General features: G+C 43.5%; 2 protein-coding genes and 2 pseudogenes across 3 annotated transcripts; 3 read left to right on the top strand and 1 right to left on the bottom strand.

The window, feature by feature from the left end:
• The first annotated feature begins 45,975 nt into the window (after nucleotides 1–45,975).
• Nucleotides 45,976–154,021, top strand: psme3ip1 (proteasome activator subunit 3 interacting protein 1). The gene is made up of 7 exons (XM_078211021.1): nucleotides 45,976–46,017; nucleotides 90,873–91,013; nucleotides 119,203–119,301; nucleotides 123,934–124,055; nucleotides 129,393–129,526; nucleotides 146,756–146,820; nucleotides 151,540–154,021. Exons 2-7 carry the CDS (start codon nucleotides 90,890–90,892, stop codon nucleotides 151,761–151,763), a joined length of 768 nt encoding a protein of 255 aa, XP_078067147.1. The 5' UTR covers nucleotides 45,976–46,017; nucleotides 90,873–90,889; the 3' UTR covers nucleotides 151,764–154,021.
• A 6,194-nt stretch (nucleotides 154,022–160,215) lies between these two features.
• On the bottom strand, nucleotides 160,216–402,395 carry cpne2 (copine II). 2 transcript variants are annotated; one of them, XM_078211019.1, is made up of 16 exons: nucleotides 401,910–402,395; nucleotides 377,464–377,658; nucleotides 371,870–372,049; nucleotides 371,705–371,779; nucleotides 366,970–367,041; nucleotides 362,392–362,475; nucleotides 338,336–338,425; nucleotides 333,672–333,770; nucleotides 311,711–311,797; nucleotides 311,382–311,441; nucleotides 264,770–264,903; nucleotides 241,936–241,990; nucleotides 217,690–217,741; nucleotides 213,842–213,975; nucleotides 181,936–182,172; nucleotides 160,216–160,838 (listed from the first exon to the last, which is right to left on the bottom strand). In XM_078211019.1, exons 2-16 carry the CDS (start codon nucleotides 377,632–377,634, stop codon nucleotides 160,731–160,733), a joined length of 1,638 nt encoding a protein of 545 aa, XP_078067145.1. In that variant the 5' UTR covers nucleotides 377,635–377,658; nucleotides 401,910–402,395; the 3' UTR covers nucleotides 160,216–160,730. The 2 variants fall into 2 exon arrangements, with proteins under 2 accessions (XP_078067145.1, XP_078067146.1); XM_078211020.1 differs by lacking the exon at nucleotides 401,910–402,395 and adding an exon at nucleotides 383,830–384,071.
• On the top strand, nucleotides 272,341–272,869 carry LOC144492282 (large ribosomal subunit protein uL5 pseudogene; annotated as a pseudogene).
• On the top strand, nucleotides 281,283–281,499 carry LOC144493299 (U2 spliceosomal RNA; annotated as a pseudogene).
• Nucleotides 402,396–441,199: the final 38,804 nt, after the last annotated feature.

Raw genomic sequence — 441,199 nt, forward strand, 5'->3', positions numbered from 1 at the left:
GAACAACAATAACTCCAACTCTCTTCCTTTCAGCCGGCTACCCGCCACCTCAGTGCTTATCCCTCCGGCGAGCCCGGGAACCGAACCCGGCACTGCTCGCTTCGGCCCGCCCGCCGGCCGCTGACGGTTTATTTGCAAATGGCCCGCGCCGCTCCCCGAGCCTCCGGCCAATCTGATTGGCAGCGGATTCCGGCTCGCGCTCGCCCGGCTGTGCGGAGAAAACTTCTGCGCCTGCGCTGACCCTCTCAAAGTCTATTTGCATCAGTTCAATCTCTTGGTTTTATTTCAATGCCATATAATTTTTTTTTTGGGGGGGGGGGGGGGGGTCCCATATTTATTAGTTGGGTTTGGGTTGCTGCCCGAGCGTTGCTTTTTGATATCATGGTTACTCTAGGATGTCATCATGTGGAGATTCCAGCGTTGGACGAGGGTAAACACAGTAAGAAGTCTCACAACACCAGGTTGAAGTCCAACAGGTTTATTTGGTAGCAAACGCCACTAGCTTTCGGAGCGCTGCTCCTTCGTCAGGTGAGTGGGAGATCTGCTAACAAACAAGGCATATAAACTCTAGGATGTGACACTCTGCATGTGCTCATGAGTGCCTCAGCTGTCAGAGGATTGAGGAAGGTTTTGTTCTAAGTGTTTATTCTTATCACACTTACCAAAAGCAAGGATCTCCCCCCAATGTCCAGTGTGTAGTCCACACTGGGAGTAATATTATGAATTAATTTGCTAATAAAAACAGAAAATAATGGAAGATCTCAGTAGGTTTAACAACAGCTGTGGAGAGAACAGAGCAGGGGGGAGCGCAATGGTTAGTACTGCTGCCTTACAGTGGTAGGGACTGAGGTTCAATTCGCACCTTGGGGTCATTGTCTATGAGGAGACTGCACGTTCTTCCCATGTCTGCTTGGGTTTCTTCTGGGTGCCTCCCACAGTTCGAAAGATGTGCTGGTTAGGGGCATTGGCCATGCTAAATTCTCCCTCAGTGTACTCGGACTAGGAGATTTTCACAGTAACTTCATTGCAGTGTTAAGGTAAGCCTACTTGTAACACTAATAAATAAACTTTAACATTTGAGTTCTGACAAAGGGTCATCCTGGCTCAAAACATTGGCTCTATTTTTCCACAAATGTTGTACGGTGACCACCACTCACCTGATGAAGGAACAGTGCTCCGACAGCTTGTGATACCTAATAAACCTGTTGGACCTTAACCTGGTATTGTGAGACTTGTTACTGTGCCCACCCCAGTCCAGCGCTAGCATCTCCACATCATGGCTTCCACAGATGCTGTCAGACCTGCTGAGTTTCTCCAGCATTTTCTGTTTTTCTTGTGTAACATTTCAAGTCTGGATGACTCTTCATGATAGCTTCACCCATTAATTTGTTAAGTTTTCTTTTACTTTTTTTAAAAACCAATTGTACTCATTTAAAAATACAGTATTTTTAGATTTTTTGGGGATACAGAACAGTGGGGTTGATGATACTGGGGAATCTAGGCTCCCTGGACATAAAGTTGGAGTGGGCTCTGGAGCCTGCTCAGTTTAATTGTGGCTGAACAGTTACATTTTCTTGCCCTGTTCTTCAATTCTCTAAGTTACAAAAAAATTATCAAATCCAATCTTGAATATACTCAATGGCTGAGCATCAACAGTCCTCTGGGCTAGAGAATTCCAAAGATTCAAAACTAAAGTGAAGAAATTTCTTACCTCAGTCCAACTTTGCCAACCGTCTATCCTAAGACGGAGACTGACCTCCTAATTCTAGACCCCAGAGAAAACAGCATCTTCTCCACTCTGTCAGGCCTTCATACTACACTTCAAGTGTAGTGTGTCGCAGATGACACTGAGATGAGTGGCAGAGCAAAGTGTGCAGAGGATGCTGAAAGTCTGCAAAGGGATATAGATAGTCTAAGTGAGTGGGCAAGGGTCTGGCGGATGAAGTACAATGTTGGTAAATGTGAAGTCATCCATTTTGGTAGGAACAACAGCAAAATGGACTATTATTTAAATAGTAAAAAATTATAGCAAGCTGCTGTGCAGAGGGACCTGTGTGTTCTTGTGCATGAATCACAAAAAGTTGGTTTGCAGATGCAGCAGGTAATTTAGAAGGCAAATGGAATTTTGTCCTTCATTGCTCGAGGGATGGAATTTAAAACAGATTGCAACTGTATAAGGTGCTGGAGAGGCCACACCCAGAGTACTGTGTACAGTTTTGGTCTCCTTACTTGAGAAAGGATATACTGGCACTGGAGGGGGTGCAGAGGAGATTCACTGGGTTGATTGGGTTAGCTCACCATTTGGGTGAAGAAATTCCTCCTCAACTCAGTCCTAAGTCTGCTTCCCCTTATTTTGAGGCTCAGCCCCCTAGGTCTAGTTTCACCTGCCAGTGAAAATAACCTCCCTGCTTTTATCTTACAGGTTTCTAATAAGATCCCCCCTCATTCTTCGACATTCCAATGAGTATAGTCCCAATCTACTCAGTCTCTTCTCATAAATTAGCCCTTCAACTCTGGAATCCTATGCTTCAACTCCACTTCCCTGTCCACTCCCCATAATCCCAGATGCCCTGAGAGACTAACAATCTTATCTGTCTCAGTCTTGAATATAAACAATGTTGGCGCATCCACAACCCTCTGGGGTACAAAATTCCAAAGACACTCAATCCTCTGAATGAAGAAATTCTTCTTAATCTCAGCCTTAAAAGATTAGGCCCTTCTGCTGAGATTGTTCACCAGCCAAGAGAAGCAGGTTAAAAAAAAAGGTAACGTCGCCATAGTCCCAGATGACCATAAACAGTGACTCGTGATGATTAAACCTGAGGATCACCACATCTCAGATGAGGGGCAAGGTGGATCTTCATGATGGTACGGGAATTGAACCCACGCTTTTGGCGTCGCTAAGCAGCTGTTGAGCCAACTGATCTTAACCCTGGGAGAAGCAACTGCTCGTCTACCCTGTCAACCCCTTCAACGTCTTATGTTTCAATGAGATCACCTTTCTTCCAAATCCCAGAGTGTGTAAGCCCAATATACTCAATCTCTCAAAGGACAACCTCTCATCGCAGGAATAAATGTAGAGAAGATTTGCTGTACTACCTTCAAGGCTAGACAAGTATGTTCTTCTGTAGATATGGAGGCCAGAACTGCCCAGGTGTGGTATCAACAAAGCCCAATACAATTGTAGCAAGACTTCCTTATCTTATGTTCTAATTCCCTTGCAAGGAAGGCCAACATGCAATTTAAAACTTAGTGTCACAAGTAGGTTTACATTAACACTGCAACAAAGTTACTGTGAAAATCCCCTAGTTACCACACTCCAGTGCCAATTCAGGTACATGGAGAGAGAATTTAGCATGGCCAATGCACCTAACCAGCACATCTTTCAGACTGTGGGAGGAAACTGGAGCACCTGGAGGAAACCCACACAGACACAGATAACATGCAGACTCCGCACAGACAGTGACCCAAGCCAGGAATCGAACCAGAGTCCCTGGCGTTTTGAGGCAGCAGTGCTAATCATGTCACTTAACCTACGAATTGCTTGCTGTACCTACATGTTAACTGTCTCTGAACATAAACATCTGAAAGTTTCACACCATTTTAAAAAATTGCTTTTTTATTCTTTCTACCTCATCTCCCCTCATTATACTCCATCTACTGCCTTGTTGCCCACTCACTTAAAATCTGCCCAAACTTTGCATCCTTCACACAGCTAGTTTTGTCTAGTCAGCAAACCTGAATGCATTACTCTTGGTCTCTTTGCCCAAGTTAATATGGATTTTAAATAGCTGGGTCCCCAGTGTTGATCCTTGCAGCACTGCATTCATTACAGCTTGTCAAATTAAAAATATTCAGTTTATACCCATCTGTTAATCAATCTTCCATCCATGTTATTACACCCAACTCCATAAGCCTTTACCTTATCTTGTGTGGCACCTTAAGAATGCTTTTTGAAAACCTAAATATACTACATCTATTGCTCCCCTTTACCTACCCCACTAATTACACTCTCAAAATAGCATTTCCTTTTCGTAAAACCATGATCATAGAAAGTGCATTGTAAAGGCTTCTTTATTGATAGATTCCAGCACTTTCCTGATGACTGATACCACTCTATCTGGACTGTAGTTCCCCACTTTCTCCTCTCTTGAAGAGCAGTGTGTTACATTTGCTAACTTTCAGTCCACTGGGATCATTCTGGAATATGGGAATCTTTGAAAAATCATGACCAGTGCATCCAGCATCTTTGTAACTAGCTATCTCTTTTGAACCCAAGGCTGTAGATGGAGATCATCACTCCAGAGAGTACAGGTTCAATGTATTAAAATTCTCTGCATAGGACAACTCTCAACCCAGAAAACCTGGTGAACTCCCATTGCATCACTTTAAAGGAGATATATCCTTCTTTAAATCGGAGTCCAAAACTATACACGTATGATTGGAACAAGACTTCCTTGCTCTTATATGTGAATCCCCTGCAACAAAGATCAATAGTGTTCATCTTCCTAATTGCTTGTTGTACCTGCATTGTGTGTTTTGCATACAAGGACACACAAATCCCTTTGAATACCAACATTTAGTAGCCTCGTTCCTTTTAAAAAACATTCAACTTTTCCAATCTTCTCAGTTAGTCCATCGGGGTCGAGGGTGACTTGCTTCCATGTTAAAAAGAGTTCTCAGGTGAGTGAGGAGTCCAATGTGTGACCTACAGTCTCTGTCATGGGTTGGGCAGACAGTGGTTGGAGGAGCGGGCTGGTGGGATGCCCATGTTGCCATGCACTCCTTTTGCTGTTGATGCTGGGCTTCAGCTTGCTCTCGGCAATGAAACCCAAGGTGTCCAGCTCTTTCCAGTCCTGGGCCAGGACTACCCAAGTGTCGGTGGGGATGTTGCAGTTTGAGGTTGTCCTTAAACATTTCGTCTACCCTCCTGGGGCTCGCTTGCCATGTTGATGCACTAAGTAGAGCACTTGTTTTGGGAGTCTTATGTCAGGCACGTAGATGATGTGGCCCAGCCAGTAAAGCTAATCGAGTGTGGTTAATGCTTTGATGCTGGGGATGTTGGCATGAGCGAGAACATTGACGTTGGTATGTCTATCCTGCCAGTGGATTTGCAGGATCTTGCAGAGGCAGCACAGGTAGTTCAGGGTTTTGCGGTGCCTGCTTTACATAGTCCATGTTTCTGAGCTATATAGGAGGGCAGGTATCACTACTGTTCTATCGACCATGAGCTTGAACATAAGAACATAAGAAATAGGAGGAGTAGGCCATCTGGCCCTTCGAGCCTGCCCCGCCATTCAACAAGATCATGGCTGATCTGAAGCGAATCAGTTCCACTTACCCACCTGCTCCCCATATCCCCTAATTCCCTTATCGATCAGAAAACTATCTACCCGTGATTTAAACATATTCAACGAGGAAGCCTCCACCACTTCAATGGGCAGGGAATTCCAGAGATTCACTACCCTCTGAGAGAAGAAGTTCCCCCTCAACTCTGTTCTGAACCGGCCCCCCCTTACTTTGAGGCTGTGCCCTCTAGTTCTGGTTTCCCTTCTAAGTGGAAAGAATCTCTCCACCTCTACCCTATCCAGCCCCTTCATTATCTTATATGTCTCTATAAGATCACCCCTCATCCTTCTAAACTCCAACGAGTACAGACCCAATCTGTTTAATCTCTCCTCATAAGCTACACCCCTCATCTCCGGTATCAACCTGGTGAACCTTCTCTGCACTCCCTCCAAGGCCAATATATCCTTTCGCAAATAAGGGGACCAAAACTGCGAAAGGATATATTGGCCTTGATGCGGGTCTGAGGTCTTGGTCTTCAAACTCTTGTTCAGGCAACCGAAGGCTGTGCTGGCACACCGAAGGCAGTGTTGAACCTCATCATCAATGTCTGTCCTGTTGACAATAGACCCCCCCCCCCCCCCCCCCCCCAAGGCATGGAAAGTGGTCCACTTTGCCCAAGGTCTCGTTGTGGATTTTGATAACCCAGGGGCAGTACTTTGTGGGGGGGGGGGCAGGTTAATCAAGGACCTTTGTCTTACGGATGTTTAGTGCAAGACCTATGCTCTCATATGCATTGGTGAAGGTGTTGACAATGGTTTAGAGCTCAGCCTCTAAGTGTGCACAGACACAAGCATCATCTGCATACTATAGACAGAGGATGAGACGACCTTGTATCTAGCCTGCAGGCTGCAGAGGGCGAGATGGAGCATTGCAGCTAGGAAGATCGAGAAGAGCGTTGGTGTGGCCACACAGCCTTGCTTGGATCTGTTGGTCAGGATCATGGCTTGCCTGTCATCATGGAGCAGGCAGAGAATGGTGACAAACTTTTGGGGGCAGCCAAAGGAGGAGGATGACCCTCCATGATCCCTCAAAGGGCGAAGGCCTTTGAGAGGTTAAAGAGGGCCATCTACAAGGGTCGATGCTGTTCCCTACATGTTTCTTGTAGTTGCCACACAAAGAAGATCATGTCCGTTGCACCCCTTATTGGACAGAATCCACATTGGGACTTTGGGAGCAGCTCTTCAGCTGCAGGGAGGTGGTGGTGATTAAGGAAGACTCTTGCAGTGACTTTCCCTGTGGCCAGCAGCAGAAAGTTTCTTCTGTCATTACAAAAGTGGATAAATTAGCCCTTTCTTGGCAATTATTTCACCTTCTTGCCCAATCACTTAACTGATCTATATCCCTATGACTCATTTATTCTTACTCTTTGTTCCTGCTGTTGACCAATCTATGTCAATATGTTACTCATAATTCCATGAGCTCTAATTTTACGTAATAGCCTTTTATAATGGTACTATAATGAATGCCTCCTGAATAGTCAAACATACTGCATCCACTGATTTCCCCCTTATCTACCCTGCTTGTTACACCCTCAAAAAGATTTGTTAAACATTTCCCTTCCATGATTAAAAGAAGAAAATTCTGGAAATACTCAGCAGATTGGGTAACATCTACAGAGTAAAACAAAAACTTAAGAGTTAACATTTCATGTCTGTAACCTTTCAATGGAACACAGTGGAAGCTTCTGCATTTTGATGTTGGACTTGAGTAGTATGCTACTTAACATAACAATGACATCCATGCTTCAGGGGGTGGATCAGAAACAGAGTTGAAATGAGGAATAGCTCAGTGCATGTGATTGGAGGTGTGGTCAAAGAGGCAGTTTGCGAGGAGGCTTCTAAGTTGGAAAAAATGTACCAAGGTCGGAGATAGAGGTTTTTGTAAGACAGTTGTGCATTACAGGATTGCGACAGATGGTTCTGACATCAATGGAGGAATGGAGGGAGGGATTGATTGTGCGATCACAGACCAGTGTGAGCTGAAACATGGGGTTGACGTGATGCAGTTCCAACGAGTTGATTTTTTTTTCCCATAGCTTGCTCCTTGATAATTCAATATATATGTAGGAAGGCAATACAGTGCTGTGATGCTGGCATCACTAACATGCTAAATTACTTTGCAAAGGAGCAATCATTATACAAGTAAAATGTGATCTGTGGAAAAATACTTCTGCATTTTATACATTTGCTTCTTTGTGCATCTTTTGCAAATAGATACAACGTTAGACATATAGTTCACTCCACTAAAAGTGCACTAGTGTTTTCCTTCATATGAATCAGCAAGTTGAATCCTCACTTCACACACCTTTTAATATTACTGTTCAAGAAGCAACCATCTAATTTCCTTTTTAAAAAAAAAGTCATGGACTCTAATTCAAGAACAGTTTGAGATGGGAAGGCGATGCCCTATTGGTATTATCATAAACTATTAATCCAGAAACTAAGCTAATGTCAGGTTTGAATCCCACCAGGGCAGATGGTGGAATTTGAATTCAATGAACAAAATATGGAATTAAGAATCCACTTTTGACCATGAAACCATTGTCGATTGTCAGAAAAATCCATCTGGTTCGCTAATATCCTTTTAGGGAAGGAAATCTGCCATCCTTACCTGGTCTGGCCTACATGCGACTCCAGACCTACAGCAATGTGGTTGACTCTCAACTGCCTTCCAAAGGCAACAAATGCTGGCCAGCCAGTGACACCCACGTCCCATGAATGAATAAAAAAGATAAAGACCACCATAGTCTAAGCACCCTTTGTGTGAAATAATGTGTTCCTGACTTCATTTGCAGTTATTTAAAAGTTGTGTCCCTTGTTAATCATTTTCTCTCTAGTTTAAAAAGTCCCAATTTCTCAAGTCTAAATAATGGTAACACATTATTCCTAGTAACACCCAAGTGAATTTCATGCAACACTTTTTTCAATTGATTGCATGTCTTTAAACATCTTAAATATTTGCACAATAAAATTGTACAGTGATATATCAGAGACCTTTCAGCTCATTGTGCCTGTGCTGCTTTTTTGAAAGAGCAATCCAATTACATCCACTACCCTGCTCACTCCCCACAGCTCTGCAAATCTTTCTTGTTCAACTATTTGACAGTTATTATTGAATCTTGTTATAAATGCTGGACTTAATAAAATGGTTGTTTTGAAATTTCCTCTAACTCGAGTTGAAACCAAACATTCTGCAAAGGGAGATGATGAGGTCATTCTAAACACCTCCACTTGGAGACAGGCTCTTGTAATCTGGTTTTTATTGGAAAATAAACTCAAACAGAAACCTATTTAAATATCAAGTCACTGTTTTGACAGCTGCTTTTCGCAAAAAAAAAAATACAGATACTGTTGTGCAGAGGAACAAAGCAGCTGCTGCTGTACAGAGCAGACAAGGACTGTTGTGTTACCAAACAAGCAGGATGCATGTTGGTTTTCTGTTTGAAAGAAAGGGGACAGATCAGACTAGACTTTGAGATTTAGCTCAGTTGGATGGCAGGTTCATGATGCGGAGTGATGTGATGCCAACAACATGGAATGAACTCCCGTATCTGCTGAAGTTATTCATGAACTGCCTTCTCAACCTTGCCCGAGGTGTAATGACCCTCATGTTAAACCACCACCAGTTAGCTATCTCCCGCGGGGAGAGGGGGGGGGGGGGCAGCCTATGATCCTTTGGTGACTTTCAGTTCACATCTTGAACAATACAGTCTTAAAGAAACAGTGATTGAATTCAACTCTTAGGTAACTGATGCACTATCAAGCAAAGACACGTTTGTATGCAAGAACAAATAGGCTGTTATTTGCAAAAGACTTGGAGCACACCCATGCTGATGAACTGGTCCAGAGACCGAGGCAGGGGGGTGGGGAGCAGTCACCTTTATACCTGGACCGAGGGGGGGGGGGGGGGGGAGGAGGAGGAGTCCCAGGCAGGGCCGGCAGGGGCATGTCCAGGCATGTCATACACACACAGGCAATAAGCTTAACAGTGGTTTACCACATTAACAGCAACAACACTGACCAATTAAAAATTCTTCATGAAGTGTTACCATTGCTAAATCAGAAGGATTTCAGCGCAGAAATGCTGATTATTTGCAATGATTGTACTGTAATGTACACTACTCAAAGATTGGAAACTAATTCCTCAACAACTGTCAGCAAAGTAGTCAGAGTCAGCACAATGTTTATCTTTACCACAATGATTATATTAAAAAAAAGAGGTATGTGTCTAAAAGTTTTGCATCTGGCATGCACTTCCCTCATCATAACCACTTCCTGTTATCAATGGTCTGATTGAGATGAAATGAATTTGTGATTAGGTTAGCTGTGTTGCTCTCTCTTTCTTCTTACACACACACAGTTGAACAGTTTGTGAATTGTCATTATTCAGTCTTACATATAAAAAAAACCACCAAAGTGAGGTAAAGTTATCAGCAATTGAAGAACTATACTTCAGAGTTTAAGGGAAGAGGAACTATTGAAAAAAAAACTAAATGATTAAACTTTCCTTTAGTTTTCACATTTTACAACATGCTTGTGGTAAAGGAAAATGCTCAATGCCAAATGATAGCTTCAGAACTCACACGCACAAAGAGCTATTGGATCTTAATAGCAAGATCTATATTAATTGGCTTGTCATTGACCAAAGTGGTCAATCCTTACCTTAATTTTTGTGTGCAAATCCTGGGGATTGCACCACTAGGGATATATTAAGTTTATTTATTAGTTTCACAAGTAGGCTTACATTAACACTGCAATGAAATTACTGTGAAAATCCCCTAGTTGCCACACTCAGGCACCCGTCCGGGTACACCGAGGGAGAATTTAGCATGGTCAATGCACCTAACCAGCACATCTTTCGGACTGTGGGAGGAAACCCAAGCAGATACGGAGAGAATGTGCAAACTCTGCACAGACTGTGACCCAAGTCAGGAATTGAACCTGGATCCCTGGCGCTGTGAGGCAGCAGTGCCAACCACTGTACCTCCCATACATTCCGGCCTTGGAGGGAAGAGAGAGAGGAAAGGGCAATTTGGAGGTGACCTTACTAAAATATTTCCGAGAATAGATAAATTGGATTCCAGAGTGATGTTCAATATCTACCAGAGCTCTATTTCAAGCTGATTTGTCTTAAAACAATAAGTACAGAGTCACGGTCACTTCTTCACTCAACGGGTATTGAATGTGAAGAATAGCCTACCAAGGAAAACAGTGAAACTGGAGGATGTTATAAATTTCAAAGGGCTGACGGCTGAACATTTGGCAGTGTATTGAAGGGTTTCCTGATCTCAGTTAAATCATGACGTGAGCACAACAATTAGTGTCACTTGGCTACTAAGGAAAAGATTCAATCATGATTTCTATTCAGAGTTATTATTCCAGGACTCCTGCTGAAATTTGGGGTGCATGGAGGGCAAAACGTCTTAAAAGCTTATTTTCCACTAATTATAATTAAACTTGCAGATAGTGGCAAGGCCAAGGAGGTTATGAGACTACCTCCTTTCACATTTACCAGAATCTCTTGTACACAGATTGGTGAATTCACCCTTTAGTTCTTTCATGGGACTGTTACCATACAAAACCCATATCACATCAATAGAAAATCAAAACAACATAAGGTACAAGGATATTTGTGGAAAATATTTAAGATATCAAGAAATGCAAAAAGACAACATCAACACGTCAGCAGAAAGCGTTTGACACTTTTAAATGGTGAGACAGGTAGAGGCGAACCGAGGAATATTATAAAATGTTTACCAAAGATACTTACACAGATATTCAACTATTACCACGAATAACCAGAGAGTGGTAAGAATGTGGAACTTACTACCTCAAGAAACAGTTGAGGCGACCAGTGTAGATGCATTTAAGGAGAAGCCAGGATAAGCCAACCAGGGAGAAAGGAATAGAAGGGTTAGCAGGGAGACTTAGTGAGGAGGAGTGGGGGTAGCTCAAATTGAGCATAGCTGGCATAGATCAAGTGGCTGAAATAAATGTCTGATTCTGAAGTGTAGACTCTATGTAACAATTTTTTTCATGAGTCTTCAGAAGTACAATGCAGAAATTAGACGCCAGTTCGCACATTAGGCGAATGTAATTTTCCTTTACTTGCTTATTTTCCTTTGGTGAAGAAATCCTTCTCTGGCTGGTGAAATGTAACTAGCAGAGTGCGCAGGGGTCAGTTCTTGGACCTCAGCTATTTACAATCTATATAAATGATCTGCAAGCAGGGCAGAGTGTAACATAGCAAAATTTGCAGATGATACCAAAATAGGTGGGAAAGCAGGCAGTGAAGAGGATATAAAGATTCTACAGGTGGATATAGATAGGCTAGGAGAATGGGCCAAAATTTGGCAGATGGAGTTTAAAGTGGATAAGTGTGAGGTTACCCATTTTGGCAGGAAAAAAAATAGAAAGCAGATTCAAAATGCATCTGAGCAGAGGAATCTGGGTGTCTATGTTCATGAATTGCATAAAGTCGGTATGCAGGCGCAGCACGTAATAAAAAAGGCAAATGGGATATTGGCATTTATTGCAAAAGGACTGGAGTATAAAAATAGAGAAGTGGTGTTGCAATTGTATAGGGTGTTGGAGAGACCATATCTGGAGTATTGTGTCCAGTTTTGGTCTCCTTATTTGAGGAAGGATGTGGTGGCATTGGAGGCAGTTCAGAGGAGGTTCACCAGATTGATTCCAGGGATGGCGGGGTTGACATAGAAGGAGAGATTGAATAGTTTGGGCTTATACTCACTGGAGTTTAGAATGATCAGATTGGATCTGATCAAGGTATATAAATTTTTTTTAAAGGGATTGATAAAGTAAATGTAGACCAAATGTTTCCTCTCATGGGGCACTCAGAGCAAGAAGTCACAGGTACAGGTTGAGAGGATGTAGATTTAAAACTGAGATGAGAAGGAACTACTTCTTGCAGAGGGTGGTGAATTTGCAGAACTCTCTGCCCCATAGCGTGGAGTCCGAATTGCTGAATGGTTTCAAGAGGGAGATAGACATATTTCTAATAAAAGGGAAAAAGGGATATGGGGAACAGGTGGAGCAGTGGATTTGAGACCAGGAAGAGATCAGCCATGATCTGATTGAATGGCAGAGCACGCTCGAAGGGCTGAATTTGCCTACTTCTGCTCCTAATTCCTATGTTCTTAAGAATTGAGGAAGTGTTGGAAGGATTTGCAGGCTGACTGTCTGAATCACATCGTGGATACCCCTTCCATGACGAATGAACCTTAAAGGGAATTGAATCTGGTGTTTGATTCACAGGCAGGAGTGCCACCTACTGAGTTACAAGATCTCCAAAATTTCTGTGACTGCTTTGTCTTGCTTTTGACAAATTTACAGAATAAAATATCTTCAAATTCTAGCCATAGAAAAGAATGACATTTTTTAAAAAAGACCCATGTCAGGCCACTGGATCGCTGGAAACTTGAGCATATACTTCAAGCTTCCCCCCTCTTTGCAACCCACCCCCTAAAACCATTTACAAGTTAAAAAGAAAATCTCTATCTTATTGCAGAAACAGACATAACCTTGAGCTTATGGGGTGGGTCATTTCTTTGGCCGCAACTAATGCAAGCACCATATGGCACTCCAAGGACTGGAACTTAAAATAGCAATGCTTCTGCAAATATTGTAAGATAAATCACCAAGAGTACACAAAAAAATGACAGACCCAACTGAGGCACTGTGCATTATTGTGACGGTATGAAATTTATTTATGCACTATTGATTCCAAAAGTAAAGTTGAAGCATAGATCTACGCTAAAGCGAATTTAGATCTGATTGTAAATGTATTTCTCGATTATATACTTACCTCAGAAATCTTTTTTTGCTTATTTTTTCCCCACTCTCTCTCGTTGTTATGGAATATGTTCCACTGATGCATAAACAACCAGCCTATGTTAGGTAAGGGTCTATTCCTCATGCGTTACTCTAGATATAACTAAATTTGTTCTCATCCAGTGCCTAAATATCTGCACTAAGAGTTACTGAACTGAAACATGTAGCAGGAATCCAGGTTAAATCCACCCCCCCCCACCAATGCTCCCAACTCCAATACCCATGGACAATTGGACCATTTGCCCAGCTGAAATTAACTAGCTCAGCAGAAACCAAGAATCAAAGCTGAAACCTTCCAATCAAAATGACTCAATACCATACTGCGCAGTGCTGTTATCCCACGAAACCATCTGCCTAATTTATATTGTAGTTTCTCATGTTTTTCACCTCTTGAAGAACAAACATTTCTAATTTATTGATAACCAAGGGCATGAAATAGGGCGATTCTCCCATCCCGCTGCACTAATTTTTTAGTGCAGTGGGCCAGGAGATTCTCATGTCGGACAATTCAACGGGGTTTGCACGTGCATTCCTGCCCCAATAGTGTCTCCCAGTGGCGTCCGCTCCATGCCAGAAATTGGCGGGGAGGCGGAAAGACTATTTAAATGGTCATTTCAATACAATTTAAATATAGTTAGCAGGCCCGGGACTGAAGTCTCCAGGCCCGCTAGCATCTCATCCTGTGCCAGAGTAGTTCACTCCAGTAGGAATTACAGTGGCTCCCCATTAACAGGGAACTAGCGGCACGACCCCACTAATAAAGGGGGGGGAAGCAGTTGGGACCCCCCCCCCCCGCCCGAGGGTTGGGTGGCATTGGCACCTTGGCAGTGCCAGCCTGGGCCCCTGGCACAGCTAAGGGGCAAAGTGCCAATGCCCAGGGGGCACCTTGGCTCTGCTCATCAGGCAGGGGGCAGGCCTGTGGGAGAGGGTGGGGGTCCCACTGCCACTCTGCAGACGGGATCAGTGGGGGGGAGGCGGCCAGAAATTGAGCTGGCCAGCAAACAGGAGGCCGGCAGTGCGGGGCTACTGCGCACGTGCCGATCTTGGCGCTTGCGCAGTGGCCCGCTCAGCGTTATACTGCCGGCCTCTCCTATGGGAATAGGCTCCACCCACTGATGTTTAATGATATACATGCTAGTGATCTCTGCAGTGCGCAGAGTGTGGGAGATTCTTCTCTGAACTCCCACTGAAAAACAAGCGTGAATTACTCCAGTTTTCATGCAAATTCTACTTAGAATTTTTTGGGGGAGAATTCCGGCTGATCTCTCCGTGGTTTCTGCCTGGTTTGCTTTCAATGAAATACGAGAACAAATAATTACATTTAGATAATTATTTTGCGAAAAAAAGTAATGGATTAGTATCTGAAGGAGCAGTGTGCTCAAATATTGGCCTGGATTTTGCAGTTGTAAAGTAAAACTCTGATTGCATGGTGAAACTGACAGCAACCTCTAGTGGCCAGATATGTGCAGTTAAATAAGAAATCCAAAAGTTGCACTGGTGAAGAACATGTAGATGAAAGCAATTAGAAACCGCAGAACTGACATGAAATTCTACCCTTCACAATATTCTAACTGTAAAACCCTTGAAAATGTCACATCTTGCTGAAAGATGGGTAATTCATAAATTATCACTGAACAACTGCTGTAGCCCTGAAACCAATTCCACAGATTTAAAAATATATATAAAAACATTTTTGGCCGGAATTTTACCAGCCCACCCACCACGGGAATTGGAGTGGGCAAGGGGTGGAGCAAGAAATGGTCTGTTGACTTTGGGCAGGATTTTATAGTTTTGGGACGGGCGAGGCCATAAAATCCCACCCATAAATTCAATTTAGAGTTCAGAAGAAACTTCTGTTCCTCGAGGGTGGTAAGAATGTGGAAATCACTACCACAGGGAGTGGTTGAACCGAAGAGTCTGGATGCATTTAAGGGCAATCGAGGCAAGTATATGAGGGCAAGATTACAATGATAGATTTAGACGAGAAAAGATTAACAGAAACTCGACACAAAGATAAATATTGGCATGCAATGGTTGGGCCGAATGGCCTGTTTCTGTGCTCTAACTATTAGATAAACGTTTGTAAGTCAAGTTTTCTTAAAGGTCCTGGCCATATGAAAGTCAGCCAGGCACCAATCTTACAGGACAGATGATCTTTATGTAGGGCTCTTGCACTGTTAGTCCTCAGTCATCCACTAGTAGCTGTGTTCAATCATTCAAGCCAACTACTCTGACTCTCCCTCCAAGAATGTTGTCATTCCACTCAGCTCCTTCGCATCTTGCCATTAATGGGAACTTACCCTGTGGGTCTGAGCTTTACTCCAAAGCCACTCAACCACATTCGTTTATCAACATTTTTTTTTAAAAAGGTCTTAATACCTCATTAATATGTACAAAACATGTTGAGTGAGGATTTGTAGGGGTTCAAAGAAACAGTAGAAATAGTCAGTAGTTGTTATTTTACATTTCATCTGCTCACATTCAATTAGAAAAGAAAGTTAGCTTTTGATAGTCAATATTCAGAATTTCATGATGACAGCCTTGGCATTTTCAAACAAATTGTCAGAACAAAATCCTTCAAAAGGTACATGCTTGAAAAATCCATCTGAAAATTTGTGTTGGCGTGAGGAAGCATTTAACTGGACTGATCTAGTGGACAGTTTGAATTGGCATCAATTGAAACTCAGATTAGGAAGTGCTTACCTGAATGATCACAATAATTTGCTTGTACTCTAATGTCTGGAGAGCAACTCATAACGTGTGTTACATTTCCATTCCTTATATTAGCAACCCTCCCACCACCTGTGAGAGGCTGCTAATTTTCTGTTCAACTTATTAAATTATGTGCTGTTTTGCCTGTAGGAACTGGATTGAGATTGCCTAACTGCATTTAGCTTCTGAACCTTGCAGCCGTAAAGTAAGAGATTTAGATCTCATGGGTATGAGCTGAATTAAAAATCCAGAAGTGAAAAGATAATGAACCCAATCACACCCTCAACTGCAAAATGACTAGGGCTACTGAAATTTGGGGTGTCATTAATATTTTCTCAATTTCTGATCATTTAAAACTATAGCTTTACAGTGACCGAATAAGTTATAGGGTTGTGAACGAAGCTCAGTCCATCATGCAAACAAGCCTCCCATCCATTGACTTAGTCTACACTTCCTGCTACCTTGGAAAAACAGCAGCATAATCAAGGACCCCAAACACACTCTTCCGTCGGGAAAAAGATATGAAATTCTGAGATCACGTACCAACCGACTCAGGAACTGCTTCTTCCCTGCTGCCATCAGGCTTTTGAATGGATCTACCACATATTAAGCGGATCTTTCTCTACACCCTAGCTGTGACTGTAACAATATATTCTGTACCCTCTCCTTTCCTTCTCCCCTATGCACAGTATGTTTTGTCTGTATAGCGTGCAAGAAACAATACTCCTCACTGTATCCTCACACATGCAACAATAAATTAAATTCTGCTTTTGTTGTTTGTTTGGTGATCAAAATTCCTCAAATATATTCATTCCTTCATGAAAAGTGCAAGCCTTGCCCATAATGTATATGCAGAACAATATTTTGAAATGAAAAACATACTTTGTATTCTCTATTGAACAGAGTGTATAGGAGAGCAGAACTAATGTACTTACTGTACATTCTTAACAGCAAAATAGTGTTTCAATTATTTTCATTATGGACGAAAAGGAAATCTACACAAACTTTAAGCTAGAAAATACCTAATGAAAAAAATGGGGTCGTATAGTTCAGCTAGAAATGTTTGAACTTCATCAGTATTTTCTCCCTTTAGACACTCCTTAAAACTCCCTTTTTGACTAAGTTTTTAATCATCTGACCTAATATCGCCTTAATGGAGTTCAGTGTCATGCTTTATTTTGTAATGTTCCTGTGAAGCACCTTGGAATGTTTATCACATTAAAGGAACGATAAGTTGTTGTTGCTCCCCTGCTCCAAACATTCCTGGATGTGGAGACCAGAGCTTTGGCTTAACATTGAGTGGGACAATTGTGCCAGGTAAATAAGGTGTGCCCCACCATGGCTCGCCATATAGATTGTGAGAGTTTATAAAACTCCCTCATCATATAGGTCTAACCATTCACTCAGTCAGCTGAAAAGAAAAGTTCACATTGCAACCTGTCAAACTGTTGATCAGCCTGCAAATCCATTCACTGCTTCACACTATTCTCCGAGGGAAGAGAGTGTGGAGTTATGAAAAAAGCATTAACACGGAGATAAGGATGGGGTGACATGACATCAGATCACCTTCGTTTTAATCAAATCGGAGATTAGAATGTGCAAGTTGCGTTTCTGCAGGAAATGTAGCAACGGCTACTGTAACAACCCTAATTCAGCAGTCAACTGTAGCAAGGGAACCTTTAGCTCTGACTGAGACAGGGTGTGTGCCTGCCTGAAAACTGTCTGTCCCCACTGCCACATCCACCAGCACATAAATCCCTCATTTTAAAATAGCTTTGCATAATGGTGCAAACACATTTTTAACTCAACCATTTCATTAGTCATCAGAACACCGCATTAAATTATTTGTATTGATATTAAGTGGAAGAAAAGAGTTTTAAAAACAATACTTACACCGATAAATTGGAAATAAAGTATCAGCAAGGACACAACAGGGTGCTCTGGTATTGCTCAGAGATGGAGCTTCTGAAACAACTGTTAGAAACAATCAAAGTCACCAAGGCCTTGACATTTTGGTATTACGTACTCAGCACCAACATATCAGATAACAACGATAAGGGATTATTCTGAGTTCTAAGATGTTTACTTCAGTGTTACTTCTTGAAGAAAACTAATCCAAAAAAAAACAGAGTTAACCACTAGCACAATTTACAAATATTTTACTCCTTACATAGCTGTTATTGGAATGGTTACTCCACTCAGAGCTCAAAAAGAATTGATTACTATTCCTGTATTCATAAATAGGCACCATCAAACTACAGTACAGGGAACATCATGTTAATGTCCTGGCATTGCCATGTGCTTGTGTGCAAATTCCTGGTTGATTACAGGAGTCACTGACTGTAAAGTAAAGATAGTGTAAATAGAATCAATTGTTACCCACTGGAACAAGCAGAAATATCACCATTAATCCAGGGCTAGAAAAAAACCCACAATGCTTTGTTGTTCAATTTTCCTCTTTTTGTTGCAAGTAAAAATTGGGAGCAAGCTCCCAATCCTTGAGTGGCCAGATTAATATAAAGAAATAAAGACTTGCATTGGATTTAGCACTTTTCACAATGTCCCACATTCAGCAATGACCTTTCTTCCATCTCTGGGGATGATCCTGGATAAATTCAGTCACATCTCCTCATGCAATGAAGCAGTTCACCCTTGCATACAGCAAGACCTCACATAACATCACCAAATCCCCCATCATCAACAACCTGTGGGGCAGGAAGAAAGAGTTATTTTCAAACATTAACATAGATTCTGTAGCTATAAGAGGAGATCAGGTATGTGCAATGAGTAACCACCTCCTTGTTATATTCCTGATACAGCAAGAGTTTTAACAACACCAGGTTAAAGTCCAACAGGTTTATTTGGTAGCAAATGCCATTAGCTTTAAACCTGTTGGACTTTAACTTGGTGTTGTTAAAACTCTTACTGTGTTTACCCCAGTCCAATGCCGGCATCTCCACATCATATATTCCTGATAGCCAGTGGATGAGGAACGAAACCAACCTTTTTGGGGATGAGGAAAGAAACCAGAGCCAGTCTTTAATTGGAATAGATGTATTCACAAAGTGCAACATTATTGGTATTTAACTTCAGACACCACTTACTTTTGTATCAGTGTCATTTCATATGTGCTCAAGTAACCATCCAATGCCCTCCATCTGCATGTACTTAAGTTTAATTAATACAATAAAAATTCCTAGCTCCCTAAAACCTTTCCCTTGTCTACGAGGTAACAAGCTAGGAGTGTGATGGAATATTCTCCACTTGCTTGGATGACAGTCAATCCAAAAACAATCAAGAAGCTCAACACCATCCAAGAAAAACAGCCTGCTTGATCGGCATTCCATCCACCACCTTAAACATTCACTCCCTTTTCCATGGACACATTGTGGCAGCAGTATGTACCATATATAAGATGTAACACAGCAACCTGCCAAGGATTCTTCCACAACGCACTCCAAACTCATGAATGTTCCCCCTACCTTGCTGTCTCCCATTCCTCCTTTAAGTTATTCCTTAAAACCTGCATCTTTGACCAAGCTTTTAGCCTTATGTGGCTTAGTGTCAAATTTCACTTTATGTCACCCCCATGAAGCACCATAGGAGTTAAGTTAAAAATCTATAAAAATATAAAATTATTTTTCTTGTTGACCCAACAAAGACAACAGATTCATGGGAACTCCACCTTCTCCAAGCCATACACCACCCTGACTTGGAAATATATCACTGAACCTTCATTGTCATTAAGTCAAAATCCCAGATCTCCCTCCTAACAGCACTTTGGGTGTACCTCCACCATACAGATTGCAGCGGTTCAGGAATATGGTTTTCCATCACTATCTCTTAGGCAATCTAAGATAGCAATAAATGCTGTTTTTTCCAGTGGTGTTCATATCTCACTGCAAGGTCCCAAAAGCAATGAGATAAATGACCAAATATTCGGTCTTTATGATGTAGAGACAAATATTTCCCAGAATTCTGTGGATAACTTGCTTGTCCTTCTTTGAAGTAGTGGCATGGGATCTTTCATATCCACCTGAGAGGGGCATAAATCTAAGGTTTCTGTGGTGATTGTCCCTGTAAAGGCAACACAGCAGAGTAAGGCTCACCTGGCTTGGATGGCCAATCGTGACTCAGAGTGTGGAATCACCCCCATTTGGAGGCTAGATACAGCCATGCAGCTGCTTAAATATGTTTTGTGTTCATGAATGAAGTCTGTAAAAGTTCATCTTTACAGTTTAATCTGAAAGACAACACCCTTGGCAGTGCAGCACACCCTCAGCTCTGCACTGGAGCATCCGTCTAGATTTTGTGCTCAAGACGTGACCCCACAATGCTCGGACTCAGAAACAGGAGTGCCACTTATTGGGCTACAGTGGGCATCTTAATAAAATGTCTTTTAATTTGGTCTTCTTGGCACCAATACTATTGGCATCACTGGCAAATTGCATACCTGTTGTTGGAAGATATCTCAGGAGATTGTACATTAATGAGGAAAGGGAAACCAAATGTACTGAAAGGAGAGAGAGAGAGAGAAGTCAGTAGGCTCACCATAGCCTTCTTGAGAGCAGGTAAGAATGGGCAACAGCCAGTGGCCTTGCCAGTGATGCTCACATTCCATGAGAGAATAAAGACAAAACGAAGGGATGGTCAAAGGTAAGTGACGGGATGGGGGCGGCCCATGTTGGCTGGCAGTGGGATCTTCTAGTCCTGCTGCTGTCAATGGGATTTCCCATTAAGTCCACCCCACACCCCTGGGAAACCCACTGTGGGGGTGCGCCATCAATGGGACTGCAAGATCCTGCTGAAGTGAACAGCTGGAAGATCTCTCCCAATGTTTTTGGATGCAGGGAGGTAGATAGCAAGACAGGAGAACCAGGTACAAAATGCCAGGGGATTGGTGTGTAGCCGCTGCATGAACAGTAGCCAACAGTGGAGCAGGGGAGCAAACGTTGAGAGGGAATGCAGTCTTAAAGAAGTGTAAGATGGGCACAGGGATGTGAGGCAGGGAGGGAGACATCACTAAGGCAGGGCAGGTGAGGCTATGGACTCACAACAAACAACTTCTGAGGCAGTGGGGAGAAAACATGGTTAAAGTTCATCTGGGTATATACTTCCAGTAGTCCTAGATTTTCCCTCCCCAGTTCAGGGTTTCTGGGGCTGGTTATAATTTCCTAACTGCTACCTAGCTGAGATCAGCTAACTCAGCACAGACCGGCAGCTGTTGTTAACAGAGTATTTAGAGAAATGGAGAAACGTCTGACTTGCCATGTTTCCATGCACTGGAAATTAATTCCCTGTTGCAAATTCTCACAAACTTTTCTCCTTAGGAGTTCTGTGAAATGTTTAATGGATAATAGAATAGCATATTACGTCATGGGATAAAAACACACAGAGTAGATATTGATTTCTGATTCTAACTACAGGAGGGAATAGACCAGCCACTGTTGTGATTTATATAGTTCGCATTGATGTTTCAGAGTGGTTGGTAAAGCTGATTCAGATATATTTTCGGAGCTGACTTGGTGCCAGCTGCAACGTTAAGAGCACAAATGTTTGGCTCCATAATGGTCCTGTGCTTAGCAACAACTGACACAACAACATTAAGCATCTCATGCTCCCAACAGTTCTTTATCATGTTCCTTTCCTTAAAAAGAAATAAAAGTAAATTCTACTAATCAATAGCTTTTCCTTTTCCCTTTTTCAACTGGACTGCAACATCAATTAGTTTGACAATAGCCAAGGGTTATCATTCACTGGAAAGTTAATGGTGCTTTATTTTTCAACTCATACTCCAGTTTTCTTCCTCTCCCCATATGCTGAGGGATGGTTCTCGAAATGTCAGGAGCTCCCCAAAATAACATCCACATGAATCAGTTCAAATGGTGAGTGTCGTCAGGGTATTCGATTATGACAGGACTGGAGGCTGAACTGTCAACATAGCTCAGTGGTAATGTACCCACCTCTGAATTAGACGATTATGAGTTCAAGGCTCACCCTGGAGACTTGAGTGTCTAATCTCAGCCAATGTTTCAGTGCAGCATGGAAGGAGTGCTGCAGGTCAGGGGGGCTGTTTTTTGGATGAAGTCTCTTCTGTTCAGGTGGCATTAAAAATGTTATGGTGCTACATGGAGGATTAAATATTCTCACCATGCTCCTGCCCCACTGAACTTATTTCCTTTTACCTTGGCTCCACCCTCACTCCCCTGGTCCATTCCCTCCCCACCTACATCCGGGATTCCTCTGATGCCCTGCGTCATATTGACAGCTTCTTGTTCACAGGCCTTAACCACCTCCTATTCACCATGGGTGTGCAATCTCTCTACACCTCCATCCCACACCAGGACGGCCTGAGAGCTCTTCGCTTCTTTCTTAAAAAGAGGCCTGAACAATTCCCATCCACCACCACTGTTGATTTGTTCTATCTCTCAACAACTTCTCCTTTAACTCATCCCACTTTCTCCAAATCAAAGGAGTAGGAATGGGTACCCGCATGGGTCCTAGCTATGCTTGTCTTTTTATGGGGTATGTAGACCATTCCTTGTTCCAAGCCTACCCAGGTCCCCTCCCACAACTCCTTTACCGGTACATCGATGACTATTTTGGTGCTGCTTCATGCTCTCGTCCAGACCTCGAAAAATTAATCAACTTCGCTTCCAGTTTCCACCCCTCCATCGCCTTCACCTGGTCCATCTCAGACACTTCCCTTCCCTTCCTTGATCTTTCTGTCTCCATTTCCGGCAAAAGACTATCTACTAATATCCATTACAAGCCCACTGACTCCCACAGCTATCTGGACTACAGCTCTTCACACCCCACATCCTGTAAGGACTCCATCCCTTTCTCTCAGCTCCTTTGCCTCCGTCGCATTTGTTCCAATGATGCCACTTTCCAAAGTGTTGCTTCTAATATGTGCTCCTTTTCCTCAACCATTGATTCCCTTCTACAGTTGTCGACAGGACCCTCAACAGCGTGCAGTCCATCTCCCGCACCACGACCCTCACCCCCTCCCCTCCCTCCCAGAAGAAGGATAGAGTCCCTCTTGTTCTCACATTTCACTCCACCAGCCTCCGCATGCAAAGCATAATCCTCCGCCATTTTTGCCAACTCCAGTGTGATGCCACCACTAAACGCATCTTCCTTTCACTTCCTCTGTCAGCATTCTGCAGAGACCATTCCCTCCGGGATGACCTAGTCCACTCCTCCACTATACCAAACACCTCTCCTGTCACTCATGGCACCTTCCCATGCAATCGCAGAAGGTGTAACACCTGTCCCTTTACCTCTTCTATGCTCACCATCCAAGGTCCAAAACACTCATTCCAGGTTAAGCAGCATTTCACTTACTCCTCTTTCAATTTGATCCATTGCATTCGCTGCTCCCAATGTGGTCTCCTCTTTATTGGAGAGACCAAGCGTCGACTGGATGATCGTTTTGCTGAGCACCTTCGGTCTGTGCGCAATCAGGACCCTGACCTTCCGGTTGCTTGCCATTTTATCCCACACGATCTTGCTCCCATGCCCACATGTCTGTCCTTAGCCTGCTGCAATGTTCCAGTGAAGCTCAACTCAAACTGGAGGAACAGCATCTCATCTTCTGGCTAGGCACTTTACAACCTTCTGGTCTCAACATTGAATTCAACAACTTCAGATGATTTGCTCTACCGCACCTCAGCCCCCTTTGTTTTCATTCTATTTTAATTTAATTTTTTAATGTTCTCTACCTTTTATTTCTTTATTGTCTTTGTTCATTTTTCTTCCCCCCCCCACTCTTTCCCCCTACTTTATCCCCCTTCCTTTACCTTTTCTCTCTCTTTGCTTCCCCTTTTCTAAATTTGACCTCAGTCCCATCCATTTCCACCCCCGCCTCCCAACATCTTCATTTTAGCTTCTCTGCCGTTTGGCCATTCACATCCTTTATTCTCTCTGTGGACAGCTATTAGCAGTCTATTCCCCTGGTTTCTATGGCTATGACTCATCTTTCATTCCCTCACCCTGCAGTATAAATATCTCCCACTTTCTATGCCTTTTAGCTTTGACAAAGGGTCATCTGGACTCGAAACATCAGCTCTTTTCTCTCCTTACAGATGCTGCCAGACCTGCTGAGATTTTCCAGCATTTTTCTTTTGGCTAAATATTCTCTGTGTTCTTTCCCCACACATTTCTCAACTTGCATCAATGAAACAGAGAAACTGGCCATCTCATGGCTGCATTGCATTGTTTACACTGGCTGTTGCATGCTCTTATCTAACGTCAAGAGAGAGAGTGCCTGACAGAAAAAAGGCAAGTAAAATGGTGGCAGCAAGTCAATGAGAGTGGAGAGCATGAGCCTGAGGGGAATAATGTGAGGGAGGTAGTGTGGAGAACTGAGGGAGCTGGTGTGGAGATTTGAGGGAGGTGGTGTGGAGATTTGAGGGAGGTGGTGTGGAGATTTGAGGGAGGTGGTGTGAAGATTTGAGAGATGTAGGGGCAACAGGGTGGCACAGTGATTAGCACATGGGTGTCGCTGGCTGGCCAGCATTTATTGCCCATCCCTAGTTGCCCTTGGAGGACAGTTGAGAGTCAACTACATTACTGTGGCTCTGGAGTCACATGTCGGCCAGACCAGGTAAGGAGGGCAGATTTCCTTCCCTAAAGAACATTAGTGAGCCAGATGGGTTTTTCCGACAATCGACAATGGTTTCACAGTCATCTGTAGATTCTTAATTCCAGATTTAATTTTAAATTGAATTCAAATTCCATCATCTGCTGTGGCGGGATTCGAACCCAGGTCCCCAGAACATTAGCTGAGTTTCTGGATTAAGAGTCTAGTGATAATACTACAAGGTCATCGCCTCCCCTGCTGCCTCATAGCGCCTAGGACCCAAGTTCGATTCTGGCGTTGGGTGACTGTCTGTGTGGAGTTTGCACATTCGCCCCATGTCTGTGGCTTTCCTCCAGGTGCTCTGGTTTCCTTCCAGACTCCAAAGATGTGAGGATTAGGTTCACTGGCCATGCTAAGCTGAACCTTAGTGTCAGGGGGATTAGCAGGGTAAATACATTGGGTTACGGGGATAGGGCCTGGGTGGGATTGTTGTTGCTGTAGGCTTGATGGGCTGAATTGCCTCCTTCTGCACTATAGGGATTCTATGATTCTAGTGTGGAGGACTGAGGGAGATAGTGTGGAGAAGAGGGAAGTAGTGTGTGAGGGAGGTAGTGTGGAGAATTGAGGGAGGTAGTGTGGAGAATTGAGGGAGGTAGTGTGGAGAATTGAGAGAGGGAGTATGGAAAATTGAGGGAGATAGTGTGGAGAACTAAGGAAAATAGTGTGGCGAACAGGGAAGTTGTGTGGAGAATTGAGGCAGGTAGTATTGAGAATTGAGAGAGGTAGTGTGGAAAATTGAGGGAGATAGTGTGGAGAAGAGGGAAGTAGTGTGTGAGGGAGGTAGTGTGAACTGAAGGAGGTAGTGTGGATTATTGAGGGAGGGAGTGTAGAAGACTGAGGGAGGGAGGGAGAGTGGAGAACAGAGGGAGGAGACAATTTATCCAAACACCAGAGGATTCTTGGAATTTTTAGAGTTTGTGCAAAATGACGTTAGCAGTGAGATGATGGTGAACCTGGAGAAGGAGCACTGAGTAAAAATCAGGTGAATAAACTTTATGTAATTTGTTTTTTTAATATAAACAGTCAACCTAATTTTAAATCAGGCTATTTTTAAACAAGAAAATAAAAAGACTAACAATAGAAAGTCAGGCCATGTGCCAGGGCTGTGATCGTGAGAGTTTGTGGACAATAAATCTATGCTGGATTCCCACATCTGCAGGAAATATCTCTGCCTTCAGTCACTCTGACTCACAGTCATTGAGTCGTAGTGTAAATTAGAGACATCCCAACACAGAAAGGAAGGGAAGACATTTCTAGATATTTTTATCCAGAAGAATGTCAGACCCCAGAGGGAAGCATAGGTTCAGGAAGGGGAGGGTGTAACTGATAGGGAGAGATTGAAAAGGAGATACAAAGAACAAAGAACAATACAATACAGCACAGGAACAGGCCCTTCGGCCCTCCAAACCCGCGCCGCTCCCTGGTCCAAACTAGACCATTCTTTTGTATCCCTCCATTCCCACTCCGTTCATATGGCTGTCTAGATAAGTCTTAAACGTTCCCAGTGTGTCCGCCTCCACCACCTTGCCTGGCAGCGCATTCCAGGCCCCCACCACCCTCTGTGTAAAATATGTCCGTCTGATATCTGTGTTAAACCTCCCCCCCTTCACCTTGAACCTATGACCCCTCGTGAACGTCACCACCGACCTGGGGAAAAGCTTCCCACCGTTCACCCTATCTATGCCTTTCATAATTTTATACACCTCCATTAAGTCTCCCCTCATCCTCCGTCTTTCCAGTGAGAACAACCCCAGTTTACCCAATCTCTCCTCATAACTAAGCCCCTCCATACCAGGTAACATCCTGGTAAACCTCCTCTGTACTCTCTCCAAAGCCTCCACGTCCTTCTGGTAGTGTGGCGACCAGAACTGGACGCAGTATTCCAGATGCGGCCGAACCAACGTTCTATACATCTGCAACATCAGACCCCAACTTTTATACTCTATGCCCCGTCCTATAAAGGCAAGCATGCCATATGCCTTCTTCACCACCTTCTCCACCTGTGACGTCACTTTCAAGGATCTGTGGACTTGCACACCCAGGTCCCTCTGCGTATCTACACCCTTTATGGTTCTGCCATTTATCATATAGCTCCTCCCTACATTATTTCTACCAAAATGCATCACTTCGCATTTATCAGGATTGAACTCCATCTGCCATTTCTTTGCCCAAATCCTGCAGACTCTGTTCTTATTCCAGAGGTACAGTGTACTTGCTGACTTTGACGACAAGGAGAAAGACTTTGGGGGAAAGCCACAATGGAGACTAAGACACTGTGCCTCAGAAGACTGTGCAAAGGGGGTGGGAGAGCAGAATGGAAATGCAGTAGTGATGGTGGATTCTACAATTAGGAGGATAGATAGTTTCCTTTACAGCAATGAATGAGAGTCTCTAAGGCTGCATTTCCCTTATCCATTCCCAGGGTAAGGGACATCTCAAGGTGGCTACAGAGGAATATGGAAAGGGCTAGTGTGGATTAAAAAGAGTCAATTTTCATGGAGCACCGGCACCAGTGTTGAGACAGGATGGATGGGCACATGCTGTCTCAGAATAGGACCAAAGTCCGAGCAAAAACGGAAAATAGGGAGTTGGCAGAGGTTTTAAACTAGTAAGATGAGGAGGGTGGGCAAGGGATGCTCAGAAAGTGAAATAAGCCGAAATATTACCGCAACAGCAAAGGAAAGCATGGGATAGACTAAGGGAGTGCATAGATGGCCAATGAATTTACAGAATTCATTGGCCATCTATGTATAAAAACATAGTTAAGAAATTGAAAAAGAACTGACAGTGAAAATGAATTCAACAAGTCTGTACATCCAAGCACACAGCACCTGTAATAAATCAGGAACTGAGGCAATAATGCATTATGAGGAACCAGATGTAGCCTGGATTCCTCAGATGTGGGGGTGATTTTGAGCCTGCACTCTCCATCTGTGGGACTGGCGGCACGTGCTCAAAATCCGGAGAGCGCGATTCACGCTGGCGAGTTTCCAAGTTGTGATCTTACTGGCCTCTTGCTGTAGAGTGGTGTGAAACATGCCGCAAGACTGCAGAAAGCTCACTTTAATACATTAATGTGTTATGAGCAAGCACACTCTCCAGAACTTCCCCCTTCACCGCAAATTCAGCAGGCACCGGCATGATAAAAGAAAGTTGGAGTCTCAAAGATAGTTAACCAGCATTTCTAGCTGGATACAAGGCCCATGTGATTTACATTGCCACAAGATGGGCTTTGAGAGAGGAAGGGTTTCTAAGATATCCCCGAGACTCACAGACATAGGCAGTCTTCCCAGGATCCAGGACAGAAAGACTAGTAAGTGGCCAAAAGTCTCTCCAGTTCACTATGCAGAAATGCAGGTGGGAACTTGTTCTCGGTTTGAAAAGATCAGATTCGTGAGGATTTGAAACAAGGCTGGAAGATTAGCGAGCTTGTGGTTGGGGGGAAAATCCCCAGGAAAAATTCTCACCGCGAAATACAGCTCTGGGGTCAAAAAGTTAACAGGCTGGAAAAGGAAAAAAACAGAAGTATATCCTTGGGAGCTGAGAATCACTGTGGACGGTGTCCAGGGGAAATGCAAATGACTACTAAGGAACAGTGTAAGATATACCTGCGGAGCAGTTTGTTTGGTTGTGTTAAAAGTAAAAGAGGAAAGTTCTGTTCTGTTGTTTAAGGTGTTAGTTGCCTATAATAATATTATTTAGTCAATAGTGCTACTGGTCTGTTTATTACAGCCAAAGTCTTAAAACATGAAATCTTGCTCTGTCATCCTTTTAGCTATCAACTAATCTCAAATTTCTCTTTTAAAAAATTAAAAGTCTCTATGGGTTCTGCGGGTGTGTTGATGGTGATGCCATCTGTTTTATATTGGAAAGGTTCTGTGAAAACCCTCTTTCAAGTTGGAGGTGGATTCCTCCATGCTCCTTGACATTGTAGACTTTCTGGCAGACTTTCCAGTGTACCAGACATTTTAAATTGCACAACCAACACCTTATTTTTCTCTAGCTTGGGCTGTGGAATTCTTCATCTGACTGAGACTCAGTCAACACTGTGCACTCCGTCCTTCCGGTGAGCAGCCATCTGTGACATCCTTTCCCTCAGCCTTGGCTCCTGGGTACCTGTTCCCAATATCTCTATGTTTCTATGTTTCTTCTATGTCCTATGTATCTCACCATGTGCAGATACCTCCATCCTAATCTCTGAATAATGTATAATGTTAGTCTCTGAGCTGGTATAAGACTGCGTGATTGTGTCTGTTCATCATTCCTATCTTCTTCCTTTTCATCCTCTGGGTGGGAAGGTTATAGTTCTTGGATATCTGAAATAAAAAAGGGACAAGAGTTGGGATGAGCTAACAGGGGCAGAGAAAATAACAAGTACAACTTGTGAGTCAGAAGAGAGGGAGTAGTGGGGAGGGAGTAGGAGGAATAGGACCGCAAAGACACTTTGTTGACCCTTATACCTCAGTGATACCTATTCTCACGATGACTAGCACTGTCTTCCCCATACGAACAAGGAGTAGGCCATTCAGCCCCTTGAGCCTGCTCCACCATTTAATAAGATCATGACTGATCTGATAGTAACCTCAAATCTGCATCCCATCTACCCCTGATGACCTATCACCCCCTTGCTTACCATGAATATATCCATCTTTGCCTTAAAAATATTCAAACTCTGCTTCCACCATCTTTTCAGGAAGTGAGTTCCAAAGCCTAATGACCCTTGGAGTGAAAAAATCTTGTCTCATCTCCATTTTAATTGGGTGGCTGCTTATTTTTAAACAATGACCATGGGGCTAAAGCATGCAGGCGTGCTTGTCATCCTCCAGTTGTTTTCTTGTGCCCCTTGTTACATGCCACCTTCTTCTGCAAGAAGAAAGGTAATTATACCCAGTGAGTGTCTCAAGTTATATTTGAATGATGTGGTTGCCATGGTTGACTTGTTGCTAGAGCTATGAATTATGGATGTAATGAATACAACTGTGCTTATTTTTTTAGTCATTCATGGGACATGGGTGTTGCTGCTTGGCCAGCATTTATTGCCCATCCCTAGTTGCCCGAAGGCAGTTGAGAGTCAACCACGTTGCTGTGGCTCTGGAGTCACATGTAGGCCAGATCATACAATCGGTAATGGTTTCATGGTCATCAGATTCTTAATTCCAGACATTTATTACTGAATTCAAATTCCACCATCTGCCGTAGTGGAATTCGAACCCAGGTCCTCAGAACATTAGCTGAGTTTCTGGATTAATAGTGCAGTGATAACATCACTAGACCTTTGCCTCCCCCTTATTGCATGAGGTAAAGCATTTAATTTAGAAGTTGATTGATAGAGATTGTTGGTAGCTGGATACTGGAACGGCAGTGAATTAGCAGTTCATCATTCTAGTGGTAGGACATTCTATTTGAAAATTGAGCTGACTTATCTTGACAACTCATATGATATCATTTAATTTCTTCCTGAACTGCATCCATTGTCCTGGAGGAGTTGGAACTATACTATTGGGCATTGATCTCCTCCATTATTTCACCTCATTACCTCTTGTTCCAAGGACCTCCTGCATCCCTTCTCTCCTCCTCACCAGCTCTTGTCATAAGGCCTTCAGTACACCATCAGAAAAAACTTGGTGTACACTCTTTTACATGCTCAACCATTCTTCGAAGTATTACAGCAGATTCAATCAGAAAGAACACCCACCATTTCTTGCAGACACAATACGTCTCCTCTTTAAGAAGCTACCTGATAGCTACTCAGGATATTGGATACCCCTGCTGATTTGTGCAGCCAATGAACAGTGCAGCGAATGTTGGCTGAAGCAGTTCTTTCAGGGCCGTTCCAACTTAACTCCCTTAAACTGTTGCATACAGGCGATAAACTCACATTAAAAGCAAAATACTGCGGCTACTGGAAATCTGAAATAAAAACAGAAAATGCTGGAAAAACTCAGCAGATCTGGCAACATCTGCGGAAAGAGAAATGCAGTTAAGGTCTCAGGTCCAATATGAGTCTTCTGTTGAAGAGGAAAGGGAAACAGTCCCTCACCTGTGATTTCCCCTGGGCTGGCCAATTAATAGCCAGACCCAGAGGGCAGGTCTGCTGCCTAATTTGTTACATTCGCGGCCAGGTGTCTCTGGAGAGGGAGCATGCGGTGTCCACGGGCGCGGTTGACGCCTTCCGCGACCACTGGGCGCCGCAGGGGCTGGGGTGTATTATCGACCCCGATAATCACCTTTTGGTTTGACGTTTTAAGTTTCCTTTCGACTTTGTTTTTGGTTCGGGCTGTTCCCCCCTTTCTTTTGGGGAGCTGCCCCTTTTACTTTGTCCCTAAGTTAATTTGAGTTCGTTTACTTGATTGGTATCAAAAGAAATGCCTAATTTGTCCAATTAGGGATATTGGGCAGGCTCTCAAAGCTGCAGGACCAATTAGACACCTTCCAGCTTTGAAGGAACGGCCAGCTATAATGGATGTTAATTAAGGGAGAGGCTGCTTCAACCTGGAGGCATCCTCTTTTTAACTATTTCAAATCTTTATTTAAAATATTCAACTCAGATCACCACTGGTGAGGATAGGGAGCAGGTCAAGGGAGGTGGGTGGGTGGGTAAGCCCTCTACATGGCAACATGAGGCTGCTGCTGAACCCAGGCTGGCAGGGTTGGTTTCTTGTGGGTTCTTGTTTCTGGACACCTAAACTGGGGGCTGGCAGGGCTACCCACTGACATGTGAGAGGTAGAGAATAATAGCATATCCATGCACTGAATTCAAATTTGACCACTTACCATGATGGAATTCGAGCCCAGGACTCTAGAGCATTGCCCCAGGTTGGCGAATTACCAGTTCACTGACCATACCACTAGGCAACAGGGGGAAGCCCATATGTGACAGGTAGCCAGGAAGAATCATTAAAAGCTTAATTGAGACCAATTAAAGGATGCTGACTGAAATTTTCTAGCTGGCCTTCAGAGTCCCACAGGTGGAGGAGGCCAGTCATGCCTCTGCAAAAATAACCTGGAGGCAGGATAGAGTGGGGAACTGGCATGCCATCTGGCAGGGCTATTTTTATCTCCCTCCTGCCTCTGACCCCAGTCCCTTTAGGGGGCCAAAGATCCAGCCACATGTTGGTATGGTAATAAGGTGTGAAGGGATGTTTCCAACTTCCCACTTTACTTCCCTTATTGGCTGGCTGTTCAGTTACCCTCTTCCAGTATGAGGCCCAAACAGGAGCTGGCACAGTGCCAGGATTGCACCCGGATGAAGGAAACAAAATGGGATGGAAAAATTGGGTGCAGACACCCTCTGACAGTTCCAGCATACTTCTGGTCTGTCAGGCAGATAGGGATCGCAGAGGGAAAACTATCCTTTAATCTCTCATACAATGAGCTTCATAAAACAAGACTCCTCTCAGCTACTTTGACGCCTGACTGATCAAACTGTTCCATTTTATTGCCAGGATTCACCTTTTAGATAACCATCTCACATTGAAATGCCAAGGACCTATACATGACCATTAACTATGGAACAAGAAATGTTTACCAGCTGGTGACACCTTTCACTCTCCTATCCTTTACATAATGGCTGTAAAAGATAAAATAACTACTCCTTTGTGCCCCTCCTTCCCTCCTGGCATTGGTTATCTTGTTCACACAGAATAACTTGCATGCTATCTGTTTGTTTATGGTCTTGACAACTTAGATCTACCAACTCCTGCTGGAGTCAACTGCTGGGTCTATGAGTTCTGAAAACGGTTTGAGCTTCCCAGAATCATTGAACCAGACAAAACGTGGCCATTTGGCACATTATCCCTGTACTGGCTCATCAAGTATTTATTCAATTCCCATTGAACGTTATTCTTGAATCTGCTTCCACTGCCCTTTCAGGCAGCACATTCCAAATCATAACATCTCAGTTTGGAAGGAAATATTCTCCTCATCAACCCACTGGTTATTTTGTCAATTGTCTTAATTGTGCTCACAAGTTACCAAACCTGCTGCCAGCGGCAACAATTTATCACACCTATCTGATCAAAATCTTTCATAATTTTTACCCTCCTTTAAATCTCCTCTTAACTCTCTCTGCTCCAAGGGGGACAATCTTGTTTGTCCACATAACCGAAGTCAGTCATCCCTGGTTCCATTCCAGTAGATCGCCTCTGTACCATTTCCAAAGCCTTGACATGCTTAGCATTTACTCTTTCTGTTCTCCTAGAGTGTAGCACAGTTTTCAAACTAAATTAGGCTCACTTTTCCTACAGGTCCTTCGCTCTCTTGCGAAGACAAGAAATTAATATGGTCCTTCTCTATCGAAAAGCCATATGGGTCACCTTTATTAGTCATAAGTCTAATACAACAATATCATGAAGTTGCTCCCAAGTAGTTAAAAAGGGTGAAAAATACACCATGGGACAAGATTTAAACTCATTCAAAACCACCTACTTGCACAGAGTTAAAAATGGGCCTGTGTTCAAGTCAATGTTTGGAATATATAAAGTTGAATGATCCAGTTACTGCTGAAAAATTGTACTTTCTCACAACATTATACAAAATAGCAGTTAGATAAAAATCAGTGGATTAATAACTGTGTGCTCTGGTTTTCTCTCACAGTCCAAAGATGTGCAGGTTAGGTGGATTGACCAAGCTAAATTGCCCCTTAGTGTCCAAAGATATATAGGTTAGGGGGATTAACGGGATAAATGTGTGGGGTTATGGGTATAGGGCAAAGAGTGGGCCTGGGTAAGATGCTCTGTCAGAGAGTTGATGCAGACTTGATGGGCTGAATGGCCTCCTTCCGCATTGTAGGGATTCTATGATCGTCTATGAGTTACTGGAGTCTGCTCACACATCTGCAGCAGGAGGGTATTTGCATAATTAAGTGTGAGCTCTAACTCCCTGCATGAGTTTAATTAATTTCATATGTTAAAATGCAGCAACTTTTTGAAACTCACGGAGAGGTTGAGGGCGAGCTGCCATTTTCATGAGGCTCATAGTAAGGCGGCATAAATTGTTCCAGCAACTAGTGACAGTTAACATCTCACCAGGTATCTTTACTTCCCCACCAATGGCAAGGTTACTTCCTCACATTAAACTCACTGGTATCTGCCCCCAATGTTGCAGCACATTTGAAACCCTTGAAGGAACACACACACCTAAATGCCAGCAACCCACAACAATTAAGAAATATCAGGAGAAAATAACTTAAGTGTGTAGTACTTTGGAGATAAAAATGGAAAGGGGAGACATACATTTAGCTAGAGATTCCAGCTCAGCTCATGAATGAAGCAAAACACAAGTGGCAACTGAAAATATTCGAAAAAAAAAATTAATGCAACGCAAAGTACAATCTCCATTCAAGCAACCCCTATCCTACAAAGGCCAGATCCTGGAACTTATTAAGTGCTCAGATTCAATGTTGTGCATGGGGTTTCATTGGAGACTATGGTGCCCATCTTGCCAATCAGAAAATCAGGCATACAATGTTTTTGAGAGATTAGGCACTTGATTCTTTTGGTCGAAGCCCAATCCCATTGAATATCACCAGCCAGGCTTCATAAAATTAGGTTACGTTTCTTTGAAAATACATGAATACAGTAATTCTTAAATTTATCACCACTTATCACCGCTTTTCATTCTCTTCAATGTAATATGAGGCTCCTTGAATTGTATTTAAATGTGTATTTTGATCTTTCAAGAATCTGCGATATGCACTATAGCCACTGTGGTTTAAAGTATAAAGGGTTATTTGCAACTTGCTATGAAGTGAATAGAAAACAAAACATTGCAATTTTGTTACTCCAAAATGACAGCACCAGAATATTGTGTCAAGGATGTTCAAGGGAGGAGGAACAAACATTAGCCCATGCTGCAATCAAATATTATGTATTTGTTTTGCTGGGTTTAGTACAACAGACACATTGATAGAATCTCTCTGGCCCACTTAATTCTGAGTCAGAAGGCAGTGAGTCCAAGAAACTTAGGCTAACACTCCAGTACAAAACTTAGCAGTAGGCTATTCTTCCCTCAAGTCTGCTCTGCCATTCAATAAAACCATGGCTCATCCAATTTTAGCCTTAACTCCACTTTACTGCCTGCTCTCCATAAACCTTGACTCATTTGTGGGTCAAAACTCAGTTTAACTCAGCCTTGAATGGATTCAACAATTCATATCCTTCACTGCTTTATGAGGTAGAGAATTCCAAAGATTTGAGAGAAGAAAATCCCCTTCATCTCCACCTAAATGGGAGACCGCTTATTTTGAAGCTTTGTCCCGTACTTCTAGATTCCCCCATAGGGGGAAACATCCCTTCAACTATGGGGAGGCGATGGCCTAGTGGTATTATCACTAGACTTAATCCAGAAACTCAGCTAATGTTCTGGGAACCCACGTTCAAATCCTGCCATGGCAGATGGCGGAACTTGAATTCAATAAAAATATCTGGAATTAAGCATCTACTGACGACCATGAAACCATTGTCAATTGTCGGAAAAACCTATCTGGTTCACTAATGTCCTTTAGGGAAGGAAATCTGCTGTCCTTACTTGATCTAGCCTACATGTGATTCCAGAGCCACAGCAATGTGATTGACTCTCATTTGCACTAGGGGTGGGCACTAAATGCTGGCCAGCCAGCAACACTCATGTCCCACAAATGAATTTAAAAAACATCTACCCTGTCAAGCTCCCTTAGAATTTTAAGTCTCATTCTTTGAAACTCCAATGCTTACACTGTCCACAGTGGATAATTTGTTTAATTTACCCAAGTATATATGGCTGGCTGTCCCACAGATTCACCTGTACATGCTGAGGCCTTGATTTACATTTATTAACGGGGCTCCCACTGAGCTGCGAAAACCCAGCTTTGTTAAAATTGCAGCCTGTTGGGGAGTGCAGGGGAAATGGACATGCTCAATCCATATTAACCATTCCCATCTTTTATTCCTGAAGCTCAGAAAGGCTTAAGAATTGCTCCTGTGGATGGAGAAAGAATGGCTACAACAATAATTTAACAATAATGGCAATAGAGGCTTTAAAATGGCTATTCTGGCTGAAAGCTAAGCATTCTGGGATTTTTGGTCAATTTATAGATTAAAACCAGATGCAGGTCGTAAAGAGTTTCTGATCTGAAGCTTCCTGTGTTGGCCAGATAAAGGAAGTTGTTTACATTAACACAGGCATTGCACCTCTGATTTATATGGCTGCTATGTATGGGATATGTCAAATGAACTAAGTGTAATGGCATAGTTCAAAAGTAATTTCATTGGAGGTTCGAGCCATGTGATCGGTTTCTGGTTACATAGTTGTCTGGATGACAGAGAATCTTCCGGAAGCAAGTGGAGATTTGTGGATAAAGAGGCATGTGAGCCTTTGTTTGCCAGTGATAACTCGAAGAGACCAACCATTGCAAGAAGAAGTGTACCCTGAAGGATGCTTCAGAGAAAAAGAAGATAGATTCTATATTGAGATATTTCTTGGCCAAGGTTTTCCTAAACTCGGTAGTATCTATTTTCAGGTAAATAGTTAATGTTGATGTTCAGTTAAAGTTAATATGCAGTTTAAGAGTTAAAGTTCAGTTGAAATTTGATGCTCAGTTAGAGTTAAAGTTGAGTAAAGAGTTAATGAGTTGCATCTGTTTATGATTGAGTTGGTACTAGAAGTGTTAAATAAATGAATTACTATCTTTATTTGTCTCATTAAACTGGAATGCTTGGAAGGTGCTTAAATTAAAGCTGTATAACCCTCCCTATTGTGTTGTATCACATCTCAGAAAGTTCTCAAAGTGCATGATGTTATAATCAATGACTTTGAAGTCCAGTGATTATCATTGTGGGTAATTGTGGAAATGGATTAGCACACAGCAAGATCTTACATAGGCTCTTGGATTAAGCGGCTTCTGTTGGTGTCAGTTAAGAAGAGCTGTCTAGTGTTCTCTGAATGTCCACAAAAAACATTGGAACAGGTAGGTGGAGCCTTGCTTTAACATTTAATTGCTATGTCCAGTTAGTAAGGTTGAAAAGAATTTGCCTGTATAGATGGGGGTAAAGTCACCATAATCCCTGATGACCATTGGCTGCTCTCCCCCTCTCAGGGGAGATTGGTGGTGATTTAACATGAGGGTTGTTAGCACACCTTAGGTGAAGGGCAAGATTGAGAAGGCAGGGCCTTCATGAGTAGCTGCAGCTGGTATGGGAATTGAATCTGTGCTGTTAGCATTGCTTTGCATTACTAACCAGCTGACCATTACTAACTGAGCTAACCAACCCGCAATTTGCATTTATATGGTGATTTTCATGCTCATGGGACATCTCAAAACACATTGCAACCAATTAAGTACTTTAGTCCTCTTACCACTTTCGTCACATGGCTGCTTTGCTGGTTCTTGAATCCATTAGAACTAAACATTACATTCATTTATTTTTAGATGCATCTGTAGTCATGTCCAATTCAGTAGGCCTGAACCTAAATTATATTTATACATATAGTATACACCACTTGCCAATACTTGGTTATTTTATTCGTACTGTAATTTTTCAATCTAAAACATACTCAATGTCCTAGATTCCTACCACTCTCTCTGTTTCACCTTTTCACTACATAGTGAAAGTGCTAAATCCTCCATCCTTGTGGGATTTGTTGCTGCGCTAGTGCCTCCATTTGTTTTCCCAAAACTATGATTTATTCATAAACTTGCAAAACAATATGACAAAACATTTCTCCTTGACAATTACAGAAAGTGCCATAAAATTTAACTTTGTCACTATACAGTGTATTCCATTCCTTGGTGCCACGATACAATTGTAATTCTTTTCATGTTTGCACACATCCTGGGGGTCAAACTGTTACAATTGAAAAATTATAGAAAGTGGGATAGAATTCAACTTTGTTTCCACAGAGCACGTTCCTCTGTGAGGTGCCTCAGTAAAACATCAATACCCTTGTATATTGAATGTTAGGTATACAGCCCAAGGGGTCCTACAGAATTCTCAGCCCCTCAATGTACTGTGGCTGAAAAGCCTAAGACCGCAGCCTTTCCCTATTGCGCCTCTGTGGTGGCTGCCCAAGCTTTAGTGGCGCCATGTGGCTGATACAAATAGGAAGAGTTTTTTTCAATATATGAAAGGTAAGAGAGAGGCAAAAATAGCCATTGGACCACTGGAAAATGAGGCTGGAGAAGTAATAATAGGAAACAAAGCAATGGCAGAGGAACCGAATAGTTACTTTGCATCAGTCTTCACAGTGGAAGACACTAGTGGGATGCCAGAGCTCCAGGAGAGTCAGGGGGCACAGGTGAGTGTAGTGGCCATCACTAAGGAGAAGGTTCTGGGGAAACTGAAAGGTCTGAAGGTGGATAAATCACCTGGACCGGATGGCCTACACCCAGGGTTCTAAAAGAGATAGCTGAGGAAATTGTGGAGGCATTGGTGGTGACCTTTCAGGAATCACTGGGGGCAGGGAGGGTACCAGAATACTCAAAAGTAGCGAATGTAACACCACTGTTTAAGAAGGAGGGAGGCAGCAGATGGGAAATTATAGGCCGGTTAGCCTGACTTCGGTCATTGGCAAGATTTTAGAGTCCATTATTAAAGATGAGATCACAGGGTACTTGGAAGTGCATGATAAAGTAGGATTGAGACAGCACGGCTTTGTCAAGGGGAGGTCATGGCTGACAAATCTGTTAGAGTTCTTTGAGGAGGTAACAAGAAAGTTAGATAAAGGAGAAGCAGTGGAAGTGATTTATTTAGATTTCCAGAAGGCCATTGACAAGGTGCCGCATGGTGATTTGTTATCTTGGAAACTGTGGCCTGCCTTGCAAAATGTTGCGGTTAGAAAGGACACATGATGGTTCGGTGGCATTGGGCTCTTACCTCATGGTCACTGTGATGTTCTGAAACTTGTTCTGGTTGTCTGAATTATTTGGAGAGGGTTTTCCCAGATCACTACGCACTGAATTCACCTTGGGCTTTTACAAATCTGTTTTTGTTTCCCTCTCAGCAGATTAGGTGACTAACAGTGGAGTTACTGCAAAATTGCTTTATTGTGTCATGAAGGTTTAGAACAGGTTTGTTGGCCCAGCCACTCTTATCTTATCTCCATCTGTATCAAAATTCCAAGATACTGCAAAAGGTAGTAAGAAACATGGCTGGTCTACATGATTTACATTTACAGAGACCTAGAAGAAGGCTCACCCTGACACTGGCATCAGCAATGATGTAGTAAGAAGTCTCACAACACCAGGTTAAAGTCCAACAGGTTTATTTGGTAGCAAATACCATAAGCTTTTGGAGCACTGCTCCTTCGTCAGATGGAGTGGAAATGTGCTCTCAAACACTGCACAGAGACGCAGAAATCAAGTTACAGAATACTAATTAGAATGCGAATCCCTACAGCCAGCCAGGTCTTAAAGGTACAGACAATGTGGGTGGAGGGAGCATTAAACACAGGTTAAAGAGATGTGTATTGTCTCCAGACAGAACAGCTAGTGAGATTCTGCAAGTCCCCCACGATGATGGCATTGCTGCAACGGCCTCAGTACTCAATGCCGTCAACTGCCAGTTTCCAGATGCAATTTTACAACTCATCCGCTTCATCCTGGACCACAATGTCTTCACCTTCAACAACCAGTTCTTCATCCAGACACATGGAACAGCCATGGGGACCAAATTCGCACCTCAATATGCCAACATCTTCATGCACAGGTTCGAACAAGACTTCTTCACCGCACAGGACCTTCAACCGATGCTATACACTAGATACATCGATGATATTTTCTTCCTTTGGAGTCATGGTGAGCAATCACTGAAACAACTATATGATGACATCAACAAGTTCCATCCCACCATCAGACTCACCATGGACTACTCTCCGCAATCGGTTGCATTCTTGGACACACGCATCTCCATTAAGGACGGTCACCTCAGCACCTCACTGTACCGCAAGCCCACGGATAACCTCATGATGCTCCACTTCTCCAGCTTCCACCCTAAACACGTTAAAGAAGCCATCCCCTACGGACAAGCCCTTCGAATACACAGGATCTGCTCGGATGAGGAGGATCGCAACAGACACCTCCAGACGCTGAAAGATGCCCTCATAAGAACAGGATATGGCGCTCGACTCATCGATCAACAGTTCCGACGCGCCACAGCGAAAAACCACACCGACCTCCTCAGAAGACAAACACGGGACACAGTGGACAGAGTACCCTTCTTCGTCCAGTACTTCCCCGGAGCGGAGAAGGTACGGCATCTCCTCCGGAGCCTTCAACATGTCATTGATGAAGACGAACATCTCGCCAAGGCCGTCCCCACACCCCCACTTCTTGCCTTCAAACAACCACACAACCTCAAACAGACCATTGTCCGCAGCAAACTACCCAGCCTTCAGGAGAACAGCGACCACGACACCACACAACCCTGCCACAGCAACCTCTGCAAGACGTGCCGGATCATCGACACGGATGCCATCATCTCACGTGAGAACACCATCTACCAGGTACACGGTACCTACTCTTGCAACTCGCCCAAGTTGTCTACCTGATACGCTGCAGGAAAGGATGTCCCGAGGCATGGTACATTGGGGAAACCATGCAGACGCTACGACAACGGATGAATGAACACCGCTCGACAATCACTAGGCAAGACTGTTCTCTTCCTGTTGGGGAGCACTTCAGCAGTCACGGGCATTCAGCCTTGGATCTTCAGGTAAGCGTTCTCCAAGGCGGCCTTCACGACACACGACAGCGCAGAGTCGCTGAGCAGAAACTGATAGCCAAGTTCCGCACACATGAGCACGGCCTAAACCGGGATGTTGGATTTATGTCACATTATCAGTAACCCCCACAGCTTGCCCCCTGGACCTGCAGAATCTCACTAGCTGTTCTGTCTGGAGACAATACACATCTCTTTAACCGGTGTTTAATGCTCCCTCCACCCACATTGTCTGTACCTTTAAGGCCTGGCTGGCTGTAGGGATTCGCATTCTAATTAGTATTCTGTAACTTGATTTCTGTGTCTCTGTGCACTGTTTGAGAGCACATTTCCACTCCATCTCACGAAGGAGCAGTGCTCCGAAAGCTTATGGTATTTGCTACCAAATAAACCTGTTGGACTTTAACCTGGTGTTGTGAGACTTCTTACTGAGTTCATCCCAGTCCAACGCCGGCATCTCCACATCATGATCAGCAATGATGCCATGAGCTCTTGAACTCCTTTATAAAGGATATTTGAGAGTGCATTGTGGATGAGGCTATCCACCGGGCCCATTGCAGCAAGCACTTGACCATCATCTCTTGAGAGATACAAAACATGGTGCATCATGGAGTTGACCAGGTTGGTTGTGCAGGAAGAGCACATGGCTGTGATCAAGTACTCATCTGCTCTGAATAAAACTAAACAGTTTATCGAAGAACACAGCACCATTTTATTCATAAGTAAAAGGAAAATACCCAGCAGTTCAGTCAGCAAATGTGGAGAGGAACAGAGTTAATGGCCTGAATCTCCCAATAGTAGCAATGCTGCTTCACGCAAATATTTTCCTGTCTCAATGCTATGGTTCATTTTTCTCGAGATTTTCTAATCCTAGTTGTCAAAGAAACATGTAATGTAGTAGAAATCCAATGGAGTGGAGTAGAGTTGAGGAACTAAAGGACATCTCCTGACCTGATATTAGCTGCCGCATTTAAGTGGGCATTGAAAGGTCCAGTCTTGTAATAAATGTTAGTGAATTCATGAATGATGGGGGAGGGGTATGTTGAAGTGGAAACTTTCCTGCTTCTTGACTGTGAAAGATAGACTCTTCAAAATTCGTTCCGTCAATATAACAGGCATTTATTTACGAATAACTGCATGCAGTATATGGCTGAAACTTGGGGTCAGAGAGCAGTTGATACAGCTGCTGATTCTTCCACAAGTCTGCAATTACACAGAGAAACAGTTCAGTATTTATACATAATTATCAGTTTTCGTGACCAGAGCATATTCAGGAATTCGATTCGTAATAGAATCGTGAGCAATATCATTAATCAGGTTTTAACTTGTTGACCTCCGAGAACTCTGTCTCATTATTCATACCCTTATCTTGTCCTTTGATGGAACAGAAGAAGGTCGGTGACTCCTTCCTCCCTGACCTTATCTTGTTTTATTTATTCATACAACCTTATTAACTCTTACAGGGGTCTGGCATTTTGAAATAGCTTGGTCAGCGTTCTTACATTATACCAGAGAGTTGACCAATTTTCCCAGCATGCTACTGCTTAGTTCGTACAATTCCACAGGTAAATGAGTATTGTGGTCAGGAGGTCATCAGGTCAGGTTGGTGGACTTATCAGGTTAGATCAGGGGAGCACAAAGATCAGAAAACAATACAGCACAGGAACAGGCTCTTCGCCTCACCAAGTCTGTGCCGTCACATGATGCCTTTCTAAAGACCAGTTGCCTCTACGTGGTCCATATCACTTTATTCCCTGCCTATTCATGTATCTGTCAAGATGCCTCTTAAATGCCATTGTATCTGCTTCTACCACCTCCTTTGGCAGCGCATTCCAGGCACTTACCACCATCTGTGAAAAAGACTTGCCTCTTACATCTCCTTTAAACTTTCCCCCTTTTACATTATACCTATGTCCCCTAGTAATTGACATTTCTGCCCTTGGAAAAAGACTTCAACTATCCATTCTACCCATGCCTCTCATAATTTTGTAACCTTCTATCAGTGGTTAGCACTGCTGCCTCACAGCGCCAGGGATCCAGGTTCAATTCCGGCCTCGAGTGACTGTGATGTGGAGTTTACATGTTCTCCTCATGTATGCATGGGTTTCCTCCGGGTGCTCCGGTTTCCTCCCACAGTCCAAGGTTGATTGGCCATACTAATTTGACCCTTAGTGTCAGGGGGATTAGTAGGGTAAATACATGGTGTAATGGGGATAGGGCCTGGGTGGGATTGTTGTTGGTGCAGGCTTGATGGGTCGATTGGCCTTCTTTTGTACTGTAGGGATTCAATGATTCTGGGTTGCCCCTCTGCCTTCGACGTTCAAGTGAAAACAAACCAAATAGTTGGGTTGTCAGGGGATTGTTGGGTGGTTGAGGGGTAATTGGGTCAGAGGACTGGTCAGATCACTTCGGTGGGTAGTTGGGTCAGGCCAGGAGTGTAGTTGGGGGAGTGGGGTTGGTCATACAGAGGTCTGCTCCTAACTCAGATGAGCATACGCTAGTACGTTGGGAGGTATTCAGGATGAGTTGGGGGTTTGTTCATTCCAATAATTGTATATGGTGAAATAATGAGTCTAAAGCTAGTGTTTTACCTTAGGTTTATTCTTCTGACAGTTCCTTTCACAAACCATTGTCCCAGCTGTGTCCATTTATTCTCTTTTGAACAAAACAGACAACCAATTAAACTTTGTTCACTTGTTGGTGAACCAATGGGGGGGGGGGGGGGGTGGTGTGTGTGTGTGTTCAAGTTGGGGAGTGGTCGAGGGGAAGTTGGGTTGAGGGGGGTGGTAGTTAGGATAGTTGGAAGCTAGACAGATAGTAATTGGATGTTTGGGGGGGTAGTTGGGTTGGTAGGGAGATGTGGGTATTGGCGAAGTGCAGATTGGTTCTCGAGTTACCCAGATGTTAGGCCAGGTTTTAAACTATCAGGTTTCGTCCCGTACATCTAACCCGCATTTTTGACTCTAACTCAGGATCAGAAACTTTCACAGAGGGTCCTGTGGAGCATGATTGTCCATCATGAGGTTTAAATTAAATTGTCCATCAGAGGTTCAAACTACGCAGGCAGTTCCCACATAGGTTTGTGCATCAGGACTTCCTCAGGGTCCTGATGTACATTTTTCATCATACATCCTGTCTCCAGAAGGTTTGGGCCATCATTTCAGGCCGTGACCTTCATGTCAGCATAGTGCTTAGCACTGCTGCCTCACAGCTCCAGGGACCCGGGTTCAATTCCGGCCTTGGATGACTGTGTGTGTGGAGTTTGCACATTCTCCCTGTTCTGCATGGGTTTCCTCCCACAGTCCAAAGATGTGTGGGTTAGGTGGATTGGCCATGCTAAATTGTCCCCTCGTGTCAGGGAATTTGTAGGGTAAATACGTGAGATTATGGGGATAGGGCCTGGGATTGTTGTTGGTGCAGGTTTAATAGGCCAAATGGCCTCTTTCTGCACTGTAGGGATTCTATGATTCTATTTGCAGTAGTTGCTTTTGTACAGTATTACCATTGAGTTCAACACCTCTGATTGCTGCACTTATGCTCCATTATGCCACAGAGTGGTTGGACAATAGAATTACAGTCTTGGTTTCTCATTTAGAAGGAAAAATACATTCATCAATGTATTTTATAAAGACAAAGGGGACTTGTCATGTGCAGAATGTATGGGTGAAAAGAATTGCTTGTTGATTCGATTACTCTACAAGACTGACAGATTTGGACAGAATCTCAAGCAAGTGCATTTAATGCCGAATTCCTTCGTTTAGAATTGAATAATGCAAAATTTAAACACATCTCTGACCAAATGTTGCCAACTAAACATAATTTTTGTCATGATTTTGACAAATTTATTGTACATTCAAATCCATAGGTCTCAATAATAACCCCACCAAACCTACATGAGTGGTGGGAGGGATGGGTTAAGAAGTAAAATATGTGATCTAAATAAACCCAGTGCAATTATTCCCTCAGCCTTTTTACAATGGTGAATATCAGAGTGTTGTAATGGGGTGGCAGGCGCTTCATTAACATTCCAGTCTCCCACTGTGAAACTGAGAACCTGATTTGAAGTTAACTACTATTGCACAAGTCTTCCATGTTTTTTTTTGAGGGGGGAAGCAGCTGGCTCCCCAATAGCAGTTCAACACACCCTGTGGGCCAGGAGGAGCACTGGTGCTCACCACAGGCTCCTGAAGAAAGCTCAGCCTCCCCAGTCCATATCACAGGCCTCTCCCCACCGCATCCTCCATCCCCTTCCCCCCCCCGCCAATTGTCAGCCTTCTCCATCTTCCAGCTCAATCTCCAGCCTCCCCCAACCCTCTCGATTGCCAGCCTCCCCTAACCAGCCACCATTATCATCAACCTTTCTTCCACTATCTACAAGGCACAAGTCAAGAGTATGTTGTAATACTTTTCACTTGCATGAGTAAGTATATCTCTAACAACATTCAAGAAGCTTGACACATCCAAGACAAAGCAGCTGGTTTGATCGGCACCCCATCCACCACCTTAAATATCCCATGCCCTACACCAATGGTGCAAATTGGCTTCATATATATATATACACACACACACATGAGGATGGCCTCAATCAGGATCTTGGGTTCATGTTACACTATCTGTAACCCCCACGACTTGCCTGGGCTTGCAAAATCTCACCAACTGTCCTGGCTGAAGACAATACACACCTCTTTAATCTGTGCTTGGCCCTCTCTCCACTCACATTGTCTGTACCTTTAAGACTTGATTACCTGTAAAGACTTGCCATTATCCAACCATTATCTTGTAAATTGAGTTTGTGTCTTTATATGCCCTGTTTGTGAACACAACTCCTCACTCACCTGAAAGAAGGAGCGAGACTCTGAAAGCTTGCGCTGCCAAATAAACCTGTTGGACTTTAACCTGGTGTTGTGAGACTTCTTACTGTCCTCTACTATATATATATATATATATATATAGTTAGGAATTGTTAATAAAGACTTCATAGTGCCTGAAGCAGGATTCAACATAGCTCCTTCAGCAGCACCTTCCAAAGCCGTGACCTCTATTACCTGGAATAGCAAGGGGACAACCATCTGCAAATTCCCCTCCAAGCCACAAACCGTTCTGACTTGGAATTGTATCAACGCTCCTTCACTGTCACAGTCAGAATCCTGGAATTCCCCTCTATCACCACAAGGATTGCAGTAGTTCAAGAAGACAGCTCATCACCTTCTCAAGAGCAATTAGTAATAAGTAATAAATGCTGGCCACGCCAGAGACATTCAACAACCGTGAATGAATATGAAAATTCTTCAACATAAGCACAAATATCACTCAGTCCCCATTTAAGTCATACTTAATTTATTATTCATTGTATATTAAAAATCTTGATCCAGGCATAGCTTGCAATTATAACATTACAAGATAACAGTTCCTGTTATAAAAAGTGGTATAGAAAAATATTGTCAGCAGCTGTGGACTTAAGACTTTTAATAGAGTATCTCTTCATATACATAGATAGATACTTGAAACAAAAAACCATTGTGCTATGAATCTAAAATGTATTGTCCTATAAGCATTATAAAAAAAAACACACGTAAATCTTTTAAAGGTTATGATTTTAGAAACATCAAACCGATGTGCATGAATAATAATTCATACCTAATGTTTAACTGGTGTAATTCAGAAAGGTGAAGGGTGTGTGTGGATAACAGCAGCGCCCGGAACCTTTCGACAGGAATCAGGAGCGGACGGAAGGAGTTGTGTGTGAGACAAGAAGAGCGGAGTAGGAGAGGTGAGAGTGAGGGGCTGGGGAGTGAGGGAGCGGCTGGGGGATTGAGGGTGAGTGAGTGAGGGGCTGGGGGGTGAGTGAGGGGCTGGGGGGTGAGTGAGGGGCTGGGGGGTGAGTGAGGGACCGGAGTGTCCGGGACCCCGGGTGGGTGAGGATGTTGTTGAAAAGCTGACCGGCCCCCAGCTTCTATCCCTGGGTTTTATTATTTCGCTTCCTTCGGCCGGGATCCGATCCCAATCCTCTGGGTCGGTGTCAGGACGGGGTGTTTATTTTCTTCATCGTTTATTCAGGGCGTTTCGGCTCAATCCTGTGGTTTGAATATTGATTTTTGCACCGAGTTAATAAGACAGCAGCAGCGGCTGTTAATGCGCTCACCACCGACAAACATGACTTTCTCGGATTTCATAAAATCCCTACAGTGCAGAAGAGGCCTTTCGCCCCTTCGATTCTGCACCGACTCTGACAGTATCTTACCCAGGCCCTATCCCTGTAACCCCACACATTTACCATGGCGAATGTACTTAACCTACACATCTTTGGACTTGATTTGGGACTTGTTTTCACCGCTTCAGCTCCCCCCCCCCCCCCCGTTTGGTGTGGTAGAAAAGATCTGTACTTACCTAGAGTCTTTCATCAGCTCAAAGCTTTCCAAGCACTTTGGGAGTGGAGTCACTATTGCATGAAGGGAACTTGGCAGCCAATTTATGTACTGCAAGCTCCCAGGAACAGAAAGGTGATAAGCGACCAGATCATCTGTTTTCAGTGTTGGAGGAAAAAAATTAGGACACTGGGAACTTTCTTCATAATATTTCAATGAGGCGAGATGAGGGCATGATGACAAAACCTTAGAATCATTCAGGAGAAAAGCTGGGAATATTTGTTGACACAGTGTAGAATGCTCCCACAGAAGCAGCTGATTTCCTGCATGAAAGCAGTGACTCAAACCTGCTTCCTTGGCTGTAAAATGCTTTGTTTGATCAATGGCTTTAAAAAGTGTGATATAAACACATTGTTATCTTCTTCTAGATGCCACATCAATTAACGGTTTTAAATCTGAGGATTGACAAGGGTTTTTAAAGGGATATGAAGTCAAAGCAATTGGATGGAGTTAAGATACAGATCAAATATGATCTCGTTGATTGACAGAACAGGCACCAGGGGCTGAATGATGAGACGCCTGTTCCTATGTTCCTTGTGCATTTAAGTTCAGGACCTCCTTCAATATTGCATTGAAGTGTCAGCTGGGAGTATGTGATCAATTCTGGTTTGGAGACTGAAGTCAGGCCCTTTAACTCGGACAACAGTGCTGCCACTGAGTCAAGATTGACACCAGATAGAACAAAGGAATTAATTCTGAGGATCCTACTGTTTCCTTTGACATGGGTCATGAAGGTATTACTTCTTTATGCAGTATTCATTGAAATTGAAGTAATGGGAACATGAATTATTAATCACAGGCATTGGATTGGTGCTGCTCTTGTGGATCTTTTTAAGGCAGGGAGAAAAGAAAACTCCATTTGCCATCTTGTTTGATAAATTTACATATTTTGCGAGGAAAATTGGATGCATATTTTAAGCAGCGGAAAATGCAGCAAATTGGGTGATGAGCAGAGTAGTTCTATGAATTTTGAATTGCTCTAGGAAAAAACAAGCACAAAGCTGAATGGCTTCCTTCTATGTTATGAACCTCAATGTCGTCATACTTTTCTTTTGGTGAGATAATAGAGTTGATGATAACGTGGTTGATGTGGTGTGCATGGGCTTTCAGTAAGCATTTGATAAGGTGCCACATATCGGGCTTGTGAGTAGAGTTGAAGCCATAGAATAAAAGGGACAATGGCAGCATGGACACACAGTTTGCTAACTGACAGGAAGCTGAATATTGGTGGACAAAGTGGAGCACAGTTTACAGTGCAGTTGCCCAGGGATCTGAATCACAACCACTGTTTTGCTTGATATATATTAATTACCTAGATTGGAGTGTGCAGGACACAATTTCAAAGTTTGCGGATGACACAAAACTTGGAAGTGTACTGAACAGAGAATAGGATATTGGTAGAATTCATGAAGGCCCGCTTTCTCAACCTTGCCTGAGGTGTGGTGATCCTCAGCTCTTCCTCTCAAAAGGGAGGGCAGCCTATAGTCTCAATTGACTTCTAGAGGACACAGACTCATGAAATGAGTGGATATGTGGCAGATGAAATTCAGCTGATGATACAATGTGATAGGACAGACGAGGGTTATATAATAGAGGCATAGAGGTTTTCAGTATGGAAACAGGCCCTTTGGCCCAACTTCTCCATGCTGCCCTTGTTTTTAAAGCCCTAAGCTAGTCCCACTTGCCCGCATTTGGTCCATATCCCTCTATACCCATCTTATCCATGTAACTAAGAGCTTTTTAAAATGAAAAAGAGTGGCTAATGTAAACATTGGTCCTTTAGAGGATGAGAAGGGGGATGTAATAACTGGAATTGAGAAAATGGCTGAGGCATTGAACAGGTATTTTGTATCGGTCTTCACAGTGGAAGACATAAATAGCATGCCAAAAATTGATGACAGGAGGGCTACGGCAGGTGAGGACCTAGAAACTATCATTACCACGAAAAAGGTAGTGTTGGACAAGCTAATGGGGCTAAAGGTAGACAAGTCTCCTGGCCTTGATGGAATGCATCCCAGGGTACTAAAGGAGATGGCGGGAGAAATAGTAAATGCATTAGTGATAATTTACCAAAATTCGCTGGACTCTGGGGTAGTTCCCGCAGATTGGAAAACAGCAAATGTGACGCCACTGTTTAAAAAAGGAGATAGACAAAAGGCGGGTAACTATAGGCCGGTTAGCTTAACTTCTGTAGTAGGGAAAATGCTTGAATCTATCATCAAGGAAGAAATAACGAGACATCTGGATATAAATTGTCCCATTGGTAAGATGCAACATGGGTTCATGAAGGGCAGGTCATGTTTGACTAATTTGGTGGAATTCTTTGAGAACATTACATGCGCAGTGGACAATGGGGAATCTGTGGATGTGGTGTGTCTGGATTTCCAGAAGGTATTTGACAAGGTGCCGCACCAAAGACTGCTGCATAAGATAAAGGTGCACGGTGTTACGGGTAATATATTAGCATGGACAGAGGATTGGTTAACTAACAGGAAGCAAAGAGTGGGGATAAATGGGTGTTTTTCTGGTTGGCGATCAGTGACTAGTGGTATGCCTCAGGGATCAGTGTTGGGACCACAGTTGTTTACGATCTACATAGATGATTTGAAGTTGGGGACCAAATGTAGTGTGTCAAAATTCGCAGATGACACTAAGATGAGTGGCAGAGCAAAGAGGACGCTGAAAGTCTGCAAAAGGATATAGAAAGTCTAAGTGAGTGGGCGATGGTCTGGCAGATGGAGTACAATGTTGGTGAATGTGAGGTCATTCATTTTGGTAGGAATAACAGCAAAATGGACTATTTAAATGGTAAAAAATTGCAGCATGCGGCTGTGCAGAGGGACTTGGGCTTCCTTATGCAAGAATCACAAGGAATTGGTTTGCAGATAATTAAGAAGGCAAATGGAATTTTATCCTCCATTGCTAGAGGGATGGAGTTTAAAAACAGCGAGGTTATGTTGCAGCTGTATAGGGTGCTGGTGAGGCCACACCTGGAGTACTGTGTACAGTTTTGGTTTCCTTACTTGAGAAAGGATACACTGGCATTGGAGGGGGTGCAGAGGTGATTCACTAGGTTGATTCCGAGTTGAGAGGATTGGCTTATGAGGCGAGACTGAGTAGACTGGGGCTATACTCGTTGGAATTCAGAAGAATATGGGGAGATCTTATAGAAACATATAAGATAGAAGCAGGGAAGTTGTTTCCACTGGCGGGTGAAACTAGAACTAGGGGGCATGGTCTCAAAATAAGGGGGAGCAGATTTAGGACTGAGTTGAGGAGGAACTTCTTCACACAAAGGGTTGTGAATCTGTGGAATTCCCTGCCCAGTGAAGCAGTTGAGTATTTGAATGTTTGAGCATTGAATGTATTTATGAACCATAAAGGAATTAAGGGCTATGGTGAGTGGGGGGGAAAGTGGAGCTGAGTCCACGAAAAGATCAACCATGATCTTATTGAATGGCGGAGCAGGCTCGAGGAGCCAGATGGCCTACTCCTGTTCCTAGTTCTTATGTTCTTAAAAGACAAAATTGCACCCGCCTCTACTCCTACCTCTGGCAGCTTGTTCCAGACACTCACCACCCTCTGTTTGAAAGAATTGCCCCTCTGGACCCTTTTGTATCTCTCCCCATTCACCTTAAACCTATGCCCCTCTAGTTTTAGACCTCCTACCTTTGGGAAAAGATATTGACTATCTACCTTATCTATGTCCCTCATTATTTTATAGACCTCTATAAGATCACCCCTCAGCCTTCTATGCTCCAGAGGAAAAAGTCCCAGTCTATCCAATCTCTCCTTATAACTCAATCCATCAAGTCCCGGTAGCATCCTAGTAAATCCTTTCTGCGCTCTTTCTAGTTTAATAATAGTTTAATAATATCTTTTCTACAATAGGGTGACCAGAACTGTACACAGTATTCCAAGTGTGGCCTTACGAATGTCTTGTACAACTTCAACAAGACGTCCCAACTCCTGTATTCAATGTTCTGACCAATGAAACCAAGCATGTGAATGCCTTCTTCACCACTCTGTCCACGTGTGACTTTACTTTCAAGGAGCTATGAACCTGTACCTCCAAGATCTCTTTGCCCTGTAACTCTCCCCAATGCCCTACCATTAACTGAGTAAGTCCTGCCCTGGTTGAATCTACCAAAATGCATCACCTCGCATTTGTCTAAATTAAACTCCATCTGCCATCGTCAGCCCACTGGCCCAATTGATCAAGGTCCCGTTGCAATCCGAGATAACCTTCTTCACTGTCCACTAAGCCACCAATCTTGGTGTCATCTGCAAACTTACTAACCAGGCCTCCTATATTCTCATCCAAATCATTAATATAAATGTAAATAATGTAAAGGATACAATACCAAAGGGAATGCAGAAATAGAGGATCTGGGGCTACTTTTGCATAATAGTTGAAGATGGCGGAGCAGGTTGAGGAAGTGGACTTTATAAATAGAGGCAAAAATATGCTATAGTGAACCTTTATAAAACATTGGCTTAGCCTCAGCTGGAGTAGTGTGTCCAATTATACACAGCACCCTTTAAGAAGAATGTGAAGGCATTGAGGGTGCGAGAAAGATTTACGTGAATGGTTCATAGGATGAGAGACTTCACTTACATGGATAAATTGGCCAAGCTGGAACTGTTCTTACAGAAGTAAGGTTGAGATGAAATCTGATTGAGGTGTTCAAAATCATCAGGGGTCTGGGCAGAGTAGATTGGGAGAAACTGATCCCATTAGTGGAAATGCTGAGAACTAGAGGAAGTGATTGGCAAAAAAATAGTTGTAAATGGTTGGGGTCTGGAATGTGCTGCTCAGAGGGTAAAGCAGATACAATCATAGCTTTCAAAAGAGAATTGGGTAAATATCTAAAGGGAATGCAGTGAAATTACAAATTCTGGTTCTGTCAAAGTTGTCAACCATTCCCACCAGCAGAATAGCGAATTGCATAGAATGATGCCTGTGATAAGCCACAATTTTGCATTGCTAACTCTGGATTAGCTGAAGTTGCTTATACTTATCAAATGACCGTGCTCATCAACCAGTGGAGTTAAACCACACAAGAGCATAAAATCATGGAGTGCTGGACAAGCGATCATTTGACATCAAGATCTTCTAAAACCTGTGAATATAACTAAATATGGGAGAAAATGAAAAGTGTGTTAGAACGTAGAGAAGGTAAAGTTAATGCAGCAAGCGGAAAACCATGGCTCATAGTTCTGGGATTTCCATTGTAGCATGAAAACATCAAAAACCTATTTGACTGCATTGGCGACATGGTGGACTCTATTGTGCACCTCAAAATACAGCACACTGAGCAGAAAAAGATGAGAGATGTCCTGGAGCTAACGACTGATATTTTTCAATCCAAAGCTCCAGCCTTTTACAGGTGTGAACAAATTGGCCAAATAATTTTTCACACACTTACTGTTCTATTGTGTTATTTGCATTTGACTGTTGTTTTTGACATAGACTGTGTTTGTCGGCACAACGGCTTACATAGAGATGCATTCAGGTGGGAATGGGGCTTCCTCAGCTATCATGAAGCTCCAGTTAACACTAATTTGTGGGTGGATCTTCCTGGATTTGACTCATTTAGATTTTACTGTAAGTGTTGCTCTTGCAGAGAAAGAGGACAGACAATAGTTACCTCCTGTGCTGTAACCATTCCATAATTCTATGATTTCTAATAATGACCTGTTGCAGCAGTTATTTAATATTCCATAGTTCTTCACTACAAATGGACTATCTGAAAAGTCTTGTTCCTTGTGCACTATACAGACAAAGCATACCGTTCATAGAGAAGGAAACGAGAGAGTGCAGAATGTAGTGTTAAAACAAATGTCATGGTTGACTTTGTAACATCTCATGTATACACAAATACAATTCTCTCCTTACAAAACAGTCAATGCTTGGCAGTGACAGAGGGCTTCTGAGGATACATTGGATGCATTGCAACAAACAACATCTTTCTAACATTTCTGTAATTTGTTGTGTATGGTAATTATTAATGGCCATGTCAAGTGCTGCAGATTCTCTTCATATAAAGCTCTTGGAATAAATTGAGACATACAAGAACATAATTCAGGAAATGTAGTTTAAAATCTGTCTCGTGATGCTGCAACATCAGAATGTTTGGATGCCTGTTCCTAGGCCCTTCCCTATACCTCAAGTCATCTTAGGCACTCCTAGGTGGGTGGTATTACTGGCCACGATTTCTCCCATATCATTAAAGTTGCCTGTCTGAGATTGGTGGCTTTCAGTACTGGGAACTCTGGCACTTCCTTCATGGACTTGCATAACGTAGTTTATTGGAGTCCGACAGCATTCAACCTGAGTAGCAATGACATCAGTATAGTTGAAGTGTGTAGTTCATTAGAGAAGAAATACAATGTTCCTGTCAGGGTTTAGCTCATAATACCGAGTTAGTAGCAGCATGTATGACACTCTAGTCATTTGAGCCAGGCATTGAGACAGATCATCTCCTCCCAACATGGTGATAACAACAAACCACAATGGGATATGAAAATTCAGAAAGCTATTTTTACCTTTCAAATAATTGTGAGACAAAATGATTGGTATTGCTTACTAGTGTGATTATAGATATATGGTGTTTTTTCATTGATTTTGTGTGTTTATGGTTGAGTGGATTTTTCTTAAAACCGTGCATCAATTTTTGCTGCAGAGTATATGTTTGTAAGTGAGCTGTCATTATCGCTAAAGCTGTGTGCAGTGACTAAAGAATAGATTTGCTCGAGAGTTATAACCTAGCTTCTCCTGACTTTTGGGAAGTACAGAATAGAATTATAGAACAGTTTCAACACAGAAGGGAGCCATTTGGCCTGTTGCCTCGGTGCTGGCTCTCTGCAATAGCAATTCACTGACTGTCACTCGCCTGCCTTTTCCCTGCAGCCCTCCAAATTTTTCCTCTTCAGATAATGATCCAATTCCCTTTCGAAAGCCATGGCTGAATCTACTTCCACTACATTCTCAGACAGATTCTAACCAACTGCTGTGTTTAGAAAAAAAAAAGTTTTTCTAATTTCGGTTTGCCAATCACCTTAAATTGATGTCCTCTGGTTCTCGATCCTTCCACACAGTTTTTCTCTATTATTGCTCGACTATTAATCCAGAAACACAGCTAATGATCTGGGAACCAGTTCAAATCCAGACATGGCAGATGGTGAAATTTGAATTCAATAAAAATACCTGGAATTAAGGATCTACTGATGACCATTGTTGATTGTCAGAAAAACCCATCCAGTTCACTAATGTTCTTTAGGGGAGCAAATCTCTCCATTTGGGCGGCACAGTGGTTAGCACTGCTGTCTCACAGCGCCAGGAACCCAGGTTCAATTCCGACCCCGGGTCACTCTGTGTGGAGTTTGTACTTTCTCTCCGTGTCTGCATGGGTTTCCTCCGGGTGCTCCGGTTTCCCCCCACAGTCGAAAGATGTGCAGGTTAGGTTGATTGGTCATGCTAAATTGGCCCTAATGTCAGGAGGGTGAATGAGGGTTGCGGGGAGAGGGCCTGGGTGGGATTCTGGTCGGTACAGACTCGATGGGCCAAATGGCCACCTCCTGTATTGTAGGGTTTCTATGTACTCTGTCCAAGCCCCTTATGATTTTGAACACCTGTATTAAATCCCCTCTGAACTTTCTCTCCTCCAAGGAGAACTGTTCAAGCTTCTCAAATTCATCTGTTTTCAAATGCTTTCTCTCAGGCAAGGGAGTAAAATGGAGGAATTTATCTCCCCCTTGTTTATCTCTCCCTCCAGGCTCTACTGGCTAAATAGTCGACTCCTTTTCCCAAGTTCCAAATCACGAACAGTGCCAGACCTGCAGCATCTAATTTAACATTATATCTAATGTTAAAATCGTAAAATTCAAAATGCTCTTCAGACAAAATCTCTGTTTGAAAGGCAAAGACCCATTATGAAACTGAGCAATTTGAATGGACAGAAGACCGAACCTGTACCGATACATTTCACTGAAATCCGAATGATTATATTGTTGTTATCCCTGACTCTGCATATTAAATTAACACAAGTCAGACACAGGAACCTTTAGACTTCTGAAAATGTTTTGCAAGCTAAGATCTTTTTATGATTGTTTTCTTCCACTTGCTACAAATGGATTCCCCGCATTGTATAGGTCTGGACAAGGGAAAAGTCAGAAAGTTGCTACCATTCAGCTTCATCCCACAGCTGTTAACTTTCAAGAGCCCCACATTGCTCCTGACTACCCATTTATTGTAAAAAAAAAAGTTGGGTGTGATTTTGATAGCCCTTGAAATTTTATTTTCCTATTCCTTTTTGTCTATTTATTTTGCTGTTCTTTGTATCTTTCCCAATCACCCCCCAGGAACTCTTGCATGGTGTTGACATTTTTTTTCCTTTTGGTCTTATGTTGTCTCTTTAATTGTCCGTGGTTGTCGTCTTTGGAACATTAAGCCCTTACCTTAAAGAGATAAATTGGTTCTGTATCACATTTAATTTTATTTTGAACACCTCCCACAGACCTTCTGTCAGTTTACACATTAACAGATTTTCCCAGTTTATTGCAGACAGTCTCTGTCTCATCCCGTTGATGCTAGCCTTACCTAAATCTAGAATCTTAGAACCTATTTCGCATTTCAACAATTGCATTGGACAGGATTATATTGTGATCAGTATGAGATAAATGTTCACACACTGATAGGCTGTTAAATAAATCTGCTGTTATTTTTCAGACAGCAAGTTGGTGAAGGATAGTACTGGAACTAATCTTTAATTAGTCTAACAATTTTTCTTAGCGTCAAAGATTGCAAGAATTTGTTTCCTTACTCAACTACACCTCTGTTTCAGTGAGTGTCTCTTCATATATGCTTCAAGGCAGCATGGTGGCAGAAAGGGTGGCACAGTAGTTAGCACTGCTGTCTCACAGTGGCAGGGACATAGGTTTGATTCCAGCCTTGGGTGACTGTGTGGAGTTTGCACATTCTCCCCATGTTTGCGTGGGTTTCCTCCAGGTGCTTTGGTTTCCTCCCACAGTCCAAAGATGTGCAGGTTAGGTGGATTAGCTAAGGTAAATGTGTGAGGTTATGGGGATAGGGCAGAGGGGAGGGCTTGGAAGGGATGCTCTTCTACAGAGTTAGTGCATCAAGTCTGCACCAAGTGAAACTCAATGCCTACCATCTGCATAGTATAGAACACAATTTTATACGATTAACATCAGACTCATTTCTTATTGTTAAATTTGATGGAAGTCATTTGTGATAATGAATGAACAAAAAGCACTAAAGACTATTGACTTCACTAATTTTACACTATAGTTCGGACGGTTATGTCACAGAGTAATTTATAATTTGTTACTAATTGTGGCAATTTTGAAGTATCACCAATGTACTTTAACTTTAACGCAGAAATTGTATGAACTAAGAGTTTCTACCAAAGAATAATGTATTGAATAGGGAATTTCTCCCTTCAAACTTTAGTCATTATATTAACATAACAGCTTATGTTTTCTACAAAGGGATCCCTTATCACTCGAGTCTAACAATAACGGATTTATAATGTAGATTTAAATCTCTCCATAAAAAGAAACTGCCCTACTTGTGGTTTTGGGCACAGTAGATGGTTCTGTGTCTGATATTCATCATCTGATTAAAAATGTTACTATTTCAATGTACATGAATTCAGCTGTTTGCGCAACGAAGCAGTAATTACATTGAAAATTTGCTTATTATTGTTTATTTCCTTGTATGATTCGTCTCAATCATTTTGAAAAGTATCCTTCTCTTTTGATTTCTGATGATTTCTTGGCTGAGAGGGTGAACCCCTCTCCAAGTAGCTGTTCATACGTAAATCTGGAGAGTGTGTGTGCATTAATGTGAGCAGGCGGCAGAAACTTGCAGCTTAGCATAATCCTGTTTTCATGTCTTTGCATCACAGGTTGTGGATTCAAGCCCTATCCTAGGGTCTTGAGCACACAATCTTGGTTGACAGTCCAGTGTAGTGCTGTGCTTCCACATTACTATCAGAAGCGCCGTCTCAGATAAGATGTTAAACTGAGACCCCACCTGTCCTTTTGAGTGGGTGTAAAACATCTGACAGCACTAATTGAAGAAGATTGGTTGCAGTCCCTGCTAATAATTCTCTCTCCCATTGTTGTTTGTGGGGTTTTGCTGTATGAAAATTGTGTCTTCTATCAAAATTGGACTGATGATTTGGTCAGAAGGATCAGAGATGAAGAATAACAAGGTTTGACATGGTACCATATAATTTCCCTGCATTGTTTCAGTGACCACACTTTATAACAGATCATTGACTATGAAGTACTGTAGACAGTGATACTAAGTTGCCCTTGTGTCACCAAATGGAAACAAAATCAATATGGCCAGTGCCATGTAGTTCACCATTAATATAACAAACAATAGGGCAAAATAAACGTGTACAAAAGAGCAAGAGAAAAAGGAATCAACAATTAAATTGTCATTACTGATACCCAAGATATATTCCATACTTTGCAGTTAGCAGTGGTTGCAGTCCTCATGTTTTAAAACCATGTTTCTCCTATTGCCATTACAGTATATTCCCACGCTGCTATTTGTGATTGTAACTTATAAACCTTATTCATCACACTGTGTGTTTACTTACATGCATTGTAATCCCATCTTTCTTAGTCTGCTCATATCTAATATGGTACTACTTCCTTCTCTGGTACTGTCCAACTTTATGCACCATATTCTTCTACATCCTGGTGCTCATCCCCCTGTCAACTTAATTTAAACCACCCTCCACCACACTAGTGAACCTTCCCGCAAGGACATTGGTCCTGGTCCTATTGAGGTGCAATATCTCCATTTTGAAGAGGTGCCTTCTGTCCCAGAACTGGTCCCAACGACCCAAGAATAAGAAGCCCTTCCCTCCTGCACCATGTTTCAAGCCATGCTTTGATCCTCCCTGCCTATTCCTGCTGTGGCTTCTGTGTGTCACTAGAAGTACTCCGGAGATACTATCCTTGGTCCCACTTTTTAACTTCCTCCCCCGCTCCTGAAGATCTGACCTTAGGATCTCAATATCTGCTCTTTCTCCGTCATTGGTACCAACTCATTATGCTTGTGGCTCACTCCCACCTGCCAAATATTCAGCATCCTCTCCATGATGTCCTTCACAGTGTGATGGAGGCAGATTGAGTAATGTTCAAAAGAGAACTGGATTAATATTTGATAGGGAGGGATTTTCAGTGCTATGGGGACTGAGCAAAGGAATGGTGCTCTTTCGAGGAGCTTGCACTTGCATGTGGATCGAATGGCCTCCTACTGAATCTTTGTATGAGTCTGTAATCTTGACCCACTTAGTTATTTTACATAATTCCATTAAGTTTGGTGATGTTTCGTAATTGGTTGGGGTTTAGTTTCCCCATTGCAATATGGAAGTCATAGTTGCAATTATATAGCGCCTTTCCTGGCCTTAAGACATCCCAAAGTGCTTTACGACCAATTACGTACTTTTCAAGTGCTGTCACTGTTGTAATGTCAGAAACGTGCATAATGAGCTCCCACAAGAGCAATGAGAAAGGCAAATGCCATGTTGGTCTTTATTGTAAAGGGTTAAGAGTTTTAGAATAAGGAAATCTTGCTATAGTTGTACTGCACTTTGGTGAGACCACAACTGGAGTACTGTATGCAGTTTTGGTCTCCATGTTGAAAGATGGATGTACTTGATGGATGGATGAAAGGAGGCGGTACAGTAAGGTTTTTTAGATTGGCCCCTGGAATGGTGGGTTGATCGACTCTTGTTTTTTTGACCCATACACTTTGAAGTTTAGAAGAATGAGGGGTGATATCATTGAAACCTAAAAGATTCTGAAGTGGCTTGACAAGGTAGACACTGCGGGGTTGTTTCTCCTGACTGGAGAACCTAGAACATGAGACATTGTCTCAGGATAGGGTGATGATCATTTTGGATTGAGGCAAGAAGACATTTCTTCAGTCAAAGGCTTGTAATTCTTTGGAATTCCCTATTGCAGTGAATTGTGTGTGCGCCATTGTTGAAAATATTTCAAGGCAAGGCAGGTTGTTGATCTCTTGGGGAGAAGGGATATGGGGAACGAAGGGAAAAGTGGAGTTGAATCAGAAGATCAACTGCGATCAGACTTGAATGATGGAGTGGGCTCAAGGGGCTGTATGGTCTACTCCTGCTATTTCTAATGTTCTTAGCAGTGTGATAATGATTTGTTTTTTTGTGATGTTGATTGAAAGATAAATATTGACCTGAACACTCGGGATAACTCCTGCTTTTATTCAAGGCCATAAACCTAGGTGATAGTACTGAGAGAATGATGTTTCTTCAGAAATGTTATTGGATGGGATGCTGGTGATTGTAGTGAGTGGCTGAACTATGGTGGTTTGAAGTTTTGCCCTTGGTCTTTACTGTTCATGGATCTCAGCCGGGGTAGCAGTAGCTTGTGCTATAATTTGCCTCAGTGCCCAATGGTCATGAATCACAAAATCTTTACATGCAGAAGAAGGCCATTCAGCTCACCAAGTCTATACTGGCTGTCTGAAACAGCATTCTACCTCGTCCCCTGCCTTATCCCCATAACCTTGCACATTCATTCTTTTCAGATAGCAATCCAATTGCCTTTTGAATACCTCAATCAAACTTGCATTCCTCTCAGGAAGCTCGTTCAAGACTCCAACCACCCTCTGGATGAAAAAAATGTTTCGTGCATCATTTTTATTCCTTTTGCCAATTATTCAAATCTATGCTCTCTTGATGCTCGCTTGAGTTGGAACAGTTACACACCATTTACCCTGTCAACATCTCTCAGGATCTTGAATAACTCTATCATGTCTTGTCTCGGCCCTCTTTTCTCCAAAGGAAAGACTCCCAATCTCTCCTATCTATCCTCATAGCAACTGTTATTTTATCCCCAGAATCAATTTTGTGAATCTCCTGAGTACCCTCTCCAATGCCTTCATATCCTTCCTCAACTATGAGACCCAGAACTGGATGCAGTACTCCAGTCGATGTCTAACTAGTGTCTTATACAAGTTCAACATGAACTTCCTGCTCTTGTATTCAGCTACTATTGATAAAGCCTAAGATGCCCTATATGCTTTATTAACTGTTCTCTCAATATGCCCTGCCATCTTCAGTGGCTTATTTACATGCACAACAAGGTCCCGATATTCCTACGTCTCCTTTATACTCCCTTTATACTGTCTCTCCATATTATTCTTGCCAAAATGAATCAAAAAGGAAGGGCAAAGTCATCCAAGCTCCCAGTCTGTTGAGCTCTAGATGTGTGCATTCTGGATGAGAGCAGTGTTGACTGAGCTACTATGTTAAATACCTGCAGAATCTTCCTTTCAAGCTCTCACTTGAGAAAAGGGCCATTTGAGCAACATATCAGGGCATTGGCTGCCCCTGGAACCAACCCCTACTCCACCCCTCAGGAAAAGATCATTTCTTCATGAGAGGAAGGAAGAGAAGCGATCGGGGAATAAAGCTGGAAAATATACATGTGTAAATAGTAATACTCAAAATGTAATTTCAAAGGCAATTACTAAAGAAGTGGAGCTGATGCTTAAGCATTGAATGTTACTCCTGTACAATGAAGGGCAGTAAGAAGTTCATGTCATTGCTTTCAACTCCGCTGTGACCATTCCATGATTAAAATTAATTTCACCTGCCCAACTGAATCTCCGGAAACCAGGCAACAAACTTGTAGAAACAGATCATGCCCTACGTTATTTACATAATTGGACCGCAATCATCTCAGGGTTCATCATCATCTGATAGATTATTGTAATAAGTGCTTTATCTTTTTAAATCTTCCGAGAGCACCATAATTATTTTAACTGGAGTTGGAAATGCTGCCAATTCATTCATTCTTTTATTGCTGCAACTGCTACAAATGATGTTGATTGCTTCAGGAAAGAAAAAAAAACCTGCCACCATATCAATCTGTATCCCTCAGGTTTTTGTACTGCTGAATTCACAAGGAGTTAGAGCTGGTTTTATGGCAAGATCAGATATTTAATTTGCTGTAGACTTTTTCATCCACCAGGTGGAGCTAAATTATTGGTCTTGAAATACCTTTTGTCACACTGACTGCCACCAACCAATTTTACATGTGGCGATCTCTGTCCATTAGGTGATGGTTAGAGGAGTGATTTGCCATTGCTTCTGTTTAGCTTTCTTTTCCATTACGGCAGTGCTGATGAACCTTGCGGTCCTGCTGTGTTCTTTCACTTTATTTGGAGAAACATCAAACCGATTTGAAAATCTCTATATATTTTTTGAGATGGGCTGTGCATTTGGAGGCTGGGAAGTGTTTAATGCGATGGGGTTTGAACACCCTTTTTATGTAAAGCAATAAAACTGTTGGGAATATAAATGTTTTCTCACTGTTGGAAGGGAATAGATATGATTAATGCTAATCAATTGTACTGTGTTATTATTTTGCTCAGATGGAAAAACAGTTTTGGAAGAAATTTTAGTGGGACAAACAATAATTCAGCTGTAACTGATCATTACAGGCCTTGCTCCTGAGAACAGGGGTGTATATTTTTATATTTTATTGTTGTTTTCTGTCTCGTTAATGAAAACTCTCAGTGGGGGTGTCTGTGTGTGTAATTGAGTTGAGTTGCTGTAGGGGAAAACCCTGAAGACCAGTTCCTATGTGGGCTGTGAAGGATATGAATTGGAGGCAGCTGGTCAATGCTGAGCCAGGAGAGTCTTTGTTTTAGGAAGCAAGTTGTTTCTGAACCTCCTTTTGGAATTCCACATCAGAGGTGGAAGTGTCTGAGAAGTCATGAGGTGCACCTTTATCAAAGTGACAATTCCTTGACTAAGTTTAAGTTTTTTAAGATTATTTATTAGTGTAACAAGTAAGTTACTGTGAAAATCCCATTGTCGCCACACTCCGTTGCCTGGTCGGGTACACTGAGGGAAAATTTAGCATGGCCAATGCACCTAACCAGCACATCTTTCAGGCTGGGAGGAAACTGGAGCACCCGGAGGAAACCCACACAGACACAGGGAGAATGTACAGACTCTGCACAGACTGTGACCCAAGCCGGGAATCAAACCCAGGTCCCTGGTGCTGTGAGGCAGCAGTGCTAACCATTGTGCCACCATGGGTAATGTTCACTGAATATTTATGGTTGAGAATACACATGGGGTTGTTGCCAAGAAGATAGTTCAACTCTGTACTTTTGACCAAGCATATTGTTTGGGCGGTTGTTCTATAAGACTCTTTTAAATGTGTAACTTTCATGTGCTTAATTTTTTTTCATACATTTTTAATAATTTTAGCATTTTAAAGGTGTTACAGGAATTCTATCCTTTTGAGGGCAGTAACTCTCCTCGTTTTCACAATTAAAAAAATATGATCAGTGAGACAGATGTTGTTGGGAGCCTGTCTCTGTAGTTGTAACACTCTACTGTGCAAGTTCCATCTTGATTTTGAAAATGTAACTGATCACCCTCAAATTTTGTAAGGGTATTTTAAAAAAAGTAAGAATGAATAAAAGACCATTTGATCTGTTGAGCTTGTTCTTCCAAGGCTCACCCAAACCTGCAGCCAGCACCTTGAACTCCCATTAAACTGTGACCCAATCCCTCTGATCCCGAGGCCTTTCTTTTTACCTTTTAACGGGATGCTCTTTATCTATTCCCACTTTCATCTTTTATAATTTATTTTTTCATGCGAGCTGGGCGTTGCTGGCACGGCCAGCGTTTGTTGCCCATCCTTGAATTGAGCGGCTTGCAAGACCATTTCAGAGGCTAGTTAAGCATCAACTAAATGAAGTCGCATGTCGGTCAGACCAGCTGAGGATTGCAGATTTCTTTCCCTAAAGGACATGAGTAAAATTGATGGCTTTTTACAACAATTGACAATTTCATGCAGACTAACTTTTTAATTCTGGATTTTATTCATTGAGTTCAAATAGCTAGGGCCCCTGGATCACAAGTGACATTATCACTATGTCACTGTTTCTCACATTGTCAATGTTGCAAAAGATTCACATTACCAACGACCCAGGTAGTGGTGTAGTGGTACTGTTACTGGACGTGTAATCCAGAGACCCAGGATAATGTTTTGGGGGCCTGTGGTTGAATCCCACCCTGGCAGATGGTGTCATCTGAATTCAATAAAAATCTGGAATTAAAAGTCTAATGATGACCATGAAACCGTTGCCAATTGTCATAAGATCCCATTTACTATGTTCTTCAGGGAAGGAAAGCTGTCATCCTTACCTGGTCTGGCCTACATCTGACTCCAGATCCACAGCAATGTGGTTGACCCTTAAATGTTCTCAATAGCAGTAAATGTTGGCCCAGCTAGTGACACCCACATCCCATGAACTAATTTAAAAAACTGTACGCTTTTAAACAAATTGAGTAGACGTGTGAACAAGGATATATGAAAGATAAGCAAAAGTTGTAGACATTTGAAAGAAAGAAAGCAAATGAGAGCATTGGAGAGTGCAATAGAACTGAGTGAACTAAACTCTCAATGAAAACTTTTGTGGCAGTGTAGAAGAGTGGACAAAAAAAAGTCAGGAAATGAGATGACTACTGGGAGAGGAATCTTTTGCTGTAGGCAGTGCTGATGGAGATAAGCTAGATTATAATATACTTGTCGATACCCAAGGAATTCCACATTGGCAAGTTAAGAACAAATGTTTGCTTTTGGATATAGCAAGGTTAGAAATCAAAGAACAGAGAGTACAGGCAAAATTAATTTCCCATTTTAAAGTTGTACACTGTCATTTTTATATTTTCACTTAAAATTAGTGGTTACAATAATAATGGGTACTGCCTATGTAAACTTGCATTGTTGTAATTACACTCATGTCAGTGGTGAGATTGCACTACCTCCACTCAGAGGAGGTGTTGTTATAGCAGGACCAGTTTACATTGCTCCCATAAAGGATATGGACATATGAATTTTATAATGGAAACCATTAATAACTGTGACTGGACATAAGATTTTTAATCCATATTGCACATGACACGATACAAGCCATGTTAGTTTATTGGCTCAGTGTGAACTGTTCAGTGGTCCATTGCCATGTGTACGTATTTGATTTATTATTGTCGCATGTATATAGCGAAAAGTATTGTTTCTTGTGCTATACAGACATAACATACAGTTCATAGGGTACATTGGGGAGAAGGAAAGGAGAGGGTGCAAAATGTAGTGTTACAGTCATAGCTAGGATGTAGAGAAAGATCAACTTATAAGGTAGGTCCATTCAAAAGTCTGATGGCAGCAGGGAAGAAGCTGTTCTTGAGTCAGTTGGTATGATCTCAGACTTTTGTACATTGATCCATTTTGTCTAATTCCTTTGTTCCATCCTATTTTAGATGTCAAGGCTATAAACTTGCATGTTGTTTCGTCACAGCTGAATAGGTATGCAAAAAAGATTACACACAAAAATAATTTGAGGGACTGCTAAAGCTAAGTAAATGTTCTAAAATCTACCATTTAAAGGATAGAACAAAGGATGCTGATCAGATTACTTAGATCACAGGTTTAAGGTGAAAGGGGAGAGATACAAAAGTGTCCAGAGGGGCAATTTTTTCACACAAGAGGTGAGTGTCTGGAACAAGCTGCCAGAGGTAGTAGTAGAGGCGGGTACAATTTTGTCTTTTAAAATGCATTTAGATAGCTACATGGGTACAATGGGTATAGAGGGATATGGGTCAAATGTGGGCAATTGGGATTAGGGGTTTAAAAAGGCGGCATGGACAAGTTGGGCTGAAGGGCCTGTTTCTATGCTGTAAACCTCTACGACTTTATGACTCTACTTATTTTAAGTTGCAGTCTTGTGTTTTCCACTAAATTGAAGACTCTGTTGCAGTTGAGGTTTATATGGAATACTGTGACAAGTCGCATATGTTTTGTATGTAAATGGCCAAAAGTTTAGAATTGTTCACAAACCATGGCCCATTTGGGTGGCATGGTGGCGCTGTTATGGGCAGCATGGGACACAGTATGGGTGGCACGGTGGCACAGTGGTTAGCACTGCTGCCTCACAGCACCAGGGACCTGGGTTTGATCCCTGGCTTGGGCCACTGTCGTGTGGAGTTTGCACAGTCTCCCCGTGTCTGTGTGGTTTTCTCCCACAGTCCAAAGATGTGTGGGTTTGGCCATGCTAAATTGCCCCTTAGCGTCAGGGGGACTAGCTAGGGTAGATGCATGAGGCTATGGGGATAGGGACTAGGTGGGATTGTGGTCGGTGCAGACTCAATGGGATGAATGGCCTCTTTCTGCACTGTAGGATTCTATGGATTCTATCTATATCCATTCATAAATACTTGATGACTTGTTAGCTATATTTTGTCATTCAGGAGAAATCCAGAGCTGTGATGTTCACAAACTTCTTTGATCCCTGATCATTTTTAAAGAGAGACTTTTTACAATGCAACTTTCTATTTAAAAAGAGTAAGTAAAGTGAGCGTTGGTCCTCTAGCGAGAGTCTGGGGAATTAATAATGGAAAGTAAGGAAATGGCAGAAGTGATGAACAGATATTTTGTGTCCGCCTTCATGATAGAAGACACATAACATCCTCAATGCTTGTAAATCAAGAGGGAGGAATTTAAAACAATTACAATAACCAGGGAAAGGATGCTGAGACAACCATTATAGAGAGGCCTTGGGACCTGATGGCCTGCATCCTCATGTCTGAAAAAGAATGGCTGTAAAGATTGTAGATGCATTGGCTTTAATTTTCCAAAATTCCCTAGATTCTGCAAAAGTACCATCTGGTTGAAAATTAACGAATGTAATTCTTCTATTCAAGAATGGAGGGAGAGAGAAAACAGGAAACTACAGACTAGTTACTCTAACATCTGTCGCAGGGAAAATGGTAGAATCTGTTACTAAGGCAGGTTAGCAGGGAACCGAGAAAATCTCAATGTAATTGGGTAGAGTCAACATGGTTTTGTGAAAGGGCAATCATGGTTGATTAATTTAATAAAGATCTTTGAGGAGGTAGCAAGAAATGTGCTGTTGGACTCTGCTGAGTTTTTCCAGCACTTTCTGTTTTCATTTTAGGCAAGTGAGTAAGTTCTGAGGAGGACATAAGGAATCTGCAAATGGATACAGATATGTACAGTGAGTGGGCAGAGAACTTGGCAGTTCAAGTATAATGTGGCAAAATTTGAACTTGCCCATTTGATTTGTTTGTTTGTTTGATTTGAAAAGCAGTATGTTATTTAAAAGGAGCGAGATTTTGGAACTCTGCAGTACAGAGGGATCTGGGTGTCCAAGAACAGGAATCCTAAAACATTAGAATGCAGGTAGAGCAAGTGATTAGGAAGGCAAATGGAATGTTGTTGTTTATTGCAAGGGGAACAGAATATAAAGTCCAGAAGTTTTGCTGGAGTTGTGCAGGGTGTTTGTCATCTTGTATGTGGCGCACTGTGTAACGGTTTTGGTCTCCTTACTTAAGAAAAGATAGAACTGCGTTAGAAGTAGTTCAGCGAAGGTTTGCTCGACTCATTCCTGTGACTAAGGGGTTATCTTTTGCGGAACGTTTGGACCTTGGCTGGAGTTTCGAAGAATAAGAGATTTTTTGTATTAATTCATGGGATGTGGGCATCACTGGCTCGGCCAACATTTATTGCTCATCCCAGATTGCCCTTGAGAAGTTGATGTTGAACTGCCACCATGAACATTTGCAGTCCATGTGATGCAGGTGCTCAGGAGGAAATTCCAGGATTTTGACCCAGCGACAGTGAAGGCACAGCAATATATTTCCAAGTCAGGTTCACGAGTGGAGGGGAACGTCCAGGTGGTGGTGTTCTCGTATGTCTTGATATCAAGACCACATTTGACCAAGTGTGGCATCAAGGAGCCCGAGCAAAACTAGAGTCAATCAGAAACGGGGAAAAAACCCTCCACCGATTGGAGTCAGACCAAGCACAAAGTAAGGTGGTTGTGATTATTGGAGGTCACCCATCTCAGCTCCAGGACTTCACTGCAGGAGTTCCTCAGGGTAGTGTCCGAGGTCAACCACTCTCAATCGCTTCATTAATGACCTTCCATCCATCATAAGAATAGAAGTAGGGATGTTCGCTGATGACTGCACAATATTCAGCACCATTCGCGACTCATCAGATACTTGTCCTTCTAGATGGTAGCAGTTGTGGGTTTGGAAGATATTGTCACATGGGCTTGGGTGCATCTTATAGATGGTGCACACTTCTGCCATTCTGCGATGGTGGTGGAGAGTGTGACTGTTTGTGGATGGATTGCCAATCAAGCTGCTACTTTGTCCTGGATGGTGTTGAGCTTCTTGAGTGTTGCTGGAGTTGCACTTATCCATCACATTCCTGACTTGTATTAAAGACTTTGGGAGTGAGTAGGTGAGTTACCTGCCACAGGATCCTTGGCCTTTGACATGCTCTTGTAGCCACAGTATTTATGTGGGTAGTCCAGTTCAGTTTCTAGGCAAGAGTAACCCCCAGGATGTTGATAGTGGGGGATCCAGCTAAAGTAACCCCATTGGATGTCATGTGGTGATGGTGATTGCCTGGTGCTTGTAGCACAAATGTTACTTGTCTGCTCAAGCCTAGATATTGTTCAGTTCTTGCTACATTTGGACATAAACTGTTTCAGTATCTGAGGAGTCGCGAATGGTGCTGAATATTGTGCAGTCATCAGTGAACATCCCCACTTCTATTCTTATGATGGATGGAAGGTCATTAATGATTGAGAGTGGTTGACCTCGGACACTACCCTGAGGAACTCCTGCAGTGAAATCCTGGAGCTGAGATGGGTGACCTCCAATAATCACAACCATCTTACTTTGTGCTTGGTCTGACTCCAATCGGTGGAGGGTTTTCTCCCTGATTCTGATTGGCTCTAGTTTTGCTCCGGCTCCTTGATGCCACACTTGGTCAAATGTGGTCTTGATATCAAGGGCAGTCGCTCTCATCTCATCTCATCTCTAGAGTTCAGCTCTTTTGCCATAATGAGGTCAGGAGCTGAGTGACCCTGGCACAATCCAAATTGAGCATTAGTGCTAACCAAGTGCCGCTAGATAGCACTGTTGATGACCCTTTCATCCCTTTACTGATGATAGAGAGTCGACTGATGGGCTGCTGATTGGCCGGGTTGGATCTGTCCTTTTTGTGTACAGGATATACTGAGGCAATTTTCCACATTGATGGGTAAATGCCAGTGTTGTAACTGTAGTGAATCTGCTTGGCCATGGGCAAGTTCTGGAGCACAAGTCTTCAGTACTACTGCTGGAATATTGTGAGGGCCCATAGCCTTTGCAGTATCAAGTGCCTTCAACCATTTCTGCCAGGTTGAGAGTTTTAGATGCAGTGTCTTTTGATTAGTGATTTATTAGAGGAAAAGGTAAAAAAGTTAAAAGTTTATTTATTTGTCACAAGTAAGCTTACATTCACACTGCGATGAGAGTACTATGAAAAACCCCCAGTCGCCGCACTCCGGCACTTGTTCGGGTACACTGAGGGAGAATTTAGCATGGCCACTGCACCTAACCTACACATCTTTGGACTGTGGGAGGAAAACAGAGCACCTGGAGGAAACCCACACAGACGCGGGGAGAATGTGCAAACTCCACACTGACAGTCACCCAAACCGGGAATCTAACCTGGGTCCCTGGCGCTGTGAGGCAGCAGTGCTAACCACTGTGCCACCGTGCTGCCCCAGTACTCGAGCAGAACGCACATGATGAAACTAAAGCTGGGAAAGTTCCCATATCACCATTGCTGAGCATAAAGGCACTGCGCTGAGCACCAGCCCTTCCTAACTTTACATGACAAAAGTCTCATTATTAACCCTCTATTACTTCATGTCTCATGTTCTCTGAGCTTCACCCCTGATTTACACTAACTACCATTTGCTCATCATTTCACAGATTTGAATCAGCTGGTGAAAGTTCCCTAGTGGGTCTTGGGCCAGAAAAAAAGCTGTCTTGTCTTCAGACTTGTACGGGAGATGTAAATGTTACCATCAAAAAGATAGATCTAACTGCAGGAAGGTCAGAGCCACATAAATAACAAAGCAATGATCTTACTGATGATGTTAGTTGTCTCAGGACGGTGTTAATGTATGTCTGGTTACGCTGCCCTGAAGCAAATTGGGATGTTTTACTGCAGCATGGGTAGTTTATGTTGCAGCTTTCGTGTCAGGTTAGGTTTCACGAGGAATGCTGATGTCGGAATTAGGAGCAGTAAACTAAACATTGTTGGTTTAAAAACAATATATTAGTCTCTAATTGACTTAAAACAATTTACAAGCTGTTCCAGTTGCTTGTATTCTCATAGAAAATAATTGAATTGGGCTGATAGAGGTTGGGAGCGGGGGTTGCAGTTAAACTTTAAAACCCCGATGAACTATGAACATGGTTCATCTATTGAAGTTTACATTTGGACACTTGTAAGTAGTCAACAGAAAATGCCTCTTTGTACTTTTCTCACGAAAGCATGCAAACAAAAGATACAAAATTATCAAAATTGAATTTGACTTTACTATAAATCTGTTTTAAAGATGAACCCAAGGGAGTACCATTTGTAATTGGTTTGACAGCTGAATTCTCAGATTTTTGCATCTGATGTTTCGGGAGAATAGATTTTTTTTTAAAGCCCATTTCTAGGAAGGAATTTTGAGGTGTCTGTTGAGGATTGAATGGTGCCTGTTGAAGAAGTTTAATTAATCCTAAATTGTGCTTTAGTTTACAAACCACCCACTGCACATTTTGAAGTTGCCCAATAATGCATGACAAGGCATGAAGTAGATGAAGTTGAGATAATTTCTTTATGATTAAAATCCCCATCCCAAAGATGCTTTATTAGATTTTAATTTAAATGGCATTAGACAAGATATGTGAACCCTATGTTCTGTTTTTTTATGGTACTCTAGGTGTGCATTGTAATACTCTAACTGGATTTACCATAAGCTCCTTATTCTACATTCAAAAAGGCAGCTGCTTTTTCTTTAAAATATTTAATTTGCTTGTGAGATTGCTGTCATTCAGATTCTCAACCATTGTCTCACAATTCATTTTGAGAACACCTTAAGTGTAGCTAGATAGGATTAAATTTTCCCCTTATGCGGCACAGATATAGTTGTGTTTTATGGAATTAGCTTTCTATTTAGTTTGCCTGTACTAATGTCACTAAATATCAAAATTGCCATTATTGTGAAAGCGGGCAACTGGTTTTCTGCATCTTACCTTTGGTATAACTTCTGTCAAAGAAGGGTGTGATTACTATGAATGCAGTAGGAACATGTAGATTGCTATCCTTTTACTTTGGTGAAGAGGGAAGTTATCACAGATTGATTACTAATGATGGTCAATGTTTTAACAATAATGCTGTTCAAAAAAGGTTACAAGGATAGCCCCAGCAATTTATGGCCAGTCAATTTTACATCAGTAGTAGGCAAGCTTCTTGGGGCAGCACGGTGGCACAGTGGTTAGTACCGCTGCCTCACAGTGCCAGGGACCCAGGTTCGATTCACGGCTTGGGTCACTGTCTGCGTGGAGTTTCCACGTTCTCCCTGTGTCTGCGTGGGTTTCCTCCGGGTGCTCTGGTTTCCTCCCACAGTCCAATAATATGCGAGTTTGGTTGATTGGCCATGCTAAATTGACCCTAGTGTCAGGGGGACTAGCAGGGTAAATATGTAGGGTCATGGGAATAGGGCCTGGGTGAGATTGTAGTCGATGCAGACTCGATAGGCCGCATGGTCTCCTTTTGCATTGTAGGGGCTCTATGAAACAATTATTCGAGATAGAATTAGTAGTCACATGGAAAAAATTTAGGTTGATTAGGAAGAGCCAGCATGGATTTCTAAAGGGGAAATTGCATTTCATTAACTTGTTAGAGCAATGATGGGTAATGCTGTTGATGTGATGTGTATGGACTTTCAGAAGGCATTCAATACAGTGCCACACCATAGACTTGAGAAGAGTTATCACTCATGGAATAAAAAGGACAGTAGAAATGTGGATACAAAATTGGCTGAATAATAGAAGCAGATAGTAATGGTTAATGGATATTTTCCGGGCTGGGGGAAAGTTTGTGGTGGAGTTCCTCAGGGATCGGTATTGCGACCCTTGCTTTTCTTGATATGTATTAATGATCTAGATCTTGGTGTGCAGTGGAGAATCAAAGTTTGCGGATGATACAAAACTTGGAAGTATTGTAAACTATGAAGAGGACAGTGTAAAACTTCAAAAGGGCAGACAAGCTGGTGGAGTGGGCAGATCGGTGGCAGATGATGTTCAATGCTGAGAAGTGTGAGGTGATGCATTTTGGTAGGAAGAACATAGTCACAATACAAAATAAGGGGTAACATTCTGAAAGGGGAGAAGGAGCCAAGGGACCTTGGTGTGTATGTGCATAGGACATTGAAGATGGCACGACAGATGGAGAGAGCAGTTAATAAAGCATATAGTATTCTGGGCATACAAAAGCAAGGAGGTTATGTTGGCCCTATACAAGACACTAGTTAGACCTCAGCTGGAATATTGAGTACAGTTCCTGATGCCACACTATAGGTGTGATGTGAATGCATTGGGGAGCCTACAGAAGAGGTTTACAAGAATGGTTCCAGGGATGAGAAACTCCTGTATTAGGATAGATTGGAGAGGTTGGGATTGTTGTTCTTGGAGAGAAGTAGGCTAAGAAGACATTTGATTGAGATACTCAAAATCATGAGGAGCTGGACAGAGATAGGGAGAAAGTTTCCACTTGTAAAAGGATCAAGAATGAGAGGATGCTATTTAAAATGATTTGCAAAAGAAGCAAATGCGATCTGAGAAAAGCCTTTTTCACACAATGAGTTGTTCGGGTCTGGAATGCACTGCTTGGAGGTGTGGTGGAGGCAGATTCAATCGAGGCTTTCAAGTGGGCATGAGATGATTATTTGAATAGAAACAATGCAATGGTATGGGGAAAAGGCAGGGAAATGGCATAAAGTCATGATGCTCGTTTAGGAAGCTGGTGAGATACGATGGGTCAAATGGCTTCAGTCTGCATCGGAACAATTCTGTCCTTGGCATTTGGAAAAGCTTCCAGGATGATTTGAGGATTTCTTATTGTACAAGGTATCTGCATAGAACAAATGATTAATCTGGCTAGTTACTAGGGGTCTCTGCCAATTCGTTATAAAACATTCTTTTGAAAATCGGGAATGCATAAGGATGCACAAGGCACAGCAGGAGATGAAATGCTACCAAAAATACACAAGGGATTGAAGAAAAATGGAGGTGGGGGGGGGGAGCTCATTAATCCATGAATAGTAGCAGCTCATTGAAAAAGACCTAATGTCAAATGGTCAAACACAATCTCAGGAATTAGAAGTCATTAATTTGACATCTGGTAAAAAAAATGTGGCGAGTTTATTATAAAAGAGAGAGTGAATATTTAATGAGAATGAAGTGTATCATTGCAAGTTAATTTATTGAATTATTTCAGAATATTAATAGTGGTCAAGGATGGATGTCTAGAATTTGAAGGCAGAAAAGACTTGTAACTATGTTGAAGTTATTAGGGACTCGGGATGATTTTGTAACTAAACTTAAATCGAGGGCAGCCGTTATAATTGGAGAGCTGTGATGTGGAGTAGTCTCTTCTTATTCAAGGAGCATCTATTCATTGTGCTTGTCACCAACCTTGATGGATAGGTTAAAAAATGTAGAGGTTTGCAGATGGTACCGAGTTGTGTGGGATGCATCAAGGAAAGGGATAAAATTCTGCAAGTTCTGGAGGGACCTAGCAACTCGCCAGATGAATTGTAAATTGCATTTAATATTGAGAGGTATTCTATTGACATTGATAGTAATAAGGACAGATGTGATTAAAAATGAAAGGAACATACCTTTAATAGGAGTCAAGATAAAGATTTATATTTAATTGATAATTGAATGTTGAAGTTATGTCACCACATGTAAATAGGTCTGATATAAATACACTGAATGGACCACTTGTGAATCCCTACAAGCTATTAAGAGGTGGGGAAAGGGTTTCGGAAATGCCATCAAAATGAGTTGTAGGCATTAAATGATAGACTAATGAGTCGCTAATGTATTTAAATCTCATAATGAAAAATACTATGCATAAAAATTCTTAAAGGAATCAATATGCAGAAACCTTTTGCAATGCGAATCAGTAGATCATTATGAATGACATCTCTGAATTTGATCTATAAGAAGGAATAGCTTAACCCTTGGAGAAGTGATTTATTGGATATTGTGCCTCTTATTAAATGGTGATTTCATTGAGGCATTCAAATACAGTTTGATGAATTCTTGATGAATAGCACAGGAAGGTGACAGCAATGGACCGGTTGTTCTGAAGAGAGATCTGGACTACTGAATGAGATGTGTGGCTATATTTCTTGTTGTGTTATTAAAACTTGTTCTGTAAATAGTGGTGAAGTATTTTGAATTTAAATACTGAATGTTAGAAAGGTGTCATGCTGGAAATAATGCTTTCCATTTATTTAAACGCCAAATGAGTAAACATTTTCTAAACTTCCATACATGATCAACAAACCCTCCTTTCTCCTTGAGCCATAGACCCTATATTTTAAAGCAACTTTGTAACTTAATCGTTACAGTACGGAGGAAGCCATTCGATCCATCATGTCTGCACTAGCTGTCTGAGCAGTGCCCTGAGTGCCATTCACCCGTCTTCTCCATTTAACCCTGCACATTATTCCTATTCAGATAACAGTCTAATTCCACTTTGAATGCTTCGATTGAACCTGCCTCCACCACACACTCAGGCAGTGCATTCCAGACTTTAATTGCTCGCTGCATGAAAAAAAATTCCATCTGTTGCTTTTGATCCTTTTGCCAATCGCTTTAGATCTGTGCCCTCTCATTCTCGATTACTGCATGTGTGGCGACAGTTCAGATTCATAATTTTGAATGCTCTACCAAATCTCCTCACCCACAATATTTCCTTTCTAACTGTATCTTGCTACAAATATGAGGCGTTTGTTGCAATTAAGCAGAAATAAGGTCTTTAGCAATTACATAAATGTAATCGGGGAGCTTGTCAACCTTGACCTAAAATGACTGATTTGGATAACTTTTTAATTCAAGTGTTGACAGTTAGTGACAGTGGACTGCATTCCATTTTAATGGCTAGAATTAGAGGCTGAATATTGATTAAAAAGAGATTGTACTTGGCGTTCATTTAAATTAATCATATAATTATGTATTTGGGCATTGGCAGCTACTTATACAAGCCTTTAGAAATTTGATATGACATTTAACAAGTGGAAACACTGAAAACCATCTGGAATAGTGTGGAGGGTTGGATGGCATTTCAATTATGCAATATTTTTATTGCAAATACATTTGCTGGTTTTTCGAGTGGAAGAGTGGGTAGGTATTTGAAAACAAACACTTCATTAGCTCTGTGAATGAGACGTTGTTGTTAGACTGTACAGCAGCTTAACTTGATTTCGAATTCATGGCCAGAGATTGAGTGATTCCAGTGAGGCTCAGTCCAAAGTGGTTATCTTCACCTTTTGAAGAGCATTTGATAAGGTAACATTGTAGAGCAGCATGTTATTTTATCTCTGTTCTGGACTTTCCTTTGGTACCCCAGAATGAATTCTAAAGAACTCTGTGCTTCCAGTAGCAATCAGTGTTTACATGGTTCTCCGTCCGTCCTTGTTGACTGAAATGCTGAGGGGGAAAAATGTTCTATTTGTAATTGATTTGTGATTTCTTAGTTTCATGGGCTGTTTGAGGCAAGAAAATCTAGGAGAGAATTTACCCACATGACTCTTGTCAAGTAGCAGACAAAGTTAACATACATGGAAGCACAGACCACAATCAGCAAGGATAGGCAACAACACCTCCACGATCATCCGCAACACCGGTGCCCCACAAAGCTGTGTTCTCAGCCCCCTACTTTACTCCTTATACATCTGTGACTGTGTGGCCAAATTCCCTTCCAACTTGATTTTCAAGTTTGCTGATGACACCACCTTAGTGGGTTGGATTTCAAACAATGACGAGACAGAGTACAGGAATGAGATAGAGAATCTGGTGAACTGGTGCAGCAACAATAATCTCTCCCTCAATGTCAACAAAATTAAGGAGATTGTCATCGACTTCAGGAAGCACAAAGGAGAACATGCCCCTGCTACATCAACGGGGACGAAGTAGAAAAGGTCGAGAGTTCCAAGTATTTAGGTGTCCAGATCATCAATAGCCTGTCCTGGTGCCCCTGATGCGGACACTATAGTTAAGAAAGCCTACCAACGCCTCTACTTTCTCAGAAGACTAAGGAAATTTGGCATGTCAGCTATGACTCTCCAACTTTTATAGATGGCACCATAGAAAGCATTCTTTCTCGTTGTATCACAGTTTGGTATGGCTCCTGCTCTGCCCAAGACTGCAAGAAACTACAAGAGGTCGTGAATGTAGCCCAATCCATCACGCAAACCAGCCTTTCATCCATTGACTCTGTCTACACTTCCCGCTGCCTTGGCAAAGCAGCCAGCATAATTAAGGACCCCACGCACCCCGGACATTCTCTCTTTCACCTTCTTTCGTTGGGAAAAAGATACAAATGTCTGAGGTCACGTATCAACCAACTCAAGAACAGCTTCTTCCCTATTGCCATCAGACTTTTGAATGGACTTGCCTTGCATTAAGTTGATCTTTCTCTACACCTTAGCTATGATTGTAACACCACATTCTGCACTGTCTCATTTCCTTCTCTATGAACGTTAGTATGCTTTGTCTGTATAGCGCGCAAGAAACAATACTTTTCACTGTATGCTAATACATGTGACTATAATAAATCAAATCAAGATGGGGAGGCGATGCCAAGTGGTATTATCGCTAGATTAATAATCCAGAAACTCAGCTAATGTTCTGGAGTTTGAATCATGCTACGGCAGATGGTGGAATTTGAATTCAATATAAAATATCTGGAATTAAGAAACTACCGAGAACTATGAAACCATTGTCGATTGTTGGAAGAATCCATCTGGTTCACTAATGTCCTTTAGGGAAGAAAATCTGCTTTCCTTACCTGGTCTGGCCCCATGTGACTCCAGAGTCACAGCAATGTTCTTGACTCACAACTGTGTCATTTCCGAGGGCAATTGAATCAATCACTCCAAAGTCTCAACAAAGCAATGAAACCGGATGGACCTGGCATTGACCTAGGCACCAGAAAAGACAATGGTAAAACTAAACAGCCCTGTTGTCCCTGCGAAGTTCTCCTTACTAACATTTGGGGACTAGTGCCAAAATTGGGAGAGCTGTCTCACAGATGAGTCAAACAATGGCCCGACATAGTCATTCTCATGGAATCATACCTGACAGATAATGTCCCAGACACCCACGACCATTACCATCCCTGGATTTGACCTGTCCCACCAGCAGGACAGACGCAGCAGAGGTCGGCACAGTGATATAGATTCGGGAAGGAGTTGCTCTCGGAGTCCCCAACATTGACTCCAGACCCCATGAAGTCTCATGGCTTCAAGTTAAACATAGGCAAGGAAACCTCTTACTGGTTACCATGTACCGTCCTCCTTCGGTTGATGAATCAGTATTCCTCCATGGACACTTGGAGGAAGCACTGAAGGTGACAAGGATGCAAAATGTTCTCTGGTTGGGGGATTTCCGTATCCACCACCAACAGTGGCTTAGCAGCAGCACTACTGATCAAGCTCGTTGGGTCCTAAAGGAAGTAACTGTTAGATTGGATCTGCAGCAGATGGTGAGGGAATCAACAAGAGGGAGAAACATACTTGACCTCATCCGTACCAATTTGCTGACTGCAGATGCATCTATCCACTACAGTATCGGCAAGCATGGCCACCGCACAGTCCTTGTGGAGACAAATTCCCGTCTTCATGTTGAGAAGAACCTCCATCATGTTGTGTGGCACTATCACCGTGCTAAATGGGATAGACATCGAACAGATCTAGCAACTCGAGACTGGGCCTCCATGAGGTGCTGTGGGCCATTAGCAGCAGCACAATCAGCAACCTCTTGGCCCGGCATATCCTCCACTCAACCATTACCATCAAGCCAGGGGATCAACCCTGGTTAAATGCAGGAAGGCATGTCAGGAGCAGCACCAAGCATACCTAAAAATGAGGTGTCAACCCGGTGAAGCTACCAAACCGGGCGACTTGCGTGAAACAGCAAGTGATAGAGCCAAGCGATCCCACAACCAATGGATCAGACCAATGCAGTCTTGCCACATCCAGTGGAAAATGGTGGTGGACAATTAAACAACTCACTGGAGGAGGCACCACCACAAACATCCCCATCCTCAGTGATGGAGGAGCCCAGCACATCAGTGCAAAAGATAAGGCTGAAGCATTCGTAGCAGTCTTCAACCAGAAGTGCCACATGGATGACCCATCTCTGCCTCCAGTGATTTCCAGCATCACAGATACCAGTCTCCAGCTATTTCGATTCACTCCACGTGATATCAAGAAACGGTTGGAGGCACTGGATACTGCAAAGGCAATTGGTCCTGATAACATTCCGGCAATAGTACTAAAGACTTGTGCTCCAGAACTTGCCGCTCTCCTGGCCAAGCTCTTCCTGTACAATTGGAACAAAGGCATCTACCCGACAATGTGGATAATTGCCCAGGTATGTCCTGTACATAAGAAGCAGGACAAATCCAACCCTGCCAATTACCGCCCAGTCAGTCTACTCTTGATCATCAGTAAAGTGATGAAAGAGGTCATCAACAGTGCTATTGAGGAGCAGCACCTGCTCAGCAAAAACCTGCTCAGTGACTCCCAGTTTGGGTTTCGCTCAGGTTTTGACCTCAATACAGCCTTGGTTCAAACATGGACAAGAGCTGAATTTCAGAGGTGATGTGAGAGTGATAGCCCTTGACATCAAGGGCTGCATTTGACCGAGCGTGGCATCAAGGAGCCCGAGCAAAACTGGAACAATGGGTATCGGGGGAAAACTCTTTGCAGTCATACCTGGCACATAGGAAGTTGGTTGTGTGGGGTCAGTCATCTCAGCTCCAGGACATTTCTGCAGGAGTCCTTCAGGGTAGTGTCCTAGGCTGTACCATCTTCAGCTGCTCCATCAATGACCTTCCCTCTGTCCATAAGGTTAGAAGTGGGGTTGTTCACTGATGATTGCACAACATTCAACACTATTCACGACTCCTCAGATACTGAAGTAGTTCCATGTTCAAATGCAACAAGACCTGGACAATACCCAGGCTTGGGCTGACAAGTGGCGAATAACATTTGTGCCACAAATGCCAGACAATGACCATCACCAATAGGAGACAATTTAACCACCTCCCCTTGACATTCAATGGTGTAACCATCACTGAATGCCCCACTGTCAACATCCTTGGGGTTACCATTGACCAGAAGCTCAACTGGACCTGCCACATAAATACACTGGCTGCAAGAGCAGGTCAGAAAGGAAGAATAGTGTGAACTCACCTCCTGATTCCCCAAAGCTTATCCACCATCTACAAGGCAAAGTCCGGAGTGTGATGGAATACTCCCCACTTGCCTGGATTGGTGCAACTCCAACAACACTCGAAGTTTGACACCATCCAGGACAAAGTAGCCCACTTGACTGGCACACATCCACAAACATCCGCTCTTTCCACCATCAACGCTCCGTGGCAGCAGTATGTCCTATCTACAAGGTACACTACAGAAATTCACCAAAGATCCTTAGACAACACCTTGAAAAACCAAGACCACTTCCATCCAGATGGGCAAGGGCAACAGATACATGGGAACACCACCACTTGCAACTTCCCCTCCAAGCCACTCACTATCCTGATTTGGAAATATATCGCCGTTCCTTCGGAGTTGCCAGGTCAAAATCCTGGAATTCTCTCCCTAATGGCATTGTGGGTCAACCCACAGCCTGTGGACTGCAGTGATTTGAGAAGGCAGCTCACCATCAACTTCTCAAGGGCAGCTAGGGATGGGCAATAGATGCCAGCCAGCTAGCAACGTCCATGTCCCACGAATCAATAAAAAGAGCAGTCTTTGGGAAATGATGTATACATGACATAGCATAATAAAAATATGGAACGGAGAGGAGAGACAGAAATGGTCGCAGATACTTTCAAACATTTGAAAGTTTTTGCAATATTGTTTTAAATTTTCAATTTTTGCTGATAAGAGGGATGAATGCCATTGTTGCATTCTGGGGAAATGCAGCAGCTAATTTACATGCATCAAGGCACCACAGAGAGCATTGAGATAAATTGCCAGATCATCTATTTAATATTGATTTTGGAGTAAATATTTTGTCGGGATGTAGGAGAACTACCAACCCCCTCCCCCAACTCTGCTTCAAGTGGTGTCATGGGATCTTATGTGTCTGCCTTAGGGAATAGATAAAGCCTTGGATGGGGCAGCATAGTGCTTAGCACTGCTGCCTCACAGCACCAGGGACCCGGGTTCAATTCCCGGCTCGGGTCGCGGTCTGTGTGGGTTCTCCCCGTGTCTGCGTGGGTTTCCTCCGGGTGCTCCAGTTTCCTCCCACAATCTGAAAAACGTGCTGGTTAGGTGCATTGACCGAACAGGCGCCAGAGTGTGGTGACTAGGGGAATTTCACAGTAACTTCATTATCCAAGCATTGAAGTACCAGCTCATCCTGTTACAGGCACAACTGATTTCCCCATGGAAATAGATGGAACTGAGATGCCAGTACCTGAAGAGACACCTGTCATTGTGGTTTCTACCGACAGCACACCGGTGGAAGCACCCGAGACAGGGGAGTTACACCGCTCCACTAGGAATCGGAAACTACCTGAAAGACTTCATTTATAATGGACTGGTTTCATGTGTTAAATATTCAATTATCAAAGGTTGAGTAAATTGATTATCAATTGTATAAATTAACAGTGTTAATGTAAGCCTACTTGTGACTAATAAATTAACTTTAACTTTAGAATCTCATTCAAAGGCCAGCACTGCTAACATTTCAGTGCTTCTTCAAGATTATGCTGAAGTGTCAGTATACATGATATGTTCTGGTCTGTGAAGTGGGTTTGAACGAGAAAATATCTGTAAAACTCCCAACCCTGTTATAGAGCATGTAAGAGGGAGGGAAGAGAGATTCCAGCGGTACACTCGTATCTGCTTTCTGTGGCCACAGTGCTAAAATCGGAGTCTCACTCTTGGGAAGTTGCTGGTACCATTTGACGTGGAGCCAAATACGTAGCTTTCCCCAATTACTGTGCTTTTACTGTCACTTTTATGTCGGTGACCTCGCTGCCTCCAGTATGGTTTCCAAATGATTCATTCAAGTGAAAATGCAGTAAGAAAGAAAATTGTCAGATTGCAAAAGTAATTGGGGTTTGGTGATTTCCAATTTCTTGATAAAATGAGGCATTTCAATGTATGAGTGAAGTTGAAGACAGGAAATTGTGTTTTATTTCCATCTCACACAATCTGAAATTTGAGCAGCATAGTCTCCGATGTCTAATTTAGATCTATCAACGTAACGTGTAGTATGTGATGATCCTTAACCTTAATATCCATAATAAATTAAACTTTGATAAAAGTAATTGGAATTTGTTTCTCGCTATTGAGATTTGAGTTTTAATTTTGCTTAAATGTCAGCCTGTCCTGTATGAACATTCATTAAGCTTTTCAATTTGTTTCAACTTTCCATGCAAATTTCCCCTGGTAATGATTTCTTCTGATAATGCTGTGTGTTTACATGTCAACCTTTGCTTTGTTTTTTTTTTGTTTCTTTTCAAAATGAAATGTGTCTTCAATGTGTGGAAGCTATCTAGAGTGAGTTGCCCTCTTTATTTTTCATCACCTCTTCTGGGAAACAATTTTCTCATCTTTTTACTCTGTTACTTAAGTTATTGCTACCAGTGAATTACACCAGTGAAATTTGCACTTCATTATACTTCAATTGTGACAGTTTTGCGTTACTTTTAGCTGAAGCTTATACTATGCTACAGGACCTCTGTCACATTATGAGCTGTGAATCACATTTTGCCCAGTGGGAGAGAATACTGCCACTATGTGCTTACGTGTATAAACTCCCCAGCTTGCAAATTTTTAATGGTTTCAAAGCCAGCACAGGAGTGTTTGCTTTCTCAAAGCATTAAAGATTTGATAACCTAAATACTTTTAGGACATTCTGAAGTATTTTGCAATCTAAACATGGGCGGCACGGTAGCACAGTGGTTAGCACTGCTGCTTTACAGCTCTAGGGACTTGGGTTCGATTCCCGGCTTGGGTCACTGTCTGTGTGGAGTTTGCACATTCTCCTCGTGTCTGTGTGGCTTGCCTCCGGGTGCTCCGGTTTCCTCCCACAGTCCAAAGATGTGCGGGTTAGGTTGATTGGCCATGCTAAAATTGCCCCTTAGTGTCCTGGGATGCGTAGGTTAGAGGGATTAGCGGGTAAAATATGTAGGGATATGGGGGTAGGGCCTGAGTGGGATTGTGGTCGGTGCAGACTCGATGGGCCGAATGGCCTCTTTCTGTACTGTAGGGTTTCTATGATTTCTATGATACTTTTCAAGTGCAGTCACTGTTGTAATGTAGGAAATGTAGCATCCAGTTTATGCACAGCAATCTCCGATAAATAAGAACTTTTTTAGTGGTGATGGTTGAAGGGTAGTGTTTCTAATTTGTCTATTATTGAGTCAAGACTGAACTCTTGTCCCAGTGGTACTGGAATAGGAATAAGCACTGTGAATATAAAATAAATGTGAATAGTGTACAAGAAATGAGGCATCTCAGAGGGTCTTGTGGGAAAACTTAGAAACAGATCAGCAGCACAGTATGCAATGATGATGGAAAGAATCTTGGGGTGTATGGCTTGAAGGACAAAACACTAGTTGTTAGCTAGTGTGAAGCATTGATCCAATCTGAAAGTTCTAGGGAGACCACAATGAATTCTAGGAAGTACAAAAGAAGTTCAAAAATGGGATTGGGCACTTGAGCAATGAGGGAAGACCAAAGATATAGTGGATGTTTACAGTGGGAGAAAGTTATTTTTAAAGTGAAATCCTTTATATATTTAAGTCAAAGAGAAGAATAATTTAGATCCAGAAGCAGTTTTTCAATGTTAATATGAGCTCCAAGGTAAAGGGATATGAATTGAAAGTTAAATGAGAATGTGAATGCACAAATAAATTATACAACCACACACAGACAGTGATGTTCACATGTAAGCTACCAAAGAGGTTGTAGAAACAAAGCACTTGCAATTTCTAAGAACATAATAGGGGTGGCATGGTAGCACAGTGGTTTAGCACTACTGCCTCACAGCGCCAGGGACCCAGGTTCAATCTGGCCTCGGGTCACCTGCCTGTGGGAATTTGCACCTTCTCTCCGTGTCTGCATGGGTTTCCTCTGGGTGCTCCGGTTTCCTCCTACAATCCAAGATGTGTGGGTTAGGTGGTTTGCCCCTTAGTGTCAGGGGGACTAGCTGGGGTAAATGCATGGGGTTATGGGAATAAGGTCTGGGTGGGATTGTGCTCAGTGCAGACTTGATGGGCCAAATGGCGGCCTCCTGCACTATAGGATTCTATGATTCTATGATAACAGGCAGGTCTATTGAAGAGTCCTTTGGCGACCATGGACTTCCATTGGATTGGCCCATGATTATGCTTGGCAAAGGACTGCAGTAGTTTTATGTTGCCTTCTGCAGTATGATTGACCAGGAAGCTCTCCCACTGTTATTACCTGCCATCAGGCATATTGGAAGGCTTTACAGGTTGATAATCAACCTGGTTGGTCATGTTATGAATTCACCTTCCATGACTGTTAAGTCTTGAAGTGGAACTTGACTTTTGAAGAGTATGGGAAGTAACATTGAGTAAGAAGGCTGTATGCAGTCTTTGGGCTGGCGTGACGGAAGAAGGCATTCACTTTTGGACCGGCGATGTGTCTTAAAGAAAATGGAGCCAGTGTGGGTGAAGGTCCTGTTCAAGTCCATCTAGTGCTGTGTCATGGGTAAATGTGGGTGCTGAGGACTTACTTCATTGCCTTACAGAGTTGGGGAGAATTTTTCAAAGTTGTTCCTGAGATTGGCCCATTTGGTTTGATTGGACGAGTAAGCTTCACGATCTTTTCTTGCCACGTTATGTGTTTAAATCTCTTGAACTCAATTTTTTTACACTGCTCGGGCAATTAAGTTTAAGTGGATGGGCCCTTTAAATTTTTAAGCATGGCAGCAAAGGTTGGTAACTTAAAGTGATTGACTTGCATACGGTCTGTATGGGAACTTTTGGGTTGCTGCACAACTTTCAGGTTACATTGCTTGCACCCTCAGTACTATATTCTCCTTGTTACATTGCTCAAAGTACTCCCTCCAGGCACATCCCAAGCTTAGAAGGACCGAATAGATAGTTGTTCTACTGGTGGTTTTTCACCATCTGGCACACGTACATAATTTCGCACAACCCCATACATGGGTGTCATAGTGGTTAGCACTGCTGCCTCACAGCACCAGGGACCCGGGTTTGATTCCAGCCTTGGGTGACTGTGACATTCCCCCTGCGTCTGCGTGGACTTCCTCCTGCAGTCCAAAGATGTGCAGGTTAAGTGGATTGGCCATGGCAAATTGCCCCTTAGTGTCCCAAGATGTGTATGTTAGGGGGATTAGGGGGGGTAAATGCATGGGGTTACAGGGATGGGGTGGACTGGGAAAGATGCTCTGTCAGACGGTTGGTGCAGACTTGATGGGAAGAATGGCCTTCTTCTTGCTTAGGTACTAAAATCCTACTAACAACTTTAGACTGCTTAAACCAATTAAAAAAAAACTCCTGCAGCTTAGGGACACAGTTAAAGCAAGAGTGAATGACTTGACCACACCACACCACTGCACTGCAATGACTTAAATGGAACTTCTTTATTTTTGTTTCCATTCTGCACAGCACTGTTCTTTGACGCTTCTCAAAACAAAATAGTTTGCCTAAGTTTTGCCTTTACTGATGAACATAATTTACAACGCGCTGTGTTTGAGTCCTTTGAAGTCATTATTTATTTGCAGCAAATGAGCTGTCGAACTGTTGGTCCCGTGGATACTGTCACTGTATGTGCACTGTTGCAATAGTAGATGCGGGCTGATAATTGGCTCCTGTTTAATATCATGCAGTTTGTGTGTGTTGGATTGTTTATTTTGGCTTGTAGTCTTTTTGATGTAAGAAATAGGTTATTTTTAAATAGTTAGTTTATGCCAGTATTTTTTACTGTGTAGGTTTCAATTTTCTCAGGCTAACCATTTGCAGCTTCTCTGCTGCAATCATGACTTGTACAGGAGGTGGCCTGAAGGTAATTTCTCAAGAAACAAAATGAATTCGTATCACTATTTCTTCTCATATATTTTAACATTCCTTCAATATTGCCCATTATTCAAGGCTGAGTGAGTATAATGTGCAAGTGAAGATGAAATCACCCCCCACCCCCCCAACCGATTTCCTCTACTTTGTTTGAGATTCCTCTTGTGGTATGACTATTTCAGTTGCTTTAGGTTAGGGGCAGCCTGTTCTGTCTGACTTATAAATTGAGATTGCACTCAGTCACCATGTTTCGTACTGAAATCAAAAATAGGCCAACGCGGAGAGCCATCTTACGATTCACCTACCAGTGTCCATAGGGGGCATTTATCTATATTCAACATTGACGACAGCTTGCAAGTGATTTTTTTTAAAAGCTCATTCAGCTATTAAAAAAGCAAGTGACTGAGAATGTTTGATTCCTTACACTAAGATGGAATTTGAATACATTTGTATACAACCTCGGAATATATTGACAAACAACCTTGTGTGTTTTAAAAAAACTGCCATATAACAAAAATCAAAAGCAGGAGATTTAAAACATATAGAAAATAGAAGCAGGAGTAGGCCATTTGGCCCTTTGAGCCTGTTCTGCCATTCATTTTCATAATGGCTGATCATCGAATTCAGTATCCTGATCCCACCCCCCCCAAAATTCCCCTACACGCTGAGGTTATTCATGAAGACCCTGCCTTTGCAACCTTCCTGAGGTGTAGTGACCCTTAGGTTAAATCATCACCAGTTTGCTCTCTCTCAAAAGTTGTCTGGGTCTATGGTGACCTTTCATTTTTGCCATAAATCGAAAAAGCTCAGTTGGGAGAGCATTAGACTAAAGATCTACAAAGCAAGACTAACCTAGGGTAGATGGTGGCATAATGATAATATCGATGAACTAGTACTGCAGCGGCCTGTGCCTTGGGTTCAAATCCCATCACAGCAGCTGGGGGAATTTAAATTATAATTAAAGGCATTCTGTGACCAGTGGGGGCTGGAATGCACCATCAGCCCTGGAGTCAGCATTTGAATATAAGTAGTTAGATATCCTTTTTATAAAAAAACGTTGTGTTTTGTCACAGTGCCCTTTCAAGGGCAATTACTTCAATTCAATTTGTTAATTTGATTTGTTTAATGTGGTACTCAAAAGATTATAAAAGAACACTACAGGTAGTCGGAAGCAGTCATATGTAATGCTGCATTCTGTGAATAAACCTGTTATTAAGAGAAGTGTTAGTGTCTAGTTTCTGTCCTGGCATTGAAGTAACTTGACATTTTGGTGCTGCACTGTGTGGTACAGTCCTTCAGGTGAGACATTAAACTGAGGTCCCATCTGCCCTCACACCGTGGATGTAAAAGATTCCAAGCTGTGATTGCAAAAAACAGTTGGTAAACTCTCCCTCTGTGTCCTGTTAACGGAAAACACTAACTTGCATTTGTATAGCACTTTACATGTAGTCAAAATCCCGGGGCATTATCAACGAGTTTGACATGAATCACATGAGAGATAAGGACAGATCAGGTAGTCTTTTAAGGAGCATTTTAAAGGAGGAGAGAGAACTGGAGAGGCAGAGAGGTTTAAGTATTGAATTTCAGTGAGTAGGACTCTGGCAGTTGAATGCACAGCTGCCAGTTCTGGAGTGAGGATATTATGGAATGTGTAAGAGTCCAGAATTGGATGAATTCTGAGGCCTCAAGAGGGTTATCGGGCTGGAGAAAGTTGCAGAAATAGAGAAGAGCAAATCAATGAAGAGACTTCCAAATTAAGATGAGAATTTAAAAGTTGAGGTGTTGTGGGACTGGGGCCAAAGTAGCATGGGTGATGGGTGAACAGGATTTGGTGCGAGTTAAGGTATAGATATGGGAAACATCTGCAGGATAAAGATTTGATCATTTAGCAACGAGATGAGGAGTAATTTCTTCACTAAAAGGGATGTGAACCTTTGAAATTCACTACCCAAAAGGGTTGTGCATCTCGATTGTTGAGTATATTAAAGGCTGGGATGAATAGATATTTGATCTTTGAGCTGCAGTGGAAGATCAAACATGGCATGTATTGAATGATGGAGCAGGCTGATGAGGCCATACGCTCTACTCCTATTAACATTCTTGTAAAAAGCATGTGGGGTCAGCTGTGTTTGATATTGCTTCAGCCAAATGTTGTTCAAAAATGGGGAACTCTCCTGGTTTAGCTGTAGGGGTTAATTGTGAGCCTCCAGTTGATCAATCAGTCATCCTGTTAGTGTTGTTTTGATGGAATGCATGTTGGCAGTGGTTAAAATCCTATACCCTGCTAGGAAATCAGCATTTATGAAAATAAGTTGTCAAGAGTTTATTGGCTGAGTGGTTGCTGATGCATCTAAATTAATATTTAATTTCTTTCTAATATGCCATTCAACTGGTCGGCCAAGCTTATTTCATGTATAGTTTTAAAAATTGCAAAAGAGATATGCTACTGAAACTTTTCATGCTACACTCATCAGGACACACACACATGCAAAATTTCAAAGGCAGCAACCATTTTTACTGTATGAGAAAAAGGTGTTAATTGTTTGAGACATTGTCATGGAGAATGCACCAGGAAACAATTGACCCCCAGGCTTTGGTTTAATAAAATGTGCAATGCCTGGACGTGTTCTTTTTGCCTATATAAGACAGCGTTCCCTTTATGAATATATGTAGTTTGTAGTTTCTAGCAAGTATAAGTGAGCCATATTGTGAGTCCAACTGAATCTTAAGTCAGATGTTATGTAATTTTTTCATACTCGGGATAGTTCAGCAAGTGCTATCCAATTGCAGAATCACATGTAACATTAGACATTATGTTCTGCATTTTTTTGGACTGATATCAGCATCCTGTTAATGGAAAAAACCACTTGTAGTGCCACTGCAGAGTGGCAATACTTCATGTCCATCTTGACCCAAGAGAATAAGGGTGAAGATATGGAACTTGGAGAAAGACGGCGAGGTTCTTGAGCAAATTGACGTAGGGAGTGATAAGGTATTAGGAGGGTGTTAGCAGGCTTAAAAGTGGAAACATTTCCAGATCCCAGGCTGCTGTCAAAGGCAAGGGAGGAGATTGCAGAGCTTTGACCCAAATTTTTAATTCCTTTCTGGCCACGGGTAGGTATGATGTGGAGATGCTGGCGTTGGACTGGGGTAAACACAGTAAGAAATCTCACAACACCAGGTTAAAGTCCAACAGGTTTATTTGGTAGCACAACCCACAAGCTTTCAGAGCGCTGCTCCTTCATCAGGTGAGTGGGAGTTGTGTTCACAAACGGGGCATATAAAGACACAAACTGAATTTACAAAATAATAGTTGGAATGCGGATCTTTACAGGTCATCAAGTCTTAAAGGTACAGACGATGTGAGTGGAGAGTGGGTTAAGCACAGGTTAAAGAGATGTGTATTGTCTCCAGCCAGGACAGTTAGTGAGATTTTGCAAGCCCAGGCAAGTCATGGGGGTTACAGATAGTGTGACATGAACCCAAGGTCCTGGTTGAGGCCGTCCTCATGTGCAGTTGATGTAGTTTATATGGGTTTCAGCAAAGCCTTTGACAAGGTCCCACATGGGAGACTTGTAAAGAAGGTAAATGCACATGGAATACGGGGTAATTTGATAAAGTGGATTCAAATTTGGCTCAGGTATAGTAGACAGAGGGTGATGACAGGATGCTGCTTTAATGACTGGAAGCCAATGTCCAGTGGCATAGCACAGGGATCTGTGCTGGTCCCCTATTTGTCATTTGCGTAAACGACATAAATGACAATGGGGGGAGGGGGGGTGGTGGTTAACAGCGAGTCTGAGTGTATGGGCTACAGGAAGAAATAGACGGGATGGTCAAATGGGCAGTTAAGTGGTGGATAGAATTTAATCTTGAAAATTGTGAGGTGGAAAATTTGGAAAGAGTAATTTGACAAGGAAGTATTCAATCAATGGCATGACACCAGGAAGCTGGCACGTTTGTCCATAGATCTGTGAAGGTGGAAGGGCATGTTAGTGGGCTGGTGAAAAAGGCAGAGGGACACTGGTCATTATCAATCACAGAATCCTATAGTGCCCTTTGACCCATCGAGTCTGTACCGATGCATGAAAGGCCTTGACCTGCCCACCTAATCCCACTTGCCAGCACTTGCCCCATAGCCTTGAATGTTATGGCCTGCCAAGTACTCATCCAGGTACTTTTTAAAGGATATGAGGCATCCCGCCTCCACCACTCTCCCAGGCATTCCAGACCGTTACCATCCTCTGAGTAAAAAGGTTTTCCTCAAATGCCCCCTAAACCTCCCACCCCTCACTTTTAACTTGTGTCCCCTCATAACTGGCCCTTCAACTAAGGGAAACAGCTGCTCCCTATCCACCCTGTCCATGCCCCTAATAATCTTGAACACCTCAGTCAGGTCGCCCCCTCCGTTTTCTCTGCTAAAGAGAAAACAACCCAAACCTATCCAATCTCTCTTTATAACTTAAATGTTCCATCCCAGGCAACATCCTGGTGAATCGCCTCTGCACCCCTCCAGTGCTTTCATGTCCTTCCTATAATGTGGCGATTGGAACTGCACATAGTACTCCAGCTGTGGCCTCACCAAAGTTCTATACAATTCCATCATGACCTCTCTGCTTTTGTAATCTATACCCCAATTGATAAAGGTGAGTGTGGCATATGCCTTTTTCACCACTCTATTTACCTGCCTTTCCGCTTTCAGAGATCTGTGGACAAACACGCCAAGGTCCCTTTGTTCTTCGCAACTTCCCAGTGTCAGATCTTTCACAGTATACGTCTTGTCAATTACTCCTTCCAAAGAGCATCACCTCTCACTTTTCAGGGTTAAATTCCATCTGCCACTTATTCGTCCATTTGACCATCTCATCTGTATCTTCCTGTAACCCAAGACACTCAACCTCACTGTTAACCACCCGGCCAATCTTTGTATCATCGGCGAACTTACTTATCCTACCCCACACATAGTCATCAATGTTCATCATTTATATAAATAACAATAGAGGGCCCAGCACAGATCCTTGTGATACGCCACTGGTTACTGGCCTCCAGTCACTAAAGCAGTCATTTGTCATCACCCTCTGTCTCCTACTGCTAAGCCAATTATGAATCCACCTTATCAGATCATCCTGTATCCCATGTGCATTAGCCTTCTTAATAAGTCTCCCATGTGGAACTTTGTCAAAGGCTTTTCTGAAATCCATGTAAACTACATCAACTGCACTACCCTCATCCAGACATTTGGTTACATGCTCAAAAAATTCAAATTTATTAGGCATGACCTCCCTCTGACAAAACCATTCTGACTATCCCTGATCAAACTTTGCGTCTTCAAATCGAGGCAGAGATTACAAAAGTAGGGAGGTCATGTGGAGTTGTATGGAACTTTGGTGAGGCCACATCTAGAGTATGGTGTGCAGTTCTGATTGTCACATTGTAGCACGGATGTGATTGCATTGGAGGTGGTGCAAAGGAGATTCACCAGGATGTTGCCTGGGATGGAACACTTAAGTTATGAAGCGAGGTTGGATAGACTTGTGTTGTTTTTGTTGGAGCAGAGAAGACTGAGTCGTGACCTGATCGAGGTGTACAAGGTTGAGGGGCATGGACAGTGTAAATAGGGAGCAACTGTTTCCCTTGATTGAAGGGTCAGTCATGAGGGGACATAGGTTCAAGGTGAGGGGCAGGAGGTTTAGGAGGGAATGTGAGGAAAAACCTTTAAATCCAGAGGGTGGTGACAGTCTGGAACCTGCTGCCTGGGAAGGTGATAGAGGTGGATTGCCTCAGAATAAAATACCTGGATGAGCACTTTCCACATAACATTCAGCATTATGAGCCAAGTGCTGATAAATGGAATTAGTTAGGTAGGTCAGGTGTTTCTCAGTCAGTGCAGACTTGATGGGCTGAAGGGCCTCTTCTGCACTCTGTTTCTGTGATTCTGTGAATGTGAAATGGCTAGTTTCACTTGTTGCTCAAATTTTGGAGATACCTTACTCCACCAAAGTAATTTGACGTAGACTGGGCACTTTTCAGGTTCGCAAATGGTGGCCTTAGGCACACTTGTGAGTACGCGCAATGCACAATGAGCAATTATCTGATTGGGGTAGCCATTGGCTCAGAGGATAGCTATGATGTGTCCTATTTCGACATTAAGCTTGCACAGTGAACAAATGGTCTGTGCTCTACGAGATATTGAACTTACAAACTCAGCAATGCATGCAGTTAATTTCATGCCCGAATAGATGGTGCTACCATGGGATCTCCTCTTGGCCCAGCTTTCACTATCCCTGATTTCATTGGTTCCCATATGAAATGTGTTTTCAATGGAAAGTCCCCTCAACTACCCCTTGCATGTTCCTGATAGCTAAATGTTAAGTTTGCTATATTTGAATCTGCAGCTGCATGTAAGAATTTCCTTACACACCTAATGGCTTCATCCTGCATTGAGGTGGAACAGTTTAACAAGTTCCTTTTCCTCAACATGCTAGTTGAGAAATCCGTTAATAGGTTCTCTACTACTGTCTATCAGTTCACTGATCAACATACATATTGGGATTCCTACTTTACCACGCGCCAAAAGATTGGCCTTGTCGACAATGTTGCAAGTAGGACTGAAACTATTTGTCCACCATACAAGCTTGACAGGATGTACATAATGTTGCACATAAAGTGGAGGAAATAGCCTAGTTCATTGGGAAAATAGTTCATCACTGAAAACGCAATCTGAATACTTTACAACATGTGAGCCAAAGGTCTTGAGCCCTGTGTCAGAATTAAGTCTGCAGAGTTAACACAACTATATATTGGTCTTTGAATGATATACTATTCTGTTTTGCTTTAAATACAAGTACATGTTTGTGGCAAAATTGCACAACAGTAGATAAAACAGTCAAGTTCTTCAATTGTATTACAGTCTCACTTCATTGAAGTATGGACAGCGGGACCGAAGATAGCCTCATCAAGAGACGGTTTGTAACTGAAGCTGAATTAGATGAAAGACGGAAACAAAGACAAGAGGAATGGGAAAAGGTTCGGAAACCTGAAGATCCAGAAGGTACAGTAGTGTTCTGAACTGCTCTTGTGGACTGTCTTGTAGAAAAATTTGAATAGAAATACCATTGTTCTATTCAGGGAAGGAACTCTCTGCTTTAGCTCACAAGTGATCTTGTGATAGATCAAGAATCCCAACCCACAGTTGGGTCTGCTCCTAAAACAAAGCAGCGGTCTTATACTGTCTACAATTTTGCCCACTGAAACACTAAGGCATTCGAGCCCAATGGTGGCTCAGAGAAGAGATTGATTGAATCCTACAGGGAAAGGACGGAGGTATGAGGAAAGAATGGCAAAACTTGAGCTGTTCAATCCTTAAAGGAGATCACTATATTTGCCACCTCTATTATCTCAGAGAACCATGCTGAAAAGTAGTATAAATTTGAAATGACATTAAAATGCTTGGTAATTATTCAAAATGATGACTCTTGAGCTCTAGTGGCATTACGGGACCTGGAGAGAGAGGTGCAGTCAGTGCCAAACACTGAGGTCTAGGTGGGGGTCTGGTCCCAGGCTTCGTGTTTCAAACCATTTCATGTTGTCCACTCTGAGCAGTCAGAGCTGCAGATCTGAAAGACCGGCTTAAAAACAATGGATGTCAGGCTGAGAGTTCTGATAGTTATAAGCCAGCCTGTCAGCTTCAGATCAATTTTAGTAGTTGGTGTTGCTTCCGACTTTTAAGCAGCTTCCGATTCTGATTTTATTTTTTTAAAAGCTTGCCAGAAATCCATGAGCCATGAGAAGCAGCAGCAATTGAGAGTGTTCCTGCTTGCAAAATGGTCATTCAAATCCCTGTAACTTTGGAATCAATTGGATGCTCTGTGGGCAATGTTGGAGGGGGAGTTTTGGGGTAGGTCGGGGGCGGGGGAGTTGTGGGGGAAAGTTGGGGGCGGGGGCGGGGGAGTTGTGGGGGAAGGTCGGGGGCGGGGGAGTTGTGGGGGAAGGTCGGGGGCGGGGGAGTTGTGGGGGAAGGTCGGGAGCGGGGGAGTTGTGGGGCAAGGTCGGGGACGGGGGAGTTGTGGGGCAAGGTCGGGGACGGGGGAGTTGTGGGGCAAGGTCGGGGGCGGGGGAGTTGTGGGGCAAGGTCGGGGGCGGGGGAGTTGTGGGGCAAGGTCGGGGGCGGGGGAGTTGTGGGGCAAGGTCGGGGGCGGGGGAGTTGTGGGGCAAGGTCGGGGGCGGGGGAGTTGTGGGGCAAGGTCGGGGGCGGGGGAGTTGTGGGGCAAGGTCGGGGGCGGGGGAGTTGTGGGGCAAGGTCGGGGGCGGGGGAGTTGTTGGGGAAGGTTTGGGGGGACGGGGGAGTTGTGGGGAAGGTTTGGGGGGACGGGGGAGTTGTGGGGAAGGTTCGGGGGGCGGGGGAGTTGTGGGGAAGGTTGGGGGGGCGGGGGAGTTGTGGGGAAGGTTGGGGGGGGCGGGGGAGTTGTGGGGAAGGTTGGGGGGGGCGGGGGAGTTGTGGGGAAGGTCGAGGGCGGGAGTTGTGGGAAAGGTTTGGGGAGGAGCGGTGGGGGAATTGGGAAGGTTCTGGGGGGCGATGGAGTTGTGGGGAAGGGTGGGGGAGTTGTGGGGGGCGGTGGAGTTGTGGGGACGGTTGGGCGGTGGAGGTTGGGGGCGCTGGAGTTGTGGGGAAGGTTGGGGGTGCTGGAGTTGTGGGGAAGGGTGGGGATGGAGTTGTGGGGGGTATTGTGGGGAAAGTTGGGGGGGGGGAGTTGTGAGGAAGGTTGGAGGGGGGAATTGTGGGGAAGATTGGGGGGGAAATTGTGAGGAAGGTCGTTGGAAGGTTGGAAGGGGGGAGTTGTGGGGAAGGTTGGGGTGGGGTAGTTGGGAAGGTTGGAGGGCGAGTTGTGGGGAAGATGGCAGGGAAAGTTGAAGGGGAACGGCTGGGGGAGAGGAATGTTCTGTATTAATATTACTATTCTGTATTATCAGAATCAGAGTGCAGAAGGAGGCCAATAGGCCTATCTATCCTGCGCCGACAACAATCCCACACAGGTCCCACTCCCATAACCCCACTATTCATTCCGTCGTCCCCCTGACACAAAGGGGCAATTTAGCATAGCTAAGCCACCTACCCTACACATCTCTGGACTGTGGGAGGAAACCGGAGCACACGGAGGAAACCCATGCAGACACAGGGAGAAGATGCAAACTCCACACGGACAGTGACCCAAGGCTGGAATTGAACCTTGGTCCTTGGTGCTGAGAGGCAGTAGTGCTAACCACTGAGCCACCCGGTGAAGGGAGGTGTTGGGGGGGAAGATTGGAGGGAAGGTTGTAGGGAAAAGAGTTGGGAGGAGTGTTGGAGGGGAAGGTTGTTGTTGCTAATAGTTTACCGTGAGCAGACTTTGTGGTGTACGTTTGTCAGGACAAGAGTGAATAATGTGCTCATAGTGAATTACTAACCTGCTTCACACTGCACATGGTTCTCAAGAGTCTTTCCATTCACTTCAATCTTGTCCTTTTGTCTACTACCTACAATCCCAATCTATCTTGGTGCATTTTTGGAGTTTTTTGAGGTTTTGAAATATCGTGATAAAGTTGTGCCGTAAATGTTGAAAATATATTGAAGTGAGAAGCAGCAATCAGCAGAGTCTTCAGACTTGCTGATGATGAAGCTGATCCAATTGTGATGCATTCAGTCTTCGTTCTCCAGCCTCTGAAGCACAGACACACCTGCAGACACAGTCACAGAAGAAGCACAAGGGACCATGATCTCTTTCCCTGGTCCTGGTCATCTGAAACCATCAGATGACCAGGGCCAAGGAGAGAAATCATGTTCTCCTTGTATTACTCAAAAATTGCCTACTCGGTCTGTTATGTTGTCTGTTCTGCAAACCCTTTTCAAAAACTTTGCCGAGCATACTTTCTTACTCTTGTGGGTGAAGGAATTCAGTAACTACACTGAATTTAGACTCTCATAGACTGCAGCCTGCTCCCTATTCAATTGTTGGCTTTTGCCATCCAGCTGCAAGATTAGCTTTAAGACTTGTTGCATATTTGATTTGATTTATTATTGTCACATGTATTAACATACAGTGAAAAGTAATGTTTCTTGCGTGCTATACAGACGAAACAAATCCGTTCAAAGAAAAGGAAACGAGAGAGTGCAGAATGTAGTGTTACAGTCATAGCTAGGGTGTAGAAAAAGATCAACTTAATGCAAGGTAAGTCCATTCAAAAGTCTGACAGCAGCAGGGAAGAAGCTGTTCTTGAGTCAGTTGGTACGTGACCTCAGACTTTTTTTTCCCCGAAGGAAGAAGGTGGAAGAGAGAATGTCCTGGATGTGTGGGGTCCTTAGTTATGCTTGGCTGCTTTGCCAAAACAGCGGGAAGTGTAGACAGAGTCAATGGATGGGAGGCTGGTTTGCGTGATGGATTGGGCTACATTCACGACCTTTTGTAGTTCCTTGAGGTCTTGGGCAGAGCAGGAGCCATACCAAGCTGTGATACAACCAGAAAGAACGCTTTCTATGGTGCATCTGTAAAGGTTGGTGAGAGTCGTAGCTGACATGCCAAATTTCCTTCGTCTTCTGAGAAAGTGGAGGTGTTCGTGGGCTTTCTTAACTATAGTGTCAGCATCAGGGGGACCAGGACAGGCTGTTGATGATCTGGACACCTAAAAACTTCAAGCTCTCGACCCTTTCTACTTCGTCCCCATTGATGTAGACAGGGGCATGTTCTCCTTTACACTTCCTGAAGTCGATGACAATCTCCTTCGTTTTACTGACATTGAGGGAGAGATTATTGTTGCTGCACCAATTCACCAGATTCTCCATCTTATTCCTGTGTACCCTGTCTCGTCATTGTTTGAGATCCGACCCACTATGGTGGTGGTGTCAGCAAACTTGAAAATCGAATTGGAGAGGAATTTGGCCGCACAGTCATAAGTGTATAAGGAGTATAGCAGGGAGCTGAGAGCGTAGCCTTGTGGGGCACCGGTGTTGAGGATGATTGTGGAGGAGTTGTTGTTACCTATCCTTACTGATTGTGGTCTGTGTCATTTTTCTGACAATGCAGCAGATCTAGTGTTGGGCTCAAAGCGGTTCAAACTGAAATGGAATGATATTCCACTTTAGTCGTTAGATTTAGGTTACCAATGTCTTGCAGCACAGTTTACAATATTTCTTCGAAGTATCTGGGGATGGAGAGGAGTGTCGTGATCTTTCTTTGACCTATAGTGCATATTTCAGTTATTTGGTTGCAAACCAGAAGCCCAATGTTTTGAACCATGCGACGTGAAAAATCCAATTTGGGCCATTGCAACTGGCTAACTCTATTCTTCCTCATGTATTGAAGCTGTTATTTTCACCACTCCATCTGTCTCCATGTCTGCTTGGAAATGCTGGAGGCAGTTGTGTTACCTGACCACTGAGTGCAGTGGCTGTTCACTTGCTGCTGAATCCATTGCCATTGCAAGCAATTGTCTCTTGTTTAACTGATGAGTCATCCAGACTTGAAACGTTAACTCTCTCCACAGACGCTGTCAGACCTGCTGCGATTTCCCGGTGTTTTCTGTTTTTGTTTCAGATTCCAGCATCCATAGTAATTTGCTTTTATTTTGTTTAACTGAACTGTTTGCAGTCTCCTTGTCATGTGTGACACTCAGTTGATCTGTTGACCCCCATGACCTGTTCATCACTAAGTCTGCCCGAGTCCTTCTACATAACATCGTCCAGCACACTATCCATTTAACTTCTGTTAATCACAGGAGGAGGCCATTCAGCCCACTGTGTCTGCACCGGTTCTCCGAATGAGCAATTCCCATAGTACCAGTCTCCCACTTCCTGCTTGTAACCCTGCATCTTCCTTTTCAGGTAAAAGTCTAATTCCCTTGAATGCTTCGAAGGAAGCTGTCTCCACCACTCACTGAGGCAGTGCCACTCGCTCTGTGAATCCGTTGCTTCCCATATCGCAAAATTGGCAATGGAACTCCTTGGTGTTAGCTGGGGAAATAAGTTTTGATATCACTTCTGCCTGAACTGATGTGGTGCCCCAGATGGGTACTTGGACAGATTTCACTATACATTGTGTTCAACTCATCTCTTATTTTAAAAATAAGAATATTCCAAATAATCAACTGAAAGGGTTATTTTATTATCGATGCAGATGGGCAAACATACATTGGGGGAAATGTTACTAACTGTTCTTCACAGTTTACTTTTTCTTCTTTACAAACAGCAGGCAAGTCCATTGAATTCCAGACTAGGCACAGAGCTGGCTAATTTTAAACAGTGCCTTGTGTAATCTGATGGACCTAAATTTGAGTCAAAGTCTTTATAATGGGCTTTAGAAGGTACTAATGGTTGCCCATGACACCATAATTACAGCCATTATATATTTTGAGTCCTTCGTAAAGCATTTCAAAAAAAGTAAAAAAAATCCAAGCAACAAAGCAAAACACCTGACCAATGAGGAGAAGGCAGTGCATCCTAAGCGCATCAGCACTGCCTGGTGAGAAAGTTTTACAATCCTCCAGGATATCTATACTACTCCAATTCTGACCTCTTGAGCTTCTTCAATTTTAATTGGTCCACCACTGGTGGCTTCAGTTGCCTCGTTCTTAACCTCTGGAATTCCCTTGTTAAACCTTTCTGCCTCTTAACCTCGCTGTCCTTTCTTTGAGACACTCCTTAAGACCTACCAAGCTTTTGACTACCTGCCCTAACATCTTATGTGACTCGGGGATGAATTTTGCAGGATTTGAAGGCAGGGGCAGGGGATGGTATTGCTTGCCTCCTCCCTCCCCCATTAGCAAATAGATCAACTTTAGAACACAAGCTCTGTGGTGATATTATGCTGTTCTGTTTTTTCATCAGGGCTGACCACTCTTGCCAGCCTTCCAGTGCCCAACCTTGTTATGGTGGTGAAAGTGGAATTAGGCCTTTAATTGCATTTTTATTGGGTTGTTAGGGTCCTCAACAGGCCCAAGGGCAGACAGGCTAGCAAACAGCTTATCCACACACACATTATGAGGAAGGAAGTCGGACATGAAGTTTCCATATTAATTTAGGGCACTAAAGGTGCTATATGAATACAATTTTCGTTGTGATAATAATGCAAAATGTATTTCATCAACTTTCCCCAAACACTTCTATATTGTGTTCATGACATTAAAAAGGCAACTTTTTTGTGAGTAGACTGAGCTTCTTGGGAGCAACAACCTGTGCTCATGTATTTGCCATACATGGGATAGCATGCACAGAATTAGCTTTGTAGTTCTATGGCCATGTGGGTTACTCCAGGTATTTGCACCAATGAAAGACAGAAAATAAACAGTAGATACCAACAGACCAAAGCACATTGCCTGGGTTTATTTACATCTATCTAATACACTGGTTAAATCATAGTACATCACAGTGGCACAGTGGTTAGCACTGCTGCTTCACAGTGCCAGGGACCTGGGTTCAATTCTGGCCTTGGGTGACTGTGGAGTTTGCACATTCTCCCTGTGTCTGCGTGGGTTTGCTCCAGTTTCCTTCTACAGTCCAAAGATGTGCAGGTTAGGAAGATTAGTGGGGTAAATACATGCGGTTATGGGATAGTCATGATGTGGAGATGCTGGCGTTGGACTGGGGTAAACACAGTAAGAAGTTTAACAACACCAGGTTAAAGTCCAACAGGTTTATTTGGTAGCAAAAGCCACACAAGCTTTCGGAGCTCTAAGCCCCTTCTTCAGATGAGTGGGAATTCTGTTCACAAACAGAGCATATAAAGACACAGACTCAATTTACATGAATAATGGTTGGAATGCGAATACTTAAACTAACCAAGTCTTTAAGAAACAAAACAATGTGAGTGGAGAGAGCATCAAGACAGGCTAAAAAGATGTGTATTGTCTCCAGACAAGACAGCCAGTGAAACTCTGCAGGTCCACGCAACTGTGGGGGTTACAAATAGTGTGACATGAACCCAATATCCCGGTTGAGGCTCGTGTGTGCGGAACTTGGCTATCAGTTTCTGCTCAGCGACTCTGCACTGTCGTGTGTCGCGAAGGCCGCCTTGGAGAACGCTTACCCGAATATCAGAGGCCGAATGCCCGTGACCGCTGAAGTGCTCCCCAACAGGAAGAGAACAGTCTTGCCTGGTGATTGTCGAGCGGTGTTCATTCATCCGTTGTTGCAGCGTCTGCATAGTTTCCCCAATGTACCATGCCTCGGGACCTCAGCACCTCACTATACCGCAAGCCCACGGATAACCTCACGATGCTCCACTTCTCCAGCTTCCACCCTAAACACGTTAAAGAAGCCATCCCCTACGGACAAGCCCTCCGTATACACAGGATCTGCTCGGATGAGGAGGATCGCAACAGACACCTCCAGACGCTGAAAGATGCCCTCATAAGAACAGGATATGGCGCTCGACTCATTGATCAACAGTTCCAACGCGCCACAGCGAAAAACTGCACCGACCTCCTCAGAAGACAAACACGGGACACAGTGGACAGAGTACCCTTCGTTGTCCAGTACTTCCCCGGAGCGGAGAAGCTACGGCATCTCCTCCGGAGCCTTCAACATGTCATTGATGAAGACGAACATCTCGCCAAGGCCATCCCCACACCCCCACTTCTTGCCTTCAAACAACCGCACAACCTCAAACAGACCATTGTCCGCAGCAAACTACCCAGCCTTCAGGAGAACAGTGACCATGACATCACACAACCCTGCCACAGCAACCTCTGCAAGACGTGCCGGATCATCGACACAGATGCCATCATCTCACGTGAGAACACCATCCACCAGGTACACGGTACATACTCTTGCAATTCGGCCAATGTTGTCTACCTGATACACTGCAAGAAAGGATGTCCCGAGGCATGGTACATTGGGGAAACTATGCAGACGCTGCGACAACAGATGAATGAACACCGCTCGACAATCACCAGGCAAGACTGTTCTCTTCCTGTTGGGGAGCACTTCAGCAGTCACGGGCATTCGGCCTCTGATATTCGGGTAAGCGTTCTCCAAGGCGGCCTTCGCGACACACGACAGCACAGAGTCGCTGAGCAGAAACTGATAGCCAAGTTCCGCGCACACGAGCCTCAACCGGGATATTGGGTTCATGTCACACTATTTGTAACCCCCACAGTTGCGTGGACCTGCAGAGTTTCACTGGCTGTCTTGTCTGGAGACAATACACATCTTTTTAGCCTGTCTTGATGCTCTCTCCACTCACATTGTTTTGTTTCTTAAAGACTTGGTTAGTTGTAAGTATTCGCATTCCAACCATTATTCATGTAAATTGAGTCTGTGTCTTTATATGCTCTGTTTGTGAACAGAATTCCCACTCATCTGAAGAAGGGGCTTAGAGCTCCGAAAGCTTGTGTGGCTTTTGCTACCAAATAAACCTGTTGGACTTTAACCTGGTGTTGTTAAACTTCCTACTGTGTTATGGGATAGGGCAGGGGTGGGTCTGGGTAAGATACTCAGTCAGAGAGTTGGTGCAAACTTGATGGGCCAAATGGCCTCCTGCACTGTAGGGATTCTATGATTTCTACGATAAATGACACAGCAGGATGCTGCGTCAATATAGTACCTGAGACAATATCAATTGGGATACAATATCTCCTTTCAAGCACATTTCTTAAATCCTGATTGTTACATCCAAAAGTGTTGAGGTTTCTGATGACACTTATTTGACTTGGCACACCATCCAGATGTGATATTGCTCAAGCTCAAAGTGAAACTTGGTTCTTCTGCTAATTTTGGATTTTGAAGACCTAGCCCCGAGGGAGATTTCTTTGGTGTTTAATCAATTAGAAGGTCCCATGTACAGTATTAAGGTGGTTAATTGGTTGCTGGTGGAAAGATAAATGTTGGCCAGCACAACAGAAAAGAGCCAGGGGAGTCCTCTCAATCACACACATCTAACTGAGAGAGCTGGGTTAATAGTTTGTCCATAAGTCAGAGTCTCTCATAATGCAGTATTCCTTTTGAATGAAGTGCAAATCAAATTTTGTGCTCAAGGCCATGAAACCCTTATCTTTTGACTCCAAGACAAGAGTGCTAACATCATAAGGCCGATAACTGGGTTATGCTTTGTCCTTCAAACCGAAGCTCTGTGTAATGGAGACTTGATTGAATTTAGATCGTATTTTGTAAATACTTGCCTACTAAAAATCTTAACCAAAGTGTTGTGTGGAATTGTAAACTTTTTTTACAAATTGGAGATATAATGGTGGGGGGGAGGTGGAATGGGGGTGGTGCTGTGGGTAAAGGAGGAGGAGGTCAGACAACAACAACTTATATTTATTTGGCTCCTTTAATGTAGTGAAATGACGCTAGGCTCTCCACAGGAATGATTATCAAACAGCATTTGACAAAACACTGCCATGAATTTTCAATTTTGTGATCTTTGTGGAAAAACAGTAAAATCACAAGAATGTGTGGAAGGTCTCATTGAATGCTGAATAGTAAAAACTAAATGGTAAATTTTTTTTGTGATGTTATACCATTGCACAACTGACAGCTAATTGCTAATGTTCTAGTGCAAAACTGATAGGTAGTGATTAAGAGTGTTGTGTAATCCTTTGTTGGACTGTGCTTAGGGTGCAGTTTTCAACATATTTTGTCTCTCTACTGCAGAACATCAGAAAAAAATTGCACTATTATTCAGATGACTGGATGTTCGATTTCACACTGCATCGCATTTGGTCCTGTAGTTGTATTTGATGTCATTCCAGAGATTGGAGCACACAATCTAGGCTGGTGCATCATTATAGTGCTGAAGGAATGCAGCGTTGTTGCCATCTTTTAGAGGTTCCCACCTGCCTTAGTTGGATGTAACCATTCTGAAGGCACTATTCAAAGAAGAGGGGAGTTTTTCTGGCGACCTGAGATTATTTTATGTATCATGCAATGGTAGCGTACTGGTAATATCACTGGGCTAGTAATCCAGGTGCCCAGGCTAATACTCTGAGATCATGGGTTCAAATCCCACCACGGCAGCTGATAGGAATTTGAATTCTATCAGTCGAATCTGGAATAAAAAGGCTGGTCTCAGTAATGGTAACCATGAAACCATTGTTAATTGTCGTAAAAACCTATTTGGTTCACTAATGTGCTTTAGGGAAGGAAATTTGCCAACTTTAGTTGGTCTGGCTTGCATGTGACTTCAGATCAATGTGGTTGAATCTTAATTGCCCTTTGATATGACCGTGAAAACCATTAGGCTGTGTGGAGATTATGGGATGGGCAACAGACTCTGGCCTTGCCAGCAACATCCACATCCCATGAAAGAATACAAGTAATAAAATCTCAATAGTGACTACACTTGGATAAACTTCACTAGCCGTGAACTGCTTTGGAATATCTAAAGATAAATGCAAACTCTTCCTTTTCATTATATCTGCAACAGTGTGCAGGTCTCTTCATTAATTTGTTTGTACAGTAAGGCTGCACAGTGCAAAGTAAGTTTTAAACTGATTTGCAGTTTGAATTTATATTGCAAATTGATATTAATTCATACTGAACTACAGTTTCCAATAATCTCACTGGGCCGTTATACCATCACTTTGACATAGATCTATAGCAATTGTGTAGTAAAATGTATAACTCTGGACTTAGTTGGGCAGTCCAGATTCCTTGGCACCCTGAAGTCAGATCTACTTTACAGGGATTTCTTTCACCATTTAAGTATATCACGAGCTGTAGTTGTGCAGCATTCAAACTTGCAATGTTTCATTTTTAACCCATTTAATGTTAGTGGAGTGGCTGTGATGCTACCTGTTCGTCACGTTAAGATTTAACCTGTCACTGGGCACTGTGCATTGCACAAGTGAAGAGTTTATGTAGCTGTCACAAATCTGTCCACTATGCCTGAGAGGGATAGGACAAACTTAAGTTCCATAACTTGTAGAATGTGACTGTGATAAGTGATCTGTTATTGAATGTTTCTTGATGTTGTTAACATAGAGCGTTAATGTTATTGTGACTTCAATTTTTCAAAGCCTTTTCAAACAAATATAATTATAGATTATTAGTGACTTGCTTTCTAATGTTAATGTGTCTAATTAAAAGATGAATTGCAAAGTTTGACTAATACTGCAGGCACTCTTTTTCATTATTAATGTAAATGCTGACAAGATAGAGTGATGAATAGATGAAAATGGTAGCATAGTGGTTACTTTACTGAACTAGTAACGCAGAGGCTTTGACTAATCATCCAGACGTAAATTTGCATCATAGCAGATAGGAAATTTGAATTTGGTTGATTTAAATAAATCTGATATTGGAGGGAAATAAAAACTTCTTTCAGCAATGGTGACTGTATAACTACTGGATTGTCGCAAAGACCTATCCGGTTCTCCAGTGTCCTTTGGACCAAAAATATGTGAACAGAAGCAGGCCATTTAGCCCATCGAGCCTGTTCCGCTATTCAGTGTGATTATGAACGATCTGAAATGATAATCCTCACTCCACTTTGCCGCCATATCCCCATAGCCTTTGATTCCTTTACTGATTAGAAATCTGTTTATCTTGGCCTTGAACATGCCTAACTATCCAGCTCCCACAGCCCACTGTGGTAAAGAATTCCACAGATTCGCTACCCCCGAGAGAAGAAATTCCTCTTCCATCTCTGTCTTAAATAGGTGATCGCTTATTATGAGGGCATGTCTGAGATTATGCCCTCTGGTCCTAGACTCTCCCACAAGGAGAAACATCCTCTCAGCATCTACCTTGTCAAGCCCCCTGAGAATCCTATATGTCTCAATAAAGTCACCTCTCATTCTTCCAAACTCCAATGCATATAGTCCCAACCTGCTCAACTTCTCCTCGTAAGAAAATCCCTACATACCCAGGATCAACCTAGTGAACCTTGCCTGGGTTGCTTCTAATGCCAGTATATCTTTCCTTAGATAAGGGAATTAAAACTGTTCACGGTATTCCAGGTGGTTGTCTAACTGTTGCTTTTGTGTAGTTTGAGCAAGACTCCCCTATGAAATAAAGGCTGGCATTTCATTTACTTTTCCTATTACATGCTGAACTTGCATCCTATGTTTTTGTGATGTACACTCTAGGACCTCCAATTCCTTTGAGCTGCAGCTTTTTGCAGTCTTTCTTAATTTCAGTAATCTTCAGTTCCTTTATTCTCTTGACATAACTTCAGTGCATAACTTCACATTTTCCTACATTATATTCAGGGGAGGTAATCTGACATCCTTACTAGGTCTGGCCTATATGTGACTCCAAATCCTCAGTGTAGTTGACTCTGAAATGCCTGCTGTGGCCTACCAGCCACTAAAGGGAGTCGAGGGCAATTAAGGTTGGGCAATCAATGCTATTTTTGCCCGTGCACCCTCTATTAAAAGTAAATTTCTCCCAGCCTTCTCCCCAGTCTGCATTATCTTTCTTTCCTCCCCTTTGAGTTCATGGAGTCAGTCTTTCTTGCATCACTCTTTACAGGTTGGAAAATACAGCAAATAAATTTGATGTATCTAGATAGAATAAATAAAGTTAGATCTTGAGTACATTGAAGTTCATTACATCAAGATTCTGCTGCATTTCCAAGTTTCATTGATCATTCCTGACCATTGGTGACCAAACAAAGACTTCTGAAATTCTCTGAAACTCTATTTACTTGTACATAGCATTTATTTAGCTCCTTTCACAACACCCCAAAGCATTTCATAACTAATAAAGACTTTTGAGATGTTGGTGTAACATGGCAGATGACTTGTGCAAAGCAAGCTCCCACGAACAGCAAGAGATATTGGCCAGATAATCTGTTTTCACGCGGATTAGGAGATAAATGGTGTTCAGGACATAGGGGAACTCTTTGAACAGTGTCACGGGACCTTTTAAGACCACCTGTAAGAGCAGATAAGGCCTTGGTATGTATACTTCTGGAGAGCACAGTTTGAGAAAGAAGTTCATCATCTCTGATTTAAAAGTGAGTTTAAATTCAGTTAGCTAATAGTAACTATGATTTTAATTTGGCTAGATATTGCTGTGATATTAAATGTTTTCTCTATTGTCTTAAAATATTGCTTTATTGAGCAGACTCAATCATGGTTGCTCTTTTAGTGACTTTATAATTAATTTTTGGCTTGGGCACCAAAAAGCAAGTCATTAGTATTTTTCTTTCATGTAGATCCTGTCTTATTGATGAAGTCTACATAATTACGTTCGTGGAAACTATAAATTCAAAAAATCCCTTATGGTTTATTATTTAAACTTGTGTGTGAAGTTATATGATATGGGTGGTGGGGTATGGGGTGAAAAACACATTGTGGGTGGGATTTTCCGGCCACGCTCGCCCTGAAACTGAAAAATCCCGCCCGAGGTCAACGAACCCTGCCATGGTCCACCCCTCTCCTGCTACAACTCCCATGGCGAGTGGAACGGGAAAATTCTCCCCATCATCTTTTTATATTTGGCAAAGAACAAAAGTGCAATCATGCGTGCACTTCCATTATTTTGATTCTCCATAAAATCACATCGCTGATAATGTGAGAAAGCTGGTAACTACTTGAAATGGAAGAAGTTGAAATTGTTTGGATTTTTAATGTGGTCATCAAATAGAAAAGCAATGCAGATACATTTCCTGAAGGGCAATGGAAGTAGTGAGTGGCTGTCATTTGTTGAAGAATAGAATTGTTCTTTTACGGTCATTGCAGTAATTGACTGCAGATGGGCAAGTTTGTTTGTTGCAACCCTGCTTAATTGGATCCTGTCTTTTACCATCTCCTCTATCACATGTAGTTGTCCTGCAGGAGCCCTCTACTGTGTGAATAATGGCTCCTGGCAAACTTGCGTCATTTTGGTGCATGCAACTCATGTTACTGATCATATTTCTTGACAAGTCCTGCTTCAGCATCCTGTGATTGTCTTAAAGTTACTGAAGCTAATATCTCAGGCGCTGTAGCAATTATGCCACTGAGCTGGCCTGAGATTTCAAATAATACATTTGTAGCAAATACAACTTGCAAGGATAGCGCAGTATGCATGATGCTAAGTAGTGAAACAATTGCAAACGCAAATTTGTTATAATAGAAGCTGATGAACTTTGCTTTCATGTATTTCTCTTTTTTACTTTGTCTCTCCTTTGTACTTTGTATATATGTTTGTATTTCAGTTGTGATGTGGAGATGCCGGCGTTGGACTGGGGTAAACACAGTAAGAAGTCTCACAACACCAGGTTAAAGTCCAACAGGTTTATTTGGTAGCAAAAGCCACTAGCTTTCGGAGCGCTTGCTGCTCCTTCGTCAGGTGAGTGGGAGTTCTGTTCACAAACAGGGCATATAAAGACACAAACTCAATTTACAAAATAATGGTTGGAATGCGAGTCTTTACAGGTAATCAAGTCTCAAAGGTACAGACAATGTGAGTGGAGAGAGCATTAAGCACAGGTTAAAGTGATGTGTATTGTCTCCAGACAGGACAGTTAGTGAGAATTTGCAAGCCCAGGCAAATCATGGGGGTTACAGATAGTGAGTTTGTGTCTTTATATGTCCTATTTGTCAACAGAACTCCCACTCACCTGACGAAGGAGCAGCAAGCACTCCGAAAGCTAGTGGCTTTTGCTACCAAATAAACCTGTTGGACTTTAACCTGGTGTTGTGAGACTTCTTACTGTATTTTAGTTGCACAGACATTTATCAATTTTAGTGACTCTGGATGTTGATTGGACTTACATTTTTGAACTCTGTAAAATTCTTTTTCTTTGAAATTGTACAGTACTGTTTGGAAAGTTTTCCATTTTCTAAGCTTGAACTCCACAGCACTGATACCTTCTCTTGAAACCATTAGACGCTCCCACAAGTCATCCCAATATTCCTTACAAACCCTATAAATTAGGAGCAGGAGTAGGCCATCTCGACTCTTCGAGCTTGCTCTGCTATTAAGTGAGATTATGGCTGATTTGATTGTAACCTCAACTCCATATCCTCGATAATCTTTCACTTGCTTGTTTATCAAGAAACTACCTACCTTTGCCTTAAAAATGTTCAAAGACTCCACATGCATTGCCTTTTGAGGAAGAGAGTTCCAAAAACTGAACGCTCTGAGAAAAAACTTCTCATCTCTGTTCTAAATGAGCAGCAACCTGTTACTTTGAAAAAGTGGCCCCAGTATTAGATTCACCCACAAGAGGAAACATCCTTTCCACGTCAACCCTATCAAGACCCTTCAGGATCTTGCATGTCTCAATCAAATCATCTCTTACTCTTCTAAACTCCAGCAGATACAAGTCTAGCCTTTTTAACCTTTCCTCATTAGACAACTTGCCTATTCCTGGTATTAGTCTAGTAAACCTTCTCTGAACTGCTTCTAAAGTATTTACATCTTTTTTCACCTTTTGAGTGCAGCTGTTTTGTAATTGTTTGGACCAAGGCTGTAATGGGGCCAGGAGCCAAAAGCCCTGGCGGAACCTAAATTGAGTATCAGTGAGCTGGCGACTATTGCTGTGTAAGTACTATTTGAAAGCACTGTTGATGATGCCTTCTTTTGCTTTGCTGATGACTGAGAATAGATTGATGGGCTGGAATGGGATGGCTGGATTGGATTTGTCCTGCTTTTTGTGGACAGGCTACACCTGGGCAATATTCCATTTTGCCGGGTCGGCGGCAGTGTTGTAACTGGCCTGGAACAGCTTGGCTAGGGGTGTGGTTAGCTTTAGAGCACAAGTCTTCAGCACTGCTGCTAGAATGGTGTCAGAACCCATTACCTTTGCACTATTCAGTGCCTTCAACATTTTGTTGATATCAAGTGGAGTGAATCAAATTGGCTGATGACTGACGGTTGTTTAATTGTCCACGATCATTCACGACTGGACCTGGAAGGCCTGCAAAGCTTTGATCTGGTCAAAGCGGCATGGCTCAGCTCTGTCTGTGATGTGCTGCTTTTGCTGTTTGTCATGTGTGTTGTTAGTTTATCAGGTTGACACCTCATTTTTACCTATACCTTTTTTAGGTATGCCATTACAATTTATTTTCTCATCCTAGTTTGAGTTTTTAAGTTGAATTTTGAAAGCAAACAAAGTTTCTAATTATTCCCTATGGTTTGCTGATGTGTTACGTAGAGTGCAGAGCATAGAAATGGACCATTTGACCCAACCAGTCAATGCTGATGTTGATGCTGCCCTGAGTGTACTCCCATCCTTTCTTATCTAACCATCAGCATAACTCTCTGTTTCCTTCTCCCTCACATGCCTAACTAGCTTTCTCTCCAATACATCCGAATGGAATTGAATTCCACATTGTCAGGTCACTCTGGATAAAGATGTTTCTTATGAACTTCCTATTTGATTTCTTGGTGACTATCTTGTATTGATGGCCTTTAGTTTTATTCTTTCCCAAAAAAGCAAACACCTTTGCCATGTCTACCAAAAGATTTCTATTAGCTCACCTATCAGCCTGTCCTTTTCAAGAGAGCAGAGGCAGAACCTGTTCGACCTATCCTAATAGGTTAGAAAATGTGGGTATTTAAATGAACGAGAGAAACAGAGATGCAAAGACATAGAAAGGCAAAGAGTCAAGAAGACATGCATATATAGAGACAATATGCTTGCAAGAACAAATCACAAAAGAATACATTTTAATGTTTCCAGAGCTCTTATCCAGTTACAAGCCAATGATTTCAAACCCAGAATGTAAATACAACTGCTGCATCTTGCATCCCATCTTGCTTTGTCATCTTAGCGAGGAAACTAACACCTTTACGTACGTGATATAAATATTTTAAATGCCAGCTACAGTTTTCACTGAGCAATGAATACGGAATTCATCCCCAAAACACCAGTAAAAATCCTGGAACATCATTTAATAAAAATTTATCTTATTCGCTGTGAATTTGTGAGCTTGATACTTCTGCATTGTATAAAAGCCCCAAACATTAAATGATATGTTTACAAGCAGTGCACACATATAATATTTTGTGTTTTGCGAGGAGCAGGTGTTTGCCACAAAGAATTCTAAAAGTCCCATCCCATTGCACAGGCCACTGCATTGAATTCAAAACCCAGTTCCCCAGACTTAGCAGAAGAATTCTACATGCAATTATGTTGAAAACAGTCATTGCTGGTACAATGTACAAGTGATATTGCTGTGACAACCTGAGACAGACTAGCTATGAATCTGATTGTCTATATATAGTCTACAAATACTGTGATGCAGTCACTGAGTGCGGGAAAGAATATGCTTTATCACAGATCGCCACTGTCTAAATTAGTAGATGTAAAACATCATGGACTGAATATCGAGAGTAATTGAAGCTTTCTTTATTGATTCTTGGAATGAGAGCATCGCTGGCAAGGCTCAAATTTATTGGCTATCCATAATTGCACTTGAGAAGGTGATGGTATGCCCCCTTTTGCAGTCCATGTACTGTAGGTACATTCACAGTGCTGTCAGGGTGAATTTAGTGTAACTCCGTGACATTGAAGGAATGGCTGTCTGGTTCCAAGTCTGGATGGTTGTGTCCAGTAAAGGCATGTCATGGTATGATTTTTTCAGTCAATACTTTTAAAAACTCGGCACAAACAGACTGTTAAGATGTCATTTGGGCTTCAGACAATATCATATCTGCAGTGAATATGTAGTTAAATACGGACATAGGTGAGCCATTTGTAGAATTCAACACATTTCATTGTGTAAGGAGAAACCAACACATTAAGACTATGGAGTTTCCAGAATGCCTGTCTCCATGTTTCAGACTGGATAAAAGGGAAGATTGAAACTCAATAGCCATTATCAACTTCTCACACGTATCACAATGGCCTCCACCATCTAATTAGACTGGGCCTCAGAAGCGTTAACCCAGCAGTCATGTGTTTGAAAGTAGTTTCTGGCATTGCACTCTTGCTACCCTAGGACCAGCAGAACCATCAGCCAGTCTGAGAACCAGACTCTGAAACTAGCTGCAAGTTATCAAGCAATCAAAGTACTTTACCTATTCCAGTTTCAAAGTTCTCCTGAGAACCAATTGCCTAGATATTTGAATACGAGAAAGTGCACAACTTGCTGTGAACCTTTTGATTTACGAGCCTATCACTTTAACTTTAAATCATTGAATCCATTCAAGAAACTACAGTCTGCCACATGGGGAACTGGAGATTGTAAATAAATTAATCTGTGCATTATCTTTATCGAAATGTCAATCTTTGTGTGTGCCTGTGAGATCAAGTGTGTGACATTGTGTTATTTTAGTATAATTGTAGAAGTGTGTGAAAATAAATAACCTTCTTTATTTTTAAACTCATGAAAGCTTGCTGTTGAATTATTTAATTGGAATCCACACTCCAAGAGTAAGAAAAGACACAGTTCTTTCCATACAAAACACATTGATGACGAGCAGTAAGAGAGTTCTTTCTGTGACACTGAGATGGGAGCTTGCAGGTGGTAGTTTTCCCATGCGTCTGCTGCTCATTTTCTTCTGTGTTGGTGGTCACTGGTTTGGAAGATACCATTGCATGGTCATTGGTGAGTTGCTGCAGTGAATCTTGCAGATGGTGCATGCTACTGTCACTGTACTGGTGGTGGAAGTAGTGAATGTTTAAGGTTGTGGATGGAGGGTGATCAGCAGGCTGCTTTTGTCTTGGATGGTCAGGAGGAGTTACTCGAGTGTTGTTGGAGTTACATTCATTTAGGTGAGTGGAGAAGATTGCATCCCACTCCTGATTTGTGCCTGACAGATTCTGGAGAGTAAGAAGTCACCACCAAGAACAGGAAACTTGAGAAACTCGGCATCGCCACCAGCAGACTTCTTACTGTGCTTACCCCAGTCCAACGCTGGCATCTCCACATCAGGTTCTGGAGAGTCAGGAGGTGAGTTATTCGCTACAGAATTCGTAGCCCCTGAAAACAAGAAAGGCAGCTATGCAAAAAGTGATGTATAAATTCTAAATGTGACTTTTTTTCATCCCAAATTCAGTGAGCTTCTATTTTGTAATGTAATGTGTTGCAAGTCTGCAGCCTTATACTAACCAAGCAAACCTAGCTCATTGGGTACCACGTAACTGTTCAGCAAAATACTGTACACGAGCGTTAATAGGGTTTCAACTTGAGATTCCTTCGGATAAGGAGGATGTTGATGCAAAGTTTCTTGTGCTGAGAATTTATTTATAGCACAGCTTCCAGTAAATTGAGTTGAGCATTTGAATATAACGTCTGTGAAAATTGCTGTGTCCTCCCACAACACTATAATAACTATCTTTTCCCATCTTTTTAACATTTAACAAGATTGTTCGTGCACTGTACAGCTTCTAAATGTAAACAAGCAGTTACTGACCAGAGAACAAATAGAGGCACAGTTAGGTACAATTCTGGAACTTGCAGTCTGTTTAATAGCAGACCTTCCATCAGAACTTTATGGAAATTGTGTTATTTCTGTTAAGTATTTCATTGAGAATCAGGTAAAATTAATTCCCTCTTATACAGTGATGACTTTGCACTTATTCTATTTATTTAGCTTCATTTGATAGTCTTAAAAAGGCCTAAAGAATTGTTTTATTTTCAGCCCTCTGTGCGCCACTGCTCAACCAACATGTTGAAGAGATGACCAATTTTCTGGCCTATTCCAAGTTTGTGTCTCAGCTATGTTTCTGCTCCAACTTAGAATCATAGAATCCCTACAGTGCAGAAGGAGGCCATTGGCCCATCGATCCTGCACCGACAACAGCCCTACTCAGGCCCTATCCCAGAAACCCCACATATTCACCCTGCTAATCTCCCTGACACTAAGGGGCAATTTAGCATGGCTAATTAACCTAACCTGCACATCTTTGGACTTCCTCTTTCTTTTGGTGGTGAAATACCTGGATGCCTTATATAAACAACAAACATTGGAAATGTGCTAAGAATTAAAGGTTAAAATATTGTACCACAATTTAGCCATGCAACGAGTTTGCAAATGTAGATTCTGCACAACCATCTACAATTAAGTTTTCATTGAAATGATATTGTGAAATGCCTTGGGCCGCAGAATGGCCCAAGGCATTTCACAGCCTGTGAAGTATTGTCACTGTCATAGCAAGGGTAATGTGGCAACCAATTTGCGAGTGACATGGGTAGCAATAAAATAAACGAATGGATCAGTTCAGATCTCCCACTTAAGTCAGGATATGTGATCAAGTTTCTTGGAATTACAAATTGCTGGAGTACAATTCACAGAGCCTTACTGAATCAAATGCTTAGATTTGTGTGGCAACAAAGACATGTCAGAAGTCCCTCTGGAAGGTCGAAAGCCACACTATGTACCTGAGAGGACTTCTACAGCCCCAGGAAGCAGGCGGCTCAGGTGAATGCGTGTCGTGATTTTCCCTGCTTTGGACAAGTATTGAAAATACCTTGATAGTTTCCACATTATGATTTATCTCCCTTCCTGAACATGGTTACAGTTCTCGCATTTCTGAAGTCGGAAGGGAGTTATTTTGGGTTGTTCTGCTTAGGCGCAAAAGACTTGTTGTTTTAGGAGGACATGTATTCCAGCATTGTTTATGTCAAACCCAGTCCTGGTGATGATGATGCTTGAACCCTGTGGTCTGGACACAGGAGTCTGCTACAGCGGACTTTATTTGATCCCACTTTTGAATTTCAGCTGTTTGAAGATTTTCTGAGTTGGTTTCTCCCCCACCCCTTAAGGTATCCTGAAGGGATATCCCCCCCCCCCCGCCCCCCAACGTTCACAGCCTTGTCCCCTTTGCCAGTTCTCTGTCACTGCACTAATTAGCAGATGGGCCTTGGTAGAAGTTTATGTGTGACTTTGTTTAATGTGGGGACCTTGGGGTGCCACCATTGCCCACACATTTTGACTGGTTTGGTGGTCAGATTCTTGTGACATGTCGGCCACGATGACCGGGACCATCTTCCCACTGCAGCCACATTCAACATTTGCACAGTTTTCCATTGCCTGTTCTACCGTTGACGATCTTTTTGGACTGCACTTCGCTTGGCATCTCCAGATAGAAATGATTCCACATTTTACAATAGTTAACTTATCTAAGCTGATAGATCATGAATCATTAATTTCAATACAACTTTAAGCTATTTTTTAATAACCTCCTTCGAGACAGCCACTTAGAATGTAAGGGGACAAGTTCTGTATCAAATGATAAGCACCAAATGCTTGGTTATGTTGTGAATAAAAGTCTGTGGAATGCCACGGGTCAATTGGCTATTAATTCTCTAATGTGATGTTGACTGAAACATTGAATATAGCTGGTTGAAATTAAAAAGTCCTTGGGTGCAGGAGAGCTATTTTATTTTTGTCACATTGTTTTCCAAGTGAATTTGGTTACCAGAAAAAGCCTGTTCCATTTAGCATAGTGGCATGTCTACAAGGATGGAAATATGACTGCTGTATAGATTTTTCATTGCAGACATTGGTTGTATCAGTCACATGGTGCAGAGGGGAAATAGTTCAACAAGTATTTACCCTCTTGCTTGCCCTCTCAATTATTCAATAAAATTTTGGACGTGGGGGCCACTAACCGGAGTGCTCACCATTGTTGATCCTGAGAAAATAACAAAGGCTGACTCAAAAATGTTTTTTTTCAATTTGTACTCAGATTTTATCCAGTCATTGTGCAACTTGTCACATGATACTTATTGAGTAATATATATCTGCGCCTTTTCAATGTGATCTAACTGAATTTGCACATAAGCAGTAAACAAATTGATTCATAATATAAAGCCAAAACGTCATTTGTGTTCTTGTGTGTTGCTACAAACATTGTATTCAATACACACAGTCGTGCTGAGCTATTCGAGTGTGGGACAAGGTGGCACACAACTTGAACGTGATCTGAGACAAAGGAATAAAGATAACCAGAAGATAATAGGGAGGAGTTGGGGAGCTAGCACTCAAAAGCCAAATGTGGAGGAAAATATAGGAAGCACAATTCAGAATCCTCCTCCAAACATACACTGCATTGGTTCCATTTAATTCCTTGGGCTAATCCAGGAGTCCCCTGGGGTCCCACTCACAAATTGGTATTCCATTTTGGAAGCTGATGAGGGCGCTGGTACCTCAGAGGTGCAATCAGAGCCAAGCCTCTGGCACTACAAATGGTGGGGGGAGGTGGAGAAGGGAAGGAAGGAAGAGCAATAATGATTGGAGATTCATTAGTCAGGGGAGCCGACAGGCGTTTCCGTGGCTGAAGAATCAACTCCAGGGTGGTGTGTTGCCTCCCTGGTATCAGGGTCAGGGATGTCACTGAACAGCTGCAGGGCATCCTGAAAGGGGAGGGTGATGAGTTAGAGGACGTGGTACATGTTGATACCAATGATATAGGTAAACTGAAAACGATGTCTTGTGTCAAGAATTCAGGGAGCTAGGCAGTAGGTTAAAAAGCAGGACCTCTAAGGTTGTAATCTCTGAATTACTCCCAGTGCCACATGCTAGCAAGTATAGAAATCAGAAAATAGGGCAGATGAATGTTTTAGATTCCAGGGTTGCTGGGACTGTTTCTGAGGAAAGTGGGACATGTACAAACAGGATGGTCTGCACTTGAGCCACATTGGGGCCAACATCCTTGCAGGTAGGTTTGCTGGTGCTGTTGAGAGGAGTTTAAACTAGTTTGGTAGGGTGAGGGATCACAGAACATTAGTAAAATAGAGGCACGTCATGCTATAGTAAAGGATGCAAGTCAGAGTGAGTTCAGCTATGTTGAGTATTAAGAGTGTAAGGCAAGACTGAATGGTCTTTACTTTAATGCTAGTAGTGTGATAGGTAAGACTGATAAATTAAGGGCATAGATTGGCACATGGAAGTGTGATATTGTTGCCATCACAGAAACATGGTTGAGGGGAGGGTAGGACTGGCAACTCAACATTCCAGGGTATAAGGTCTTTAGGTGAGATGCTAAATGAATACTTCTAATCAATCTTCACTCAGGGGAAGGAGGATGTAGGTACAAAATTCAGGAAAAGGACTGTGAGGACACTGAGCAGTTTGACATTGGAAGTGAGAAGGTATTGGAGGTTTTGATGGGCTTAAAAATTGACATATCTCCAGGCCTGGATGGATTGCATTCCAGGCTGTTGTGGGAGCCCAGGCAGGAAATTGCAGGGCTCTGACACAAACTTTTAATTCCAATCTGGCCCCAGGGGAAGTGCCAGAGGACTGATGGACAGCTAATGTGGTTCCACTTTTCAAGAAGGGTGGTAGAGATGAACCAGGGAATTACAGACCGGTGAATCTCACATCAGCGGTAGGAAAACTATTGGAGAAAATTCTGAAGGAGAGAATTAACCTCCACTTGGAAAGGCATGAGTTGATTAGGGATAGTCAGCATAGCTTTGTCAGAGGGAGATCATACCTAAGAAATTTGATATAAATTTTCAAAATAGTGACTTAGTGTGTGGATAGGGGAAATGCAGTTGATGTCGTTAATATGGATTTTAGCCTTTGACAAGGTCCCACATGGGAGACTGATTGAAAAGCACATGGAATTCAGGGAAACCTTGTGAGATGGTTCCGAAACTGGCTTAGTAATAGGGCACAAAGGTGGTGGTAGAAGGCTGAGTGACTGGAGGCCAGTCGCAAACCACAAGGTTCAGTGCTGGGGGCCTTATTGTTTATTAAATAGATAATTGAAATAGATGATAATGTGGGGGGGAATGTTATGTAAGTTTGCAGATGACACCAAAATTAGTAGGGTGGTTAATAGTGAAGAAGAATGCTGTAGGTTACAGGAAGGTATAGATGTGTAGGTCAGATGGCAGAACAGTGGCAGTGGTATTCAACTTTGGTAAGTGCGAGGTGATGCACTTTGGAAGAAATAACGACAAGAGTATATTTAATGAATGGCAGGAAGCTCAGAGGAACAGATGGATCTTGGGGTACTTATTCACAATTGCCTTTACCAGAGTCAGGCCTATTGTCCAGTGACTAGAATCCTCCCATGATATATAATTTAGCGCAGTTGCTATTGTTGATGGCAGGAAGAGACATTCCTGGTCAGTAATGAAACACCCCAAAACAAACCTGTCGACTTAACTCTTGTGGAATGTAATACCACTGAATCAGTGATATGCAACCTCTGCTTGGAACTGAGGAAATGTCTGTCAACCCTGGACCTCTCATTGAGGGAGGCCCACTCAGTAACATCGTGTGGTAGCAATAAAAGGGATCCAATTGGCAAAACCAGGCAAGTGAAAGAGAATAACAATCACTCTCAATCTTACAACTGGAGGCTACCCCTGTTCAGTTTGTGGTCTGACCACTTACCAAGTTCTCTCATATGGTGTTATCCAAGAATGATTGTTTGGCAATAAGGAATTTGAGTGTTGCTGAAAAAAGTCACATTCACAAGAATACCAAATTGTAAAGGGAACATCAATTTATACTGCCTGAGCAGAGTGCTGATTGAATGGCAAGTGGACTCTGATTGCTCGGGGCGTTACCATGGAGAATGTACTGGTGCTGGTGTAATACTTGGTATGTAGGCTGTCTGTCCCAAAGACCGACAGGTGGATCATATCAAACATCATGTCCCTTTGGCTGTTCCTAACAGGCAAAGTAGTGATTGTACCCAACTCACCAATGCTTGCAAACCTCAAAACAGTGTGTCCAACATTGGATGTGATTCTGCTGTTGGCCAACACTTGCTAAACAATCCCGATTATGCTTAGAAATACACTGACAACCAACTCTGCTCACATACACGTGCTAGAAGCTACATGGTTGAGGGGCGACCTGATAGAAGTCTACAAGATTATGAGAGGCATGGACAGAGTGGATAGTCAGAAGCTTTTTCCCAGGGTGGAAAAGTCAATTACTAGGGGGCACAGGTTTAAGGTGCGAGGGGCTAGGTTTACAGAGGGTGGTGGGTGCCTGGAACTCGTTGCCGGGGGAGGTAGTGGAAACAGATACGATAGTGACTTCTAAGGGCTGTTTTGACAAGTATATGCATAGGATGGGAATAGAGGGATATGGTCCCCGAAAGGATAGGGGGTTTTAGTTAAGTCGGGTAGCATGGTTGGTGCAGGTTTGGGGGGGCCAAAGGGCCTGTTCCTGCGCTGTAATTTTCTTTGTTCTTTGTTCTAAATAATTACACGGGGCTCGTCCTTTGCAGACTGAACAAATGTGTACATTGTGCCTTTTTCAACTAAACAAAATAGGTGACAGTCATTCCTTGGCTCATTCCCCAGGGCACAAGGGGAGATGGTGACTAAATGGTATTGTCACTGGACTAGTAATCCAGAAATCCAGTGTACTGCTCTGGGGACCCAGGTTTGAATCCCGCCATGGCAGATGGTGAAATTTAAATTCAATAAAAATCTGGAATTAAAAGTCTAATAATGACCACGAAACCATTGTCGATTGTTGTAAAAACCCATCTGGTTCACTAATGTCCTTTGCTATAGATTTGGAGTCACCAGGGCAGGTAAGGACATTAGTGAACCAGTTGGCTCTTCATGACAATCAGTGATGGTTTAATGGTTATCATTACGGAGACTAACTTTGTATTGCAGATTTATCAAAATCTATCAACTGCTATGGTAGGATTTGAACCAATATCTCCAGAGAATCTGATATCTGGCAACATTACCACCATGCCATTATCTTCCCAATTTTGGGTGAGGATACCAAATTTTGAAACAAGTTCTGTCTGCGTCAGACTGGAAATCAAAATATCAATTTTGTGATTGTGATGGGTGACTTGCACTATACCCACTGGCTTCCTTCATGCCCTCCCTGTATTTATAGTAGGAACATCCCCCAGAACAATTGTCTTTATAGGGAAGAGAGCTTTATGTGTTAATGTACAGTGTATTATTTTGCTGCTAAAGTGGAGATTGCATTCTTTTCAAGATAACAAAGTCTTTCTGACGTGTAAACAGCCTTGGGTGAATTGAAGATTCCTTTTTTGATGAGGGAACCTTGAAAATCAGCAGACACTTGAGTTTCAGTCTGTAGTATGAATCAAGCTTGGCCGTAGCTGTTTAAAGATGGTTTTGCATCAGCAATAACGTTTGGTGTTCAAATGTGAACCAACTGTACTCTTTGAAGACAGATCACTGACGATGTATAATGGTAATCTGCAGTGAACTTTGAAGAAAAATGGCCTTTTGCTCACTGCTTAAACATAACTATTTTAAGCAAGAAATGTAGCACTAGCAGTGAAAATGAACATTCTGTGAATAGAATGATACGAAGTCAAAGGAGAACTGATAGAATAATAACTATTACATACTGTATTGGCAGGATGAAATCAAGTGGGCATGATTATAATGCAATCTTTTCTCTATAAAATTTGCATTTCTTAGACTAATATCTATCTGTGCTGCTTTCTGACATTCCACTTAAAGACTCTTTGATTAATGCATTCTTGTTCTTTCAAAATTATCTTCAAAAAGAATTTTAATTTATACAGTGAGATATCACATTTTCAACACACAGTGCAGTCAGTGTGATGTATGGAAAAAGTGGCAGTCAATTTGTGCACAGAAGTCTCTTGCTGGAAATGAGTGCATAACTGCGTAATTTGCTGAAGTGAGGAATGTTGTCCAGGACACACTGACATTTTTGTTAGAATTCAAATAATGGCATGGGAACCCCTCAAGAAAACTTGAATATGATTGCACTTTCTGTGTTGGCCGTTTTGAAAGGTTTGTTATGTTCTTTCAGATATTTTATGCATAAAGTATGTTTTTTACAAAACACATGTCATAGTGCTTCTTGGCCATTTGGCTAAGATCAAGCGTAGGGTCAAGTGTGAGATCAGGTGTAATGTCTGTTCGGATCTAGTGTGTTTCTTTTGTGGGGACCATGATTTGGATTCAATTTGAATTGATTTTTGGTGAAGCAAGGAGGTGGATTAAGAGCTTACAGTGACTTTATAATTCTGAGAAAGGAATACAATTATTTCCAATGCAAAGAGTTGCCCCCGGCCTACTTTTGCAGATTGGCACATTCCAAAGTCCAGGATTATATGCTGAGGAACGTAGTTAAACTTGGGGCAGATGCTGCCAAAGCACAATGGGGGAAGGCCACTGTGTAAGGCCTTTCGGGTAAATTAAACAGAGGGGCTGTTCACTGTGGAGGACCGCTTGGACTGTAAGCTTGTTCTTGATTCTATATGTTAAATGTAATTGTGTTGAAGGACCTCAGTGCATGATTATCTATGTTAATAATTTGAACATCATTGTACTCTTCGTAGTGAAAATATTGAAATGTTTGTAATGTTCTCATTACTGCATTGGCACCACAGAGTGCATTTTGATCTTTGTAGAAAATGTGAATGTCATTGCACTTTCCTGTTGTGACAGTTTGAAAGGTTTCATTTAGATATTTTATGAATAAAGTATGTTTCTTGCAAAAAAAAAATCCTGTCTAGGGATTTGAGCTCATTGTTTGATGATAGTGAACAGCATCTTTTACTTTGTTTTATGTAATGGCCTGGATTTGCGATGGTGGTGACAGCGAAACTGTCAGTGTTTGCCAACATTACTCCTCTGAAATTGAAAGCTACTTCTGGAGGCAATTCTTTAGCAAAAAAGTGTAGAAATCCAGAAAGTGCTGTCAGTGATTCTACACTTCTCCAAGGGTGCGCTATTAAGACACTCGCAGACTGCAATCAATTGAAAATCTATGAATGGATGAGAACTTCCACTCTTCCGCTTAGTTTTTCTGTAAAAACCCTTGGAACACCATGTCGAATGAGGTGTGTCGCAGGAATATTTAATGGTGTACCAAATTCTTAAATGCTGCTAAGCACCTGATTGTACCAAAGAGTAATTTTAAAATGGTTCAGTGCCAAACTTTTCCATTACGGTAGGAGATGATATTTCATCTTGTACATTAATCCCAATCATTTGGATCACTCTCTTTTTAAATTTAATTGAAAGAGAAAGATAACCAGTTCATTTTACTATCTGGTTTGCTGTCTGTGTCATTATTGCAATGTGATTAGCTGCTTACCCTGGTTGATTACATCATTGCTGCTGCATTCCTGGAGATCACCTTTGAAATAAACTGATATTAAGAAAAGGGAAGTCCATGCCACAGAGAGGGGCGTTATTTCTTGGTCACTGAATGTAAAATACAGCCTAAAATCTAAGAGTTCTGTGAATCCAGAATGATGTGTTACTGCTTTATAAAATGTTTATTGGGAATTTGCAAAAACCAAATCCATATAACAAAAAGTTGAAATTACTTTTTCAGTGCTTATACAATTACCAGACAAATAGATACATCAGAAAAGGGTCTCAAGCTGTCAGCACTTACTGTGGTCATTAATGTTTCCTTTTTTCTCTTACAGAATGCCCTGAGCAGGTTTATGATCCTCGATCATTATTTGAAAGGCTTCAAGAGCAGAAAGATAAGAAACAAGCTGAATTCGAAGAGCAGTTTAAATTCAGTAAGATAACACTTTCATTTTCTGTATATTCGCTCACTGGGACTTGTACTTAAAAAATGTGCAATATGCCAATTGCTGCAACTCAACTCTCAACATAACTGGAAACAGGAACCTTCTCTGCCATTCAACATAGCCATGGCTGCCTGAACTCCACTTTTCCCCCTTGCTCCTCATATTCCTTGAATCCCTGATAGATCAAAAATCTATCAATCTAAGTCTTGAATATACTTGGCTATGAAACATCCAGAACCATCTGGGGTAGAGAGTTCCAAAGATTCATAACCCTCTCAGCGAATACATTACTTCTAATCTTCATGCTAAATGACCGATGCCTTATCTAGAGGGGAAGCAATTTTGCAATGTATATCTTGTCAAGCCACTTCAGAATTTGGGGGGTGGGGGGGGAAAGGAGGAGGAGGAGAGTGGTGGGAGTGGAGTGGAGGAGGAATGCTCCTGCCATTTATAAAACATATTCAAAACTTCCAAATTTCCTCGTGATTAATTGTTTATTTTAAAAAGTCTATTTGGATTCCATATCAAAGATGGCCAATCTTTTACCTGTCTCTCTAAACTGTCAATGAAACTGTGAATGCTGAACCCCCTGCTGAGATAATTGTAGGTTTTAAAACTCAGCCAAACATTCATTATATTAGAATAGACTTTGAGGAAATGTTAACAGAGTTATATTGAAACTGCACAACCAGATGCTAATGTTTTTTCTAAAGTACAAAATCAAAGCAATCCACCAGACAGATTTGTTTTCAACCTCCACTAAGCATTACAGCTTGTTTTAAAAAAAATTTAGAATGGGACATTCAAAAATCTTCTGATCATTACAGTTATACAGACCTTAGAGAGCATTTACAGCTGCTTCAATAATTTGTGACTCTCTCAATGCAGGTCAGGCCCTGGTAACAGCCAAAATTAGGTTTGTTTGAACTCCACATTCAACATTGAATTCCAATGGCCCTGCTGAGTTCAGGTTCCCCCACTTTGTGACTTGCACCCTGCTCCCTTTTCCCTACTGGCAAAAATTGGATCTGCTGGAAATGAAGGATGGTGCAAAAGTGACTCAAATTTGATCTACTTTTGCAGTGTTTTTTGGCAGTCAAACGTGTCAAGAGCTCAACCACCAGGTGGCACTGTTAACCAAAACCATAATTTAAACCACATTGCGGCAGATAGTGTCTTTTTGGCCAGTGATCTTGAAGAGCCCTCTTGGTAAATATTCAGACATTTTGAATTTGGAAATTGGTCATGAAAAGCGCTGTATAAATGCAACTTTGTTTTAGAGGGAAGTTTGATGTGAGGTAGTTAGCAAGGGAGGATGCGAGAGAACCATCAACAATATGGAACCAGGAAGGGAAGTTTGGTGATCAGGTTCGGCCCCCATCTGTTCAAATCTGCATCATCATCACCCTCCTCAAAAAAACACTTGATTCCTCCTTCCTGCAATCTATCTTTCCATCTCCAATTTCCCTTTTCTCACCACAATCCTTGAACACTTGCTGAATCTGTTCCCACCTTGCCTGGAATTCCATGTCTGAATTCTTTCGATCAGGTTTCTTCCCTGCCACAGTATCAAAATTGCTCTTATCAAAGTCACAAATGACATCTAACATGACTGTGGTGATAGCAAACTATCCCTCCTTGTCCTCTTTGATCTGTTTGTAGGCTTTGAGACGGTTGATCTTCTCCCCCCACCTCAAACTCTGTTCTATGGCCACCGAATTCATCCCTCTCCCTAACAACTGTCTGAACCAGATTGTTTGTAATCTTGGTGTCATTTTTGACCCTGAAGTGAGCTTCCAACCATATACCTGCGCCATCACTGTGACTGTCTTTCTTCAATTCCATAATATTGCCTGTCTCTGCCTGGCCTCAGCTTCGCCCTCCAACTTTTGATTTGGTTTAATTTATTATTGTCACATACTTTAGTATACAGTGAAAAGTATTGTTTCTTGCACACCATACAGACAAAGCATACTGTTCATAGAGAAGGAAACGAGAGAGCGCAGAATGTAGTGATACAGCCATAGCTAGGGTATAGAGAAAAATCAACTTAATGCCAGGTAGGTCCATTCAAAAGTCTGATGGCAGCAGGGAAGAAGCTGTTCTTGAGTTGGTTGGTACATGACCTCAGACTTTTGTACCTTTAAATCTTCTAAAACTCTGCTCCTTGCGTCATAACTCACAGTAAGTTCCATTCACACTTCACCCCTGTTCTCGCTGACCTGCATTGATTCCTGGTTAAGCAACACCTCAGTTTTTAAGATGATCATTATTGTTTTAAAATCTCTTCTTGATCTCATTCTTCCTTGTCGCTTCTCTCCTCCGCCCCCACAACCGTCTGAAATTTCTACATTCTTTCAATTCTATCCTCTAGAACATCCATTATTTTAATTGTTTCCTCTTTCTTCCTTTAGATATTTCTAAAAACCTACTCTTTAATCAAGATTTTGGTCCTATAATCCTAATATCTCCTTATGAGGCTTGGTGCCAAACCTTTATTTTATAAGATTCCTTGACACATCTTGGGACATTTTACTAAAAGCGCTGTCGAAATACCTAGCTTTCTTCTTTTCAGGCACTGTACATGACAAACCTGACTAAGTACTTCGTACAATGACACATAAATTACAAGAGTCACAATAAAAAAAATACCCAGAAGTTTTTAGAAATTGTAAAATAGGAGACAATGAAACCCCTTGTGTACGTCACAGGTGAAAAACAAAGTAATTAAAGAGTTAAAAAGTGTTCTTCGCAAGCAGAATATCCTGATTATATTCCAAAGGCGGTGAGGGGATTTTTGTAAGGGGATGAATGATGAAGTGTATTTATGTTCTACTTCTTGTTATTTTGGTACTCTCTTCCCACTTATTTAATTTGCTGATATCTTTTGTTGGGATGAAGCCTGACCTCAACAGTTTCCTTTCAGCTTCCCATATAATTGCTTCTGCTGTGTCTTGGAACCCATGTGATTATTACTCTGTGGCTCCATGTAAATTGAAAAATTGAACTGACTTTTTATCACTTCAGTTCCTTGTTACAGGCTGTGATACCAGCATTGTAGAGCTTGTCAGCCTATGTACACCAACAATTGGAGAAGCAATTCGAGGAATGTTACCACACTACATGAAAAATTACCTGTCATATAGAACAGAAAATACTTTTGCCTGCAGGATTTATCAAAATGTCTGTTGTAAGAAGTAGAATATAACCAGGGATCTTTCATTGTCACATTTGGACATCTTTTCATGGCTGCATTGTGAGTGTTCAACAACAGTGTTGGGTTAAATTTATAACATTTTTCGTGGGATGTGGGGGAAGCAGAGAGTTTTAGATGTTTGTGCTTCTGCTGAGACAGGGAAGGGGTTGTGGAAATACTTAGTAACTTTGGCATTTTATTTATAATGAATATGTGTGTGCATATATGTATTACATGTAAGAAACATATTTTGTGCATATATGAGTATATTTTGAGCGTAATATTGGGCGTGTAGAAAGAATTGATAATCTGTTGCATTTATCTCATTGTATGTAAAAGAGCTGACCAAACTTACCTATACGACCTAGAAACAGTTCTGTTTATTGCTTCGCCTTGAAATAATTTGTGAGTAATAATTTGGGCTGCATGGTGGCACAGTGGTCAGCACTGCTGCCTCATAGTGCTAAGGACCTGGGTTCAATTCTAGCCTTTGGTCACTGTCTGTGTGGAGTTTGCACATTCTCCCTGTATCTGTGAGTTTCCTCCAGGCACTCTGATTTCCTCTCTCAGTCCAAAGATGTGCAGGTTAGGTTGATTGGTCATGCTAAGTTGTCCTTTAGTGTCAAGGGGACTAGCAGGGTAAATGCATGGGGATAGGGCCTGGGTGGGATTGTTGTCGGTGCAGGCCTGATGGGCCAAATGGTGGCTTCCTGCACTGTAGGGATTCAATGATTATAACTACCTTTGCAGTAACTGTCTTGAGACTGGTTGTTGATTTTAAGTAAGATAGCACAAGCTATCGTATCAGGAAGGAAGTGTGTTCCTTTCTGATTGTGGTGAACTGCTGGGTGGTTGAAGGGCCATTATTCTCTGATTCTGTTATCTTGTTGAAGGATCTCTGACGCTTCAAAGCATATGACATGGCATAGGGAAGACTTAATAATATGGATAGGTTCACTTACACGGAAAGTGGACAGTTGGTTGCTTCTGGCTTAAATGGGCTTTCGTGGAGTGATTAAATATAGTTTGAATAGCTTTTAGCAAACTTCCCTGAGAAAATTTAACAGGAATTTTTTTTACAGTAAAGTATACATTTTTTAAATTAAAAAAATGGACCCCAATACTGTGAAATTGGTATATCGTACACTTGCGCTGTCTGTGGCTGACAGTTAAACCTCTCTATTGAGGATCTGCTGTTTTTTTTTTTAACTAAACCTTTTCAAAATCTTATCATGGCCCAAGATATCTTGGCGATACTATCTTGTTGCATTCCCAGTCTTGTATTGTTTTGTTCTCATTCATATTTATTGTATTGATTTTTGAAGAATGTAGTTACTTCTAAGTTGATGATCAGAATGTATTTTCTTGAGTATGTTAAATGAACACACTTTACACAAGTGCTCTGGTTTTATCTTTTCATTCAGAAAATATGGTAAGAGGCCTCGATGAGGATGAAACGAACTATCTTGATGAAGTTTCCAGGCAACAGGTGCTCTTAGAGAAGCAACGCAGGGATGAAGATGCTAAAGAGCTGAAAGAATACAGAATATCCTTTTGTTGAGCATCAATTGAATCCTGATTGCAAGGACGTAGAAAGTTAGCGTCTGATATCATCCTAAAGCTTAAAGCCCTTTCTGTTGCAGATTGAGTTTAATTATATATGATTTTTGCCTTCAACTTTTCCCTCTGGTTTCTTCACTCTTACCTCCCTTTCTATGACGAAGGAGAATTGTTAGAGGTCCAAGGTTTGCTTCGTCACTGACACTTCTGTTTTTAACTTTACTGGCGAATTGAGTCCACTTATTGTGATGGTTAAAGTGAATTTGGCAAGTTGTCAAGAAACCAGGGAATATAGAAAACTAACTGGTTACTAAATGCACTTCTCTGGTCTAGTTCATGGATAGAAATTCAATACACCTTTCTGCAACTCATTCTCTTTTGCTTACATTCACTCCTCCTTTCACACATTCTTTCACCGCCATCTGTATCTATCCACTTTCCCTTTTCATTAAGGTTTCCTGCCTCCATCTTGTGTCATTCTCTCATTCTGACCCTCGTACACTTTCTCACTATGTACATTTACATATCCTTTATTTGACCTAGCTTGATCTCTTTTTTTCTCTCGCTTGTCTTGGAAGTCATTAAAGCACTCGGGGCTTTCTGCAGAAATTATCTGGTATGCGTGGCTCTTTCCTCTCTGAACTCTCTCTCAATCATTTCTCCATTCTCTCTGAAATATTTTCTTTGTATTGGACTTCTTGCACTTGCTTTCTCTCTCCCTCTTGCCTGTTCTCTTATGCTCTCTCACACATTCTGTTCCCTATCTCTGCTTTACTCCTTTAATTTCCTCTGCTCTTCATTCTGTAATTCACGTTTTCCTCTCATATATCCTTCCCTCTTTCTTAATTTTCATTTTTTCCTCACTTTCGTACCATTTTCTCATTTTATTTCTGGTTTTTTTCCCTCTTGTTTCTTAGTGTTCACCGTGTTCTCTGGTAAGAATTCTTGGATAAGCAGTGATCCAGACAGCTGAAGATCCAAGATGCATGGGAGGGAGTTAGTCATGGCTGTTGATGCAAGTTGATGGAGTGTGCTCTCTTTTGACTAGAGGGAGTGCCCTATTGCTCATAGGCTATCATTTCAGGAAGGAAATGTATTCCTTTCTGCTTGGGTGAACTTTTGGGTGGTTGAAGGACCATTGTTCCCGAGTTTTATGATCAGATTGGTTGAACGATCTCTTAGACTTCAAAGCAGAAAATATTTTACAGGGAAGACTTTGTAAAATGGTAGATTCACTTGCATGGGAAGTGGCCAGTTCGTTACTTCTGGCTTAAACAGCTTATGAGGAGTGATGAAAAATGGTTTTTAATAAACTTCCCTGAGGAAATAAAGAGGAATTATTTTATTTTCACAGTGAAACAGACACTCTGCCTGTGACTGGGAGTTAAGCCTGTCTACTGAGGACCTGCTATTTTAGATAAAAATATTATTAAACCTTTTCATAACCTTACCATAGTCCATGATATCTTGGTGATTTGATCTTATTGCATTCCCAATCTTATGTTGTTTTATTCTAGCTGCACATTTATTGTATGGAATTTCTTCATTATATAGGAAGATGGACACAAGTATTACTTGCACAGACTCAGAACAGAGGACCAAGGGAACCCAATCTTAGTCTTTTCTGTTCTTGACTTAGATGAAGATTTACTTTGGTTCTTATTGTGAGGTTTGTGCTGTGTTCCAAACACCGTTTTTGTGTTTCATTTTAATCATCCAGCACAAGTTAAGCTATGGATTTGTAAAATAACCTGATGCAAAAGCCTGGTAACCATCTAAACCTTCAAACATGTACTGCATGTCTTTTGTGAGCTCTTTGAATTTCTTGACTTATGCCCTCAAAGCCTGTTGTTAACATGCAGCCCATATAGACTTTGCCTATGCTATGTCCACGTGTGTGACACATTAGTATTTAGAAAATAGGTGTGAAAACATGTAAAATAAAACATTACTCAATTTTATAGCTCTGAACTGGTCCCGTTATACTGAATTATGTTTAAGTCATTTAGCAATGGTCAGAGCAGTGGCCTTGTCATATGCTCTGACATGAACTGTGCCTCAGATAATTTCCCATCCTCCAGTTTTGTTCTTAATAATCTTGGCAATAGAGTCACAGGATGGAAAGGCACAAAGTCAGGAGATTTGGGGCAGAATGCAGGTGGAATCAGTCAGTGAAATGCAATTAGAAATCAGAAGAAGGGGAAAGGAATTTTCAATTGTAAGCAAGACCAAAATCGGTGACCATGAAAGAAGATAGTCACCAATAAAATCAATAGGAGACTCTGAAGAAACATCTTTTTCCAGAGAGTGTCAAGAATGTGGAGCTCATTATCACAAGAAGTAGTTGATGCAAATAGCGTAGAAAGATGAAAGTGGAAGCTGATTGAACACAAGGGAGAAAGCAGTAGAATAATATATGGATGGGATTAAATGAGGAGGGGTGGGAGGAGGTTCATGTGAAGCATAAACATCGACATGGAGCAGTTATTCTGCATGGCGTGTTTCTGTGCTGTACATTTTAACTAGGTTTCAATGCTTCAGATTTTTCATTGTCCGATGGCCCTCTTCATTTTAGCAAAAAAGATGAACTTCATGAAAATGATCTGAAAGTGATTTCTTTCTGGGTGTTCTCGACAAGGTTGAGCACAGCTGACTTTCTTACCCTTTGTAGTGAATTACATCAAGTATGATTTTTCCTGTGAAAGACTGAACGTGACAATGTTGAAAACTGTTGGTTCACTGGGATATTTGTTCAAAGTGTCTGACGCTTGCACCATATTGGTAACTAGTGAAAGATACTTGGAGCTAAATTGAATAGCCCCTGAAAATGGGCACAGGGATTAACTCATTAATTGAAATTCAGACGATGTGCCAACTTCGTGCTGCCTGATTGTTAGAATGATTTCCGCATGCAGTCAGCACTAACTATGCTTTTCATGAGCTGCATCAGCAAGGAGTCCAAATTCAAACTTGCCTAACACTTCATAAAGCTTGGCTGCACCTATTAAAGGAAGAGATACTTTTGGGCAGGAGCAAGTACTGTGAGTTTTGCAGAAAGTGAATCTGGCCTGGGAAGCCGTAAAGAATGACACTACATAGGAGAAAATGGGCTCCAAGGCATTTCTGATTCTGCACTGGAGGTCTTGGTGGAAAAGGTGGAAGGAACGAAAGATGCCCTACATCTGCAGTGGTCCAGACATGTGGTTAAAAGACAGTGTGAGCAGGAAGCTGTGAAGTTCAGTGCCAGGAGCCTAGTACTGAGGACATGGCTACAGTGGCACAAGAAGTTCAATGACTTCAAATGAGTTGTCAAGGTCAGGGAATGCATTTTCAAATTCCGTAGCCTATCAGCTGTACCATTAGCTTCAGACATTGCTCAATTCACCACTGCCAAATACTCACCTGCCATTAGTCTCTCTTGGGACTTGTACTGATGTTTATATACTACACTACAGCCTCTCTCACACACAGCACTGTTACATTCCTCACACCTATATCTCACAGCTTGCACACACTGCCAGCTATTCATTCATGATAACCATGTCAGCCAAACAGATGCCACAAAATGCACTGGCACACTTTTCTCTCTCCTGTCTGAGACTATGGCACACAATTCCAAGGCAGCAGCTAATAAGAGGGGTACAGGCAGTCCTGCATGTCCTGATCCTGATGAAGGAGAAAATGCTGGCCATTTTGGGTTTCAGCCACATTTCATTTCTCCCTCCAATTTTCCTTTACTGTGCATGGCCTGTTTGTTGCATTGTGTGGTCCCTTTGTGATTTCTACTTAGCTTTAAAGGGACATCTTAAAGGGACCACTTCTTGTGTGCACCTCTTTGTTCTCTGTGCTCTGCCTCTCTGCAGCCATACAACTTGGGGTTGTATGGGGTTGTTTACTGAAATCATGGTATTCTCCTACATGGTCCACCTCCTCACATCGCACTTCCACTTCCTCCTACAATTACATCTGACTCAAAAGCTGCAGATGGTGTAAGCAAGCTCCTTTTACTTTGCTTCCTCCCCCAAAGTCCTTTCCTTACCTCACCACAACTGTACCCATGCGCCTTTTACCTTTCAGACATGCAAGAACTGAAACCTGTCGACACAGTTGAGGAGCACAAAGAAGACAATGATGATGATGCACCACCACTTGATCTCGCAGCTACCAACTCAGATACTGATATTGTGTATATCTTAACAGGACAGCAGAGAGGTCAAATCTGCATGTGGTGAGGCACCAGGTATGGGTGAGCAAACCAGGCTAGCACAGGTGCTTGTCACCAGGGGGCAGACATCACACGAGATCTACCTGCAGAGGAATTAAAGTCTTTGATGGAGCAGCCAATAGATAGGAACACTGGCAAAATGCTTGTACAGCGTTTGCAGGCCTTCTGGATCGCAGCACCAACTTGGCACAGAGCTTTTCACCTAACGTGGAGTCCACACTTTGGGAATTGAATCAGTAGACAATAAGCGCAGTGGTGGACTGAGCCATAATGCTGCATCTGAAAGCCAATGGCTAGCCTTCCATTGCAGCACAAGCGACACCCACCCAATGTCTGTGTGCTGCACTGATAGCACAGACTGCTGCCATCATTCCTGTAGATACAAAGGAGGGGAAGGAGCTTGGAGGCATGGACAGGGGTGGTTTCTTACGGGGAGACCTACTTCCCGATGCTGGGTCCCTTGATTGGGCACAGAGTGCCCGTGAATGAGCCCCCCTCTCTTAAGATAATGATAAGCCCAAAACGGTTTGCTGGGCAGCCCCCTTGGATGTTGAGTGCCCCGCCCACCACTGCCTGAATACCAGCAGTGACAGGATAAGGCCTTGTAAGTGGCCACTGAGGGGACTCGATTGGCTTCCAGGTGGTAAGGCTGTTCACAAGCCCTGGACTTGATTGGAGAGAGGATGGGTTGGGATCGCGCAGACCTCCACCCCCAAAGTTGTCTCGGCGGGTGAGGCATTAAATTCTGCCCATTATCTCTCCACAAATACTGTTTGATCATCATTTTCTGTTTACATTTTAGATTTTCAGCAGCCAGAATATATTGCTACTGCTGTATGTATTAATCACTTCTGTGTGAAGACCGTTCCTGAATTTGTCTTTTACTAGTTTGAACTTATGCTGTCGTGTCCTACTTTATGTTTCATTTGATTTACCATTCCTATACATTTCTGTGATATGTCATCTGCAGGCTGTAAAGCCAGTAGTTTCTCGTTGCTCACCTTCTGAAACTTCTTGAGCATAAGCCTTGGGAAATTCCCTGAAATGTAATGCAGAATTGGCTCCAAAGTCCTTGTTGATCCTTAACGGGGAACTAACAGTGCCCGCACAAAACTTGCAGCAAATACAGAATCTAAAAAAGATGCCGAGAAGAAAGTGGCTGCTAAGCCAGTGGAAAACAAGAGCAAGTTCTCTCAAGCAAAGCTGTTAGCTGGAGCTGTAAAACGCAAAAGGTTAGTAGTGTCCTTTTAGGAAGCAACATTAATGAGGGACAGAACCTAGTTCTGAAAGTATAATAATGCAAGCAATTTGAAGTAAGATTTTGCAGTATGGCCTAATATTCACAATGATCCCGAATAATTGTGGAACTGACCAAGCTTCATGGTAAGGTTTATTTGTTTCAACAAATTTCTTCCATCTTTACTGTTTATTAATTCCTCGTTATTTCCATCTTTCAGTACAGAATATTATTCATGCGTGAGCCGCAATGATGTCAATTGCCAGGCTCTTCGACTACAGGGAGTATTAAAGTTGAGTTGTGACTTGTCACTCATTGTGTTATGATGAAGTTCAAGAACCCTAGCCAACAATCCAGCAATAGTCCAGCAACTCGCTTGGAGACTTCTGCATAAGGAAGATGATTTTAGTTGTTGGAAGGTAAACATTTCAGCCCCAGAACATTGCTACAGGAGCCTGCCCAAACATCCTTAGATGCTTAATCAGTGACCTTCCTTTTACCATAAGGTCAGAAGTAGGGACGTTTGCTGATGATTACACAATGTTCAGCACCATTGCAACAGTTCACATACTGAAGCAGTTTGTGAAGCAAGACCTAGACAACCTTCAGGCTTGGGTTGATAAGAGGCAAGTAAATATGCAGCAAACAAGTGATAGGCGATGATAATCTCCGACAAGAGAAAATCTAACCATCTGTATTTGATGGTCAATGGCATTACCATCACTGAGCCCCACACTAACAACATCCTGGGAATTATCTTTGACCACAAACTGAAAAGGGCCAGCCATATAAATACTGTGGCTACAAGGGCAGGTCAGAGGCTGGGAATTGTGTGGCGAGTAACTCGCCTCCTAATTTCCCAAAGTCTGTCCATCATCTATAAGGCACAAGTCAGGAGTGTGATGGAATATTCTCCACTTGTCTGGAAGAGTACAGCTCCAAAACCACTTGTGTCCAGCAAGACCAGCTGCCCTTCTGCGTAAAACTGACACAATAAAAGCAAAATGCTGCGGATGCTGGAATATGGAAAAAAAAACAGAAAACTTAACAAATGACCGATGGCCCAGTGGGGAAGGTGCTTTTTGCATTGGGACCCAAAATGTTTGGGGCATAAAAAGCTTCAAGTGGAAGAGAAAGGTCACAGTCTAATGTTGTTGAACGCAAAGTTTAGTCCTGAGGGCTGTAATGTGCCTATTCAGAAGATGAGGTGCTGGGTTCTAAAGTTTTGGTTTCACTGAACACGGACCTTTATTCTTCCATTAACATTTTCTGATATTTTACCTTTATGCTACTATTAGCACTTCTCTTGTTATTAATGCTTTCTGTCTCATGACCTTCACATTTTTGTTGCAATCTCTCCTAGCTCCTGCCAATCACTGACCCTCTATTCTGTTCCAGATGCTCCACCCCCTCTTAACAGTGCATAATCCAACATGTTTCTTCCTCTTTAACTCTGAAGAAGAGTCACAAGGACTCGAAATATTAACTCTATTTTCTCTCTGCACAGATGCTGTGCCAGGCTTGCTGAGTTTTTCCAGTATTTTCTGTTTTACTGTGAAAAATGACACTTGAGTTTTTAAGAGTTTCAACCTGGGCTTCCATTCCCATGGCAACTTAATCAAATGGGCCTGTTTCAAGCTGAGTTCAGCACGATTGCCATCTCCCTCTTAAGGGCACTCTGTTTTACCTTAAGTTAGAGGAAACATTTTAAAACTTTTTTCAAGTCTCACATTTGTAACCCTGTTTTTGACTGCATTAATGAACCAATGTTCTTTTGATAGAAGTTAAGTTGAAATTTCTAATGATTCTCCTATGCTTCTTCCTTCAATATGTGGATTATTCCAAGATTACAATTTCAGATCAATCAATAGGTATTATAAATGACATATGACTATAAGCTATTAAGTATTGTAATGTTACATAAATATCCAATAAATTCAGATTTGATAATATAATTCCAATAAATAAACACGTCTACTTACAAGGATTCTGAACAGAAATGATTTTTGGAGAGAATGGAAAGAAGAGTTGTGACCATGCCTGAGGATTGGGGCAAAGGCCTGGTCTGGGGCAAAGGCCTGGTCTGGGGCAAAGGCCTGGTCTGGGGCAAAGGCCTGGTCTAGGCCAGGCCACCTGTTCCTGTCTGATCCCTCCCTCCTATCCCCTGTTTGATATAGACCCCTTGTTCAGACAGAGATAGTGGGTGGTGCAGAGAGGAAGGGAAGAAAAATAAGAACATAACTTATTTTTAAAAAGGAAGTTTTGAAGCTGACATTCTATCTAATTATTACTGTCACTGTTGAAGATGCAGCAACCGTTTTTTTCACGTGTGAAATGAATAGTCATAACTAGTTTCAATGGTGGAGCTCTCAATTGAACACAGCTGCTGCAATTATCCATTATGCTGATTATCCTCTTTGAAACGTGATGCTTTGGTTCCAGTGCATTGGGATCTGGTGCTGCAGCATCTTCCTCCCACCTGCAGCAACGGAGAGTAGTGGGGGTGGATATTTCATTGACTGCAGGCTATTATGTCCTGGGTACAGTGTGTCATTTTCTTCAGCCATTATTTTTTTTTTGTGTAGCTGCTTTAGTGTGTTGATTCATATCAGTTTGGCTCCATATTCTGGTTTCTCTTGTACAACAATTAACATAATTGCCGGTGACAATTTGTTGAATTGTAATTGAAGGGTGTAGCTTCTCGCGGATAATGGAACATTTGTACAAGTGGAGGTTGCAAGTGATAGGCAGCCCATAGGGGGATGTCAAGCTGATTCAGTTTCCTCTGTTTTTCCCTATTTTCAATTGAGACTTGGGAATACATTCCACCATATTTGAGCATATACAAAACTCCAGGTTACTTTGGGTTACAATACCCAGTTTGAGGGGCTGGTGGAGAGAGCAATTTGCCAGGCCAAATGTTTTGGAGAGTTCCAAGTGTGTTGCCCATGATTTCAGGATGCCTGCAGTTGGCAAGTGAGACTCCATACTGACCTGGAAAATCAGCCCTCAACCCAACTATTGAAAAATACCTGAAGGAATGAAATGATATCATTGCCTTTCAGAGAATGTTTTTTTTCAAGCGGTCTCACAGAGGACTGTAAGGGTTTGCTCTACTGAGTGAATTGTGGAATTCTCCTACCAATATGTGATCTACAAATAATTGAGATGGCATGAATTCCCCAATCCTTCCTATTTCTCCAATTTAAATTAAACTGGTACTGGTGTAGGATTATTTCAGAAGATAACGTTATTGTCCCATGCTGAAAATGGGCGATAACCGTACATTTATTATGGGGCTTTATGTTTAATATGTTCAAAATTGTATCCTAGCAATTTTCACTACTATATTATACTGTTAATCAATACAGAAAATTATTAGGTATGGTTTACAGGTGCGATTTTCCATAATTTGTTCGTTTATATTTCCAATTCCGTTGAATATTCTGCATCAAATTACATTTGATAAAATTAGTGTTTTCATTTTGCTGGTGAAGGAATCTTGCATGCCATTTGTCCAGTTTCTATTGATATTTTGTAATTTATCCACGGAAACAATTATTAGCATTAAATATATTTATTTTAGAAGTTTGTGATTTTAGTATTTTAATGCCATTGTTTCTTTTCCATAAAGATCTGGGGCTCATTCTAATTGTAAGACAATTATAATTGTTAGACTGAGTTGGGAGGGCTGATCTAAAAGAAGCCTGCAGTTCTGACTAGCGACAGACCACTTTGGTAAAAGTACATTGTCACAAGTTTCACAGAATTTATTAAGTTAATTGCAATAAGTACAATAATGCAATACAGAGTAAAGGCAGTAAAAGCAGTTAGTTGCCTTTGGAACACCAGCTCTCGACTTCCAATTGACTGTGGCACTTTCTTGGTCTGTTGGCTGAAGCCTGTCTGTCATCTTGCTTCTTCATGCCATGTGCTTTATTAGCCTTTGCTAACCAGTACTTCTGTGCATACTCGGTAGCATCCGTGAGTTCTGGTCCAGTCAATGCAAGTTCAGTCCCTAATTGATTAAGTTGTGCATGATTGGTCTCTTAAGGGTGATGATCACTTTATTAATGTCACTTCCTATTAACTCCTGACTGGTTCCCTAAGATATCAATCACTTGTGGAAGTATTCTTCTCATTACAGCTTTTATTCAGTTTATTGCTTTCCGTTAAGATAACAAGCCACCAGTAGGTAATGTGTGTGTCTGCTTATTTGTGATAAGAGGATATATGTTATCACTCCCTAATGATTAATACTTTGGCCCCCGTATCACAAAATGCCAATAGAGAGTTCAAACACCTATTAGTGACTTTCTGGTGACTGCTGATGCCTGGAGCAAGTTACTTAAAAAACTAAAGAGTCCAAGAGGTGCAACGCAATCTTAAACTAATATAGCAACTATAAAACCACGGCAATATTTACTAAATCAGTGCTTAGAGATGATCAGTGTGTTAAAGTTGAGATAGCAAGATGCACGTTACCGAATGACTGATTCAATTAATACATGTTCATAAGAAATAAAAGTCACGCGAACTATGTAACTACAAAAACCGAATATAGAACCTGATTCCAAAGTTACAAATCCAAATTAATGCATAGGCCTGTTACGTAACTTTAAAAGTTACGTAACTATTCTCTTTAAGGCTGAAGTTAAAAGACTAAAACAATTTAAGACACAGAACTATAGCTTGAGACCTTAAACTGTTTCACTTCACTTCACTTCACTTACCGTGGCACAGTGGTTAGCGCTGCTGCTTCACAGCGCCAGGAACCCGGGTTCAATTCCCGGCTTGGCTCACTGTCTGTGCAGAGTCTGTACGTTCTCCCCGTGACTGCGTGGGTTTCCTCTGGGTGCTCTGATTTCCTCCCACAGTAAATTCTCCCTCAGTGTACCTAAACAGGTGCTGGAGTGTGGTAACTAGGGGTTTTTCACAGTAACTTAATTGTAGTGTTAATGTAAGCCTACTTGTGACACTAATAAATAAACTTTAAAAAAAACTTCACACTGTTGGGCCTTCTAACTCGAGTAATAACAATAGTTTTCATGGCTGGGGAGTATAATTGTTCCATACTCTGATCTGCTCAGCTGTGACTGACTTCTCAGCACTTTGCACAGGACTAGGGCCACGTGGTATATTTCATTTGTCAAGTAAGGACACAGTGACAGACAAAGGCCCACATGGTGTAATATTGATGTCCTACAGTGACTACTTTTGAGCAGATATATTGGGTTAATTGATATACTTCGATTTCTTGATCATGACACATAACTGAACAAACTAGTTATTAAACACGGCCTTTCCAATATTTCCACTGGGAGATAAAACTAGGATAATTAAGTGAGAAAGTAAAACTTGTACAAATGCAGGTTGAGTATCCTTTATTTGTAAATCTGAAAACTTAACACGCAAAAACTGTAGTTCTATTGAAGCTCATCGATCTTTCGCTAGAAAGTCTGTGACCTGAGCTGATACAACCCAAGCCGACTACACCTGACCTACTATTCAGTGGAACATCTTACTTCTCTAGCCATTTTATTTAAATTAGACTATAGTTAGACTAGGCTTAGACCTTTGTAACGTGGTATCCAAAAAACCAAAATTATCTGAAATGTAGTCAGCCTAGGGGGTTTTGGATAAAGGATATGTTGTTCAGAAAAGTGCGTTTTATGGAGTTAGCTGATCATTTTAATACTGTGAAGGATGTTGCTATTAAAGGAAAGATTCAGTCAGAGTAAAACAGTACTAGAGTCACCTAATATCAGGTGTAATGGAAAAAATGAGTAACAGGGTATCTGTTGGAGGAACTATTTAAGCCACTGAGAAGGAGAATTACAGTTCCAAGCAGTTGGTAAAATCAACTTCTCCAGTGAAGAATCCTAGACTAGTAGGTGTTGCTTAATTCAGAGAATGTTATAGCACAGCAATCAAAATATTCAAATTTGCCAGTGACACAAAAACAGACAAATGTTTGGCGCAAAATTTCTGTCAAAGATATCCGAACAGTACAGAAAACTGACAGATGCAATTTAGGGCGGAGAGATATAAACTCATTTCTGGAGGGAGGAATATAATTGTATAATCAATAGATAAATTGAGAAGAGAGACGGGCTGAGAGATTCATTGGGATTGTCCCAGTAGTGAGTGGCATTGGCGCAATGGTCTGTGTGCCTGCTTCTGACTTTCCACTATTTAGTGATGCTGTAAGTTTTGCAAGGCTCACAGCATTCATTCAGTGCATAGAGATTGCTGCAGCACCAACTGCACTGAGCTGCTTATCTCCCAATTATTTTCTCCCCTGGAAGGAACAGACTTATTTTGGGGTATGGTTTCACTACTGCAGTAGTTTCTCTAATTCTTAGAGTCATAGAATCCCTACAATGCAGAAGGAGGCCATTTGGCCCATTGAGTCTGCACCGACCACAATCCCACTCAAGTCCATGGGTTTACCCTAGCTAGTCCCCTTGATACTAAGGGTCAATTCAGAATGGCCAATCAATCTAACCCGCATATCTTTGGACTGTGGGAGGAAACCGGAGCACCCGGAGGAAAACCATGCAGACATGGGGAGAATGCGCGCACACCACGCATACAGTGACCCAAGAGTCTAAGAGACCATTCTTCATGTGTTGCTTTGAAATTGATTTGATAAATCACTTTGACTGCCACAACTGGGCCTCATCCCGTTTATACATAGTATCTTCCAGCAGAGGTCATTGTTATCAGAGATTAGAAGTGGGATGTTTGCTTGGTTTTATTTTTTTTGCACTGCAAAAAGCCAAAGCCAGTCATATAGAATACAGCTGTGCACAGACCAAGGTGCTACCTGACCTGTCTAACTTAGCACGTCACCATATGGTGTTTTTACCAAATTAATTTGTATTCTTTGTGGTTAAGAAACTGTTAATGATTGATAGATATTTGATTGATAGATATTTGGATCTACTTTGCGGTGACTCACCAGAAGCTAAAGATGCTTTTGTAGCAATCTACTTTTCCTTTCATCAGCTGTTCATGGTAATTTAGAACCTTTCAGGAAAGCACCAAATTCTATATTCCATTCGGGTGATTTTTTTTTTGTAAGTCTTGAACTCCATTATATTAAGTTTACTTTTAGAACTGAAATTAATGTGAAATGCCATTGAATGTCTGCAGTTTTAGTGAAGAGCTGAAGGAAATCAGCATTAGTAGAGAAAAAGTTTTGGGGAAATTGAAGGTGGATAAATCTCCAGGTCCTGATAATCTTCATCCCAGAATACTTAAGAAGTGGCCCTGGAAATAGATCCAATTGGTGGTTATTTTCCAAAATTCTTTGGACTCTCGACTGGTTCCTACAGATTGGAGGCTAGCAAATGTAAGTCTGCTATTCAAAAAGTGAGGTAGAGAAAAAACAGGGATCTATAGACCAGTGAGCCTAACATTGGTACTGGGTAAGTTACTCGAGTCCATTATCAAGGATTTCATAACTCAGTATTTGGAAGACAGTGGTATAATCAGACAACATCAACATGGATTTACAAAAGGGAAATCATGCTTGACAAATCTGTTGGAATTCTTTGAGGATGTAACTATGTAACTAGTACAGTTGACCGAGGAGAACCAGTGGATGTAGTTTATGTCGGCTTTCAGGAGGCTTTATACAAAGTCTCACATAACAGACTACTAAGTAAAGTTAAAGCACATGGGATTGCAGGTAATGCCTTGAGATGGATAGAAAGTTGGTTAGCAAATAGAAAGCAAAATGTTGGCATAAATGGGTCTTTTTCTGATTGGCAGTCAGTGACTATTGGGGTTCCGCAGGCATCTGTGCTAGAACTCCACTGTTCACATTATATATTAAATGATGTGGAAGAGGGAACTGAATGTATTATCTCCAAATTTGTAGATGATACAATGTTGGGAGGGTGAGCTGTGAGGAGGATGCAGAGATGCTTCAGCATGATTTGGACAGGCTGAGTGTGTGGGCATCTGCATAGCAGATGCAGTATAATGTGGATAAATGTGAGGTTATCCACTTTGGTAGCAATAATAGGAACACAAATTATTACTTGAATGGATGTAAATTGAGAGAGGTGGGTACTCAGCGAGTCTTTGGTGTCCTCGTGCATCGGCTGCTGAAAGTAAATGCACAGGCAGCAAAGAAGCCTCCACAGCAAGAGGATTGGAGTATAGGGATAGGGATGTTTTGCTGTAATTTTATAGGGTATTGATGAGGCCACACCTGGAGTATTATGTGCAGTTTTGGTGTCCTTCTCTGAGGAAGGGATGCCCTTGTTATAGAGGGTGTACAGCGAAGGTTTACCAGACTGATTCCTGGGATGACGGGTCTGTCATATGAGGAGAGACTAAGTCAGTTAGGATTATGTTTGCTGGAGTTTAGAAGAGTGAGAGTGGATCTCATAGAAACTTTTAAAATTCTAAAGGGTTAAACAGTGTAGATTCAGAAAGAATGTTCCCGATAATAGGGAATCCTGAACTCATAGAACATAGAACATTACAGCGCAGTACAGGCCCTTCAGCCCTCGATGTTGCGCCGACCAGTGAAACCAATCTAAAGCCCCGCTAATCTACACTATTCCAATATCATCCATATGTTTATCCAGTAACAATTTGAATGTTCTTAATGTTGACGCGTCCACTACTGCTGCAGGCAGGGCATTCCACGCCCTTACTACTCTCTGAGTAAAGAACCTACCTCTAACATCTGTCCTATATCTCTCACCCCTCAACTTAAAACTATGTCCCCTCGTGTTAGCCATCACCATCCGAGGAAAAAGGCTCATCATAGTTTGAGGATAAGGTGTCAACCTTTTAGAACTAAGGTGAGGAGAAATTTCTTCACCCAGAGGATGGTGAATGTGTGGAATTCACTACCCCAGAAAGTAGTTGAGGCCAAAACATTGTCTGATTTCAAGAAGAAATTAGATATAGCTCTTGGGGCTAAAGGGACCAAGGAATATGGGGGAAGGGCAGGTCAGGATATTGAATTCGAAGATCAGCCATGATCAAAATGAATGGTGGAGCAGGCTCAACAGGCCGAAAGGCCTACAGCTGCTTCTAGTTTCTGTGTTAAACAACAAATGAAAACAGAAATAGTTGTATGTGCCGCTCAGAAACTGCATTGTGCTGTGTTCTAAGTAAATAAACAGAACACTTAAGATCCATTACATATTTTAAATGTTTTCTCAGGGGGTGAGCATCCCTAATTCCCCTGGGGTGGCAGTGATGAGATTTGTAGTTATTACTTTCGCAACTGATGAGTGTGCTAGACACCTCCTGAGGATATTAAGATACAACCACCATTTAAAGTGAGTCTGGGTTAATGTGTTAGCTGAAGAATATTCATGAATCAGTTTGGTTTTTCTGCCAATCCAGTGATTTCATGATCACTTTTTTACTCCTTGGTGCCAGTTTATAAGTCACTTGGCATGGTTGGATTTGAATTCTCAACATCTAGGTGGCTGATCCAATATCAAAACCAGCTGTACTACCATACAAAAACAGAAAATGCTGGAAAATCGCAGCAGGTCTGACAGCATCTGTGGACAGAGAACAGAGCCAACATTTCGTGTCTGGATGATTCTTTGCAGCTCTGCTCTGATGATGAGATGAGCAGAGAAAAAAACTCCATTTGTTAAATTTTGAGCAGGAGAGGGAAGATGTGAAAAGGCCAGATTCTTCAGAGGGCTATAACCTCAACACTGAAGCTGCAAAGTGTCCGAGACAGATGGAAGTGCAGTCACCTTATCAACCAAATATATGACAGGTAGCCTGGAGGAGGGGATGAAGTTGTATGCAGATGTGACTTTTTTTGTTGCTAGACTGCATAATTGTTACACACACAATCTTTTGTACAAACAAAATCCGTCTAAAGCTTAACCAATTGAATACTACCTGTCAATTGTTAGAGATCCATAAAGTAAAAGGGTCCAATTGATTTGACACTTTGTGCCATACTACAAACTTGAGAGAAGGAGATGACCTATAAACAGGTCTTCATAGACAAAAGAGAAAGACAAGTTGTTTCATTGGCATGAAAGCAGAGGTGATGAAAGTGCTCTACCTGCAGTTAAACCTTCTGAATAATACAGTTTGTGAAAGAGGTAAATGAAAAAGGGGTGTCAAATGTGAAGGTAAAGAGGCCTGATCTTTCTTGCAGAACAGGCTATGGTGCTTCAGAGGTTGCCTCGAGGTGGATGAAATGTATCATGCAATGGCAAAACTGCAAGCAAAATGTCAAATAATTTTTGGTTGTGTGCATTTCCTATTGCTGGTGATTCAGAAATCAATCAGAATCACAGTTGTGTTTTTTTTTGCCTGTGTTTAAAGCTATATATAGCCATTGTTCTGCTGAGAAATAAAAAGACTGACACACAGTGAATAAGTTCAAAATAATTATGAACTTGAGTTATTTTTCATGAAACCCAGAACCCAGAGGCATGGAGGCTCTTTGTACAATTAAAATGGCACTGCTAAGTCCAACAAGGCAGAATTGGTGACACAAAAACAGAAAATGCCCCAAAATTTCAGCAGGTCTGAAAGCATCTGTGGAGAGAGAATAGAACTAATGTTTCGAGTCAGGATGACCCTATCTCAGACCCTTCATCTTCCCATAGTATTTTGCCTTTATCTCAGAATTGGTGATAGTTTGCTACATAGTCACTGATTTGGTTCAATTATTAAGTGTTTTAGCTCAGATCATTTGATTTTCTTCCATAGTAAAACTGTTCTATTGTGAATTGAGGGTAAAAAGGTGCAAAAGGATTGTATTATAAATACATTTTGAGCAATTTTAATTTTAGTTAGATTGTCAGTGAGCACGGGAACCTTTCAACTACCCTTTATGTGCTATTGCCTAGCTGTGTGGTTTTACAAGCTGATGGCTCTAGGCAGTATTGCTGTCTCAATCACTGAAGCAATGATAGAGTGCCATGTCACCAGCACTGTTATTAGCCAAGTTATTTTTCATCGACTTGCTGCTCTGCAAACAAACAAAAAAAAATGCACATTCTCTAATATTAACTGTGCTTCTGACAAAGGTGGATGTGAGTGACCAAACCAGAGTGATACAAGTCTACATCAAAAACAACCCCATAACTATTCTAATTTCATTTTCCAGCACTTGGCCCATAGCCTTGTATGTTTTAGCATCTTGAAAGCAAAGCATCCGTTTAAAAGCTTATTGTTATCAATCATCTTGGTATGTATGGGCGGCATGGTGGCACAGTGGTTAGCACTGTTGCCTCACAGCCCCAGGGACCCGGGTTCAATTCCGGCCTCGGGTCACTGTGTGGAGTTTGCACATTCTCCCCGTGTCTGCGTGGGTTTCCTCCGGGTGCTCTGGTTTCCTCCCACAGTCCAAAGATGTGTCGGTTATGTTGAGTGGCCATGCTGAATTGCCCCTTAGTATCAGGGTGATTAGCAGGATAAATATGTGTGATTATGGGAATAGGGCCTGGTTTGGATTGTTGTCAGTGCAGGCTCGATGGACCAAATGGATTCCTTCTGCACTGTAGGGATTCTATGTATGGTTTAGTTTCAACTTGATTCCCATAAAGATATTTCCTTCCCATCCCTTTCCTCTGCCCATGAACACTAGGTTTGATTCTATAGACACTGCCTGCATCCAGCATTTCAACATGGCCATTCTTCTTGCATAAGGCTAAGCAGTGTCTGTTGGACACTGCCACCCACCCTCGCTCCAGCTTAATGCACAACAGCTATCCTGTCTGAAATCACCTTACTTTGTCTCATCTGAAAACATCTTCCACAACATTCTGGTCTGCCTGTTGTTGTGCCTTTACTCAGTTGTCCATTGTTTTAATTTATCTGAAGCCAGTTTGCTCTAGATGCTGCAAGTCTGCTAATGATAAAGGGTTAACTGATTCTTCCTCCGCAGGTTTAATAAGTGTTAAGAATTTTGTCATTTTTTTCCTCATTTGTTTAATCTCCCCATGCAAATAGAAATGATCATCCATTGCATACAAGTGGGGGAGAGAGAAGGAATTACTTTGGGATTGGAATAACTTAGAGAATCATTGCAAGAAATTTACACAGTTCTGCAGCCACTTTGATCTCTTTTATCCCTACAGTCCCCAGTGACATCCCCCCTTATGATACCCTGATCAGAACTGCGACATTGATTATTTTCCTGCAGTGTTGTCCAGGGCAAGGTGGTTAATTGCTTCCATAATAATCATTCTATTTTGTAATGGATGTTCAAGGAATTATCCAGTGAAAGTGTTTTTGGAAGTGTTATTGCTTTTGAAAAGTTTGACTGTGTTTTGCCTCCACCATTCATGTGTTGTCAGTTTGGCTGTGACAGACTCAATCTTATCTCCCGGTCACACACTTGATTACAGTGTTGTCCGTATCTTACCGGCCTCAGATATCAGCTTGGTACAAAGAGAAAAGGAGGCAATCCTGTTTCTATTAGTAATTCAATTTATTATATATCGTTGTTAGGCAGTGTACAACATAAATCATGCAGTTTGTATCAAAACTATGCAGTCTAAAATACACTCCCATTGGTTCCCATGGCAATTCCTGAGTAATCACCAAATATGAGGGCTTAGGAGAGCTAGGAGGGGGCATGAGAAGTCCTTGGCGGGTCGGATCAAGGAAAACCCCAAGGCTTTTTACTCTTATGTGAGAAATAAAAGAATGACCAGGGTGAGATTAGGGCCGGTCAAGGACAGTAGTGGGAACTTGTGCATGGAGTCAGAAGAGATAGGAGAGGCGATGAATGCTTTTCTTCAGTGTTCACCGAGGAGAGGGGCCATGTTTTTGAGGATGAGAGTGTGATACAGGCTGATAGGCTGGAGGAGGTAGATGTTCTGAGGGAAGATGTATTAGCAATTTTGAAAAACCTGAGGGTCGATAAGTCCCCTGGGACAGATGAGATATATCCTAGGATTCTTTGGGAGGCAAGGGATGAGATTGCAGAGCCTTTGGCTTTGATCTTTGGGTCCTCACTGTCCACGGGGATAGTCACAGTAAGAAGTTTAACAACACCAGGTTAAAGTCCAACAGGTTTATTTGGTAGCAAAAGCCACACAAGCTTTCGGAGCTGCAAGCCCCTTCTTCAGGTGAGTGGGAATTCTGTTCACAAACAGAGCTTATAAAGACACAAACTCAATTTACATGAATAATGGTTGGAATGCGAATACTTACAACTAATCAAGTCTTTAAGAAACAAAACAACATGAGTGGAGAGAGCATCAAGACAGGCTAAAAAGATGTGTATTGTCTCCAGACAAGACAGCCAGTGAAACTCTGTGGGGGTTACAAATAGTGGTACATGAACCCAATATCCCGGTTGAGGCTGTCCTTGTGTGTGCGGAACTTGGCTATCAGTTTCTGCTCAGCGACTCTGCGCCGTCGTGTGTCGCGAAGGCCGCCTTGGAGAACACTTACCCGAATATCAGAGGCCGAATGCCCGTGACCGCTGAAGTGCTCCCCAACAGGAAGAGAACAGTCTTGCCTGGTGATTGTCGAGCGGTGTTCATTCATCCGTTGTCGCAGCGTCTGCATAGTTTCCCCAATGTACCATGCCTCGGGACATCCTTTCTTGCAGCGGATCAGGTAGACAACGTTGGCCGAGTTGCAAGAGTATGTACCGTGTACCTGGTGGATGGTGTTCTCACGTGAGACCACATTTGAAATATTGTGTGCAGTTCTGGTCACCTCACTATAAGAAGGATGTGGAAGCATTGGAGAGAGTGCAAAGGAGATTTACCAGGATGCTGCCTAGTTTGGAGGGTAGGTCTTATGAGGAAAGGTTGAGGGAGCTAGGACTTTTCTCTTTACAGCGGAGGAGGTTGAGAGGCGACTTAACAGAGGTTTATAAGATGATGAGGGGGATAGATAGAGTGGACGTTCAGAGACTATTTCTTTGGGTGGATGTAGCTGTTACTAGGGGGCATAACTATAAGGTTCATGGTGGGAGATATAGGAGGGATGTCCGAGGTAGGTTCTTTACTCAGAGAGTGGTTGGGGTGTGGAATGGACTGCCTGCTGTGATAGTGGAGTCGGACACTTTAGGAACTTTCAAGTGGTTATTGGATAGGCACATGGAGCACACCAGAATGATAGGGAGTGGGATAGCTTGATTTTGGTTTCAGACAAAGCTCGGCACAACATAGAGGGCCGAAGGGCCTGTACTGTGCTGTACTGTTCTATGAGAGATATTACCGAGATGTCCACCAGGCGTCCATCTTCCCTCTGGATGCCGGCTCCACGTCTTCAGACGTAGGGTCTTCCTCTCTTGCGTGATTAGTCTCTGGAGTTTTGCTGCAGCTGGTCCTGAAGTTTTCATTCTTATCCTGTTGTTATCCCTTCCAAGATATGCTGCCTCTTTGTTGTAGGTTCAAATTTCCTCACTTATTTCGTACCTTACCGTCATTGGCCCTAGCCCAAGGTCCTGGAGATAACCTCATTGCTCTCAGGCTAACTAAGGACTTATGCCTTACAACATTTCCTTTGTAACTAAGCTTAACCAGTTCAAGCTAGTTTCAGGTTACTGCAGTTCAAGTAGAGTTTTCAGATTTTAGCTGCCTCTTTTCAATCCCTAACCAACAACAGAAATGTCACCGATTGTCATGACTTGATTGAGACCAGGGAGAAATGCTCTCTAAAATGAATAATACTTTGTTGCTTGAAGGAAACCTCCATTATTCAATTGAAATAAGTTGCTATAAACAAATGTGACATTATTATCATTTAGATAATACTCATTTCTCAAATGAAGTGACCAATGGGATATAACTCTGGTGATGTGCAGCTGCTGGTTGAAATTATTGGACTGATGTCACCGTTCAATTCGCTGACCATTGGCAATTAAATCAATTCAAAGGAAGCTGGTTAAGGTCTGAAAAGCCTAAACAAAAGCTCATCAATTCATAAGAAAAGACCAATTGTCCTATCCCCCTTGTATTTCATCCATACCAGCATCACGCTGTTTCTTTAATGTCTCTACTTATCTGCAAGATCATTTCAAATGTTTATTGCACATGAAAATGAAACACTTTTAAATGGTCTGTTTTACATATACTTTTTACAAATTAAGGTTAGTCGTATACTGCCTTGGCATACTTAGAAATCATATCCCAGATTCACCTTGTGTATATATCATATGCATTTGTACCTCCAGAGGTCTTTCTTTAATTATTGTAGTTCCAGACTTCAGAACTTTTATTTTATAGCTGTTACCTCTGTACATTTGGGATCATTCTTGCTCTGTTTTACACCATAGCTAATTAAAAATGTCCTTTGCAAAGTGCCATGACCAAAATTGTAGACAGTGTATGTGGTATCAAACCTCTGCATTGCCACTGTTCTGGCTTTGTATCCTAATATCTAATTTCTTTTCTTTATTGCTGCTCCTCATCTTGTCAAAATTGAAAGCACAGTTACTCTCAGGTGCCTTTCTATCTCCCTGTGCTAACCCTGTTCCTTCACTTTACATCTATAATTTGGTTAGTTTTTGGTCCACTATGTAATATATTGCATTTTTTCAAACTAAATTTAATTTGCCATTTGTTTCCCTACTCAAGAAATCTAAACTCTAAATTATTAACTGCATCCTCTATGTCTTTTGATCGCCCCATTTTAGTGCAGTTTACAAATATAATATTTACAATTAATTTCTGCATTATCGCCATTTCTGTAGGTAAGAAGTAATAACCTTGCATTGCTCTATTCTATACTTTCTCCCTGTATGACACCATACTTTAAGTGTGTGCTGTTTCATGGTTTTTAAAAATCCAACTATCCCCATCACATGCTGGATTTTAGTTTCATTGGATGTCTTTGGTGTGCGACCTTGTCAAAATCTTTTGAAAATCCAAATAAACTATAGAGAGTGAAAGAATCTTATTTGGCAGGATATTCTCTTTTGAAACCCATATTGATTCAACCTATTCCTTAGAGTGATTCCTACTATTTTATGTGCTCGCAATAGACTATTGTGTGTGTGCGTCGGATTTACTTCCTTTATTAAATATATAATTATTCCCTAAAAAGAAGTTTAAATAACTGCCTCTATCAATGAAGTTATCTCCATCATAGTTATTTCCATTTAATTTTCTGAGGGAAGATTAAGGATCTCCACGTTGAACTGTTACTGAATGGCTTAAGAAACATCCAGTTAAAGTCCAACAGATTTATTTGGTAGCACAAGCCACAAGCTTTCGGAGCACTGCTCCTTCATCAGGTGAGTGGGAGTCGTGTTCACAAATAGGGCATATAAAGACACAAACTCAATTTACAAAATAATGGTTGGAATGCGAGTCTTTACAGGTAATCAAGTCTTCAAGGTACAGACAATGAGAGTGGAGAGAGGGTTAAGCACAGGTTAAAGAGATGTGTATTGTCTCCACCCAGGACAGTTAGTGAGATTTTGCAAGCCCAGGCAAGTCGTGGGGATTACATGAACCCAGGATGTGACATGAACCCAGGATCCCGGTTGAGGCCACCCTCATGTGTGCGGAACTTGGCTATCAGTTTCTGCTCAGCGATTCTGCATTGGCGGCTGAAGTGTTCCCTACAGCAGTCATGGGCATTCAGCCTCTGATCTTCGGGTAAGTGAAGGCGGCCTTCACGATACACGACAACGCAGAATCGCTGAGCAGAAACTGATAGCCAAGTTCTGCACACATGAGGATGGCCTCAACCGGGATCCTGGGTTCAATTTATTTTGTAAATTGAGTTTGTGTCTTTATATGCCCTGTTTGTGAACACGACTCCCACTCACCTGATGAAGGAGCAGCGCTCTGAAAGCTTGTGGCTTGTGCTACCAAATAGATCTGTTGGACTTTAACCTGGTTTTGTGAGACTTCTTACTGTACTTACCCCAGTCCAACGCCGGCATCGCCACATCGTAAGAAACATCCAGCATTGCACAGGAAGAGAGCACGATATGTTCGCATATTCTTGCCTTGCAGGGCTCTTATTTGTAGACTTATTCAAAGCTGTGCACAACATAAAGAAGTGTATAAAGTGATTGTTTTTTTTAAATATAAGGAACTGGCATAGGGCACCTTTATGTCCTTTTGGCATAGCTTTGTCTGTTTTAACAGCAATAGCTGACTACAGTGATTGTTCTTGTAGTTTGTAAATTAATCGAGAATTTTAAAACATTATTGACCTTGGAAAGGAGAAGCATGTATTTAAAATGTTCTTTCATTTTTTACAATTTCATTTCATTGTCACACTATTCTAGCTCAGCAAGCTCTGAAATAGCCAAAAAACAGAAGGCAGATAACGTCGACGGAAGTGGTCATGATGGTAAGTGATAATTTCTTAACTGTCTTTGCTGTGCATGCTTTGCATCAGCCTGATATGTAGTGTGATCCTCTGACTAGGATTCATCAAAAATGAGCTATGAAGGAATTTTTGATTATAATCATCTGTAGTTGTGGTGCTGTTTGTTGTAATTGCATAGCACGCCAGTTACAAATGATCTCCACCTTGTCTGGTTTAGCCAGTTATTCTGACATCTCCACTCCCACCAAAAAAGCAACAGGTTTTCTACTTTCTTCTCTATCTGGGGTTAGTTCAACAACCTTTGGCCAAATCTCATTCCAAGTGCGGGCATCACACTCGAATCTGATCCTGCTCTTAATTATATCAGTTTACCCAACATTCTAGCAGTACTCACTAGATAATGATTACGACAGGAGCCTTGGCCGTTGTTTTCTTTCTTCCACGTCCTTCTGCCTACTCACTTCATGGTATGTTGTGGCTACTGTTTGACTAGCACAGGTGAGACCAGCTAACTAACTAGGGAACCTCAAATCTCTGTACCTCAACACAATACTAAGTACATATTTTCCCATTGAATCATTGGGTGATATTTAGCAATATCTCTCTGGTTTCCATTGCACTCAATGCTAATGATCCTTTTCTCTGTTTCTACTGGTATCCCTGTACCACACAGCCCAACTATGAAGGTGGGTATTACAAATTTCAAATCTGCACTCTGTCGCTCTCCCTGTCCCGCTCTCTCATATATAACATATATTCACGTTTGGTGTCAGCATCATTGGTGTCTCCCCTCAGGTGTGAGCAAATATATCAGGAGTTTGTCCACGCTAATTGCAAGTCAAATGAAATGAGTAGATTAGCAAACCTATCAGTGAGTTGTAACAATTAAAATTCCTTTATTGAACTGGATACTTTAATTCCACACATGTCAATCCATGCCAATGCCAATCTATTTTCTTCTGTTCTTTAGATGGAAGACTGATGAGTACTAATGAAGCAAGTTAGTTTGTTTAATATGTGAGCATACGGAGTAATGATTGGAGTAAATTTTAACTTACTCCATGATGCATCCTCCTAACGTAGAAAATAAAGCATTCTACACTTGCAATGTCACACTCCCTATCAGCTCTGAGTGCTACAGACATATTGGAGTTTGTAACGGAAGCCTGCTTTGATGTTTGTTGTTAATGTGACTCCTATTCATGAGCTAAGTACACTTAGCAGATTGGTGTTCTTGTTGAATCCAGTTGGCACTATGTTTAAGTTCAGAGCTATGTTTAAGATCAGACTTTCCAAGTCCCTACCGACCTGACTGTCCCTTGCAAATCATGTGTTTCTTTCTCTCTTGTTGGACAACTTGACCCCTGACCCTGATCCAGCTTGTCATAGCCATAAATTTGTCAATTGACCTGTCAATCAACCTGTCAACCACCAGGAAATTCTCTCAGTATTAGCACCTGCATTCCTTAGCTATGCTGAGTGAAAAAGGAACTATTTTTAATTTTATGCATGTGAATGTCACCAGGATGTATTAACAGCCTCCTGATCATCTTCACAGAATTGTTACTGGGCAGAGGGAGGCCATTTGGTCTACTATGTCTGCACTGGCTCTTCGAATGAGCAATTCTCCTAGTACTAATCCCCTGCCTTCCTCCCCCGTAATCCTGCATATTCTTCTTTTTCAGATAATTTTCTGAGTGCTTCAATTGAACCTGCCTCCTCCACACACTCGGGCAATGCATTTTAAACCCAAACCATTCACTGCATGAAACAAGTTTCCTCTCGTATCACTTTTTTTCTCCTTTTATTAATTACTTTAAATCTGTGCCCTCCCATTCTCGATCCTTTCACAAATAGAAACAGTTTCTCCCTATCGACTCTGCACAGATTTGCCATGATTTTGAATCTCCTTTCAGCCTTCTTTTCAGTAGGGAAAATAGTCTTAACTTCTCTAATCTATCTTCTAGAACTGAGTTCCTTATCCCCGGAATCATTCTTGTGAACCTCTTCTGCACCCTCACAAATGCCTTCACATCCTTCCTAAAGTGCAGTGCCCAAACTGGACTATTCAGCTGAGGCCAAACTAGTGACTTACCTAAATTCAATATAACCTCCCTGCTCTTCTACTCTGTCCCAATTACTGTATACTTAATGTACTGCTTTCTCCACCTGTCATGCCATCTTCAATGAGATTATGCACACATACAGGCAGGTCCCTCCACCTGCTTTAGAGTTGTACCCTTTATTTTATTTATGTTCTCCATTTTCTTCCTACCAAATGAATCAGCTCATGCTTCTCTGCATTGAACTTCATCTGCCACCTGTCTGCCCATTCCAACAACCAGTCTATGTCCCTTTGAAATTCTACACTGTCCCCCTCACTGTTCATAATTCTTCTTAAACAACTGTGAATAGCAGATTTGATGGCAGTTCCAGCTCCTTCCTGCAAGTACATTAAAATACCAAACCCCCTTTTGTTCTGATGATACCAGCCTTTTATTTGTGTCTTCAAGTTTCTGTTTTCAAAAGATGCTACTGAACCTTTGGAAATGAATCCTGAATCTGGCTTCAAAAATCAATTGCAGCTAAAAGCCAGGTGCCTACTCAACCCATCAGCCACAAATTCTAAAATATGGCAATGGTTTGTAGCTTCCTGTCCAATCTCAAATGATGTGCTGCAATTGCTCACCAGGAAAGCACAGGAATGCTCCAAGTCACTTCTCTCCTTACAACCAATGCTGCTTCATTTTATTGGTAATCTCTTGCTTTTTAAAACCACAATCCCAATAAGTAGCCGACTTTCTCATAGAATTATGAAATAGTAATGTAACCAATATATTCTTTTAGGTGGCCTAATCCATTCTGAGCGCTATTATCCTAGCTTATTGCAGCAGCACTTCAGAATGAAAGAATTTGTAATTCCCTTTGCATTGCTCTCATCTCCCAAAATGATTCACAGTCGATTAATTACTCTTGAACACAAAGGCAAAATATAGGGTACTGCAGACAGTGGAAAATCAAAACGGAATATACTGGAAATATTCAATAATGTTACTTATGAAATGTAGCCACTGTCGTCATCTAGGGTAGCATTTCAACCAGTTTGCACTTCGTCAGGTCGCAAGCGAAGGGCCAATTAAGCTGCTTCTATGATGTTGATGGGGGTGGGTGGGGATACATGTTGCCCAGGAAACATCGAGGAAACCCCTCCTTCAACACCCCACCCCACCTCCGTTTCTTTGAACAGTACCAATGGGATCTTTTGCATTTATCTGGATAGTGGCTCAGTTTATCCCCACTTCAAAATGGCAGCATCTGTGACAGTGCAGCACTCATTCCCTCAATGCTATACTGAAGTGTTGGTGTAGATAACGCTCCAGTCACCAAGTGGAGCATGAATTCATTATGTTTAGACTCCCAGGTGAGGGAGCTTCCACTTAGTCCAAATAATCTGGCTATTTTCACAGAGAAGTAACATTCTGATTACTTTGCGTTTTGCATATAGTAGTGTATCCAAAAATATGAAATTGCTAGTAATGGGAGCTGGATTTTGTGAGCTGCGGAGTTTAAAAACCTGCAAGCACTACTTTCCGTAAATGTGATGGTGCATCAGTGTTCGTATGCTGTGACACTGGTTGGCGATTACAGGCTCTGGATTGGTTGTTGGGTAATGCAACTTTTGCAGTGAAGACAGAGAAAGCAGAAGTCGAACATATAACAAATCAGTATTCGGTCGCGGAAGTTTCATCAGAATTAGAAGTTAATCAGGAAGACCCATTGGTCCTGTGTCTTGTAAACCTTTTGATAATGCCAAGTTAACCTTACCTCCCTGTCCACAAGACTGGCTTATTATCAGTGATAGTAAATAAACCTCAAAATAAGGTGTATTCTGGGAGAAGTGTAAACCTTTCACTTCTCTGGAACTTTCCCAATTCCACTGGTTCAAACCCACTGGAATTATTTGGGATCTGTTCCATGAAGGCTGTAACTGTAGGAAATTTCCAAATGGAGGCCAGAGGCATTCTCATGAAGAGGTAGAATTATTTGATGGAAAGTGACCTTGATACACCTCATATTCAATGGCTATAGATTGGCAACTATTGAAGGCCTGAAAACGAGATTTTAGAAGCAAAAGACAGAAGCAGCCTAGAGATAGCAGGGATGTTTTGTTGCCCTCTTTCCCTCTCTCCCCTGGCCTACAGATATGCGGGAGATAGGCTAGAAAAGGAATGGAAGAGCAGTTCACAGATTGGGTTAATGCATGTCAAAACAGAGACCTTCAACGTGGGTGGTTGAATGTTAATGAAGTTATTTTACTGTACGTCTGCCAAGGCTGACTCAAAGATTAGGAATAAGCTAGTGCTGTGGGAAAGAAATGGCGAAGGATCATTATACCTTATATAAGTAGCCCTCCTTGTGTGAATTGAGCTTTTCATGAGCTTTTGTACCACAGGGCTTAATGTTGGGATGATAATGCCTTAGTCTATGTTTATTGCTTTTGCAACATACCTGAATTTTACAAATGAATTTAAAAACAACCTCAAAATCCGACAGCTCATAGAAAATGGATATTTTCCAATATGGTATCTGATTCTAATGCCATGTTAAACCCAGCAGTATTGAAAGTTTATTTGCATTGTTGATGAATTGATGTATAACCTGCTCTCTGTGGATATTAGAAAATGTTAAATATTAGGTAGGCTGTACTGTATTCTTTCATTTAATTTGATTCTTCTTCAGATGATGACTCCTGCGATCAAGCACAGTCTGATTTCTTAAGTGGCACAGCAATCCAGCATCCTTCAGCATCTGTATGTGTTGGAATACTCCCTGGCCTTGGAGCCTACTCAGGGAGCAGTGACTCCGATGCAGAATCCAGCTCTGACAGTGACATTATCATCAGTACCGGAGGTCGAATCATCTCTTCAGTCTTTCGTTCCCACCCTTTTCCTGAAAGCCCATGAAGCTGAAATATTCGAGGACAGCGTTTTATTTGTATAGAGGTGGTTTGTAATGCAATCCTGTATAAACTAGTAAAGAAAAAAGTTTGTTTTTGGCTGCTTTACTTCTGGCAGTCATATGTGAATACAAAATTCTGCAGCCCTGATTCAAAATCTGATTAGATATTGTAGCAGGCCATTGCACATTTAACCATATGGAGGTGAGTGCCTTGGATCGCGAATCCAAGGGTGAAATATGTTGTTGAATATTGTCAACATTTTAAGTGTAAATAATTATTTTTACGCTCGCATGCTTAAACAGAACAGCTACTTGTAAGTTACGACAGTAGAACTGCTAACTATACATTGGCTGTTAGTATACAGCTATGGATAAGTTGGGATACTTCTGTATCATTGATGATGGCTCTGAGCTATTTAAGAAGTGAATAAATTCTCTGTTACTCCATGGTGCTTCTCCTTTGTGTGCCTTCCATCTTGTGTAGATTCTTTTTGCTGCTTCACTAACTGTGTGCTCACTTTATTTTTAGTTAACTAAATGTACAGCCTCTTTCCTGATACCACAGGAGCTAAATCCCTTGGGTCCTCTCAACAGGAGACATCATGAAAACCGTGATTGGGAGTGGCCATGTAAGATGCCCCCCGACTTCTATCCCTTGGCCTGCGTGAACCTCTCAGGCAGGCCTTTTGATTTTTGGACAATCTTCCATTCTGTGGGAAAACATCTTGTCTTCACTTGATGTGGCTTTGTCATCGCCACTAGAAGCATTTTACATGGTCAAATGTTAATATGAACCTGCTTATAACTAACTCGCTGCTCAACTTTAATACTGCGAACCTCTTTTTGCATGTTTGCTTTAACTAGTCAACTATGGTTAGTCAGAAAGCCCTTTACAATGAGCATCAAAAAGAAAAATAAGCAAAAAATGGTCATGCAATAAAGAAGAACTTCCTTTTTAAGGCGCCTTTAGGATGTCCCACAGTGCTTCACAGCTACTGGATTATTCATGAAATAGTCTCTGTTTTGCAGGAAGATGCAGCAGTCCGTTTGTGTTCAGCAAATTCTCACAAAGAACAATGAAATAAATGAAAAGTGAATCTCTTTTGAATAGTGTTTGAAGGATAAATATTGACCAGGTCACCAGGAGGAATCCAATCCTCCACTTCAAAAGGTGTGCATGAGATTTGTTTTTTTTCCACAAAATCCAAATATTGTAGATGCGGCAAATCTGAAATAAAAACAGAAACAGAATTAACATTTCAGGTCGAGGACCTTTCATCAGCACAGATTCCCGTCAAAGTTCTATTTTTAACTTTCATTGGAACAGGCAGATGGGGCCTTGATTAGCGCCTCACCTGAAATACAACTCCTATGACAAGATAGCCTTCCCTCAGTGCTGCGCTGAAGAATCAACCTGGATTATCAGCTGAAGTCTTCAATCCATGACTTCCTCAGAGTTGGAGTGCTTTTCCTGAGCGAAGCTAATACCCCAATTGTATTGTGGATTTACCCGTGCACCATTGCTCTAAAGTTTTTCTGCTGAATTTATGATCCTGGCTTTAGACCTCCCTGATAGGTTAAATTATGTGAAAATTACATTGCTGTCCTGTACAGATAGTCTGAGAACTCAGTGACCCACACAAAAAAAACCAAAATAGCAGTACAGGTGATTAGTGCTGGTGGCCCAAGGTTATTTTCATATCATGCTTCATTCCAGAAAGAACGACATTTTTTGTTATATGGATTTATTTTCTCTACCACTGTGACATGAATGCTTGGCTTAACTGTACTACAGATAGTACTTAAAAAATGAATCCGTCATTTTCTGGAGCTCTTTGTATTTTGTGACAATTTTGGAGGATACATTGAGACTATTCTCATTGTTGACTTTGGAACTTTATGTCCTTGTGCTGAAATCTGCTTTCAGTATTATAAGGGCTAAATAATTTTGTGACAATTTGGAGCTTTGGAGGATACATTGAGACCATTCTCATTGATGACTTTGGAACTTTGTGTACTTGTGCTGAAATCTGCTTTCAGTATTGTAAAGGGCTAAATATATTTGATGTGTGATTTTAATGCCTTTTTTTGAAAAATATATCAAATGTTGATATTACCCTCAGCACAAATCACCCACGTTTAGCCACAGTACATGCTAATTTAATCTAAGAGCATTCAGTTGAATATGTAAATTGAGAACTATAGAGAGAGAAAGTACCTAAATAATAAAACCTTACCTAAAAGTGGCACTTTTGTTTTAATTAACATTTTAAATTTAAATTCCATAATGAATAAAATAAAAACTATGGGATTCATAATCCTATTTTTAAATCAGTGACGATAACAATTTGTTCTTTTCTGCCTGATTTGTACTGTGATGTGACATATCATTTGTTTGGATCAAGTTAGTACAAACACTGTTTTTTGCCATTTCTTCTGCTGAGGGAAGAGGTGATAAATGAAAGGAGAGGACAATGCAAGAGAGCAAGGTAGCAATAAAGAGCACGGCAGAAAGGAGTAGAGCATGCAAAAGAGTGCACCAACAGGTAAGACCAAAGGTTGCAAATACAGAACTAAAGGCCCTGTATTTGAATGTGCTGTAAGAAGTCTCACAACACCAGGTTAAAGTCCAACAGGTTTATTTGGTAGCAAAAGCCACTAGCTTTCAGGGCGCTGCCCCTTCGTCAGGTGAGTGGGAATTCTGTTCACAACAGGGCACATAAAGACACAAACTCAATTTACAAAATAATGGTTGGAATGCGAGTCTTTACAGGTAATCAAGTCTTAAAGGTACAGACAATGTGAGTGGAGAGAGAGTTAAGCACTGGTTAAAGAAATGTGTATTGTCTCCAGACAGGACAGTGAATGTGCGTAGCATTCATAAGAAAATCAATGAATTGTCAGCTCAGAAATAAATATATATGATCTGATCGTCATTATGGAGATGTAGCTGCAAGGTGACCAAGGCTCAGACCTGAACATTCAAAGGTACTTGACATTTTGGAATACAGGAAGTTCAGAGGAAGTGGTGGGGTAGCTCTGTCAATTAAACATGACATTAGTTCAATATGTGGAGATGCCAGCGTTGGACTGGGGTAAACACAGTAAGAAGTCTAACAACACCAGGTTAAAGTCCAACAGGTTTATTTGGTAGCAAATGCCACTAGCTTTCGGAGTGCTGCCCCTTCGTCAGGTGGAGTGGGAGATGTGCTCACAAACAGGGCATACAGAGACACAAACTCAATTTACAGAATAATGATTGGAATGCTAATCGAGCTAATCAATGCTAATACAGCTAATCAAGTCTTAAAGGTACAGACAGACGATGTGAGTGGAGAGAGCATTAGGCACAGGTTAAAGAGATGTGTATTGTCTCCAGACAGGACAGCTAGTGAGATTTTGCAAGTCCAGGCAAGTTGTGGGGGTTACAGATAGTGTGACATGAACCCAAAACCCGGTTGAGGCCGTCCTCGTGTTATGTGGTTGTAGTACAGCTGCACAACCTCAAACAGACAATTGTCCGCAGCAAACTACCCAGCCTTCAGGAGAACAGTGACCACGACACCACACAACCCTGCCACAGCAACCTCTGCAAGATGTGCCGGATCATCGACACGGATGCCATCATCACACGTGAGAACACCATCCACCAGGTACACAGTACATACACTTGCAATTTTGCCAACGTTGTCTACCTGATATGCTGCAGGAAAGGATGTCCTGAGTCATGGTACATTCGGGAAACCATGCAGACGCTATGACAACGGATGAATGAACACCGCTCGACAATCACCAGGCAAGACTGTTCTCTTCCTGTTGGGGAGCACTTCAGCGGTCATGGGCATTCAGCCTCTGATCTTTGGGTAAGCATTCTCCAAGGCGGCCTTCACGACAGACGACACCGCAGGGTCGCGGAGTAGAAACTGATAGCCAAGTTCCGCACACATGAGGACGGCCTCAACCGGGATCTTGGGTTCATGTCACACTATCTGTAACCCCCACAACTTGTCTGAACTTGCAAAATCTCACTAGCTGTCCTGTCTGGAGACAATACACATCTCTTTAACCTGTGCTTAATGCTCTCCACTCACATTGTACCTTTGAGACTTGATTAGCTGTAAGGAATCGCATTCCAATCATTATTCTGTAAATTGAGTTTGTGTCTCTGTATGCCCTATTTGTGAGCACATCTCCCACTCCACCTAACGAAGGGGCAGCACTCCGAAAGCTAGTGGCATTTGCTACCAAATAAACCTGTTGGACTTTAACCTGGTGTTGTTAGACTTCTTACATTAGTTCAATAACCAGAGGTGACAGTTCTAAGAATAAAGATGTACAATCAGTTTGGGTAGAACTAAGAAGTAACAAAAGAATAGTTTATAGGCCCCCTAACTGTAACTACGCTGTAGAGTGGGGTATGTGGGAAATAATAGGGGCTTGTGAGAAAGGTGCAGTGTTAATCATGAGTAATGTTAATCTACACATAGATTGGATGAATCAGATTGGTAAAGGTAGTTTGGAAGATGAGTTTGTGCAGTGCTTTTTGGGACATTTATTAGAACAGCACAGTTCAGAGCCAACCAGAGAGCAGGCCATTGTGGACTTGTTCATGTGCTGAGAGGCAGGATTAATTAATGACCTCATAGTAAAGGAGCCCCAAGTTAGTGGTAATCAAAACATGATTGAGTTCCACACTCTGTTTAAGGGAGGGGAGAGTGGATCTAAGACTAGTGTTTTGGTCTTAAATAAAGTCAATATTAAGGGTATGAGGGCAGAGTTGGTTAAAGCAAACTGGGAAATTAAGTTGAGGGTTAGGTCAGTAGAGATGAAGTGGAAGTCACGTAGAAGATATTTCATAACTGGTAGGGTGCCAGATCTCGAGGTTTATTATGAAGCCAGACTAGACCTCAATAACGGAAAGGATGCTTTGCCTCAGGGATGATTCCACTGACAAATTAGGGATCGTTTTATCAAAACAAACTTTATTCATAACACAGTTTGTGTAAGTCGAACAAAATGAAACAGTTTAACTCTTTAACTGTTGAACAATCTTTAAACATGAAAAGAAACAACTGCTAACTCATCACTAGTCAGTTCCAATTAAGCAATATGAATGGGCAACAAATTGGCAGATGGTGGCATAGTGGTTAGCACTGCTGCCTCACAGTGCTGGGGACCTGGATTCGATTCCCGGCTTGGGTCACTGTCTGTGTGGAGTCGGCAATTTCTCCCCGTGTCTGCGTGGGTTTCCTCCGGGTGCTCCGGTTTCCTCCTCCAGTCTGGAAGATGTGCTGATTAGGTGCATTTGCCATGCTAAATTCTTCCTCCATCTATCCGAATAGGTGCCGGAATGTGGCAACTAGGGGATTTTCACAGTAACATTGCAGTGTCAATGTAAGCCTACTTGTGACACTAATGAAATAAACTAAACTAAATTAATCGTGGGATAATGGGGGAAGTGTCCAGGAGGACGACAGCAGCCGTCCCGGATGCACTAATAGGATTGAAATGCAGTCAATCCTATGCAAATGTCAATCCTTCACGTTGGCAGGAAGAATTGAAAAGCAGTACATTATTTTAAATGGAGAGAGATTGCAGAACTCTACAGGAGAGGGATCTAGTTGTCCTTGGACATGAATCTGAAAAACATTACTATGCAGGTACAGCAAATGATTAGGAAAGCAAATAGAATGTTGTTATTGTTAAGCAAATGAAATATAAAAGGGAAGTTTTGCTACAGTTGCATTGGTGAGACCACATCTTGAGTATTTTGTACAGTTTTGGTCTCATTTAAGAGGCTATAATTTCATTTGAAGCATTGCAGAGAAAGTTCAACTGATACATTTCCAGGAAGGAGGCGTTGTTGTATCCGCTGGAGTTTGAAAGAATGAGGTGTGATCTTATTAAAACGTATTAGAACCTGAGTGAACTTGACAGGGTGGATACCGAAAGGTTGTTTCTCCTTCTGGGAATGATTTAGTTGAAGGATTGACATTTGCATAGGATTGACTGCATTTCAATCCTATTAGTGCATCCGGGACGGCTGCTGTCGTCCTCCTGGACACTTCCCCCATTGCGGGTATGGCTGGACAGTGGGCAGTGGCAGTCTGGCAGTGTCCACTGGGCACCCTGGCAGTGACCAGTTGGGCAGTGCCAAGGAGGTGGGGCCTTAGTGGGGCTGGGGAGTGACGGGAGGTAGGCTTGATGGTGAGGGAGCTCATGCTGGGGAGTGCTATGCATGGGCGGTGCAAGGAGTAATGAAAAGATGTGGGTGTGGCTAGGTAAGGAGGAGCTATGCCAGCGATGTGCAGGTGGCTATGAAGAGTTGGGGGTGAGGGGCTAGGAAAAGGGGGCTATGAAAAGACAGGGATGTGGGAGGGGGCTATGCATGGGGGGCCATGTAGGGGTGGGCCACAGAGGGGGCCGTGACAGAAGGGGGTGGGTGTTGTGGTTCTGCCAGGTGACTCATTGGGAGGGTCCTGATGCCCGCTGCTGCAACACGTGGGTGTGGGGGCGGGGACGGTCCGATTACCAATGGAAGGTGGGAGTTGATCTCCCGGTACATAATAGACCAAGGGTGCCTTCTGTAATGGTGCCCCAGTGTTCTGATGCCATTTTCACCGGTGTACTTAGGCTCCCCCACCCCTCAATCAGTGCAAATCTCTCAATTGTCAAAAGAACTGAGTGTGTGAGGGAAGATTGCAGCACCGAACTTGCACAACGAAACGTTTCACACTTTTATGACACTTCGAAATTTTTTGGGAAAATTCCACCTTAGAACCAAGGAACACATTTTAAAAATATGGAGTTTCTCATTTTGGAGTGAAATTAGAAGAATGTTTGATTTCTCTCTGGGGTCGTGAGTCTGGGAATTTCTCTTCCCAAGAGAGCAGTAAATGCTTGCCTGGGTCATTGAATATTTTGATGCCCAACTTAGATTTTGGCTGATAAGGGAGTCGAAGCGTATCGTGGGTAGACAGGAAAATTGAGGCCACATTTAGATCAGCAATTATCTTATCAAATGGAGGAGGAAGCTTGAGGGGCTGATCACCAACTGCTGCTCCTAATTCATGTTTGTCTGCATCAGTGTGTTACTAAAATGACAAAATTGTGGGGCAAAAACTCACTGACTCTGGTCTGCAGTTCCTTATACCGTACAGGCACAATTCCCTCTGCCAATGTTTCCATCACGATTGCAGATGTGTTTATAAAGAGCAGAGGAGTATTCTCATGGCAATTTCTTGATCTGTGGACTTGTCACAGTAAGCAAGGGTTTAAGGAAAGAAGGGTGTGTCAGCTTAGGGTGTTCCTGTACATCATCTGGGAAACTGATTATAGGCAGTATTGCACAAGATTTTCTTGCTGAATGACTATAGACACGATTTTCATTAGGCAATCTAAATGATGTAAACGCCTTCAGACTTGGTTGTAGCTAGAGGGAGTATTTCATTCCACTTTTAATTGGAGAATGTGACCACCTGATATAGTGATTGCTTTTACAGTGAATCAATTGTAAACTTACAAATGCAGATTTGCAGACCATGTAAATAAAACCCATGTTCATTTTAACTTTCAGTTTTGTGATGTCTGTATTGCTTCCATGTCCTTCTTACCTTTCACAGCATCTGGATAGACATCTACTTGCAGAGTATAATTTGTGAGGTGATATAATGCCGCTGAACAGCATGATATATAATTATTAAATTTTGTAATTAAAGAATTATATAATTTGCATTACTTTAGTACAGAGAGCTTACTATTGTCCAAATACTTGATCAAATAATATTTTCTTAAGCCAGTGTACTTACATTGATGGCAATTAAACAGGTTGAAGAAAAAGAAATTTAAGACATGGAAATATCAAATTTGATTATTTAAAATACATCAGTAAAGCAGAAAGACACCTGTTCAATAATTTGGCTCAGCCTGGATTTGTAGAGAGATAGACATTCAAACTCCGTTCCCTGACTGACTGGACTGTTCATTAGTACAGCAGCCAAGAATTAAACACAGTTCAGCAACAGCACATTCATTCCTGGCAAAGAAATCAAATGTGCCACACATTTCTGACACATGCTGCCATATGGAGAGAGAAGGAACTGGCATAATGGATGCAAATGTTTAGAGCCATGTCGACAGGACAATTCCCCACTGGCCAATTTCCTAACCTTAACATCGTTCACAGGTCAGTGAGATATTATAAGGATAAGAATCATAGTTCTTCTATTTTGAATATTTGAGTTGAATGGGCTGCTTTACATCAATCCTTGGTATATATCTTGTGAACCTTCTATATTTGCAGCTTTTGCTGGTAGATTAATTATTTCCTTTTTTTACCCTGCGCTATTCGCTAATGTCAATCTCCTTAAGATGCAGTCTACTTAAAAATAGCCATTAGGACCCTTCAACAATATTTAAAAGTTTGTACTGCCAAAAAAGGGCAAAGGAGAGACTTTTGATGTAAATTCAACTTAATTTACTGAAACATTGCACTGTAAGTACGAATTACAGGTAAATAGTGTAAAATATCCAAACACAAGTTTGACAAAAGTACAGTTTATTTTAATTATACAGACAACATTGACACAAAATGAGAGAACACTCTACTTTCAGCTCTGGCCTTCCTGCAAGTCAATAATTGTTATTTTCAAACTGTCTTGTTTTAATAGTTTAAAAAAAATCAGATACATAACATCCAATAATACAAAGATACATTCAATACTTTAACAGTGTGGCGACATGGAAAAAAAGTCGACCATTCTTAGTGTTAATTATCAGACTTTTACAAAGCACCAGATTCTCCTTACAAACAAATTAAGACTTGAGTCATTGGAAATATAACTTTTTGAAACAATGAAAACAAAACATTACAAATGTGCTGCAAAACATGCAAAGATTTATTCTGTAAACGTTTTCAGAGGGCATGGTAGGGAATTTGGTATCATGCAGGCTCTAATTTCGATGGTTTGGTGTTAGGCTGGATCAGAGTTGACAGGCGGAAGGTTTCTTTGCTTGAAATATTGAACAACTTGTTGGGGTAGTTCTGCCAGGACAGATTTGGCCAAAGTTTCTTTAGGAGCCTGAAAAACAGCAAAAATAAAATGTTTTAATAGTACCACATGTTTGATTTGATTTATTATTGTCACATGTGTTGGTATACAGTGAAAAGTATTGTTTCTTGTGCACTATACAGACAAAGTATACAGCTCATGTTGTTCGTCCATCGCTGTCGATGAGGACCTCGACACCATTAGTCATTATGAGGCTGGATGCGGTGTGTCCGAAGATGACTGATCAGGCCAATTCGGGCACGGAATGTCCTGGCACATATTGGGCAAACTTGTGTAGACACTGTAGTTGTTGCACTGGTGGCTCTGGACTTGAGCAGCTCGCGCTTAAGTTGTGCTTCAGTATTCTTGCTTCATAAGCTTGACAGCCCTTGTGGATGAGGCAGTGCCAGGTAGGGCGGTTTTGTGCCAGCGTTTTCCAGGTGGTCGTGTCTATGTCAAGCGACTTCAGGGAGGCCTTGAGTGTGTCTTTGTAACGTTTCTTCTGCCTTCCATGCGAGCGTCTGCCAGCAGAGAGTTCCCCAAAAAAGAGCTGCTTGGGTATACGTTCGTCCGGTATACGGATGACATGACCTGCCCACCGGGTCTGTGCTCTCATCAGCAGTGTGTGGACTGATGGTAGACTTGCTCTAGAGAAAACTTCAGTGTCTGGTACTTTGTCTTGCCGTCTGATGTGTAATATTCTGCGAAGACAAGTCTTGTGGAAATGATTGAGCTGTCTTGCATGCCTTCGATGCACAGTCCACGTTTCACAGGCATACAGGAGAGTAGTGAGTACCACGGCGCTGTAGACCTTCAGTTTTGTTTCTGGGCTGATTCCTCGATGTTCCCATACAGTGGAACGCAGTCTACCGAAAGCAGAACTTGCCTTTGCTATTCTGCAGTTCATAGAAAAGGAAAGGAGAGAGTGCAGAATGTAGTGCTACAGTCATAGCTAGTAAAGTTAATGTATAGATACGTATAACTTAGCAGTATATTTTGTGCTCATAAAAAATATTGAAGAAACCGAAGTGACTGCTAAATTCCCAGGGTCTGACGCCTACATTCATGGGTTCTGAAAGACATTGCCGCAGAGATAGTGGATGCAATGGTTATGATTTTCCAAAATTCTCTAAATTCTAGAATGGTCTCAGCAGATTGGAAGTTAGCAAATATAACTCTGCTATTCAAAGAAAGTGGAAACTGCACGCCAGTGACATCAGTTGTCAGGAAAATGCTGGAATCTTATTAAGGAAGTTTTAACAATGCACTTAATAAATCAGAGTATGATCAGACAAAGTCAACACGGTTTTACAAAAGGTGAATCACGTTTGACAAATTTATTAAGAGTTGTTTTTTGCAGATGTAACTAGCAGGGTAGATAAAGGAGCATTAGTAGATGTACCTGAATTTCCAAACGCTTTCGATAAAGTGCCGCACAAAAGGTTAATATGCAAGATAAGGGCTGATGGAGTTGGTATTAATATACTTGCAATGGATAAGAGGGGTGGTTGACGGTGAGACACATCTGGAATACTGTGTGGAAGTTTTGGTCTCCATATTTAAGGAGGAATATACTTGTCTTGGAGGCGGTGGATAAAAGGTTCATTAGGTCAGTTCCTGGGGTGAGAGAGTTGCCCTATGATGGGGAGCTGAGTAAATTGGGGCTATTGATGTATGAACTTCCATAAGATATAAAATTCTGCAAAAGACCATATCTGCAAAAATTAAAGTGCATGGAATTCGAGGTAATCTTTTAATGTCATTGGTTAGGAGGGTGGGGACAGAGTAAGGATAAAGGTAATACTGGGGGAATTCAAGTTTGTATTTGACAGTCAGTTAGGAAGTACAGTACGTTGTGTAGATGGAAGCAGGAACTTACAAAGGGACGTAGACAAAGTGCATGGTCAAAACTATGGCAGATTGAGTTTAATTTGGGGAAGTGCGAAGCTGGCAAATCTTAAATATTTTTAAATGGTGATAGAATAGGTACAAGGGAGAAGCAAGAGGATTTGTGTGTCTATGTAACTGGATCACTAAAAACTAGTATAAAGGTACAGAGAGTAATTAAAGAGGCCAATAGAATTCATGCTGAGAGTTGGAGGAGGCAATGATACTTCAGTTGCACTTATTCAGAATCTCACCCGGAGAATGCAATTAATGTTGATGATGAACTTGAAACATTTTATTCGTTTGCAGAATGTTCAGTTTCCCATAGTATTTTATTGAGAAAAAAAAATTTGTTTCAGAGATTATGTCTGAAGCTGGTATTTATTGCTCATCCAAAATTTCCCTGGAGAAGATGGTGGCAAGTTGCCTTCTTGAATCGCTGCAGTCTATATGGTGAGGTACATCCACAGTGCTGGTAGTGAGGGAGTTCCAGGATTTATGTCCAAGTGACGATGAATGAATGATGATTGCGTGTCAAAGTCAGGATGGTGCATCACTTAAAGGAGAACTCGCAGGTGGTAGTGTGTCTGCGGTTGTTGTATAAGGGTTAAATCATACGAATAGGTTGCAAAAACATGATTTGCATTTCTTTAAGTTTGGAAAGTTGATGGTTGATCTAATCAAGGTCGCTAAAAAGCAATAAAGGCATTGGAGAAGGTAGACGAATTCTGAGAAATTCTTGTCATCTAACAGTGAAATTTAGAATGAGAGGGCATAGTTGTAAAATTAGAACCAGGTCACTTACAAACACTTTTTTTCCATGTACACAATAGTGAATATCTGGACGTCGCTCTTCAGTTGGCTGTGGGTGATCAAGGTGAATGTGGAGCAAAGACAAGTAATTTGGTCTGAGGTACAGATCAGTCATATTCGAAATTGGTGGATGAAGCTTGGGGGCGCTGGATAATCTACTATATTTACGTCCCTTTGTGCTTGGGAACAATAATAATACAATCTCCTCATCTAGGTTTAGACTGCCTCCATTTTAAAAAGAAAACTGCTTTTCTCAGTAAAATGGATTGGTGAGGGAATGGGGAAGTTGGGGAGAGAAGAATCTAAAGAGTAGAAAATAAAATAAAAACCCGTAAAAAAAACTGGTTTAAGAGAGGTTAAAAAATCAATTTGCAATAAAACAAAGTGGGTAACAGACTGAGCAGAGGAATAAAAATAACCGGCTGGTGAATGCAGGCGAAGTCTTTCAATTTTTTGTTCAGGACCTATGTTTTTTTGAGTGTAATTGTTTATTCAGGATTTATATTACTTAAGGGTTCAGTGATGGTGACATTATTTGTAATGAAATCAGTGGATTTTAGTGTCCCGCTTTGTCTCTGCCCATCAACCAGGTAAGTTTTTTTTTGCCCAAAAATCAGACTATCATTGCTGATGTTCCATTTTGATGAAAAATGCTACACTGAAGGAATCTCTGTGATCCAAGAATAACTTCATTTGATAGGACAAGGTTCCTGATTGCTTTTGAGTCTAATTGCATGGCACTGCTGCATGAATCTACTTGTAAATGGCTCTTTCTGATCTCTCAGTGCCCAGCAGCCTTCCTTCCCACTGGACGCTCTCTGGTCTCCAGCCCCAGCCCAACCACAGATAGTGTCTGTCTCTCTCTCTTTCTCAATCTGACTCCTGCTGTGTTGTGGACCAGGCTCTGATACATACTGGGCCCATCAATGTACATACAGGGTCACATCATATGGCTGATCCTAGAGTTTCTTCATTACTGTAATAATATTTATTCCACACACAGGAGTAAATAAGCTGAAGACAAAAGAAAGTTGTTGATTCAAGGAGCTGGGAATTTTGCTGAACCAGCTGGCAATCAAAAGGTTAATTGTCTGCATTCTAAACTTTAATCCACTTTCCAGCGCTGCAAATGTAGGCAGTCAAGAGAGCACAATATTTGCCTTGGTGGCGGTGGGTTAGCAGCTTAATATTGCTTCAGCTAATAGTCAAGTTAATCCTCTCTTGAGGGGTCATGTGGGTATCTTGTTTATACAGCCGCGATTCTATCTAATGTAGCTGTAGGAAGTGATCATTATTATACTAAAGAATGTACGCTGTTTATATTTCTATGCTGCAGTTTTTCCCAAAGCCAGGGGGTGAAATAGATGACTTGTGATGTGCTTGATATTTAAGGAGGTCACAGCTGTCAAGGACTGATCTTTTGGGGTGATATTGAAAAGGAAGCAGCCTGCAATGTAATGGCTGCAGCATTTCCCCCTTTGCGTACCTGTGACCACAGGCTCAAATCCCAGCAGCAACCTAGCAACACTGTGTAATGAGATTACAGGCAGTCCCCGGGTTACGAACGAGTTCCGCTTTTAAGTCTGTCTGTAAGTCGAATTTGTATGTAAGTCGGAACAGTTATGTACGGTTCACATCTAGCGTCAATTAGTCAAATGTTTGTCTTAGTATATAGTATATATTTTACCTAAAACATCTTAAATATAATAATGCAGTAATAATAATAAATGGAAATGACACAAAACTTGGATTTTTAAAATATTTATTATATATATATATGTGTGTGTGTGTGTGTGTGTGTAGGTATAAAAAACATTAAAGTAATTTCTTAAAGTAACCATCAAGGGAGGCTTGAACAGAGCTTTTCTTTTTCTCATTATAAATGGCCTTGTACCAGCTGAGGCCGTCGGTACTTATCCGGTAAACTTTGGTGAACCTCTCTGCATTAGGATCTTGCTCCTCTAACTTTGCCATCCCTGCTTCAATGAGACGAAAGGATTCAGCTAACTCCTTCGTCAAAAACTTCTTGGGTTCTGGGGTTTCTAGGTCCCGGCCTTCTTCCTCAAATGCTATCATCTGCTGCTCCAGCTCCATAAGGTCCTCATTGGTCAGTTCTTCGGCATGGGATTCAAGCAAGTCTAAGACATCGTCTTCGTTGATGTCTAACTGCAGTTGATTATTACCAATATCAACCACAGCTTGCCTGGCTTCGGCGATGTCCTCAGCTGTAAACCCCTTAAATTGTGCGAATTGGGGGCACAATTTGTTTCACACTCCTTTCATGTTGGTTGTCTTCACTTCCTCCCAAGAATCTGCAATGTTTTTGATGCCATCGTAGATGTTGTAATTCCTCCAGAACTTCTTTAAGGTCATTGCATCATCTTGGGTAGCCCTGACTGTTTGTGAGAAGGTCCGGTGTAAATAATAAGCCTTAAAGAAGGCTATGACCCCCTGATCCATTGGCTGAAGTAATGATGTGGTGTTGGGTGATAAAAAGACGACCTTTACATTGAGGTGAAGGTCATCTAAAGTGCTTGGATGTCCCCTTGTCCTTTATAATTGTCCCGATCGTTGACCGACTGTAGCCTAACGCGCAGTGTTTTGAGCGTCGCGCAATGTAGTCTGCCCATTCGTTAGTACGAACCATTGCATGTAACTCGATTTTTAAAAATAATAGGCTTTACGGAGGTCAGTACGTAAGTACGGGCTTTCGTAAGTACGGGCGTTCGTAACCCGGGGACTGCCTGTAAAGAGTTGCTCATTTGGAGAATGGTATTCATTTATTTTCTGTATGGATAGATGTTTCTCACTGCTCAATCTGTTGGTGTGGAAGAGTCCATTACCTTCCAAACCATAGTCTGATTCTCATAGCCAGCTTTGGCAATGTGAAGTGATTTGTTTGAGGAATTTCTGGTATAAGATTGGTTAGATTGAACAAGAGGAAGAAAACCTCCTGTGTCACTGTATCTTAATGCTTTTAATTACTGCCACCTCTCCGCATCAAGTTTCAAAGTTGGCAGATGGCAGCATTTGAAATGGGAGTGAGATTTTAAATATATAGGGCACAATTTAGCACACGAGATAATGGAGTGAGTCTGTAAAAAGAGGCTGGTTGTTGACTGCAGCAGAGGCTTTGTGGTGGTAAGTTTACTGGATGCTCCAACAAAATAAACATTAGGTTTGATTAAAGTCACAAATGACATCCTATGTGACTATTCCATGGTGCACTATCCCTCCTCACCTTTCTCAATCTATCTGCAGCCAGTGACATGGTTGAGCACAGCACGGTTCTGCAAAACCTCTCCACCGTCACGACAGGTAGAACTGTCCTTGCCCCACTCCATTCTTACTATAGCCAGAAAATCATCTGCAATGGTTTCTCCCTCTCCTGCACTGTTACTTTCAAAGATGCATCCTAGGTCCCTCCTAATTCTCACTCGCCTGTTACCCCTGAGTGACCTCATCCAAAAGCCCTGTGTTCAGGTTGCACAGCTCCACCATCTTCCCCCTACAACACCACCACCCGTCTCGACGTCTCAATTGCCTCGGATTTTTCACACAGCTTGTCCAACATCTTGTACTGGATGAGCAGAAATGAATAAATATTGGGAAGACCACAGCTGATGTCTTTGGTGCTGGCCATAAACTCCATTCCTTCAACACCGTAACATGAAATCAAGTTTTCTTTTTGTCCCTGTCCCTAAAATGAAGTATTGAGATCCTGACTTCTCCTGAAATTTGGGTGGTGCTACCCAGTCCCTTACTGAGGCCTCTCACCTGGCTATAGATTCCACCATCCTGCCCATACTGCTGTAGCCCTTATCACCATGTCACACAGTGTACTCCCTTCTACCTCGTCCTCGAAGCATCTCATCATCTTCACAACCAGTCGTCTCTGCTTTAAAATCTTCATTTTCCAACTGCCTGCGAAGCTTCACTCTGAGATTCTCTTTGAGATATCCTCATTCCTCTCCTCTCTCAGCCTCCTATGCTCAGCAATTCCTCGTGCTGGATGATTTAAACTTTCATCTCAGTTCCCCTTTCGCTTTCTCCTCTGAATTCACCAGCATGTCCCTGTCAGGCAGGGAGAAAATGGCCGAGTGAGGGAATCATGGTTCACAAAAGAGGTTGAATGTCTTGTCAAGAGGAAAAAGGAAGCGTATGTAAGGATGAGAAAACAAGGTTCAGTTGGGTCGCTTGAGGGTTACAAGGTAGCAAGGAATGAGCTTAAAAAAAGGGCTTAGGAGAGCTAGGAGGGGACATGAGAAGTCCTTGGAGGGTCGGATCAAGGAAAACACCAAGCCTTTTTACTCTTATGTGAGAAATAAAAGAATGACCAGGGTGAGGTTAGGGCCGGTCAAGGATAGTAGTGGGAACTTTTGCATGGAGTCAGAAGAGATAGGAGAGGCGATGAATGAATACTTTTCTTCAGTGTTTACCAAGGAGACGGAATGATGGGGAGTGGGATAGCTTGATCTTCGTTTCAGACAAAGCTCGGCACAACATCGAGAGCCGAAGGGTCTGTACTGTGCTGTACTGTTCTATGCTCTAAATGTGGTTCTCTCTATATGTAAACTCACCTGTCCCTATTCATTGTTATCTCCTTGCCTTATTATTATTGCTCAAGACATTCTCTGATCACATCCTTGTGTTGGTCAAAACCTGCGTCTCAACACCCGATCCTTACTGACCCACATTGAATCCCGGTTCCCCAATGCCTCAGACCTATAGTTCTTGTGGTTCAATCCCTCTTTAGTCGCCCTTCAGCCCACCATTTCCTGGCTGTGCAGACACCAATCTATGCTTTCTAAACCCCTCCCTTCGAAGCCCTCATCTCTCCACCTCCTCCATCACCTCTTCCCCACCGCACCTCCTTTAAAACCCTCCTTCATACCCATCTCTTAGGCTAATTGTTTGACTATTCCTCCTGATATCTACTTTAGCTTGGTGTCAATTTCTTTCTTTGTGCCTCAGTGAAGCATTTTGGGACTTGTTCACATTACGCCATCAAATTAGCCATTGTTGTTCAAATAGTTCTTTCACAATCTTACCCTCAACAATGTGGATAGAAATTGAAAGTTCGGGGCTATGGTCCATACATTTCCCATTATGAACGTCTACTCTTGGGACTCTTCAAATACACCAGGAAGCTGCTCCCAAGAAGCAAGAAGGAAGGACACAGGAAGCAACGTTGAGCATTTCTCTGACAGGCAAGCCAATTGCAGTTTGTTTTTGGTCAAACAGACCATTGTGTTTAGCAGGCTCCTCTTAAAAAATAAAACGATTGTCAACGTAAACCACGTAGTGAATGTTTTCTGTTCACTGCAGCAGAGTTCTTTCATTGGATATTGCAGTTTTTATACTAGAATAAAAATGGCCCAATTCGAATTTCTTTTGCTGCTGCAAAACTCTGGAACCCTCAGAATGTGTCACCGGCGAGGAGAAGACAATGGCTCAAATATATTTATGTCTCAATACCGGTTTCGTTTTAGCCCACACAAAAGCTGAATTCATTTTCCTCAGTATATTTTCTAAAGAGTCTAATCCTTTGTTCGGTTTGGGATCTGGCAGAAACTTGCAGCCTAGTTTTGGTTCTAGGGGAGTAACTATTGGGTGTCTGAATTCTCTTCATTTAAGCACCTTGCAGTTGCTATCCCATATATCCCAAATGCCATTTTATATTTTTTCTAAATTGAGAAACAAGATGAAAGATTAAGGGCTAGATCTTTGCTCCGTTTGGGTGCGCAGAGATTGGGGGGGAGACATGGTTTTGTGAACCCGACCTTCACTCACAGCTTCCATTCCGGGGCAGGTTAGATTTGAGGTCAGGCCCCCCCAGAATGAGTGAGGCAACTGTCTAGTTTGGAGTTAGGCTGGAGGGAAGACTTGCCTTTGCACTCCAGCACTTTGTATAAGTTACTTTAAAAAGATTAAAAACAAAAAACAGCACTTCAGTCCTCACCCTCCTCCCACAATCCCCATATCCTATCCATGCCAACCTATGCCACCATATGCCACCCTTCCAAGCGCCATGGCCCCGTATATCTCCTATGTCCCCATCTCCCATGTCAACTTCATGCTAACTTGTACCCCACCCAACACCCTTTGCCCTTACCCCCATGCCAACTCATCTTGCATTCTTTGACAGTTTCAATGAGTTTACACACAATCATGTTTACTTTTAACATTCCCAAAGGGTGTCTTACATCTCGCAAAGGTGTCCCGGGACCATATCCAAAGAGGGACCATACCTCTCCAAAGGAGTACCCCCAAGCTATCAAATGAATCCACCAGCTTCAAACCTCCTCTTATCAGGTCTAATCTGCACATTTTGGGTTTCACAATCTTGACCTATCAAAATCCCACTTCAGTGTAAGTGATTTAAATGGTCAGCTGTCTCTGTAAACTGCGCATGCACAAACCCTGGCCTGACTCCAGTCCCACCCCCGCCAAAATAGGAAAGGTTGTGTTTGGGGGGCAGGATTTTGCATTTCCAGCCATTTTTGGGATTTTTGCCGTGTCAGAGAGGCTCTCCATTATTGTGACAATCCGGGCCTAAGAGTCATTGTGTACACCATAATCAGGGACAAAAGAGAAGTAGATCAGCAAGTAGTGGTTAGGTAATGAGAAGCACGAGCCTTAATGGCTTGAAAATTATAGGAAAAGTGAATATAGAATGTTGCAATGCAAGGGCACAGACCTGAAATCTTAAGTTTTTTTCCTCTCTCCACAGATGCTGCCTAACCTGCTGAGTATTTCCAGCATTTTCTGTTTTCATGCGTTAGGCGGTTGTGTTATGTGAGGAGAAGCAGAACATGGCATCTTTTGTCAGGCAGGAGATATTCAGACAGTCATTTGCCATTGTGCTTGTGTTTGGGACTTGGAGGGGGGAGGAGGGGGCGGTGGCATTATGCTGGCAATTTATACTGAAAGCCCTCTCCATTTCCTATTCTTCCCTTTATTTAATACAGACAGTTTTCACCCAGTTCTGAGTATCACGGATTCACAGCAGTAAGCTGTTTGCAACTCATCACCAGTTAGTCATTTCCTCTCAGACATTCTGTGAAGCTATCTACAGCGCAAAAATGTAAATTTATTTGCAATTCCAGGGCTGAGGATCAAGTACTTGGTGCAAAGTGAGAGGGTCAAAGTTACATCTTTCCAGTGCTGTACGCGGTACCCATAAAGATTCTTTCCATAGAAGTGACCTGTCTTCACTTTGAGAAAACCAGTTATCTATGATGTCAGGTCAGAGGGATGGAAAGTAGATGAAAACTAGCCAAGAATCTGTGAAGGAGCTAGGAGCTCGAATACAGATTTTGTTGGTGTCAGAAGTTGGTGCAATCTGTTCTGACTGGGGGCAGCTGTTCCCCTCTCATTCTGAAACAGGTTGGCTGAATGTGTGTGTGGAAGGATGTGGGCCAACATCCCAGGCGTTAAACTGCCCCTTTGTGGTTGCAAAGGCAAATGGAAGCTGAGAAGAAGTGAGGGGGCCAGCAGGGGAAAGGCTGCTGAGAGCGTTACAGTCTGAGTCACGAAGGCCAAGGCAAAACCCTGCGGATGCTGGAATCTGAAACAAAAGCAGAAAATGCTGGAGAAACTCAGCAGGTCTGACAGCATCTGTGGAGAGAGAATAGAGCCAACATTTCAGGTCAGGGTGACCCTTTGTCAATGTTGGCTCTATTTTCTCTCCACAGATGCTGTTAGACCTGCTGAGTTTCTCCAGCATTTTCTGTTTCTGAGTCTGAGTCACTGCTCTTCTACCTCTGGAGAACACTGCTCATAGTGAACTAGAGAAAGTTGGCCTTCACTTGGGAAACACTGAAAATCAGTGAGTGACTGATGGCTGGGGGACCAATAACGCTTTCTTTAAAGTAGACAAAGTTTGAGATTGAAGACACTTGCTCAGTGAATAAAGCCAAATGATTCCCCAGGTTTCAAACAAACAAAAATAAACATTACTATATAAGATCAGAAAGATAAAATAATTCATAACATCTATCTTTTACTCTAATATTCAGGATTAATATGAGGTATCTGGGAATTAACATGCAAACTGCAGTTAAACATACCACATCGCACAATAAATGCCAAATGCGACCCAAAACAGAGTCCATGGATTTCTCAGCAGCCCAGCTGCAAGTCAACCAATCTCAGTGAAATTCTGTCCCTCTCAAGGGATTCCAATAACCATCTTCCAATTCACCTGGAAATTCTCATGAAAGGTCTCTCCAACGGAGACGGCATAAACAGTCCATCTCACAGAGATTCAATCTCATCTCCCAAGATTCCATTCCCCTGGATTCCCAAGTCTGCACATCTAGCATCTACTCACAAGCACAACTTCATCTCTTTGGCTACGCTGAGCAGAACACTCCTGCTCCAAAGGGGTACCTGTACCCCAATGGCTTGCAGCACCGAGTCGCCATCCTTCCGCTGTCTTCCTTGCTGAAATTCTGTCCCTGTTTGGAACCTGCTGTTCTGTTCCTCTGTGTTTAACTGAACTGGGATATTTTCCTGTCTCTGTCTCCTGTCTGGGACTCTACTTTAGGGATCTCTCCCTGTCCCCTGTCTGGGACTCTACTTTAGGGATCTCTCCCTGTCCCCTGTCTGGGACTCTTCTGCTTGATAGTGCTCTGCTCCTGATTCTAGACCTGAGTTTCTTTGCACCATTCTGTAAAGACGCACTGGGCCCAAAGAAGTCAACAATGTCAAACTGCGTATTTTAACAAAGATTTTGTTTTCTCCATTCTTAAAGTTACAAAGCCAATGCTGAGAGTGGACCGGGCAGACACTAACTTAGTCTTTGCTTGTTCCAAAAATCAAATTAAAATTCCAATTAAATCCAATTTATGGTCCCCACAAGGGAGACAAACAAGATCCAAGCTGACAGGATGAAGCACTGCACCCCATCTGGGGCTTGATCTGACGCTTGATTTTTGCCAGAAGGCATATGTGCAGTCCAAGCCCAGTCTGCACACGGGTAAGAGCTCCGACGTCTATGGGGAGTTGAAGTTCCTGACCACTGATCTTAACACCAAGGTAAGAGTAAACATTGCAGCAGACAACACCAACCCCCTCCACCCTCATTGCCAACTCTGGGGACTATAAGTAAAAATAAAGTTGACAGAAGTGCTAAATTCACAGAGGATCTGGACCCATGAACAGATGCTGGTTTGACAGTGCCAACTTCACTGTTCGTACAAAGCAGTTATCATTTCCTGTGTTCAAAGAGCAGCAGCAGCAACATTTTCACAGTTGGCCGTGTAGAGCAGCCGTGCAAAACCATTGCTGTAAACAGCTTCTCAGATATAACTTCCCTCACAACCTCCCACCTTTCTACTCACTCCTTACAACATCAAATCATCAGCTGGGAAGTACGTTGGGGTGTGTCGAGGATGTGACAAGCTCTACACAAACACAAATTCTTTCTCTCTCTTCGTTCTTCACAGCTCCTCCAGGTGCTTTCTTTCAGACGAGATGTTACACCAAGCCCCATCTGTTCTCTCAGGCCCCACGACATTATTTCAAAGAAGAGTGGTGGAGTTTGCCTGGAGTTCTGGCCAGTATTTATCTCTCAAATAACGCGACTGAAGCGGATTTTCTGTCCTTTATCACTTTGCTGTTTATGGATCTTGCTATGCACAAAAGGGTTGCTGAGTTTTCCACTCTGGCATTGATACAATTTATGGGCAGAATTCTTCCATGCCCCACCGACAGGTTCGATGGTGGGAGTGGGCGGATAATTTGGCAGGAGGTACAAAGACCGTTATACACCAGCGAGAATTTCCCGCAGTGTCTTCCGCTGGGGCACACCTTGGCGGATTGGGAAACCTGCCGGAGGCTGGCGCGAGACTGATTCTCATCCCGCTATTGTGATGCAAATGAAAGCTTGACCAGAATCTTCCACTCCCACTCGCCCGATCCTCCACGATGCCAGCAGGAAAACAAGCCCGTGCAAAACACGGGTATGGAACAATGTAACGGGCAGAAGTCGGAATTCAACTGAAGAATGCCTGGGCTGCCTCTGGAGTTTGGGATTGGGGCTCCCAGCCCCAGAACACTACAGCAATGGGTAGGGGCAGCACCTACCAGTTAACTCTGTTTCTCTGCACAGAGGCTGCCTAACCTGCTAAGTGTTTCCACCTTTTTTCTGATATGCTGTCAGCAGATATGCAATTATGCGGGGTAGAAATTTATTCTTAAACTGACGCCCATATATGCACATTTTACAGTAGGACTGAATAGATGGTGAACAGAAGTGTAAGTCTTGGCTTAATTATCCTCCTTGTCTAACCACAGGGCTTTGTCACCCTGAGTGAGAGTAGCTATTGGAGCAGAGATCAGGGCTCAAACATGGGAACTTCCAGTTCCTTGTGGATGAGGAGCATGCAGTCTTTAACGTTGACATGTCAATGGAATTAGTGGCAAAGTCATAGATTTAGGAAGAAACAATATCAAATGCATTGGGTGGAATTTTCCTGTTTTCGCCAGAGTGGTGCAGCGGGCAGAAGAATGGGGTAGAAGCCCATTAAATTAAAAATAATGCCCTCATGCCAACGTGAATGGATTATGCAACATTGGGCGGTTTATCAGAGTCTGATCATCAGATATGACTTTATTGTAATGGACTTCCCAACATTGAAGGTCGGATTCCTGTTATGTCATTGGTGAGGGTGGACAATTGCAGTGGGAAATCTAACTGGTATAAACTGAGTTTTGGGCCTCTTGCGGTATCTCCTGCTCCCGTCGTTGATCTCGCTTGCTGAAAATGGGAGCACAAACCGCCTCCCTGTGTGTTTTTATTTAAGCATCAGTTCTAAAATGGTGATCTCAAAATGCAAATGTGTAAACATTCAGAGTGAGAAGTTATGTTCTCAGTGTTTACTGGTTAGAAATAGGCATGGAGGGAGGTTGTGGTTTTGTAGATGGGGAAGGCTACAATACAATGTTAGAACAAAGGAGTTTACTCAGGAGAAACTGCGTTACAGTAAACTGGTAGAAATTAATATACCTGTTCTCGCCACCACAAACTGTGACACATATTTTCATGAAAGCTGAGTTTTACAAGATGATAATGGTGAAAAATGTCCCCTTTAACTTAAGGAAAAACAGATTGCTTTGAAAAGGGGGAAGAGTGAATTCCTGATAAATACCTCGGTTTGGAGAAATGCCTATGCGATCTGGTTGCCATAAGGAGAGAAACTCAAATAGAAACTCATTTAGGCATTGGGTGGCAATTTTAACACCTTTCATAGTATCTCATGGAAAAAGGACAGCTGCAGCTGAAATGCAAAAGTAACTATGCTACTGCTGTGGAAAAGCAGGGAGAACTGTTTCGTATTGAAGACCAAGCGGGATGCTTTTAAGAGTTTGGTTTCTGTTCCAAAGAAAGGGAACAGAGCAGCCCTGCTCTTGAAGACTTGAGGAACGGGGAATTATTGAGGTATAGCTTGCTGTTGATAATCCTATCTGGGAAAACATGACTGTCCTTACAGGTTGAAACCTCGATTGGCTAAAATTAAAACAATCCTTGTAACTCATCCATGGGAGACAGCGCCACAGTGATATTGTCGTTGGACTAATAAGCTGGAGACCCAGGGAATGCTCTGGGGACCTGGATTCAAATCCCACCACAGCAGATGGTAAAATTTGAATTTAATAAAAATCTGGAAGTAAGAATCTACTGATGACCATGAAACCATTATTGATTGTTGTAAAAACCCATCTGGTTCACTGATGTCCTTTAGGGAAAGAAATCTGTCGTCCTTACCTGGTCTGGCCTATATGTGACCCCAGACCCACAGCAATGTGGTTGGCTCTTAAATGCCCTCAATGATGGGCTCCAAATGCTGGCCCGGCCAGCGATGCTAACATCCCGTGAATGAATTTTTAAAAAGCCAATTGCAGGTTAATGGTTTACATTACAAGGTTCAAAATAGACAGTGCTAGGGTTAGGGTTAGAAGAATAAATGGGTTTATAAAGCATTCTAAATTCTTAAGAATAGAATTGAAAGGTTAGAATATCAATGACCAAAAAACATTCAAGAAGAGTGAGAATGATGTAGTGACCCAGAGAAGAGAACAAAGAAAGTGTAGGGTGCGCAGAATATGTGTTTCTAATATTTTATATTTTTATTTTTAATAGCTTAGTGTGCTTAGTTTAATAGTGTTAATATTATACTGATAAAAATACTTCAGATACTTGAGCATCTTTATGAATGTAACTTTTGAATTATTGCAAGCAAGAACTCTTCTATTTGAGGGGTAATAAAGCAGCCATAGCTCGGAACTCGGAATTGCTGTATTACAACTAATTTATTTTTAGGAATGCAGTTTCATATTTACAGCAATGGGATTGTTCCATTAGCTCAACCTCCCATCATTTTTATTGGCTGGGGCCCTAAACACATCCAACAATTAAACTGACATTTACAATGCTGAGAATAGGGATTTGGATAACACAGCATCAGATATTACAGGAAATTATCCTCCTCATTATAAACGATCTGGAAGAAGGTGTAACTGGGGTGATCAGTAAGTTTGCGGACGACACGAAAATGGCTGGACTTGCAGATAGTGAGGAGCATTGTCTGAAGTTACAGAAGGATATAGATAGGCTGGAAATTTGGGCAAAGAAATGGCAGATGGAGTTCAATCCTGATAAATGCGAAGTGATGCATTTTGGTAGAACGAACGTAGGGGGGAGCTATACGATAAATGGCAGAACCATAAAGGGTGTAGATACGCAGAGGGACCTGGGTGTGCAAGTCCACAGATCCTTGAAGGTGACGTCACAGGTGGAGAAGGTAGTGAATAAAGCATATGGCATGCTTGCCTTCATAGGATGGGGCATAGAGTATAAAAGTTGGGGTCTGATGTTGCAGTTGTATAGAACGTTGGTTCGGCTGCATTTGGAATACTGCGCCCAGTTCTGGTCGCCACACTACCGGAAGGACGTGGAGGCTTTAGAGAGAGTGCAGAGGAGGTTTACCAGGATGTTGCCTGGTATGGAAGGGCTTAGTTATGAGGAGAGATTGGGTAAAGTGGGGTTGTTCTCACTGGAAAGACGGAGGATGAGGGGTGACCTAATAGAGGTGTATAAAATTATGAAAGGCAAAGATAGGGTGAACGCTGGGAAGCTTTTTCCCAGGTCGGTGGTGATGTTCACGAGGGGTCATAGGTTCAAGGTGGGGGGGGGGGGGTTTAACACGGATATCAGTTACACAGAGGGTGGTGGGGGCCTGGAATGCGCTGCCGGGCAAGGTGGTGGAGGCGGACACACTGGGAACGTTTAAGACTTATCTAGATAGCCACATGAACGGAGTGGGAATGGAGGGATACAAAAGAATGGTCTAGTTTGGACCAGGGAGCGGCGCGGGCTTGGAGGGCTGTGCTGTATTGTTCTTTGTATCATTTTAGTCACAAATTATCCTGGCCAGTAACATTAATATAAACATTCAGCTTTTATTTAATACAGATTTATTCTATCATGAACGGGATATTTTGTAAAGAGTTTTGCATTCACACTCCTCTTTGGGTAATGGTTTGAGAGAAGGGCACCCCATTTAGAATGCTGCTATTTCAGTACATGCTTACTGGTGTGGTATGGCCCAATCACGGGGTGCATCCAGCTTCTGATAGTTTGGCAGCTAAATCCAGAATCCACAGACCTCAGCAACTTCACCCACCCAGTCGTTCTAAAGTAACAGCAACATAACATTTGTTTCACCCATACTGAGATACCAGCTGTCAGTGCCATTTACCACTTCCATGAAACAATAAGCTACAGGTTGTTATGATGACCACTGAGGCCACGGGAGATTGCCAATAGATTTACCCCTGGGCTTTGTGGAGTACGAACTTGGGAAGCAGCTAGTGGGGGTTTTCAAACCTGTAACTTTACCCTGACCAGAGTTATAGGTCCTGAGGTGAAGACTACCTGAATGTAAGCTGTGGGATCTGCCTTTGCCTTTGATTCACAATAAAGGGTGTTGGTGATGGAAACTAGCGTTTGGCTGAATTACTACATTGGTGATGAGGAAGGGACGATGGCTTCGTACCAGATTATTCCCAAATTTGGCAGGGAAGGTGATGCCCAAACAGGAAAACCAAAACAGAAACTATGATTCTGCAAGGACAGAAAGAACTTTTGCAACGGGTGGTCTGGACGTTGGGGAAGATCCCAGATGGTCCATGGAATCATTATGGAGAAAGCAGGATCAGTATCTTACAAGGTCAAAGTTCAGGGTAAAACCCTAAAGACATAGTTAGACCATCTTAGGGTCAGGGAGTCCTTACCTGAGCCTCCCCCATCACCAGCCACGGAGATTGCCGCTGCCAGTACTAATGCTCAGCTTGAAGCTGACTCCGCGTTGGCCCTTCCGGATAGTGAAAATACGATTTGGAGATGAAGGCTGAAGAAGTAGGCCTCTGGGCTGCTTCGGCAACTCTGCGATGCTCCCTCCCAAAAAGAAGGTCCCCTGTTCGGTTTACACCACCTGACCTCCACCTGAGCACCAAAAAGGATAACCTCGCAGTGGAGGTGCTGGGAGAAACATGGCCCTAAGTGGGGAGGGATGTTATGACAACCACAAAAGCCACGGGAAATCATCAATAGATCTCTTCATGGGCATTGTGGAGTATGAGCTGTCTTACTGAGTGAGCAGAGGCTTGCGCAGTGGGAAGCAACCAGTGAAGGTTTTTAAGCCCATAACTTTACCCAGACCGGAGTTGTAGGTCCCAAGGTGAAGATTACCTGACTGTAAGCTGTGGGCAACAACAACATAACACTAAAAGAAAATGCAAACGAAGATGCACAAGGTGCACAGATACTGGTGAATGGATAAGATACAAAGAACAGCAAACGGTGAATATAGAACTACAAAGAAGAAGTATTGAAAGAAACTTGCAAGGGATGATATCTGTTGTAAGATATTAGAATCATAGATTGTGTGTAGTTCGGTTGATCTCACAATGAGGTTGAGTCTTGTATAATTTAACAGTAAGTGTTTATTAACTACTCATAACTAAATACATCTTCAAAGTCTAGCCTTGCACGGGTACTGTCTCCATGGCTTCTGTTAGATTACTAACACACACAGTCTACTATCACGTGACTCTCGATATTCCCCAGTCCCATATTAAGCCTTGCTCTGCCAAACACCCTTATTCTACAATATTAAATCCACACAAAAAAGGTTTACAATTGCATTAGGAAAGAAAGTGTGGTCTCAGGAACAATGTGGGCCTCTTAAAATCTAATTACGGTGATTTTGTCAATGAAAATAAGGAAATGAGGAACATGCTGACGCATACATTGCCAGTATTTATACTAGAGGAAGAGATCAGAGTGTTAGATATCCCAAAGAAACTCCATGCCAGATGAATTGACTGACTTTTCTGAAGAGGTGACTAAAATAGTGGACAGGGCAGTGTCTAGGGATGTTAATTATATGAACTTCTAGAAGGCATTTGATAAGAGACTGTTCACTAGAGTTGATGCTTATGGAATTGATGGGAAATGATTAATATGATTGGGAGGCTGAGTGGGAGGCTGAGCAACAGAAGACAGAGGGTAGCTCAGCGGTAGAATGGGCAGGTACTCTATTTGACAGGATGTGACTAGTGTGTGACCCACATGGATCTGTTCTGGGTACTTTATTATCAACTGAGATGATAGGATAAGGCCACATATCCAAATTTTCGGTTGACACACATTGTAAGCAACATTGTAAGCAATGTAAATGGAGGCGCAACATTACAAAGGGATTTTGATAGGTTAAGTGAATGGGCAAAACTGTGGCAAATAGAACAAATTAGGCAAATGAGAAGTCATCCATTTTGGACCTAAATGGATGGTACCTTCTAAATCATAGAATCATAGAATCCCTACAGCGCAGAAGGAGGCTATTCGGCCCATCGAGTCTGCACCAACCACAATCCCACCCAGGCCCTATCCTCATAACTCCATGCATTTACACTAGCTAGTCCCCCTGACACTAAGAGGCAATTTAGCATGGCCAATCCACCTAACCCGCACATCTTTGGACTGTGGGAAGAAATTGGAGCACCCGGAGGAAACTCACGCAGACACGGGGAGAATGTGCAAACGCCACACAAACAATGGCCCAAGCCGGTGAAAAGTTAGAAATAGTGAAGGTCCAAAGAGACTTGGACATCCAGGGAAACAGTTTATTGGACCCAAGCTGGTGAAAGGTTAGAAATAGTGAAGATCCAAAGAGACTTGGAAATCCAGGGAAACAGTTTATTAAAATGTCTTGGACAGATACAGAAAATAATTTAAAAGGCCAAGGGAATCCTTTATATCTAGAGGATAGAAGACAAAGGGATAGAAGATAAAACTTCAGCTATACAAAGCCCCACCTAGGCATCATCTGGAGGCCAATGAGCAATTGTGGGACACCGCACCCGAGGAAGAGTATATTAATTTTGGAGGGCAGCGTAGATTTACCAGGATGATACCTGGTGACCAAGGGTTACATTTTGAGGAGCAATTGCACAAACTAGGGGACATTCCCTGGAATTTAGAAGGTTAAGGGGTGATTTAACTGAAGTTTGCAAGATGTTAGGGTGACTGGACAGGGCAGATGGAGAGAGGCGGCATCATGGTGGTTAGCACTGCTGTTGCACAGCGCCAGGGACACGGGTTCAATTCCGGCCTTGGGTAACTGTCTGTGTAGTGTTTGCACGTTCTCCCCATGTCTGCGTGAGTTTCCTCTGGGTGCTCTGGTTTCCTCCCACAGTCAAAATATGTGCTGGTTAGATGGATTAGCCATGGTGAATGCATGGAAATAGGGTTTATTTTATTTATTATTGTCACAAGTAGGCTTACATTAACACTGCAATGAAGTTACTGTGAAAATCCCCTAGTCGCCACACTCCAGCAGCTGTTTGGGTATAGAGGGAGAACTTAACATGGCCAGTGCACCTAACCATCAGGTCTTTTGGACTGTGGGAGGAAACCGGAGGAGTGGAGGGGAGATCCTGGGTGGGATGCTCTTTTGGAGAGTCGGTGCAGACTCTCATGGCTGAATGGCCTCTTTCTGCAGTGTTGGAATTCTATGGTTTAAAATTATTACTGCTGGTTGGGAAGTCTAGGACCAGGGGATAGTCTAAAGGCTTGAGACAGATCTTTCAGGAGTGAAATTATGAAACATTTTTATTCAGTGGGTCCTGCTCATTTCTCCTCTATCATGGGGGATATATTTCTGAGTTGCATGCACCAAGCATTACAATGCTCCAATGTGAATAGCCTGCAGTTTGCCACCTTACACGTTTCATAAAGCATGTTAAGTAAAGTGAATATCAGGATAATGTTAATGAACATTTAACTAAGATTCAGTTCTTGGGTAGGCTGTGATCTAGCACATTGTCACATCAAAATCTTGTGACATGGAGTGGTGCGATGGCAGTTGGTGGCTTTTCTACACAGGGAGGGTAACTCAAAAGGTATGACTGTCCCGCCAGATCCCTCCTGTCCCCAACCAACCCTGGTAAGAGGCAACTTTATAGCTGCCTTTTGGTCATGGGTTTGTGTTGGCACACTGATGTGTCAATACCACTTTGCTCATAGGGATGTATCACTCATCAGCCAATCTAGCTTCCACTTGGCACCGCCTCAGTACTGTTCACTTTAAACTGAAGTTGAGGTGTGTGTGAAATGATATGTTTCAGCCAAATCATAATGCAGCACAGATTGGTGTTCTAATGGCTGATACTATTTAAAACATTCTCTCCTCCTTGCTTCTGTATTTTCTTCCAGAATTAGAACTTGCCAGTTATGAGATCATGGGACCAAGTTGGTGAAAAAAGTTCTCTCCAAGAGGTAGATGCTGGGTCAATTGAAATGTTCAAGACTAAGGGGACAAACTCCAAGCTATTGCATGTGGTCTGTTTTTTTAAGTGAAATTTAGAGACACTTTAGTTTTCTTTTTAATCGATGAATAACTTCTTTCAAGATTATTCACCATCTTTCACATCCTCTCCCACCAACAGTTTGCACACAACCATCCTGTGTGTGAAAGGACACTGGGTATCTTGTTTGTAGGTCAGTGAGAATACCACTGTTGACCAATGGCTGAGGGAAGATGTCCCACTTAACTTTTCCTTCTCTACTGAACCAGGTCGACAGAGATTTCATGGTCATCATTAGACTTTTAATTCCAGATTTTTACTGCATTCAAATTTCACCATCCCACTCTGGGTCTCTGGATTACTCATCCAATGAAAATACCACTGCCTCCCTCCATGGGGAAATGCCCGATCTCTGCTTGGAACCTCCCCATAGCTCAGCTGAGGTGAGGGGGAGACTCATCGGCTATTGGTGATACCTTTCCTCTCCAAAGGCAATAAGATACGGTTTCTCTCAGACAGGACACCAAACGACTAGACAGTTAAGACTTACATTTCGAAATTCTCGGAATGGCACAAATTGTACGATGTCTCGCGTGGCTTCTTCCCCAGTGTATGATCGCAGAACTCGATTGTCTCCATCCAGGAACTCCATGGCTGCAAAGTCAGCATTGCCAACCCCTACGATGATAATTGACATGGGGAGTTTGGCTGCTTGCACAATGGCGTGTCTGGTCTCGTCCATGTCGCTGATGACACCATCCGTTATGATCAGAAGGATAAAGTATTGCTGTGAATAAAGGTAGAAAATAAGACTCCTCCTTGGCAATGAGAGCACAATGGCACAATATAAAATTGTACTTGCAGCTAAGTTCTTTGTGAATTAGATGGATCCATAGAGGTGGGCCTGATATTGTCAAACAGGAATCAAGGGTGGTAGTGGATCGTGCAGTTTTGCATTAACTAATCATTTAAATCAAACTTGCTTGGCATTTTGTATTGGCTTAAAATAAAGAAGAAGCTTACTGGTGTGCCAAATATACAAGTATGATGCTGGTGAAAATATTGGAGCAGCAGTGCCTGATTTCAAAAGCTATTGCAAAATCAGGGAAAACCATTCACTACTGTCCAATGAGTAGGGAGATGGTGCTTTCTGATACCCACATTAACAGTACTTCATTATATCTATGAAAGAGAAAAATGTAATTATGTAATAGTGAGAAATATTGCTAAATGAGAATTAAGTGTAATACCTACAGGAAGCAGGCAGTAAAGAAGGCAAATTAAATGTTGGCCTTCTTAGTGAGAGGATTTGAACACAGGAGCAGGGGATGTTTTGCTACAATTGTGTAGGGCATTGGTGAGGCCACATCTGGAATATCGTGTGCAGGTTTTTGGTGTCCTTTTCTGAGGAAGGATGCCCCTGCTATAGAGGGAGTAGAGCAAAGGTTTACCCAGCTGATTCCTGGGATAGCAGGTCTGTCATATGAGGAGAGACTAAGTCAGTTCAGATTATATTCACTGGAGTTTAGAAGAGTGAGAGGGGACCTCATAGAAACTTATAAAATTCTAACAGGGTTAGACAGGATAGATTCAGAAAGAATGTTCCCAATGGTGGGGGAGTCCAGAACTAGGGGTCATAGTTTGAAGATAAGGGGTAAACCTTTTAGAACTGATGTGAGGGGAAATGTTTTCACCCAGAGAGTGGTGAATGTGTGGAATTCACTACCACAGAAAGTAATTGAGGCTAAAATGTCTGATTTCAAGAAATTGGATATAGTTCTTGGGGCTAAAGGGATCAAGGGATATGGGAGGAAGGAGGGATGAGGATATTGAATTCAATGATCAGCCATAATCAAAATGAATGGCGGAGCAGACTCGAAGGGCTGAATGGCCTACTCCTGCTTCTAGTTTCTATGATTCTAACAAATCAATCGCTTGACATGTTTCCACATAAATTGTACATTTGACAAAGTTAAAAGAACCTTTCAAAATAATATTTGAACAGTGCAGAACCCTCATTCTTTTCAGCAGGGTAAGGATTATTATTGTACCACATATCTGTTTCTTTCTGCACAAATAAATATTGATTTGTTCATCTCAGTGGTGAGATACACTTATACCTTTTATTATGTGTGTGCAGGTACAGACAACTGAATCCAGTCTTGTTTGTAAATGTCCTCTCACTTCAATGAATTATTTGAACTTGAGGACTGGCATTGGTTTACCTGCTGGCCTTTTTCAGCTGTGGGGTGGGCAGGGGAATTAAGAATAAAATTGGAAATTCACCAACATTGTAAATCATTCAGATTTCTCCGCGATGACCTACTGGGAAAGGAAGTAATAGTCATATAGTCCCAGGTTCAATTCCCAGCCTCCTGGTCTAGGGAGATGATAAACAAAACTGTGGCCTTTGAACATTAGGATTGGTCACTTGATGGGATACTGGAGGGAGGTAAGCGTCCATGGATCTGTACCCCAGCGAGAACCAATTAACTAAGACGCATAAGAAAGTGGAGGTAGCAATCTATGAAGAGAATCAACAGCAACTGGCATTTTTTGGCTCTTTCCAACAGCATACAATATCCCACAGCACTTCACAGTAAAATATTGATACCAAGCCACATAAAGAGATATTTGAATAAAAGCTGGTTTGAAGAACTGGGTTTTGAGGAGTACTTTAAAGGTGTGTTGGTAGAAAGAAAAAAAGGCTTGCATTCATATCAGTGCCTTTCAGTACCTCAGGCCATTCCAAATTACTTTACATCTAATGAAGTAGTTTAGAAATGTAGTTCTTCCTGTATTGCTGGCAAAGAAGTGGATCGACATAGGGAGAAAATTCCAAAACTAAGGGCTTACAGATTCGAAAGTACACTACCAATGGTGGAGTGAAGAAAATTGGAGATGCATAAGAGTATCCCACAAATACTTTACCGTTCTAAGTAACATACAGCTCTTTTTTGGGACCTGACAATATGCATGGCATTTCCAACTTAAGATCAAAGCATTCATAATCCTCTACCGTTTGCAATATTTATTAGCAGAGGTAGAATTTAAGTAATGTTGAAAAACTCTGCTGTTTGGCACATTTTCACCGGCATTTTTATTAATTATTATGCTTTGAAATTTACTGCTTTGACATCTATATTTTAAAAATTCATTTTAAATGTTGTTTGAAACCTTATCTTCCTGAAATTTAATCATCTGCCCCGAGTGAGAAAAAACTTGAAATGTGCCCCACCACACCTCCCACCCCCACTGACATTCCCCCTGGAGTGATTGGACCAGCCTGAATTAGATGGTTTGGTGAAGAAACTATAGGATGTTCCTGAATGGTTGATCCAACAGGCTGAATGAGCATTTCACATCGCTATCTCCCTTGTGTTCATGTGGCACATTAAAAGCCCAAACTATCTACTGAGTAGATATTTTAAAGAAAAGTTTAAAAAACTCGTAGATCATTCTATTTGTAGAAAAACTGAGCCAGGCAGCTAGTGAAGCTGTTCTTAGACGTAACTGTAGTTGATGACTGCAATGGCAAGGAGCCAAACTCAATTAACATTTGAATACAGTCACTGAGTCTTGCTGTTTTCTGTTTACACAGAACTACCAAATGGAAAGTGCTGAGTCCCATAAGTGATTTTCTAGTCTAAAGGTGTTCTGCTCTTCCTGAAAATAATAGGTTTAGAAGTAAATGACTAAGATGAGCCATCAAAGGCAGGAATATGTGAATATGGAAAATGTATTTATACAAAGGAGCCTCAAAATAACACACCTAAACCTTTCATTTGTTTTTCCTCTGAATTTGATGATGCTGTATTTACTAAACCATATACCGGAGAAGTTCACCAGCTAAGACTCAACAGCAGCAAGGACCTGTGCTTAACCATCCCCAATATTCTTGTTTTGTGCAAAAAATATTCTGATATCTAATAAAACTAGAAAATTCTGAAAATACTCAGCAGGTCAGGCAACTTCTGTGGAGAGAAAGACAGAGCCAGCATTTCAGTCGATGAGCTTTCATCAGAACTTGTTGTGCTAAGTTCTAAGTTGGTTGCTTAAGTCACCTTGTTGCTAGTGTTTGACAGGAATCATCCATCCATCCATCTACCCTCAGCGGCAACACAAAATATTATTAAACATTTTTGAGATGTGACGAGGTGAATTTTAAAAAATTCATTCACGGGATGTAGGCGTTGCTGACTAAGCCAGCATTTATTGCCCATCTCTAATAGCCCTTTGCAAGGTGGTGCTAAGCTGCCTTCTTAAAAGGGAAGCCTTCCTTTTTAATTTCTTCCAGAAGTATTTATGATATGGACTAGGTTAGATTCATCATCCAGGTAAATTTGCCCTGGGAAAGTGGTGGTGGACCTTCTCCTTAAACCATTTCTGTGATGTTGCTCTTATAAGGGGTGATTTTGAGCTCGCACTCTCCATCTGCGGGAGTGCCAGCAAGCGCCAAAATCCAGAAAGTGCAATTCGTGCTGGTGAGTTTCCGAGTTCCAATCTTCCCGGCCCCTCATCAGTGGAGTAGCGTGAAACACGATGCGGGACTGCAGAAAGCTCATTTTAATACATTAGCATGTCATTAGCTAGCACTCTCTCTGGGACTTCCCCCATAGCGGATATTTGGTGTGCAGTCACGCCAATGCCATTTACAAGAGCTCTACATAAGCGTGAATTTGGCGCCTTCACCTCTGAGGGGGGGGGGCGGGCGGGGTTCATAAGTGAGCACTCAAGCAGCCAGCACTCTCCGGGGTGTTCACTGCTCAGGGGGCACTGGAGAGGACGTGGGCGACACAGGTAAGTGACATTCAGGGCAAGGGTGGGGGTCCCACAATCGCCATATTGAGGGGCAGGTTTCACAGGGGTTACTTGCAGGCCTTGCCTTCCCTTCATTTCAGGGCACTCCTTGCTCTAAAGGAGCTGTGAGGCTGGTGTGCAGGCAGCGCTTCCTGTTTCCTCCTTCCTGGGTTCCTGTCCATATTGCAGCTGAGGGAGAGTCTTTCCCCAGTGGGAGTTGGCCAGAGGGTGGGAGGGTTTGAAAACAAAAGGCTCAGCATGGAGTAGGGGAGGGACTGTGAGTTGCCCAGGTGGGGTCCCATGAGAGGGTGAATTTTCAGGGCAGAGTGGGGGAATCAGGAATGGGCTGTGTCTCCCCTCATGCAGCCTGAAGAGCCTTGCACTCGGGGAAGGATGACTGCGGTTTGATTGGAACCCACACTCAGGCAGCGGTGTGAGGACAAAGAGGAGATACTGCCCACAAGGCCAAAACCAATTGTCAAGGGTGCTTGCGTGTAACGATACATCTCCAGGTTGCTCAGCTCTTCACCTCTTGTGACCTGGCAGAAACAGGGTGACCTCTAGGAATGAGCTGGATATGTTAATTGCTGGCCTCGCATGATTCAGCTGTGTCTCATCTGCCACAAGAGACAGACACTTGTTTGAATAGCCAGCCCAGCCTCCCCTTACTTGTGGTTATGCCATTAAATAGTGTGCAGCCAAAAAGCACTGCTGTTTAGTAGAGGCCAACTGTTAACCCTTCACAAGCCTATGTCCCAAACATTGAGCTGACATTCCCAGTAAGACTGCAACAACACACAGATAACACTGATGTGCCCCCCATGCAAAGTATCATGCTGATGTCTGTCATTATGCAACTTAATCAAGGTCACATAAATTATTACTAATGAGGCATAAGAAACAGTTCGAAAACATGCTGGCACTGTCGGGAAACACTCTGTAAGATGTTGCCCAGAGTTAACATTCCGAGTCTGAATGACTCTTCTACAGAAGGTACCAATGTCTATAGTTCTGTAGATGGGTCATGTGCATTTGAAGTGTTAACTGTGGCCGAAATTCTCTGGCCATTCATGCTGGCGGGATTCTCCAGTCCCGCTAGCAGCGCACCCCCACCCATGGGTTCCGTGCGGCAGGGGTGATATCAATGGGGAATCCCCTTGACAACGGCGGGACCAGAGAATCCCACTGCCAGCGAACAGCAGGCCGCCTTCCACTGCCGGGAAACAGGCGGCTGGGAGACTGGAGAATCACGCCCTGTGTTTCTCTCTCCAGTTTCTGCTCGATTTGCTGAGTTTATCCAGCATTTTCTGTTTTTATTACGCACTACTAGGGTTATTCCCTAGCCCTGGGAAACATTGATGATATTTTTAGTCAGAAAGGAATGAATGTTGCTGTTTGTAGAGACAGTAAAATATGAACAGAATATGTAATGATTATTTAACAAAAAAAACAGGCTTCAGAAAATAGGAAAAACGATTTAATTATATGAATTGATTTGGGGGTTGTGTTTGTTTTACATAGTGGACATGGTGAAGGCTGATTGCAATTCACATCAGATGCATGAACTACAAACCCTGTTCTCTCAGTTGGAAATGCATGAAATTCCGTATTTTAATGAAGGTAAAATGAGGGATGGCTGAATGGAGAGATCAAATACAACCATGACATAGCTGCTTAATAATTCAGTATTTTAAGATAGGGACTGCATTTCCCTCAGTATTTTATGCGGCTTCTTTATTTTTAGAACAATCCTGGGCCTATCATTAGATGACAACTTGTTTAAAAGAAGTAGTCGTATCAGTGTTAACATGGAACCTGTAGTCATAACAATAGCAATGGAAGATTCTGAAATATGTATTCTTTTATTTGTCTGATACTTTACTTGCACTGCAGCATTGATGGCTTCTCAAGGAACTGCAATAACTGGATCGGCTATTTCCCCCTCATCCATCTACTCATGGTTTATCTACCCTCCAACCCTTCACATGTATAAAAATAGACAAATATAAAAATCCTCAAATTTTCAACTAAACTAAGATGGGAATACTTCCAAATAAACAGTCCCTTGCCAGAACTATACCGTCAAGTGAATGACATGATCCTTTGGCCAAGAACTTCTCAATAACTTCTGCAAATCACTCACTTGACTAATTGACTTGTTCCATATGAAGGAGCGTTGAAAGCATCAATTGCCTACTTAAGGGCTTCAATTGGGACAGGCGACCCACCCAATACTTTCCTGGCGCCTAGAAATTGTGGAAAAGGCGGGGCGGGTGTACGGGTGGTGGGTACACCGTCGATGGCATGCCGCCCTCACCCACCTCCCTTTCTGCATGTGGGTGTCCCGTAAAGTTCAGCCCTTAATGCTGGCACTGCACTGGCTGCTATTGTCTAGATAAACAATTGGATGGTTCTATTTTGAAGAAAAGCCAGGGAGTTATCCCCGGTGTCCTGGCTAATGTTAATCCTGATGTGGAGATGCCGGCGTTGGACTGGGGTAAACACAGTAAGAAGTTTAACAACACCAGGTTAAAGTCCAACAGGTTTATTTGGTAGCAAAAGCCACACAAGCTTTCGAGGCTCTAAGCCCCTTCTTCAGGTGAGTGGGAATTCTGTTCACAAACAGAATTTATAAAGACACAGACTCAATTTACATGAATAATGGTTGGAATGCGAATACTTACAACTAATCCAGTCTTTAAGAAACAAAACAATGGGAGTGGAGAGAGCATCAAGACAGGCTAAAAAGATGTGTATTGTCTCCAGACAAGACAGCCAGTGAAACTCTGCAGGTCCACGCAACTGTGGGAGTTACAAATATTGTGACATGAACCCAATATCCCGGTTGAGGCCGTCCTTGTGTGTGCGGAACTTGGCTATCAGTTTCTGCTCAGCGACTCTGCGCTGTCGTGTGTCGCGAAGGCCGCCTTGGAGAACGCTTACCCGAATATCAGAGGCCGAATGCCCGTGACCGCTGAAGTGCTCCCCAACAGGAAGAGAACAGTCTTGCCTGGTGATTGTCGAGCGGTGTTCATTCATCCGTTGTCGCAGCGTCTGCATAGTTTCCCCAATGTACCATGTACATTGTACAATGTACAATGTTCACTGGCTGTCTTGTCTGGAGACAATACACATCTTTTTAGCCTGTCTTGATGCTCTCTCCACTCCCATTGTTTTGTTTCTTAAAGACTGATTAGTTGTAAGTATTCGCATTCCAACCATTATTCATGTAAATTGAGTCTGTGTCTTTATAAATTCTGTTTGTGAACAGAATTCCCACTCACCTGAAGAAGGGGCTTAGAGCCTCGAAAGCTTGTGTGGCTTTTGCTACCAAATAAACCTGTTGGACTTTAATCTGGTGTTGTTAAACTTCTTATAATGTTAATCCCTCAACCAACATCATGATAACATTAAGTTAAAAGCAAAATACTGCGGATGCTGAAATCTGAAACAAAAACAGAAAATGCTGGAAAATCTCAGCAGGTCTGATAGCCTCTGTGGAGAGAGAACAGAGCTAATGTTTCAGTGAGCTCTGTTCTCTCTCCGCTGATGCACCTCCCCATTTTGAAACCTGTGCAGTGGGAGCGGCAGCTTGTGGGAGCTTACACGTGCAAATTGGCTGCTGTGTTTCCTACATTTCATCGGCTGTAAAGCATTTTGGAATGTCTTTGAAGCCATGGAAAGGCTCGATATAGAAATGCAAGTCTGTCTATGCTTTCTAGAGCTTCAACAGCAGAAGCACTCCTTAATTCCATTCTAATTACTTAGAACAGCTCATTCATCAAAGGTCCATCTGTCTTTTAGGTCAGCCTGACTCTGACTCAGAAATATGCAGATTCCGTTTCCCACTCACGTTCTGATACCCAGAGCCAAACAATTTGCCCATTGACTGCATTTACTCCCCAGGGAGGTGATGCTAAGTAAACACAGGCAATTACTTCATTTAGATCAGTAAGATTGGGATTGAATCTGATACCTTGTGTAAGCGGAGTAATTGGCAGGTCCAGGGAGGAAATCAAACAACCTTTCCGCAGTCATTAATCACAATCAGATTAATCACATTGTCCTGCAGGGATTCCGTGTGGTCAGTGCACGTGTCCAATCATTAACTGGCAAATAGGTCTTTGTACTTAACACTCTCTAAACACAGTGCTCTCACTGGAGTTCTCTCACTGGAGCACTGTAATAGTCATGATGTGGAGATGCCGGCGTTGGACTGGGGTAAGCACAGTAAGAAGTCTCACAACACCAGGTTAAAGTCCAACAGGTTTATTTGGTAGCAAATACCATAAGCTTTCGGAGCACTGCTCCTTCGTCAGATGGAGTGGTCTCTGTTCTCAAACAGGGCACAGACATCAAATTACAGAATACTGATTAGAATAGACTGAATCAGTATTCTGTAATTTGATTTCTGTGTCTGTGCCCTGTTTGAGAACAGAGACCACTCCATCTGACGAAGGAGCAGTGCTCCGAAAGCTTATGGTATTTGCTACCAAATAAACCTGTTGGACTTTAACCTGGTGTTGTGAGACTTCTTACTGCACTGTAATAGTGACAGTGGTGTCGATGGATAATGATAGTGCCCAGCAGCAGCTGTAACTGAATACTAAACTCAACTCTTAAGCATTCATCACTCACCACTGAAGTTAATCTTAAGAGATTCCACTTTTACATTTTATGTTTTTCCCTAGGATATGCATTGTTGCCTCACACCTTAAGCACCAGGTTGTGAAATGTGCCTCATGCTAACACAGCTGTTATTCAGGGAGGAGGAAGATTTAAGTGGATTTGGTTTTCAAATAAGGAATTAGGGAGCAACTTATTTACCCGGAGAGTGCTCAGAATGTGGAACTTACTGCCATTAAGTGCAATGGAGTATAGACATACTTAAAGGGAAGCTGGATAAACAGAAAAGGTGGAAAAGAATGGAAGGATATGCTAATAAGTTCAGATGAAGAAGGGCAGGAGGAGGCTCATGTGGAGGGTAAACATCTGGCGCAGGTCAGTTAGACTAAATTACTATTTCTGTGCTGCAAATTCTTCCTGAGGGAAAGTGCTAACCATCCATTTGGTAAACCCGATAATACACATCAGAATTAGAGAGGCAGATTTGCATCGTGCTAATCACTGGCAGAGTCATGGAAGTGTCAGCCCAGAAGTAAACACTGCACACAATAACAACTTGCATTCATATAGCATCTTTAGTAGTAAAATGTTTCAAGGTGCTTCGCAAGGGTGTTAACAGACAAAATAAATTGACATTGAAAAAGTACAAGAAATATACCAAGGGCTCCAGTAGATGTAAACCACAGGAGAATATCACTCCCTTATTTGTGTTGTGCATATATTGGGACATTCTTTCCCCCTTCCTTATTGCTGTCTCCTTCTCACTGACAGCTGCTGCCTTCTAGTATCTCACCCTAGTAAGGCCATTCTTCATGTGTGAGTTTGCAGTGAGTAACACAGCTGAATGCACCTATTATCCTATCCAACATTCCCAGGTACATTCCCAGGTGTAGATAGACCACGGGACAGTGACTGGGGTCAGGAGTTTCAGTTTAATTTTCCCCTCCCTGGACTGAGGAAGGTGGGGTGGGAGGCAGTGTTGGGGGCCTAGGGGTGGAATTTGCAATCAGTCCAGGTGGGATCAGCTAACTCAATACAGAGTGAATGTGGGAACCTGATGATTTGCAATGACTACACTTGGTAAACTGGCACATTTTAAGCAGCCAGATTCTCAGCATTGAGACTGTGTGAGATTGAGAGAACTGTGGACAAATTTGACGTTGGCAGCAGACAACATTTTTTTTAATGTTGAGAGTCTTGCGCATTAAAGCACCTCCTTCTAGAGGCCAGCAAATAACTCAAAACTTCTACTCTGGATTGGTTGTGGGGTGGGTGGTGATCCGGTGGCGGGAGTTGGTGGAGTGGGGGAAAGGCAGCATGAATAAGAAGTGAGGTCACTCCTGTGTTTCTTGAAATGTTAATAAAAGTCTCAAAGGCCACACACTTCCTCACAAGGGAAAAGTGGAAAGGGAATTGTGACCTTGTACAATTTTTTATCTGGAGTATTTTTCTGCAGCATAGCAAGAGGAAATAATTAATAAACGCAAAGAATTTTCACTGCCCATGGGGCACCTTGCAACTCTGTTCTTAACTCCACACTGACAGGAAAAAATAATCCTTTTATGCTGGAGAGGACTGGTTCAATCGTGTAACGTCTCCACAAAGGCCATTGTCTTGGAAACGCTCTCAAGATTACGGTTTAGACACAGTGGGGTGAATGACCTTCTTCTGCACTGTAACAATTCGGTGATTTTGTGAATTTCAATAGGTCACTATTGCACACCTTCTCAAGGGCAATTAGGGATGGACAATAAATGCTAACCTAGCCAGCAAGACACACACATTCCGTGAAAGAATAAAAAATACTTTAACTAGACAAGTACAGAGAGGCCTTAGTAGCAGGATGACTAACAGCGTCAGCAACAGGAATGATCACGTAATGCATGCACAGTAGAAAGGGAGGAAAAGAGTCTCTTATTGCTGACACTAACAGAAAGATAAATGGTAGGGGAGGCAGTAAAGAGCCGGAGGGATTTTTTCCCTAATGTTAGTGTTCCATTTTTTGCTGAATTTTCTTGGCAACAAAGTACAGCCCACTGATATTAAAAAGGCCATTCAGCTCTACCTTGCATAGAAACCTACAAGGCAGAATTTTCCCATCCCACCCACCACAGGAATTGTAGCGGGCGGGTCACGGACCAAGCAAAGGTCCATTGTCCTCGGGTGAGATTTTCCGGTCTTGGGGCAAGGGCAGCCAGAAAATCCCACCCATCATTATATTGAACTGCCTTCTGAATGACTCCAGAGCTTTTGGTTCTGCTACTGCCCTGAAAATCATTCCAGCTTTTAATCACTCTGTGTTTGGGGACATTTTTCCTAACATCAGTCTTGAACTTGCCTATTATCAAGCTTCTACCTACGTCTCCTTGCCTTGCAATAAGGGTTTAACTCAAAATAATCCTACAGATGAAGATTTCCCATTGCCGGTCAGTACCTTATATACTCTTGTAACATCTCCTCTCACCTATCCCCTGCCTAGGCTGAAAACATCAGGTTTTTCCTCTGAACTCAGTTTTTTGACAAAAGTGGCAAGTAACATTCATGCCATGCAAGTGCCAGGCAATGACCATCACTAATAAGAGAATTTAACCATTGTCCCTTGACATTCAATGGCATTACCATCACTGAATCCCCCACTATCAACATCCTGGAGGTTACAATTGACTGGAAACTGTACTGAACTAGCCATATAAATACTACAAGAGAAGTTCAGAGGCTAGGAATCCTGTGGCAAGTAATTCACCTCCTGACTCCCCAAAGCCTGTCCGCCACCTACAAGGCACAAATCAGGATTGTGATGGAATACTCCCCACTTGCCTGGATGGATGCTGCACTAAAAACACACAAGAAGCTTAACACCATCCAGGACAAAGGGTCATCAAAGCTATCATTCACATCATTGTACTGTCATTGCCCTGTCACGAGGGAAGGGAACCTCCCCCTATCGACCCTCCCCTGCAATGCATAGTGAATGAAGTCATTTGTATCCCTCTCTCCCTTAACTCTGACTGAGATCAATAAACTCAATGTACGTCAGGGGCTGAAGTGTGGTCGGTCCTCTCTGATCATTTAATTTCTTTTAAAATGACCTTTCACTTTTTGTAAAATGATAACCCGGGTAGGATTTGGGTAAGGGGAATATAAATTATGATGGGTATGACAATTCCAAGTGAAAAAGTGCTTCCTGATTTCACTCCTGAATGAATTAGCTCTAATTGGAATGTTGCACAAATGTCCCATCAGAGGAAATCGCTTCTCTGTAACTACTCATATATTCTGAAACACCTCAATCCAATCACCAAGCCCTCCTTCCGGTATTTCCCGGCCTTGCTGCACTACTTGAGCAGTGCAAGGGACCGGGAAAATCACGCCTAACGTTTCGATCTGTATGACTCTTCTTCAGAGCTAAGAGATTTCCAGCATTTGCAGTATTTTGCTCTTATTTATCAATTGTCACATTCTCCAATTTCTATACCAACTCTCTATCTCCTGCCTCTCAATTAATTAGTAAGCGTGTCACAAGACTACCTCAGATTATAACTTCTCCCATGTTTTCTAATAAACTGTTGTGTGGAATATTATCATTCGCCCTCTGGAAATAAATCCATATAGGTGTCATCCATAAACATTCCCCCATCCACCTTGTTAGTTATCACCTCAAAACATTTAGCACAACTAGTCAGGTATGATCTATTCTTCACAAATGTTCAGTCACTCTGGTAGCTTCTAGCTTTCTGGGCAAGCAACACCTTGAATTTAAGTTTCTCATTCTTGTTTTCAAACCCCTCGAAGGTCTTCTCCACTCTATCTCTGTAATCACCTCCAAGCCCACCACCCTCCGCGATATCTATGCTCCTCTAATTCTGGCCTCTTGTGCATCCCAAATCATAAGTACTCCATCATTGGTCTTCAGTTCCCTCGGTCCCAGGTTCTGTAATTCCTTCCTATCCCCTTCCACCTCTTCCTCAGGACATTTTATGATGTGAAAGGTGCTACATAAATATGTTATTGTTGTTTCCTATAACTGACAGTTCCTGGTTTCTCCATCTACTATTAAACAATACATTGTTATTTTGCATAGGAGTGCAGCAAATGATGGTGATATAACATGACTGCTGCCGGCTGCACAACATTCATAAAAGAAAGCTCTCAGACTGCATGGAAACATCTAGATTTCATTATTAGGCAAATCTATCAAAACTTTTGAAAAAGTCTCATTTTAGGTCTGTCATTACCATCTAACCATATTTTTAAAAGACAGCAGTTATTAAATTTTGCTGTTCTATGATATTAGACAAACCCATTAAAGGCATACTGATAAATCATGCCCTTTGACAAGCGCTGTTTAAAAAGCTTGCATATAATGTACAAGCATTGTTTGTAGATACATCATTAATATAAAACCCTTTCAAGGTAGAAACTATCGAGAACTTGTGGTGCAGTGGGTAGCATTGCTGCCTCTGAGCCAGAAGTTTCAGGTTTGAGCCCCACTCGGGGTTTGGATAGTAAAGGAAGGTGCGTTCATAATGTGGCCAAACAGAATCATAGAATCAGAATCCCTACATTGCAGAAGCAGGCCATTTGGCCCATTGAGCCTGCACCGACAACAATCCCACCCAGGTAAAAGCAAAATACTGCAGATGCTGGAATCTGAAACAAAAACAGAAAATCCTGGAAATCTCAGCAGGTCTGACAGCTTCTGTGGGGAGAGAATAGAGCAACATTTCGAGTCGAGATGACCCTTTGTCAGAGCTGAGAGCAAAGAAATCAACAGAGTTTTATACTATAAAGATGGTGGGGGGGGGGGGGAGGTGGTGTGGGTGGAATGAGACAAAGGGAATGTAAATGAGGATATAGCAGGCTGAGAAGGTGCTAAAAAAGTGTCCATTAAGTGATCAGAATGTGTGAATGGCAGAACAGGGGTGTGGATTATTAAAGGACTGCCTCAGGAATGTGGCAGTTGCCCTGTAAATGGCCAGGGGCAGGGGTGGGGGGGGTGGTGGTGGTGGTGATGGGCAAGAAGGAGAGCTGGGATGAAAAGTGGAAATATGAAGGTGAGAAAGAAGGATGATAAAATGGATGAATAGGATGAAACAAAATGAAATAAAATGAATGGAAAAGGGGTGAAGGTGGAGGAGAGAGTTCATCCTATGAAGTTGTTGATCTTAATATTCAAGGCAGAAGGCTGTAAAGTGCCCAATCAGAGGTGCTGTTCCTCCAGTTCCTCCTTAATGAGTACTTTGCATCGGTATTCACAAAGGAGAGGGACACGTCTATTGATGGTGTCTTGGAGGGGTGTGTAAACCCTTTAGAACAAGTCATCATTATGAGGGAGGAAGTGTTAGGTGAAAAGCATTAAGGTAGACAAATCCCAAGAGCCAGATGGCATCTATCTCAGGTTACTGAGGGAGACAAGAGATGAAATTGCTGGGCCTCTAACAGAAATCTTTGTTTCTTCGTTGACTACTAGTGAGGTACCAAAGGATTGGAGGATACCAATGTTGTCCCGTTATTTAAGAAGGGTAGGAAGGATAACCCAGGTGATTATAGGCCAGTGAGCTTGACATCAGTGATAGTGAAACTGTTGGGGAAGATTCTTAGGAATAGGATCTATACACATTTGGAACTGAATGGTCTTGTTAGCGACAGACAGCATGGTTTTGTACGTGGGAGGTCATGCCTCACTAATTGAGTTTTTTGAGGAGGTGACAAAAATGATTGACGAAGGAAGGGCTGTGGATGTTGTCTATATGGGCTTAGTAAGGCATTTGACAAAGTCCCTCATGGCAGGCTGGTGCAAAAAATTAAATCTCACGGGATCAGTGGTGTATTAGCTAAATGATTCAGAACTGGCTTGGCCACAGAAGACAGAGGGTGGCAGTGGAAGGGTGTTCTTCTGAATGGAGGTCTGTAAATAGCAGTGTTCCGCAAGGATCAGTGCTGGGACCTCTGCTGTTTGTAATATATATAAATGACTTGGAAGAAAATGTAGCTGGTTTGATTAGCAAGTTTATGGATGATACTAAGATTGGCGGAGTTGTGGATGAAGATTGTCAGAGAAAACAGCAGGATATAGATAGGTTGGAAAATTGAGCGGAGAAATGGCAGATGGAATTTAATCTGGACAAATGCGAGGTGATGCATTTTGGTAGATCCAATTCAGGTGGGAGCTATAAAATAAATGGCAGAACAATCTGGAGCATAGACACACAGAGAGATCTGGGAGTATAGGTCCACAGACCCTTAAAAGTGACAGCACAGGTGGAAAGGGTGGTGAAAAAAGCATGCCATCATCAGACGGGGCATCGAGTATCATAGAACATAGAACAGTATAGCACAGAACAGGCCCTTCGGCCCACGATGTTGTGCCGAGCTTTATCTGAAACCAAGATCAAGCTATCCCACTCCCTATCATCCTGGTGTGCTCCATGTGCCTATCCAATAACCGCTTAAATGTTCCTAAAGTGTCTGACTCCACTATCACTGCAGGCAGTCCATTCCACACCCCGACCACTCTCTGCGTAAAGAACCTACCTCTGATATCCTTCCTATATCTCCCACCATGAACCCTATAGTTATGCCCCCTTGTAATAGCTCCATCCACCCGAGGAAATAGTCTTTGAACGTTCACTCGATCTATCCCCTTCATCATTTTATAAATCTCTATTAAGTCTCCCCTCAGCCTCCTCCGCTCCAGAGAGAACAGCCCTAGCTCCCTCAACCTTTCCTCATAAGACCTACCCTCCAAACCAGGCAGCATCCTGGTAAATCTCCTCTGCACTCTTTCCAGCGCTTCCACATCCTTCTTATAGTTGGCAAATTATGTTACAGTTGTATAAAATGTTGATTTGGCCACATTTAATGACTATCGGCCGGTGGCTCTGACTTCCATCATTATGAAGTGCTTCGAAAGGCTAGTCATGGCACGAATCAATTTCAGCCTCCTGGACTACCTAGATCCACTACAGTTTGCCTACTGCTGCAACAGGCCCACAGCAGACCATCTCCCAGGCCCTGCACTCAACACTGGAACACCTAGATAACAAGGACACCTATGTCAGACTCCTATTTACTGACTACATCTTAGCCTTCAACACCATAATTCCCATGAAACTCATCCCCAAACTCTGTGGCCTGGGCCTCAGCACCTCCCTCTGCGACTGGATCCTGAACTTCCTAACTCAGAGACCGCAATCAGTAAGGATAGGCAACAACACCTCCTCCACGATCATCCTCAACACCGGTGCCCCACAAGGCTGTATTCTCAGCTCCCTACTATACTTCTCATACACCTATGACTGTGTGGCCAAATTCCCCTCAAATTCAATTTTCAAGTTTGCTGACAACACCACCATAGTGGGTTGGATCTCAAACAATGATGAGACAGAGTACATGAATGAGATAGAGAATCTGGTGGACTGGTGCGGCAACAATAAACTCTCCCTCAATGTCAACAAAACGAAGGAGATTGTCATCAACTTAACATGCCCCTGTCTACATCAACGGGGACGAAGTAGAAAGGGTCGAGAGCTTCAAGTTTTTAGGTGTCCAGATCACCAACAACTTGTCCTGGTCCCCCCATGCCAAAACTATTGTTACGAAAGCCCACCAACGCCTCTACTTCCTCAGAAGACTAAGGAAATTTGGCATGTCAGCTACAACTCTCATCAACGTTTACAGATGCACCATAGAAAGCATTCTTTCTGGTTGTATCACAGCTTGGTATGGCTCCTGCTCTGCCCAAGACCGCTCTGCCCAATCCATGGCTCCTGCTCTGCCCAATCCATCACACAAACCAGCCTCCCATCCATTGACTCTGTCTACACTTCCCGCTGCCTCGGCAAAGCAGCCAGCATAATTAAGGACCCCACGCACCCCGGACATTCTCTCTTCCACCTTCTTCCGTCGGGAAAAAGATACAAAAGTCTGAGGTCACGTACCAACCGACTCAAGAACAGCTTTTCTTCCCTGCTGCTGTCAGACTTTTGAATGGATTTACCTTGCATTAAGTTGATCTTTCTTTACACCCTAGCAATGACTGTAACACTACATTCTGCACTCTCTCCTTTCCTTCTCTATGAATGATATGCTTTATCCGTATAGCGCGTAAGAAACAATACTTTTCACTGTATGTTAATACATGTGACAATCAAATCAAATCAAAAATCAAAATTTAGAATACTGTGTCCAATTCTGGTCACCATTCTACCAGAAGGATGTGGAGGCTTTGAAGAGAGTGCAGAAAAGGATGTTGCCTGGTATGGAGGGTATTAGCTATGAGGAGAGATTGAATAAACTGGGATTGTTCTCTCTTTAAAGATGGAGGCTGAGGGGCGACCTAATAGAAGTTTATAAAATTATGAGAGGTATAGAGAGGGTGAACAGTTGGAAGCTTTTTCCCAGGGCAGAAATGACAGTTACAAGGGGACACGAGTTGAAGATAAGGGGAGAAAGGTTTAGTGGAGATGTGTGGGTGAAGTTTTTTACACAGAGGGTGGTGGGGGCCTGGAATGCACTGCCAGGTGAGGTGGTTGAGGCAGTTACATTAGCCACATTAAATCTTATCTTGATAGGCATATGAACAAATGGGGAATAGAGAGATATAAGCCGTTGGTTTAGATAGATAAATGTGATCGGCGCAGGCTAGCCGGGCCAAAGGACCTGTTCCTGTGCTGTACTGTTCTTTGTTTGTTCTTTGCGTTGGGGTTCACTAGAACATTGTAGAAGGCCAAGGATGGACATGTGGACAGGAGAGCAGGGTGGTGTGCTGAAATGGCAAGGGACAGGGAGGTCTGGGTCCTGCTTGCGGACGAACCGAAGGTGTTCAGCAAAGCGATCACCCAGTCTACATTTGGACTCTCCAATGTAGAGTAGATTGCATTGGGAGCAGCCAATGCAATAGACCAGATTGAAGGAGGTGAATGTGAAGCACTGCTTCACCTGAAAGTGGTGTTTAGGACCTGGGACAGTGAGCAGAGAGGAGGTAAAGGGGCAAGTGTTGCAGCTTCTACAATTACATGGGAAGGTGCAGTGGACAGGGGGTGAGGTGTTGGGTGTGATGGAGGAATGGACAAGGGTGTCCTGGAGAGAATGGTCCCTGCAGAATGCTGACGAGGGGGTGGGGGGAAGATGTTTGGAGTAGTGGCGTCATGCTGGAGTTGGCGGAAATGGCGGAAGATGATCATTTGAATGCGGAGACTGGAATGTGAAGACACCCAGGCCCTATCTCCATAAACCAAATATTTACCCTGCTAAAACCCCTGACACTAAGGAACAATTTGTCATGGCCAATCAGCCTAACCCACACATCTTTGGACTGTGGTAGGACACCAGAGCTCCCGGAGGGAACCCACGCAAACATGGGGAGACAGTGCCAACTCCACACAGACAGTCACTCAAGGCTGGAATTGAACCCAGGTTCCTGGTGCTGTGAGGCAGCAGTGCTAACTGTAACTGTAAGCAAAATGCTTCCAACATGCCAAAGGCAGGTGGGAAGGGTGGGAGAGACTCCTGGTCAGCCACGTGTGATGCAGAGTGGTGCTCCTAAAGCTATAGGTAAAAATTAAAGTCGCCATAGTTCCAGATGACCACAGGCTATTCTCCTCTTTGAGGGGGAGAGCTGAATGGTGGTGATTTAACCTGAGGATCACCACATCTCAGGCCAGGATTAAGATTGAGAAGGCGGGCCTTCACGAATAACCTCAGCTGGTACGAAAATTGAACCCCCAAACATAAGTCTTTGATGGTAGGCTAGCAAGCAAGCTAGCAAGGGAAGTGAAACAACAACAGAGTAGGAATTATACAAAATAACATGGATGAATGCAGAGGGTCCTCACTGAATTTGGCCTGTTATATGCACTTTAGCCATTTGCGCAATCCACAATGATCACCCATTAATCCTGTATTGATGAATATCTCTATCAGCACAATCTGTCGGTGTTAGATCATGGTCATTGATCTGCAGGTTAACATTCAAATGGTTGTCACATAAGATCAAAACAAGTCAAAGAGGATAGTCTGTCGATAAAGCCTACTTCAGAATTGATTCTCCAACACCAGGAAGCAGAATAAATATCACATATTTACACCTGAAGTTGTTTACATCTCTGAGAAGATCAACAGCTTTTATCCCTGTTAACTCCTTTGAGTCAAACGTCATAATAGGAGTTGGAAAGGATTCTTAACATCAGCATCTCAGATCTAACTGCACTTACCTCCATTTATGTGTTAATTGGCTGCTGTTCTTGCTTCCATAGAAATACTTTATATGTAATATATTGGCTGTGAAGCAGTTCGGGAGGTTCTGAGGCCATGAAATGTGATTAATATAAATGCAGACACTTTATTTTATTTCTATTGGATATTCTTAGCAAAGCACAATATCCTAACCAACACGTCTTTTGAACTATGGGAGGAAACCGGAGCACCCGGAGGAAACCCACGCAGACACAGAGAGAACGTGTAGACTCCACACAGACAGTCGCCCAAGCTGGGAATTGGACCTGGGTCCCTGGTGCTGTGAGGCAGCAGTGCTAACTACTGTGCCACCCTAAGTCCATCGTTTAGCTGCTATTTCCCACTGAAAATTGGGGAATTCTACTGCCTTCAGCCTACTGCAGCCCACTCAATAGCTTGTGTTTCCAATCCTGGACTCCCGAAATCCCAATCAACAGTAACTAACTGCTTCGTCCCCATCTCTGTACAGCCAACAGAGCAGTTTTACCAAAACTTGGCTCTACACAATTCTTTTCTGTGACTAGGGAGAATTTTTGGCAGTAACAAGTATCTCACATACAGATGTATAATTCTGAGAATGGATCATAATTTTCCAACTCACCCGAGCACTGCACAGACACATGATTCTGAAGGGATTCCATTGTCAGCACAGAGAAGAGTGGGGGTCAAGGGAGAAGGTCAAGGAGGAGGGAGGGGAGAGTGGAAGTGAGGGGGAGAATGGAATGAGGGATATGATGGGAGTGAGGGGGAGGGTGCAGTGAGGGGGAGCATGGAATTCAACGGAGGGTGGGAATGAGGGAAGGCTGGGAGTGAGAAGGTGGGGTGAGGTTGGATTGAGGGTGGAATGTAGAGTAGGGGAGCAGAGTGAGGGGAGGACAAGGAGTGAGGGGTGAGTAAAAGGGAAGTGGGAGTGAGGGGGAGGTTGGGAATGAGGGGCGAGTGAGGGGGAGGGCGAGAATGAGGGGTGAGTGAGGGGAAAGGTGGGGGTGAAAGGAATGAGGAGGTGGGTCGGAGTGAAGAGGGAATGAGGGGGTGGGTGGGTGAGGGTAGATGGAAGGGGGAGTAGGGATGGAGGTGGGAATTAGTGGGGAGTGGAAATGTTGGGGGTGGAAGTGGGAGATGGCAGGAGTTGGTGATATTGAAGAGCTTTCACACTAATCGTCATCACGTGCTTTAGTTGTACAATGCACCCCTACAATGTTAAAGCAGTCTGAACTACAAACTGGACATCCTCATTAACAGATAAAAGCAAATTATTGCAGATGCTGGAACCTGAAACAAAAACAGAAAATGCTGGAAAATCTCAGCAGATCTGATAGTATCTATGGAGAGAGAACAGAGCTAACATTTCAAGTTGGGATGACTCTTTGTCAGAGCCTCATTAATAGAGCTGATTGTTTACTATAAAAGGGCCATCCTCTTTTTCTGTAACTGTAGCAAATCCAGTCTACTCATTAATGACGCTTAAGTGAAGCATCACAAAAATAATTCATTCATTCTCCAATATGAAGTTGCAATACTTGTCTGCTTTTAATTGCTCATTAAAAAAGTTCAGATATTTAAATCAAATGCTTTTAGTTGAGTTCCGATAAAGAATGCTGCTCGCAAGAACAAAGACAGCACGGGAAATATGATGGTTCCAAAGCTGGACAAGAACATTTCACATAATAATAGCTTTTGACCTTTGGCTTGGTTGGTTTGATTCAAGAAAAGATTCATTAAATGTGGATGAATTCTCTCACTGAGTTGTACATCAAAAGAGCATCTTGCAAATAATGATGAAGAAACAGCCTGAAGAATATGTGTAAACTATATTTAGGCTCATCTTATCTTCTCATTGTGCATTCAATGAAATTTCACAGATGATACAAAAAGTCAGCAATAGAAAGATATTTTGCAGGGGGAGCAGCTTATTACTGCTACCTCCCGGGCACTTCGCCTAAAGGCCCAGCCTTTTTGACAGACCTGACTTTTGGTTGCCTCTTTTAATCTTCCCTTTTTAGGTCTGGCTTACATTGCTCTTTGTGGCAACATATGACATTATGAATACTGTATTCATCTGTTGCCTAAGTGCAGTAAGATCTGAGATGCTGATGTTAAGAATCCTTTCCAACTCCTATTATGAAGTTTGACTCAAAGGAGTTAACGGGGAAAAAAGCTGTTGATCTTCTCAGAGATGTAAACAACTTCAGGTGTAAATATGTGATATTTATTCTGCTTCCTGGTGTTGGAGAATCAATTCTGTGTCCGGTCAGTGAGTGGTGGTGGAGTAGCACACATACACACATATACACATGCACACAATTGCACCCGCAAACATATGCGCGCGCGCACACAACACGCACATGGGCACACAACATGCACATATGCATGTACACACTCGTGCATGCATGTACATGGATGCATACACATGTGCACACATGCACACACACATGCGCCTTGGAAAAGGTCCAAAGGAGGTTCATAAGAATGATCCCTGGAAATGAAGAGCTTGTTGTATGAGGAACGGCTGAAGACTTTGGGTCTGTACTCGTCGGAGTTTGGAAGGATGAGGGGGGATCTTATTGAAACTTACAGGATACTGCGAGGCCTGGATTGAGTGGATGTGGAGAGGATGTTTCCACTAGTAGGAAAAGCTAGAACCAGAGGGCACAACCTCAGGCTTAAGGGACGATCCTTTAAAACAGAGATGAGAAGGAATTTCTTCAGCCAGAGAGTGGTGAATCTGTGGAACTCTTTGCCGCAGAAGGCTGTGGAGGCCAGGTCATTGAGTGTCTTTAAGACAGAGATAGATAAGTTCTTGATTAATAAGGGGATCAGGGGATATGGGGAAAAGGCAGGAGAATGGGGATGAGAAAAATATCAGCCATGATTGAATAGCGGAGCAGACTTGATGGGCCGAGTGGCCTAATTCTGCTCCTTTGTCTTATGGTCTTATATACATGCACATATACAACACACACACAGACAACATGCACACAAATAATGCACACACTCACACACACATGCACAATATACTGGAGACAATGCAAAGAGCCATATCCCTGATCGTCAGCAATTGGTACATTGACAAATAGGGAGAAAAGAGTTCCTTACCCTTGAAAAGTAGCAAATGTAGGGTGTTGCGTGGGATATACAAGATAGAACTTGACATAGAAAAGGTGCAGTCACAAAACCAATTCATGCTATAGATGGATGGTAGAACAACAAAGCATAGTGTTAAACTTAGTAAAAAGATACTTTGTACTGAGGCCACATTACAGGATTGCTGGTTTCCCCATGGTGCAGGGTTCCTTTGACTGCATGAGCAATGCTTTGTGGGCATCACAATTCTGAGATGTACTGGAACTGGCTGACGTGTGATCAGAGGCAGTGAATCATGCAGGTCAGTGCCTGGTCACCTGACAACAGTCATGACAGCTTCGTTCTGTGGCAGTCCACACTGTCAACTGCAGTTAAGCCACCATCATTACCCAAAGGGTGACAAGGACTATCTGCTGGCAATTTCCTCATGCAACCCACACACAGGTGGGCAGCATATTTACAATGAGAGTTGTGCTGCCACACAGAATGTGATAGAGCAGACCACTGGTGTGCAGAAACAACACTTTGCACTGCTTGGACCACTCTGGGGAAGCTCTGTGGAGGCTGGCTGAGTGAGTGCCATGATTCATGGTGGTCTGCTACATGCTGCACAACCTGGGCATCATGATGGGACAAGCGCTCAGCACCAGATAAATGGTGCTTGGCTGAGGAGCAGAGAGAGGAGGATGCAGCAGAGAAAAAGGAAGAGGAAATGAGAAGGCAACGTAGAAAGCTCCTTTTTGCCTGGATGTTTCACTCGAGTTTGACACCATAACTGCAACTCCACTGGCAATGGTTCCACACCTTACCTTCCCTCTGCGATTGACCAGCACCATTCAGAGGGTCACAGCACAAAAAGAAAAACCAATACTATGTAAACTCTCCAAAGACTGAGCTTCTGCTGCAGCACCCAGGCTGTTGCTTGCATTGTAAAGGAAGCTGGGACATAGGAAATGCTGGAGAAACTCAGCAGGTCCAACAGCATCCGTGGAGAGAGAACGGAGCCAGTGTTTTGAGTCTGGATGACCCTTCGTCAGACTCGAAATGTTGGCTCTATTCTCTCTCCCCAGATACTGTCAGATCTGCTGAGTTTCTCCAGCATTTTCTGTTTTTTTGTTTCAGATTCCAGCATCTGCAGCATTTTGCCTTTATTACAGATGCTGCATTATGTTTAGGTTCACAAGTGCACGAGAGGAAGTCATCACGTCTGTGCCGGAGGTGATGGACTCCCAGCTCCAAAGCCCTGTGCAAAGCTGGAGTCAGATTGAGACGGATGGCGGGCAACAAGCTTTTTGCTGTACATAGTGTTCTCCTGCAAGCTGCCCATCAAAGTCTTGTGTCTGTAAGTTGTGAGATGCGAGTGTGAGAGCTATAGCAGTGTTAAGTGTGCTGTGGATGTCAGGAATGAGTTCTGACTGATAAAGGTTGTTGGTGGGTGAGTGAGGCAGGGGTATGGTGAGGTTAGTGCTGCTGGCTGCTGTTATTGCTGGATGTAGGATATGTTATTTGATGATGCACTTACCGACATTGACAACTTGTGTGAGGCTATTAAATTTCTTGCCACACTGCACCCGGATTTGAGGCTTGATTTCTGGCATTGACCTCCTTGGTTGACTGTTCCTGCTGCCTTTTGACTGCATACCCAGAGGGTCTCCTGGACTCCTATGGATACAGGACATTTCTGCTACCTCCCCCACCTCCTCCACTAAGGCATCCAGTGTAGTGTCCGCAAACCTGAGGGCCGGCACTCCCATGTTGATTCGCTTCCTGCATGGCTGCCTGTGCCAGCATCAATACAGCTACTCTTTGAGAGGTGCAGACCAGCATTAAGCAGTGCAGGGCAGCTCTTACTGTTGTTGCCCCCTGCTATGGTGCATAGCTAATTAACTGCATGGTTGACAATGGCTGCTTGCAGCAATCATTCTAATGAGTAGGCAGTACAAGGTTGGCATGCTGCCTACATTATAATCAACGGGCCTGGGTTAATCGCACATCACGATTCCCACACCCATTTCCAGGGAAATCCAACTTAGCCCCCGGAGGTTGTCAAACACTTGTTTTGTCCATATGTTTATAACTGCCAGAAAATTGCATTCATTAATGGAATTCTGAAGTATGATATGAGTGAGTTAGCAATAAGGCAGTTTGCTGTGTGCCAGATAATCGGAGTTCCTGTAGGCAGCTCCATTGAACTGTGAACCAACCAGATGTGACATGACAATTCTTGTCCACATGAGTACAGATTAATCACATGATGGAATCGGTCAGTCTCACATACTGTTGCTTTTGTTCATTTTGTTCAGGAAAAGAGGAACATTTCACTTAAAGTTACCTTCTGATACTGCTTTGTGGCCTTTAACTCTTTACACTGACTCTTTGCTGGACTAAGTGGCCGAATGGCCTGCCTTTGCTCCTAATTTCTATGACTAAAGTTTAGCAGCCTTTCATTAACACAAAGGCCACATAACATACCCTTCACTTCAGCATGGCTGTTTAAGACAGTAACAAGTGACAGGTTGAATGCACTGAATTCTGGCATGTCTGTCAAACACTGGTAACCTTTATTAGATATATTCAGGATCAGCTGGATTTCATTTCGATTACGGCTCTTTGGTTTTCCTTCTCTTTACGATACTGATCAAACTGCTGATCATTTTTCCCATCTTCTGTGTTTACTCCGGGTTTGTTTTAATCTCCTTCCTGGTTATTTCAATTGTGGAGTTCCATAGCTACCCAATATAGATTTCCACATGAAATCAGTGTTAGCTATTAATGTAAAGGATATTGCTTTCACAGTCTTCATGCACAGCACAAAATCAAATTGGAAAAAACATACAGATTCCTGCATTCGTCACACCTCTACTGGGAAGTTTAGATTTCAGGTCACTCTATATAAATTAAATATTGGCACAGATTTTGTGGGGAGGATGATGAAATTGTCAGTATTTGTCATCATTCCTGCTGTAAAGTGTTGGGTATAGTTCAGTAGGTCTTATTAAGGTATTTAAGTCTTAGGCAGAGCAACAGTAATTATTTATTAACTGCTAGAAACTATGGGTCTGATTCTCCCATCCTGATGCGCAAGTTTTTTGGCCGTTTTGCGGGATTCACGCATGTGTTCCGACGCATGCATGTCTCTCACAGCCGGAGAGCAGGTGCAGTCGGGACTGCGCTGGAAACTGGCGGGAAGACAAGGTAAATCATTTAAATCTATTTTTAACGTATTTTAAATGTGATTATCGTGCCCGGCACAGAATTCTCTGGGCCCGATAGCATCTCCCATCCCACCAGGAATATTTCACTCTGGCGTAGTTTAGAGTAGCTCCCCATTTGCGGGGAACTAGTGGGAGACCCTGGAGTGAAGGGGGGCAATCGGGGCCCCCCAGGGGGTCGGGCGGTAGAGGGTTCCACAGGGATCTGTACTAGGACTCCAACTGTTCACATTATATATTAATGATTTGGAAGCGGGAACTGAATGTATTATCTCCAAATTTGGGTGGGAGGGTGAGATGTGAGGAGGATGCAGACTTACTTCAGCATAATTTGGACAGGCTAAATGTGTGGGTATCTGCAGATACAGTATAATGTGGATAAATGTGAGGTTATCCACTTTGGCAGCAATAATAGGAAGACAGATTATTACTTGAATGGGTGTAAATTGAGAGAGTTGGATACTCAACAAGACCTTGAAGTCCTCATGCATCAGTCGCTGAAAGTAAGCGCGCAGGTACAGCAGGCAGTAAAGAAGACAAATGATATGTTGGCCTTCATAGCGAGAGGATTTGAGTATAGGGTTAGGGATGTTTTGCTGCAATTGGTGAGGTCACATCTGGAGTATTGTCTGCAGTTTTGGTATCCTTATGTGAGGAAGGGTGTCCTTGCTACAGAGGGAGTACAGCAAAGGTTTTCCAGGCTGATTCCTGGGATAGCATGTCTGCCATATGAGGAGAGACTAAGTCGGTTAGGATTATATTCATTGGAGTTTAGAAGAGTGAGAGGGGATCTCATAGAAACTCATAAAATTCTAACAGGGTTAGATTCAGGAAGAATGTTCCCAGTGGTGGGGGAGTCCAGAATTAGGGGTCATAGTTTGAGGGTAAGGGGTAAACCTTTCAGAACTGAGTTGAGGAGAAATTTCTTCATCCAGAGGGTGGTGACTGTGTGGAATTCACTACCACAGAATGCAGCTGAGGCCAAAATGTTTGATTTCAAGAAGAAATTAGATATAGCTTGAGGGGCTAAAGGGATCTAGGGATATGGGGGAAGGAGCGATCGGGATGTTGAATTTGATGATCAGCCATGATCAAAATGAGTGGCGGAGCAGTCTTGAAGGGCTGAACAGCCTACACCTGCTTCTAACTTCTGTGTTTCTATGTTTAATCCTGCCATCACAGGAATCAGTCTGATGAACCTTTGCTGCACTCCCCCTATGGTTGGTATATCCTTTCTTAGATAAGGAGACCAAAACTGCACACAATACTCCAAGTACGGTAATGGTCCAAGCTCGGAGCTATCTCCATGCTTGCTTCGATGCATGGTGATGTTCAACACCACAAGGACCTGTAGGTGCAGGTCATGTGTACTTTTACATGACTGCGTGGGCGGTACTGTACTTAGTCCCACGTTAACTCTTTATACGCTAGACCCTTATGCTCCAATTACTCCACTGAAACGGGCAGTAATTTCAGGAGTCTGCGCGTACACAGAATAATGCGTAAATACAGAAATTGCTGTCAGTAATTTCAGACTTCTCTGGATGGGGTGCTGTTAAAGACCAATCCTATCCCACCTCCCAGACTGTAATCAATGGAAATGAATTGAATCGATGAGAAGTTCCATTGTCTCACCAGAAAAACCGTTGAAACAGTTACATCTTGTTGAATGGAGTGCTAACCGCATAATTACTGCTGAACATCCTCCCAGGTCTGCAAAGCTAATGTCATATTTGTGGAAATTTCTCCATCACAAGAAAAAAATGTAATTTTAAAGAAATCATTTTAAAAGTTGTTTATATAGATATTCTAGCTTCTATCTTAGCCCAATCATGATCATTAAATTTTCTCTCCGAAAACCTAAATCAAAAAGTGAATGACAAAATGTTTTTAAATTTTGGGATTGCTGTCTGTGTGAATACATTAATGTGATTGGTTGCTTATTTTCCTTGCTGACATCACCGTTGCTGCACGACTGGTGATCCCCTCGATTTGGTGGCAGATTTAAGCTGTCACTGGGGAAAGGGGAAAGCAGTGCCGCAGAGATCGTTAGATTCCGTGAGGTCAGCAGTGAACACCTTTGCTTTATCACTGATTGGAAGATCAGTTTTCCATATAATACAGACACTTACACACGCATGCCAAACACCAACAGGGTGATGATAGGAATGTCAGAGTTTACCAAGGTTAAATAAAATCCTGGGCGGAGTTTTCTCACAATTTCTCAGTGTCAGGCGCTGACTGAAAACTATCTCGCCAGACGCACAGCCAATTTTTCAGACCAGAGTTTCAGCCATGCTGAGCAAAAAGAATCTGGGGGTGTAGATTTACATTATCACTCTGGTGGTGCGGGCCTGATAGAGCTGGCAGAGATCGGAGCGCCATCTTTAAAGGGTGACCCAATCAGTGCTGAGACTAAACTCCCTGCCAACCCCCATTGACATGGAGCGCCCCCCCCACCACAAGCATCAAGGTGCCCCCGCCCACCCCACCCCACCCACAAGCATCGGGGTGAACCACCTCTGCCCCCTCTCCCCTAGTATGGTGGTATTGGGGGCTTTTTCAGCCCTCCACTGTGGCAGCATCGCAGGCACACTAACCTGCAAAGCCCAGTCCCCCTTTACAGCCAAGTCCCCCCTGACTTTCTCAGCATCAGCCCTCCCCAACCCCCATCACACATAAGGGAACTTTCCCAATGGGGCTCCCCAGAGGGCCTGCCCTGGCACTGCCCCAGCACCGGTTGGCAGTGCCAACCTCTGCCAGGGGGCAGTGACAACCTGTTCTGGGAGCAGTGCCAGCCTATGTCAGGGCAGTGCCAGGTCATTGCCTGGCATATCCCTCTGCCCACAGGAGGCTATACTTACCTTGGAGTCCCAGTACGATCCCTTTGACTGAATCCCGTCTTTAAACATCTGTTATAAAACACGCTGATGTGATGTCACGTTGGTGAGGTTTGAATATTTAGTGAGGGGGAAAATCACGTGGCAGGATGGCCCGTTAATAATATCAAAATGTAGTCAAATGTATTTAAATGAAGTTCCCGCCTTTTGTGGACAGAAACCTCATTACGTCGTCAGCAAGGTGCCGGGAATATCGGGAAATGAGATCTTGACGAGAATCTTGTTTCCCGACTCTCAGGGGACTTTGTGCCCGCATCGCTGTTTACACTCGCATCAGACATGGGCATAAAATCACCTGCCCAGTTTTTGAATGGGAGTGATTGATATCAGTGTGGTATGTTGCGCTAAAGGACCTGTTGAAGGTACTATAGGGCAAGCAGATTCAGAATGGGTTAGCACTGTGTAGAACTACTGCTGCCTATTAGTGTGAGTGAAGTTGGCACACATTTAATTTCTAGGGCAGCTATATCCTTATCTGATAAGAAATAGAAATTGCGTCACTATATTATCTCTCAGCTTCCAGTCGCACTAATGGAGCATCAATCACACAAGTACAGTCACTGCCGAAAGTACAGTCACTGCCGAAAGTACAGTCACTGCTAAAGGTGAATTCAGCAGTACAGTGTCACTTCAGAATGCATTAGCAAATCTGAGAAAAGGGAGCTGCGTTTGTTCTAGATATTTCAAGAAGGTAAGACATACTTAAAACAGAAAGAATTCAAAATTCCAGCTAAGTTAGAGACACAAATATCTTCTGCACAGAACAAAATAGCAATACGAAATATACATCTCTGCAATTAGCTCACACATTTCTTCTTGAGGTTTGTGTACTTAGAATAAAAAAATAATTCTCCATCACTGGCAAGGTTAGCGTTTATTGTCCACCCCTAGTTGCCCTGAGAAAGTTTGTCTCCCTTTGTGAAGCACTGTAACTGTTCGATAAAACTGGCCACGTCACTATGAAGTATGTCAGTGTGGGACTGGAGTCATATACAGGCCAGATCTGATCAGCTTGATCACATTTCCACCTCCTCTCAACCCCACACTAACCCATCTTTTGCAAATCTTTATTGGGCAGGGACTTGGTAAGATGGAGCCGGCGTGGTGAGGGTGGGAGATCTCTCAATTGAAAAACCATTGATGAATCTGTGAAGGGCAAATCGTGCCTCACAAATTTGATAGAATTTTTTGAGGAGGTAACTAGGTGTGTTGATGAAGGTAGGGCGGTTGATGTCATATACATGGATTTTAGTAAGGTGTTTGATAAGGTCCCCCATGGTCGGCTTATGATGAAAGTAAGGAGGTGTGGGATAGAGGGAAAGTTGGCCGATTGGATAGGTAACTGGCTATCTGATCGAAGACAGAGGGTGGTGGTGGATGGAAAATTTTCGGACTGGAGGCAGGTTGCTAGCGGAGTGCCGCAGGGATCGGTGCTTGGTCCTCTGCTCTTTGTGATTTTTATTAATGACTTAGAGGAGGGGGCTGAAGGGTGGATCAGTAAATTTGCTGATGACACCAAGATTGGTGGAGTAGTGGATGAGGTGGAGGGGTGTTGTAGGCTGCAAAGAGACATAGATAGGATGCAAAGCTGGGCTGAAAAATGGCAAATGGAGTTTAACCCTGATAAATGTGAGGTGATTCATTTTGGTAGGACAAATTTAAATGTGGATTACAGGGTCAAAGGTAGGGTTCTGAAGACTGTGGAGGAACAGAGAGATCTTGGGGTCCATATCCACAGATCTCTAAAGGTTGCCACTCAAGTGGATAGAGCTGTGAAGAAGGTATATAGTGTGTTAGCTTTTATTAACAGGGGGTTGGAGTTTAAGAGCCGTGGGGTTATGCTGCAACTGTACAGGACCTTGGTGAGACCGCATTTGGAATATTGCGTGCAGTTCTGGTCACCTCACTATAAGAAGGATGTGGAAGCGCTGGAAAGAGTGCAGAGGAGATTTACCAGGATGCTGCCTGGTTTGGAGTGTCGGTCTTATGAGGAAAGGTTGAGGGAGCTGGGGCTGTTCTCTCTGGAGCGGAGGAGATTGAGGGGAGACTTAATAGAGGTTTATAAAATGATGAAGGGGATAGATCGAGTGAACGTTCAAAGACTATTTCCTCGGGTGGATGGAGCTATTACAAGGGGGCATAACTATAGGGTTCATGGTGGGAGATATAGGAAGGATATCAGAGGTAGGTTCTTCACGCAGAGAGTGGTTGGGGTGTGGAATGGACTGCCTGCAGTGATAGTGGAGTCAGACACTTTAGGAGCATTTAAGCGGTTATTGGATAGGCACATGGAGCACACCAGGATGGTAGGGAGTGGGATAGCTTGATCTTGGTTTCAGATGAAGGTCGGCACAACATCGTGGGCCGAAGGGCCTGTTCTGTGCTGTACTGTTCTATGTTCTATGTCTATGTTCTATAATCTTTATTGTTTTAAAGCTGCAAATTTAAAACACCGCAGATGTTTGAAAGGGTTTGAAGCACTCCTAAAATTCATCAGGAACATTGGAATGCAAAGGACTGGAAAAAACGATGTTCATCCCCTCTGGCCAACCCAGAATTTCAAAAATAGTTAAAAGGTATTTGCATCATTATCCATTTGACTAACTGCTCGTGTCTCTTGAACACCCCCTAATTATTGTGAAATGCAAAGGTTTCTGGGCATGAAGCAATTTTCCACATGGTCTACAGTTTGAATTCCTATCTGGATCGTGTGCGCTGGAGCTAAGCTGCTAATGTTCCAGACTAGGTCATGCAGTCAACACTGGGTAGAAATTGCGAGCTTCTGTGTACTGGAGGCAGCTATTCCTGGGAAAATAACAGTTCCTGTGGAACAGGAACTCCAATGTTAAACATGGGGCTCCATGTCTGCCCTCTCTTCACAATTTCCTTTCTCTGAACAAATACACGAAAAGAAGCAACTGCTAACTGTCAACCGATAAATTACTGCTTCAATTATTAGATCTCTGACAGAAGGAAATTCCTTTTCTTCCTGGTCATTTTCAGCCCACACCCGTTGAGACTGAAAATAATCCTTTGCATCCCCTCCCGATTGCAGCAGCAAAGCTGTCCCAGACATCCAGTAAGAAGTCTCACAACACCAGGTTAAAGTCCAACAGGTTTATTTGGTAGCAAAAGCCACTAGCTTTCGGAGCGCTCGCTGCTCCTTCGTCAGGAGGAGCGCTCCGAAAGCTAGTGGCTTTTGCTACCAAATAAACCTGTTGGACTTTAACCTGGTGTTGTTAGACTTCTTACTGTGTTTACCCCAGTCCAACGCCGGCATCTCCACATCATGCCAGACATCCAGGCCAGAATCTTACCAGCATTCATGCCAGCGAGATTTTCCCATCCCGCTGCAGTGAATGGGGATTTGGCTGGCCGCCGAATTCTCCGACTTCGCTGCAGTGGGAATGTGGCATGATCATGCCTCCAGTGTCAGGTTTATAATGGAGCCTACCATACCCTAAACTCCAGCTATTGAGACTACCTAGATACTTTCTTGCTACATATGGAGCAATCATGGGTTTGCGTTAACTTTACACAGTCACAGAACACTTATGCTCAAGCATATGACAGACTGTCCCTATTTCCTTGCACTCACCGCTGCTACTTCCTGCTGGATGGCTTGGCTGGCAAACCGCGCCACGTGATTTATTATTGGCGAAAAGTTGGTGGGTCCATAAAATCGAATGTGGGGTAGACAGGCTGTATACGCTTGCACGATGCCTTCTACACCTACAGCAAGAGGAAACATGAGATTAGAGTCTAATCCAGTCAGAAAAGGGCTTGTACCAGACATGTCCACATTAACTCACAGACATGTAGTTTTTATACAAATTCTTTTATAAATTGATCCTATTTTAGGACAGCCCAGTTAAAGGTAGCATTTGAGGGACACTGTGCTGGTCTTACTGGAGCAGTAATGTGAAAATCCAGAAAATGCAAGTTAAAATCCTGCCAGAAGGGTTTGAGGATTTAAAATTAAATGAAGAAAAATCTGCAAATCAAACACTGACAAGAGTGAAAAGTGACCGTTTAGCTGTCAGTTTATCCTAAAAACCCAAGTACTTCAAAATGTCCTTTATGTAGGAAACAAAAACAGAAAATGCTGGAAAATCTCAGCATGTCTGACAGCATCTGTGGGTAGAGAATAGAGCCAATGTTTCGAGTCTGGATGACACTCCATCAGAGGAGGGCTGTGAGACTCAACAAGTCTATAAACTCACTCAATAAAGAAAAGCTGTGTCGGCTTCACCAATTGGCTTAAATCCTATTAACAATAAAGGATGTCATATGATGACTCCAATGCAATTTACATAATCAGTTCAAATCATTGTCTCAGACTGAAGTATATTTTCTTTTAATATAGCTTTTCAATAAATATTGGAAGCACTCTAACCTAAGTTTGGACAGGATACAATATTTCGGTGGAAGCGAGATGTCTTCACATACTCTGATTTCAGGGTCTATGGGGTGTAGATGACAATGTACAAAACATTTTTCCAAATCACTGTTAAGCATAAGGGTTTAATGTCCAACTAAAGCTGCAATAATTCATCAAATCGTTAGAGGATGAACTATAAACAAGTCATGAAATTTCCCACTGTGTGAACATGGAAAATATTTAAAGGGATATTTCAGAAAACATAGAATAGACACATTCCAATGAGAAAGAAAAAAATCCCGGGGATGGCCCATCATCCGTGTTTCACTAAAAAAGTTAAAGACAGTGTTTAACTTAAAGAAAAAGCATATATTTGCACAAAGACATGTGGCCTGTCAGAAGATTGGAAAGAATATAAAGAACATCAAAGAATGACGAAAAGATTGGTAAGGGAGGAAAAGCTAGAGTACGAGAGAAAGCAGGCTAATACTCTTTTGACATTGACCAGCGAATATAAAGGTGGACAACAAGAGTTTCTATAGATAATTAAATATGAAAAGAGTTAACAAAATGAGTGTTGCTCCTACAGAAAGTGTGTCTGGGGAATTGATAATGGAAAATAGGGCTATGGTGGAAGAATCTGTCTTCACTATAGAGGACACACGTAACATCCCAGAGATAGTTGTAAATTAGGAAATGGAAAGGAAGGAGGAACTCAGGAAAATTACAATCACCAGGGAGGTGGTACTGAGCAAATTGATGTAGCTGCAGGCTGACAAATCGCCCCGTCCGGATGGACCTCATCCTAAGGTCTTGAAAAAGGTGACTAATGAAAGGCAAAAGGCAGCGGAAGTACAATCTTTGAATATTTTTAAGGCAGAGCTAGATAGATTCCTGATTAACAAGGGGGTGAAAAGCTTATCGGGGGGGTTGGCAGGAATGTGTGGTTGAGGTTATAATCAGATCAGCCATGATCTTATTGAATGTCAGAGCACGCTCGAGGGGCCAAGTGGTGAGCACTGCTGCCTCACAGTGCCAGGGACCCAGGTTTGATCCCCGGCTTGGGCCACTGTCTGTGCGGAGTTTCTATGTTCTCCCCATGTCTGCATGGGTTTCCTCCAGGTGCTCCAGTTTCCTCCCACAGCCTGAAAGACGTGCTGGTTAGGTGCATTAGCTATACTAAATTCTCCCTCAGTGTACCCGAACAGGCGCTGGAGTGTGGCGACAAGGGGGTTTTCACAGTAACTTCATTGCAGTGTTAATATAAACCTACTTGTGACACTAATAAATAAACTTTAAGTGAACTACTCCTGCTCCTAATTCATGTGGAAAGATTAAGCATTTCTCACAGAATCATAGCCCACCCATAGAAGGAAATGCCACAGGATTCTTGTTGATCACAGCTCCTGACAAAGCAGATGGTTCTACAGAACCTAAAGAAATTTTCAAATCCATGACAGTTCAATGGAGCAACAAATTCCTGAGTCATCGTGCCAACTCTCAATTACAATAAAAATACTCCTCTTATTAAGTGCATCTCTGATGAACATAGTTTAAAATATTCTGAATGAGTACAAAATTCAATTGTTGCTGTTTTCTCCAAGTTCAGAGTTACAGGAAACAAAACGGGGGTAATTCTCTCAACCCACTGCCCTGCTTTAGCAGCTCAGCAGAGGCAATTTAGCGGGCTTTCCGCTGGGCGCCAAAGCCTCTGCGAGTCTCCATGCGCTGGATTTCTGGTGCCATCAGCTTGGCGCCAGAAATCAACCCCACCCCCCCCCTCCACCACCCGCCCCCGCCAGGAGTGTTTCACTCCAGTGGGGTTAACAACAGCTCTTCACTTGCAGGGAGCTGGTGGCCCGACCCTGCTGGAGTGAAGGGGGGGCCATCGAGGCCCCCCAGGAGGTCGGGGGCAAGGGAGAGTCAAAGTGGCAATGTCCAGGGGGCACCTTGGCAATGCTCACAGGGCATCGGGCAGTGCCAAGGAGGCAGGGCCTATAGGGGGCGGGACCTCTGGGGGGGAGATTGGTGGGGGTGGGGGATCCCAATGCCATTTTGAAGACTGGCTGCGTGACAGAAGGAGGGAGGCCAGCGGGGTGGGGGTTTGACTTACCAGGGGCGGGGGGGGGGGGGGGGGGGGGGGGGGGGAAGGAGATTGGGACAAATCTGGGGGGAGGAGACTAAGGAGAGTCAAGGCTGGCCCACACACATCCAGAGGTAATGGGGCTGGCCAGCAATCGAGCTGGCCAGCGATCGGTAGGCAGGCAGTGCGGGGCTACTGTGTATGCGCTAATCTTGGCGCTGACAGATCAATGCATGCGCAGTGGCCCCGCTCAGCGCTATGCTGCTGGCCTCTCCAGTGGGAATAGGCCCCGCCCCTTGATTTTCCGTGTGATTCACGCTGAGGCACTCTGCAGTACACAGAGTGCAGGAGATTCATTTTGAAACTCCCACCTAAAAAACCAGTGGGATTTATTCCAGTTTTTACGTGAATTCGACACACAATTTTTGGGGGAGAATCGCCACCAACACATCTCACTGGCAATTGAAAGATGGAAATGGAAATAGAAGGGGAAGGGAAACAGAAATTGAAACATTTTATCGATGAAAACAGAAATGTTTCCTTTTCCATTTTGTTATAGAGGCTTTGTTTTGGATCAATGCTTCATGGTTTAAAGCTAAGCACTAAATATTTGAGCAGCAATAATATGAACAACTTTCTAAAGTGGGAGCAGTTTGCCAGGATTATTAAACCATTATTTTCTGATATAAGTTATAGCAATTCATAGGCATTCTCGTTGTATAGCAAAGTCACATGATCCCGAGCATCATTTCACAAGAGCAATGCACTCAGAGAATAACATTAGCAGTAACCAGCGCAATTGAGAGGAATTAAGTAGGCTGTGTCATCGTACTGATTACTGTTCATAACCGGGAGCTGGAAAAATCCAACCACAACTAGCTGAAAAGGACACAAAATACAAGGATGCCTGACTTGGAGAATCGTAGCGAGTGGAGACAGATGGAAAGAGTTATAGGAACTTTCACCAGAATACACTACTAACCTGTACAAAAGGGGTTTGTAGGATTGAAGTTAATGGCAAATTCATGAGACACCTGGGAATACAAAAGCAATGAAACACATGAAATTGATGCTTTCCTGAGAGCTAATAATAATTACAACAGCTTATTTTTGTTCTTACTGGACTGTTTCATTGTCCTGTTCACATTTCCACATGCTTATCTTAGTATTATTTTCCTCACAGCCCCATTATCTTTGCTCTTAGCAACAAAGATTGTGAATTGCTCTATGGTAAATGTTAATGCAGCTCTATGACTCGTTCCTCAGATCTGTGTGTGCATGCGAGAGCCTGATTCAGAGTACCGTACCCAACATTAGAATCAAAAGTACAAGCACAAACCTGTCCCCTCATTCTTTCTGAGAACCATGCCCCATTAATGAGAGGAAAGTCAATCTCCAGCTTATGTGTGTTGAAATACTGAAAAGCTGGATGGAAACGCTTGAGGGAGCACAAGCCAAATCTGAAGACAGCAAGGTACAATTTATATCAGCAGCTTTGGTGCTTATTTATGGAGGTATTCTGGAGTTTGCCTCAATTTGCAGGATACAGAGCACCTTGCAATGATCTCAATGTCAATTTGGCAATGGTAGTGAAATACCGTGTGCCCATCATTAGTGCTCTTCAATATAACAATGAAAGCTGGAAGGCAGGAGGATGTCTCCTCCTGGTCAAGGTCAAAAGAAAGTCACAAATCAACTGCAAGAAGTTCGAGTTCCAGCATCCCATAATGCAAGCTCTTAAAAGCACAGGTGTAAATGGTAATTTCTCTCAATCTGCTGATTGTTTGACTTTTGAAACTGCAACAATTCTCCATTAGCCTTTTAGCTGTTAAAATAACCAGCCAGGTGGATAGAGAATGCACATGTTATAATGTAATATATATATTTCATCATGGTTAAAACAACAGTTCCGACTTTCAGCGGGAGCTGTATCCATTAACTGACTCACTGGGATGCTGTTAATTAAAGTGCTTTTCTATTTTAGTAGCAGTTTATGATGCATGTAGCTGTACAGGCCTCCCATTGCCTCCAAATTTAAGATTACTTTTGTAATTGATTTTTGGAGTATGGAATTGATTTTATGGAGTCACTGGAATAATAAGAGTTCTAAATTATAAAATAGAGGTTGTGCCTTAGGGGAAGAAAGTATTATTTCTACATAGTCACAGGTGGAAAGAATGAATCAGCTGACACCTCAATCTCCTTTTGACTTACCAGTGCTTCAAGTGACAAACTTGTATCTCCATGTAATGCACGACTTGGATTTACTAACCCATGAAATCACAGCTAACATCAGTCTATTTTTATTCATTCGTGGGCTGCAGGTAGGAGCTCTTTTGGCGCAGTAGGTAGCGCCACTACCCCTAAGCCAGAAGCTCTGGTTTCAAATCCCGCTTCAGGGCTTGATGGCTTTTATTTGATTTGAGTTATCATTGTCACATATATTATCATACAGTGAAAAATGTTGCTTCTTGCGCGCTATGCAGACAAAGCATATCGTTCATAGAGAAGGAAACGAGAGAGTAAAGAATGTAGTGTTACGGTCATAGCTAGGGTGTAGAGAAAGATCAACTTAATGCAAGGTAGGCCCATTCAAATATCTGATGGCAGCAGGGAAGAAGCTGTTCTTGAGTCAGTTGGTACGTGACCTCAGACTTTTGTATCTTTTTCCCGATGGAAGAAGGTGGAAGAGAGAATGTCCGGGGTGCATGGGGTCCTTATTTATGCTGGCTGCTTTGCCGAGGAACAGGAAGTGTAGACAGAGTCAATTGATGGGAGGCTGGTTTGCATGATGGATTGGGCTACATTCACAATCTTTTGTAGTTTCTTGTGTCTTGGGCAACGCAGGAGCCATACCAAGCTGTGATACAACTGGAAAGAATGCTTTCTATGCTGCATCTGTAAAAGTTGATGAGAGTTGTAGCTGACGTGCCAAATTTCCTTAGTCTTCTGAGAAAGTAGAGGCGTTGATGGGCTTCCTTAACTATAGTGTCAGCATGGGGGGACCAGGACAGGTTGTTGACTGTGGAAGATAAGTTGGTAATGTTGCCAACCATATCAATTATGAGTCTGTAAATCCTTCTAATACACCTGACAGCAGGTGGTGAGAGTGGGAGAGTTTCCTGGTCAGCCATGCTAAGGAAGGCAATGGGAAAGCAATGTTGCCAATCGTAATGATGGCCCAATCCAATGGAAGTCCATGGTTGCCAATCTTACCTGAAGGAGGAGAAGGAGGGCTTTGAATGTTGCAAAGCCAACATTTATTGCCCCATCGCTTATTGGCATTGAGGTGGTGTTGATGAGAACCTTCATGACAACCGAATGGCTTGCTAAGCCATTTCAGTGGGTCTGGAGTCATGTAGGCCAGACTGGGTAAGGACGGCAGGTCCTTCCCTCAAGCACAGTGAACCTGATGGATTTTTAGAACAATCCAGTAGCTGCATGGACATCATTACTGAGACTAGATGGTTATTATTTGGTTAACTGTATTTAAATTCCCCAGTTGCCATTCTAGTAGGAGTATATGACATTCGCGCACAACTATCAGACATTGCTCTGCTTTATAATATTACATTGCAGTCTACAGTCAAATTTCAAGGAAGATTTGGTGCGTGACTGATTTCAATACAACTGAATTCAGACAATTAGCATGTCTCGTAACTGGGTAGTTTCTGAAACAAAAAAAAAGCTTTGTTCCGAACAAGTGGGCATTGTGCAGTCAGGGCCGAATACATGCTTATTAAAGATAAAAAGGAAAAGCAGGCATCAAAATCCAATTTGCATCAAGACTCGTGTTCTGATGAAGGGTCCCACCACAGACCCCAGTTTATCACATATGTTAATCAACCTGCTGTGCGTGTTTGCAGTAAATCTGATTTCTGAATACAAGGTGTTAATTCAAAAGCACAAACCCTTATGTCTCATTGTGACACATCCTGAAAATGTATCAGATTAAAACAGTTTGGACCTTTTATGTAGCACAGAGCTTATTTTCCTTGTTCAGGACAATGGTACTCCATGTGGGCGGCATGGGCGGCACGGTGGCACAGTGGTTAGCATTGCTGCCTCACAGCGCCAGGGACCTGGGTTCAATACCCGGCTTGAGTCACTATCTGTGTGGAGTTTGCACATTCTCCCCGTGTCTGCGTGGGTTTCCTCCGGGTGGTCCGGTATCCTCCCACAGTCCAAAGATGTGTGGGTTAGGTGGATTGGCCATGCTAAATTGCCCCTTAGTGTCAGGGGACTAGCTAAGGTAAATGCATGGGATTATGGGGATAGGCCATGGGTGGGATTCTGGTCGATGCAGACCCGATGGACCTAATGGCCTCCTTCTGCACTGTAGGATTTTATGTGAAGGCAGGAATGCTTGGACATAAGTAAGGGACCAGCAAATAAAAACAGCACGTGTGCACAGCTTTAATGGAGAAAGTGGTTCCAAGGTGATTACACAGTGCTGTAATCAAAAAGCAGAGAAAGATATTGGCTGGAATTTTACCGGCCCGCCTGCCACGGGAATTGGAGCGGGCGAGGGGCGGACAATAGAAAGGTCCGTTGATCTCGAGCAGGAATTCATGGTTTCGGGACAAGCAAGAGATGACCAAAAGAGATGGGTTTTAAGGAGTATATTAAAGGAAGAGAGACGGATGAAGAGATTTAGGGCGCAAATTCCAGATGACGTAAGGCACAGCAGCAAATTGTGTGATAATGTGGGTTGTACAAGAGGAACAGAGAGTGAGCAAGTTGTAGGATTTAAGGAGATTACAAAGATACAGAAACGCAAAATAAAAATTTTAGTTTGGAGCTGCTGTGGGAGCAGGAGTTAATGTCCCGTCATTCAAGGACAGGAGTGATTAATGAAAGGAAATCTGTAGCAAGAGCAGGATACAGAAAGTCGAAATTTGGATGAATTGAACTTCACTGACGCCAGAGAAGAGACTTGGAATAGTCATATCTGGAGATGATGGCTGGAATTCTCCCAAAACAATTCTAAGTGTTGAATTTGCGTGAACACTGGAGTCATTCACGTTGTTTTTTTCAGTGGGAGCTCAGAGTAGAATCTCACACACTCTGTGCACTACAGAGGCCGCCAGCGTGAATATCATTAAAAACTAAGGAACTATTCCCACCCGGGAGGCTGAAATCAGCACACTGAGCGGGCTACTGTGCATGCGCCGACCTATCAGTGCCTATGTGCAAGCCTCCCGATTGCTGGCCAGCCCTGCGATCCCACATTGCCGGCTTTGCGACTCTCCCCCAATGGTCTGACTGCTGGCCCCCCCGACCATTCCCAGGCCCAGCCTTGACATCCCCCCCTCCCAACCCGCACCGATCTCCAGCCCTCCCAGTTACGCCCCCCCCCCCCCCCCGTAGTTCCGACCCTCCCAGCAGGCTGACTACAACCCTCAAGCACCCCCGATCGTTGGCCTCCCTCCTTCCCCCACCTCCACTGATTGCCTCCTAGGCCCTGACCACTAACAAGCCCACCCTATATGCCCCACCCGCTGGCACTGCCCTATGCCCGATGGGCAGTGCCTAGATTCCCCTAGATGCCTGTGGGCATGGGCACTTTACCCCTTGGGCAGTGCCAGGGGGACAGGCTGGCACTGCCCCAGGGGCAAAGTGCCCATAAGGGAACCCCCGACCCGCTGGGGAGCCCCGATTGCTCCCCCTTCACTCCAGCGGGATCAGGCTAGCTCCTGGTTGGTGGGGAGCTACCCTAAACCCCGCCGGAGTGAACCGCTCCGGTGTGGCGGGGGGGGGGGGAAGATGCTTGCGAGCCTGGAGACTTCAGTCCCGGGCCTGCTAATTGTATTTAAATCACATTCAAATGGCCATTTAAATGGTCTTTGTGCCTCCCCGCTGATTTCCGGTGCGGAGTTGACGCCGCCAGAAATCCAGCGCTGGGAGACGGTAGTGGGGTACGAATGCACATGTGAATCCAACGAATTGGCCAACGCGACAATCTCCCAGCCCGCTGTGCTAAAAAATTAGTCATGATGTGGAGATGCCATCCCCTACGGACAAGCCCTCCGAATACACAGGATCTGCTCGGATGAGGAGGATCGCAACAGACACCTCCAGACGCTGAAAGATGCCCTCATAAGAACAGGATATGGTGCTCGACTCATCGATCAACAGTTCCGACGCGCCACAGCGAAAAACCGCACCGACCTCCTCAGAAGACAAACACGGGACACGGTGGACTGAGTACCCTTCGTCGTCCAGTACTTCCCCGGAGCGGAGAAGCTATGACATCTCCTCCGGACCTTCAACATGTCACTGATGAAGACGAACATCTCGCCAAGGCCATCCCCACACCCCACTTCTTGCCTTCAAACAACCGCACAACCTCAAACAGACCATTGTCCGCAGCAAACTACCCAGCCTTCAGGAGAACAGTGACCGCGACACCACACAACCCTGCCACAGCAACCTCTGCAAGACGTGCCGGATCATCGACACGGATGCCATCATCTCACGTGAGAACACCATCTACCAGGTACACGGTACATACTCTTGCAACTCGACCAACGTTGTCTACCTGATACGCTGCAGGAAAGGATGTCCCGAGGCATGGTACATTGGGGAAACCATGCAGACGCTACGACAACGGATGAATGAACACCGCTCGACAATCACCAGGCAAGACTGTTCTCTTCCCATGGGGGAGCACTTCAGCAGTCACGGGCATTCAGCCTCGGATCTTCAGGTAAGCGTTCTCCAAGGCGGCCTTCACGACACACGACAGCGCAGAGTCGCTGAGCAGAAACTGATAGCCAAATTCCGCACACATGAGGACAGCCTAAACCGGGATGTTGGATTTATGTCACATTATCAGTAACCCCCACAGCTTGCCTCCTGGGCTTGCAGGCTGTCCTGTCTGGAGACAATACACATCTCTTTAACCTGTGCTTAATGCTCCCTCCACCCACATTGTCTGTACATTTAAGACCTGGCTGGCTGTTGGGATTCGCATTCTAATCAGTATTCTGTAACTTGATTTTGTGTCTCTGTGCGCTGTTTGAGAGCAGATTTCCACTCCATCTGACGAAGGAGCAGCGCTCTGAAAGCTTATGGTATTTGCTACCAAATAAACCTGTTGGACTTTAACCTGGTGTTGTGAGACTTCTTACTAAAAAATTAGTGCAGCGGGATAGGAGAATCACGGCTGATGTATGGGGCTAACGTAGAAGTGGAAAATGTTGCAGAGGCAGGAGGAGACAGATTTTGTGTTGGAGTTCAGAGAGTCAGAATCTCAGCTTGTAAGTGAACAGTTAAGAACAGTCCTGTTGAGTTGGAGGGAATAGATTGGAAAGGGGATGAAATTACTGGCTAGAATTCTAAATTTCTCTGGGGCTAAAAATGAAGACGTTGGTTTTCCCATTGACAGGTGGAGGAAATTGTGGCTCATCCAAGTTGAACAAGCAGTCTGGCCCCACCAAAGCTTTGTGTTGTCAGTGGACATCAGAAAGCCGACCCTGTGCTTCAGAGTGACGTCGCTAACGATAGCATGGATTTGAGGAAGAGGAGGATTGGAGTCACCAAAGCTGGATCCATGGGGAATTCCTGAAGTAGGACTCCTGTGAGATCGGACAAGAAACCATTACTGGATAATTTCCAGCAACAATTGAGTGGATAGGAGTGGAACAAGGTAAAGGCATTCCGAATGAGCTAGATCAGGCTTTTTCAAAGTGGGGGTTGCGACCCGCAGGTGGATCGCAGGCAGGTATTAAAAGGGTCGTGATGTTCCCCAAAGATCACCTTAGTTAGGAGCCAAGAACTGCACACACTATAAATGCAGCCAAATACCTCTGCCTTAATTTATAGTCCCTTGGAACCTCCGACTATAAGAGGCAACAGTGAGCAGGTCAACACTCCCTGCATCTACATTTCGCAGTTAGAAGTTTAACAACACCAGGTTAAAGTCCAACAGGTTTATTTGGTAGCAAAAGCCACCACCAAGCTTCCCGTATGCGTGTGCTTCTGGCAGAAATTCACTTCGAGGCGAGCTTCTTCCATTTGCAATCAAGACAAGAGGACAGTCGACAGGGATTGTTTTGTTACAAGAGACGGCCAGACACTAATGGGCAGTGTACCTACTAACCAGGATCTCACATTGGAACCTGCTGGAGAATGCTGCTCCGGAGAGTCCACGACAGGACACAGCAGTGTTACTGCTTGCCCTGTACAGAGCGCCAGGGTCTCCAGTGAACAGCCTACAAAGAAGAAACTAAAATCGGGAACAAATCAGCATAAAGATGATTTCTCAAGGTACGGTTTTGTTAATATTGCCAACGCAAATCAGGATGCAAAGCCCATGTGTGTTATATGTGGGGAAATACTGGCGAATGAGTGAACGTGGCATGAGTTCCAAAGCTCGGTCCATGGCAAAATACTCTGAGAAACACTGAGCAAGGCTGCAAGAGAACAGCAAGTGGGTCTTCGGGCAATGAATTCAGGGAGGGCATGAGAGGAAATGAGAGAAAGTAGAGAGGGATATTAATTCAGGGTTAGGGCCGTGGGGGTGGGGTGGGGAGTGATGCCTCTGTCGATAAGGGGGAAGCAGCAATTCATGAGCTCCTCACATCTGTTGGATTTGAGGTTGGAGGGGGTCTGAGGAGAGGAGATTTAGAGGTCCTCATATCAATTTGTTTTGTTACCATTCTATCCTGCATCATAACTGCCATGTATTAAGATCCTAAATCACCAAGTGTGATGCTCCTGGATGTCCTTTGACTGCTAAGTTAATTTATTACTTATTACATATCTTCTGTCATTTATACTTTAAGGAAACTAATAACTTTACTTCTATTTTTTAAACCTTGAAAGATGAAAAATAAAATCAGTCCAGGTTCTTGTACCAATCCGCTGTTTAATGATGTTAGTGTATTGAACCCGAACCCCAAGGTATATTAGGAAGTCAGGCTGGACCCAACAATTTTTTAATTTCAGCATACATATGAGGAAAGGATGCTTCGCTTCTGGAGTAATTTTACTAACAAATTAGGGATCTTTTATCAAAACAAACTTTATTCATAACAGTTTAAATATAACTCTTTACAAAATGAAACAGCTTAACTTTTAACAGTTGAACAATATGTTAAAAAATGAAAGGAAACAACTCTAATTTCTAACCTATCATGATTTCAGTTCCAAGTAAGCAACATTCCTCTTAGACTTAAATGGCACTTTAAATACAGTTAGCAAACCCAGACATACTTGCTATAAATTATGTTAACAGCCTTGAAGCTTTCAGAGAGGCTTTGGTTTTCAGAGAAGCTTGCAGACTTCAATCTTTAAGCAACCCTAGCCAGAGACTGAAAACTGTTTCTCTGCTACAAACCCAGCTCCTCCCATTAACCATATTATCACATGACTCTGTTAATCAACCTAATCCAAAACTCACATTCCATTCCGTTATTCAAAATACCAGTGAACCTTTTTTGTAAACAAAAATCCATTAGTTCTATCTTAGTAAACACCACGTAGTTTAATTGGGTAATTATCCTGCTTTCCCAGCATCTAAGCTGAATTCCCTTCAGACATGCTGACTTCCTGTCGAAAAAAACCTAACTTTTAAAAACAGTCCCCTTGAACATAAAATAAACATATCTATAGCAACTACTATCATCACAATGATCCCTGTTGGAAAGTGCACATGTTGTAGTCATTGGCGGAGGATAAGGTCTTGCTTGACAATCCTCCCTCAAACAGCCCTCCAGCCCTCACTGCTCACTGTGTCATAAGTAACCGAAAGTTTAACATGAAATGTGAGGTCTACCTCGTCATGAGGAGGAAATAGCCTCAAGCATGTTTTCATGTGCAGAACGAATGTCACACTCAGAGTATGTGTGCAAACACATGACTGCAAATAAAGCTGGAAGCCGGTGCAAATCATGAATTAAATAATTTGCTAGCCTGGTTTGGGATCATGGGGAGGGGCTTTTGCTTGTTCCCAATGAGAATTGAAAGCAGCCTGGTATCTCCTAAAGGGGTATTACACTGGCAGGCACCTGACTTTGCACAGTGGAGAAGCTGCAAGGGCTGCTCTAGCAATGTACCACCTTGTCCTCCATTGGATGAAGGACTTTACCATCTACCTGATAGCCCAAATAAGTCATGGCACTTGCATGGAAGACACATTTACCCTTTTCAATCATACCTTGACCTCTGAGAATTGCTGTAAGACCTCTTCCAGGTTTGCTAAGTGTTCGTGTTCCAAAGTTCCTGTGACCAAGACATTGTCCAGGTACACCGCTACCTGAGGTAACCCTTGGAGTATGCTCTCGTTGAAAAATGGCACATGCAGATGAGACACTAAAGGGCAGGGCTTTGCGCATATTAATTATCATGTACTTTCGGGGAGGCTTGTCCAATTCAAATTGGAGATATGAATGTCCAACTTTAAAAATACGTGGCCCCCAGTTAACCTGGCGTACAGGTCTTCAATCCGGGCATGGGGTATCTGTCAAGTTTAGAAACACTATAGATAGTGAGCTTATAGTCTCCACAAAATCAGACCGACTTATCCGGCTTAAGGACAGGAACAACAGGTGCAACCCACTCTGCGAACCATATGAGCCTTATTATGCCCAGCTTTTCCAGGCATTCCAGGTCTGACTCTACTTTTTCCAAAGGGGAGTATGAAACTAGTCTCACTCTAAAATACTTAAGTATTTCATTGGGGTCGACATAGATCTTAGCTTTCCTCCCCTTATTTTTCTAAGCCCTTCCTGGAAAATTCAGGGCACTTATTGATGACTTCATACAGTCCCCCCCTCACCCAGCGTGAAGATCTTCAGCCAATTCAGTCTGATGTGTTAGAGCCAAGAAGTCACATTTACACCTGAGGCTTAACAGAATTGCAGGCTGCTTTGAGAGGTCACTGGTCTATCCCTGCTCACCACTGCCACGAAATGCTACCTCTTCTCCCTTGTTGAGGAAACAAAAAAGTGACTGACTAACCCACACTAGCCTTCAGTTGAAGTCTAATTTGATGCTGGCCTGTACAACAGTTTGGGAATCCTGCTTTTCATTCCTGCTTTCTTTCAATGTTGGCATTTGATATCTTCATGGCTATGACTGGGCATTTTCGTAGGCTAGTTTTTCCCTCCCATATGCTATTATGCTCATTTTTGTTGCAAACAAATCATTCAGGATAAAGATGATTTTGGTTTAATTAATAGCATTGAAAAATTACAAATGCTAGTCCCATTGATGTTTTGTTTAGTAGTCTCTTCTCGAATTCACATTTTCCCCTAAGTATATCTCCATACTAACAGCTTGCTGTTTAACAGCAATGTAATTACTTTGCTATTATATAATTTTGCTGTTCTAAGCTGCTTCAATTGGTGTGCCATTCACAAAAAGTACAATGACCATCACGTTACTGCAATGGCATTCATTACATGGTGCCGAGGGCTATTTATAGCCCATTGTCTCTCTGATGGTTCTTGTAAGCCAGTCGCTCCAACATACTGTCAGTCTTGGCTCAGTGGTAGAACTTTCATCTCTGAAGCTTGTGAGTTTTCCCTGGATTTTCACCAATTCGGAATGACTCGGGAGCTCCTTAAAAATGGCGACCAGGTTCCGATTCTGGCGTTCCTAACCCCAATACCGGGATTTCCAATTTTCACCAGGGCCTTTTAACGGGGTGTGGGCTGAATTAGCTCGTGTGCCTGCATCCTATAGTCCTGACCTGGCCAGCTTCATCAGAGAGATAGGCATGTCCCAGTCCTTCGAAATGTTCATCGAGTTGGGCCAGCTTTTTAATTGTTGTGGTTCACATCCCCTTAGAGGTGTCGTGAAGCATAGTCTTTTATTCATCCATGGGATGTGGGCGTTGCTGGTTGGGCCAGCATTTATTGCCCATCCCTAATTGTCCCTGAACTATGTAGTTTGCTAGGCCATTTCAGAGAGCATTTAAGAGTCACCCACATAGCTGTAGATCTGGAGTCACATGTAGGCCAGACCAGGTAAGGGCGGCAGATTTCCCTCCCTGAAGAGCATTAGTGAACCAGATCGGTTTTTACAACAATCGACTATAGTTTCATTGGGGTTTTAATTCCAGATTTTGAATTTAAATTTCACCATTTGCCATGGTGCGATTTGAATCCTGGTCCCCAAAGCATTACCCTGGGTCTCTGGATTATTAGTCCAGCGACAAGACCACTATGCTACCACCACTCCGTGTCTGCACAAAGGAATTTTCTGAAAGGTAAGTTCAAAAAGTCCTTCTCATGCACACTATATCAAGCTATAAGTCCCTCCCTCCACCCACCTCCCCTCATATCTCCAATGCTAATCTATGCCACTCTACCCACCCCCATGGCCCCTCATGAGCCCATGCCAAGCTGTGGCACTTCCATGCCCATTAGTTCTGTACAATGTATAGTGGGTTAGTTAACAATAGTGACAATAGGGGCATACAGGTCCATGGGTGGTTGGTGGTGGGTCATTATTTTGCATAGGGGACATGAATGCTTCTCCCTGCCTAGAGAGGAAACTATGAAGTCCTTTGATGAACGTGATGAACCAGGAGTCACTTCTGAGCATGAAGAGTAAATCGTTTAGGACTGAGATGAGAAGAAATTTATTTACCCCAGAGAGAGGCAACCCTGTGGAATTAGCTATCACAGAAAGCAGTTGAGGCCAAAACATTGATGAAGGGTCATCCATACTCGAAATGTTAGCTCTATTCTCTCTCCACAGATGTTGTCAGACCTTTGAGATTTTCCAGCATTTTTTAGTTTTTAAGTCTAAACATTTGTTTTGAAGAAGTTAGATATAGCTCTTGGGTAAAGGGAACCAAGGAGGTAGGGGAGGGGGAGGGGGGGTGAATCAGGCTACTGATGATCAGTCATGATCATAATGAATAGCAGAGTAGGCTCATGGCTGAATGGCCGACTCCTATTTTCTATGTTTACCTTGATGAAATATACTTTGAAATTAATTTGCCAATTAAAATGCCTATTCTGCATGTTTATTAATGTGTGAGACGGGCTGCATAATACAAGTGCATGGAGTGGTTAACATTTAAAAAGATTATCGCAGCAACTTTGCATCCAATGATACTTGCAGATTAAATACTGGTTCCATTTTTAATCCAGGGATGTTGCTGTCTCATGGCAACAGACACATCCACAATAAACATCTGTCAAGCCCCTAATGATGTAGGACCTCTCATTCATACTCCATATGATCCTAGAGGGAACAGTTCACACTGTCTAATACACTTGGTGCAATACAGCGGGAGTCTAGTTTATCAGCCACTGAAGTGCATCTGTAGCTAAATAACAAGGATGTTTTGAATTTGACACGTAAACATTCACAATCTATAATACAACAATGAACATTTGTGTGTTCTGCAAATCACTGTATGCAGAAATGCTGATTTTGGGAAAGAAAACAGATTAATATTGATAGAATTTACCTGAAAAGTGATGACCCACACTTAACTTTTTTATTCAGTGAATGTGCATTTCAGAACTTGCCATAGCAACGGGGCTCTTAAAATAACTGCAAATCAGACTAGGGGAGATCATCATTATGATCAGCGCAAGGCAAGAGCTGAATAAAAGAATTGAGGACTCACAGGCTGAGTTAGCATCAGCCTCATTCACATTTCAAAATTCACCTCAGCAACATACATCTGAATATCTAAAAGAGTTCAGAGTAGTACTCAATTCATTGAGATATCGTGCCAGCCTCAGATTTTTGGTGAATATCTGGCACTCCCCTCCCTGAAAGAGCTACACTTACTGGGGTCAATCGAATAGGTAAGGGTTTCAAGGGATATGAAACCGAGAGGTATAAATGGATTTAATATACCGAGCAGCGATGAACTAATTTAGTCATAGTACCGGCTTGTCAACACTCTTGTTCCTATCTTGATCTATGGATCAAACTTCTTTGAAAGACGGTAAAGTAGTTAGTGATCACAATGAAAATCAGATAGATTTCTTTCAGCAAAGAAGATTTCTGGTATACAATATATGGCCAACTAGGGGCATGACATTAAAGTGTTGCATGCTTGGGAGGAAAAAGGTGATGGATCCTGTAGTATTAGGGTAGTTCAGGGTTGAAAGGGTTAATGTGTGCGACTGGAGAAAGAGGACCACCCATATGATGGTGTGAGAGAGGCACATGACTGACAGTTGAGAAAGAGACAGCTCATGATTAAACTTGGTAACACCTCGGGCAGGATTTTCCGGCTGTTCCCGCTAGTGGGATCTTCCGGTCCTGCCGACAGCGATCCCCTGCCATGGGTTCCTCGACGACGGAGACTGCGAACAATAGGAAACACCATTGAGAGCGGCGGGACTGGAAAATCCCACAGCCTGCTAATGGCAGTCTGCCTCCGCAGAGCAGTATCCCAACCCACATCTTGTATGTAGTTATGTTCACCCAATAAGCCAGTTATTGTTCAGACATTTGTATGTCTCTGCAGTCATTCCTTAGCCAGTCGTAACCAACATACAAGATGGTCTCAGAAGTGGTATGGTACAACAGTTCCCAACACTCCCACATTCTGGGTTTTCCTTGTTGCATTTCTGGGTCAGATGCAGACTAACTAAGAAATCTTGATTATTGAGATTGGACAACATCTCTATTATTGTTATAAACTGCAATTTCCGGGATGGTCAAGGACAGTCAAATACTAATTTACATACACAAAGCCCCACAAACAACAATGGCCAGATCATCTGTTGTTAGTGGTGCTGGCTGTGAGGGTAAACGTTGGCCAGGGGACTGGGGGAAATCATCTGCTTTCTATTGCACAGTGAGGGCTACTTTCAGGATTGTACAGCAAATGTATTCACTTCACTGTCTTCCCTTAATTCCAATTAAAAATGTGAGGAACCCAACAGTCATGGGCAGAAGTCGATGAACAAAACCTTGTTGAACTCTTTGTAATAAAAGGCACCAGGATAAAGGATCTTTCAATCAATCAGTTTCTCTGTTTTATATCTGGCAGGAGGGAGGGGAAAGGACAACCAAGTCTAACGATGCCGACCATAGATTATTCACAGAAAAAACATTGTCATTCTCAAGGACCATTTAATGAGAGGAATGCATAAGATTTCCCAGCTTCTGCTGTTTAATTGATATATCTTTCCCCCTCAGACATCTGAGGTAGTTGCAAAAGTGAAATTAGTTTTCCTCCCAAAATGAACTTGTTTACATCATGCACACAGACAATGCCCGATTCGTTTGTTTGTTAGATTTGCTTGTTAGTGCCGTATAGCCACAGACGATTTAGCAGCAAACAGAATTCAACAATATGAAGATCAATTTAATTAAAAGGTTTTACAGATCCAATGACCCAGGTAGAATTGCAGTTTGAAGACTCCCGGCGTTAGAACCTCGTTGACTGTAGGTTGCTCAAGCACAGCTGTATGTCTGGGTTCAGCTCATTGGCATCACCCGGCAAGGTTACTGTTTCCTGTCAGACCCTCACTCATTAACAGGGAGGGCCCTGTGTCCTGAGACCGGTCCTAAAGGCTTGCTGCAGCTTAAAAGTTTATTGTGAGAGTGGTCGCTGAGTCAGAGGCAGTAGCTGTGACAGCAGCGGCAGAGCATCCCGTTTCAATGAGGTGTGGTGGGATGAAGTGGGGAAGCGGGGGAGGGGAGCACTGTCAAAATTCATGGGTATATTAACTAGGGATGTGAATTTGAAGAGAGTGGTCCAGTTGAAGATGGAGCATGAGTTAGAAAGAGCAGGGGAGGGTGTGGAAGAGGAGAAACAGACAGCTGACCAGTGAATTAGAGTGTATCTGCCTACAGTCGATGAGCACTATTGTCTAGTCTCTGAGGCCCAGCTTTGAAAGGTGACTCTGGACGTGTACCATCCTGAAGTGTGCTGAATGTGCCCAAGAGTTGGTTTTGCAGTCAATAGCATCTCTAATTCAGAAGATGGTGGGTTCAAACCTCATAAGAGGGGGTCACATTAAATATGAGGAATGGTTAGCCCACCGCCTTCCTATCCAAGCGTGACTCAGACTCCAGAAAACAAGAAGTGGGCAGGAGCCAAAATTAGCAGTGCACTTGCCAATTAAAAAAACACTAATAGCCAATTGAACTTGTTAACAAGCCAATTGATAACTGGCTAAAAGGCAGGGAAGAAGGTGGGGATGTCCTGCAGGGTTCCCCTCTGCACATCGGGGGCAATACCCCCATTTCTTTGTGCCTCCCAGCTGGCCTCTGAAGCTCATCCCCCCTAGCCCCCTTGTCTTCTCCCCCCATCCTTCCTGGGTGTCCGAGCCCTTCCCCTCCCTAAAGACCAGGGACTTGGGACTTAGTCTGGGATTCATTACTCTTCTTTCTGGGGCTGCCTGCAATCCTGGCAGTGCCCACTACTGGCTTCTGGCCAACCAGATCGTCTGTCAGCTCTCGAGGGTGGGACTTGCTCCCACTGAATGCTGGATATCCCAGTCTGTGCTTGTTTTACCACTGACCGTCTCTTAATGCCTTTTAAAATTGGTTGGTTTTGTAAAGGGGAGGGAGGGGTGCAAGAAATAGCCCCAGTTCCACCTCTGTAAATTTCAGCCTGTGGAGTTGAGCATCTAATCTAGGCTTCACTCTAACACTGAGTGCAGGCTGCATCATTGAGTGGGATCTTAACTCGAGACCCTATCTACCTCCTCAGATTGATGTAAAAGTTCCCTGTCAAATGAAGAATTGATGCCCTGGGCAACCTCTGTCCCTCCCTCAGCCAATATCACTGTAAACAGATAAAACCAAAGTACTGCAGATGCTAGAATCTGAAACAAAAACAGAAAATGCTGGGGAATCTCAGCAGGTCTGACAGTATCTGTGGAGAGAGAACAGAGACAACTTTTCGAGTCGTCAGAGTTGAAAGCAAAGAAAATCAGACAAGATTTATATTACGGGGGGGGGCAGTAATTGGACAAAGGAAGTGTAAACGGTGATGATGAAGGCTGAGAGAGGTGATAAAAGTGTTCATTAAGTGATCGGAATGTATGAATGGCAGAACAGAAGTACAGATTGTTAAGGGACTTTCTGAGAAATCTGGCAGTTGGCCCTACAGGAATGGGCGGTTTGGAGACAGGATGGAAAGTGAGTTTTCAGAAGTGGAAAAATAGAAGTAAGAATGAAAAGTGATAAAGGTGGATGGACGAGATGAAAAGAAGAAATGAAATAAAATAAATGGAAATGGGGTGAAGGTAGAGGGGCGAGTTCATGCTCTCAAGTTGTTGAACTCATTGTTCGGTCCAGAAGGCTGTAAAGTTCCTAATCGGAAGATGAGATGCTGTTCCTCCAGTTTGCGTTGGGCTTCACTAGAACATTGCAAAAGGCCAAGGACGGACATGTGGAAGGGAGAGCAGGGTGGTGTGTTGAAATGGCAAGGGACAGGAAGGACAGGGTCCTGCTTGCGGACAGACCGAAGGTGTTCTGCAAAGCGGTCATCCAGTCTGCGTTTGGTCACTCTGATGTAGAGTAGACCACATTGGGAGCAGCAAATGCAATAGACCAGATTTAAGGAGGTGCACGTAATTTTGCGTTCCAAGCCATTACATTTCATACCATTAAGCTTCAAACACTCAGCATCTTTAAGGAAAACATGATTACGAAGAAGGGTATAGATGCCATCTATCAAAAGCCTGGTATTAAATTGAATCAAATCAAACAAAGGACAGCCAGCATTTACAAAGTGCCTGTCATATAATAAAATGACACAAGGTGCCTTACAAGACTGTTCTAAAAAAGAACAGGAGATGGTTACAGAGATAGGGAGGGACAAGGCCAGGGAATAGTTCAAGAACAAGGACGAAATCTCAAAATTGAAGCTCAGATGGGCAATACATTCACTGCGTAGTTTATCAGCTGGAGCAAACTCCAAAATGCCTAATACTTCATATGATATTCTGGCTTTATGATTATAGCATTTAATGTAAGCTGATTTGGTTCTATTGAGCGAGTTATAATGGACAGCAATCGTCATCTAGCTTCTGATATTTGACCAGCAGAGATATCATTCAGTTCAGGAAAACGTTGGCAAATGATGTGCTTCCCAAACAGTACAGCTCAGCATTAACACAGCCTCCCTCCTCTACTGACAGTCTTTAGGAGTCGTACATGGAGCATATTATAGAGGAAATATTTTAAATTGGCCTTCCACCATGACAAAATCACAAGAAATGCACTTCATCCAAACCTGTGATATATTAAATGAGGCTTATTGGATGGGTGTAAAAAGAATGTTGACTACAGCATCTTCAAACTCCAGTAATTGGATTTGAACAATGCTAGGTTCGAACTGAAGAGGGTTCTATTGTATCGTATAATGTATTCAGAAGATCATATTCCTCATGCTTTGGCTGCAGACATTACAATAATACCAGTCCCGTCACAGTCATAGCCTCAGATGTGATATGCTGTCAGTATCAACTGTACTAATAATAGTAACTTCCTATTTACGGAAGCTTTAACAGACTTAAGGATGTGATTCCAGAAGACAACATGGGCGCAATATAAAAAAACGTGGAGCTCATTTGTTAAGTTCAACTTACGAGAGTGAACAGGATAAGTTGCTTTCAATTCTCACTATGTGCACTGATGGAGATAGTAAGAAGTTTAACAACACCAGGTTAAAGTCCAACAGGTTTATTTGGTAGCAAAAGCCACACAAGCTTTCGAGGCTCTAAGCCCCTTCTTCAGGTGAGTGGGAATTCTGTTCACAACAGAACTTATAAAGACACAGACTCAATTTACATGAATAATGGTTGGAATGCGAATACTTACAACTAATCCAGTCTTTAAGAAACAAAACAATGGGAGTGGAGAGAGCATCAAGACAGGCTAAAAAGATGTGTATTGTCTCTAGACAAGACAGCCAGTGAAACTCTGCAGGTCCACGCAACTGTGGAAGTTACAAATAGTGTGACATGAACCCAATATCCCGGTTGAGGCCGTCCTAGTCTGTGCGGAACTTGGCTATCAGTTTCTGCTCAGCGACTCTGCGCTGTCGTGTGTCGCGAAGGCCGCCTTGGAGAACGCTTACCCGAATATCAGAATATCTGATATTCGGGTAAGCGTTCTCCAAGGCGGCCTTCGCGACACACGACAGCGCAGAGTCGCTGAGCAGAAACTGATAGCCAAGTTCCGCACACACAAGGACGGCCTCAACCGGGATATTGGGTTCATGTCACACTATTTGTAACTTCCACAGTTGCGTGGACCTGCAGAGTTTCACTGGCTGTCTTGTCTGGAGACAATACACATCTTTTTAGCCTGTCTTGATGCTCTCTCCACTCCCATTGTTTTGTTTCTTAAAGACTGGATTAGTTGTAAGTATTCGCATTCCAACCATTATTCATGTAAATTGAGTCTGTGTCTTTATAAGTTCTGTTTGTGAACAGAATTCCCACTCACCTGAAGAAGGGGCTTAGAGCCTCGAAAGCTTGTGTGGCTTTTGCTACCAAATAAACCTGTTGGACTTTAACCTGGTGTTGTTAAACTTCTTACTGTGTTTACCCCAGTCCAACGCCGGCATCTCCACTGATGGAGATGGCAGGGGACAGTGCTGAGGAACAGGAGCTTCTCATTCCTGCACCATGTGGTAGATAGACAGTAATGGTGCCTCTGCCCCTCACCAACAACATCACTTCATCTTGGTCTCAGGAGATGAAACCCATGCTGCACCATTTACAAACTTCATTGCCCTCCAACTATTAAGATTCACTTGTCTTAAAATAAAACAGAGAAATTGCAATTCAGCCTTTTGATTCTTTCAGCCACAATTAAATGTAATTTAAAACATTTATTCCATTAAGCCGGATCATTGAAGAAGATGTTATTGTGACAACGACCCACATGCTTGACTGCTCAGTGTCATCAATGAAAGATCAATTCAGTTGTTAAACTGAACAGTTAACAACTAAACGCCAACAGAATCATTCTACTTGTGTGCAAAAATGTATTAGGATGGTGGTGTGGCAGATGTTCTGGTATCCCACTTGATACCTAGTATACCACCCATCCCCCCCCCCCCCCCCCCCCCCCCCCCGCCCCCAACTTGGTACCTTGTCTACCAGAAGCTGCCTGCCGTGGGGAGGGTAAGGGAAAGGAAAACAGGCTGTGAAGCAGAGGCCACCTACCCGGGGAGAGGAACTATGACAGGCTGTGAGGGACAGACTATCTGCCAAAGGGGTGGAAAGAGAGAGGAAGTTGGTAGTTCCCTCTATGATTTTTTATATTGATACTGAATGGTGGCATGGTATTCAGCTATTAAGAATCTTGCAGCCAAATCCAATTCTATCCTTTAACATGCACTTTCCAGCAAGGGCCACTGAATAATGATCAAGTGCATTATGGTTTCTCCTTTTTTAAGTTTTAGCTTTGTTATGTGGAACTTTAAAACCCTGCGATGCTGGAGTAAGGTTCCCCATTCAAGAATGTCTTACAGTGTGGCAGTAACTGTACAAGGATTGCAACTGAACAGAGCAAAAACCATGCTTGTTTTAAGACAGGTAAAGCCCATGTGATTTTTTCCTTCACTTCACTAATTTAGGAATAACAAGGCCAAATATAGCGCTTTTGCTTCCAGTTGAGCTGAGGTCAGCCAGTCAGAACTTGAAGTTGGAATCTCCCTTGGTTTACACAAGTTGCCTCTGCACGTTGCTGCGCCGTTAGCTTTGAGCATTCAAGGATTTTATTTTGGTACTGTCTTGAGAATATGTGCAGGGAATGGGGTATTGCATTATGTACATAAAAGGAGTGAGTGTTCTGTTACACCAAATATGACAACATAGTAAGAGTCTAGGTAAGTTTTCATTGAAAGAAAAAACTTATACAATATCTGGATACTTGTCCTTATTGCTGCATTCAGTGTCTAAATTTCCTGACTCTGATTTCAACATGGCTGAACGGTGTTGTCTCTCTTGGTGACAGAATAGTGTAATCTGTTTTTGCACACTTTTGAAAACTTGAACGTATAGTGCAAAACTAGTGACAAATGCTATGGGAATGATGGAGGAGAAGTCACCGTTGTTATTAACAGGGAAGTGTTTCAACATATATATACCGTGAAATTTATCACCATTTGGGTTCCTGTGACCATTTATTTATCTATTTTCCTGATTAACATCTAGATACACTGGGTGGGATCTTCCGGTCCAGTCCGCCCAGGACTGGAAATTCCTGCCTGAGGTCAGCGGTCCTTTCAATGGTCTGTTAAATTGTCCGTCCCACCCACGACCATTCCTGCAGCGGGAAGGATTGGAAAATTTACTTCACTGTCTTAAAAGAAACAGAGGAATTCAAAAGTATGTGCTTTTGGGAAGATCTGTCCTCAGAAAGCTGAGATGAGCGACTGGAGGATCATCAGTTTTGTGTTCTTTGGTCTGCCCGAAACTTGTTGGTCTTCCAGTGCAAAGAGTTGTCCTCGGTGAGTTTTGCAGACTGGCACATTCCAAGGTCCGGGACTATGCACTGAGGGGCGGACTAAAGCTTGGGGCAGCTGCCACAGAGGCGCAATGGGAAAACGTCACCGTCTAAGGCCTTTCAGCCTTAGCGCACCGAAGGGCTGGGAAATTTGTGGAACCCTTCAGGGTATATACCTAATATTAAATATGAATACAAAAGTACCTAAGTTGCATTGAGACACCTCAAGAGAGGAACAGGTTGTATGAAGAAAAATTGAATTCTATCGCACTTTGTGTAATTTTTCAATTTGAAATGTTTGGCCCGCAGGCTGTATGCCTGACATGGAATGTATATTGAAAATATGAAAAGAATTACAATTGTATTGAGGCACCCAAGATTGGAACACACTGTATGGAGAGAAGTGGAGTTTTATGGCGCTTTCTGTAATGTTGAAATATTCTGTAATGCACTTTCACAAATTTTATAAAGTATATTATTGGAAAACAAAATGCTGGGTTGTACAGGCATAGGTAAATGAGAGGTCATTAAATTCATGATGACGGGCAGTTTCGTAACAGTGTCAGTTCAATTAGGAATCACCTACCACCTTAATGTAGCAGCTACAATGCCAAATATCTCACTGATTCAGTGCTCAATATTGTGGCAAGATAGTAAGTTAATCAATTAGTTTTCTCATTTGGAGCTTGTTCATTAGAATGTACATTTTTTATTATTTTGGTAACAGTAAGATAAATTTCTAATGCTTTACCTTTCCAAAATATGTTCATTGACCCAGTGAGTGAGAGAAATATTGAAATGTAGTCCCTAACGTGAAGGCTCGATAACCCCAATATAGACATCAGGTTTGCTGCTTAACTGGAAGTAATCATGTTTGAATTAAGTGCCTCTTGATCTCATTTTATCAGTAATGATAAACTGAAAAGCAGGTAATTCTTTTCCCTTCTCACAATCTGTGTGTGAACACCTTGGTCAATATCTCTATTCACTACAATTGATAGGAGTCAGTAAGGGTCAGTAGGTGAGAAATTGAACCCGGGGTCTTAGACCATGAAGAAGAGTAATGAAGTCTGTAACAGTGAGAGCAAATGGATTCCTTTATACTGGACAGCTGGCAGCTTGCAACACATTGTGAATCATTCACACATTCAGCAACTGTACTGTGTTTCATTTCAGATCTAAAAAAAGGCCTCAATTTTTCTTCTGGGAACATTTAAACTCATCAAATTGAGGGACATCTGTGCAAGGGAATGGATTTTTATTTTTTACAAAATCCTGTGACAATATTGAGTGTTCGGTATTGTGTGATCAGATGCAGATTAAAGTTCTTCATAGTTTTCTTGAACAGTGCTAGTTTGTATCAATTTTAGGAAGGCAGCCAATTTCCTGCAAGTTAGATTGCCAACTGATTGCAAAACTGTGGCTATAGTGCCGAGGTCTTGTATCTAACAGTCACTAGGTAGTTACAGAGCTTGAATATGACTGAGAAGGGAGACATGTTGCCGAAGCTTTCCGTCTTGCACTCATCAGGACAGACACAAGAATACAACATTTCAAATGATCACAACAATTTATACTGCAGGAAACAAAGGTGCTGATTGGTTGGCAAGCCAACTCTTATTGGCTGGGGCATTGCAATGGAGAAAGAAACAGGGAACGATAGCTCAAGCTTCCAGTCTTGTGAGTACCCAAAATCTGTTCATGTAGGTGTCAGGAAATCAGAGGTAGTCTTAGATGAGCTATATTTATATTGTTAAATATTAGGAACAAGGTATGGATTTAAGTGAGTTCAGTTTAGTGGTTCTGTGTAAGAGGAATAAAACTCTAATTAGATTCATGCTACACAAAGGTGTATTGCATGTGTGGGGGTTTGGTCAGTTTAGGTTGCTTCTAGAGAGGGTTGTGGCATAAAAAGTAGACAAGCTGGAAGAAGTCAAAGATAATTGCTTAATAACCAGGGACATTTTTAGAGTAGGAATGCTTTTTGGGTTTAATTTTAGCTGAATTCATCGTAGTTGATTATAGGAAGCTAGGGAGGGAACATCTCTCTCAGCTTTGCTCGAAGAAAGTCCACACCATGGGGTAATGGTTACGAAAACCAGCGCCAGAAACTTAAAGAACAGCTAGTTAAGGAAACAAGAGAAATGAAGAGAAGTTTCCAAGAAGTCTGAGGTAAAGGAATTGAGGAAACTGAAACAAGAGCAGGGTACTGTTCAGTAGAGCCACAGATAATGTTGAAAAGAAGTTGGCTCATGACAGGTCAGAAAGATATCTGAAGTAGTTCTAAGGCTTGTGACATCATACTATAGTTTGTGAGACATTATTTGAAATAATTGTGGAAATCGGTGGCTAGATCTCGGAGTTTGTGTAAAAGCATTCAAGACAAAGGAAGCCTGAAAGGAGGGGTGAAATACCTGGAGCTGGATTCCTTATCAAAAGAGCAGTGTGGAAGCTTTAATTGACAAGATAGTTAGAAAACATGGAGTGGATTCTTAATGCAAACAGTTGATGGAAAACATCGTTTGAAAGAAGATTTTAAAGTGTGACTTTTTTGGGAGTGGAGTTTGGAAACATTCATAAGACAATCATCTAGGGATTGTGAGAAGAAATCCACAGAAGATTCACAGAAGACCATAAAAAGCATTTTTTCCAGTTGTATCACAGCTTGGTGTGGCTCCTGCTCTGTCCAAGACTGCAAGAAACTACAAAGGGTCATGAATGAAGCCCAGTCCATCATTCAAACCAGCCTCCCATCCATTGACACGGTCTACACTTCCTGCTGCCTCGGAAAAGCAGCCAGCATAATCAAAGATCCCACGCACCCCGGACATACTCTCTTCCACCTTCCTCCGTCGGGAAAAAAGATACAAAAGTCTGAGATCACGTACCAACCAATTTGAAAACAGTTTCTTCCCTGCTGCCATCAGACTTTTGAATGGACCTACCTCACATTAAATTGATCTTTCTCTATACCCTAGCTATGACTGTAACACTATATTCTGCACTCTCTCCTTTCCTTCCCTATGTACGATATGTTTTGTCTGTATAGTGCACAAGTAACAATACTTTTCACTGTATACTAATACATGACAATAATAAATCAAAATCATTGGCTATTTGGTTTCAGAATGGGGTATTATTTGTGAAAACTGTATACACTTGCGAACCTAAAGGGGGAGTAAAGGAGTATTGTATTATAGTCAAACATTTCATATTTAATCATTTTTTTCTTGTTGTTAAAAACTAATTAGCAGCCTTATGATGCTGTTCTTCCATGTTTTCTAAAAAAATCAAAAGTAACAATCTATTGGACCAAGGTTCAATTCTTGGACCTTCCCGTCTAGTATTAACACCCACTAGGATCGTAACATAGGTCTCTCGCAGCCAGCTGAAAAAAGAAACGCTCAGCTCATCAGTCTGGGTGGGATTTGGATCATGTGCACATGCACACAGAGCTGGAAAGGCAACTGGCAGCACAGTGGTTAGCACTGCTGCCTCACAGTGCCAGGGACCCGGGTTCAATTCCAGCCTTGGGTGAGTGTCTGTGTGGAGTTTGCATGTTCTCGTCATGTCTGTGTGGGCTTCATCCGGATGCTCCGGTTTTCTTCCACACTCCAAAGATGTGCAGGTTAGGTGCTTTGGCCATGCTAAATAGCCCCTTAGTGACCCAAGATGTGAATTTGCTAACCCATAGGACCATTGGTTCCTTCAAAGCAACACCTATTTGAAATCTAAACAGCCCCAGACAAACTCAGTTGCAATAAGTTATAAAATGTGACTGAATAATTGTAATAGAAGTCAAATCAAAAATTGAAAACCTTACCTTCCAGTCAGGAGGTAGCTGTGCACCAAAACCTAGGGCTGGAAACATCTTGTCACTGCAGCATGATGGGAGGATGAAAGAGAAAGAAAAACTGTTGGTTTCTCCCTTAAATAAAATCAACAATTCAAACCCTTCTTTTCCACACCAATTATTTGAGAACAGCTGCACATTGAATATTTTAACTGCCAGAAATATGAGCAACTTTCAAGTACAACAGGGCTGATGTACAAAGCTCCGACAAAGCCTCATACTCTTGATCATTAATAGGGCGAAAAAGGGTACAGAAAGATACAGCCTGTCTCCTTCATCTTCCACTGATATTTTCAGTAACTAAAGCAATTCAAATCAGGTCAAATATCTTTCATGGTTTAGTGAGGGAAAAAATCTATTTAGCAAAATCTCAAAACAGGAATCAAAATGTCTGTAGTCCCTAATTTACATGAACAATCCTTGCACTTAAAAAGAACAATCTTACGCAAACTACTGGAGGGATTTTTGCGATAGATGGATTCTGTCAAGTTAAATTCCTGTAGTTTCACTCACAGGCAAGAATTTTAAAATAGACAACAAGGATTGACTAAAAACATTATTTCATAGATGTGTAGAATTCTTGACACCTAGTTAAAATAAACATGTTAATGCCTGTACTGACGGAGGAATATCATGAAAGCATCAAATAGTTGATCACCAACATCAACATCAGTAGTGTCTATAATAATATTAAAATGTGTTTTTGTTTTCTGTCCAGACTGTTTTGATTAGTCTGTTTAAGGGCGCATCTGTTGTGGGCACCTTCGATGGGCAGTGACTGGCGTATGTGGAGGCACGTAAGGCACGAGGAGGACTGGAGCACATGACACACGTGTGGTTGTCACTGGTTGGCGGCAGTGGTAATGGAGTAGGAGGAGATGGTGGAGGACAAGAACAGAGGATGTTAAAGGAGCCGATCAACAAAGTTACCTTGACTGGAGTTACCTGTTCCCATGAGGGATGGGGTGGGATAGATAGGAAGATTGGGGATGCTAAGAATGTGATGGGGCTGGCATGGGAGGGATAGAAGGATTGGGATAGGGATGGCATGGGAGGGGTAATGAGATGAAGGAATTAGTTGAGTGTGGCAAAATGGTGGGGACAATTCTTTAATACAAGTTATTTTTCAAAAGCTGTTCTTTGTTCTTTTAAAAATGAAGATTCACTGGATTTGAATGAAAAGGTTTCGGCAAAATTGTGTGATGAGTTAAAAGAATATATAAGTGTTGATTCTATAGACAAAGAAGATAATAACAGTCTATACCCTCCAGAGTTTCTACACAGTCTAACTCCAATGGGTCTGCCACCACACAAAGTTAAATGCAAGGAAAGACTAACTTTAATGTTGCTACAAAACCTGAATCCTAAACATGGACTTTATGATGGAACAAGATTGGTAGTTATGGAATCTTTGTCTTCATTGATGGATGTTGAAATTGTAACAGGCAATTTTCAAGGAAACAAGAGTATTCCTATAGAAACAATATTTATTCCCATAGAAAGAGTATTCATTCCTATAGAAATAATATTTATTTCTATAGAGTATTTATTCCTATAGAAGGTATTTATTCCTATAGAAATAAATACTTCTTATATAATATAAATAATATTTATTTCTATAGAGTATTTATTCCTATAGAAAGGGTATTTATTCCTATAGAAAGAATATTTATTCCTATAGAAAGAATATTCATTCCTATAAAAATAATATTTATTTCTATAGAGTATTTATTCCTATAGAAAGAGTGCTTACTTCTGGAATAATAGAATCCATCAGATGTAAAACTGCTTTTTCAACTCAGGATGAAAATAATTCGCAATTAGACTTTCATATATGATTTTAAACAAGTCACAAGGCCAGACTTGTTTGCAAAAATTTGTATTTATATTCCTGGGCCTGTTTTTACATATGAAAGTGAGAATTTTTCATTCTGTTTTTGAATAGAAATCCTGTATTTAAAGAAGTACTGTTGCAACAAAGATAGTAATTTGACTGCAAATATTTTGCAAGTCTGTGCCAGTTTACGATATTAAATATACTTCATTCTATCTCACTGCTTACTTACTCCTGCGACAGATGTTGAAACCCTTCCGTCCAATTTAACCATAGTTATAAAGTAACCTTCTTGGGACTAACGAAGAATCAGTTGAAATTGTAAAATGGCTTTGCTAATATGAAATTATTCCTTAAGATTTTTTTGCTACTGCCAAGAAACAATGAGCCGTGGCTACCATGCAGCAATGACAAGTAAGGTTTGTTGATCACATTCTCATAACACTGAGCAAAAGCTCAAAACGAAATGAGCAGCAGTTACTATGGAAACAGTCATATGGCTACTAGGGGCCAATGAACCATGAGTGACTTTATTTTTTAAGATTCGAAATGAAAAGAAAATATTGACTCCTCTCCTCGGGATTTATATTTGGCAGGAATTCATTTGGAGCTTCTCCCATTCCTGTTGCAACTTCAGTGGAAACTCCATTCCCATGTGCAAGTGGGATTTCTGACAATCTTCCCCAACAGAAGCCCCTTGGAAATTCCCAGAGAATCTATTCATCATCCTGGCAATACGTTTTGGAAGGGAAATTCTTTTCAAGAGAAAAAGACAGTTGAAACTGCTGCACAATATTCATGGTTTGCAGGAACCATTGGCATAATGACACTGCAATTATCTAGGAATTACACCATGGAAACAGGTCTTTGGCTTCATGTGTCCAGATTCGGTATTCTCTATAGGAGCTGTTGGCCTAATCCCATGTTCTTTCCCTGCCCCTGTACTTCATTCACCTCTGACACCTCTTTGAGTGTCAGTCACAGCTCACATGGTTGCATCCTCACCCCTGAGTCAAAGGGATTCAGATCCCACTCCAATGATTTCCTTCACAGCCAATAAAACAAGGTACAAATACTTGCATTCATATAGCACTTTTCATGCCCGCAGAGCTCCAAAACACGTCACAGTCAATAAGGAACTTCTGAAGTGTAGTCACTTTTATGATGTAGAAAATGGGCGGCAGCCATTTCCTTCAACCTGTCAGAAATTCAGGGTGAATTTTAAACCCCCGCACCTCACACACAAAACAGGTGGATTTTAGAGGAGAACTAAAAATGTTAAAAGAAAAAGTTAAACCCAAATCCAATTCACTTTGGTTCTTTCTACTTCCAGGTTTGAACAGAGGCCAGACTTGGGGGTGAAGTGGGACGGTGTGGTGGGTTGTGGTAGGTCATCAATGTGCTCCCAGGAGCTGGGACGCTCAGTTAAATTAACAAAGCTGCATGTGTGAGCTTCTTTTTTCTCTGTTCCAGTTTTAAGGCTGACTGGTCAGATTTCCCAGGCTTTGATGAATCCCAGCATCTAAAGGGAGGTGCGAACAGTACCATGAAAGAGGTGAATGTTTTTCCAACACTATTTGTGGGCCAGGCTGTGGCCTGTGACCCACCAAGCAAACCAGTTAACATCCCCAGAGATCATAAAAAATCTCCGCTGCAATTTGATGAGCTCCCGTGGTAAGGTCTTTACCCCCCTTTCTGCAGTCTGTCTGCACCTCTCCCCACCACGGTCATTTCATCTCCCCCCCTGATCTCTTTGGTTCTCCCATCAACGTCATTCCTAAATCCCCAGTCACCTCTCTCTTTCCCCATTGATGCCCTCCCTAAACCCACGATCTCTCTGACTCCTTCCCTCCAGTCCATTCCCTGGCTCTCACTCGGTAATGAAGACCTACCCATCCAGCAGCTAGCCGGCCTTCAATCTCTCCGGTTCCAGCGGGGAAATGCAGTCCAGAAATGTCCACCAGGACCTGCAGTTAAATCCAGCATTCTTCTGACTTTCCCTAATTGCAAAGTTGGTCTCCCCCTCCCCGCACTTGCCTCCCCATTTATATCAGGGCTAACATTTCTATATTTGATGTGAAGATGCCGGCGTTGGACTGGGGTGGGCACGGTAAGAAGTTTCACAACACCAGGGTTAAAGTCCAACAGGTGTATTTGGTATCACAAGCTTTCGGAGCGCCGCTCCTTCATCAGGTGAGTGGTTTCTATATTTGTTTCACTTCATCAGAAGAGTGATTTACAAATTATCAAGTTCATCCAGTCAAAGGGACAGCCTTTTTAGGGGATTTGAATTTGGGAAGTTCTGGAAGGATCTCATGTGAGATCTTTATTTTCCTGCTGCCAACAGCGGGAGCATAGATTCACGTGTAATCGAGGTTTGATCTGGGACATACCTGCGATGCATTCCATGAACAAACAGCCCATGTTGTGTAAGGTTTCAGAATGATGGGCAAGATACTGGAGGATGGCTTTTTAAAATGTATTTGTGGGACATGGCTGTCGCTGGCTCGCCAGCATTTATTGCCTATCCCTAGTTGCCCTTGATAAGGTTGTAGTGAGCTGCCTTCTTGAGTGATTGATACAACTGGGTGGCTTGCAAGGCCATTTCAGAGGGCAGTTGAGAGTCAAACACATTGCTGTGGCTCTGGAGTCACATGTAGGCCAGACCAGCTAAGCTCAGCAGATTTCCTTCCCTAAAGGACATTAGCGAACGAGATGGGTTTTTCCGACAATCGACAATGGTTTTATGGTCACCAATACATTCTGAATTCCAGATATTTTTTATTGAATTCACGTTCATGGCAGAACATGAGCTGAGTTTCCACATTATTGGTCTAGAGATACTGCCACTAGGCCATCGCCTCCCCAATGTTGAAATGGAATAGGCCTGTATGAGTCCATGACTTTAAATACAGGAGGGTGTTGGCTGGGGACGGGGGATGGATGGATCTACTAAACTCAATTACACATGTGTACTGCTGCACTTTCTCTCCCAGCCCTAGCCAATTTTCTCCAACACCATATACCTTGTGTCCCCTTTGTTGGCTAAATGTCAGTCACCCAAGCCTGTCACTCAGATGCGAGCTCAAGTACATGAGCCCGCGGGTCACAGATGAGTTTTACGGCACGATCGCCAAACATTTGCATGCCGCTTACTTTCAGCAGGACTCACTCATGCACAACCAGAAGCAGCTTTCCCATCCTTGCCTCCACCCACCCAGAGACTCTGACTTCGATTGCACCTTCCCTGCCTGAGATCCGTTACTTCAACACAAGCTGAAGGTCAAACCCGAGGTGACTGTGGTTGCAATAGCTCAGCTCGTCACGCATTCAGCTCTGAGCAGGGAGAGCCCCCTCTGCATTGTTTCTCATCAGCAATGTAACTGTGCAGAATATTATGCTCACAGATGCTGGTTAGAGCAAGAAGGGCTTTTGCAAGTTACAAAGGAAGTTCAATTCAGAGGCTAACGAAACACAATATGTGTTAAAACCACTTTTAAAAAAACTGCACCAGAACGCATCATTGTAATCGGGCTTATAAAACAACTCTACCAACAGATACAATAAACTCATCCTGGAACCAATTTTGCTACGTCTATACTCCTTTTTAAACTATGCTTTCAAAAGCCACAAACTCTTAGCTGTCCTTATTATGTGCCAGGTTTCAGCACTGTAAATGTGTAATGCCTGCCTGCAGTCTAAAGAGCGGGGCTGTGAAACCTGCCCCACATTTCCTGGGCATTCCAAATGCCTTTAGAGTGCCAAAATAGTTTCCATGGCACAGCACGCACTTATGGCATACATCACTCTATGAATGCCCGCCAGAAATGTGCAGAGCAGGCACGGTCATGCAACAACAACTTGGTACCTCTAAAGTTAAAAACACCCCACAGACCTGCACAGCAGCACTATAAAACAAGTATGACGCTGAGTCAGCGAAGGAGGCATTAGGTCAGATGTACAAAACGTTGGTCAAAGAGATGGTTTTAAGAAGTGTCTTAAAGGAAAAACCAAGATGGAGAGGTGTAGGGAGGGAACTCTTGGGGTCTAAAGGCACACCCTCCAATAGTGGAGCAACTAAAATCAGGAAATACATAAGAGACCAGAAGAGGAAGATGGCAAAAATCTCGCAGGTATCTGAGGGTTGTGGGGAGGTTGGTGGAGGTGACAGAGATAGGGAGGAGTGAGGCCATGGCTGCAATTTTCCAGGCACGCCTGCAGTGGAATTTGCTGTGTGCGGGATGGAAAATCTGGAGTGGCAGTGTGGTGATTTATGGTGATTGGCCCTTTAAGGACAATATAGCAGAAAAGGGTCACCTAGCTTGGGGGAACCAATTGGTAATCACCCCAGGAGGTGGAGCTCTATTGCCTATGGCCATACTAGTCTGAAAATACTTGTGATCACATTTTGGTTTGATGTTTTAAGTTTAGAATCATAGAATCATAGAAACCCTACAGTGCAGAAAGAGGCCATTTGGCCCATCGAGTCGGCACTGGCCACAATCCCACCCAGGCCCCTACCCCCATATCCCTACATATTTACCCACTAATCCCTCTAACCTACACATCTCAGGACACTAAGTGGCAATTTTAGCATGGCCAATCAACCTAAATAATAACCCACACATCTTTGGACTGTGAGAGCAAACTGGAGCACCTGGAGGAAACCCACGCAGACACGAGGAGAATGTGCAAACTCCACACAGACGGTAACCCAAGCCGGGAATCGAACCCATGTCCCTGGAGCTGTGAAGCAGCAGTGCTAACCACTGTGCTACCGTGCCGCCCATTTTAAGCTTTTTTTTAAGCTTTGTTTTTGTCTCCCTCTTTTGGAGGGCTGCCCTCCTTGCTTTGTCCCTCAGTTTGCTTATTTTAGTTGAATAGTTTTGCCAAAATGAAGTGTGGAGCTCTATGAGATGGGAGGCACATAGGGACCCAGGTGCAGCCATGCAGCTGCTGTACAGTTTTGCTATTTATAAACCCTTTTTGTGTTTCTAATGAAGTCTGTGAAAGTGCATCCTTACAGGCAGCCAAACGTCTATTGACTTTTGGTGAGAATTTGCGGTTCTGCCACAGAAGATATCGGAAATTCCCGGCCAAGGATAAGAATTTTACAATCAACACATTGTTTGAACAGGAATCAATGTAGATGAGTGAGCATAGGAGCGGTAAGGGAATGGTACTTAGTGCGAGTTAAGACGCAGGGTGAGAGTTTCGTTACAGAGGGTAGAATGTGGAAGAACAGCCAGGATTGCTTTGGGATAGTCATGTCTAGAGGTAACAGAGGCAGGGACGAAGGTTTTAGCAGCAGATGAGCTGAGACAGGGGCAAGGTCAGGGGTTGTGGAAATAAGTGGGGTCAGAAGCTCAACCCAGCGTTGAATGTGATAAAAGGTTGCGAGCTGACTAGCTTAATCCTAGGTTGTTGCAAGAGATAGGGATGGAGTTAGCAGTTAGTAAATGGACTTTGGAGCTGGGACCACAAACAATGGTTTCACTCTTCCCAATATTTAATTAGAGGGAATACCTGCTCATCCAGTACTGGATATCAGGTAAACAATTTGATAATTAGAGAAACAGTGGAGGAGTTGAGAGAAGTGGTGGTTAAATAGAGCTGGGAATTGTGAAAACTATCACTGTGCTTTCAGGTAATGTTCCTGATCGACAAATAGGAACTGGAGTAGGCCATTCAGCCTTTCGAGCCTGCTCTGCTATTTAATAAGAGCATGGTTGATCTAACACTCATTAAGTCCACTTCCCTGCCTTACCTCAGTAACCCTTAATTCTTTTACTGACTAAAAACCTATTGATCTAAGCCTTGGAAATGTTCAAAGGCTGGGCCTCCACTTCCTGGGGTAAAGAATCCCAAAGATTCACCACTCTTTGAGAGAAGAAATTCTTCCTCAAATCCATTTTAAATGAGCAGCCCTTATTCTGCAAACATACCATCTGCTCCTACATTCTCCCACGAGTGGAAACATCCTCCCAACATTTACCCTGTCCAACCCCCTCTGAGAACTTTGTGTTTCAATCCTGATGAAGAGGATCCGGAGGATTGGGGCAAGGGCTGCCAGTAGGGCGACCCAGGAAGGTCAGGGGCAATTCTCCCTCCAGAAGCTGAGTGAAGATCAGTGTGAGGAATCTGCACTTCAGCAAGGGGGTCCTCAGGAAGTCTGCCACATGCTGCAGTCACAGCTGCCATCTGGAAAAGGCCAAGGACTATGTTTGTTCGTAGCTATGGAGGTGCCAATAGTGATGAACCTTTCTGCATCTGGCTTGTTCTGGGCTGGAACTGAAGATGTTTGCCATGCACTGTTTCACAGGAGAAGTCACTGAGGCTCTCCATTTACATTACACTGCCTCTTGTCAGAGAGAAGCGGGTTGAACGTGCCCACAGCATTGGTCTGATTGTAGAGACCCTCATGCTGCAGCTTACCATTGACAACATACACATGACTGTGGGAGCCACATGTCATCTCTGCCCTATGCCAGAACCGAAAGGAATTCCAATCTCTCAACGCCCAGCTAGTGTGTGACCATAGGCAGCAAATGGTGCTGGTCATTATTCAATTTCTGGGCTGCAATCGCGATACCTTCAGTCTGTGCCATTGCGCTGCGCCACCATGGCAAACCGGGGTTGGTTATTGAGTGACAAAAACTGTCTGCTAGTTCATGACTTAGACATGCAGCCCATGCACACATGGCTAACACGCATACAGTGGAAGTCATGCTGCCACACAAAATGTGAGCGAGCAGACCATTGGCTTGCTGAATACCTCCGTTGCCTGGACCGCTCTGGTGGAGCCCTGCAACACTCAGCAGAGCAGCTGTCAAGCTTCGTGATGGTCTGCCGCATGCTGCCCAACGTTGATAGCATGGAAGTATATCAGCATATCAATGGGAAGAGGATAAACAGGGAAAGAGTAGAGCCCATTAGGGACCAAGGGAGCAATCTGTGGGTGGAGCCAGAAGACATTGGTAGAGCGTTGAATGAATACTTCACATCCGTCTTCAACCAAGAGAATGAGGACAATGGTATGGAATTTAGGGAAAGAGAGTATGAGGTTTTTGAGCAAATTGACATAGGGAAGGACAAAGTATTGGAGGTGTTGGCAGCCTTCAAAATGGATAAATCTCCAGGTCCAGATGAATTGTGCCCTAGGCTGCTGTGGGAGGCAAGGGAGGAGATTGCAGAGGCTCTGGCTCAAATTTTCAATTCCTCTCTGGCCACAGGGTAGGTACAGTAAGAAGTTTAACAACACCAGGTTAAAGTCCAACAGGTTTATTTGGTAGCAAAAGCCACACAAGCTTTCGAGGCTCTGAGCCCCTTCTTCAGGTGAGTGGGAATTCTGTTCACAAACAGAACTTATAAGACACAGACTCAATTTACATGAATAATGGTTGGAATGCGAATACTTACAACTAATCCAGTCTTTAAGAAACAAAACAATGGGAGTGGAGAGAGCATCAAGACAGGCTAAAAAGATGTGTATTGTCTCCAGACAAGACAGCCAGTGAAACTCTGCAGGTCCACGCAACTGTGGGAGTTACAAATAGTGTGACATAAATTCTGATTCTAGGATCGCATGATAAAGACTCAGGAGGAAAAAAGCAGAAATATTTATGTGAAATAGTGTGACATAAACCCAATATCCCGGTTGAGGCCGTCCTTGTGTGTGCGGAACCTGGCTATCAGTTTCTGCTCCGCGACTCTGCGCTGTCGTGTGTCGCGAAGGCCGCCTTGGAGAACGCTTACCCGAATATCAGAGGCTGAATGCCCGTGACCGCTGCCTGGACCGCTCTGGTGGATGCCGTAGCTTCTCCGCTCCGGGGAAGTACTGGACAACGAAGGGTACTCTGTCCACTGTGTCCCGTGTTTGTCTTCTGAGGAGGTCGGTGCGGTTTTTCGCTGTGGCGCGTTGGAACGCGGTCACGGGCATACTAATCCTACCCACCCACATAGTCATCAATGTCTTTTATATAAATGACGAATAATAGGAGGCCTAACACAGATCCCTGTGGTACGCCACTGAACACTGGCTTCCAATCGCTAAAACAACTTTCTGTCATCACCCTCTGTCTCCTACAACTGAGCCAATTTTGAATCCACTTTATCAAATTATCCTGTATCCCATGTGAATTTACCTTCTTTACAAGTCTTCTATGCGGGACCTTGTCAAAAGCTTTGCTGAAATCCATATAAATTACATTGACTGCACAACTCCCGTCCATATACCTGATCACCTCCTCAAAAAATTCAATCAAATCCGTTAGGCATGACCTCCCTCTGATGAAGCTATGCTGACTATCCCTGATCAAGCTTTGTCTCTCCAAGTGGCTTCAACATGTCATTGATGAAGACGAACATCTCGCCAAGGCCATCCCCACACCCCCACTTCTTGCCTTCAAACAACCGCACAACCTCAAACAGACCATTGTCCGCAGCAAACTACCCAGCCTTCAGGAGAACAGTGACCAAGACACCACACAACCCTGCCACAGCAACCTCTGCAAGACGTGCCGGATCATCGACACAGATGCCATCATCTCACGTGAGAACACCATCCACCAGGTACACGGTACATACTCTTGCAACTCGGCCAACGTTGTCTACCTGATACGCTGCAAGAAAGGATGTCCCGAGGCATGGTACATTGGGGAAACTATGCAGACGCTGCGACAACGGATGAATGAACACCGCTCGACAATCACCAGGCAAGACTGTTCTCTTCCTGTTGGGGAGCACTTCAGCGGTCACGGGCATTCGGCCTCTGATATTCGGGTAAGCGTTCTCCAAGGCGGCCTTCGCGACACACGACAGCGCAGAGTCGCGGAGCAGAAACTGATAGCCAGGTTCCGCACACACAAGGACGGCCTCAACCGGGATATTGGGTTTATGTCACACTATTTCACATAAATATTTCTGCTTTTTTCCTCCTGAGTCTTTATCATGCGATCCTAGAATCAGAATTTATGTCACACTATTTGTAACTCCCACAGTTGCGTGGACCTGCAGAGTTTCACTGGCTGTCTTGTCTGGAGACAATACACATCTTTTTAGCCTGTCTTGATGCTCTCTCCACTCCCATTGTTTTGTTTCTTAAAGACTGGATTAGTTGTAAGTATTCGCATTCCAACCATTATTCATGTAAATTGAGTCTGTGTCTTATAAGTTCTGTTTGTGAACAGAATTCCCACTCACCTGAAGAAGGGGCTCAGAGCCTCGAAAGCTTGTGTGGCTTTTGCTACCAAATAAACCTGTTGGACTTTAACCTGGTGTTGTTAAACTTCTTACTGTGTTTACCCCAGTCCAACGCCGGCATCTCCACAACAGGGTAGGTGCCAGATGACTGGAGAACAGTTAATACGGTTCCACTATTTAGGAAGGGTTGTCGAGATAAACCAAGGAATTACAGACCAATGAGTCTCACGTCAGTGGTGGGGAAACTATTAGAGAAACCTTTGAAGGAGAGCATCCAGTTCCACTTGGAGAGACAAAGCTTGATCAGGGATAGTCAGCATAGCTTCATCAGAGGGAGGTCATGCCTAACGGATTTGATTGAATTTTTTGAGGAGGTGATCAGGTATATGGACGGGAGTTGTGCAGTCAATGTAATTTATATGGATTTCAGCAAAGCTTTTGACAAGGTCCCGCATAGAAGACTTGTAAAGAAGGTAAATTCACATGGGATACAGGATAATTTGATAAAGTGGATTCAAAATTGGCTCAGTTGTAGGAGACAGAGGGTGATGACAGAAAGTTGTTTTAGCGATTGGAAGCCAGTGTTCAGTGGCGTACCACAGGGATCTGTGTTAGGCCTCCTATTATTCGTCATTTATATAAAAGACATTGATGACTATGTGGGTGGGTAGGATTAGTATGTTTGCAGATAACAAAGATTGGACGGGTGGTTAACAGTTAGACAGAGTGTCTTGGGCTAAAAGAAGATATGGGCGGAATCGTCAAGTGGACAGATAAGTGGCAGATGGAATTTAACTCTGAAAAGTGTAAGATGATACACTTTGGAAGGAGTAATTTGACAAGAAAGTACTGTGAAACAAAGGGACCTTGGCATGTTTGTCCACAGATCTCTGAAAGCAGAAGGGCATGTTAGTAGGGTGGTGAAAAAGGTATATAGGACACTTGCCTTTATCAATCGGGGTATAGATTACAAAAACAGGGAGGTCATGTTGGAGTTATATAGAACTTTGGTGAGGCCACAGCTAAAGTACTGTGTGCAGTTCTGGTCGCCACATTATCAGAAGGATGTGACTGCATTGGAGAAGGTGCAGAGGAGCTTCGCCAGGATGTTGCCTGGGATGGAACATTTAAGTTATGCACAGAGGTTGCATAGGTTTGGGTTGTTTTTATTGGAGAGAGAAGATTGAGGGACAACCTGATCAAGATGTACAAGATTATGAGAGACATGGACAGAGTGGATAAGGAGCTGTTGTTCCCCTTGGTTGAAGGGTCAGTCATGAGGGGATATGGGTTCAAGGTGAGGGGCAGGAAGTTTAGGGAGGATGTGAGGAAAACCTTTTTTATCCAGAGGGTGGTGACGGTCTGGAATGCGCTGCCTGGGAGGGTGGTAGAGGCAGGTTGCCTCACATCCTTCAAAACGTATCTGATGAGCACTTGGCACATCATAACATTCGGGCTTATGGGCCAAGTGCTGGCAGATAGGCTTAGGTGGGAGTTCAAGTGTTTCTAATGTGTCGGTGCAGACTCAATGGGCCAAAGGGCCTCTTCTGCAATGTATGATTCTATGAAAGGATAGGTCTTTCCACATGTTACACGTTGAGCAGCTGAGGAGCTGGAGCGTGAGTAAGAAGAGGAGGAAGAGGAAGGGAAGAGGCGACTAAGAAAGCCCCATTCTACCCGGGCTGCCTGTGAGGAACTAAACAACTGCGATTCCAATTCCCCAAAGGCCAACAGGCGCACAACCCACCTTCCCTCAATTACTGACCATCACACTGCCACCTGGGCATAATTTAAAAATAAACCCCTAAAAGGTAAACATGCCAAACTTAATTTAGAAGTCAAACTATGCTATCTTAACCACAAAAGTCAGCTTGTGTGTGCCCTGACAGAATCTTGCTTCCAGGTGGCAGTGTGATGGTCAGTAACTGAAGGAAGGTGGGTCTGGCCTGGCCTAGTGTTCTGGCATTCCTGTCCCCTCACAGTTTGCCACCGGTTGTGCTTCACCTTGTCCAGTGGTGTCAATGAGAATGATGTCATCTGTTTAGTTTAAGTGGCTGCCACAGTTGAATAGCTGGCAGTGTGTGTAAACTGTGAGATATGGTTGTGAGATTTGTAGCTGTGAGTGTGGGTGAGGTGATTGTTGGGTGTGAGGCCTGACGGTTGGAGATTATTGGCAGGTGAATTTGATGGTTATGATGAGTTGGGCAGTGGTTGAAGTTACTGATGCAATTGGTGGGTTACAGCAATTGAGGATCCATTCCCTGAAATTGATCACACAAGTGAGATAATTGAATTTTTAGCAGCCAGTCAATGATAGCACTGGCTCAACACAGAGCGCTTGTGAATGAGAAGACAGCAGAAAGATGGCATGCAGTCTACTTTGCAATCTCTGGGTGTAGGTTAAACATGCATCACTATCTCTGGCCCATTATTAAGAGGCTCTCCAATTTAGTCCCCTATATGCCCCTGTAATGAACATCTTCTGTTGTAAATGTGGGAAAGTAGTTTTATTTATTCTGAACTTTCAATAGAATTTTAGTTGTTTTTCTGTTGCATTAATTTCATGTCACCTTCGGTTGCTGTAAAGCAGGCTTGTCCAACCCTTGACTCGCTGGCCCTTCGATTGGCCCCTGAAGCAATTGTTGAAAATGCCAGGAAACTGGCTCAGGGAATTTGAAGATTTCTGTAGGGGACTTTTCCTCCAATCATTCGCTGCATTTGCTGCTGATAGGCTGACTATTGACACTCCACTCACCATGCTTTCCCATGTCTCTGTATGATTCACCCAGCCCTGGCCGCTTTCCTCGCTCAGGTACGCTTCCCCCGCCCCTCCTGCTGGCTCTCCTGGGTTCCCCTCCAGCTTTCCCTTGGTCTCTGGGTGAGTCGCCTGGACGCGGTCCTGGTCTGGCTCCACTCGCCTGCCTCCCCACACCCCCGTCTCTCCCTGCACACCCCCCCACCCCCCAACCCCCCACCCCCCAACCTCTCTCCGCATTCCCTGGTCCTCCCCGCGTTCCATCCATGTTCTCCCTGTTCTCCCCCCCGCCTAACTCCTAAATGATCTAGTCTGATCAGTATATTAACCATGATGGAAGGTTCATTAAGCATTCAACATTACAGGGCAATTGTGTAACACTGAATGATACACACTTCAATCTATAAACCTGCAGGTTTGTTGGGTTTAGTTTTATAGAATTACTCTAGAGGAAGCTCAGAAAGGGTTTGCCAGTGAGCTTTCCCCTTATAATTGGCAGTTTCTGAAAATAAAAAGTCAATGTAACATATATCTCTATATAAATCCCTCCAGATGGCTGTTTTCACACGATTTCCAAGCTCATTTTTCAAATGCCACTTTGCCCGCAATTAAGCCAAGAGAAAATGTTGAATTTCTTGCAAGCATCTTCAGCCAAAAGTGCTGAGTGGATGATCCTATTTTGTTTACTCTCAAGGTTTCCACCCTCACATAGATATCATCTCTTAGCCAATTCAGTTCACTTCACATAACACTGAAAAACAGCACTGGGCATAATAAAGGCTAGATGCCCTGACTACATCTTGGCTGTGCTGAAGACCTGTGCAGCAGAACAATCTAACTTGGCTAATTACTGCCTTATTGGTCTCCTTCCAATCATCAGCAAAATGATGGAGGAAGTCATCAATAGTGTCATCAAGCAACACCTACTCATCAATAATGTGCTAACCACCACTCAGTTCATGTTCCAACAGAACCACGTTCCTCAAGTCCTCATCACAACCTTGATCCACACATGGAGACGAGAATTGAATATCAGAGGGGAGGTCAGAAACTGCGTTGTATATCGGGGTCATATTTGCCCAAAGAAAACTAATGTTAATGGACATGAAAAGGAAAACCCTTCAGTCGTTGAGTTATCACCTGATTCCTTCCATGATAAGGTCAAATTGGAGCTGTTAGATTGATGGTTCCACTATGCTCAACGCCATTCACAACTTCTACAATAATAAAGCAACACCAGCTAACAGCAGGATCTGCACAACAACCAGAGTTGACAACTTACAGATAATATTTGATCAAGATAAGTATTGGCTATCTTGAACAAATCCCGTGACTTTCTGCTGTGCTACCATCACTGACTTACCCCACACTCAATATCATCACTGGCCAAGCGCAGACATTGAAACACTGTGGCCACAAGTGCAGAGATGATATTGGGTATTTTATTTTGATTCATTTATGGGACATGGGTGTCGCTGGCTGGCCAGCATGTATTACCCATCTATTACTGCTCTTGAGAAGGTGGTGGTGAGCTGTCTTCTTGAAACACTGTAGTGCTGTGGGTTGACCCACAATACCATTAGGGAGGGAATTCCAGGATTTTGACCCAGTGACTGCAAAGGAATGGCGATATATTTCCAAGTGAGGATGATGAGTGGCTTGGAGGGGAACTTGCAGGTAGTGGTGTTCATAGATAGCACACACTGCTACTGAGTGTTGGTGGTGGAGGGAGTGGATGAGGTGCCAATCAAGTGGGCTGCTTTGGATGATGTCAAGCTTGTTCACTGTTGTTGGAACTGCACCCACCCAGGCAAGTGGAGAGTATTCCATCACACTCCTGACTTGTACCTTGTAGATGGTGGACAGGCTTTGGGGAGTCAGGAGATGAGTTACTCACCACAGTATTCCTAGCCTCTGACCTGCTCTTGTAGCCACTATAATCACATGATGAGTCCAGTTGAGTTTCTGGTCAATGGTAATCCCAAGGATGTTGACAGTGGGGGATTCAGTGATGGTAATATCACTGAATGTCAAGGGGTGGTGGTTAGATTGTCTCTTATTAGTGATGGTCATTGTAATATTACTTGCCACTTGTCAACCCAAGCCTGGATATTGTTCAGATCTTGTTGCATTTAAACATGGACTGCTTCTGTATCTGAGGAGACATGAATGGTGCTGAACATTGTGCAATCATCAGCGAACATCCCACTTCTGATCTTATAACAGAGGGAAGGTCACTGATGAAGATTGTTGGGTCTAGGACACGACCATGAGGGATTCCTGCAGAGATGTCCTGGAGCTGAAATGACTGACCCCCGCACAACCACAACCATCTTCCTATGTGCCATGTATGTCTCCAACCAGCAGAGAGTTTATCCCCTAATACCCATTGATTCCAGTTTTGCTCAGGCTCCTTGATGCCACACTCGGTCAAATGCGGCCTTGATGTCAAGGGTTGTCACTCTCACCTCACCTCTGGAATTCAACTCTTTCGTCCATGTTTGAACCAAGGCTGTAATGAGGTCAGGAGCTAAGTGACCCTGGCGAAACCCAAACTGGGCGTCACTGAACAGGTTATTGCTGCGCAGGTGCTGCTTGATAGCACTGTTGATCACCCCTTCCATCACTCTACTGATGGTCGAGAATAGATTGATTGGGCGGTATTTGGCCAGATTGGATTTGTCCTGCTTTTTGACATACCTGGGCAATTTTCCACATTGTTGGGTAGATGCCAGTGTTGTTACTGTACTGGAAGAGCTTGATTGGGGAGCGGCAAGTTCTGGAGCACAAGTCTTCAATACTATTGCCAAAATGTTATCAGGACCCATTGCCTTTGCAGTATCCAGTGCCTCCAACCGTTTCTTGATATCACGTGGAATGAATCAAAATGGCTGGAGCCTGGCATCTGTGATGCTGGAGGCCACTGAAGGCCGGGATGGATCATCCACTCGGCAATTCTGGCTGAAGATTGCAGCGAATGCTTCAGCTTTATCTTTTGCACTGATGTGCTGGGCTCCTCCATCATTGAGGATGGAGATATTTGTGGAGCCTCCTCTTCCAGTGAGTTGTTTAATTGTCCACCAACATTCACGATTGCCTGCGGCAGGATTGCAGAGCTTGGATCTGATCCATTGGTCGTGGGATCATTTGGCTCTCTCTATCACTTGCTGTTAATGTTGTTTGACATGCAAGTAGTCCTGTTTGGTAGCTTCACCAGGTCGACACCTCATTTTTAGTATGCCTGGTGCTGCTCCTGGCATGCCCTCCTGCACTCTCCATTGAACCAGGGTTGATATCCTGGTTTGATGGTAATGGTTGTGTGGGGGATACGCCAGGCCATGAGGTTGCAGAATGTGTTGGAGTACAGTTCTGCTGCTGTTGGTGGCCCACAGCGCCTCATGGATGCCCAGTCTTGAGTTGCTAGATCTGTTTAAAGTCTGTCCCATTTAGCACGGTGATAGTGCCACACAACATGGTGAAGGTTATTCTCAAAGTAAAGGGTGGAGGCTATTCTCAATGTAAAGGTGGAACTTTGTCTCCACAAGGTCTGTGCGGTGGTCACTCTTACTGATACTATCATGGACAGATGCATCTGTAGCCAGCAGATTGGTAAGGATGAGGCCAAGTATGTTATTCCCTCTTGTTGGTTCCCTTACCACATGCTGCAAACCCAATCTAACAGTTATATCCTTAAGGAGCCGACTAACTCGATCAGTAGTGCTGCTGCCAAGACACTCTTGGTGGTGGATATTGAAATCCCCCTTAGAGTATATTTTGCGCTTTTGCCTTCAGTGCTTCCTCCAAGTGTCGTTTAACATGGAGTAGTACCGATTCATCAGCTGAAGGTGGTTCACCTCCTGGCCCTGTAAAATCTCTCCATATTTACAAGTTTTGAGTCAGGAGTCTGATGGAACACTAACCACTGTCCTGGATGGTTGCAGCCACAACACCACTCAAGAAGCATCCAGAGCAGAGCAACTTGCTTGACTTTGCTTTCATTCAACTCAGTATCCACTGACAGACTGTGGCTTCAGCATGTACTATCTACGGGATGTAATGTGGCAACTTATCATGGTTACTTCACAGTGTTTCCTGCCACTTGACCTCTCGGAGAGTGACAATGCTGTATAAACCCTGCCACATTCAAGTTACCCTCCCAGTCACACACCATCCTGACTTGGGGATGATCAATACTCATCATCATTGGGCTCATACCTCGGAATTCCCTACTAGCACCATGATGAGAGGGTTGCAGAAGTTTAAGGTGATGCCCTGCCATTGCCTTGTCAGGGCAACTAGAATGCCTCAGGCAATGATCACATCCTTGCTTGAGGCATTCACATTCTAAGAACAGATAAAAATAACACTCTTGCTCTTAAGAAGCTCCTAACTCAGTGTAAGCAAGGACCACCAGCTATTAATATAAGTAAAGACTTTGAAACACTTTTGCTGTCACAGTCTCAATTATGCAAATTTCTGTGTGACACATTAAAAAAAGACTAGGAATCTAATCATTACCAATCTGTAGGAAAATCTTATCCAGTGATTGAAAAGGCTTCTAATTATACTCAGTGCTTCTTCCCTTCTGACCTCTACTTGATCTGAAGATCTGCTAAAAGTAACTAGATTTTAACAGGCCTCAAGAAGCCACAGCAATTAGCCCCTGTAGTCTCAAAAGAGATGTACCAGATTATATACAGCTGCAATTTAGCAGTTAAATAAAACGTGCATCACTTCTGCAGTTGCTTAAGTACTTGTAAAACAACGTATCCTTTGGAATCAGTCCTTTGGGAGATCTGCTCAGGGACTAGTGCTTTCTTTTAATCCAAGAAATCAGTCAGTGCCCAGATTAGTCTTGCTCCAGGTGAGTTTTAAGTGTACGAAGGAACTTATTTAGTGATCTTATACAGAAAATGGATGACATCAGTTTTAAACTCAAAGCACGTACAATCCCTTTATCACCCGACCAATATTTCCCAGTTGTTATCCATTAAATTTGGGGCGGCACGATGGTTAGCACTGCTGCCTCACAATGCCACGGACCCGGGTTCAATTCCGGCCTCAGGCCACTGTCTGTGTGGAGTTTGCACATTCTCCCTGTGTCTGCGTGGATTTCTTCCGGGTGCTCTGGTTTCCTCTCACAGTCCAAATATGTGCGGGTTAGGTTGATTGGCCATGCTAAATTGACCCTAGCGTCAAGGGGATTAGCAGGGTAAATATGTGGGGTTACAGGAATAGAGCCTGGGTGGGATTGTGGTCGGTGCAGACCCGATGGGCCAAATGGTCTCCATCTGCACTGTAGGGATTCTATGAATTCTATGATTACTGTTTATGTGTTATGAAAACTGTACTACCTCACTGAGAGTAGAGGTTCTCAGACCTTTTGTGCATGTGCACACCGGGAGCAGGCTACACATGCGGACCTCTGAAATTTTTACGTTCTTTGGGACCAGCATGCCCATGCAAGGAGAAGATGGTCTGAAAAAAAGGGTCAGGTGACTGGGAGTGGAGTGCCATGGAAGACCAGTGTCTCAGGCAGAGGATGGGGAGAGGGGACAGGGAGAGGTCCCAAAGGGAGAGTGGAAAGGGGAGGTCCCAAAAGGAAGTCCCAAGTAGAGGACAGAGACAGGTCTCCGTGAAGTTAAAGTATAAAAGAGAGGAGCAGAGGAACAGTGTCCAGATAGGAGTTTCAGTGAGATTGGTTGACTCACAGGCTAGGATTCTCCCTGAATGTTAGTGTACAAGATAGTTATTGTAAATAAAATTGACTTTGTATAGTAAAGTTTATTTTTGCTTGTTCGAAACCTGTGGAATCTTGTGGCTTTATTCACTGAGTACATGTCTTGAATCTCAAACTTTGTCTACTTGAAACAATCATTATTGGTTCCTAATCAAACCTGACCAAAAGCTTGGTTAAGGATCATAACAACTTTGATACTGGAGAATGTATTTTGCTGTTAGTTAAATGTTAATGGGAAACCCTCAGCATAAAGGCTCATCTGTGGGATCACCATATAATGCAACCCTAACCTAGTGGGAGTAGTTCTAGTTTGACTTCCAATCTGTATTGAAGTAGTTGACACTGTCAATCTTTTTCATTTTATTTTTTATTCTTACACGGGATGTGGGTATTGCTGGCTGGGCCAGCATTTATTGCCCATCCCTAAAGGACATTAGTGAACCAGATGGGTTTTTATGATAATCAACCATGGTTTCAGTCATCATTAGACCTTTAATGCCAGATTTTTAAAAAAATTGAATTTCACTGTCATATTGTGTAAATAATGTATTTATTTGAGAGAACATGGTGGAAATTTCGCACCTGTTGTATCCTTTTCATTCTGATCATTCGATTGATCTATTATCCTACTGATCTGGTACCAGCACCACTATCCTCACCAATGTCTCATGCCTTGTTCTTCATGCCACCCACCACATAGTGATGATAGTTTGAAGGGCCACAAGGAGCCATCTTGAAATTCTTGCCTTCTGCCTATATCTCATGGATCAGATCAATGCAAATGAAACCATTTCCAGAGCTCCCTTTCAATCAGGGCATTGTCAGTAAGAGCACTGATATCCTAATTCACACCAACTAATCACAGATCACCATTGTGCTTACCGACCTGCATTCACTTCTGGTCCAACAATGCCTTGACTTTTAACTCCACATCCAAATCGCTCCATGGCCTAGATATTGCTGCAATCTCTTCCAGCCCTACAAACCTCAGAGACTTCTCTGCTCCCCTCATTTTGGCTCCTGCGTGTCCCCAAATTTCATTACTCAGGCCCTTAGTGAAGCAATTCCAATGGCAACCCTTTCCATCACTCTACATCTGTCTCCTCTTTTTAAGATTCACTGAAGCAACTCATCATGCTTACTTCATCAGCATGTTCTTCCAAAGTGAGAAGAGGCCATATCAAAACATGCATTTTTATAGTGTCATTAAAACATCCTGAGGCATTTCATGGGAGCATTATTGACACTGAGCAACAGAAGGAGGTATTATAACGGCTGATCAGAAGTTTGTTTAAAGAGGTCGTTTTTAAGGAGTGTCTGAGGCAATAACATTAATGGCGGAGCAATGAAAATTGGCAATGCGCAAGAAACCAGATTTGGAGGAATGCAGAGGCTTGTAGGAGGTTAGGGATAGGGAAGGGATGGAGGGATTTGAAGACAAGAATGGGAATTTTCAAGTTAAGGCATTGTCAGAGCAGAAGCCAATGCAAGTCACTGAGTAGTCATGGAGGTTGGGGGGGGGGGCATTGCAGAATGGGGCCTGATGTGAGCTCAACTATGAAAGGTGCAATATGGAAGGCCAGCCAGGAGGGCAATGTTCTTTCTGCAGCAAATGCTTACTGGGTATAATGTTATTTCCCATAATTAAAAAGGAGAATAGAACAAGTTCAGGGAATTGGAAACTAATTAATTTAACATCAATGATAAGAAGAAAATCAAATCTTTATTCAAAGATGTAAGAAAAAAACATCTGGAAAATGAAAATATAATAGCATAGACAGCACAGATTTTTAAAGGGAAGAACATGACTGACCAATCTTACTGAATCTTTGAAGAAGTAACAGAAAGAGTAAACAATGTTTGAAGCAGGTATAACATACTTGAACTTTCAAATATTCTTTGATAAAGTGGCACAGGATAAACCCATTGGACAAGTAGCAGAACAGATAGCAAGCCCGATACAAAACAGAAAACACAGAGGCCGGGATTTTCCAGCCCTTCCTGCTGGCATGATCTTCTGATCCCACCGAAGGTGACATCTGCACAAGTCTACCCTGTTGCACAGGGATCAAGGCTAAAACCGCTGCTGTTCACAATTTACATAAACTATTTGGACTCATGAATCAAGTGAATAAGCACAATTTCTAAATTTACAGATGACACTAACTTTGGGTCGTAATTGATACAAAGGAATTGTGACAAAATACAAGGGATTAATTACCTTGAGACAGAGGATGGGAATTTCTGCATGCCCCCGTGGCCTGTTTCACGGTGGCAGAGGCAGCTTGCCGTTGGCTGGCTGGCTGTCAACAGGGTTTCCCATTCTATGCACTGGGAAACCTGCGCTGGGGGTTTGCCTTGGCTGGACCAGAAGTACCGCTGGTGAGAACAGCCGGAAAATTCTGGCCTAGATGTTTGATTAGGAAATGAATTTCAAAATACACAAGCACCTTTTGGACCCACAACTGCTATCTTCTAGAAGGATAAGTGCAGCAGATACCAGGAAACACCACCACCTGAAAGTTCCCATCCAAGTCATTCATCATCCTGACTTGGAAATATATTGCCATTCCTTCACTGTCACTGGGTCAAAATCCTGGAACTCCCTCCCTAACAGCTCTGTGGGTGTACCTACACCATAGAGACTGCAGCGGTTCAAGAAGGCAGCTCACCACCACCTTCTAAAGCGAATTAGGGATGGGCAATAAATGCTGGCCTTGCCAATGACGCACACATCCTGTAAATGAATTATAAAAATTGTTCCCACCAATAATTGTACTGAGAAGCTGACACAGCACAAAGACAGGAATTTGGTGTCATTTTCAGCAAAATTAATGATGAAAAGAATTTCATGTCCTCTAACCTTTAATTTATAAACTTTAGCTAAGAATAGCAATTTACAACCCCTGGAATTATTCACCAAACAACTGAACAGAACCAAAAAACACTTTCAAGTATATATTTCTGTGGAAGCAATTCGAGTTGAACGTTAATCATTAGGCAAATTTATGAGTGGATTGACTGTGTTCCATGGACTAAGTATTGCAAACCACATAATTGAGGCACATCTTATGCTACTATACTCAAGTGTTAAGCTTGGCTCTCACAGAGCAAATGGGATGTGTTCCAGTACTCTGCCTTGATTGGAATTATTATTATAGTGGGAACTAATTGTAAATTATGTGCTAGTACTTTGTGTACAACATGTTAAACTCGCTGCCTTGCTGTGTCTTTTCTACTACTTCTGCTCTTAGAAAATACATGATAAACTCACGAGTCATAATCCTGGATGATTTGTCCCACTGCCCAAATGGCAGCAAGATACTCATTTGATTCCATGGAGTTGATATAATGCAAAGAGCTGGCATCACGAGGACTTCCATTGGATGCTGTGAAGTCGATCCCGACCTAAGTATAAAACACACCACAAGAATTGTCATTAGACAAATGCCAAATCCCATGAGCATATCTTAAAATGATTATTTTGTCCTCTTTTGAATTGTTCTGGGGTATGATTCCACTATGCATTAGCCACCCTCCTGTATTTCACTCAAGTGTCGACTCACCATTTGTGAGTTTAATAACAGAGCGTCAACAGGTTACTCACTCATTGGGTGAGTCTTGTCCTCATTGAGTGCTCACGCTCGTGGACAATCCACAAAGTAATCAGACAGGATTTCTCTGTTCCCATCTCTCCGAGTATTGCTAGTTCACGGTCCCTCTGCACAACCACAGCAACTACTGCTACCCCGGCTAAGATCTGCTACTCAGCACAGATTTTACTAGCTCTCCAGCCTCTTAATTATTCTGTGTAGGACCTCATAGTGTCTCAGTGGACTTGCTAGCCCTGAAGGCATACTGCATTTTAGGAGCACAATTCTACATTCTGCTTAGCGTGCTGTAACGTTTCTGTTCTTAAGAATCAGCACACTCTGAAATTCAGGAAAGTCACTTTATATAAAAATTGTACATTTGATTCACAGTTTCTGGCTGTCATGCTTCAGAAACATCATCCACATCTTAAGTAACAGGAAGTGCCTCAGAATTCTAGGGGAGACAGTGGTGTAATGGTACTGTCATTGAACTAGAGTGGCATGGTGGCACAGTGGTTAGCACTGCTGCCTCACAGCACCAGGGACCCGGGTTCAATTCCTGGCTTGGGTCACTGTCTATGTGGAGTTTGCATGTTCTTCCCGTGCATCCGGTTTCCTCCCACAGTCCAAAGATGTGCAGGTTAGATGAATTGGCCATGCTAAATTCTCCCTCAGTGTACCTGAACAAGTGCCGGAGTGTGGCGACAAGGGGATTTTCACAGTAACTTCATAAGCCTAATTGTCACTAATAAATTAACTTCAACTTTTTAATAATTCAGAAGCCCAGTTAAATGCTTTGAGGACCTGGGTTCAAATCCCAACATGGCAGCTGGTGGAATTTAAACTCAATTAAAATAAATCAGGAATTGAAAAATAGTCTCAGTGATGGTGACCAGGACAACTATCACTGACTGTTGTAAAACCCCATTTGATTCACTAATGGCCCTTGAGGGAAGGAAATCTGGCTTACATGTGACTCCAAACCCACAGCAGTGTGGTTGACTCTTAACTGGCCTGGTAATGGGCAACAAATGCACCCCTATTGGTTAAAACAGCAGATAGAACCAAGGTGCCAGTCTGAAGCAAGCATTGGGTTTGTTGTATATACAAATTGGGGATATAACATCTGGTTCAGGTCCCTTTCTCATATTGGATCTCAGACAAACAGCAGAAACGTAATTTACTTCCCTGAATGAGTAAACAAAGTGGACTGCGATTGACCAATGATCCCATCACTCAATCTGCTGTCCACCCCTATCTCCAAACTCAGGGAAATAGCTGTACTCACATACTAATTGGCCAATCTTCAACTTGTTCTTGACCCACATGCTACCTCTTGGGGCTCAATTGGTGTCCCTTGAACACCGACCATAGAATCATAGAATCATAGAAACCCTACAGTGCAGAAAGAGGCCACCTGGCCCATCGAGTCTGCACCAACCACGATCCCACCCAGGCCCTACCCCCTTATCCCTACACATTTACCTGCTAATCCCTCTAACCTACGCATCTCAGGACACTAAGGGGCAATTTTAGCATGGCCAATCAACCTAACCCGCACATCTTTAGACTGTGGGAGGAAACCGGAGCACCCGGAGGAAACCCACGCAGACACGAGGAGAATGTGCAAACTCCACACAGACAGTGACCCAAGCCGGGAATCGAACCCAGGTTCCTGGAGCTGTGAAGCAGCAGTGCTAACCACTGTGCTACCGTACCGACCATGTTCTGATGATACCGGGGGCTAATTTTTCCTGGTCCACTAGCTCATCAGCTTTGGCAAGTGGGTTGTTGTTACCACACGGAATACCTGTCCTTAAATTCTGCTTTTATATGATGTTACTAGCAAATTCCCAGACCAATATTCCTGGCCGCATAAGGTATCGTAATACCTAACTTACTGTGGACCAAACAACAGGATTGTCTGATTTAGTATTGTCACATGTATTGGGATACAGTGAAAAGTATTCTTTCTTGCGAGCTGCTACAGACAAAACATACCATTCATAGAGTACATGGGGAGGGGGACAAAGAAAGGATAGGGTGTAGAACGTAGTGTTGCAGTTACCGATAGGGTGAAGAGAAAGATCAGCTCAATATGTGATAGGACAATTCAAAAGTCTGATGGCATCACTAGAAATGTTACAAAAGGTATGGCACACTGCTTTGGACTTCCTGTTCACTCGATCTCACTTCAAGTTCTTCACTTACAGATGAGTACAAATTGTAAGCCTATCAAAGAGCAACAAACCAAAAAGGCGACATGTAGAACGTAAGAAATAGATTTTAAAAATAATTTGTAATATAACTCTTATTCAGAGTGGGAACAAAGACTTGGGGGCAGAAGAAAGTTGTATGTGTAGCCCTTCAATAAGATCATGACTATTCTGGTGGTGGTCTCAATTCCACTTTCCTGTCTGTTCCCTATAGCCCTTGACTCCTTTGTGTGAGGAAAACAAAGGTTGTTTTAAGGGATTTATATTTGTAATAGTAAACATTAGAAATAAGGTGCAGTTTTAAGTGGGTTTAATTAAATGTTTCTGTGGTTGGAAGAGTAAAACTTGTAGTTCGATTCATGCTGGACATAGGTGTTTGTATGTGTGGGAGTTGGTTCAATTCTGATTATGTTTCTGAGTTGGATGATCAGCCATGATCATAATGAATGGTGGAGCAGGCTCAAAGGGTGAATGGGCTACTAATGCTTCAATTTTCTATGTTTCTATTGTGTCACATTAGCGAGCCTAACAATGCCGTCTCAGGCTCGCTAATGATATGGAAATAACGATTTCTGACGCAAGGCTGATTACGATACAGGTGTAACTCTCGCTACAGGACCCCCTGCTTACATTTCCTGGCCCGCTACACTACTCGAGCAGCTCAGCGGGCTGGGAAAGTCGTGCCCTGTTTCTCTGGGGAGAATTACTCATGCGCGGTGAGCCTGAAACACAATTTGGGATAATTGACTGAAGATTGAGCTATAGGATTGGGCTTTACTGAGTAATATTTTTCAGTGGTTTGGTTCCTCCAGCGCATGTAAATTTGCTCTAGCATGTCCACTGCAAGATGCAGGGGCTGGGAATCCACAAATGGAACCAGCTTCAGGGGAAAATTCAGACCCTCAGTAAGAATGAGAATAAGCCTAACATCTATCACAGGGAAATCAATAGAACCCAGTTCTGAGGGGATTGTAACAGGTTACTTAGAAAATAATAATGGGATCAGGCAGAGTCAATATGGCTTTGTGAAAGGGAAATCGTGCTTAGCTAATTTTGTCAATGGTTTGGTTAATGGGCTTCTTTCACGTCAATCGTGGGAAGTCCCATTTCCCCTCAACACCATGCTTCAGGATAAACATAAAGGAGGCCAGCAAAACATTCATGGAGTTTGCAAGAATTTCCTGTCTGTGCAACCCTTGTAATCCAGTGCAAAAATGCAGGTGTATTAAACCCACAAAATATCATCGCAAGAGCTTCATACTCATAGAATCTCTGCAGTGTTGAAGAGGCCATTCGGCCCATCAATTCTGGGCAGATTCTCTGACAGAATATCTTACCCAGGCCCTCTCCTCCACCATGTCCCTGCAATCCCACACATTTACCATGGCTCATCCATCTAATCTATACATCTTTGGATACTAAGGGGCAATTTAGCATAGCTCATCCATCCAACCTGCACATCTTTGGACTGCGGGAGCAAACCGGAGCACTCGGAGGAAACCCACGCAGGCACAGGGAGAACATGCAAACGCCACACAGTCACCCAAGGCCAGAATTGAACCCGGGTCTCTGGAACTGTGAGGCAACTGTTCTAACCACTGTTTCACTTATGAGGTAAAATATTTGGATATCTATACACAAGGGGTTGCTTGTTTATGTCGTTTACACTTTTATATTCATGTTTTTCTTAACAAATTCAGAGACAGATACACAAAATCCCTGGGGTTGAAAGTGCAAATCTCTCCAGTCATTTCTCAAAGCACAAACCCCTTGCTCTTCTCTGCAACGTGTCCAGTGCTGGACTGTCAGCATTGTGTTTTGAAGACCAGTAAAGAACACAGTACTCAAGCTGCAGTCTGATCAGGGACTTTACCATTTGATCATAACTTCCTGAGACTGTATCCTACTTTTGGCTAACATAGTTCAATTTTCTATTGGCTTTGATCATTGCTGCTCTGCACGAATCGATTTAATCTTTAGCTATTTTGACACCATTAATTGAGTGCATTTGATGCTTATTTTTTCATGCTATGCACAGCACTTTGGGTTTGTCGGAGTTAAGGTTATCCTGCTGTTGAGCAACCCACGTACTTAATTTGTGCAATTCACTTTGCATTTTCTAAGCTGTTTTGTCCTGGTTCCTCTGCCCCTTCAGTTTGGAAACGTGACCGCTTTTATCATTGATATTTTGAATCCAGGTCATTTACAAAAATGAAGAGCAGTAGTGATCCCCCCCCCGCCGATCCAACCGGGGCTGTCTTTAATCTTGAGATAACTCCTCTTCATTGCTTTCTACCCTGGGGGCAAATTCTCACTAGGTCTGAGGTTTACCCCATATTCCTTGGCTGATGAGAGACTTTGTGCAGGATCTTGGGCCCACACTCTCCATCTGAGGGATCACTAGCGGGGGCACAAAAGGCAGCGAAACCTGGACATCGCGAATCTCGCCGTCGAGATTGCGATTTCCGATTTTTGCCGCCCTTCACTGGCGATGTAATCAGTTTCACGGCCATAACGCCCTGTCGTGGGAATCCCGCTAGGGGTGCAACGGTCAGTATAATCCCTGGGGGAGAGGGACATGGTACTGGCACTGTCCCCTCGTACTGCCCCCTGGCACAGGTTGTTACAGGTGTGGCTTTTGCTACCAAATAAACCTGTTGGACTTTAACCTGGTGTTGTTAAACTTCTTACTGTGTTTACCCCAGTCCAACGCTGGCATCTCCACATCATGACAGGTTGTTACTGCCAGGTGCCGGGGGGCCGTGCCAGAGGTGAGCTCTAGGGCTAGTCTCATGTGCTGTGACGCATTTATTCGTGGTGGGGGAAGGGGGGCAGACATGTAAGTGATAGGGATGCCAGCAATAATTGGGGATGAATGGGGCCGATGCTGAGATGATCGGGGTGGAATGGGAGCAATGCCGGGATGATAAGTGCATGGGCTTCCCGATCTCAGTGAAACCAGTTCCCGGCACTGAGTTCCCCCCATGCCAGAGTGACAATGCAAACCCCTCCCACTCTTTTTTTGCAGTTAAAGTGATAAGATCTGCAGAGAAAACTGGCCAGTGCAGCTGGAGAGTTCCACGCCAGCTTTCTCAGCAGAACTGACACTGCCAAATTCTCGTAAGATTCCACCCTACAACATTTGGGACAATTTGGTGCACCTGACTTAGTCATATTGGTTGTCACAGTTCCCGTTCCCCAGTCAATCTCCTTACCTTCTCTCAATATGCTATTTTGGCTTTTTTTTTTGTGCTAACATTCATGAGATGTGGATGTCGCTGGGCCAGCATTTATTGCCCAACCCCAATTGTTCTTGAACTGAATGGCTTGCTAGGCTTTTTCAGAGTGCAGTTAGGAGTCAACCACATTGCTGTGGTCTGGAGTCACATCATAGAATTGTAGAGTCCCTACAGTGCGAAAGGAAGCCATCCAGCCCATCAAGTCTGCAATGACTCTCCGAAAGAGCATCCCACCCAAGCCTAGCGCATCCCCCCCCCCCTCCCCCCCCCCCTCCCCCTCCCCCCCCCCTCCCCCTCCCCCTCCCCCCTAAACCCGCACATTTACCATGGCTAATCCACCTAAGCTCACATCTTTACACACTAAGGGGCAATTTAGCGTGGCCAACCTACCTAACATAACAAGTAGCCACACAAGATAAGGGCAACAGACTTGTGTCTCTAAAGGACATTAATGAACTAAATGGACTTTTACAACAATTGGTGATAATTTAACGGTCACTATTATTGAGACAGCTTTCAATTCCAGATTTTATAATGAATTTAAATTTCACCAGCTGCCATGGTGGGATCTGAACCCTTGTCTTAGTCTACACCTCGGGATTACTACTCCAATGACATTGGCACTATGCCACCATCTCCCCGAACTGCACTTATAATAGTTTACTACTCAATTTTATGATTGACAGAGTGTGCCAGGATTTTAAGCTATAACACATTTGATGTGTTATAGCTTAAATTTGATGGCGGCACGGTAGCACAGTGGTTAGCACTGCTGCTTCACAGCTCCAGGGTCCCGGGTTCGATTCCCGGCTCGGGAAACTGTCTGTGTGGAGTTTGCACATTCTCCTCGTGTCTGCGTGGGTTTCCTCCAGGTGCTCCGGTTTCCTCCCACAGTCCAAAGATGTTAGGTTGATTGGCCAGGTTAAAAATTGCCCCTTAGAGTCCTGGGATGCGTAGGTTAGAGGGATTAGCGGGTAAATTAGCGGGTAAAAAAAAAGGGATTAGCGGGTAGGGCCTGGGTGGGATTGTGGTCGGTGCAGACTCGATGGGCCGAATGGCCTCCTTCTGCACTGTAGGGTTTCTATGATGATTTCATTATATTTTGAAATCTATTTTAAATGGTGACTGCAGCTGACTATCTTGTGTGAAAACAGAAAACAACAGTCGTTCATAACTGTTGCATGTGTTTATCAATCTATAGTGGGTAAGGAAAAGGCTATTTTATTTATTTCCCATGCACCAAGTACACTTGCACTAGTCTTGGGGAGATCTCTCATGATCTTCTTTCCAAAATTATTGGGAATGTGCATTCATCGCCCAGTTCCACATTCTCAGCAGCCCTTTTGGGAGCGCCGCAGCCCTTGACTATGAGAGATCTGCTAGTCTATATAAAAGTCCTGACATACACCTGCCATGCTCCTGTGTCACAGTCATCACGTATCTGTCACAGTTAATAGAGAATGAACATCCATCAAAACAATTTCCTCGTGCTTTATTCTAACCTTGAGAGGAGCAGCTGGGGTCTTATACACTGCCAATCTGGAGGGAAGACAATGAGTTTCTAATTGATAGCAGGATCTTCCTCAGAGCAATTAACCTGTAATTGAACCTGCAATGTATTCATACAATGATTAGACCTTGTAGCTTTAGAGAGCCAATTGCAGATAGGCCTAAGTCAACAGCAGAAACAACACAGAATGAATCTCAATTCCCAGTGAGTTTTTTGCTTTATCTCCGGGGTGACTGGGGCCTTGATTATGTTCTGATCTGAAGTCTTGCCTTGTCTCCTCCACCAACATGGCGGAGCAGGGCGAGAAGAAAGAGAATCCTATGTGTGAACTCCGCATCAGAAAGCTCTGTATGAATATGTGTTGGTGAAAGTGGTGATCGACTTACTTGGGCTGCCAAAGTGCTTGAGCAGCTCACAGTCCAAACTCCTGTCTTCTCCAAAGTTCGCTACACTATGAGATCTTTTGATATCGGGAGAAATGAAAAGATTGATGTTCACTGCACAGTCCGTGGTGCCGAAGCTGAGGAGATCCAGGAGAAAGGCCTTAAAGTTCATGAATATGAACTGAGGAAAACAACTTTTCAGATACTGGCAACTTTGGCTTTGGTATTCAGGAGCACATTGATTTGGGCATCAAGTATGATCCAAGCATTGGTATTCATGGTTTGCACTTCTGAATGGTTCTGGGAAGGCCAGGCTTCAGCTGACCTGAAGTGTAAACGTGGTTGCATTGAAGCCAAACATCGGATCAACAAGGAGGAAACCATGCATCGGTCCCACTAGAAGTACGATGGTATCATTGTCCCAGGAAAATAAAAATGTTTTGTAACTATCAGTAATAAAAGAATCTGATCCATAACCCTGAAAAAAAACACGCATGCTATTCTGTGGTCTTTATAAGACAGTACACACTCCAATGTATTACCAAATGATGCCACAGGAGATCTGAAGATACTTTAAAGCCCCACAGGAAGAATGCTAAAGATAGATTTAAATTAATCACAGTTTACCTAAATCTGTTTCTAAAAGTACTGCAGAGGTCTAAATTCCTTAAGGCTCAAAACATTTCTTTCCTGGCAGAATTGATCTCTTTAAATTGAATCATCACAGGTGGCACAATAATACTAATGCAAGTTACTAACTGGACCTGCCAAGTGACAGGGACATGCGGTGGGGGGAATGTTTTTAACTGTATCTGTCCATCGGGAAACTGTTGGAAGTGGGTGCAACACTGCTTTTACACTCTGTCTAATTGGGATCAATGGACAGTAATATTGACGGGGCGTAAAACCCGAGGTTCCACCCAATCCTGCTGGTTTTCCACAGAGTGAGTTGGATTAGAACTGCTCCAGGAGGTCTAACCATGGCACAGTGGTTAGCACTGCTGCCACACAGTGCCAGGAACCCGGATTCGATTCCTGGCTTGGGTCACTGCCTGTGCAGAGTCTGTATGTTCTCCCCATGTCTGCGTGGGTTTCCTCCAGGTGCTCCGGTTTCCTCCCACAGTCTGAAAGACGTGCTGCTTAGGTACATTGATCCATACTAAATTTTCCCTCAGTGTACCAGAACATGCACCGGAGTGTGGCGACTAGGGGATTTTCACAGTAACTTCATTGCAGTGTTAATGTAAGCCTACGTGTGACACTAATAAATAAACTTTAAAACTTTAATCCTCACTCTGTCAGCTCTTGATCACAGAGGTAGATTCACAGAAGAATCTAGGAAGGTTAGAGAAAGGAGAAGAAAATGGAAGATAAGTTTCATTTGCAATGGGACCTTCTGAAAGCCCCCATAAAATTTAGCATCCAATAATAACAAAGAGAGAATACATAGATACATTAAAAGTTTAAGAAGTTTTCAAAAATCTCCTCTATTTCAACATTATGGCAAACTACTTTTGCAGTAATCAAAGGGGACGGTTTAGGAAAGTTTCCTGGGTTTTGTGTGAACTTACGGACTTACCAAGCCAAAGTTACCAAACCACAGTCAAACTGCAATGAGTTCCAGTAAAATCCACATTACATATTGCCTTTGTCAGAAAATGCAATTTAAGTTTAGGGCCTCAAGCGAAACTTAACCAAGGACTAATAGGATTAAAGATTAGCTGGTTTTCAGTCAGAACAGATCGGGACACAAGAGCCTGATCCTACCCGCTGCAGAAGTGACAGTCACAGAGTAATACTAATGGAGGGGAGGCAGAGAACATTAGATAGAAGATTCATTACAGAATGGCTGTGATGTAGAATCATAGGGTGGAATTTTCCATTACCTGCACAGAGTGCTGGCTGAGACAGCTCACCGACCGCACAACCCACTTTTCTCGCCATGTTTTGCAGCACTCTGTGCAGAGATATTTCCCGGCATGGCCTATGCTGTCACACTGGTGGGATGGGATCTAATAGAGCCAGCAATGACAACTATACAGAGATCGAAAGGGTGATAAAATAATACATCCCTTCCCCCACGATAACAGGAACTAACCCCCCCCCCCCGCCAGCCCCCCACTCCACCCCCCCCCCAACCCCCCACCCACAACAGCAATCCCCTATGGATAAGGGGAACCTTCCCCCACATGGACAAGTGCACACCCACCCCATGTTTAATGGGAACCCCTCCCCCACAGGTACAAGGGCAACCCCCTCCACAGATAAGAGGAATCCTCCCACCCCCAATGGAGCTCCCCAGAGAAGTCCCCTGGCACTGTCCCCTGGCATTGCCCCAATACCCTGGCATCAGCCCCTGGCACTGTACTTCCACAGAGCAACGTCAGGGGGCAAAGCCAGGGAGAAAATATTAGGGACAATATGGTGGTGAGGCCTGCTAATTATATTAAAATTTATTGAAAGGAGGTTCTTGACCTTTCTGGGTGGGAACCCCATTACGTCACTGGCAAGGGGTGGGGAGAGTCAGAAAACAAGATCTCACCGGCAAGATTCTCATTTTTCCAGTCTCGCCAGATTCTGTGCTCAAGTCCTCCTTTGCACTCACGGCAAACGCGGATGCATAATTGCGGCAATAGCGTTTGTAAAATAGTGTTTATCAAACCTCTACTAGATCTTCAGCTGGAGAAATCTACCCTAACTCCATTCCTGTTATATCCTTCTATCTTCGATAAACATATCCAATTCAACTTCAGATAAGGTTCTAATCTGCTGGTTAAAGATTCCCTGCTGTAAATTGTCTCCGAGTGAAAATCTCTCTTCTATCTTACCCCTTCAATTTTCTAATGGCAATTCTGAATAGCAATGCAGACCTATAAACCTCTGAGAAATCTGCTTTCTTTCAACTCTGGCCTCTTCTCCATCTCCAATGTCCTTTGCCCCACCCTTGGCAGCGACATCTTCAACTGTCTATCCCCAACGCTCTGCAGATATCTCCTTAAATCTCTCTGCCTCTCCACCTTGCTCTCCTCCTGTAAGACTAATAACTATTTTTTTTGATCAGTTGTTTGGTCACCAGTTCTAATGTCTTCTTCTTTTGGCTCAGTGCCAACTTTTGACTAATTGTATTCCTTTGAAGTACCTTGGCCCATTTTACTATATTGAAGGAGCTTTATAAATGAAAACAATGAAAATTATTGTTGTCGCTGAAGGGGAGTTCTGGGTATTCAAATTTCCGGTGTAATTTTTTTGTTTTCATTTGGTTCTTATGGAAATGGTTTCCTTATTGGCTTTATTAGAAGTAACATCATTTGCACATAAAAAAAGCCAAGATGATTACTGAAGTATTATTGTGGTAATATACAGAAAACATCAGTTGTCAAGGCAACAAGTCACAGATGAAAGAATCAGAGCTCAACTCACTCTAGATTCAGTGAAACTAATATAACAGAAGGTCTGGAGATAACTACAGTGCAAATACACATGGAGACCTGAATATAAGAAAGTGGTTTTAGAAATTCACTTGAATAGAAATGTATATTGAAGAATAAAGCTGTAGGATAGCTGGTGCTGCTTGTATTAACTCATTGATTAACAAAACTGGCTCTGCTTCAGAGACATGGATTGGCTATAGACTGAATATTTCTCATGCCCAGTGGAGTCAGAATACAAGCAATAGCAAGGTGAGGGATATATTTTAGCTTAGAGGCTCTGCATCAAACCCACAAGCCAAGACCAAATTGCTCCATCTCCAGTGTTAACCCTGCATTAATCAAATGCCCACCTAAAGACATGAGGTTTAGGTGTTGTGATTCCAGGAATAAGTGGGTGCTGTACCATGTCTATGAATTGGACATTGCTGTTTCCCCTTTGTCTGGGACAGATTATGTTCACCAGCCAATTCAGGCTACAGGAAAGACTTGTTGAGAAAGCTTAGCCTAAGATATCAAAACCCTGTAAGAAAGCAGCTACTAAAAAGGTCTGCACTGAGCCAAAGGAAGGACAAGGTTGTTCTCAGGTTGACTGGTGGCCCACCAACAGATCTGGAGGCTTGTACAATTAAGCATTAACCATTTATTGGTGACCCATGACGATATACATACCCAAGGTATTGTCATGCATGGGTCCTGGCTTTATGCTGGCTCTTTCCAGGCTCTTCTACACACAGTCTATCATCATGTGACTCCCTACATCGCTATGTGAGCGATACTGTTTCTCTAATCCCATGTTAACCCTTACTCTGTCTGAATTCCCTTATGCTACACCTCCCCCAAGTCCTTACCCAAATAATATTTACAGTACAAACTTCTTTACTTCCATGATACCCCTTCTTCCCACCATTTTAAATTCAGGTGGTCTGGAGGCTTGACAATTCTTTCAGATCTCGTTCTCTCACGTTTGGAGGAATGGTAGTCTCAGTTATGTTGAGTTGATTTTGTCAATGTGGCATTGAAATTGTAATGCTCTGTGTTTCCAGTACCTGGTTGCCTCCATTTGATTTGCTTTTTGCGATTCTTTGGGTTGCATTTCTCTTTATCAACAACCCGCCTTGCTTTATTCTGACACTGTACATTTACGCTGTTTCTTCCGAAGGGAATTATCACTTCGTTCATTCCTAGAGAGGATTCAAGATTTTCTTTATCTTGGAGTCCGCCATATTCTTGCTGGGTGTTGAACTTTCAAAGATAGAATCTTTATTTCCAATTGTTTTTCAATTTCAGCCACATCACTATTCAACAACTCAATAGTCCTTAGTAATGTTGAGGAATCCAGTGCTTTTTCTTCTAGCTCCTTGAGCTTCAGCATTGCATTTTCATTTTCCAATCTTATTTCTGTCTTTTCTTTCTCAACCTGCAAAAGGGCTTTGTCTTTCAGTTTGGTTTCAATGTTGGCCAGATCTGTCTGTAGTGAAGTCTTAACTTGTTGCAGTTCTGTAAATGTGCTACGCATGACTTCATTATCTGTTTGCAGCTTGGGAAGTTCTACCAGTTTTCCTTTCAATGCCTCATTTTTTCCATTCAGCTGGTTGTTCATCTCTTCACTCTCTTACTTGCACCTCTTGGCTTCTGCCTGGAATATTGAACATCGCTGAGTCTTCTCTGCCAGTTTGTTCAAAGCGACATGAATTTCATCTTGCTCCTTTCTGTAATATTCCAGAAGAACAAACTGACCAATGGGAACCTTGTAGCATGTGATGGGCCTTCTCCATGTTTTCTTTTCTTTTGTGAAGCTCAATTGCTTTGTCTTGATTTTCTTGTAATTCAACAGTCTCCTCAAGTTTCTTCCTCTCTTTGTCCATTCTACTGTTCAACACGGTCTTCATACCTTCATGCTGCTGAAGGATTATTTACTCCTTTTGTATTTGATCTTGAAGGACGATCAACTGTTCATTCAATGGTTTATTTTCCTGTTGACTCTAGCCAATTCATGCTGAGCTTCTGTGTATTGCTTTGTCTCTACTGATAGTTCCAAAACAGCTTTTTCTAAAGTAGCATTCAACGTCGTTTTGTGCTCTTCATGTTTTTCCATGGGTAAGTATTGAATCTTCAAAGAGCCTTTCAGGGCAGCAATTCTTTTAGTACATTTTCAGCCTGTTGTTGTGCTTTGCTGTACTTCTGGCTGAGTTCTTTCAACTCAGCTTCGATACAAACATTTTCCTATGGAAGAGCTTCATTTTCTTTTTGCAGGTTTTCTTTCTTTTGGGTTACCTCAGATAGCTTTCCTTCATTCACAGCCAGCTGCTCATTCCACACAGCCAACTTACTGCTGCAGTTTGGGTAATGTGTCGGCATTTCTGAAAAGCTTTATTTTTAATTCTTTTTGTTGCTTCTCAGCCTCTTTCTTCTCACTAAACTCTTCGGCTCATGTGCTTCATTGCACTGACATGGTTGGGGACCATCTTGTGGTTTGCTTAGGTATGGTCTTCCTTGACCTGGGGTCTCCTATCTATTTTGTTTTGTGGGCTTCTGTCCTCCTCACTTCGGGGTTTTCTGTCTCCCTTGCTTTATTGGGATGTTCTAGACCTTCTTTTAAGGTCAGCGCTCTCCATAACTTGGAGTTTAAAATATTTGTCAAAGGCTTTCAATATCTCATCAAATGTGGTTCAGGATTCATCTATTTCTATACCTTATTTTAGGATTATTTCAACCTCAAGTGCACCAAACAAGTATAAAAATGCATTAACTTTATTTAAGAGTCATAAGTCATAGAGGTTTACAGCATGGAAACAGGCCCTTTGGCCCAACTTGTCCATGCTGCCCCCTTTTTTTAAACCACTTGGCTAATCCTAATTGCCCGCATTTGGCCCATATGCCTCTATAGCCATGTAACTGTCTAAATGCTTTTTAAAAGACAAAATTGTACCTGCCTCAACTACTACCTCTGGCAGCTTGTTCCAGACACTCACCACCCTTTTGCCCCTCTGGACCCTTTTGTATCTCCTCCCCTCTCACCTTAAAACTATGTCCTCTAGTTTTAGACTCCCCTACCTTTGGGAAAAGATATTGACTATCTAACTGACCTATGTCCCTCATTATTTTATAGACCTCTATAAGGTCACCCTTCAGCCTCCTACGCTCCAGAGAAAAAAGTCCCAGTCTATCCAGCCTCTCCTTATAACTCAAACCATCAAGTCCCGGTAGCATCCTAGTAAATCTTTTCTACACTCTTTCTAGTTTAATAATATCTTTTCTATAATAGGGTGACCAGAACTGTACATGGTATTCCAAGTGTGGCCTTACCAATGTCTTGTACAACTTCAACAAGACATCCCAACTCCTGTATTCAACGTTTAGACCAATGAAACCAAGCATGCTGAATGCCTTCTTCGCCACTCTGTCCACCTGTGACTCCACTTTCAAGGAGTTATGAAGCTGTAGCCTTAGATCTCTTTGTTCTCTTTGTTCTATAACTCTCCCCAGTGCTCTACAATTAACTGACTAAGTCAGTTCTTCTCTGAGGCACGCAATTTTGGATCTGATGTGGCATTTGCCTTTTAATTTACTATCCATGGCCATTTTTTATAACAGGTGCGTATCTCTTTAATTTTTTCTTCTTCAAGATTGCTCCACAGTTGCCGTTTTTCTTCCCTCTTCCTCCTGTGATTTGGCGAGCTCTTGCTGTGCTAACATGGCATTTTTTTCCCCAAACTAATCAATTCTCCAGGAAACGTCGAAACAAGTCGTTTGGGTCAGCTGACTGGGAATCAACTAGATTTTTTAATCCTCAGTAAAATCCAGGCTGAATTTCTGCTGTGCGTTGAAAGGGGTTTTTCACTGCCGTCAACAATCTTGGACTCTGAGAAGAGTCCCTGTTCTTGCAAGAGTCATGTTGACCAAGTGATGTGAACTCCAATCCTGATATCTCTGTCTGCAGAAGTTGCAAATGATAGAAGCCTTTCATTCTCAGGAAAAAAGTCAAGGGCAATTCACTGCACAACATTCTTACTATGGGTGTTCCATCTAGGAAAGGAAGATAGAACATAGAACATAGAACATTACAGCATAGTACAGGCCCTTCGGCCCTCGATGTTGCGCCGACCAGTGGTACCAATCTAAAGCCCCTCTAATCTACACTATTCCAATATCATTCATATGTTTATCCAATAACCACTTGAATGCTCTCAACATTGACGAGTCCACCACTGCTGCAGGCAGGCATTCCACGCCCTTACTACATCTGTCCTATATCTCTCACCCCTCAATTTAAAGCTATGTCCCCTCGTGCTAGCCAACACCATCCGAGGAAAAAGGCTCTCACTATCCACCCTATCTAATCCTCTGATCATCTTGTATGCCTCTATTAAGTCACCTCTTAACCTTCTTCTCTCTAACGAAAACAACCTCAAGCCCCTCAGCCTTTCCTCATACGATTTTCCCACCATACCAGGCAACATCCTGGTAAATCTCCTCTGCACCCTTTCCAACACTTCCACATCTTTCCTATAATACGGCGACCAGAACTGTACGCAATAAATGTCGAGGGTTTTCAGGGACTTTATTCTCCAGCATATCCACGCAATGAACTGAAAAAGACTTTACTCCATCTGCCTAGATAAATTAGTTTTCTTGGGTTCTGGGAATGTTAGAACATGTTTTTTTAAGTGCACTGAAGCAGAACAAACGTCATTTAGTCATAAGTCAAATTATATTTAAATCATTAAAGCAGAGTTTCAGAATGTACTGGGTAGAAATCAGTGCATAGTACACCCATTTCCCATGCATAGATCAGAGGTACAGCAGTGTAATTAGCAATGGGCAGTCTTTCCAATCTGCGCAAACATTGGTCCCACTGCTCCATTCACGATACTAATTTTTAATAGGTGCTAGACTCCTTGAATATATCAACAAGGGCCCAACACCTGATGAAAGAACAATTCCGAAAATTAGTTATCATTATTTTGGGCCTGAGTTAGGCCTGCTCCAATCAGTGATATGATGCCTGTTCCTGTGAACCGAAGATCATAGGAGATCAGTGGCCTGTTGTTATTCTCCCCACTGGAACTCAGTCGCAGGTCACAGCCAGTGAGCTGGGCAGTCCAAAATTCCGTTTCTCTTGGGGAAAGCTGCCTGGGGAAATGGAAAGGGGGCTGGAAACTCTCCCTATGTAGATGCAACCTGAGGTCCAATTTCGGGTCAGCCTTGGGCCTCTGTGTTTGCCTGAGAATGGACCCAGTCTAATTTCTGCCCAAATGCATTTCGGAATTTAATGTTTTCAGTCAATTCATGCTCCAGTGATTGGAGCAACTGCATTATCCGTTCGTTATTAAACTGGGCAATGATAGATTCTTAATGCTCTGAGGAGCTTTCAACAATTAACTACCTGGCAAGAGTGAAACCAATGATCATAGAATCACTTCTTAGCCTTTTGGCGAAGATCAAGCATCAGATCAAACCCAAGATCAGGTGCAATGTCTTTTCTTGTCAGCTTAGATCTTGTTTGTCTCTCTTGTGGGGACCATGAATTGTCTTAAATTTGAATTTAGATTTTGGAGCAAGGAGATAGATTCGGGCTTGCCCGGTCCACTCCACGCATCAGCTTTGTAACTTTAAGAATGGAGTGAAAACTAAAGATTTTAATGAAAAAACTTTCTTAAGGGAGTGGAGTAATTGAGTTGGAAGGTTCATCAGTTGCTTAAACAGCTGGCAACACAAATTTCACCCGCTGAAGTTTGACCTTCCCTGCTCTGCTCCCTGTCTCCTCAACTCCCTGACAAGAAAAACCTTGCACCTTGGTAGCTTTCTTGATTTTGCTCCTTACAGTTGGTGCTAAACTAGGGCGTTCCTCTGACAGATCCCTCACGTTTGATAGAACAACCTGATAATCACACAACACTGAATAAATGCAGCTGTATGAATGGTATTTTTGTATTCACAAGAGCATGCCAATCATTAAGCTAATTATCTTTTGCCAGTAGCAAACACTTCTTGCAAAACGGACAGAGTTAAACTTCACGTTATAATTATAATCTGTATAAATTAACTTTAAATGTAATTGGATGGGAGGGGAGGTGGGTGGGGGTTACAATATAGTGTTCCTAGGCATTATGCACTGTTCTGGTTAATGCCATTTAATTATCAATAACATTGACCCTTTGATAACCGTGCCATAGATTGAAGTGTTGTTCAATAGCTGAAGATGCATAAGACAGTCACAGCACAATGCTCCACAAAGGAAAAGGTAATGAGTGCAGACTGATAACGTTAAGGTGAAGCACATTGAAATCCTTCCCCAACTTGCTCAAGGTTCCACACTGATACACTTGAGCCAATACCAGGCACAACATCATACAATTGGATGGCACAGAAGGAAGCCATTTGGCCCATCATGCCTGTGCTAGCTTGCTGATAAAGAGCTACAGCATCCAGTTAGCTTCACATCCCCACCCCACGGGCGGCACCGTAGCACAGTGGTTAGCACTGCTGCTTCACAGCTCCAGGGACCTGGGTTCGATTCCCGGCTTGGGTCACTGTCTGTGTGGAGTTTGCACATTCTCCTCATGTCTGCGTGGGTTTCCTCCAGGTGCTCCGGTTTCCTCCCACAGTCCAAAGATGTGCGGGTTAGGTTGATTGGCCATGCTAAAATTGTCCCTTAGTGTCCTGCGATGTGTAGGTTAGAGGGATTAGCGGGTAAATGTGTAGGGATATCGGGGTAGGGCCTGGGTGGGATTGTGGTCAGTGCAGACTCGATGGGCCAAATGGCCTCTTTCTGCACTGTAGGGATTCTATGATTCTTTCCCAATCCTAGCAGTTTCCCCCCCTTTTTAGTATAGATCCAGTTCTGTTTCAAAACTTTAAGTTTTAACCCATCATTCCAGATCATCAAAACTTGCTGCATAAAAAGTATATTTTCCTCATCTTTCCTCTAATTCTTTTGCCAATCATTTTAAATCTGTGTCCTCTGGCGACCAATCTTCCACCAGTGGAATCAGTTTCTTGTTATTTGCTTGTATTACAATCCTTCAGGATTTGGAAATCTCTATCAAATCACTCCTTAACCTTCTGTGCTCTTAAAAGAAAAAACTCATTTTTTCCAGTCTTCAGATAACTGAAGTATCTCATCCACAGGACACCCACTGTTTGAGATCTCTCATTCAACACACTGCTTGTGAAATCCCTCTCTTCTTCCTTCTTTCCAGCCTGGGCTCTTTGAGCAATATGTTCCCTATGTCAGAGTGGAAGATCTATCTCAGGCCTCCTGTTCATTTGCTCTTAGCTGGGAGCTAACAGCGAAAGTCAGGTGTCGACTGGTGATGTGCCATCACTTATTCCCTCCTCACTCTGGAGAGTGACCTTAGCCTCCTGATTGGTGCTTCCCAATGGCAAGCATTGGCATTACAATGGAAAATTCATATATTCTGCCCCTTAGCAGAGAGGACCACCATGTTCCAGTGCATCCGTATGCAATCATTACAGGCTTTTGTTTGAAAGAAACATTTACCAACAATGGAAGTTGCAGAATGTTAGTTTCAGCTCTTTCCCAATCTTCCCATTGTTCTTAAAGCACCCACACATTTATCAGGATGCCTTACCATCTTCTTTAATGCATCAAAGCAATGGCTGCCAAAGCAGATGTTTGAGCAGAATCCCTGATCAGGGGGATTGTAAATGGGGGATTGTTGCCCACTTCACTCTGCTGCCTTTCGTGTTGTCCATGCAGAGCTGAATGCCTGTCTGCCAGGTGCCAGCATGCAGCAAGTCCCACCTCTTGCTCCTTCAGGCTGACCTTCTGTCTGTCCCTATCTTTACTTTTCTCCCCTTTATAATTTTGAGGTACACCACTTGCCAATGTTGCAAGGACAAAAGCAAAAAAAGCAGAACCCCAGAAAGCAAAAGCTCTTGACCATACTTGAGATGTGAAATCACAATCCCACATGTGAGACTCCCATTCATTTCAGGACAATTGGTTACAATTTATTTGGGTCTATCTCAGTATATTGACAGCCACACCAAGTGAAAGGTGAGATTCTATCATATTCCTGACTTGAACCCTGCATGTAGTAAAGAGGTTTTGATGGATCAAGAGGTGAGGCACTCACTCATCATACAGCACCCAACTTCTATCCTGTCCTGGTAGCCATGTCTAGGCCAGTTACGCTTCTGGCCAATGGCGACCTCCAGGATGTTGTGGCAAAGGATTTGATGATGGTGATGTCAATGGAGTTAGGGAGAGATAGTTGTATATTCTTGTTCCTGAGGGCCATTATCTGGCAAGTGTGGCACAAATGTTACCTGCCACTGGCCGGCCTAAGCATGGGTGTCTCCTAGCCCCGTTTCAGGCTGTCATGGGTTGATTCATTATCAGGAGAGTTCTGAATGAAATTGTCAGAAACCAAGTCCTATCTTGCCTTTACAACAGAAGGCAAGTTGTTGATGAAACACTTGGTGATGGTTGAGCCAAGAATGCTTCCCTGAGGAACACTTGAAGCAATATCCGGAGGCTGCGATGAATGCTTTAGACAACGACAATTCTTCCTTTGCCGCAGGTGTAATAAACAGCACAAAAATATAGACCCATGCTTTTGACAGCATCCAACATTTCAAGTTTGTCCTGTGTTATCCAAGCTGGTATCTCTCTGTTAGCCTAAGCCACTTCAAACTGATATCACATGCTAAGAATCAGATTCCTGTATTTAAACAAATATTTGGCGTTTTGTTGTATGGACACAGTTCAGTAGGTCTGAAGAAGTCTTCATCATCATCATATGTAGGCGGACTATAAATCTTTATTGATGCTTAGAACTATTTACAAATATGCAGTAAAGGATACAAGCTAGGAGTTGTCTCCATGCTTGCTGGAACACACTGCTCTATCCAACATCGAGCTGACACTAAGTGAAGGCCATGTGCTCTCTTACATCGCCGTGGGGGAGTACTGTATTCAGTTCCATATTAACCCTATATATGCCAGACCCTTATACAATACTTTTGAGCTATAATGTTGGTTTCAGTATGCTAGTATCTTCAAAGAGGACCCAACATCAACACTACACCACAAAATGGGTCAATATTTGGCAATGCTCTGTTCACTAAATTACTGGGAGGTAGTGGTCTCACACTCATGAAGCAAGAGTACCAGCTTTTATACAAAACAGCTGGTACATCCCACTAAATGTAGTTTTTAAAGAATGCACAAGTGGCGACATACATTTTAAAGATCAGAATAAGCAGACTATGCCAGCTCTTTGATGAATTAAAAATCACCTTAAAGGTTTATGTCAAAAGGCCCATGGAGTTAATTCTACAGCCCTTCATTCCTTGCATGCAACTCACCATTGCTCATTGAAAGATAGACAGTAAAATATAACTAGACTATGAATTTGCACTGTACTTTGAGCAAGCAGCAGATATAGCTTGCTTTGCACTGGGACTCTTTTACGACAAAAAAAATCATTCTTGGGATGTGGGTTTCATGAGCAAGGTTGCAATTTATTGACAATCCCTAACTGCCCTTAAGAAGGTGGTGGTGAGGCGCCTTCTTGAACCGCTGCAGTCCTTGTGGCGTAGGTACACCCACACAGCATGGTGGCACAGTGGTTAGCACTGCTGCCTCACAGTGCCAGGGACCCGGGTTCAACACCAGCCTCAGGTGATTGTCTGTGTGGAGTTTGCACATTCTCCCTATGTCTGCATGGGTCTCCTCTGGGTGCTCCGGTTTCCTCTCACAGTCCAAAGAGGTGCAAGCTAGGTTGATTGGCAATGCTGAATTGTGCCTTAGTGCCAGGGGGATTAGGAGGGTAAATATTTGGGGTTGCGGGGATAGGACTTGAGTGGGATTGTTGTCGGTGCAGGCTCGATGGATCAAATGGCCTCCTTCTGCACTTAGATTTTATGATTCAATGAATGCTGTCAGTGAGGGAGTTCCAGGATTTTGACTGACAGTGTGTGATTTGGAAGGGAACCTGGGTTGCTCAATAATCGGCCTCATGCCTCTACAACACCAGTAAATCTTGGCTTTGCAATTTACTTTCCCTGCCTCGCCTCCAATAATGGACCTTCTAGGGGCCCAGTGAAGGACTTCAGCTCCAGCCCAACCCTGTCTTCTGCAGTTGACCAAAAGCAAGTCACAAGACGGTGATCAGAAACAGGAGCTCCAGCTAATTTCTTTATCTTTCTGAGCACAGGGATGATGCGACAAATTTTAGAACCTCTACTGCCACCTGATCATCAACCGATTCAGGACAGAAATCAAAGCTGCGATCTTTTTAGTTTCTCTGATTCAATATCGCAAAGTTCCTTCAAGCATGGTGGTCTTGTAATGTGGGAAAATCATTAATGGTTAGTAAATTATGAAGTTCAGAGACTACTTCAGCGCTCAAATACTGTAATGCTTCATGTAGGTAATTATTTTGAAGGTTACAACATTTATTTTTGATGCAAGCATTATTGCACTTCAAAGTAGGAAGATGAACAAAAAGGGACAACCTAACTTCACTCTCAATTGAGAAGAAGCAGCACAGTGACTTGAAACCAGCTTTTTACTTCTGAAAGAGATGAATATTGTGAGCAAAAATCAAATGTCTTTCAAAAAAAGTACCATATTCATGTCAACGCTACCTGCCTGCTAATAGGCTTTCAGGCGACTAAAATTCAAGGTTGGCATTTGCAGAAATGGGAGAGGAAGCTTTTAGCTGGATCACACGATCAGATTGCAGATCTAAAAAGCAACCTCTTCTGCCTCGAGGTGAATAAGTAATAAACAAGAAACTTCAATCACCCACAGTAAATTTATTTGAGTGACAAAGAGCAGTGTATTCGATTGATTCACTCCCAATACTATCGCCATATAAAGGCCAGCTGAACAATTTTCATTTTCGCTATCTGTGGTGCATTATGGGTATATCCTGGCAAGATAAAACCACAAGTGTGGCCGTCTTCTCAAAGACAGAGTTCCCATGCTTGTTAGCATTCATCAAATAGAGACTACTTTGTTGACTTGGACATGTCCGTAGGATGGAAGACGGTCACATACTCAGGTACTTTCTGTAGTTAGGTGGCCAGAGTCAAACAACCAATGGGGCGCCCAAAGCCCCGTTTCAAGGATGCTTGCAAGCGTGACAAGAAGGCCCTAAGTAGAAAGGGTCGAGGCCTTCAAGTTTTTAGGTGTCCAGATCACCAACAACCAGTCCTGATCCTCCCCATGCTGACACTATAGTTAAGAAAACCCACCAACGCCTCTACTTTCTCAGAAGACTAAGGAAATTTGGCACGTCAGCTATGACTCTCACCAACTTTTACAGATGCACCATAGAAAGCATTCTTTCTGGTTGTATCACAGTTTGGTATGGCTCCTGCTCTGTGCAAGACTGCAAGAAACTATGAAAGGTCGTGAATGTAGCCCAATCCATCACGCAAACCAGCCTCCCATCCATTGACTCTGTCTACACTTCCCGCTGCCTCGACAAAGCAGCCAGCATAATTAAGGACCCCACACATCCCAGAGATTCGCTCTTCCGCCTTCTTCCTTTGGGGGAAAGATACAAAGGTCTGAGGTCACGTACCAACCGACTCAAGAACAGCTTCTTCCCTGCTACCTTCAGACTTTTGAATGGACCTACCTTGCATTAAGTTGATCTTTCTCTACACCCTAGCTATGACTGTAACGCTACATTCTGCACTCTCTCCTTTCCTTCTCCATGAACGGTATGCTTTGTCTGTATAGCGTGCAAGAAACAATACTTTTCACTGTATGCTAATACATGTGACAATAATAAATCAAATCAAATCACAGCATGGATTATCACACCTGGGAGTCACTAGCAGTTTACAGAGTAAAATGGTGACATATTGTAGAATCCTTACAGTGCAGAAGGAGGCCATTTGGTCCATTGGGCCTGCATCGACAACAATCCCACCTGCGCTCTAGCCCCCTAACCCCATGTATCTACCGTGCTAATACCCTGACACTAAGGGGCTGCTTAGCATGGCCTAACCACTGCGGGAGGAAACTGGAGCATCCGGAGGAAATCCACACAGACACGGGGAGAACATGCAAAATCCACGCAGTCACCCAATGCCGGAATCGAACCTGGGTCCCTGGCGCTGTGAGGCAGTAATGCTAACTTCTGTGAAAATGTGCCACCCAACATATCCTTCTGCACTGTAGGGATTCTTTGATGTCCGCCCAACATATCCTCCTGCACTGTAGGGATTCTTTGATGTGCCGCCCAACATATCCTATGGGCTGTCATGTACCACGATGAACAGTGGCTACATCAAAACCTCAAAATCAACAATGCTTGGTAGCTTCATGTGTGGCACTTGTGGCAGAATCTGCCTCTCAAGGATTGGCTTCTTCAGCAAAGACCCCCTCCCCCCCATCTAAAATGGATTTGTACGCTGCATTTTCATCATCTTTCCGAAATGGAAGGACGCCACAGTTGATGACAAAAGACATTTAACAGCACATTGAGTACAGAACAACTGTTTCACACCATTGCCATCACCATAGAAACCTGAGTGGCACATGATGCGATGGGCCTTCCCAGAAAGATGCAGCCCGCCAATGGCTGAGATGCCCATCACCTCCATAAGATTCAGGCCCAACTCCTCCCCCTGTACCTCTCATGTGTATGAATAAAAACACCTGACTATAGATGAGCTGTCCTGCTTAGTGCCAATATCCATCTTGATTTTCAAGGCATGTGACTATGCAGTAACACTAAGGGCTAGATTTAATGGAGATGTGGAGATGCCGGCATTGGACTGGGGTAAACACAGTAAGAAGTCTCACAACACCAGGTTAAAGTCCAACAGGTCAAACCTGTTAGACTTTAACCTGGTGTTGTGAGACTTCTTACCAGATTTAATGGAAGCAGGGGGAACTCATTCACTGGCTATCCAGCTGGGGTATGCCTCTCATCTCTGCTGGAATTCTACCACCCTGCCCGCCACGGGATTCAGAGTGGGCAAGGGGCGGACAATGGGAAGGTTTGTTGACCTTGGGCGGGATTTTCCAGTCTCGGGTTGAGCGAGACCATCAGGGAAGGCTGCCGAAGGAAGCACACTCAGGCATTTAACTGGGCAGTGGTGGGCCTTTCTGTTTTGTCCTCTTACTACAGCTTGGTATCTTCTGTTTCTTCTTTGCCTTTGTCCTTTCTTGCTCTGCCTCTCTGATACTCCCCTGTTCTGTTGGATAAAAGCTCCATTCCACAGTCCCACAAAATCCTGGCTTACCATTCCTGGTTTTACAGTTATGGTGAAAATCCATCTGATAAATTGAAGCCTGCCACATAAGGGAAAGGACTCTCAAAAAGTCATACGAACACGTGCTGACTTAACTTGATTTCAGCGTGGACAGACAGAGCAAGATGACACAGCAAGAGGAGTGATTACCATAACAGGAAGCTGTCTGGACAGGCTGGAGACTATTTTGACCACTTACATATGTTAGGTTGTGAAGACAGAGAAAACAACTGTGCCAATCAATTGCGGGTGGTATTTGTTGGAACCTATTATTGGCGCGATCTGTCTCAGGGGTTTTTAAAAAAGGTTTTTATAAAAGCGAGACATTTCATAGAAGTGCAATGAGTGCAGTGAGACATGGCTCCAGCACAACTGCTCTATCTTCACCTTTCACCTTCTCTTGCTATCTTCTTAACCACTTGCTACCAATCTCCCCAGCAAGCTTAAGGCAGCCATGAGCTTATGCCCTTTGTCACGGGCTTAATGATAAATAAGGGACGGAATTCTCCCCAAAAAATCCTAAGTGTCGGATTTGTGTGAAAACTGGAGTAATTCATGCTGGTTTTTACAGTGGGAGTTCACAGAAGAATCTCCCACACTCTGTGCACTGCAGAGGCCATCATTGTGAATATCATTAAAAACTAGGGGGCGGGGCCTATTCCCGCTGGAGAGGCTCAAATCAGCGTGCTGAGCGGGCTACCGCGCATACGCTGATCTGTCAGCGCTGAGATTGCTCCATGCGCAATGGCTCCGCACTGATGGCCTCCTGATTGCTGGCCAGCTCCACGAACCCTGCAACGCCGACTCTCCGCGCCCCCCTCACCCCCATGGCCCGATCGCTGGCTCCCTCAAACATTCCCAGGATCAGCCCCCTCCCCCCACGCCTCTGCAGGCTGACCGCCCCCACTGACTGACCTCCCACCACCCAGCCCACCCCGATCGCTGGCCTCCCTCTTTCCCCCACCAGTCCCGACTGCAGAGTGGCAGCGGAAACCCCCCCACCGCCACCGATTGCCCATAGGCCCCGCCCCCTCGGCACTGCCCCATGCTCGGTGGGCAATGCCAAGGTGCCGCCTGGGCATTGGCACTTTGTTCCCTGGGCCACATCAGGTGGCCCAGGCTGGCACTGTCATGGGTGCCAATGCCCAGGGGGCACCAACCCGTCGGCCCGACCCCCTGGGGGGCCCTGATTGCCCCCCTTCACTCCAGCGGGGTCAGGCTGCTAGCTCCCCAAAAGTGGTGAGCTAATGTAATCCCGGCTAGAGTGGAATACTCTGGCGGGATGGGAGACACTAGTGGGCCTGGAGAATTCAGTCCCGGGCCCGCTAATGATATTCAAATAATATTAAAATGACCATTTAAATGGTCTTTGGGCCTCTCCGCCGATTTCTGGTGTGGAGCAGACGCCGCCGGAAATCCAGCGCTGGGAGACGCAAGCCGGGCGCAAACACTCATGCGCAAACCCCACAAATTGGCTGCTGTGGGATTCTCCCGGTCTGCTGTGGCAAAAAATTAGCGCAGTGGGGTGGGAGAATCGCGGCCAAGATCTTTAATTTTTAAAATGTTAAGCATTCAGAAGGTCTGGTTTATTGTTCAAGCAATTCAAATTTGTGCATAAATCCAAGATATTGTTCAGATTCTAATGTAAATCTTCTTTCCAATGTATTAGTAATAAATGGTTGCTTTCTTTATAAAGCCATGGTTTGTGCTTGAACTTCCTTTTTTCATGAGCCCATTAAGTTAAAATCAAAATTAAATTTATTTATTATTGTCACAAGTAGGTTTACATTAACACTGCAATGAAGTTACTGTGAAAATCCCCTAGTCGCCACACTCCGGCTCCTGTTCAGGTACAATGATGGAGAATTTAGCATGGCCAATGCTCCTAACCAGCCCAGCTAGCTGACAGTGTGGTGTTGGCCTGTGTACAAGAGGCTATAGGCCACCACTCAACCTTCTTTCAGACTATGGGCGGAAACCGGAGCATCCGGAGAAAACCCATGCAGACACAGGGAGAATGTGCAGATTCTGCATCAACATGACCCAAGCCAGGAATCGAACCCAGGTACCTGGCACTGTGAGGCATCAGTGCTAACCACTGTGCCACCCCAAATCAGTTGGAGATGTAAAGAAAAGGAGGGTAAGACCACTTTGTACCTTTTTGCTCCTAGTCATACACTGCAGGGAATGGGCAAATTGTGTTAATGCCAAATGCCCATTAAAAAAAATGGGCACTGTAACTGAAGGGGAAAAGGTTCTCAGAGGACAGATAATTTCCCAATGTAGTTGCCTTATGGGAACACAGCCTCGCTGTCACAAAAGAACACAACTCTGATTCAAAAAAGAAGCAAGGTTTGTATCCAGCCCAGCTAGCTGACAGTGTGGTGTTGGCCCGTGTACAAGAGGCTATAGGCCACCACTCAACCTTCCATCGCATAGCAGGAAGCTTCAAGAAAATTAATACTGCTATCAATGCTGATAATGTAATGAAGTTACAATAGCTCTCTGATAATACTATACATTGTTCAAAGCTGCTATGGCCACATCGAAACCATATAAACGCCATATCATTGTAACATTTGTTTGGAATCTATTTGATAGACTGGTCAATACAGAATTCTCTGTCCCCCTGTGGAGTTTACGACCAAAATATTTAATGAGAGTTACCCTCCAAAGCCCATTTCTGGAGGCTCAAGAGCACACTCAAGGTCCTTGGATAATATTTTAACGTTTAAAACCTTCTGCCCCAATATCTTTATTACAAATGACTACTCGTGTCAAGTTATCGGAAAATAGTCCATTGTCACTCCCAACTCCATTTGAATTGTGAATTCCCTTCCTACTTGGGACATCATAAATCAGAAATGAGGAGGGGTGGAAAGCAGAGAAGGGCAGGGGAGAGTTGAAGGCCCGAATTTTAGCCTCTGGAGAGGCCCTAGTGAGGTACCATTTTCAACTTCACTGCCTGGTCAGTAAGGTCAGTAAGAAGTCTAACAACACCAGGTTAAAGTCCAACAGGTTTATTTGGTAGCAAAAGCCACTAGCTTTCAGAACAGGCTGTCCCTTCGTCAGGTGGGTGGGAGTTCTGATTAATCTTTTTAAAATATTTTTTTTAATATTGTTCCTTTTTTATAGATATACCTATAATAACTTTGTACATATTGGGTGGAATTTTACAAAAAATTGCAAAGTGTCAGGATCTGACTGAAAACCGTCATGTTTCTCTCCAGAAAAACAGGCAGGTTTTCTCTCCAGATATTATGGCACTTTGTCAAAACAAATGGTGGGGGGGCATGGCGTGTTTCACACCATTATTTTGAGGGACGGGCCTAAACATGCAAGTAAAGCCGCTTGCGCTGAGATCGGGGCATTTCCGTTCAGACTAAGAAATAACCTTCCCCCACTCCACCACGGTGGCCTCAGGGGCTCCTCCCCCACCACACATTCAAAGCCACCATTTGCCCCCTGTGATCAAAGTTGCCATTACTCTTCCCCATGCCTCCATCAAAGCCGGCATCTCACCATACCCCCACCCTACACCATCAAAGCCAACATCTCCCCCCACCAAAAGCCATCGCTGGCATCTCCCTCTTTCTCTCCCCCACTACACAGACATGCCAGTACCGCCCCCCCCATAAATCCACCTAGTCAACAGGCGAAGGCGTTAGTATGTGCATGTGATGAACTGGGACGTTTGGAGAACATTAATCCCTGGGGACAAAAAGTTAACTTTCATCTTGGCTCCCCACCAATGTAGAGTCATAGAGGTTTACAGCGTGGAAACAGGCCCTTCGGCCCAACTTGTCCATGCTACCCTTTTGATTATCTTTTACTGCCAAAAACAACATTACACTGAGTGGTTTCCTGCTCCATGGGTAGTATTGTGATCTGTAATCATGCGCTTGTCTCCCTGGAATTTTCACTCAAGGGAATTTATTTACAATCTAGAATATGGAGATTTAACACATCTCATTTTTAGGATAGTGGGGTTTCAATTCCCGCCCTCCAAGGAGTCAGCGAAAAGAACATCCTTGCCAATACTGCCTGGCCAAAGTCATTTTGTGCTCCGACAAGCATTTATTGGCTGGAGATGGGACTTCCACCTATTACTCAGGAGGAAGGGAGGGATGGAAGTCCCGATGTTAAAAGGAGGCTGCTGACAGAGGTTCCCCCACACCTTTCTAGCCTGAGGCCTGAACACAGTTACTTTTTGGCCTTCCCCTCTGCCCCTGAACTCCTCCCAGCTGGGCTGGGCGTGAAACGGCCCTTAAGTGATCAATAATTAGCCACTTGGGGGACTTAATAATTAGCCACTTATCGTACCTGGGAGCAGGTACGATCGCAGCATTTAAGGGGCATCTAGACGAGTACATGAATAGGATGGGAATGGAAGGATATGGACTCTAAGTGCATACGGTTTTACAGGTATCATGATCGGCGCAGGCTTGGAAGGCCTGTTCTTGTGTTGTACTGTTCTTTGTTCAATTGGGGCAAGGGAGGGCTGGCTGGCCTAGGCCTCAACCTTCCAAGCATAAAATTGTGGAGAGGTTAGGGAGAGCGGGCAGGAGCCTGACAGGAAAGCCAGCCGAGAAACTTCATCCACCCCACCCCCCCACAAACCTACAAACCCTCCAGGGGGGAAGGTAAAATTCTGCCTCCTAAGTTAGATATAAGTCACTAATGGAGACTGTTACATATAACTGCATCAGTACAGGTCAGCATCAAATCCTTTTTCACAGGAGCCTTTAGCTTTGTGCAACACGATCTGCAGAACTGAAATCAGAGCGAAGAAATGATTAATCTTCATCGAAGCTTTTGACTGGGTGTGGCTCTGTGTTCTGTTTTACTGTAAATAGTTTTTCTACTCATTTCTGTTTACTGTAAATTTCTGTTTAACCCCAGTATTCTGTTTGGAAATTCTTGGGAGAAACAAACACCGCACGCAGTAAAAAAAATTCCTGTATTCATTTTAACGCCTCCAGCCTGCAAAGAGGCTTTCAGGCAACTAAAATTCAAGGCTGGCATTTGCAGGAATGGAAGAGGAAGCTTTTATTTGGATCACGTGATCAGATTGCAGCTCTAAAAAAAGCCTCTTCTGCATAGAGCTGAATAAATAATAAACAAAATACTTTGATCACCCACAGCAGATTTGCTTGAGAATGGAAAAGAGCAGAGCATTCGATTGATTCAATCCCAGTGCTTTCAATGTACAAAGGCCCAGTGTTTAACAGCCAAGTTCAGATACAGCCGTTTCACACCGTAGCGATCACCATAGAAACCACCTTATCTCCCTGTATCTCTCGTATGTACGGATACAAGCTCCTGACAATAGATGCCCTGTACAGCTTAGTGCCAAATCTATCTCTGGCAATAGTCAGGGCATGTGACCACTTAAAAACTTGTTTTTACAAAACAACACAATAGGTGCAACAAATGCTGATAAATATAACAGCCTCTATTCGTAGCCTGTTTCTAACATACAGGTTCTCATCATTGTGCATCTCAGGCTTTGCTTCTCCCTTTCCTTAAACTTGTCTCTGTGACTCATTATTTCCCGTTGCTCTGTTTGCTCTTTGCCTTTAGTACATGCATCTTTTGTCCCCCCTCGTTTTTCGTTTCCTGCCCCTCACTCCTTGAAATGTAAGCTGTAAATCACAATAAACATTTGGAATGCTTGCACCTCTGGGTGCGGGGACATCAGTAAAACTGCTTGCGTTTTGATCTTGAAGCTTGTCAGATTGGTTATCCCTTGACATGGCACTGTTTGGCAACACAAAATAAATGAAAGATGTGAATGCACAGCTACAGAGTGCTGCATGGGTTCAAGTCAGAATGATCCCACTTCTCCCATTGGATTTCCCTAATGCTTATTAATCTATTTTTGAGAGGTACAGATGATCAGAGCAGTATTAAACTCAATTTGAACAGTGCACTTGAGCTTACAATCCACATTCCATCATTCTTTACTCAACTGTCTCTGCCAAAATTGGTGTTATGAATTTCAAGCCCAAGTCACTTGTTTGACACATGCATCGTCAGTGCAGTAAGCGAGTGCCGGCTTGCAATGCGTAGGAGAAAGATTGAAGATGTTGGTGGCAGCCTTGACTGGCACTGGCAGCCAGGGCAGTACCTATGTCGCAGGTGCCTTCGCAACACATGGCAAAGTTCTGTCAAGCTGCTAATCTAGAATCAATGGAAGAAACTGCCCTCAGTCCTTTGCAGATAGGTAAGACCATAAGATATAGGAGTAGAATTAGGCCGTTCAGCCCATCGAGTCTGCTCTGCCTTTCGATCATGGCTCATGTTTCTCAACCCCACTGTCCCGCCTTTTCCTCGTAACCTTTGATCCTAGGTGCGACAAAGTGCACCAAGGCCTGCGGATATGATTGGAAGGACAATGGTGGCCTCCTCGGGATGCCTTCTTTCACCTGTTGTGCTTCCATAACAAAATCTGGAACTGGACTCCTGTCCCAAATAAGTTTTATTTTCATCTGCTTTCCAGTGTGGGACTTTGCAACTTACACATACATGTCTCATTGCCTCCTGATCTCCAATAAGAGTTGATCTTGGAAAACCTTGTTATCATGCCCCCTTTTCTCTGCAGAATTCCAATAAATGTTTCACTTATACTGTAACTTATTTGTCTGGTGAGTAACCATAGATTGTGTTCCCTTTAGATTAAGGACAGAATTTACCGAGTTGAGTTACTATAGACTCTCCCAAAAGTAACATATTAGAGAAAGTCAGTTTTAAAAAGGACACAACACTAAAATACTATCATAAACATGGCAACAAAAACCAAACCAAATATAAAGCCTATTCTTTTTAAAAGTCCTATAATGCAAGGGCCTTCGCTTGTTCTATTGAAATCGCACTGTGAAGGCAAAACATATAATTCGTGTGCCAGTACGGTGAACATGTGGCAAGTCTTTGTTTAAATATATTTGCCTATATTTTGGTGCCCTAATGAAGCTGTACACGAAACCTCCATCCTGACTCGAGTGCACAAAGGATGATTCACTGACAAATAACAGCCAGGAGGAACCTGCCACAACACAAGCCTTTGGACTGCTTGAGTTCGGTTGATTTCCTGACTCACTGCTCCCAAGCTGAACAGTAAACCTTTCCCGAGACACCATCAGCTCTCTCTTGTGGACTTAAAGGGCCCGATTCTCCCAAAACAGTTCTAAGTGCAGAACTGGCGAGAAAAATGGTGTAATTCACGATTGTTCCTTCATTGGGGGTTCAGACTCGAATCTCCCACACTCTGTGCAATGCAGAGGTCACAATCGTGAATCTCATTGAAAGTTCGGGGGGGCGGGGCCTATTCACGCTGGAGTTCCGGAACTCTGCACATGCTCAGTGGCCCCGAACTGTCAGATTGCAGTTTGCCGGCCAACTCGATCGCTGTGCTGCCCCTCCAACACCCCCTCCACGGCCCAATCGCACAAGCATCCCCGGGCCAGCCCTGACCCCCCACCCCCCATTCCACAGCACCACAATCTCCAGCGCCCCCGCCCCCCCCTGCCCCTGCACTCACTGGCCTCCCTCCAGCCCCAATTGATCCTATCTGCAGAGTGGCAGCGGGACACCCCACCCCCGTTGATCGCCCCCTTGGCCCTGCCCACAACAGGCCCCTCCCCTTGGCCTCACCACCTTGGCACTGCCCGATGCCAAGTGGGCAGTGCTAAGGTGCCCCAGGCATGGGCCAATGCCAGGGGGCATCACCCCTTTGCCACCTAACCCCCTTGGTGGCCCCGATTGCCCCCCTTCACTCCGGTGGGGCCTCTCGCTAGATCCCTGCAAGTGGGGAGTTACTCGAAACCCTTCAGAGTGAAATACTCCTGGTTGGGTGGGAGATGCTTTCGGGCCCGGTGAACTCTGTGCCGGGCTGATAATGACATTTAAATTGCATTAGAAACAGATTTAAATCACTTAACTGTCTTCCCGCCGGTTCCCAGTGTGGTCCCAACTGTGCCTGCTCTCCGGCTGTGAGAGATGCCCATGTGTTGGGAACGCATGCACAAATCCCGCAAAATGGCCGACATGCGCATCTCCCAACCTGACACGCCAAATAAAAGTGCGTGTCGGGATGGGAGAATCAGGCCCAAAAGATCTTGTGGCATTATTTCGAAGACGAGCAGGGGTGTCATTCATGATATCCCAGACAATATTTACTCCTTAACCAAGATCACCATTATCTGGTAATTATTACATTGCTGTTAGTGCGAGTTCGCTGTGTGCAAATTGGCTGCTGCATTTCCTTAATTACAATAGCGATTGCACTTCAACAATACTTCATTGGCTTCACAGCAATTTGTGATGGCCATAAAAGGCACCATATAAATACAAATCCTTTCTTTTTTTTTCTTTTTATTCCTCCATTAGAAATCAGAATGGAAAAGGGAAAGCAAATCATTCAGTATTTGATTTAAAATACCGCACCGAAAGGAAATGATTAAACTGTCCGAAAACCTCCAGGCATGCAGTATTGTTTGTGCTTTACAAAAGATGTTGCCTTCAGCAAATGAAAGGAAGACAAATTAAAATGAAATATGTGCAGTCTTAGAAAGCACACTACATGTTCTACCTCTGAGTGAATTAGTGCTGTTTACATGGATCACAGCACTAATTCGAATCAATTGATCTGAATGAAATTGTTCCATTTCTCATTTCCTCATTGCTAAATGCAAGAGTTACACACGGGAGAAAAGAACATGCCTGAGGCAAGAGAATTATTAGCATGTTGTAGCAGTCTTAATCTTGCAAACTGCGATACACATTGGAGATCAGCCCGACAATTTTATTATGAGTGGGAAAGATTTGGGAACATTAGTCATGAGCAATGGAATTATGCACAGACAAGGCAGAATAGTCGATTGTTTCTTGTTGAAATTGCTGTTTGTACAACACACGAACAAACAAATATTCTCAGTGATCCAGGTTTATTGTCTGTACAGGGACGGGAGGAGGTAGGGGGAAAATTTCAACTTGTGTCTATTCCTTGTGCGCCTGTGAAATGAGCATCATAGACTCCAAAATTTTACATTGCCATCTGTCATCTCATTCTGGACAAGACATGTGCTGGATGGCAGTTCCTTATATAAGCAAATTTGACGAGTAGCATCCTAAGGATAAAAAGGATGTAGCAAGTCAGGCTAAATTTAAATAGGTAAAGTAGGTTTATTAGAATAAATTAATCCGACCAGTCAACTCAAATTGCACAGTCCATCTTTCTGAACACAGACTATAATTGTTTTGGCATTGAGATAATATTGGATTAAGACAATTAGTTCATAATTATGTGCAAATTAATCCACAGTTCGATTAATTCAAGACCACTTGTAAACCATGTTTGGTCTTATAGAGGCCAGATTTGTTGGTGGGCTTGAGTTCAGGAATTAATATGCACCACAGTGTACTTTCCTCTAATAAATAACGGCCCTATGCGGCTCTTCAATGAATTATAGCTTCTTTTGGATTCTATTTAAGGACCCAAGATTTTTGAGAACAACCAACCAACAGGAGGTTTGGAGGTTGATTTGTCCGTCAGTAGGGTGGAGGGGCAGGGCTCCTTTCTTCAGCTTGGTGTGCTCGGTGATGTGCTCATTCATTCGAAGGTTGAGCTTTCTGTTGTTCAGTTGTATTCCGCTGATTATTCCACTCTTGCAGTGGGATTTAAACACATCCACTAGATTCCTGGAGTCATACATTGGATTTTGGACGTCTGATGTGAAATCAAGTTTATGCTGCTCCATGCCTATGGTACCAGGTCTGGAGAGCCCTAACTATTCATCAAAAGGGACCCCAAGCGATATCCACTTTTTACTTTTATATGTCTAGGAAAAGTAGAATGAGCTTCGCTTGGGCCCACAAGAATACTCCAGCCTGTTGCTGGTGCACTGTGGCCCACCTTCTCCCAGGTTCAGACTCCTGCTCTTACCCCCCTCCAGCAATCATGCTCACAGCCCTCTTCTGCCCTATGGTGGGCTGCAATGGAAAGCTTGTTTGTCCTTTGCCGCTGCCACTGGCATTTAAGTGAGGCTCAAAATTAATTTTAATTCAGTCCTCGGGCTGGTATTGATCAACATATGCCATAGTTGGTCAGATAGCCTCATGTCCAATTGGTGCCAGTCAACCTTTTCCTCCGTTATTTTAGACACAGTGGGATTTTTTAATGCACATTTTAATAACTATGAAATTCAAATTACACTAACGGGGTTGGGTGGAGTGGGAGGAGGGGAGGGGGTTTCAATGTATCAGTGGCATGTATGTAAGCTTGGTTACTACTGAAACCATCCTATTTCCTTTCCTTTGACAACATTTTTACATTCAATGATACCCCGTTGCTTCCTTCAATAAAATGAGGATTATTTGAAACAAACATCCTCGCCCTAAGGATTCTATTTAAAGACCCAAGATTTTTGAGAACAACCAACCAATAGGAGGTTTGGAGGTTGATTTGTCCGTCAGTAGGGTGGAGGAGCAGGGCTCCTTTCTTCAGCTTGGTGTGCTCGGTGATGTGCTCATTCATTCGAAGGTTGAGCTTTCTGCTGTTCAGTTGTATTCCGCTGATTATTCCACTCTTGCAGTGGGATTTAAACACATCCACTAGATTCCTGCCTTCAGGCTGGCAGCCCTCCAAAAACCTCTCGCAATGATGTACTTTGGCACTCTGCCTGGTCAATAGGAGCTTTAGACAGAATGTTTCCTTTTCGATAGTGATATGGAAAAGCCATAATTCATTGAAGAGCCGCGTAGGGCCGTTATTTATTAGAGGAAAGTACACTGTGGTGCATATTAATTCCTGAACTCAAGCCCACCAACAAATCTGGCCTCTATAAGACCAAACATGGTTTACAGGGGGTCTTGAATTAATCGAACTGTGGATTAATTTGCATATAATTATGAACTAATTATCTTAATCCAATATTATCTCAAAGCCAAAACAATTATAATCTGTGTTCAGAAAGATAGACTGTGCAATTTGAGTTGACTGGTAAGATTAATTTATTCTAATAAACCTACTTTACCTATTTAAATTTAGCCTGACTTGCTACATCCTTTTTATCCTTAGGATGCTACTCGTCAAATTTGCTTAGACAGTATAGCATCATGACTTGAATCAAACCTCTCTGGCACACTCTTAAACACAGTGGTTGAGTGTCCAAGAAAATGTGTTCACCGTCAATTATGTGGATATAGAATCCCTACAGTGCAGAAGGAGGCCATTCGGCCCATCGAGTCTGCACCAATCACAATCCCACCCAGGTCCTATCCCCGTAACCCTATGCATTTACCCTTGCTAATCCCCCTGACAGTAAGGGAAATTGGCATGGTCAATCCACCTAATACACACATCTTTGGACCATGGGAGGAAACCAGAGCACCCGGAGGAAACCCACACAGACACGGGAAGAATGTGCAAACTCCACAGACACTGACCCGAGGCTGGAATTGAACCCGGGTCCGTGGCGCTGTGAGGCAGCTGTGCTAACCACTGTGCCACCGTGCCGTCCCATGACTGTATGATTGTATCTGACAAGAAAGAAACAATTCTGGTTGTTTGAATCTAATAGCTGTATCTTTAAATCAAGCACAATGAACTGCAACTATTTTTAAAACATGTGGATGGTACGAGTGCATCTGAGGGAAAACCAGATAAATACATTCGGGCAAAAGGGATATGCATGGTGGCACAGTGGTTAGCACTGCTGCCTCACAGCGCCAGGGACCCGAGTTCAATTCCGGCCTCGGGTGACTTTCTGTAAGAAGTTTGCACATTCTCACTGTGTCTGCATGGGTTTCCTCCCACACTCCAAAGATGTGCAGGTTAGGTTGATTGGCTAAGCTGAACTGACCCTTAGGGCGGGATTTTCCGACTGCGCTCGTCCTGAAATTGGAAATTCCTGCCCAAGGTCAACGGACCTTTCCGTGGTCTGCTCCTCACCTGCTCTGATTCCCGTGGAGGGCGGAAGGGAAAAATTCACCCTTTAGTATCAGGGGGATTAGCAGGGTAAACATGTTTGTGTGCTGAACATTCTATGTAATGTTGTACAATTGGTTGTTGTAGTCGTCCTGTTAACAAATTTGAGCTGTAGCATAATGTAATTTTCAGAAATATAAAGGCTTTGTGTTCATTCCAGTTATGAATATAGTAGTCTGCTTTTTTTTTGAATGAGGCCTCCTGTTATGAATTTCTAATGAGCCTTGGCAACTGATCAGGAGCTATAAAAAGCAGGGAACTGTGAAGAAAACTCACAGTCTATTGGAACTGAACAAGCTAAGATCTTCATAGAGAAGTAGTTAGCTTTCTCTGGGTTCCCACAGCATGCAAGGCGACATGTATAGAAATACATGCTACATTCAGATTTGTGACAGCTTGTTATTTCATCTTTCAGGAAAAGAGATGATAAATGGGATATATGTTGTTATATATTTGCGTGGCCACTATTTCCAGCCCACAATAGGTGTACTTAAATGTGTCTGGACAGTGGTTCAAAGCACAACATCTGCACTCAGCTCTTAGTGCTAACTGGTTCAAATGTGTTTCAAAACTAAATTGAGGTCTAATGTAATGCTATCACCCCACAATTTGAGAAGGGAGGGAGAAATGAAACAGGAAACGATAGATCTGCCAGCCTTACAGCAGTCATAGGGAAAATGTTAGAATCAAGTTGAATAGATATGATAAATGGATACTTGGATCTGATTGGGCATAGTCAGCATGGATTTATGAATGGGAAATCGTGTTTGACAAATCTGTCGGGGTTTTTTGAGGATGTTACAAACAGAATTGATAAAGGGAAATCAGTGGAGGTAGTGGGTGAAATCTAACCAAAGAATGGCAGACTGTAGTTGCCGACGAGAAAAATGGCAAGTTTCTCTCCAGAGAAACACGTTGGTTTTCTATCCAGATCTAACAACACTGTCTGTAAAAAAATCAAGGGGGTATGTTTCACCGGCATCTTTTGCTCCTCTGTCCGTTCCCAGCCCATAACCAAATCTAAATGAACCCCCCCACTATGGGGCTCCTACCCCATGACACAGGTTAGCACTGCCAGGTTAGTATGGTGCCAACCTGGCAGTGCCAACCTGTGCCAAGGGGCAATGCCAGGGAAATAGCCAGGACAATGCCTGGTCATGTCCCTCTCCCCCAGGGCCATACTTAGCTTTACGCCCCTGGGGAGACCCCCACAACAGGTTCACATCTCGGTGAACCTGTTGTAAACCGTGCCAATGCACAGCAGGGGTCAATATGTTGCGAGGGGGTGGGTTAATAATATTGAAATCTATTTAAACTCATGTAAAGCAGGTTCACGCCCCTCATGGGTGTGAACCAGCTGATGTTGCTGACGAAGGGCGGGGAAGATCCAAAATCACGATCTCGCTGGTAAGATTCACAACTTCCAGATCTTGAAACACCGCCGGCATTCCTGCAGACAGCGGGAGTGGTCTCCACTGATCACCCACAGTGTATTGGATTTTCAGATGCTTTTGCTAAAGTCACGCACAGGAGGTTGGCTAGCAAAATTAAACCACATGGAAATAGGAGGTAATATACTGGTAATATACAGAGAGTAGGAGCAACCTGGTCATTCTTGTTTTGGCAGGCTGTGTGAGATCGAGGGTTACTGCTAGGATCAGTACATGGGCCCAGATATTCACAGTATATATCAATGATTTGGACATGGGGACCAAATGTAATATTTCCAAGTTCACAGATGACACAAAACTAGGCAGGAATATGTGTTGTGAAGAAGATGCAAAGTGGCTACCAGGGGATTTGGACAGACTTAGCGAGTGGGCATGGACATGCAGGTGGAATATAATACGGAAAAATGTGAGGTTATCCACTTTGGTGGGAGGAACAGATGTACAGAGCATTTCTTTTCTAAGACATTAGAAAGTGTAGATGTACAAAGGGACCTGTCTATAAGTCACTAAAAGCTAACATGCAGGTGCAGCAAGCTATTAGGAAGGCTAATGGAATGGTAGCCTTTATTGCAAAAAAATTTGAGTACAGAAGTAGTGAGGTCTTGCTTCAATTGTACAGAACCCTGGTTAGATCATACCTGGAATACTGCGTGCAGTTTTGGTCCTCTTACTTTAGGATGGATATTATTGCCACTGAGGGAGTGTAAAAAGGTTCACCAGACTTATTCCTGGGATGGCGGGATTGCCCTATGAAGAGAGATTGGGGGGACTAGGTCTGCATTCACTACGGTTTTGAAGAATGAGAGATGATCTCATTTAAACCTACAAAATACTTACAGGGATAGACAGGGTTTTTGCAGATAAGATATTTCCCCTGATTGGGGAGTCTAGAACCAGGGGGCACAATTTCAAAATAAAGGGGATGTCACCTAGGACCAAGATGAGGAGAAATATCTTTCCAGAAAGTATTGTGAATCTTTGGAATTCTTTACCCCAGAGGGCTGTGGAAGCTTAGTCATTGAGTATAAAGTTTAAATTCGGGTAAGCGTTCTCCAAGGCGGCCTTCGCGACACACGACGGCGCAGAGTCGCTGAGCAGAAACTGATAGCCAAGTTCCGCACACACGAGGACGGCCTCAACCGGGATATTGGGTTCATGGCACACTATTTGTAACCCCCACAGAGTTTCACTGGCTGTCTTGTCTGGAGACAATACACATCTTTTTAGCCTGTCTTGATGCTCTCTCCACTCACATTGTTTTGTTTCTTAAAGACTTGATTAGTTGTAAGTATTCGCATTCCAACCATTATTCATGTAAATTGAGTTTGTGTCTTTATATGCTCTGTTTGTGAACAGAATTCCCACTCACCTGAAGAAGGGGCTTGCAGCTCCGAAAGCTTGTGTGGCTTTTGCTACCAAATAAACCTGTTGGACTTTAACCTGGTGTTGTTAAACTTCTTACTGTATAAAGTTTAAAGCAGAGATTGCCATATTTCTGAACACCAATGACAGGACATGGAGACATTGTGAGGAAAAGGCACTGGGCACTGAAATGGATGATTAATCATGACCGTACTGAACAGTGGAACAGGCTCGATAGGCTGAATGGGTGACGCCTGCTTGTATGATCCTCTGATCATTTGGACCATTTATCAAGGGCTGGAGATGGATCTGTGGAGGTAGCAAAATAATACCTGATAAACCAGGTTTTGTGTTTGATTTGATGGTGCGTTATTGATTGCTTCAACTAGAAAGCAAGGCCAGTGAAGACATTCCCAAAGTATGGGAGGTGGGAGAATGATGCAAGATATGAAAGTCAAAAAATCTAGAGTTACGAAGTGGTAAATAGCCCCCAACATAATAGCAATTCATTATTTCAGCTGAAAGCCTTTAATTTTCGACAGTTACTGGTTATCATGATTTGCATTTTGCAGTTACTAGTTATTTAGATCCCTGTGTGAGGAGGTTTAGGTGGCAGTTGTCCGCTTACTGTTTCTTATTAGATAGGATCAGCAAGTGTTAAATATTGTTGTATTATCTGTAAAGAGCTAAGAACTAATTAGCTAGGAACTAATTGTTATGCGTAAGTGCTCCAGGAGGCCACATTTTATGGCTGCACTAGAGACTGCTGTGTTGTGTAACAGCTGTGTTGTGTAACAGCGCCACAGCGAGAAACCTCACCAACCTCTTCAGAAGACAAACACGGGACACAGCGGACAGAGTACCCTTCGTCGTCCAGTACTTCCCCGGAGCAGAGAAGCTACGACATCTTCTCCGGAGCCTTCAACATGTCATTGATGAAGACGGACATCTCACCAAGGCCATCCCCACACCCCCACTTCTTGCCTTCAAACAACCGCACAACCTCAAACAGACCATTGTCCGCAGCAAACTACCCAGCCTTCAGGAGAACAGTGACCACGACACCACACAACCCTGCCACAGCAACCTCTGCAAGATGTGCCGGATCATCGACACGGATGCCATCATCTCACGTGAGAACATCATCCACCAGGTACACGGTACATACTCTTGCAACTCGGCCAACGTTGTCTACCTGAAAGGAAAGGTTGTCCCGAGGCATGGTACACTGGGGAAACCATGCAGACACTATGACAACGGATGAATGAACACTGCTCGACAATCACCAGGCAAGAGTGTTCTCTTCCTGTTGGGGAACACTTCAGCGGTCACGGGCATTCGGCCTCTGATCTTCGGGTAAGCGTTCTCCAAGGCGGCCTTCACGACACACAACAATGCAGAGTCGCTGAGCAGAGACTGATAGCCAAATTCCGGACACATGAGGACGGCCTCAACCGGGATCTTGGGTTCATGTTGCACTATCTGTAACCCCCACGACTTGCCTGGGCTTGCAAAATCTCACTGTCTGGAGACAATACACATCTCTTTAACCTGTGCTTAACGCTCTCTCCACTCACATTGTCTGTACCTTTAAGACTTGATTACTTGTAAAGACTCGCATTCCAACCATTATTTTGTAAATTGAGTTTGTGTCTTTATATGCCCTGTTTGTGAACAGAACTCCCACTTACCTGACGAAGGAGCAGCGCTCCGAAAGCTAGTGGCTTTTGCTACCAAATAAACCTGTTGGACTCTAACCTGGTGTTGTGAGACTTCTTATTGTGCAACAGAAGCAGTTAAAACTGGTCCTTCTTGTTTACAAGGCAGCCTGGAGTTACATAAAGAATGCTCATCTTTAGAAGCTTAAAGCATGATCATTACCAATGTCTGGGAACCAAAAGACAACAAGAACACATAGCACTGAAGATTTTGATATGGCTGTATGTAGCTGCGGGCATGTAGCTGAGTGTCAAATTCTCTGTTCTCGCTGGCACAGGGCACGAAGAATTAATTACAATCGTTTTCTTTCTTTTCAGTTTACAGTCCAGTTTGATCTGAAGAAGAGAAATGCATTTTCTTTTCCTGTGTGGTTCTTTCCCCAGGATAGAGGCGAGATATTGAACTCTGATAGACATGCTCAGCATTTGCACCAGACCGTTCAACGGATGAAACATCAGACATTTCCCAACCTCCAGGAAATGAGGCCAGAAACTGTAGCACAGTCAGAGTCGGCTTATAGTCCCACACAGGAAAGATACATTGCGTCACAGAACTGTTACGGTACAGAAGGAGGCCATTTGACCCACTGTGTCTGCAAAGTCTCTCCGAACAAGCATTATGGCTTAGTGCCATTCTCCTGCCTTTTCCCCGTACCCCTGCACATTGTTTCTATTCAAACAATCATCAAATGCCGTCTTGAATGCCTCGATTGAACTCGGCTCCACCACACTGCCAGGCAGTGCATTCCAGACCCAAACCACTTGCTGCATGAAAATATTTTTTCATTTGGCTTTGGTTTGATTTGATTTATTATTGTCACATGTATTGGTATACAGTGAAAAGTATTGTTTCTTGAGCATTATACAGACAAAGCAAACCATTCATAGTACAAATCAGTAAGGATAGGCAACAACACCTGCTCCACAATCATCCTCAATACTGGTGCCCCACAAGGCTGTGTTCTCAGCCTCCATCTAGATCCCCTATACACCTATCACTGTGTGGCTAAATTCCCGTCCAACTCAATTTTCAAGTTTGCTGACGACACTACAGTAGTGGGTCAGATCTCAAACAATGACGAGACAGAGTACAGGAATGAGATAGAGAGTCTGGTGAACTGATGCGACGACAATAATCTCTCCCTCAATGTCAACAAAATGAAGGAGATTGTCATTGACTTTAGGAAGCGTAGCGGAGAACATGCCCCTGTCTACATTAATGGGGAAGAAGTAGAAAGGGTCGAGAGCTTCAAGTTTTTAGGTGTTCAGATCACCAACAACCTGTCCTGGTCCCTCCATGCCGACACTATAGTTAAGAAAGCCCACCAATACCTCTACTTTCTCAGGAGACTAAGGAAATTTGGCATGTCAGCTACGACTCTCACCAACTTTTACAGATGCACCATAGAAAGCATTCTTTCTGGTTGTATCACAGCTTGGTATGGCTCCTGCTCTGCCCAAGACCGCAAGAAACTACAAAGGGTCGTGAATGTAGCCCAATCCATCATGCAAACCAGCCTCCCATCCATTGACTCTGTCTACACTTCCCGCTGCCTCGGCAAAGTGGCCATCATAATTAAGGACCCCACGCACCCCGGACATATTCCCTCCTGCCTTCTTCCTTTGGAAAAAGATACAAAAGTCTGAGGTCACGTACCAACCGATTCAAGAACAGATTCTTCCCTGCTGCCTTCAGACTTTTGAATGGAGCTACTTCACATTAAGTTGATCTTTCTCTACACCCTAGCTATGACTGTAACACTACATTTTGCACTCTCTCGTTGTCTTCTCTATGAGCGGTTTGCTTTGTCTGTCTAACACGCAAGAAACAATACTTTTCACTGTATGCTAATACATGTGACAATAATAAATCACATCAAAATTCCAATTAGTTCAGCATCTAATTCACATTGCAGATGAATTAACAGCTTCCACTGAATTCATTGCCATGTCCAATAGAACATTTATCAAATGTACCAAATGATCACATTTCCAGGGTCAGTCCAAATTTACCACTTACTGACAGTGCTCTTACAAACCTGCACTTCAGATTCTCAATCTGCCATCGGTTCACTGTTTTGTCATTTGATTATATGTCTCAAGAAGGCTTTTCCTGCCCAACCTAGTTCTCTTCTCTCTCCTCACCAAGTTAGAATGTCTTTGTATTGGCAGACCAACAGCCAAAGGACACCCATTTAAGCCAAAAGAGCTAGAGGAGATGGGGAGAATCTAATTTTTTGGGAATGCAGCAAGTTGTCCTGATCTGGTGTAAGTAGATTCAATAGTTACTTTTCAAGTAGATAAGGAATTGGATACATGTCTGAAAAGGGAGAATTTGCAGGGCTATGGGAAAGAGCCATTGGAGTGGGATCAGTGTTTATTCTGAGCCACGCAGATGTGTGTGGTAACTGGGACTCTGTCAGTGCAGGGAACAAGTAGGCTGCACACAAGCAACATCCCTATAAGATTAAGTGGAGCTATTTAAATAATGAATTTAAAGAGGCACATAGGTGGAGTCTGTATGATTCTAAATCTTAGCTGAAACTTCAGTTGAACTCTCCACATCCTCTGCATTCCTCCAATTCTGGCCTCTTGAGCATTCCTGACTCACTTAATCCCTGCTTTTGGTGGCTGCATTTTAGCCACCTGGAACCTCTCTCCACCTCCTTGTTTCTTTAAGACACTCCTTAAAACCTCTCTCCACTTTGATCAAGATTGGCTGACTGTCCTAATTGTCTCTTTTTTTGGGCTTGGTGTTAGGTTTGTTGTCTGATTATGTTCCTGTGAAACCCCATGGGACATTTTATTATTTTAAGGTAATTGACGTAACTGTGAGTTGTTGTTGATGAATGTTTGCCATGACTGTGAATAGACGTTGAGATTGGATTCAGACCAGTTAGTCCCTCCTGGTTGAGAAGCAGGCCCTGCAAACACATGGCCTACCCTTCCATATCGCAATGTTTTGGGTGACCTGCTGCTAAGTTGGATGCAATTTTCCACACCCACCAACTAACCAGTGTCATGCAAGCAGCAGAGATTGCAGATAGGGAATGGAAGCAGCGTTATGCTTGTCCCATTGTTACAGGAAGGTCACCCTACCTGTAATAGTGAGCAGGTGAGCTACTCGGAGACCATGGGGAAGCTAGAGAAGGCAAACTGCTCATTTGAAAATTTGAATTTGTAAATATGCCTACAAATGAAAAGGAATGGCAGGTCATTACTTCGAAGAAGGCGAAACCACAACCTGAACAAGTCAACATAGCAATATTCAGGATTGCTGGCTTTAACCACATCATTAGTATGATGATTTTATCCTCTAACAACAAGTAAACTTCCAGTCATGTTCCCCTAGTTCTAGAGCTAAGCTCCTTGATTGGCTTGGGGAACCTAAAGGCAAAACCAAATGTTTTCAACAGATTTTCCACATTTATTGTATAAAAACGAACCATGATTTTGATAATCTGTATCAAATCCTCCATTAACTTTCCCTGGAAGATCAGCAGGCAGTGGGAGGCTTCTCTTTGTTTCCACAGAGCACGCTCTTTTTGCCTCTGACCACACTCTTTCTCTCTCACCCTCCTACTCTGACACCAGTCCCCTGAAAGAACAAAATGGTCAAGATGGCAGAGCAGGCCAGGGAGGCAGTGGTAAGATGTTTGAACTTCCCAGGCCCAGGTGGGGCATGAGTGAGTCCATGTGAGAATGCATGAATGAGAGTCCATGTGAATGAGTGAGTCTATGTGAGTCCATGTGAGTGAGTCTATTTGAGTGAGAGTCCATGTGAATGAGTGAGTCTATGTGAGTGATTCTGTAAGAGTGAGTGAGTCTGTGTGAGTGTGAGTCTGTGTGAGTGAGTGAGTGAGTAAGGGAAGCTGGGCAAGTGAGCGGGTTATAGCAAGAACTCTAAGGCTGGTAGTCAGCTGGACATATGTACCCTTGCCCCCTTCTCCTCCCTCTCCAAATGGCTATCAACTAAGCAGGCTAGGAGAGGAAGAAACCCAGACTGAGAGCAACCTGCTTCCGACCCCTCTTTCCATATGAATGACACCAGAGGCGAAGGCAAAGTCTGTGTTACTAAAACCCATCTTCTTAGCTCAGGACCAATCCCTTCCCCTTGCCTCGGTGATCAGAATTTGGGGCCTAGTCTGTCTGCCTCTAGTTCTGCTTCTTAAGCAAAAAGGCAAAAAAACTTTTACAGGTCAACTCCGCTGTTTGGCACTTTTTAACGGTCAGTTTTATTAATTACTCTTTTTTAAATGGGCAATTTATTGCTTTGATGTTGATTTTGTTTTAAAATCGCCGGAACTTGCTGTCGTTCATCTTGCAGCCTAAGCATCTGTTCAAGGCATTACAAGACTATGGACCAAGTGCTGGAAGATGTAGTATCGAGGGGCTGAAGGGCCTTTTTCTGTGCTGTAGACCTCTGTGACTCCATGACTCTATTTTACTCTTGGTATAGAAAAGTGCTGCTTTGCAAGGCTGGACATCTTAGAAGACCAATGGTGAGTGGTTGGAGCAAAGAGATCATGTGGTGAAACCTCCAGGAATGTGTCCAGCTGGACAACACCAGTTGTTTTTTCTTTATTCTTTCATGGAATGTGGGCATTGCTTGCAAGGCTAACATTTGTTGCCCCATCCCTAATTGCCCTTCAACCCAGTGGCTTGCTAAGCCATCGCAACTGGCAATTTAAAGTCACCCACAATTCTGTGCTCTGAGTCATATGTAGACCAGACCAGGTAAGGACAGCAGATTTCCTTCCCTAAAGAGATATTAGTAAACCAGCTGGGTTCGTATAATGATAAGAGTGGCACAGTGGCATAGTAGTAAGAACTACTGCCTCACAGCGTCAGGGACCTGGGTTCGATTCATGGCTTGGGTCACTATCTGTGCGGAGTTTGCACATACTCCCCATGTCTGCATGGGTTTCCTCTGGGTGTTCCGGTTTCTTCCCACAGTCCGAAAGATATGCTGGTTAGGTGCATTGGCCATGCTAAATTCTCCCTCTGTGTACCCAAACAGGCGCCGGAGTGTGGCGACTAGGAGATTTTCACAGTAACTTCATTGCAGTGTAATGAAGCCTACTTGTGACACTTATAAATAAACTTCATACTTGATAGTTGTCATGGTCGCCGTTACTGTGACATTCTTTATATTCCAGGTTTATTAACTGAATTTAAATTCCATCAGCTGCCTTGATGGGATTTGAACTCATGTCCCCAGAGGATTAACCTGGGTCTCTGGATTACCAATCCAGTGACATTGTTACAATCTTTCCCCATCTTTGAGTGTCAATTTTGATAACATAGCTAGGGCCAAGTTGTCAGATGATCATTTATCAACCTAGTAAGAGTTTTAACAACACCAGGTTAAAGTCCAACAGGTTTATTTGGTAGCAAATGCCATTAGCTTTTAGAGCGCTGCTCCTTCATCAGATGGAGTGGACCATCTGACGAAGGAGCAACCCTCTGAAAGCTAATGGCATTTGCTACCCAAATAAACCTGTTGGACTTTAACCTGGTGTTGTTAAAACTCTTACTGTGTTTACCCCAGTCCAACGCTGGCATCTCCACATCATTTATCAACCTCACAACTTGTGGTCAGTAATAGCAAGTCTGTGCTTCAGGTTCATTGAGATTATTTCCAGGACCCAACTGAGGTTGACATACACATGTTTGCCTTGAATTGTCTATCTATTGACAAAAAAAATCATGAGGGAACGTCAAGGAAGATTGAGAAACTTGTACTCACAGTGAACATCAGCTGGCAGCCACCAAGGATATAATCCAAGAAGGAATAATCCCTAGTTACCTGAAGCAAATGAAGGCACAACTGTAAGCATTTGTCTGGCCCTGTTTACATATCTTAAAATAATTTACCAGCTGTACACATAATGAGTTAATTTACACATTATTATAATCACAGGTCACACTATTTGAGGCAATCTTCACATATCATTTACATAATTAGTGTGCTAAAAGCTGTTCAAATCTTATTAAAATAGACGGTTAGTTGTTAACCTTCTCATGCAATTAGATTTTGAACAAAAGGACTGCATTCTAATGACAGAAAACCTTTACCTTGCAAGATTTAACGACAATTATTCCGGAATTCTTATAGTTCTTTTTCTTCTTCTGTTTCTTGGCATTAATACATTCAAATTCGACCTGTGAGGAGGAGAGATGTGCCTCTTTAGAAAGATCTGAAGATTTACCTCCTAAAAGCACATTTTGGTGTCACTCTGTTTCAAACTGGAAATAATGGATTTTGTTTTAACAAGAGCCAGCGAGTTAAAGAACAATCAATTCAACATTAGTGCCACTGAGTACCCCAGAGGCTGCCAGTAATCTCCCCCTGCCCCTCCCCCATTATACAATAGCATCTTCTGTCAGCTGATCAGAAGCAGCAAGCAGATGGTAGTCATGGAAATGTCTGTGGGCCACAATATCTCACCCCATCAGAGGAAAAAACAGCAGCAGGATTAAAAAACAGAAGGTAAGATTACAGGACCACGGCAGCAGAAACATTTCTGGCCCCGCCCGCCGCGGGAACCGTAACAGGCGGGACGGAAAATTTGGCGGACTGTTTAAAGGTCCATTGAAATCGGGCAGGAATTTCCAGTCTTGGGGCGGGAGCTTAGAACAAGCTGGTAGCTGTTTAATTCTTTGTGTTTTAAGAGTAAAGAACTAATTTAATTTTTTTGTTTAACAAATGGGCTAGTCCGTTGGAGTACTGCGTGTAATGTGGTTTCCCCCATTGAAAAAAGGGACATCAAAGTCACAGAAAGGGGAGAGCAAAGAATACTGCCAGGGATGAAAAACCAGTTACAAGGACAGATTTAAGTTTCTGACACTGCATCTGTTTGAATAAAGAAAGCATGAAGGAGAAGTTACAAAGGATTTTGATTCGGTGACCAAGGAAAAGCTATTTCCTCTGATTGGGGCGAGTCACTCATCAGGAGTCATAAATTGGCCAGTAGGAGAGAGGGTCTTTCCACAGGAGACTTTCAGAACTTTGAACACTTTGCTACAGGGAGCAGGTGAGGCAGAGCCATTTCCATCTTTTAAAGGGAAAATTAGATAAGTATTTGAAGCAGAGACAGATACAGGACGTTTGGATTAGTTTGGGCTTGCTCTAGAGTAGGACCGGCATTGACACAATGAGACAAGTGATCTCCTCCCATGCTATAAATGTCTACGGCTCTGTGATGATGTGAGTAGTTTGTGGTCTGTGGCTGGGCATGGTGTAGCACTTCCCAATTTCTGGAACAAGCAGTCTGCCATTATTTTAACACTATGAACAAAATATTCTTTCACTCTTCAGAATGCAATCACCTCTGGAGTGACCAAAGGCGGATTAGAAAACTACATTGCTAAACACCTCCATTCTGATTACAGCACGAACACAGCCTTCCCTAGGCTGCACCACTTGAACTCTCCTCTCCCATTCCCAAATTGGCTTTTCCAACTTTAACCTACTCCGCTGCTTTCTCTAATCAAGCTCAGCGCTGGTTACAGAACAGTAACTCACCTGTGCACCTGCTGGTGAATATCAACTTCAATACACTTAACTTTCTTTCCCATGTAACCAGAGGCTGGGGTAGTTTGGAATAGAATGGGTAAGGGTGAGGGTGGGTGGCATGGGCATCTGGTGGAAGAGAGTGGGAGTTGGGTTGGTATTGCAAATATGAATCCTTCAACAGAACACTGTGCTTTCAAGTTTCAGATGGTGGTTACCCTGATGAATGTTTCTATTTTCTATTTGTATTTCAATGCCCTATGCAAACTTTTATTCTTTTAATTAATTACTTTTATGATCACCAGGTGTTTTCACTTCTATCCCAGCTTTTCAATAAAAATCCAGCTTGAGCATTCTGCCTTTTAGTTCTCTTTATTTCTTCTCTTAGTTCAGATACATTAAAGGACTGATTTATCTTTCAGATAGGGCGGCACAGTGGCACAGTGGTTAGCACTGTTGCCTCACAGCATTGAGGGACCTCCAGGGACCCAGGTTCAATTCTGGCCTTGAGTGACTGGCTGTGTGGAGTTTGCATGTTCTCATTGTGTCTGTGTGGGTGTTCTCCGGGTGCTCCGGTTTCCTCCCAGTCCAAGGATGTGCACGTTAGGTGGATTGGCCATGCTAAATTGCCCCTTAGTGTCAGAGAGTTGATGCAGACCTGATGGGCTGTAGGGATTCTATGATATGCAGGAAGAGTTACTGATGAAGGACTAACTGTCTCTTTCTCCCTGTCAAGGAGACTGCCGTGGATGTTTTTTAGTTTTAAATATCATTTTGATTCTCATTTGACTGCTTGCAAAATAAAGCCTGTAGAATCAGGCTGGACTGCGCCTGTTTCTAAGGCTCCCTTTCAGGGGCATTGGTGACTCAGTAACACTCGTGCCTCAGATTCAGATGTTTTCAGATTAAAGTCTTACTCCAGGGAATTTAGTGCCAATTCTAGGCTGACACTTCAGTTCCGTACTGAGGGGGTGCTGCATTGTCGAAGGTGTCATCTTATGGATGAGATGTTAAATTGAGATCCTGGCTCGCCTCTCATAGAACATAGAACATTACAGCGCAGTACAGGCCCTTCGGCCCTCGATGTTGCGCCGACCTGTGAAACCAATCTAAAGCCCATCTAACCTACACTATTCCAATATCATCCATATGTTCATCCAATGACCCTTTAAATGCCCTTAATGTTGACGAGTCCACCACTGCTGCAGGCAGGGCATTCCACGCCCTTACTACTCTCTGAGTAAAGAACCTACCTCTGACATCTGTCCTATATCTATCACCCCTCAATTTAAAGCTATGTCCCCTCGTGCTAGCCATCACCATCCGAGGAAAAAGGCTTACACTGTCCACCCTATCTAATCCTCTGATCATCTTGTATGCCTCTATTAAGTCACCTCTTAACCTTCTTCTCTCTAATGAAAACAGCCTCAAGTCACTCAGCCTTTCCTCATAAGACCTTCCCACCATACCAGGCAGCATCCTGGTAAATCTCCTCTGCACCCTTTCCAATGCTTCCACATCCTTCCTATAATGCGGCGACCAGAACTGTACGCAATACTCCAAATGTGGCCGCACCAGAGTTTTGTACAGCTGCAAAAGATAACATGGCACTATTTCAAAAAAAGAGGAATTATCTCTGGCATCCTGGATTATGTTCTCAAACAGCATCACAAGAAAACGATTATCTGGTGGCCAATCCACACAGCCAGTCACTCAAGGCCAGAATTGAACCTGGGTCCCTGGAGGTCCCTCAATGCTGTGAGGCAACAGTGCTACTTTTGCACAAATTGACAGCCATTGGGTGGCACGTGGTTAGCACTGCTGCCTCAAAGCGCCAAGGACACGGGTTCAATTCTGGTCTTGGGTGACTGTGTGGAGTTTGCACATTCTCCCCATATCTGCATGGGTTTCCTCCGGATGTTCTGATTGCCTCCCACAGTCCAAAGATGTGCAGGTTAAGTGGATTGGCCATGTTATATTGCCCCTTGGTGTCCCAAAATATGTAGGTTAGATGGGATTAGCCATGGTAAATGTGTGTGTTTACAGAAATAGGGTAGGGGTTAAAAGGCCTGGGGGAATACTCTGTCAGAGGGTTAGTGCAGACTTGATGGGCTGAATGACCTCCTCTGCACTGTAGGGATTCTATGATTCACACATTACAACAATGACTACTCATCTGATGTACCTCAGTAAAATACTTTGGAGTGTCCAAGGTGATCAGGATTGCTGTATAACTGAAAATCTTTAGATTTTGAAAATCTGCTTTGCGTTGCCTCAATAGAATGCTCCTACTTTGTCCAACTGCATCTGACAATTGGTCCAAACTTGAAAATGGAAAATGAGGGATGAGGACACAGGGTAACGAGAGAAACATCAAAAATAGAAACAGGAGTAGGCCATTCGGCCCTTTGAGCCTGCTCCACCATTCATTATGATCATGACTGATCATCCAACTCAATAGCCTGGTCCTGCCCTTCCCCCCATTTCCCATGATCCCCTTCACCCTAAAAGTTATATCTAACTCCTTCTTGAAATCACGCAATGTTTTGACTTCAACTGCTTTCTGTGGTAGCAAGTTCCATCGGCATTCCAGTTTCTGGGTGAAAACATTTCTCCTCATCTCAGTCCTTAAAGGTTTACCCCGTATCCTTAGACTATGGTCCCTGGTTCTGGACACCCCCACAATTGGGAACATCCTTCCCGTGTCTACCCTGTCTAGTTACACCCTAGCTATGACTGTAACACTGCATTTTGCACCTTCTCCTTTCCTTCTCTATGAACGGTATGCTTTGCCTGTATAGCACGCAAGAAACAATATTTTCACTGTATACCAATACATGTGACAATAATAAACCAAATCAAATCCTGTTAGAATTTTATAGGTTGCTTTGAGATGCCCCCTCATCTAATCCCAGCGAATATAATCCAACCGACTCAATCTCTCCTCGTATGTCAGTTCTGCCATCCCAGGAATCGGTCTGGTAAACCTTCTCTGGACTCCCGCTTTAGCAGGAACATCCTTCCTCAGATAAGGTGACCAAAACTGCACACAATGTTCCAAGTCTGGCCTCACCAAGGCCCTGTACAATTGCAGCAAAACATCCCTGTTGCTGTACTCGAATTCTCTCGCTATGACAGTCAACATTCCATTTGCCTTCTTCACCGCCTGCTGCACCTGCTTACCTTCAGCAACTGGTGTACGAGAACACCCAAGTCTCATTGCTCATTCCCCTCTCTTACTTTATAGCCTTTCAGATAATAATCTGCCTTCCTGTTTTTGCTACCAAAGTGGATAACCTTGCATTGATCCACATGTGCTGCATCTGCCATGCATTTGCCCACTCACTCAGGTTATCCAAATAACACTGAAGCATCTCTGCATCCTCCTCACAGTTAAAACAGACTATGTGATGGTTAGGTTAATCATCACATTCCAGCATTGAAGAGTCTTGGTAAATTAACATCTTTATCAGGAGATGTAGCTGCCACAGGCTGCTCAGCTGAAATACACTTCACGCTTACTTCTGAGGCAGGACATCATTCTTTGTTTGTCACCTGTCCCATTTGTACTTTTACCTCACATCATTGTCATTTAATCACTCTTTGTTCTTTCTTCCACCCCCATTCTCCAGTCCTAGCCTTTCTTCCCCCGACAACATTTGCTTAAAGGCTGTTTGTCTCCAACATCTTCCAAACATTGAGCTGAAACATTAACCCCCGTTTCTCTCTCCATAAATGCCGCCTGACCCTGTTGAGTGAATCCAGTATTTTCTGCTTTTTTCATTCTGATTGTAGAAACCATTTAACAGGCCATTTGTCTTGATATCAAGCAATGGAATTCAAATGACACAAGTGAACAATGTTTGTGTTTTAGTTTCAGTTTGTAAGAAAAGCCTGGGAAAAGAAGCTGGTGAGATCAATAAGGGATAATAATGGATGTGTGAAGACAAGTGTATAACAATGCTGGCACAAAGGGCAGTTTCAAATTAATTCAATTAATCACCCTTGAACTGAGTGGCTTGCTTGGCCATTTCGAGGGCAGTTAAGAGTCAACCACATTGCTGTGGATCTGGAGTAACATGTAGGCCAGACCAGGTAAGGTCGACAGATTTCCTTCCAGTTGGATCCTCTGTATGGTTTGCCCAGTTAAAAGACTTCATTTTAAGGTATTTCTGCCTAATGTAACTAATTGTGCTATGCTTTAAGCTAACTTAAAGTAATTTGGCCACATCAGCTTGGAATTCTGGGTCCAGCCTAGAAACTTAGCTACATTCTCTGAAAGTACAATGTAAGGTAAACAAGCTTGTTCACAAGGTAAACAGAAGCTTCCAGGGCCACAGAGGCCAATTGTTAATGCAGCTGGAGACTGCTTGTACCAAGCTTTTTAATGATACAAGATAAGTATTCAGTTATATTGTAGACACAGATCGATGTTTAGTTAGTTCGATCCAGACTATGTTTTGAGTTTTTTGACCATCACAATACTGGCTGGCTTTTGCTGCTTTTTTCTCTCTCTCTCCCTTTCTCTCTCTCTTAAGTAATTCTTATTTTGCTTTCTGTAAAATGCTAATAAAAGATGTTTAAATCAAGGAGTATTTACTTTGAACCAGTCGTGCTCAAGTTTATTCTGAAGAAGAAACAAACCCTACACTTCCATAAACACCATTAGTGAACCACATGGGTTTTTATGAAAATCAATGATAGTTTCTGTCGCCATCACCACGCCTAGCTTTCAATTCCAGATTTATTAATTTAATTTAATTTGCACCAGCTTCCATGGTGGGATTCGAACCCCTGTCCCAAGAACATTAGCCTGGGCCCCTGGATTACTCATCCAGTGACATTATCCCTATGCCACTATCTCCCCCAAAAATGGAAATGCAGAGATGCTGACAATTGTATTCTGCTAGTTTGTCCAAATTTATAGGCTGTACAAACAGCTGGTGGAGACAGAGTTCTGACTGGTTCTTAAATTTGGCCTGAAGCAACAGATTTTGTCAATAGTGCAAAGCATATAATTGTGCTCCTGATCCAGTTGGATTGCTCAACAAGTCTGGCAGAATTCAATTCTGCCAAGTACTCTTCCTTGACCTTGCCAAGTAGCCAACAATGAATGATTGTATCTATAAATGAATCATACCTGGAAAGAATTTTCTCTTCCGCAGTATTTAGTGAGAATGACTATTTATAATATAGACAGTAAGCCTCGATGGGAGAAACATGGGTTACAGAATATCAATCTAAAGAATTAGGAAAATATGTCTTATTGCTTACTAGAAACATGCCGTGTGGGAGGAATAGTGAAGTTTATATGGATTGACTGGAAATGTTATACTGAGTTATATATCATTAATAATGACCACTAAAATAGACAAATTAAAACTGTCTTGTAATACAAAGATAGGAATTCAGAAAACTAACAGACAGGAACAGCTCAGCTGGTCTTACCAGCCTGTCCCACATTTATGGTGTCTGAAGCATCATGACTAGATATTTCCTACTCTCCTCCCCGGCAACTGTTTAATCTCTTGGGAGCGGCAAAACAGTAAGAAAAACCCAGGGCACAAATGCGTTGGAAAATTCCCCTCTGGACATCTCAGGCAACTGAAAGCAGTCCAAGAAATCAGAGGCTCTACATTTTATCTATGCAATGCACCATTCCCAGAGTCATGTCAAGTGATTATGTAAGGAAAGCTCGTAGTCATCTCCAATAAAGAACAAAACTACAATCTTCAACATGAGACATGCAAAGAGTTAAAGGCTTTACACAAGAAAATGCATTGAAATTAATTTTGTGACAGACCTGAGTCAGCGCCAAAATAAAGCAATAACATCATCTAAAAATTCCAGGTATCCAAACCTCAGCTCCACTGAGCACTTCATTCATCCTCTGCGAAGCACAAAGCAATAACTCATTCATGTGTAATTATTACCTCTGCACACATGGAACACACTGAAGTATCAACCTTTCCAATCATACAGGTCTATTTTAAGATTTAAACAGATTCCTTTGAGACATGATGTCGAGATGTCGGCGTTGGGCTGGGGTAGGCATGGTAAGAAGTCTCACAACACCAGGTTAAAGTCCAACAGGTTTATTTAGTAGCACGAGCTTTCGGAGCGCTGCCCCTTCATCAGGTGAGTGATGGAAGGGCAGCATTCCGAAAGCTTGTGCTACCAAATAAACGTGTTGGACTTTAACCTGGTGTTGTGAGACTTCTTACTGTCCTTTCAGACAAGGCGGTCTTCTTCCAGTTTCTCACAACTTAGGAGACATTCTATTCGACGGACTTCACAGCGTCCTTAATAAAGAAAAGTTTCTTCCCAAAACAAGAGCTGAAATCCATCTCATTCCCCTGAAATCCTTCAGAATAATGAGGTGAACATCTCTAAGGATCCTATTCTCAGGAGTTTTAATGAGTAGTTTTAGTTGCGCAGTATTATAATTGAACAACCAGTTACATTTATGGAATGCCCTTATTTAAAAATGTTGCAACATACTTTTTGGCATTTGTTGCAAGGAGAATGGAATATAAAAGTAGGCTAGTTTTACTGCAGCTGTACAGGGGAGACCACATCTGGAGTACTGTGTGCAGTTTTGGCCTCCTTATTTGTAAAAAGATACAGTTGTGGTGGAAGCAGAGGTCCATGTGACTCATTCCTTGGATGGCGGGCTTACTTTATGAAGAATGTTTGGGCAGGATGGAGTTTAGACGAGTGCGAGGTGATCTTATCGAAACAAATAAGATCCTGAGGGGATTTGGTAGGGCTGATGCAGGGGGATGTTTCCATTTGTGGGAGAGATTAGAACCAGGGGATACAGTTTAAGGATAAGAGGTCTATCATTAAAAACAGAGACGAGGAGAAATGTTTTCTTTCTCGGGGCCATTAATCGGTGGAATTCTCTTCCCCAGAAAGCATTGGAGGCTGGGTCATTGAATTTATTCAAGAGTTGGACCGACTTCTGATAAACCGTAGAATCAAAGGTTATGGTGGGCAGATGGCAAAGTTCATTTGAGACTACAACTAGATCAGCCATGAGTTTACTGAATGGTGTAGCAGGATTAAAGGGCTGAATGACCTACTCCTGGTCCTAAGTCCTATGTTTCTTTGCTTCATAAACATAAATGGAAAGAGCTGCTACTGAGGGAGGGATTAAGGGGGTTTTGAAAGGAGGGGAGAGAAGCAGAGATGTAGGGCTGCTTAGGCTGGGAGTTTCAGAATAGGACAGAGGACCCTGCCATCCAGGGTGAGGTGTAAAATGAGATCAAACACAAAAGAACACAGTCAAAACACTGAAGATTGTTGAGTGAGGAAATAAGCTGCAAGAAGGTTGTCAAGAAAGGGTGGGGTATGGTCTTAGAGGGATTTGGAGCAAAATGCCTCAATTGAGTATGCCTGGAGCCAGAAATCAGGATTGGTCAGCTATGGTAGGACAGCAATATGAAGGTGGGAATTTGTACAGGACAGAATGTGGGTGTCTTTTGGACACGTTGGGGTTGTGGATGTGGAGGGTGGAACACAGTAAGGTGGACACTGGAATGATTAAGAGTGAGGAGGTACCAAAACTATGGTTAAGGGTTTCAGGGTGACGAGGCTGGGGTAAGGGTGGAGTTGGACAATGTTGCACATATGGAAATGGGTAGAATGTAGGATTTGAAACTCAGCAAAGGGTAAAGCAGGATGTCAAAATCTTGCACAGCTCAGCCTGGAATTACATTTTTACTCTTGCTCTTAGAAAAATAACGACATAATGTCATGGTGTCCATCATTTGTCTCCTTTCCTGAATTCTAACGTCAAATATGGGGCTAAATTAGACAGTCTCTGAATATGACGCCTGATGCATGTGCGATTCCACCATCCCCATTCATTGTCACACAGGCAGCACAACAACTTGAAGGCAGCCAGCACTAATCAGGATTTTCAGTGGCTGCATGTCTCAGCAGGGAGGGCCAAAACTGTGAGAGGCTGGCACAAGTTAAAATTGGAAAATGCTGGGAATACTCAACAGTTCAGGTGGCACCTGTGGAGAGGGAGCAAAGTCTGCTCATACCTGCAGCTTCTGACAGGGAGAAAGTGAAATCTGTGCTGCAGAATGGAGTGCTGCAATGATTTTAAGTCGGGTATGGAGCTTAAAGCTACCTAGCCACTTCAGAATTTTCACAGCTGACAGGCAGGAATGAAGATGTTGATCACAGCGTTGTCTGATATCACCATGCCATGGGTGATCTTCAAGTCTGCCAGAGTTAGAAGGGGCAGTCCTGCCATGACACCTCCATCCCGGTGAAGAGTGGTGAGGTCTACCTCTTGCCCCCAGCCTGAGCTCACCCAACCTCCAGGAATCTTGAGGGACCTGTCCTCTGCAGCCTGGCAGCAGTGGAGGGGCAAATGGCCATTGGACCTACCTCCTCAAGCCCCCTTGGGGCCCAAGATACCCAGGCCAGAGTATCAGTGCCAGGGTGCCAGTGCACTGGTGACACTGCCAAGGTGCTTGGCCTGATGGGAGGCTGAGTAGGGGTTCTGAGGGGGGGAGGGGGCATTGTGGGGGGTCTGAGAGAGGGGGGGCCAAGAGGGGTCTGGTCGGGTCACTCTCATGCCTGCGTGGTGTCAGAGGGAGGATGCCCCTTTTTTTTGATGGGTTGGTGGTGCTTCCCTGGACCCTCGAGGTTCAGTACACTATGTCCCCTGCTTGTGAGTAGCACCTGTAAAGCCTGCCAGTGCCATTCCTGCTGGTGGGCTGGGTGAATGGCGGGAGGCTGGTGAATTGAGTGTCAAATCTGCTAATGACATTCAAATTAGTGGGTTTGCATAATTACTGGGTGGCCATCCACCCTGGGCGGGAACCCAATTAGGGCCGGCAGGGCAGGTTGAGTGAACCCCGAGAGCCCTCATGCCGTCTGGCATTCCAATTCTTGGCTGAAGTCCCGTTCACCAGGGCATCGGGATTCCCTTCGACCGTCTGAAGAGGTTGGAGAATTGCCCTCAAAGAAATACTTCTCTCTCCTGTCTGAAAAAGAAAGCCTCATTCATAAACTGTGTCCTCTTGTTCTCACCTCCCCACCAGTGGAAACAAGCTCCCGGTATCTATCCTGTCAGCACCCCTCGGGATGGGGGGGTCTTAAATATTCCAAAAAGGTCACCTCTCATTCTTCTAAACTCGAACTGGTACGGGCCCAACCTGTCCAACCTTTCTTCATTAGAGAATAATCCCGGGTGAACTTTCTCTGAACTGTTTCCTGGTGGTATACCCTTGCTCTCAACAATTAAACTGAACGCACCAAGAATAGTTAAAGGGGACATTTTGACACCATGGCGGAGTCACAATAGGGAAAAAAAATTAGACAGGCCAGGAATTTCCTTGAAGCTACATCTGCTCTAACATTGTAACTCCACCAGCCTTATGACAGAACTTTGGTAACAGGCTTAGGTTGCACCCCGAAAAAGCTTTCAACATTGAGATGGGGGCTGCTCTGAGGACACTCCTAGCATTATTGACAATTATTATCCTCTACAAGGTTAATAAGGAAATACCATGGAAGCTCACACTGTGAGAAAACTAATAAGGATGGAACCTGTTCAAAGTGGGCGGATGGTTTTTGACACCCCTCACAACAGCACAAACTAGTTATCGTTAGGGAAGTCATGCAACCATGCCATGTGAACACCATGATAAAAACTGCCAGGCCCTGTCAAATGGAACAGGTACCTTTAAATTTGGCCAGTGTTTAGATCTGGCTTGTGTTTTCCAGAGAAAGGAACTCAAGATTAAGCTGGCAGTAAACATTCCAGATCAGCTTTCAAGCTGCTTTCAAGAAGCTCAGTTTCCTCATATGTGCCAAACTGAAATGTTCCTTGAAAGAACTCTTCGTGACAGTGGTGCAGGTGGCAAATTTAGCAAGATAAATCGGTGGAATTTCTTAATAGCGGGAGACCAGCAACTGTAAAGGAGTGAAGGAATTTGAGTGAGCAAGTACAGTAATCAGTGAACACGAGTGCACAGGTACAAAGGATTATCAAAAAGGCTGATTGACTGTTAACCTCAAATGAGCTACAATGCCAAGGTGAGGAAGTGATGTTTCAGTTGTACAGAAGCTTGGTCAGACCCCATCTGGAATTTTGTGTTCAGTCCTGGGCACTGATCCTCAGGAAGAATATATTAGTCTTGGAGAGATTGCGGTGTAAGTTTACTAGAACGATATCAGGGCCAAAAGGGTTAAATTATGAAACACTTTGCATATCTTGTTCTTGGTATTGTTGAATTTTGATAGTTGAAGGTTGGTCTCAGTCGTGGTGGTTACAATAAGAGAGGGATTTCAACAAGATAAATACAGAAAAGCCATTTGGGTGGCACGGTGGCACAGGGATTATCGTTGCTGCCTCACAGCGCCAGGGACCCTGGTTCAATACTGGCCTTGGGTGGAGTTTGCACGTTCTCCCTTTTTCTGCGTGGGTTTCCTCTGGGTGCTCCAGTTTCCTCCCACAGTTCAGTGATGTGCAGGTTAGGTTGATTGGCCATGCTAAATTGCCCCTTAGTGCCCCAAGATGTGCAGGCTAGGGGGATTAGTGGGGTAAATATGTGGGGCTAGGGATATACAGCCTGGGTGGGATGCTCTGTTGGAGATTTGCTGGAGACTCGATGTGCCAAATGGCCTCCTTCTGCACTGTAGGGATTCAATGTTTATTTTCTCTGTTGGGTGAGTGCAGGATGAAGAGGCACAATCTTAAAATCAAAGCTAAGCCATTCAGCAGTGAAATCAGGAAGGACATTTCAGTACAAAGGGTAGTGGAAATCTGGAACACTCTCCCCGAAAAAACCGTGAATGACTGGCTAACTGGAACGTTCAAGGTAGAGTTGTAGATTTTTGTGGGGTAGGAATATCAAGTAATTTGGAATAATGGCGAGTTGAAGTACAAATCAGATTGAATGGGGGAATAGCCTCGAGGGCCTGAAAGATCTTCTCCAGTTCCTAATCCTGACTGCTGTTCATGCTCAATGCAGAATCTGTGCTGCAGATGGGGGAATCTATCAACTGTCACTTATATCTCACTTCCTGACAAGAGTACAGATCCTACTCGCCATGCACGGTGGAAGCTTCACAAAGAATGATTTGCCAGCTGTGAACCTATCTGATAACACCCGGCTATGTTCCTGCTTCACAATCCGCAAAGATCAAAGCTATCTTTGAGTAGAGTATTGTTCCTGTAATGACTTTACTGTGGACTTAGAATAGGAAGTAATGGCTTGTCCAATCAGAGAGCCCTGCAGATGTACACAATGTGGAGTTTCAGGGTTACTGGTATTCCGGATTTATACTCTGTATGAGGAAATACCTGTCTGAATGTTGCTTACTATGTAAATAAATCTAAATTTGGTGAAGGGACACCAGCCTTGGAGGAGCTATTTCAGCTCCCATCTCTACAATGGCTGTTCCTTGCCCTTTGTCATAGGATATGGATAGAAATTTGTCAGATGGGCATTCGCTCTCATTTTCTCATCTTTCGCCCCCAGCTTTCTCTGTTTTATTGATTTTGGTTTTTTTTACTTTTTTTAAACCATTTTTAACTTCCCCCTGCTGTTCCTTCACAGCCCCAAAACTCTGAACTTATCCAGCCCAGGTCTCGCCAGATTGGGACAGGTTCTGATTGAATATCCATTTTACATCATGCCCAAACCAACTACCCCACTCACGCTTGTCACAAGACAAATTCCTGATCTCTGCTGGGGCTGTCAGGACCAAGCACAATCAATCAGAGACGTGAAAGTATTCAGAAAGGAGGCAAAATACCTCTTCGTAGCTTTAAATATAGAAACATAGAAACTAGAAGCAGGAGTAGGCCATTCGGCCCTTTGAGCCTGCTCCGTCATTCATCTTGATCATGACTCAACAAGATGTTAAACTTAAAACAGTGAGGGGGAGATGAGATTTCCAACTTGCTCACTGTGCATAAAACTGGGATTTTGTGTAGGTTGCCCATAACAGAACCTGACCAATTTTCATTTTAATCAGGTGGCAAGTTAAACATCTATCCAAGAGTTCACATGTTAGACCCTCACTAACATTCACCTGATATTAAGTTATCAGGAGAAATTTCTCCCTCAGGAATGGGAGAATAATCGAAGTTATGATCACTGTTCATGAAAATTTTCTACATTGTCCATTTCTTTTCTATATCATAGAATCCCTTTAGTGCAGAAGGTGGCCATTCGGCCCATCGAGTCTGCACCGACCCTCATTACCCCAGCCCCACAATCCAGCACATCCACCATAGCTAATCCACCTAACCTACACACTAGGGGCAATTTACCATGGTCAACCCATCTAAATGCATGTCTTTGGACTGTGGGAGGAAACCGGAGCACCCAGAGGAAACCCACACAGACACAGGCAGAACATGCAAACTCAACACAGTCACCTGAGGCCGGAATCGAATCTGGGTCCCTGGTGCTGCGAGGCAGCAGTGCTAACCACTCCGCTATCCCCTCAGTGAATCTCTTATATTCACATACACTTCCCATCAGAAAATTGCACTTTAATGGTTTCAATCCTTTGCATGGTGTCTTTATATATACCATGTTTGCATCCACATATTTATGTCTGTGCTTGTCTGTGCAAGTGCATGTTCAATAGAAGTATATGCTTACGTCTGTGCATATGCAATGGAAGTATCAGGGAAACTATCAGCTCTATTATAACAGTAAGTTCACCGCGGAGTCAGTTATCACTCTGTTTTGCTGATTTTATATCTACTGTTGCAAAAATAAAGTCCATGCAAACGTTTGCCCAAGAATAATCTTAGTAATGCTCACACCTTGGGTTTTAAAACTGTGAAACCACCCTTAAGCACCCCTTCTAAAAATGCAGCCCATGTGACGATCCTAATAGAGTTTCTTCACTTATATCACATTAACTCTCCAACCTTCAACTTACACACAGTATTAATGACAAAAGGGCTACCAGTACTGTTGCTATTAAGCACAGATTAATAACATATTGAAAGCAATACGATGGTTTGCCATTTTAACAGAAGTGCAAGTCCAGTGGATTAAACAAACTGCTGGTGGTATTAAAACTAATTCACAGCATGTCAGAGTCAATAGCCAGGCCTGTGTCTATTGCCCACTTCTTTGTGGAGCTGGTGCTGATCGGCCATTCACTTAAACCACTAAAAGTGGTTTGATGCAACTCAGTGACTTTTATTGGCCTCTTTGCAAGGCAGTTAAGAGCCAACCATTTTATTTGGTGCTGGAATTGGAGATATATATAAGTAAGAGTAGCTGGTTTTCGCCTTCAAATGATATTAGTGAGTGAACCAATGGGTTTATGTGACAATCTGATGGCTTCAGGATCATATTTACTGATAGCAGCCTTTTAAGGTTTCAAACTAGGGTCAAATTCTCAAACTGGATGATGGGATTTGAGCTCCTGGGATCTGATATTTATGGGGAGTTGTTGGAGAGGGAATGTAACGACCGGGGAATGTGAAAATGCAGATATCCTGGAGACACAGCTCAATTTAATGGCAGAATCTCAATTTTCAATTTTTGTCTCTGCTTCTAGAGCTGGCTGTCAGTCAGGTGGGGAGGCTCATAGTACACAACCAAAACCGAGAGGAGTGGATTGCGGGGTGGAAGTGGGTGGTGAGGGGAGCAGGGGTGTTGGGCAGGGCGGGGGTGTGGGGAAGAGGGAAGGGGAGATTGTGGGTCACGAGAAGGGCAGAGGAATGGGATACAATACAGAGCCAAGGAGAAGATTGTAGAGGACCTCAGGAAGAGCAGGACAGAGGGGAAATTCTCATGTTGCTTTAGTCGTTGGATTTCCAAAACCATGGCCAGAGTTCGATCTAAAACTGTGATTCAATTTAAGGCACGGATGGAGACGCCTCTAGAGAGCAGATTACTTGCCTGTCCCCCAGTCTGCCTCTGTTAAAAACTGAAGAGGCCATGTTGGGGCCCAACACTGTCACCCACAGGGGTTTGCGGCTGGGAAAAAAAGCACTAATCATAAATGAATACTTCAAATAAAACAGATTATGTAACAAATATAATTCAACCCTGGAGGCAGTTCTGTTTGAATTTCACGTGAAGGTATAGAGTTGGTTGGGGTGACATTATTCTCGGGTGGAGGTGCCAAATGGGTGTGAACACAGCCAACGGACTACTTTCTGAGGTGCAGTCACCATTCTAATTAGGGGTGAAGCAGCCAAACCTCCACCCAGTTTACACTGGTCTAATTTATTTTCCCAATGTTGTTAGTTCCATTGAACTACACTCCCAAGGCCTTGTAACCGATCAGTGTCCTGGTCAACATTTACCCCTTAACCAACAACTCTAAGATAGACTATCTGGTCAGTATCACATGGCTGTTTGTGGGAGTTTGCTATGCTCAGATTGGCTGTTGTGTTTCTAATTTAGAACAGTGACTGCACTTCAAAAGTACTCCATTGGCTGCAAAGTGCTTTAGTTAGTCACAAAAAAGTCTTTCTTTTCTTCAACTTATATAGTATTTTGTACGCAGATTTTCATGCTGATTGCCGGAGGCTAAGAAAGTCAGTTATGGCATGAGTGAATGTCCTTCTGCTGACGACTAAAGCAGCAGCAGCATAGAAGGAACACTGAATATTACACTAAAGGGAACTAGTTCCTGTGTGAGGAAAAGTCAACACTGATCAAAATCGAGAAGCAGGCATGACACATTCAGGGTCTTTATTTTTATACATTTTGTTTGAGAGTTCGCTGTGATCTGATGTATCATGGCTCGGGTTCTCAATTCAGAAAATACTCAATAATTTGGAAAGTGAGTGAATGGGCCTTTGAAAAGAGCTTTGCTAAGAGAACTGGAACTTACCATGGCAACCTGCATCTGCTTACGTCAGCCTCATTTTGCATTAAGGTCACAGAATAAATTCTTTCCCACATGAAAAGGAACATTTTTTTAAACTTTTGACCATATTGCATTATCGATCACACAAAAGCATTCGCTCCGGTGAGTGAGATCAACGTTAGTATCTTTTAGCTCTTTGCCAACGTCATAATTCCATGCCCTCCCCCCACATCCACCTTACGCCTCTTTATCCTTTATTAAATCCTACCCTGTTGTGCAGAGGCAGTCTTACTGTATGTCACTGTAACAATTTTTGACACTTAATCCATTTTCCAAGATGTTGGAGTAGGCATTTTAAATCCATGGAGGCATTTTTCTGCGGTACACAATAGCTTCATGCAAGGGAAGAGATCTCATTGTGCTGGGCTGAAAATTGTAATGGTGAATCATATACATTGTGGCAATTTCTTATAATTGCTGGTTTCGTGCTGTACTTCTTTGAGTCTAGAAATTACTGTTTGCGATTTGAATCTGCAATACCTTCCATCTGCTATTTTAACGCAAGTGTAAAATCCATTTCTTTAAACTTTTTAAATACCTCAGTTAAAATAGAGAGAGAAAGAACTTTCAAACAAACCCATTTAACATTTGGCTGCCACCAATGTCTGTAGCAATTTCTCGGCTACAGTCTGGGAAATGAATCACTGATAATGTTCAAGTATAAAAATGTTTTTTGTTGCAGTGACTATCATTGGACCTTCTCATAGATGCCACCACCTTGTGGAATTTGACATCTCGTGCTCAAGCCTTACCCTGAACAAATAAAAATTATTTAGCAGGTCTGGTAGCATCCCTACCTTTGCACCAGAAGAACTGGGTTCATGTTCGTGTGGTGTGTGAGTGAGCGCGTGCGTGTGTGTGTGTGTGTGAGTGAGGTGCGTGTGTGAATGACCTGTGTGCGCGAGTGCATGTGTGAGTGAGGTTCGTGTGTGACTGAGTGCGTGTGATTTGAGTGGATTTGATTTATTATTGTCAGATTTATTAGCATACCGTGAAAAGTATTGTTTTTTGCGCACTATACAAAGCATACCGTTCATAGAGAAGGAAACGAGAGAGGGCAGAATGTAGTGTTACAGTCATAGCTAGGGTGTAGGGAAAGATCAACTTAATGCAAGGTAAGTCCATTCAAAAGTCTGACGTCGGCAGGGAAGAAGCTGTTCTTGAGTCAGTTGGTACATGACCTCAGACTTTTGTATCTTTTTCCCGACGGAAGAAGGTGGAAGAGAGAATGTTTGGGGTGCGTGGGGTCCTTAATTATGCTGGCTGCTTTGCCGAGGCAGCAGGAAGTATAGACAGAGTCAGTGGATGGGAGACTGGTTTGCGTGATGGATTGGACTACAATCACGACTTTTTGTAGTTTCTTGCAATCTTGGGCAGAGCAGGAGCCATACCAAGCTGTGATACAACCAGAAAGAATGTTTCTATGGTGCATCTGTAAAAGTTGGTGAGAGTCGTAGCTGACATGCCAAATTTCCTTAGTCTTCTGAGAAAGTAGAAGCATTGGTGGGCTTTCGTAACTATAGTGTCAGCATGGGGGGATCAGGACAGGTTGTTGGTGATCTGGACACCTAAAAACTTGAAGCTCTCAACCCTTTCTATTTCATCCCCGTTGGTGTAGACAGGGGCATGTTCTCCACTACGCTTCCTGAAATCGATGACAATCTCCTTCATTTTGTTGACATTGAGGGGGAGATTATTGTCACCGCACCAGTTCACCAGATTCTCTATCTCTTTCCTGTACTCTGTCTCATCATTGTTTGAGATCCGACCCACTACGGTGGTATCATCAGCAAACTTGAAAATCGAATTGGAGGAGAATTTGGCTACACAGTCATTGGTGTGTAAGGAGTGTAGTAGGGGGCTGAGATCACAGCCTTGTGGGGCACCGGTTTCAAGGATGATCATGGAGGAGGCGTGTGTGAGTGAGGTGCATGTGTGAGTGAGTGCGTAGGTGAGTGAGTGCGTGTGTAAGTGAGTGTGTGTCAAAGCATATCAAGTTAGGCCTGGGTTCCACAGGCATCTGGTGCTTTACTCAAATGGGAACAAAGGTTCATCATACCTAATTCCAAAGCTGACATTCTTGTGTATTTCTCTCTCGTGCTGTCTCTTTCTTTCTCTCCCTCGATCATCTGTTCATATAGATTTCCCTCTCTCTCTTTGACCCTCTCCCTTTCAATCTCTCTTTACACCTCTCCATTTCTCTCTGTTCCATTACCCCTTCATTTCTCATGTGTCCCTGAGTCTCACCACCTCTCTCCTTCTCTCTATCCTGCTACCTCTCCCTCTCTGCCCCTCTCCCTCTCTGTCCCTCTACCTCTCCATCTCTCTCTCTCTATCCCTCTCTTCATCCTCCTACCTCTGCATCCATCTCTCTCTATCCCTCCACCATCCCATCTCATCAGTTCAATGATATCTACCGGAATGCAGTCTGGAGGACGACAACAACACACTAAATCCTCCGGGTGCTCCGGTTTCCTCCCACTGTCCAAAGATGTGCGGGTTAGGTGCATTGGCCATGTTAAATTGCCCCTTAGTGCCCCGGGATGTGTAGGTTCAAGGGATTAGTGGGGTAAATGTGTGGGGTTGTGGGGATAGGGCCTGGGGTGGGATTATTGTCGGTGCAGACTCGATGGGCCAAATGGCCTCCTTCTGTACTGTAGGGTTTCTATGATTCTATGATAGAAAGCATAGAATCACTGACGGCAACTTTTGGATTTCGATGTTTAAATGTGCATGCGTGGACTCAAGAAACTGCTGTCAGTTTCAGAGGATCACCAATTGTAAATGCTGACAAGTTCACAATTATTATTATTGCAAATCATGGGACAGGAGGAAAATTGGAAGAAAACAGGAAATATACATACATATTTTCACAACCATCAGCCTGCAAGCCTGGTTACACATACTGTAGATCATAGAATAGAATCCCTACAGGGTAGAAGGAGGCCATTTGGCATACTGAGACTCTCCGACAGAGCATCTTACCCAGGCATACCCCTCCCCACCCTATCCTGTAAACCATGTATATACTCCGCTAATTCCCTAACCTAAACATCTTTGGACACTAAGGGACAAGCTGTTGCTGCTTTGAATGAATGGCAGCAAGTTCCTACCAGTTATTAATGTCAATACTGCAGCACTTCAAGGAGAGCTTCAAACCGTCTCTATAGCATTTTCTTTGCCCTCCCCTGGAACATTGACCTTTTGAGAGTTGAGACAACAGGACATGGTGCAGGAGACACTTTTTGACAATCCGGATGCAGTTGGTATTGCAGGAGTTTTGCCTCAATGCCTACGGAGCTCTTATGTGTCGCTGATACACAGTCCAAGTCTCACTGCAGTATAGGAGTGTGATAATGAAAACTGCTCTGTACATGAGGACTTCTGTCAACTTGCAGAAGATCTTTTTGTCAAGTACTCACTGCCACAGTGTGTAGAAGGCTGAGCTGGCATAGCTGATCAGGTGTTGGATCTCCTCGTCCATGCTGGTCTTTTGAGACAGCTGGCTGCCTAGGTATGGCATATTGAACATATTTCAGAATCTCTCCTTCAATATATATGGGAAGTGGAAGATTTGGGTGACCAGGTGTGGGTTAATATATGAGTTTAGTTCTGGTAACATTCAAGAACAGCCCAAGATTCTTGTATGCATAATTGAAGAGATCAAGAATGGTTAGCAAATTTGGTGCAGAGTGAGCAACAGCACTGTAGTCATCCGCAAACTGTAGATCACATATGTCTATGACGGTCAAATTAGTTTGATAAAGAGGTGACTGAGGTTAAAACGTATTCCATCTCAGCAGAATTTAATATTGACATCAGAGCACAGTTGATCTTTAATGAGGTGAAAAGCCACTGTCAGGTAGATTGTAAATAATGCGGTGACTATCATACAGCCTTACTTGACACCAGTCCAGATTTTAGATCTTCCACTCCAGACAGTTGCAATTACAGGATTGTGATGATGTTTCTTGGAATTCCAAATCTCGGGGTTACAATTTGCAGAGCCTCGCAATTTACTGAATCAAATGCTTTGGTTAGTTTAATTAAGGCAATAAAGAGTTCCTGGTGGTCTTCCCAACATCTTTCTTGCATGTAACTGGCAACAAAGACCATGTCAGAGATTCCTCTGGAAGGTCGAAAGCCATACAGTGTCTCTGGGAGGGATTCTTCAGCCCCAGGAAGCACGTGGTTCAGGAGAATGTATCAGGATTTCCACTGCTATGGACAAGAGGGAAATACCTTGACAGTTTCCACAATATGATTTATCTCCTTTCTTGAAGATAGTTACAATTACTGCATTCCTAATTAAGTCAGGCTTGGGGAGGGGGCGGGGGATTTATTTTTCTCCCAGATCTGTAGGATGAGTGCATGGAGACTTGATGTGAGCAAAAACCCTCCAGCTTTGAAGACCTCAGCTGCAATACCTTCGGGGTTTATTGTTTTCCATTTGCTCGACTGCTTGTTGCAATTCTCCCACCAATAATGGTTCACCCATGGAATCTACCTCAGGGTACAGGGGGATAGCCTGGAGAGGATCAGCTTGCTGTCATGTGTGGCCCTATAAGGAGTAAGGATCTCCTGACGACATTTCTTAAGGGCTTGTCGGAGGGCACAAACCTCTCCACCACTCCAAGGAGGCGATCCACGAAGGGCCATCACAAATGGCTACCCTGCCACAGCAGATATGCCCCCAGAACACATCAAAATGAACCACTCACTTCGTACATTAAGTGACCATGAGCAATCGATCAGGTTCATAAATGTGGCCCTGATATCCAGTAAAGACCATCAAAAGATTTATTATTGACTGCGAAATGTTGGAGCAGCAAAGGTTCAGGTCTTAAAAGTCAAAAAGAACGAAGAAAAGGAAAGAAAGGGAAGGGGCAAATAAAGAGTGAGAATGTAAAGCACAAAAGGAAAACTGGAAATGAGATAAAAAGCAGAAAACCAAAACAAAATAGAAGCAACCCTGCAGGAGAAAGAGAAAAATAAGCAGATAAACCAGCCACTTATTTAATATAATGTAGCCAATGAACCTCATTTAGGATTTGATAGCTCAATTTATTTTATTTTCTGTGAAAAATTCACATATGTTTTGGTGACTATTTGTTGATCCCACATAGAAGGCTTGTTCTTCATGTCTGATGTATCGAGAAACCATAATTGAGGTCTTAATTTTAAAAAAGTTTTCAGTGCTGTTACACATAGCATAGAGTGTGACGTTGAAAATACAAAGAAAATAAAGAAGTGTGGTGACAGATCCCAGTTATCAGGAAGAATATACAAGGATCATGTTACAATGTTTGGCTATGGACTCCCAAATCTGGGCGCCGTGTTACTATAACTTTAATAAACTAACAACTTCCCGGTTCATGTCAGAGCCTGTGGGATTTAGAGTCAAAATTATCTTTCCAGACAAATCTGCCTCAAGATGAGTATAATTTAATCCCGTATAGTGCAAGTTTGAAAGTCTTTATGTCAATGATATGAACTGTGAGCTTCCCCACCAGCAACCTACCAGACTCGAAGCTCAAAGGGCAGTGCTGCAGGACAGCGCTGCAGGATCCCAGCAGCCTAACAGGGGATTTCAAAGGCAGCACCACGCAATACTAAGCTGACAATGGGAAAGATTCATACCTCTGTCGAGCTGTTCGCCTCAGACATCTTGGCAACTGTTGTCTGGCTCTCTCCAATAAAGTCATGTCCACCGTCATTATCATAGTCATAACACAAAATCTGGTTCAGGGAAAACACAAACATGTCACGTTAGCACCTGAACTGCTGCCAAATTTCAGTCAAGAGATTAACCAGCGTTGAGCCTGTGTGAATGAGGCACAGAAGAATGACAAAAAGATGTTTCACAAGCCATTTTACAATGCCTATTACTTACTTTTTCATTATTTCATTCATTTGTTTACAGACAGTGAAGGTGTCCATTCAGCCCATTGTGCTTATGCTGGTTATTTGAAAGTACAACCCAATTAGTCCAACTTCTCCAGTTTTTCCCCTTAGCCCTGTAAATCTTTCCTGTTCAACTAGTTATCCAATTGATTTTTGCAAGATATTATTGAATCTACTTCCACGTCCCTTTCAGGCAGTGTATTCCAGATCACAGCTCTCCTTGTGTCCCTTTTAGTCCTTTTTCCAATTTTCTCAAATCTGTTTGCTCTGTTTACTGGCCCTCCTGACATTGGGAACAATCTCTCCATACGTCCTCCAGCAAAAATCTTTCCAATGGCCATCATTGTGCATCTTCTTTCCCATGGGACATGAAACAGCTCAACAGCCTTGGAGGTTTGTGCTTATTCCCTTCTCTCACTGAGAGTGTGCAACAGCCGTCCTGCCCAGACAATATATACAAAATAGGGGGAGTAGGCCATTCAGCCCCTCGAGCCAGCTCCACCATTCAGCAGTAAAACCTGAGGAGGGACAAGGGGAGGCCCCTTCCGAGTGAAATGTTAAACTGAGACCCCATTTTACATGGACATGCAAGATCCCATTGCATTATTCAAAGAAGAACAGGGGAGCTATCCCTGGCATACTGGCCAATAGTTAGGCCCTAATCAACATTACAAAAACAGATTATCTGGTCATTATCAAATTGGTGTTTGTGGGAGCTTGCTGTGTGCAAATTGGCTGGCCTGTTTTCTATATTACAACAGTGCATGTACATCAAAGAATTTCGCTGGTTCTAAAGTGCTTTGGGTCAGCCTGAGGTCATGGAAGGTGCTATATCAATGCAAGCCTTAATTTCTTTCTCTAAATCAGTTCCAAATCTTTCTTTAATGGGATCAGAAGGAGCAGGGGTGTTATTCCAGGCCTATCCCAGGAGAGTCTGGGCTTTTGATGCCTCCTGTTCTCCCTCCATTCTCACCCAAGTTGAAATTGTCGACCAGGAAATGTTGCTTCATAGCCCGGAATATTCTGCTCTGAATGCTCCAGCGCCTGGCCACTGGATCCATCTCTGAATACTTATTTTTTATAATCACAGTTTAAAATAAGTATGATTGCTTGGGCTGTGGTTAGTAGATACGTAGAGAGAAAAATGAATGCGTGCATGATTGATGTCAAGGGGAAATCTGTTCTCATCTCTCCTCTAATATTCAGCTCTCACTCATATGTCTGGATGAGTCTGTGATGAAGTCGAGAGCTGAGAGGTTCTGGCAAAACGTGAGTTGAGCATTAGTGAAAAATGGGTCCACGAGTGGACCATTCGGCCTCTTAAACTTGCCATTTGGTTAGATCAAAGCTGACCTATATCTTAACTAAATCCTCCTGCCTTTAATACTCAGGCCCAATAAAAATCCATCTACCCTGGCGTGGGCATTTTCAATTGACCCTCAGTCTCATGAGCTTTCTAGGGCAGGGAGTTCCACATTTCCACTCTCCTTTGTAAAAATAATGCTGGCCAGTGTCACCTCTGAATGGCACATCAGTGAGGAGGTTTGTTGGTGTTGCTTTGTGGCACCAGTGATAACTCTTTCTGCCACTTTACTGACAACTATGCGGGAGCGAAGTGTGGTAACTGGATTAAAAACATCCTGCCCTTGTGGATAAGAAGTACCTGGGCAATGTTTCACATCACCATGTCGATGTCAGCGTTGAAGCTGGCTTACACTGAAACCAGTCAACATGGGCCAACTGGTCTTCATCTGTGCTGTACCACTCTATGAGCGGAATTCAGCCTTCCGTGTCTAAATCCCACATCAGGGGCAGGCAGGGATGGGGAGTGTTACCCGCAATGGGGGGAATTCACGCTGTATTGTATGACTCTATCCTCATTAATTATGCAGTCAGGAGTTTTCCGATATTTTTCCAAGTGGACCAGGTTGAATGATGCGTTATCATATCAGGGTGCCATATTTATTTATTTTATTCATTCATTCATGGAACGTTGGCATCGCTGGCTGGGCCAGCATTTATTGCCCATCCCTGAGGGCATTTAAGAGTCAAGCACATTGCTGTAGGTCTGGAGTCACATGTAGGCCAGACCAGGTAAGGATGACAGATTTGCTTCCCTAAAGGACATTAGTGAACCAGATGGGTTTTTGCAACAATCGACAATGGTTTCATGGTCATCATTGGACTTTTAATTCCAGATTTTTATTCAATTCAAATTTCACATCTGCCATGGTGGGATTCAAACCTGAGTCCCCAGAAAATTGCCCTGGGTCTCTGGGTTAATTGTCCATTGACAATACCACTATTCCACTGTTTCCCCTGGATTTAAGTGGAGCTGGACAGTAACATAAGCACCATGCTGATTGAGGAAATGGCCAGAAGAAGATACAGAACTCCAGTGTCCAAGTTCAGCCATGCCTTCTTTGGCAACCTCCTCGACCAAAGGGAGGCCAGAAGGGCCTCATTCAAGCTGCTTGGAGGAGGAGGCCGAGCAGGGACATAAACCCTCCAATGGGAGCAAGTCTCCAGGGCAGTTAGTGCCCAGGACTTCCAGCACAGACTGCCCTGCAGTGCAGGAAACAGATGAATGACCTCATCTGCACCACCAGGGTAAGTGAACCCTCAACTGGAATGGCACATTGGTTAGCACTGCTGCCTCACTGCGCCAGGACGTGGGTTCAATTCCCGGCTTGAGTGACTGTCCGTGTGGAGTTTGCACGTTCTCGTTGTGTCTGCATGGGTTTCCTCCGGGTGCCCCGGTTTCCTCCTACGGTCCAAAAGGCGTGCTGGTTAGGTGCACTGGCCATGCTAAATTCTCCCTCAGTGTACCCGGACAGGCGCCTGAGTGTGGCGACTAGGGAATTCTCACAGGAATTTCATTGCAGTGTTAATATAAGCCTATTTGTGATACTGATAAATAAATGAATAAATAACTACTCACACTCACCTCGCTGAACGCAGGGCTTTAGTGGCAAGGTGATAAGATGATGCCTCAGTCCCACTGCAGTTCATCTGCTCTGCAGGTGGAGAGGCCACTGTGGGTCCTTCACCTTCCCGCATACAGAACTTACATGCTGTCTGGGATGCGACAGTGTGGGGAGGTGGGGGCTTGGGGGAAAGGAATTGAGAGCGCCAGCAAGCACTACTAAAAACATGCCTCTCTGAGTTTTATCCTTACATCTCCATGGGCACACCGGTCTGGAGGCTACTGGCCCAGAACCCCTCTGGGCAAGCTGCAGTGCGTCATTCACACGCCATACAATCCATTGGGTTATCTGTAAGACTGAAGCACCAAGATTTTTTCAGGTAAGTGCTGCAATGTACATGCCATTTTGGTCCAGGCTTGTTCTGGACCGCTGTGATTTCCCGCTGAAGGCGTGGACAATCGGACACCATTAGTGAGGGGGTGGTGGGTATTGCGACCCGGGACTCCTGGAGGCCGAGAGTGGATGATGCCATCATCATTTTACACAGGTGGGATACTGATCTTTGAGCTCCCGCCACATTGTTCCCCGGGCCTGCCACAAGGTGGAGGGGAGGATGGAAGATTCCGCCCTATAATTCTAAAGCTCAGCCCTTTAATGTTTTTGTACATGTGTGCATGCACAGTAATCTAAAGGGGCCATGTGGACACACATCTTAGAGAGAACATTAAAATATAAATTCGTTGGGCTAATCTAGTTGGAATTTTGAAAATCGGGCCTGTTGGCTGTTTCTCTCCAGGAGATGCTGACTGACCTGCTGAACATTTCTAAAATTTTCTGAGGGCGGGATTTTCCGATCTTGCCCCTGGCTGCCCCGCTGCAAGTGAGAACGGAGAATTTGGCATTCCAACCAAAACTCCATTCAGTTCCAGTGGCACCGGAGAATCCTAGCCGCGAGCGAGGACAGAGGTCTTCGGCGTCAGTTTTTATTTCAGATTTCCAGCATCTGCTGTAGTTTGTTTTGTATTAAAAATACAAATTGCTTCCAGAAAATACCTGAAACCAACTGTACAGGCAAAAGCTCCATCAGTTTGTCTTGATGTGGTGACCTCTGCCATTTGCTTCACTCGGGAAGAAATATATATGTTTTAGTCCGAGACAGGCTACTGTCTGTTCTGCCCGAGTGTTAACCCAAGATACATTTGTGGATATTTTGACTTTGAACAGATTGTTTGGAAAGTACTGCACATTGATGGATGGGAATGATCTACAGGTAGACGTGCAGTCTGAATAGAGGCATTTGAAAGTAGTAATGATTGGTATGTTATAGATGTAATCAAAACACTGCTGTGTATATAGTCTCCTCATGTATCTTTATCTTCGGTGCCACTACAGCTCCCATAGTAAGAATCTTCCATTTTAATTTGAATTCATGGCTGCTTTTAGAGTGGATAATTCATTAATGATCCAAATTACCTTTACAGTTTTTTCTAAATCTCCATTACACAAGGATACTAGTGGTGTGCTGAAAGGTTTCCAGACAGGATCAAGAGTATTCTTTATAACCTGCAAAATAAATGAGAAAATGATCAGCAAAGCCACAGATAACTTAGACCTATTTCCGGAGGCCTCTGTTCAGTCAGAGAAGCAGTTCCCGAACTCTGCTGAGAAAACATGGGTGATCAAATTAAAACCCCATTCAAAACTATCTTCTGAGCTGCCTCGATGGGTCACTGAATTGAGCCAAGGCACAACTGAATCCTTTGTATCGAAGATACCCGAGGCTTGAGGCTTGAGCCTTGGTCCATGGTAAGTTAGTTGACTTCAACATAGGCAAAGGACAGGACCATACTGGATTAAAAGAAAAATCAACCCTGGCCTGATTGCTGTCCACCATTCCCTTCTGAAATTGTACATGTGCCAGTCAACACCGAGTAACATTAGTGGACTTGGCAGCAATGGCCCTCCAGTCCAATAGCTGCCCAATGTCGTCCCTCCAAGGCTCACACCTAAACAATCACTCTGAATAATGTAATTTGGGTAATAAACTGTAAGGCGAGGGCTTTGACATCTGTAAAATTGGCAGATAGTTAACTTCAGGAGGGAGATGTGGAGAGGAAATTGGTGAAGGATTAAATTTTATATTACATACAGCAACAAATTGTACTTATCAAAGAGGAAAAGGAGATCGATGTGGTGCAGCAGAACAAACACTGTTCCTCTGTCTCCCAGGTTCTGGTTTGGTATCGGTCCAGAACATTACATCAATTATAAATCAGCTTTGGACCAGCTTTAGCTCAGTTGCCAGCATATAAAGTACCGCTGTGTAATGATTTGGCAATCCCCCATTCCCACTGAGAAAAGCATAACAGACTAAAAGATGTTGGAAATGGAAGGGTCACATTGGCGCAGAGGGGAAACAGTATTTTAAAGACATTGTTTGGGAAAGCTCTGTGTTGTACCTCACCCAGACATAATGTGGAGTTTGCACATTCTCCCTGTGTCTGCATGGGTTTCCTCCGGGTGCTCCGGTTTCCTCCCACAGTCCAAGATGTGCAGCTTAGGTGGATTGGCCATGCTAAATTGACCCTTAGTGTCAGGGGAACTAGCTAGGCTAAATGCGTGGGGTTACGGGGATGGGGCCTGACTGGAATTGTTGTCGGTGCAGATTCGATTGGCCGAATGGCCTCCTTCTGCACTGTAGGGATTCTATGATTCTATGATAATGGAGGTAGAAATTTGACAAGGATGGAAGTGTTAAACAGACAATGTTGCAGTGGGTTGCCTGTTAAACACCATGGCCGACATTCAGTAGTAAAGAATTCAATGGAACTGAAAAGTGGGTGTAGAGTATAACAGTTGTGCAGTGTGATGCCACCCATTTGTGCTAATGCCTGATGCAAATTTCTATCTCATTTCAAGAAAACGGTGTATTCATCGTTTTGAAAAGTATTGAGAAACAAATAAGTTTCCCATCGAAAATATTTTGAATAGTAATGGAAATGAATTAGACTCAGAAATAAATCTCTGATGACTATTCAAAGTAAAGTTCTCTTAAAAAGGACCAATCTTGCTCTCAGTTTTTCCTTGGCTTGAAGAGTGTGTCAGCCTGAGCCAAGTACCTCCACCCAGCTCTGACTCTCTTGGTCAATGTGACCAATTAGGCCAATTTATTTTTCTCTACGTGGAATATTCCATCTAAATGCAGCAGCTGAAATTTACTGCAATATATCACACACACACACACATTGTGGGCATAGTTTATTTATTAGTGTCACAAGTAGGCTTACATTAACATTGCAATGAAGTTACTGTGAAAATCCCCTAGTCGCCACATTCCAGCGCCTGTTCGGGTACACTGAGGGAGAATTTAGCATGGCCAATGCACCTAACCAGCATGTCTTTCGGACTGTGGGAGGAAACCGCAGCACCTGAGGGAAACCCACACAGACACGGGGAGAACGTGCAGACTCCGCACAGACAGTGACCCAAGCCAGGAATCAAATCCTGGTCCCTGGTGCTGTGAGACAGCAGTACTAACCACTGTGTCATCATACCAACAAATTCCACCATTTAGGTTGAAGTAAGAAGTTGTGTAGTTGTCCATCTGCCTTTGTTTATTAGGACCCAAATCTTCACAATGGTTTATTAATTTCCAGATTCCAGGCTCTAATATCACGGTGACATTCTTTGTCCCTCCAGGACTCTCATGAACTTTTTAAAAATTCATTTACGGGATATGTGTGTCGCTAGCTGGGCCAGCATTTATTGCCTGTCCCTAACCACTCTCCATTTCATAGGGCATTTGAGAGTCAACCACATTGCTGTGGATCTGGACATGTAGGCCAGACCAGGTAAGGACGGCAGATTTCTTTCCCTAAAGGACATTAGTGAACCAGATGGGTTTTTATGATAATCGTTGATGGTTTCATAGTCATCATTAGAATTTTAATTCCAAAGTTGTAATGGAATTCAAATTTCGCCATCTGCCATGATGGGATTTGAACCCTGGTCCCCAGATCTCTGGATTACTAGTCCAGTGGCAATACTACTGCCTCCCCATATGGACCAAATGGCCTCCTTCAGTGCTATAATGACTCAGTTTGAATCTGGTCCAGGCAGAGGAGATCAAACCTTTCTCTGCTTACTGATTGTGAGGCTCTTGTACAAATTTGCTTGATCACCTCAATCTCTTTTGAGTGATCATCTACCATTAGGACAGGCAAAATAGACAATTTCACACAGATCGATGGCTAGGGTGAAAATTTAAAACAAGCATAATGGATGGAGTTGCTCTCATGAGGTAGGGGTAGTGGAGGAAGCTTTACTCTGCATCTAACTCATGCTATCTGAAGCCTGGTAGTGGTTGACAGTAACACAGAGTGTCAGAACTGGAAACAACTTTCCATTCGTCAGTATCACCTTCCAAAGCACAGATGATCAGTCCCTTGAAAGCTTAGCAGTAAATTAGTGACAGTAATTTAGATGTTAGCAATATCCATAAAGCCTCATTGATCAGTTCTGTTCTTCAATGTAAGACATATGCTGTGGGGCGAGGGGAAATAAGACATGATGTGTGGCAACAGAGAAAACATATTTTGTTTATTGATCTTTCTCCATTATAAATATGATTCGATATATTTACTTCAAATGATTGGGCGAAGCAATGAGAGTAAAAATAAATTGCAGTAAAACTAGAAGTGTCTCATCTGACCTTTACAGCAGAGCTGAGAGACAATGAAGTGATTCATATGCAATAAAATCTTTCTACGCAAGCTGTGATTTTAAAAAGCATTTGATATCGTATATGTGCCTGACGTGACACAAATTCTAACCAGGTACTCTTGTAATTGTCACATTTAAAATATACAACCATTCATTATTGCCTCCACAACAAGGGTTTGGCAGTATTTGGCAGTAGTGCACGATGCTTGTTTTTGCCCTGGTTAATAGGATTCTGTGTGTTTGCCTCGCTCAGTAAAATCCAGAGCATTCATTTGAACAATCATGTGACTCAGTGAGCAAAGTCATAAAGGTCTCAGCTTAGTTTTGGTCCATGTGGGGTTCAGCTAGACTCTGTGGTGTGGGCACGATGCTTAACTTCAGTGTCCTATTTGAGGGAGGGGCTTTTGAACAGGAAAAGCAGCAAGTGGAGGCAAAAATTGATTTGATTTATTATTGTCACATGTATTGGTATACAGTGAAAAGTATTGTTTCTTGCGCGCTATACAGACACAAACATATCGTTCATACAGTACATTGGAGAGAAGAAAGGAGAGTGTGCAGAATGTAATGTTACAGTCATAGCTAGGGTGTAGGGAAAGGTCAACTTAATATAAGGTAATATATGGTAGGTCCATTAATATATGGTAGATCCATTCAAAAGTCTGATGGCAGGGAAGAAACTGTTCTTGAGTCGGTTGGTACGTGGCCTCAGACTTTTGTATCTTTTTGTCCTGTGGGAATGTATCCGAGCACACATCTGAAGTGTGACGCAAACACCTATCATAAAAGGTCTAGGAAAGTTGGGCGCCACTTTGAAAAACTATATCGAAATCTTCTTGCTTGGTTATACCCATGATTTATCCCTGTGCTGAATACACCTCGGCTCAATATAATGGCTCTACCACTAGGCCAAAGGGCCATCCTCACAAATTTCCTGCAATTGCGTTAATTCAAAACAGGTGTAAAATTACACCCGGAATTTAAGGGAAGAAAACAAAAAGGTTTCCCAGTGCTTTCAGGTAATATTTAAGCAATTTTACTCTGTATTTTCCATTCCCTTAAATGCATTTTCCCGGCATCAGTATAAGTCAGATTCAAAGCGAAAAGCATCCATGCATTGTTTATTTTTAAACATGATGGGCGGAGGAATTTTATGATTTTTTTCAGAAGTCCTGCCTCAGGCAGGAAAGTGGGGGCAGCCTGTCAGCTGCCTTGCCGAGCTGTAGAGGTAATTGAGGGTGACGGTGCCTTGAGCTCCTCAGCACTCTTGTACTCCACCGCCTGCCTGGCCCCTCCACCACAGCCTCATCTGCTCCATTCGTGCCAGTGACCACAGCTGCAGTGATGTAGAAGCTGCAGTCCGAAGGAGGTCACCAGTGGATGCCTGCATGACAAGGCGGGCCATCACACACCTCATTGCCCTTTGGACAATTAAGTAAGCAACCTCGCTTAGGAGGGGCACTTGGAAGAAGTGTGGGCGTGTGCAGGGCACCATCTTGCCTACAGCACTAAAGGATTGACTGTGGCTACTGTATTCACATTGTATATAGCATATTTGAGCACTTGCTGAATATGTTTCTTTTCACTTGTACATACTCGGCTGTGTGCGTGTACAATAGAGAGTTCAAAACGAATGATAAAAATGTGAGGTCACATCTTACCAGTAATATTGAGGGCAGCATTCTGAATTGCATCCCAATCAGTGTGGCTTCCCCAGGAACAATGATGTGGTCTGATTGGTGAGGCACAGGAAAGCTACTTCTTTCTCTGTTGCATCACATTAGAGTCCAGAGGTCAAAGCCTCAGCCGCTAAAATGCTCCTTGAATTTTTCAGTTTCCATCTAAGTATCTCTTTAAGGGAGGATTAATGTTCCGATTGCATGACCGGATCCTCGTCTGCAAATGTGGCTGAAGTATGAGTGCTGGATGCTAGACATTCATCCACTCTGCAATGTTCCACTTTGGCCTTGGTGTGGGAGTGCAGCTTGTATTGTCCAGTCAATATAGGTTGTGTGCTGTCACCGCTACAGTGGCTGCATTGCCTTTTCCAGTGTCACAGGATGTGGTATATGCAGTTTGCAGAGAGATATATATATATATATATAAGCTAGGACAGCTGCAAGCAGTGCCAAGTTCTTAACCAGGACCAGTTGTCTAACAATTATGTGCGAAATTGCCCTATCTGCGTGAAAGATGCAACATAAACCATATACACTCTGACATTAGTGTAATAGCTTCATTCTTGTCATCTGCATTGTGAGCATGGTTTGGTGATGGCCCATTTGGCAGTTTGGGTGCCTCTTTCACGGTCAATGGCATTCACGTGAGGGAACCAAGATGAAAGAGACTTATTACCAAGCATGTTTGAAAGATGCTGATGGCCATGTTTATAATAGAGGGTAGGTGCAATTTGAATGTGACAGAATCTAACTCACTGATGTTGCTTCCCTCCCTCATGAGTGCAGTCCCTTGAGAGTCTGTGGCATCAAGACACAGGGATCTTTCTGTGGAGGTTTCTCATCAGGCACTGTCAGATGGCATTTGTAATTTTGGGAAATTTATGAAAATGTATCCTGGACAAGGACCTCTCTGGCAACGACCCCCTCTCTTACATGGGATGTTCTGGGTGCTCTGCCATGAGCAAATTCATTGTCCTCATCTGTTTCAGAACGGCTTTAATGGACACGGGTTTCCTCCTCCTCCTCCTAATTCCTCATCTTTTCCCTCCTCAGAGGTTGCAGCGCTGCCCATTGCCTCATCAGCATCTAGTTGGAGCACTCTCAACCACACATCGTTATGCAGCATATAACAATTATTAGAGCATATTAGAGAGCTGCACCTAATGATCGAGGCATCGGAATTTGATCTTTAAAATGCCAATGGTCTGCCTGATGTTACTACTGGTGACAACATGGCGGCTATTGTATTTTTACTCTGCCTCAGATTGAGGGTGCCTAAGGGGGGTCATTAGCCAAGTTCTTGGGGCGGGGGGGGGGTAGCTTGCCCCCAAGGAGCCAACCCTGATCTGGGTGGGTGGATGAAGTAGATTGGGGAGATGCAGCTTCTTCAGTATGAAGGAGTCAGTGCTGCTACATGGGACTTACAGTTCACAAAGGTGTCCACATACTGTTGGGATTTTTAGTGCAACATGAGTGCACTCAATGGTGTTCTGCATCTGAGGAAAGCCTGCAATTTGGGCAAAGGCCATAGCTCCATGGCTTTTTGAGTCTGGGACCGCAGATCCGTGAGGAAATTATTATACTCGCCCACATGAGCAAACAGGGCATTAGTCACTTCCTTAATGCATCGGTGTGCTGCTGACTGGGAAATAGCAACCAGGTCTCCCGCTGAGCCCTGGAAAGAACCTGGACCTGAAGAAGTTCAGTGTTACCTTCACAGCCACTGGCAGGACGTGAGGTCGATGGACTGTGGCTCCTGCTGTACCACGTGACAAAGGCTAGTCATAACATCACAGCTCAAATCAAGTATTCTCCGGCATTGGGTTTCCGTCACGTCGAGATGTGATGTCCTTGGTCTGTACACCCTTCCCACAGGGAAGAACCTGGCTATCCCCCCTCCCCTCCCCTGATGCTCATGCTGCTGCCTCTTCCTCCTGAGCTTCAGCCCTCCCTCTGGGTGCTCACTTTGACTTGCTTCTACTGCCTCAATGTGAGAGGATACCATGCCCCTCCTATATGTTTCCTTGCATGAAGCAGGAAGCACACTTCTGGAGCACTAATGTCATCCTTGCCCCTAGGTGCAAGAGTCAGTGGGGGCGATGTATAACTACCCTGGAAGACCAGCAGCTCCCCCTCCGGGGTCCCAAGAGAACAGTGGCAGTTAAGTTCCTGGCACTTCTGAGACACTAAATGAAAACTTCAATATAAATTTAGAGGGGCACCTCACCTCTAAAGTAAGGAAGTAAGCTGGCTCTCCAAGGCAAGCACAGAGTAACCAGACCTCCTCTGACCCGCTCTGCTCTCTGCACTCTGGGATTCACGCAGCTGGGGATTGCAAAAATTGGAAGTCATTGGAGGCAGCTGGTGATTTAAATGACCAGCTGCCTCCGCACCTCACCCATGTGCGAACCCTGGACCGACTCCAGTCCCACCACTGCCAACATGGCAAATGCTGGGTTTGGGGGCAGGACGTAGAAATTGGAAATTTCAGCCGTTTCTGAGATTTTCACCATGGCCACGAACCTCTCCGTTATGGCGAAAATCTGGGCCATAGTGTGTGATCCATCCTTCCCTCAGCCCTGACTGTTAGTGCTGGCTTTTACACTTTGATCGGAGATTGGCAGGAAACTTAGGCACAGGAATGTGGATCACCCACGGTGTAATTTCCCAATTAGAACTCACAGGAAATCCCACATTCTTAATCATTATCTACTAAGCCCTTCGGGAAAATGTGCAGGTCATAATGAAAATCCCAGAGATGGCTGAATTTCCAAGTCCTGTCCCCAACCCCAGCATTAGGTTCAACTCTGACAGATCCCCAGACTAAGTTGCTGAGATGCATTGTATAAACTCACACATGGGGTAAAAGTTTACCTACGAGAGGCACCACCTTCAGGAGAGAGAAGGAGACCTTGAGGGAACAGGAGGAGTTTTACACATTGTGGTTTTGTGCAGCCAAAATAAAAGCTTGAAGCTTTTAATGTTTATGTTGTAAATAAAGACACCCACACATAATTGCTACTAAAACTGCAAAGATTAAATCAATTTTTTAAAAAACTGAATTCTCAAAGGTGCTCATGTACATGTATACTTTATGAAGCTATTGTACATTTTGACCCCACAGCGCTTGAGGGAGTACATAGATGCATCCAAATTCTGTTCAGTGATGAAGTTTGTGTTGGAACTGTTTTTTGTTTCTGGGGATTATTCAGACGATGTGACGGGATGTCTTTACCTTCTAATGAGCATGTTGTCAGCGTGCCTGACTTTCATGGTCAATGGATAAGAAGCTGGATCAATTTATGTTGAATGAGCTTCCTAGAGCAAGGCCAATATTTCACCAGTTCCAGGTGGTGACCAAACAGGCCTCATACTGACTAGAATATGTCTCACATGCGCTTCTACCATTGATATACTTACGCAAAACTGACAGCGAGTGCTGTGTTAGCCTGAACACTTTTGTTCCAGAACAAACTACTTTCTCAGAAGACTAAGGAAATTTGGCATGTCAGCTACGACTCTCACCAATTTTTATAGATGCACCACAGAAAGCATTCTTTCAGGTTGGTATGGATCTTGCTCTGCCCAAGACCTCAAGGAGCTACAAAAGGTCGTGAATATAGCCCAATCCATCACACAAACTAGCCTCCCATCCATTGACTCTGTCTACACTTCCTGCTGCCTTGGCAAAGCAGCCAGCATAATTAAGGACCCCACGCACCCCAGACATTCTTCCACCTTCTTCCTTCGGGAAAAAGATACAAAAGTCTGAGATCACGTACCAACCGACTCAAAAACAGCTTCTACCCTGCTGCTGTCAGACTTTTGAATGGACTTACCTTGCATTAAGTTGATCTTTCTCTACACCCTCGCTATGACTGTAACACTACATTCTGCACTCTCTCGTTTCCTTCTCTATGAACGGTATGTTTTGTCTGTATAATGTGCAAGAAACAATACTTTTCACTGTATGTTAATACATGTGACAATAATAAATCAAATCAAATCAAACAGTAAGCTGGTTCTCTAAGACTGTAACACCAGTCATGATCCTTGTGGTCTCCTAGCTGAATGTATGAGCATGCCAAGAATGTGTTGAAGGAGGTGCCCTTCTGGCTGTAGTAGTCATGTGATTAGAAGGGCTGAAATGTATGGAGTTGTGAGTTTAATATTGTATCTGCCTTCTATGGCTGTTGATGCCTTTTGTTCAAGATCCTAACCTCTGGAATTCCCTCCTGAAACCTCTCCATCTATCCACCCCTCTTTCATTCTTTGAGATGCACCTTTAAAGTTACCTCCCCAACCGATTTTTAGCTCATCCACCGTAATATCCCTAACGTGGCTCAATTTTTCTTTCATTGTGCTTTGTTGAAGCATCTTGGATTGTGTTATTGTATTACAGACTTGATAGAAATTCAATTTTCTGTTGTTATTGCTAGTGGTGGCACGAACAAAGACAGAAAGGCTGGTCATTGTTTTTATTGACATTTCATAATCCTTACCCTCTCACCTAGGTCATGGAGAAATGTCTTCCTGCAGGCCAGGGGCCTGAATCTCTTGACCAGAGATAAACTTCCAATGTTAGGCAGAGGCCTATGAGATCTTTCCCAGCACACAGCAGATAATGTTCAATGACAGTCAGAATTCCTGATTCTATCCCTGGGATTCCTGAGTTCTTACTTTAAAACATGTAGGAAATCACTCCCATGCTCAAAGCTCCAGATAGATTTAGGCATAGTGATTAGGCTCTACTCTTCAGAGAGACTCTGCCTCACCAATACCTTCATTTCCATTGTCCAAATTGTTTTATTTAACTCCTCCTATGGGCTGTTGGAATTTTAGTTGAGTTATTTCAATGGGTTGGTAAGAAATTGCTGCACTGACTGTCCATCCCCATCAGGAGGTCTATAACCTGTTCTCAGGAGCACACCCAATGGCATATTTAGCTTTCCATTGACACTTTATGGCATAAACCCCAGTGTACAAATGGAGCTACATTATTTTAACCATTCATGGTTTCTTAGCTAGCAGCAATTTGTCAACCATTTCAACGGTTACAGTTTCTTCAGGATTGTGGTACAGTTACCAACTCTGGTATCTTCAGGAAACAGCTGCCATTAATTTAAGCCAAGTTTATAGAGAGAAGCATTATGAAGTTTGCAGGTGACACAAAACTTGGTAATGTGTCAGTGATGAGGGTTCAGAGTGACAGACAGAATAGGGAATTGGGCAGAAACATGCCAGGTGCTGTTTAATATATAGAAGTATGACGTGATGCAATTTGGAAGGATTTGCATGGAAAGACAGTATAGTACAACGGCACCATTTTGAAAAGTGTAGATAAGCAACAGGACTTCAGTATCCATATACATAAATCCTTAAGGCAGAGAAAGTTGATACGGTGTTTAAAAAGAATATTAGTTACTTAGATTTATAAATGAAGCAATAAAAACAAAGAAATTGTGCGCATGCGCGCACGCGCTACACCACAGTTCAGGAAATGTAAAGGCTTTAGAAAGAGCACAGATACAGCCTTACGGGGATGTTACCAGAGATGAGGGACTTCAGTTATAAGGAGAGATTGAAAAAGTTGCTTGGAATAGAGAAAGTTAAGAGGGACGAGTGGAGGTTTTCTAAGTGATATGGGGTTTTGACAACGATGGAGACAATTATTTCTTATGGAAAGTGTATCAATATCTAGCAGCCATAGATTAAACAATAATTGGCAAACGCTCTAGGGGGTACATGTGGAGATACGTTTTGCACTCAGAGTTGTTGGGATTTGGAATGCGCTACCTGGAAAGTAATTCTGCAAGTAACTTTTAAAGGGAGTTGGACAGATGAGGAACTTAGGGCTGCAAACAATACACGGGAATGTGGGATTAAGCATTACTGCTCTTTTCCAGAGTCAACACAGAATGAAAGTCTGAATGAACTCCTTCTGTGCTACAATTCTATGACACAGGAAGATAAAATCCCTTTCCAGTGGAGCATGATGGGCTACATTTGAGAGAAAGAATTTTTTGTTTTTTTAACCAGTCTGTACTTTTCCCTGATTCTGCTCTAATATCCAGTTGCAAATTTATAGCCACTTCTGCAGATGGCCCACACTCTCCATGATGTGTGCTATTTTTAATGAGTAGCCTTTACTTGCTGTTCTTTTAGTCAGTGGGATGCCATTGAATAAATATTAATTTGATCATTTAAAATGATTTCCCCAGTGTGAGTTCACATCTGCAAACCTAGAACTCTGGAGGAAATTACTGTGCCTTACACAACACAAATGCCAAAACCATTTCCTTTCCAACATTGAAGATAGAAAGGAAGTTTTTAAGCAAATAAATGTTGCTGTCTCTCCCCCTTCTTAAACACACAGTGGGATATTTGACTTATTGGGGTCAGGTTATGTAAGAATTCAATGTAGGAAAGATAAGGGAGAAAAACAGGAAGGCAGTACAGCAGGGTTTACGAGTAAAATAAGAAAATAGAGGCGGGTTTGAATTATATTTATATAAATGCCGACCGTAGGCTGGGATTTTCCGCCCTCGGCAGTAACAGGCATCATCCCGCTTGCAACAATGCCCGCCACTGATAGAGCCAAGGAATCATAAAGTCATAGAATCCCTACAGTGCTAAGAGGCCATTCAGCACATCGAGTCCATACAGACAGATACCCAAGGCCGGAATTGAATCTGGGTCCCTGGTGCTGTGAGGCAGCAGTGCTAATCACTGTGCCACCCTGTCGCCCATATTCGCCCAAATGGTCAGCTGCAGGTACAGACTGGCATTTGAGGGGTACAGTATAAGAGTTTTACAGAGATGTGCCTTAGACCAGGTCAGGTCTGGGTTGTAAATATTGTTAACTATAAAATGGGGAGGATGGATTCACCAGGAAACAAAATATTGATATTATTCAAAGATCCATTTGTACACTAAAATGCAAGGATGATGCAGGGAATGGGGAAAATGCTGAATCTGTTTTTAGTTATATTTAAAGAATATGAAAAGGACTGTGTCTTCAATTGGAGTTCATTACAAACTAAACATAAATGGAAATAAGATAATGAGAAATGTAGACAAATGTGTAGAAATGCTATGAATAAATTAATAGTTGGTTTAAATATCCAATGATAGACTAGAGTAAAAGTAATGTAAGTGACAAAGAAGGAGAGGGTTTTTTTTAAACTGTGTGTGACTGCTTTTTAGATAAGTACGATTTTCACACAAAAACAAAACTCAGAAAAAGCTGGAAATACTCAGCAGGTCAGGTAGCATCTGGAGGGACCTGCTTTACATGAACATAATTGATGATCTCGTTGGCATAGCAACGCAAAGTTAACTTCAAATCGCAGGAGACCTGCACATTGATAAACCCAACAGAGACTCCTGATAGGGAGTTTAATATGCTTTGCCTGTGAATTACGACCATGAATGTTATGAAGCATTTGTTAACATATTGAACAACGATTAAGAAAAATAAACGTCGCCATAAAAGACTTGTAACAACTGTTTGCGGAATGAGGACATTTCCAAGTAGATTGAAATCAAATGGGCCCATGGTGCAAATAATAAAATAATTAAAACATTCATTCCCTTGACAAACTTTTGATATATTTAGATAGAAATAAACTTCAGCAGCAACAGAGATCATCTGTGATTGCATTAATTCAAGTGCTGGGGTCAGACCGCTCTCTGGTGGGGCGGGGGAGTGGGGTGGTGTCCACTGCCACTCTGTGTGCGGTCGGTGGGGAGGAAGGGAGGGTCCGCTGCCACTATGCGTGCAATCTGTGGGGGGGCAGGGGGCCACGATCAGTCTGGGTAGCGGGGGGGGGGGGGTGGAATAAGGGGACAGTAATGTTGTGGGGGTGGGGCAATGTCTGTGGGGGCCAGGGGGAAGGCTTTATCCGGCCCGGGAGCGATGTGTAGCATTTCTACACATTTGTCTACATTTGTCATTATCTTCATAGAAATCATAGAAACCCTACAGTACAGAAAGAGGCCATTCGGCCCATCGAGTCTGCACCGACCACAATCCCACCCAGGCCCTACCCCCATATCCCTACATATTTTACTCGCTAATCCCTCTAATCTATGCATCCCAGGACACTAAGGGGCAACTTTTAGCATGGCCAATCAACCTAACCCGCACATCTTTGGACTGTGGGAGGAAACCGGAGCACCCGGAGGAAACCCACTTATTTCCATTTATGTTTAGTCTGTAATGAAGTCCAATAGTTTTTCTACTTGTTTACTGCGCATGCACCATTGAAGGCTCCGATCGGAGCTGCAACGTTTCAGGCGCGTTAAGCCCCGCCCACAGGCTTGGGCAGCACGATCCAAAATTACTGCTATTTTTTCAGGCAGAGTGCGTATCGGGGTGCCTGAGAACTAAGGTCTAAAAATCGGATCTGAAACACTCCCAGGTTCAGCACTTAGAATCAAAATGGTAAAATTGGGCCCAGAGTTTCAGATACCTACTGCTCTTTGTGAAGAAATCCAGCTCTATTTCCCTCTCAATCACCTAGCTCGAATTTTAAGATTATGTCCCCATGTTCTTGACCTGTCCACCAGAGGAAATAATTTATTTGTAACTAGCCTATAAAATCCATTTACTATTTTAAGCTCCTCAATCAGATCACCTCTCATTCTCCCATTCTGATGGTTGGATTAAGTGCAAGGAAAGGACAGATTGCCTCCACATTCACAGAACTGAGCAGATGAATGAGGATTAAGTGAAGACAGGGAAGGACACTAGTGAGACAGAACTAAAGACACACAGAGATATTGAAAGATAAATGGGAAAGGAGGAATGAGGAAAGGTTAAAGTGACAAAGTGAGAGAAAAAGGAAAAGATAAAGACAACCACTTTCTGTCAACCATTAGCTGCTGACGAAAAGGAAACCTGTAATAAATCAGATTCGTTTCATTTTCAAGCCACCATCAACTGGACAAGTTGCTGCTAATAAGAATGACATTTTAACCAATTGCACAGGATAACTTATTGCAACAGAAAGGTGACTATGCTATCATTGTCACTGACATTATGAATAGGTTTAGTTTTCATTAAACCGGGTTTAGAAATTGTAGATACCCTCCAACTAAAGGACATCACTTTTTTCAAAAGCTGAGATTTTAATGCATTTCATGTCATTAGTCGCACATTTGTGATCTATCCTGCATAAGTCCTCAGGAAGATCCTCATCACTGTTAAATTAAATTGAACAGGAATTAACAGGCAAATTGCATTCCGTACGCACTATAAATTAAAATTAAACCAGCTGATACAACAAAAAGGGATCCCGTCACTCAATGGCGTCAATCTCGACCCCACAATCTTTCAAAGCTCTGTTTTCTCATGTTTTCCAATTCCAGCTCCTCTTCTACCAGCATTTAGTCTCCCCAGCCAACAGCAGCACACAGCCAACCCGAGTCCCGCGGGCCCAGTCTTCACCAGAATGGGAAACATCTGTCGAACCTCCTCACCTCCGCTTACGACGGTCTTGGTGGCTGCGGCAACTGTGTATTTGCCTATCTTCAGCACCTAGATCCAGCCTCCCTCCATCTTCTTCAGCCTGCCTGCGTACACCACTAGGTCAACTAAGCTTGGAGAGCTTTGTGTTTTTATATAGTTTCAACCAGTTGCGTTTCCCCAGAAACCTGAAGTTTCCGTTTTATTTTTCCTATAAATCTGAAAATTTTGTTTCCTTTTCAGGTAGGGTCCAACACCCAAAAAATACAAGTGATGAAACCACAAATCCCTTCACACAATCAGCAGTCTCCATAGGGCTGGCATGGAATTTAACAGTGATGAGGATCTCCTGCCTTTCATTGGCCTCTCCCTTCATATGCGCCCCCCCTATACATGGCCCACCTCCCCCCTTTTATAGCCCTACCCTACTCAGGCTTCTCTCTCACTCAGGCCCACCGTCACATAGGCCCCACCGCCACTTGGCCCCACCCCCATGGCATATTAATGGTGCTCATTCAAGCACTGCCAGGGTGTTAGGTGGGCACTGCCCAGCTATGCCCCAGACCACCCAGGGGCTTCAATGGGTTCCGATCTCCCCGGTGTGACCATGGGGCACCTGGTCTATGCTACTGCAGAGCTGTAGTGATTCTTGCCGGCGTGACATCTCGCCAGCGAGGGTGGAAGCATCCGGGACGGTGGAAACTATGCCAATCCCACTCAGCACATGTTAATGCAGTCAATTTAATGTTAATTCTGGCCAGTAAAAAGGGGCCAAATCAGATTTTTGGTTGCTCATGCTATCCCCCAGTTCGCCATGCTGATTGACTGATGCGGCAGGCCAGTTAGATCATGCTCTTTGCATTTATATAGTGCCTTTCATGTTCTTAAGACACCCCATTGTCCTTGGAGTCATAGAGTCACAGAGGTTTACAGCATGGAAACAGCCACCTTCAGCCCAACTTGTCCATGCCGCCCTTTTTTTAAACCCATAACCTAATCCCAATTGCCCGCATTTGGCCCATATCCCTCTATACCCATCTTATCCATGTAACTATCTAAATGCTTTTTAAAAGACAAAATTGTACCCGCCTCTACTACAACCTCTGGCAGCTTGTTCCAGGCACTCACAACCCTCTGTGTGAAACAATTGCCCCTCTGGACACTTTTGTATCTCTCCCCTCTCACCTTAAACCTATGCCCTCTAGTTTTAGACTCCCCTACCTTTGGGAAAAGATATTGACTATCTAGCTGATCTATGCCCCTCATTATTTATGGACCTCTATACGGTCACCCCTCAGCCTCCTACGCTCCAGAGAAAAAAGTCCCAGTCTATCCAGCCTCTCCTTATAACTCAAACCATCAAGTCCCGGTAGCATCCTAGTAAATCTTTTCTGCACTCTTTCTAGTTTAATAATATCCTTTCTATAATAGGGTGACCAGAACTGTACACAGTATTCCAAGTGTGGCCTTACCAATGTTCCTGCTAGGTCATAGAATCCTATTGTGCAGAAGGAAGCCATTCAGCCCATCAAATCTACACCGACCACAATCCCACCCAAGCGCTATCCCCAGGTCTCATGGTGTGCAGCAGCACAGGTCCTGCTCTTTGATAAATAATGGCCAGAATATTCCGACCGTTCTCACCGACGGGATCTTTGCAGGTCTCCTGGCGGCCGTGGAGGGGTGCACAGAAGAGAAATCTCATTGAGAGTGGTGGGATGTTTCTGTCACTATGAAACACGCTATGATGGGAGCGGGGGGGGGGGTGCGAAGAATATCTCACCCCTTGCTTTCTCCACAGCTGTATAAAATGGGCAAAGGGGCACACACAGTGAAAACAATGGGCTACACACAATATCTAAATTTTCAAGGATATATTGCTTGAATGCTAATTAAATGCTTCTGATGTCCAGTCATTGTTACTAATACAAGCAAATACAGTGGTGAATTTGCACACAGCAAGATTACACAAACACCAAAAGAGATGAATGTCCAGTGAATTTGTTTGAGAGTGCAGGGGTAATTTTGAATTCGAACAATAACTTAAGATGGAAGATTTTGGATCAGCTGTCCAGTATTTATCACTTTCAATTTTTATTTCCATTGAGTTTAATGGAATCAGGAGAGATATTCAGCTGATATTCCCTGCTTCAAACCACTGGCAAAGTCAAAAGTCAGGCAACACATTCCCGATGACAATAACCACTGCTTAAAAATCTTTCATGTCACCTCTTTTTGCCGAACCGGAGGATGCTGCCTCCTCTGTCACTAGAAGTAGTTTCTCCTTATTTACTCCATCAAAACCACTCATGATTTTGGACGCTTCTATCAAATCTCTTAAACACTGATCTCAGAAACAGCTTCTTCATTGCCTTTGCATCATTAAACCTTACAATTCTAGAAACTCCCTCCGGCACCCTCTTTAAGCCCCAACATCCTTCCTAAAGTGTGTTGTTCAGAATTGAACACAAATACTCCAGCTGAGGCCGAAGCAACATTTTATAAAAGTTACGAATAAACTCTTTGCTTTAACAGCCTTCTCAATTTGTCCTGTGAAAGATTTGTGTAGATACATCCCCAAGCGACACTGCTGTTAAAATTGTATAACTTATTTCACATTGCCTTCCCTCATTTTCCTACTAAAATGCATCACTACAAAACTTCTCGGTATTAAACCTCATCTGCCATGCGTCCATACATTTCACCAGTCTGCCCATGCCACCGTGAAGTCTATCCTATCCCCCTCTTGTTTATTATGCTTTCCAGTTTTGTGTCATCTGCACACTTTTCAATGATGTTCTGTATACCCAAGTCTAGGTCATTAATTTATATATGTATATATAAAAAAGAGCCATCATCCTAACACTGACACCTGGAAAAACACCACTGTGTTATTTATACCACAAGATCTTTTACAACCATCTGGACAGGCAAACTGAACCTTGTCTCAATGGCTCATATTAGAGAAAGCAGCACTCCCTCATTGCTGCACTGACACTTCCACATCACAGTTAAGTGGTTGTGGGTTCAAACCCCACTCCAGGACATGGTCTGACCCTGAAGAAATAACTTAATATTTGTTGAATGTTGTTAAATGTCTCCATTGGCACGGCGGATACACAGTGGTTAGCACTGCTGCCTCACACCGCCAGCGACCCAGGTTTGATTCCCAGCTTGGGTCACTGTCTGTGCAGAGTCTGCACCTTCTCCCCATGTCTGCGTGGGTTTCCTTCGGGTGCTCCGGTTTCCTCCCACAGTCTGAAAGATGTGCTAGTTGGGTGCATTGGCCATGCTAACTTCTCCCTCAGTTACCCGAACAGCACCGGAGTGTGGCAACTAGGGTATTTTCACAGTAACCTCATTGCAGTGTTAACATAAGCCTACTTACAAGACTCATAAATAAACTAAATTAATCATTATTATTAATTACTAGGTTTTTTGATCCTAGATTTTTAAATAATCTTATTAAAGTTTCATCATGATATTTCAGCTTCTATCTCAACCCCACGTGTATATCCTAATTTTTATTCTCCTTTCCATCAATTTATTTTAAAAGTTTTTACTATTAGTGCTTTGCATTTCTAACATTCAACAAATATTAAATTATTTCTTCAGTTCATGTCCTGGTGAGGGGTTTGAACCCACGACCGCTTAACTGTGATGTGCAAGTGTCACTGCTGGATGCTATGAAAATGCCAACAAGGAATAGCACCGAATGTCTCAAAACCCGGATTTTAAAGTCAGCGATGAGGTAAGAGCACTCGCCACTGACCTCAAAGAAAACTTTGCTGAGAGATCTAACGATCTGCAGTGACAACTTTAACTCTGCCACTGTGCAACTGATTGCAGTGTAGTTTAAATATGGATCCCCAGCATTAAGCTGCAGTGAAGTCATGTAGCTATCTAAGCTGCCAATCACATTAAAGAATTCTCATAGACAACAAACCAGGAAATCATTTAAATTGCAATATACACGTGGGGTTGAGATAGGGGCGGCAAGCTGGCACAGTGGCTAGCACTGCTGCCTCACAGCTCCAGGGACCCGGGCTTGGGTCACTGTCTGTGCAGAGTCTGCACATTTTCCTCGTGCCTGTGTGGGTTTCTTCCGGGTGCTCCGGTTTGCTCCCACAGCCCAAAGATGTGCGGGTTAGGTGGATTGGCCATGCTAAATTACCCCTTAGTGTCAGGGGGATTAGCTAGTGTAAATACATGGGGATGATGGGGATAGGGCCTGGGTGGGATTGTGGTCGGTGCAGACATGATGGGCCGAATGGCCTCCTCCTGCACTGTAGGATTCTATGATTCTAGAAGCTGAAATATCATGGTGAAGCTTTAATAAGATTATTTTAAAATCTAGGTTGAAAAAAGCCTAGTAATTGATCATAATGGAGACATTTAACAACGTTCAACAAGTATTAAATTATTTCTTCAGGGTCAGCTCAGTTGTTCACAGTACTTGTTACACAGCTTACCGATAAAAGACCAGTTACAGCTCAGTGAACAAGGATTCACTTTCTTGGTTGTTTCTACTAGCAATACCAAAGTGGCAAAAAAGCAAGTTCTCATCAAATCCACTGATCTTGCTATTTGCTGGCTCTGGACAGGGAGTGAGGGTGGTGGGGAGAGATGGGAGGACAGAGTGCAGTCTGTCACAGAGCGCCAAATGACACCTGAAACTACAGCTTCATATGTGTTCATTCCTGAAGTTGCAATTAGATTCAGAAGGGTAATGACAGCAAATGCTGAGCAGTTCACAATCAAACACAAACCCCGCAAATTCCGGGTCACTGTCTTTCAGGGAGCTGAGCTGCATGTCTCTCCCTCAGTGCTGTAAAATTCAGTAATTTCCTCATGACGTATTGCATTCACTCCTGGGCTAATGCAATGACATGGCGGCTGCATGAGACATATCTGGTGTGCCTAATGACACAGCATGCTGCACAAAGCAGGAAGATTCCAGCTTCAAAAAACAAGAGTCCATGTTTGATCAGCTAACTTCAGCTCCTGGAGATGTCAGACACGTCATCTCTTGCGAATGCATTTATGGCGAGAGATGCAATTTCCGAGCCTCGCTCATGATCTTGCTATTTCTCTTCTAAACCCTATGGAAAAGGTAAGGCTTTTCCCAAAGTTCACTGTGATGGCAGTTTCAGCAGTTGCAGTGTGGAGAGTTCAAAATGGACAATGGCTGATATGGTGAAACTGCATTGCAGGCAGCGTCAGTAAGACAATATGGTAGTTACCGGCGATGGAAACATTCCACATACATTCTTGCCTTGTTGTGACATGTACTTTGAGAATGACGCAGGTTATAGTTTAGGTTTGTTGATTTCCTTTGCTGACGTTTTCTTTCTCTTTGTTAGTCGTTATTGCAGAGCAGTGAAATCTCACATTACAGTGGAAAGGATGGAGTCAGGATACAGACTGCTATGCATGGCGATCCTCACTCCGCCAGCTCTATGCAACCAGCCCAGCACCTCAACCGTGGGTTACCCTTACACAGTCACAAATGCCCGCACACACACCATGTTTAACACCTTACCATCAATCTGTAAAGGAGCGAGAGACTTGTACATTAAGGTGCATAAGATTATGAGTATGGATAGGGTGGATAGGAAGCAGCTGTTCCCCTCGGTTGAAAAGGTCAATAATAGGGAGACATAACTTTGAGGTGAGGGGCAGGAGATTTAGAGGGTATTTGAGGAAAACCTTTCTTCACCCAGAGGGTGATAGGAGTCTGGAATGCATGAGGGTTATGCCTGGGAGGGTAGTAGGGGCGGGAAACCTCACAACCGTTAAAAAGTAAATGGATGAGCACTTGAAATGTCATAACATTCAAGGCAATGGGGAAAGCACTGGAAAGTGGGATTAGTGTAAATTTACTGTAGTTTTGTTGGTGTAGACTCGATGGGCTGAAGGTCTCCTCTGTGCTGCATGACTCTATGGGCCCAATTTTACCATTGCATCGCGCCCGTTTTCGGGTGCAAAAACTTGGTAAAGACTTGGTAAATGAGGCAATTAGCACAATCCGCACCCGCGTCATCTCAGCAGAGGTCTGTTTCGGGTGCTCCAGCTTCTGAGGAGGTAGGTGCAGAGCTTCCAACGGCTCTCTAACTCAGATTGGTGATGGGGATGGGGGGGTGGGGGCGCGCAGTTCATTCTCTGGTGGGGGGGGAGGGGGAGGTGGGTCAGATGTATCTGTGGTGGGGGTGGAGGACGAGGAGGGAGGTCAGATGGATCTCTGGTGGGGGGTGAAGGGGGGGCAGGGGCAGGGGCAGGGGGTCACGATCGGTCTGGGTAGTGGGGGGGGGGGGGGGTGGTGGAGAAGGGGGACAGTTATGTTGTGGGAATGGGGCGATATCTGTGGGGGCCATCGCTCCGGGGCCGTTTTATCTGTTTTTTGTGGGGGTCATCGCTCCCGCTTTTCGCTCCTGGGCTGCCTTATCTGCTTTTTGCAGTCCGGGGGCGATGTGACAGGGGCGCGTTTTTTCAAATTTTTTTCGTACTGTGCATGCGCAGTTCAAAGCTCCGATCGGAGCTGATGCGTTTCGGGCACGATAAGCCCCGCCCACAGTGCGATTCAGACACGCAATTTTTTTTCCAGGCTAAGTGCGTATGGGGGCGCCCGAGAACAAACAGTTTTCCAAGTCAGATCTGAATTGCGCCCAGATTGAGCACTTGAAATCAAAATGGTAAAATCGGGTCCTATGGGTGGAAATTTCTGGCCGTTCACACCGGTGGGATTTTCTGGTCCCATTGCAGTGAATGGAGATTTGGCTAAGCACCAAATTCTCCGTTCTCAGTTGTAGCGGCAGCGGGACGTGAACGGCCGGTAAGATTGTGCCCTGTGCCTCTCCACGGGATATATAGCAATAGTGTGCCGTCCAGTCTCAGTTAAGACATAAGGACAAAAACAATTGGGCAGGATTTTCCAGCCCCTCCAGCCAGCGGGATCTTCTGGTCCCATCCTCAGCTAATGGCACGTCGCATCCACTGCAGGAAAACTCCCCCCCCGCGAGGGGGCCAGAAAATCCAGGCCAGAGTGGTCTCTTGGACATTGCTGCTTCCAGGAACCTGTGGTCAGTGCTGCTTTACTGCAGCTGTGATTAGGGCTGCAAGGGTTGTAAATCTTCAGACAAGCTTTATTCACCCTCTCTGGATTGTTTACATTTCAGAGAGGGAAGAATGATGAAAGATCTATAAGGCTTGTTGTATACATAATTCCAAGATTATTTTGTAAAGTGCAAACACTTAATATTTTATTCGACTGTAAATTATTCTATCTGCAGGAGATGCTATTATGCAAAAAGCTGAATTTGCATTTAGCAGGCTGCCCAGCTCTCCTGTTTTTCCAGTTCAGTATAATCTCCACCACAGCGCTGAATGCAGGGATTTGTTAGTTATTCCTTGTAAAGCATTTTGATTTCTTGAGTCTGGTGTAGATTTACATATTGTTTCAGTATTTTTCCTAACAACCAAATGAGGTCAACAGCTCTTATACCATTAATATTTAACAGGAGATGTTTTGACTTCAGAATTCAAGTATCCAGCGCCTTAGGTTTTTTCTTTCTATATTGGTTTATGTTTGAAAAAAATAGAAACTCATGATTTATGTAGCAAATCTATTGTAGTTTCTTATTTATGAGATGGTAGAGACAGCAATACTGCTAACCCCAGTGACCCCAAGCTACAGAAGAGAGGCAAAAGAGATTCAAGCCAAGCTTGCCTAAAAGGTACAAAGCTCTCCACACTTGAATAGCATACTGACAGCCAATGTTTTGGCTCGCGCATATAGTGTGTAACTTGGCAAGGTACTGGAAAAATTACCAATACCTGTAAGAACTAAATGAGTGAGACTTTAGAGCCTACAGGAGGGAGGGAATAAAACTAATATGTCGTCATAAATTGGTACTCATGAGGAGAATACATTTCCACATGGATCAAGATAGGGTGCAATTCACCTTGGGAAAGCAGCATAGAAAAGGGCAGCAGAATGGCTAATCACATAACAATAACAGTGGCATTGTAGTTAGCACTGCTGCCTCACAGAGCCAGGGACCCAGGTTCGACTCCGGCCTAGGGTGACTGTTGAGTCTGCATGTTCATCCCGTGTCTCCGTGGGTTTCCTTCGGGTGCTCTGGTTTCCTCCCACAGTCCAAAAGACATGCTGGTTAGGTGCATTGACCTTGCTAAATTCTCCTTCAGTGTACCCGAACAGCCGCTGGAGTGTGGCGACTAGGGGATTTTCACAGTAACTTCATTGCAGTGTTAATGTAAGCCTACTTGTGATACTAATAAATAAACTTTAACTTAAAACTAAATTTATCCAAACATTTAAAGCAAAAGTTATAAATCTTGGAGAGGATTGGAAAATCCCTGCATCTGAGCCTTGAATGGGATTAAAAGAGAAATCAGATGCTTTACAGATGCAGAAAGGAAGTCAATAATATTTCATTGTTAATTCCTGCATGAGCTGCAGTGTCTCTCTGTGGAAAGCTGCTTGACAATTCTTATCGATTGCCAGTGATTGCTGGACTGTCAGACTGATTGAGAAGCAGGCCCATATATTAACAAATGAAAGAATGCTCCTTGCTAACATAGGTGTTCTTGAGGGAGGCGAGCTGGATAACTCGAGGGATGAAAGCTTACAATGGATTAGACTCGAGCCTCACCACTGGACTGCAAATAGTGCCAGGACTGGAGTGGAAAATGAACTGAATTGATCATTCAGTTTATCCTGCTCTGTGTGTTTCTTCTCCAGTTTTGAGATTTCTATACATGAAGCAGGTTGTTGTGGCACTGACAAATGGTCAGCAAAACATAGGTGCAATTATAGACGTAGAGTGATGCATGGTGGACGCTGGGGAAATAATGATGAGGAGCGCAGAATAAATGGATGCAGCTTCCTCTTCTTTTCATTTTGATGGCTATTAAAGTTTACAACAGTTAGGATCCTTCCACCCAAGAGATAACTAATGAATAAAAATATCAGCAGTACCCACAGTTGCTTGTGGCGAACTCTAGCAGACTTCCAAGTGATTCAAATTGGGTTTTAATAGAGAGAGGACAGGCTGAATTGTACTTTTTATGGGATATGGACTTCACTGGCAGGGCCAACATTTATTGCCCATCCCTAATTGCCCTCGAGAAGGCGGTGGTGAGTGGCCTTCTTGAACCACTGCAGTTCCTGTGGTGTAGGTACACCCACAGTGCAGTTGGGGAGGAAGTTCCAGGAATTTGACATAGCGGCAATGAGTTAATTAAAATGTATTTCGAAGTCAGGGTGATGTGTGACTTGGGGGTTGGGTGGGAGTTGGTGAGATATTGCAGATGATGACTTTCTCATGTGTCCATTGCCCTTGTTCTTCTAGGTGGCAGAGATGGTGGATTTGGAATCTGTTATTTATACCTTGATTTCCCTGCTCGCCTGCATCCCCCATCAAACCCCCATCCCTCCCCTGCCTCCTCTCCCCCAACCACACATCCAACTGGCAAACTATATGTTGCAGTGCCTTGATACCAGTAAATGGGATACAAGAGGAAGGATTAAGCTTAGTTCATGCAAACTAAACCCATCATCCCTGTGACCATTTTCGGCCTGCACCCTCACCACATTAAAAGAAGACAATTCCATTCAATGAAAGATCAAAGAAAACTACCTCCGTTCGATGTACCAGCATCCATTTTCCATCTTCCTCTTGTTTGTAGAATTCTAAATAAGGGTCGGATTTCCCAAAGAGATCCTACAACAAAAGAATAGAATGAGAAAAGGTCCTATTCAAATAGCAATTTTATTACTATCCATGTTAATATCTTACACCTCAAAACAACTTATTTTCTTACTTATTCTGCGAAGGGTACTATTCTGGTTAGAAAAAGATTTTTTGGATGCTTTGAAACTCAAGAAAGAAACCAGTCTGTAAAGCTGAGTTAATGCAGATGAAAAGCCTCGCAATGCAAGAATGATTCCTAGACTATATACATACAGCACTGGTAAAGCAGCAGATGAACACTCTGTGATGTTCCCGACTCCCTATATGTGAACAGCTTGAAAAATTATTTAGCCTCTGGAGATAATCAAAATGTTTCATATTTAATATGAATAAGGAGCATCTCTCTGCTGCTGTAGTGCATTAACCAGTCATACCTAACTTACTGATGAGTGGTATGCATTTGTGTAAGCTCAGCAAGGCTGCACTCCTGCTGTGGGGCTTCTCAAGAAGAGTGAGTGTGTTGGAGATGCAGAGCTATGGATATAATAAACACTTCTTACTTTGGTCGCTGTCTTGAAGCATTCTGGCAAACACGCCACCTGATGCTCTGGTTTGAGCTCCGAACGCATATTACACCCCATCTCCCCCCTCCCCCTGCTCCATACACACCACCACAGTGTTCTTCAGATTGAAATTGGTATCCTCAGTGGACAAACTGCTCCCTTTTGCACATAGTGCAGACTATGTACAACATTGGCATATTCAATAAATGAAAGCAAAGAAGCCTTTCATGCTTAGGATTGAGGGGAGGGGGAATAACATTCCCTGAGCTACCCCAAGTCACCTCCTCCTTCATACAGCGCAACTTAAGGAGAGCAGTCAGTTTGTACGATTAATAATTCAGGGAGAAAATGGACTCCGAAAGCACAGCAAAAAAACACAAGGAACTGGATAGTCTGATCGGGTCGGAAAATAACCTGGCTCCAGTATAAGGGACAAGGCACTTCACCTTTTGAAGTACACACTTACAGCAGGATAAGGGGGAATGCTCTTGGCATGGACCTGCCAAAGGACACCAAGATACCAACTAGCCCTTAGCTTCGCGGCAAGATTCACCACTGGACCATCACCCAAGGTGATTATTTTTGACAGGAACAACTCTCTGCTCAAATATTCCAGCAAGCGCCTCTTTTCCCAAGCATGCTGTTGGTCTGATTTTCAGTCACCTTTAACATACCTTCAGCAAAGAAAGCAGGGAGTGCTCTCACCAGTGGGTGAACTACACTGATTACTATAATTCAAAAGCCTGTAATTATACAGTCCAACCCGTACATACTAAAAAAAGCACCTCACAAAGGCAAAATTGAAGGAGAAAAAAGATAAGAGCCAGTAAGTTAAAAATGTTTCTTGTTACCTTTTTTACCCTAGCGCCATATACAGGACTAATGCAGTGGAACTAGATTAAGGCTCAGTGGTAAGCCAATAGTAAACTGGGTTTATAATGCAAAGTAGTCAGGAGATTACAGTGATGGGTGGGCATGCTGCAATTAATATTTTTGAAGTGTAATTTTCTCTTTGGAGGAATTAATGAGCATGCACTGTGACTATACAATTGTATCCTCAGTCAGAATGCAGCATATAGTATCCCTGTCTACTGTGTACTCAGTGTCCAAGGAATGGCACTAAATCATAGCTTCACTTCAAATGCATTTAGGTGCAGAAATATGGTGCAAGGACGTCAGCAGTCATTGAATATTGGATCCAAAGGGTATTCTCCACATGCAAGTCTAGAGTGTGGTCATTAGCAGGTAATTGACCACAAGATCGAAATGGGTGGGGGAATAACAACTCAGGTCAACTCAGTCCTCATTGACACTCATTTATAAGAGAGGTCCTTGGTAATAATCATGAAAGACAATCCTACTTGATTTTTCTCTCATCCTAAATTGGGAATTGTTATTCAACTAAAGGCTGGTGAGGTAACTGAGCCTCGAATCTCCTCAGACGTACATCAGAGTAAGTTTTATACTGACTGGAAGTGTCCCATTAACTATCCTAATGCAAGAAATGGGATCCCCAAGAGGACCTTATTTGTTCTATTTGTAATAAAGACATTTTGAAAATTTCAAAACAGCATTGCAAAGGAGAGAAGTTATGCTAAACATGTACTGGGCCTTAGTTAGATCACATACTTTGTGCAGTTCTGGTCATCATATTATATAAAGGATATAGAGACACTGGAGAGGGTGCATGGATGATTTACAACAATGCTACCAGAAATGTCTGCGTATACAAATCAGGAAAGGATTGACAGGCTGGGACTCTTTTCTCTCAAAAATAGAAAGCTGAGGGATGACCTAGCATAGAGAGAATATTCCATCTTGTGGGGAAGATCATAACCAAGGGCCATCAACGCAAGATAGTCACCGAGAAATCCAATAGGGAATTCAGAAGAAACCTTTTCCCCCAAAAAGTGGTGAGAATGTTGAACCTGCTACCACAGGGAGTAGTTGAAGAAAATAGCATTGATGCATTAAAGGGAAGCTGCAAGGGAGAAAGGAATAGAAGATTACATTGGTGGAGGAAAGATGAGGTAGGGGTTACGAGATGGGGAAAGATGGGGGGAGGCTCTAGAGGAGCGTAAACACCAGCATAGACTGGTTGAACTGAATGGCCTGTTTCTTTGCCATATATCCTATGTAAAACTGTCCTGCCCCCTAAGTCCTGGAGTCCAAGACCATTTTACAGTCTTGTTCGAACAAGACTGGAAATTCCTGTGCGTAGTAAATGGACATTTCCGTTGTCCGCTCCTCGCCCACTCCAATTTCATGGCGGTGAGGTGGTAGAATTCTATAGTTAGTAGAAAGACACTTTAAAAGCTGCTGCATTTTATTAAAGGTTGCCAGCACTGTGAATCATTCTGCAATGAAGATTTTCTGAGAAATTATACAACATTAATTTTAAAAGGGATTCACTTGTCCTCATGATGGTTAGTATTGATCTGTATCAAGCCATAGGGAACATCAATCTTTAAAAAGCTAAGCATCACTTTGGAAAGCAACCAAATCATCACACATGCTAGTATTAAAATGCATGAGAAAGATGAAAGAATTTTCTCTTGTAATAATGGGCAGAATTTCCCCCCAAAATTCTAAGTGTCGATTGGGTGAGAAAACAGTAGGTTTTCTCGCTGGTTTTTTCAGCGAGGTAACAAACACAAATTTTTGGCACTCTGTGCAAAACAGGAGCCATCACGCAATTCTCGTCAGTGTGGGGGATAGAGCCTAATCTCGCCTGGGAAGCCGGCTGCTGAGCTCTAGGGGCGTCATTGCGCATGGTTCCCCGATCTCCCAGTGCACTGGCAGATCTCCTTTCTGGGCACAAAGCTAATTTTACCCGCAAAACAGTGCCGATGAGATCGGGAGAGCGAGAAACCGGATGTGAACCTGATTTTTCACCTCTCGACCTATCTTACCAGCTCATCATGCCGATTGATCAGCGTGGTGAGCCGATAAGATTGCACCTATTATCTTTCTTGACCTCAGAACATCCCAAAGTGCTTCAGAGCTGAAGAAGTACTTTTTGATGTGTAGTCATTGTTATAATGTAGGGAAATATGACACCCAATTTACAACAACAAGGTCCCACCCACAGCATAGAGATAAATGTCAAAATGGTCTGATATTGGTTTATTCACTCGGACACTGGGAGAACCCCCTCACTCTCTTTTGAATAATGCTATGGAATCTCTTACTTTTATTTGAGCAGACAGATGGGGCCTCGGCTTAACATCTCTTCCAGTGCTACAGCATTTCCTCAGTTCTGCTCTGGGAGTGTCAGCCTGGATGACGTGCCCCAGTCTGCGGATTGTGGCTTTGAGCTCGTGATGCTCAGACTTGAGAGGTGAGAGTGTGACCGACTGAGCCAAGGTTGACACAGGTGACATACTTCAAATGTTTGAGCTGAAGCGTTTGCCTTCTCAGATGCCGTGACCTCTTCAAGAAAATACTTTGATGCCGAAATCCTTCCCTGTCCTAGCCGATTATCATTAGAAATGTTCCAGACCCTGGAGAGACACCTCCATCAACAGAATCACCACAAGCCATCATTGTTTGAGGTTGCAATTACAAATCGAATAATTTAGGGGATACTCATTTGCTACGAAATTCCCAACCGTTTCACACGAAGCACCATAATGTTCTGCAGGAGCAGCAGGTGGATATTGGACAACATTATGGGCAGGATTTTAGGTTGCGACTGCCCCAAGACTGGAAATTCCCGTCTGAGGTCAAAGGACCTTTAAATGGTCTGCCAAATTTCCACCCCGCCAGTGATGATTCCGGAGGCAGGTGGGACTGGAAAATGTATCCCATAAACAACAAAGAAATCCAATTGAACCTTTGTTTGGGTTTCATAGGAATGTTATAGTGGAATATTTTAATTTGACAGTCAGAAACATAATGGAGTGGTCTTAGGCATGAATATACTCGCACACTATAAACCATCTCATAGGTTTAGGCCTACCTTTTTGTCCAGCTTTCTTCCAACCATGCTGAGGGTGATTACTCTATTATCTGAAATTTCTTGGGCACTTATCTGTAAATGCAAGAGAAGATGCATTAATATTTCATTTTGTAAATTTATTCACGCAGCTACCGCCCAACACATCTGCTGTACACCAGGTGGGTGACTTTATAATGCTTTGGCATTCATACCAGCATAAAAATAACACTTGTGGAGGAATGAGGATGAAGACCAGGACTCAGATTCCTGGGTTGAATGCACAGAGACAAGAGAATTCCTGGCTCCATGAACCCAGCCTTTAAAATTGGCTGCCCGGACATCGGATTTTCCATCCGGAGGGAGCAGACTGGAAAGAACTGAGGAGGATGTCAGGTACGGAGGTGGGCGGGGCAGAAGGAATGCCTCAGGGCTCCAGCACCGTGTCCAAAATATATAAAAAAGGAATAAAACATGAAACCTCCCCCCCAGCCCTCACCCCTCCACACATGCCAACCTACACCACCTCATGCTCCCACCAACCCACCAATGGCCCCTCAAGCCCAAGCTATGCCCCCTACCTATCCCCAAGGCCCTTTATAGCCTCTATGAGAACTTAGTGTCAACTCATGCCAACGCACCACACTTTGCCATTACACCTACCATGCCAACTCATCTGGTATCCACCATGGACAGACCTCAGGATCCATGCAGAGATGAGATAAAATAATGTTCTAAGTGACCATTACAGACCACTATATTGAAAAAACACTTCCGTTCATAAAAACCCATTTAATGTATTCACATTCTTTTAACTGAATAAAGTCTTATAACAACAACAACGTTTCATTCAAATGCACAAGTCCCTATAACAATAAACAATGGAATTCATCCCATGTCAAATAATCTATAACCACTTGTAGCTGTCAGTCAAAATGTGAAATGGCAGGCACCTTACTGTGATAACGGACAGTTGTGAACTCAGTCATACAGCATTAACCCATTAATGGAAACCCTCAGGTTTATGTCAACAGGCAGAGTGAAATAACAACAATCATATTTTTCAAACTTTCCAGACACTTTTTCACACATATAAAGGGCAGAACTTTTAAATAACTCAACAGCTCCCTTTGCCAGGTGCTTGACATTTTTGACAGCTGATTGTGACAGGTCTGTGACAGTCCAAATGAGCTTGACAATAATAAGTTTATGCACTTTGTACACATCTTTACTCCCACTTTTAACAATTCCAAAGGGCACCTTACCTCCCCCAAAGGATACCTGACCTATCCCAGAGGACACCTGGCCTCTACCAAGAGGCACCTGTTCTCCACCAAAAGGTATCCCAGGACCATATCCAAAGGAGTGCCTTACCTCTGCAAAGGGATACCCTGGCAATCCAAATGAATTGACAAAGTTCAGCCTACTCTTACCAGGTCTAATCTGCACGCATTCCAAGGGCTGAATAATACGGTCATGTGCCGACAGTGGCTCTGCACGTGGAAGCTGGCGACATTCTGACTTCCGGGTCCGCCGTCAGTGTGCGCCTGATAATTACTGCAAATTAGCAGCAAGGGTGGGTTAGAGACAGTCATCCAGCCCAAATGAATGCTCAAAGCTGGATGTCCCAGCTCTGAGGCCACAGCAGAAAACTAGAACAAGGTAACAACCAGCACTTTAAAAGGACCCCTGGGACAGGACAGCGTCAGGTGACCTATCAGTCTGGCTGGGTAAGTCAATTTAAATTTTAGTTAATCCCTGCCAACGACTTCAATCTTCATTGGTGGCAGAATTTTTTAAAAATAAACAACTCACCCACCTTTTGGCATTGAGAAGTTGTACATTTATTTCCATGCAGAAATGTCTACGCCAAAGAGAAAGGGGAGAAAGGTTCTAGAAGGGGTGAAGCTGCCCCCAGATTCAGTGAGGCAATCCCTGTAACCCTCCTTCATACAGCATATGATTAATGCGATCAGCTCACACTGAGAAGAAGGCCAAGAGTTCGCTAAACTCCTTCTGTAGCAGCAGCGTGGCATACTACAGAAACCTTTTGCCATAATGAGGAATCCTGGTGTCATAGAACCATAGAACCATAGAAAATTACAGCTCAGAAACAGGCCTTTTGGCCCTTCTTGTCTGTGCCGAACCATTTTATGCCTAGTCCCACTGACCTGCACTTGGACCATATCCCTCCACACCCCTCTCATCCATGAACCCGTCCAAGTTTTTCTTAAATGTTAAAAGTGACCCCGCATTTACCACTTTGGCCATGTCATGGCCATCCACTTGACCATGGCCAGGGCCATTATCAGGAGCAATGCTGTGGCCCTTCAACTCATCATCACCATTATCCTCAGATGATTGGCTGCCACGTCATCATCCTCCAAGGTATCTCCTCCTTGGGTGGCCATGTTATGGAATGCACACCAAACCACGACCATCAGGGACCCACATGAGGGGAAGTAATGTATGTACCTGTCCAGGCATAGGAATCACATCTTTAAGAGACCCATGGTCCGCTCCACTATGATCCTGGTGCTGGCATGGTTCTCACTGCACCTCCTCTCGGCGTTGATTCTGGACACCTTCACAAGTGTCATTAGCCATCTTTTCAGTGGATAATCTGGATCAGTTAGTAGCCATCCCTTCGAGGATGAAGCGGTCTGGAATCTGTGAGTTTCTAAGGATGTATGAGTGTGACAACTGCCCGGGGACCTGGCACACATCTGAATGACCCTCTGATTATGGTCGCACACGAGCTGCACAGTGATCAAGTGGAAGCCCTTTCTGTTCATCAAGGTGCAGGGCTGTCCAGCAGGAGGCTTATCAGCTACGTGAGTGCAGTCAATGGCGCCCTGCACCCCGGGGAAACCTGTACTCTTTGCAAATCAGTGAGCTCTATCCATTTGAATTTGGACATTCTGGAGAAAATAAATGTAATTCCCAGCACTTCAGAACATTGCGTCAATGAACACCTTGATGCAATGGTGTGCTGTAGGCTGCATTACCCCACTACGATCTCCAGAGACTGCCTAGACTGAGTCTGTTGTGAAGAAATAAAGCACCACTGTCACCTTCAATGTGGCAGGCATTGGGTAGCTCCCAAGGCAATTGGATGAGATCTCCCCTGTGAGCATCTCACATAGAGATGTCACCATCACTCTTTAATGTCTGATGCCGGAATTTTATCGCCTCGCCCGCCCGAGGCTCGTAAGATCCCGCCCGAGGCCAACGGAGAATGCCGTTCTGCGAGCCTCGCCCGCGCCGATTCTGGGGCTGGCGAGGCGGTAAAATTCCGACCTGAGTCTTTTTCTGCCCTAAGTCACACTCAGTTGCAGATAGTTCATTTGCTGCCTGTATACCCTTGGGGGTGGCATAATCTGGCCTGTGCCTCTGATGAGGGTTCCTGCACTCCTCCTGACCCTCGGGGTGTGGTGCTGCTCCGTCCCCTTTTCCTGAGAAACGACAACATTCTGAGCCTCCCTGTGTTTCGTTCTTCCTCTCACCCAACTTCCCCTCCTCCACCTAATCCTCATTGGAGATTGTATCTCCAACGGAAAATATTCCATCAAAACAGCCCTCTGAATCAGAGATAAAAAATGTCTTCAGGGTGCCTCTGTCCATTTACATGAGCAGCCCCTGGAGCCAATAGAGTTTGAACTACAAAGCTGAGACTCTGACCTTAACTGCAGTTTAAAAACCCACCCAAATGAGCTAGCCTTTAAAAACACAGATTCCTCACCCGCTGCAAACCCGACCCTGAAGGCGTATTATTGCCCTCTGACTGTATTGTGGCAGCAAGATGTAATCAGCTGAATTGCCTTGTAAATTGATAATTAAATAACGTGGGTGTGTTTCTGACTTTTTGGGCCGTCTGTGTGCCATATTCCCCTCCTTTTAGGGAGCTGCTCCTTTTGAGTTATCCCCAAGTTACTTTGATTTTGTTTATTTGGTTGGACACAGAAAGATGTCTGTATGCCATATTATCTCAAACCGGCAAAATAACATCATAAGCGGCACCCGACCTCAACACGCTCCTTAATACGCTCCGCAAAGTGGGAAGCGCTCCAGATCTCAGAGTGTAAAATTCAGCCCCAAAGCTACCAAAATCCCACTCGTGTGAAGGCGGCTGATGCTTCAAATGGTCAGCTGCCTCCATAAAGCTCATGGACGGAATTCTCCGGTTGTGCTGGTCTAAAAGCCGGAAATTCCCGTCTGACCGTCAATGGCGTTTCACATTCTCTGTAACCCACCCGCTAAAATTCCAGTGGCGGGTGGGATGGGAGAATTCCAGCCCATATGTGCAAAACATTCCCTGCCCCAATTCCCACCCCCGTGAAAATGGGAATTGCCATGTTTGGGGACAGGAGTTATGACTTTCAGCCACTTCCACTATTTTTACCATGATGGAGAGACTCTGTAATGGCGGAAGTCTGAGCCCAAGTGCACAATTCAAAGGCTGATTTGGACATTTATTTGGATACTAAGTCATAGCATCAAGCTCACTCAGATCAGTTATATAATGAAGACTCAAGCTTACTCTGGTGACCCTGACTATATTTCTTTCCCATTAACACCAGCCTTCAAAAACTTAACTCCAAATACTAATTCACTGGGTTAAAATCCCAACACAATAGACCTGGTCAGAATGATTAACTACTTCAACTGTCTTCTTCATTAAGTTGGTATTCTTGGCACATCTTGGCTTAAGAGTTTAGGTTGCTATTGCAGTGATGGTCAATATTAAATTTGACTGTACCATTATTGTTCCTTTTCCAGCAGGTTTCCCATTGGTCAGAGTAAGTGGCCGCGTTATCTTCTTGCTTGAAACAATCTGCGTCATTAATCAAAAGTTTACTTTTAATCAGAATGAAGTCTGTGCTGCTTTGGAATAACTCAAGATCATACAAAAAGTCAGACCTACCACTCCCAGAGTACATGAAAACTCTCCAAGAAAGTCATGTTCATAAAGCTGTTTGCTGGATTTGTCCTGGTCAAACAAGGCAAATTTCAATTTCTGTACTTCTTCAAAATGATAGTCTACCACAAATTTCTTGGCAAATACTGGGTTTAGGTTGTTCATGGCTGTTTCTGTTCGGCCAATCTGTCAGAGGAGAGCAGATACAATAAAAAAGATTTCACTTTAGCTAACGTCCTAGAACAGAAGTGATCTTATGCTGGACATTTATTTCCTGATATACACTGGTGAACATGTTGGATGACTTGTTAAGTTTAACTTTTGTGTTCCAAAAGATAGAGATGTGGGAAGGCTATTTAGTCCACCTACCTCACAACATTTGGGGCTGGAGGGGTGGGGGTTGCCTCTACTACCCAGAAGACCAACTGAGGTACAAAACAATCTGTATGAAGAAATGTTTCCTAACTTGTCTTTTACCAGTTTGTAACTTGGTTATCTTATCTTGTAGCTCTGCTTTATACTGCTTAGTGTACAGAATTAGTGATCAGAAGTACCTGTTGCATTCTACTTAGAATCCTATATATTGATGGTTGGCTCCCTCTTATTTGTCCTAGATCTCAGTGTTGCCCATCCATGGTCCAAATGATGTGCAAGATACAAGTTTTAGGAGCCAAACTGATGCTTTAATACATTGCCCAGTAATTACATTCTTGCAGATCTTAGGAACATTCGAGGATTATACAACAAAAGTCTTTACATAGGATAGATATACATTCTCAGTTCATGTGGTTGATTTCTCTACATTTGCTTTGTAAAGTGTGATGTATGCTTTTTTTAAACAGTACATTCCTCTCCCCTTCCATGTGGATTTGCACCAATACAGAACCTCCAGTTTTTTTTCAAGGAACCTGAGTCAATATTGTCAATACTGACACATCATTTCGGGACCCATAACAAATGCCAAACCATTGTCTCTTTCTTCATTTGACTCCCAGTGCCCTAAACACCCCAAATTTAAATTTTCCATACTCAATCTTTAAATTAATTCATGGCCTTCCCTTGCCAACTTTGCAATGTCCTCTAATCCTACACACTCCTTCCCTCAAACTCTGATTCTTGTGCATCTGCCCCTCCCTCTCCCCACCATTGATGGCTGTGCCTTCATTTACCTAGGCCACATTCCCTGGAATTCCCTTCCTAAATCCCTCTGTCTTTCCACATCTCGCTGCTCCTTTGTGACTCTCCTTAAATCTCACTTCTTTGACCAAGTATTTCCTTCATTTCTTCAAATGTCTTTGACTCAGCAGCCACTCGTTCAATTATAACTCTGTGAAGTGCTCTGGGACATTCTTCAATTATAAAGTGTTTGATAAGTTTCAAGATGCTGGGCGGAATTTTCCGGCGTGTTTCGTGACCGTGGAGGTGGCCCACCATTAGCCCACCATTAGCCACTGATGGTGGGCCACCTCCACGGTCACGAAACAGGGTTTCCCCAACAGGGTTTCCCCATTCTGTGCACCCCCCCCCCCCCCCCCCCCCCCAACAGCCAGGAAACCCATGGCATGGTTCCATCATCAGCGGGACCGGAAGATCCTACCAGTGAGAATGGCGGGAAAATTCCAGCCGCTGCTCTACAATCAAAGGGAACACAAAATACTGATTACAGTGCAAATGTACAAGTTTGTACCTTTGTGGGACCATTTTATCTCTTTCACTCTTCCAGGTAAAAAATCATCAAAGAAAGGTAATTATTCTCTTTAAGAGCTACTTCTGAAGAAACAAATGGTTGTTTTACTTTTGGCAAACAAATTCCTTGAGCAAGACTTTATCCCCCCATCTGCCACCGGGATCATCCGGTCCCATTGAAAGTCATGGCTGGCTTGGTGAATCTCCCCCCCCCCAGTGAATCCCGCCATGATGGGGCTAGAAAATTATTACTCACAAAACTAATTCAATGGTCGCATCTTCTGGTAACATTGTTGTTTAGCCTATATTGGTCTGACATGTGATGGCAGTCATTCCCAACATGATCAATGCTTAACTTCTCTGTGAAGTGGTCTTTCAAGCCACTCCTTTGTGTCAAATTACTATCAGCAGTTTGGAAAGTTGTCCCATCACCATATTCTCAAAGCAAGTTAAGATGGGCCTTACCAGTGATGCCCACATTCTCAGAGTGAATTGCATTAAAAACAAATTAAACTCGTGTTTAAGTATCTGTTGTTGTGTTTTATCCCTCAAGGTCAGAGATCCGGTATGAATTTTCCATGCAAATCAAACACCAGAAAATTAGGTCTTCAACAATTTTCAGCATTCTAATTTGAAGTATTCAATTTTTTGGAATTCAGGTTCCAGACAATTTAATGATGAAGCATTCTGTAACAGAATGGTTGAGATTATTAAGATTGATGTATTTAAAGGGAAGCTCAGTAAGCACGTGTTGTAATAAGGAATAAGATGCTGACAGGATGAAATTCAGAAAGGTGGGAGAAGGCCCCTATGGAAGATAACTTGGGGAGCACTTCAGCGGTCATGGGCATTCGGCCTCTGATATTCGGGTAAGCATTCTCCAAGGCGGCCTTCACAACACACAACAACGCAGAGTCACTGAGCAGAGACTGATAGCCAGGTTCCGCACACATGAGGACGGCCTCAACCAGGATCTTGGGTTCATGTCACACTATCTGTAACTCCCACAACTTGCCTGGACTTGCAACGTCTCACTGGCTGTCCTGTCTGGAGACAATACACATCTCTTCAACCTGTGCTAATGCTCTCTCCACTCACATTGTCTCTACCTTTAAGGCTTGATTAGCTGTAAAGACTCACATTCCAATCATTATTCATTATTCTGTAAATTGAGTTTGTGTCCTTATATGTCCTGTTTGTGAACAGAACTCCCACTCACCTGATGAAGGAGCAGCGCTCCGAAAGCTAGTGGCGTTTGCTACCAAATAAACCTGTCGAACTTTAACCTGGTGTTGTTAGACTCCTTACCGAAGATAAACTTCAACATAGACCTTTTCCATCATGGCCTGTTTCTGGGCTGGAAATTCTATGTAATGTATCAAAATTGAATCCTCTTACATCTCCTTTACACATTCATTCTGTACCTGACTCCCAACTACGGCTCCCAGACCAGGTCACCATTACTGCAAAAGACTGAATTACAATCTTGTTTCTCCTTCCTCATCCATGTGGTCCAACTCCAGCTTAGCCTCTCCGTCACATCTGTGTATTATGAATCATAGAATCCCTACAGTGCAGAAGGGGGCCATTTGGCCCATCAAGCCTGCACCGACAACAATCCCACCCAGGCCTTATCCCCGTAACCCCACGTATTTGCCCTACTAATACCCCTGACACTAAGGGGCAATTTACCATGACCATTCAACCAAACCTGCACATCTTTGGAGTGTGGGAGGAAACCAGAGTACCCGGAGGAAACCCATGCAGACACGAGGAGAACGTGCAAACTCCATACAGACAGTGACCCAAGGCCGGAATTGAACCCGGGTCCCTGCTGCTGTGAGGCAGCAGTGCTAACCACTATGCCACTGTGCCACTCCTATGTACCCCTTGGCCCCCACAGCTCTCCGAAAAGCTACCGTTTTTTAATTAATTACTGTGGCCCACATCTGCCCGGACTCCACTGTTGCTATTCCATAACTGTTATTTTTCAGATGCCACTGCTCTTTCTGTCCCCCTTCCTTTGGAATAGAATTCCCAATAGTTAGAGACTGCTTACTTCTCATTCCCCATGTTGGTGAGTCTGCACCTAAAGTAATGCCTAGTCTTGGTCTCCCTATTTAAGGAGGGATATGCATACACTGAAAACAGTTCAGGGAAGGTTTACCCTGATGATTGGAGGTTTCCCTCCAAGTCACTCACCATCCTGACTTGGAAATATATTGCCGTTCCTTCAGTCGCTGGGTTAAAATCCTGCAACTCCCTCCCTAACAGCACCTGGGTGTACCTACACTACATGCACTGCAGCAGATCAAGAAGGCAGCTCACCACCACCTTCTGAAGGGCACCCAGGGATGGGCAATAAATGCTGGCCTAACCAACGATGCCCGCATCCCATAAGTGAATTTTTTAAAAAGTTGGGCCTATATTCATTGAAGTTTAGAAGAATGAGAGGTCATCTTATTTAAACAAAAGATTCTGAGGGTGCTTGAAGGATGCTGAGAGAATACTTCCCCTCGAGGGGGAAACTGGGGCACAACTTCAAAATAAGGCATTTCCCATTTAAAATGGGAATGAAGAGGAATTCCTCCTCACAGAAAGTCCTTAATCCTTGGAATTCTCTATGGCGGAGATAGTGGAGGTTGCTGTATTGAATGTGTTCAAGGCTGAGTTAGACAGATTTTTGATTAATAAAGGGGTCAAAGGTTATGGGGGCCAGGCAGGAATGTTGAGTTAGAGTCATACAGCATGGAAACAGGCCCTTCAGCCGATAGTGTCCATGCCAGACATTAGGCACCTATTATAATCCTATTTTCCAGCTCTTTGTCTGTAGCCTTGTGGCGTTTCAAGTCCTCATCAAAATACTTCTTAAATGTTGTGAGGATTCTTGCATCTACTACCCTTTCAGGCAGTGAGTTTCAGATTCCCACCACGCTCTGGGTGAAAAGATTTTTCCTCACATCTCCTATATACCCGATAATAAAAACAAACTGCGACAACAGATCATGCACAAAAAACATGACAAATACATTTCTTAAAGACACAATATCATCACAATCTTCATCAATCTCTCATGTGGGACCTTGTCAAAAGCCTGACTAAAGTCCATGGAGACTACGTCAACTGCACCACCCTCATCTACATACCTAGTCACCTCCTCGAAAAATTCAATCAAATTTGTAAGACATGATCTCCCTGTGACAAAACCATGCTGACTATCCTCGATTAATCCTTGCCTCCCCATTTAATTCTGTCCCTCAGAGTTTTTTTCCAATAGTTTCCCTACCACTGAATTTAGACTCACTGGCCTGTAATTTCCCTACTTCCCTTCTTAAATAATGGTACCACATTAACTGTCCTCCAGTCTCTGGCCTGTGGCCAGAGAAGATTTGAAAATTGTCAGATCCTCTGCAATCTTCTCTCTTGCCTCCCATAGCAGCCTGGGATACATCTCATCTGGGCCTGGGGATTTATCCATTTTTAGGCCCACTAAAACCGTGGATATTTCCTCCCTCTCAATTTTGTTAAGACCCCAATCAGATCAACCATGATCTTACCATGGCAACCCAGACTCAAAGGGCTGAATGACCTACCCATGCTCTCATTTCTTAGGTTCGTACTGTCTTGACATGTGGTGGATTCTACTTTCCTACTTACTACCCATTTCCCTTTTAAAATGAGGCACTTTAGTCCTTTCTATTCTTCTCCATTCTCTAACCAATAGTCACTCTTCCCTTTCTACTCATCACTCTCCTCTCTTGGCTATTTTGCCTCCTTCTACTTCTCTCCACTTTCTGCAATGTTTCAACCCTGGCAGAAGGAAAACATGTTAATTATAGAAACATTTTTACCAATTGACTGAACAGTCTCAAACTCCATGTATGATCCAGACCGTGAAATAATTGTTCTCCTACCTCTGACCATTTTCCATTGACATCCATGAACACTACACAGAATGGGTCAGACTTAGATGTGACATCCCTGTCTAAGAGATTCTGGCCAGACACAGACAACTCCACTTTACAGACGCAGCATTGAGCTGGGCCGACAAGGGCTGCAGGAGCTGGGGTTAGAGTGTACGCCATGGAGCTGATTCACTGCAGACAAATCTGTGGGTTTGAGAGAGAAAGGAAATGACACCTTTACATAAGTTGGATTGCAATGTTCAACCATAACCACATAGTAATAACAAAATGCAACAAATTGACACCATAAATATGGACACCAACAACCTGAAATCAGACTTTTAAAATCATATTAAATTAACATTTAACAGTGGAATAACCCTCGCAATAAAATGGCTACTTTGAATCTTAAATAATATTCCAAGCAGTATGACATGTATGCATAACTACACAAGGATATATAATGAGCCTGCCAAAGTGGTGACATTTTTAATGGTGAGACAAATGTGTCTTATGCACTCGACCAACAAATCACTTTGCATTTTCCTCGCTCCATCTTAAGCCCGTTAACATCTATTTATCATTCTTGATCTCACAACTTCTGTTCTCAAATGAAGTTGCCACTTTTCCTTCAGATGATATCCATGAACTCTGTCCAGAATGCATCCAAAGAGCTGTTTTCCTTCATCAAGTCTACCCTCAAAAAAGCCCATGTGCCCAAGGTTTCAATATATTTTCTTTTAGATTCAAGGAGGCCTTTCTAGCACCTCTCACTCTTCCGCATATATGCAATGAAATGTTGGCTGGAATTCTCCTATCTCGTTCGACCTGCCACAGCTGTCAATGAGAACAGAGAATTTGGCACTCAGCCAAATCTCCATTCACTGCAGCGGTACTGGAAAATCCCAGGCACGGGCGAGGTTGTAGAATTCCGGCCATGATCCCTCAGTCCTAGTCTCCAGCGATTTCCCTGGCAACACTTTTTTAAAATTGGTACAATTTTCACTGCTCCTCTGACTTTCCGCTGCTGTTCCTTCTAATCCCCAGTTATCATCATCCTACACAATCCTTTGCTTTTCAGCACCCTCACTATATTGAAATCGTGACTTATTGCAGTGCCATCTGTTTAACCAATTCTCTCTCAGGGCTTCATGACCGCTTACTTCTGTTGTTCTTCCTTTTCTCTTACAATTTACACACTTGTGAAAACTGCAAGCTGGCTATCTACTGATGACAACTTAATGTGTGGCCTCATTTCCTCTCCAACCAGGGTAATGTTGTGCGTTAACATGGATTTTGATCTTTTGACCCAAGTGCTATAATGTTTATTGAGAAAACACAGTAATTGTGAAGTGCGTTCTGGACTTCTTTCTCAGTCATGTGCTACTATGCTCGAAGGAAGGAAGGAAGTGATTCTTAACCAAGCTGCCCGTCACTCAGTGCAAGTAGAAAACCTAAAGTTTGGGGAAATGCAACCACAATATAATTTAATTCAGTACAACGAAAGGGAAAAAAAAGAGTAATTAAATTGAAAATATGTGCACAATGCAATGGGACCTGGATCATTCAATGGAAGATAAATGAGCAATTTGAGTGGCAGACGGGGCGAGGCAGTATTGAAACAGGAAATGGGAAGGACTGATGCCAAATACATTCCAGGGAGGGAAAAGGAAGTGGGAGCAGTCTATGGATGAATAGAAATATTAGATAAAATATGATTTTTTTTTAAAATAGAGCATTCTGTGCTTACAGGGTAGGTTAAATGAAAATCAGGACTAACACTTGCAAGAGAAATTACACCAGATGAGATCTTCAAACTAAGAAGACCTTTAAAAATATCACATCTGCGCCACAAATACCACCTTTCTCCAAGGCCACTTTCCCAGCTGAAATAGTCTGTTTGTAACCCGAGTTGGATTTGGCCTCAGGTTGAGCTAACGACCTCACTTACTCTGTTCCAAAGATCACCTACTGCCATCTCTTTACCTCAACCTATCTGCCTGCCACAGGAACCTTCATCCGTGATATTTGCCATCTCCAAGCCCAACTGTTGCTACCATCTCTTAGCCAGACACCCATCTTCCGCCGTATAGATGATAAATTCTGCCATCATACTTTATCCCCTGCCAAATCCTGCTCACACATCACTCCTCTCCTGATGATCTATAATGCCTCTAAACTTAGAATTCTCATTATTGCTTTTAAATCCTTTCATAATATTGTCCCTCCCGATATCTGTAACCTTCTCCTCCGCTTACCCAAATTCTCCTGGCTGTGTGCAGCCTGCTTGCTGCACTGCACGGTCCCTACAGGACTGCCGCACAGCCGCACTGGTGCACCATAAAAGGGAAAATTGGTTGTGTGCAGTCTGTTTTTGCTGGTGAGGTGGTGCACCGTGCTGCGCGGTCATGCTGCTAAGAGGAAACACCAACCCAGGCCTCTTGTGCATTCATTTTCTTCCGTTTTCCCCACAATTGGTTCCTACTTTCCATTGAAAGTATTGAGAGATTCCTATTGAATCCCGCCTGACATGCTCTCAGTGCCAATGCAAAACCCTTTCCTACTGGCGTGGATACTTAGCCTAAAAAACAGGAGAATTCTGCCCAATGTGTTGGAAAACAAGAATATGGATGGAAATGTACCTTACGTACCATCTAATTATTAAAGAAAGAATATAAAAACAAAATGAAAATGCCTAATGCAGATTGACTACGATGCTACTGAGGTTAAAAAGGTTACAGTTAAAAAGAGAGTTTCAGGAAATCAGGGTTTCTTTCCTGGAACCAAGGTTAAAAGCTGCCATGATTGTATGATAGTGGGAGTTTCTCATTTTGTTTGTCATTGAGTGACAAGATGGCATAAATTAAATCTAACTAAAAAGAACTAAATGTGAGTTAGCAATAACATTTTTAAAATTTAGGGTCATTAGAATGTGAAATTGTTTGCTGCAAACAGTTTCCACTCATTTGTGCTGCTTTGGGTGATACAAACCCCCCTAATATTGGCGTAACCAGTAAAAGAGATTGTGGAATTTCAAGCACAAATCAGATTTCCATGATCTTCTGCACTAGTTTTAAAAATATTCCACTAAAAGCCACCCCACCACAAAGCTGGCCATTCATCCAGGCTGGTCACCATTGGGAGTTTTCTCAAACTCTGCCTATTTGCAGACAAAGAACAAAGATCAAAGAAAAGTACAGCACAGGAACAGGTCCTTTGGCCCTCCAAGCCTGCGCCAATCATGATGCCTGCTTAAACTAAAACCGGATGCACTTACGGAGTCTGTACCCTTCCATTCCCATCCTATTCATGCATTTATTTGTTGCCCCTTAAATGACGCTATCGTACCTGCTCCCACTATCTCCCCAGGCAGCGGGCACTGAGAGTACTTGTTTAGTTTCTTGATGTGCTACTTAACACCAGAGAAAACATTTACCCTGTCGTGAACTCTCCCTCATCCACTTACCACACCGAGAGCGAATTCTGTCTGAAAATACTCATTGATCCTCAAAGGTCATGAAGCAAAACGACCAAATGTTCAACCTTAACCTATTGCAATCCACATGTAGCATTTGGCCAACCTTGCCACTGTCACATGAACCAATATATCCAATGCAATTGTTAATCATTCAATGTTGTTCTCACTCGATATTTCTGCAACCTTTTCTGAAAGAGCTCATCAACACAGCCACAACAGTTCCAGCCCTGCCAGCTCAGTCAATCAAGAGGATATCTAAGGTTTGGTGAGGTAAAAACATTTATCTAACTTGAGGCAAAAGCCATTTTCCTCTGGTACAGTGCTAGCAATCCAAGTGAAATAATTACTTCAAAATCATTTATGACTGTCAGCAAATTAAAAGACCTGTATCATGTTTGCCTTAAATTTAAAGTAAGAGTTTATTTTTTAAAAAGATTCTCACACAGACAGTCTCTCTCGCGCACCAAGTCCAGTCCCTTTCCCACTCTGCCTCTCTCTTTCTCTCCTCCCTTCCCACTTTGTCTGTCTCTCCCATCCCTTTTGCGTTCTCCCACTCTCACTCTCCTTTTGTTTTCTCTCTCTCATTTACTCCCCTTTTCCACACTGTCTCTCTCTCTCTCCCCCCTTTGTACTCTGCCTCTTTCTCCATCTCTTTCCCACTCTGTCTCTCTCTCTCTCTCTCTCCTGCCAGCAGTGGAAAGAGTGATGGGCTAGTGGAGCAGGATTTGGCAAGAGGACAAAATTCAGATTCCCGATGTTGGGAAATCAGTTTGGAATCTTGTCCTCCCAACTTTCATGATGGATTAAAAGAGGGTCGAGTGTTCCACTTATCTATATCAAGAACACTATTTGCATCTTATGAATGTTTATTAAAAGCCCAACACACTGGAATATTGCCACCCCGCCCCCTCCAAATTTAGCGTCACATCAACAGGAATCTAGAAGGTTCTGTTTCACGATTGTACAGAAGTGGTGTGCACCTGGCAAGGCAGACTTCTTCCTCAACTTTCAGATCAGTAGAAGCTGCTTTTGCCTTTCACACTATCACTGAGAGATGTCAGCAGCCTGTCTCACACTCTGCATCAAGATTGGGTACAGGAAAAGGGTGAGACTGAGCCAGGACTGGGGTGAGTGTCAAGGAGCAGGGTGGAAGTGTGAATGGCTGCCAAGGTGTTGTTCAGATATAGTGCCTGGATGTTGGAGCCAATGAGCTGATTGTGGGCAGGGCCTCCAGCAGATGTCACTCTGACTTTCGTGTCCATCACCAGACTTAGGTCGGGATTTTACAATTCCGCCAATGGTGGGACCCACCCCAAGCAAGAGGGAAAACTTGAAGAGTCAGCTGAATGTCCATTGACTTATTGGTCCCAGTCTCCGAATGGAAAATTATATCCCTTATTTCAAACGAACAAAAATAATCCCCTTCCAAAAACGAGCATTTCAAATTTCCCACAGCGCATAATATCTCTCATTCTCCCCTTTTTCACACACTGGGTAGGATTTTCCAGCTGCTTTGGCCCCAAGACTGGAAATTTCCGCTCGAGGCCAACATACCTTTAAATGGTGGGGCAAATTTTCTGTCCCACGATTCCCGCAGTGTGCAGGATGGGAAAATTCCACCATCTATTTCTCTATCCCTTCCTTTTCCAGTCACTCACTCTCTCTCCTCCCTTCATACTGTCACACTATTTCTCCTTTCCCACCCTATCTCTCTAACTCTCTCCCCTTCCATTATGTCTCTCTCACTCTACCTCCTTGAAGCCTTTGAAAATTAACCCAAGTGGTGACCTCAAAAGTACTCCTGATTCTTTCGTGTGCATTGTACATTCAAATCAAAGCTGCTGATTTGTTCAGAGTTTCCATGCAAGTTTGGTCAACGGCAGTTTTGTTTTAGCCAAGTGATTCCTTCTAAACAGGAAACGCTCATCAACTGCATGTTCAAACTGAGCATGTCCCTGGAATCTCTGATTCGCCAAATTCAGCATCCTGACCAAATGGCCAATCAGTACATGGAAAGGCTGACCAATCAGGCCAGCAAAAAACTCTATTGTCAAACAGGTCTGGGAAAGACATCTCTCCTTTCCAACTCCTCCACCAAGGCCTCCAGTGCAATGTCTGCAAAGTGCGGAGCCTGTGCTTTATCACATTGAGCCATTCTTCACTCTTCCCTAGGTTAGACTCTCTTCCTGTATGACTGCCAGCACCTGCTCCAGCTACACTGCACCTTTCTTCAAGACATTCAGGCTAGCTTTAGACAATGCATTTTGGGCCTCCCGTTGACGCACACAGCCAGTAAGCTGTGCAGTTCTGGCTTTGAGGTTGGCCTGCTATCTGCAGTACGGAACAGGCATGAGTTCATTGCAGATTGCCATTCCCACATCTATCTGCGGGCTATCCAATTTACTCGCCAATACTTAATTTTAAGAAAAGCAATACTTCAGCCTCTTCTATGTTCTTCATTGGGGACAAACAGGATTTTCCATGAAGCACAAGACAAGCCTGTTGTGAGCAAGCACAGAGGACAATGTGATGGGAATGTCATGCAGTGGACTCGAAGATCTGCATGAACCGCACTGAAGAATCTCCACGCTCACCATTGCATATAATTACTCCGTGTCTTAGTCTGGTTAGGCAAACCCAGTCTGTACACACAAGTACCTTTTACAAAAGCCTCAATCCAAGATGATTTAATGGAAATTATAAAACTATTTAACTATATGGAGAAACAAAGTAAAGAGGATTGGGCAGGTTGCAAACCAAACCAGCTGCACACAGCATGCCCCGACTGATACACCAGCATTATGCTGTGAGCCTGTATGCAGCACGTCACGATCTCATCCACTCAGCTTGATAGAGGAGGAAGCTAGTAATTAAACAAGAAAACAATGATCACTTACGTTTGATCACTTTTGGCTGTGGGGCATTAGAAACAGACTGGCCTGTGTGTTTGCACGTACATCTACGAGGAACATTCTGTTTTTTCACTTGTGGGGAAAGTTCCTTCATTTGTTCTTGTCGACCCTGATACTCCTTGTCCTTTACTGTATCTCCGGCTTATTTTCAATTTGTCCTATCTTGGGGACCAGTTTGATGCTTTTGTACCTGGCGCTTCACTGACATCAGTTCATTTTATGCCCTCACTTTGCTTCTTATTTTCACACGTGGTAAAGGTATTTTTAGGACTCCTTTGAACATGTCAGAGCAAGTTGAAGTAGAGTGAGAAAGGTGTATGCAAGAACTCACAGAATAGGTGGCAGACTGGTATAATTCAACAAGCTGTTAGTTTCTTTTTAAAATATATGTATAAAAAAAACTGACTTTGCATCCAGATGGTGCATGCACTGTGGGAAGTTTTAAATGTTAGTATTTGGAAGATTATTCTGTTACTTCGAAATGAGGGATATCAGAATATAAGTCTATCTTTTGTTCATTTTAGCTGTGTACAGGAGAAAGCAGGGTGCAGCTCACTACACCCTATCCTATCTTTGCAGCTTAACTCCAAACTCAGAACACCACCTCAAAACTGGTGTCGATGAATTCAGTTTGCCATGCCTGCATAGAAACGTACCTTAATGCCCACAATAGAAAATCCAAGCTTAAATCCAAGTGTTACTCAAATGCAGCAAGCTGAAGCTGTTGGGTCAATTTGGAGGTTCTGATTTAGTACTTATCCACCACCGAGGTGACAGTATTATAAAAACAGCTTTTTTAGCTCCAGCCACACATAATTCAAATAGGACAAACCCCAGTAATAAATGCAAGTACAGTTTAATGGGCTTTTCAGAGTCTGGGACATCTGTTTGGACACACCTGTTCTACACACCTCAGGTGCACTTTTCAGCATTCCTTACAACTTTGAATCAGGATCGCCAATGTTGGGAGCAAGCCCATTCATTGAGGAGGGTTTGCACAAGGTGCAAATTTGCCACCTCAGAGACTCTGGGGGTGATTTTGAGCCCGCACTCTCCGAGCGCAGGAATGGTGACGCATGCTCATAATTCAGAGAGCGCGATTTGTGCCGGCGAGTTTCCGAGTTCTGATCTTACCGGCCCCTCACTGGTGGAGTGGCCTGAAACACACCATGGGACCGCGGAAGGCTCATTTTAATACATTAGCATGTCATTAGTGAGCAGCTCATATTGTGTGTGTGGCGGGGGGGGTGGTGGAGAGAGAAGTTGGGAAGGGCAGGTGGGAGAAGTGTCAATTCCAATTGGGGATGGGGAGGGAGGCCCCTGAGACCCCCTTAGTGGGTTGGGAGGGTGGTAGTTTTACTCAGGTTCTGCTCGGTGTTAAAGATGGCGGCCCAATCTCTGAGCAGCGGGGTTTTGCCAGCATGTTTAGGCTCCGCCCACTGTATGATGTATAAATCACGCCCCCTTGATTTTTTTTGACAGTGTCGTACGACCTGGAGAGAAAACCAATCGGTTTCTCTGGAAAGACGGCGGTTTTCTCTTCAGAAAATATACACTGCCGTATTCTGGTAAGATTTTGATCCCCATCTCTAGATTGCTGAAAACTTCAGTGAAGAATCCTCCAGACCCACAATCTATTTTATCATGTGCCTCAATCTGTTCAATGCAAAAGACTCAGGCAGCCTCCTGTGTCTCCACAAAGGTTAAGTTTCATTAATTACAAATTATTATAAAATTGTTTGTAAAGTGAAAAATAAGCAGCACTAAAGATTTTGTGTTATGAACTTACTTATGAAGAGAAACATTATGGGGAATGGTAGTGTATGGGGTTATGGTACTGGACTAATATTCCAGAGAATTAAAGTTCAAATCCCACTACTGACATTTGAGAGCGTAATCTTATTTGCCCTTCACGCCACATTCCCGCTGCAGCGAAGTCGGAGAATTTGGCGGCCAGCCAAATCTCCGTTCACTGAGGCGGGATGGGAAATTCCCACCAGCGTGAACGATGGTAAGATTCCGGCTTGAGCGTTTGAATTCAGTTGTAATTTTAAAAACAGCTATCTGTAACAGTAACCATAAATCTATTTGATTGCTGCAAAAAGCCCAACTGGTGACAATCATGTCCTTCAGTGAAATAAGCCTCACTAATCTGGCCAGGCCTGTGTGTGACACCAAAGTCACACTACTCTGGTAGATTCCGAACTGCCCTCTGAAGTGATTGAGCAAGCCACTTCACTGTTTCAAAAGGACAGTGGCTCACCGCCATGTCAGGGTTAGTAGGGATGGGTGATAAGTACTGGCTTTGTCAGTGATGCCCACATCCCAAAATAAAACATTTAAAGAGTGGAGTGGCAATTGTTACAGTACTATTCCATTTAAGAGGGTCACAACCTCTTGGGGATCAGGCGGGTAAGTGGTACTGATCCACGTCAGATCAGCCATGATCTTATTGAATGGCGGGGCAGGCTCGAGGGGCTAGATGGCCTACTCCTGCTCCTATTTCTTATGTTCTTATGTTCTTAACCGTGAGATTGACCTAGTCACCTGAGACTTCAGCAACAATTCAGCAGGTTGAATCACTGGATGGCAGGTCCCAGTTTGATATCTGCCATGCAATCTCAGATGAGCAGCCGTGGGAGTACTAGGGGTCCCCAGTTCAGAATGGGTTGGCATTTGTTTTTGAGAACAAAAATATCAAAGCTACCGCTCTAATGAGTGTGGCTCAGAATGTGTGCATTAGGCCAGTAACCAGTTTGGCGCGATTCTCCATACAGTGCAATTATTCAATAAAAATAACTATGACAAAGACCAAAGTTGTGCACACGCCAATGGAACACTGGCCCAACAAATGCTCAACATTGAGAGAAAAACTGGAGGGAAGAAGGAAATCACAAATGGAGCTCTTTTATTGGAGAAAATCCATATTCCAGAGTTAACTGAGTGAAAGTTGCAACAGAAAGGAAATGATTTTTGCAATGATCATTGGGGAGATAAGAAACGTTCAAATTTTTATATGTGACAAAATAAGGAAGTCAAATATACCAATCTTTGGGCCTTGAGTTAATGCATACAGCTCACACCAAAGCTCCTTTTAAGCATACCCCCTTTCAAAAAAAGTTTTCATTTCATTTCCCTCCTCTTAAAAGTTGGTGATAAATGTTACACTGAAATGTTAAATCCATCTTTACTGGCAAACTCTGAATCAATTCTAACACTGCATGTTCCTTATAGGGATGACAGGCTGTCATAATCTCTGCTTTGCCACATCTTAAAGATAACAAAGGATGGTCATCAGGCCTATGACCCTTGGATTCTATACCCACTATACTGTTTAAACATGATTGGTCGAGTTTTGTTCATTCATATTTATTCTTCCACTTTAGAACAGAATTTGTGTTCATATTACATCTTTCATGCACTAATGTCCTATCAGTTTAAAACCAATGAAATAGTTTTGAGGTGTAGCACCATTGTACTGTGGGGAATGCCACCACCAGCTTAAACAGAGTCAAGTCCCACAGAAAGCAATGTGATAAATAATTGATGAATATTTTTCTAAGCTGTTTCTTTCTTTCAAGATACTTTGGGCGGGATCCTCTGGCCACGCATGACCCAAGATTGGAAATTCCCGCCCAAGCTCAGTGGGCCTTTGAATGGTTCACTGAATTTTCTGTCTTGCCCACTATGATTCCCATGGCGGGCTAGATAGGAGAATTTTGGCTTTTGAGTTGGCTGCTTTCTCACTGTGCACCTGACCTCTGTAGAGAGTGAGAACCAGTACTTTTAGCCTTTAGAAGATTTTGCAAGAGAAAATCTTTATCAATGATCACAGATGAGAAAAGTAAGAGTGGGGGAACATCTCCGCAAAATCGATCAGAACATACTACGGTTTAAGACAAAGCTTGCGAAGGGTATAACTACGACAAAGACTAAAGTAATAAATCAGGAGGGCCTGATTTCTCACTGTAAAACATTATTGACAAAGAAAGAAATGGAAGAATAACGAAAATAGTGATCAAGAGAAATAGCCCATCAACAAAACAAGAACAAACTAACCTGTAATGATATATCAATTAGTAAAGAAATGAAGGGTCAACTTTATTTTAAATTCAGTCAGGGGATGTGGGTAGCACTGGCTGGGCCAGCATTTATTGCCCATCCCTAATTGCCCTTTGGACTGTTTGTTCAGCCATTTCAGAGAGCATTTAAGAGTCAACCACATTGCTGTGTGCGGATCTGGAGTCACATGTAGGCATATCCAATCCAGCACTAAGACTGCCTACTTTCATCTCTAGAACAGCACCTGATTCTGGCTGCTTCAGCTCGCCTGCTGAGAAAAACCTCATTATCCCTTTGTTACTTATGGGGTTGACTATTCCAATGCAACCTGGCCTGACCTCCCATCTTCCATCAAAAGCTTATCCAAAACTCTGCTGTCCATATCCTAACTCCCCCCAATTCCTTTCACCCTTCAGTCCAGTCCTCCTCAACTTACATTTGATCCATCGGGCAACACCTCAATTTTAAAATTCACATCCAGGAATTCAAATCCCTCCATGGCCTCACTCCTCCCAGCACTTGTCCCATTCTGGCCCTCATATAACTCACTGATTTCAAATCACCCCATCTTGACTTCAGCTGCCCTAAGGTCTAACTGGGTAAGGGATTCACACTTGTACTTCCATTAAAGATGGGCCTGGATTTGGGAACAGAGTTTCTCCTGAATTTCTATCATATTTGTTGGTGACTACCTTAGGCCAAAGGGCATCAATTTGGATGAGAAATACGAGGGTGGCCATGGACAGATGTGCAGGGGCTTGAGAGAGAGGGCATAAGAAGAGAAACCATTGCCAGTGATTCTCTAGATGTGATTGAATAGATAAGAATGGAACCACCTCTGTGAACAGAATGGTGTCACTGTCTATTATCTATACCTGTATAAAGTGTGACGCTACTGTGCCTTTAAGAAATGTATTTTAAGCATGTTCTCTGCAGTTTGTAAGCATGTCTTTTTTTTGTTATTGGCACCGAGGTCTGTATTGGCATCTTTTAGTTGTTAGAGTCATATAATAGACTTTTGTTTATTTTTAATTTGGGCCTAATGCACTGTCCTGGAGTTTTATGACCCTTTTGAATTGTTGGGAGGATGAACTGTCAGGTGGGAGAGTTTTATTTTCTTACAAGAGCTCTTTACTTTCAGTTCTGGCTGCTGGCTAGTTAGAACCAGTTGGACCCCAGACTGCAAAGAGTGTTTTTGTTTCTCTCCCTGATATTGGAAATTCTGTTGGCTAGTTGGAAGCATTCTTTCTTGCCTCTCTGGAGTGAAAATTTTGCAGTTGGTGGTTTGAGACAAGCAGTGGCTCTATCTCTATCTCAAGGGGTGTTGAGAGCTCCAGGACAGGGAAGTCAGAGTTTTAATTCTCCGTCCAAAGGACTAATTCACAACAGGTGTTGCAAAGTAGCAAGATCCAGCATCAGGTGAGCATATGTATTTTCTGTGCTAAAACGAAACCAGGACATATGTTGGTAAGAATGTTGTGTTGGAACAGTATTCGTAGCTGCTCAGGTTAATACAATATCTTGGGGGGTTTTTTCTTGTTTGTAATTGGTAAAAGTTATTGCTAATTTTCTTCCTATGTGTTAACTGTATTCTTAAATAAACTTTACTTGATAAAAGCTCCCTAGTGGGTCATTTGAATCATACCTGGAGTGCATGACATTAGTGAATCTTTAACAGATTTTTTTTTTAAATCATGTTCTCTGCAGCTTTCACAGCCTCAGCTTAATTCATTGTTGCCGAGTTGTTTGTAGAAGTCCTTTAATTGCGACTTAAATGGGGTTTGTTTATTTTACTCTGGGATCTTTTATCACCCTACGTTGTTAGGAGGGAAGGTCATGTGTTTTGGACAGGTTTTTTTCCTTCCTAATGAATTTAAGATTTCATTTTCTGTTTGGCTGGCAGCAGTTTTAGTTTAGAAGGGACATCAAGCTGAAAAGAAGTGTTTCTCTCTCTCTCCCTGGTTTTGGAAATTCTGCTGGTTAGCTGAAAGCAAGGCTTCTTGCTTTCCTGGAGTAGAGAATCTGCTGTTGGTGGCTCGACCAGAGTCTCTCTCTGATGTTCTGGGACATCAACCAACCTTGTCTGTGTGTGCCTCAAGAGAACTGCAGCATTCATCCAAAGTACCATGTGCGCATTAGTCTTTTCTGTGTTAAATCTGTGGAAAGGGTTTTTGTCTATGGAAAGTTTTGCTTGATTGTAATATTTTAAGATATATTTGTTAAGGGTTATACATTATTGTGGTTGTTTTGTTTTTGTTTATAATTGATAAAAAATTAAAAGCTTCCTAGTGGGTCATTTGAATCATACCTGATGTGAAACATATCATGCTTATCCTAGCCACATTCAAAGTGCAAAACTTAATATCCAGGGGGGCTTCATAAAACACTGATGTTTCTGGGCAGGATTATAACAAAAGGCTGAATGCTAGATTTTTTGAAATATTGAGAACAAAAAGGAGGATGATAGCAAACGTGATTCATTTGGACTTACAAAGGAGGTGATAAAAAGTCACTAATCCAAGCAGCCTAACATAGGATCATAGAATTCTACAGTGCAGAAGGAGGCCATTCGGCCCATTGAGTCTGCACCGACTACAATCCCACCCAGGCCCTGCCCGATAACCCCCTGCATTTACCCTAACTAGTCCCCCTCACACTAAGGGGCAAGTTAGCATGGCCAATCACACATCTTTGGACTGTGGGAGGAAACCAGAGCACCCGGAGGAAACCCACGCAGACACAGGGAGAATGTGCAAACTCCACACAGACAGTGTCCCAAGCCAGGAATCGAACCCGGGTCCCTGGCGCTGTGAGACAGCAGTGCTAACCACTGTGCCACCCCAAACGAGTGAGTAAGCAATGTTCAGCGATGAGAGTGAGTGATGAGTATTCTGAGATGATGACAAGAAAATTCAGGAATGAAAGGAAAGGGGAATGATGTAATGACAGGTCCGAGGGAATTGTCAGGGGGCTTAAATCCCTTGAAAAGCATAGGCTTCCAATCATGAAAATAGCCAGGGAAAGAACCCTTCAATTCAGATAAATGCACAGCTATTTTCCCCAGAACAAGCATATTCAGTAGGATTAATACACATTTAGTGAGAACAGGAGTTGCATTCTGTGCTGGACAGTGATTTTTGAAAGTCACTGTTCATTTAAAACCAATCCTGATTTACTTTGAACAATATATAAATTGCATTTGGAAATATGTCTCATTAATTTGATTTTCAAAACACATTTGGCATGCCCAGAATGAGTGACAACCAAAACTTAGGTCGGTTTTCTAACCAAGTGCCCATACAAAACTGGATTTGATTTCACAAAAGCTAATTGGGAACAATGTGCTGACTGCTTTTTCTCCCAGAAGATATCTCAGAACTTGGAACCAACATGTAGGTGAACTGATGTAAGACCAGTTCAGTCGAAATGTTCCTACCAAACAGCAAAGAAATGAATAAAGGATGATACTTCTTTACAATTCTCAAATCATGCAGCTGTAGCTAAAAGAATAGATTATGCCCCGGGGCAGAATCTGTTGCTTTCTCACCAGTGAATGTTGCTTAATTGGCCCATTTAAAAAAAACACTAGTGTACTCCAGCAGCTTCTAGGAAATCAAATCCAGTTCTGTTTGGGTCTCAGATAGGATAATGAATGTTACCAATAGGATTTTTTTTAAAAAATGAACTACATGGAGATTATCTACATAATAACAGAGGCTACACTTCAAAAACCCACTTGATGGCAAGTACTTAAAGAATATTCCAAGATACGTAATGAGTACTATTCAAATGCAAGTTCTTTCTGTCACACGGCATTCTACGCTACACAGAGTACATTTTTCCAAATAAGATGTCTTCATGTGTTGTAGGAAATCAGTACGGTTGAGAGGACTTTTAGTCATTATGTTTTCCCACCCATAGTGGATTTAGAACTTCTACCAGATCATCAGGAGGATACACCAAGTGACAGCAGTATTTTCTCCTCTATCTATCTATCTAAAACATCATGATAGTCTGTATCATTCTGTTTCACCTCAATTTTCAGGAACCAAATAGGCCCAACTAGACCACCCATATTTCACAAAGCAGCAAATAATCTTGCACTCAGTCGGAATCTCTGCTTGCAGAGCCCTGTCATGTAGTTTTAATAGAGAGCTTTCACTGCCACAATGCATGCTGGGATAGTTCCACCTCCATAGCATGCTCTAGTTTTCCAGATAAGAAAAATGAACTATAAACTGCATCAGCAGCATCCAAACTGCTGACTGACAGTTGGGCTGTGAATGAAACAGGAGGAAAACAATGAAAAGGCACGAACAGAGGATTGAAGGACAGGGAACATAAGGAGAGTGTTCGAGCATAGTGGAATTGCTGCTGCACTGAAGGCAGTATTGGTTCTATTCTCACTGGAACCCAAGGGTGAGCCATATCTGCTGGTTTTGTTTGGTATTAAACAAGATTGGGCTGCACATACAGAACTGAAAAACATGCAAGAACACTGTGAGCCATTTTTTCACTTCCAAAGCAACTCATAATGATTGAAACTATGAACAAGATACAGTCAGTCCATTTCTAAAACATGATGGAAGCTCAGCAGGCTAACAGAGTTTGTTTAAATTTTAAAACCTGATTTTTATTGGAGGAGCGTAGTAATGCCTGTTTCACACAACCAATTTCCATATTTTACAGAGCAAAACCACCCGATTAGCTGAAAGTGTTTTCTTTGCCGTTACTAGGAGATGTGATTCAAGTTGACAGTAATTAAGGTAACTACTTTGTGTCTTTGACATTAGCAGCAGTCGGGCTGTAAATTCAGATTAGAGCAGAAACAGGCATCAGTGGTGTAATATTGTAGTGATATGTATATATATCAGGACCCTTATAACTGTCTTGAGATTAACAATACTTCCTTCAGTCAGTCAGTGAGAAGCAGTCCCAGCGAACTGGCTTCTTCAGGACTCAAATAGCACATTTTTGCAAAGACAGTGAAAGACAGTTTTCACTATGGAACTGGCAGGCTGTCTTTGTCACATCTTCACCACCCTGGTTTATATTTATAAATCCACAAGATTAAAATTGTTTACAGGGCATCAATCCTTTACAATCTGGGAAATTTCTCACATTTACCTTAATGGGGTTTGTAACCTTGTTCAGATTCTGGAATCTGACTCATTCATATACATTGATTTGATTTATTATTGTCGTATGTATTAACATACAGTGAAAAGTATTGTTTCTTGCACGCTGTACAGACAAAACATACTGTTCAGAGAAGGAAACGAGAGAGTGCAGGATATAGTGTTACAACCGTAGCTAAGGTGTAGAGAAAGATCAACTTAATGCAAGGTAGGTCCATTCAAAAGTCTGACAGTAGCAGGGAAGAAACCGTTCTTGAGTCGGTTGGTACATGACCTCAGACTTTTGTATCTTTTTCCCGACGGAAGAAGGTGGAAGAGAGAATGTCCAGGGGGTCCTTAATTATGCTGGCTGCTTTGCCGAGGCAGCAGGAAGTGTAGACAGAGTCAATGGATGGGAGGCTGGTTTGCATGATGGATTGGGCTACATTCACGACCTTTTGTAGTTCCTTGTGGTCTTGGGCAGAGCAGGAGCCATACCAAACTGTGATACAACCAGAAAGAATGCTTTCTATGGTGCATCTGTAAAGGTTGGTGAGAGTCGTAGCTGACATGCCAAATTTCCTTAATCTTCTGAGAATGTAGAGGCATTGGTGGGCTTTCTTAACTATAGTGTCGGCATGGGGGGGGGCGCGGGGGACGGGACCAGGACAGGTTGTTGGTGATCTGGACACCTAAAAACCTGAAGTTTTCGACCCTTTCTACTTGTCCCCATTGATGTAGACAGGGGCATGTTCTCCTTTACGCTTCCTGAAGTCGATGACAATCTCCTTCATTTTGTTGACATTGAGGGAGAGGTTATTGTTGCCGCACCAGTTCACCAGATTCTCTATCTCATTCCTGTACTCTGTCTCATCATTGTTTGAGATCCGACCCACTATGGTGGTGTTGTCGGCAAACTTGAAAATCGAATTGGAAGGGAATTTGGCCACACAGTCATAGGTGTATAAGGAGTATAGTAGGGGGCTGAGAACACAGCCTTGTGGGGCACCGGTGTTGAGGATGATCATGGAGGAGGTGTTGTTGCCTATCCTTACTGATTGTGATCTGTGAGTTAGGAAGTTCAGGATCCAGTCGCAGAGGGAGGTGCTAAGGCCCAGGCCACGGAGTTTGGAGATGAGTTTCCTGGGAATAATAGTGTTGAAGGCTGAGCTATAGTCAATAAATAGAAGTCTGACATTGACAGTTTTACAAGGATAATATATAGAGAATTTTTTTCCTGATCTTAAGTTTTGGGTATATTATATGAAGTTAATTCTGCAGAGTTGCATTGCACTTTCTATCTCTCTCGAGGATGTATGTCTATGGTGCTGACCTCCTCCCTGCCACAACCACAATGCTGTTAGGGAGGGGGTTCCACGATTTTGGACAAAGTGAAGGAATTGCAATACATTTTCAAGTTAGATTGGTGTGTACTTGGAGGGGAACTTGCAAGTGGTAGTGTTCACAGGTGTCTGTTGCATTTGTCCTTCTTGGTATCCTGAGTTACATGAATTGGATGGACTATGACTTCACTCACCATCATTTGACATTTTTCAGGGTCAGAGAAGATTTCTGTCTCTATTTTTCCTAGATTGACCCAAGATTCTAGCCCCACCTTCCCCGCCCCTTAGTTCAGAGGAGTGGGAGGTCATGTGCTGCCGTAGATGTGTCCCTACCTCTGAGCCAGAAGTTCCGGGTTCAAGTCCCATCCCAGGACTTAATGACCAAGTAAGATGCCGTCATAATGTGGCTAAACAGATTGAAGGTGAACTTGTAAATCCTTCTAATATATGTTAATGTCAGGAAATGGTGGAAGACATCCTTGCTCCACCATGCAATGAAAAGAAGTCAGAGCTTCTGCCACCACTCTCCATAGCTCCAGGCTATAGCATACATGTAAAAATCTACATTGTCACACCAACTTGGACCTCTTGGGGCAGTTGTCTCAGTTGGCTGGATTACCAGTGTAGATCACATTGGTGCCAATGGTGTGGGGTTTGCTCCCTGTTCCAGTTGGGATGGATTCGGGAATTGCCTCCATGCTCTACATGTGGTGAAGGTTGTGGTGATGTGGGTCAGTCCTGCCTTGGGGCAGAGAATTAAAGAAATAGCTCAGAGGAAGGGGCTATACCTGAAAGGTGAATTTTTGTTTTCTGCAAGTGTTGTCTGACCTGTTGAATGTTTTCCGGGTTTGTTTCAGGAGCATAGAATCAACAGATGTTGCCGAAGCTATTTTATTGTCTTTTACGGGGATGGAGTCTTAATGTTTAATGGTGAAATTTGCCGTCTAGCATCAATTGATCATTTCCTGTCTCCTTTTCATATTTATGTATAGTTTGATTAAACAATGCAGTTCAAAACTGCAAATGGATTTATATGCAGTCCTCATACTCTCAGATGTTGTGTGATAACTTTACCCTGGTGTGTACTACAGTTTAGAGTACAAACTTCCCTGATCAACATGCACTTGATCAATTCTACTCTGTCTTAAGCAAATAGTGTTAACCTCATAGCCCCCACTCTACCATTATGACCAAGCCAGGGGTTCAGCACAGTTTCATTGAAAAGTGCAGGAGGGCATGCCAGGAGCAACACCAACCATACCTAAAAATGAGGTGTCAAACTGGTGAAGCTACAACACAGAACTACTTGAGTGACAAACAGCAAAATCAGCAAATAATTGACATAGCGAGGCGATTCCACAACCAACGGATCAGATCTAAGCTCTGTAGTTCTGCCACATCCAATCGTAAATGGTGGTGGACAATTAAACAACTCACTGGAGGAGGAGGTTCCACAAAGACCCCCATCCTCAGTGTTGGAGAAGCCCAGCACATCAGTGCAAAAAATAAAGCTGAAGCATTCGCAGCAATCTTCAGCCAGGAGTGCTGAGTGGATGATCCATTTTGGCCTCTTCCAGAGATTCCCAACATCACAGATGCCAATCTTCAGCCAATTCGATTCACTCCATGTGATATCAAGAAATGGCTGAAGGCACTGGAAACTGCAAACACAATGGGCCCTGATAACATTCCGGCAATAGTACTGAAGACTTGTGCTCCAGGACATGCCACGCCCCTAGTCAAGCTGTTCCAATACAGCTACAAACTGGCAGCTACCCGACAATGTGGAAAATTGCCCAGATATATCCTGTATACAAGAAGCAGGACAAATCCAAGCTGGCTAATTACCACCCAATCAATCTACTCTCGATCACCAGTAAAGTGATGGAGGGGGTCATCAACAGCGCTATTAAGTGGCACTTACTAAGCAATAATCTGTTCACGGATGCTCAGTTTGGGTACCGCCACTCAGTTCCTGACTTCATTACAGCCTTGGTTCAAACATGGACAAAAGAGCTGAATGCAAGAGGTGAGGCGAGAGTGACTACCCTTGATTTCAGGACAGCATTTGGAATCTCTAGTAAAACTGGAATCAATGAGAATCAGGGAGAAAATTCCGCTGGTTGATGTCATACCAGGCACAAAGGAAGATGGTTGTGGTGGTTGGAGGTCAATCATCTCAGCTCCAGGAGTTCCTCAGGATAGTGTCCTAGGTCCAACCATCTTCAACAATGACCTTCCCTCCATCATAGGGTCAGAAGTGGGGATATTCACCGATGGCTGCACAATGTTCACTAACATCCGCAACTCCTCAGAATCTGAAGCAGTCCATGTCCAAATGCAGCAAGACCTGGACAATATCCAGGTTTGGGTTGACAAGTTGCAAGCAACATTCGTGTCACACAAGTGCCTGGCAATGACCATCTCCAACAAGAGAGAATCTAACCATTGCCCTTTGACATTCAATAGCATTACAATCGCTGAATCCCCTCTATCAACATCCAGGGGGCTACCATTGACCAGAAACAGAACTGGAATAGCCATATAAATACTGTAGCTACTAAAGCAGGTCAAAGGCTAGGAATCCTGTGGTGAGTAACTCACCTCCTGACTCCCCAAAGTCTATCCATCATCTACAAGTCATAAGTCAGGAGTGTACTGGAATACTCTCCACTTGCCTGAATAAGTGCAGCTCCAACAACACACTCAGATAGCTTGACACCATTCAGAACAAAGCTGCCCGGTTGATTGCTACCCCTTCCACAAACATTCAATACCCCCAGCACTGACAAACAGTGGTAGTCAGATGTACTACCTACAAGATGCACCACAGGAACTCACCAAGGTTCCTTAGGCAGCACCTTCCAAACCCAAGATTACTACCATCTAAAAGGACAAGAGCAGCAGATACCTGGGAACACCATCACCCGGAGGTTCCCCTCCAAGTCATTCACCATCCTGACTCGGAAATATATCACTGTTCCTTCACTGACACTGGGTCAAAATCCTGGAACTACCTCTCTAACAGCACTGTGGGCGTACCTATACCTCAGCGACTGCAACAGCTCAGGAAGGCAGCTTACCACCCCCTCCTGAAGGGTCACTGGGGAGGGACAATAAATGCTGGCCTAGCCAGCGGAGCCCACATCCCGCAAAGGAATAAAAAATATCATTTGTTTGTGAAAATAAAGCAGATAAGTAAACAAGGAAAACCTCCCATGTAAAATTTTATATTTACATAACATGCAATTGTATGTTTCAACAATACTAGCTCGGGCTAAAACAGTCAGTCACAGGTGAACACTACCCAGTGTAAGTATGAAGATCTGGTGGCGAGATGCCAGCTTCCAGTTACACTGCAGTTGGTACAACATGGGTCTGTGTATAAACCATTCTTTGCTGCTGTCGCACACATACCTAGGATGCAAAAGATCATTATGGTACCAAATTGGGATTGCTATCACTACAAGCCCTTCAAACAACCATAAAACAAATGTACCATAAGATAACAATGGTGAAATAACACACCCATTCATTGAAGTTTCCCTACAGAGCTTCAGTTTGTTCTGTTGCATGAGTCGACCAAACAGGCTCAAGCTGAACGAATTCAAATTGCAAAAAAACTTCAAAAGCAAACTGGAGTCTAAGAAGAATAAAAAGAACTTATCCTTGCCAGAAACCTGAAAAATAAACACTGGAATCATGCAACACCACAGCTGTGTCCGTGGATTGGGCAGAGAAGTTGAGACTTTACACGTCAGCCTTTCATCAGGATGAGTAACCATCTTCCTTTTTAAACATCTACAGCCATAAAATACCAGACCTTTGCTTGAGGTGGAAGAGACACCTTAAAACTGGATTCAACAAGTGGCCTGATAGAATTCCTACATGCACGCACTGTAGGCCAACACTCCAGCGCAATAGTGAGAGCACTGCACTGTCTGAGGTGCACTCCTTCAAGTGAAGACGCCAAACCAAAGCTCCATTATCTCTCTCAGGTGGTCATAAAAAGGTTCCACGATGTTATTTTGAAAAAAAAAAACAGTTCTTCTGGTTGGTCCAACATTTACTTCTCAAAAAAACATCACAAATGCTATTCAAGTGGACATTTTTGTTTGTGTGATCTTGCTGTGTAAAGTGGTTGCCATGTTTCCTGCATCACTTTTAAAGTAACTCATTATCTGTGAAGTGCTTTGGGCTACACTAAAGTTAGGAAAGGTGCTGCAAAAATGTGAGCTCTGTCTTTTATTGTCAAAATATAATTGGCAACCATGCTGCTCCTCTTAAACAAAAATAATGAACAGAATAATGAAAGTATCAAAATGATATACAGTATGTTGAAAAGAAAACTTCCTGACCTTTTCAAAAGGATGCACACATGTCAAAGGAAAATACCAGAGGATGTATGGTGTCTAAACAACCAATTTTATCTGTGCTATTATCTATCATATTGGGCCCATGCAATAGCATTTGCGGGCGACTCCAAACCCACTAAGCTATTTCTGTTTCTGCCGTTTTTAAAGAGTGTGATATTTACACTGGCTAGATCTTAACTGGTAGTTTATCTAAATTATAAACACTGACTACAATTCAAAAGATGTCCCAGGGGGTTGAGGGACAAGAGGGAGGTGCCCCCGGGCATTGCCAGCTTGGCAGTGCCAGCCTGCCCCCTGGCGCAGCCCAAGGGGCAAAGTGGCAATGCCCAGGGGTCACCATGGCACTAACCACCGGGCATCGAGCAATGCCAAGGGATGGGGCCAGAGCAGGGGCGATGCCTATAGGGGCGGGGGGGGGTGAAGATCGATGGGGGTGGGAAAGTCCTGCTGCCGCTCTTCGCATTCAGCGGTGACAGAGAGAAGGGGGACAGCAATCGGGCTGTCCAATTACTGTCCGGGGGGGGAGGTGGAATCGGAAGATCAGGACTGGTGGGGGGTCGGGCGGTGGGGGAAATCGAGGCAGGCTGGGTCATGGGGCTGGCCAGCGTTTGAGTTGGCCAGCAATCGGGAAGGGCTATTGCTCATGTGCCGATCTCATGCTGACGATGGCTCGCTCAGCGCTGTGCTGCTGGACTCTCCAACAGGAATAGGGCCTGACCACAGTTTTTTAAATTCAGTGCACAGAGTGAGGGAGGTTCATTTTGAAAGTCCCACTGACAAAACCATTGGGATTTACTCCAGTTTTTACGCAAATTCAACACTTAGAATTTTTTTGGGAGAATCCCACCCAAGATTTCCAAAAGAATGAGATGGTGCATAAACCTACATTCCAGAACACTGTAGTTGTAAAGATTTCAGGGCAGCATAATGACCTTCCAGTAACAAATTATTGTAAACAAATTGGGTGAAACTGCCCTTTAAGTTATATTGACAAATAACCTTTTTATTTAACCAAATCACTTCATGATGTGGCCCTGCTGTGTTCTGGATTCTTTATATTTACATATGGTAAGGCAGATCATATTGCCCAATATCACAAAAGGGCACCGAACAGCAAAGCCTCATTGTTTGCCTCACTATTATTTCCCCTCATGTTTAGTGGTTAGAGCTACCTTGCTTTAAAAGGAAACAAAACCAGTGACCTTTTTGCGATCACAGCGTTGACCTCTTATCAGAGTCCAAATCTCCAACATGCAAAATTGGGCAACTGAGCAGAATAAAATCCCCAAAAAAACTCACTGCCACTTTGACAGTATCTTTCAGAACCCATGGCACCAAAAATACTCAACTAGATCCATTAGCACTGCTCACTGAACCTGCCCCTTTCTGCAGTCAAAGAAAGACTAAGATGGTTTAATGTTTTGTGCCAATCCTTTACGGTTTGGCTCCAGCATGAATGTCTAGGTTGTGTGGACTCTGAGAAAACAGTTACAGTACTGTGATGAGAATGTGATTTAGGTGAACTATCAAAGCAAAGTTCCTGCTACAAGTAACAATTTAAATGTAAATCCAATACTTGAAGTAATAGAAATTGGAAATAAAGAACTAAGTAAAATACAAGGTATATTCTATGAAAAAGAAAAGAATTTGTATTTATATAGCACCTGTCACAGTTTCAGGGTAACCCAATGAACTTTACACAGCCAATTAAATGTCCTGGGAAGCAGCAGCCACAAACAGTAATAACTGACCAGATTATCTGTTTTACTGATGTTAGTTGAGGGAAGAATATTGGACAGAGAAAGCCCCTGCTCTTCTGCTAGCATCAGGAGATATTTTACATCTAGCGGAGAAGTTGCAGAAAGGCCTCAATTTGGCCAGTAGCACCTCTGACAGTGCAGCACTCCCCCAGTCACGGCACGGTGTTGTCGATAGATCCAGTGTTGAAGTCTCCAGAAGTGGGTGGGGCTGGAGCTCAGGACCTTCTGTCCCAGACAGCACCCAACCCAGAGCCGTGCAGCTCCAAACAGGGTGGTTGTTTGGGAAGTGGCATTGGGTACATAAGGTCCTGGGAGGTGGTGAGGTGACACTTACCCAGGAGATTTTGTAATCCCCTGACAGAATGGATAATGAAAGTATAGATAGCAGAGACACACTGAGCCCCTTGGGGATGGGAATCACAGCACTGAGGACACTTACTATTTGCTCCCAATGGAGACCTCAGGTTGCTGATCAGCTGCCTTGTATCTCAGTCACAGTCTAAACAGAATGAGTACAGGACCGAACCGGGGGGGGGGGGGGGGGCTCGCTATCGAGAACATGATTTTTGCCAATCTAAAAAAAGGGGGGATTTTAACCCTGTAAGTGGGTGAGAGTCTCTCGAAGGGAAGGATTGAAGCTACTGGTTGCTGCCAATATCGACATATCCAAGCCCGTGCACGGAGCGAAAGCTCAGAGTAACGTGAAGCCGATCAAGAGGTAGCAATGCGACTGACTTCCCGCCCAGTCACTGACTGACCTCAGCCGGAATCAAACTCCAACTACAGCCCAAGAAACGTGTTCCCAGCCAGCCAGCCATCTTCAGTTCACCCTTACCCTCGGCTCCCGCCAGATTGTAATGAGGGACTGACTACTTGTTTGTATTGGAGTTACCGGGACACCATTCTCAATCGCACATCAGCAAGGGGCAATTATTTGAGGACATCTTCCCTTTGGAGGCACAACACAGGTCACCAAGAGCAACGTGGTTTTCACATGGTGTCAGTGCAGGGAGGGAATGTCCGCGGTAATAGATTGAGAGACAAATGGGGAGGGAGAGGGGAATAAGATTGAGGTGATCCTGGGGTGTTAATGTTTAACAGTTGAGGCCACATTCACTCATTCTCACACAACCATTCCCCCCCCCCCCCCCCATATAGTGTCCACATTTACCCAGTTTAAATTGCTCCTTAGTGTCCCAAATGTGTAGGTAGGGGGATTAGCCATGAATAATGTATGGGGATAGGGCCTGGGTAAGGAGTGGGTGCAGACTCGATGGGCCGAATGGCCTCTTCTAGGGATTCTACAATTTAACATTCACACAACAACACAGCGAGATACAGAAGAATAAATCAGCAATCTCGCTTCACCATCGAACATTAACTTGGTCGAACATCTTCCACACCTACCTCCAGTTCTGGTTAGCTCGCCCTCTCTATATAAAATATATATCTCTTAAATCCTAGGAAGTTTGTACGGTCCCCATTCGCCAACAAAAGTTCAGGATGGAAGTTGAATTTGTCGCAAGATTACAGGCGCTGGAAGCAAAAATCCACCGGGATCGCCGAACTTCAGGGGGAAAGAATTTGCGCCGAGAATTTGGCGCCCAGGCTGAGGGTGGGCTCGAGCTGGCTTCACATCTCCTCCCTGCTCTGTCACACCGCCAGCAAACTTCCCACCATCTTCATCCCCTCAACTCTCACCGTGTGTGTAAAACAAACACACATTCACATTACTCAGACTCCTCCTTGTTATTTTTTATTTCAGTCACACGGTGCTCTCCTCTGGTAAGTGAGCGCCAATTGCTGCTCTCACAAAGTTGCACTCCCTTTATTTCCAGATGATACAAGAAGCAGCACGATGTGAAGCCTCTCTCTCTCTCTCCACACGCCTCTGTTGCTGAAGGTGACGATTTATTTTAAAGTCGTCTCACTAAAACCACACAATGTGCCCTTTACACCAGGTCCCCGCGTTGCTTTTTTTTTTAACCTTTTCTGGTTAAACCACATTGAGATATTAACCAGCCCCCTGCCAAAAGAACGTCTAGCTAATAAAACCCAAATCATGACAAGGAAAGTCTTATTGCATTCATAATGATCATGTCTGTATCCACACCAATCCTGGAGTGTCTCCAAATCCGTGTTATTTTGACGAACCAGACTCAATTACAGTCTTCAACTAGTTTAGCCCGTAAAACAAGTGCGAAGGCGCCTCCTTTAACCTGTGTATTGGAGACACATTAATGTAGAGATAGAGTTGGAAGGCTTGGCGGGGAAGGGGCAGTGAGAACACTAATCCAGATTGCAAACTAATGAATATCTACCGAAACAGGCTCATTCTAACCCCAAACTGTTGCTGCCCCATGTGACTGACATATTCAGTGCTATAACAGCGTGCAAATGTAAACGGGCACCCCAAACAGGCTGGACAGTAAGGTTAAGAAAGCGATGGCTTTCCCGCCGGGTCACCTCGATAGCCAGAGGGTTGGTTTTCAGTGATTTATCGGTTAGAGTCACCGCAGGACCAATTGGATTGGCATCCTGTCCACTTATCGGTAACCACACGGCTATTCCTACAGTCTCGGCAAAGCACACGGAACCATCGCCGGGGGAAAATGCAAGGCAGTGTTTGATATGCACCATCTGCTGACACTGCCACTCTCTCTAACTCCTTTCTGAAGAGGACAGGGACCGAGTTAGAACAAATTAAGTTAAATAAACAAGGTCTTAATAAAATTAGGTATATGTGTCCAACAGGTGGATGTGATGTGTCCGATGTGCGGTGAAGAGAGAGTGAGTGAGCACGCTTTCCGCATGTGTGTGTGTGCTAGTTTGCTTCTCATTTTCAGCCCACACCACTGGCTCGCAGCAATGAGAAAAAAGAGACGCAAATGTGTGAGTCTCTGCCTATCGGTACACAGCCTCTACATCAACAAGTCCTCAACTGTGCCTCCTTGTGGCGACACAGGAAAACTGGGTCCCTCAGCCCCTCCAAGCTAAAGCTTCAGAGGAACGTGAGGGGTTTTGACCCCCAGACATGCAGTGTGCAGGACCCACCAGCATGTGGACACGCCCTGATACTCATAAACCAAACTCCCGGCTATGGGCAAATAACTCCACTGCTTCTGATTTGATTTATTATTGTCACATGTATCAGGATAAAAATATTATTTCTTGCGCTGTACAGACAAAACATACCGTTCATGGAGTACATAGGAAGATGGAAAGGATAGGGTGCAGAATACAGGGTGAAGAGAAAGATCAGCCTAATATATAAAGGACAAAGAACAGAAAATTACAGCACAGGAACAGGCCCTTCGACCCTCTAAGCCTGCACCGACCATGCTGCCCGACTGAACTAAAACCCCCTTCCCTTCTGGAAAGAACAAAGAAAATTACAACACAGGAACAGGCCCTTCGGCCCTCCAAGCCTGCAATGATTGGACTATTCAAAAGCCTAATGGGATCAGGGAAGAAGCTGTTCTTGAGTTGGTACATTTTTCAGAATCTTGTATCTTTTTTCTAATGGAAGAAGGTGAAAGAGAGTATGTCCAGGTTGCGTGGGGTCCTTGATTATGCTGGCTGCTTTCCCGAGGCAGCGGCAAGTGTAGACGGAGTCAATGGATGGGAGGCTAGTTTGTGTGATGGACTGGGCTACGCTCATGACCCTTTTTAGTTTCTTGCAGTCTTGGTCAGAGCAGGAGCCATACCAAGCTGTGATACATCCAGAAAGGATGCTTTCTATGGTGCCTTTGTGGTTACCTTGGGCCTGAGGAGAGGTGAAGGCTAAGGGAGTAAATCTGGAGTGGAATCCAGAGGCTAATGTCTAAACAGGTCAACTTTTGACAACACCTGCAATGAAGCCAGTGCCAAACATAGTGCTTTGCATTCCTTTGGACTGAACTAGAGAGATCGAGAGAGGGATCCTGATGTTTGAACAACCCAGGCTCTCCATAAACTTTGCCCTGGAGAGAGCATTCCAGTTTCACTGCAGTGTGCTAACATAACATGGGAGACAGCAGTTACAATTGATAAGCTCAACTCGTTAGGCTTGGAGAGTGGATGTTACAGGCTGTCTCCAATGGTGGGAGGGACCAATGTCCCAATGATCAGTCACTGTTCATTTCCAATCAGACAGTCCTTGACAGTAAAGTGCTAACCCACGACAGTCCATCTTCAATGTCTACATGGAGCTTAGAGTCTCTGCTGAACAACTGGACAGATTCCATTGCACCAGGCAAACACACAGAACAAACTTAAAAAATGCAAGCTGGAACGTCAGGACTATCTGAACAGGGCAGACAGACAACTTGCAGCTGGTCAATGACCCGTGCAAGGTAGCTGTGGTTGACTTGGAACTTGATGCGCTGAACATTGATATAGCTTCCCTATGAGAGACCAGACTTGCTGAGAGTAAATCACTGAAAGAAAAGCTTCACAGGTTCATAGAGTCATAGGGTGGGATTTTAGGGCCTCGCTTGTCCCGAAACCTAAAATCCCATCTGAGGTCAACCGATCTTTCCATGCTCCACCCCTCACCCCTCTCTAATTCCTGGGGCGGGCGGAGCGGTAAAATTCTGGCCATAGTTTTACAGCACAGAAAAAGGCCTTTTGGCCCATCATGTCTGCGCCAGCCATCAAACACCTATCTGTTCTAATCCCATTTTCCAGCACTTGGTCCATAGCTTTGTATGTTATGGCTTTTCAAGTGTTCTTCTGGCAGGGGAGAAGTTCAGAGGAATCTTATGAACAAAGTAGAGTTTGCTGTAAGGAACTTGCTACTCTTGATGACAGAACCCACAAATGAATCATCGAATCATTGACTCTTTATTGTGCGCAAGGAGGCCATTCAGCTCATCGAGTCTGCACCAGCCACAATCCCATCCAGGCCCTATTCCCATAACCCTACTTATTTACCCTTACTAATCCCCCTGACATTAGGGTCAATTTAGCATGGCCAATCAACCTAGCCCGCACATCTTTGGACTGTGGGAGGAATCAGGAGCACCCGGAGGAAACCATGCAGATACTGGGAGAATGTGCAAACTCCGCACAGACAGTGACCCAAGGCTGGAATTGAACTTGGGTCCCTGGCGCTGTGAGGCAGCAGTGCTGACCACTGTGCCACTGTGCTGCCCCCCCGCCATGATTCAGAATGTGTTATTTCCAGCCACTGCTCAACTGAAATGGGGCCAGTTAACTTCATGAGTATCTATGCTCCAATGCTGTTCTCCAGCACAGGCTAAAGACCAGCTTCATGAGGAGCTTGACACTGCTAACAGAATCCCTCAATCAGAACAAGCTTACTTACTGGCTGAATTCCTCACAAGACTGGGCACTGCCCTCCTGCCTCTGGCATCATAGCCTCATCATAGCTTTACTGCTTCACGAGCTTTGTGTAACAAACACCTTCTTTCAGAACAAAGCAAGGCGTCCTGGAGACATCAAACATCAAGACATTGGGACCAGCTAGATCTGATCATTGCCAGATGTCACTACCTGAACAGCATTTCCAATGCTCACAGCTACCCTGACTGCAATGCAGACCACACTCAGGTGTGCACTAAGATTAAGATGCTACATTTGGATAGCTTTCTCACTCAAAGCAGAAACATTGTCCATGTATCAACATCAGTCATACTGCCCACCAGATAAAAGCCAACAGTTTCTTGACTCAATTGAACAGGCGCTCTCCAGGAGTGCAGAGATGAGATGGAACACACTTTGAGACACAATCTACAATACCATACTCTCAATATATTGTAAACAAGAGTTGAAAAATGCTGATTGATTCAAGGCTAACATCATTGTGATGGAACCTGTCACTGAAGCCAAGTGGTCCACTCTCATGAATCACTCAGGAGATCTGAGCAAGAGGACTCTGAATACACTAAGAGTTGCTTGAAGTAAAGTTAATCAGACCATTAGACGGTGCACCAATGATGACTGGTTACAACTTTACCAGAATATCCAGATGTCCCTGGATACAGGGAATTCTTGGAGCATGTATGGAGGAATCAAAAAGGCAACACATCTATTTGCAAAGAAAATGTTTCCATTGAAAACAAAGGCAGGGGAGATCATCATTGACTGCAATAAACATGTGGAGTGGAACACTATCTTGAGTTGTACTCTCAGGATAATACGGTCACCAAGGAAAGCTCTAAACACCATGGAAAGCCTGTCTGTCATAGCAGAACTGGGTATTGAAACCACAGTTAGAGGAGTTTAGCAAAGCTGTTGACTCACTTGCCATGATGTTATATCCCCTGAACTCACCAAGCATGGGAAACCAGCAACTCCTGCAGCATCTGCACAAAGTTCTCTGTCTCTGCTGGAGGGAGGGGGCTGTGCCCCAGGATCTGTGTGATGGAAAGTTTGTGACTGTTACATTCAGTACAAGCAGGCAGATATTGGATTTTATGGACTTTGTGAAAGTAACCAAAAACTCTGTTAAGATGGTTGCAAAATGTTTAAACACCTCAGTGTTTGAAGAATATGAAATGTCTAAACTAGTGACCTCCATGTGCCATAATGAACAAAGGAGAATATTTGAGCTCAAAATGGGACCGAGATAAGAGTGACTGACTGTTGTCAACTGCTACTGTATCATAGTGGTATGGACACCATAAGTGTCTGCAATCATGTAACTGAAATTAACTGTCACGGACTGCAGTTATTTTTATTCTTTCATGGATGTGGACATCGCTGACAAAGCCAGTATTAATCGCCCATCCCGAATTGCCCTTTAACTGAGTGATTTGCCAGAGTAAGAAGTTTAACAACACCAGGTTAAAGTCCAACAGGTTTATTTGGTAGCAAAAGCCACACAAGCTTTCAGAGCCCCAAGCCCCTTCTTCAGGTGAGTGGGAATTCTGTTCACAAACAGGGCATATAAAGACACAAGCTCAATTTACATGAATAATGGTTGGAATGCGAATACTTACAACTAATCAAGTCTTTAAGATATAAACAATGTGAGTGGAGAGAGCATCAAGACAGGCTAAAGAGATGTGTATTGTCTCCAGACAGTGAGACTCTGCAGGTCCAGGCAAGCTGTGGGGATTACAAATAGTGTGACATGAACCCAATATCCCGGTTGAGGCCGTCCTCATGTGTGCGGAACTTGGCTATCAGTTTCTGCTCAGCGACTCTGCGCTGTCGTGTGTCGTGAAGGCCGCCTTGGAGAACGCTTACCCGAATATCAGAGGCCGAATGCCCGTGACTGCTGAAGTGCCCCCCAACAGGAAGAGAACAGTCTTGCCTGGTGATTGTCGAGCGGTGTTCATTCATCCGTTGTCGCAGCGTCTGCATGGTTTCCCCAATGTACCATGCCTCTGTGTCGATGATCCGGCACGTCTTGCAGAGGTTGCTGTGGCAGGGTTGTGTGGTGTCATGGTCACTGTTCTCCTGAAGGCTGGGTAGTTTGCTGCGGACAATGGTCCATTGTCCGCAGCAAACTACCCAGATGCCATCATCTCACGTGAGACACAGATGCCATCATCTCACATGAGAACACCATCCAGCAGGTACACGGTACATACTCTTGCAACTCGGCCAACGTTGTCTACCTGATACGCTGCAGGAAAGGATGTCCCGAGGCATGGTACATTGGGGAAACCATGCAGACGCTGCGACAACGGATGAATGAACACTGCTCGACAATCACTAGGCAAGACTGGTCTCTTCCTGTTGGGGAGCACTTCAGCGGTCACGGGCATTCGGCCTCTGATATTTGGGTAAGCGTTCTCCAAGGCGGCCTTCACGACACACGACGGCGCAGAGTCGCTGAGCAGAAACTGATAGCCAAGTTCCGCACACATGAGGACGGCCTCAACCGGGATATTGGGTTCATGTCACACTATTTGTAATCCCCACAGTTTGCCTGGACCTGCAGAGTCTCACTGTCTGGAGACAATACACATCTCTTTAGCCTGTCTTGATGCTCTCTCCACTCACATTGTTTATATCTTAAAGACTTGATTAGTTGTAAGTATTCGCATTCCAACCATTATTCATGTAAATTGAGCTTGTGTCTTTATATGCCCTATTTGTGAACAGAATTCCTACTCACCTGAAGAAGGGGCTTGGGGCTCCGAAAGCTTGTGTGGCTTTTGCTACCAAATAAACCTGTTGGACTTTATCCTGGTGTTGTTAAACTTCTTACTGTGTTTACCCCAGTCCAACGCCGGCATCTCCACATCATGATTTGCTAGAGGGCAGTGGAGTTGCTGTGGAGTCACATGCAGGTCAGATCCAGTAAGGATGGCAGATTTCCTTCCCTAAAGGACATTAGTGAACCAGATGGGTTTTTACAACAATCAACAATGGTTACCATTACTGAGACTAGCTTTTCAATTCCAGGTTATTACTTGAATTCAAATTTCACCAGCTGCCGTGGTGGGATTTGAACCTTTGTCCCCCAGAACAGTAGCCTGGGCCACTGGATTACTAGTCCAATGTCAGTACCACAATGCCACCATCCTACACTATATAATACAACCTGAACAAAGCAAATCTGTATGTGTATGTGTGTCTAAGAGAAACATCTGAAGCACCAGGAAAAATCTGAACCAGCTGAACCATAATAACTGAAAGTCTTCTAATGCAGTCAAAGTATTATAATTGTTCCAGCTTCCAACTCCACCTGAGAACCAACCTCCTGCCTATTTGTCTACAAGAGACTTTGCAGCTTTATGGGAATCCTTTGTTTCTCAAAAACCTTCACACCAACTAAAGTATCAACTCAACCAAGACAACATCAGGCTTGCATCTATATAGAGACTGAGTTATGAATGCCATTTTTTGTAATTATGTTTTTAACTTTACCTGTATCTAGTTTTTGCATGTTTGATAATGTGAATGAGATTAGTGATTGAAACACTGCGTTCAAACATCTGGGGAAAGTGTGTGATAATAAATAACCTCTTTTACTTTTAAAAAGTCACCAGAGAACCTGCTGCTCGAATTTAATTTAAGAAATAGAATCATAGAATCCCTACACTGCAGAAGGAGGCCGTTCAGCTCATTGAGCCTGCACCAACAATAATCCCACCCAGACCCTATCTCCATAACCACACGTATTTACCCTGCTAATCCCCCTGACTAAGGTGTAATTGGTCATTATACTGTGGCCAATCCACCTAACCTACACATCTTTGGTCTAAGGGTGAAGAAATAAATACACACAATGATCTTGATTGAGCTTGTGCAAGAACAAGGGCAGTCGCAAAGTTTGCAACAATTATTGAGTCATCTCTCTGCTGAGCATCATGGGATTTGGCCTGGCTGAATGATTCTATCCCTAATCACAGTTTGGTTTCAGACTTGGGAAATTTACGATTGGCCTGACCTTTTCAGTCCAGGAGCTGTGAGAGAAATGTTGTGAACAAAGGAGACCCATTGTGTACTGGCTGGGACTTTCTGGCCGTCATATGGCGGGATCTTCTGGTTCTGCCAACAGTGCACCCCCACTGTGGGTTTCATGGCGGCAAGTGGTACCTTCAACAAGAAATGCTGTTGACAACAGCGGGACCAGAAGATCCCACCGCCAATCAATGACGGGCCGCCTCCCGCCACCGTGAAACTCATGGTGGGTTGCGCAGTAAATCATGCCCCGCACCTTAGTCGATCTCACCAAGGAATTCAACCATGTGAGCAGAGACAGTCTGTTTAAGTTGCTGGAGAAAACTGGCTGCCTGCTGGAGCTGCTCAATATGATCTTCCCTTTCCATAACAATGAGACAGGTAAGGTCAGCTACAACAGCACAGCATTGGAGCCCTGTGAGATTCACAGTGGGTTCAAACAGGGTTGTGTTCTGGCACTGACACTGGTATATATTCACTGCTCTTATATTTCTTCAGCTCATCTACAGAGGGTGTCTGCTTACAGGCCAGAATGGAGAGAAAGCTGTTCTGTCTTGTTCACCTGAGATGCCAGACAAAGGCACACCAAGCCCTAAGCAGAGTTCCTTTACACTTATAATGTTGCACTAACATTGCAGCCTGGAGGACACCTGCAGCAGCAAATAGACTCTGTCCTCTGTCATGCTGCAAAGAATTTGGTTTGACCATCAGCATAATGTGATGGTCCAGGATGGGGTCATACTGCCATCAATCAGCACTGACAATATAATGCTGGAAATTGTTGATAGCTTCACATACTTCAACTCCACATTCACCGACATATCAGTCACTTAATACTGAAATCAACACATGCGTTGCAAAAGCTGCAGCTGTAATGATCAAAGTGAGTAAGAGAGTGTGGAGCAACAGCAACCTGACAGAGAATACTGAACTGCGACTCGACCAAGCCTGTGTCCTCAGCATAATCCTCTACGGTGGTGAGACCTTGACATCATGTTCTAGGTAGGAGAAAGACTGAACAGTTTCCACCTTCGCTGTCTCAGATGTATCCTTAGCATCTCCTGGCAGAACAAGGTCACCAACTGAGAGGTCCTGGCATGTGCTAATTCCATCGTCATTGCTAAACTGATGATGTTTGCACTGACTCAGTACGATCATGTAGATGATGGCTGCATATCCAAAGATCTTCTGTATGGTGGATTGGCCACTGGCTCACAACCTGGTGGATGTCCTTATACGCTCTACAAGGACACCTGCAAGCAAATTCGAAAGATGGTGGAAACTGACACTGATAGCTGGGAGACAGCCGCTGATGACCATGACTTCTGGAGGCTGACTGTTTGGAACAGCATTGGAAGAGACAAGCAGAAACAAAAAGCTCAAGAAGAGGCAGTGAATTGCATACCTTTTCAGCTCATAGTGTTCCTCTACAGCAAATGTGGCAGAGTGGCAGAGACTGACATACCAGAGTGAGACACCTGAGCCTCACCACATGATGCTTAGCTGAACACAGTGTTGACCACAACGCCGCAAACCATCATCTTACAAGATGGAAGGCAGTCACACTTTCCATTTATTTACAAATGCACAATAAAACAAAAAAGAGTGGTGTCATGGTATCAAATGTAAAAACACGCTACAATTTATAGTCACAAAAGTAACAAAAGAAAAAGCATGATAGGGATAGGTCCATAAGGCATAATCTCATTTGTGAGGGAATAAAGTCAGTGTGATAACCTCCATGAGGCTCATGGGGGAATCACTGATTGATCTCCCTATGGGGCCCACTGAGTACGAGTTCCCCTGGTAACAGGCAGTGGCCTGCCCAGCTGGAACTTATTACCTGAGTCTTTTATAAAGCAGGCCCAGGACTGGTGACCAGCCAGGGTGCAACCAATTAGGAATTACTGAACTGATGAGAATGTGCCTTTTTACATGATAAACCTGGTTGTAAAAGAGTAACGCATTTTTGAATGAGGACAACTTACAATATACAAGGTTTGTAATTATTGATGAACAGCCTTGCTGGCTCTGAAAAACAAATTTTGTATTTGTGGAATGTTAAATTTCACCATTGTGATTTTAAAAAAAACACATTTTTAATTTTTAAAACTTTGTTAGTGATATTACAATATCCAGCTCACTCCCCATGTGAATGCTTGAATCATTTTGAACCTTTTATTGCACGTTTAAAAAAATCAGTGCATTTTGCTTCCTGATTGCTGTCCATGAGAATACTTCAATGTGATTGGCTGCTTACCATGCTTGATGACATCACTGTTGCTGGGCGCTTGGAGATCCCATGACTTGGCACCAAATTCAAACTGATTGAGAATGGAGAACACAAGTCCCAGAGGCTGTGAGATCTTTGTGGACATTTTACTTTGAGGTTAGTGTTGAGAGCTGACTCGATCAACTGACAGCAAAATCTTGTCCAAAAGAGAATAGTCAGAACAAATTTTAAAAGGAAAGGTCCTGTTGGAACAATCTTATTTAATTTTTTTGAAGAAGAACAGAAAGAGTAGCAAAACATGATGCAGTGCATTTACTATATAAAGGCCTTTGCAAGTAGACTCATGGGCTGGGATTTTACAACCTTGCTCGGGCGAGGCTTGTAAAATCCTGCCTGAAGCCAATTGAGAATTCTGTTCTGCGAGCCTCGCCTGCCCCGTTTCTGGGGCAGGTGTGATGGTAAAATTCCAGCAATGATATCTATAAATGATATAGATGAGAATGTGGGGAGGGTGGAATGATAAGTAAGTTTGCAGATGACACAAAGATTGGTAGGGTGGTTAACAGTGAGGAAGAAGGTTTTAGGTGACAGGAAGATATAGTCAGGTTAGACAGATTGGCAGATCAGTAGCAAATGGAATTTTAAACCTGAAAAGTGCTAGTTGATGCACTTTGGAAGGAGTAGCAAGACAAGGGAGTAGTTAATGAATGGCAGGACTTTAAGAAACTCAGAGGAACAGAGGGATCTAGGGGTGCTTGTCCACAGATCTATGGAGGTGGCAGGACAGGTTAATAGGGTAGTTAAAGCAAACAGGACACTTGCCTTTATCAATAATGCCATAGATTATAAGAGCAGGGAGGTTATGTTGGAGCTGTACAAAACTTTGATTAGGTCACAGTTGGAGTACTGTCTGCAGTTCTGGTTGTCTCACTGTAGAATTGATGTGATTGTACTGGAGAGGGCGCAGGGGAGATTCACCAGGAAGTTGCCTGGGATGGAACGTTTTGAGATTTGAAGAGAGGCTGGATTGTTTTCTTTAGAGCAGAAAAGTCTGAAGGATGACCTGATTGAGGTGTATAAGATTGAGAAGTATGGATAGGGTGGATAGAAAACAGCTGTTCCCCTTAGATGAAGGGTCAATAACAAGGGGCATAATTTTTTAAGGTGAAGAGCAGAAAGTTTTTAGAGGGGATTTAAGGAAAACCTTTACACCCAGAGGATAGTGGGAGTCTGGAATTGCACTGCCTGGGAGAATAGTCACAACCATTAAAACGGTTGAGGATGAGCACTTAATGTCACAACATTCAAAGCTATGGGCCAAATGCTGGAAAGTGGGATTAGTGTACATTAGATGTAGTTTTGTTGGTGCAGAGTCAATGGGCCGAAGGGCCTCTTCTGTGCTGTATGATTCTATGACTAAAATCAAAGCATGTGAAGTCAGGGGACAAGTGGAAAAATGATTCTAAAAGTTGGCTACACAACAGAAAAGAGTTTAGGGCTTAAGGATATTTACTCACATTGGCAGAAGATAGGTTGTGATATTTGATTAGTAATTGGTGCATGGATCACTGTTGTTCACTATTCATAAATATTTTGGATATAGGGATGTACATGGTATCAAGTTGAGAGTGGCAGAGTTGATACTGAGGAAGACTACCACAAAGTGCAGGACATTAACAAACTTGTAGAATGGACGAGTAAATGCCAGATTCTAGCAGGAGGAATGAGATGGCCACATAATGGAGTTGAGGGGCTGTGGGATCTTGGGGAACATATGCATAAACCATTAAAAAGTAGAAATGCACATTAACGAAACCATAAAACGTTAAGAGGGACGTAAATCAAAAGCAGCAAAGTTATGGTGAACTTGTATACAACCTTGGTTAGACCATGCTTGGAGTATTACACACACTTCTGTTCTCCACAAGACAAAGATTTGAAAGCACTGAGGAAAAGTGCAAAAAAAAATGAGAAGGAAAATCCTAGAACTGAGGTTATTACCATTAGGACGGACTGAGAGATTATGACCATTGGGAAGGACTGAACAGGTTGGGTCTTTGTTCTTCAGGAAAGTGAGAATGGAGGAATAGAAGGAAATGTTGATACAGGGAAATTAAGTAGAGGTGAGAGGAGGCTCACCTGGAGCATTAAGAATGATATGGACAGAACAGCCATACTCTGTGCTGTAAGTTCTATGTAATTCTATGCTGCTAACATGGTTCATGCATTCCTGCCTTCTGAACATGTCCTTGTCTCTCATCAAACAGGAAAGGAATTTGTAACATGTCATTTCATGAAGGCATGTTTACCATTAATTTGTAGATGAGCTAATAAAATACAAGAATGATAACAATACTCTGGTAAAATAAAAATCAACCCAGCTCTGAAAATTGAGTTAGAGCATTTTAAATTGAACAAATAGGATGAACAATGTTACTCTTGTACAAATCAGTGTTGAAATCTGTAACATTTGCATGTCTAATTAATGCTGCTATGATTCATCCTGTTGTTGCTTTGGCATATGTAGGCAGAATAAAGTGTGTATGAATGTGGTCTGAAACTATTGAGAAAATGCTATAAAACAATGAGCCCCACACAATTAAGATTCAATAACACAATCGCTAACCCATTTGAAATAAACAGGTTGTTAAAACAACACATAGGAAACTATATCTTTCTAAAAAATATTTTATGATTATGAAAGAATTTGATCATGTAGAGGTAGCGATGTTTCCACTTATATGGGAAACTAAAACTAGGGACCATAAATATAAGAGTCACTATCAAATTCAAGAGGAACTTCTGTACCCAGCTTGAATGTGGAACTCAACGCTGAAGGGAATGATTGAGGCAAATAACATGGATACATTTAAACAAAAACAGACAAACACCTAAGGCAGTGATAGGCAATCTAGGCCAGTGCGTTAGCCACGTGAGTGACCCTCCTTCATCTCAGTGGGCTGCAAGATTGAAATCGGGCTTGTTCGCTAACCATGACCCTATGGATAAGATTAAATACATTTAATACACACCAAATATTTCACACTGAGTTATAGAAAATGCTTAATCATTCATATATTAATAGAACTGTCAATTTCAAATGGTATAAACAAAATAAGTATTTACGCTTTGATTGGACGCAGAGGGAGCACACGGTTCTCACAGTAAATGCTGCGTGCAATCAGCATGCACCGCACTTCACTTCTACTTTCTTTACGTATGTATCACTTTAGTCATCATGTAGGAAGAAAACTACTTGGATGGAAACCAGCAGAATCTGACAACTTTGTGTGGGCAACCGTCAACAAAATGTCTCGTGATCATCGCTCTGAAGCCTGAAGGGCCACATGTGGCCTGCAGGTTGCCCACCCTTGACCTAAGGTATGAAGGTTGTGCTAATAGGATTGGTTGAAGAGGGATGGGGAGGAGTCCGTGTGGAGTTTAAACACTGGCATAGTCCACTTGGACCATATGCTCTATTTGTGTGTTGTATATTTTATCTAAAATGCAATTCTCTGTAATAAGCACTCATTGGTCTGCTAATATTGGCCCTAGCCTATTCATCCTTATCAAATCCAACCATAAAAGTACAGATCCTGAATCAAAAATGAGGTGCTGCAGGCTATCTGTTTTGTACATGCCCATTGCAACTAAATCTCAGTCATACCACATGTTCAGTATTCATACAGCATCGTCCTTTGCACAATAGGGATGCCAAGCAGTATAATGCTGCTTCCATCTGGAAGAGTTTGCCTTGTACCACCAGCTGTCCTGCCCACCCGATTGGCAGCAAAAGCACAGAAACAACAGAGGGAGAGAGAGAGAAAACGAGTGAGAATCCGTACGATTCAGCAGATAGCAAATTCGTCTTTCAAAAAAAAAGCAACATTGTAATTCAACCTTCAAATTGCCATCTGGCACCCAAATACACAATAGCAGAATACTATGTTTCTCTAAAATACATGCAGATATTTTTCATTCACCTTCACCCACTGACGGCTGGACACCATTCCTGCTGTTGCTTCACCTGGCACACTTTCTGGGACTGGTGAACAGCACAGTGAATGGAGCATCTAATTGGTACACAGAACAGTATTAGGATGTTTCCCTTTAGCTCTGTTCAAATTGGACTTTTACTAGTTGTGTGTTCTTAAATCAAAAGGGCACATGCAAATGTGTTTGTCGGTCAATGATACTGGACCCATCACTGCCATCATTATGTATCAGTTAAAAAAGACACAAACTGTGTTGTTGATTAAACAATATATCCTGATTGCGTTTTGTTTTCAGCTTCTTTCCATTGAACCGAATGACAAGTAAGACTCCTGCACAAGTGGCGCCCTTCAAAGGGGCACTTGTGCTGATTTCCTTCAACTGAGACAGGGGCAACAGATATTGGCACAATTTTTTTAAAAAAGAGCCACCACATTCTGGGCAATCTGTACTGGTGTCAAACAATGTCTATTTGTTGTACAACTTGCTTTGAGAATGTTACTTCATAAAAATGCAAATTTAATTTAGAAATAATTTGCATCCAGAAACAAAACAAAGTTAGCACTATTTCTGCAACTCTGTTCTCTAAGCATTCCAATCCTCCTTTGCCATCTCAGTCTAAAGTATCTTGGAGGGGAAGGGGGGGCAGTTCTTCCAAAAATGCTGAATTGGTGGGAAAACTGTTCTAGATCACGACTGTTTCCTCAGTGCAACTTCAGACCCAAATCTCCCACACTCTGTGTAATGGAGAGGTCACAATCGTGAATATCATTAAAAGCTCAGGGGGTGGGGCCTAGTCAAGCCAAAGAGCCTGAAATAGGAGGGATGAGCAGGAACCTGCGCATGCGCACATCTCTGGGAGATTTCTGAAAAGACTTCCCAGCATCTAGATCACTGCCATCCAACTCCGACTGACATTGCTGACCCCTACAACCTCCCACAGACATTGCTGGCCCCCACAACCCCCCCCCTCAGACATCGCTCACTCCCCCCCCGTCTCCCTCCGCACACAGACATGGCTGCCCGCTCACCAAATGCCCCGATGGTTCCAGATAACGTGGGTACCCAATCCCTCCATCCCTTGAACATACTGTCCCCACTGCTGCCCTGCAGAGAACTTGTGTTGTGCTGACATGCACAACCCCAGCTTGTGATCATTCCCTCTCTTGAATGGGAGCCTTGAATATTGCGCCCCCCCTGGACACAGCAGCTAATCGATTAGGAGCCCTGAGTATTGCACCCCTGCTGGACACAGCAGCCTATTGAATGGCAGCCAATCAGCACCCCAAGGGATGCATGACACTCAACTGAATACAACCTTCAAAATTTCTCAAGTGTTTGTCGCCAATGGGCCCTTGACTGGCCGCACTCACTGCACCTGCACTCCCCTAATAAGCCAGAGCTGTATATAAGCTGCAGGAATGAACACACAGCCAGTCACGCCACAAAGATGTCTGCGCACAAACCTGCTCCCAGATTTACAGTGACCGCTTTCCCCGAAACTGCCGGCACAACGCCCAAGACACAGGCATGCATTGTGCACCATACACCATATATTAATGCTTGCTATCTACCTTATGTTCCCACAGGAAAAGAACATTCACAATATACATGAGACGACACAGACTGGTGATGGTGTGCCTGACCTGTGGCAGCTGACCAGCATTGAGGAGCGTGCCATGGAGCTGGCAGGGGGTGATGGGCCTTCCCGATTGGTCACCGACAGCCAGGTCGACGTCCAGCATGCAAGTGAGCAGAAGCGCACCCTCAACTTAGGTCCTCCTCGAAGTCAGTGCGATGCTGCATAGAATGTTTTGCCTCCCTTCCCCCAATGTGTGTTCTTTATTGCAGCTCTGTACCCAGAGGAACCCGGCCCTTCGGGTGTTGCCACCACCCCTGCTGCTCTGGGGCAAACTGTCCACAGTCCCCTGGATGACACCTCAGAGGGAGGCACTGAGGAATCCTCCGAGGGCAGCACCACTGAAGCGTCACCGGCATGTACCACACAACCACCAACAAAGAGACTATCACCACAGTGGGCACCTTTAGTGTTGAGGTTTCTGGGTCATGAATTGGTGAGCACATCACAGACATGCACATTGGGTGGAGGCGGGCACATCCGAGGGCTCGGGCACACACAAGTCTGCCAGGGGCCAGGATTCAGCCGTCCCCAAGCCAGCTGCTGGGCCTCTGGGTTTGTTCCTCCCAAGGCTGGTGGAGATGCATCAGGAATCCCGGGGAGTTGTGGAAGGGCTGTCAGCAACCATGCTGCGACTGCAAGGCTGTTTAGGGGAGTCCAACAGAGTGCTGCTGCAGGAGGTGGTGCCGACACAGCTTGCGAACCAGGCCAACACTGCAAGGGTGGTGACCGCAGTGGAAAGTCTGGCTCAGGGGTCTGTCCTCATGGGTGACCATGTCAAGGCCATCCTGGAGACACAGCGAGTGTGTTTTCGGCATCCAGGAGGCAGTGTTCGATGGCCATGGGTATCGGGGGCATGTGGATGGGTATCGGGGGCATGTGGGAGACAGAGCAGGCCGTGGCTATGAGCCTCGACAACTTAGCCCAGGCTGAGGGCTACTGCTGAGGGGCTCCAGAGCCTGGCTTGCTCACAGAATGCTGTAGCGGAGGGGCTCCGGAGCTTGGCCCAGTCTCAGAGGGCCAGGGCTGAGGGATCACAGATTAAGGGGCTGACGCATCTAGGCCTCCAGGACTGGCAGATTCAGATGACGCTGGAGCTTCTGGAGCCCAGTCCAGCTATCCTGGCATCCCATGGAGTGTCCCCGGGCCTCTGGGCACCCCAAGGGAGAAGGAAGGGCTTGAGCCCATGCCGGGGCCTTCCACCCAGGAGATCCCGAGACCTTCTGATTCCCCCCTTCCTCACACCGGGGCATCTCAGGGCCAGCAAGATGAACAGGATGGCACCAAAACAGTGCCATCTGCAAGTCAGCTGGAACCTCCAGGTCCCAGCCACCCAGGGGACGTCCGCCAAGGGCATCACAGGCAACGGGGCGTGCATCACAGCTGGACATCTTCACCTCCAATGTGCATCCTGGAGTAGCACTTAGAAGAAGCAGTAGACCGCACAAAGTTAGAAAGTTGCAGTTCACTAAGAGGGCACGGGTGAAGGTCACCAGTAGTCAGGGTTTATTAATCAATGTTAAGAACACAAACTGTTAATTGCACCTCACAGCTGTGACTAATGTGTCTCTGATTCCACCCCCCTCCTACCCACAGGGCTGAGTGGTCCCCATTCCCATGCATAGAGGTTCTATCTGTTGTGCCTTGCGAGACTCAGCCACATGTTACAGAGAGCCTGTCCTACCTTCCCCAACATCCACCAGACCCTTGGTGCAAGTTCCCCCCCCCCCACCCCCGCTCCACCCCCCCCCCCCACCCCACCCCCCCCCCCCCCCCCCACCCACCCACCTCATCATTGGCCAAAATACATGTGTCCCCAACCCTTATAGCTACGTGGGGCAGGGTGGCTGCATGTATTCGGAGTACAGGTAGGAGTCAGACTTGAGTGGCACCAGGGGCAGGGATCCCAGTGCATAACAGCGAGTCATCATCCTCCAGTCTTCAACCAAGACTCACAACCATTGCCAGCCCAGGCACATTAACAGTTTGGATGTTTCTGGGGAATAGGGTGGTGGGATGACAGAGGCTGGGGAAGGGTGATGTGGTGGTTTGAGGGCCCAGGTCGGTTCGGAGGGGGAATAGCGGCTGCACTTGCTCCTGGGGTGTGGTGGATGTGTGTTGGTTGCACCCCCCTCACTGCACAGCACCAGCTCGGTGAAGCGGGCTGCCCTTCCCTGCTGGACACCTTCCATCGCTGCCCGCCCTCTTTCCTCCGGCTCTTCATACGGCGAAACGTCCATCTCACCCCCTCACTGCTCCTCCTCCTCCTGCTGTAGCTGGTCTCCCCGCTGCTGGGTGATATTGTGCAGAGCGCAGCAAACAATAATGATGCGTGAAGTACGCACAAGGTCATATTGGAGCCCCCCCTGCCACAGAACGGTCCAAGCAGCGGAACTGCATCTTAAGCAGGCTGATGCACCACTCTACAATTGTCCGGGTGGCTGCATGGGCCTCGTTGTAGCAGGTCTCCGCCTCGGTCTGGGGCCTCCGCACAGGCGTCACTAGCCATGACCTTAGCGGGTAACCCTTGTCACCCTTTAGCCATCCCGGGAGCCTGGGCTGGTCTTCAAAGAGCCCAGGGATGTCCGACTGTCTGAGCACAAAGCTGTCATGGACACTCCCTGGATGGCGTGCATCGACCAGCATGGTCTTCATTTGATGATCGCAGACAATTTGGACGTTCAGGGAGTGGAACCCCTACCTGTTCACAAATTGCTGTGGTCCTGCATGTGGGGCCCACAAGGCGATGCGTGTCCCATCCACTGCTCCCTGGACATTCGGAATCAAGATCAAGCAAACCACCCGCACATTGGGGTTTGGAAAGAGCAGAGAATGACGGATTATTCTCATTGGCTGCATAGACCCAGCACCACCCCAATCCCTCACTTGGGCCAATATCCCCACTTGTGGGAGCTGACAACACCACACAATCCATGGTGCCATGCATGGCCCAATTAGGGTTGTGTGAGATTCCCATCGTGACAAATGTTGGCACAGATTATGCAGGTCGGTGTGCAGATGCGCACCCTTGAGCCATTGCTATGCGTGCAACTGCAGCATCCGTTACAGGCTGGTCTGTGTCACAGGGCAGGCATGATGTGGAGATGCCGGCATTGGACTGGGGCAAACACAGTAAGAAGTCTCACAACACCAGGTTAAAGTCCAACAGGTTTATTTGGTAGCAAACGCCACTAGCTTTCGGAGCACTGCCCCTTCGTCAGGTGGAGTGGGAGATCTGCTCACAAACAGGGTAAGCGTTCTCCAAGGCGGCCTTCATGACACATGACAACGCAGAGTTGCTGAGCAGAAACTGATAGCCAAGTTCCACACACATGAGGACGGCCTCAACCGGGATCTTGGGTTCATGTCACACTATCTGTAACCCCCACAACTTGCCTGGACTTGCAAAATCTCACTAACTGTCCTGGCTAGAGACAATACACATCTCTTTAACCTGTGCTTAACCCTCTCTCTCCACTCACATTGTCTGTACCTTTAAGACTTGATTACCTGTAAAGATTCACATTCCAATCATTATTCTGTAAATTGAGTTTGTGTCTCTGTATGCCCTGTTTGTTAGCAGATCTCCCACTCCACCTGACGCAGGAGCAGCACGCTCTGAAAGCTAGTGGCATTTGCTACCAAATAAACCTGTTGGACTTTAACCTGGTGTTGTCAGACTTCTCACAGGGCAGGGACAGACTACAAATCAGCACCAGATGTGTGCCCAGTGACAGCAGATTCCATGCAGTCCATGTCTGAACCTCTGCACCTCGGCCTGGAGCAGCAGCTACTTCATCTGATTAGGCCTCAGTCAGCACATGGTGCACTCCTGACCACACCCCGCGGCAAGACAATGCCACTGCAAAGTGCCCTGAAGGGGAAGGGTGAGCAGGACTCCTTGACAGGGCCTCCCACACTGAGCGCTGTGAAAATAGAAGCCCCCCCACCCCAGATATCACTGGTCCATGGACCAGCCACTGAAGACAGCAGGAAGAAGCCCACCAGGCATCTCCAGGGCCTGCCTGCAACATTCCCCGCACTCCGCGAGTAGCAAAATTCTCCTCACGCCAGTTCAAGGCTGCCACGCCAGGTTCAGACTTTTATCTACCTACTCTGATTCACGCCAAAGTTACATCACGCCAAAGAGGTCGGAGACGTTAATGTGGATGGAGATTGCCGTGTCGATCCCGATAATGGCATGCTAAGGTATGGAAAGTAATGCAAATCAATGGCATGCTGGTTTTCTGCTCAGTTCTGGCGGCGCCATTTTTTTCTGGTTGGGAGATGCACGCGAGTCATAAATGCTCGCGGGGAACCTGCAAAATGGTCGACACGCGCATCTCCCAACGCGACCCGCCAGAACATTTGTGGGTCGCGATGGGAGAATTGCCCCCTTCGTCTCTTAGCTATGAATTACCTTCTTTCCTCTTGCAGACCACAGATCTATTTTGTAATGGAGCTTGCTTATTGGCAGGATTAGATTGTTCCCAATTCTAATGGTTGACCTGTCTCATGAAGCGAAGCTGTTCTCAGTGGTTGTACTTGTATCTATTAAATGGTTCCAGATGGAAGACATCAGTCAATGGATTTAATTGCCAACTATATCTTAAGACAACAGGGCAGAAAATCTGTCTAGTAACCTAGTTGCTAAAGGCAGCGGACACCATGCAGTTTGAAATGAGACAAAGAGATGGAAAGTAAACGGGACATTTGTAGAGACCCCACAAGGGAAGTAGATCAAAGAAAGGTTTAATCTGGAATGCACAAAAATGATTATTTATTTGAAATTCTTCCAGACATTGTGCCCATGCACTACACAATGGGCGGGGTCTGACTGAAAACCAATGTGTTTCCAGAAAAAGTCAGAGAAAAATCTGGGTGTGAACCTGATTTTAATACAGTTTAATCAATTTAAATATAATTAAAGACCACCCCACCCCTCACCACATATTCCCCCAGGTATATTTTCAAACCTTGCTGTTGTGGCAGTTCACCCAGGCATCAACCTGTCATACGGATCCCCCCCTCCTGGGGGTGTAAAGGTGAGTATAGCCCCTGGGAGGAGAGGGACATGACCAGGCAGTGGTCTGGCACTGCCCCGGCACAGGTTGGCACTGTCAGGTTGGCAGTGCCAATCTGTGCCAGGGCAGTGCCAGAGATGGGCACTAGTGGGAGCCTCATGGCGGGAGGGACCCATTTATTTGTGGTGGTGGGAAGGGGAGTGGACATGGGAGCTGGGGATGCAGGCGTTGATTGTTGGGGGCATGGGGAGGGATCCGATGGTGGCAATGTTCGGGGGGAGGAGGGGGGTTGCCAGCATTGGCTGTTTGGGGGACGGGGAAGATGCTGGCTCTGGTTGTGGAGTGGGACATTGGTGGGAGCCCCGAGACCTCCTTGGCGGGTGTGGTGGAGGTTAATTTTTGCTCTAATAATACATCCTTTAACAATGGCACCCCAATCTCAGTTCAGCCGTCTCTACTAATGTGTTGAGTCCCCACCCCTCAACATGACAGCGTGAAAGTGCCCCCTGTTTTTTCCTGACAAAGTGTCAGAAGGTCACAAGAGGGTCCACTCATTCCTTGAATCAGTTAACTCCATTAAAACTAAATAGCAAAGTCAGAATCGAGTGGGACCCTTGGCAATGACTGTAACTTTAAAAATCAGAAATCACAATCTTGCTGGTGAGATTCGCGATTCTCTTGAGCCCCAGCTGCCATTCCTGTGGATGTCACCCCGACATCTTGCTTTATTTACCATTGTAGTTCTTTCATAGAATAAAAGTTTTTGGCAAATGTTACAATAAAACTGTAATAGTAGATCACAGTGCAACATCACTTTGGGTTAATGACTGAGGTTCAGACAGATATCAGTGATATGGAGCAGGATGTTCCAGCCACGAGCCAATAAAACATCTCACCAATCTCAGAAACTGCAGAAGGTGAACGGACCCCAAACCTGGAAGCTTGCCTGGCAATTTGAAATGAACAAGTTCAATAAGTTATTAATTATATGTACCATGTAAATTCTGAGATTGTATGTTGCATGCAGATTCTGGGAATGTATGTAACATGTAGATCCTTGGACTGTATGTAACATGTAGATTCTGGGAATGTATGTAGCATGTAGATCCTTGGACTATGTATTTTTGAATTCATGCATTGATTTTTTTTTTGCCTTCTCCATAAGAAAGACAGATTCAGATGGTTGGAGGGGGCTTTTAAATTTGTAGACGTGACCAACTTCCCCTTTGCTGCATTATCCCTTGACCACATGATGCCCTGACCTAGACTTCTGATTGGGCATGGAGCGCCCTTTTACACCGTTTAATTAGCTGCCTTCCTGCTGTGCGGTTGTTGATTGGCCATCTGAGGCTTGATTTGACGATCTGGGATGACTGGGTCTGGGAGTGAGCAGAGCATTCACTCTGTTACCCTCCCCCCCCCCCAGCGAGAAACGTGAAGTCCAACCCATGGTGCGTTCCACTCTGTATCTTTTAGTCGAGTGCAATGTTTCCGGCAGGAGTTTGCAACATAGCGACACATTGCCTGGACATGAAGGGTTAGGGAGGTTCATGTTTATGAGCAGGAAATTCATCTTACATGCACCACCATATTATAATTTCTCGGAATAGATTTTGATTTTGTGTGATGATATAAAATGGGCACTGACTAATTGGTGGGCTGCTTTACATCCCTCCTGATTTTTTATCAGTCAAAGTAAACATGAAGGGAGGTGGAAAACAGGTGCTGATTCAGTATCACCCATTTTCCACAATCACAGAATGGCAATGGCCAGAATCCTCGGACCTCAGCCGCGACTGGGATTCTTGGGTCCTGCTGCGGTGAATGAAGATTTGGCTGAGTGCCAAATTTTCCAGTCTCGTTGGCAGTGGTGGTGGGGTGTACGACATTGGATAATTCCGGCCAGCTGTAATCAACACATCTTTTGAGGACAGTCACACTGTCGTTGAAGAACGCTACCTGCCCATAGGCAGCAGAGTGACATCTTCAACCTTATAGTTTATTTTTTTATTAGTTTATTTTATTAGTGTCACAAGTAGGCTTATATTCACACTGCAATGAAGTAACTGTGAAAATCCCCTAGTTGCCCCACTCTGGCACCTGTTCAGGTACACCTGAGGAAGAATTCAGCATAGCCAATGCAACTAACCAGCACGTCTTTCGGACTGTGGGAGGAAACCGGAGTACCCAGAGGAAACCCATGCAGACACGGGGAGAACGTGCAGACTCCGCACAGACAGTGACCCAATCCGGGAATCGAACCCGGGTCCCTGGTGCTGTGAGGCAGCAGTGCTAACCACTATGCCATGGGACCATCCTGCCACAACTTGCCACAAGTGATGGATATCTTCTGGACATCATGCAGAACCATTTCAATGCCAGTGATAAAATATTCCAATTCTCTATGAAAATAGTTTTCTGACATAGAGTGCACTGTTCCCATAAATGTTAAAAGAGTGTGCAAAATTAACAGCAAAGAATGTCATGATATTTTGACACACTGGAATATTGTGATGTGCAAAATCTATGATAATCACAGAGTCGGTTTCCCCGCAGCTTGTAATTAGAAACCAGAAATAATTATATTGAAAATATATATCAGCATTGTAACAATTCTGGAGGACACTGTTGCTTTGGCCAAGGATCACTTAAAAAAAACAGGGCCCGAGTTTCTGCTGGGTTGTGTGTGTTTTTGGCACGAAAAGAAAATGGAATTTTAATGCCAATTATGTTCAGGATAAATTGAGTTCACATGATCTTTTGTGCAAGATTTTAAAAAATTTGCATTGCAAACTGGCCTTTCCCACAAATTCTGCTACAGGTGCACTACAGTTCCTCAAACAGCACATTCCAAACCCATGACCGTTACCGTCTAGAAGGACAAGAGCAGCAGATACCTGGGAACACCACCACCTGGAAGTTCTCCTCCAAGTCACTCACCATCCTGATTTGAAAATACATCGCCGTTCCTTCACTGTTGCTGGGCCAAATCCTGGAACTCCCTCTCTCACAGCACTGTGAGTGTACCTGTACTACATGGACTGCAGCTGTTCAAGAAGGCAGCTCACCACCACGTTCTAAAGGCACAGTAGGAAGTCGCACAACACCAGGCTAAAGTCCAATAGGTTTATTTGGGATCAAATTATTTCGGAGCGCTGCTCCTTCATCAGGTGATTCCAAGCAAACCTGTTGGACTTTAACCTGGTGTTGTGAGAGTTCTTACTGTGCCCACCCCAGTCCAACGCCGGCATCTCCACACCTTCCAAAGGGCAATTAGGAATGGGCAATAAATGCTGGCCAAGGCAGCAAGGCCCACATTCCTTGAAAGAATAACAATAATGTTTTAAAGTAATTTTCAGTATTTAAAATGGGGCTACTCACACACAATGGATTGGACACACTAAATTGCTTAATAAGCCTGTTATGGCATATAAATCAAATTGCACCAATATTACAATAAATATTTTTTGAAGAAAGAATTATTGTTGAAAAAGATATGCCATAAAATGCTGTGTTTCTGCCAATATGCAAATGATTTTGCGTTTAAACAAGAGGAAGAAACATTTTTCAGTATTAGTGGAATTTTAGGTACAATTGAAGCTGAATTGCGGATTGCAACTAAAGTGGAAACTTGATCCCCACAAAGTTAATGACACTTTGTAATTTAGCACATTAGGACTTTGGGACAATGATGCAGTATTTTATTTAAATCGAGGATATTGCACTCATGGTGTAGTATCAGTGGGTCGTTTTCATAATTTACCAGCATCATAGTGGGATTGAAATAAGCAGAGTGAGAAGCTATTAACTGGCGTACTTTTATCTTTATTATTTTCATGGTGATGGTGCGCACTGTGAAATGTATGCTCCAACATTACAGCTCTCAGATGAGTGGCACCTCACACTTTGTTTCTCTGTCGACGTTATTGTGTGTATCCACATTGAACTCCAGATGGATTTAAAATACAAGCAAAATAAAATGCTGGAAACTCTTAGCAGGTCAGGTAGTATCCATGGAGAGAGAAACAGGATTAATGTTTCAAGCTGATGGCCTTGCACCAGAACTGGAAGGAGTTTGAGTTTGAGTGGTTTAGCAAGCATTAAATCTGAAAGAAAAATGGGTGGAGGAGGGAAGGATTTGAGCCAAAGGGAAGGTCTGTCTATGATAGGTTGGAGGGTAAGTGTTGGGTCCATTCATTTGTTTGAAGAGACAAGAGGGCAGCACTGGTATGAGTTTTAAATTTGGTTTTCTTTTATTGAAAAGAACTTAAAGAATTAACGTGACAGATGCAAAAAAGAGAATTTGGAGACTGGCCTCTCGGCCAGGCCCTCTACAAAATAAAGTGCTGAAATGAGCAGAATCTAAGAACTGAACTGAACTGAACAGGGCCTGATTTTACCATCACGTTGCATCCGTTTTCGGGCGCAAAACCTTGGTAAAGTTGGGCGTGAGGCGAGTAGCATGATCCGCCTCCTCGCCGGTTCCCCTTGACCAAGGCCCGAAAATGGCCGCGATCAGGACCTCGCCCAAAATGGACATGATGGCCATTTAAATGTATTTGCATGTATTTAAATTGACTTAATGGGCTGCACACCCAACCTTACCGGCACTTCCCCACTTTACCACCGCGTTCGCCAATCCAGAATCAGCACGAAACAGACATGCTCCATATAAGTCCGATTCAGGCACTCCAGTTAGTGAGGAGGTAAGTGCCTAGCATCCGACGGCCCTCTGCTTAAGATCATTGGGGAGGTTTGGGGGGGAGGGAGGGGGTCCGCTGCCACTCTGCCTGAGATCAGTTGGGGGAAAGGGGGAGGATGGATCACTCTGCCTTAGATTGGTAGGGGGGGAGGTGCCCACAATCGGTCTGGGTGGCAGGGAGATGGGGGTTGATAAGGGGGTCAGTTTTGTTGTGGGGGTATGGCAAAGTCTGTGGGGCCAGGGGGAGGCATCATCCGGCCCAGGAGGGATGTGGCAGGGGAGCAGCATTCTATCGTTTATTTTCTGCGCATGCACAGTTGGAGGTGCCGATCGGAGCTGCAGGGTTTCAGGTGCATTAAGCCCCACCCACAGGCTTGAGCAGCGCAATTCAGACTTGCTGATATTTTTACAGGCAGAGTGTGTATGGGGGCGCCTCAGAACGGGTCTAAGCATCTGAAACACTCCCAGTTTCAAGTCCGCCCAGCACTTAGAATCAAAACAGTAAAATAGGGCCCACACTCTAAAGTCAAAATATATTTCAACCCTTATCTCATTATTGGAAGTGTTTTCCGCATGCTGTCTCCATCTAGAAAATCAATCCTGTCAGCTGCTGTTATGGGAAACTGTTGTTTGCCTGCATTGTTTACCCTTTAGGAATGCAGTCAATTTTTAGCTAACCCATCATGCCTTCTGATTCTACATGTAGTCAAGTTAGCTACAATTGGTCAGCTTAGCAGTGTTTACCCCTACAGTCTAGCATTTAAATTGTAATTGTGCATAGGCAAAAATATCTTAATATGAAGTCTTTGCATAGACTGAAGCAAACAGGGCTATGCATACACAAAAGAATCTCAGTAAGACACATGCAATGGCAACCCTCCACCTCACCAGCTCTCACATCGAACAGATCATCGCCTGCTATTTTTGTCACCTCCAGTGGAATATCAATTACATCTTAACCTCCTTTTGCCCTTCAGCCTTCAGAAAAGACCATTCTCCTCCACATCCTGGAAAACTCTTCAATCACTCCCCCCACATCCTTCTGATTCCTACCACACCCTCTCATACCTGGACACAAGTTGCAAGGTCTGCCCTTTTGTCCCCATTGTCTACAGCTTCAAATACACCTTCCGGGTGAAGCAGCAAGTTACTTGTACGTCTTTCAGTTGAGTATGCTGTGTTCACTGCTCACTATATCGGCTCGTTCACCTTGGATGCAGTTGAGATGATCGCTTTCATGAATGTGTTAGCTCTGCTGCAAAAAAGGCCGTGGGACTCTTGTCACTTGCTGTTCTATTTCTCTGTCCCACTCCCACCTCTCTTTCCTTGGCCTTCTAAACTATTCTAACAGCACTCAGCACAAGCTAGAGGAACAGCACCTCATTTTTTGATTGTGCACTTTATAAGCTTCTGGAATCAACACTGGTTTCGAAAACTTCAGATCATAATTGCTTTGGATGGTGGCTGTTGGTGATATTTCTGCTGTTGTATCTAGACACATATTTTGTTTCTTTGCTTTTCCCATTATCACCCACTATTGTGCCAGTCCCTTTTTCCATTGCATGAATTCTGTCCTCCACCCTGTCACAGATTATTGCCGGAATCCGCCGGTCACATACGCTCTGTCACCACTGTCAGTGAGAATGGAGAATTTGGCGCTCAGCCAAATCTCCACTCACAGCGGCGGGACTGGAGAATCCCAGGCACGAGCGAGATTGGAGAATTCTGGCCTTTTTTTTGTTTCCTCCTCTACTGCTTCCCCCATATTTTTCTGATTCTGTATTTCAATTTCTCTCTCACCTGTGTCTGTGTGTGGTCGGCTAAAGCAGCAGGTTTATGGAGCAGCTGTAGATCACAAAACTACTGTAAATTAACCTGCTACTTTACATTAGTAAAAGCTTGACAACCTTGCCACCAAAGCTCAGCTACACCTACTGTTTAACAAGGCATCAATACAATGATTTCTAAACTCTGGACAGCAGTTAGAGTAGAACAATCAGGAAGAAGGTTTATCCTTGCAGCTGAAACATGCAGACAAGGTTTTAAGTTGATGAGTGTGCGCATTGAGGCAATTGTAAAGTGGCAGCAATTTCAGAGGAGGCCTAGAACCAGCCCGTGCAAAGGTCTCTAACCGGCTGTTAAAAGACCGACCAGAGCTGTTCCACGGTGACACAACTTCTGGGAAGACACTTATCCTCCACTCAGTAGCATCCGTGATGGCATGGTACAGATAGACGCATTGTGGGACTCGAGGGAGTGCAGTTGATGCGGTATATTTGGACTTTCATAAAGCGTTTGGCAAAGCCCACACAAGAGATTATCGTGCAAGATTAAAGCGCATGGGATTGGGGGAAGTGTATTGAGATGGATAGAAAACTGGTTGGCAGAGAGGAAGCAAAGAGTAGGAATTAATGGGCCCTTTTCAAATTGGCAGGCAGTAACTAGTGGGTGCCACAGGGATCAGTGCTGGGACTCCAGCTATTCACAATATATATTAATGATTTGGATGAGGGAACAAAACATAACATCTCAAAGTTTGCAGATGAGTGCCCCAGGGATCTGTTCTGGGACCCTTGCTGTTTGTCATTTTCATAAATGACCTGGATGAGGAAGTGGAGGGATGGGTTGGTAAGTTTGCTGACGACACCAAGGTAGGTGGTGTTGTGGATAGTTTGGAGGGATGTCAGAAGTTGCAGCGAGACATAGATAGAATGCAAGACTGGGCGGAGAAGTGGCAGATGGACTTCAACCCGGATAAGTGTGTAGTGATCCATTTTGGCAGATCCAATGGGATGGAGCAGCAGTATAAAATGAAGGGTACCATTCTTAGCAGTGTAGAGGATCAGAAGGACCTTGGGGTCCGGGTCCATAGGACTCTTAAATCGGCCTCGCAGGTGGAGGATGCGGTCAAGAAGGCGTATGGCGTACTAGCCTTCATTAATCGAGGGATTGAGTTTAGGAGTCGGGAGATAATGCTGCAGCTTTATAGGACCCTGGTTAGACCCCACTTGGAGTACTGCGCGCAGTTCTGGTCACCTCATTACAGGAAAGATGTTGAAGCCATTGAAAGGGTGCAGAGGAGATTTACAAGGATGTTGCCTGGATTGGGGGGCATGCCTTATGAGGATAGGTTGAGGGAGCTTGGTCTCTTCTCCCTGGAGAGACGAAGGATGAGAGGTGACCTGATAGAGGTTTACAAGATGTTGAGGGGTCTGGATAGGGTGGACTCTCAGAGGCTATTTCCAAGGGCTGAAATGGTTGCTACGAGAGGACACAGGTTTAAGGTGCTGGGGGGTAGGTACAGGGGGGATGTCAGGGGTAAGTTTTTCACTCAGAGGGTGGTGGGTGAGTGGAATCGGCTGACGTCGGTGGTGGTGGAGGCAAACTCGTTGGGGTCTTTTAAGAGACTTCTGGATGAGTACATGGGATTTAATGGGATTGAGGGCTATAGATAGGCCTAGAGGTGGGGATGTGATCGGCGCAACTTGTGGGCCGAAGGGCCTGTTTGTGCTGTGACTTTCTATGTTCTATGTTTCTATACCAAGTTGGGTGAGGGTGAACTGTGACGAGGATGCAGAGATTCGCCAGCATGATCTGGACAGGTTGGGTGAGTGGGCAAATCAATGGCGGATGCAGTATAGTTTGGATAAATGTGAGGTTATTCACTTTGGAAGCAAAAACAAGATGGCAGATTAATATCTGAATGGCTATAAATTGGGAGAGGAGAGTGTGTAGCGGGACCTGGGTGTCCTTGTGCACCAGCCGCTGAAGGTAAGCATGCAGATTCAGCAGGCGGTAAAGAAGGCAAATGGCATGTTGGCCTTCATCGCGAGAGGTTTTGGGTACATGAGCAGGGATTATTGTTGCAATTATATGTTGCTTGGTGAGGTCACACCTAGTGTATTGTGTGCAGTTTTGGCCTCCTTTTCTGAGGAAGGATGTTCTTGCTCTCGAGGGAGTGCAGTGAAGGTTTACCAGGCTGACTCTGGGGATGGCCGGACTGATGCATTAGGAGAGATTGACGAGGTTAGGATTGTTTTTGCTGGAGTTCAGACGAATGAGGGGGGATCTCATAGAGACTTATAAAATTCTAACAGGATTAGGCATGGTAGATGGAGGAAGGATGTTTCCGATGGTGGGGGTGTCCAGAACCAGGGGTCACAGTCTGACGATACAGGGTAGGCCACTTAGGATAGAGATGAGGAGACATTTCTTCATCCAAAGAGTGGTGAGTCTGTGGAATTGATTACCACAGGAAGTAGTTGATGCCAAAACATTGAATTGATTAAAGAAGCGGCTGGATATAGCACTTGGGGTGAATGGGATCAAAGGTTATGGGGAAAAAACAGGATTAGGCTATTGAGTTGGACGATTAACCATGATCGTAATGAATGGTTGGGCAGGCTTGAAGGGCCAAATGGCCTCCTCCTGCTCTTATCTTCTATGTTTCTATGTTTCTAGAAACAGTTTGCCATATAAGGATTTGTAGAAAGAATGGGGCAGTGCACTAGTGCTCTCAAGACCAGATATGTGTTTCATTATCATTTTTACTTTCATTTATGTGAAATACCGATGTCGTACAAGAGAAAGTTGGACCAAGGGATGATGACTCACATCGTACTTTCCCCCTTGTGTCACCTATTTGAAACTGTGACATTTGAGTTGCGGGACAGAATGACTCTGATTACGTTGGATAAATAAAGTTTAATCTGCCTTGCGTTTCCCGTATCAAAGATCCTAATTTAATGAAAAATGACGAAATAAAGCCACCAGCTGCTGAAATGCCACAACATCGCCAATCTCAGATTGGCAACAGAAGAGAATTAATCATGCATCAAAACTAAGCTCTAACTCTTAGACAAAATCATTCCCTCCACTGCCATTCGGGTCTGGTAGACCCTGTGCCTTGGGCAAGGCTGCACATGAGCTGAATGATGACGGCTGCATACTGTGTACCTGAGCTCAGCCTGGCGGCTAAGGAGATATCGGCAATCATATTCATCTAACTTCTGAGGGGGCCTCTGCGTTGGGGGTGGGGATGGGGTTAGGGGTGGTTAGCTTGTTGGAATTGTGAGAGAAAAACCCACAAGGAACCTCAGACGTGCGGAATCTGCAATTTCGGCTGAATTAAAACAATACTTTTTGAGTGAGGGTACCTCGCATTTGCGGGCTGTGCAGTGGTGCCCACCGACAGGACATTATCTCAGCTTGATCTAAAGGGTCAATGTATAAGTTGGGAATTGGAGGAGTTGGAAGATGTTGGATGGGACAAAAAAATTCTAAGTGTCGAATTCACGGAAAAACATATTTTTCAGTAGGATTTTCAAAATGAATCTTCCACACTGCGGAGTGCACTCGTGTGAATCTTGCTAAAAATCTTTGGGTGGGGCCTATTCCCGCTGGAGAGATCAGCAGCATAGCGCTGAGCGGGCCACTGCACATGCACCGATCTGTGAGTGCTGAGATTGGCGCATGCACAGTAGCCCCACACTGTCAGCCTCCCGATCGCTGGCCAGCTCGATTGCCGGCTCGCACAGCAACACTGGATCGGTGCTCCTCCGATCCCCCCACCACCCGATTGTTGGCCCCCTGGATGTGTCTGGGCCAGCCTCGACCACCCACGCGCCCCCCCCCCCCCCCGATCCACCTTGATCTCCCCCCCCCTCGCAGCGCCCACCCCCCTCCCCCGCCACTCCCACCCCACAACCCCCAGCCCGATGGCCAGCTCCAATCGCTGGCTTCTCTCCCTCTGTCACTGTTGAGTGCACAGTGGCAACAGGACTCCCCACTGCCACCGATTGCACCCCCAGAGGGCCGCCCCAATAGGCCCTGCCCCCATTAGGCCCCACCCCCTTTGGCATTGCCCAATGCACCGGTGGGCAGTGCCAAGGTGCCCCCTGTGCATTGCCACTTTGCCCCTTGGGCAGTGCCAGGGGGCCAGGCTGGCACTACCAAGCTGGCAATGTCTAGCGGCACCCCCTTTACCCCCAACCTCCTGGGGGGTCTCCATGGCCTCCCTTCACTTCAGCGGGGTTGGGCCGCCAGCTTACTGCAAGTGGGGAGCTATTGAAAACCCTGCTGAAGAGAAGCTTTCCTGACTGTGGAGGAGGGGGGTGGTGAGAGGGTTGGGGGGGCGGGGGGAAGCGCCTGGAGACTTTAGTCCTGGGCCCGCTAATTAGATGTAAATTGTAATTTGAATACATTGTGCAGCGGCATGGTAGCACAGTGGTTAACACTGCTGCTTCACAGCTCCAGGGACCTGGGTTTGATTCCTGGCTTGAGTCACTCTCTGTGTGGAGTTTGCACATTCTCCTCGTGTCTGCGTGGGTTTCCTCCGGGTGCTCCGGTTTCCTCCTGCAGTCCAAAGATGTGCAGGTGAGGTGGATTGGCCATGCTAAAATTGCGTCTTAGTGTCCTGAGATGCGTAGGTTAGAGGGATTAGTGGGTGAATATGTAGGGATATGGGGGTAGGGCCTGGGTGGGATTGTGGTCGGTGCAGACTCGATGGGCCAAATGGCCTCTTTCTGCACTGTAGGGTTTGCATAGCTCTGCACGATTTCTGGCGGAGGCTGTGGTACCCATTGGAAGCCCACTAACTGGCCTCTGCTTGAGTCTGCCGGCCCGCTGGGCTGCCAGAATCACCCCCGTTTACTATGGGTGTGTGTGGAGCAAGGACAGTCCCCAGATTTAATGCTACATCACTGGGTGACTGCTGGGTGTGGGCAGCAGCAGGAGGGACACATTTCAACTGGGAAGAAGAAGCATGTGGCTGTCATCAAGGAGACTTGGTTTGAGGTGGCTGCTGAGCTTGGGTGTAGTGTAAGGAGTGATGGATTGAGCTAACCAGGTCAGAAAAAATGAGGATGTTTGCTGATTCACCCAAATCATGGGGTTTAAGAAGCCCCCTCTCCTCAACTCTGTCTTACCAAGCATGCTCCATCACACCACGCCTCACACCCACTCAACTTCCAGCAGCCCCCAACCTTCACTTTCCTCACCTCCCCAGTTATCCATCCATCATTGCCACTCACCCCCACCATTATTCAATGTGATGCACCATCACCCCACACAACCCCCCCTTCAACATTCACTCCCTCCACTACCGATGCACACTGGCAGTAATGTGCACCATCAACAACATGCACTGCAGTAACTCACCAAGGCTCCTTCGACAGCACCTTCCAAACCTGTGACTTCTTTCACTAGAAGGTCATTAGAAGGTCAAGGGCAGCACCATCACTTGCAAATTCCCCTCCAAGTCACTCAATATCCTGACTTGGAAATATATTGCCGTCCCTTCAGTGTCGCTGGGTCAAAATCCTGGAACTCCTTCCCTAACAGCACTATTGGTGTACCTACACCACATGGAGTGTAGCGGTTCAAGAAGGCAGCTCACCACCACCTTCTCAAGTGTGGTTAAGGATGGGCAATGAACGGTGGTTTAGCCAGCGACGCCCATATCCCATGAAAGAATTTTATAAAATTCATGAAGTACATTGCATCCAATGGATGAATAATCTTTACGCGTTCACACGTATGTTTTATCGCCTTGCAGAAGAAGTGAGTGTAATACACTAAGGACAGCGAAAGGGAAAGGATTGGCAGATAGTCTAGCTCACAGATGGAAAGCAGGATGCCCCGGAGAGGAATGACACATTTCCGCCTCTCTCTATCGGAGATAAAGACAAGGAACTTGCAGATAGCTGGCAACAGATTACGAACATCTCCGACACACATATATTGACTTTATTTCATCAATGAAAGATGATGATTAAATCTGAACTCTTTCTTTTGTCTTCCAGGTTTACAGCAAGTATGGGAGGACTTGCATGAGGCCAATAGCTCAGAGGTTCCATTCTTTCTGAGGGTGCACCAGCACTCTTCAATAGACCCACTTCCAGAATGAGTTGGGTTTAAACCTCACGATTCACAAGTCACAATGACACCAGCAGGCAGTAGAGGCAGGGATAGCCGGGGAGAATCTGTACTGCGGGGGGCGGGGGGTGGCGGGGTGGTGAGGGGGTGTTGGCAGCTCTCCACTCTGGGTTCTGTTCAGCTAAGTAGAGATGCCAAATTCTGGGACCTATTGTTAAGGAGAATGCTAGAGATACATCAGCAACGTAACCAGGTACTGATTGATGTGTTGCATATAAGAACATAAGAACATAAGAAATAGGAGCAGGAGTAGGCCATCTAGCCCCTCGAGCCTGCCCAGCCATTCAACAAGATCATGGTTGATCTGAAGCGAATCAGTTCCACTTACCCGCCTGCTCCCCATATCCCTTAATTCCCTTATCGATCAGAAATCTATCTACCCGTGAGTTAAACATATTCAACGAGGTAGCCTCCACCACTTCAATGGGCAGAGAATTCCAGAGATTCACTACCCTCTGAGAGAAGAAGTTCCCCCTCAACTCTGTTCTGAACGGGCCCCCATTTATTTTGGGGCTGTGCCCTCTAGTTCTGGTTTCTCTTCTAAGTGGAAAGAATCTCTCTACCTCTACCCTATCCAGCCCCTTCATTATCTTATATGTCTCTATAAGATCACCTCTCAGCCTTCAAAACTCCAACGAGTACAGACCCAATCTGTTCAATCTCTCCTCATAAGCTACACCCCTCATCTCCGGTATCAACCTGGTGAACCTTCTCTGCACTCCCTCCAAGGCCAATATATCCTTTCGCAAATAAGGGGACCAAAACTGCACACAGTATTCCAGTTGTGGCCTCACCAGTGCCTTGTATAGTTGCAGCAAGACCTCCCTGCTTTTATATTCTATCCCCCTCGCGATAAAGGCCAACATTCCATTCGCCTTCTTGATCACCTGCTGCACCTGCAGACTGAGTTTTTGCGATTCGTGCACAAGGACCCCCAGGTCCCTCTGCACAGTAGCATGATGTAATTTTTCTCCATTTAAATAATATTCCAATTTACTATTATTTCTTCCAAAGTGGATAACCTCACATTTGCCAACGTTATATTCCATCTGCCAGATCCTCACCCACTCGCTCAGCCTATCCAAATCTCTCTGCAAACTTTCCGCGTCCTCCACGCAATTGGCTTTCCCACTCATCTTCGTGTCATCAGCAAACCTTGATACCCTACACTCAGTCCCCTCCTCCAGATCATCTATGTAAATGGTAAACAGTTGAGGCCCCAGCACCGATCCCTGTGGCACGCCACTGGTCACCAACTGCCAACCAGAAAAGCACCCATTTATTCCAACTCTCTGCTTCCTGTTAGATAGCCAATTCCCAATCCACCCAACACCTTACCCCCAACTCCGTGTACCCCAATCTTCTGCAGCAACCTTTTGTGAGGCACCTTATCGAATGCCTTCTGGAAATCTAAAAACACCACATCCACCGGTTCCCCTCTGTCAACCGCACTAGTCACATCTTCATAAAAATCCAGTAAATTCATCAAACAGGACTTTCCCTTCATGAATCCATGCTGCGTCTGCTTGATCGAACCATTCTTATCCAGGTGCTCTGCTATTGCCTCTTTAATGATGGACTCCAGCATCTTCCCAACTACGGACGTTATGCTAACCGCCTTTTGTCTACTTCCTTTTTTAAACAGCGGTGTAACAGTAGCTGTTTTCCAATCAGCCGGCACTACCCCAGATTCCAGCGAATTTTGATAAATAACTACTAACGCATCTGCTATTACCTCAGCCATTTCTTTCAGTACCCTGGGATGCATTCCATCCAGGCCCAGGGACTTGTCTACCTTCAGTCCCATTAGTCTACCAAGCACTACCTCTTTAGTAACAGTAATTGTATTAAGGACCTCACCTCCCACCAACTCTCGATCTCTAATATTCGGTAAACTATTTGTGTCTTCCACCGTGAAGACTGACACAAAGAACTTATTTAAAGTCTCAGCCATTTCCTCATTTTCCACTATTAAATCCCTCCTCTCGTCCTCCAAGAGTCCAACATTCACTCTAGCCACTCTATTCCTTTTTATAAATTTGTAAAAACTTTTACTATCATTTTTTATATTTCTATTTTTATATTTTATATAATCTCCACAACAGAGGATGAAAGAGTTCAGGGGACTGCTCAAGCACAGAATTGCAAGATTATCTGGCATGGAGAAAGTGGCTGCTTCAGTGGATATCAAACTGGGCACCCAAATGAGTCCATGTAAGTCACCATCATGACCAAGCAAACCTTGGATTCCAACCTGTCTGAAGCCTAGCAAGTATTCAGTTGTAGCCTTACAACATCACTGATCTTTACCAAGCTAGGCTCCAGCCAGTATGGTAGGAGGGATGAGATGTTGTAAGGGTACATGGAAGTAGCAACTTCAAAGAAGTTCCTACTTCTCACTAATTACCTTCTCCCCCCACCCCACAACCCCCCAGCCCCCTCCCGAGCCAGGAACAGATGTGCTGCCCCATATCCTAGTGACTCAATCTAAGCCCTGCACAGCTGCTGCTGGATCAGTCTTTGATAGGGTCCTCAGGGAGGTACTGGAACACTGAGGATATAGGCCTAAAGCACCTCAGCCATGAGAGGAGGGACTAATGTTTGTGCAGTTTTCTGCACAGTCATGGCAGGTAACAAATGGATTATTTGTCAGGGCTAGGATTTCTGTAAATTTCCTCTATGGTGACAATAACCTGAATGAATAGGCACTAAATTTGCCTCTTTGGTGAGATTTTGCTTCCGATGTACTCTAATTGGCCTTTATTGCAAGGAAATTGGAAAACAAGAATGAGCAAGTCTTGCTTTGGTGAGAACACATCTGGAGCACTATATCTAGCTTTGGTCTCCAGATTTAAGGAAGAGTATACTTGCCTTGGAGGTAGTGCAGTGAAGGTTCACTAGATCAATGAAAAGTTCTGTATGGCTAATGAACAGTGTTATAGTGCAGGAAATGAAGCAGGCAAATTGCACACAGCAAGATTCCACAAACAGAAATGCGATAGTGGCCAGATATCTATTTCTAGATGCTTCTTGTGGGATAAATATTGTTCGGTGCGTAGCTCTTCTTCATGTATAGGTATTTAAAGTTCTTCTCTTCTCTCCTCTCTTCCTCTTTGTTGTCAAAGATGCTGTGTAGTGCCTACCCTTGGCACCATCTTCAATTCTGCTTACAGGAGAGAGTTCAGAGTTGTGATGTACTCTGCTGGGAGGTATTCTTGAATATTCTTCTGGCTTCATCTGCCTCACCAACATGGGTTTTTGTTTCATAAGTTTGTCTTTTATAGGGTGACATTATTTCTTGCTCACTTATAAATGCATGCTGCTCGAAGGTATCTATGAACCTATCACACATCTTAATAATATTGCCTATGGGTACTTTCTCTACTGAGGCTGTTTGGGCTGGGGAACCAGGGTTGTTTGGGGTTGCAAAGGAGGGAACCTGGACTGTTCAGGGGCTGGGGCTGCCGCTGGTTAGAGGTGTTGGAATGGCGCTCTGGAGCGCTCTGGTGGGCTCCAGCAGCCCTACACCACTGGTGGGACAAAGGGAAGGGAGATGTACAATTGGTGTCAGAATGGAAGATACAAGATTGGAGGAGATTGCAATGGAAGGATGGAGGAAGATCTTGGATAGATTTGAAGCTCAGAACAAGGAGCACATAGCAGGCCAGGTGGGACCTAATAAAATAAATCTTTTTGAATGTGGGACCTTGAAACTCACTGAAACCCAGAGATGCAAAGTTAAAAGACAATGAAGATTTTCACCAGTATCAACTAGAGATAATAAAGGAAGGAATTTATTGGATTCCCAGGCTGCTAGAATCTCTTACTGATATTATCCTACGTGTGTCCAAACCACATTATGAACATTACGAAAATATATTTTCTGGGATGTTCAATCCAGGTACAGCAAGTGGAAAGATCAGCAGTGTAATAGTAGTGAGAAAAATTGGTGGATGAGTTAGATTGAAACCCCTATCTCTGTAAATTAACAGAGATGTTAATTTATTTTGCACAGGTTGATCCTTCTATTAAAATAACAGAGAGCAACTTCAGATACACACATTGTTTGTCCACCTGCCCTATGCTATAATTTGAAGTTTGATGAAGCCAGTTTTCTTCTGGCGCAGTAATGTTCTGTGACTCAAAAGAAAACAAGTCTTCAAAACTGATCCTTTATATATCAGCCAAACAAACATTTAAATACTTGCACAGGCAACAAAGTAGCAGCTTACCACTCTTCAGTTCTGGTTGTGTTCTAAGCTTCTTAAATGTCATAATTTGTCTGTCAAATTAGATGGCATGCTAAAGGTTCCATTGTGTTACTGTGCATAAATACAACGAGGACATTGTTGTAAAGGAGCGGATATTTTAGGAAACCAGTTTGGATCCCCTTTTCTCCTGGGCTGCAAGGATATGCCAACATAACAGGGTGTAAGAACTGACGTGAGAAAGGTAGTCACCATTGTCCCAGAATGGCCACAGGCTGCTTTCCCCTTTGAAGGGGAGAGCTGATTGGTGGTGATTTTAACCCGAGGATCACCACACCTCAGGCAAGGGGCAAGGCGAGAGCGAGGAGAAGGTGGGGCCTTAGAGCTGTTGGCCGGACTTTTACCACCCCGCCCTCCACGGGAATCGGAACAGGCGAGGGGCGGACAATGGAAAGGTCCGTTGACCTCATAGAAATCATAGAAACCCTACAGTGCAGAAAGAGGCCATTTGGCCCATCGAGTCTGCACCGACCACAATCCCACCCAGGCCCTACCCCCATATCCCTACATATTTACCCACTAATCCTTCTAACCTATGCATCTCAGGACACTAAGGAGCAATTTTAGCATGGCCAATCAACCTAACCCGCACATCTTTGGACTGTGGGAGGAAACCAGAGCACCCGGAGGAAACCTACGCAGACACAAGGAGAATGTGCAACTCCACACAGTGACCCAAGCCGGGGATCGAACCCAGGTCCCTGGAGTTGTGAAGCAGCAGTGCTAACCACTGTGCTACCGTGCCGCCCCATACCGTGCGCTATCCTGACCTCGGGCAGGATTTTACGGTGTCAGGACGAGCAAGGCTGTAAAATCCCGCTCAATGGGCCCGATTTTATCATTTTGATTCTAAGTGCTGAATCTGGGCGCAATTCAGATCCGACTTGGAAATCTGCTCTCTGGCGCCCCCATACACACTTAGCCTGGAAAAAAAATTGCAAGTCTAAATTGCGCTGTGGGCGGGGCTTATCGCACCTGAAACGCTGCTGCTCTGATCGGAGCTTTCAATTGGCAGCGGCCCCCCACACCCCCACCAGAGATCCATCTGGCCTCCCTCCTCCTCCCCCCTCCACCAGAGAGCTTTCGGCCCCCTCCCCACCAGCCACCACCAGAGATAAATCTGACCCGCCTCCCTCCCCCCCACCAGAAAATGATCGGGCCTCCCTCCTCCCCCCTCACCAGAGTATGGTCGGGTCTCCCCCCCACCAGAGAATGATTGGGCCTCCCCCCCCCACCACCAAAGAATGATAGGGCCTCCCCCGCCCCCCAGCAGAGAATGATCTGGCTTCCCTCCTCCCCCCCCCCCCCCGACACGTGAGAATGATCTGGCCCGCTTCCACCCCCACAACCCACCAGAGAATTATCTGGCCCACCTTCCCCCCCCCTCCCCCCCACCACTGATCTGAGTCAGAGAGCCGCTGGAAGCTCTGAGCTTACCTCTTCAGAAGCAGGAGCGCCCGAAACAGATCTTCGCCAAATCTGGATGTGTGAACGTGATGGTAAAGGGGGAAATGCTGGTAAAGTTGAGTGGGCAGCCCGT

Source organism: Mustelus asterias, chromosome 4, assembly GCF_964213995.1.
Source record: "Mustelus asterias chromosome 4, sMusAst1.hap1.1, whole genome shotgun sequence".
NCBI lineage: Eukaryota > Metazoa > Chordata > Chondrichthyes > Carcharhiniformes > Triakidae > Mustelus > Mustelus asterias.

What these genes read in the sequence shown, in the direction of transcription:
- psme3ip1 (XM_078211021.1), top strand. Translation starts at nt 90,890, where the DNA reads ATGGACAGCGGGACCGAAGATAGCCTCATCAAGAGACGGTTTGTAACT. An exon ending in CGAAGAGCAGTTTAAATTCA is followed by an intron (nt 119,302 to 123,933) that starts GTAAGATAACAC and finishes CTTTTCATTCAG; the next exon opens with AAAATATGGTAAGAGGCCTC. An exon ending in CGACGGAAGTGGTCATGATG is followed by an intron (nt 146,821 to 151,539) that starts GTAAGTGATAAT and finishes ATTCTTCTTCAG; the next exon opens with ATGATGACTCCTGCGATCAA.
- cpne2 (XM_078211019.1), bottom strand. Translation starts at nt 377,634, where the DNA reads ATGGCGTACACTCTAACCCCAGCTCCTGCAGCCCTTGTCGGCCCAGCT. An exon ending in GAAGAAAGCTGGACAAAAAG is followed by an intron (nt 362,476 to 366,969) that starts GTAGGCCTAAAC and finishes CTTTTGTTGTAG; the next exon opens with GATCTCTTTGGGAAATCCGA. An exon ending in CATTCCGAGAATTTCGAAAT is followed by an intron (nt 160,839 to 181,935) that starts GTAAGTCTTAAC and finishes GCTGTTTTTCAG; the next exon opens with GCTCCTAAAGAAACTTTGGC.